Source organism: Cyprinodon tularosa, unplaced genomic scaffold (genome assembly GCF_016077235.1).
Source record: "Cyprinodon tularosa strain WSP-4 unplaced genomic scaffold, ASM1607723v1 ctg489, whole genome shotgun sequence".
Lineage (NCBI taxonomy): Eukaryota > Metazoa > Chordata > Actinopteri > Cyprinodontiformes > Cyprinodontidae > Cyprinodon > Cyprinodon tularosa.
The window spans coordinates 20,008-540,986 of record NW_024039217.1 but is presented as its reverse complement, the minus strand read 5'-3'; the positions used below and the strand labels follow the sequence as shown (position 1 = coordinate 540,986).

At 38.9% G+C, this 520,979-nt stretch overlaps 3 protein-coding genes and 2 long non-coding RNA genes across 6 annotated transcripts; 1 reads left to right on the top strand and 4 right to left on the bottom strand.

Annotated features, from left to right (window-relative positions):
- Positions 1 to 1,598: 1,598 nt before the first annotated feature.
- Positions 1,599 to 5,130, bottom strand: LOC119794703. Its single transcript, XR_005282254.1, has 3 exons — positions 4,992 to 5,130; positions 4,686 to 4,897; positions 1,599 to 2,195 (listed from the first exon to the last, which is right to left on the bottom strand). It is a non-coding gene; the product is annotated as an uncharacterized LOC119794703 (long non-coding RNA).
- A 34,116-nt stretch (positions 5,131 to 39,246) lies between these two features.
- Positions 39,247 to 137,336, bottom strand: kcnk9 (potassium channel, subfamily K, member 9). The gene is made up of 2 exons (XM_038302352.1): positions 135,807 to 137,336; positions 39,247 to 41,959 (listed from the first exon to the last, which is right to left on the bottom strand). Exons 1-2 carry the CDS (start codon positions 136,378 to 136,380, stop codon positions 41,076 to 41,078), a joined length of 1,458 nt encoding a protein of 485 aa, XP_038158280.1. The 5' UTR covers positions 136,381 to 137,336; the 3' UTR covers positions 39,247 to 41,075.
- On the top strand, positions 125,297 to 126,689 carry LOC119794700. The gene is made up of 3 exons (XR_005282253.1): positions 125,297 to 125,452; positions 126,394 to 126,480; positions 126,572 to 126,689. It is a non-coding gene; the product is annotated as an uncharacterized LOC119794700 (long non-coding RNA).
- A 12,751-nt stretch (positions 137,337 to 150,087) lies between the features above and the next one.
- trappc9 (trafficking protein particle complex 9) lies at positions 150,088 to 506,473 on the bottom strand. 2 transcript variants are annotated; one of them, XM_038302353.1, is made up of 23 exons: positions 506,390 to 506,473; positions 501,877 to 502,472; positions 497,208 to 497,353; positions 496,852 to 496,977; positions 492,492 to 492,518; positions 491,006 to 491,127; positions 485,491 to 485,616; positions 481,674 to 481,890; positions 475,005 to 475,148; positions 458,819 to 458,945; positions 451,692 to 451,837; positions 435,088 to 435,173; positions 421,158 to 421,284; positions 420,922 to 421,054; positions 414,364 to 414,527; positions 399,677 to 399,829; positions 375,278 to 375,396; positions 336,103 to 336,245; positions 318,791 to 318,901; positions 265,098 to 265,251; positions 252,115 to 252,205; positions 152,801 to 153,024; positions 150,088 to 150,868 (listed from the first exon to the last, which is right to left on the bottom strand). In XM_038302353.1, exons 2-23 carry the CDS (start codon positions 502,464 to 502,466, stop codon positions 150,689 to 150,691), a joined length of 3,456 nt encoding a protein of 1,151 aa, XP_038158281.1. In that variant the 5' UTR covers positions 502,467 to 502,472; positions 506,390 to 506,473; the 3' UTR covers positions 150,088 to 150,688. The 2 variants fall into 2 exon arrangements, with proteins under 2 accessions (XP_038158281.1, XP_038158282.1); XM_038302354.1 differs by lacking the exon at positions 492,492 to 492,518.
- A 4,732-nt stretch (positions 506,474 to 511,205) lies between these two features.
- On the bottom strand, positions 511,206 to 516,698 carry sh3bgrl3 (SH3 domain binding glutamate-rich protein like 3). Its single transcript, XM_038302351.1, has 3 exons — positions 516,546 to 516,698; positions 514,083 to 514,250; positions 511,206 to 511,727 (listed from the first exon to the last, which is right to left on the bottom strand). The coding sequence occupies exons 1-3, from the start codon at positions 516,588 to 516,590 to the stop codon at positions 511,662 to 511,664; spliced, it is 279 nt and encodes a 92-aa protein (XP_038158279.1). The 5' UTR covers positions 516,591 to 516,698; the 3' UTR covers positions 511,206 to 511,661.
- Positions 516,699 to 520,979: the final 4,281 nt, after the last annotated feature.

Genomic DNA, 520,979 nt, shown 5'->3' with positions numbered 1-520,979 from the left:
ATGCAGGTTAGTTTTTTTTTTTATAAATTCAGCTCCTTAAGTGGTATTAGCTCTCTTTCTATAAGCTTCTCTCTCTGTCCTTCCTCTGCTTCTCATGGTTAGTCTTGCACATAGGTTTGTAAATTTTCAATCCTCAAATGATGACACTGTTTTCTTTATGCTGATCAACATTTTTTGATATCATGTATGGTTTGACTGTGCAGCTTTTAAGATGAGTTTGTTTCTGCCATTTTACTGCCAGATGTTTCTACCCTATAAAATCTTCAGATGATTCAATTGTTTTCTGCAGTTTGAAGTTTCTAATGACTTCCTATCACATTTTTATATGTTCTGCAGTTAATTTCAGCTTTTTTCATTCAGCAAAAGCATTCCCACTTTGATGTTTCTCCGAAACAGCTTTTTCTAGTTTATATTGTGTTTTGTAGATCACACTCACACTATACTGGTTTTTACATCAAATTGGCCAGTTGAATGTTGCTGCTACTGTAGCCTTCATGCAGATCAATAGAAACTGTGATCTGTAAAATGCAATTAAAAGTCATTTGTAAAAGCTCTGAAAAATTGTTGGATTTTTGGATTCCTGTCTCTGAGAACTCCTTAAATTTTTGAAGAACACACCTCTGCCTCCTCGCCGCTGCATTTGGGTCCTCAAAACCAGAACCAAAACCTGACACATACAGGACTTCTGGAAGAGGAAGTCACTTTTAAACGGTTCATTCAAACAGAATGTAGAGAAGCTCAAAGAAACCAATCCTTGCTTCATAAAGTGTTTTTATTTTAAAGGATAATGGAATACACATCTAGTTATATTTGTTTTTTCCAGTTACTCTAAAATGTATAAGTTATGCATTTATTCAGGAACATAACTTAGTCAACATCGTTACTGCTTATTCAGATCACATCCCACAGCGTCTTCTTTCCTCTGCTGTGTCATTCTCTTGGATCGCTGCTTTATCATGCCCCATGTGACGTTTCAAAAGTCTTGCTCTGTGCCAGAGCTGCCTAAGCTAATTAAGTCAGTCTCTGGAGGCTTTGGATGCAGGACCAGGCATATATGATTATCACTACCCACGTCTTTTCATGATCATGTTGGTTATAAAACTGTAACCTGCTACTAATGCATCGCCACACTGATGAAATGTTTGGATCTTCCAAACTGAACAACTCTGACATTTACAGGGCTTCCAGTGCGCCGTTATGCGTCATGGTCAGGGGCGATTTTCCTCTTCACATTCCAGCTGCAAGGAATAGTTTCTTTGTTTCCGTTGTCGTCCCACTTTCTGTTTAGTGTGTGTCTCATAGATTGCTTCCTGCTTTCATCGCGGTGACTCTTCCTGGCACTTCTCTGCTCACAGGAGGCTGCAGGAGTGCAGGGATCTTTGATGTTCTTTCCAGCATGTGGTGGGCCTTGACAAGCTGACTCTGCCCGCTGCCCTTTGCCTCCGAGTCCTCGGGTAAGCTTGTCTCCATCTGTGTATAATCCTCCAGCTGACGTGTTGGATTGGCACTGATCCTCTTGGAGGTGTTGTTCTCTCCTCAGCCGCCTTCTCTCTACCTCAGGCTGGAGCGCAGTCAGGTTGTTGTGTGATGGCGCTACGTCAGCTTTGATTCTGGCCGAATGTAAAGGAGGGACAGCAGCCTGAATCCCTCGACCCATGACGTCTTGCAGCTGCTTGTCTAAATTCTTCTTTATAGGGTTACGGTGTTTCAGATGAGGTCTCGGCATCGTTGAAACCGAAGGACACTCAGCTAAATCCACAACCTTCTGCCTGACAATCGGGATTGGCTTACATGCGACATTTTTCTTCACTATCATGTCTGGCTTAGAGCCAGCAGGTTTCACGTCTAGATGGATCAAGTGCAGTTTTTTCCTCTGAGCCTCTCTCACCTCCTCTGGCAGCTCCAGTGGGGTGAGCTTGAGGGGCCGTCTCAGTGGCTGGTCCTCAGCCAGCCTCTCTAAGTCATGCCTGGGGGGGGTTAAGCAGCAGAGAGCCCAGCTGCGTCATGGCCTCCTGGGTCGGTAAGGACGGTGTAAGCTGACCCAATGACTCCCGTCCATGTGTGCCTGACATATGGAGGCCAGGTGTATTCGAGTCGTGGCTGTTTTTGTTATCTTCTTTGATGTTCTCACCCGTCGGATACAGCATGGCATTTTTATCATTGGTGGTAAACATTTTATCTTGTTACACACGATCCTAAATAAAGGAGACATTGGGGAATCATTAGAAATTAAAACTGTAGAAATTTATCAGATAAAAGACATTTGAAAGGAGCTTAAACGTAAAGAAATTTGAAATTCATTCCTTTCAAATACACAGTTACTCCCGCAAGTCAAACGGCATATTTAAAAGAAGCTACTGTATCAGGCTGCACAATTTCAACCTAAAAAGATGAGAGGATTCCGCAAATGTTAATAAAACTGTACCCATGTTTAGATTATAAAGGTTTTATGGAGTGAATTTTGTTCCAATATTATTGAAGGGGACAACACTGGAACCATATAGTGAAATAAAAATAAAAAAATTGAAATTATTCAATTTTCAATTCAGTTTATTTATATAGCGCCAAATTCACAACACATGTCATCTCAAGGCACTTTACAGTTCAACCAGATCATACAGTCAAATTGATACAAAGTTTTCTATCTAAGGAAAACCAGTTGATTGCATTGACTCATTGACTCAAATACAATCCCCCACACTAAGCATGCTTGTAGCGACAGTGGAGAGGAAAAACTCCCTTTTAACAGGAAGAAACCTCCAGCAGAACCAGGCTCAGTGTGAGCGGCCATCTGCCGAGGCCGACTGGGGTTCAAGGAGACAGAAGCAGAGATACAAAAAGCAGCTGTAAAAGTAAAATTATATTTCGAAGAACTTCTTAATCTAAAATATTTTTTGACATGACCTTTCTCAGATATTTTTTTCAATTATTTTTATTTATTTCTCTTGTTTAAATATTTTTATAACCATTTCATCAACTTTTTTTTTCTTTATAGATTTAATATTTAGTATTTCTATTTTTCAGATTGAGTTTTAAAGATCACACTCTTGATTTGTACAATACATTGACCAATATAATGTTGCTGCTAACATTCATGCAAATAAATAGAACATTTGACCTGTAAAATGCAATTTAAAGAGAAAATAATTTGTAAAAATTCTGTCTGAAATATAGAATTTTGCAACAAAAGAAAAACTGAAATCTGAAAAATCAGCAAAGTTACTCTCAACACCTTTTTTGATTAAGAAATCTTTAAAAGTGTTATTTCTGATTTGAATATTGCTTCTTTTTTTTCATTTCCATAAAAAAAAGAAAAAAAGAACACTTTCAAACCAGAAATGCTGATTTTAAATTTGGAACAACATGGACATTTCACTCCTTTCAGTTCTGAGGCTCACCTAATGTCAGAGATGGGAAGTAACGAAGTACAAATACTTTGTTACTGTACTCAAGTAGATTTTTCGGATATTTTTACTTTACTTTACTACTTATTTTTATGGCGACTCTTCTACTCCTTACATTTTTATACAAATATCTGTACTTTCTACTCCTTACATTTAAAAAAATTGGCTCGTTACTTTAGTTTTGAATCATTTCAATGGAGTTACCGTTATTATTTTTCACATCAATTCAATCTAATTGGATGGGAATCTACGTTGCATTTGACGCACCACTACAAGACGAATCGACAGATTCGGCGGTATTCATTCGCGGCAAATCATTGCAGCTTGGTGGCGGTGGCGTTAGCATAGTAGCATGGACGACGAGATGATTGAAAATGAACACAACGGAGATCTAGTCCTATTGGCAGACATCCATTTAAAATGTAGGAAACGGCATGAAAAAAGTGGTTTCTACTTTTACTTTTATACTTTAAGTAAATTTACAAGCCTGTACTTTGTTACTTTTACTTGAGTAAAGAAGTTTAATCAGTGCTTCCACTTTTACCAGAGTACTTTTTAACACAAGTATCTGTACTTTTACTCAAGTACGGAAAGTGAGTACTTTTGCCATCTCTGGTTAATGTATCCAATGATAAACTTACTGCCCTGTTTTTTGGGTTTTTTTTTCTGTGCTTCTTTGAAAGAAAGAAAAAGACAGGGGCCCCACCCTGGCCCCATGATGAATTTGATATAGAAGTGCAAGCGGAAGCTGTGTTTACATCAATAAATCTGCATTCAGTCTGTGCTGGCTTCCATATAAGACAGACTTAGACTTAGACAGATTTTATTTTGTCACATGGTACACACAAGTGTGTACAAAAAATATTTCGTGAAGTACAGCTCACTAGACTTTTTCATTCTTTAAAGTGCAGCCTTGATTAACGTAAGCAGCAGTGATAAAAACACTAGTGAATAAAAGTGTATAGTTACAGTTCCAACATTCAGGGCTTTTTTTTTTTTTATAACCCATTTTTTTAAACATTTATCAGTCAAATATGACCATCATCCATTGTTTACATCAATGCATTCTGATTAACCTCCAAGATTTACAGTCCCGGTTATTGAAAGTGTTACTTTCATAAAAGCAAAGAAAACATCTTCGGTGGTAACTCTGCCATGCTATCCATCTTCTCACCCAGAACAATAAACTCCACTGTTACGAAGCGAGTAGTCAAACTGAGGTCTTATGATGATCTTTCATTTTCTACCCACACATATGACAGTCCTGTATTGCATACTCACCGGTTTGCTGAATACCTCCTGCTTGGCGTGTTGCTGAATCATATTTTTTTGCCTGGAAGAAGAATGTTGCTGCTCTCTCTCTGTTTTGTTTGGACTGGGCAGCATGCAGTGGGATTTAGTGGGATCCTTAATGGTATTATGCAGATTAGGGTCACACTGCAGCTCTGTGATCTCCAGCTTGGCACCAGGCGGTTTGCCGACTCACCTTAGGCCTTGTTGAGATAATGTTTTCATTACCCGCAGTGGGACTGTAGACCAATATGAAATGGATGGCAACCAGCTGTTTCAATGACAAAGTTTGCATACCTATTTTGCGTATTTTTGGTCACTAGATGGCGCCAAAAGCCTCTTGTGTCTGCTGCTTTTCCACAGTGGTGGGGTGGTGTTGCCTCATCATCTCTTCATATGTAACCCAGCCAGCAGTTAGCAAGCTGGAGGAGAGCTGCACAGCAATGCCCTGATGTGTGAATTTTATTTTTAGATATTTAAATATCTTAGGACACAGTTTTGGCCCAAAGCTAGAATGGTTTGAAAAACTTACTTCGAATCCCCAATGCTGATTGCAGCGGTGTTTGATTAAAAAAAAAGAGATGCTTTTTATGTTATCTTCTGATCATCCAAGCAGAACTGTCCCAGGGAGGCAGCCGATTGTTAAAAATTCCCTCTGCAGCTAGGCAACCAGCTTGAAATTCGCTGGAAGTCACTCTCTCCAGCGCTACAAGACAAGAGACAGTCCAGCAGCAGATGGTCTGACCCCCACAGAGCCCTGATCTAAACATCAAGCAGTCCGTCTGGGATTACATAAAGAAGGAGTTACACAGGGAGCCTCCATCCCCAGAGCTGTGATCAGCTCTCCGCAAACATTCAACCAAGCTACAGGATGTGCCTCAGATCTCTAAAAAATGGGAGCTTTTCTAACACTTGCTGCTGTTTTCAAGTTAACACATACAAGACAAGTTAATTAAGTAACTTCTATGTTATTAGGAGGCAACACAAGTTAATGTCTAGAGCACATTTTGATGTTTAGATAATTCAATTGAGTAGATTTCTTCTATGTCTGAGCTGGAAAGGGTTAATGGTCACTTGGTGGTATCATCTGCATATTTTTTTATGATTCAAACAAACATATAGGGGCTTGCTGAGATATTCACCCCAATGTGTTGTTTGTTTTTACTTTAAAGCCATAAAGTGTAGTCCTGTTTCTCTGACTGTGACTGAGTGGATGTGCTCTCTTCATCCTCTGACATGGGAGCTGACTCAGAGTTCGTCTGCCTGGCTGTGTTTCCTGGACGGGGCCGCCTTTTACAGCTGCTTTTTGTATCTCTGCTTCCGTCTCCTTGAACCCCAGTCGGCCTCCGCAGATGGCCGCTCACACTGAGCCTGGTTCTGCTGGAGGTTTCTTCCTGTTAAAAGGGAGTTTTTCCTCTCCACTGTCGCTACAAACATGCTTAGTGTGAGGGATTGCATTCGAGTCGATGCGATCAACTGGTTTATCCTTAGATAGAAAACTTTGAATCAATTTGACTGGATGATCTGGTGAACTGTAAAGTGCCTTGAGATGACATGTGTTGTGAATTGGTGCTATAGAAATAAACTGAATTTAATTAATTTAATATCACTGTTGGTAATTTGCACAATAAACCAAGACATACTCATACATGCGATGTATGACCATCATGTTTGTATGTAACCTGGAACAAATGCCCAGAAGCACGGAAACCTTCAGCTGTTCTAAATCCAGATTTAAGCCGTTTTTGTTGAAAGTAGCTGTTCACTGTCTAATCTAAACACTACTAGTTAAGTTTCCTGTTTAACTTTCATTCCCTTTTGCTTAATCATTGTGCACTGAAAAAAATAATGTAACCACTTTTGAAATTTACTTAATCATATGTAGTTTTTTGACACATTTATTTTGCTAAAGCAACTACAAAAGCCAAAAATGGTTGCATTATTTTTTCAGTGTATCTTTTTAATCAATCATTTTATCTATTTTCCTATTTTAGTATCACTCTAATTCTCTTTAATCATTGTATTGCTTCTATAACACTGGAGTGTATATTTTCTTTTACTGTTTTTCTCATTTTTTTAATCACTGAAATGTGCTTTATAAATAAACATATCTTGTATGTACCTGAGTGGACAGGTAACAGGTATCCTGTTGTGCATCTTGCAAACTCCTCAGTAACTTGTTGGTTACCTTAAAAGATGCAAGATGAAGTCATCGTCTAATTTACATACTAATTTACATTCTGAGCTCCTTCAATAGTTTTTTTTTTCTTTTATTATTACAATTTGCTGTCTCACACAGCAGGGCAGAGAGATAGAGTCGCTCGAAGTAAGAAATGTGGGGATTTTAAGAGTTTTTTTTAGACTTTTACAGAAAGAAGAATAAAAAAAAATCATATAATTCATTCATTTAGTTTCAGCTCCAATTGGTGGCATAAATCCACCATTTCTTTTTTGTCATCCAGCAAAAAGAAAAAAAAACTGAAGAATAAGAAAGCAGCAGTGCAAAGACACATGGAGACTGGGAGGGGAGAAAATAGGCTGCAGACTGAAAAAGCAGTCATTTTATGTGATAAAACTGTGTCATTTAAAAAATATTTTCATTTTTTAATTTTGCAACCTAGGCTGGGGCTAGCAGCACAGCTTTGCACATTTCATTTGCAATCTGGAGTGTAAAGATTTACTCTCTGCTGTAGCGCAGGTAGCCTGCTCTGCATGGTGACAACAGACAGAAAGAGAGGGAGGCTTAAGATCGGCTCACTCGGGAGGAGAGAGTTTGGTGCTTTTATGTCCCAGAGTCTCCACTAACAAAAAAACAAAGCCGCTAGATTTGACGCTAGGAGCTTTTTTGAAAAGAGGCACAAGAGGCGATTGAAAAGATGCTAAATTTAGCGACAAAAGTGCTAAGATTGCAACAGTTTTCCTTTGCAATATTGCTTTTTCCATTTACAAAAACTCGTTCTTTATTTAAAGCAATAATGGAATCAAATTAACTCCATAGCTCTGACAGGTTCTTTTGGTGGATGTTTAAAAAGGTAGAAAATCAGCCCTCTAAAGGTATTTTACTATTTATGATCCATCTAATAAACCTTTACTATATCTAAAGATACAAAGAGGCATCAAAGAAGGACTTCTAACATTGCTTCGAGTTAAACTAAAGATTAATCCACCGCATATGCATATAAAAAGAATGGCCTTAATACCGCCTGCAATCACTGCTGTTTAACTTTGATCAAATTCTGTTCCAGGCACACGTTTGTCAGACTAAATATCTTGTGATGGGAGTGATAAGGCGTTGATGTGATGTGTGCTGGCTGCAGGAATATCTACAGATCTTTATCACTCGCAGGCATTTCCATCAGTTTTTTCATCCGCCCATGTTCTTATAAAGAAATGGAAAGTGGTGCAGAGTGTCCATGCAATGAGTGAGACTGGTATTGGTTTGCAGTTTTTCCTGCTTTTCTAAAAAGGTTTTCCAATAATCAAAAAGATTTGGTCAGTTTAAAAAACATCAGCTTGTCCCATAGCAAACAGCAGCCAACACCTGCTTATTGTTGAGCTTCATCATATCTCTGCTTCAGCGGAGACAGTCCTCTGCACAGCAGCTTGGCTCTTCTTACATGATCATTTAAGATGCAAAATTACAGGCAAAGTGAAGGCCCTCAACGCCCCTCTGCCATGGCTCTTATTGTGTTGCCGTCTGAGTTGCCTGATGATCATGGCTGACAGCATAATTACTGCCGTGTGGGAAGGGATAAAAAGGGATGCTGCTTGCTCATTCTCCCACCTAAACATCCAGCTGCACCGCTCGGACCACTGAAAGAAGGGGGGGGGGGGGGGGGGGGGGGCAGGCTCACAGATGAAATGACAACTTAGTCCTCACTTAATGTTTTTGGTAAAGGTAAAATTTACTTATTTATTTATTTTTTTTTTGTTTTTTCCTAGGAAATAGAAAGCTGAAAGTAAATGCAATTCATATATATATATATATATTTTTTTTTTTTATTCTAAAGCAAAATAAAAGTTTTTTGTCAACATTTATTTTCTCATCTATTCATATCTTTTATATTCATTTTTATTATTTCTCTTTTTCTGTGTGATTTTAAGGATTTACATTCTTTTTAAATTGTTATTTACAGACGATGTTCTTCTCACCTCTCGGAACGCTCCTTCCTCTGGTCTGCATAGACGTTGAATCTGGATTGCTGGAATACAAAGTTGTGTAACAGTGTCCCCTGGCTGTTACACAATAGGTAAAAATTCACAAAAGCAGCAACACTTACCCACTGGCTGCAGTGGGGTTTGTTTTGGTGCAAAAGAGATGGAAATGTTGATACCAGGGTGGGCTGATGTTAGCAACCTAACAAGCCATTTCAGGAATGACGTAAATGCAGGGGGAGGATAAAAAAAAGAAAACTGTTTTGGGCTTTTCTGGTTTGAACAAAGAGTCAAAAAAGCAAAATTAAAAATCTGCACTCAGGTTGTTTAGTAAATTATGATAAATTTTATTAGTATACTGTATAAAATTTCAATTTCTCTAAGAGAGACTGGAGAAATTATGCTTAAATTTTCAATACCAATGGCTTTACAAACTACAACACACATTTAAATCACAAGCAAAAGTTTAATTCAGTTTATTTATATAGCGCCAATTCACGACACATGTCATCTCAAGGCACTTTACAATTCAACCAGATAATACAGTCAAAGTGATTCTTTTTTTCTATCTAAAGAAAACCAGTTGATTGCATCGACTCAATGACTCAAATGCAATCCCTCACACTAAGCATGCTTGTAGCGACAGTGGAGAGGAAAAACTCCCTTTTAACAGGAAGAAACCTCCAGCAGAACCAGGCTCAGTGTGAGCGGCCATCTGCTGAGGCCGACTGGGGTTCAAGGAGACAGAAGCAGAGATAGAAAAAGCAACTGTAAAAGGCGGCCCCGTCCAGGAAACACACAGCCAGGCAGACGAGCTCCGAGGCAGCTCCCATGTCAGAGGATGAAGAGAGCACATCCAGTTAGTCACAGTCAGAGAAACAGGACTACACTGGAAAACAGGCCAATCTCCAGCATCTATAAACAAAGGTGTTGATGGCAGCAGCACAGCTGATATTTCTCTCCAGGATGGAGTTACAGCCAAACAGGAACAGACGAGGCAAAGCTACTATGAGAAAAAGAATAAGGGGATCACGTTAGAGATTCAACTAACAGATTCTGCAGAGTAGGAGAATAGAGATAGAATGAAGCAGAATGATGAAATAGGGGTCCCTGTGTCCTCCAGAAGTCTAAGCCTATAGCAGCATAACTTTAGAGATAGCTCAGGAAGTGCATATACACTTCATATACACTTCGTCGTGCATATACACACACGTGGATGTGGCCATGTCTTTAATACCTGGTGGGGACAATTTTCTAGGAATATGCTACATTTTGGGGACTCATAGGTACTTGTGGGGACCAACAACTGGTCCCCATAAGGAAAGTTTCTCTTCTTGGGGTGGGGGTTAGGTTTAGGACTAAGGTGTGAAATGAGTTCAGGTTAGGTTTAGGGATAGGTATGTGTCGGTAATGGTTAGGGTTAGGGCAAGGGTCATGGTTAGGCCATATAAATTAGTGGGAAATTAATCGAAGTCAATGGAAGGTCCCCACAAGGATATTGTGACACAACATGTGTGTGTGTGTGTGTGTGTGTGTGTGTTTGTATTGGGAATATTTCATATTAAAAGCAAATGTCATACACCTGTGCTCCAAATCACATGTGAAAACAAGTTTCTTGTGACTGCCATGTTTTTCACATGTACCTGAATTATGAACTGCATATGTGCATATGCTTTCATGTGCAAGATGGGAATCATATATCAGCACGTGTGAAATTAATAGAATTTGTTAAGGATGTGAAATATGTAGCTATTCAACACACAAAAACTGTCCTTCACACATTAATAATATCTCTATGACATTCTTCTACATAGAAACTGTGTAATTAAATATTAGCCTAGGAGTTTTGCATAGAAATATAACATTCAAGTCATATATATTAAATCCTGCTGGCAGATTAATATCTTTAAAAATCGTTAATTAGCCCCCTCGTATACCTGCTGATCAGCTGTTTGCATGTTTTCGCTGGTATTTCGATAAATCCTCTTTAGTAATACAGTCTGAGTCTTCAGGTTGGAAAGCATTCCTTCCTTCACTCCAATCCTTTGCTCCCTCCTTCATGACAGAACTCTGACTGGGCCACTCTAAAAGGTTTGTATGACTTAAAATCAGAGGAAACATTAAAAAAACATTACAAGATTATTATGCTTTGTTACAAACATTAGCCCTGCAAAATGTGCCAAGACTTTGTTTCTGGAATGTAAAGTATGTTTCTTACAGATAGAATTAATATTGTTTGTTTTACTTCTATTTTTATGTCTTTGCCCAGAAGCATCTTTCACTATGTTGAGTCAGGCAATCTACATCCAGCTGTCAACTTATATGTGGTAATTCTAATTAACTGACAAAAAAGCTCAGATCAAAATGTAAGCATAGAGTAACATACTGCTGGGAATGTTAACTTTTACATGTGGTGTGATGCACTTATGGCTGCATATAGCTACATGTTCTTCTCTAACCCACACATCTCAACTTGCAGTGTGAAATGACAGCCTGAAAGCAACTTTAGCATTAGTAAGAGGATAAAAAGCTGTGCAGTGGATCTGTTAGGTCCAAACTCTTTTGGTGTGGTGAACTGGTCTCCATTTTCTGGGACCAATAAGCATCCTAATTTCCTGTGAATGGGTGAGTCACTTAAAAAGAATTTGAATGTCAGTTCTTTTTGTGTGGCTTAATAAACCTGCTAAAGCAAAGAATCAGACACGTTTGCAGATGAGGAGACATCCATGGGTCCAGCCTTATCAAAACATTACACTCTGTTCTTAGCTGAAGGACGCCGCTCTCATTCCATTTCCAAATCTTTGCCACGTACAGAATGAAGATTATAACTGTATAAAGCCGGACCGAGGAACGGCCTAATTAGATAAACTATTGTGGAAAACATTATTTGGTGTAATAAACTCACACTTCATCAATGATAACTATCCAAAGGATTCCCTCTGAAAAGGTTATGTTTTTAAAGTCATCTTTAAACAAACAAATCGTCTGTCCACAAATCCATTAATGTCTGTTTTTTGACCAGGATATTAAAATCATGTCATGATCTGGCCTGTTTGCTCTCCCTTAATTAGTCATTCCTTTCACCTGTCGTTTTCCCTCCCTGCCTCAATTATAATTTATTCCTCTCACCTGTTTCCTCTTGGTTATATTCAGTTCAGCCTGAGCATTCAGGGCCAGATCATTACTTGTCTTTACGTCAGTCTGTCTGTTCAGTTTTAGTTCATGGTTGATGTCCTGGATGCTAGCAGTGGAAAGAGGGTTTTTGTGTTTGTCTCGTCTCCTGATCGTCCACTGTTCCTCCCCCACGGAGTCCTCTGGGTTTTTGGCTCAATATATAGGGAGGTTCAGTTTTTATCCAGTAAGCCTGGCTCCAGGGAGGAGACCAGTTTAAAGTCCTGCTTCAAGTTCCGGTTCCATGTCCTGTCTCGGCTACCCTGTTTCACTGAGCCTGCCTGTCTGCACCTGATCCTGTCTGCTCCTGTGCGTGACCACCTGGTCATGCTTCTGGTCCCAGTCAGACTCTGCTCCCTCCTGGGAGCCTGTGGATGCCTGGAAGTCTGGATCCTGCCCCCTGTTCCTGTTCCTGCCTGATCTGGATCCTGCCTGTTCCTGTCTGTTTCTGTCTGTTCTGGATCCCTGACCAGGACCGGCTTCCATTATGTCCTCCGGGACTGCAACACTTGGGGACATTCTAGGACTGGACTATTAAACCAGGTAAGTGACCAACTCAGATAATCTTCTGTCAGATGATCGTGGTCACTTACCTGTGTTTCTCCCACTACAGAGTGTCTGAGATTGGGCGGTGCCCCGCCCCCCCGCCTGCAGTGTCCACGAGCCACAGCTTCGCTTTTGTTTTGTTTTATTTAATAAACGTTTTGAACTTTCCTACTGACTGTCTCTCCGTGAATACTGGGTCTCTCTGTCCGCGGTTCATGACAATAGCGCCAATTCACAACACATTTCATCTCAAGGAACTTTACAGTTCAACCAGATCATACAGTCAGATTGATTCAAAGTTTTCTATCTAAGGAAAACCTTCGATCATTGACTCAAACGCAGTCCTTCACACTAAGCATGCTTGTAGTGACAGTGGAGAGGAAAAACTCCCATGATCTTTCATCATAGAATCTAGTAATAAACAGTCAACAGTCCCCCTGATAATGTAGCATTAATCAGAAATCAAAAGTAATCACAATCAAAACTTCACAGATCAAATGTTGTCAATCAGGACCACAGATTCAGCATTTCTTTTTTTTTTTTTTTTTTTGGTATAACCCTATTATGCTCCTGCAATTTGTGGCACCCTTTGTCCTGCATCACTCTTGCAGGACAAAGCCTAGGGTCTTTCTGCATGAAGTTTGCATGTTTTCCCTGTGCATGTGTTGGTTCTCTCTGGATAATCCGGCTTCCTACTGCAGTCTAAAAACATGACTGTTTGGTTTAATTGGTGTCACTAAATCTTTTTAAGTTTGAGTATGCATGGTTGTGTTGCCTTGTTACTAGGGTTGCAAACTGTCCCTTGAAAAACAGAATCGTTCCGTATTTAGCCATAGAAGTACCTGTCCCGTATTAAGTGGAAAAGAAATGCACTTTGTCCCGTATAAGTGTTGCTCACAGAGAAGATAGCGGGAGATAACAAGGCAGTACAGTCATTGCATTTAAGGCACAAATATGTTTACAAGTTTGCACAAGTTTGATGTTGCACCAAAAATGTGCACTATTTATTTATTGTTTATATTAATTTTTACAGTTTGAAGTTACTGTAAGCAGGACGGGCTTATGCTTAAAATACAGCAAAGTTTGTTATTTTGTATTAAAGTTAATTGCTGGATAATAATCTGTTTTCCATGTGTTCATGTCACTCACATATATGCATCTAATTCAATGCAGATTTTAGTCAAATAGTTAAAAAAATCATTTCACAAACAAAGGGGGGCTAAAAACAAAAAACTCACCACGCCAGGAGGGGTAAAGGCAATCGGGTCAGCTAACACGCACAGGAGGTGTCCCTTTTTTTTTCAAGGGGTTGGCAACCCTACTTTTTACAGACAGGCAACCAACCCACGGTGTAACCTTCCTTTTAGACTGGTGGAGCACCGGAAAAACGATCTAGAAATAAGTAAAGATTTCTTAAATTAAGTGTATTTACCCTTTTTATTTATTGAGATAGTTTGCCAATGGGATTAGTATTTTTACTCTTAAAATAAGATAATTAGTTAATATGCACTTGAAATAAGACAATGCAAAAAGTGCAATCGTGTTTTCTTATTTTAAGTGTAAATTGTCTTGTTCCATTGGCAAGATGTCTATTTTACCTCCTCAATCCAAGAACAAATACACTTATTTTAAGAAAAAAATTAGTTAGTTAGGTTTCGAATTTTTTCCAGTGAGATAGTCACCTCTATGACACTAATGATAAAAAAAAGTCCATAGAAACAGCTGCTAAACAAAAAAATAAGTGAATAACCCGCTTCTACTTATAGTCTAGACTTAGTATCTGTTTTCGCTCAAATTCAATTTCAATTCATTTCAGTTTATTTATTTGGTGCCAATTCGCAACACATATATTCACAAGGCACTTTACAGTTCACCAGATTCACCATGCTCATAGCATCTTATAATAGGATTTATATCTTTCATTTACTTAAACTCTGCCAAAGTCCTTTAATTCCTGCGGCGGATCCACATTTAAACAATATAAGAATCCCATGAAAATAGATGCAGATTTTAACTAGTGTTGCACCGATGCCCTGATACCTGGCTGTGCAGTATCGGCCGATACCGATACCACACCGATACGACCTGATTGAAATTGATGTGTGTGTGTATATGAAGAAATGCATACTACTTGGATGTAAAATAATTGCCATCATGGCTATGTCAAGCTGATGCCTACCTTCGCGAAGCAGGAAAAAGACTAATACAAAGTTAATCCAACTTTTTATTGCCTACCTGGAATGGGTGACAATAATTGAATAAACTTTTGGCACTCAAAATGGTATCTGTGCTCCATTTATTGGTACTCCCCAATACCAATGCCATTTTAATGCTGGATCGGGGCCCTGCCCGATACTGGTATCGGTATATGTGCAAAACTAATTTTAGCACTTTTATTCAACAAGTTATCTGTTAGCTTGAGCATCTCTTGGGTGTTGTAGGGTTAAAACTATGTGGACTCGCTTCCTGTTAGTGCATCTTTAGTGAATTGATAAAACAAAAACAATGCATTTACCATAAGGTGTCTTATCTTTTATTAACTCCCACTGTTTCGCCCGCGATATATATTTCGACCTAACAACTCAACCTATGTTAGACATTGTCAGAAAGCTTAGATCCTCCACAATTCAACCACCCAGTTCAATCGCTGCAGCTGTGTGCACTGATTGAAAAAATCACACAGTGTACGAACTTATTGTTGATGTCCACTGCTGTGCTGTGAACTTATTTTCTCTCTTAATTTACATAATGTCTGCTACGCTGAAGGCCATTAAAGTCATTTCATCCCCGCGCTGTTGTCCCAAGCCCATAACATCATCAATGACCCCTCACACCTCCACTATGGACTGTTCTCCCTCCTGCCCTGTGGGAAAGGGCTTCGAAGCATCAGATGCAGGTCCAGCAGATTCCATAACAGTTTCTTCCCCACTGTCATTAGACTGCTGAATGTTGTGTAAATTGGGTTATTTTATTAATCAAAAAAAAAAAATTGTCATTGTCAGAATCCAGTTTTTGTGGTCTGTTTTTGTGTTTCCTTTCCTCCTTCACCAGGTGGTGCCCCATCCTCATTGGGTCTCCCTGCACACCTGCAGCTCATTGCCTCATTACCTGTGGAGTGTTCTTAAGCTGCTGACTGCCAGAGGCCAGAGTGTTTACCAACACAGGGTACCGTATTTTCACGACTATAAGGCGCACTTAAACGTCTTTTTCTTCCCTCAAAATGTGCGGTGCGCCCTATGGTGCGGTGCGCCTTATGTGTGTTGTAACTGCGACTTTTGAGACCACCTCATTGAGGAGATGATGAAAGAGTGGCTGAATGTAAGGAGACCAGGTGTTTTTTTTCCACTCATCACCATCGCTGTTAATATGTAACTCCATGGGTGCCCATCTCACAGCTGATGTGAAAAACATGGGGAAACAAATTAACCCTGTGCTCGCTGTTCAACCGCTCGACATCGGTGTGAACCGGACCCAGCAGGTGCAGCAGAAGCAGCGAGTTTACATGCAAAGTCAATGGTTGACGCGCGTATAGGCGCAGCAAAAGGTCCCGCAGCGCGTTTGATGGAAAAATTGAAGTTTTGCTGCTGGACGCGCCGCATCAACCAATCAGAGAAGCTGATCTGGGAGCTGACAGCGAGACAGACACAGCGCTCTGATGACATATTATATTAACGCAAATGAAAAGGGCTGGATGGATGAGGAGATGATGAAAGCGTGGCTGAGGGAGGTGTATGTGAGGAGAACAGGTGTTTTTTTCCACGCATCACCATCGCTGTTAATCTGTGACTCCATGCATGCCCGTCTCACAGCTGATGAGAAAAACATGGTGAAAAAAAATAAACGCTGTGCTCGCCGTTATCCCGGGGGTCTGACAAACGAACTTCAACCGCTCGACATCGGTGTGAAGCGGCCATTCAAAGTAAGGCTGCGAGCGGCGTGGGAGCGATGGATGACAGACGGAAACCACAGTTTCACGATAAGTGGAAGGCAGCGCCGGGCAAGTTACACCACCATTTGCGGATGGATTGTAGATGCTTGGACTAACGTGTCTGCTGGCTCTGTTGTTCAAGCTTTCGCAAAAGCAGGCATTATTTCTGAGGAGCCGCGCTGCACGGAAAGTGACTCTGACAGCGCAGAAGGGGAAACTGGCATGTCTGATTTAGTGCAGCTGTTTAATTCAGAAACAGAGGATGATGACTCTGATGGGTTTGATTAATACTTTGTAATAAATACATTAATAAAGATCAATCATACTCAGTTCCCGCTCTATTTTTCTACCTGAAAACTTAATTCAACAGCAGCCTCTGGGCCGGGTCTCCTCCTCTTCACCGCGGTGGCTGGCAGGTGTTTTTTCATCTAAAAAATCTAAATCTTGCAGCTATATTTGCTGTGATCAGTGGGAATAAAGTAGTTTTAATATGTTTTTAAGTGAGAAAGTCCACCTAAAAACTTCATAATTGCAGTCAGTTCATCCAGATTATCTATTTCTGTCGGAGGCGCTCAGACCCCCACATACCAGCGGTGCACCGACAGCAGAAATCCCTTCAACAGCAGCCTCTAAGCAGGGTAGCCTCCAGGTTCACCGCGGCTGCTGGTAGGTGTTTTTCATCTAAATAATTTAAACTGCAGGCACCAGGATACCGGTAATAAAAGCGAACAAATTCCGTCGGCAGGTTTCAGGATTTTAAGTTAATTTAGGAGTGACCACAGCGCTGTCATCTGCAATGTGTCTGTCTCACGGCCAGCACCCAGGTTTGATTAATACTTTGTAATAAATACATGAATAAAGCACAGTCATACTCAGTTTTGCCCCCGCTGTATTTTTAAATACGCAGTAGAGGTATTTAAAGGTAGTAGAGGACATGTACCTGTATATAAAAAATGCACCCTATAGTCCGGTGTGCCTTATGTGTGTGTTAAATACAGAAATGGGACACATAACTGAGACTGCGCCTTTTAGTACGGTGCGCCTTATGGTCGTGAAAATACGGTACTCTAGCCATGCTTAGTTTAGCTGAGTCTAACATAAGTCTTTGTTTTGCCAATACTGGTTACTCTAGCCATGCTTAGTTAAGGAGAGTCTAACCTGAGTTTTTGTTTGCCAGTTTTGGATTCTCTAGCCAAGCTGAGTTTTTCTGAGTCAAACAGAGTTTTTGTCAACCTGAGTCTTAACTTTGTTTCTGTCTTTGCCTGTCGGCAGGAAGTCATCCTGCAAAGTGGATTTGTTCGGTCCTTCTCTCTCAGGAAGGTTCAACTGAGCTACTAACTGAGCTGGGGTTCCAAACAAAAAGTTTGGACCCACTTTCCTCAAGAGGTCGTTTGAGCTTCACACCAAGCAAGGGTTTCATCTGCACCACAGCCCGTTCAGAAACCGCAGGAAATCAGAGTGGCAGTCAGCTTCTCCGTTCACTCCAAACAGGAGGTTTGGATCAACTTTCCCCAAGAGGTCGTTTGAGCTTCACACCAAGCAAAGGTTTTTTCTGCACTACAGCCTGTTCAAGTACTGCAGGAAATCTGAGTGGCAGAAAGCTTCTCCATTCACCAAGGATCAACCGCAGTCTGAGTAACCCAGTCCACCCATCAACAAGCAAGACAATCTCTGGTACAATCCTCTCAGTCTGGATTCCATAAAGGACATCTTTCCCTGTAGAAGTGAGTCTGCAACCTTTTCCTCCAATTCTAAACCTAAGATTCAAATTTCCCACTGAGCCTGAACTAACCGCAGTGTCTTCCCCTCACCTTTCAGTCCCTATTGAGCAGTGCTCAGAGCAGCACTGGATTCATCACTTTATTCCTAAAATAAACCTGTTTAAACTTTTCCCTGGTCTCTCTGTTTGGTCTTCTGCATCTTGGGGTCAGACCTTTAAGTAAAATCATGACAGTCATATGTTTATATTACTATTTTTTTATGTATTTATTACTGTTTTCAAGGCTGCACTTTAAAAAATAAAATTGTCTAGAGCTGTTTTAAACTAAATGTCTTTTTGCATACACTGGTGTATACAAAATAAGAAAATAAATCTGTCTACGTCTCCAAGGAGCATGTGAATATGGGATTGCTTTACTTTAAAAACTGAAAAGTATAATCAAACTTAGATGTCCAGAACTGTAACATAATTTCTCCCATCTGATGTATTGCTAAATATGATTAAATTATATTTTTGGCCAATTAGCAGGACAGGCATAGTGCCAAACTGAAAGAGTAGGTTGGAATGAGAACAATGAAATCAAGACACAGTCATGTGAAATAAATAGTAAAGCATCTTTTTGTTCTCTGATATCAAATATCGGTACGTTATATATATATTAAAAAAAAAACATTAATACTCAACATGTATGATTCAAATTCTGCTCTGCAAGGTTTTTTATGATAGCAGGAGTTACGACAGATTTCTTGTATAGAGAATACAGTTGATTTATTGCTTCCCATTAATATGGGAAAGATTTCACAGATATTTCCAAAATATTTCAAGGCAAACTTCCATTTATTCACCACGAGGTGAGCTCTTATCATTTTAAGAGAAACTACTCAAACTCAAGAGATTAAAAAAAGGGTTTTTTTGTTTAGAACATTTGAGCCCTGAGAACAGGGCTGCCAGCTTGATGAGTTTGTCACTACAGTATATTCAAGGAACTGTCAGAAGCAAAGAAAAACAAATCCACTTGTTCTAGTTTTAATAGGGACCTTTGGAGACTCCTACATAAAAGCATTTATTGTTCTTAATCTTCTTAATGAGCATCCATTACATATGCTGCAGAGGCCCCCCTCTTTGGTCCCGATACACACAAAGGCCGCCCAGTCTTTGTTCTTCAAAGACTAACTCAGAGCAGGAGATGCTGACTTTAATGAATCACATATACATAAGAACTCAAGCTAATGGTTAGAAACTTATCTTCTACTGGGAATCCAGCTTCTCTCACGCTTATCCCAGGTGAGGTGGTGCTGGTGCCTAACTCCAGTTGTCTATGGGCGAGAGGCGGGGTCCACCCCGCCAGTCCATTGCAGGGCAACACATAGAAACACAACCATTCACGCACACACTCACACCTAAGGACAATTTAGAGAAACCAATTAACCTAACAGTCATGTTTTTGGACTCTAGGAGGAAGCCAGAGTACCCGGAGAGAACCCATGCATGCTAAGGGAACAGGATTAAAGGAAGCTTAACAAAAGAAGAAAATACATATAGCAAAAATTATATGCAAAAATAATTAATTACCTCAGGTATGGCGAATCTTAAGTCTAACTTTTGCATTGGCCAGTTGGTTTTGTCCTCCACCTGAATCACAGCTAACTGGTCTTGATATTTAGAGGTTTAAATGAACTTCAAAGAACACAACATGTCGTAAAGGAAGGGTTGATCACTTAATTTCTCTAAATTTGAAGGACCAGTTAAGGAGACATGGAGCTTACTTATTTACCTGGTGACCAGTCAGAGTGTATAGCCACTGCACAGGGTTAACTTGGTTTATAGAGTATAAGTGCTACTATGTTTGACATTAGATATACTTTGCTTTATACCTGTTTATTTTTTTTTTTTGTGTGTGTGTTTTTTCAGGTTTGGTGTGACCACCAAACCAGGCATCTTTAAAATCTTTATTAGAGCTCCTAGAGGCACTTTACAGACACAATTCAACCAGATCATCCAGTCAGATTGGTTCTAAGTCTTCAATCTAGGGAAAAGAAGCTGATTGCATTGACTCATTTACTCTAATCCCTCACACCAAGTATGCATGTAGTGACAGTAGAAAGGAAAACTTCCTTTTAACAGGAAGAAACCTCCTTGATTCCACTTTATGTATATCTCATATTTATTTTATAATAGATGGATAACTACTTAATGTTCCTAACAGAGCACTTCGCTCTCAATCTGCAGGTTTACTAGCGGTTCCTAGAATTTCTAAAAGTAGAATGGGAGGCAGATCTTTTAGTTATCAGGCTCCTCTCCTGTGGAACCAACTACCAGTTTTAGTCCGTGAGGCAGACACCCTGTCTACTTTTAAGGCTAGGCTTAAAACTTTCCTTTTTGATAAAGCTTATAGTTAAAATGGCTCAGGTTATCCTGAGCTATCTCTATAGTTATGCCGCTATAGGCTTAGACTGCTGGAGGACATAGTGATCAATTTTTCATTATTCTGTTTCATTAAATCTCTATTCTCCCACTCTGCAGAATCTGTTAGTTCAATCTCTGAAGGTCTGCTCTCTCTGCTTTTTCTCACAGTAGCTTCATCTGGTCTGTTCCTGTTTGGCTGTGACTCCATCCTGGAGCGAAATATCAGATGTGCTGCTGCCATCCACACCTTTGTTTATAGATGATGGAGACTGGCCTGTTTTCCAGTGTAGTCCTGTTTCTCTGACTGTGACTGGCTGGATGTGCTCTCTTCATCCTCTGGCATGGGAGCTGGCTCGAAGCTCGGTTGCCTGGCTGTATTTTTCCTGGACGGGGCCGCCTTTTACAGTTGCTTTTTGTACCTCTGCTTCTTTTTCTATGTCTTTCTTTTTCTTCTGTCTCCTTGAACCCCAGTCGGCCTCAGCAGATGGCCGCTCACACTGAGCCTGGTTCAGCTGGAGGTTTCTTCCTGTTAAAAGGGAGTTTTTTTCTCCACTGTCGCTACAAGCATGCTTAGTGTGAGGGATTGCATTCGAGTCGATGCGATCAACTGGTTTATCCTTAGATAGAAAACTTTGAATCAATTCGACAGGATGATCTGGTTGAATTTTAAAGTGCCTCAAGATGACATGTGTTGTGAATTGGCGCTATAGAAATAAACTAAATTGTACTGAATCAATATGGATCAAACCTAATGGCAAACAATATTTATTTAAAAAGTTTTTTTGTTACTTAAAACAATATGTTGAAAAAAAAATGTCTTAACCAATTTATAGCTTGTGTTAAATATTGTCAACAATGTCCTATAATAATAACCTGTAATTTTGAAAGTAATGAAAAGTAATTATATTAGCAGAAAAAGAAAGGATGCTTACATGTACTTTAAGTAGGTACTTATATCCTCTAATGAAATATTGTGATAGTTGTCTAAAAATCACAATATTTGACAGCACAGATTTCTTTACACCCCTTGTGCCAAACTGCATTCAATGAGTTCTAGAAAATTGTAGCACAACAAAAATTGCTAGAAAAAGTGTCTTTTGTCTAAAAAAAATAAGTAGTGAGGTAATTAAAAAGCAACATTGCATTTCAATTGACTATAAGACTTGTACAAGCAGACGTTTGACCATGACCATGATGATCTGCACATAGTAGGACTCATGACACTAGTAAGGCTCAGTTGTGTAGAGGTGATGATGTCAAATTCCTTAAGTTAACCAAAAATTGGTTTTAAGGAAATAAATGCTCCCAAATCTAATTGAAAATTACAGCTAGTTGTGATGAACAATCTTACAGTTTTCCCACTATATGATCAATCAAACAAGTACCAAATTCAAGTTTGATTTCCTATAATAAACAATCCTGTTTCCTGCTTTTGTACATTGACTTTAAAATGCTTTCGGAACCTTTCAAAGATTTTCTACAACCTTGTATTTGAAAGAGGGAGCACTTTCTTTCCACTGCTAGTCAATGTTAATCATTTAAAAGAACTGAGGGTTTCAGAAGGAGGCTCGTTATTTTATTCAAGTGTGTTATTGCATCACCTGGGTCGGTCAACCCAGTGAGTCATCCACACCAAATCATGCTCGCACACACGTGAAAGAGAGGAAAAGAAGAGCAAACAGAGAAAAAGAAGAAACATACAAATCCAAAATGTTTTTGTAAAAGGTTCATTTCACTTTGAATAAATGTCTACAATCTCTTTGTAGAATGTGAAGAAGAGAGGCAACCCATATTGGAGTACTGTACAGACATCATTGTAAAACATGGATGGTGAAGGAATGGCATCCTAAGTGGAATACCGTCCATAGATTTGTTTGTTCCTCATTTAAACAAGAAGAACCTATTGCAAAACAGGAGATTTCAGAAGAAAAAAAAAACAATCCATGAAACACATCCTTTCTGTTGTATTGTTTTGTACAAGTATTAGTGCAATTTGTGTCCCTGTCTTTGGAGAACATGGCACTGCTGACAGAGAGATGACCTGCACACATTTCCAGAAATGGCACCTGGAAGTCAGGCATGGCAACAGAAAACAAAAAGAAAATAAAATAAAAGCAGAACTTACAAAAGCAACGATAGCAGCAATCGATTAATCTTCCATGCTGTTTAATGCAACATTGCAAAGGACACAAGGCAGCACTGTTTATTGGGAGTGATGGCGCATGTAGGTGTTTCTGTTTTCCCATTTGTGTTGGAGAGTACCATTCAGCCGAGGACCGTCGGTTTGACATGTGGCATGATGGCTGACAGGACTGAGTAATATGTACCCATGTGGGAGGGAAGTGAAAAACAATCTGACTTTGAAATCAAAGAGGCTCAATTGGTGTCTTTTTGTTAAAAATGGTTTATTATGGCTAATATATTCCCCTAGAACTTCACTTTAAATAACAAAACTAAATTAAAACGCTAATGACGACTATTGCTCAAATAAATGCCCATCGGTTTCCTGCATGGTTTATGATTTTAGATAGCACAAGTGCACTGACGCTGTCGGTATAATGGAAGTGGTCATGCAACAAAAGTATATAAGAGTTAAAAATTTATAAATGATCATTTCAAACCATAAAAAATACGAAGGAACATAATAATAAAAAAGATGTTTTGATGGGCCCCTCTCACATGCACATTATCAAAAGGAACATTCAAATAAATTTCATCTATCCATCCATCCATCCATGGATTAATCCCGTTTAATCCCAGTTTGGGTCGCGAGGAGTGCTGGTGCCTATCTCCAGCCATCTACGGAGGCGGGGTCCACCCTGGACAGGTCGCCAGACCATCGCAGGGTAACACAGAGACAAACAACCATTCACGCACACACTCACACCTAAGGAGAATTTAAAGAAGCCGATTAACCTAACATTCATGTTTTTGGGCTGTGTGAGGAAGCCGGAGTACCCGGAGAGAACCAATGCATGCTCAGGGAGAACATGCAAACTCCATGCAGACAGACTTCGGGAATCAAACCCCGAACCTTCCTGCCGTCAGGCAGCAGCGCTGCAGGTAAATTTACAGTTAAACTTCATTTAGTTCAATTAAAATGTATTCATTCCAAAGGGAAATTAAACATTTAGAAACTCGGAGGGGTTTTCTTTTTTTTCTTTTTTTCAGTCACAGGCAACTGTGTTGAAATTACAAACTGGAATCAGTAGCTTTCATGAAGTATAAAGTAAAAATAGAAGATGCTTTATTGATATACTTTTTTTATGTTTTGCACCAGAGAATATTTATCTTGTTTGTCTATGTTATGAAAGATTTGGTTGCATTTAAGTGTTGCTGGTTAAGGTTTCAAAATACGTATTTTAAAAAAAAACTTTAATGTCTTGATTTTGTGCAAAAATCAAAACAGTGTAAGATACAAAACAAAAACATTTTTCAGGATAGGACAAAAATGATTATTTTATTATAATATAATTTACAATGTATATTTCTGTTTGTAGGAACCTTTTTTCCCGTTTCTTTTGGAATGAGAGTGAAATGGTGATGATATTTTACCAGGTTTGTGTTTCTGCCTGGGATCGGCTTGGTTTTACTAGGTTCTGGACAAAGACATTTTACTCCAGGTCCTATTTTTTTGGCATACTTCCATAACACCTGATTTTGCTAAAACTGAATCTGTCCAAACTAAAGCAAACATTTTTTTTTCCCCAACTAAATTTGTTGAATTTTTGCTAACAACTTAATATACATAATAATTTTCCATGCCAAAACAATATATTCTTTAAGATTGATTTTTCCAATTCCAATTCTGAACAACTGATGGAAAGAAGAGGAAACCTTGAGCTCAACACCGCCGCAAGTGATCCTTAGGATCTTTGGATTGTTAGTTTTACTGGCCCAGCAGAAAAAAATATATACTTTATGGTTTTGTAGGAGAATTTTAGAGTGCATCTGTTTAAATGTATTTTTACTGTTTGAAAATAAAAGTAGTATATTTGATATTTGAAAAATACTATTCAAAAGGTACATATTCTGAAAGAATAGATTCAACCATCTAGTCGAGGTGTGAAGAACAACAACAAAAAAGCCAAGACATCCTAAGAAACACAGGTGAAGAGCTGTCATCAGGTTCCAGATGAGAATCAGACAAGGTTTCTGCTCTTCTTCTACATGAACTGTGCCTTTTCTACCTTTCTGACCAATTACAAACTAGTATTTGAAAAAAGAAAAGTTCCTTTCCCATTAAAACCTGATTCTGATTATGATCATTACTAAATTAAGGCTTTGAAAAAATAAATGGGACAACTTTTTACTCTCATGCCTTTGGAGATGCTTGGATGTCATCAGGAGAACCTCTGATATATGGGATGCTGCATTGCTCAAAGGTTCCAACATGTTCTGACTGTATCCTAAGATTTATCCAACGAGTGCACTGCAAAAACGATTTAGAAATAAGTAAAAATGTTTTAAATTAAGTGTATTTAACCTTAATTTGAGTAGGTAAATGAGATAGTTTGTCAATGGAATGAGGATCTCTACTCTTAAAATAAGGTAATTAGATAATATACACTTGAAATAAGACAATTAAATAGTCTTTTTCTTATTTTAAGTGTAAATTGTCTTGTCACATTGGCAAAGTGTTTCCCTTAGTTCCTCAATTTAAGAAAAATTTTTACTTATTTTAAGAAAAAATGACTTATTTAGAATTTGATATTTTCCAGTGTGATAATGGCCTATGAGGTAACAGTCCCCATGTCCACGGGCAAAACATTTTACCTGCCTGTGGTCAGAGGGCCTGGGTGAGCCAATTGTATTGCAGCCCTGTTTTTTTCAGTCAGCACCGCGGCAGCTGAGGCTAAAATGTAGACTACTACCATTTATGAATTACAGTGAAAGTGTTCGGAGTCCTTAGACTTCATAAAAGCACCATAGAAACTATTCACCATTTTACTCTGCTGGGCTTTTCAAGGTGAGGTTTGTTTACTGCATACAGTATCTTTTCCTTCGCTCTCTGGATAGATATATGTCAAGAGAATGTTAAAAAAGGCATCAAGTGCTTTATAAAGCATAGTACTCCCATGGATAATGGATGAAGTAGGTTGATGATTTGAAAATCAAATCACTCATTTTTTCATTATACAGAGGAGACCTTTATACTCACTTGAACAGCTTTCTCACTGTCGAATAAAATTATCACCAGAATTTTTTTTTTTTAATAAAACCCTTCATATAAAGTTCTTAAACTGAAAATATATTCTAAACTGATACAAATATTCTTATTTCCATCTCCTGCGTGAAGTGAAATGATCTGAATCACAACTTTTTGCAAAGCAATTGCATGTTAAAATAATTTTCATCTCTTGTTGTTTTAGATCTGAAGATGAAAGCCAACCCAGATACAATAGTTTAGTCTTTGTTCATCAAAGTGTGCCATAGATTAGATTAGATTAGATTATCTGCAGGCTTAAAAGTGGTTCCAATAATTTCTAAAAGTAGAATGGGAGGCAGATCTTCTAGTTACCAGACTCCTCTCCTGTAGAATCAACTACCAGTTTAGTCAGTGAGACTTTAAAAGTTTTTTTTTTTTTTTTTTTTTTATCAAGTTCATTCTTAAGTAGAGCTTAAGTTATCCTGAGCTATTTCTATGGTTTTGCTCCTATGGGCTTAGACTGCTGGAGGACATAGGGACCACTTTTCATCATTCTGCTTCAATCTAACCCTATTTTACCATTCTCCAGTATATTCTAGTTTAACCCCTAACTGTATACTCTCTCTGTTTTCTTCTCATTATAGTAGCCTCATCTGGTCTGGTCCTGTCTGTCTCTCTCTCTGTGACAGCATCATGAAGAGAAATATCATCTGGGTTGCTACCATCAACGTCTCAGGTGATAAATGATAAAGTTTAGCCTGTTTTTCAGTGCTTAGTCCAGTTTCTTTCCTAGACATATCTATGTACAGCTTTTATTGTGACTTACTGTATGTGCTCTTTTATCCTTTTTGACATGAAAACTGTTTCAAAACCAGTGATGGGACTAACGGCGTTGAAACTAACGGCGTTACTAACGCCGTTACCTTGTTTTAGTAACGAGTAATCTAACTAATTACTTTGACTGTAACTATAACGCAGTTACCATTGCAGACACCCCGTTACTGCGCGTTACTCAGGTCGCACAATGAACCTTTTTTCATGATAGGACTCGTGCGCAGCTGCGTAACTCTGCAAATAGACTGAATGGTTAGTGCAACGTTAGTGCAGATTTGTGCAGAAAAAAATATTGTTTGTGCTACTTTTGTTTAAGAGATATTAAAGATTATTTTTTAGGTCATCAAGAGGTGCGCGCCTTGTCATGAGAGAGGGGAGGATGAGATTCCGTCTGTCAGTTGAATAGGTGGGTGTTTCTGCTGGTGGGTGTTAACGTACAGCACACAGAGAGATGGAGAGTGAGGAGGAATCCAGCAGCAAAACAGCGTTTTCCACATGGAAATACCGGTGTTGCGTTGAGCTGCATTTCCCCATCACATACGGTTTCCTCTGCATCTCCGCACAGCGCAGGCGGCAAGAGTCACCGCGCAAGCGACAGGAAACGCGCATGCTCGCTAAAGGCGCGCAACAGTCGCCCTGTGCTCGCGCCACAGGAGAACTATGGAGAGCGTGAACGATCAAATGAACCTGACAACAGCCAGAAATGATAGCCTGTATGGAGAAAGGGAGAAATCTGGATGGATGGATGGATGGATGGATGGATGGATGGATGGATGGATGGATGGATGGATGGATGGATGGATGGATGGATGGATACTCTGCCTTTTCAACCTACTGTATTTTTTATTTTAAACATTATTTGATGGCCTTTGTGGCAGGGATGGAGATCCATATTTTATGTCACACACAGAGTATACATCTAGATAGATAGATAGATAGATAGATAGATAGATAGATAGATAGATAGATAGATAGATAGATAGATAGATAGATAGATAGATAGATAGATAGATAGATAGATAGATAGATAGATAGATAGATAGATAGATAGATAGATGTTGCAGTATCTATAACAACCCAAACACACAGGATTTCAGAATTAGACATCCCCAGTTATTAATTTCATATACTCACCGGATCTGAATGTCCTGTTATAAAACTTCACATCGCGTTCCCCCCTGATGTCATTTACGTTGAGTTGCAATAAATGCTAAACTCTCTGTAGATTCTTGTCTTTGTCTACCTCTCTATTCAGCTGGCTTTGGAAACACACGGCGAGAAGGTGGAGGCTGGGTGGTGAGGGTTACGGGGGCGAGAAACGCAAAAGTAACTCAATAGTTACTTTTACTTGTAATTAGTTACTTTTATTGTGGAGTAACTCAGTTAGTAACTCAGTTACTTTTTTGGAGAAGTAACTAGTAACTATAACTAATTACTTTTTCAAAGTAATGTGCCCAACACTGTTCAAAACTAATCTGTTAAACTTTTTCTGTCCCACAAAGAATCACCTTGGGATCTAGTTTACCATTAGCAATATTTATAGATCAGTGCTTCTATTCTCCTTTTCTATGCCTGCTTCTGTCTCCTTGAACCCCAGTTGGTCGCTCAAACTGAGACTTGTTCTGTTGGAGGATCCTTCCTGTTAGAAGTAATTTTTATGCTCTCAATTTTTGGTGCTTGCATGCTCAGTGTGAGGGATTGCTGTAGAATAAAAGCAACAATGTAAATGCTCTCTCTGCTTTTTCTCATAGTAGCGTCGCCTCGTCTGTTCCTGTTTGGCTGTAACCCCACCCTTGTGAGAAATATCAGCTGTGCTGCTTCCATGAACACCTTTGTTTATAGATGTTGGAAATCGGCCTGTTTTTCAGTGTAGTCCTGTTTCTCTGACCGTGACTGAGTGGATGTGCTCTCTCCGTCCTCTGGCATGAGAGCTGGCTCGGAGCTCGTCTGCCTGGCTGTGTGTTTCCTGGACGGGGCCGCCTTTTTGTGTGTCTGCTTGTGTCTCCTTGAACCCCAGTCGGCCTCAGCAGATGGCCGCTCACACTGAACCTGGTTCTGCTGGAGGTTTCTTCCTGTTAAAAGGGAGTTTTTCCTCTCCACTGTCGCTACAAGCATGCTTAGTGTAAGGGATTGCCTTTGAGTCAATGCAATCAACTGGTTTTCCTTAGATAGAAAACTTTGAATCAATTTCACTGTATGTTCTGGTGAACTGTAAAGTGCCTTGAGATGACATTTTGTAAATTGGTGCTATATATATAAACTGAATTGAATTGAAAATATCTAACATCTCAACATGCCGATTCCGGAAGGAACAAATCTTTCAAAGTAAATGACTTGATGCAATAAGTTGGCTTTCCTTAATAACAATTTTTTCACCAATCTGACATAATGATCTAATTGAATTGTAAAGTGCCTTGAGATGATGTGTGTTGTGAATTCTCACTTGAATGAATTGGATTGAACTTGAAACACTGGGCTGTTGTTTATTTAAGGCATGTATGCTTGTATGAAAAATACAGATGTATGTTTCCCTCTTTAAACCAAAGTGATATTCTTCATGATCAGGATATTTAAGATAAAGTTGCAGTGATGAAAACAATGGCTGCAGAGCTTATCCCAGCCTGCACCCTTGGCTACATCTGTCACAGCTGAGTGGAATTCATGCCATTTGACCATTTGTCCAAACAGAGCTCCATTCAACTTGTATGGAATGTTTAGTGAACAAAATTAATCAAGGGCCTCTTAAATACTGGGATGCAAAAAAGCACTCCAGCCCAACAGTCAAAAGGATTTAAAAAGTGATCCTCGGAAGTGATTCCAGACTTATTTTAAAAGAGATGTGTTGCAGAAATAAGATGAACGCAGTGCTCCCAAAATCATTCACACCTCATTAAACTATTTTTTTTTTCATCTTGATAGACTTTACAACAATCATCAGCGTAGTTTACAGGCAGAATCAGGCATTTGTGGACCAGATGTATCAGGGAGCCAGTGTTTTCTACGGTGGCTGAGAAGTGCGAAACACATTTACAATTCAAAAACACATTAACAAATAAAAAACAAAATAACATTTGAAGAAACAAAATTATATTTTATGAAACAAATGTATTTTTGAAAAAAAAGTTCAAATTTTTAAAAACCAATTTACATTTTAGCAAACAAATTTACATTTTAGGAAACAAATTCACATTTTAAATAAGTTAGATTTTAGGTGAGAGAAAGTTTCATTTTAGAGAAAAAAAATACATTATAGGGTAACAAATTTACATCTAAAAAAAAATGACCGTTCGGAAACACTTGTACAAGTACAAAGACAAAACTGCAAGCGGCAAAACATAGTTACATATCCAAAAACAAATTAACAAAAGACGGCTACACGGAAAGGGAATGTCCCAGTGGCCGGATGTGACGTCACGATTACCCTGACTTGTAGTACAAACACCTCAATCTGTAGTCCTTGCTTCACGTGAAAAGTCAGCGGCGATTTTAGATGGAAAGAATTGCACTGAAGCTGTTTTTCTTAAGTTTACGCTAACCGAACAATGTTTTGCCCTTATTGTGGTCTCTGGAACTTCTACGGGACACGGACCAGGTGGCAGGACCAAGCAGCAGGGCCGAGCTCAATTCGTGGCAGTGGCTGCGTTGCAGCATTTCCGGTGGTCCTGCCACCTGGTCCGTGACCCGTAAAAGTTCCAGAGACCGTCCGCACGAAGAACAAAATGGTGTAAATTGGCTGAAATTTGCTCCACAATAATAAAATCGCCGCTGTCTTTTCACGTGAAGCAGGAGGACTACAGATTGAGCTCTTTGTACTACAAGTCAGGGTAATCGTGACGTCACATTCGGCCACTGGGACATTCCCTTTCCGTGTAGCCGTCTTTTGTTAATTTGTTTTTGGCTATGTAATTGTGTTTTGCCACTTGCAGTTTTGTCTTTGCACTTGTACAAGTGTTTCCGAACGGTCAATTTTTTTTAGATGTAAATATGTTTCCCTATAATGTATTTTTTTTCTCTAAAATGAAACTTTCTCTCACCTAAAATCTAACTTATTTAAAATGTGAATTTGTTTCCTAAAATGTAAATTTGTTTCCTAAAATGTAAATTTGTTTCCTAAAATGTAAAATTTTATTTCAAAAATAAATTTGTTTCATAAAATATAATTTTGTTTCTTCAAATGTTATTTTGTTTTTTATTTGTTAATGTGTTTTTGAATTGTAAATGTGTTTTGCACTTCTCAGCCACCGTAGTTTTCTCATGGGAGCACCAGACAATAGAATGAAACAAAAAAATGCATTGTTTGAAATATTAAGTGAAACAAAGGGCCATTTTTAGTTCTAGAAACCTCAGATCTAGCAAAGAGTGAAATTACAATGCGACTGAAGCTAAAAATGTATTAACTTGATTTTTAAATAATTGATTAATTAAATGTACAAAATAAACGGTGAAAGCAACCTATTAGTTGTGATTTCTGTTCCAATTAGTTTCGTGACTTATTTATCATACATTTATTTGTGTTTTTTGTTCTGGTAGGGGTCATAACAGGGGCCAGGACCAATTTTATGGGGCATCTCCTCCTGTAGAACCACCTATGAGTAAAACACACCTGTCAATTGAAAGGAACCTGAAACACTGTTTTGGCTTTATAGCTTTAAAAGCTTTTTATTGCAATCGCAGAAGCTCGCAAGACACTTTGCAAGACTGGCCACAGAATTATAATTTGACCTGTTGTAGGTTTGACCTTTGATAAAGGCGTTTACCATTCCATTGTATCTCTGTTGGTTATTATAATTTTCCTGCCAAACAGAAGAATATCCCATATTTACTTCAATCCGTTTTTAAATCAACTCTGAAGAGCTTCCCTGATGTCTCTCAAGAGGGACATCCTCACTACATGTCCTTTTGTCTTACTGTATCTTACGTACCAGAACATCTTCTACATGTTTCTACTGTCCTCTCAATGGTTGTGACCGAAAAACTTTTAAAAATATCATTATCACTCAGTATAAAGGTTCACATGGCGTACACAATTATGGAGGAAATGTCTGCAGATTTCAATTAGAAGTAACACATCAAAGTGTACATCTGCCTGCAATACTATTTAGCTTTCTTTTATTTAATTTTTTTTTACAATGCCATATATCATTGTCATCCCTTTAATAAATAGGCCCTACTTTGATTTGGTTTAGCATTTGACATTCCAATAAATTCCTCTAGAGCTTGTGGTTGTAATTTCCATACAACTAAATTTTGGACTTAAACAAAATTTTTTAGAGTGAAGAAGAAACATTTATACTGAAAAATAACGTTGAAGGCGGGAAAAAAATTGAAACAAAAAAAAATCTTAAATTGAAAGAAAATTGCGAAAACTGATTAAAAAAATATGTTGAAACAGTGAAAAAACTACTGGAAAAATATGAATAATGTTAAACAAAAGATGTGAAAACTGAAAAAAAAAAACTCATGAAAAGTTTTTCAAAGTAAAAATGTTGATAATGGTGTCGAAATTTTAAGTAAATAAATATATTTGGGGGGGGGGAGAAAAAAACTTTGAACCTTAATAAATAAATAGTTAAAATGATAATGAACCAAAAGATGGAAAAATACAAAAGTGATTTTTAACCTGAAAAATATGGGAAATATACCCAAATGTTGCATTTAGGAACAATGGGTTATAGAAAGGTCTAAAACTTTATTGATCTTATTAGTTCATTTAACATTTTGCAAAAGAATAAATATATATATATATATATATATATATGAATACCTTAAAGTCGTAGGGAAGTCATATTTAAATTTTAAATCATTCTGAGTTAAACATGTATATAAATGTACTCTTTATTAGACCATATCGTCCCAAAAGTATTTTTTTTTTAATAAAATCTTAGTTTTTTTTCTTTATCTCATGCAAGCTAGTTACGTCAGCCTGAACACCTAAATTCGGCCAATCATATATCAAGGATCATTTGTCAATCAAATTTTTCGATCATAGCATCTTTATTCATATGTCGCAGTTAAATTACGCAACGGTTGAAATAAATAAGAATAATTTCCTTTCGAATTGAGTTGCGTCCCAGTGTTCACGGGGATGGACGTCTGTGTCTTCGGCAGGCGTAACAGAACTGGCAGCTTTGCAAGGCAAGGGCTCAAACATGTACGGCTGGAAGCCTTCTACACCAAATCAAGCTTCTGCCACCCTGGCGTCCTCTTCCACAACATCTTAGTTCCCGCTTTCCTCCTTTAAATAAAAAATGAATTACGGTGGAGACTCATCCACGACCTCCGACACTAAACTCTCTTCTTCTTCCATGTCACCAATTTAGTGCTACTTGGTCCCAATGTCATTTCCCATTGGGAACCTACTAGCACTAAGTTGCTAACTGGTTAGCAAGATGCTTCTGACAAATCGGCCACAATCAAACTTGCTTGCAAACCCTCCGCCACAACAATCCCGCCCCATTTATAAGAGACCAATCAAATTCACTGTATTAACTCGTGTAAAGTCATGCACCACTCGGGAGAATTTGGAACTGCAACCGTCGGAACGGCCGCTTCCCTACGACTTTAAGCTGTTTTATCAGAATTGTGATATTGACACATTTGCGCTGCATTTACTTTCTGTGTTTGATCTTTCTCATGCTTTCAACGTAAAGTGGAAGAACCAACAGACTGACTGTAGCAGCAAAGGGTTCTAACAGAATCATAAGCTTAGATCATTAATGTGTGTTTGTCTGTAAAACCAATCATATAGAATATTGATGATTTAGTAAAGACATTTAATTATGTGCCACTATTTTCCACGGTTCCACAGTCAGTCACCTATGCTATCTCCCCTACACCAAGCGGGCCGCAGTTTGAAAGTTAAAAAGAAAAAAAACCTGATGTGAAAATTAGGTTTAAACCTTTTTAAAAATACTTTTTGACTTTTAATACTTTTTTTTATTTTCAAAATGAGTTTTCATTAAAAAACAAAAAATTAAACAAAATTTATGTCCCCAGTTTAGCTCCATAATAATCTTAAAATGCGGCGTTGGTATCTTATAGTATGAAACCGGAGGAGAAAGGAAAATAAAACATCTCCTACTTAATTTGCTCTTGAATTTACATTTATGGATGAAATTCAAACAAACCCCAAGTGAACATCTCTGCATCTGCTGCAGAGGCCTGATGAAATAAAGAAAAATTCCCTGTTGGCAAATGTGGGTCTCATACTGTATATTGTGTAGTTTGGTTAGGCTGATGTGCTTTGAACTTATAGGATGGTGTTTGTGAAAGTGGCAAACCAAGAACAAAGGTGATTTATTCAGACCTGAGAACAATGCTGTATTGTAAGTCTGAGTGGAACATAAAAAAGCAGGAATATATCCTAAGGACTTTGGTAAAAGAAACAGCTGATATTGCAAACCATTTGTCTGTTAGACTCCAAATAAAAAGGGACTTATTCTACTATTCCACATCTCAAGTTCATGCACTTTCAATTCTTTTAAACCTAAAACAACCATGTTTCCTATTCATTTTCCCATATTTTGCACACACATTTAAAGGATCATCCTGCTGATATAAAGTATTCCATATCATGAAACTTCAGGCGTCCCTTTATATCAACTGACTCCCACCTCTACGTGTGTTAGTGCTGATGTTTTTACTTCATCCCTCCAAAGTGCATTCAGACCTAAGGAGTTGTCAGTTTGGATCTGCACACTTCCCCATCACCATCAACAGCCCAGCTTTCTGTGCTTTTAGATCCGAGGAGCTGAAAGCGGTTTAGCTCTTCAGGAGTCATTTTACTTAATGTGGAGAACTTTGATAATAATTTTTATGATTTAAGCATACTGCTGGACTAATTTAATTGCCCTTTGGGAGAGAAAACAAAAATCCAGTGTTTATTCTTGCCTTTTTACCTCATTGAAAAGTGGTGTCTTCTTAAATTTAGTTTAAAATCAATTAAGGGGGGGATCAACTGACTAAAATAGGCCAATTTGACAAATATTAAATTCCACTCATTAAATAAATAAAAATGGTTATAAATAAGCCTAATTTATTGCCCAGGTCTGTACATTATTAAGAAACAAAGAGTATTTAGGGCATCATTTGTGTTTCCATTGATTCACTTTATTTGGCTTTTATGGATCAGAATCCTGGCTGTTGATGTTCTGCATTTTTGAGATTTTAACAGTTGTTCCATCCTTTAGTGAAAAAAGAAACAGGAAATATTTACTGAATATGTCCAGGTAACAGCTTGAAAATGGACTGAAAGATTTATAAAGTTAAAATATAAAAAATATTGAATTTTGAAATGAAGAAAATGTTAATGAAGCTACAAGGTTTTCGCCGAAGGTTTGAAAAATTATTTCATCAGCGCTATAAATTTCCATTGTAAACAACATGTAGCCCAAAGGTTCTTCCTCTTATGCATTAAGATTCACTTTAGTTTATTTTTCCCATTTGATTACAGATACTATTCAATTGGTTAAAAGTTTTCTACTTTATGAAACCCAGCTGATTGCATCCTGCCATTTACTTTGCAGGTCAAGCATTTAACAACAGGAGACATTCCATTGCATTGTGTTGATGACTCTACAACAATTCCTTATACCAGGCATGCATTTAACAACAGTGGAGAGGAACAACTCTCTTTTAACGGGAAGAAAACTCCAGTAGAACTGTGGAAGCTCATTGGTAGAATTCTCTTATGACAGAAAGAAGGCTGACGATTGACATCATTCTGTCACCCGGAGGGGGGGACATTTATTTACAAAACCGAATTCATACAGCTGTCTTAAAACTTCATACATTCCGCAATGCATCGTCTCGTCTCAGTTAATTCCCCCACCTTTAATCCATTCTGGGCGGCCTTTTATGGTTTCGACATCGCATTACGTAACTGCACATGCACAGGAATATTGTGTCGACATCTTACTGGAATTCACGTGTGCTGATTTGCGTCAAAGTCACTGCGACCCTCAAGAGGTGTTTACACAGACGTTTTCTGTTTTTGCCAAACCCCCTCATGCAGCCTTGGAGACCATGGTGTTACTAAGACTCAAAACTGACCTTTAAATTTGGTTGCTAAGTAAGTGTAGGGCCATGTTGTAGGATATATTCTGATTTCTGATTCTAATATAAGACAATAAAACTGCTTCTACAGAACCAGGCTCAATGTGAGTGGCCTTCTGCCAAGTTTAACTTACAGTATAAACTAAATCGAATCTATTACTGTTTTGTCTAAACAACAATAAGCAATAATTTACCTTTGCTTCTCTCAGAGGGGACTGATCATAACACATAAAACGGTGCAGAAGTTTTCACATATTTTGCAATTTATTCAATTTCCAAAGGCTCAAAAATATCAATTCAGGCTCAAAGGTGTAAACAAACTGACAACACATTTTGAATAGATACCCCTCAACAAGCTGTACTTCGGATGCACATTTATTGTGGTTATCAGCAAAGTTTAAGAAGAGTCCTGACTACAATTATAGCCGCTATTCTAATCTGAATAGGTATATATTTACCTTAAGTCGATCAGCATTTTGAACTTGGTCCATGTTCTTAAGCAAATTCAGTAAGTTATCAGACCTTCTGGATAATCGTGCGAAGATATTTTAGATTCTAAAAGCTCATGTTTCTTACTGTTAAAAGGTAGTTTTCATCTCCACATTCGCTGCATGCATGCTGGGTTTAAGGAATTGTTGTAGAGTCGATTGCAATGACACCAGCTAATTGAATATCGACTGTTTCTACATGTTCATCCAGGAGGAGGGAAACCTTCAAAACCAATGACTGGATCAAAACAGCCGGTTTTCCTTGGATAGAAACTTGGAACCAATCTGAGTGGATAATCTGTTTGAATTGTCGTTGCAAAGGACCTTGAGATGACAAGAAAAACGAAAACTAAAATAAACCTTTATCCCTACTTGATGATAAAACCTCTGAAGAGGTTTAAGCCTCTGAAATGGCATTTCCGAACCCAACTGTTAAGAAATCGACTGAATATGCTTCCAGTTCGGATGTGTTGGAGAAAACAAGTTCACTTAAAACAACCCTGGGATTTTATTACAACCTGGCAGTAGGTATTTAAGCAAAGAAAAGTGAAGGCTTCTTTGTTGATTTATGATTTATAAAAAAAACTGCAACAAAATAAAATGTCCTCAACCCGGTTTTGCTCTTCTTTTAAAAAAATAAAGCCCCAAACTAGTAAAAAACAATTAGTCTGAAAGTAAAGCACTACGCTGATGATAATTTAACAAATTCCTGTTTCTGTCTGGAATAAGGTGGGCTCTCTCTATACTGTAAACAATACATTTTAGGCCTTAATATTGGCTTATTTTCATAATGCCTATGTTTTCCAACACGGAATATTTCTACCCTTACACAAACATGCTATGGTGACCAGCATTCTAAAAAAATATGGCTCAAATGAATCCTTAAAAGGGATTTCTTCCTCTTCACTATTGCTGCATAAATGCTATGTGTGAGAGATTACTGTATTCTAAAATGAATGATTGTAAACCATTCAAAGTGAGAGGTTTGAATTTAGTAAATCTTAAATTTCCCTATACTTCACTTCTATCTGCAGTCCTTCATAAACATAGGAAAAGTGTGATTCAGAAATGTAAAACACCACTGGCTCCTCAGTTCTAAAAAATGACATTCTGCTAAGTGGCTCTCTCTCTTCCTTGTGACTGCTCTTCCTTTTTTATCCTATATGAAGTTAATCAACATTAAAGGATAGTGAAAGCTTTTGAGATTTGCTTTACAATTGAATGGGAACACAGAAAATGAATGTACTTTGAAAGGTAAAATTGGATTGCAAAACTTTGTGAGTTTAGTAGATTTGACAGGCTGACTCAGACGAGACAAAAGGTCCAAGTCTATCAGACATGTAAACATTCCCAATACATCTAGTCAGTCTTCATTCCCATTTAATTTAACTTAGACAAATAAATTAACTTCCGTTTTTTTTTATTTCACTTAAATGAAGAATTAATGCTGCTGATTAGCAAACAATTTTGAATTTCACTTAATGTTTGTTTTGAAGCGGAGCAATTCACCATAGGCACTTTAAACATAAGAAGAAGAAAAGAAGAAAATAACCAGCCTATTTGACTTATTGGAATAAGAAAGATAAGATGGTCCTTTATAAGATTTCAGCTGGTGTTTTGGTTTTGACACTCAAAAAGACATTTTTCAATCCACATTATCAAGTGTTTAAAAGGTTAGCTGTATTAATACTTTTGATTTTCAAAATTTTCTTTATAAACTGATAAGGCTTTATAACTTTACTCCTAATCATTTAGCAACTTTAGCCAGTTTATACCTTGAGTTTTACATATATGACTTGTTTGGCCTTAACTGGCTAGCTAAAATAGGTAGCGCTATTTTAGCTAGCGTTAGCAAGGTTCTGAATTCACATATTGACCAAAGAATTCATAATAAGCCAGTTTAGAAAGGCATTTTTCCATAAAGACAAACATATTCAGGAGGAACTTCATACAAATAAATTAACTGATTATCTTTTTTCAACTCCAGAATAGTTTGTGTTTAATATTCTTTAGTTATGCTTCTGTGGTTATGGGTCAGTTTATCTTCTGGTTATTTGATTTTCTTTCAACAAAACAGAAAGTACCAATGACAAGTGGTCATGTTAATTTTTTTTTGTTTTAAAATATAAAACCTAAAATGAAAATACTTCTTTGTAAAAGAGGGATGACAAAAAAACAAAACGTTTTTGTTTTCTGATTATTTAACAAAATTTGAAATTACTTCAAAAACAGAACCGAATAAAGATCAGTTTGTTGTTTTTCTGGATCGGATGTTGTCAGTTTATAAGAGCCCCACATTTACCAGGGCCCATTGTTGCTTTAGATTTATCAACAGAAAATTAGTGCTGATGTTAAAAGTTACGCCAATGGTGGTGAGATACATTGTAGCCACAGCTGCACTGGGGCGCACTGAGAGAAAGCAGGCTGCTACCCGTCCCAATCAAAAGTAGGCAAGGCAGGGACATGTCTTGCCCAAAAACACCACATACGACAGATTTAGGGCAAGGAGTTTGACCCAGTAATCCACAGAGCACTTTTTTCTGGTGTTCATGCAAAAATCCTCTTCTTCCTGGACTTACTTGTGATATTTGTAGTGCTCTTGTGAAATAAGAGACCCCATCCGATCTTAGAAAATAAAAAAGATTTTTTTTCCTGTTTAAAAATTTTTTTTTTTGTTAATCAAATTAGAAAACGAAACTTAAATAGTTTCCAAAAAATTAGCTCATCCTTTTTTGAAGCAAAGAAAAGAGAAACACTGTATTTCAACTCTAATTGTTGTACATTGAAAATAAAATCCACACGTTTTGTTGTTTTCAAATATAAAAACCAAGCAACTAAAAGATACACTGACCATTTTGTTAGATTAATGCTTCTCCAGTCAGGATAAAAGCAGCAATATGGATCTAATTTTGGATTTTTGTTTTCCATGTTCCTGAATAGTTGTCTGCAAAATCCATCCAACCCAAAAGGAACACAAGTACACAAGAAGGTGAAAACATTAGTAATGCTAGGTGCAGCGATTGGAAATGGTGGAGGAAAGAAAAAGATGGTAACACACTGATACAATATAAATGTAGGAATTGATGAAAGAACAAAATCACTTTGAGTGAATTGTGGCTTTTAATTGGTGTCTGAAAATGTAGCCAGTTTGCTTGATTAAACCCATAATCCAACTTTATGGTGAGAAACTCACTAAGGTTCCTCATTCAATCCAAGGGGGAAAATAGCAGTCTTGGCAGTGAGCGCAGTGTGTCGCAGTGAGCTTGTCACAGATATTTTTGATTTATGCCCAATATTGAAGCGTGGTCTGGCCTATTTTATTACATGCCACAACCCAAGAGGGTCAATCACGAACTAGCTGTGGGTCTAGATAATGCCAAGGCGGTGAGGAAGTGGGGGCAAGTTTTTGCGACAAATGGATGGCGAAAAAGAGCGGGGATCCAGGTGGGAAAAAGGTACCAGTGTTCTCGCGCGCTCTTCTAGCTGGTCCTACTTCATGAGTCTTTTTCCGCAATGACGGTCATACAGACAAAACAAGCCGGTAAGGTACCAAACAGGAAATACGCATAGTGTAGAGCGGACGTTGATTAGACCAATAAGAGGCCCACTGTCTGCGGTCACCTACGATTTTGGAGAGGTGATGCAGAGTGTTTACAGAAGTGGCAGGGACACATTTGCATTCACTGCGACACACATGCAGACGACCTGGAGTATAAATCAGCCTTAAAGGTATACTGCCATCTGGGAGCAAGTCCATCAGCTGTATGTCACATGACCACCACTCACAATTAACAGCTATTCACACCTAAGGGCAGATTAACGATGCAAACTCAACTGACATGCACCTTTCTGGACTGTGGCAGGAAAGAAGTGTGCATCATGCCGACTTATGCATGCATGGTGAGGAACTCCTGATTAAAAGGCACGTGCCACGATCTGAACCAAGGAGTTCAATGGTGCTGAATACTGTAGCGTGCAACCAAGGTCCTATTTAGTTTTTTCCAAATTTACAAAACAAAAATGCCCAATAAATGTTGTACCATATCCTAACTGCATTTCCGTATTGTTCATATGATAATAAATATTCATCAACACATTCTGAACATAATGTTACAAAATCAATTGCTTGGATGGGAAGACCCTAGAGCTAGAAACTGGCATAGTGCTGTGGTTGACTTTCCTTTTAGGTCACTGTTGAGTTGAAAAGGCTGCAAGTGAATTTAAAGCTATCCAAACCCAATCCGATGCTTTTTAGATCAGCAGGAAGTATCAATAACAGCAGTATGATCCTTTGATTTATACACAAAAGACACTTTACCAACCATAAAAAACAAAAATCAACAAAAAAAAAAAGAAAAACATGGCCTACAAGTAAATGACATCTAAGTCACATGCTAATATTGGCAACAATATTTTGGCTTAATATGAGTTGAAACCATTAAAGTAAATGATTGCTTATTGAAAATAATACCTGATGCTTTAGAACATTTTTGAAATCTCTGTCTGCAGCGAGGCAATGGGATAATACGTCATGACAAATATCTCTTCAAGTTAGAGTGAAACAAGCAAACTCCCTTTGAAAAATAGCATTTCCCCAGTGTGCATCGTTTTATACGTAACCAAAGTTCATGTATTCATTTTATAATGTAAATCTGTAATAAGTCAAGTTTTATTGTTCACGTAGAGTCTCTTTAAATCAATTCTTGAAAAAATAGACATCCATGCTTCATGCTTTGCATCCTCTTGGGTCCAACTCTTCCTGTTCAGCCCAATCGTCTTTATCTGTTCCCAGCAAAACGTTTATTTCATATTACCAAACCAGGAAGGGAAAAAAGTGCTAAAATGAAAATCTGGTGAAGAGCAGCATTGAAAATGTTTGACCTAGTGTGTATAAAACATAAAAACTCACTGGTCCTGTGAGTGCGGAGCTTTAGATAGATTTCCTTCTCCTCATGAGCTGGTGATTGTCTGTGAGGCTGTGAAGGCCAGGAGAAACTGAACTGATGGGCGAAGGGAGGAGGCTGTTCTTCAACGTGCTGGGCGAGATCTCCTCAATCCTGTAGGAAACCGAGTGAAAGTACTGATTGCGGTTTAGCTGCGAGCTGAACGAGTTCTGATGGGAAAAGGCACAGCCCAGGCCTCCGATCCCGCCGCCGGAGCTGCCGTAGTCGTGCGAGCGGTAGTGCATGCACGGGCACACCGACTGCAGGTCGGTCACCTCCGTCCTGTATGGCTCTCGTCGTCGCCGGCTCCGCTGCAGCGATTCGTCCTGGATGTGAATAATCATGCTGTTGCGATTCCCTGCGAGGGACGCACGTTCCTCTGCATCCCGCCGCTCGTCCTCGCTGTTCATAGTCAGAAAACGGAGCACGACCAGGTTCAGGAAGGCTCCGATGACTGTCAGGCCCACAAGGATATACATGAAACTAAAGGCCACGTACAGGGGCTTCTTCTGTAGGGCCCGGTTCTTTTGAAGGGCCACAAAGTCCCCAAAGCCTATTGTTGTTAATGTAATGAAGCAGTAATAGTAGGACTGAAAGAAGCTCCAGTCCTCATAATGAGAGAAAGCAGCGGCTCCAATGCAGAGCGTGCCGATGCAGGAGAAAAATCCTACGGTCACCATGTTCTCCATGGACACGTCTGTGATGCGCATCCCACAGCATTTCTTGATGCGTTTGAGGAGGTACTTGACGAATGTGTTCATCCTCTCGCCAAGGCTCTGGAACATGACGAGAGTCAAAGGGATTCCAAGGACAGCGTAAAACATGCAGAAGGCCTTTCCCGCGTCAGTCCCAGGAGCTGCATGCCCGTAGCCTGAGATGAAACAAGAAAGACAAGAAAAAAATGAGCAAGGCAGACAAATTTTGATTTAATTAGTTTAAAACCTGGAAAAAGTAATAAAAATTTAACATTATTGATCTCACATTGGAGAAATTCTACCTCTGCATTTAACCCATCCGCTTGGGGAGCAGTGGGCTGCCATTGTGCGGCTCCCCGGGAGCAGTGTGGGGTTAAGGGTCATGCTCAGAGAGCCACAGTTGCAGTCTGTGGGAGTGGGGCTCGAATTCAAAACCTCGGGATTCCAAGCTCTATGCCCCAACCACTAGTCCACCACTCCCCAGGTATTGATACAGCTGGAGACCTTTCTACGTTTTTGTCACAAAGCAACTGGACTTTAACTGGACCGTTCTGGCCCATTAACTCTGTTTGATCTAAACCTTTTTATTGAAACTCTGGACTTAAGTTTTCCTCTTTTAACCTGCTCATTTATCCTCCTTTTAGCTACAGTACCAGTTAATCTTAAATAAAAAAGAACCCATCTAAGCAGCAATCCAACCTGGAGAGACTCGCAAGGAGATAAGACTTAGAGACTTAGACTTAGACTTGACTTTATTAATCCCTTGGGATTACTCCCTTCGGGAAATTGTATTTCCAGTAGCAGGAAACAAAATTGCACATACAAGAAAATAGAGGATGTTTAGGCACAGTATATACAATAGAAAAATAAAATCAATTAAATAAGATGTAGGAAGATATATTGGGGGATGAGGATAGACAAATAAATACAGAGGGCTATAGCAAAGCAATGACTTAAATTAACAGTTATGTAGTGTATTGCACTTGGATGGTTGAGGAAAGAGAGTGTCCAACAACTCCTTCACTTCTGTTCTCTTAACTCTATTTCCTGCTCCCCCCCAGAGAGGAGTTATAGAGCCTGATGGCATGAGGGACAAAGGAGTTCCTGAGTCTGTTGGTCCTACATTTGGGAAGGAGCAGCCTTCAACTGAACAGGCTCCTCTGGTTGCTGATGACGGTGTGCAGGGGATGACTGACATTGTCAATAATGTCCAGCAATTTGTCCAGTGTCCTACTCTCTGCCACCGTCACCAGTGAGTCCAGTCTCATGCCGACCAAAGAAAGCAGTTAAAGAGTATGTGGAAATGAATGAATATAAATATTTGGTGCTCAAACCCCCACCAGGCACAAGAGGTAAAACCGCGCTGATGATGATGATCTCATGTGGATGATGATGATGATGATGATGATGATGATGATGATGATGTTGATGATGATAAGAAGGCCTGGTGGTGGAATGGAAGAAGGAGAAGGAAGGGAGCTAGATTGAGTGAAAGGAGGTGGAAGTGGTGGAGCTGGAATGAAGTTTCGTTGGAAGGCAGGTGTGACCATGTATGAGACAGATTCAAATGAAGAGTAATAAAAGCCCTGTTGTGTGGTATTTTGGGCTACCATCATAAGTGTGCAGTGGGACCAGTGCACAATGTTCAATCTTATATCCGCTCACTCAGAATGTGTCTTTAATAAACTCTGCTACACCAGTTGTGCATTCATTAAATTCATTTTTTGCCCTCAATCCACTAAGTTTCTGCACTCCCTCGGCTTCAATGACTTGTTTAACTATATGTTATTGGTCCACACCTGCCGGCCAGTCAAAGACAGGTCTTTTTCATCTAATGAAAACACAGGTGGGAGTTGTGGAATCCTCCCTGCACTAGGTGTGTCTAATCTGCACGGTGAATTAGATTGTGCAAAATGGACTAAGATTGGACTAAACAGAGGTAAATTCTTTTTTTCTGGTTTAATTTCTTTAAAATTCAATTTAAACTTTTTTTTATTTTATTTTTTATAATTTCCATCCATAAAACATGTTTTTTGCTTGCAAAAAGAATGGAACAAAGTTTACTCTTTTTGCAACTCTGTAAAAGCCTGAAAATGTCTGGGAAATGTGCAGTAGAAGCCATTCCATCTTTAAACTTGGAAACAAAGTCCAGTGCATTGTTTTTAATTTTCTTTTTTTGGAATAACTATGACCTGGATGACTGAGAATCCTCCCCAGCGTACAGCAGCAGCCATTCAAAATGGACCTTCCAAGTTAAACGACAGCTGAATAGCAGCCCACTTCCCTCCATCTTCTGGTGAAAACTTCCAGCCACTGGAGTTACCCCCTATTGCATACTTTTTTACTCTGACTCCACCCTTTCACTGAATTACAGGATCTGACCAGGAGATGACACTTTCTTTAGATCTTAATGTCGACAAATCATGACAGTAAGAATATTTTAGTACAAATATTGATGTTTAAAAAGGAATTGAAGGGGACCAGCCAAGGACCCATTAAAGAAAATGGGGAAGTTTTAAGAGGCTAGTACTGTATGACTCCAATATATTGCACAATCTGCCATAGTTATCCAATGCACAGATATTTTTTTCATCTACGCTGAGGAATTTTGCATTATTCAGATTTCTGGGATTGATGATTAAACAGTATATCAAAACATGTTTTAACACCGGGGTTTTTTACAACCTAACTTTGCTTTTCCAATACCCAAAAACAAAAATACACAGGTTTCAGGTCAAATAGCAAACAGGCAAACCTCAGAAAACATGTGGCTTTGCAGTCCAGTTAGTTGCACCTGAATTTTAAATAAAGGAGGATGTTGGGATCTGGAGGCTTGTCAACCTTTCTCCACCAGAGGGAGCCTGAGATCTTCCTCCTGAGGGTGTGAGCTGACTTCTGCACACCTGTTTCCCATCTGCTCATCTGGAGGCTTTTTAAGGAGGAGGAGGCTGACACTTCTCTGCCAGAGTGTTTGCCAGTAATGGTACCAGCAAACCTTGAGCCAGTTAATCTGATCTGTTTTCCTGGTTTTTTGAGAACCTTCTTCTGCCTCTCAGATCTGGACATATCTGGTGATCAGTCAACTCCTGGAGAAAACTCTCACTGCCTGGAACCTGCCTGTCTGCCCTCAGCCTCCGTCTCCGCCTCTGCCCTCAGCCCTCTGCCTGCCGATCAGCCTCTGGACCCTCAAGGTTCCCCCCCTAACGGTCAGAATACCCCCTGAGCAGGTATTAACCCAGACCGCCGTTAAACAGCAAGTTTCCTGGATCCACTCTAACCGATCTGTCCTCCTCTAGTTGCTTCCCTCCGGTGACCAGCCTGACGAACCAAGACGCCGTTCACATTTCTCTGAAAACTTTGTCAATAAACCTTTTAACTATTTTTCCTGTCTCTTGAGTGTTTCTGCATGTGGGTTAGAAGATTAGACCCCAACATGACAGAGGATAAAACATATTTGTCTTAAGCTTTTAGTTATGTATTGGTGAATCACGTCAAATTCAATTAAAACATAACAAGACTGTGTTTATACTGTGAGATTATGCAGACATTAAAGTGATGAGAATTTTGTTTTGCTAAGCACTGTACTGTATGTGCTTTTAAAGCTGCAGCCAGCAATACTTTACTTCAACCCCAACATCTAAAAAAGCCCAGAATCAGCTTTTGTTTACAAACAGGAGCTCACAAGAAATCTCACTAAGAGTCTGCGAGCTCTGCCAGAAGAGGTAGTGAATAGGTGGCAGCCACAAAAAATGTGTCTGCTCATTAATCTTATTTGGGCTCCAGCATTTAAGTGAAGTTGCGTCCCATTAGTCAGAAGTTTCCGGTGAGGTAGAGGAGTTTGGGGCAGGGATTGGGAAAGAATCATAGAGGGAAGCCAGTAAAGCTTTTAGCTTAATTAGACTTTATATTTAGACCAAAAGCTGCTGACTCAGACACATACTTTGGAAAATCCAACCTGGCGGGGGTAACAATGGAATTTATTCCCTATGTTTGATCTAATTTTCAAATTTAAGTGATTTTATGTGCATCTCATCTAATTTGCAAAGTCACTTCAGAGATTACAGTATAAATAAGAGCTAAATTTCTTAGTGTCATATTGATCATCTCTCTTAACAGAATCCATTGCTGCCAATATGAAAATTTAAGTCCAAGCCAAGAAACACCAACTATCATTTGGCAGATCATCACTGGATGAAACAGAATTCACATTTCTGTGGTGGAGTAAAGCAATATTTAAAAACATATCTATTTAAATGCCCAGAAAAAGCGCCTCTGTTTGTATTCTCAAATATTGATTTAGTCTTTTCCCATTTGACCTTCTGCCCACTTATGTATCTGTTACACATGCCCTTAAGGAAAAGAGTCCTGGACTAGGCAATCTGGTTGCAGTGAGGAACAGCATCAGTTATCTCATGCGATTGAACTGCAAATTACTGTCTCTACAGCTCAACTGGGGAATTTCAAAAGAAAAACAGGGTATCAGCAAGAGAAGGAAGGCAACTGGAAGATGTTTTTGAAGTATTGCTTTAACCAACAACATGCTGAATATTTAGTGATAACGAATTTTGACACCTTACTGCCCTCAAAATGTGAACATTATATGTTTTTTCAAGACCAGTAAATTATATTTTAAAAACAACTTTTAAAAATAGTTTTTTATAAGATTACAATGAGTATTTAATGTGTGCACGTACGTCTTGTGCATTTAAAAATAAACAGCAGGTAGAGTATGCAATGTGTAAACTGTGAGAATTTAAAGAATATTAGGCCCCGTCCACATGAAGTCAAAACGAACACGAAACGCTAATATTTTCCAGAACGTTTGTCGTAAAGACGGAGACGTAAAATAAATGTGATCGTCCACACGAATGCATGAAAGCGCTGCAAAATGTATGCCAGGCCTGTAAGTGGCGCTGTGGTGCGACGAAATGTTGGGCATGCGCACTAATATTTATACTTGGTTGCCCTGCGGGTCCATTTTCGTGGTTCAGTCAAATTCAGGTGCTGAACTATGTCGTCGATATTGCTCTGTTCTTCCTGGAATATTCCAGAAGAAGAAGATTCTGTTGTAAGCCCGACAGCAGGGTGAGTAGCATGAGCAGCAACCATTCAACACAGTACGGCGCCATTGTTGTTGTGATACTGTGTCGCGCATGCGTGTTTAGAGGCGACGCTATGACGCATGCGTGTAAAAAAAAAAAATGCGGTTAGAGCTTAAAGATGGAAACGCGAAAACGGCGTTTCAAAATCTTCCCACTCTGAAGGCTGAATAAAAAAAAGATTGTTTACAGACCCCCAAAACGGCGGCTTCGTATGGATGAGAGGCTGGTTTGGTGAAAAATGTGTGCGTTTAGGCCAGGGTTTGACTTCGTGTGGACGGGGCCTTAAAAGCCACAAAAAATGGGCATAAAACAGGAGTTTCAAGTTTCCAATAAATGAACCTCATGTTATCTGAAATAAACGAATAAATAGTCAGTGTATGGCACTGATGAGGGTTTTAATGGAAGCCCAGGTTGCCTTGATAATGTCCATCAGTTCATCTGCACTGTTGGGTTGTGTGTCTCTCATAATCCTCTTGAAAACAATGTGATATAGTTTCTTTAAGGGCTTCAGGTCAGACCCATTTGCTGATAACACCATGATCATTAAACCAGCTTCTGATACCATGTGCAAAAATTCAATCAAGATCTTAATAAAGCTTGTCAACAGAGGAAAAAATTGTGTTATCTGAAACTTTCCTGTGGAACCAATAACCAGTTATAGTCTGTGAGGCAGACACCCTGTCTAGTTTTAAGGGTAGGCTTAAAACTTACCTTTTTGATTCAACTTAAAGTTGAATCAAAAAGTCCCCCCACAAAGTCATCTTTGTGGGGGGCTCGTTTGTGGTCATATTTGTGAAGAACAAGAGGATTTTGTGCAAAATGTAACATATTTTCTATAGCATTAAACTTAAGACTTTGCCCCTGAAGGTTAAGATGAAAATAAAGCAGCAGGTATATTTTTTTATATGAAGCAAATGGGGATAGAATCTGTGAAGAATATTAAGAGCTGGAAAAATGCAGTTTTTGGTTAATAAAGTGATGCAAAGCATATACTGTATTTACTGCAAAGTTTAAGAAATAAATCATTATGTTTCTTTGAAGTTCTACAATGTAATAGTTGGGACATTTTTCTGATGCACTGCCTCTTTTGTCAGATGCTTTGTTAAATTGCTTAGTTTACATTAGCAGTTCATTAATTCCTGTTGGCTTGAAGCAGGGATAAGGCTTGCTGATATAATCACAGCAAAGGAAACCAACAAGAGGATACGTTTTTGCCGGAAAGGGACAATTACCCTCTCTGATCATATCTCGGACCAAACTTTAGAGCTGAAGAAGCTGCCTAATTCACTTCACTATCGGCTGCAAAGATCTGGTACTGGTTTACCACTCAGAGAACAAATGAAAATGGGAAAGCCTTATCTGCATGACCAAATAAGTCAATATGAAGCCCACAGTAATCATGCTTCTGCTGTTTGCACCGAACTTGATTAAAAGAACAATGCACAGGGCTTTCCATTCTTTTCCCCAGAAATCGAATAATTTTGTTTCATAATGGAACTATAGGTTTTATTGCTGCGTTGATCAAAGCTAGACAAATAAAACAGAATGACTGCAGCAGCTCTCACAAGCATGCAGACAATATACAGCAATGCTCTCTGTTCTGTTTTAGCATTAAAGCTTTTCCATAGACACATCACTTGAAGGAGGTGTTACTACAGGCTTGAGTTTGCAAGAATTTGGTGATACAATATATCAAAATGCTTGGGTCATGATAAAATGTATTCTCATGAGGATAAGATGATGCATTGGGTCTTTTAAAATAATACAGCTATGGAAGAGCTTACAAGATCTTGTTGTTCTCTGCATTGGCTGGTATAGCAGCTGAATAATATCCCTAGTTTGGCAAGTTAAAGATAACCAGCCTTTTACTCCTTGTCATGCATTAGAACCCTGACATGGACGAATGTCTATAAATATTTTTTTACATTTAAAATTGATTGGTCATATTTTTAATCAATACCAATATCATCTAATGAATTAGATGAAAAAACAGGTGTGTGACCGTCCGATGTGTAGTCACCTCTGCGCGGGGGATGTGGACAGATTTGACGGTTGTAGAGGCTATGCATCAGAAGCATAAATTGGCCTGTACACTTTCTGATTGTTTGAATTAACCTATGAAATAATATTTTACCTAAAACTTATCTCATGTCTTCCTTATGAAATTTCCACCCCTAGTCAAGCACACATACTTCCCATAATCAGGACTAAGGTAGTGTTATAACAAAGACAAAAACGGTAGCTGCATTTCACCTCAAAATGCAGAAAAAAACGTGACGATACCCCTGGACCCCCTATGCCTTGCAAAGCCTATAAATGTGATACACCAAGGTGTACACCCAATGATGTATTCCTACTTAAAAGCCTGTGAAGAACTGTCCAAAAATATCAGCAACACATACCACGGTTTGGTTAAACTATAGAAACATATAAACTGTTCATTTGGGTCTCTGCTATTTTTTCCAAATCATTTACACATTCTTTTGAGTCAGAAAGTGCCACAGTTAAATCATTATTCATAATGATACAAATGGTGGCATGCTGCACAGGGAATGCCTCAATTGTGTTGTACTCCCATGCTGCCGATAAGCTACTGAAAATCACCATGTTACCATTTTAGGAGAGCCTGTTGTGAGAAAACATCATGCAGATATTAAATCCAAGGTTGTGGCATTTTGACAGGATTTCCTAAAACACAGGGAGGAGGGAGACACTCACGTTACCATCACTGAAAGGACAGAACAGATTTATGTTTGCCTTCGTTTTTAGAGACAGATTTTTTATGAATAGTAGATCTTTTTTGAAATGAATTCAGATATCCTATGAACTTTCACTTTTTAATTCTATTTAAATTCAATTCAATTCAATTCAGTTTATTTATATAGCGCCAAATTCACAACACATGTCATCTCAAGGCACTTTACAGTTCAACCAGATCATACAGTCAAATTGATACAAAGTTTTCTATCTAAGGAAAACCAGTTGATTGCATTGACTCGTTGACTCAAATACAATCCCCCACACTAAGCATGCTTGTAGCGACAGTGGAGAGGAAAAACTCCCTTTTAACAGGAAGAAACCTCCAGCAGAACCAGGCTCAGTGTGAGCGGCCATCTGCCGAGGCCGACTGGGGTTCAAGGAGACAGAAGCAGAGATACAAAAAGCAGCTGTAAAAGGCGGCCCCGTCCAGGAAACACACAGCCAGGCAGACGAGCTCCAAGGCAGCTCCCATGCCAGAGGACGAAGAGAGCACATCCACTCAGTCACGGTCAGAGAAACAGGACCACACTGGAAAACAGGCCGATCTCCAACATCTATTAACAAGGGTGTTGATAGAAGCAGCACAGCTGATGTTTTTTCCAGGATGACGTCACAGCCAAACAGGAACAGACGAGGCAAAGCTACTCTGAGGAAAAGCAGAGAGAGCAGAAGGTTAGAGATTGAACTAACAGATTCTGCAGAATAGGAGAACAGAGAGAGAATGAAGCAGAATGATGAAATGGGGGTCCCTATGTCCTCCAAAAGTCTAAGCCTATAGCAGCATAACTATAGAGATAGCTCAGGATAACCTGAGCCACCCTAACTATAAGCTTTATCAAAAATGAAAGTTTTAAGCCTAGCCTTAAAAGTAGACAGGGTGTCTGCCTCACGGACTAAAACTGGTGGTTGGTTCCACAGGAGAGGAGCCTGATAACTAAAAGATCTGCCTCCCATTCTACTTTTAGAAATTCTAGGAACCACTAGTAAACCTGCAGATTGAGAGCGAAGTGCTCTGTTAGGAACATAAGGAACAATCAGATCTCTGATATAAGATGGAGCTTGGCCATTTAAGGCTTTATATGTGAGAAGGAGGATTTTAAATTCTATTCTTGATTTAACAGGAAGCCAATGAAGAGAAGCCAGGATAGGAGAGATATGATCTCTCTTTTTCATTTTCATTAGAACTCTGGCTGCAGCATTTTGGATCAGCTGAAGGCTTTTAACTACAGTTTGTGGACTTCCTGACAGTAAAGAATTACAATAGTCCAGCCTTGAAGTAACAAATGCATGGACTAGTTTCTCAGCATCACCCCTGGACAGGATATTTCTAATTTTTGCAATGTTCCTCAGATGAAAGAAGGAAATTCTAGAAACCTCTTTGATATGGGATTTAAATGACAGGTCCTGATCAAAAATAACACCAAGATTTTTTACTTTATTATCTGAAATCAGTTTAATCCCATCCAAATGAAGTGACTGGCTAATCAGTTTCTTTTTCAGAGACTCTGGTCCAAAGACTATAACTTCTGTTTTGTCTGCATTCAGAAGCAGAAAGTTAAGAGTCATCCAGGTTTTTATGTCTTCAAGACATGCCTGTAATCTATGTAATGGGTTAGCTTCGTCTGGATTTATAGACAGATATAGCTGGGTATCATCAGCATAACAGTGGAAATTAATCCCATGCTGTCTAATAATTCTACCAATTGGGAGCATGTATAAAGTAAAGAGAATTGGTCCTAGCACTGATCCCTGTGGTACTCCACAGGTAACCTTTGAGCGTGTTGAAGATCTATCATTAACATGAACAAACTGAATTCGATCAGATAGATAAGATTTAAACCAGTCTAGTGCTGTTCCTTTAATTCCAACAAAATATTCAAGTCTTTCTAAAAGAATATTATGGTCAACTGTATCAAATGCAGCACTAAGATCCAACAGGACGAGCACAGATACAAGTCCATTATCTGAGGCCATGAGAATATCATTAGTGACTTTCACCAGAGCTGTTTCAGTGCTATGATGAGCTCTAAAGCCAGACTGAAACTCTTCAAAAAGTTCATTATGGTGGAAGTGATCGCAGACTTGTTTGGCAACTACTTTCTCAAGAATTTTGGATAAGAAAGGAAGATTGGATATAGGTCTATAATTGACCAAGTCATCTGGGTCAAGAGACGGTTTCTTAAGCAGAGGTTTAATTACAGCAATCTTAAAAGCTTTAGGTACATATCCCTGTAACAGAGATAGATTAATCACATCTAAAATGGAGGAGGAGATCAAAGGGAATACCTCCTTAAATAACCTGGTTGGAACTGGATCTAACATACAAGTTGAAGGCTTAGATGAAGACAATAATTTTGCTAATTCAGAGAGTTCAACTGGATCAAAGCAGTCTAAACCCGGTTCAGATTCCATGACTACCTCAGGTACAATCGCGGATAGAGGAGTGCTTATGATCTTATTTTTAATAAGATCAATCTTATTTATAAAGAATCCCATAAAATCATTGCTGCTAAGAGCAGGTGGAATGGACGGTTCAACAGAGCTATGGCTCTGGGTGAGTTTGGCAACTGTATTAAAAAGAAATCTAGGATTATTCTTATTCTCCTCTATTAATGAGGAGAAGTATGCTGCTCTTGCTTTACAAAGGGTCCTCTTATACAGCAGTAAACCATTTTTCCAGACTAGGAAGGACTCTCGCAGGCCTGTGGAGCGATATTTTCTCTCCAGTTTCCTAGCATTTTGCTTCAAAGTACGCAGCTCTGCATTAAACCAAGGAGCAAGCTTTCTATTTTTAACGGTTTTCATTTTCAAAGGAGAAATCCGGACATCTATTGTGTGAATAACTGAGCGCTAGCAGGTCACTGAAACCATTAGGGTGGATGGTGCAAGTGAGCAAAGAAGACTCAATAATTACTGCTTTCTGTTTGTGTGGGGGATTTGGAATCCACTTAGATGAAGCATACTGTATAGCTGTAAGAAGCTGTTTATGCAACTGCATGTAACTCTATATATGGAGGACATGCAGGCTGCGACATGGCAAGACGGAGGAAGACTTTTAGCCAATGCAAACAACAAAGTTGCCCAAAGTTAATCGGCATTTGGAGAAAGTTAGCTTCAAAGTCTTTCAGCTAATTTTAGGTGACCCCCCCCCCCCCCCCTTCTTTTAACTATTTATTTTAACATATGACAAAATTCAACATTGTCATGAAAATATATGTTTTAATTATTATTATTATTAGTATTCAGTTCACTTTTTTCATGCCTCTTGCAATTGCAACAAGTCCCATCCAGGGGGTGCACTCCCCACTTTGGGGACTATTGTCTAGATCTATGGAGATTTTCTCTCCAAAAATCAAATTTTAATTTAAGGACAGGATTTCAGTCTGCTTGCACTCAAAACATCAGCTTTCTCTTGAATACATACTCTTGTCCAGCAAATCTTTGCTTTCACTCACTCCTCTTGAACATCCAGGGGCAAGACATGGAAACTGTGGGGAGTTTCAAATACCGGGGTGTTCATGCCAATAATAAACTAGACTGGACTGGAATAACACCAATGCCCTGTATAAGAAGGACCAGAGCCGCCTCCACCTCCTAAGGAGGCTGAGGTGCTTTGGAGTGAGCAGGCCCCTGCTTCAAACCTTCTATGACTGTGATGGCATTAGCCCTCCTCTACTCTGTTGTCTGTTGGGTCCCTGGCAATGCAGAGCGGGACAGAAAGAGACTGAACAAACTGGTGAGAAAGGCCACTTCTGTCCTAGGCTGCAGCCTGGACTCTGTAGATGCTATGGTTGAGAGGAGGGTGCTGTCCAAGCTTACATTCATCATTGACAACACCTTAGACCTTCTGCATCAGGCGTAGATGTAGAGGAGCTGAGCAGCTCCTTTAGTGAAAGACTTTTACACCCTGTTTGTAAAAAGGAGCGTTATCATATGTCGAACATCACTGCTGCCATTAGACTTACTATAACTGCATTAACATGTGCAATAACTAATGCACAATTCCTGTTTAATACCCTGTGCAATAATCTACTTATGTTTAATACCCTGAGCAATAACTATTTATATAAATACCTATTTAATACCCTGTGCAATAACCTGTGCAATAATCCCGATAAATAAGTGACTTCAGCTGTTATATACTGTATATAAATATATGTGGACGCACCATATATACTGTATATATCCAATGCACCTTTTCCTCCTTTTGGCACCTTTTCACTATTGAGCCGATGTGACAAGTGAATATTTTCACAGTGAGATCAATAAAGTCTATCTTATCTCATCTTATCTTAAATGTTCTCTCGTTTGTCTTTTCTTCGCATGAAAACCCCTTTGTTCTGTTCAGACATGCACTTGCAAACCTGTTGTCCCTGCGATTGTTTTTTTTTTTTGCTTTCTCAGATTGGAGTCTGAGCATAGCCTAGCAACCGTTTCATTCAATTGAATGATGGTATGGTATCCTCGAAAAGGATAACAAAGGATACCACCACTCAAGAAAAAATTATTGAGTGTCTTGAGGTCAATGCATCTTCAGGCATGAGGTAAAGAAAACTTCTGCTACAGGTTATGCTACTAAGAGCAGGTGCTAATTCTGCTTCAGGTAGGAAATTGTGCTGCATTTCATTGGTGATTAAAGAAACACCCATGTTACTTTTATGTTTTTTATTGTTAGAAAACTTACAGAACAATTATGTCAATTTCAAATAGTTTATATAATTATTTTTAAAATATTTTGTTATCATTTATATTTAATGGTCATTTAAAGGTGCATGGACATCTTATATGCATATACCAAAAAGACCAAAATCCAGTTGATCATAATAAAATCCGGCGAAATATTCCAACTTTTTCCATGGTGTTAGATGGCACTCATTGATGTAGCTACTAAATAAGTTCAGACTGCGTCCACTTGAGATAGACCAATTTTTTTGCACGATACTAGCATAGTTTTTTTTTTGTCTTGTATCGGTGCTGGACGATACATGCAAATACATGCTTGTGAAGTTGTCAGGGTGAGTTGACACTAACAATTTTTTTTTTTATGAAGGATAAATGATTATCTCTACAGCAGGAGTTGGGCAACTCGAGTCCTTGAGGTCCTGTATCCTGGAACTTTAAGATATGACCTTGACTTAACACACCTGAATCACGTAAATGTGTGTTTGTGTAATATTACCTTCAAAGGTGTTCAATGTTACATGCTGATTCATGAATGCTTTCAGCAACCATACCTTGAGATCACTTAAACTGCACGTATCGCCGATCCTACATTTGCTATCCTTTGTTAAGGTTTTTTTTTTTTTTTTGGTTTTATTGTTAAATGTTTCTATCTTTATAAATTAATGCGGGTAAATATTTTCATAATTGCATAATTTTTTTTATGTAAATGGAGGAATAGAAAGCGGTATCGCCTCCAAGAATGGGCCCTATAAAAATTGGAGGTTCATATCAAGGTCGGTAAGACTGATGTGAAGATAATCAGAATCTGCATTTATTTTAAAAGCCCTTACTGTTCCATCTGCGTTTTTGACCGTGCTGTAATCACTTATGGAAAACTGACAGTCTGGAGGTCAGGGCTTTAAAGCATTGCTAACACCAGTAGGACTATCATCAAAGAGATGCACTCCCATGTCTATCAACTTCACAGCAACATCAGAATGCTTCCTGAGCTTTAGCTCCAGCTTCAATCAGACTGTTTTCCAAGCACAACTCAAGTTTTGTCCCTCTTAGAGTCAATCATCGTTTGTGTCTTTTCACACATAATCCTGGACTCCTTTTTTTCACGACCACTCTGTGAGTTTCACACTCGCTAATCTCCAATTGCAACGGCTTGTTAATCAATTGTTAGCATGCGCTGTGATGTAATCCAGATCATTTGATGTTTTTATTTTAATTATACACAAAAAATCTATATATACGAATAAATTGAGTTAAAACAAAGCTCAAAAGAAAATAAACAGGACGCTCTAATTTATCATAAAAACGTTTTTGTGCAACCAGAGGGAGTTACTTGTGTATAAGTTTAAAACATTATAGATTACATGACTTTGTATTTTTAAAGTCGTAGGGAAGCGGCTGTTCCAACCGTTGCATTTTCTAATTCTCCCGAGTGGTGCACGACTTTACACAAGTGAATAAAGTGAATGTGATTGGTCGTAATCAAAGGGGGCGGGATTTATGTTAGCGTCTTGCTAACCAGTTAACAACTTAGGGCTAGCAGGTTCCCAATGGGGACCAAGTAGCACTAAATTGGTGACTTAGAAACGGCTTACAGCAGCGGTCCCCAACCTTTTTTGCACCACGGACCGCTATATGTCAGACAATATTTTCGCGGACCGGGGGGGCGATCATCGATAAATTATTCTGTGCGGCCCGGTACCAAATGAACGATGGTTGGGGACCGCTGGCTTACAGACGTACATGTTTGAGCCCTTGCCTCACAACGCTGCCAGTTCTGTTAGCTCTACGCCTGCCGAAGACACAGACGTCCATCCCCGTGAACACTGGGACGGAACACAATGGGAAAGGAAAGGATTCTGATTTCAACCGTTGTGTATATTAGCTGTGACATATGAATCAAGATGCTATGGCCCAAAAAAATTTGATTGACAGATGACAGTTGATATATGATTGGCCGAATTTAGGTGTTCAAGCTGATGTATGACTGACTGGTCTGCATAAAATAACAAAAAAAAAACACAGATTTTAAGACAGGATTTCTTTTTTAAATAGGCATTTAAATATAGATATCGTTTGATAAAAAGTGTACATTTATATCCATCTTTAAGCCAGAATGATTAGACGTTTAAATATAACTTCCCTACGACTTTAAGGAAGCATCTAAGGCTGTAATTCGATTAGCTGGAACGGTTGCTTGGCAATAATCCCATTCCAATGTGAAAAAGCTAAGAAAAAAAATCCAGAAATAGGGAAAAACGGACTGCGGACACATTTCTGACTCCAGGAGAAGCAGGCCAGCGAGAGGAGAAAGTATCTGAAAGATGCATTAAATCTGACAGCAGAAAAAAAAATTGATAGTGATAAGAGTATTTAAGATAAAGTAGAAGTTTTGAGTGCAAACAGAGAAAGTCTTGAGTTTTGGCAGGAAAAACCTACCCTTAACATAAATTAGTGACCTGTCTGTTAAATATAATTAAAAGATCAGTGGGACTACCTGTGTATCAGAGGCTAGGATCAAACCACAGGAAAAGGTTTGGTGCATTTTCTAAAACTAAAGACTGTTCGGCTGGATTTTAGCGCTGGTCCCCAGTTGCGTTGGTCTACAGTAGCTGTAATTAGTCCGAAGGGCGAGCTGATATGACAATCTGCTAGCCAAGAGAATTAAATGATTCTGAATCCTTCTTCTGATTCCTCCTAGATATTTTTTTCTGATTAAAGCCTTAGATGAAGCATCTACAGAAACACACCAATTTATAAATGGTAACAAAACAGCTATAACATAGAATAAATTAGATTATACATACATGTAAGCTCACATCAAAGCCCATCAAAAAGTGCTTATTAATTGATTGCTTAATTTTGTTCTTTGCAATGATTAAAAAAGTAATGATAAAAAGATAAACAAAATGAGAGCTTTTCTTCTATTTGTGACACTGCTCTGTGCAGACAGAGTGCCAAAAGTCTAATCAGCAGATTATCCTTTAGTATTGCGTTTCCCATTTTAGTGCATTATACCAACTGATTTTGGTCATTTAAGCTCTCTATGAGCAGGCCTTTGCTGCTGCAATCACATCAGAGCCTATTGGGTAATTATTCTGCAGTGGCTATGAGAGTTTCCTTTAGACTGTGTTCTAAAAAAGGCAATTCTGTCTGGGTTTTTTATTTTTTTGGCTTGTTTTTTCTTGATTGTCGCAGCCGCATTTTAAAGTTTGAAGTTGTTACCTCTGCCTGATGGGACCTGGACAGGAAGTCATAAAGGGCAACATTATGAGTGGAAAAAAGTCCCCAGTTGGTGAGTTCCTTACATTTCCAAGACAATAAACAGAAAATCATTACCTGAGAGGTCCAGGGGCACACACACATGACCTGCAGATTACCTTCTGAAAGTCACTCCCCGTTACATTTATGGTTTCAAACATCGTCCACTTGGGTGCTATCTATCTGGGATCTAATTCACCGAGAGAAAAGGTTCATAAAAAGCTTTTCAGTAGTTATCGTCTAACAAGCCGGTAGGTTGTGGCACATTATACACCTCTGGTCACTGGAGAAGTAGATTATAGGAAAATACACGTCTTAAAGTGGTGTAAACTGTACCTTTTATTTTTCCTCTTTAAGTGTTCTTTTGATGTCCTTGACGGGATGTGTTGTTTCTGCCTCAGCACTGAACTGTGTAATCTGTTTGCCCTGTTATAATGCCTCTATTATCTTCTGTTGTCTTGGGAACAGACATATTTGCTCCTCCATGCGAAGCCCTGCCATGCACAGGTGCTTCTGCTCTCATGTGTGCACAGGTGGAAGCTAGTGTTTGAGCAGTGCAGGTTAGACAGAATATTACTCTGTGATAAATGATAAAAGCACAAGATGAAGCCTCTCACTCAAGATGTATCTTTAAAAAAACTGTCCAAATCAGAGAGATACAAAGAAAATATGTGACGCTTTTTTTCAATTTAAAGCTTTTAACAAGCTGCAGGGAGGAAGAGGAACTTTTCTGCTAAAAAATCTTATCAGCTAGAGCAAAAAAGTGCCTCTACAATGAAAGAAAAGCTTTAAAATTCGCTAATTATCTAAAATTGAGTTGAGTTCTATTGCATCTATGTTTAAGAAAAAGAAACACGGACAAGGATTGATAAGATACAAATATTTTATAAGCACAGTAAGGAGAATTTCTAGTTGGTGTGGGTTTGACATTTATAAAACTTCATCTTTATTTAAAACCATTCATTTTTCGCAAGTTGGATCAATGTATAATTAGGTAAGTATAAAAAGAGCAGTGTAAATCTATACTACCTTGAAATGATCGTGATTAGAATTGCAAGTTAGAGATTAATGAATTCATTTAAATTTAATTGATCCTATTGGTTGATGAGAAAATGGGTTTTCTCTTGTGTCTAAAGAATCTTTCTAAACCCAAACAGGAACATATTGATCATGCTTTCCAGTGTACAGAGATGTGAAGCTATCATTAACAGACAGGGTATGTCGCTTTGACATACTGTCAGCTTATTGGCTACTTTCTTTCAATGATGCTACTGTGATATAGCCGTCTTTTTTTAGAGTAATCTAGCATTCAGTGCTGGGAGCCATCTTGTGCTGTTAGCAGAGCAGGTTGCTCTGGTTTCTCTCAGAGGAATGTTAAAATTAGGCTCTATGAAGTGTATCAAATTAAAAGAGCCTTTCCCATCTACATTTTCTTTTTGCATGATGCCATTTTTTTATTATTTGATTTTTTTTTTTACATCTCTAGATGGGATCATAATGTATTTATTTGTATTCATCAAAGCACAGTTTATAATTTTAGAATCCTTTAAAATTGAATTTCAGAAAACAAGAGGAACAAAAATCTTTTAAAATCGTGATATTGTATATTGCTGCTCTCCCTGTTAGTGTAATGAATATAAATATAAAATTATTTAAGCAAAGAGCTGCTCAGTGGGGCAGTGGGTAGCACTGCAAGAAGGTTCCAGGTTTAATTCCCGGCCTGGAAATTAAAGTTTGCATGTTCTCCCTGAGCAGGGGTGCAAAGTAAAGAATTACATTTACTTGAGTTACTGTAATTGAGTACTTTTTATGAGTAATTTGTAATTTTCTGAGTAGTTTTTGAAATATGTAATCTTTACTTTTACTCGAGTAAATTTTAAAGCTACAGTGTGTAACTTTTAGCGACATCTAGCGGTCAGACTGCAGACTGCAGCAACATGAACATCTCCCCCACACCGCTTCTCCCCCCCAACAGTACGGCGAGCGTTACGGGACAAAATGTCTTCCACGACGTCCGCATCACCTACCTTCTCAAGTGATGAGGTTTGTTTACATAGATCATTTTACAGCTAGTATTTCATTAGTCTGTGTGTTCAGTACCGTCTCAGTTCATCTCTCTCAACTTGCCGTAGTTACTTTCAAGCGTAATGGGCGATCTCGCAATCGCTAGTTTGTTGGCTCTGCGCTACCGTAGCGCAATGATGTCTGCCTCCATGGCTGCGAGAACCGCTCCTATGTAATTATAAATAAAGAATTCTAAGGCAACGCAAATATTAAGGTTAAGAGGCTGAGCTCGTAGATGATGATAAATAACATAGTTATGTATAATTTATTACATTTCTGACTGTATATCCCTGTAATTATTACACACTGTAGCTTTAACCTAAGTAGTTTTACTTTGCTACATTTAAAACCCCCTCACGTTACTGAGTAAAAAAAAAAGAAAAAAATACTGATATTGAAAAAATTAAATGTGGCCCTGCCTTGCAGTTACCCTTTGTATCGTCTCATAGTCCAGTGCTGCGCTTCGGAAGATGGCAGCTGCTAATCACACTTTAGGGAGTATGGATGAGGAAAGGCCTGAAGAGGAAACATATTCTGGAGACGAAAGCCAGAAAAACCCCTTGGCCATATTTGGAAGGATTATTTGTTTTCAAATGCACAAAAGGGAACAATGTGATAATGCAGTGCAACATGTGCCTGCCCAGCAAAACGGAGCTTTCGGCTTTTAAAACATCAACATCCAATTTACGAAAAAATGTGGCGGTAAGTTAGTTATTATGGTGTTGTCTGTTGGACAGTAGGATTAAAAATTGTTTGCACTTTATGGTTCAGGTTGTGACTGTCCTTTTGCTGTGAGGAAGTAGGTTCATTAGCCCAGCTGATCTTTTGCAAGTGTGGATGTCCACTGAAATACGCCTTAAAATCGATTAAAACACCTTGTGCTCAATTCCATTCATGACTCATCCTTTTTTTTGCATTAAATAACTCAAAGAAACTAAGTAACTTTTACTCAAATTACATTTTAAATGAAGTAATTTTGTACTTTTACTTGAGTAAATTTTGAGATGGGTAATTTTACTTTTACTCTGAGTAGAATTTAGGCAAAGTAAAGATACTTTTACTCAATTACAATTCTTTAGTACTCTTTCCACCTCTGTCCCTGAGCATGTGTGGGTTCTCTCTGGGTACACTGGTTTCTTCCCACAGTCCAAAAACATGAGTGGTAGGTAAACTGGCTTCTCTAAATTCTCCTTAGGTGTGAGTGTGTGTGTGAATTATTTTTTGTCCTGTTGCCCTGTAATGGACTGGCGACCTGTTCAGAGTGTACCCCTCCTCTCACCTGTAGACAGCTGGAGATAGGCACCAGTACCCCTCGTGATCCCGCTTGGGATAAGCGTGACGGAAAATGTATGGTTGCATTAACTAAAGAAAGTTTGGATGGATTTTTCAAGGACACAAGAAACCATAGAATATTCCAGAACAATCACAGCTTCAATGGATTTACAGGGCTTAGCTGCCCCTCCTCCACTTGTTGCCCTCCATAGACAGCTAGTTGAAGAAAATCAATTCTATCAATCTATTGAAATTAACTTTTCAGCTGATGCTGAGGTAATAACCTTTCCAGTCCAAAATGTTCCTTCCATGATATTCTGGATCTGTCCCTGTGTCTCAACTGATTGGTATGTACCCAGTGTTTGAGGAAAACATGACCCAGGACGCTTCACTGGAAGGAAGATCTTTGGAGGCTGCCTGCTCAAATGCCTGAATCCAGAGGTGGATAATCAAGGTCCGGAAATTAAAATCCCATATAAGGATCCGTTCCAACTATTTGCGTTCCACAATACAGCCTGAGGGGCGAATAACCTAGTTAGGTGAACAGGATGAAGGAAAACAGTGCAGGGAGTTCACTTTCTGGACCTGGATTATCCACCGTTGAATAAACCTCATCAGCAAACTCAACAAACTCCTTGCGATACAACTTAGAATTAGCTCTACTTCCAGGTCCAAGTGGATGATTTAGTTAAACACAAAGTCCATTACACAGGAAAAACCGTGGGGCTGTAACCAAGCAGCCAGAGTGTTTACACTAGAAAAACCATCTAGATACAAGTAAAACTTTCTTAAATCAACTGTATTTACCCTTAATTAGAGAAGGTAAATGAGATGACTTGCCATTCTAATTTGTATTTTTACTATTAAAATAATTATATAAAATGCACTTGAAATAAGACAATGTAATTGTGTTTTCTTATTTTAAATGTAAATTGTCTTGTTCCATTGGCAAAATGTGTCTTTTACCTTCTCAATTCAAGGACAAATCAACTTATTTTAAGAAAAAATTAGTAAGTCTAGATTTCGATTTTTTCCAGTGTAAATGATCATAGCCAGTAACTTAGATCACACACAGCTGCAAACCCCCTTAACTTTGATTATCGCCTGTTATTCTACCCAGAAACCTCTCATCTCTCAGCCATTACCCACCACCTCTGCTTCAGAGGACGCCATCCAGCAGCCCACTCCCAACACCATCTACCTATATCCCTACCTGAAGTGTGTCTCTCAACCCTCAGATAGGGAACAAATACAATATATGGTTCAAAAGTATGCATACTCCAGATGGCATCAGGGCCAGGCCCCTGAGGTACTCCACTAACAAGCTCTCTGGCATCATTACGTGGGGAAACACAATCAACATGAGCCTGAAGTGGTAGAAATGACCACAGCAATGGAATCAAAAACGATAAAATTCAGACACCGATTCAAAATGCACATATAAAACACAGACACAAGTCACATTTGTAGATTTGCATTCTCAAAAGCAGAACATATTTACAAAGAATTTGGCTTGTTGTATTTACATAAAGTGCAGCTGGTTCTGAATGAGTGTATGAGATGGACTGGAGATTTCTTTTCTGCCCTACAAGTGGATGTTTACCTTCACAGCTATATGAAATTAAATGGTCCTACGTCTATATGTTTCCGATAATATTCCTGAATTGTTTACCTAATGGAAAAGAAATCTGTAGCAACATTTCTGGCACATGCAAAGCACAAACATAATATTCCTGATCCATAAACAACATCCCACAATTCTCTGTCCTGTTCTCCCTACCTAAGTCCCTCTCCTGTGCTCTGCAGCTTCCATAACGCTGTCATGTTGAACACAGAATGCGTTCAGCTATACTTGTATAAAAGTTTGTGAGCAGCTAATTAATAATAATTTCCTGATTACTTATAACATTAGATTTATTTTACCAGCCCTGCCTACTGTGCTCTAAGCCATGAAATATAAACCCAATGAAAGCAATACAATAGGTATGGTGAATTCTCTGCATAATCTAACATGATGTTAAAATTCATTCATACATCCAGCTGATCTAACCAGCACACTGCCTATAATAAACATATATACAAGACAAAGAGAGATCTTACAGTAGATCTTTGTCAGAAAACACAACAATGACTAAGGAATCTTCTCAATTTTAGTTCTCCTTGGTTAAAGGAATAGTACACCCAAAACATGATTAGCCTTCATTTTCTACTCACCCCCATGCTGAACAACACTCTGGAGTACTTTTTTGATATCTCAAATGCATCTGGAGATCTGGGAGGCTTCTTGCTGTCTGCTGACATTCAAATAATGGAGGTCTATGGTGCCCGAGACAGAAAGGTCCATAAAAGTCCACAAAAAACGTGTCAATATTCCTCCATACTGCTCGTCCAATGTATTCCAAGTGTCCTGAGTGGGTAGCATCCAGAATTTACTCGAAACAAAGTCATTTAGAATGTTTTTAGAGCATAAACAGCAGTGTATAAGATTTCCTGAAAGCGCGCACACGCGCGTTCACGACCAAACCAGATGAAAGTGCGCATTCAGCGTCTGCTCTGCCGATAATGCAAGCGTAGAAGAAGAAATGTGCTGTTTACCTGTGCAAAGAAAGAAACAACGAAAGAAAAATGTCTGAGGAAGTGTTGAGGAAGAGCATGAGTCCTTTGCCGAGCTCAATGCGCACTTTCATCTCGTTTGGTCTGCCGCGGTTTCCGTAGCGACGTGAACTCGCAGGTGCGCGCTTTCAGGAAATCCTATACACTACTGTTTATGCTCTAAAAACATTCTAAATGACTTCGTTTCGAGTAAATTCTGGATGCTACCCACTCAGGACACTTGGAATACATTGGACGAGCAGTATGGAGGAATATTGACACGTTTTTTGTGGACTTTATGGACCTTTCTGCCTCGGGCACCATAGACCTCCATTATTTGAATGTCAGCAGACAGCAAGAAGCCTCCCAGATCTCCAGATGCATTTGAGATATCAAAAAAGTACTCCCGAGTGTTGTTCAGCATGGGGGTGAGTAGAAAATGAAGGCTAATCATGTTTTGGGTGTACTATTCCTTTCAACAGAACAAAATACCATAAACAAGCCTGCAAGTGATATCGACCATACCTAAAACAGATTGAGAAGTCCAACTTAATCAGAAAAGAAACAGAACTAAGGATAATCCCTTAAAGTGACAGAAGTTGATATAAACCTACAGAAACAGGTTGATCCTCGATTAGGCGAGAATCTACATAAAAAGCAAGAGATCACAGAGAAGGAAAAAGGACTCCTGGTTGTGATTTATTGAGGCCCTCCACGCATTATATGTTCAAAATACACGTGGAGAGTAATTAACATACACATGAAATATTATGTAAGTAAAATTTAGATTTTGTAGAACTTCTACAAAATTCATAATGGTTTAGCTATCACTCTCGACTCCTGTAGAACCACTTCTGAGTTTGATTAAACTAAGTAATTAAACTAAGTGCATGTTTAAAAATGTTTTTGATAAAGCATGTTTTTAGTGTGGTTCTATGTTTGGGAATTTTTCTGTAGCTATGCTGCAGCTTTAACGATTAAAACACTCTCCTCATGCACTATCAACATATATTGCTGGTAGTTATGCATAACTTGATCTTTTCCCTCATTTGTTTTTCCTTACAGAAGCAACATCTAATAGAGCTTCTCTTTTTACCTGTAACACCTCAATTCTGGGGAGAAGAAGAGTGAAAGTCCCCTTTCTATACATTGTTACACTTAACCCTGTCTCTCATTGTTTAGCCCTGTCTCTCTTATGCTACGTTCACACCGGACGCAGCAAGAGCAGCAAAATCGCGTCTGCTGCTTCATTTTTGCTGCTTGTACCAGTTTATTTCTGACGCGCGGCTGAAGCAGCTTTGCTGCTCTGGCTGCGTGGTGCAAAAGTGGGTCAGACACGCGTTGGGCGGAGCTTCACTATCCTTTTTTTGCCTTGCAGCTATAGTTGCTGTGATCAGTGGGAATAAAGTAGTTTTAATATGTTTTTAAGTGAGAAAGCCCACCTGAAAACTTAATCATTGCAGTCAGTTCATCCAGATTACAATCCTGCCTTCCAATATTATTTCTGTCGGAGCCGCTCAGACCCCCACATACTGGTGGTGCGCTGACAGTAGGAATCCCATTCAACAGCAGCCTCTGGCTGGGTCGCCTCCTCGCGGTTCGGCATGGCGGCTGGTAGGTGTTTTTCATCTAAATAATCTAAACTGCAGGCACCAGGATAATAAAAGCAAACATATTCTGCCGGCAGATTTCTGCATTTTAAGTTAATTTATGCATCCATAAACTGTTTCAGAGGAGTGATCATAGCGCTCTGATCATCAGCGATGTGTCTGTCTTGCTGCCAGCTCCCAGATCAGCTTCTCTGATTGATTGATGCGGCGCGTCAAGCAGCAAAAGTTCAAATTTTCCATCTCGTGCAGTAGCGCGTTTGCGGCGCGTCACGCGCGTCAGATGCTTAAACTCTCCTGGCGCGCTGCTGGACCTTTCGCTGCGCCTTGACGCGCATCAACCATTGACTTTGCATGTAAACTCGCTGCTTCTGTCGCGCCTGCTGCATCCGGTGTGAACGTAGCATTAAAGATAAAGCAACTGAAGCAGCTAGTCCTGCCATCAACTAAAGGTTAACCGCAGAGTTTCCTACTAGCTTAAAGCTTAGCTGTTTAGTAGTGTTTCTCTTTGAGATAAAAACACTATAGAGGAACTACTTTTGCATTAACTCTATAATGTTTTCTTATAAAACAGAAATTACTCCTTTTGTTGTGCTGTCTTCCCAAATACCCAGTTGTAGCAGATGACTTATCGCACCAGCCCAGGTTATGCTTGAGGTTTCTTCCTTCACATTATGGAAGGAGTCGTCTCCACTGATTCTATAAGCATCGTCAGTATGAGGGATACAGTATCTGTAATGTTAGTGACTCTTAATGAGCCTGAATTAACCTTAACTCTGTTCACACCATTGGGCTTTCACTATAAACATTGGATCTCTCCATCTTGTAAAATGCCTTGAGAGGCATTAACTGGGAAATAGCTCTATATAAATGAACTGAGCGGAGTTGAATAGTTTAATATGTTTTATTTTGCTGTTGTGAATCTTTTTAAATGTCAGAACAAACCCAAGTGGGAAGTGTGATGGTGCATTTGCACAGCAGCAGCCCCTAAAAATAGTGCTGCTTTTATTTGAAGTAGGAGGAGATAGAATCTGCTGCTGAAGAAATGTTCAATGTTACAATCATTTTACATTTAATAAATGGGTGTTTTACTACATGAAATATACATATACATATATATACACACAAGTATTCTATAGATTTATCAACGGACATAATTAAGTTAATCTAATGGCCTTTTCTTACATTCTACACTACCAAATAAATAATAAATGTATGATTCGTGCTAATAAATATCATACCGTGTAATTGTCAGTATTGGGCAATACTCACAGCTGGAATATGGGTATTGTATCAAAAACAAAATACATATATCAAGACATCTGAAATAATTTTTGTTCTACTCTCTGCGGTCACATTTTCCTACTGCTCCTGGCATCTCTCTGATCTGCCCTTCCTTTGTTGTCTTTTCCTTTCTGAGCCCTCTCTCTATATCACCCAAATCAAACAACGGATCCCGTCAGCTGGTCTCCCAATGAAACTGATCAAATTTTCTCAACTGGAAGACAGAGTAAAGAGGACCCGTCCTGTCCAGAGGGACATACTTCATTGAATACACCCTGGAGTCCTAGAAGGCTCGGAGAATGCTGTGTTTTAAGATGCTGTCAGTCGAGAACGTGGAAGACCTATATATGTTTGGATTTATGATACTCGGATTTCCTCATTTTAGATTTGGAGGATTCTGATGTATCTACAATTACAGAGGATGTTAGCAGCAAATTGGGCAAAGGCAAAAGCAAAGGCATCCTCTGACATAGGAGTTGGCTCTGAGCTCGTCTGCCTGGCTGTGTTTTTCCTGCATGGGGCCGCCTTTTACAGCTGCTTTTTCTATCTCTGCTTCTGTCTCCTTGAACCCCAGTCGGCCTCGGCAGATGGCCGCTCACACTGAGTCTGGTTCTGCTGGAGGTTTCTTGCTGTTAAAAGGGAGTTTTTCCTCTCCACTGTCGCTACAAGCATGCTTAGTGTGAGGGATTGCATTCGAGTCAATGAGTCGATGCAATCAACTGGTTTTCCTTAGACAGGAAACTTTTAATCAATTTGACTGTATGATCTGGTGAACTGTAAAGTGCCTTGAGATGACATGTGTTGTGAATTGGCGCTATTGAATTGAAATTGAATTGAAATAGAACAAGCAGGGCCTGTGAGTTGAGCCGTATGCTGAGTGTGATGGAACACAAGCTGGCTGCGGTGCTTGAACTCAAAGTTGAGCTTGGATAATACCTCGGATGTGCACGCTCTCTCCAACGTGGAAAAGCCCAATTAATTTGGAATACTGGATTCGCCATTTGAAGCGTTCTCTCAAAACAAAAGTTTATTTCAGATTTCGGCTCCCCCCAATCTAAACTCCCCTGAACGTAATGTAGGAAGTAGAGACTGACACGGGAGTGGATTTTTTTTTTTTGTCCCGTCCCACTCCTGGTGAAATTACTCCCATTCAGAATGACTCCCGCTCCTGCACCACTCCCATTCTTGTTGTGTTCAATAAGATTTCTGCCAATACATTGAATCTGAATTTCTATGAAGGGTCAGTTAAGTTCCTGTTTCTAACTGTAGTAAATGTCAGTTAAAGTAAAAGGAATAATAATTATAAATATATAATAATATAAATAATTATAAAAATGTCAGCTCCGTGAGTTTTACAGATACGTCCTTACTTCTCAGCTTGCGTTGCAAATCAAACTTTTCAAAGTCGAGTTCGCCACTAACTGTTGGTTCCTCCATTGCTGTTTTTGAGCTCGGGTCAAAACCTCCGAGCGGAAGCACTGTTGGTTTTTGGGTCGTGTAGTTTTTTTGACTCGCATTATAGTGTAGGCTTCAAGGAAAAAAACTACAAAATGGCAGCACCAGTACTGGATTTTTTTTCTTTCTATTTTATTTTATTTTTTGGCATCGATCCTAGTTTTTTTAGTTACTATTGGTTTGCTCCTGCTCCCGTCTGCTCCCGTTAATGTTTAATCCTGTACCGTCCCAATCACGTGATCGTTACTAATACTGACTCCCATCCCACGGGAATCCCACGGGAATCCCGTGACCCGTGGGATTCCCGAAAAAATGTCAGTCTCTATTAGGAAGCTCCACGACTGCAGACTCCCCCCTCCCCTACCCGCAGACACCTGTGGATGCATTCAGAACTATAACGGCAGTTGATAAACTTCTGTCTTTTCAAGAACAATAGCCTCTGGACAGTGTTCATGGGCAAATTGAATGCACTCACTCACTCACTCACACACACACACAACTGATGCTCAAATACCCGATAGACTATGTGACCCTCAGCCTCCAAAGTTTACCCTCTGCTGAAATGTTTGTCTCGTGTTATATGTGCTTTTCTTGTGCTGAGGTGTTTTTTGATATCTCAAACTATACCCCGTCAAGGACAAAGTATAAAACATGTTGTTTTTTTCCCCCTCTCCCTCCACAATGTGGCTCCTATCTTTCCACGGAGATAAAAGGCAGCGCCCTAAGGGAACCGCCCCATGGCGGGGCCCCTGGCAGCGTTCTCTGGCACGCATGGCTTCAGTCAGTCATTCTCCTGTCCCAGTGATTCTGTTGATAAAGAGGAGATCTATCACAACACAAAAGGGTGCCTAATAAAGTGGGTAGATTATATCCAGTTCAAACTGTCAGGCTTTTGAGGAATTACAAAGCCTTAGCTTCTCAGGATCCTTTAATGTTTAAAGATTTGTAATTTTCAAGCTTCTCTCATCATAATCTGCATGACTCAGCCTTTGTTTGGCTTTACTCTACTTTACTATAACTTATTTTGAATGGCTGCCCACATCCGCAAGGTGAGCTCCATAGGTCTGTATAAGAATGAGTCATTGTTGCTCCAATTTAAACCTAAGACGGCCAGAAGCTTAAATCCAACAATTTAATCCTATTAAAGTTACATCATCAATATTACATATTTTCTCTGCAACAAAAAATGGTGCCAACTAACACTCGACCTCAGGTCTCATTCAAAAAATGTATTATTGTTGGTGTTATAAAGAGGTATATTATACAGTCTGATCATTTTTTTTATAACTATTAAAACATTACAACCCCCCTCACAAGCATGTTTATTTTTAAATATATTTAGACTTATGGATATTTGTTATCAGCTGTAATTGTTAGGAATCCAGTTTTTGTGGGTTGTTTCTGTGTTTCCTTTTCTCCTCCACCAGGTGGTTCCCCCGTCCTCATTGGGCCTCCCCGCACACCTGCAGCTTGTTGCCTCATTACCTGAGGACTCTTAAGCTGCTGACTGCCACTACTTCAATGCCAGAGTGTTTGCCAGTTTTGGGTACTCTAGCCAAGCTGAGTTTTGCTGAGTCAAACTGAGTTATTGTCAACCTGAGTCTTAACATAGTTTTTTTTTTGTCTTTGCCTCTCGGCAGGATGTCATCGTGCTAACTGGATTTTTCGGACCTTCTCTCCCTGGAAGGATCAACTGAGCTTCAAACTGAGCTGAGAAAACAAACCGGAGGTTTGGATCCACTTTTCCCAGAGGAAATGTTTGAGCTTCACGCTGAGCAAGGGATTCATGTGCACAACAGTCCGTTCAAGTACCGCAGGAAATCTGAGTGGCAGTCAGTCTTTCTCCGTTCATCTACCAACAACCGCATTCTGGGTAACCCTGTCCGCCCTACACCGTATGAGACAAACACCGGGACACATTCCTCACCTGCTGGAGACTAAGAGTCAACCTAATCTCTGGAAACGTGAGTCTGCCAACCTTTTCTCCTCTTCAAGTTCGAGAATCAATTCTCCCACTGAACCTGCACTAACCGCAGTGTCTTCCCCTCCCCTTTCAGTTCCGGTTGAGCAGTGTTCAGAGCTACAGTTGAATCTCATCCAAACTTCTCAATAAACCTGTTAAACTTTTCCCTTGTCTCTCTGGACTGGTTTATCTGCATGTGGGTCCGAGCTCTTGATAAAATCATGACAGTAATAATGAGAGAAACTTTAACTAATAGAATGATGTCACAGCTATTTTCGTTTTAATAACCACTTAAAACTCCTAAAATCATCCATACTCATATAATCTGCTACAGATAAATAAAAGCACATTTACTCAGGATTATGTGAAGGCGTTTATCCCAGTTAAACCTCGGTTGTTTAGTTCGGTGCGCTGCAAAGAATGTGAACATATTTTCACACTAAACATGTCTGAGGAGTCAGAGTACATTCAGGCAATATGAAAACACTATTATGATTTAATTTTTCTTTTATTTAATATGTAAAATCAGATGTTTCCTGTTTTCTCCCTTTTTATTTTTACAAAATGAAAATGAAAAGAAAAAATTATGTCTTTTTTCATGAGACAATTGGCCTGACCCTCAAAAATATGTATGTGGATAGATATGTTGTAAAACAGACCTTGTCAGAGGGTTATAATCAGATATATACAGCAATGGACCATGTTTTTCAAACCGCTTCAGGTCGTATGATGAGGGCAGCAACAGATGCCATGCTTAGATGCTTTAAACAGCTTATTTCCTGTTATAGTAAACTGTCAGTATCATAAGGTACCTCTTGTCAAAAAGGCCATATATAATAATGGAAAGTGAGTATTTTCTGCTTTTATCCCTTTTATTTTGTGGAAAATGTTGTGATTTCCGTCTTTGGTTCAGCTCTGGTAATACTGGTGTGTTTTTGTTTTTTGTCAGTTTTAGTTTTTAAATATAGTTTTTCTGTTTCACTTTAATGCATGTTGTTCTTGCACTGAGGAACTGCACAGGGAGAGTACAGTATGGCTCTGTTCGAAATCCTGGGCTGCATCCTCCATGGACGCGATCTACCTAGACTGGATCCTTCGAAGTCCTTGAAAATAAGAAGACCGGAAGACTTTTGGCTGTGAATTCGAACAGGTCTACCCTTCAGCGGGTTTTACCGCCGTATGCTCTGTTGCTTAGCAACCTTGATAGTTGACGCACAAAGCAGGAAAAGAATGAAAACCGAAGTTTTAAAAACTGTTTGTTTATTTATTTATTTTTTATTGAGTGGAATAAAGGTGCCAACCACCGGGAGCAGGAACAAATAAAATCAAATGTAATGATAGAAACCTTAGTCAGTTAAATAACATGCTGCTGTCATTTTGCACATCTCTGATGTTGCTGCTATTTTCAAATATCCATTACTGTAAAAATGTCCATAGCTGCATATTGGTTATTTATTCTCCAGTTTTAGATTGTTAAAGCACTTTATAGAATTGTATTTTTTATATTTTAACTTCCCTATTATGTTATTCTATCCTATCAGATTTATATCCCCACACTGCAAATATAGTAGAATCTGTCTTTAAATTACAGCCAAACCCATTTACACAGTAACAGATGAAAACCTTTAGATAAATCAAACATTACTGCCACATATCTGACTCAATAACCATTAAAACAACTATTTTCATTCATCTCAGACGGAACTGTTCACATACTTGTATCATATTAAACTGCACTGTTCGGCGCTAAGTAACATTTCCTCTGATCACGGAGCAAATCACAGCTTGCTTGGTCTCGCAATGAATCCTGGGTAAACCAAGGATACCGAGGATACATCGGATCCGTCCTTCAAATCGGGCAAAAAGAAGGACGCATTTTGAGGTCGCATAACGAGGACTCTTGAATCCGACCAGACCTCAGCGTCGTGCTATGACGCAATCGTCCTTCGAATCTGGCCTTCTAAGGACGCGTCCCAGGATTTCGAACAGAGCCTATATATGTGAGACAGAACTAATGAGCTGATTGGGAGCAGGTGTGAACAGAGGCTTCTAGAAGGAAGCTAGGGAAAAGGAGACCAACACAAGAGGGCAGCAGAGGGCAAACAAGAACTCAAATATATCCAGAAAACACCACAAAATAGGAATTAAACCAATAAAATAGAAAGAAAAAGAAAATCATGGATCAAAGGGAAACTGAAAAACTCAAAAGAAAACTTAAACAGAACCAAGACCATGACAATACTATTCTAACTTTTGTTATTTTTGTTGTTTTTTTTTACACGAGCAAGCTCAGAGAAAGTAAAATATTATTTTTCGATTTGTATGACATACTTCATAATCTTTACAAACCACTATACAGTGCACACCATAACTACAGACAATTAACAAAGACCTATTATCCTAAAAATTGTGTTTTTGCACTGTGGGTGGAAGATGGAGGAAACCAGGCATGCTTATGGAGGACATTCAAAGTCTTTGCACAAAAAGCACAGGCCAGAATTCAACTGCAACACCTGTAGTTATTAAAAAAAAAAAAAAGACACACACATAGTGGCTGTGAGTAGTTTTTTAACATTCATTTCCTAAAAGGAAGTTTTAAGTATTTGTTATCACTACCTCCCTTCTGTAAACTTTGACTAAGATTCGACTAAATACCTGTTCAACCAGTCGCCTTCAAGAGTTATCCAGTGTGTAAAAGAGTCAGTTATGTGTGATTGAATCATAGCATATGACTTCAACTGCTGTTTAAAGACCTCAGAGAATCATGGAGAACATTAGGGGAAAACAACATCATCCAGACCAAATGACGTAACAGATGACATATATAAAGAAGTTATAAAGAAGTTTCAATTATGGTTGGGTTTTAAAACAAGACGCTGTTGAGTCTATCATCTGAATATTGATACAATTTGGTAAAAACTGCAAACTTAAAAACTCATGGCTGTCCACTTACAAAAATGTGCTACTTGTTTTATTTTAAAGACTGAATTCAGTGTTTGTAATGTAACTAAATTTGTAAAATCTTGAGGGTTATTTATTTCGGTTTAATTTTTCTATGTAGCACCAATTCAGAAAGTGTTATTCAAAAAAGCTTTACAAAACTAGGTCCAATTAAAATCCAATTGCTAAGATAAACAATACAAAATTTTAACCATTACAAATCAGCTGTAGGGTGAAAATACCTTAGTATTAATGTTTATCTTTATTGTTTAATTGTCAAGACAACCTGTGTCCATAAAAGAAGATAAATTACATCTTTTTTCTCATACATAGCCCTCTATAAATATCCTCAACAATTCCTGATTTTTGTAATTAAGCCCTCAAACAGAAGATCCAACCTATAGCTTTTCGCCTGTGTAAATTCTCAGTGATCTGCTCATGGCAACCACAAAACAGACTTAAATAAGAGACAACTGGACTTTCACTTTTTTTATGAAGACATTTGGACGCCTATACAGGCGTCTTTGTCAGTTCTGTCGTCTTACATTTGAGCTATCTGTTGTTGGAGGGTAGATTTATTTAGGCAGCATGGAGGTCCGTCCTGATAAATCAGATGCAAATCTAGGACCCAACCCCAGCCTCCTTGGTTGATTAAGTCTTTTTCTGTATATGGGTTTTTTCTTTGGCCAATTGAGTCATGATAAATGTGCTTGTAGGTCATTTGGAATGAGTTCCAGGTTCAAGATGCTTGAAAGCTGCAACCACAATCCCTCCCCTCTGTTCATTGGGGGCTTTTGCCTTTTAACAAACATTGCTTCTCTCACCCCTCTTTCGAACCATATTTCCTTTCTGTCTAAATTCTGATCATTTTGCTCATCAAAGGTGTGTAAATTGATTGTATATTAATGTGTAATGGAAAATGCATCTACATATTCAATTTCAATTCAAATTCAATTCAGTTTATTTCTATAGTATTATTTTCCAGACCACTTTGCTCTTTAACAGAGCACTTCGCTCTCAATCTGCAGGTTTACTAGTGGTTCCTTGAATTTCTAGAAATAGATTGGAAGGCAGATCTTTTAGTTATCAGGCTCCTCTCTTGTGGAACCAACTACCAGTTTTAGTCCGTGAGGCAGACACCCTGTCTACTTTTAAGGCTAGGCTTAAAACTTTCCTTTTTGATAAAGCTTATAGTTAGAGTGGCTCAGGTTATCCTGAGCTATCTCTATAGTTATGCTGCTATAGGCTTAGACTTCTGGAGGACAAAGGGACCCCATTTCATCATTCTGCTTCATTCTATCTCTATCCTCCAACGCTGAAGGTTTCTAGGCAATGAAGGTTTCTAGAGCTGCTTGTTTTAAGAAAAAAAACTTATTCTGTTGTCATATATGTATGAGATATTATTGTTCCCTATGTTCCTTAATGGGAGGCAGATCTTTTAGTTATCAGGCTCCTCTCCTGTGGAACCAACTACCAGTTTTAGTCAGTGAGGCAGACACCCTGTCTACTTCTAAGGCTAGGCTTAAAACTTTTCTTTTTGATAGGCTTAGACTGCTGGAGGACAAAGAGACCCCTTTTTCATCATTCTGCTTAATTCTATCTCTATTTTCTCACGCTGCTGAATCTGGTAGTTCAATCTCTAACGTTCTGCTCTCTCTGCTTTTTCTCATAGTAGCTTTACCTCGTCTGTTCCTGTTTGGCTGTGACACCATCCTGGAGAGAAATATCAGCTGTGCTGCTGCCATCAACACCTTTGTTTATAGATGTTGGAGATCGGCCTGTTTTTCAGTGTAGTCCTGTTTCTCTGATTGTGACTGGCTGGATGTGCTCTCTTTATACTCTGACATGGAAGCTGACTAGGAGCTCATCTGCCTGGCTGTGTGTTTCCTGGATGGGGCCGCATTTTACAGCTGCTTTTTGTATCTCTGCTTCTGTCTCCAAGAACCCCAGTCGGCCTAAGCAGATGAGCCTGGTTCTGCTTGAGGTTTCTTCCTGTTAAAAGGGAGTTTTTCCACTCCACTCATGCTTAGTGTGAGGGATTGCATTTGAGTCAATGACTCGATGCAATCAACTGGTTTTCCATAGATATAAAACTCTGAATCAATCTGACTATGATCTGGTGAACTGTAAAGTGTCTTGAGATGATATGTGTTGTGGATTGGCGCTATAGAAATAAACTGAATTTAATTTAATTTAATATAGTGCCAATTCACAACGCATGTCATCTCAAGACACTTTACAGATACAATTCAACCAGATTCAGAGCATAATATTATGTACAATTATACAGTACATAGTAGTATTAAACTCAATTATTCATACACTAAGGGGGTGATATTTTATGTATGATTCTTATTTGTCTTTTTATGATGTCTTCTTTTGTGGCTGTATGTGTTTTTATATATATTGTGTAATTTTCCTTATGATATTTATGTCAAGTGCTTTGGTCACATTAGTTGGTTGTTGCACTCTATAAACCAATAAATAAACATATGAATTTTCATACGTGTAGAAGTAGAGCCAAAGACAATAGTGTCGAGAACAGAAATGATGCTTGTGAGAGCTGGGATGTAATAATTATGGAGCGAGAAGGTTTGAAGAAATACTTAAAGGAAAACCCAGCTCGTATCCTTTGATCCTCTAAACACTCCACTTAACAAACATACCATTATCAAGGATTGACTCAGTCGAGTAAATTAACTCTACCTGCAGGCTTCATTTATTTTCTGGTTGTACAAACATGCATCATCCATAATTCATTGCACCATCAAGGTAGTCCCTCATTTAGAGCCGTGCACAGACTGAGAAGTTTCTCTGGTGTTAAGCAGCCTCCTAAACCAATGCCTTTGGCTTGTTTGATCCACAGGTTAATCTGCATCAAATTACGCCAGTGGCCCCTGGCGGCATTAATTGCTACAGGTCTAGGCATTTTAATGAAGGTCCTGAAGGAAGGAGAGCACAGAAGTGTTTTGTTTTACCTTCTCCCTAAATGTCTACAAGTATCACCAAGATCTTAACATGGCGAAATGCTGGAAAACTAATGGTTCATCTTAGCAGTGAGAGAACCTTTTATTATCTATGCATCCCTGTTATTCTGTCTAACAATATAGTACAATAATGGTTATGGTGTTCCAACTGCAACTCATTTTAACTCTTTTGTAATAGAAAAATGCCAAAAGCAAGACGCAATACCAACAATAAGGCATTTCCAACAATATAAAACATTCCTGCCAGCAGTTTAAAAAGATCACATTTACATTTTAAGTGGATTGTCCGTTGCTATTATTCTGAGACTTGAAGTCAGTGAATAGCACAACAGAATGTCATAGAGGAAGATAAAACCTGTGAAAAAACCTTTAAACCCTATCCTTCAATATATGAATGGATCATGAATAAGTGTTTAGAAGAGTAGATTACATTTCAATTTTACAATAATGACTGAAGCTGTTTACTGTGGGGGAGATTGCTATTCTGATGCCACTGAATTAAATCATAGGGAGAAGATATGTGATTATCTCTAGTAAAGTTAGTCTATGTTAAGGTAAATACCAAAGCTGTTGTATTTTGAAATTGAAGCAAAAGTAGTTCTTGAGTTTTAATGATGTATCGAAAGTATGGATAAAAGTTATTGATTAATGAATTAATATAAAGTTGAAAGATTTTATCGATCGAAATCATTAATTTAAAAGTGGTACCCGAAATTTCTCTTGTAACAAAAGGAATCTTTCCATAACATGAAGAGCTAAATATTCTATTAAAAATATGGCACATCCAACAAATCCTTATGTTTTTAACAAATATTTTTTCACAATATAAAGAAAAATAGTATAGAAAAATACAATATAACAAAGCAGCAATGTTATTATTAAGACTATCTGATTAAGAAACTTTCAGTTTCTCAGTTGTTTTATTATCGCCATGTTCTTTGCTTAATGGAACAAAATTCTCTCAATTAAAGACTCAACTTGCAAGAAGTGAAAGTCGTCTCCTTGCTTTTTATCCTCTCACAGCTCATTTTGCTCACAACAGAACTATTGGCCTTTCTCAATCAGTGACCCCTCCCTACCCCTACCCACTACTCTCTCCATATTAAGTCCCATCTGAAACCAATCACCTATCAGTGCAAAGTGGCCTATAGGGCCCTCCAAGGCGAGTGATATAAATGTATATCTTGCATATGCATTGCAAAGAAACCATTCTGGTAGTTTGAGAAAGCAGAGGATGTATTTTCCCCTCTAGTGCCATCAAGGTTCAGATGCAGGGGTGTTCCACAGCCAGTGTAGTGAGATGGGGAGGAATTAGCCACTGATTGGGAGGGACCCTTTGTTTTGACTGACAGGATGATGGCCTGGCAGCCAATCCCATGTGCAGATATCGGATCCTCACATGTGGAGTTGGCTGCATTGCCTCCATTGTGTGGCGTCCGGGGAGCAGTGAGGGGTTAAGGAACCCAGAGTGCAGGCTGATGGGATCGAATCAGAGTGCAAGCGCACTGCTCTAACCACTAGGAACACTAACGTGCAGTCTACTTTGGTTTCTGTTATGGTTCTAAATGATGGATTTATTTGCAGTGTTTGTTCATTTGGTCATACGTTAAATAAAAGTTAAAAATTGTTTTTTTGTAATTACAAAATTGTAGAATATATTTTTGTAACAGAAAAAATACACTCAGCTAATATAAGGCTAATAAAAGAATGATCATAACATCTGTAAATGCAAAAGGATTTATTGGTATACAAAACATTTGTACTTGCTAATTTAAGGTAAAATATGAGCCGTTTGGAAGGTGAAAAGAGAGCTTTTCTTAGGGTGCCGAGCCTCTGAAAAGAGCCAAACTTCTCATGATTGGAATGCATTTGACCTCTAGCTCAAAAATGTTAGTATTTGGATCGACCAAACCTGGGCTGTATGATGCTAAGACATATTCTAGTTGTGAAATGACAGAAACTTTGTTTCATTCAAAAACACAGAGTGTTTAATAGCTTTTTATTTTAAAGTTGGAGCCATTTCATAAATTTAACAAACATGGGATTTGACAAACCGTATCTGGGCTGAAATGTTCTGAACCAATGACACATTTATGACGCACAAATGCACCTACATAACAACACAAAGGGGAACTTTTTGCCGTCTTTCATCAGTCAATTATATCGACATTTTGGGGGCCAAATAAATAAAGGAGAAGAATTGCTGACAAGCAGGTAGACGCTGAGCTGGAGGCAACAGGCTGTGCACTTCTGACTTCTCGTCAAAGTAACAACCTCCTCTCAATGTTCCAGGTTGTTGTCAGTCTCATGCTGTGTGCTGCATAAAATCAATGTGGCTTGCAGAATGATGCAAAAAGGCCAATTATTCCCCAACTCCTCTGGTCTAGTGACAATCATTTGTTATGCTGCTAGAGAACAGCCCCACATTTATTTCAAAACCCGGTTTTACCACCAGTAATGTCAGTATTTATCTAAAATACATGGATGAAAACTAGGGTTTTATATGAACACAAATATAATTAAAAATAAATAGCAATGCAGTATGAGACCAAACAGAAATTTGTTATTTAAAGTTGGCATAACCTAAAGCAGCAATTGCTTTTCTATGTACTTTGTTTTAAGGAAGCATTTCCTCATCTGTAAATTGCTTCCGATAGAAATGTCTGCCAAATGCATACATTAAGAAGAGGCTTTCAAAGTGGTATGTAGTATGAAAGTAACAAACAGTATGAAAATTAAGGAAACGGGACTGTAACAGTAATTACACATGAATACAAAATAATCTGCATGAGTAGAAGTGTTTAAGCTATGTCTGGTAAGGAGAGAATGGGAAAAAAAACAAGTTACCAGGCCCCTTTCCTATGGAACCAGCTACCCGTTTTAGACAACCTGTCTAATTTTAAGACGAGACTTAAAGCATCCCTATAGTTATGCTGCTGTAGGCTTAGACTGCTGGAGGACAAAACAACCTGGAGAGAAATATCAGCTGTGCTGCTACCACAAGCACCTTTGATCATAAAGGATAGAGTTGTGCCTTTTTTTAAGTACTTAGTCCTGTTTCTCTCCAGACATAGCTATGGGCTCAGCTTTTACTGCAGCTAACTGTATGTGCTCAATTTTCTCCTTTTTGGCATGAAAATCTGAGCTCAGAGCTCATCCGCTTAACTGTTTCTCTTTTTCTTTCCTAAACATAGCCACCTCTGAAGCTAGTTTATAGTTACCCTTTCTTACATTGCCAGCATTTATGAATCAATGCTCCTTTTGTATCTCTGCTTCTGTCTTTTTGAACCCCCACACGGCCTTAGCAGAATGCTGATCACAGTTTTTCCTCTCCACTGTTCCTGCATGCATCCTCGGCCTGAGGGAAGAATATTTACTGTTGCCTCATGTTCATCCAGGAGGAGAAAATCTTGCAAAGTCAATGGCTGGAAGCAATCATGTGATGTTCCTTAGAGAAAAAAAACTTTGAACGAATCTGACTTTATGATCTGACTGAATTCTCTGTAAATTTCCTTGAGATTACGTGTTATAAATTGGTGCTATATGAATAAACTGAACTGAATTGAAGACACCTATATTGCATAAAAAACACAAAAAACACATCTTTGCTAAATCAGCTATCAGTAAGAATTAGTCAGCCTCCAATTTGTTGTTGCTAAACTCTGACTCTTTCGTGCAGACAAACAACCAGGGATATACTGTATGTAAGAAGCTAGTCAACCTGAATAAGAAAAACTGGATTTCAAAGTGTTTTGAAAGAGCTAATAACTACCAGAGATCCCAGGTACTGCTGTAGGTATTCCATATTTTCTTCATTCAGACTCCATGGTTTATCAACAACTTTGAGTGTTTACTTCTTTATTCAATGATTCGGTGCTCTCACCAGTTTCTTACAAGCCATTTCAGGCATTTTAAATAGATATTCTGGTAAAAAAATATAGAGATATTTAATTGTTAATGTGCAAAAGAACCGGGCTCTTAGGCAAGGTCTAATTGGGTATACAAACAAGACAAAAAGATATTGCCATCTTAAAAAAAAATTATAACAAAACAGTAGTTTATGTAAACACTACTTTATGAACCTTTCAACCTTTTGTCAATATTGTTAGTTTTTTAAAGTTAGACAAATGATTTATTCAGAGTTATGAGAGGAAAAGCACCCCCAGTGATCTATAAGTCCTGCTCCTTTGAATTTGTGGATTTAATAGTGGTATAACAGTTTATATAAGAGAGTTTTTCCTCTCCACTGTCGCTACATGCATGCTTAGTGTGAGGGATTGCATTCGAGTCAATGAGTCGATGCAATCAGCTGGTTTTCCTTAGATAGAAAACTTTGAATCAATTTGACTGTATGATCTGGTTGAACTGTAAAGTGCCTTGAGATGACTTGTGTTGTGAATTTGGCGCTATAGAAATAAACTGAATTGAATTGAATTCAATTCATATGAGGATACGGTACCTATTGTTAATGTTTTATTTATAAATTAATTTATTTTTTTTAACATTTATCATTGTGTCTTTTTGTCACAATGTAAAAGCAGGAAGTGAATCATCCCAAAAAAAACATTTGTACATCTGTAGAAAAACAAAATGACATATTCTGTTTTGAAATATATTTCACCACTTTATCAAAACTCTGGAGTTGAATTGATAATTATAATTGTCTTTTAATGCCATTGGAATGAAACAAAACCACAACAGTGTGATCGAAGTTCTTATTCTGATTTAAAGGAGAAGTCCAGTCAGTAGGGAATAACCAACGGGTCATTATTCATACCTAAAACTAATAGGTCTGCGGTGATTTAATAAATTTAGCGTTAATAAAAAAAATAACAATAATAATTTTCGTAGCGATCAGTCGATGAGTCTGGGAGCGGCCATTTTTACCCAAATATAGTAACACCTCACTCCTGACATGACCGGCGGTGACGTCACGGTGCGGTTAGCCTAGCACCATTCTCACAGCTTTACAAGCAGAATCAATGGGAACTACAAGACGCATCTGCAACCAACAACAATTATAGAAGATTTCCAGAGGACTTCACCATTGAAATTCACCAGAGCTATAGTGAAACTGACAATGCCCACACGTCAATAATCCGTTACTCTCTGCTTCGCATAGTTCACTGGTTGTCACCATCATGGATAACAGTGCATTGTGACAAACACCAGATACAGCACTGGGACTTGATCAACAGCCGATACCGCACCGTGACGTCACAAACCGGTAGTTGGCAGTAGTCTTCTTTGACGAACATGGATGCCTCCAATAAAGCAAATTCAAATGAAAATTACTGTTAATTAAAAACACTTATCATTTATTGAACAGTTTGTAATAATTTCATTTGAATGTGACCAACCTTGTCCTTTGATACAGAAAACAATGATAGTAGGTTCAATTCAAATAGATATTTTATTTTCCATATCTATCTATCAATATCTATGCTACTGATGACATTTTCCAAAGAGTTCACAATGACATTAACTGACTATAATATCTAAGTCACCAGGTCAGCAGGGACCTGTTCAGATGGCACCATCATGGCATTATATCGTTATGTCAGCAGTGATAGTGCTCTGAAATGCTGCTGCTGCTGTTCAGCAACGGCCCAGAACAGAAAGTCATCACACGCAATTATACTCAGAATGTCAGTTATGTTTTCCATCTCAAAGCTCAGCCTGAATTATTTAGTTTCCATTAGTTTCTGTGTTTTCTTGTTTTCTTTGTCAGGTGGTTGAAGCTTCGCTGCTGCAGACACAGCCAGGGGAGTAATAAAGCACATTTTAAACACCTTTAGTGAAATACTGTTGTGATTAGAGTCAGAGTACACTTTGACTGAAATGTCCATTTCTGGGTTTATCTTCCTACTTAGCTCTTTTTATAATATGCATTTAGTCAGACACACCAGTTTTTCACAGACTGGACCCATGGGGCCAAACTATTCTCTGAAAAAAACTACTAATCAACCCAACAGCTTATCAGATACTCTTTGTTAGTCTGCTGTTCAGTTCTTTTTTTTTTTCTTTATCTCTGGGCTGAAGCCCACCGCTGCCTGGGATTAATTTTATCGATAAAATACCCCTGGATAGAAAGGTATTAACCAAGATGACTCATGTTACTACAACATTAAAGACTAATCACAAATCTGTTTTTTATTTGAAAGAATATTTCCCTAGTTTTCCATGTATTAAAGTCGTAGTGAAGCGGCTGTTCCAACTGTTGCATTTCCAACTTCTCCAGAGTGGTGCCCGACTTTACCCAAGTGAATAAAGTGAATGTAATTGGTCGATTATCAAGAAGGCGGGATTGTTATGGCAGAAGGTTCACAAGTTATTTTGGTTGTGGCCGGTGTCTCTGTAGCATCTTGCTAACCAGTTAGCAACTTAGTGCTAGTAGGTTCTCAATGGGAAATTCCATTGGGACCAAGTAGCGCTAAATTGGTGACTTAGAAACGACACTGTCAAGGAACGCTATGGACAGAGGAAACATGCAAGAGGAGGAGAGTTTAGTGTTAGAGGTTGTGGATGAGTCTCCTCTGTCATACATTTATTATTTAGAAGAGGAAAGCAGGGACCAAGATGTTGTGGAAGAGGACGCCAGGGCGGCAGAATCTTGGTTTGGTGTAGAAGGCTTACAGCCGTACATGTTTGAGCTCTTGCCTCGCAACGCTGCCAGTTCTGTTAGCTCTACGCCTGCCTGTCTATGCCTGTCTACACAGACGTCCATCCCTGTGAACACTGGGATGGAACTCAATGGGAAAGGAAATGATTCGTATTTCTCGTTTCAACCATTGCGTATATTAGCTGCGACATATTAATCAAGATGCTATGACCTAAAACATTTGATTGACAGATGACCGCTGATATAATTGAACTAATTTAGGTGTTCAGGCTGACATATACCTAACTGGCCTGCATAAGATAACGGAAAAAAAACACACGACCACACAGATTTTATCTGTTAAAAAAAGAGATGTTCTAACTTTTGGGACAATATCATCTGATAAAGAGTACATTTACTGTATATACATGTTTAAGCCAAATGATTTGACATTTAAATATGACTTCCCTACGACTTAAAATGCAAAGTATCTTTGTAGCCTCCACATCGAAAGAGAGGCTGCCCACTTAAGCAATCTAAATCTGAAAACTACAGTGTTCAAAGAGATGAGCCAATACAGATTGCTTTAAAGCTACAGCGTGTAACTTTTAGCGACATCTAGCGGTCAGACTGCAGCAACATGAACATCTCCCCCCCACCGCTTCTCCCCCCCAACAGTACGGCGAGCTTTACGGGACAAAATGTCTTCCACGACGTCCGCATCACCTACCTTCTCAAGTGATGAGGTTTGTTTACATAGATAATTTTACAGATAGTATTTCATTAGTCTGTGTAGGGTATAGATTTCATGTAGACTTAAGATAACAAATATACCCGTTATTTTTTCTACATCGTTGTGACATTTTGGCGATCTCGCAATCACTAGTTTGTTGGCTCTGTGCTGCCGTAGAGCAAAGATGTCTGCCTCCATGGCTGCGAGACCCGCTCCTATGTAATTATAAATAACGAATTCTAAGGCAACGCAAATATTAAGGTTAAGAGGCTGAGCTCGTAGATGATGATAAATAACATAGTTATGTATAATATATTACATTTCTGACTGTATATCCCTGTAATTATTACACACTGTAGCTTTAAAATCTGAACATACTCCCAATAAAGAACTCTCAAAACCACGTTGGACTCCGCAGTAAGATGGCGCTACTCGGACTCATCTATCTGAAGCCAAACCAGTAGAAGATGAATATGAAGCGCACTAGAGTGAAACGAGCTGTCTTAGCAATTTGTGCAATTTTGTGTTGAAAGCGCTGAATAGAAAAGGCAATGACGTATTTGGAAAAAGACATGGCTGAGCAAACGTGGCTACTACGTTCTGTCAATTTAACAGAAAGAATTCCTTTTCACTAGCACCCCCGCCATGCTTCTGTTTTTTCATCTGAGAGGAAGAAGACGAAGAAGACTCTTTGTTTGTTACATGTGGCAGCAAAGAGCTGCTAAGGAAAACACACATGCTTTGCTGACTATAATCGCCTCCCCAGAAAAACTGACACCACTTGGCCTGCTGTGTCCCCTCTACCTCTCTGCCCACAGACTTAGAAGAATATGTTATGTTACAGTCAGAAGGTCACAGCACCCTGATTTCTTCTCTTTCTTTTTGAAAGATGGAGACCCCAGCTCTGTTTCCCAACTCCTATGTGACTCTGTTCACCCACAGAAACAATCCAGCCTTTACTAAGGACAGGATGATAGCCTCCAGGCCGAACATTACAGCATGTTACTGCCTCCTTTCCTGTATGCATTCATGCTTCATAAAGCCTTTTTCTTCTAGATTATATTATTTTACCAGATAGATCAACCCTGCAGCAGATTTAAATATGAGGATAGATATAAAATATGAGATGAGTAAGAAAAAAACTCCTGCTTTCAAATCATACATTTTCTTATTAATTAAACAGAAGGTTTTAGGTTTCTGTCAATAAAGCAGTTCAAATCTTCCAAATATTCCTTGAACATAAATGGACCCATGAGCCCTAGTTTGTAAAACTTTTGTGATCCCTGTTACGTTTCTATGCACAGAATTTTAACCCATCTGCTGTGTGTCATGATGTGATTTACAAGCCAAACAGTACTATTGTCATAGTGATGCAAACACGTCCTCCAACTGGAGTTTTGCATGTAGGCCAAAGTTATCCTGGCATCAGAGTCATGCTGCATTTTTTTCTGCTTCAAACACAGGAGCCACGTGATCGGCTTTAGATTCTGGTTCTGATTAACAGAGGGCTTTTTTGTTTTTCTTTAAAATGTTGATAATTTTTCACTTGATTGGAGAAAGCATCTGCTTCATTTAAAAGAGTATCTGACACACACACACACACACATCCTCTCATCCATATTTTTTAATCAATCTGGATTGATTTATTGCAATAGACTCTTTCCATAATAAACAATGCAGCTTGGTTTATGTCATTGTACAGATCCATGTTTTAAATGTGTTAAATCCAGAATATAATTTAACATCCTACTTCTCACACATAAAGACTTAAATGGCCAAGCTCCATCTGATATCAGAGATCTGATTGTTCCTTATGTTCCTAAAAGAGCACTTCGCTCTCAATCTGCAGGTTTACTAGTGGTTCCTAGAATTTCTAAAAGTAGAATGGGAGGCAGATCTTCTAGTTATCAGGCTCCTCTCCTGTGGAACCAACTACCAGTTTTAGTCCGTGAGGCACTAAAACACTTTTAAGGCTAGGCTTAAAACTTTCCTTTATGATAAAGCTTATAGTTAGAGTGGCTCAGGTTATCCTGAACTATCTCTATAGTTATGCTGCTATAGGCTTAGACTTATGGAGGACATAGGGACCCCCATTTCATCATTCTGCTTCATTCTACTTCTATTCTCCCACTCTGCAGAATCTGTTAGTTCAATCTCTAACGTTCTGCGCTCTCTGCTTTTTCTCATAGTAGCTTTGCCTCGTCTGTTCCTGCTTGGCTGTGACTCCATCCTGGAGAGAAATATCAGCTGTGCTGCTTCCATCAACACCTTTGTTTATAGATGCTGGAGATTGGCCTGTTTTTCACTGTAGTCCTGTTTCTCTGACTGTGACTAACTGGATGTGCTCTCTTCATCCTCTGACATAGGAGCTGGCTCGGAGCTCGTCTGCCTGGCTGTGTGTTTCCTAGATGGGGCCGCCTTTAACAGTTTCCTTTGGTATCTCTGCTTTTTTTCTATCTCTGCTTCTGTCTCCTTGAACCTCAGTCGGCCTCAGCAGATGGCCGCTCACACTGAGCCTGGTTCTGCTGGAGGTTTCATCCTCTTAAAAGGGAGTTTTTCCTCTCCACTGTCGCTACGAGCATGCTTAGTGTGAGGGATTGCGTTCGAGTCAATGAGTCGATGCAATCAACTGGTTTTCCTTAGATACAAAACTTTGAATCAATTTGACTGTATGATCTTGTGAATTGTAAAGTGTCTTAAGATGACATGTGTTGTGAATTGGTGCTATAGAAATAAACAGAATTTAATTTAATTTAATCCACACCAAATTTTCAGCCAGGTTAAGATCGTGGTCAGGGGTTGGGGCTATAGAGGGGCATGGGGAGCGCATTAAATAATTTGAAATTATTAATCCATGATTTCCACTATAGACCTGAAATTATATGTGGATTTACAAAAAAAAATATATAATGCATATTCTTAGAATATATACTGTATAATTAATATATGATATGAAATAATAAACTTGCTGCCACCATAAAAACATTTTCATAAAGAACTGCTTGTGTGACTTGTGTGAAAGAAAAATTCTTGGTTTTCTTATTGCGATAGGTTGCTTTAATACGAGGGCTAATTTCTCCATATCCAAATGCTTGCACTTTGTAGACAACAATGAAAAGGAGGGGAAGATATCTCTTGTTTCTTTAGCAAAAGCAACAGGGATAAAAGTAAGAAAAGACTGTGATATTTATTAGACATTAGATATTAGACAGACCGGGAGGGTCTTAAAAAACATGTCATGAATTTTACATGTGATTCTCATCCATAGAGCTTGGAATACTCAGGTATGTGAGTTTGAGCCCCACTCCCACAGACTGCCACTCTGGGTCTCTGAGCAAGACCTCTAACCCCATCAAGAAAGCTCTATTATTTACTATTATTTTTATGTGGAGACATGTCCCAAAAGATATATATAAAATTAATAATATGCCAGCGGAACTTTCAAGTGAGTTTTGTTCCATAATTGTTGCATTTAAAGACATTGTAAATAAAAAAATGACAAAAACCAAAATCCAGAACTTAATAATCCGTGTATCATTCGTTCTTTCTATTTTCAATTGTCAATCAAAAAACAAAAAATCAAAAATTGACTGGTTATTTTGTTTTTTATCGTTAAACCAAAAACGAAAAAAGGATTGGTTTTTCATATTTCAATTCTAAGCTCAGATCAAGAATACGAAATGGAAAAACGGACAGCAACGCAGAATTTGATTTTAATATTTAATCGGTACAGTTTACATGACCCGGAAGTTTGGTGGAGCGTTAGCTAAAAAAACAATTGGCTTACTCCCACCACGTTCGATCAAACTGCACCAGATAAGGCAGTCGGACCTATCAGCCATGGACAGTTACGTTTTATTTCGAGGATCCAAGCGTGTGACTCTTGAGGAGGACATGACAACGGAGAAAATTTGCAGGATTTTCCAGGTATAACTTTTTTCTTGAAACTTTTCTGTGCACTGTACTTTTAACTAGCAACAACAAACAGCTTCTCGATCAACATAGTGTGTGGTTCTAGCGTCGCCATGGTAGCCACTTCATTACCCCAACTGCTGCGCAAAGAGCTATTTCCGGGTCACGTAAACTGTACCGATTAAATATTAAAAACAAATTCTGCGTTGCTGTCCGTTTTTCCATTTCGTATTCTTGATCTGAGCTTAGAATTGATATATGAAAAACAAATCCTTTTTTCGTTTTTGGTTTAACCATAAAAAACAAATAACAAAATAACCAGTCAATTTTTTATTTTTTGTTTTTTGATTGGCAATTGAAAATAGAAAGAACGAATGATACACGGATTCTTAATCTTTAAAAAACTTCCTTTACTGTTTCCTCTGATTTTTTTGTATCCATTCACTTTCTGCCAAGCTTATGCCAAGGTCGCACGAGGGGTGCTGCTGTCAATCACCAGCTGTCTACAGGAGAAAGGCGGGTACACCCTGGACAGGTCGCCAGTCCATTGCAGGGCAGATATTTCTTTTTATACGGTATTTATTTTTTTCCATTTTTTTTTTTAAATGTTAGTTTTTAAAATTTTTCTAAAAATGATTGCTATTTAGATGGCATTCTCTTCACTTCAAGCCAAATAAAAAAAAATCAAGGCTTGAAACTGTTGTTACTAACCTCCATGCAGACCAATAGAAATGCCTCAAATCTCAGTCAGTGGAAAGACCGCCCCCAGAAATAAAAAGAATATGAGCTGTAAAACGCAAACTGAAAAAAATGCAATTATTAAAACTCCATCCTAAAAAAGAGAAATTAAAAAAATACAATTGAAAAAGAAATATATAAAAAATTGTTTTATCGAAAAAACATAAAAACAAAAAATTCAATAATTCAAGAAATTTAAGTCTGTTTATTTTTTTGCCTACAAAGATAAAGGAAGAAAATACTCAACATACAGGACCGTAGTATTATCATAGTACAACAACAGTGAGTCACTGGAGTGTTAATCTAAAAACTGTCAAATAATGTCATAATTTACTTTTAAAAGAAGGTTTTTTTATATAAGAAAACTGGTTTCTGAGACAAAGATGCAGTCAGGTTATAGATTTGTTTTTTTTAGATGCAGGTGAGGCTCAGTTTTTCTACATGTAAAACTGACCCGAAGCCATATGCTTCAGTTTTGCATCAAGGTGCATTTCAGATTTAATTTAAAATGTGAGCATGAGCTCATTATCATAGCAACCAAAGACAGTGCATATACCAGGGAACACACTGAGGCCTGTAGTCCACATCCCACTATGTTTTTTTCCTGTCTTTACTATGTTATTCTGCTGTCACTGAGCAATCGCCCCTGCATTTGTTTTTTTCCACTCTCGAGGCGTACCACATTTAGTATCAGAGACTGCTGGTGTATCAGAGACACTAGCGACCACACGCTGAGCACAAGCCGCCGACGCTGATTTCATGCTGCTGTTCAGTGGCATAACTCATACAGGAGGACCACACACTCCCACTCCTTCTGCAGATGGAATAAAGTGGAACAGATAAGAACATGTGGGAGTGTATTACAGAGAGAGCATTACAGCCAGAGCTGAATTAACAGCAGGTGGTAGGGACGGAGCGCCACCGGTCATCATTACTCCCATTATACGTGTGATCATGAATTACAGGATTTACTCGGCAGTGTTACACATAGGTTCTTTAAGTGATCAACAAATCCTCTGTGTAAGTTCAGGTTCACTGTAAGAGTTTCAAATAGGATGAAATATAAATCTGTTTGGGACTTCAGCTGAGGGAGAGAGCAGCCGGCATTTTGGCATCTGACTTCTGTGTCATGCTGACTCACAGGAATCGCTCACAGAGAACTAAAATACAACCCAAATCCAAAAGATGAGCTAAGGTAAATGTCACCCGCTGTGGAATGAAGCAGAGTTCTGTAAAATATCCCTTTTTAGACAGAAGAGGTTTTCTCGTTATCTCCCTTTTATCTCCTCTTTCTTTCATCTTTTCTCCTTTTTCCTGTTTTTCCTTTCCTGTTCTGCCTTCTTTGCAGTGTCCATATAATCTGTAATACTCCCTGCATGAATTATAATAAAGCTAATTACATGCATACTTTTATTTATTTATTTTTTTTAATTTTATTTATTTGAATAGGGACAATGCTACGGAGCCCCTCTGATGACATGGTCAAAAAAAATGTTTAATTGTGGCCACGATGGAGTATGATGGCCACGAAATACTACTTCGTGGCCACGCAATAAGTTTAACGTGCGCACGAAATACTTATTAATAATATCAATATCATTCCTGGACAACTGGGTAAGCAAATCGAGCGCGCCTTCTCTAAGGTCTAAGGCGCGTTCGATTTGCTTACCCAGTCGTTCTCTGCCAGTCACGTGACATTTGTTGCTAAGACGCCATTTTAGGTGGAAAAGGCGTAGTGTAAATAACCGCAGCATAGCTAAACGAAGTACTAAAGGCCCGTTTAAAAAAAGCCTGTCCAAGATAAGTCATTACAGTTAACATAAGCCTGAAAACAGGGGCGGATTTATTGATATTATTAATAAGTATTTCGTGCGCACGTTAAACTTATTGCGTTGTCGCGAAATACTACTTCATGCGCTCGAAATACTACTTCGTGGCCACAATTAAAAATTTTTTTTGACCATGTCATCAGAGGGGCTCCGTATAATGCACATTAATGAACATCAGTATAAAAACAAATTAAATATGCGAGATTGTAGCTACAAAGCTAGTTTTCATCCGTAGTCCCTAGGCAGGCAAATACATAAGAAAGAACATATAACATACAACACAAGCATCACAAGGAAATGTTAAGAGTTCAGTGGTTACATGACTGGTTTGTTTTCATCTGTAGTTTGAGTTGAGCTCTAAAACTGATCAGTGTAGGGCTCTCCCGTATGTGCAGAGGAAGACTGTTCCAGATGTTAGTGGCTCTCACAGAGAGAGTGTTCTGACCAAAAGTTGTTCTTCTGTGAGGAACCTCAAAGTCTCCTCTGGAGGAGGCCCTGGTTCTCAGGCCACTTGAAGTCTTGGGTTTGAACAGAGTAGACACAGGAGGTGGGGCTAGTCCATGTAGCGCTTTATAAATGAAGCATACATATTTAAAATTTATAAAATTTTCAAAATTTAAAAGATTGTACTCGTTTAAAATATTACATACAGGGAAAGAATTAGGTTTTTGGTCAAACACTTTTAGAGATTTTTTGTACAGTGATTCAATTCATTTTAAATTGGTAACTGTGGTGAGAGACCAACTTGCGATGCAGTATTCAATGTGAGATAAAATCATTGAGTGGAGAACAATTCTAGCAGCACCAAGTGTTAAAAAAGACCTGATTTGTTTAAATTTGACAGTATCAGCAAGTTTTTTTTATAAGATTTTTAAAGGACAAAAAGGGAATCAAGTATCACGCCAAGGTACTTGAATTCTGTGACAAGTTGCAATTCTCCTCTCAAGAATACTCCAGAGCTTTTTATTTCTTTTGATAAGCGGAACATTATGGAGATAGCCGCACTGCTCCACTTGTGAAAGTAAAATCTGCTGGGCTCTTTTTGGCATCAAGGCAATAATTCTTATTGCCACATTGCCAGACAGGACACTGGGGGGAAAAAAAGAAAAAAAATCCCTTTATTTAGCCTTTGGATGCATATATTTGTTTTTTTATTTAATTATTTCTTTACCCTTTTGAAAATAAATGCCTCGTAAAGGATCACTTCCCTTCATTGGTCACAAAATTTGTAAAAAACCTTCGATATGAGGGTAAAATTATCTCGTTATAAAATCAGTTTATCTGTGAAGATCTGCAGTTTTTGGCGATGATTATTAGTGAAGAAACATTATTCAAGGAACACAGCAAATAGGTGAGGGAGAAATATAATGAAATAGGTGAGGAATTCTGGAGCGAAGAAGAGCATTAATTAGCTCTATGCTAACTCTGGAGGAGCATTTAGTAGTGCACAGCAAAATATCTGACCTTTATAAGAAAGTTCTGTTAAAAGTCTCGTCAGCGACACAGCAAATATGAAAGTTTGATGTCTGGTAAGCAAAACCAAGATGGACATTTCTGGCCAACATGAAAAAAGTTTTTTTGTTTTTTGTCCACATTTCTGCTAAAACTGATCTCATCAAATGGAAAAGAGGGAGGAATCTATAGACAGATGTAAGCATTGTAGGTCACAGATGACCTGCATCCAGTCTGACTGATTCTATTTTACAAAGAAAGATGGACAAAGCTTTTGCCTATGGAGTGAATTTTGTTCATCATTGTTGCAGTGAACATGTTTGTAAATGAAAATTTAAAAAAATGTAAACTCTAATTGTTATTAACGGAATTCACTGAGTACCTTCTTTGAAAAGTTTTATTTGTCCCCAAACATGGATTGCTCGAATAATGGCTTTCTTCTTTTCTCTCAACCAAAAGCAGCCTATGTGTAGAGCACAATCAATAATTGTGCAGTGAACATATTCTTCCACCTGAGACGTGGACATATGCAGCTCCCTCAGGGTAACCCCAGACCTCTTTGATTAACATGGCTTTCTCAGCCTGCTAGTATATTTACCATCTACAGAGATAAAGTAGATGACCATATCTCTGTAGAGTTATTTTCTTTCCATTTTAGATGATGCATTAAGCTATAGTGTATGTGACCTTAAAAGCTTGGAGGCTTGCTTTAAAACAGTTACTTACAATTTCTGTCTGAACTTCCCTTTTCCTTCTTTTTGTTTAATAAGGGTAAATAATCCTACAATTATTTTGAGTTTTGAGACATGTAAAACTCAGATTTCATGAAGTGGCAACTATTAGCAATTAATTATTAACAATCAAATTCTTTTTAATAAAAAAAAAATTGAATTGAATATTAAAGAAGCTTGAATTTCAGTTGTTATCTAATTATTTATGTCTATTATGTTTAAAGTGTTTATATAAAATACCGTGCAATGGTAATTATATATAAAAAAAACAATTTATCCTGTTTAAATAAGTTTATATACATCAAGCATCCCTCCGAAAAGGGTTCATAAGCCTAAATAGAATTCAAGCAGCGGAGCAGACATCGACAGACGTAGCTCCATCTGCTGGCATTACAACATAACTATCAGAAAACCAGATGGCAACCTCTAAATAGAACCCAGCCGTCCTGCAATGCCTCCCTGTAAAGCTAAAGCTCAGCATGATTGTAGACCAATGTTTGGATAAGCCTCTTATCCAAACATTTCATATTTCTTTTTCCTGACGAATACAAACAAGGACACACATCAAAGTAAGAACCAAGTATTCAATCAAACACCTAATCTATTAAAGGAAAAGTCCAGTCATATTCAGAATTCAAACTTCTAAAAGTAATTTAAATATGAAGTTATTTCATACTGTTCTTTTAATGATAGGCGTTTTTAATTAAGAGTAATTTTTTTATTTGAATGTGCTTTACTGGAGGCATCCATGTTTATCAAATAACACTACTGCCACCTACCGATTTGTGACATCACTGTGCGGAACGGGCTGTTGATCAAGTCCCAGTGCTGTATCTGGTGTTTGTCAAAACTCGCACTATCCAAGTCATCTTGAAAACATTCGTCTGCAAAATGTTGGCTACATATGCATGTTTTTTCTCTGGTCAGAAATTAAATGGCAATCCGTCCGTAGGGGATCATGAATCGAAAAGGGAAATAACAGCTATTTTTCACTTTTACCCGATGTATTCCAACATCCAGCTGTCATGTGCGTGGGCATTGTCAGTTTCACTATAGCTCTGGTGAATTTCAATGGTGAAGTCCTCTGGAAATCTTCAATAATTGTTGTTGATTGCAGATGTGTCTAGTAGTTCCCATTGATTCTGCTTGTAAAGCGGGGAGAATGGCGCTGGGCTTATTGCACCGTGACATCACTGCCGGAAGATGTCAGGAGTGAGGTGTTACTATATTTGGGCAAAGATGGCCGCTCCCAGACTCAGTGATCATTAAATGACTGCGAACGTATTACTTCTAGGTATAGATAATGATCAATTGATCATTTCTTGCTGACTGGACTTTTCTTTTATCAATTTTGTTTGTTATTAGACTGCAGAGAATAGCATTGCTATCACTAGTATTATTAAGGATGCTTACTCAAAGCATCCATCACTTAGCAGCTAAATTTGATCTCCACAACAGCTTCAGCTTCCTCTTCAATGAACACCAACCTTCATGCTCTATTCCCAGAGCTCTTTGAAGGGGGGTTTTCACATCAGAATTTGAACTTTTCTTTAGCATATCCACACTTCCCTGAGAGGTACTATCTAACTTAACTGCAGTAGGCTACTTCCTGTTGACCTGCTGCAGACATGCACACTATGATCCCTCCTTTGTTATTGGAAATATACACAAAGGGTTTATTTACTTACAAACAAAAGGAGAGTATAAAACATAAAATAACAAACAAAACTCTAGCAGGCCGTGATAATTTATCATAACATCTTTGTCTGCAATGTGAGTTACTGGTTAATAAACTTAGAAAATGTAAAATAACTATCACTATGCACCTTTAGTAAACATCAAAGTCTGCCTAAGTGAGCACCTCTATCACCTCACTGCTGACTCTGTCATAAGATTGATTTTGTTAATTTGGGATGGCGATTATTCCAGTGCAGCAGTAACTGTAGAGTAACATGCTTGTAGTTTAATTAAACTGCTTTTTTCTCCATCTGATAATCCCATACTTAGGAAACTGAAAGTCCAAGTGAGCCTATAGATGGAGCTGTCTGTGCTTGCACCCTTTAACCATATGAGGTGTAATACATATTCATTCATGGTGAAAGTGAATAAACCCAGAAATCATTTGATTATCTTCCATGAGGGAAACCAAAATTACGAAAAGAAGAGACTTGGTAAATATGGCATGTACACATAAAATATATATAAATATATTTGCCCGTAATGTTTAACGAAAAATAGAACCTTGATGATGAAGGCTTTGCAGTATGTATCTTCTCTGTCAGCTGCTAGAGAATATCAGAATATCCCTGCCAGTTAAAGGTGCCTGTGACTACTGGTGTGCTAATGGTTTTCTAGGTGCACGGTTGGGTATTCCAGTGTACGCTTTCCCATTGGTGACTTTTGGACCCTACCTGAGCCTTCTGGCCCTGTGGGGTCCCCACTGGGGGATGGTGTATCCCCGGGCCTCGGACCCCTGGGCTCTCATCCGTGTCCACCTTGGCCGTAACCTGCTGTCCTGCCGCAGCAGTGTGTCTGAGGGAACTTGTTGCAGATATTTTTGATGTATGCCAAATATTGAAGTGTGGTCTGCGCTATGCTATTCCACGCCACAACCAAAGAGGGACAATCAGGAAATAGCTGTGGGTCTAGATACGGCAGAGGCAGTGGGGACAAGTTTGTACAACAACAGAAGGACATAAGGGATAAAAAAAGTGCGGATCCAGGTGGAAAAGGGTTCCAGCTTTCTTCTAGCTCAGAGGTCATGGATTAGCGGACCACAGTCCGCATCCGGACTCACCTGCTGCCTAATTACCGCATGTTGTGCGACGACAGTGTCTAGTTTTACTTGCGCCGCTTCTCCTGTTTGTATGATAAAGCCCTCTGGAGTGTCCAGCACCCGGGCAATGGGAAAGAAGGAGAAGATGATGAGAAAAAGTGAAAGAAAGTGTGTGGATTGCAGGAGGTACTGCGGTGAACTGGTGAAAGAAAAGTGAAATGGTGTTCTCAAAGGTGACCCTCCACATTTAGAGGATGTTTGGCTCAACCTGCTGCTGTGAAGCAGGATTCTCCACCATGAACAGAATCAAAAATAAAGGCTCAAAATGAGCACCTTGATATGTGCTTGAGAATGGTTTTGTCAACATTCAAGCCCAAGGTTAAAGCCTTGCAGGGCAGCATAAAGCCCATTGCTTTCATTTAGCCATAAAAAAGAAAAAAAATAATAACAACCGGTCAGTTCAGGAGGTTTATAAAATATTTGAATCAGGAAATTGTCTATATACAATTTTGTTCTCTAATTCAAAAAACATATTAGATTTTAATATGGAAAAAACTATGTTCTTTTTTTTTTTATGCAATGTATACCATGGATGCATACACTCCTCATTTTATTCCAGTGTTAAATTCAGTTTGAACTAACAGATTATAATTAAAAATGTCAGACCTTTACTGGTTCTTGATTTTCTGTATTTGGACCCTGCTGATTTTTAATTGGTTACCCCTGTTCTAGCTGCTCCATTTTCACGAGTCGTTTACCGCAATGGCGGTCATACAAACAAAAAAAAACTGGTAAGTTACCAAACAGGAAATACACATGGTGTAGAGCGGATGTAGATTTGACCAATCAGAGGCCTCCTGTCTGCAGCACTGTCTGCGATCACCTACAATTTTGGAGAGATCCAGCAGAGTGTCTGCGGCAGGGGGCGGGGACACATTTGCATTCACTGCGACACAAGCAGACTATGAAGGACCAACTCTGCCATATTTAAAAATAAATACAGAAATAAATAAATGCTCAATAAATGTATAAGCATACAATTAATTGCCAACAAAAAAGTGAGACATAAATGTATATAACTCTTAATTAGCTACTTTATTTTTTAATTACTTATATTTTTAAGTATTTATTTATGTGCATGTTATAATATTTTTGTCTGTTTTATTCTTCCTCTGTATTTTTTTAACTTAGTTATTTCTTCGCCCCTGTTTATTTCTCTCTGCCATTTTTACATTTCTCTATGCATTTCTGTCTCATTATGCAAATGAGGAGGGGGTGTGTCCTAGAGAGTCAACTTCTGCTCATTGGTTGGCTTGGCGGTCCATCTTCTTAACTCACAGAGCTCTGAGTACTAAGTTAAATGTTCTCTTTTCTGTTGCTGTTGTTCAATAAAAGTAAGTTTTAAGATCATTTGAGGCGAGAACCTTATACTTTTAAGCATCACCATATGGCCCATTCCCAGATTTAATGCGTAATTTAAAAGAAAATGTGACGAACTTGAGAGGACCGTGGCAACCAGCAAAGCTCCGAAGCTGACGGCAGCCAGGTCTAACCACAGCCCATCTGCAGCGGCCCTCTGTCGGCATAGCCGTGTGTGAAGCGTGTTGGTTAGCATTTTACTACATCGGTCGAATCTACAGGAGGAGAGTCTGATCTCGAGTCTGAAGTCATTAGAACTTGAGTAGGGACTTTGCCAAACTTTGCCAAATACAACAAAAAATCGCCATTATAGCCTGGCTATAGACCTGGCTGCCGTCAGCTTCGGAGCTCCGCTGGTTGCCGCAGTCCTCTCAAGTTCGTCACATTTTCTTTTAAATTACACATTAAATCTGGGAATGGGCCATATGGTGATGCTTAAAAGTATAAGGTTCTCGCCTCAAATGATCTTAAAACATACTTTAATTGAACAACAGCAACAGAAAAGAGAACATTTAACTTAGTACTCTGAGCTCTGTGAGTCAAGAAGATGGACCGCCAAGCCAACCAATGAGCAGAAGTTGACTCTCTAGGACACACCCCCTCCTCATTTGCATAATGAGGCATAAATGCATAGAGAAATGTAAAAAGGGCATAGAGAAATAAACAACGGCGAAGAAATAACTAAGGTAAAAAAATACAAAGGAAGAATAAAACACAAAAATATTATAACATGCACATAAATAAATACTTAAAAATATAAGTAATTAAAAAATAAAGTTGAAGATTATAAAGGACAGAAAAATAAATAAGGTAAATATTACAAAGGCAATAAAGAATAAAGAAGCTAATTAAGAGTTATATACATTTATGTCTCACTTTTTTGTTGGCAATTAATTGTATGCTTATACATTTATTGAGCATTTATTTATTTCTGTATTTATTTTTAAATATGGCAGAGTTGGTCCTTCATAGCAGACGACCTGATTTCTGAGTATAATTCAGCCTTCAGTGGCACTATGGGCTCCAGGGTCGGGCCCCTCTTGGACTGGCGGACGGCGTTTCCCCCCTCAGGGGTCAGGCTCCGAGGGGTCTTGTCTTCCTTGTCTGGTGGGTGCAGCCATCTCTATGTCTGCCCTTCTTGTGTCCAAAAACGTTGGGTTCCTCTGGATAGCTGGGGTTCATGTCGGCTCTTATCAGTCCAGGGCCCCGTAAGACGAGTCTGGGGCCGCCCAAAACTGCTATTAAGCATATTTTCTTACTGAGGAAGCTTTGTAAAACCTTTATACATGAGCATGCCTATGCATACATACCATGGTTTGGTTCCAGGTTTTCACGGATAAACACTAATACTAAATATTGAGCAGCTACAGACACATACCATCCTGAATAATATTATTTATTCACCATAGGTTCTGCCTTCGACACACGTGGATATCTAAGGGATGCTGCTCTAGATGCTTTACTTTGGTTGTCTGTTGTCTTCTTTTTGCTGTTATATTCTCTGTTTTGTGTTCCTCTCATCTCATACAGGTATAGAAGCAGCCTCCTACAAGTTACTGTTTATCTTCTGTGTTGTCTATTTTTGCTGTTTCCTTTTATTTTCTCTCCTTTCATGCACTCTTTCTGTTCCTCTCTCTCTCCCCTTAGTTCTCACCCCCTCTTTCTTTGTCACCTCCCTTTCCATGTCCTTGATATATACAATTTTTCTCCCTAAATAATTTTCCAATTAAGTTTAATATGCAAAAATTATATACTGGTCTGCTTTTTAGGCTGTTGGGCTATCAGTTAGCTCTGAGACATCTATTCCTGAAGATATATTTACAAAACAAGACACAAAAAGAAAAAAAATGGTAGCAAATTACTTATTACTTAAAGTTTGATAAATAATAATGAATAACAATATTTTATCAGTCAATAAAACCCTCAAAAACCTCCTATACTTATATGAGAAAATAGTCCTTCAGTTTAGTCAAATATACATGTGCTGTGGGTGCATCAGTTTAATGAATGGAAAACACCTGAAGAATATTGGATTCAAGGATAAGTTGGCCTCAGTTTGTTGTATATAAAAGCGGATACATATACTGGAATGAAAAAAATCTAATCAGAGTCTGTTTCTGTAGGTCATCCTTTTATTAAAAGATAAAGATGTAGCTACCAATATATTATTCAATTTGAAGGGTGCTGGTGTTGTCACAGGTTTTAATCTGTGTTTGTCCTTGAAGCAACTGTTTCTTTCTATGAACCAGGAAGTCTGAAATGAAGCTCATTCAAAGCTTTAAGAGCTTAAAACAACAGCGAAAAATCCTCAACTTATTAAAAGGATCATTTAAACAAATCTGATTGTGCAGTTTTAATCTTATTTTTAAGCCATAAAAAACAATCAAACAAGCCTCTTAAAAATGCTGCTTTATTCCATTATTTTCGTATAGTTTTTATGTGCAGCCGTTTGCTTTTATTGCATATTTACACTACTGCTGAAACAGCTGAATTTATTCACTACGGGACAATAAAGGGTATTTCTATTCTATTTTACTCTATATTTAAATGTTCCAGTTTCCTTTTTATTTTAAAACCTAAGTGATTCTAGGAGAGAGTGCAACATGATAGAGATGGTGAAACTAAGAAAGGAATAGAAACTGAAATATTTTTTTCAAACTGAAAAAAAGAATGGAAACTATAAAAGAATTTGAAAACTGAAAAATGAAAATTATTTTAAAACTGACAATAACAGATTTCAATTAGAAAAATAATACTGAAACAGGAAAAGAATATTGGATAAAGAAATTAATAGATATTTACTTGATACATCTACATGATGCATTTTTAACAAACAAAACTGAAAAATAATCAAATAAAAACTTAATGATTAAACAACAAAAAAGAACCAAAGGGAGTGCAACAGAATTGCTTGCTCATAATGCGCACATTGGTCAGAAGGCATAAGAATGTGATCTGAAAAATTATTAAAGAATGCAATTAATAAAACTCGATCTGAAAATAATAACTAAACTAAATTCGATGATACTATATATATATATATATATATATATATATATATATATATATATATATATATATATATAAAACTTGACTTTTAAAAGCAATGTTTATAAATCAGAGAAAACAGCAACGTTTCTCACAAAACCTTATTTGGATCAAGACGTTTTTCATAGTTTCACATTTTTTCATGATCTTGGTAGTTACGACTGGCTTAATTACTGATTCCATTCACCTGTCTAACTCTGCTCAGTTGCTCATTACCTCTTATCTGATCCACCTGCTCCTGTCTCTATTTAGGTCCCTGTCTCTAAAATCAAGTCATCCAGGCCATTTTTTTCTTGTTTTCTCTAGCCAGTAGTGAGAGAGTTTTCAGAGTTCCTTGGTGTTTCTGATTTCCTGATCCTGACCTGTTCTGCCTCTCAACCATTGAGCCTGCCTGTTTCCATCTGAACGGTTTGCCTGAACTCTCTTTGGACTCCTGGACCTTAGAGCCTGCCTGTTCTTCTTCTCATTTGTTTGCCTGGCCTTAGTTTGGACTCCTACATGTTCTCTGGGCCTGCAGCATCTAGGACACTCTGGGCGGCGCCCGTATCTTGTTGGCCCAGAGAACGAGGATCCTGGCATGGACTGAACTTGGAAACCAGGTTAGTGACTTACATGGATAATCATCCTACGTCAGATTATCATAGTCACTAACTGTTCTTCTGTCCTGCAGAGTTTCAAGCCTCAGATCCTGTAGCTGCTACTTAGATCAGTTTTTTAAATAAATGCTTTTTAAGTTATCCCACTGTCCTTCTGGTGTTGAATACTTTATCCCTCTGGTCTGAGTTGTGAAATGTTGATTGAGTTTTTTTCTTGTTTTTTGTTTTGTTTTGTTTTATGTGGTTTTTTTTAGACAAATGGGCTTGTTTGCAACAATAATAGAACAAAATTCACTCCATATACTCCACCCAAATGGCCAAAACAATAATGATGTAGAAAATCTACAAAGAAACGCGAAAAAATTTTTTTTCTTTTCACATAAATAACACCCAGATCAGGCTTCTCTGTTCCAATTATGTATTTCTAAGAGAAGAATATATACAGTAGCAGGCAGACTGAAACAAGCAGAGTTACGGCACTTCAAGAAAGGACAAGACATCCAGAACATTAGAACACATCAAACAAGTGCTGAGTTATAGAAGTCTTTCAGCTGAAATTTGTCTGCTTCAAATTGTGAAAGGAACATAGTTTCAAACACTGACTGGGTTATTTTTTGAGACTTTGAAAAACCTCTTTTCAAAGTTACATTTTTTAAATTATCAAAAGGCTTTACGACGAAGAATTTAACTCAATGTAAAATAGGAAAAGTGCCCTTTAAGATGAATATAGTCAGTTAAAACCAATGCACTTTATATAACTGTCTTTTTGGCTAATATGATTCTATGTCTTTTTTTCTTTTCTGGGTAAAGCCACAGGGCCAAGCTGTGCTGCACACTGGGACCTTGTGAGCACAGTTTACCCTCTGAGCAGTGATAACAGACCAGCCGGCTCCAGAGCCAACGACTACCACAAAGAGCCTCAGCACCACAGGAAGACACTGCCATCGATCTGTGTAGAGACCTTCATCAAGCTCCCCATAGGACCCTCCAGCAAAGTGAAAATAATCTGTTTGCTACAAAGTGCAGCTGAGGTGAAAGCCTCCGATCATTTTTCAAAAGGCATCAGACAGAACATTAAATCTTCCTCCCTTTCAGAGGAAACACAAACACAAATTTAGACTTGGAAAATTATAGCCTAAAGGTAACCAAAGCAGAAAAATGTTCATTTACATAACAGATTTGATCCCAAAAGCAGAATCTGAAAAAAATAAAAGGGAGGTTAGCCATTAATCATTCACTGAACTGAACAAATGCATCTAGGTAATATAACGCTAGAACTGAGGCTAAGTCAACAGAGGAATCTTCATTTAGTGTGGTACGCAAATTGGTTTTGCACCATACTTTCAAAACCTTAGCTATAATAGTTTTTTTTAAACACACAAAAAAAAAAACATTGTAGGATTACAAAAAAGTTTAGTTTTTCCCTCTTACAAAAAGATTATATAAGATTATGATTCTGGATCTAAAAACGCCTCGAAAGATTTATAAATGAGCATTTTCCATTAAAAATGAATGTCAAACATCCTGAGGTCATCAATGAAGTTTACCCTGAACGCAGACAGCAAAATGTTGAATTGGTCTACAAAAAACCTGAAATCAATTGTCATAATATCATATCTACCCATCATCCTATATATATTTCATATAAAAGAAAAATCTTATTAGGCAACATGTAATGCACATACATTAGAAACACTTAAAAAAACATGGCAAATAAAAGTACATGCAACAAAAGAAGCTTCAAATACAGCGTTAAAAATGATAACTATTTAGAAGGATTAAATATTAATCACCTTTAAAAAATATTAAAGTGCTTTCAAAGTATAAAGCACTGTGAGATGGAAAGGGTGTTAAAGAGATGTACCATGTATTAACATAAAGCACAGCTAGTACCATTCCACTCTGTGAAACGGGTCATTAAGCCTCTATTAGTATCTTTTTACTTTGTTTGTTTGTTTTGGAGCTCTTTATGAATCAATGCTGATCGTGATCAAACTAGGATAGATGAAAACAAACAAACATTAATGAATTTCTGATAATAAATGAGTAAAATAAGGTTTAATTTAAGTCAGATGACATATGCAGTTGTTTTTCTAATATCAATAATGCCTCCTTTTAAACTGAAAGAAAAAATGAAAAACTGCTTTTAGAATCCCCACTAAATCCTTAAATACACGGAGATGAGATTATCAAGCTCTCCGCAACATTTGAATGGCTTTTTTTCTTATTTTGATCTAAAGCTTCTGCAGACTAGAAACTGCAGACCAAGACATATGTTTTTAGTTAAGCTTTTCTTCTACTTTAAAACACATCCAGCTAATGATGCTGATGCTCTGAAGCACAGCTGAAAAACTTTAAATCTTTGCTTTAAAATAGCACAGCTATTTAACCCATTGCAAACTAACATGATCTAAAAGCAATAATCAGCTCAAAACTTAATATGATTCTATGCCTTTCAATATGAATTATATAATTCTAGTGAATCCACGCTAAAGCACAGGGACACTGCATAAACCAAAGAGGAAGAAATAAATGAGAATAAAAACAGATAAAAGCTTTTAGGTTAATAAAAAAAAACAGGTTATTGAGGATAAAACAATCCTCATTTTAAACCTTCCCTGTAGACTATGAAGTTACGTGGTTTAGTTTCAGAACAAGATGTAATCAAATTATATCCTAATTTAGATTTTTAAAAAAGCTGTGAAATAGTCTTTTACTTTTGCTCCAACTGTATGTCTCAACCTCAACTTAAATATAGTTAACTGTCAGGTTTCCAAATCCTCCATTTTCACCTCTACCTTACTGCTAAAATTAGAAATGAAGCTTAAAAGTATAGAGAACTATCTTTTATTTCCGGATGGATCATCTAAATAAGTGGTCCTCCTAATTGTCAATCATTCTGGTGATATGTTTACGTAAGGCTGTCCTATGGGTTTGTCCCGTTAGCTATCTGTTTCTGTGCATGCGCACTTTCAGGCGTATATCTGCTGTGAGCTATGGTTTCAGACAGTCAGTGAAGCTCACCTTTCTCACCGCGGTTCCTTGAAAATGGATGAGGGTCATAAGAGAAAAAGTGTCTACGAAGGGTATAAGAAGAAAAGAAAGGCCCCAGTAAATGTTGCAGTGTTAAAGTAACACTGTGAGTGTTGAAGTAACACTTTGAGAGTATATCTGGTCCCACACTAATTCAGAGTGGGACCAAATGTACTCTTGAGTTTTACTTTAACACTGCAACATTTACTGTCCAGAAATATCCCAGAATGCATTGCGCAGAAAGCTCTCTTTGCAAAGCATTAAGGGATTTGCTGTCACAGCGGCCCGCTGTCACCATAGACTATCGCCACTAGTCAACGGTGACCAGAGATGGCAAAAGTACTCACTTTCCGTACTTGAGTAAAAGTACAGATACTTGTGTTAAAAAATACTCTGGTAAAAGTGGAAGTACTGATTAAACTTATTTACTCAAGTAAAAGTAACAAAGTACAGGCTTGTAAATTTACTTAAAGTATAAAAGTAAAAGTAGAAACCACTTTTTTCATGCCGTTGCCTACATTTTAAATGGATCTACTTGAGTACAGTAACGAAGTATTTGTACTTCGTTACTTCCCATCTCTGACGGTGACTCATAAAGATGGCGCAGGCATCGCACAGTGGGGGAGGAGTGATGTGACCAGCGATCATCTGTCCAAACGGCCAGTTAATTGAGTTTTCTATAAAGTCCACTATATAGACCCGCTGTATGTGGACTCAGTAAGCCTGTATGAGCTATGAGATTTTAAACAGGGCGTGCACGAGGACAAATGGGCTGGTGCATGCTCTTGCACAAGCATTTTTTTTTTAAGTGGAGAGGGCAGGTCTTTTAAAAAATCCTCCACAATACCTTTAAAAGAAAAGTCCGGTTATATTCATAATTGAAACTTCTGAAAGTACTTTAAATATGAAATTATTACATACTGTTCATTAAATAATTTGTGATTTTAATTAAGAGCAATTTTCATGTGAATGTGCTTTACTGGAGGCATCCATGTTTGTCAAAGGACACTACTGCCACCTACTGGTTAGTGACGTCACGGTGCGGTATCGGCTGTTGATCAAGTCCCAGTGCTGTATCTGGTGTTTGTCACAACGCGCTATTATCCAAGTCATCTTCAAAATATTTTACTTCCAAATCTTGGCTACATATTACATGTTTTTTCCTCTGGCCAGACGTTCGATGGCAAATCCTCCCTCTTCAAGTTGGAAATCCAACGACCAACCTGTCCGTGAAGGATCAGGAATCGGAACTGTAAAATGACAATTTTTTTTTTTTTTTCATTTTAACCTGATTTATGACAACATCCAGCTGCCATGCATGTGGGCATTGTCCGTTTCACTATAGCTCTGGTGAATTTCAATGTTGAAGTTCTCTGGAAATCTTCAATAATTGTCGTTGATTGCAGATGTGTCTAGTAGTTCCCATTGATTTTGCTTGTAAAGCGGGGAGAATGGCGCTAGGCTTACCGCACCGTGACGTCACTGCCGGAAGATGTTGAAGATTTCCAGAGGAATTCACCATTGAAATTCAACATTTGGAAGTAGAAGGTTTTGAAGATGACTTGGATAATAGCGCTTGAGACAAACACCAGATACAGCACTGGGACTTGATCAACAGCCGATACCGCACCGTGACGTCACAAACCAGTAGGTGGCAGTAGTGTTCTTTGATAAACATGGATGCCTCCAATAAAGCACGTTCAATTGAAAATTACTCAGTAATACAGTACTCTCAAGTGGAATATTCAAAACAATTACATATTTCATATATTAACATTTACTTGACAACAGAAACGCTGTGGTTAATTATGCACATCAATATCATGATATTAAAGATGATAAGTACAGAATTCATGCTTTTTCAGAACTACATTTTGCGTTATATGGGGTAAAGAGGAAATGATTTCTCTCCTAGTCATATAGGAGCATTTAGTGAAATCATAGATAACTATATTATTAAAAAGGTATTAAATAATCAATTTATGTAGATATTAGTACTTGTAAATAAATTTTTTTGGCAGAATGAATATTGATAAAAGTAACTAATGACAATGGAAAAGATGTTTGCCCCAGAACTCAAACCTGAAAGAATTGTGTCCACTATACATGTTATCTATGATGATGTTTAAATATATGCGCCTATTTCTTTTAGCAAAGGCTGTAGGAAAGAATATTTTGTCTTTATTTAGAAAATATGGACGTTGTGCTCATTCATTTTCCTGTTGGAAAGTGTAGATTGACCCAGAGGTTCTGGTGCCTATCTGCTTTCGGCCACCTCTCAGGGTACATTGGTTATTGCCTGGCCACCCTTATAAAAATTTTCTGGCTACGCCCCTGCTAGTGGTTCCTAGAATTTCTAAAAGTAGAATTGGAGGCAGATCTTTTAGTTATAAGGCTCCTCTCCTGTGTAACAATCTACCAGTTTTAGTCTGAGAGGCAGACACCCTGTCTACTTTTAAGGGTAGACTTAAAACTCCTTTTTGATGAAGCTTATAGTTAGGGGAACTCGGGTTGTTCAGAGCTATCTTTATAGTTATGCTGCTATAGGCTTAGACTGCTGGAGGACATAGGGAGGCCCATTTCATCATTCTGCTTCATTCTATCACTGTTCTCACACTCTGCAGAATCTGGTAGTTCAATCTCTAACGTTCTGCTCTCTCGGCTTTTTCTCATAGTAGCTTTGCCTCGTCTGTTCCTGTTTGGCTGTGACTCCATCCTGGAGAGAAATATCAGTTGTGCTGCTGCCATCAACACCTTTGTTTATAGATGTTGGAAATCTGCCCCTTTTTCCAGTATAGTCCTGTTTCTCTGTTTGTGACTGCCTGTAAGTGCTTTCTTCCTCTGACATGGGAGCTGGTTCGGAGATCTTCTTCCTGGCTGTGTGTTTCCTGGACCGGGCCACCTTTTACAGTTGCCTTTTGGTATCTCTGCTTCTGTCTCTTTGAAACAAAGATGGCCGCTCACACTGAGCCTGGTTCTGCTTGAGGTTTCTTCTTGTAAAAAGGGAGTTTTTCGTCTCCACTATCGCTACAAGCATGCTTAGTGTTAGGGATAGCATTCGAGTCAATGAGTCGATGCAATCGACTGGTTTTCCTTAGATAGAAAACTTTGAATCAATTTGACTGGATGATCTGGTGAACTGTAAAGTGCCTTGAGATGACTTGTGCTGTGAATGGCGCTATATAATAAACTGAACTGAATTGAAAAAAAAACATTAAAGTACATCCAAAACGCTTTTTTTATTTTATAGGATATCAGTAGAAATTCAAAAGGAAGCTGAATTGATTCTAAATGTAAAAATATTTATGTACATATATACATATACATACATATATATATATATATATATATATATATATATATATATACATATAGACATATATATATATACATATATATACATATATACCTATATATATATACATATATATACATATATACATATATATACATATATACATATACATATATACATATATATATATACATATACATATATACATATACATATATACATATACATATATATATATATATACATATACATATATATACAGGTGCTGGTCATGAAATTAGAATACCATGAAAAAGTAGATTGATTTCAGTAATTCCATTTAAAAAGTGAAACTTGTATATTATATTCATACATTACATACAAACTCATATATTTCAGATGTTTATTTTGTTTAATTTTGATGATTACAAATGACAACAAATGAAAATCTCAAATTCATCATATCAGAAAATTAGAATATTACTGAAGACCAATAAAAACAAAGGATTTATAGAAATGTTGGCCAACTGAAAAGTATGAACATGAAAAGTATGAGCATGTACAGCACTCAGTATTTAGTTGGGCCTCCTTTGGCCTGTATTACTGCAGCAATGCGGCGTGGCATGGAGTCGATCAGTCTGTGGCACTGCTCAGGTGTTATGATAGCCCAGGTTGCTCTAATAGTGGCTTTTAGCTCTTCTGAATTGTTGGGTCTGGTGTATTGCATCTTCTTCACAATACCCCATAGATTTCCTATTGGGTTAAGGTCAGGAGAGTTTGCTGGCCAATTAAGAACAGGGATACCATGGTCCTTCAACCAGGTACTGGTAGCTTTGGCACTGTGTGCAGGTGCCAAGTCCTGTTGGAAAATGAAATCTGCATCTCCAAAAAGTTGGTCAGCTGCAGGAAGCATGAAGTGCTCTAAAACTTCCTGGTATGTGGCTGCGTTGACCCTGGACCTCAGAAAACACAATGGACCAACACCAGCAGATGACATGGCACCCCAAACCATCACTGACTGTGGAAACTTTACACTGGACTTCAAGCAACGTGGATGAAGTGCCTCTCTTCTTTTCCTCCAGACTCTGGGACCTTGATTTCCAAAGGAAATGCAAAATTTACTTTCATCAGAGAACATGACTTTGGACCACTCACCAGCAGTCCAGTCCTGTTTCTCTTTAGCCCAGGCAAGACGCTTCTGACGCTGTCTGTGGTTCAAGAGTGGCTTGACACAAGGAATGCGACAGCAGAAACCCATGTCTTTCATACGTCTGTGTGTGGTGGTTCTTGAAGCACTCACTCCAGCTGCAGTCCACTCTTTGTGAATCTCCCCCACATTTTTGAATGGGTTTTGTTTCACAATCCTCTCCAGGGTGCGGTTATCTCTCTTGCTTGTACACTTTTTTTCGACCACATCTTTTCCTTCCCTTCGCCTCTCTATTAATGTGCTTGGACACTGAGCTCTGTGAACAGCCAGCCTCTTTAGCGATGACCTTTTGTGTCTTGCCCTCCTTGTGCAAGGTGTCGATGGTCGTCTTTTGGACAACTGTCAAGTCAGCAGTCTTCCCCATGATTGTGTAGCCTATAGAACTAGACTGAAAGACCATTTAAAGGCTTTTGCAGGTGGTTTGAGTTAATTAGCTGATTAGAGTGTGGCACCAGGGGCCATCAATTTTGAACCTTTTCACAATATTCTAATTTTCTGATATGATGAATTTGAGATTTTCATTTGTTGTCATTTGTAATCATCAAAATTAAACAAAATAAACATCTGAAATATATGAGTTTGTATGTAATGTATGAATATAATATACAAGTTTCACTTTTTAAATGGAATTACTGAAATCAATCTACTTTTTCATGATATTCTAATTTTATGACCAGCACCTGTATATATATATACATATACATATATATACATATATATATATATATACATATATATATATATATATATATATATACATATACATATACATATATATATATACATATACATATATATATATATATATACATATACATATACATATATATATATACATATACATATATATATATATACATATACATATACATATATATATATACATATACATATATATATATATATACATATACATATATATATATATATACATATACATATATATATATATATACATATATATATACATATACATATATATATATATATACATATATATATACATATACATATACATATATATATATATATACATATATATATACATATACATATACATATACATATATATATACATATACATATACATATACATATACATATACATATATATATATATATATATATATATATATATATATATATATATATATATATATATTTAAATATAGTATAAAAATTGCAATATGTGTTTTTTATTAATGTATTAAGATACCACGATAAATTGTTTTATAACACATGTATCGTAGTGCACATTGTATCGCCAAAATGTTGGAAATTCAAACCACTAAAATCTAAAATCTAAGAGAATGAAAGAAAGAACAAGGCAACAGTTCATCATTTGAAATATTTAGTTAACCAAAAATTCATTTTCAGCTCTGGAAGATTCAGATCTAGCAGATTAAAACTGATCATTTCACAATATGTCTGAAGCTAAATGTACAACTTAATTCCTAAATCATAGATAAAATAACATTGTAGTGAAAAAAAAAATCATATTGGTCCAATCGAACCATCATTTTGGGGCTTATTTTCAATATATTTAGAATTAACTCACTTCATATCATGGCTTTTGTCCAGGGACCATAAAAGGGGGCCATGACCTTTTCTACAGGTCCCCTATTGGCGTCTGTTTAGAACTGTCCATGTTTCTATTTGTCAATTTTTATTCTTCCAACATGATCCAAAAATCACAGCTTACAAAACTGAAATGCACGTAAAGGTCCTGGAGGGGACGAGAATGGAACCAAACAGAAATCTTTGAGGAAACAGAAACTATGTATTGCAAATCCTCCCTCTTCAATTTGGCAATCCAACGACGAACCCGTCCATGGAGGATCATGAATTCGGAAAGGAGAAATAACTCTTTTTTTTTTTTTTCACTTTTACCCGATGTACTATTGCAACATCCAGCTGCCATGCACGTGGGCATTGTCAGTTTCACAATATAGCGCTGGTGAATTTCAATGGTGAAGTCCTCTGGAAATCTTCAATAATTGTCGTTGATAGCAGATGTGTCTAGTAGTTCCCATTGATTTCGCTTGTAAAGCGGGGAGAATGGCGCTAGGCTTACCACACCGTGACGTCACTGCTGGAAGATGGCAGGAGTGAGGGGTTACTATATTTGGGCAAAAATGGTTGTTCCCGGACTCGGTTATCGCTAAAAAATATATGTATATTTTTTCTGATACTTATTAATTCTAAATTCCCTAAATCACCATGAACATATTAGTTTTAGGTATAAATAATGACCCATTGGTTTTTCTTTGCTGACCGGGGAAGAACTCTATTCAAGAGATGTGGAGTTTGGTTTCATAAATTTTCCACTTTTACAGGTATTTTAAAAAGAAATGTGTGTATTGATAACAATGTTGAATGTTATTACAAAGGAAAATAAACAGCTACATATGATATAATCTTACATTAAAAGTAAGAGGGTTTTTTTATTTAAAGGGATTGCTGTTTATTTTCTAACAATATATGATTTTTCAGTTAACAATTTTGAGTCGTAGGAGCGACAATTTTCCTGTGAACCAAAGAGGTGCTCAGTAACAGAGGGTTGGTAATCACTAGTTCAGTGTTTGAGCCACAGGGCCAAGGAACCATTTTCGTCTTTAGAGCTCAACATCGCAGAAACCTGCACCAACAGAGGTTCATCTCTCAAAGTGCCACAAAAATACAAGTTTTCATGATGGACAAACCCATCATGTTTTTTATTGCCAGCGCATATTGCCATAAGAAATTAATTTAGTATCATGTCTTCACTACAGGAGCCATATTAGGGATTAGGACAAATTCTACAGGGGCCCTGGTCTCTATAATTGTATACAGAGCTTTGTGTACCAAATGTCCTGTTTCCTTTTATCAAAACGTACTCCTTTTAATAAATTGCTATTGTATTATTTAATTATTATACATATAATAATAATGTATAATAAAGTACACATGGTCTCTCATAGTTAAAGTGTACCTATAGCACTGCTGCCTTAGCCATTTCCAACAAAACATTGTTCCTTTGTCACACGTGATGTTTATTCTGAAAGACAATAAAGTAAGTAAATATTCCATTTTGTCTGCTCTTTGAAGTATAGCGTATGTGTAAAAAGAAATAATGAATAGCTCTCTCTGTGTGAGTGGACCACTCTTCCTACCTCATAAACTAGATTCAGACTGGGAATCCACACCTACAGAAGGAGCTGCACAGGAAGTGATAGTTGCTCTGCAGTGTTATGGAAACTGGTGCTGGCACAAAAGCTGCAACAAAGACTCAACAGCTGACTCATCCTCACAAAACGCTTTTTGTAGAAAGGACAGGTGATGAATTCGGCTCCAAAAGAGCATCACTCACTACTAGTGCAATGAATAATTAAAGCAATTAGCAATGCTCATAAAAATAATCATGTTCTGCTTGCAAGCTAGTGGATAATGTTAAGGCTAAGCTTTGGGACTCCAGACCCAGGATCCACAGGCCCATTTTGGCCGTCACAGATTTGAATAATGTCTCCATGTCCTCCACTCTTCCCATCTTCTTACCTCCTGCACCAGACTCAACAAAACTGCAGACCAGTATTTGAATTGAGGGGGGATGGCATCCCCCTTCTTAAAGCTTACAAAGTAGCCTGAGCAAAATAAATAAAATCTAAGAAGTGGCCTACCATGACTATGAAGCTGATCCCAGTGGGAAATTTGTCCTCTGCATTTGTCCCTAGCTATGTAAGGGCAGTGATAGCCATGCCAGTCCAGGGACTGACTGCAGTTTTACTGTAAGTTTATATAGTCTATTAATAGTCACCGGCGTACCTGACATGAAACAACCATAACATCCATTTTACTTTAGGTTAATGTCAGAAAACAGGACAGATAGACCCAACATTCAAGGTGATACAGCCAGTAGGACAGTTCAAAACATTTATTAAAACAAAACAGAACAGAACAGAAACGGGCTGCTGTGGACCTGCAGCGACTGTGGGGAAAGGGGGGCGGGGCATTGCCTAATGATTGACACTGATATAACAGTTTAGTCCATCCTCTAAATTATAGGCAGGATCAGCCGATACACTGTCGACCAGATGCATCCCTGAGCCGCCCAGAGTGCAACCGATGCTGCAGTCCCTGAGAACTTGCAGGAAGCCGATCCAGGTCAGGGGAAGTCAGAGCAGACAGAACAGAGATTCAGGCTTCCAGGAATCCTCAGACAGAAACACACAGAAAGGCAGAATCCAGTAGGAGTCCAAAAGGATGGGTCAGGCGATCAGATCAGACGGGCACAGACAGGGCCAGCAGGTGTGAGTGAATGGAATCAGGAAATCAGAACCACTAGGAAACACTGAAACGCTGTCACCACTGGTTAGATAATAAACTCACCTGAGGACACTAGCTTGAGAATAATCTCCTCACTGGAACAGGAACCTCAACCTTGGACTAATGAAAAATAATGAAAACGTGAAAACAGAATCCAAACGGGGAACTAACAGAAAGCAAACAAACAATGATCTGGCCCTGGTAGCTGGAACTGAGCCCAATATAAAGGAACAGAATGCAGGTGGATGAGATCAGTGACAATTAGAAAACCAGGCAGAGTTAGGTAGGTGAGTGAAATGAACAATTAAAGTGAGCCATCAGGGCATATCATGACAGTTAATAGACTATATAATTATTAAGCTATGTATGCTCCCAAAAAAAAAAAAAAACATTCCACCATCCCCCTTCTTTTTTTTTTTAACAAATAGACTACTGCTGTAGACCTATTGTTTACCAACACCGAGAAGGCATACAGCTCATCAACTCTCACTCCCTTGTGGGAGTCATGTCATGATCTAGTTTATCTCCTTCCTGGGTTTGAACCCCCTTGTACACAGTGACACACACTCAGTGCAGAAAGCTCTGAGGCACTGTATGCTTCACCGTATGGGAAGAGGTCTGTGCTGTACATAAAGAGGAAATCCCAAAGTACAATTACTTATATATGGACGACAGTGTGCCTTTTTTAAAGATACAATAGCCCCATTTACACTACCCTCTGAAAACTGATCTGTGCCGAGCTTGGATCAGTTAACAGTGCCGAGCTCAGTTCCTTACGGCCATTAACTGACCACGCTAGCGCGAATCCTCGCCTCCTAGTGACGATCTATGGTACTACAGCTCCCTAAAGGAAAACAAGCAAATCAACATTTGGAAAGTGTGCAGAGAGTCAGGCAAAGAAGGCAGCCTGTTGTGAATTTACTTGACATAGTCGGCTTTTGGGAAGTGGATACAACAAACAATAGTCTAATCAGGGCTTACAGACGCAGTAAACAATTACAGGAGTTGAGATTCATCACACTACTAAGGAGAATCATCATGGGAAATCATGTGGCACAGTAGGGAAGCTATTGTTTGTTCATGCGCTCTTTATTATCTAAGAATCCGGTTTAGTTTTGCCTACCGTTTAAACTCAACAGTTATATCGGTTCCCGTGCTCGGACCGATCTCGGCACGGTTTAAAAAGGGTAGTTTATAGTTATGTCTCTGTGAAAACAAGCCCTGGATCGACCGTGAAGGTTTTCTTCCCCTTAAAGGAAAAAGAGGAAAACATTCAGATCCAGAAATAAGGAGCAGCGAAGAAGAAAATTTGAGGATTGAAAAAACACCTGCAGCAATAAAATTGCAACTTTTCTGAGAAAGTTGTAAGTACACGGTTTGATCCGCACAGCCTGCACTCTGGGTCTCTGAGCAATACCCTTAACCCCACACTGGTCCCCAAGTGGCAGCCCACTGCTACCAAAGGTGATGGGTTAAATGCAGAGGGTTAATTTCTCCATTTGTAAGATCAATATAGTTCAATTTCAAAATTTCTAATAATCGGATCAAATCCTCACCCCTCCTGCAGCTGAGCTTCTACTGTTGCAATGGGCTTTGATGAAGTCTTGTTGTTTTCCAAGAGCTTCTACCTCCCACACAAAGCTCAGACCCAGCTAGTGAAGCCAAGAAGCTGTGTGTGGATTGATTCTATTGCTGTCAGGGGGTGGCCACTAGAGTGACAGCACTGATGCTCATCACAGAAAGGGTCAGAGAAAGTACTTACTAGGGAGACTCAGATGATTTGAGTATGGGGGTTGCTCCTTAAGGCTTTTTTTGCCTCAGTGGTTGCATTAGTCATCTTCTATGCAATAGTTTTTTGGAGCAGCACACTAGAAGAAAACTTAGATAATATCATCCGGAAAAAAAGGGTTTGACCTAGAATGAACTCTAGACACAGTGCAGGTGGTGGCTGCAATGCATGAAGCTGTTTTAAAGCTACGGAGCTTCTCAGGAAAAGACTGCTGCATCCTATTTGCTCGAAGGAAGGTTATCTCACCAAACAAATTTATGCAACTTCTCACTGCTCAGTTCTATATTTCATATAATGCGAGTATTCCATTTTTAATAATTATACCATTTTTTTGTTCTTTTTTTGTTGTAAACTTGCATACAGATGTGCTTGAAAGTTTACATACCCTTCCATTAAAAACAGAAAAAAATCAGATGTGAATAAAGAAATTGAAATATACAAAAAATAATAAATAAAATATTAACAAATGGAAATCATGACATTGATTTTGAATATATATATATATATATATATATATATATATATATATATATATATATATATATATATATATATATATATATATATATATATATATATATAGTTCAACTGAATAAACTGATTACTTACCCTCACCCACCTCCGACAGCAGCTAATCAGCTTTTAATCACACCTCCATAAAAGCCCAATCAGCATCCAGAGTTCAGAGTCTAGAGAGATCTTAAAAGGTCTCCAGTCCACAACTTCGTCTGCTACCCAAGTGCAGGTAATGGTTTCACTATGTCCAACTTCAGTTCAGATTACCTCATTTCAACCAACCTCCAGCCCCTCCTCCACCATCGTAGCTAAAGCTTCATCAGAGTTTCATTACTCCCCGACTCTTACTGCGTTCCCCGTGTCATCTCAATCGGTCCTGCAGAAGACCACCATGTTGAGCTTGGTTCTGCCAGAGGTTTCTTTCCAATGGGGAGTTTTTTCCTCTCCACTGTTGCTACATACTTGCTCATCGTGGACAGGTTCTCGGAACCTGTGTTATCCAAAGCGGACTTCCATCTTACAGGTTCCCTACTGAAGCACTAGTATAAGCTCACGCAGTCCACTGGATCTCTCCTTACTGCTCAAGCATACCACCTCACTAACCAGCAGTCTACAGACTGACCAACTTCATCTATCTCCACTCCAGCACCAGTTTCAGGCCTGGGGGAAAACAGCCCTGTTCTTCACTCAATTCAATTGTATTCAGTTTATATATATAGCACCAATTCACAACATACACTATATTGCCAAAAGTATTTGCTCACCCATCCAAATTATTGGAATCAGGTGTTCCAATCACTTCCATGGCCACAGGTGTATAAATTCAAGCACCTAGGCATGCAGACTGTTTTTACAAACATTTGTGAAAGAATGGGTCGCTCTCAGGAGCTCAGTGAATTCCAGCGTGGAACTGTGATAGGATGCCACCTGTGCAACAAATCCAGTCGTGAAATTTCCTCGCTCCTAAATATTCCACAGTCAACTGTCAGCTGTATTATAAGAAAATGGAAGTGTTTGGGAACGACAGCAACTCAGCCACGAAGTGGTAGGCCACGTAAACTGACGGAGCGGGGTCAGCGGATGCTGACGCGCATAGTGCGAAGAGGTCGCCAACTTTCTGCAGAGTCAATCACTACAGACCTCCAAACTTCATGTGGCCTTCAGATTAGCTCAAGAACAGTGCGTAGAGAGCTTCATGGAATGGGTTTCCATGGTCGAGCAGCTGCATCCAAGCCACACATCACCAAGTGCAATGCAAAGCGTCGGATGCGGTGGTGTAAAGCACGCCGCCACTGGACTCTAGAGCAGTGGAGACGCGTTCTCTGGAGTGACGAATCGCGCTTCTCCATCTGGCAATCTGATGGACGGGTCTGGGTTTGGCGGTTGCCAGGAGAACGGTACTTGTCTGACTGCATTGTGCCAAGTGTAAAGTTTGGTGGAGGGGGGATTATGGTGTGGGGTTGTTTTTCAGGAGCTGGGCTTGGCCCCTTAGTTCCAGTGAAAGGAACTCTGAATGCTTCAGCATACCAAGACATTTTGGACAATTCCATGCTCCCAACTTTGTGGGAACAGTTTGGAGCTGGCCCCTTCCTCTTCCAACATGACTGTGCACCAGTGCACAAAGCAAGGTCCATAAAGACATGGATGACAGAGTCTGGTGTGGATGAACTTGACTGGCCTGCACAGAGTCCTGACCTCAACCCGATAGAACACCTTTGGGATGAATTAGAGCGGAGACTGAGAGCCAGGCCTTCTCGTCCAACATCAGTGTGCGACCTCACAAATGCGCTTCTGGAAGAATGGTCAAAAATTCCCATAAACACACTCCTAAACCTTGTGGACAGCCTTCCCAGAAGAGTTGAAGCTGTTCTAGCTGCAAAGGGTGGACCGACGTCATATTGAACCCTATGGATTAGGAACGGGATGTCACTTAAAGGAATAGTACACCCAAAACATGATTAGCCTTCATTTTCTACTCACCTCCATGCTGAACAACACTCTGGAGTACTTTTTTGATATCTCAAATGCATCTGGAGATCTGGGAGGCTTCTTGCTGTCTGCTGACATTCAAATAATGGAGGTCCATGGCGCCCGAGACAGAAAGGTCCATAAAAGTCCACAAAAACGTGTCAATATTCCTCCATACTGCTCGTCCAATGTAATCCAAGTGTCCTGAGTGGGTAGCATCCAGAATTTACTCGAAACGAAGTCATTTAGAATGTTTTTAGAGCATAAACAGTAGTGTATAGGATTTCCTAATAGCGCCCCCATGCGCGCTCACGATTCTACGGAAGCCGGCAGACCAAACCAGCGCATTCAGCTCGGCAAAGAACTCATGCTCTTCCTCAACACTGAAGTCCTCAGACATTTTTCTTTCGTTGTTTCTTTCTTTGCACAGGTAAACAGCACATTTCTTCTTCTACGCTTGCATTATCGGCAGACCAGACGCTGAATGCGCACTTTCTTCCGGTTTGGTCTGCCAGCTTCCGTAGAATCGTGAGCGCGCATGGGGGCGCTATTAGGAAATCCTATACACTACTGTTTATGCTCTAAAAACATTCTAAATGACTTCGTTTCGAGTAAATTCTGGATGCTACCCACTCAGGACACTTGGATTACATTGGACGAGCAGTATGGAGGAATATTGACACGTTTTTGTGGACTTTTATGGACCTTTCTGTCTCGGGCGCCATGGACCTCCATTATTTGAATGTCAGCAGACAGCAAGAAGCCTCCCAGATCTCCAGATGCATTTGAGATATCAAAAAAGTACTCCAGAGTGTTGTTCAGCATGGAGGTGAGTAGAAAATGAAGGCTAATCATGTTTTGGGTGTACTATTCCTTTAAGCTCATATGTGAGTCAAGGCAGGTGAGCAAATACTTTTGGCAATATAGTGTATGTCATCTCAAGGCACTTTACAGTTCATCAGATCATCCAGTCAAAATGATCAAAGTTTTATATCTAAGGAAAACCGGTTGATTGCAACGACTAATTGACTCAAATGCAATCCCTCACACTAAGCATGCTTGTAGCGACAGTGGAGAGGAAAAACTCCCTTTTAACAGGAAGAAACCTCCAGCGGAACCAGGCTCAGTGTGAGCGGCCATCTGCTGAGGCCGACTGGGGTTCAAGGAGACAGAAGCAGAGACACAAAAAGCAGCTGCAAAAGGGGGCCCCGTCCAGGAAACACACAGCCAGGAAGACGAACTCCAAGCCAGCTCCCATGTCAGAGGATGAAGAGAGCACATCCAGCCAGTCACGGTCAGAGAAACAGGACTACACTGAAAAAAAAGGCCGATCTCGAAGATCTATAAACAAAGGTGTTGATGGCAGCAGCACAGCGGATGTTTCCCTCCTGTTCATGCATATCAAACAACATTCAGTGCTATGTTACCTGCTGAGGTCTGTGCGCCAAAGGCTGAAGTAATTGTATCAATACAATTCTTCTAATTGTTTTTTCTTTCCATGTTAGTTTTTCAGATTGAATTGAAAGAAGTTAACAAGCCTGATGGAGCTCCTGATCTGATTTTGTTAAGCAACACTTTGGCTACGTTCACACTGCAGGCCTTGATGCTCAATTCCAATTTTTTTGTGAAATTTGATTCTTTTGCTTTGACTTCATATTTCAAGATATATGCATCTTGTATGTGATCTCCTGTGTGAACTGCATTCATACAACGCAAGTGTCCCGCATGTGCAGTAGAGGACGTAATGATGTCACTAGCCAGTGTGCTCTGTGTTTACAGAAGTAAACATGGATGGTAGCGCTGGAGCGCATCTAGTGATCTTTCCCAACCTGAAAAAACTCAATCTTTTTAAGATGGTAAAGATAAATAATGCTTTCCGCATCATCGTCCATCATGGTTGTTGTGTTTCGTGCCACCTTTGTGTAGCAAGAGGCAGAATACTGACCTTTGTCGGCTATTATGCAATGGCGTTCAGGTCAGATGACCTGGCTGTTCAGACACAGGTCGCATTTGAAAAGATCAGGTTTGTATCAGACTCCAGACCACAGAGCCAAGTGGCCTGGATAGGATTGGAAAAATTGGATCTGTGTTGTTCAGACTGTCATGAAAAGATCAGATCCAGGTCGCATATGGGCAAAAAAATCGGATTTTGGGTCATTTCAGGCTGCAGTGTGAATGTAGCCTTTGAGGCAAATACAACTGAAAATATTTATGTCCTTCAATGTTCAGGAAATGTCAAACTTCTGCACCTGTTGACAGGTATGTTGGTTCACTTTTCATGAGAAAGGTTCTTTAATTTGTCTGGGATTTTTTGTTTTTACAAATACATTTATTTAAACAAAAACTCAAAATCAATATGTTGTTTGACTAAATTATCATTTAGTACATTTCTATTTTTTTCAGTTAGTATTTCTTATTTGAATTACTAGTTTGAATATATCATTGTCGTTTAATGGGAGGGTATGTAATCCTTCAACCATGTATACTGTATATGCTATATTATATTCCCCTATTCTTTTAAGGTTTGTAAAATATGTTATTGCTGACTTTGTAAAACAATAAAGCAACACCACCGCATCATGCAGAGGTTGGTAGAGTACAAAGAGTTGTACTCAAGAGTAGCACTACTTAAATACTTTTTTTACTCTAGTAAAAGAAAAAAAGTATTAATCTAAGAAATTACTCAACAGTAAAAAGTGTTTTGTAAAAAGGCTTGTAAAGTACTGAGTACTTGTTTGATCATCTTTATGGACTCTTTTAACGTTGCTGAACATGTGCTGCTCTGACTGACGCTGCAGGCTGAACCTTGGACCCGGCCTTCACTCATGGGGATTCTCTTGATCATTTGCACATCCACTGTCTCAGCGATCATAAGTCAGTCTCTTTGAGAGTTTCTTGTCAATCATTCTCCTTCTAATGTTAATATGAGGCAAAGGTTTTAATAATTGTTTTATTTTTAAGTTTCCAAATGGACTTAACTTTATATTTTTGCTGATAATTTTAAGCTCCATTGTTAATTCTTTCATTTAAAAAAAGCCATGCCCGTGGGTAACGTTACTCCTTGGGAAACTAGTCGTGGCTGTGTTATTTCTTGCTCACACTTGTTAAACAATCAGACCACAGGCTTTCTAAGGCCCCGTCCACACGAAGTCAAACCCTGGCCTAAACGCACAGAATTTTCACCAAACCAGCCTCTCATCCAAGCCGGTGTTTCGGGGGTCTGTAAACAATCTTTTTTTTATTCAGCCTTCAGAGTGGGAACATTTTGAAACGCTGTTTTCGCGTTTCCATCTTTAAGCTCTAACCGCATTTTTTTTTTTACACGCATGCGTCATAGCGTCGCCTCTAAACACGCATGCGCAACACAGTATCACAACAACAATGGCGCCGTACTGTGTTGAATGGTTGCTGCTCATGCTACTCACCCTGCTGTCGGGCTTACAACAGAATCTTCTTCTTCTGGAATATTCCAGGAAGAACAGAGCAATATCGACGACATAGTTCAGCACCTGAATTTGACTGAACCATGAAAATGGACCCGCAGGGCAACCATGTATAAATATTAGTGCGCATGCCCAACATTTCGTCGCCTATTTTTGCTTTGGCACCACAGCGCCTCTTACAGGCCTGGCATACATTTTGCAGCGTTTTCATGCATTCGTGTGGACGATCACATTTATTTTACGTCTCCGTCTTTACGACAAACGTTCTGGAAAATATTAGCGTTTCAAGTTTGTTTTGACTTCGTGTGGACGGGGCCTAAAGCAGTAAAACAGTGGGGGTCCAGGGGTTTGGTTGTCCATTGCAAGTACTTCCAGGAGCATCTTTTCTTTGATATTAAAGGCTGATTTATACCCAGAAATCAGGTTGTCTGCGTGTGTGTCGCAGTTAACGCAGATATGACCCCGCCCCTTCAGCAGACACTGTGCTGCACCTCTCCAAAATTGTAGTTGACCGCAGACAGTGCCGCAGACAGGAGGCCTCTGATTCTACATCCTCACTACGCTATGCATATTTCCTGTTTGGTACCTTCCGGCTTGTTTTCTTTGTATGACCACCATTGTGGAAAACGACTCATGAAGATAGACCGGCTAGAAGAGCGAGGTGTGTGAGAACCCTCATGTCCCTACGTTGTCGCAAAAACTCGCCCTTTGTTTTTTCCACTTCCTCATCGCCCCTCGGCTGTATCTAGACCCACAGCTAGTTCATGATTGGAATAACATAGCACAGACCACGCTTCAATATTTGGCATAAATCACAATATCTGCGACACACTGCTGCAGGAGGCGGTTAGATCCTTTAAATGCATACCTCATGGTAGGTAAACTCCTAACACCTATGATGCTAGCATAGTATTGCCCCTCCTCCACCTCATTATAATGGGCTACTCTCTGATGAGCCCAGCTCTCAATATTTACCTAACAGTCCTCAGAAATTTCCCAGATTTTCTATCATGTTGATGGTACCCAGCGCGTGTCGTCCTTTACTTCTTTTTAAACAATTACAATTTATGACTATGCAACATTTATTGGCAAAATGAAACTCCTATCATGTACCCTAAAGATATCCCTCCTCCCCATACAGTCCGAGAATCTCAGCATTGTTTATTGATGTTGTTAGTCATTAATACGTCACCAATGCAACATTTTATCCTGTTTTTATCGTACTGAGGGGAGTCTACTCTTAAAGAACTCCAAGCTTGATGACAGCTTTAATGGCAATTGTTTAATTTTCTTAGTAAATTATTAGTAAAAGTTGTAAAACAGCTAAAATATCTTTTACAGATATTTGAGTCGAACTTTCAAAAACTGCTCTACTGAATTCTTTCTATTTTTATGGCGTAAATTGTTTGGGAATCGGTGCAGTAAGTTATTTAATGATGACTCACATAAGTTTTTTTAAGGGATGCTAAAGGTGCTTTGCTAATGTTACAAGCAGCAATGGAAAACAAAAACAGTGTTTTAGGAGTGTACTTTCTTAAATTGGTTTCACCGTTTCTCATCACTTTTACAGTATGCTGATGATGTTCTCCTCTATATGCCTTTTAGGCTCATCGGCTGAATGGACTGTCCCACCCTATTTTATTACATGTCGCAGATTAGATTATTAGCTTTCCAAAACCCCTTTTTTATCAACAAAACAAAAACCAAAAATTCTATTCGAAATCTATCCAAAAATCTCCTTATTGAACTCCTGGTAAGACATTAGTTTTTCAACTGATATATATTTTTCTTCCCTGATGATAAAGAGGAAAGGGAAAATGGGACCTGTACAATCATCTATTAGATAAGAATTATATCTGCTCTATTAATTTGAAATAATATTGAATATATAGGTATTATTTGAAGTAAGTAGAATTTTTTGTTATTCATCATTTCAATGCCTCCCTGAACCTTAGTAAATTTGGCTTAGGTATACTTAATAATGCTTTGCTTTTCACAAAGAAAGAAAATAACTTTAGTTTTGGATCATCCCATTAAAAAAAGCCCTCTAAGACTAATTCATTTTTTTCACAATATAACCCGTTGTGGTTTTAAGTAAGTCATATTGTCCATACATATCTATGGAATATCCACATGTTGATATTTCCAGACATTTAGCAAGGATGACTTTCACCTTTTAAGCTGTCTTTAGTCTCCCGGCAACACAGCTCAGTGGGATGAGAGATACTGAGGTATATATAAACACCACAGCACACCAGGGTTGCTTTTCTCCCTCCGTGTGCCGCTTCAGCAAGAACACCTTGCGCTTCACTACATGCTTTCATCACTAAGTGTCACATTTGGTGCAGTTAATCACGAGGAATAAACAGTGTCAACTCGCAGGTCAGCGCGGATAAGGAGGACCTGGATGAGGTGCTAACAGCTGGATCACTGCGGTTTCTGAAAACAGCTGCTCTGACATGTGCTAACACTATCACCACTGAGCCTCTGTTGTCAAAGCGTTTGCTCATTGTTTTGTACCCATGCAGTTTCGATGACAGCGGGGTGAACCACTGAGGAATGATTTTCGGCCAGTCATCAAGTCCATCATCTAAAGATCGCAGATCTTTTAATCCTCCTTAGCATCTGTAGGTGAAATAGAAGGCCTTTTGGAAATCACCATAATTACCATAACAACTTCTTCAAATTCTGTTATTACTGCTGTGAAATCAATGTAGATCTCTATTAACTTTTCAGAGACCTTTTGAAGCTGCTCTTACAAGACTGACTATATCTGTCAAAACTTGAACTATCGATTTTAAGCTAAACCACATGCCCAAACCGATGCTTCTTCTCCCACTCTGCAGAATCTGTTAGTTCAATCTCTAACGTTCTGCTCTCTCTGCTTTTTCTCATAGTAGCTTCATCTGGTCTGTTGCTGTTTGGCTGTGACTCCATCCTGGAGAGAAATATCCGCTGTGCTGCTGCCATCAACACCTTTGTTTATAGATGGAGATTGGCCTGTTTTCCAGTGTAGTCCTATTTCTCTGACTGTGACTGGCTGGATGTTCTCTTTATCCTCTGACATGGCAGTTGGCTTGGAGTTTCTTCCTGTTTAAAGGGTGTTTTTTCTCTCCACTGTCGCAACAAGCATGCTAAGTGTGAGCGATTGCCTTTGTGTCAAAGAGTTGATGCAATCAACTGTTTTTTCTTAGAAAACTTTTAATCAGTGGTATTGTATGATCTGGTCAACTGTAAAGTGCCTTGAGATAACTTGTGTTGTGAATTGGCGCTATAGAAATAAACTGAATTGAAATTTATTGATGTATTCAAAGATTTTACAACAACAACATTTAGTGTATTTCTTTCAGATATTAATAGAGGCCGAGGAAAAGTAAAAAAAAACCAACACCGTGGGTCTTAAACTTTAGCATAACCCAAGAAGTATTACAGTACATGTCAGCCTTCTGTTTAAGTGCTGCTGGAAGACAGTGTTGCCTACATATACACATTTAATACAGTATTATATCATACTCCTATGATATTGCCACAAAAGCTCTCATATAATTTTTTGCAATTTGATTGCAGACCGGTTTGGACCAGGAGACAGGGGAATTTGTGGAGCGATATATATATATATATATATATATATATATATATATATATATATATATATATATATATATATATATATATATATATATATATATATATATATATATATATATATATAAGGAGCTCTTATATTGGCTAACATCAACTTTTAGCTTCGTTAAATCTCGTGTTTAAGGGGATCTCAGACAACCTTACAGTCGCACTCTGCATCAAAATACCCATTCAGCATCAGATTCCATCTTTTTAAGTTATATTTTGAGAAAGACAGCCCCCCCTGAAAAATCGTTCAAAGGTTATATATTGTTGCTTTAAATAGTCTTGAATAAGATGAACATTTGCAGAGCTGTAGTTTAAATTATATCTTAAGAAAATGAATAAAAATCTGCTTTTAGACGTCTTCTCTAGCTCAATCTGTAATTCTTATGGATTATTTCTGCAGGAACTTAGACCCTCAGTTTCAGGCAACTGGTTATATTTTTAGCCGGGGTACAGTCACCATATACATATGAGGGAAGAGTTTTATTGATGATGACGTTATTCTCAAGTTTGAATTCAGTTTATTGAGATAGCGCCAATTCACAACATATGTAATCTCAAGGCACTTCACAGTTCACCAGATCATCCAGTCAAACTGATTCAAAGTGTTCTAAGGAAAACCAGTTGATTGCATCGACTCATTGACTCCAAGGCAATCCCTCACACTTAGCATGCTTGCAGCGACAGTGGAGAGAAAAAACTCCCTCTCTTAACAGGAAAAAACCCAGCAGAACCAGGCTCATTGTGAGCGGCCATCTGCCAAGGCTGACTGGGGTTCAAGGAGACAAAAGTATACATACATAGACAAAGTACATTTTTTTTTAAAACGACGGCCTTGACAGACCATCCATATGCACCTTAAAAAATTGTTTAATTTATTTAAAAAAATAGCTTTTGTTTTGTTTTTTCAAAATCCCAACATGAATATCAGACATGTTTCACAACAACCTTCAAAGAATTTATCTTTATCACATTATTTATATTTTCACAGGTATCCAACTAAAAAGTCCTTCTAGGTGTATCTTTGTTACTGTGGCATAGTATAGTTTACCTATTTGCCCATTATAGTTTGAAAAGTTGTCAGATTTTCAAATTACAGCTTGTCACATATCCTTTTCTGAACTAACATCTAAACCAGTGGTAACAGAATAAAAATCAGCGGGGTCCGAATAAACAAAATTATCAACCAGTAAAGGTCTGGAAACTAAAAAATTATAATCTGTGACCTCTGATCTAGACCTTAACCTGTCAGATTTAATACAAAACTTACTGGTATCCCTGGTTTAATATAAGAAAACCAACAATGGTCACAGAAATAACTTGAATCAGAAAAAAGTACAAATAGATAAAATTGTATGAAAATGAACAATTAATAGTCAAACTTTGCTTTTCAACCATGCTTCAAAAGGATGACTTTTAAGAAATCAATTCAATTCAGTTTATTTATATAGCGCCAAATTTACAACACATGTCATCTCAAGGCACTTTACAGTTCAACCAGATCATACAGTCAGATTGATACAAAGTTTTCTATCTAAGGAAAACCAGTTGATTGCATTGACTCATTGACTCAAATACAATCCCTCACACTCAGCGTGCTTGTAGCGACAGTGGAGAGGAAAAACTCCCTTTGAACAGGAAGAAACCTCCAGCGGAACCAGGCTCAGTGTGAGCGGCCATCTGCCGAGGCCGACTGGGGTTCAATTCATGAAACAGGCCTGATCAAAACTGATGCAACCCCATTAAAGACCTAAAATAATGTGACCAAAGGGAAATGTTTTATCCAGATGTGTCCTCTAGCATCACAGGTGTCTATAATTTAGTAAGTAAGTCAGCCTATAGGGCTATAGGTAGTCACTGTGATGTTTGGTGGCATGGTGTGTTCCACACACAACATGGACTAGAGGAAGTAAGGGAAAGAGGACCGTAGCCAGCTTTCCTGGACGTGGCTTTAGGAGTAGAATTGATGACATCATTAATTCAGTTTATTTACTACATATGGCACCAATTCACAACACATAACTTTACAGAGACTATTTATTGAGATCATACCCTCAGATTAAGATTTCTATCAAAGGAAAACCTGATAATAATGACTCACATCAAGCATGCACGTAGCAACAGTGGAGAGGAAAACTCAATTTTAAACGAAGGAAACCTCCAGCAGAACCAGGCTCAGTGTGAGCTACTATCTGGCGAGGTCGACCGGGATTCAATGAGAGAGAAGAAGACATACAAAATAAATATAACCCAGGTAACTGTTAACTAACTCCACATTGTGGTCACCTCCAGGAAATATAGCACAGAATACGAGAATGGAGACAGAATGAAGCAGAATGATGAAATGGGGTCCCTATGTCCAGGGGCGGATCTATAGGGGTGGCTACGGGAGCAATTGACTCCCCCGAAATCTGATTGGCTACCCCAACTGCCACCCCAGCTGATTGACGGCACCGCTAAAACAGTTGCACGTCTGAAGTCTTTGACTGCGATGTTCTTCCTGTACAGTAGATGGCGCAATGCAGCATGCGCTATGCAGCCCCTTTCCAGTCGTGAATCTAGGGTGAAAGAAGAAGAACTAAAGCGGCTGTGGAGCCACCGAGTGCAACAAGCATAACATTAGTTAACAAACAACATTCTTTGGGAAAAGGCTGTGCGCTCTCGAGATGGATTTTATTCTCGTTTGGACCGACTGACTTATATCGGTGAGTAGGTTGCACAACCACAGATTATATTCATAAAAGAAGCTCAATAACTAAGAGTTTGATAAGTTCAGTCAATGAGGATCATCCTCTGTTCAATTGATGTCCGTTTCATAAATCAGAATGTTAAGGACAAGCCCTTGCTTTTCACGAAGGGCCGCTAGAAGCTAGTCTGGCTGTAAACAGACAGGTGCAGGTGGGTGATATTGATGGGTTTCAGTGTCAATTTCTGTGATTTCATGCCCACATCTGCTAAAAATACTGCTGACGAGAACAGAAACTATTTCATTTTTTTTAATGTCCGTGTCTAGAACCTTCTGAATTATGAAACCAGCAATATCTTTGATCAGAACCATTTGCCCATGTCATGAAGGGCATTACTAGTCGTAGATAATTCACGACCGATGTAGTTAGCCAGTAAAGTTATGGCAGGCTGAAACCTTAATTGAATGGATAGATTGCAGTCACTAGACATGTATTATTGTTGTGTTCTGATATTTCTAGGCTGTAAAAATGTAGTCTATATTCATTAATTTCCTTGTGCATCATTTTGGACACGAAATGTTGCATTTTGCTTTGATAAGTAACAAAACGTTTTTTTCCCGGTTGACAATGAAAAGACAGGGAGGCACGATTTATAACTACTTTAAGAGAAACAGATCAGGCTTAGAGCAGATCAGCAGCCCCGGCAGCCCTCATCCTGGGACTAGTCAGGAAAGTCCGGCAGAATCCAGCCTGTCATCATCGCCAGGTTTGAACATACAGAAGCAGTCACATGTTCAGTTATTTTAAATTATATTTAACATTATTTCAGATGTTCAGTTCAGTCATTTTAAGTTATGTTAAACATTATTATGAATGTTGGTTATTGTTGTATGTTCAGTTTTAGACAATGGTTGTTGATTTTGATCATACTATTAAATAAATATTTTTCTACTATGTAGGTGTGAGAGTGGACCGAGACGATGACAGGTCCCAACCTGGAACCATTACCGAGGAGTGTCAGGCACAACACAGCCCACCATCATCAGGTCAGAGCAAGTCAGAAATGCCAAGTTCAGTCAGTACATTAACATTATTTATTTATATTATTTTCATTGTTATTATTGTTTCACAATATAGTTCCTTCTGAGGAAGGCTCTGAGGCTTCTGAGCAGGACGACGACCCAGACCCAGAGCAACCAGAGCCTGAAGATGTGCTTCCCTGATTGTAGTAGGGAAAACAATTTGTATGCTGGGTGAGTGGGATCTTTGATCTGTGTTTCTGTTATCAGAGAGTTGAAGAATGTACCATATTCATTTTGTGCATAAATAAACTACAAATTGTACTCAAAATTGCAACTTTTGTCTGCTTAGTATGTGGCTACTTAAATATGATTGCAAATTACTGCTTACAAGGTTTATATAAGAAAGGTCAATAAGCCTTAATTAACTTGTAAATTATGCACCAAAGATAACCACAGACTAGTTGGCTTTCATCTGTAGCCCCTGGAAGTTTGATGTTGAAAGAAGTGTGTGTGTGGGTGTGTGTGTGTGTGTGTGTGTGTGTGTGTGTGTACATATAGAGTATAACACAAGAATGATAAGTCATTACTCATGACATGTCAAAGAAGAACATAAGACAGGACCAACATCTGTAAGTCCATGTAGAAATAAATGATAGTGAATAATAATTTAAACGTGACATGAACAGGTATACAGCACTCGATTGCTTACAGACGGTTGGTGTTTTCTGCTGCGACATTAACGCTAGTGCATAAACTTTGCTATTTTTAAGTATAAACCATTGCCCCCCTAAAATACACTCGGCCACCCCCTTGCTACCCCAAGGATAAAAGTCTAGATCCGCCACTGCCTATGTCCTCCAGCAGTCTAAGCCTATAGCAGCATTACTATAGAGATAGCTCAGGATAACCTTAGCCACTCTAACTATAAGCTTTATCAAAAAGGAAAGTTTTAAGCCTAGCCTTAAAAGTAGACAGGGTGTCTGCCTCACGGACTAAAACTGGTAGTTGGTTCCACAGGAGAGGAGCCTGATGTTTGAAAAAATCTACCTTCCATTCTACTTTTAGAAATTCTAGTAACTACTAAAAAACCTGCAGACTGAGAATGAATTTCAAGTAACATCTGTTTTAGATCGCATCATCTGTATTGGTTGAGACAAAGTAAACTTAATGGCTGACAACCAAAGAGGACACCATTGAGAAAAAATTTATCATATAAAAGCCAGACTTAAATTTGCCGAACTATAGGCTGACAAGTCGCAAAGCTTCTCGGAGAAAGTCCTATGGGACAGATAACACAAAACTAGAACTTACTGAAAAGCCAATGACTGGATGCAATTAGCTGGTTTTCCTTAGATAAAAAAACTTTTAACCAGTCTGCCTGGATGAGCCCATTGGATTGTCTGTTAAGTGCCATGAGATGACAGGCATTGTAAAAATAAATAAACCATCCACATAAGATAAACTGAATCGAAATTAATGCGCATAACAAGCAGCTTAGACACATCAGAATATGATAGAGATGGCGGGACATAATACCAATTAACCAAACAGTCATGTTTTCAGACTGTGGGAGGCCAATTAAGAAGCCAATTAACTTTTAGATTAATTGGATTCTCTTAGGTGTGAGTGTGAATGGTTGTTTGTCTCTGGGTTCCCCTAGGATGGACTGCCGCCTTTTGTCAGTAGACAGGTGGAGATTAGCACCAGCACCCCTCGTCACCACACTTGGGATAAAGCGTGTCAGAAAATGGACAGATGGATGTATTTGACAAAATACAACTGTAAGCCAGAGTTATAAAAAAGAAAATATTTGCTTTCTCATTCACAACTGTGTGCTGCTTGCAGTAGACCTATGACACAAAATTCTAATTAATCCAATGTAACAAATTTAAGAGGTACAAATATTTTTGCACACCACTACAAATGTGAATAAGGACGACATGTAAATGGACTGAACTTAAAGCACCAAAGCCAAATTATAAAAACACACACATTCATAAATCTATAGGCAACCTTGGAATGGGTCCCCTCCCTAAGGGGGAAATGAAATGTGATATGGTAGCAGAAAGCTAAGAGTTGAACCTGTAATGACTGCTGTGCCCATTGAGGCCTATCCACCCATGTCCAGTTATACAGGGATGATTTATTTAAGTTTAACCAAATTATTTGCATCTTTAATCATCCTCTAGTTAAAAACCCATTTAATCCATCTTTCAAAATATTTATCCATGTATTAATAAATCATCTGCATTTTTAAAAGATTTCAAAATTAAATTCCAATCCAACTCTGTCCTCACGGTCTAGTAGTGACCTTAAGGGGTTTTTAAAAAGCTCCAACTTCACCAAAAAGATTAGATCTGCTGGTCTTGATAGGCGAACACAGCGATCTAAGTTGCTTTGTGAATAAAAGAAAAGCTAAAACACTGGACTGAATACGGAAACTTTGCGAAGTTGTCTAAAAGAGCTCAGAGCAAAACAAGATGATTGGTGATGGAGTCTGACTTTCCGTATGAACTACTGAGCTCTTCTTTAAGCACATTTGTTGAAGGATTCAGGGAAATTCTTGCTAAATCTGTACATTCAGTAACAAAACATCCCATCACCATTTCAGTCATGCCTTTAGTGCTTTGAAGCTGCTCCTGCAGTCACTGACTCAGGGATCTATATGCTGGTTAGTGGATGTTTTAAAAGCAAAAGACACCTGCAGTCACAATATTTTTTTTTATTTTATTCGTTTATTTGATAGGGACAAGTATGTTTCATGAATCATGTCACACACTAGTTAGCTAAGGCTAATTCTCAATGCCTTTCCCCAGTTAGGCTTTTACACAAAACACAGTGACTGTACACAAGAAACAGAACAAAGTACACACTAAAACATCACAGAATCAAGATCAGGTCAGTTAGATTATTAATGTTCACATGTCTGACCTCTCAATAAAAAGTCTTTAAGTTTATGTTTAAAAAGGACCCAGTTTGACTCTCCCTTCAGTTCTGCAGGTAATGTATTCCATGTTTTGGTGCCTTGTACAGTGAAAGCTGATATAGTTCCTTCAATTGTAATTATTCTACCTCTGCAACAACTAATTATGATCATTTATAAGGAATTAAACTGTTTTGAATTTCAGATCCAAAATAAACAGGAGCTTTTTCAACACTTAACATCAGAGCATCTAAGGCGTCTAAAAACGGGGGTCCTACAATAGGGATCGGGAACCATGGGGGGTCGCAAGATGCTTTTCTCTCACAATGATTCAGATGTGATTCCTAATGCAAATGGATAGACAAACTACAATTACTTATTTATCTATTAATTTATGTATTTATTTATGTTTAGGTTGACCGGACCCAAATGCAGAAACTGAAGCTGAGGTGGTTTCTTGCAAGATTCAATTAAATATTAAAAACCAGGAATACTCACAAGGGGGCAAAGAAATGACGACAAACCAGCAAAGAGTGACTGAACAGAACGAGATTATATGGCAGAGATAAGACCAGGCTAATTAGCAGATTGGGAGCAGGTGTGAACAGAGGAGGCAAGAAGGGAGCCGGGGAAAATGAGACTGACACAAGAGGGCAAACAATCAATATCTAAGAACTCAAATATAATCAAAAATAACTAGAGCACAAAAATGGAAATAAGACCAATGAAAAATCAGAGATAAAACTTGAACCGAACTAAAACCATGACAATTTATGGCATACATGATTCAGATATTAAAATCAATTTAAATTGTAAAATGTACGGTTAAATAATCTAATGTCTCATTAAATAATAAAATAAACACTATATGATGTATTGAATAATTATATGCCAATTTAAAAAAAACTATTCTCATTCAAATACATTTAAGATCTTCTCTATATATGTATAAATAAACAAAATATGAAGAAAAAATTGGGATTTTTAAGGGAGGGTCAGCCGTCTGTTGCATTGTTGTCCTTGGGATTACAGATCTGTGTTTGGCATTTAATATATCAATGATTCCAGGAAATCATCTAACAATGTTTTTAGCTACAGCAATTCCTGCTTATCATGTCTGTACTGGTTAAACAATTTTCTAACCACCATGTTTATCTAAGAATATCTGGAGACTTATGGACCTTATTGGCTCTGAAATTTGTAGGATAAATTATGCAAAAGTAAAAAAAAAAATCCAACAGGATGTACTGCACTTGTTTTTATTTAGGTTTGAGGAAAACTTTCTCTAAGTTTCTCTAAATAATCTCTACATCAATATTCTCCCAATCAGTCATATTTATTAACCTATTGAACTGTTAATTTGTCCCCCAATAGTATGTTATGTAACTGTACTCTGGGATCAGGCAAAAGACAACGATGGAAAATAGTAAACAGGGAATTAATGAAAAGAGCTCTTGAGGTTTTTATAGCAAACTCATGACAGGAGAGCTCAAGCTGTTTCTGGATGCGGTATGAAAATGACACACCGAGCAGCGCAAGTGCCAGCATATCTGAGCAAAAACCATATTCTTATTTATTTATTTGTTTGTTTTTTTTAAACATTCTGCTTTGATTTTAATGAGTCCCCACAGCCAGCTCACTCTTGACATCACTAAGATTGGTTCTTTATCTCTGCCTTATTTCACACTGTCACAAAATAATGACTGGGAAATCTACTGATCGAAAATAGGTGGGAAAATTGGCTTTCCTTCTTTTTCCACTGAATTCCCAGAGCAGAGTATAGGAAGTACTGTAAGGTAACATAGCTCACAAACTGGAAAAAAGATCTACGTAAACATTTCTTAAAATAAATGTATTTAATAGGTAAATGAGATAGTTTGCCAATGGAATGAGTATTTTTACTCTTAAAATAAGATAATTTGATAATATGCACTTTAAATAAGACAATGCAGTTAGGTTTTTCTTATTTTAAATTTAAATTGTCTTGTTCTATTGGCAAAAGGTCTCTTTTATCTCCTCAATTCAAGAGCAAATGCAATTATTTTAAGAAACAGGGACTTATTCAGATTTATATTTTTTCCAGCGAATTCTGTAAACACTGGAAAAACGATCAAGAAATAAGTAAAAATGTCTTAAATTAAATGTATTTACCCTTAATTTGAGTAGGTAAATGATTTGCCAATGCTATTGTGTTTTCTTATTTTAAATCTAATTTGTCTTGTTCCATTGGCAAAATGTCTCTTTTACCCTCTCAATTCATGAACAAATGCACTTATTATAAGAAAAAATTACTTATCTAGATTTCGATTTTTCTTCCAGTGTAGATGTTGTGTATTAGACAGGCTTTCTAGTCATCGAGATAAAAAAATAAAACTATTGCGTATAGAAAGTCTTTGTTTTGGACCGTTTCTGTATCATAAATTTAAGGTCTGACCTCTCTGACCTACTCTCCTCTTGTTCTCAAGTTTTTCTGGGGTTTTTTTGTGTTTTTTTTCACAAGAGCTTTTTCCTACACATGATTCCTGGAAAGGTCTTGAACGTCCCCCCAGCTGTTGCATACAGAGTGTGATCAGACACAGAATAGCCGGCTGCTGTGGTGAATGCAGACACTTCACAGGATATGAATATTACAATGAGTTTTACTGCTGTAACCTGGAAACAAAAGGGGGATCCACCTTCGATGTACTGAGCAGTCGTTCCTGTCAAGTGTTGCCTGGCAAACTGGAAGGACAGGTCGCTGTAAAACCGCCTGTTTCCCTCTGGAAGGCTGAGACTTCTTCCATCCAGTAAAAATATATACAGCTGGATTATCTGTGCTCTTCATCAGCTCAGATAGTCAACATTGAACCACTGATCACAACACGGTGTCTTGTGAAAAAGAAACAGCTCGCCTTGAAATTACCTTTTATCTATCAAAGCAAAAACAATGATGTCACGGGGCGCTTCAGAAGAGTCATTAAACTGATTTTTTTTTTTTTGTAATAGATGGAAGGTGATCAATGCAGTGATCTCAGTGCAGCAGCTTTTATTTGCAACCAGCTCACAACGCCGCAGCCTTTTGTTTGTGGCTGTGAACAACGAAGCGTGAATAGGTTGGGAAAAAGTGTTCGGATCAGGTTTCCGATGCTGAGCTCTACTCAGCCTCCCTGTTTTCAGGGGGACCTCCAGATAAAAAAATAAATAAATAACTGCTTTTATTTAGCTTTGAGCGTTACTGAACCTGAACAATTTTCAAAAACTTCAAATTAAGCTGTGATTAAGTTTTAAAAATGGTGAGGAAGAGTGAGTGATGGAGCATAAAATAATGCACTCTGACCAGACATGATCACTGACGTGAAGAAAATAACGCTGGCTATCAGTTTATCATGGCACCTGTTAGTGTGGAGGATGCATTTTAGCAGCGAGTGAACAATTTGTCCTTACAGTTGATGTGTTAGGGATGCTGTAACGACTAGAAAGAGGCTAGCAAAGGTCAAAATGGGACGATAAAATGGAGTCAGAGCATCTTCAGTTTGTAGAATCTGTGAGATTTTCAGGTCCCATGTCCCAACCTCAGGGCTTTAAAGACTAAAAGGATCTTGTGTCAACATGTTGGTGTCAGACACCTTCAAAGATCAACCCGATTCACAGCGACCAATGCACTACCCAGTATTGTTGAAAGTAAGGAGCACGTTCTGTATTTTGGAATTTGAAAAAAAAAAAAAAGAATAAAATAAAATGCAATCCAGGAAGGAAAGTTTGACAAATTACATAATAAAAAAGGTTTTGAGACGAAATTTGATGTTTTCTAAGACTTAATTCTTTTTTTAATTATTACATTTTTCACTTGTTTCAAATTTATTTTCAAAATGTCCCTGTTTGATATTGAGTTTTATGGATTGCAATTTTTTCAAATTGGGTTTAACAGATCACATTATTTTCTCTCCTTGTGGGCGGGCTTTCTTGTGGGCAGGCGAGAAGTAAAGATGCACTTCTATTGGTTTGTTGGACATTTGTTTGGACCTTCAAATAAAGTGATCTGGAATCTCAAATTGAAAAAAATGCGTGTTCCCTGAAACTCAAAATCAGAAAAAAAAAAATTTTCTCTCTCTCTCTCTCTCTCTCTCTCTCTCTCTCTCTCTCTCTCTCTCTCTCTCTCTCTCTCTCTCTCTCTCTCTCTCTCTCTATCTCTATATTATATATATATATATATATATATATATACATATATATATATATATATAGATTTTTTTAAATACAAAATTTTCAAAGATTCATTTTTGGACTGCATGTATTTTTTATTTCTATTTACAAAACATGTATCTTTCTTATAACAATAATGGAACAAAATTCACTCCATAATGTAACTATCAAGCATGTGGAAGGGATGTTTGCCAGTAATTTTATCCCAGTTTGAAGCTTCTAACAGCTAAAATGAACAGTATCACATCAGACACATTTTCCTGTGAAAACAGTTTCAAAACGTCTATTCAACATTTAAAAGAACTGTGGATGATTTAATGTTCTGCAGAAGGAATATAGATAAACAGGAACGTCAAAAATAAGTTAATAGAAATGGTTATTTTCCTCACATGTCTCAGACTCAGACTGTCCACTTCCTTTCTATTCAACAACGTGTTCAAATGATCTATTCCCTCTATAAAGCTCATTGTGTTGCATTCGGAAGCCATTTTTCTCCAAATTTTATTCTGAGTTTATCAACAACTGATATGAAGAAAAATGTCCTAAAGCAGCATTTAAATGTTTTGGTGTCAGGTTTAATCACTAAATTTTCCTGTCTGTGCTATAGGTTATGTAGCTTCTTTTTTATATTATAATAAAAAGAGAAAAGAATGTCAATTACAACGATGGGCGTGAGAACTGACCAAAAGTTATTTTATTTTGAAAAGCTGGGTGTCTATTTGAAATATGTATCGCTTGATATCTCTGTCACCTTTTATGAGGACCCCAGCTATCAACTCAACTGCACAATTGTCCATATCAGAGATGCAAAATATTTGAAATTTGGTCGATAGTTAACAACTCAAACTCTCCAATAACTGTTTATTTATTTTTCTTTAAACCTACTTACAGACACTGTATAGTGCTTTCCCTCCTGCCCTGTGCCATCATGGCAAATAGCAGTTAGGCTGTCTGACTATGAAACTTTTAATAACATCCACCAACATTTTTATACTTCAGCATCTCTCCTCTGGCAGAATCGAGCATCTGTTTGTTGCATGTCACCTGCTGCTCCTGCAGGAATAATCCTCACCTGTTCTTCACATTGGTGAATTATATTGGTGAAAGGGATGAATAGAAGTGTCAGCAATGCTGATATAATCATACATCTCTAATGCATATATCTGTCAGAGATCCACTTACTGTAAATGCTGCTTGTTGGGAGCATTACAGAAGAATCCAGAAGCTGCTGCCCGCTTACAAACATTTATTAGACTCAAGTCCCAGATCTCAATGTCCAAGTCAACTCAGTGGTGCTTACAGCTTGAATCTCAGCAATCATCCACTTCTACTCAGGTTTTATTCTGATAAAACAGTTTCTGAAGAAAAAAAATGTACAACTCTTTTGTTGGAAACCATCTAAATGAAATATAAACAGCTTTGCAAAGGCCCAGCCTTTCACTCTGTGTAAAAGCATCATAGATGCGATGTTTTTGGCTTCCATACTAGTCCCATGTTTTTCTGGCTCTGTGTTATGTGCAAATAGGGAAAATAGGGAAAAGCGTAAAAGTATATATATATTTTTTTGTTTTTTAGTATTTTCCTATGACAGCTTGGTAACCCAGCACAGACTATGGATCTGAATCTAAATGTAGCTTATATTGTCAAATATCATCAAGTGCTTTTGATTGGAACCTTGCAGAAAATGTGACAGAAGACTGGAGGAAATTAAGTATTCTGGAATATTGCTCACTTCAGTTCAGACAGGTTCAGTTCAACAATAGGATCAGTTAATAATAATACAATTCATATGGATGGATGGATGGATGGATGGATGGATGGATGGATGGATGGATGGATGGATGGATGGATGGATGGATGGATGGATGGATGGATGGATGGATGGATGGGGGGTTGATTAATTTGGGTGCCCCCTACCCCCATCCCCCTTGGTGACGCCCCTGCCCAAAGGCTGAAGCTCTAAGGAGCTGTCCCTTCAGCACCAGCAGAGCCAGGTGCTCCTCTCTACGCCTGAACAAAACTTGTTTTCATCGCCACAGTGAAGGGATTTAAACTCTCAGCTCTGAAACATCGCTGCTGCTTTCTGATGCCTCCAAACTTAGCGCCCAGGTTCAGAGGGCTGCAACATGTTGCTCACAAACTTGATGCAAATGTTTGCTGCTGATAGGTGCATATGCAATCGCATGTGCACAGCTTCTTTTGAAGTACAAAGCATCTGTAATATCACACACACTCATAGGCTTACCTATAGTGGTTATGACCGTGATGGCAAAGTAAAAGGAGCCTGCGAATTTCCACTGCACCCCGGCTCTGTGGGGCTCAGCCTCCATGATGATGCTCTCCAGTTTACGGTAATCATCCTCGCTGATGTTATATTTCCCCTGCAGCCGCTTCTCCTCGGCCTCCAGCTGTTCCTTCTCGCGCATCTCAAACTCGGACTCCAGGGCGTCAAACACGGCGGCCCCCACCAGCAGGTACGTGAACGTGCAGATGATGAGCGACAGGGTCCGCACGTTTTGCCGCTTCATGGCCAACAGGAATCGGCGACCGAGGGTCTCATGTCCCCTCGGGTGACCCGGTAAGGCGCAGCAAGCGTGAGGAAAGCCGCCTGGGCAGCGCCCGGAGGCTGGGGTGCTGTGGGGACTGTGGGCACCGAAGTCCCCCGCTTTGTAGTGATCCCGGTGGCAGACCCCCAGATCCTGCTCCTGGTTCGCGGAGAGACACAGCAGACTGCTGGATCGTCTGGACCAAGAGCCCTGCAGACGAGAGACCCTGCGCAAGACCTGCCCGAACCAAGTCCTCCCTGTGCGCAGTGCCATCAACAAGCTGCTTCTAGGATCGCCTGTTGGTCTCTCTGTCCTCCCCAACAAACTGTGCAGATCTTACAAAACAAAACAAAATACTAACTGATTAAAGATCTATTTCCCTCGTATTTATTATTTTCCACCGTGGTACTTTATCCGAGATCTGAATTAAAACTTGGCATTTTTCCGCCTGGGTTTAAGTTGTTTTTTTTTTTAGCCTGAAATAAACCTGTTCACTCTCATCATCATCAGTCTGTTTTTAGGAGCCATTCTTCCAGAGCGGGGGGAGAGAAATAAATCAGTTTACTTTGCATGGAATCCGGGAATCTTCCCGCTAACAGTGAGCATCCTCATCCAAAATGTGCTGACTCGTCCAAATGATTGAAGTCAGCCTTAGAGTGAAGAAAAGGAGCAAAAAGTAGGAGAGTGTTGCTCACACAATTTAAAACCCAGGTTATCATGAAAAAAAAAAACGAGCGCACAGCTAAGTTTATTACAAATTTAAACCAAATAGTAGTTGGAGGGGAAGCAAACAGATGGTCGCTGCCAACAGGTTCCGCGCTCACTAGTTTCCTCGGATTTAGAAATGTTTCGTTTCAGGATGTAAGGAGGCTGAGATGAAAGACAAAAACACTCTTCAGATCCGACAGAGAAGGATGGATGAGTGCGCGTTTGTTGCCCGCAGTGCCACTCATCCTCTGCTGCGCACATCAGCGGACATCCACAGCTCCCTGCTCGGACTTTGTGACCAGCACCCTGGGGTTGTGCTCTAGGCGGGGAAAGAAAACAAAAAAAGGTTTTTGTTATCCCTGCGCGTCACGAGCTGCTCACATCTTGAGAGCTCTACACTTTAAATCTCCATCCGAGCACTGATCGGTGGGCGTTGCTCCTCCCGTTTGTTTCTGTTTCCCAGTGTCACGATTCACTTCAGCTCTGGTCTGAGTTTCTTTCGGCTTTGTTTTTCTTCTTTCCCTTTGGACAAGTGGCTGCAGCTCTCTGCGCCCTCCCTCAGCCGCACGCGTGACCCCTCCCACTATGGCCACTAGTACCTGTGGTGTGGAGGAAGAGTGTCCACTCGGGGTTAATTGGCCACCGTGGTGCGCTTTAAATGTTGCAGGGGAGAAGCGCGCAGCAGAGGCGCTGTCCGTGGTGCTGAACTATGATTCGTTTGGTTTTTTCCACAGATATCCACAGACATTTGGATATAACAGGAATTTGGATAGCTTAGATTTTACGCAATTAGTTAAACCTGACATTTTTTAACTTAACCTGAAGGATCTTCTGGAGTTTAGTTTGTTTCTTGGAACTTTTTTAGTAATTAAGGTATGCTGTAAAACTTGATAAATTAGATTAGATTAGATTAGATGAACTTTATTGATCTCACAGCGGAGAAATTCACTGGTCACAAATTGGCATAGAAGTCAAAGAAGGTGCAAACAAGGAGGAAAAAGGTGCATTAGGAATTACCAATAAACAATATATATACAGTATATCAAGATAAATAAGGATTAAGGTGCAAGTGTACATGTATCGCACACAATGGAAAGCAAAATAAAAATAAGAAATAAAGAAATAAGAAATAAAAAATAAAAACATGTACAATCCAGATGGCTTATATACAGGTGGATCTACTTTTACGTTAAAGTGTAGTAGGTAAGGAGCAACGGTGAGGTAGAGGTATGACTAAGTTAAGTTAAAATTAAATGATCTGAGGAAACCGCCTAACCACCTAAAATCAATTCAATTCAGTTCAGCTTATTTATATAGTACCAATTCATAAAACATCATCAAAGGGCCCTTTGCAGAGCCAGTTTTGTTAGAACCATCAAACCATTTAAATTTATTAGCTCAAACTGTTGAATAGTAAAATCCAGTAAAGGACAATGAATTGAAATATTTTGTTATGGTAACAGGGGTATCACCATTTTAATGTAGTTTATTCTGTAAATCAAACTTAAAATCTGTAAGTTTTGAACATTCACAATAGGTTTTCTATATTAATTGTGCATTAATTCAACTTATTTGTATTAATCATCATTAGTAATGTGGGAGGAAGCCGGAGTAACCAGCGAGAACCCACGCATGCTCAGGGATAATATGCAAACCTCCGGCAGAAAGAGTCAGGCCAGGAATAGAACCCAGATCTTCTTGTTGCAAGAAAAAAAACATGCGTGAAAATAGTGAGTTTTGACAATTACTAACCCATCTAACAGTAACGACAGCCATTTTACTGTGAGTCACAACTAGTTAGCCGATGAGATCTTTTTGGCAATAGCTGCAAAAGCGATTCCTGATTAAAGTTAAATTTATATTCATTTAGCTAGTTTAAGCTATGCTTAATTATTGCACAAATAATTCACATTAATCCATATAAATTTGTTAAATGTATCTAGAAAAACAAGAGTATGTTACACTAACTTAACATACTCTCTCTGTAAGTTAACATACAGGTTGCTATTATGACCATCACACTGTTTTTCTTGATCTTAAAACTTTTTCATTTCCAACAATGGCTCTAAACATAAAATTAACCTTCTAAAAATGTAGAAGCTTGCCTAAATGGACTTTAAAGATACTTTTCATGACCTTACATATTTCTATTTCTTTCCCTGAGCTTTATTAGATTTCGCATCAAATATTTAAGTTTCCTTCAACTTTTTGTGTTAAGTGATACATTTTTTAAAACCTACAAATTGATTCCTGAGAACCTATCTGATATTTTCCTATAATTTTTGTAAAATATCAAAATGATTTTCCTATTAATTTTGCCAGTTTTTTCACAATAGTTTTTTTCTTATAATTTCAATGTTTTTGTTGTTTTTTTTCTAAAACTGCTTTTCAATTATTTTCTTAAAACTTACAAAGGTTTTTGTAGAACTTTTCAGAACCTTACTTAGTTTTGACAAATCTACAGATAGCTTTTACAGCTGAGAAAATTTGGAGAGTTTTAATGTTTTTAATTTGTTTTTATCTATTATAACTTGTATGCTGCTGCCATCTTGGCTAGGTCCCTTAATAATCAGAATGATTTGCAGCTGATCGAAGACAAATATTATTACATTCTCTAAGTACATGAAACCATAATGTTGAATTTAAAAATATGCTTTGCAGATAAAACTGATGCAGGTTCATCAATTACTATATCATAATATTATTAATATTATTACGTTTTCTTCAAGACATGAAACAACAGGGTTCAAGTGTCTGTCTGTCTGTCTGTCTGTCTGTCTGTCTGTCTGTCTGTCTGTCTGTCTGTCTGTCTGTCTGTCTGTCTGTCTGTCTGGATTGTATTCTAATTTTGATCCAACTGGGATGAATGCTGTTGAATCTGAATCTGTACACCTGAACAGAATTGGATAAACATTGTCTGCAAATGTACGGTTCCTTTTTTTGTGATCATAAACACATTGTCTGTAGGAAGAACTTAACATTAGACTAAAAAAACTTTATTGTCATTTTATTTACTGTATTAACAGCACATGAACATTTTTGCTCAGTTATATGCTCATAGTTTTTTATTTGATCTTAGGACCTTCATCAGTGGCACTAAATGCTGTCATGTCTTCTCTTTCTGGAACTTTATAAGCTGCAAAACAAATGACTTTTTCTTCTCATCATTAATTATATACTGTTTAGTTTGCTGTTTTATAAAGTAATGCAAAGTTACCATCATATCCCAATGCCCCCTAAAACTAAAAGACCTGTAAGTTAAATAGTTAATGGCAAATTTATATTTAGGTCCAACTTCTCATCTGTAAAAAGTCGCACAGCCACATCTAGGGCTCTAAATTTAGTCCTGGTGATGTTTCAATAGAAAAGTTCAATAATAAAAACTGTTCAGGTTGTCTCCATGGTAATGGCACCCAACGTGAGGTATGATATATCTGCTCATGGCATGGGTCTGTGAAGTGGTGAGGACAAACGCCAGGTAATGACAGACATCTGATCAGACAACAGAGAAACCATCCATGGACCATCAGCAATGATTTCATGGATCCTGCCGACGCCTTTAAAGGCACACTATGCAACATTTTTCAGTTAATTAATGTGTTCCATAACATTTTGGATGATTAAATGAGTCATTTCAGGTTGAACAAAGGTATTCTCGGCCGCCCTGGTGGTCTGTGGGGGAAATACTGCACTTGCAATTGCAGGAGCCCTCGGCCCGCACCCACAGGCTCAGAAGTCTCGCGTGAGTCGGTCTTCCTTTACGGCGAGAACTGCTACACGCCCCCAGTTAAAAGCATGCTCGTTGCTAGCACAGTGGCAATCTTTGTGCAGTTATCATATCGGAACCAGAGTGAAAACAGCGAAAGCCCATGTTGGAGCAGGCAAGAAAGAGGAAAAGGGCTCCGGACAGAGAGAGGAGTCGTACACGGGTGAACATCGGGTTTATCCGAATGGCGAGAGCTAAAATAAAAAGAAGGCTGCAAGGCTGATGCGGACTTCACGTTTCTGCTGATGTGATTGTAAGTAACATTGGAATGGTTTCTCTCTCTCTGTGTGCATGTTCATACTTTCACTGTGTTAGTCATTCGTTGCGTTCGCCTGTCTGCTAAGCTCAAAACAACTGCGCCTGGCTTGACGGAGAAACCAGGAGAACAGCTGAGCATATTTACGACAGTGCACTTTTACTTTCGCCCTCTGGGGGGAGCCTCGCTGGAAAATCAACACATAGTATACCTTTAAATCTGTACCCGATTTCAGATTAAATGATCACAATAGCAACGGGAAAGGATTTAGATTTGACAGCAGTGTGACTATATAAGGCTCCTTCTTTTAATCCATTTATCTGGTTTTATTTTATTTCTGTGACTTTTTAATTTTTTTCTGTGACTGGCTGGATGTGCTCTCTTCATCCTCTGACATGGGAGTTTGCTCGGAGCTCATTTGGATGGCTGTGTGTTTCCGGGACAGTGGACTTTTGTATCTCTGCTTCTGTCTCCTTGAACCCCAGTCAGCCTCAGCAGATGGCCGCTCACACTAAGCCTGGTTCTGCTGGAGGTTTCTTCCTGTTAAAAGGGAGTTTTTCCTCTCCACTGTCGCTATGAGCATGCTTAGTGTGAGGGATTGCATTTGAGTCAATGAGTCGATGCAATCAGCTGACGGTATGATCTGGTGAACTGTAAAGTGCCCTTAAGATGACATGTGTTGTGAATTGGCGCTATAGAAATAAACTGAATTTAATTGAACAGTTTTTTTTCCAATTATCATATTTTTGTTGTAACTAAGAGCAAAAAGCAAAATATGAATTTGATGTTGCCTGTTATTTTACCAATTTCTGCCAATTTGCTAGTGTAGAAACTAAAGCTCTGTGGAGATATTAAATTGGTTCCTTATTTTAGCTCTATCGAAATCTTTCAGATTTGAAGGCTAATGCACAGACACAGCATAAAAGTTTATTGCATCATGCATGCACAATTTGCAAATAGAAAAACACCACAGCATTAACAGACGAGCTTGTAATTCAGTCTTTATGTAAAATTCTAAAATTATATGTAAGATGTACATTGACAATGTATAAAATACATGTATATTACATGTACATCATCAATTTAGCACTTTCTGTATTATAATGCTCCATTAATACATTCATTTAGTTGTGATGGATTTGTATAATATGTTACATTACATGATTTATAGTATCCATTGACTTCAATGGGTATGCAATGTGATGTGCCTATTTTTTTAATCATAAGTTAAAGTAATCTACTTATGCTATGAATCGCCAAGTGATGAATTTATCTTTATATTAAAAGCCTTATGTCCCCCTGAAAATAAGAACATTATTGTTGTTCGTTGCTGTAGCGCACGTATTGTTTACATTGCGATCGGTCTAACTAGGGAGTACAACTATGGCGGCTGGTGGCTTCACTTCAACCCCATACTACCAACGGGCAATCACCAATCAGCAGTGAATAAATGGAGATCAGTGGGTGTGATACGTTATATATTGACGCATCTTGGTATTCTGTGCTTGTGTTTGAAATAAACAGCTCAGTATTACAAACAGCAATGTCTGTGATACCTGAGTGCACTTTTGGCAGAATTCTGACTTCATACTGTTTGACATTAATGAATGAATTAAATAACAGATTAAAATGACAACACATCTAAAAAAACATTGCAATTCTAAGCTGCACCATGTCTGTGTGTGTGATTGAACAAGTGGGCTGCAAATAATGATGTAAACGGTTTTGTCTTTGTTCATAATTAAAAAATAACACAGCAAATTACACAAACACACCCCTACCCGTTCTACTATATGTAGTGAGGACTGTGTGTTGACTCTCATTGACTTCCATTGATTTTCAGTCATTTTCAACCCTTTCTATGCCCTTACCCTAAAAGTAACCCTAAACCTAACCATTAGCAAAATATGCTGATTAACATTCTCAGTCATCCGGGTCATAGTCGTTCCGTAAAAGTCCACTGGACTTGGTTTCCAATTCCTATTCAAATGTCATGTCAATGGAGGCAGTGGCGGCTGCTGAAAAATATTTTTGGTGGGGCTGATATAGCCTAGTGTATGTCTCCAACTAATCCGGAATAAGAATTCAAATAAACAATTGGAAATGAAATACAATTTAACAGTAATGATTTAATTTACTGTATAATAACAGTAACAGTGATGATTTGGGTCACTGTGACGGGGTTCTTTGGCCTCCAAGAATCCAGGCTCAGTCGGGTTACCGGTGTTGGTGATTTATTGTGCTCAAAAACTCAAAACAGGGTGCAAAAGAAACTAAACATGTGCAAGATACTCTGGGCCTCAGCCTCCCTCCAGTTACCAGCAATGTAACAAAGAAACAGAAAACAAAAATGGCCGCTTTTCTTCCCACAGCCCTCATTAAATAGTTTAAGCTCCTCACCTCAGGCTCTCTTATTTCTGATTTTTTCTCATTAATCAGTTTTGTCCATATATTACCTCCACAAACAATTGATGTACAAAAACAAATAATTTTTACAACTTAATTCCTTTACACAGATTCATTGACTTATTCAATTACACCAAACTGGGTTTGAACCCAGCAAAGACGCAGCCAGACTGAAGATGACAAGTCCCCATAGCATAAACACGTACACACCCACACACACCCACACACACACGGCTAACCCCACTGAAATATTAAGTGTGCACCCTCAATACGCCAGCAGGTAACCAGGAACAGCTTGTGTGTTTTAAGTTCATGGAGCTACTGGTCTCAGCGCGAGTGTATTGGTCCTCACAAGCACTGTATAACAGGAATGTGTGTGTGGCGCGCAAAGTTAGAGGTTATTTTAAGTGAGGAGGTGGATTCGTCACAGTCACAATAACCATGACAGGAAATTTTCATATCCTACAACAGGGATGTTCTTCTGGCAAACGGGTAGATAAATAAGGATCTCACCGAATTTGGTGGAAGCTGCATCTCGCTCGTTACATTCGCAACGTCCCTCTAATTGTCTGCACCTGCGCTTGGGTGCAGAAGCCTGTTAAAGGGCAGTATTTTCAGAGCCCCAAGACCATAAAGTTCTGAGACGCTGATTGGCCATTAAATTATTAAATTGACCTAGCAATAGTACATGATTGGCAGATTCTCTGTAAATGTGGTGCAGTCTAATCACAGCCCCAAGACAGAGACGGTAGGAGTCTGTCTGTGGAAATCCACAAACGAATGACAGTAGGTAGGGAAATGTAGTTTATATAATTTGTTTTGCTTATAGGTACACACTCTAAAGAGTAAAACTGACATTTATGAGTTAATTTCTAAAAATATATTTTACGTTTCTCTCTTCTTATCAAGGAGGGCGGTGCCCCAGCGCCCCCTATGGGCCGGCCGCCACTGAATGGAGGGGAAGCGAAACGTCTTCAAACCTTGGAAACCAAGTCCAGTGGATTGTTTTTTTAAAACTTTTACAGAACATAGCAAAATAGCATGTGAGGACCGTCAAAAAGTCCTCAATTTGCAAGAACTGGTCCTCAATTTGATGGTGAAATCAGAAAAGTTGTCCTCACTCTGAGGGCTAGACAGGTATACACACACATATAGATCCCTCTATCCACCACATCACCCTGGTTCTCCGACAGCTCCACTGGCTCCCTGTGCAGCACCGGATTCAGGCCTCCTAGATCTCCTCCAGTGCTCTCAGATCCTCATCGGCTTCTGCCTGTCTGTCTGTCCCTTCTGCCCGTCTCACCATCACGGGGGAGCAGAGCATTCAGTGCCCTTATTTAGAAACACGGACTGACTTCTCCATTTTAGATAGAAGCTCATCTGTTTAAAATTGCCTTTTGTCTTAAATTCCCTGTCCCAGCCTTTGCATTTTTTGTATTTTTTAAAAGGCTTTATTCTGTGCTTTGACTTTGTTTCTCCCATTGTGTTTTTATCTGTACAGTGACCTTGAGTGTTCAAAAACTCGCCTTTGAAATAAAATAAAAAATGTATTATTACATTATATTTGCTTTGCTTAATGCAGTTGTAACGAGCCGCTTTACATCTCAGGTGATTTGTCTGCATTAGAAATATGTGAAAAGTAATAACAATCTTTTTTTAATGAAAAACTAGTTAATTTGTAATGACGTTACCCTCAATATGTAGCAATGAAAAGCTAACACTGATAATCGCTATAGTATAAAATGCATCAGGTTCCCTGATTTAAATCTTTGTGTAAAAAAAAAAAAAAAGGATCTGGGTTGTAGATTTAGCTGCAATAAAAAAAAAAAAAAACAATCATCTGGAGCTAATGCTAACTGCTAAAACATCACATGTGTGTCTTTGAAATGAATGAATAAATGTATGAATGCACTCATGCACCTTGGTAGATTGTTACATAACATGAAGAACATTTTGGGAGGTTTTCATTTTGCAGCACAAAATGAAAAAAAAAATAATAATAAATGAAAAAAAATATCTGAAATATATGAGTTTCAGAAAATAACAAATTTCTAATTTCATTGTATTGGAACTTTAACTGGGAGACAGTTTTTCTTGAGCCATTATTCCCATCCCCACATGAGAGTTACTGTTTGGTTCTCTTCCTTTTTTCTTTTCTGCTGCAGCAGAAATTCACTCTGAGTTGGCATGTATGCCGATCGGTGGGGGGTGTTACTATGCTGGAGAGCTGCTCTTTCTTCATCACACACATCCATCTGCTTCTATCCTCACTTCATTTACATATCAAGGTTACAGGTACGAACGAATGGACGTAACTTACAGCAAAGGGTTTGATTTCACTTTGCATTCATGGAAGTTCATTTGCATTATATTCTGCTGTTTGATGGACTCTGCAGTCTTCTTCTTCTTGGCTCCAAGGGATTTTTGAATGAGAGACTTAACTGCTCTCTGCCCTTTGATTTTTTTCGCCGTGGTAACAGGTTAAATTTCTCACAGTGAGAATGTCTATCACCACACTGATGGATGTTTGATTATGATCAATATAACTGCTCTGCTGCAAGGTAATGAAACTTGGTGGCTAATAATGCAGCAATGATTTCTGATAAGAAAATCTCATTTGAAGTTAAAGGAGAGATGTCTGAGAGCTCATCAGTGTCCTCTGATTAGAAAGGGTCAGTTTATGGAGGGATGCTGGTGAAACAGATACAAATGGCTTTAAAGGAATTGGTTGAAGCGGTTCTCAGAATATTTGCCATTACTTATTTGGTCCTGATTAAACAAAATCTTTAAGCAAAATCTATGATAAGAAGGAGCAGGAAGTGGAGGCGTCTAGCTGCGCTTCTTTGGCCTCTGAAGTTGGCATCTTGGAGCCATGAAAGACATCCAACCCTGTGAATCTGTCCCCTGTGATGTGTTCAGTGATCAGGTTAACAGCTACAGCCATTCAAAATGGCCCTTCCCAGTCAAACGCCAGCCAACTTCCAGCCACTGATGTGACCCCCTCCTTCTCATGGGTGTGCATATTTTTTTACGCTGACTCCCCCCTTTCACTGAATTACAGGGTCTGACCAAGAGAGGGTACTTCTCTTTAGATCGTAATGTTCACAAATCATAACGGAAATAATATTTTAGTACAAAGATTGATGTTTAAAAAAGGAATAGGAATATTAGGGGACCAGCCAAGGACCCATCAAGGAAAGTGGGGAAATTTTGAATGGCTACTACTGTACTAGCAATACAAGCCGATCATCCAGCTGCTGCTGCCTCACTGCCAAAGGGAATATGACATGTTAAAGGAATAGTACACCCAAAACATGATTAGCCTTCATTTTCTACTCACCCCCATGCTGAACAACACCCTGGAGTACTTTTTTGATATCTCAAATGCATCTGGAGATCTGGGAGGCTTCTTGCTGTCTGCTGACATTCAAATAATGGAGGTCTATGGTGTCCGAGGCAGAAAGGTCCATAAAAGTCCACAAAAAACGGGTCAATATTCCTCATACTGCTCGTCCAATGTATTCCAAGTGTCCTGAGTGGGTAGCATCCAGAATTTACTCGAAACGAAGTCATTTAGAATGTTTTTAGAGCATAAACAGTAGTGTATAGGATTTCCTGAAAGCGCGTTCACGACGCTACGGAAGCCGGCAGACCAAACCAGATGAAAGTGCGCATTCAGCGTCTGCTCTGCCAATAATGCAAGCGTAGAAGAAGAAATGTGCCGTTTACCTGTGCAAAGAAAGAAACAACGAAAGAAAAATGTCTGAGGACTTCAGTGTTGAGGAAGAGCACGAGTTCTTTGCCGAGCTGAATGCGCTGGTTTGGTGTGCCGGCTTCCGTAGCGTCGTGAACGCGCATGTGCGCGCTTTCAGGAAATCCTATACACTATGTTTATGCTCTAAAAACATTCTAAATGACTTCATTTCGAGTAAATTCTGGATGCTACCCACTCAGGACACTTGGAATACATTGGACGAGCAGTATGGAGGAATATTGACACGTTTTTTGTGGACTTTTATGGACCTTTCTGCCTCGGGCGCCATAGACCTCCATTATTTGAATGTCAGCAGACAGCAAGAAGCCTCCCAGATCTCCAGATGCATTTGAGATATCAAAAAAGTACTCCAGGGTGTTTTTCAGCATGGGGGTGAGTAGAAAATGAAGGCTAATCATGTTTTGGGTGTACTATTCCTTTAAAGGCTGGACAAGAGTGTGTTAAAGCTTATAGTTAGAGTGGCTCAGGTTATCCTGAGCTATCTCTATAGTTATGCTGCTATAGGCTTAGACTACTGGAGGACATAGGGACCCCCATTTCATCATTCTGCTTCATTCTCTCTCTATTCTCCCACTCTGCAGAATCTGTTAGTTCAATCTCTAACGTTCTGCTCTCTCTGCTTTTTCTCATAGTAGCTTCATCTGGTCTGTTCCTGTTTGGCTGTGACTCCATCCTGGAGAGAAATATCAGCTGTGCTGCTGCCATCAACACCTTTGTTTATAGATGTTAGAGATTGGCCTGTTTTCCAGTGTAGTCCTGTTTCTCTAACTGTAACTGGCTGGATGTGCTCTCTTCATCCTCTGACATGGGAGCTGGCTAGGAGCTCGTCTGCCTGGCTGTGTGTTTCCTGGACGGGGCCGCCTTTTACAGCTGCTTTTTGTGTCTCTGCTTCTGTCTCCTTGAACCCCAGTCGGCCTCAGCAGATGGCCGCTCACACTGAGCCTGGTTCTGCTGGAGGTTTCTTCCTGTTAAAAGGGAGTTTTTTCTCTCCACTGTCGCTACAAGCATGCTTAGTGTGAGGGATTGCATTTTAAGTCAGTGACTCAATGCAATCAACAGTTTTTTTCCCTTAGATAGAAAACTTTGAATCAATTTGACTGGATGATCTGGTGAACTGTAAAGTACCTTGAGATGACATGTGTTGTGAATTGGAGTTATAGAAATAAACTTAATTTAATTGAACATTTATTGAGAAATATTTGATTCAACATAGTTTGTTCCCCAATTCCACTTTAGAAGGGACAGTGTGACACATTTGGCTTTTATTAGAAAAAAAACAAAAACAAATATTCCTCCAATAAAATCTATTAAGATACAATCAAAAATGAAAATGTTATAATAGCTTAGAATTAGTAGTTCATATATACATAGGAGGCGGAGCACCCACTAGGAGACGCCATGCTGTGTAACCTATGTCTCAAAACGTGTTGTCAGTGGCAAAAAAAACTAAACAGGTAAGACCTCCCACTCTGTGTTGCAATGAACCACCATCCATAGTCTGTCCAGTGAGATAAAAAAAAGGAAAAACAAGTTGAAAATGAGAGTCTATGTCAGCAGCTTATACCAGGATGAGAGAATTTATGAGGGGGCGGGGCTTCAACACGGATGCTGAGGTTTCAGGTTTTCTGCTGGAGAGGAAACATAATCCATACTGTGATGGACTGGTGACCTGTCCAGGATGCACCCCGCGTCACCCGTAGACACCTGAAGACAGGCACCAGCACCCCTAGCATGTCAGAGGATGGATGGATGGATGGATGGAGTTTAGTTTGGCTTTGGGTGAGAAACCAGCCAGTGTAGTTCAGGAATTAGTCAGTCCCCACTGCATAAATGGCTAGCTTGTTATCCTACACCGAATGAGCTCAAATGAAACAGTTATCAGCTGCTGTTATTCCAGCTGATTGCATCCAGGCATTGACTTTGCAGCAAGCAGGAAGAAACCTCAGATAGAACTAGACTCAGTGTGAGCGACAATCTGACAAAATGAACACAGAAGCCCTGATCTATAAATATTTTCTATGTTGGAAATGCTAACAGTAAACTAGCTCCATAGATGGTTCTGCCTGGGAAATAAATAGTTAAGCAGATGAGCTCTCAGCCAGTTTTCAAGTCAATTTAATAAAAAAAGAGCATGAAGAGTTAATGCTGGTTTATGCCCAGAAACCAGGTTGTCAGCTTGTGTGTCGCCGTGAATGCAAATGTAGCCCCACCCCTTCTGCAGAGACTCTGCTGCACCTCTCCAAAATTGTAGCTGACCGCAGACAGGAGGCCTCTGATTGGTCAATTCTACATCCGCTCTACACTATACATATCTCCTGTTAGGTACCTTACCACCTTGTTTTATTTGTATGACCACCATTGTGGAAAACGACTCATGAAGATGGACCAGCTAGAAGAGCGAGGTGTGCAAGAACGCTGGGACCCTTTTTCCACCTGGATCCCCGCTTGTTTTCGCCCTCATGTCCCACCGTTGCTGCACAAACCATAACCAGAACTGAAGTCACAGCAAAAGCTGAGCCCATAACTAGGAAAGAAACAGGACTAAGCACTGTAAAACAAGGCCAGCTCAATCATCTGTACAAGGTGTTTATAGCAGCCCAACTGATATGTTACAGCCAAACAAATACAACAAATTATGTTATAACTTTTCAGTTTGAACCTGAACACCTTGATATTGATGAGAAATGCTAACCCAGATGGATAGCTACGCTACAAAGAGCTCCACTAAAGCCGTATGTGGTGCCTCCAAACAGGTCGCCTCATACTGACACAATAAGGCTACTCTCTGCATTTAACACAATTTATATGGCAAGCTTGATCCTCCCACAGGTTAAAGAAGAGCAGCTGATTGGATGTTTGCTTCTCCGGGTGGCCTTGGTTTTGATGTGTCCAGTTGACAGGTTGAAAAATCAATAAATAACTTCAGTATCTTTCAAAACTAATTGCTTAAATTCCCTTGGAAATGTTTTTTCCCCACTAATCACAGTTCCCAGAATGTCTGATGTTAAATGCGATCACTGTACAGAGTCTGGGTGCATGATGGATGAAATGACAACAAACTGACCAACATTCAGCTTTTTTTAGCCTTTATTTACAGCATTTTATCATAATCAATGTAATCAAATGGATTTATATTTCAGGGTTTCTGGCATAGAGGTGAGGGACAAAGTCAGCACAATAAGCCCAGTTAGTCAATATGTTTCTGCTGAAGTGCTCTGCAGCATTAAAGAAAAATATAATAACACAGCAAGAAAACAACAGAAACAGAATAAAGTTAGTGAACATAGAGCCGTGTCACAGAGGGATCTAACAATGTATACTATCTATCCATGCTATTCTATACTGCAGGTTCCTCAGGAGAAAATGGACTCTCAGACCTTAAAAAACATGCAAATCAAAGCTTAAAGTTAAGCTAGCTTTTCTTGTAACCAATAGACAAAGTTAGTTTTATTTAATATTAATGTTTTTACGTCAAGTTTTAACCTTTAAAAAAGTTTTCTGCCTTCAGAGATCAGTTTGTGTTGATCTGGTTCAACATTCTGAGCTTAAGCTTAAACCAACCAGAAAAGTCCCTTTTCCATGTAGCTCTGACATTTGGTAATACGTTTATCTTTATCTTTCTGCTGCATGACGCTGAAGACACAGAGGCCCCCAGAAGCCCCCAAAGGCCCTAGGCCCCCGCCTGCAGTGGAGTGTCCTGGGCCCTGATGTGAACTCCCGGCAGAGTGAACCAGGCCAGGGGAAGCTCTCTTCGGGCGCTGTCATCCTGGACCTTCATGTTAAGGTAGAAATCTCCGGTGTAAAGAAGCAGCATGGCACCCTCACACACAGAACTCTCTTTGGGTTTGACCTGCAGCAGACATAAGAGGCAACAGGTTAGCGACAAAACCCCCCAAAATAAATTCATCCTGTATACACACACACACATATATATATTAAATTCCACTTTTTGTTTTGTGCTGACAGCCTTGTTTTGGTTGCCTACTCTAAGAGAAGAGCTTTCTTCTGGAGATCTGTAGCTTTTCATCGCTGAAAAATGTCTGTTCTGCTCTTTCAAACAAACAACTTTGCCTTTATTCTCTCAAACTGATGGGTCCCCTGAATAAAAACACATTCTCTGTTTAACAGTTATTAAAATATTAGCAGTGTGAGTGGTGTTGGGATATTTAAATATATCTGTCATGTCCAGGATTAATGGCAAACCAGCTGTCTAACCAGACTATCTGCAACTGGTTTGAGGGAATCTAGGCTAGTTGATCAGAGGTGTGTCTGTATTATCAGCACATGGTCTCCATAACCAGTTTGTAAACATAATATGAAAAATATATATGTGCTAAACCCAACACCTATTAGAGGTGATGAGGGTGTAATTCTCAGCCATTCTGGACCATATTGTGCAAATTGAAACAGAACACCTAATTTCTTGAGCAGTAAAAAACAACATATTTGTTGCAGCTGCAGGCATGTCCATGTCAGTCCTCAAAGGTCACTTTCCTGTTCAGTAGGTTTAATAGGTTTCCCTGCTTTTAAACAAACCTGATTCTGATTATTGCCATTCAGCACAAGCTGTTAATCAGTTATCAATGAAAATCAGCGGTGCTGAAGCAGAGAAACCTCTAAAGCCTGCAGGACAGCAGACTTTGGGTATGTCTGTGATGTTAATAGATCATAGAGTATAAACAATGGATAAGATGTGCACACCAGTTCGGGAAAAACTTTTTCCCAAAACGTTTTTGGATTAAGAGGTTTTCCAAAGTTTCATTTCTAGACTACAGGTTTGGTCAAATTTCTGTTAACAAAACATCTTTGGTGCTGCAACAATATTGGAATGAAATTCACTCCATAGTGGAGTGATTTTCATTCCATCTTTGGAAAGATGTAACAAAATGCAGACTGAGTGAAATCCATCCATCGATCTCTGTTTATTTATCTGAAGTGAATGGTTGAATATTTTTTTCCCATGACAGCTGTGATGCCCATGCCTACTACGCTCACTACAGGAAACGAGCTATATAAGAACAGACCATTTACTCTTTACCTCAAACTTTGTTTAATTCACAAACTTCCAAGCATTTCAAGGACCAGTGGGAACCCTGATTAAACCTGGAAAAGCTGCCCTTGTCTTGTTAGATAAATAATTCAGAGAGTGTTAAGGATACCATTTGCATCTTCCTCCCTTAAATTTGCATGTTTAGATCATCAGCACATGATATTCAAGAATGCAAACCTGCTAAAACTTTTCAGACAGGAACTTCAAACGCCACCTGGTGAGTAGATCTGTTCTTTTGGGCCCATTGTGAGCATTGCTTGACTTTTTATACGCGGTTTTTAGGGATAAACCTATGTAATGACTGTATTTCCTTTTACCATACTTTTTATTTTTGGATTAAATTGTTTGTTTTTTCGTTTTGTTTAAAAAAAAAAATCAGGATCAACATTTTGGTCACGTTTGTGCGCCCAAACCAGCAATTTTACTTATAAACTTTAGGGGAAATAAAATAACATGCTGATTGTCATACTCCTTTAGTAAACTTTTATTTTATTAGATATTGACTACCCTCTTTCTAATTTTTACAAAAACCTCAAACACAGCTGAATGAGGAAGCCCAGCGGTGAAGCCAGACAAAGATAAAAGATATTAAGATTTAAAATGTCAGGAACTAAATATAATAAGACATTGTGCTGTATGTTAATGTGCTTATCTAAAAAACATGGAAACCTTTCTGGTACTGTGGTATAACAATTTGCCTCCGTCTCGCTAACATCAACAGAAGATTCTGACCGTGTCAATGAAGAAGGTGTTGGAGCCGATGAAGGTGACGGCTTCATCCAGGTCATAATTCTGGACCCCGTTCTGGTAGTCCTGATACGGCATCACGCTCAGAGACAGCGGGCCCACCGGGCTCTTGCTCAGGTTGGTCAGTTTCACCTCCAGCGTCACGGCGTCGCCCACCTTACAGTCTACTACCACGTCGCAGTCACATGGCTTCCCGTTCACCAACACATCTGAAAAACAGGAGAGGAAACGTTCAGAACTGACCATGCCAGAGTAAAGGTCTCACAGTGAGGGATTTATTCATCTGAACAGGATGAGCCAATCATGCAGCTCCTCAGAGACGGATCAGTTTTACTTCAGTCACAGCAGAGAGAGAGAAAAAGCTTATCTCTGAATATTGAAATGATTTCCCGTCTTTTAATCTCATCCATGAATAATTTCTGTCTTGAAAAGATAAACCAGATCGTTGGAGAAATGGTGTCAAACACAAAAAAAACCACATTTGACTTTTATCAAGTAGATCCACCCTCCATGCTCTAACAGCCAATCACACTGGAAATAATCAAAATCTAGATAAGTCATTTTTTCTTAAAATAAGTGCGTCTGTTCTTGGATTGAGGAGATAAAAGAGACATTTTGCCAATGAAACAAGATAATTGACACTTAAAATAAGAAAAGCACTGTCTTATTTTAGGTGCATATTATCTAATTATCTTATTCTATGAGTAAAATTACTCATTCCATTGGCAATATCTCCTTTACCTACTTAAATTTAGGGTAAATACACCTAATTTAGGAAATTTTTATATATATTTATTTTATATACATATTTCCAGTGCAGGAAGGATTGAGGGACATCTGCTTTAATTTCACTCATTTGTCCCGGCGACTCGTGACGCGGCGCCGTTTGGAGACCCGATCTGACAAACCCAGTGCAGTAAGCGAAGCGTGTCCCCAGCAGGTTCACAATAAACCCAAACATACGGCCACAGCGGCCCTGATCACCCGACAAAACGGCTCGTTTTACTTTCTCAGTGGCACCAATGCTCGTCCACAGATGCACAGACCCGGCTGGTGTATGCTTTCTAATGTCACGCCTGCGGCTGTGATAAACACTGTGAGTCAGAGCCGCTGTGACAGCCTGATGAAAGAGTGGAGCTGAGTTTGGTGCTGCTGGTGAGCCGATTTGTTGCATGCAGCGGTGGGGTTGGGGAGGGGGCCTGGGGGGGCATGAGGAAGGACAGAGAGGGTTGTTATGGGCAGTGACTGAGAGGCTCCCTGAGGAGGCTGGAGCCGCAGCGTGACGACGTTCAGCACCCTTTACTTCTCAGTCAACCAGAGGAAACACCCAGAAAATCTTTTTAGTTCACATAAGTAAAACAAGCTTTTAATCCAAAACACTGTTATCTGGAAACTTGAACGGAGTTCCCTAGGACTGTAGGAGACAGACCAACACCAAGCAGCTGGGATTTATTAAGGGGAAAAAAGACACATTTTTACAAATAATTAAGTGTAAAATGATGCCTGCAGATCCCATTAGTCTATACTTTAGACCCATTATGCTGCAGTTAAAGCTTTAATTCTTCTAGGGCAGTGGTTTGAAGCTGTGCATGAAGCTGCTGCAGAACTGGAAAGCTCCTTTACTGACAGACTGCTGCACTGTAAATGCACCAGGATACATTATCACAGATCCTTCCTTCCAGCAGCTGAAATGCTCTATAACTCTCAATGTTCCCAATCACACAGGTGTAACGTTCTGAAGGACTGGTGTGGACCAGAACATGTGTGCTAAGAGGAAGAAATATGGTGGAGCTCGGAGTGATTTTCAATTCAAAGGCCGGAGTGGGGATTTCGCTCAGATGCGCTCACAACATCAACTAAAAATGTTGGATTATAAAATTTGTAAAATAACATTTATTTCATTTAAGTGTGATTTTTTCCAACATGTTTGACCACATGATCGCAGGTGCTAGCAGCACTGAATGCGACGGAGCAGGATATGCCTGCGCTGTCGCAGATGGAAGTGGATGGAGTTACAGCCAAAGCAGAAAACATGATGAACCCCAGTCAGCCTCAGCAGATGGCCGCTCACACTGAGCCTGGTTCTGCTGGAGGTTTCTTCCTGTTAAAAGGAAGTTTTTCCTCTCCACTGTCGCTACAAGCATGCTTAGTGTGAGGGATTGCTGAAGAGTCAATGAGTCGATGCAATCGACTGGTTTTCCTTAGATAGAAAACTTTGAATCAGTTTGACTGTATGATCTGGTGAACTGTAAAGTGCCTTGAGATGACATGTGATGTAAACTGGCGCTATAGAAAACATGACAGTTAATATTCATGTCTTAAAAAACATATAATAATCTTTTCCAGGACCTTGTTTAGCAAGAAGGCTTGGCTAGCAGCATGTAGCTTTATTCTGCTTCCTGCCTCCTTTTTCAAACGTCAGGATCTGAGCCAGCATGAATAAAGACAGGTAGGACTGATTTAAAGCACTTTTTAGAAAAGGGAAAGAAGAATGAACAATCTCGGATTCACTTGGGAAATAATAGAATATAGTGTATATTTTCTACATGTTTGTTAATCTGCATAGTTGCTCTTAAAGCTACAGTGTGTAATTTTCAGCGACATCTAGCGGTCAGACTGCAGACCGCAGCAACATGAACATCCCCCCCCCACCGCTTCTCCCCCCCAACAGTACGGCGAGCGTTACGGGACAAAATGTCTTCCACGACGTCCGCATCACCTACCTTCTCAAGTGATAAGGTTTGTTTACATAGATAATTTTTTCATGCAGTCATGGTGAAAACAGGCAAAGCTTGTGTCAGTTCCACAGTTTTAAAATGACCTGAACTAAAAGATAGAAACGATCAAAATCTAACGTTAAACCTACAAAAAACTGCTCAACAGATTCCAGCGAGTCAGTATTTAACTAATAGTGCAGCAAAGATGTGAAAGCTGTGTATAAAAACCTTGTGAGGAGAAGCAGCAACCAGGTGCCCATTCTATCAGCTGATCAACGTCATCATCATCACATGTCAATGTTTTAATTGAAATTTTATTGTAAGTGCATATTTCGCTTTTATGTGTGTGTCTTTGTACGTATGTAATGATGTGATGTAATTTTGATGCCTATCTTGGCCAGGTCTCCCTTGCAAAAGAGATTTTTAATATCAATGGGTATTACCTGGTTAAATAAAGGATAAATAAAAAAAAAAAATCATAGTGAGAGCATCAAAAATAAAGCAGAAGCAGCTGCTGGTGTCTGCAGGTGGACGTCCCTGCAAGTTCATGGCAGGGTCAGAGAACATGCAGAGAATCTGCAGAAAACACAGTAGCTGTTTCCCTGAAGCAAGAGGACTCAGTTAGATGTTAAAAGCTTTTGACAATAAAAAAAACGAAAAACTAGGAAACGCGACTTGTTTAGAAGAGTCTCCACTTCAGAGTATGAATGATAAAAGGACGTTTGCAAGGCTACATCTGAATAAACCAGGAGATTTTTAAAACATTGTTTTTTGAGCCACTGAGATCTGAAAGATGCAGGAAAAGGAAAGGAAAAGGTCTTTCTGAGACGTTTGCATCAAACACAGAAGCATGGAGCTCTGACACAACATGGACAACAAAAACATATCTGTGAAATAATGCTTTAAAATGTAAAATATGTTGAAAATAAATTGAAAAAAATATATAAACTCTGCATAGTTACAATTTAAAATATAACCATAAAATTAACATTTTATAATATAAAATACCTAAAAATAAAAAAGTAAAAAAATCCATAAAGTTCAACATTTTTTTTATTTTAATATATAAATAAATACAACAATAAAAACTAAATGTAAAAATATGAAATCTGTAAAACAAAAATGCAAAAAAGTAAAGTTTGAAAAATAGAGTTCCTAGTAGAAAATCTGAAAGTTTAAAAAATGGTTTAAAAAAAATCAAAATATAAAATATTTAAAATAGAAATATAAAAAATAGAGCTTCAAAAACTAAAATCTGAAAATATAAAATCTGTAAAACTAATCTGAAACATAATTAAATTGAAAAAAAATTCTTATTGCTCGATTCACCAATTTTCTTTCCAACAATAATGGAAGAAAATTGACTCCATATTATTCTGCAAACAAATGTATGTTATCTATCTGACTAAATGTAAACATACTGCTGGTCTCTAAACAGGACAACGATCTCCTGCACTATAGATATTAAACAGATTAACTGAATTAAAAAAAGAAGCAGTCAGCTTTCATGGTGTTAAAATCAACTTGAGTTTTCTGAAAACAACAAATACCTGCAGACCAAGTGTAGTAAAAGTTTTGCAAAACATTCAATGAAAAACAATCTGATAAGATGATAAAGAAATTCTTCAGATTTCTGCTGCTAAATTTAAAAGTTTTTCAAATCTTACTCCTATAACTCGACCTTTCTTCCAGAAATTCTCTCGAGTTGAAGAGATTTGTTCATTTTTTCTAAGCATGTGTCCAAGATGGAAATAACATGTTAACACTTGATAGGGATCCAACCACGCTGCATGCCAGCCCTGTTTTAGACTTGCTCTGGCTGCTGATGCGGATATATTTTGATCTCAAAGCTGACAGCCATTTTTCACACCTGTTATCGTCTTTTGGATGCAAGGTGTAAAAAATGTTCTGTTAATTAATTCTCCTGCAGCACAGTCCTTAAATGACCTGCGGCTTTCATACGCCTCTAAAAATCCACCATTTTTTATTTTAACATCATGCTGTAGAAATAAACATAAACACTGGAACCGGTTGGTGAAATAAAACATTACATCTGTGGACCTCTGCTGATGGCGAAGGGAGATATCTGCGATGTGCAGATCGTGTGCAGAACAAACATTTCATAGCTGGCATTCGCTGAGCCTTTAGTGACACCTTTCCAACTAGATATATTTAGTTTGTTCAAAGTCTTGTTGCTAGGAGATGTGCAAATTATAGTTAGCCTACATTGGTTCTAAATGTGGGAATACATTCTTCCACATTAAAAGTGAACAAAAGATGATGGTTAGTCTGCTGATGAACTCCCACACACATTCAGCTCAGTCACACACACCCACAACCTGAAACGCTCGCTCTGCTATCCCACAGTGTAGGTACTGCGCTGCAGAGGCGATCAGCTGATAAGGACGACCAGGCTGTGGCTTACTCCCACAGTCAAAGGGGCAGAAATGTTCCAAATATATTCGGTTAAAACAAAAGTGGAGATTAAAACAAATAAAGCAGACCTAATTTGGTTATAAAGTCATAATAAATGAGGTGAGCTGAATCAAGTGGATCAAGGCTTCTGAGTTTGGCTCAGCGTCTCAGCCAACATGTGTTGAAGTACCCCGGGAGGACGGGAAAGATGACGGCTGATTCAGAAACATCTGCTGTGTGTTCCTCGTCGTGCTGAGCCAAGTGTCAGGAAGTCTCTGTGTAATCTCCGCACATCCTCTGAGTCCAAATAGGGAGCAACAGCTTTCCATCCCTCCGGGTTAAAATGGAATACAGTCACCACATCCATTCCTTCATTATAGTAGCAGCCATTCAAAATGGCCCCTCCCAGTCAAACGCCCACTTCCCTCCAACTCCCACCGAAATCCCCTCCACCTTCCAGCCACTGTAGTGATTCCCCTATTGCATATTTTTATACTCTTTTACTTATTTACAGGCTCTGGCCAGGAGATGACGCTTCTCTTTAGATCTTAATGTCCACAAATCATGACAGAAAGAATATTTTAGTAAAAAGCTTGATGCTTAAAAAGGAATTGTAGGGAACCAGCGAAGAGCCCATCAAGGAAAGTGGGGAAATTTTGAATGGTTACTACAGTCATGTCGAGTAGTAGCCTACTACTCTACATGACTGTAGAAAACAGCTTTTACTGATGTATCCAAATGGGATAAGGATGACATACATTTGTCCTCCTGTCTGTTTGACTTTTTAAAAAAGGGTCACCATAAAAAACTTCTGCCTTAATCCATGTTATGACCAAAGTTCACTGTGCTATATTGAAATGTTATGTGAAAAAGCAAAACAAGGCAGTGCAGATATGTCAACACTTGGCATTAGGCTCCAGTTGGAGGATGAACATTTTCACCTGCTTCGCTTAGTAAAATAATTCAAACAAATTCAGATTATAATGTGTGTTAGTTAGCCTGTCCATGGCAACCTGCCATCCATCTCCATGTAGATGGTTTGTTGCGAGAGAGGTGCTGTCTTAGTTCTCCTCCTGGCCCGTCAGTTAACTGTGGTCTCAGCTTCATCATGTTTGCCCCACATGGGGACAGAGCGGCAAACTGTAAACAGGATTTCTTGCGGCATTCATCTTGTTTTTCCTTCTGTTGGATGAGGAACGAATGACCCATTCTTACTTTTTTTTTATTTTTATTTTTTTGCAGAATGGAATCAATTTTCACCTTAAAGTCCGACTGAATTAAATCCATCCTCCCACAACCTTCACTGTTTAATCTGTTAAACATTTCCATTATTTTATATCTACTTTCTAGTCATTTACTAGTGATGAGAACGGCAGTTCTTTTTCATTTTAGTGAACTGAATCACTAGAATCAGTATATTAAATCATTCATATTGATTGACTTTATTGATCTCACAGTGAGGAGAAATTAGTCGTTATATCAGCTCAAATAGTCAAAGAAGAAGAATGTGCCAAAGGAAGAAAAAGGTGCATAGGATATATACAGTATATACAGTGCCTTTTTTTAGTAGGAGCATTATACAGTGTTCACATGGTTATTTAATTCAAAAGATTTGTTCACCAAATCACTTAGTTCACGCAACTTTAGTTTTATTATGAAAGTGAGCTGCTTCATTCACATAGTTTGCTATTTACACAACTTCAACTGCTCCTTTACCTTTATAATAAGCAATAAACATGATTGTAGTTAAATTTAGTGTTCTAATCATAGACCTTTAATGAACCTTAATGTTCCCTAAAAGCTAAAACAGGTCATAAAAAGACTAAAAAAAATAAAACTATTGCTGCTTCCACCTTACAGCCTGTTTTGTATGAGTGAGTGAACTAACCCATGCTATCATTGATTCATGTAGCACCAAAAAGATTTTACAATTTTCAGTGAGTTCTACTTAGCATATCACTTTGCAATAGTTGCCTGTGGTTAGTAGCTTAGATTGGCAAAGCTAACTTGAGCTGTGAGCTTTACCCCAGGGTCCCAGTGAATGCACAGATTCTGCCAAGCCCCCGTTCCACTGGGAGCGTCCCAGATCTGAGCGCCTCTGAGCGGTTGGACTCAGATCATGCAGGGATTCCATCATTGTGTTGTTAGTAGTATACATGTAGGCTTTAGATAGAACATTAAAGAGGTTATTTGGCCAGTACAACCAGTGTCTCGCATGCCTGGTCTTTATCAGGTCACCTTACCTTTCAGCCCATACCTTTTCATTTTCCTTTCTGGTTTTATCTTTATGAAACAGATGAGTTGTGCCCTGTTTGTTTTTTTTAAACTCCAAAGTAAACATTTTGTGGTCCATGGTGTCCTATGACATGAGATTCTACGGTGGCTCTGTACAAAAGCCACAGATGTTGTTTTGATGTTCAGAGTAAAAGGAAATCCACAGTCTGCGCATGTAGTGTTTAACTTTGAAACTCCACCAGATGCACTCTGCTTTTTGGTAAGGTGACCAGAGTTCAGAAATTAAATCTGAGGATATTTCTGGCATAAAGATAAAAAGAAATAAATTTTGTAAGATTATATTTAGGAAGCTTGGACAGTAATGGTTTCACTTACACATTTGTTAATAATTAAAGCTACAGTGTGTAATAATTACAGGCATATAAAGTCAGAAATTTAATATATTATACATAACTATGTTATTTATCATCATCTACGAGCTCAGCCTCTTAACCTTAATATTTGCGTTGCCTTAGAATTCGTTATTTATAATTACATAGGAGCGGGTCTCGCAGCCATGGAGGCAGACATCTTTGCGCTACGGCAGCGCAGAGGCAACAAACTAGCGATTGCGAGATCTCCCATTACGCTCGAAAATAACTACGGCAAGTTGAGAGAGATTAACTGAGACGGTACTGAACAGTAGATGGCAGTATTATGCCTGAGAAGCGTTTAGTCTGCCTGAAACCAAAGAAGAAGAAGAAGCAGGTATACTGCGCCTCAGTAACAAGAAAGGTGAACAAGGCGGCAGGCGTGAGTGACTTTGCAAACTGTTTGGCACTGTGGCCAAACATCAGACGAATGGAGGATCATGCCTACTCTGTATCACAACGAAAAGCGGCGGACACCGAACCCCCGTCATCTAAGAAGCGGAAACACGACGAGAATAAACGCAAGCGTGACAAGAAACGACAAAAAACACGAATCAACATTGGCACGGCATTTACACGATGGAGTCACTGATGGAGGAAAAAGGTTTTCAAAGTGACGCTCAAGTTGCCAGTTTTCTCTTGGACAGGTAATTAATCCTACACACACAATTGTCTAATATCACTGCAGTTTTTGGAGTACAGGATGCTCAGACCTGTCTAAAACAATAACATGCTGCGTGATGATGCTGTTACTCTCCAGTATACTTATTCAGCAACGTCCCTGGCGTTTCACAGGTAATGATTCAGTAATTTTCTGTAAAATAATTTTCTGGATATATACCTCGGTTACTTCTCTCCGGCTCCTTTGGAGATCTTCAAGCCTTTCCTCCTCTGCTCTCACCCCGCTGGCACCCCTCCCTCGCCTGGCCCTAGCTGCACGCCCACCACGGCCTCCCTGCCCTCGCCCTCTTCCTCTTCCTCGCCTTGTAACCCCCATGCCACAAACATGACTTGGACTCTGTAAACGGGGAATATATATTCTTCCAGCGAACACAATCTCGCTGTTAAAATAATGACTACAATTACTTTGTCTGTTTATATCACCATGCAAAGCAGCTCACCAAAACGTCACAACGATGTTGAAAAAATAACGGGTATATTTATTATCTTAAGTCTACATGAAATCTATACCCTACACAGACTAATGAAATACTATCTGTAAAATTATCCGATTCCGACGTCGTGGAAGACATTTTGTCCCGTAACGCTCGCCGTACTGTTGGGGGGGAGAAGCGGTGGGGGGGAGACGTTCATGTTGCTGCAGTCTGCAGTCTGACCACTAGATGTCGCTGAAAATTACACACTGTAGCTTTAAACTAAAAATCATGTGTAGAAGCCAGGACTGTGCATTTCCACTGTTAGTACTACCTAAGATTAATCAAATAAATAAATCGATAGTGTTATGAATAGAAAACTAGAACTGTGTCTCTGGGTTTGGGCTTGGTTTATCAGTTTTTTTCATCAAAGTTTCTGATGTTTTTTTGGTGTTGAATGCTGTGAAACAGGAAGGATTTTTACTGATATTTTTTGCTTTTTCAATACTTATTATTATGCATAACCACAGCAACCATAGCAAGTTGATCCTTACTAACGGGAGGAGCTGCTTAACATCTTTAAAATTAAAATAATACCACAAGTACCAGGTGAGTTAAAAAAGGAGGTGCCAGGGATGCAGAGCCGCAGCAAAGAAACGAGTCAGGAACAAAACATTTAAGCCATGTCCTCCATCAATCATCATCTGCATTTTGAGATCTTTAGGAAACAAGTTAGAAGAACTCGAAGCCCTAGTAAGAACCCAGTCAGAATATAAACAATGCAGGATTATGTGTTTTACTGAAACATGGCTGCAGCATCATTTCTCAGACTCCAGCTTCTCTCTGCCAGACTATATGAATACGAGCAGACAGAGATTTAAAGAGGACTGGAAAATTCAAAGGAGGTGGGTTGGCAGTGTTTGCGAACAACAGATGGTATCATCCAGAACTTGTTGCTTCGAAGATTAATCACTGCAGCCAAGATAATGAACTCTTCACAGTTGGTTTTGTGTGATGAAATATTTGAGTGTGTCTTTTCTCAGCCTAATAGGAGTTATAATACAGAAATATTTTTCCAGTCTCTATGCTGGAATGTCATGCAGGGAGTTAAAGTGGGGGTGACAGAGAACAGTTGCCTCCTCACTCTAGACAAGGGTGAAATATAGATACATGCCCTTTAAGTTGCTTTAGACTCCCTCATGCCGTGAATGGAAGACAGATTTTGTGAAAAGTTCATCTGGCTAGTGAAAAAGTTATGTCCTTGATGTACTGAGGTTGCTTTTCTTCAAACGTTCGTGTGTAAGAAAGTTCTTTATATGTGTGTGCTGAGCTTGCCCCAGTCAGAGCTCAGCTCACTCACAGGAGAGCTTTTTCTCTCCGTCTACAGCCGTAAAAATAAATTTGAGCCTTCCTTGCAAGAATTGCCTGAAGTCTCAGTTTGTCCACAACCTCACAGTTTCCAGCAATATTATCTGTCCAGAGAGTTCAGCAGTGTTCCTTTCATAAAAGACACCTACTGCTGTTGCCGACACTGCATGTGAGGTAATCAGTGCTTTTGTTGCTAAACTACAGACAGCTAAATGCATTTGTGGCAATAACTGGGGATTTTAATCATGTTTCACTTTTTGCTACGCAGCCAATGTTCCAACAATTCGGCAGCTGTCGCATCGGAGAAAAACAAAACTTTGAACTTCTTTTATGTAAAAGTCAAGGACTCATCTCTGAAGTAAGACCCCCTCTTGGGAAATCAGATCACCATCATTAACACGTTAACAGGTATGTGCAGCCATTTCATGTTATGTAACATGAGCATCTCTGACCAATACTTGCAGAGGGAAAGAGCTGCAGAGGGTGTCGCCACAGCAACCAGAGGGGGGACAGAAAGCAAGCAATGGCCCCACCCCATTGTAAAACTATTAAAGCTTGAACTGGAACTACAGCTAAGGGATTAAACTGTATTATAACAACTGAATATATATGTGAATGTAATGTGACAGTCATGGTTGTGGATTATGCAGCACATCTCCAATTGGCTAAACTGGGAGAATGTATATGAATGGGTTGATTTAGCTACACATCAGAGTTGGTATCTGACCATTCCAGAGACCTAATAGCCTGTGGTCTGTTGTCTGAACAACTTTCTGCCATTTCACTCTCAATATTTCTTTGGATATGAAGAATTCTTCCTCCATTGTTAGTTCACTTCGTAGATAACCAGAACCACTGGTGCTAAAACAACCCCAGAACATGAAGTTGGTAAAACAAAACTTGACTTTAAGTCCCTGATCTGCAAAAATTCAGAATAGGGGACACCAAATAACATGTCTATATATGTTTTCAATATTTAATAATTGGGCAGATTGCAGGGGATCTAAAACGCTGATGCACAAATGAAAGGACCTGCCACTGGTTTGGTTCTACCCTAATAAAATGAGCAGACTGCCCGTTCTACTGTCAGCTGAGCGTGGTCATAAGAGAAAGATGAGGTTCTAAGCCATGATCATAAACGGTCAAAATTATTTTAAAAATAATAATTATAATACTAAATAAGTAAGTAAATAAGTTCACTATTGTCACATCCGATAGCCTCTCCATGAAGCCTCCAAGTATGTTTCCTAATATTTTGGCTTAGCTCCTCTTTTTGGTCATAAGCATTTAAAAGATAAAAGTACATGTACTGTTTGCTTAATTTTAAACGTGTTGATTGCAAAAAAACAAAGAAACATTTGTTGCATGTAAATGTATTTGAGTTTTTTTTTTGCTTACAATCCCAGCTTCAGAATTGCGTAAAAATTTTTCTTTGAGCTTCGAAGAAGAGAAAAAAAAAAGGCTTAAATTTCAAGCCGGGATGAGAAGAAGAACCCGAACCATACTAACAACCAGTCCAGGGATAAATGCTGACAAAAAAGTAGTGACCAGGTCATTGAGGTCTAACAGCTCCTCTCAGCCTGTGGCTGCTAGCAGTGCGGGGTCACTGATGAATGCTCTGATGGAGGCAGAGGAGGTGCTTTAAAAGGTTGAGGTGTGCAGCACTAAGTCTAAAAATAACCCTCCGGCCACTAATATTCCCCCAAAGCCATCTGCCCCCTTTTAGATTGATCCCCATAACAACCGCTCACATGATATGCGTTGTCTTCTCTATGAGCAAATGGTTCCAGATTCCATCTGCTCTGGTGACAACAAGCCAGCAACATGCCTGGGATGTTGTTCTGCTCATTTAAAGTGGGCAAGAAACATTTATGCATGAGCAGTTTGGACCAGAAGAGACTCTCATCAAGTTTTTCCTTATTTCAGAAGATCTTCACTCCTTGCAGGGTTTTGAAATTTTGTTATAGTTTACAAATGATGGAGAAGTTTACAAATTTTCAAAGAAAACTTGAGTAAATGCACTTCTGTTTTAAAGCCTTTGGGACACGTAGAGCTTAGGAGGGAGGGCGGGCAGGGGGGATAATATCCACCTTTGGCTGCAAGCAAACACTTCACTGTTAGCTCTGGCATACGGAGCAAGAGTCCGCCTAAACAAGCAGGCTCGACCGTGTGCTGTTATCTGAGTCAGCAGCAGCAGCAGCAGCCTGTGGCAGGTTGTGTTGAAGCAACAGTTCTCCAGATTGGTGCAACAATCCCAGCTCATCTGCACACAGGACACCTCTCCGAACAGAGATGCTCCCGGCTCGTATTACTCATCCAGAGCATCCATCATCACTTTCATTCCCTCCTGCTCGCTATCTGACTTCTGTTTACTCAAATAATAGTCCTCTCTCCTTCCCTCAGTCTTTGTTCCCTCTTTGTTTTCCTATTTATAAGCAGTTGAGCAAGCAGTTCGCTCGGGGTCTGCGTGTCAAGCTTTTGTACAGCCTGTTGTCACTGAATTGCTCTCAAAACCAGCCAGGAGTCCCGGATAAGATGCTTACATGCTCCTACTGAGACATTTAACAATGCTACTTAGTGCTATGGCTCTGACTGAGAGTGGAAGGAAGAGTGCACTTCATAGATGGATCCCAATAGAGGTGAAGAGGCTCTGGATGATGGGATGGACGGATATATAAACACAAAGAGCGGATTTGCGGTCATGATTCAAATTGGAACTACAGTGCCTTGGAAACACCATTCACAGACCTTACACCTTTTTTTTTCTTTACGAACACAAAACTGGGTTTGACTGTATGTGACAGACTAACACAGAGAAAAACCCATGAAAATGTGCAAAAATAAAAATAAAAAACTGGGTCTGATGCCAGTGGCAGGTTTTCCTGGTTAGTTTTCTACCGGCGATGGACATCTAGAGATTGAGAGGATTGACTCTTTAAAAAATTGATGTTCATACACATCTACTTTCACCAGATTCTAAAATATGTTTGGGATTTGATCTTATAATAATGAAACTTGTGCACCAGAAAAAAAAAAAAACCTGACTACATCTCCATTCATGTCATTTGAATTTAAATACATCAGTTTGAAAATAAATTTCCCAACGTTTAACCTAAATTTAATGGTTTGAAAACTGGATTCATTTTCTTCAAATATTAAACATTATTATTTGTCTTTTTTTTCTATTTAGGCATATAATTTAAATTCAGCTCAAAGTTCAGTCTTCTTTTGTCAGACAACTGAGTGTTTAAGCCGCAGATTAATCAAACCCAGATTCATGGATTTACATCACATCAGGTTAAAGTTGTTTTTACCACATTTATAAGTGATGCACTGGAGCATACCTGAACTTCACCAACAGCAAACTATGCTAATTTTCTGTTTTTACCTAACAGCAACTGGTAGCTGATATAGTTAGCCCAAGATTTATTTGTTTTTCCTGCAAGATACTTCTTTTACAAGATCATTTGATGTAATTACTGTAATTACGTTTCCCAACCTCATACTGCCCTTAAAATCCCATAAACTAAATTTGATTCTACATGAAATCTCTATCAGAGAATCCATGGCTTAATGACCCAGCTGTCCCACATGAAGAAAGTTATTTTTTCAACTGAAATTAAATTATAGAGCTGGAGGTTAAGAAACAGACAAATGTACGATGTGCAATTTAGGACATTATCAGGTCTCAGGAAATTCATTATCAGGTTTTAGAAAAAAGTTTTCATAAAAAAAAAGGTTTTTAGACCTTGGGATGAAGAATCAGGTCTCAAAAAACAGAAACTCAGTTCTCAGGTCTTGAGAATAATCCTATTGGTTCCAAAAAGATAAGAATAAAACGAAGGTTTTTTTTCCTGAGACCCGACAATGTCTATTTTCTATTTTGTGAAACTGAGACCTGGTAGCTTTTTTCCCGAGCCCAAACGATGTCCTAAAATGCACAGAATAAAAGCGAATTTTAATACAACCAAATATACATAAATAAAGTAATGAATTCAGTTTTAAACTATTAAATTAGGAGAATGCATTTTCAAAATACTGCATTTTATTGCAAATGCAATAAAGATGTATTCAGTCAGTCAAGTTTCTGGTAAAACAAGGTTCTGTCCATGGCTTTAGTTTGATGATTAAGGTCATTTTCTGCTGATAGAAGCTAAAACTCTGCTCCAGTCCAACGATTCAGTGGGCTTTGATCTAATCTGAACATTTTCATCTACTTGTTTTTGCATGTCCTCTACGTAAAATTAGTTTAGGACCTTTAAGGCCCTTTAAGGGCATTTTTAAAAGGAACATAAACAAATTGGTCCAGATGACTAATTCTCTCTACTAATTGTTGGATTTTACAGGGTCCCTGATTTACCACAAGGTAACGTTCTCTTTAGCTTTTCTGTCTTATCAGGTAACAGACCATGATCCATTTATGTGGCTGATGATTAAACGGTGCTCTGTAAAATATTTAAAGCTTGGCAAATTGTTTCATCCGTGCCTGATTCAGTTTTCATTCTTGTCGCCGTGCAAAGATTGTGTGGTGTGAAAATGGATTCTCCTGTTGCCTTTTCAGCTAACATGTGGAGCCCAAATTTCTCTGACTGAGAAGACTTTGAGCGCAATGCTACATCCTTTCAAAAAAATGGAACAGCATGAAAATGGAACATGAAACAGAGCAAAGCAGAAAAAATGGACTCCTGAAATAAATAAAAAACACCTGAAATAAGGCCTGTTCTTTGTCCTATTCGGACCATTTATCCCTCACAGACAATAGCAACCTTAAATCCCTGGTGTTCCTTTAGGAAATGAAAACTAGGGCTCTGACTGGAACACTTTGGTTTGACTTAGCCCAGAAAATAAGAGTTGGAAAGCAAATAAAATTGGTTTTAGATCAGTGGAGATTGCAAACTGTCTGATCAAATTTTTACCTTTCTGATTCTACTCAGCCACAAATGTTGTGAACCTAAAGGAAGCAATGGCTTTAAGACGCTGGGTAATAAACCACTCATGCAACTTTTCACGTCTAATTAAGAAAAACAAAAACTGCAGAAAATGTCTATTAAATGAAACAACCTGAATTTTACTAGTAGTTTGTTTTAGTTTTTTTTATTTAATCAATCAAGATAGAGGAAAGCATGAAACAACACTTAGTATACCGTACAGCCCTTAAAATTGCACAATCAATATGCACAACACAAAAAGAACATGGCTGACTGCCTCTGCACTCTTAGAGTCCCAACTGAGGAACCAGCCTTGAATTTCTGTTAAACTCTAATATGAAAATACAGTAACCCCCCGAATTACTCTCCAGTGGGTTGCTATGGCATGTTTAGCCCCCACACAAAGCACTGGGATATCAAACTGGTCCTATAGTGAGTCTATTACAGATGGAGTAATGTAACGAAACTAACTTGCCCTGGGATTATTAAAGTATTTCTGATTCTGATTCCTGGTTGACGGGACAGGTGTTGTGAATGAAACGGTGCCCAGCTTGAAAGAGCTCCTGTGTGTCTCTGAATGTGAGCATTGATGACTGAAAGACATCTTCTACCTCCATTTATCTGTTTACTTCAGTGTGTTGAATTCATGCTAAAGTGTTTTTAAAGACATTCCAATTAGTGGAAAAATTGCAGGGGGGATTATAAAAAAAAAAGTGTCATCAACCAAAACTTTTGCGATCATGCAGTACCTCCATGGACCCCCTAGGGGTCACAGACCCCTGTTGAAGACCTCCACACTAGGAAATAATCTACAGCTAACACTAACTGATCAACTCCAACTACTTCCATATTAAGCCTTTCATCTGTTCTTCACATAGAAACTTATGATCTCTTGTTTGATCAGTTAACAAAAACTAATAACCAACACAGTGGCAGCCATTCAAAAATGGCAGCCGAATGGCAGCCCACTTCCCTGCAACTCCCAGAAAAATACCCTCCAACTTCCAGCCACTGGAGTGACCCTCTCCTTCTCCTGAGCGTGCTTTTTTTTTTACTCTGACTTCACTGAATCAGAGAGTCTAACCAGGAGATGACGCTTCTCTTTAGATGAATGGCTACTGCTGTAGTTTCCTCAGACCAGTTTAGTATGGACCAAAAGTTCAGGAGGTTACAGAGATTGTTTGCTTTGTGTGAAATCTTTGAAGGGAGGATGACCACCATGATCCACCTTCTCAAAAAGCTAACAGAGTAAAGTTTGGGAGAAAGATTAAAGGCTGTGAAATCCCTGTTTGTTTGTTTTTTAGGTTTTCTTCTACTGAAGGGTGGACTCCTTGAATCTACACCTGTTATTCTTCTACATGGCAATTTAAACTCCTTACCATTAATACACAAGGGAGTATTTTCTTCTTATTACATTGTGGTGTCTTCAGGACAGAAGCTTAAAAATGTTTTCTGTTGTAGATGGACTTAATGTTTCCAGTGTTAAAGTAAATTTTTTATGTAGTTTACTTGTTCTTAAGCATTTATAGAAATAGTGTTGCACTGATACCAGCATCGACGGGGCCCCGATCCAGCACTAAAATGGTGGTATCGGTATCTACAGGTACCAACAAATAGGGAACCGATACCATTTTCAGAGCCAAATCTCGGTTCTTCATATATACACACATTAATTTTAAACAGATGGTATCGGTATCGGCCAATACCGCACAGTATCGGCGCAACACTAACAAATAAATACACTTATGACACAATATAAATATCATTTCAGGGTTAAATATAATCTTTTTATAGCTGCATTTTGGGTTATTATTTTGTCAAATTTATGAGCATTTGATTGACTTAAAAGTAAGGAAAGCATTCTTTAAAAAAAACATGTCACCAACAAAAACCCATCTTTGAGGACAAAAATATCTAGACTTTCAGACGGCGGTTTTGAATATTTCATTACTTAATCTGGGTTTTCTTAATCAATGTTTTAAATATTAATGACACTGATTCATATTGGTTAGGCTAATATTTACTTCTTGCATCTTGCATTAAATTTTATGGAAATGATCATGTAATGAAAATGTAGGAAGGTTGTTCTATTATTAGGGTCACTGGTTGCTCCTCTGATTCTAGCAGCTCTAAGTCTGAATGACTGGAGAACCAGTGTGTGAAACGGAGCACTAATCACCGCAAAGTGATGAACTCAAATTCCACAGTAAAACCTGGGCTGCAAAAACCATTTAATCCAGTTTTAAAATGCTTCTAATACAGATCAGGTTATAATTTTATGAATAATTGCGTTTAAAAATTCATAATTCACCTTCAACCTGCTCCACACATTTCAGGCTCTACTGCTGGGAGACTTTAATCTGATAGAAGAACATAAAGTCCAGAACTGATGTCATAACACTGTGTGAATATTTTTCCATTATTGCTGCCAGTAAATAACACATTTGGTCAATGGAAATAATAATAAACAAAAAATAAAAATAAAATGCAATTCAGAAATGAACCTTTGAAAGATTTTATAATCAATAGAAATGCTTTGAAAATAACTTTGCTGTTTTCTTAGATTTCACTCCTAAAAAATTGCTCTTCATATTCTATTTTTACCAATTTTACTTTTTTGAGTTACGTAAGCAATATAATTCTCAATATTTGGATTATTTGACAATGAGGCCATTTATTTTATGAGGTGAGCTTCAGCCATCCCTAAAAACGAACGTATTGTTATGACTGACATCTGTTAATTTTAGTGATTGAGGCAGCCATCGCCATGACAATTAAAGTCTGCAGGACATGTCTATGCTAGTTATCCGATTTACCCCGGACCCAGGCTTGGACGGACCTGTCCTAATTTCAGCGTGTGAGGGCCGGCCCTCCTTTAATCATACCGGCTCTAACAATTACTCACCGGCCAAAGCGCCTACCTGTGACAGTAAATAACTCAAGGAGCTCAAGAAGTAATACAATATTACCTACCTAAATGATGCATGCAGTATATATAGCCCTTCCTTGTCATGCATTTCTTCAAACTGTAAAATCCTTGCAACAAACTAAATTATAATAAAACTAAAATGCTTTCTTTAAACCAAACTACGATGTTCCTCTTATTTTTGGTGAATTTATGGTCGAATATTTTGCAAAAATATGTAGCGGTACATGCTGGGGTTTTGCATCTAAAGACGGGAAACGTCTTACGTGTATTGCTGCCAGGTTGGGATGTTTCCCAATCTGGCAGTTTAGGATGGCCGTCTAGGGGTAAAAAATGTTTCTTTAGATTTATGGCCTAAGACATCAATAGACTTTGGTTCAAATTGGGCGAGATTTCATATATCTAGGCGGTTTAAGTAATTATTTCAAGTATGTCTGATTCTGATTCAGATTTTTTAGGCTGCAAAATGTGAGTCAGTGACAACCCTACTGATGTGGTGAGCGTGGATGTTACGCAGCAGTACAACTCGCATCCGTGTTAATAACCAAAGCCGGTAAAACCGCATTAAAGAAGTGTTGGTGATGGTTGTTGTGTGATGCTTGAAGATTGATCGGTTAATCCAAAATGTGTATTGGAATCGTGTTTCACATTTAAGACGCACGTGTTTGACTTTGTTTCCATAATTGGGCCGGTGTAGAAGGAAAAATGCCAGGGCCGGAAATCGTTCCCAGTCCGAGCCTGCCCGGACATGTGGATGTGGTTTGATATAAAAGATTGATTATTTCAATAAAGGAAATCAATGCATTCATTGAAGCAAGTATCCAACAACTGTAAAGAAAAAAAAAACTCTCTGTACCAAAAAGTCAATATCAGTAAGCCTTTGGAAGCATCATTAATTCCATTTCCATTCCTTCTTGTCAACCATAAAATGTCCTGTCTAAATTTTGAGATAATTAAGTCAGCGGCTGCTTTTAGTCCTCTCTTTATCAAAGTGGCTGTCCAATAGACGGACATTGCCTTCATTATGGCTGGTCTGCTTTCAAGGCCAAAAACAACAAGACAAACTCCAGCACTTCATGCCCTCTCTCTCTTTGTACATAAGAAAACTAAACTCCTCGTCTCTTAAATACACCAGAAAAGAACTGAATACACCTTTTAAGCAAAACAAGGATTCTATATTCTTATTGCTTCAGTGTTTTGAAATGTAATTAGTCTTTTTGCAAGATTTCCTAGTGTCACCATAAAGCAGATGAATTGTGCTGTGAGATTTGGTCTCTTTTTTTTTTATTTGCTTTAATTTCCAAACCCTCACCTGTAAACAAGTAACAATTTACCCATCAGGATCTAATTTTTTAATTTTCCCAATGGCCTCAATCAGGCAAAAAAAAAAAAGTCCCGTCTAATTGCAGACTGCAGTTTGGGACTAAACGCTTAGAATAATTAAAGCCAATCAGACACTCTGCTTGAGATGCAACAATTACATGGAAGAAACAAGACATACATGGCAGCCCCTTGTTTTCACACAAATAATGAAACTTTAGCCGCTAACCTATGGAGGGAATTTTGCTGCATTATTGCAAAGAGAAACAAAAAAAAAGAGAAAAATCCAGAAATCAAAGTTTGAAAAACATTTTAATAATAAAAAAAGGCTCATAAAATTACTGATGTTTTCTTATAACTCATTTTTTTTCATTGTTTATTATTGATTTTTTTAAATTATATTATCTTGTTTCTTTTTCAATCAGATTGAGTTCTAAAAGTGTTTGTTTTAATTGCCACATTTCCTGGATGTCATGAATTGAAGAGCAAAGATGCATTTATATTGCTCTGCATCAAGGCTAGCAGGAACACAGTATTGGTCAATATGCAAGTCAAGAGCGAGTGTTTTTATTAGGTTTGTAGTAAAGACTATGTAATCTGTATAATGCATGGGAAATATGAAATAATGCACAAATATGAAAAAAGTAATACAAAAAAAAATTGTTCCAGTGATAAAATTTGAAAAAAATACATTTAAAATTATAAAATCTTTGTAGGAAAAAAATAGGGGAAAAAAATTATAATTTGAAACCCTTTTTTTTTTGTTTGATTACATTTATTTTCTGAGTTGCTTTTTAAAAATAAAGTCCCATTTACCTATGTTCTTTGCCTGCAGCAATAACAGAGCAATATTTTCTCCTAACTAACATCTTTTGATGTTTCCACTGCCACATTTAAGCCATTCTAGAAAAATAAACGCTCTAAGCCCACATTCACACTCTGGTAAAGGTTGGAGAGCAGCCAATCATCATCTGACGGGTCCATGTGTGAACAGCTTAACCAGGAGATGAGTGTTCAGCAGGACTTTGAAAAAGCTAAAAAAACAATCCACTGGACTTTGTATCCAAGTTTGAAAGGCATTTTGCCTTCACGTTCAATTCAAATGTCAGAAGTAGCGTTGAGTTGCTTTATACAGCAGCCCAACAAAGCGTTGTTTTTGCTTAGGAAACATGCAAATTGTAACAGAGAAACGGGTGCACTCCTTTGGAATGGGGGACGTTTGGGTTCTTCTGTTAGCCTGCAATACCCCATACCTGCCTATGTCTCTGAAAGGGGGGTCGTGAAAGGGAATTTTTGGCCTGCCTGACCCCGCCTATTCAGCCAGGCCAACAATTCCCTCTCAGAGACATAAGCCCCATTTACACTACCCTTGAAAAACCGATCCATGCCGAGACCAGGCCGAGCTCGGTTCTGACGACCGTTTACACATCACAGTATTTTGGTTCCTCGATTCCTCGCCTCCTAGTGGCGATCTGCGGTATTACTGCCAGTATTGAAGGGGGAAATCAAGCAGTTGGTGGGGGTAATGCACAAAAGGTTGTTTGTCAACCGCCATAAAACACAAGAAGAAGTAGGCGAAGAAGGAGGGAATCAAGCAAATCAAAATGGCGGCGCCCGTTAGAAAGTTATGCTTGATTATTATTGCTGTACTTCGGTGTTGTAATTTAAAATGCCTTTATTAAAAATGTTGCGTGGAGAAGATTTCGATTGTTGTTTATAGTTGAAGAAGAAGCTGTTCTTCTTCTTCTGTTTCTGGAGGGGCATTACTGCCAACTACTTGAATGGAGTGTGAATCAGGATGTGCAGCCGCTTACATAAAAAAAAAAATTCAGTGAAGAAGAACAGTTGCAAACAAGTCAGTGTCTAATATTCACTGTTACATTGTGAGGACCTTTTTACTGAGCAGTTTTTCTTTAGAAAAATGAACATGTCTGCTTTCTCAGGAGACAAACAAGCCGGTTGAATGGGATCCCTACTGACAGCGCATCGCTGGTATGTGGGGGTCTGAGCAGCTCTGACAGAAATAATATTGGAAGGCAGGATGGTAATCTGGATGAACTGACTGTACTGATTAAGTTTTCGGGTGGATTTTCCCACTTAAAAACATAACTAAACTACTTTATTCCCACTGATCACAGCAAATATAGCTGCAAGGCAGAGAAAGGATAGAGTAGCTCCGCCCAACGCGCGTCAGAGAGCCAGAGCAGCAAAGCTGCTTCAGCCGCGCGTCAAAAGCTGGTACAAGCAGCAAAAAGGAAGCAGCAGACGTGATTTTGCTGCTCCTGCTGCGTCCGGTGTTAAAGCAGCATGATTCCCTCCGCTCTGGCTTTGCACTGCCCACGGGCTGCTGAGAGGAGGATGTTTGCGCCGGCTGCGGTCCGCTCTTCTTGCAGTCAAACACCGAGTAACTTCCTGCTCTTAAATTGTTTCCGTGCACGATGTATTGCATTGCGCACTATTGGCATCAGTCTTAATAAAGTGAAGCCGCACTTTTGACCTGGGGGGCATTTTAAAGGGGTTCCACGACGCTCGCAACCAGTTCACAACAGATACACATGAACCCTGGCTGTAGGCGGGACCACCTGTGTATTTTTCCTGGATGACGCAATCACGTTAAGTGTTACAGCCAATCACCGAAACTTGGTACCGAAAGACGAGGCATGTTTGGATACTCTGTAGAACCGAAGCATTTCGGTCGGTACCATAAAGGAACCGATGTTCGCCACCCAGCCCTAATAAAGTGTGATTGCTCAATTATCAAGGGGGCGGGGTTTTTGTGGCGGAAGATTAACAGGCAAGTTTGATTGTGACCATTGCTTTGGAAGCATCTTGCTAACAAGTTAGCAACTTAGTGCTAGTACGTTCAATAAGCATCTCCCTGAAATTAGTTTTTGGAACTTGGGATGTCTACGCTACGGACAGCGTTTTCATTTTTTATTTAGAGGTGGAAAGTTGAGTCGAAGATATTGTGAAAGAGGACGCCAGGGCGGCAGAAGCTTGGTTTGGTGTAGAAGGCCCACAGCCGTACATGTTTGAGCCCTTTCCTTGTAAAGCTGGCAGTTCTGTTAGCTCTACGCCTTCCGAAGACACAGACATCCATCCCGGTGAACACTGGGACATAACTCAGTGGTAAAGGAAATTATTCTTATTTCAACCGTTGCTTCTATAACCTGCGACATATGAATCAAGATGCTATGACAGAAAAAATTGGTTTAAAAGATAACCGTTGATATATGATTGGCCGAATTTAGGTGTTCACGCTGACGTATAACTAACTGGCCTGCATTTGATAACGAAAAAAAAAACAAAACTCCACAGATTATAAGACAGGATTTCTTTTAAAAACAGAGATTTTTGTACATTTGGGGACGATATGATAAGGAGTACATTTATATACATGTTTTAGCGAGAATGATTTCACATTTAAATATGATTTCCCTACGACTTTGAAAAAATAAAGCCTAAACTATCTTCAAAGAATTAATAAAAATGAAAACGACAGGTGGAAAATCTACAATATGGAGATGTGTGGAAACAATAAGAAGAAGAGAAACAAACAGAAAAGCTGCTCATTTCTAAATTGTTTTACCAAAGGAGGGTTTGAATGGAAGACAAAGCCTGTCCTAATCAAATATTTACCCACTGGAATGGTACGGCAATTGAAAGTGCAGGACAGGCGCGCGTCTCTAAAGTGCCCACCTTCGCCTGCAGCGCCACAATCTCCAGGAATGGAAAACCAAACAAGGCCATTGTACAAGAGGCTGCAGTGTCAACTCACCAATCAGCACAACACTGACAACAACAGGCAGGGGACAGTTTTGTTGGAGGAGGACAGGGTGAAAGCTGAACTGTGGAACGGAGCAGTTAGGTCAAATGTTTTGATTAATTTTTAGCAAAACATCTAAGTCATTACATTTGTCTCCTGGGAGTCTGACTGTAGTCAGGTTTAACGAAGGCTGGTGTCATTTCCCTTCCTCGTTACTCAGCTGCATGTCCTTTCCTATTAAACTTCAACCAAAAATCCACTTTACTCTTAATATCCCCACTTTAATATGTGGAGAGCGCTTTGGACATGTTGATAGAGCTTTTAGTTTGGTTGCAGCTCACAACTCTGGTCAAAATCATTCTTTTCCTGACTTTAGCAACTAAATTATTTTACTTAATGTCTATGAATCATTAAATGTAACAAATATTCAATCTCATAGCAAATGGAAGTTCAAAGTAATCATCTTTTTTTATTTTTACTGTAATTCTATAATTTTACTCAAAGAGCATTTGCAGTCACAGCAACTCAGTTAAGTTCAGTTTATTTCTATACAGTAGTACCAATTCACAACACATCATCTCAAGGCACTGTACAGTTGTTGTTCCATATGCCATGATGATGGTTTTTGGACATTGGGAAACAGTGTCCATGTTTCATCTTGACATGATGACCAGAGAAGAGAACGCAAGTTTGGTGAATAACCAGCTATAAGATCTCCCCAACCCCCCATTTTCAGCTAATTCCTCCACAGGACCTCCCACAGAGGTGTGACTTGCCAGCCCCCTCTCTGTGAGGACAAGAAAACCACAGAGCACACAAAGGACATTCTGTTTGCCTTCTCTCTTTTCCCATGGTGCTGGCTGGGGTGCAGGTCCACTGGTTTTCCAACAAAGATGGAGATCCGGGCCCAAAGACCCAGATCTCGAGAATCATCAAGAATAAGTCATTATAGTGACCTTTCAGAACCAGACTGCTACAAAACAGACCTTTTGCAACACATTTCTCTTGAGTTTCAGAACTTATAGAGCCAGACTGGACGAGAAGCCAGAAGCCTGCCTTGGTGTGAGCCACTGAGACAAACAGGACCCCTGGTTGTTGTTGGCCTGACTACTCAGTTGTTGCTGAATGAAACATAAGCCTTCCAAATGGACATGGATTAAAAGGTTTGCAGGTCTGCCATAATTAGGGACAGAAGAATCAATATGTATTTTGATGATGTTGATCATTTTATGTGTTTACTGATGGGTAAAGACAAAGCTAACAGAATGGACTGCATTCTCCGCTATGCTATACAGAAACGTGTTGAGCTGTTGTTGAAGCTTGGACAAGTTTTATTTCACTAAAGGTTTAAACACTGATATAATATTAGGTTTCACGTGTTCCTCATATGCTTATTGCATTTCCATTACCAAGTCTGACCAAGAGTCATTTCATGGAATCCTGATGTCTATTCGCTGCTAGCTATTTCAAAGAGGGTAAAGAATCATTTGACTAAAGGTTATTGGTTCTTGATTAAGCAAATCATTTAATAAAACATTATTTGGCCAAATGATGTTTTATTCACCTCATGGATTTGCATTGTGAATTGGTATGAAAACATTTCAATATCTCTAAATTAGTGAAAAGCCTATTTGATCATATCCCAAATTTTTCCAGATAAACTTTTGTTTTCAAACTCAAAATCTATCTTAAACTTTAATATGGTTTTCAACCACGTTTCCCCTTCCCTTTACTGGTCTTAGTTGAGAGTGTTAAACTGAATTACGTTTGAGTTGAAGCTGATTTTTGTTAATAAACTCTTACATTTTGAACAGAAGTTTTGGTGAATTTATGTAGAATTTACAGTTAATTCTGCACATCCGTGTATGCGCAGAAAAAAACTGTTTGACCATGATTAGTGCTCGAATCACTCTTTCATCTATTGTTCTAACACACAGCTAGTTGGGCATCTGTTCATAAACAATATATAACAGCCAAATAATATCTGATTAAATAAGATATTTACCACCCCTACTGGGGAGGACAATAAACATCTTAAAGTATCCGAAATATTAATTCCCAGCTGAATAGAATATAAATCTACAAAATACATGTGGCATACAACCTGGATGAGCATTGAACATACAATCACAACACAGTTCACCAGATCATCCAGTCGGACCAATCCAAAGTCCTCCATCCAAGGAAAACCAGCTGACTGCATCAACCCACCGACTCCCCAGCAACCCCCCACACCTAGCACGCCCGCAGCGACAGAGGAGAGGAAAAACTCCCCCTCAAAAGGAAGAAACCTCCAGCAGAAATAGGCCCAGCGTGACGGGCCACCCGCCAAGGCCGACCGGGGCCCAAGGAGACAGAAGCAGACACAGAAAGAGAAGCAAAGAAGAAAAAGAGTTCAGGAGTGAAACTCTTTCCCTCAGAACATCAGAGAACGTACCACATTCACTCTTTTCAAAAAGTATCTAAAAAACTAGCTCATAGCACATCAGTCATGTCAGCATTAGTTGAATGTCTTCCATTAAGAAACCACGCTGCCAATTGTGAGTGTGTGTGTTTAAGTATATATATATATATATATATATATATATACTCCACACAGCCACATTTCCAAAGTGCATGTGAGACCGAAGAATATAGAGAATTCTCCAGAGCAGCTACCAACTTAAAACAATTTCTCTTTTTTCATAATTTCTTCAGTCATCTCCCTCTCAGTTCATGGTTGGTCAGTGATCCATATTCTTATGGATGAGATCAACAAGGCTGAACTTTGGTTTATGAAAGCTTTAATCGGATGTATCACACCTCAGTGAACTAATCCATTAAGCACTGTGATTCCTTTGAAATTAATATGATGTGATCCAAAAATATTGTAGCTATAAATGCAGAACTGACCTTGCCAGCTTTATTTCTGTAAAGATCAAACTAACCCCTTTGCTTCATACCCTCAGAATCAAACCTGTGGGACTGGTGACTAGTTAAATGCAGATAAAGAAAAACCTTTAAGGAGAACAACACAGCAGACATTACACATGAAGAGCCTGAATTATCAGTGTGAAGCAGGGACAGCAATGAGCTGTCTATACTGCAAAAATTATGACATAAGGTCATTATTTCTTGAACGAATGAGGCGACCTGTCCATGGTGTACCCCGCCTCACGCCTGTAGACACCTGGAGATAGGCACCAGCACCCCTCGCGACCCCCGCTTGGGATAAACATGATGGAAAATGGATGGAATGGGTGAATGAGGAGCAACCAGTGTCTTAGAAAAGTTATTTCAGTCACCAGTAGAAAAAGGAGAAGATTCAGCTGGGATTGATTCGGTAAAAGCAGGCTTTTCATGCTTCTCACACCCTAAAGAGATATTTCTACAAACAATGCAATTGTTGGGTGAAGAATTATGCAGAAAAGCTCCTGTATGTAACATTTACTCCCATCTAGTGGCAGGCTCCGATGTCTCGCTGTAAACATCCCTGAAAAACTACTACAGCAGTGGTAGAGTGTCGTAAATCTGAAAATGTGAAACATCTTGCACAAGTTCAGATTGCTGAGCCACAGAGTGATGCATAATTCATTTTGTTTTTTTATTGATGTCACTAATTGAATTAACCCACCTGTTCAGCAGAATGCCTAAAACTTCCTGCCCTCTGTGGACTTTTGGTTCTGTTTTCAGTTACACTTTGATTTAAGTCGCAGTGTTTTCTTGGTCATTTGTTTCTTTTCCATTCCATGTCATTCTAGTTGCTTTCTATTTATATTTAAGCAGTGTAGTATTTTTTGAGTTACTCTCTGTTGCCCCCTTGTGCCAGTCTCTTTCCCCTCGGCTCCCTTCTAGATGCTTCTATCCACACCTGCTCCCTATCAGCTCATTAGCCCATTCTTTGTTCTGTCTCTTATATATAAACCTCCTGTGGAGTTCACTCCTCATGTACCGTAAATCCTCTAATATTGGCCTGTATTTCATTAGCAGCCGGGTCTCTAATAATGGCCTGTGTCTCTGTCAGCGGAGGTAAATAATGTCCGGATTCTTACACAGGCCGGGGCTATAATTAGAACTAACAATGTTTCTGGGCATTCCTCAACAACTTGTGATCGTAACATACAAGAACCACAGCGGGACAATTTTTGCTAACGAAGCCATTAGCATGGGAAGTCCCATCCTTAGTGGAGACATTGCCGTAGACAGGAGACCGGCTTGTTTTGTTTTTATGACCGAAATTGTGGAAAACAACTTATGAAGTTTGACCAGCTAGAAGAGCGAGGTGCGCGAGAACGCTGGGACCCTTTTCCCACCTGGATCTCCGCTCTTTTTCACCGTCATGTACCTCCGTTGTCGGACTACTCGCCCCCACTTCCTTACCACTCGGCCATATCTAGACCCACAGCGTATAGCACAGACCGTGCTTCAATACTAAGCATAAATCAAAAATGTCTAAATTTGTGTCCTCAACTAACTTCCCCTAAACCTGACACTTTCATTTGAACAGAAAATAAGAAGTTGAATGATCTCCATTCATCTTTGCCTTGTCCTCCACCAACAAATGGGGTTAAGAGTTAGACCAATGCACAGGGTTATCGATATGTTTGGCTAATAATATTGCTGTCTTTTATCTTATTTGTGTGTATGTGTTGGTGGATTCATTATTGCAGTGCTTTTCACATTGGGGTGGGATGCCCCTAGAGGTGGCGCAGGGTAACTGTGTTATCAAAATGAATTGAATAAACAACCCGTTTTGAGAGCTTTTTATTTATTGCCTGGTCCTTATTCTGAATTAGCTTCAACAATTTGAAGAATTTTATTTAGTTTTTTGTTGAAATATTTAATTGACCACTGGTTGGAGGTTGAGGGAGCAAAGCCATTTTCTTGTAAACAAAAGCACTGCATGAGTGCCTTGAGACCATGAAGCACATTCATTTCTTAATTTTCTATCTACTGGAAATGTTAAGTTAGTCTTCTTAATAAAGATTTTGTTGTTTTTTTTACTAAGACTTGTCAAACATTTGGTATCGTTGTGTCAATGTTATCGTGTAAAAGTGGAAGAAAAAGCTGTATTGACTAAGAATCAGCAAAAAAATATTGTCAGCAGATATCAACAACCATTTATAATAATGATATCTGCATTTAGTGATAGAATTCGAGTTGATGTAGAGGTAAAATGTGTGAGGTTAATCTGTTTGTCTACTCTGAGCTACTGTGATCAAAGATGGCGTCTTCCATTGGATGCACCACCACCTACGTATTAATGAAGAACACATTCCAAGCTATGGGAACGCTTTTATCTTGAATGCGAATAATGCGAAAAGTCTGTGGCCACAGGCTGATACTGTTGGATAAAGAGATCCTATTGACCCTTTAATAATAGGATCTCTGAAAAATATTGTTTTAACGAAAGAAAAGCAACATGAGCATAAGTATAAAAAAAGCCTTTTCTAGCAGAAACATTTTGGTCCAAGTTAATCAGATTTACCATCACAGATGGCAAAACAAATGTGAACCTTAAGAAAACTGAGCTGAAACTTTATTAAAACGTGAATTTAAGGTTGTATACGCAACGTTTATGCAAATTTTTAGAAAAGTAAATAGGCAGAACATATGTCACATTATACATGAAAACCATTTAAAGTGTCGTTATTCTACATCTGAATAACAGATACTTAGTTGGGGTTCTAAGGGTCCTGTCACAACCCGATCTATCCCTGAAGCCCGATCCGTCCTGCACATGCGTGAGCAGATATACATCCAGGCCTCCATAAATAATGTGATAATGGTACTAAATTTACCTATTTCGATCCTTAACTCAATAAAGAATGCTAATACACATCTTTAAAAAAATGTTTTATGACTTTTGTGAGACAATTTATGCTTTTTGCATTTTCTTTGTTAAACTTCTTCTCTGACATCATCAACATGATTAAACTATGTTTATCTGGATTTTAGTTGTTTCTTTCTTTGGATTATGCACTAGATAACATAATGTTAACATGAAAGTCAAAAAGACAACATTTATGTTTAAATGTAAAGCCGAAAAAGTTAGCTACCATAAGTAGCGTAGAATCCCATTTCCGGTGCAGATCAGGCAGTGACGAGTGATAAAACAGAAAAGATTTTAAGGCATTTATTTTCTCAGGAAATACATTATTAACCTTTAAAAAATAGGCTTTCTTTATTTTGAGGAGGGTAAAATGTCATTTAGGTCTTTTTTGACAAAATAAGATCGAGGGCGCCCCGGATGTATATCTGGATGCGCATGTTCAAATAAGCTGATGGCGCATGCGCAGGACGGATGGTGCTTCCGGGACGGATCAGCTAGTGACAGGTCCACTGCAAATCTGGATTTAATGGAGGATAAAGCCAATGAAGCGTCTTATCTAAAGGTTTTGGGAGCTTTTCTCAATTTGATGGTGGAGTTGGGATCATTACCACAGTTGTCTTTATCACCCATTTTGCAAAGCAGTGAGAAAAAAAAAAAAAAAACTTTCTTGGACATGATTAGCAGCAAAATGAGGCAAACTCCCTTTACAAGTCGGAAAAAAGATCAGACAGATTTACTGTATGCTAAACGATCCAAGTTCCTAGCTTCTAAATTAAATCAGCATGAATGGCATTAGGTCTGCATCGCGCTCTCCATCAATCAGCCTCCTGAAGCAGGTACCCTAACTCGCTCCCTCCATCATTCAGGGCTGCAGACGGCGTTCTTCCCTCAGATCACTCAGGAAGCATGTGAGGCTCTTCTCATTCTTCATACCTGCACAAAGACTGCACTCTATCTCAATTTCTCACTCTGTCACTTCTCAGCTCTATCATTCCTGCTCATTAAGCGATGCGGGACCTGCTTGTTGTGATCTATCTTCATAAGTCAAATCTGATTACATCTTTCAGTTCTCTATTTTTCTCACAAAACCTGCAATCCTCTTTTGTATTTAGCACTTTATTCCCTACAGCAATCCTTTTTTTATTATTTCCAAGTAGCCATATATATATATATATATATATATATATATATATATATATATATATATATATATATATATATATATATATATATATATATATATATATATATATATAATACTAAGAAACTGTGGTCGCAGTGTCTGACAGAGCAGGGGATTCATTTTCTAACCTGAGGGTCTTTCATTAGAAAGATGATGAATTTGGAGAAAAAAAGAGAACAGCCACTTGACTGAACAATTATGATTTGATTTGTAGCGAGACAAAAGCTGCGGAATCTAGTTTCGCTTCGACAGCTCTGGTGCCCGGCTCTCGATGCGGTGGTATGTTTGCTCTGCACTTCCATAAACCACCCGCTGTGGCTGCTGAAAAATGAAAACGCATTACCTTCCTGACACCTTACTTCAACACAGCTTAGAAAAACTGAAATGAGGCTGAGACACTAGGTTTTATTTCCACTTGTGAAGGAACAGAATCAAATAGCAATTACATGACAGATTCGAAGAGGACATTTAAATTACCTTGTGGAAGTAGATTGAGAGCTTAAACCAAATTGAATATATATATATAAAAAAAAAAAGAAGATTACCATTTGAGGCGGTCAATTATTTTTATAATGGACAAATTAAGTGGAGTAGATCTACAGGTCATGGAGGTCTTGAAGACGCAGCTAGCAATGAATTAAACATCCAGTATGGAGCTGCATGCTTTCAGATATTTGGAGTTGGGTTCTATGATACCTATATACTATCTAAAACAGCTAACTGAACTGCTGCAGCTAAGTTTTAATGCATATCATCAGAAAAAACTACAAGATATAATCACAATTACAAAAAGAATGTGAATTTTACCATAAAATGCTAATAAATGGTAAATGGCCTGTACTTATATAGCGCTTTTTCAAGTCAGGAGACTTGACCACACTGATGGTGGCAAGCTACATTGTAGCCACAGCTGCCGTACACTGGCCCCACCGGTTCATCTGACCACCATTAGTAGACAATGCAGTGTCTTGCCCAAGGACACAACGACACTAAAAGTCGGAGCCAGGGCTTGAACCGTCAATCCTTCGATTTCAGGGCAAACTCCTACATCCAACGCCACTGTCGCCCCATGTTTTATTTTTCAGTAGCAGAGATGAAGCATTTACACCGGAGAAGTCCTTTAGTCTGGAGCAAAAGCGAAACTGATCTTTTTGTTTTGCACTGCTTGTACGTTGGACAATCATTTCTGAAAATGCTACAGCAGGACAAATTTCCCGCTAAATAATAGAAATGCGCAATCACTGTCCAATTTTTAAAACTCGCATAAAACATAATTTAATCTGTTGGCTATTAACGTGTTGAGATTTATACTTATTCATTTTAATGATTTTTTTCTCTTTTTTTCTCTCAAATCGTATTTTTTTATTATTGTTTGTACAGAAATTTGTTGCAGCCGCTGCTGTTTTTGACGTGTTTTATAAATACAGTAGTAATGGTGGTAGACATGGAACAGACAATGGAGGACAACTAATCTCTTTTGAATTTTATGCTATTATCACAACAGTCAGAGCAGCTTATTTAATGCAGATTTGGAGACTTTGTATTTCTAATTTTGTGACAGAGAATAAGTCTTCAAGCTGAGGAAGATCGGCTGCTAGATATTTCTGCACCCATCTTTATTTCCAGGCCTATTGAAACAGAAACAAAGTCAAGACCAACAAACTATTTTTAAATAATGGTTTAGTCCATACATCAAAGTTCGAATCACCACATTGATGGCATTTAGAATGGAAGTAGTTATTGTAGTCCACCTGCAGTCTTCGCCTGCTGGCTTTATTATATTTTGACCAGAGGTGAGCCGTATACAGGCAGGTACCATACGCCTTTAAGATTTTTACATTTATCTTTAAGATTTTTACATTATCTGCACAACTGTGACCCAACTGTGACTCCTCAGACTATTAAAAACTTTAATATGTTTTTAAGTGAGAAAGTCGACCTGAAAACTTCATTTGTGCAGTCAGTTTATCAAGGTAACGATCCTGCCTTCCAATATTATTTAGCTGTCTGATCCACTCAAACCCCCATACACCAGCGGAGCTCTGTCACTGCAAATCCCCCTCAACGGCAGCCTCTGGCCCGGTTGCCTCTTTGCGGTTTTCTGCTACTGTTCGCAGTGGCTGGAAGTCATTTTTCACATACATAATCCAAACTACAGGCATCAGAATAATATAATCGAACATATTTTGCCTGCAGGTTTGGACATTTTAAGTTAATTTTGGCGTTAATGAACTGTTTCAGTGGAGTGATCACAGCAATCTGCAGCAGCAGTGCTGTGTCTGTCTCCCTGCCAGCTCCCAGATCAGCTTCTCTGATTGGCTGATGTGGCGCGTCGAGCAGCAAGAGTTAAATTTTTCCAACTCCAGCAGCTGCTGCTTGAGCAGCCCGTCGAGTGCCTCAGATGCTGAGAAGCTCATGAGGTGCTACTTCAGCACTATTGGCATTATAGGGTTAATTTCACAGCAACTGTTTCCAGGTCTGTTTTCAGCTCAGTGTATAATAGTTCTTGAGTTCTAGAGCTGGAGATAGTCAATGATATGAAGGATGAATACAAATCAGATACACTCAATAGCAGCTTCTCCTCCTCTTTGACTTCTGGTTACACCACTGATGAAAAAGTTTCTATTAACTGCAGGTCTGCGTGTCACGGTCAAAGTTTAGAGTAGTTTAACATTGACAGCGGTGTGCATGGGGGCATGAAAGAATGTGTTTCAGGGGAAAGCAGTTTGCACGCCACTTTTTTTTTTCTCCTTTGGAATGGGGGGTCTTTTTGCTTCTTTGTTACCCTGCAATGCCCCATACCTGTCTATCACTCTGGAAGAAGGGTCTTTTAAGTCTTGTTTGGAAGGCCCATAAGTCCGAAGAGACGTTAGCTGCATTAGAGTTGGCTTGAGGTCTTTTTGTACTCATATCTGAAGCAAGCAAAACCAGTCTGTTAGGAAGCACACTTAAAAGGGACAAGTCAAGGTTGTGTGAAATATATTAGCTGTATATACTGTATTTATTCTTTTTAATAGATAGATAGAGACAGTAATTTTCACAAAAGATTAAGTGGAAATGTTCTTGAGAGGTTTGTGGGTGACTTTTAGCCTTAGAAGGGCTGTTTTGTGGTCCTAACTCCAGCATAAGGAATAATCCGCCACAGGCCCTCTCTTCTGCTTTTCTGTCTGACAGGCTTCTCCGATCTACCGTGTTTCTACTCCACTCTCCTCCAGAAAACCGTTGCCTCTGGTTTGTGCTCATCTTGAAATTTGTCTGACCAGCAAAAGGAATTTGCATGGCCAGGGTATAGGATCCACTACGGACAACAGAGGGAAGGTGAGACGCATTCTCTTAATTCCTGCTCTTCCTGTCTGAGCTCCTGGACGCCGTCTCGCCTTCCCCTTGTTGTTCAAAGTGGATCCTTCAACCGGCCTTCAATAGGTTGTTTAATTTATTTCTGTTCGCAGGAACTATCTTTCTCACCTACATGGTGGAATGATAGCTGCTAAAATGATCAATTAGTAATTGATACTTAGGTGAACCCCTTGCTCTGGGTCAGTCTAACTAAACACAGGCATGGTTTTTGTAGCTAAACAACTTTTTTCAGTTCCTTACTGGATGCTTCTCATAGCAGCGGTGATTGTAAGGCCACTGTTACATCTCAGCTACATTTGGTAACCATTTCACACATTTTCATGTCCAAAAACTTGAATTATCCCCTTAAATACACATACATACTCATGTTTACACCACAGGCATCAGGTTCCAGGTTTTCACGCATAAAGTTATGCTTAATAGTAAACAACAGATTTTGTTATATATAGCTCTCAATAACACTGAGTAATCTTCAGGTTTTGCTTTTGATGTTTGTATACATGATGTTTGTATGCCCACTATACTCCGTCTTTTGGCGTGTTGTGCTTTTTTTATTTCCTTCCCTCTCATATTTTTAGGTGTGGAAGCAGACTTCTAGGAGTTATGCTGTATTTTCAGTTTTCTTTTCTTTTATTCTCTCTTTTAATGCTACTATGTCTTTCTTACTTCCCTTCCTGTCTTCATATCCACTTCATGTTTGCGGAAGTGGAACCTTATGGGAACAGCCATGATGTTAAAACAAATCTGCTGGGATATCAATTGTCAGTGCAGGCTAACTAAACATGTTAAAAAAATATATAAAAATAAAGGAAGCGGACTGAGACAACTTCAAAAAGTGAGTCTCAGTCCAGATTAACATTTGGCATCACCAGAACGCATTTGATCCTCAATCCTAGTTGGTTGGTTGAATAAATAAGTGATAAGAGAAGAATTTAGGGTGAAATCCAACCTCCACTGATGCAAGAGATTACAAACTCAGTCCCAACTTGTTATTTACGGAATCACAATCAGCCCTCAGGTTGCTGATGGTTACATTTAAACTGAAAGGGTTTAGAAGATCACAGTTTTCAGTCACAAGAAAACAACTTTCCCCCAGTCGGCACTGTCTCTGAACCATGAGCTGAATAAATGTTCACTTCTCAAGGCACAAGTCAACGTCTGCTGACTTCTTTAGCAGCATGCTTGAGCTGAAAAGCTGTCGGGACAAACCAGGGCAATTCAAGGCAATCTAATGAAAAGTGGTTGTGATAAATTTGCCATTTGGAAAGCTTGCATTCGATTTAGCTTTAAAGGAGAAACGGACTTTGAAGTTTCAGTTTGTAGTAATAAAGTTTGATAGAAATTATCAGGTTTTTGTGATTGAAGATAAAAACACAGAATATCTGCTCATTATCAGCAGTTAGAGTGCCCAAAAGTTTTCACCTCTCAAAGGAATGGTGATTTTATTACATACTAATCTCATGTTTGAGATCAACAAACTAAATTTATGATCAGGGAAACAAAATCAGGGTACAAATATATAAAAAGAACTAATGAAGATGTAACATTTTTTATAGCCAGAAAGAAAACAGAACACTCGAATCCATCAGAGCCCCATGTGAAAAATAAATGCATTTTTCATAATTCCTGATCAAATTGAGATTGACCTGATTTTCAGGTTCCGTTTGAACTCAGGCTTAATTATCTACTGACCAGAACATTTCTGGAACAGAACATGTCTGACAACATGAATTTGTCAAAACTATTTCTAATGACAGGCACTAATTACAGAAACAGGGGAGAAAAAAGTTCTTCCTGAAACTGGACAATATATTCTTCACTAAAACCTAACAGCTTCTAGGAGGTCCTCATTTTTCAGAGTCTTCAAATGAAATATGTCAAGATATGTCAAGAGCAAGATGCAAAAACTCCTAATCCATGGCTACAAGCACTTAATGATGTCATTTTGTGCCTTCCTCCATTGGAATAAGAGATTATTCTGTTCTTGGTACGCTAAGTACAGAGCATGAGGGTTTGGGACTGCGAAAACCTACACAGGTCATTGATCTAAGAATGCTACTCCAGGAGAGCAACAAAACCTGATTCAAGAGGACATATAAGACAACACAGCAGCATCTAAACACGTCTTACTTACCTCAGTTAACGTTGGGGTCCAGGATTTAATAATAAGAAAGAGACGAGGAAAACTAGCATAAACAGAAGGATTTCATTAGCAAAATCTATGCTGAAGAAAGCAAACATAGAGGCCTGTTTAAAAATCCAGCAAAGTAGGGGTGTGGCTTGCTTCATCTGGAGTTAAACCAACACAGCATTTCAGAAAAGCAGCAATGAAAAATTATGATGAAAGAGTGATTGTCTGAGTCTGTTTTGCTTCTTCGGGACCTGGAAGATTTGCTGTAATTGATAGAAATATGAATTCTGGTCTCGAACAGAAAACATTCAAGAAAAAAAATGTTTGGCCATCAGTTTGCAATCTCTATTTAAAAAGGCGTGACTTCCTGAAAAGTAACCAATCACAGCTAGTTTACTTTTTCAGGTTGGTTCCTTCCTTAAAGTCACAAAAGTTAGCATGAGCACACAAAGAGGGGAAGATTCTAGAGGCAAGAGAGTGCAAAGAAGGAGCATAAACACATGGGTGAGATATATTGGGGGTGCTGATGGTATCGAATCAGAGCCATATAGGTAAGAGAGTTCTGACAACTCTATTGAGCACAATGGACTACATTTCAAAGAGCAATAGCAACAGAGAGATTCAAGATAGCATGGCCATAGACAGAAGTAAACATACTTGTGGCATTTCATGGGCATTACGCTGCCGTGCGTTATGCATAAGTTAGGCTGTCGTTGTACATAAGTTCTGGATTCCTTATGGATACTTTATGCATACGCTCAAAATTGAAAAAAAATACATAGAAAATTCAGAGTATGCCAGGATTTTAGGAGATTCTTGGACGTCAGGCAAATCGTCAAGGTGTGACAGGGGCTTAAGATTACTCCCACCTATGCCTAATTCAATTCAGCACCAATTCACAACACGTCATCTTAAGGCACTTTACAGACAATTCAACCGGTCATATTGATTCAAAGTTTTCCATATATGGCAAAGCAGCTGATTGCATCGACTCATTGACTCGAAGGCAATCCCTCACACTAAGCAGCCATTATGTCAAAAGGATATTATATTTATGTTGTTCTACTCATCTTTGATTATCTGTAAACGTTACGCATCTGAATATGATTGAAACAGGCTGTGCAACTCTGCAAGGAGTCTGCACACTTAGAAAGCTCAAAAGGGTTCCTATGAAACTTGGTTTCTTATGTTGAAGATCCATTGGTTGAAAGCAGAGTGAGATCATTGAAGACCCTTTAATGGAAACAAGCTTTACTGATGGGTGTGTCTGATTTAAATAGATGACAACCATGAGAGAAAAAGATTTGAGGATGTTGAAGAAAATACAAATTTTCTGTTTGTTGTACTGGAGAAAGCAAAAATAATGTACAAAAAAATAATAACCATGTCTTTTGAATAAAACAAACAGAACAATTAGCACCCAAGCTTCATTTCTGAGCCCATATTAGAGAAACTCAATGTATCAAGATAATTTCCTCTTGTTCACCATATGCGATCAAGAAAATGTCCAAACCAACCCTCTCCGCAGTACCACAAGTGATGCAGTGGAAACTATAGAGAAGTTTTATCAGACAACTCCATGGAAACAGCGAACGCAGAAGGTTAATGGGTCCTACAATTCCTACAGCATGGTACCAGAGGCTACTTGAATCTGAGCAGATCTAACAGTCTAAAGTGGTTTGCTGTCGCTGACCTCTGATCAGAGTGTTACCATCATTTAGCAGGAAACTAAATCTTGTTAAGGAGTCAATATCAGACAGAGTCATACACAGTGGATGAGGAAGCTCTCTGTGCTTCTTAGGCAAGGCCTAATTACCCACAGCCGCTTGGCTTGTGTTGGATATAATTAAGAGGTAGAGGAGTGTCTCTATCGCTGATGAGGACCAAGATCAACCAAGAGCGGCAGGTACAACCTCTTGATGAGAATGGTAATCAAAAGCACTTCGGTATATTATTTCATTAATTTGATACAGATAATAATTGTAGTAAAATTGAGAGGATATGCTCTTTAATCAGTGTGACTAAACCTAAGTGCTTTCTCTCTTTAATACAACACCTACAAAGACTGAGAGCAGACTGGATCACATAGGTATTATTCAATAATCAAATCAGGAAATCATTGAAGTAACATTATATTAGTGATTAGGTTGAATAAAAGGAAAATCTAATAAAGAATTCTGTGTTTATTTTTCATTCAATGGTGTTTTCCTTTTCTTTTTTCCAGCTTTTATTGTCATTACACTGTCACAGGTACAGCACAACGAAATTGACTCTCTGCATTTACCCCATCCTCTTGGGGAGCAGTGGGCTGCCATTTATGGCGCCCGGGAGCAGAGTAGGGTTAAGGGTATTTTGCTCAGGGAACCAGAGTGGCAGTCTGTGGCAGTGGGTATCAAACTCACAACCATAGGATTCCAAGCCTTAAGCCCTAACCACCAGGCCACCACTCCACCAAGTTTTCACATGTTTGCTATTTCCATAAACGGCTTATCATGAACAGCAATTTCTTTTGTTTGTCCAGCATGGGCCATCTTCTTGCGTAAAAGAAATAAAATAAAACTGTGATGTGGACAAATTCCCCCAAAGATCCTCCCACTTGAGGTGTGGATCTTTGCAACTCCTCCAGTGCTACCCGAGTTTTATAGGTTGTTCTCTGATTATATCTGGAGGGTTGCAGTATATAACCCTATTATTAAGAAGCAAAATGTAACATCTGGTTGGGTTATGTTCACTTGTTCTTTTGGTTGGAGTGTTTTTATATAAAGCACTGAAGTCTCTCTTCTTTAGCAGCTTTTGAATGAAAAAGCTCTTGGGCTGTCAGTCAGTACAGCACTTTGATAAAAGAGAAAATATCTTTGAGAGAAAGACAGAAATAAAAATAAACTATAGTCTAAAAAACTGAAACATGCTAGCTTCCACCTAAGACTTCTAATGAAGACCACTTTCATATATCATTCTTTTGAGGTTGAAGCTGTGTTATGATGCTTTTCTTTCATCAAATAATCCCTAAAACTCGAATTTCACTTTATTCATGCAAATATTACTAATCCTTATGAACTCTACTCTCTGAGCAGCCCTCTCTGTCCTGAAAAACCAGTGGACATCAATGTTTTACGCAGCAGTAGTTATCCGCCCTTCCAGGAAGCACCCACAACGTATCCACTTTCTCTGATCAGTGAGGGGGATTTGAGGCCAAGCACAATCAGTTCTACTCAAAGTTAAAACAAAGCAGCTCCTTGAGAAGCTAATCTGCACAGTGACAGCAACTGCTCTGTGTTTTACTAGTGTTGCGCTGATGCCATTTTTTGACCCCGATACCTGGCTGTGCAGTATCGGCCGATACCAATACCCTCTGTTTGAAATTGATGTGTGTGTGTATATGAAGAACTACATACTACTTGGATGTAAAAATATTGCCACCATGGCTTTGTCAAGCTGCTGCCTACCTTTGTGAAGCAGGAAAAAGACTAATACAAAGTGAATCCAGTAGAACTTTTTATTCCCTACCTGGAATGGGTGACATTAGTTGAATAAACCTTTGGCTCTCAAAATGGTATCGGTGCCCTATTTGTTGGTACTCGCTCATACCACCATTCCATGATACCAATACCACCTGATACTGATATCACTATCAGTGCAACACTGCTTTTTATCAAATGTGAAAAGTCTAGAAAAATAGTTTTTCAGCTGTGAAAGGTTTTAGACTTTGCTCAGCTTTCCCAGAGAGGAGCCTAATCGCCTCACGCGGTGTGATGCCATGCTGAAGCAGCTCCGGGGTGATGTCATGAAATGGGACAAAAACACTGAAGTACAGGCAAGTGTCTGGGTTAGCACTAGAAAGCAATTAATATTTCATAATAAATGAATACTCCATAGAGCCAAAACAACATTTCATTGTATATATGCCTATAGTTGACTTTACAAGGCTTAAAAAACAAAATATAGAACTTTTAATTTTAAAGGGATCCAGAACTTGTTTAAAGTAGCAGTGAAGCATCTTTCAGTCACAGTAGCACATCGTTCTAATTTATCAGAGGAAATGTTTTGATCACGAATCTTTGTAGCATAGCTCTCAATCTGGGTTAGCATCTCCTAGCAGCAACAAACACAAGCTTCTTCCACCAACTCTCCCCTTTTTCCTTCTTCTCTTAGTTACCATTTGTGATTTCTATATTCTCATCAATTTCATTGCGCTGCTTTTCAAACTAAAAAAGGTTTAATATTACTCACCTCTGTTTTGGCTGGACAGAGCTAGGACTACAGCACCTAACATACTGTAATTTAAAAATTTTTTTTTTATCTAAAAAAAAAAAAAGAAAAAAAAAAAAACTACTGATTTTTACATTCAAAATAAATATTTCTCTTTAAAGTTCATTGTTACAGCTGATACTTAACGTCGTTGTTTCCTCCTGGTATGTCAGCTGGATAAACTTGATATGAAAAGATAAGATAACCAATTGATCTTCAGTTCACCTTATTGATTAATTTTAAGTTTTAAAGTCTGCTTAAATAAGCCTGACTTCAAACATTTTCCACTGTGCATATGTTACACTTTGCCCGGATAAGACTGCAGGGCTGTCAGCCGATCCCAAGAAGGGCCTAATGCTTCTGACAGCATGTCTGTCAGGTCGGCCGTCAGTAAAGCAGAGATCCCTTTTGCCAGAACCAGCTTCAGGATTCCTTCAGAAGTTCTGACTCTCTTTGTGTATTTCAGCATGGCATGTTCCCTGGAAGTCAGAATGGAGCTGAAGTAGAGGTGATGATAGACTGAGACAACTGCACCCTTTTAGGTCTCTTAACAGCAGGTCCCACTAATTTGCCACCTCTGATATTTCTTCTGGGTTTTTTTTACATTTTCTTTCATTTAACTTTTAGACAAAGGGAATCTGAGTGATTAAAAACATCTTGCTTTCTAAGGATCATTCACTTTATAATTATTAAACACCATCCTATCCAAACGCAGAAAGTTTCCACGTGTATCTTATAATTAGTTGTGTTACTCTATATGGCAACAATTCCCAACACAGAATGCTTTAAGATCAGCCATGCTGTTTGCAGCCATGACACAGCATTTAAACCAGAATCAGGCCGGGGTTCTGTCAGATGAGCATACCCCATCAGACCAGCATACTGCATGCTGCAAGACGTCAGATTTGTGTTTTATCTCTCTTTGGTTTTGTATGAAAAATAGACTTTAAACTACTTTAACAGGTGTGTATCCCTTTAGTCATTACAAATAAACAATTTTAGGTGAAATCGCCATATGATTAAAAAAACACAACAAAGTAAGTAATTAAATTGTTTTTTTTTACTTGACTAAAGGGATACACGCCTGTTGAGGTAGTGTAAAGTTTATTTTTCATACAAAACTAAAGGGATAAATTAAAGGGAAAAAAGGGTATTGACTGGTATGCTGGTTTAACTGGGTATACTCATCTGACAAAACACCGGTCTTTGACTAGGCCAATTTGAAATGCTTATTTTGCTTATTTGTAGACATAACTGATGGACCCCCAGGTGTGATTTCAGTTGATGTTTTCCTGCATAATTTAAATGCCCTTGAGCTGAAGGTCAACCTGATGGAGGGACATTCTCCAGTTAAAGCCAGGTGTGTCGGTCCCACAGGAGGAAAGCAGCTTCAAACCAACATGCTATATCCACCATGTTTTAATTAGGGGGGCCACATGCCGAAGGCATGGCCCACCTATTACTATTGCACATATTTATTCCGCGTATTATTATTATAGCTTATAGTTCTCCTCGTCCCCTAAAAACTTCGGCGTGTAACTAGTCACGCACCATTCGTCGGATCGGGCCCAAAGTTGGCACACGCGTAGGGACCAATGGTGCGATGCGTGCTTGTATAAAACTTTCTCATTAGTCCGAAGGTTTGCGAATTATTAGCGAAAACGTCGCAAAAAAAATCCCATAGGAAATGAATGGGGAGAGGGAAAAAAAGCATAAAAAACAGCACCTCACTGTGTCGGCATACATTCATGTAGAAAAACAGTTTAAAGCTCAGTTTGTATATAAATCCTTCGTCTATTTAAAACTGAAGACGGTATGTTGATAACTGCTACGGTTTTTGTATAATCAGACCTCAAGCGCCACAAAGTTTTAGCAAAATCCACCCTTCTAGAGTGGAGAGACTGAAAAGCTAGAGTGTGAGGCAGCCGTTTTTTTAAGACCAAAAAACATTTTAAAATCGCCCTCACGGCCACATATTTATAGCTAGAGTCACCATTTTTGGTCAGTTTGTAGGCTGAAACCTCTGGACTCACACAATGTCTTCAGAATTACGGTAGGATTAATACTTTTCCTTAAAAACGCTCCAGACCGACCTAAAGTCGATTAAAATCAGAGCCGTTTTTCATTGGTTTTGGAGCAGCAGTGGGGAGAAAAACGAATGACATTATATGTTTTCAACTCGTCATAAATATTTTTCTGAAAGACACACATACACCAAAGTTGGCATAGTTGGAGTCGAAGGATGGCTGACGCTCACGGTGAAAGAATTTTTTGAATAACTCATACGGTTTTTGCTCAGCAGTCGTTTGTTCGGAGGACATTTTAAGCACCAGAAAGCTGGGTGAGAGGGACCTGCTGCAGCTAGCTCAATTAAAAGATCAGGTGTGAGAAAACGTTTTTTCTTTTTCTTTCTCTTCCCATTCAGGTTGTAGATGACCTACAGCCATGAAAGTTACTCCAATTGAAGACAAGATATAGCTGTCGCTTAGATAAAAATTATTTTTCAGATATCATTTATGGTTTTTACTCAGCAGTCGTTTGTTCGGAGGGGTGCTTTAGCAGCTTAAAGGTGAGTGAGAGTGAGGTCCTGCAGTTAAAACAAAGGGAGGAGCAGGTGGGATCAGCCATTTTGTTTGTGCTTCGTTTTGGGTTGTGAAAGACCTACAGACATGAAAGTTACCCCAGTCTGAGACAAAGGATAGATGTTGCTTTCACTGAAAGAATTTTTCAGATACCTTTTATGGTTTTTGCTCAGCAGTCGTTTGTTTGGAGGGTAAGCACCTGGAAGCTAGCTGACAGTTAGCTTCTCCAGCAGCCTGCTACAGAGCAGCTGCTGAACTCTTAGTGTGAGGCAGCCATTTTTTTTAAGATAAAACATTTTGTTCTTGCCTCACGGCCACATATTTGGAGCTACAGTCACCATTTTTGGTCAGTTTGTAGGCTGAAACCTCTGGACTCACACAATGTCTTCGGAATTACGGTAGGATTAATACTTTTCCTTAAAAACCCTCCAGACCGACCTAAAGTCGATCAAAATCAGAGCCGTTTTTCATTGGTTTTGGAGCAGCAGTGGGGAGAAAAACGAATGACATTATGTGTTTTCAACTCGTCATAAATATTTTTCTGAATGACACACATACACCAAAGTTGGCATAGTTGGAGTCGAAGGATTGCTGATGCTCACGGTGAAGAAATCTTTTGAATAACTCATACGGTTTTTGCTCAGCAGTCGTTTGTTCGGAGCTGTTCCTCCCATTCAAAAAAGCCTGAGAGCTAAGGAACGATAGTGCTGCGCTTTTCTCTCTGTCACTGACAGGCTCATTAAGCGTTGTCAAGGTAACCGTGCTTCAAACAGATTTTACCTCTGCTGTTTTAAACAGCACATATTAATCTAATGGAGGGTGAAAGCACTGATTTAACATTGGGAAATGGATACTATATGACTGCTGTCCATGACACTTCCCTTGCCACTCAACACTGATAGACTTTCAAAATAAGACTCCAGGGACCCTACAAAATAAAAGCCTCTATATTTTTTACATATATTTATTGCCCTATATGGCTCAACATTATGACCCAAACTCAACCCCATTTTAGAGAATAGACTCTAGGAGACTGTTTAAAACACACCCTATGGCAAATTTCAAAATAAAAGCCTCCCATTTCCGCTTCATCTACTGCCCTAATAACATGGAAAAAGAGTGATTTAACGATTGGAAAGTCATCAACTATCATTGCTGGGTCTGAACATTTTCTCTAAACACAACTCTGTTGGACTTTCAAAATAAGACTCCAGGGACCCTACAAAATAAAAGCCTCTAGATTATACTAATGCAATAATTGATGCAAATGGCTCAACATTATGACCCAAACTCTTTCAGGTTGTTTTTATTAGACTCTAGTGACCTTTTCAAAAACACACCCCAGAGCAAATTTCACAATAAAAGTCTCCCATTTACTCTGTAATACAGCAGCTATTCACCTAATAACATGGAAAACCAGTGATTTAACATTTGGAAATGGATTCTATATCACTGCTGGGCATGACCCATCTTTTGATGCACATCCATGATAGACTTTCAAAATAAGACTACAGGGACTCTACAGAATAAAAGCCTCTTCCTTATACACACTCATACATTCTGGCATATTGCTCATAGCCATTTTTAATTTCATCACTGCAATGGCTCTGAGCATGCGGGCGGAGCCCGCCATTGGTGATTTCATCACTGCAATGGCTATTAGAAGGCAGGCGAAGCCCGCCAATGGTGATTTCATCACTGCAATGGCTCTTAGCAGGCGGGCGGAGCCCGCCATTGGTGATTTTTTTCATCGCTGCAAGGGCACCTAGCATGCGGGCAGCGCCCGCCAACTGCACTTTACCCACTGCGGTTCAATATGGACAACCCATATTACCCTTGTGCATCATATGCTGTGCACGTCTATTTCCCAGATTTCAGCACAAGTGGCACACAGCTCTCTTTGCCCATGAACTAGCCCTCTTTCCTTCCCTCAGCAGCCCTCAAAGGCGTAAGCAGTTGGTCGGGGGAGCCCCGACGTCACTTGCCAGGGCCGTATTGGCCCGTTTCCCCAGACGGGCAGTAGGTGGCCCCCCTCAAAATTTCTTTAGAAATTTTCTAGTTGTCAATTTAATATTTCCTGATATCCTGTTAGCTTTATGTCAAATGTAACTGCAGACACACCAGGTCTACTTTAAACAGCAGCCCACACAATATTTACCCAAAAGTCCTCAGGATGCTTTTGTCTGACTTTGTTGTTGTCAGTCAAAACAGGGGTGAACGGGGTATTGCTTTCCGGGATCTCTTAGCCTACTTCATGCTGTCAGACGGGTTGTATTTTTATTATGATTTTAATCATGTTTGAAAGTTGTTAGTGAAACTAAACTTTACATTTGATATAAGGGGAGTGTATTTGGGGCATTTTAGACTTTGTTTTATTTTATACATTTTTTTCTCTTATTTTTATTGTGTGCTTTAAAAATGACTCTTGTATTACTTTTTAAGATGTTTACTGTTTGAAGTTTCTCTAAAAGTTTTGAGTTTTACTTTAAGATTGAATTGGTTTTGGCTTAAGCCGGTTATAGTTTTGCTATTTAGTGCTTGCCATATTAGTTTCTCTTTTCTTGCTGCCATTAGTAAGGTATTTTTGTTCTTTAGTGTATTGCTATTGTTTATTGTCAATCATATCTGATTTATCTTAGTTTAATTTCTTTAAAGTCTGGTTTTATTTATTCATTTCCAGTGGGATTAACTGCTGGCTGCTTCCCCAGGCGGCTTGCATAAGGATACTATGTGAATCCACGCCGCAGACAGCGCACTCTCTGAGGGGTTCAGTTTCTTTGCAATCAGTCCAACATCATTCAGCTGCTGCTTTTCTTGTTTGTGTTCAGCCTTTGTTTAACCATGTCCCACCGTTTAAATAATTTTCAGGGTTCTTTCAACCTTCATGGTTGAAAAGGGAAATAGAATGAGTATTTTTACTCTTAAAATAAGAAAATTAGATAATATGCACTTGAAATAAGACAATGCAATTGTGTTTTCTTATTTTAAGTGTAAAATTGTCTTGTTCCATTAGCAAGATGTCTCTTTTACCTCCTCAATCCAAGAAAAAATGCTCTTATTTTAAGAAAAAATTAACTATCTAAATTTCGGTTTCCAGTGTATGCATCTGTTCCACTCAAGCCAAGTCAGCCTGCCAGTTTTAAGACTGACTTATTTAAGTTTTCTTTTACTTTAATAAATCTTTCAGCTCACTTTTCTCCTTTCCTCTATCTGTCCGCATATCGGCCCAACAAAGGTCAGCACCTCCTTACATTTGGGAAAAGATCTTTTACTCTTAGTTCATGAAATCCTCATTTAAAAACACTTTTTTTTTTTTTTTTTTACTTTGGCAGCTTTTTTTTTCAGGAAATCAAACATTCAAATCTGTCAAAAACAATAAAACAAAACAACAGAAAGAAATTATTTAGGGAACATTATTTCCAATCAAAAACATGCAGGTAAGAGCTTTTAAAATCTATTAATGTGAGCTAAAAAGACATTTTTAGAAAAAGCAATAAATTTAACAGAATATGCATTTAAAATATTTTTACACCCCTGACGCCTCTGTGTAAAATATGTAGTTACTACAAATTCTAAATTACTGCAATCTGATACCGGGAAATGAAACTCTTGCTATTAAAAATGTAGTTTACAAGCACGTCCTGTCCAAGACAGACGGCTGGTGAATTAGAGCCAATTAGCAATGCAACACACACAAGCAACAGCCGAGTCACATAACTATTCAGTGCAGGCTTTGGCACACTGAGAAAAAGGGGAAGCAATAATCCCAGAATGTATTTATTGGATATAACTCTGTAAATACGAAGGAAAAACACCAAAAATAGCATTGAAGATATGACTATGGCTTTGGTTTAGAATACAGAAATGCAATATACAGTCATGAGTCACTCTATCAGTTTGTAATTAACCTCGAGTCTCTTGGGAAGGAATGTATGAAGGTATTTAAGGACTGAATAAAAATAGCAGAACCGTTTTCCGAGCTATTGTGAGAAAGTGTCCTCCGGAAAAGCTGAAGGGGGCTCTGCACACAACGACTCAATCATCCACTCAGTCGCTAAGATTAATCGACTGATTAAAGAAATATAAACTTTTACATCTCTACCGTAGTCTTAAATAATCCGACAGCATAGCTGCAACCATTTGAGTTATATATGTCTCCAATTCATCCAATTAAACAAAATTAAATCAACAACAAAGGAATTACAGTTATACCATTCTTATAAGAGTTCAAAGTTCAGAAATAAGTCTAAACCTAACAGCTTGAGGAAAATATTCAATGAAATATTCCCTGCTCTTGAATCAAAGCACCTAAACAGGCCGATCTAATAGAGTTTCACTAATTCAGGCTTTATTGTGAGAGTATGAGCGAGACCAGTTCTCACTTTTGGTGTATGAGCCACTCGTTTCCGTATTGCTGACAAGTGATATGTGGGACTCCCGCTCAGCTGCAGAGCGAAAGAGAAAATGAAGACGGTAACACAGCCGGCATGATGAATGAGCGAGACATGAGTGAGATTAGAAGCAGTCCTCTGAATAAATGAAGAGGTTAATGAAGTGAGGAGAAAAAAAAGAGAAGAAGAAGCACAACGCTGCCAACAATGACACATTCCTCTCCTTCTAAATAAGAAGGAGCTGCTTCTAAGAATAGCTCCACTTGCCTCTGGTCATGGGCTGCGATCACAATCATCATTAGCACCTTGCAGTATGATTCTGAACATAGCGAAAGATGCAGAGTGTCACAGGGTGAGATGAAGTCATGCGACTAAATTTGTGCTGCTTTCTACACCAAATCCCTGCTCTGTTATTCAGTGCATCAATGTGCTCTGCACTCATCAACTCAGCGTGGCCCTACTTGTACCTGGCATTTAAATAATGCACGGGTTATAGGGGGGATGTCACTAAGGTCAGTATTACATTAAAAACCATCAGAATTGAGACATTTAGAATTGTCGTACCACTAAAATACCCTTGAAGCAACAATTCATGGCTGTCAGTAAAATTACTTCAAAAACAAACACGGGGAAACCCTGACCTGAGATCAGAAAATAGACATTCAGTTACATTTAACATACTGGTAATCTCAGTGGCTCTGATGGAAGATCATTTTATTTCAAATCATGTCTAGACACATGGATATCTGATAAAACACTTAAAGTCATAGGGAAGTCGTATTTAAATGTCAAATCATTCTGGCTTAAACAGGTCTATAAATGTAATCTTTTTTAGACGTTATTGTCCCAAAAGTTTGAAAATTTCTATTTAAAAGAAAATCCTGTCTTATAAAATGTTTTTTTCCCCTATTATTTTATCCAGGCCAGTTAGTTATACGTCAGCTTGTAAACCTAAATTCGGCCAGTCATATATCAATGGTCATCCTTCAATCACATTTTTTCGGTCATAGGATCTTGATTCATATGTCGCAGCTAATATACGCAACAGTTGAAATAAGAAATAAGAATAATTTCCTTTCCCATTGAGTTCTATCCCAGTGTTCACGGGGATGGACGTCTGTGTCTTCAGCAGGCGTAGAGCTAACAGAACTGCCAGCGTTGCAAGGCAAGGGCTCAAACATGTACGACTGGAAGCCTTCTACACCAAACCAAGCTTCTGCCGCCCTGGCATCCTCTTCCACAACATCTTCGTCACCGCTTTCCTCCTTTAAATAAAAAATGGATGATGGAGGAGACTCATCCACGACCTCCGACACAAAACTCTCCTCTTCTTGCATGTTTCCTCTGTCCATAGCGTTCCTTGACAGTGTCATTTCTAAGTCACAACTTTAGTGTTACTTGGTCCCAATGGAATTTCCCATTGGGAACCTACTAGCACCAAGATGCTAACAGGTTAGCAAGATGCCTCCAAGACATCAACCACAACCAAACTTGCTTGCGAACCTTCTGCCACAACAATCCCTCCCTCTTGATAAACGATCACATTCACTTTATTTACTTGTGTAAAGTAAATAAATTCGGAAATGCACCGGTTTGAACAGCCGCTTCCCTACGACTTTAATCAATGAAGGATCAGGAGTGAGACCAAAATGAGCAGTAATACATATCGGATTGATACTTCTAAGCCGCAAAATGGGTCGGATGTATGTCAGATAATTTGAAATTAAAATAATATCTCCTTCGGAAAAAAAAAATTTAAAAACATGAAATAGAGCAGAGAAAAAAAGAGTAACGATGAAGATATCTGTGTTTCAAACTCTAATGTAGAGTGGAAGCTTATTGGAGGTTCATGGTCCATTTATCATATAGTACAATTACTATCAATTACTTTTTTCTGTCTCTATTGAATATTTCATCATGAATTAAATCAACTGAAGAAATTAGTTTAAAGAAGAATTGATTAGTCTTTTTACAGATTAAATAGAGGCTTTAATTCAAACAAATCAAAGCTTTTTCTTCATCAGCAGCCAAGGAAGGTTTTGATGATTCTCCTCCTACATCATAAACAGATCAGATGATGGTGCTGCAGTGACTCATCTGCTCTCAGGCCACAGTTTACTGTAGCACATTGTCATCGCTCATAACGGCGCTACTGAGGCAATATGACCATTTGGGAATTGTACGTCAGATTTTATGGAATAAAGAAAAAAAATATATAATCCATGGTTTCTTTTCTGTCTTCTGACACTAAGAACCTTTTGAAGATTGCAAAAACAAGCAAAGGAAATTGATATCGTTTTTGAGTAATAATCTGCCATCTCTGAGCCTCCTAAATGTCATAAACTTCATCATTGCATGGGCTGGCGTCGCAACAGAAGCTACTTTAGGTTGTCCTACAAGACTAATATGTTTACGGCTCTGCTAGGTCCCTGGAGGCAAAGCTGCTTATGTCTGAATGTCACTTTATTGGAGTGGCACAACCCGTGCTATTTAACATTTTCACTACTTGTTTTAAAAATAGGACATTACTGAGGCTGATCAATGCCCCATAGCCTTCTGCACAATCTGCTTTGCAAAGTCAGGGTAAGACTCAACTTTCATGGTGAATTTTAAGGCTCCTTTTCCATGAATCCTGGGACAGAGTTGGGTGTCAAGTTAAAGGAAAAATCCTATTTATTAATATGAAGAAAATAGCATCATTAAAGGGAATTTTCAGGATTGGACAGATGGGGTTTGCAGGTGTGCTTTAACAGGCCATGACATCCACTAACATACAGATGGGTCCTTACGTTAGCATTAGCATTGCCAGAAAAACACAACTTTAAACACCCCGCTGTTTTGTAAATGTCAAAATACAATAGAAGAAATTAAATATTGAGAGAAAGTTTTGCTTTGTTACTCATTACAGCAAGTAAATTCAAATATTATAAAGATTTCATATAAAAAGTTGAATATTTTAAGAAAATCTTGTAATTTAATGATTGTGGCTTAGTGATAATTAAAATGCAGGATTCTGGGTCATAGACGAATAATTCAATTTAGCTTATTTCTTTAGCTCCAATTCACAACAAATGTAATCTCGAGGCACTTTACAGTTCACCAGATCATACAGTCAGATTGATTCAATGTAAGGAAAATCAGCTGATTGCATCGACTCCTTGACTCAAAGGCAATCCCTCACACGAAGCATGCTTGTAGCGACAGGGGAGAGGAAAAACTTCCTTTGAACAGGAAGAAACCTCAAGCAGAACCAGGCTAGGTGTTTGCGGCCAATACTATATAAGATCAAATATATACATATATATAAGATAAATTTAAATAAAATTAATAATTTGAAAGGTCCGATTAGTATCTTAATTTCCATACTCTTAATACTTAGTGGGGGCCAGTGATGGGCAGTAGCGCCGCTACATGTAGCGAAGCTATTAGTTCAACTACATTTTCCAGTAGCTTGACCGTAGCGTCGCTGCTTTATTTATCAAGTAACTTTCCTGTAGCGACGTTATTGTTTTGATCAAGTAGCGATGTAGCGTCCACAAACGCTACAAAATCCAGGGCATAACTAAGAAATGAAACCAGGTTTTCTATTTCTAAACAACAATCAGCCACAAAACTACTGTAAATAGCAGTTTCAGCTGATGCTCTTATAAGTGGCGTAGTAGCACAGGCACACTCCGTAGGGTTAAACAAGCGCACCCTTTCCGAGGCTGTCGTTCTATTGGCTGGAAAGGTTGCTAGGCAACGATCCAACTGCAGTCTGAGAGAGAGCAAAACAAATCCGCAAGCAGAGCCTACGGGTTTGCGAGCGTATCTGAGACCCGAGCAGAGCGCGGTTTGTGCGCGAAGAGAAGGAAGCAAACAAGAGGAGAAAATATCTGTGCAAGAAGCATTAAATCTGAGAGAAGAAACAAAGATTTGAGAGAGAAGAGAAAATATTTGAGAGAGAGCGCTTTTTTTGAGTGTGAGCATTATAAGTTTTGAGAGCAAGAAGATGAAATTCTTTTCTCTAATTGAAATTATGTGCTCTTGCATTATGGCAGGATAATTCTCCCATATGTGCCACTAAGATACTCTAATTAGAGAGCAGTAGTGAAACTTCTATATTGTATTTTCATGGCCTAGTTTACCTGACAGGATGTTTACATAAATCTGTTTTTAGGCTGTGCACAGATAAGATTTTTTATGGAGGAACAGCTCTACCGTATATAAAATAAATACATAAATAAATAAATGCTCAATAAATAAAAAAATAAGCATTCAATTAATTGCCTCCAAAAATACAATGAATAAATATGTAGGTAGAAATTAAATTATATGGTGAGACATATATATATATGTATCTCTTAATTAGCTTCTTTATTTTTTCACCTTCTTTTGTAAACAGTTTTGTTTGTTACTTGAATCAACTGTTAATTGAGGTCTTTTGTAGGGTTTTGAATCCGTGTATCATTCGTTCTTTCTATTTTCAATTGTCAGTCAAAAAACAAAAAATAAAAAATTGACTGGTTATTTTGTTTTTTGTTTTTTATGGTTAAACCAAAAACGAAAAAAGGATTTATTTTTCATATATCAATTCTAAGCTCAGATCAAGAATACGAAATGGAAAAACGGACAGCAACGCAGAATTTGATTTTAATATTTAATCGGTACAGTTTACGTGACCCGGAAGTTTGGTGGAGCTTTAGCTAAAAAAAACAATTGGCTTACCCCCACCACGTTCGATCAAGCTGCACCAGATAAGGCAGTCGGACCTATCAGCCATGGACAGTTACGCTCGAGGATCCAAGCGTGTGACTCTTAAGGAGGAGGACATGACAACGGAGAAAATCAGCAGGATTTTCCAGGTATAACTTTTTTCTTGAAACTTTTCTGTGCACTGTACTTTTAACTAGCAACAACAAACAGCGTTCTAGCGTCGCCATGGTAGCCAATTCATCACCCCACTGCCGCGCAAAGAGCTATTTCCGGGTCACGTAAACTGTACCGATTAAATATTAAAATCAAATTCTGCGTTGCTGTCCGTTTTTCCATTTCGTATTCTTGATCTGAGCTTAGAATTGATATATGAAAAACAAACCATTTTTTCGTTTTTGGTTTAACCATAAAAAACAAAAAAACAAAAAACCAGTCAATTTTTTATTTTTTGTTTTTTGATTGACAATTGAAAATAGAAAGAACGAATGATAAACGGATTGTTTTGTTTTCCCTAGAGATGTCCATTGAATGCAAACTCATAGCCATGTCTCGGTGTGTAGAACACTACACAGTACCTTTCATTTGGTTCTAATAACAGCAGATTGTTTACTAGTTTGTCTACTAGTAATTACTTTAGTTTTTATTTTAATATGCTGATCATAAAGCAATGTTTACACTGTGTTATGTCATTGGATGATCTTTAATAAATATTTTAACCAGTGCATCAGACTCATTTTGAATTGATATTAGGTTGGTACAACGTTAAGTAGCTTCTGATGTAGTTAAGCTACTGTTAACACATTAGTGTAACTTAGCTTGCTATAATTCTTTAGGTGGTAGCTTTTGTGTAGTGAAGCTTAATTCATTGTTGAGTAACTGATAGCTTAGCTCACTACACTGGACAAGTAGCTTGCCCAACACTGGTATGGGCTTAATCTTTATGAAAATCATCTCCAGAACAGAGACGGCCTTCCTTATTAGCTTGTTGAGCTTTTTTAAGTCCTTTGCTCTGATGCAAATTTCCGCACTTTCCTTGATTGGCCCTTGGCTGGTCCCGTACAATTCCTTTTTAAACATTAATATTTGTACAATATATTCTTTCTGTCATGATTTCTGGACATTAAGATGTAAAGAGAAGTATCATATCCTGTAATTCAGTGAAAGGGTGGAGTCGGAGTAAAAAAATATGCAAGAGGGGGTCACTACAGTGGACTGGAAGTTGGAGAGATTTTTTATAGAAAAGGTGAAAAGTCAATTGGATATATACCCCTGTGTTGGTGCAGTGTTCCTTGACCTTAAAAAGGCTTTCGACACTGTCAACCATGAAATTCTTCTAACAAAATTGTCAGACTTCAATTTCTCGCCAGAGGCAATTCAGTGGCTTAAATCATACCTATCCTCAAGAAAACAATGTATAAAAATTGACAGTATAAAATCATCGGTCTTGGATGTCTCTGTCGGTGTGCCGCAAGGATCAATACTTGGTCCCCTGTTATTCTCCCTGTACATAAATGATCTTCCCAAAACAAGTAATAGTGTGAATTTTCAAATGTATGCTGATGACGCTGTAATTTATACTCATGCAAGAAGTGTTAGAGAGGCAGCTTCTATTCTGACCTCAGCCATGGAGCAAGTAAATGACTCGCTTTTTAAATAATGTTTGCTTCACAATTTCAAAAAAACGGTCTGTTTGATGTTCTCAAAGCAATCAAAAGAAATAAAAAGCTCTGGAGTATTCTTGAGAGGAGAAGAATTACAACTTGTCACAGAATTCAAGTACCTTGGCGTGATACTTGATTCCACTTTGTCCTATAAAAATCATATAAAAAAACTTGCCAATACTGTCAAATTTAACCTTAAAAATTTTAAACAAATCAGGTCTTTTTTAACACTTGGTGCTACTAGAATTGTTCTCCACTCAATGATTCTATCTCACATTGAATACTGCATCACTCACCACAGTTACCAATTTAAAATTAATTGAATCACTGTACAAAAAATCTCTAAAAGTGTTTGACCAAAAACCTAATTCTTTCCATGTATGTAATATTTTAAACAAGTACAATCTTTTAAATTTTGAAAATTTTATAAATTTTAAGTATGTATGCTTCATTTATAAAGCGCTACATGGACTAGCCCAGTGGTTCCCAAAGTGTGGGGCGCGCCCCCTAGGGGGGGCGCAATGCCATTACAGGGGGGGCGCGGGAAGCGGTATGGATGAATGAAGAAAAAAAAAAAAAAAAAACAGTGCTTGCTTGACTGAGCATAATGGACAGTTGTGACACTGCAACCCAGATTTGAGAAGATCTGCAGCAAAAAGCAGGCTCACTACAGCCACTGAAAAGATGGGAGGATTAAAGTACAAAGAAAAAAACTCTCAGGGAGCTGTTCAATGTTTTCACTCCATTTTGCACAGAGGCTTTTTTAATGTATTGATGATAGCAAAGTTAAATATTGTTACAAATAAAAAAAAAGAAATATGTTTAAAATAACACAGACAACAAAGAATCCTCTTCTAATCTACATTATAGAACTATGAAAAAAATACTGTTACACAAAAGTGTTCCACTGTAAAGGTGTAGTTTGTTTTGTTGCAACCTTAAGTGTGAAATAAAGGTCAGTGGAGTTTGAAAACAAAATATGTGTATAGATTTATTATATCTGGTTAAACAAATTTTCTTATTTTTTTTGGGGGGGGGGGGGGGGGGGGCGTGGAAGTTTTATTGTAATCCAAAGGGGGGCCCAAAAGAAAATCTTTGGGAACCACTGGACTAGCCCCACCTCCTGTGTCTACTCTGTTTAAACCCCAGACTTCAAGTGGCCTGAGAACCACGGCCTCCTCCAGAGGAGACTGTGAGGTTCCTCACAGAAGAACAACTTTTGGTCAGAACACTCTCTCTGTGAGAGCCACTAACATCTGGAACAGTCTTCCTCTGCAAATACGGGAGAGCCCTACACTGATCAGCTTCAGAGCCCAACTCAAACTACAGATGAAAACAAACCAGTCTTGTAACCACTAAATTCTTAACATTTCCTTGTGATGCTTGTATTGTATGTTATGTTCTTTCTTATGTATTTGCCTACTAGCTTTGTAGCTATAATCCGGCATATTTACATTTGTTTTTATACTGATGTTCATTAATGTGCATTGTCCCTATTCAAATAAATAAAATAAAATAAATTTCCCTGGGAGTTGGAGGGAAGTGGGCTGCCATTCGGCCGGTGTTTGACTGGGGAGGGCCCTTTTGAATGGCTACTACTGTAAGCTTCCTTAGGAAGTACAGTCGGTTCTGTCCCTTATTGTAGAAAGCTTTACAGTTGTGCCTCCAGTCTAATTAAACACCAAGGTACTGTATTGAAACTCTTCAACCACCTCCACTTCTTCTCCCATGATGATAGCAGGACTAAACTTGTTGCTGTTTCTTCTGAAATCTAAAATCATCTCCCTTGTTTTGTTTAAATTCAGGATCAGATGATTGTTTCCAAACTATGCCACAAAGCTTTTCACCAGCTCTCTGTACTCAGCTTTTTAATGATTGAAAATAAGTGAAACCAAATTCCTCCACAAAAATGCGAGAGACTAATTAAGTCATAAAATACAAAGGAGGTTTAAAAGCCATTTGATTAAATCACAGCTTTAGAGTGAACATTGTCTCCTTTTTGTTCAGAATAACATTTTAAAACTTTTTGTTTTGACTACTTGGTCTGGCATCTTTCAGCGTATGTTTCCTCAGGTTTTCAGAGGTTAGCACATCAGTCACTGTTGGTGGTCCTAAAGCCAAAGGGGAAGTTTAGAGGTGATGGAGCATTTTCAGTCATTACCTAAACTGTGGAATGATCTACCTTTGGAGAACAGACAGACTGACTCACCCCATGTCTTTAAATCATCTCTTAAATTCTGCTTTTCTCAGCTTGAGATGTTGGCTTTTATTGTTGTAAATATGTTTTTTTTTATTTGCCTGTTATTTACTTTTATTTTCTTAGAAGTTTGAGTTATTTTAGGTGTGCAACTGTTTTTTCAAGGTTGTTTTTTTTTCCCAAAAATTTTATTATCAAGTAAAGCGTTTCCTGATTGTTTTTCCATTGCATTACTGAAGGTTATTCGCTGCCAAGGACATGATTTACAAACAAAAATATGGATATTAACAGAGACAGGGCTATCTAAATTAACATTTAGGTTGTAATCCGTGTCAGTAAAGCTGCTTATTACAAAAACAGGTCATGTTGTCTTTCAGTTTGATGACCTTAGCCAGATTTACATATAAACTACATTTGGATTTCCTCTAAAATTATACAGAAATTCAAACCAAAATTATCCTTCATGATGAACACAAGTCACTGCTTCAGTTGCCTTTCTGCCACAGATAATCCCATTATGAGGCAACAAACCATACATCTAAAATTGTAGTATTTTAAACTGTTACTGTCAAAGGCCAAACAAATTTCAGAACACTTTATATTTAATAAGGTCCAACATAACAGTCAGTAAACGGAAGCTCCCTTGAGGCTGAGAAATAACCTTAAAACTAATTTAACAGTCAGTGTGAGAAATTAAAGTGAGCTCATCAAGTGGAAATGTGTTGAGCATGCTTCTTGTGCAAAGCCCTTCAGTCAATGTCATTGTACAGTTTATTACTGTTACCTTGTAAGCTACTCTCTTAGCCTGCAGGCATAATACATGATGAACAAAATGAATAAAGGTTTCACAGCTTTACAGTTATCCATAAAATAGTTGATGTCTCCTATATTTACTTTTCAAAAAAGGAATTTTAAACTCAGATTGGCTTGTTTTTAATTTGACCAATCTAGAAAAGTAATTCCTTAACAAGATCTAAGATCCAATGGAAGTGGGTTAACAAGTTATCCCTTTATTAGAAATGTAAGTGCAACACAAGCAGAGGTTGCTAAATGCTGAAACGTGAATTGCACATTTGCTAGCCCTTGTGGTCCCCGAGATGCGTTGATTGAATGAATTTTGTCTGTTTAACTGTTTTGTTTTTGGACTGACGAGCTGTTTACTTCTCTCTCCTCTACTCTGCTAATTAAAGTAATCAGATACACCTGCTAGTCTCTGAATCACCCTTATTCCTACCAGCTATTATTTGGCATATCTCTGCTGCCTCTCTCAGTTATTCCCTGCCAGAATGTCTCGTCTTTGCCTGTGCGAGAATTACCCTGGTGTCAGTGTTCGCCGCCTGCTTTTCTGTGGTCGGCCTGCCCTGACTGGATTGCCATCTGCTTCTGCTCACGTCTGTTTGCTTCCCATTCAGCCATTCATTCTACCTGCCTCCATTCTGTTTGCAGCCTGATTACAGCCAGTCAGCCATCATCCATTCTACCTCCACTCTGTGCTGTTATTATCTGCCTTCTCAGGTCTGCAGTCAGCAAATTCAGCCTGCCACCAGCAGGTTCTACCTTCATCTGCCTCCTCAAGCCTGCTAACTGTCTGCGTAACCTGTCACCTACTGGTTCAATCATGACTTGCCTGCTCAACCTTGCTACCAATCTAGATGTTTGCATTCAAGGACATTCAAATGTTTCAATAAATCTTTTAAATGCACACTGTGTCAAGTGGAATTTTGAGTTCTCAGAGGTCTTTTCAGTACAAGTACAAGCAAGTTCAAGTTAAAATATAATTTTTATGCATATGCAACATCTAAGGTGAACTAGCATACAAACATATTTTCACAAACTAAGCAGAGAATTAGCTGTAAATGTAATAAAGGTTTCTTTTAACTCTAAAACAGAATATAAGTAAATAGTTTCTACACATTACCCTTTAACTGCCTGGTCAAATGCCAACCTGCCTCTTCCTGAGCAAAAGGCAGTTACAAGGTTAAGCATGTAGCATATAGCTAAATCTAAACTAAGACAAATAGCTAGTTCTCCTTAGTTTTGCTCACCTGACTGACACCTTCACTGATTCTCCTCTAAGCCAAGATGACTCGATGTGCTAAAATCACCCAAAAATTCCCCAACCCCCACCAAAAAAATCTCATTATGGTCCAGCACAGCAACTGAGTGCTGTTGCATTATTCATGTGTTTCCCTGAACACTCTCACAAAACGGGTAAAATATTCCATCAGATGTTTAAAATGCACAGCGAGAAGTAAACGAGGCTGCTTCTGAGAATAGTTTGTAATATCAATAAAGTTGCTGGTCTGCTGAAGATTGAGCTGAAGTAATTGGTCAATGTGTATCTCATAAGGTACCCAACCATTTAAACCCATTCCTTCAAAACTGCCCATTCAGTTTCTTGATATCTATTACGCATATAACATTTTTTTTAGTAATTAACAAGAACATTAATATGCATGCATGGTTTATATTTTATTTTGATATTGTTTGATTATGTATGCAAAGGCCTTATGCCGTACCAGGTGAAGTTAAAACACTGTAGAAATGTCTCAGCTAGCATGTCCATGCTGAGATGTGGAGAACTCATGTGTGCTTCTATATCTGAGCTCTGCTGCTGTGTGATTTTATCACTCTGCTGACTGGCAAATATTTCCTGCACAAAAATTGGTCTTTGAGGCAGTACTCCAATCCTGACTGGTTATTTTAGAAGGTGTAGTGTTTCCTTTAGCAACAAACACCATCCTTTTTAAATTGTCTTTATATTCATGTTTAAACATTAGATCTCACTTGAACCCTTTTTCATATCCCTTTTCTTTCTCATGAGGGTACAAACAGGAATTTGACTTGTGTGTATGGGTTTTTATATGGATGTAGTGTTAGTACAGTAGCATTAACAGATCACTGTGTCTTGGTTACCACCGTTTTGCGGGTCTCTCACACAAAAGTTAAAAATTTGCCCAAGCAGTAACACTTACAGACTCCTTGCAGGTGGGTCCATGATTGTTGAAATCGAACTGTTTAGAGTAATGAAGGAACCCACTGGTTAGAAAGTCATGTTAGCAAATCAGGCTAATGTTAGCACCCTTTTAGGATATAAAGAGTACAGGAAGATCATAAGAGCAAGTTCCTTTTATTCAAGAAGGGGTTTGCGGTGTTACTAAATATGAACAATTTAAAGGAAAATAAATACTAAAAATAAATATTAAAGGAAAAGTCCGGTCATATTCAGAATTCAAACTTCTGAAAGTACTTTAAATATAAAACTATTACATACTGTTCAATAAATAATTAAGAGTAATTTTATTTTGAATGTGCTTTACTGGAGGCATCCATGTTTGTCAAAGAACACTACTGCCACCTACTGGTTTGTGATGTCACGGTGCGGTATCGGCTGTTGATCAAGTCCCAGTGCTGTATCTGGTGTTTGTCACAACGTGCTATTGTCCAAGTCATCTTGAAAACATTCTTCTTCCAAATGTTGGTTACATATCCGTGGAGAATCATGAATCATAAAGGTGAGATAACAGATTTTTTTTTCACTTTTACCCGATATATTCCAACATCCAGCTGCCATGCATGTGAGCATTGTCAGTTTAACTATAGCGCTAGGGAAGTTCAATGGTGAAGTCCTCTAGAAATCTTCAGTAATTGTTGTTGATTGCAGATGTCTCTAGTAGTTTCCATTGGTTTTTCTTGTAAAGCAGGGAGAATGGCTCTAGGCTTACCGCACCGTGACGTCACTGCCGGAAGATGTCAGGAGTTAGGTGTTACTATGTTTGAGCCGCTCGCAGACTCTGATCGCTAAGTTAATTAAATCACTGCAAACGTATTAGTTTTAGGTATAAATAATGATCCATTGATTATTCCTAGCTGACCGGACTTTTCCTTTAAGTCAAGTAAAAAAAAAAAAAAAAAGTAAAATCTACCTTTCCTCTGCGGTTTTGCCTCATTGTTCAGGTAATCTTTATATCCTCCAACAGCAAACCAGGCAAACATCCCTCAGTGAACGGACAGGATCTTCTCAATTCAATTTTCAATTCAATTCAATTCAATTGAGTTTATTTCTATAGCACTAATTCACAACACATGTCATCTCAAGGCACAGATCATCCAGTCAAACTGATTCAAAGTTTTTGATCTAAGGAAAACCAGTTGATTGCATCGACTCAAGTGCAATCCCTCAAACTAAGCATGCTTGTAGTGACAGTGGAGAGGAAAAACTCCCTTTTAACAGGAAGAAACCTCCAGCAGAACCAGGCTCAGCGGCCATCTGCAGAAGCAGAGATACAAAAAGCAGCTGTAAAAGGTGGCCCTGTCCAGGAAACACACAGCCAGGCAGACCAGCTACGAGCCAGCTCCCATGTCAGAGGATGAAGAGAGCACATTTTTATATAATAAACAGGGACAACATTCACTCTAAATGACCTCATCATGAAATAACTGCAACAGAATGGAAACATAGTGAGGAAGCCAAAAGAAAAAAAAAAGCCTGGAAAAAGACACTCATGAGTGTGAAGAGATTAAAAAAAAAAAAATCTGCATAATTTCTAAGTAAATTCCTATTTAACCTCATGTTTCTTCACATTACATTCAAGCGGTCTTCTTGCTTTTAAATCAATAACTGAACTCCTGCTACTAGCTGACTGTCTTTCTTATATCAGAGTATTTGATTCCAGCCTAAAGATGGGAGATCCCACACACGTCTCTCTTCTGCAAACCACTGAAATATGCTTGCGACTAAAAATAACCCATCATTAAAATCTTAGTGTAGCATTAAGTCAGGGTGCAGAGTATTAATGACCCAAACTGAGTCCTATCCCACAGCATTATATCACCCTGTCCTCTCTGACCACTTTCTAATAACCTTCAGGATTACTTTAACAGAGTTCTCCTCCCCCAAAAGAAGGTTCAATTTTAGTAGATCTTTATCAGATAGTGCAGTTATAAATTTTAAAGAATCTGCTTCACTTTCTCTCTCCTCTGTGTCACTGAGCAGTGCTGCAGAGTGCAAAAGCATAGCTTATTCCCCTTCACAGGTTGATGATTTTGTTGATGGGGTTGCTAGTTCTCTGCGTACTGCCTTAGACAACGCAGCTCCATTGAAAATGAAAACCGTTAAAAATAGAAAGCTTGCTCCTTGGTTTAATGCAGAGCTGCGTACTTTGAAGCAAAATGCTAGGAAACTGGAGAGAAAATATCGCTCCACAGGCCTGCGAGAGTCCTTCCAAGTCTGGAAAAAATTTTTACCTGAGGTAGTCATGGAATCTGAACCGGGTTTAGACTGCTTTGATCCAGTTGAACTTTCTGAATTAGCAAAATTATTGTCCTCATCTAAGCCTTCAACTTGTATGTTAGATCCAGTTCCAACCAGGTTATTTAAGGAGGTATTCCCTTTGATCTCCTCCTCCATTTTAGATGTGATTAATCTATCTCTGTTACAGGGATATGTACCTAAAGCTTTTAAGGATGCTGTAATTAAACCTCTGCTTAAGAAACCATCTCTTGACCCAGATGACTTGGTTAATTATAGACCTATATCCAATCTTCCTTTCTTATCCAAAATTCTTGAGAAAAGTAGTTGCCAAACAAGTTTGCGATCACTTACACCATAATGAACTTTTTGAAGAGTTTCAGTCTGGCTTTAGAGCTCATCATAGCACTGAAACAGCTCTGGTGAAAGTCACTAATGATATTCTCATGGCCTCAGATAATGGACTTGTATCTGTGCTCGTCCTGTTAGATCTTAGTGCTGCATTTGATACAGTTGACCATAATATTCTTTTAGAAAGACTTGAATATTTTGTTGGAATTAAAGGAACAGCACTAGACTGGTTTAAATCTTATCTATCTGATCGAATTCAGTTTGTTGGTGTTAATGATAGATCTTCAACACGCTCACAGGTTACCTGTGGAGTACCACAGGGATCAGTGCTAGGACCAATTCTCTTTACTTTATACATGCTCCCAATTGGTAGAGTTATTAGACAGCATGGGATTAATTTCCACTGTTATGCTGATGATACCCAGCTATATCTGTCTATAAATCCAGATGAAGCTAACCCATTACATAGATTACAGGCATGTCTTGAAGACATAAAAACCTGGATGACTCTTAACTTTCTGCTTCTGAATGCAGACAAAACAGAAGTTATAGTCTTTGGACCAGAGTCTCTGAAAAAGAAACTGATTAGCCAGTCACTTCATTTGGATGGGATTAAACTGATTTCAGATAATAAAGTAAAAAATCTTGGTGTTATTTTTGATCAGGACCTGTCATTTAAATCCCATATCAAAGAGGTTTCTAGAATATCCTTCTTTCATCTGAGGAACATTGCAACAATTAGAAATATCCTGTCCAGGGGTGATGCTGAGAAACTAGTCCATGCATTTGTTACTTCAAGGCTGGACTATTGTAATTCTTTACTATCAGAAAGTCCACAAACTGTAGTTAAAAGCCTTCAGCTGATCCAAAATGCTGCAGCCAGAGTTCTAATGAAAATTAAAAAGAGAGATCATATCTCGCCTATCCTGGCTTCTCTTCATTGGCTTCCTGTTAAATCAAGAATAGAATTTAAAATCCTACTTCTCACATATAAAGCCTTAAATGGCCAAGCTCCATCTTATATCAGAGATCTGATTGTTCCTTATGTTCCTAACAGAGCACTTCGCTCTCAATCTGCAGGTTTACTAGTGGTTCCTAGAATTTCTAAAAGTAGAATGGGAGGCAGATCTTTTAGTTATTAGGCTCCTCTCCTGTGGAACCAACTACCTGTTTTAGTCCGTGAGGCAGACACCCTGTCTGCTTTTAAGGCTAGGCTTAAAACTTTCCTTTTTAATAAAGCTTATAGTTAGAGTGGCTCAGGTTATCCTGAGCTATCTCTATAGTTATGCTGCTATAGGCGTAGACTTTTGGAGGACATAGGGACCCCCATTTCATCATTCTGCTTCATTCTCTCTCTGTTCTCCTATTCTGCAGAATCTGTTAGTTCAATCTCTAACCTTCTGCTCTCTCTGCTTTTCCTCAGAGTAGCTTTGCCTCGTCTGTTCCTGTTTGGCTGTGACGTCATCCTGGAAAGAAACATCAGCTGTGCTGCTTCCATCGACACCCTTGTTTATAGATGTTGGAGATCGGCCTGTTTTCCAGTGTAGTCCTGTTTCTCTGACCGTGACTGAGTGGATGTGCTCTCTTCGTCCTCTGGAATGGGAGCTGGCTCGGAGCTCGTCTGCCTGGCTGTGTGTTTCCTGGACGGGGCCGCCTTTTACAGCTGCTTTTTGTGTCTCTGCTTCTGTCTCCTTGAACCCCAGTCGGCCTCGGCAGATGGCCGCTCACACTGAGCCTGGTTCTGCTGGAGGTTTCTTCCTGTTAAAAGGGAGTTTTTCCTCTCCACTGTCGCTACAAGCATGCTTAGTGTGAGGGATTGTATTTGAGTCAATGAGTCAATGCAATCAACTGGTTTTCCTTAGACAGAAAACTTTGTATCAATTTGACTGTATGATCTGGTTGAACTGTAAAGTGCCTTGAGATGGCATGTGTTGTGAATTTGGCGCTATATAAATAAACTGAATTGAATTGAAATTGAATCACCAACCTGTAGGCCTGACAGCCAGGATATAGGGATAAAAACACCAATCTGGAACTTAACGTGGGCTGTGAGGATATGTCTGCTCAAATTTGTATATGTAACACCTAGAAAGGCTAAAATGTGACTTTAACATTCTAATTATGAGGCGTTATAAATTAATGTTTGTATAAAATTTGCTTTTAAATTTTGCGGTCTGCATGGAGATGCATGCATCATGGATAAGCATGTGTCCTGCGCTCCATAAGGAGGTAAAACCTCTCCTCTCCATGTGCTGTGAGAATTAACTCAGACTGGCAGATGGGCAGAGGGCATCCAGTAAACAGCCACACAGGTCAAAATGACATTCATGTCTTCCGCTGGCCGGCTCACTACACATCGACCATGCTGATGCATGCACAGACATCAGGCGCTAATTTATCAACAGATTTCATTTGATTGGAGAAATCTGTCGCTCAAAAACTAATTAAATAGACAAAAACAATTAGCATTTGATCATCTTGAAATGTCATTGAAACTTTCTACATTAGAAAAAAGGGTTATCCTGTGGTAACCCTTCGCTTTAAGGGCTGTGTATCCTCCCGCAGCAGTGTGTCGCAGTGAGCTTGTCGCAGGTATGACGCAGCATTTGTTATTGATGCCCAATTTTGAAGCGTGGCCCACACTGTGTTATTCCATACCACAACACAAGAGGGATCATCATGAACTAGCTAGGACTGTGGGGGTCCATGTGTCGGTTTGAGGAGCTTGTTCATTGTCTACAACCCCTCATCCATCGCCGGACGACACACAGTTCACCCGTGAGTGTCCCCAAAGACTTGCCATGGCGCTGTGTGTTTTGGCTTCTGGTGAAAACCAACAGACTGTCGCACAGAGCTACCAAAATAACGTCCTGTACGGTGTCTGGGATGGTGTCCTAGGTGTGCCAGGCGTTGTGGACGGTACTACAGTCAGAGTTTCTGCCATTATGTACCAAATAGGAAATATGCATAGTGTAGAGCGGATGTAGAATTGACCAATCAGAGGCCTCCTGTCTCTATTCCCTGCGACGCAATCTGTGGCACTGTCTGCGGTCAGCTGTAATTTTGGGGAGGTGCACCACAGTATCTGCGGAAGGAGGCGGGGCATATCTGCGCTAACTGCGACACACGCAGACGACCTGGTTTCTGATTTAGAGGATTTAGAAAGACCAGTCTGCAGCATCCATGATACATCCTGGGGCCTAAGCTCTTTTAAGGGGCCCAGGGATGCAAGTTTCCAAACCACAAGGCCCCTGCCAGGTTAACATATCTAGTCTGAGTTTGGCAGCTTGTTCTTTGCATTACGACCACAGCTCAGACTCTGAACCTGAAAACAGCTTCTTCCTATAGCAATAACTGCATGCTGCTCCTGATCACAGAGCAGCTTTATTAGCAATGGAGGGGTTTACCAAGTAAAAAAGCCATCCAACTAACTGGTAGTCTTCAAAATAAAAGCCTCAAGAATTCATAGTTATGTTAGAGGAGCTTCTGCTTTAGTGACATAAATCAGGTAGAGATGAATAAACTTCCTAAAAGGTTATAAATGCTCTAATTCCATCATGTTGCCTTGTGTGTTTTTTTGTGTTTGTCTTGATTTTTTGTGTAGTGTTAAATTGCATCTGGTTTTGGTTTGGATGTGTGACATTGGCTGTTATGCAGTGCAGGTGCTCATTCTACTCTGAAACTGATATAATTTGCTCAACTGAAACAATTCAGGCACAGCTGTGACACTAAGTTACTGACAATAATAGCAACAGCAAAGAGATTTAAATATTTTTATCTCAGTTCTCTAATAATGGCCTATTTACTAAAATAATTTATATGTTAGGCCTATAACAGTAGGGCATTTTCCAAATGCTATGTTTAATCTGTTGATTAATAGTTTAGTTTTTGAAACAAACCAGTTAAGTCTCTAGTCTGCTTTGCCCTTGTTTACTGCAAGCCAAAGTTAAAAATATGTTTTTACATATTTTTTGTGTTAATTATAACTAGAACTGAAAATCTGCCGATCAAAACCCAAATCAATTTAATCAAAGTATTTTATTTATATAATCATTATATATTTTCTATCAACAGTTAACAGTTGCTTTCAATGTGTAGTTGACTTTGCAGCAATCCCTCATACTGAGCATTCAAACTGAACTGATTTGTTCCTACAACTAATCTTTTTTTAAACATTACATATTTTGATTTGTTTCCTTTTTCAAATCTCCCAAACAAAGAATAAATGCTTTTGTTCTTAATACATTGAGGGGCTCCGTTTCTGGAAAATAGAATAGAATAGAAGATCACTTTATTGTCCAACAATCGGGAAATTCTGGTGTTTACAGCAGAAAAAGATTATAGAAAAAATGATCACACAAATGTGGACCTTAGAAAAATGTATAAAAATAAGATAATAGTGAAGAGTTAAAAGATACACAATAAAATACTTGTGTTTTATCAATATAAAACTGTGCACCTGGAGAATAAATAACCATTATACAGCTATGGACATTTTTACAGTAATGGATATTTGAAAATAGCAGCAACATGTGCAAAATGACAGCAGCATGTTATTCAACTGGTTAAGATAGAAATTTTGTAAAATCAGCATGAATGTAAAAACGTATTGAGGTTGCTGGGAACAGTGGTGGATATAGAGTTTTAAAGCTGCTGGGAGGAAGGATCTGTGATAACGCTCCCTGCTGTATTTAGGGTCCAACAGTTTGTCAATGAAGGAGCTCTCCAGCTCTGCAACAGCTTCATGCATGGGATGAGCACGTTGTGCAAAAAAAAAAAAAAAACAGCTTCATATGTGGCTTGACACTTGGACACCATGAGTGGAACTGCTGTTTAGGGAAGTTGTTTAGGCTAGGTTTAGGGCCCCGCCAAGAGAGTGAGATAAGTTTGTGTGTGTGCTGGATTAGAGAAGCAGATCTAGACTGTGAAAAACTGCAATAGCACCAAGCCTTAAACAGTTCTGCATGTTAACGGGAAAGCTTTGGTTGCAAAGTGACCAAAAACTTGTTAAGATAACTGTATTGCTCTTTAAACCGCTCCATCTGTACATAACAGACTAAAGCAATCTTTCATCTGTGGTCATTCAGAAATACTTCAGTGCCTCAAAATACCATTAGACTTTATATAGAAGTGAACTTCTATATAAAAAAATATAATAATTTGAAAATAAGTCAATTAATAATACATCTGGTGCTTGTTCATGCATTTTGACAGGATTTTCTCACATTGAAGATGAACTACATCAACCGAGGAAGAGGTTTAATCAGAAGTTAACATATGGGTAATTATTACTGGAGTGCTGAGGCTTATAGGGGCCATATCAAACTGGAACTAACTGGACAGGAGCCATGAACTCGTATATACTAGAATCCGTGGGCGTCACAGATGGAGAATTTATACATTATTTTTTGAGGGCGTCGTTTGTCGGGGTTTTAACCTGTAATGTGTCCGTGTCCTCCTAACGCCAGACGGTCTGAATCATGCTAGGGTAAGGCGCTCACAACAAAGGCCCTTCTGCTTTCATTTATCTTTGAGAGGAGAGCCAGATAGTATTTTCTTCTTCTGCAGAATTACAATTTCATATCGCTCCTCAGAGCGGAATTGCTTTTTAGGAGGGTGGAACCACACATGTACTCAAGGTTTCAGGTGTTCTTTTGTAAAATGGTCTTTAGGGAATATCATGTTAGAGAAATTATTAGAAAAAGAAAGAAGATAGAGCATGAAAGGTGCAAGGAATATTTGAACAAAAATGCTTCTGATGGTTGGTGAGCATTCAGTAAGAAAGAAAAATCTCTTCTCTTTAGCTGCACCTTGTCTTCTTTCCTCTCCATGCTTAATAAAAACATCTGGTAACAGTTAACTAATGTGTTTGAAACCAAAATTTTGATTAACAGGGCTAAGTAGGTTAAGCTTTTTATATATATATATATATATATATATATATATATATATACATATAAGAATTACCTTAAAGGAAAAGTCTGGTCATATTCTGAATTCAAACTTCTGAGAGTACTTTAAATATAAAATTATTTTATACTGTTTAATAAATGAACAGGGGAGTAGGGATAAATATTCACTTTTTTTATTTTTCTGGTAATGTCTCACTTTAGACCAAACAACAAATATGCTCTAATACGTTGTCATAAATAACATTAAAAAACAACAACAAACAGCGGTCAATTGTAGTGCTGCAGTCTAGTTTGGACGTACTGTAAACACAGCCACATTAAAGCGTTATGTTTCTAGGGATAATCTTTAAAAGACAACAGCTTTTTAATTGGCAGACAAACCAAAATCAATACGATTGTTATTTTCCTTATGGTCACTTTAGCCTGAAAACGGCTCATGCTCATTAAAACGCACAAGAATAACACACTGATTGCCTCATTTGCAATCATTTCTCCGAGTGATTGTGCATAATGCTAGCTTTTAAATTCTTTATCAAAAGCCGATTAGCTAATATGTATTCATAACATCTTTGAAATGAGCATTTGCTTTACCTGATATGATTATGAAAACCACTGAGAATGGTGCAATATGGATGAATGCCATTATTTCGTTTCCTTATGGAAACTAACATTCCTTTTGTCCTCATCAAAAGAAGAAAGACGGCACAATTTAGGTAATTAGGAATGAAAACCAATCTGTTAACATCAACAAAACAAAACAAAACACCATCCTCTCCTTCAGTTGCAACCAGCACCCCACAGCTGTTTGATGTAGCGCCACATGAGACATCATTTGACTTCTGAGGGAAAACCAAAAGGCTTTGAGGTATTTGGCAATGATGAGGTGTCTCTGGATGACTTTGCTTATGCAGCAAAATAGTTAAGTTGATCCTTTGAGATTCAGAGAAAAAACAAAGAAGCTTTTCCTTCCCTCTGAAGTCCTCTCAGCATAAAAAAAGGTGTTTCAAACATTACAGATTCCTCTTGTCACGATGGCAGTTGAGAATCCTTTGATACAGCTTTATGAAAACTAATGATAAATTACTAGCTTTACAACAAACACAAGGTGGAGAACGATGTCATGTTGGAGTTCTTCCATGTTAAGAAATGAGTATTGTTCCTCTCCACTGTCACTACAAGCATGCTTAGTGTGAGGAATGCCTTCGAGTCAATACAATCAACCGGTTTTCCTTAGACAAAAAACGTTGAATCAACTTGAGTCTGATCTGGTTAATTGTCTCTGAAAAGTGTCTTGAGATGACAAGTGTTGTGAATTGACGCTATATAAATGAACTGAATTGATTGAATGATTTTTTCAGGTGAGTAAGGGATGAGGCGGCTTCTATGGTCTAAACATATGAAGCCAGAGTTCTGAATTGATTGATCTCACATTGGAGAAATTCACCTCTGCATTTAACCCATCCCCTGGGGAGCAGTGGACGGCCACTGTGTGGCGCCCGGTGAGCAGTGTGGAGTTAAGGGTCTTTTGCTCAGGGACCCAGAGTGGGAGTCTATGGGAGTGGGGCTTGAACTCAGAACCTCTAGATTCCAAGCTCTATGCCCTAACCAACAGGCCGCCATCCTCTTACATGCACATATGTCATAAATGCTCACAAAAGCATTTTAATTTACTGACATCATGAACAGAATTTAGATGAGCTTATTCATCATTTCAGAGAAACAGTGTAGTCTTGTTTCTCTGACTGTGACTGGCTGGATGTGCTCTCTTCATCCTCTGACATGGGAGCTGGCTTGGAGCAGTCTTCCTAAGCAGATGGCCGCTTACATTGAGCCTGACTACATCGTGGAGAGAAATATCAGCTGTGCTGCTGCCATCAACACCTTTCTTTATAGATGTTGGAGATCTGCCTGTTTTCCCAATGTAGTCTTGTTTCTCTGACTGTGACTGGCTGGATGTGCTCTCTTCTGCCTGGCTGTGTGTTTCCTGGATGGAGTGCCTTTTACAGTTGGTTTTTCTATCTCTGCTTCTGTCTCTTTGAACCCCAGTCGGTCTCTGCAGATGGCCGCTCACACTGAGCCTGGTTCTGCTGGAGGTTTCTTCCTGTTAAAAGGGAGTTTTTCCTCTCCACTGTCGCTAAAAGCATGCTTAGTGTGAGGGATTGCATTTGAGTCAATGAATCGATGCAATCAACTGGTTTTCCTTAGACAGAAAACTGTGAATCAATCTGACCGGATGATCTGGTTGAACTGTAAAGTGCCTTGAAATGGCATGTGTTGTGAATTCGCGCTATAGAAATTAACTGAATTGAATGTAGAAAATATGAGAGATCATCAGCCACTGACAACAACCAAGAATTTCCCAAGATGATGATGAATAGCTCTCAGTATGAGACTTTGAGGATTAGTTTTTCCTTCTCAATAAATAGAAGCAGTGCAAAGAGAACTCGTGACAAGAAAGCACAAGCATAAAGTAAAGTCTCTCTCATGAAGCGCTATCTAGCAGTTGTCAGCATGTGACTATGTCAACTCCAGGTCAATTTGCCCCTTCCTCTGTCCGTCCCTTCATTTGGTATTTACACGTTGCCATGGTGTCCCTTCCTTCTTCCATTACTCACAGCCCACTACTTTCACCGAGCCATTGTGTCCATATCAGATAGTGGATGGGTTGGCTTTTCCTCCAGCTTAATGCAGAAAAAACACAACTGCAAGAAAAGGTATATTAGACTCAAAGAGCTGGAGACCAAAGGACATCCAAGAACCCTTCGTGATGTTTTGGTCAAAGACCAACATTTAGAGAGAGACAAAGTTGTATGGGAAATAAACTTACTGTCCCCTTTAAAAACGTCCCTAAATCAAAAGGATTCAATGTAAAACAGGACATGGGAAAACTGGAAAAATAACAAAATAGTAATCAGGCAGATAATCCAGAATAGTGCTGCTGCTAATGCCTTGACCAAATGGACCATGGTGCTTTGGGTCTGCTTGTAAAAAGAACGGACCATAACATTTTTAAGGCACTTAAAGGTGTGGTGCCAATGAAACTGTAAATACAAACTAGGTAGGAAGACAAAAGCATCCAAATATTCAGATGTGCTATGGAGCATTTCGTTTTTTAAACTTAGCAATTCGGAAACAATCCCCCTAAAAACCAAAGATGCACAGAAAATACTGTAGTTCTTTTAGAACAGGGTTGAAGAGATTGATTAAAGCTTTGGTTAAAGAGTCTCACTAATGGAAAATAATGATTTTAGATGATATATTTCAATATGTAATGGTTTTCAAGGGTTTTATGATATTTAATTGTGTAGGAGACTATTTATAGATTTCTGATGAATGGTTCTGTTGAAATAAATTTCCTTTTGCCTCATAAAAAACATGTACACCAGTTGAACCTGTCTCATTGTTACTAAGTAAAGTAAGTTTTGTTTATGTAATTTAAATGCTGTATTTATATGTTGATTCAAGTTGCTTTGAGTACGGACCGAAATCGGATCGACTCTTCAGAGACACGACTCCCGATTAACCCAAAAACTTCCGGAAAAGATCCTTCACAATAACTATTTATAACCACATATACAGTAGTAGCCATTCAAAAGGTCCCAATTTTCCTTGATGGACCCTTGGCTGGTCCCCTACAATTCATTTTTAAACAACTAAAATGTTTTTTCTGTCATGATTTGTTAGAGGAAAAAAAAATATTCACACCCAGGAGAAGGCCAGTGGCTGGATATTGCTGCGATTCGGCTGGCTTTTGACTGGGAAGGGCCATTTTTAATGGCTGCTAATGTATGCCTTCAACTGTTTGACAATTATTTGCAAATGTTCCCATCCTTTCAGAGCTTATTGTTGACAAAAATCCTAACTTGATAAAAATCCTGACATCTATGCATTGTCGCCTTGACCTTGGATATGTCACATGTTGTTTGACACATAAGACAACAAAATACACACTAACAAGCATACACGGGAAGCACATCCAAACTCTGGGAAAAAGGGACTTTCTCAGTGCTATCGAGCCCAAAAATGACAGCAACTAGTTTATCGTCCAACCATCTGAACTGGGTTTATCATTTAATCTTTAGTATATAAAAATAGGTAAAGTCAAATAAAGTAAATTATTAAAAGTAAATAAATAATAAGTTATTAAATAAAAAGAAATTGTGGAATGAAAGGTTTGTTCATTCAATATGCAAGCAATAAAACTTCTTAAGTTCTGTGTGTAGAATGTTTTCTTAAATGAAAAAAAGGTGATAGAGACAGGAAAGTCTATTCCTTTTTAAAACAAATTATGTTTTATCTACATTTACCTCCAGCAAACTCTGACTGATGATATTAAAAAGAAAAGAGTTATTAGTTTTAAATATTCAGGAGTCTCCAGTCTGGGAGTGAAGTCCGGGTCAAGCATACACTGGAAAAATTATCTACAAATAAGTACAAATTTCTTAAATTAAGTGCATTTACCTTTAAATTGAGTAGGTAAATGAGATAGTTTGCCAATGGAATTAGTATTTTTACTCTTAAAATAAGATATTTAAATAAAATGCACTAGAAATAAGACAATGCAATTGTGTTTTCCTATTTTAAATGTAAATTGTCTTGTTCAATTTGCAAAATTAGTTTTTTACCTCTTCAATCCAAGAACAAATACACTTATTTTAAGATAAAATTACTTATCTAGATTTCGATTTTTCCCAGTGTAGAGTTTTTCCTGCAGCAAAAGTCACGCCTAAAAACTCTAAAGAGTGTAATAAACACATGTGGGGAGTGGCGGCCTAGTGGTTAGGCCATAAAGCTTAGAATCCTGAGGTTGTGAGTTCCAAACCCATTCCCACAGACTGTCACTCGGGCTCTCTGAGCAAGACTATTAACCTCCGATTGCTCCCCGGACGCCTCACCTTGGCAGCCCACTGCTCCCCAAAGGAGATGGGTTAAACGCAGAGGTAAATTTCTGCAATGTCAGATCAATAAAGTTAAAAAAATAAAAATAAATGTATAAATCTAATAAATGTAAAATCTCACTAACTGCATTGATGGGGATAACAAATTCAGTTGCTCTATTGTCTGTCCTCATTCATTTATAAATCTAACAAATACTTTAACTTTTTTTCAGGATGAATCTATGGAAGCCCATTATTAACAATTGAGAGTAAAAATAAATGGCACATTGTATGAAAATATGAGATTTAAAGTCAGTTATTTTATACTTTATGTGTGATAGTTATGATTTGGAAGGTCAAAATTAAGACTTTAAAGCTTAATTATGACCTAGTGCTGTTATACTTTCAGATAGCAGAAATGGCTTTCCATAGGAGCCGTTTTTGGCTTCTCTATATTTTGCGGAGTAAATATTACATGATGCAATTTGAATAATAATAGTGTTATTTAAGACTTTAGGATTATAGATTTTTTTCCCTGTTAGGCTGAGAATTATAGTTATCATTTACTGGGGTAGAGGTGGCTCGTGATAGGAGTAACACCAGGTTTTAAGTAAATGGAGCAATCTAATTACTTTTCTCTATTACATATCATAAAATACTACGATGTACTACCATTCAATTAGTTAACCTCATACTGTAAGAAGATACCCTGCTGCTGGAGAGAAATATTTTTTTGTTTATACTGTAAAAGCGGGAGCGCTGAGACAGAGACCTGTGAAGGGTGTAAATAAGTGGCAACAAGGTGGCAACAGAGACCCCCGGAAAGTCAATAACAGCGCTCCTTAAATAGAAGCATCGGGCCTCATTCAACAATATTTATGTTTTCTTGTTGTAAATGTCTCTTATTTTTCCCCTAGCCTTGGCTTTTATGAACGTGACAAATCAGATTCAACTAAGTTCTTAAAGGGGTCATAGAATAAAAACTGATTTTACGTTGTCATAGATGAATATCGATAGTTCGGTGGCTGAAATGGACGTACAGAGAAGTTCTAACCCCATCTAACCGACACCTTTCTCTTCAAATCTCACAATTCTAAACTTCCACCATAAAATAGGCAAATTCAAACGAAGCCCCAAGTTGACGTCAATTCAGGGATGTTGCCTGATTTGGTTCTGGCCTGTACTTTTGTCACACCCCAAAATTTACATACAGACCAGCCCACTGGTTCACGACCCAAGAACATAAATAGAGGTAGATGTAAGACACCAGTTTAGCTGTTTAGCCTACAGTTGGGTTTACTTCTACAAGATGGGGCGGTCTGCTGTAAGGCTGCTGACTTTATTTTTTACTTCTTATGCAAAATGGAATATGGAATATAGTGGAATATGATGGAATGTAATTGTTTATTTTATTTGACACATCACTGGATTTTAATTTTCAGACACACTGAGCCCATTTATGCCAGGATAGAATGTATTTTGGAACGCCAGAAGATGAAAACAAGGCAAGAAGAGTTGACGGTAGTTTTCTTTAGGATTGTCTGATTTGAAAGAGGTACAACATGTTGGGTTTTGTATGGAATAAGCTTACTGTTAGAAGCAGAACAGGGCAGTGGGCGGTGGGTGCTAAGGTGTTAGAGTGGCCTTTGGCTGTGCCATCTAAACCCTAAAAATTATATTCCAGTCTAACTTTCAATTTTGTATTATTCTTTTCATCTTTTTATCTTATAATCTTCTTTGAATTATTCACTTTCACTGTCTTTAATCATTTATATTTTCTCTTTGCCATTGCAATGCACTTTTTTTTCTCATGTGGAGGACTTTGAATTGTCTTGCCACTTAATTGTGCTACATAAATAAACTTGCCTTTCCTTAAGAACTGAAGTACAAAGCAAACATTGACATAAAAATCTGGATATTGTGCCTCATTAAATGCCTCAATGAGGTCAGTTTAAATGAAACAAAGTAACTTATGTTGCTGTTTGCCTCATTAGCTACATTCTACTGGGATATTTAATGTTAATTTTCTGGTGCAAATCTCATGATGTACCCCAGCTGACAGCTTTGAAAGCTGCTAATGAGTGACAACAAGGCAGCTAGTTGATGATAGCGCTCAGTGTTTTAGAGACAGGGAACATCCAGGACTATCACTGGGAATTATCCACCCTGCCTATCAGCATTGTTTCCTTTTGTGTTTAAAATGATAGCTTATGCTAGGAAGCTTTCATCTTAAAACAATGGGAGTCTTAGTAAGCATTTCTGCTGACCTCTGTCATTATTAGAAGCACCAGGAGACTCAGCAAGGAAGATTTTAATCTATGTTCAGATAAACGACAAAGAACTAAAAAGCAAGATTGTTGTTGATTATTTCCAGAAATACACCTTCTTTGCTTCCCAGGCACAAAAAATGCTTTCATAATGCTTTTTAAGCCTCAAAACAACCAAATGATTCACTTTTACCCAACCACATATTAGTCTTTTGTGGAGGTAAAGGACGGGGCAACATTGTGTGTTCAGGGGTTCCTGTTTCGCCAATGCACTGGTCACTAGGCAAGGCAAGGCAAGGCAAATTTATTTGTATAGCACAATTCAGTACAAAGACAATGCAAAGTGATTTACATGATTAAAATACAGGAAGATAAAACAGAATCAAAGCAAGTAGGAAAAAAAATGAATAAAATAAAAGATTCAGAAACAAAAAAGAATATTAAAAACAGTTGGAATAAAGAAAATATGTTTTAGTTGAACTGTTTAACTAGAACAGTTGAAGGCAATCCTAAACTAATGTGTTTTTAGTCTTGACTTAAAGGAACTCAGGCTTTCCGCACTATTACAGTTTTCTGGAAGTTTGTTCCAGATCAGTGGAGCATAGGAACTAAATGCTGCTTCTCCATGTTTAGTTCTGGTTCTAGGTATGCAGAGCAGGCTGGAGCCAGAAGACCTGAGTGGTCTGGAGGGTTGATACACTGATAGCAAGTCTGTGATGTATTTAGGTGCTAAGCCATTCAGAGATTTATAGACTAACAGAAGTATTTTAAAGTCTATTCTCTGAGAAACAGGGAGCCAGTGTAAGGACTTTAGAACTGGGGTGATGTGCTCTACTTTCCTGGTCTTAGTGAGGACACGGGCAGCAGCGTTCTGGATCAGCTGCAGCTGTCTGATGCACTTTTTAGGCAGACCTGTGAAAACCCTGTTGCAGTAATCAATTCGACTATAAATAAACACATGGATTAGTTTTTCCAGATCATGCTGAGACATTAGTCATTTAATCCTGGAAATGTTCTTCAGGTGATAGAAAGCCGACCTTGTAATTGTCTTTAAATGCTTTTGGAGGTCTGAATCCAGCACTACACCGCCACTATGTGTGAGTTTAGGAAAACCTGTCACAAGTGGGAAAAGACCACTGAATGCTGAGTGTCAGTTACCCACCAAAGTAGACTGCAACCTGCCGGAAGCTTACAATCCAGTGAATCTGGCAGCAGGGTTACGACTAATAGACCAACGCCAGAGGTGATGGATCACCTGAAGCTCAGCATCCACACAGGAAAAGAAATCCATCACCAGTCAGAGAGAAGACAACTTCACAAGCTCTCAGCAAATCTATATAATGCCTTTTTTTTAGTGTGTTTAAATCAGATAAAACGGACAAGACATCTCTGATAAAAGCTTAATTTGTTTTAGTCATATAAATTATAAGTGCATTTTTTCTGTGCAAATGTTGCACGACAAACTTTATCTAGAATTTAAAATCTGAAGTTTTTGTGTTGTTTACATTTCAGAAATCAATTAAAAACAAATGGTTCTTATCAGCTTCTGAAAGTGTGTAAATCATACCTGAAGTGTAGAAAAGGTATAACAGATTATTTTCATCATTTATCAAACACAAATGAAACCAAATCAGGAAAGCTACAGTAAAATCTAGATATGCTTTGCTCTTTTTTGGTTGATTTCAAAATAAAACCAGATGAAAATTAAAACAAAAACAGTATTTTATTTTGTTATAGAATTAAATTAGAAAAAGTAAAACACCCCAAAAAACAAACAAAAAGCTTATTTTGCATAAAAAAGTTAGATTTCCCAGTAATGACTCCTTAACAAAGGCAAACAGAGTCTGAAATTCCTTTTACATCTGTTTTAGCCTTGGACAGTGATGGTCAACATATTGGGCTGTTTTCCGTTCATAACAACAATCTTTCTTACCATCAACAACACATCATATTAACAGATGGCAACATCTGCCTCTAAAAGCTAATTGCAGACATGTTTTCACTTCCTAATCCTACTTAAATTAATTCCTTGAAAAACAATGTCCCTAGTGCAAGTTTTGAAGTAAGTTAAAAATAAATAATGACTGCCTGGAACTTTTTTGTGTTTATATATCATTGAGATTAGTTATACATAATTTTAGAACCGGGTGAACACTAGACCAGGGGTAACCAATTAAAAATCAGCAGGGTTTTAGGAACACAGAAAAAAAAGACAACAATCTTTTCATCTGCACACCTTAAGCAATATAATCCTCTCTCTCGCAAGACACTCAATATACATTTGCAGGAACTATAAACTTTTTGAAAATAAGTCACCGGACTGCTGGAAACTGTTTATAGGACTTTTTGAAAATCACAGGAAAACACTCATAAGCAGCGACAAACAACTGTCTCAGGACATTTTCGGACTGCTCAGTAAATGCAAATATTTTCAAGACTGGACAATTTGATTAATTTTTGTGCATTACTTTTTTTATTGTAAATAATTAAGAGGGAAAGTATTTTTGTGGATATGGGTTTGTAATGAGTTTCTCTTTGTGGTTTTACTTTGGTTTTTCTGTAAACGAATGACAATGTTTGATTATCCTTTTTGTTCACTGTATATAGTTGCACCTATTCTTTTAAATTGAAATTTTCTAATAAAAAAAAGATAATTTAAAAAAATCAGTGGGGTCCAAATAAAGAAAATCATCAACCAGTAAAGGTCAGGAGACATTTTTAATTATAATCCGTTACTTTAAACAGAATTTAATATTGAAAAAAATGCAGGTGATTATGCATCCATGTTATACATACATTGAATAAAAAAATAAAAAATAATAATAAATTTCCTGATTCATATATTTTGTAAAACACCTGAACTGACCATTTGGGTTTATTTTTTATTTTTTTTCCTTTGTTCTGTCTTAATGTTCGCAGTGGGCTTTATGCTGCCCTGCAAGGCTTTAAACCTGGGTTTGAATGGAGACTAAGCCATTCTCAATCACATATCAAGGTGCTCATTTTGAGCCTGGATCCAGATTTATTGTTGATTCTGTTCATGGTGGAGAATCCTGCTTCACAGCAGCAGGTTGAACCAAACATCCTCTAAATGAGTAGGGTCATCTTTGAGCACCATTTCACTTTTCTTTCACCAGTTCACCTCAGTTCTTCCAGCAGTCCACACTTTCTCTGCTCTCTTTTTCTCATCTTCTTCTCCTTCTTTCCCATCGCCCGGCTTGCCACAGGTTTGTCTGCTGTGTCTAAAAGTAGCAGCAGCAGCAACCCAGACTGACAGCAGATCATTGGCTAATTTGTATCACGGGCAGCCTGGTGCCGGATGCTTTGGAGGGCTTTACCGTATTAACAGTAGAAGAGGTGCAATAGAAATTAGACACTGCCGTCGGACATAAATGTATTAAATCAGGTTGGGTACGGATTAGCCAGCAGGTGGGTCCGGATCCAGACCGTGGTCCACTAATCTGTGACCTCAGGTCTAAGTGATTTCCATTATGTTCTAATATAATTACAAAAGAAACTAAACGCAGATGAGATGGAAGAAAAGACAGAATCCTCACATCAGCCAGCATTCATTGCCAGAGAAGGACTAAGTGAGTTACATTAGCCTGCTAATAAAGAAATGCTCAGCCTAAAGTTGGGCAGCAAGAAAGTGAGAAAAGGATTAAAGAGACATAACATCAAATTGCTCGCTTTATATGCCAATAAGAACTGGAAATCAGTAATGGCCGAAGCAAACATAAACCTTTGAGATGCCTCTCCTCGAGTTTGCTGTTGAAGGGATAAATATATGTCATGTCATCTGTTAACTGAAAGGAGCGTATAAAAGCTGCTCCAATCATGTGGGAAAAGATCTGATTATGTAGCGTGAGGATCGCTAACGGCGATCAATGGTGACAGACGACTCAGAGGAGCGACCTGTGCCTCAGTGGATCTGTCATGTCTCAGCAATGTCCAAAAGAACCACAAGCTCTACCGGTGTCTAAGAATTATGTCTCCAACTTGGACTAAATAAAAACCTGTTATGATACAACTGTCACTTCAGGACAACAGGCACGTCATGCTGAAGTACCTGCATATCCTGCAGCTCATTAAGTATTGGTTGCTTCCGGTTTCTTCTAATGTTACAAACAGTTTCACGAATAATCAGTGAAATCATCTAGAAGCAACTATTATGAAACACTAAGGCTTGGTTTACAGGTTCTAAACATAAATATGTCCATAAAAAAAGCTGACAGATATATAGACACCTCTTTATAGACAAAACATACAAAATCACACTTTGTGGGATCATAAACTTTAATTTAGGGTTTCCAGTATTTATTAAAATTCATTAAATGAAACAGAATCATTATCAATAATCCCAATATTGATCAGTTTGAGCTTTGATCATTTGCAGATTTGACACCACACCATATCCACTGAGAAAGAGATTGTTTTTCATTTCCCTTTAATACATCTTGGCAACAACATGTGTTCATTTACAATCACTGAACACACAGCACCAGTGGAAACGTAAAAGACCAGTGATTGCTCTGCACAGGATTTATACAGGAATGAGTAACTCTAATTTAATGCTTTTTGATACTCTTTTAATGCTTTTAGAAATAATTTTAATGCCACCGTGGACAGGCTGCAGACATTCCTCGTTTTCCAGCCACTTTAGTTGAAATTAGCATTTTCCCATTCTCTAGCTTTTTCTCCGCCTCGAGCTTCCTTTCCTTTCTGGCTTTACGATCAACCGGAAGTAGTTCCACGCAGTGTTGTATAAAGTACTGAAATCTCGGAGTCAAGTAAAAGTATAAGTACCTTCTCCAAAATATGACTTTGGCAAAAGTCCAAGTCACTGACTGAAATGTTACTTGAGTAAAAGTCTTAAAGTGTCTGAAATGTCTTGTACTTAAGTATAAGAATTACTGTAAAATTAGATGTAATCAAGTAATGTAGTGAAAAGTATAAGTAAAAAAGTAAGTGCAGTTTGAATGACATTATTTTCTTTTATTTTGGTAAACTTTGAAGGTTAAGTTCACTTAAAATAATATAAACAACCAAATGTAGGATAAATTTAGACTGGCTTTGCAAAACAGGCGTATCCTATTGGTGTTGATGCACAAGACCAGACTTTGTAGTCAGTAGGGGGGGTTGAAACACTGGCGTTTCTCTCGCTCTCTTGCTCGTTTTTTTTTTTTCTACTTAGTAACTAAACCAAACATTGAAAATGTATCTGAGTAAAAGCATGCAATTAAGTTCATAAATGTAGTGAAGTAAAAATGTATACTTTTGGAAAGTATAAAGTACTCCAAAATATACTTAAGTACAGTAGTGAAGTATTTTTACTTCGTTACTATACAACACTCGTTCCACGCAAACACGCGCAACCAGTTATATCTGATATGATATATCTGATGAAATTTTTTGTATAAACGTTTTTTTATTTTTTTAAATAAAGCATATTAAATGCCACGATAATCACATGTAATGAATAAAGAGCTACTCAGGCCGTACTCCCATGACTAAGGCCCCGTCTACACGAAGCCGAACCCTAGCCTAAACGCACAAATTTTTCACCAAACCAGCCTCTCATCCAAGCCGGCGTTTCGGGGGTCTGTAAACGATCTTTTTTTTATTCAGCCTTCAGAGTGGGAAGATTTTGAAACGCCCTTTTCGCGTTTCCATCTTTAAGCTCTAACCGCATTTTTTTTTTACACGCATGCGTCATAGCGTCGCCTCTAAACATGCATGCGCGACACAGTATCACAACAACAATGGCGCCGTACTGTGTTGAATGGTTGCTGCTAATGCTACTCACCCTGCTGTCGGGCTTACAACAGAATCTTCTTCTTCTGGAATATCTCCAGGAAGAACAGAGCAATATCGACGACATAGTTCAGCACCTCAATTTGACTGAACCACGAAAATGGACCCGCAGGGCAACCATGTATAAATATTAGTGTGCATGCCCAACATTTCATTGCCTGTTTTCGCCTATTTTTGCTTTGGCACCACAGCGCCACTTACATGCCTGGCATACATTTTGCAGCGTTTTCATGCATTCGTGTGGACGCTCACATTTATTTTACGTCTCCGTCTTTACGACAAACGTTCTGGAAAATATTAGCGTTTCGTGTTCGTTTTGACTTCGTGTGGATGGGGCCTAAGGCTCTTTTTTTTTTTTTTTTTTTTAACACCCGAGATGTTTTTTTTTAATATAGCAATTGATTCAAGTCCCCTTGTCCCCTTACATCCTGCACCGCAGTTCTTGTTAGAAGTCAGTTTGTCATTGATGACGCTCCCAACACACATTTAACAGCTTGATCCTTAATGAATGTGGGATCACGGTTCTAAAATCAATAATCCTGTTCTTGGATTAGGTTGGGTCCAAGGAAAGAAAGATCGCACAAAAGCTGGATTCATTTTTGTGTGACAAACTTAAAAAGAAACTATCATCTGCATATCTTTACATGTGCCTGTTTTCATTGACGCTCTTGTAGATGTCCGTGTAAATTATCAAATTATTTGTTTTTTATTTGCTTAAAAATGAAGTACCTCCTTTTTTTAGTCAAAAGAATCCTTCTTTGAGTGCAGGAAGGAAGATGTTTGTTGGGTGTTTCTATAGACAACTGTTCAGTTAGTAAACATTGTGATGTATTTCTGTGGGCGGAGCTTAGCTGGAGGCAGGAAGATTAATTTTCTGCCAAGCACTTTTAAGTTTCAAAATCTGATTTTATCTCAATATGTAAGGTTATTTAATTTCTGGGACCAGAATATTTATTTAAAGAAGTTAACTTTAATAGGACAGACACAGATCAGTCAACCTGCACACACTGATTTAATAGATGGACAGTCTGACGGGATTATCTCCGGCTGAGCGCAGTGACATCTACACCTAGCTAACTGAAGAACAGAGAGCGATCCAAAGTTTTAGCTGCTCAAAGGCCGGATAACATCCATGTACTGTAGCTGGCATTGTAAACAGAGAAACATCTTTATATGGACGGCAAACTGAGTGAGTAAAGTTGCTTAAGCAATTAAGCAAAGCATAATCTGTACCAATAGACAACATTCACAACAACATTTTCCTGGGAAGAAATGTGAGCTGCAAACCATATGATTGTTTGATGATCATATCTGTCCACTTCCCTCATTATATTGCTATTATTCACTGCTATTGTAGTTTGGTGTCCAACTGGTGCAGCAGGTGTTAGACAAACCTTCAAATTGTCTGAACTCTGTCAATTCTGACCACCACCTACAAAACAATCTGCTAAATTAAGCTTCTTGTTTAGCCCAGCCAGTGCTGGTTTTGTATTGGTTTGTTTTGTCTCCAGCTAACGCTCTACCGTAACTGTGACGTCGTCAGAAAAAGGATCTTTTAATTGTTTCAGATTTGTTTTTTTGTTTTTTTAAACCAAAGGGGGTTACCTAAATTTCTTGCATTCTAGGAAACAAATTGAGCCAAACAAGAGCCACAGAGAGCAAATTTAGGCCACCTACAATAGTAGGCATTCAAAATGTCTCCACTTTCCTTAATGGGTCCTAGGCTGGTCCTTGACTAGACCCCTACAATTATTTTTAAACATCTAAAATATTCTGTCTTTTAGGATCTTTGGACATTAAGATCTAAAGAGAAGCATCATCTCCTGGTCACACCCTGTAATTGAGTGAAAGGGTGGAATCAGAGTAAAGAAATATGCACGGCCATGAGAAGGCCAGTGCCTGGAAGTTGCACTGGAAAAAAATAAAATCTACATAAGTCATTTTTTCTTAAAATAAGTGCATTTGTTCTTGAATTCAGAAGGTAAAAGAGACATTTTGCCAATGGAAAAAGGCAATTTCCATTTAGAATAGGAAAACACAATTGCATTTTCTTATTTCAAGTATTTTTAAAAGAAAAAATACTAATTTCATTGGCAAACGATCTCCTTTACCTACTCAAATTAAGGGTAAATACACTTATTTTACGACATTTTTACTCATTTCTAGATCGTTTTTCCAGTATGGAGGGGGTTCACTGCAAAAACGATCTAGAAATAAGTAAAATTTTCTTAAATTAAGTGCATTCACTCTGAATTTGAGTAGGTAAATGAGATAATTAAATAATATGCAATTGAAATAAGACAATGCAATTGTGTTTTCTTATTTTAAGTGTAAATTGTCTTGTTCCATTGGCAAAATGTCTTTTTTACCTCCTCAATTCAAGAACAAATGCACTTATTTTAAGAAAAAAATTACTTATCTAGATTTAGATTTTTTGCAATGTTTTGCTGCCATTCGGCTGGCTTTTGACTGGGAAGGGCCATTTTGAATGGCTGCCACTGTATCTGACCAAGAAAGTTGTTGCATAAACCCAACTAAACGTTGTGTGAACCTATCTGTACCTCATATTTGATCTAATGTTAAAACATCCTGCAAAATACATGTGCACACATGCCCCACATCATGTTAATGCAGTTATCTCTATAAGAAAAATCTACAACCTTCCCACTTTTTATACATTCTCAAACTAAATGATGGACTCTTAAACAATGATGCATATTGTAATAAAGACCTCCCTGCACTTTAAACATGAACCAGACAGCAGTGTCTGCAAAGAGGGCCTTTTTTCTCCCGCTAATCTACTTTGGATAACTTCTACTTCTTTTTCTACTTCTGCTTCCCATCTCTCAGGTTTAAATGAATGGGTGCAGATGTAGTGTTGCTATCTGTGGCAGGCTGGGGGAGTTCTGATTTATTTCCACAGCACGCCCAAACTGACACACTGACAGTCCAGATTGTTCTGTGGCCATGATAAATGCCCCATAAACAGACACTCCAAGCCTGTTAAATGTGCTAACTCTACCCTTACACAAGACCAGAGAGAGAATAAAACTGGCTAGAAAGGCAATCAGAGTGGGTTGCTCTACCCTTTGGTCTCATTTCCACATTAAAGCTAGCAGGGTGACAGGATGAGGCGGGTGATTTCAGCCAAAGTGGGACAAATGACCCGTTTATACTTGCTTCCACTAATGTGGCATAAATATATTCATAGGGCTTTGTTAAACAGTTGTGTGTTATGCTAATAATTTACGGAAAACTATAGAAATCATAAATTGGCTGCAAAATGGCTTAATTGACTGGTTAAAAACCACACTGAACACCTGGTGGATAATCTGTAAAACTACTTTTAGAAAGACGTATTTCCAGGCTCTGTGCCACACTGCCTAATGACCGGGCACATGCTGCCACACGCCGCCTGAGCCAATCTGAGTCAAACCAAAACCAAAGGATGCAGAGATGGAGAGAGCCTTCAGAAAAGGCGAGAGTCCGCCTCTTATCTCACTCTGGTTTCACCAGGAGACCTTTCAGACGGGCTGACTGACCGAGCTTTGAGACAGTGGTGAAAAACAAGCTGATAAATCAGCCTCTGCCTCCCTGCTGCACCTCACAGCATCCATCAGTCAGGTAAACAGGCCACGCAGTGGTTGCAAATTTTAAACTATTGGCAGTAAGAGGGGAAGCAAGGAGATGGAGGGTTTATTTGTGTTGGGTTATGTCATATTGGAAAAGAAAACATGCAAACTTTAAGGAAGAACAGGTAATAACCGGTCAGATGCAATTAGATGTTTAAATTTGTAATTACTAGAGAAACACATTATGTTTCAAAAAAGAATGCAGAAAAAACAAATAATAGCTGCCATTTATCATTAATATCCACTGCTGTACTTTCTGCATATAATTTCAAATAGTAGAAACTGACTTTATGTGTTAAATTTGGTGGTCAATCTGCTCAGGTAACCTGGATCAGTCACATATACTTATAATAAAGATTTTTTCAAAAAACAAACAACAAATTAATTTTGACTTTAAGAAATAAGGAAGTAAAGTCGCCCACTCTGAGCAAGGGAAGGAGCGCAGCATTGTTCTTTGCAAATTAAGCCGCAAAAAAACACAGTTCTTGTTAGAGACCCTGAAAGGGAATTTAAAGGTCAAAAAAGACATTTTGAAGCAAACATGATTTAAAAAGAAGTGATTTATTCTGGTAAAACTGAGCTAAATAACAAAACCTTTGTGTATAAACTGGCTCTGGCATGTTATGGGAAGGGAGGGGCTAAACCCTGAGTGGCTCGTAGAGACTAGAGAAGGTGGTGTGTGATGTCACATTATATTTCATCTAATAAGATACCATTAGTTCAATAATGAATAATTGCTTCTTTGAGTTTTAGGTCATAAAAATGAGCCCCATTATGTATTTCACTAAATGATTCTCCTGCAATATCAAGATTAAAAAAAAATAAAAAATTTACCTTTAATAATAAATTATAATGGTGTCAAAGGAAGAGGCCAGAGATTTAGGTTTCATTCATCTTCTCTTTTTCAAGAGATTTATTTAAACTCTGAGCTCATATAGACTTTGTTTCACCAAAGAGAAAATAAAAAGAATTTGTCGTTAGTTTTGTGGTTTGTTTTATTGTTTTTACATGGTTTTATTTGTTTTAATTAATTTATTTTTTTTGTCTTATATTTAGATGTCTATGTTGCCTTTAAACAATTTTAACTTCACCTGAAATGTGCAGCACTTTGTGGCAGCTGTGGTTGTTTTAAAGAGCTTTATAAATAAAGTTGAGTTGAATTATGGCTGAATGGTGGCACAACCAGCTTTCTGCTTTAGGGGCCTTTTCATGTTCCCTTAAAAAAAGAAAAAAAAACTAAAACAAATAATTGCTTCCAACCCGACAGGCTGCCTCAACAACAGTTTTTGCTTATATTTGCAGAATAAGGGTAAAGAATTTCTTTCAAAAAAGGGAACTTTGTAGTTTCCCATTTATTATTTACAATTAAAATCTATCAGAAATGTGCAGCACTTTTCCTGAATTATCATTTTCCTGGGGTGTACGTAGCACCAATTAGATGATTTATCTTTAAGCTTTTCTTTGATGAATTTACTAAAGCAGCAGAACCGAAACAAGCAACCAAGATATTTGTTCATGCTTCTTAAATCCTTAGACTGAGCATACATGAAAGTTCTGCTGATGTAGTAATTACCAAAAAAGTCCAACATGTACGCCATTACTACACTTATCTGGACAGGAGGGATTTACCATTAGGTAATACAAGGAAGTTGCCTTGTAGTACCATAAAACTCTGTTTATTATGTATGGTTAATACAACTATTCCTTATTTGTGCATATAAATTATATTTTTAATCAAAATCATTTCACTAAAATGCCATCAGAATGCTTAGAATATTAAGCGTGGCTCAACCCCCACTCAGTGTCCACCCCATTGGATCAGTCCATTTGCTGCTCACGTTCAGAAAGGTTCAAACAGACAGCAGCAAACCATTTGAAAACAAACGGTGCGAAGAGCAGTGTTGCCAATTTAGCGCTTCTGTCGCTATATTTAGCGACTTTTCAGTCCCCTCTAGCACTTTTATTTCAAAAAAGTGCCTAGCGCCAAATCTAGCAAAGTTTTTCTGCTACTGGAGAGTTTGGCGACAACATATAAAAACAGCAAACTGCTCTCCAGAGCAAGTAGATTGGTATTTTCTACAGCGAAAAGAAGTACTGGGTTAAAGGCCGTCGGCTTTTTTGAAACACAGGAAGGAGCAATCAGCTAAATGAGCTCAGTGCTTGGAAAAAATCTTTCATTCCTTTAGAGACAGCATGAAAAGTCAGTACAAAACATAGAGAGGAAAATAACAAGAAAAGGGACAAAACATAGAACAAATAATGAATGTCTATTCTATTAACATTTCTCTATCTGTATAATGAGTCTGTTTTATGTGCTGTCTTCTTAATTCAGAGGGCCCCCTGCCTGTCTTTTCCTAGGGCCCCAGATTACCTAAATCCGCCCCTGTGTCTGGAATATATCACATCTCAATTGTTTGTTTCTCCTTCAGCGGATCTATAACAAATAATGGAGCTGTTTCCCTGCTGATGGACGCCTTCCCTTCCCAGCAGCCTGACGGTAGAACCGGGCCGGTCTGTGGTGAGATGAGCCTTATAAAGGCTTTCTATCATCTCCCACAGGTGCTATCACTGCAGTGCAGATAACAGCAGGAGCTGCTAGTGATGTGCACACAGATGTGACATATCACCAGCTACAGGTGCAGTCAAAACACTCCTCCGTCATCTCAGCCATGCATGCATGCATTCATTCCCATCCTCTCTCTCTCAGGTCAGCGCTCCTCATCATCATCACGGTAACAGGACTGCACCGTCAGGCGGGCCGGGGCTGTTCTGCCTGCATCGTTTGTCAAACCTGCTGTACTCGTGGCAGCTGAGCACCTGACAAAAGCTTAAAGACAGATTATTCCACGATGTGTGGGCTGAGAAAACCACCGCCTCCAAATGACCATCTGTGTGTGTGGGGCGGTGTGGGTGCTGTAGAAGGAGGAGACAATGTGTGAGTTGCTTCAGAAGTGCTGTCTTATTAAATTATCTCTCCACTTTTTACAGCGAGAGCCCCCCACCCCACCCCTCGTCTTTCCATCGCTCTCTCAGGCTAACATTTGTCTTTCCATTCATGGCTGAATTTCGATTCCATTGAAACGTGTTCCTGGGTAAGTGAGTGGGAGCAAAGTCCACATCTGAGGCGACTGTTTTCAGCCTCATCGCTTAGGGATGGCAACAACATGGCAGCCGACACCGCAGATCACAACCATGTGCAACAACCAACAACAAAGCCCCGTCTCACTCCTGTTTACTTAGAAAACATTCCATTTAATCTCAGATAGAAATAAGCTGCTGTTGCATTGATTAAAATCTGATCTTATTTGATAAAGCAAAGAAAACACCTGGTAAATTAAAAGACTGAGATTAAAGAAAAATGCACCTGCTTAGTATTTGAACATTCTTAACAGAAGCCTTCTGTTCTTAACAGAACCTGACTGACAGCGAAGGATCTGTCTACAACATGATTAAAACTTTATTAGTTCAAAAATTATTCAAAACATTTAAAAAAAGCAAAAACAAAAAAGCTAAATCCTCCAAACGAGTAAAAAAAAAAAAAACTTACACTGCAAAAATTATCTCAAAATGAGTAAAAATGTCTTAAATTAAGGGTATTTACCCTTAATTTTTATTACTATATTACTGTCAGAACATAATATCATTATTTACTATAAAGCCATTGTTATTTTTTTTTTTGTAATTTAAGGGCTAAAGTGTGAAAAATGTTAATTCTTTCACTCAAAGAGTTACATTTTTGCATTGTAACAAGAAGTCATTTTACTGGATTCTCTATTTAATCATATTCTGAGAGAAGAGCCCTCCTTATGCAGGCAGTCCCTCATGTCCTGCTTCAGCACGCTGCTAAAACTGACCCTGGTCAGAGTCACACCTACAGAGAACTACTCGTCGATTGGTCAGGTTACTGTTTATATAACCACACTCCATTAAGCTGACATAGTGACTCCTATCACGAGGTGCCTCAGTTCTCCTTTAATCAAGCTGTCAGCTGAGGAGCTGCAATCAATGGGTTTTTACACAATGACGGGGAGGAAAACAAGGCCACCGATACCACCTGTTCTAAATTCTTTATAAGTAGAGAATGAGAGAGAGCAAGATATTTACCTAATGTAGGTTAGGATTAAGACAATAATACAGTAAGGGTTCCAGCATATTTAGATATGTGTGCTCTTCTCCACTTTGGTCCCTTTAATTTGGCAAAAAGGAATCTTCTATATTGAAGAACAAATACTTGAACAGAAACTCTATAGAGAAAATTTCTTACATACAGAAAATACAAATGCAGGGTTCCTACAGCATAAGGCAAGTTAAATTCAAGACTTTTTAATACTGTTTAATGCCACTTGAAATAACAATTTAAGACCAAATTCACAAGAAACACAAGAAAAACGCGCTTGCAACAACTTAACCCAAAGGTTTGTTTTAACATAAACCACTGCACTAATGTTTCAAATTTTGAAAAGCTTGCCATACAGGAAGAAAGCTAAAAACACACAAATGACAGATATATTTTAACAATTATTTAACTGAATTCACAAACTTTTTATTTGCAGAGACAAGGGTGGAACAAAACCCAGAACCCAGTGTTTTGTGCATCGCATGTGACTCCACTGCCTTAATTCCCATCATTCCGAGCTTGAATGACTTCTTGCACTAAATCCACTGAGCCTCATGTATGTTCCCTGGTTTTAGCCATGGAGAAAACTCTTGGCTGGAATCAATTGTCTTTACATTAACACTTGCTCATATTTTCCAGACAAAAAGTTAATGGCGCATCTCTCAAATGTCCCGGCCGCAACGCTTTTATTGGTTCCGCTATCGAGAAGGAACCAATAATGGCGAGCTGTTATTTTTTTTTATGAAAAAAAAAAGTCAATTTTAACGTTTTATTTAGATTACGAAAATAAATCTTAATAGAAATAACCCTATATAGGATGTTTTACAAATAAGACCTACGAAAGACTGATTTAAGACATTTTAATACCAATTAAGGCCTTAGTTTTATTTTGAAGAATTAAATGCCTTTTAAAACTTTTTAAGGACCCGCGGGAACCCTGAAATGGATTAGATTGAAATGAACCAATTTCCAGTAAAAAAAACAACAACAAAAACAAGCTTTTTCAAGTGTCTGACAAGTGGCTATGCTCTGACAGATATTCCACAAAAAGAAAGGTAAAAACAATCCACTGGACTTTTTTTCCCCCCCAAGTTTGAAGATGTTTTGCTTCCCATCCAGAAAGCTTTTTCAATTCAAAATGTTGGCAACAGCGTTGAGTTCAAGGTTTTATACAGTAGTTCGACAAAGCCTGGTTTTTGGTTTTTGTTTTGAAAATATGCAAATTTAAACGGACTAATGGATTGTTCTCTTTGGAAAGGGTCTCGTTTGGCTTCTTTTGTTAGAACACAATGCCCAACACCCGACTAACACTCTGAAAGGGGGGTCGTTAAAGGGATCAACTCAATTCCAAAAACCTACAATGCAGCACTTGAGTTAATCCCTCCCTTACTGGAGAGCAGAAGACCTCGCCTATTCAGCCAGGCCAACGATTCCCTTTAACGACTTAGACATTGAAGGGAATTATTTCAGACACTTAAGGGCAGCTTAGACTTCTGCACCCGCACACATCAAATGTCGCTTGGGTCTGGTCGTGAACCAGTTTTGCTGGTATGCTTCTGCATAATTAGTCTGGAATTTCTAGGGATGCACAGCAGTTTCCCACCAAAGTGCAAGGGGAGACCTATTACAGAACTGGCAAGAACTTTGGCCGATGGTAACGAGAACTTTGTTTTGGCAGAGACCTTGGCATCTTTATATAATTTGTCAGAGGCATTGTACAATTCCGAACCTCCTCAATTAACCTTTCGTCGTAGTTGTCCATTGTAGCTGTTCCTCTGTTTTTAAAATGGCGCGCTCCGGTACCGGATCGAGAAGGATGACCACACAGATAGGCGGAAAGGCATACCAAGGACCAATCACTGCTGCTTTTTGTCTGCGCACTTCCGCTTGAGGTCTGCGCGAGTTTGCGACCATAGCATGCGTAGTCAGGATACTTTTGAGGTGTGCAACGATGGTTGCAGAACCTTTGCTTGGGGGGCATTGTCGCGGGCATAGACAGATTTGATGGTTGCAGAGGCTATGCGTCTGAAGCATAAATTGGCCTTTAGACGGGTATGGGGTATTGCAGGTTAACGAAAGAAGCCATCGACTGCCAATCCAAAGGGTTGGACTCTTCGTCTGTTTCAAACCGCATGTTTTCCCAAAAAAAAAACAGGCTTTGTTGAGCTGCAGTATAAGAACCTTGAACTAAATGCTATTCCTGACATCTTGAATTGAAAAAACTTCCCGGACAGGAAGCGAAATGTCTTCAAACTTTCTTTTTTGGTATGACTACTTTTATACTACTTTTCATTTACCACAGAGCTATTGATGGAGTATAGACTGTACTGTAGTTTTACCCTTGCATGCAAACTGAATTCTCCCGTTTTTTTAATTACCAAACACTTTGGAATATGTCTTGTCCCACTGCTGTCTAAAACGTTTGAGAAGAGGTGGACCAATCTGGCTGCAGTATTATGGATTAAGGCAGCAGATAGAAGGCAGAGGTGCCAAACACCCAGCTGAGGTAAAATAAACATGGCAGCGTAGAAGAACACACGCTTAACTGCTGCTGTCACATCTGGTTTGTTAGAAACCAAGATTTCATCTTCTAAAGACCAGCAACAAGTGTTTTTTTTTGCATTTTTTAATGACAAAGATGTGTCTTGCATTCCAATTGGCTAAAAAGAACCTTGGTAGGCGGGAAGTAAGTTCTGTTAAATGTCTCCACCCGCTGCCTCAGGAAAGCCTGCAGAAACATCAGCATCATCATCAGGGACTCCTAACATCCCTGTCACCATCTTTTCCACTCTGTGTTTACAAAATAACAAATAAAGTCTGTCTAAGTCTAAGTTAGGCCATAGAGCTTGGAAAACTGAGGATCTGGGTCAGAGCCTCACTCCCACAGACTGCCACTCTGGGTTCCTGAGCAAGACCCTTAACTTCTGATTGCTCCCTGGGGGGCCCACGATGGCAGGCCACTGCTCCCCAAGGGGATGGGTTAAATATAGAGTTAAATTTCACCAATGTGAGATCAATAAAGTTTAATCTATCAATCAATCTATCTAAAAGGAAAATAAGCAATTTTAAGGATCCAAAGCTTTTTGCAATCTGAATAGCACTCTGAGGTGTTCTCAGTGTGCCAGGTTTCGGTGAAACAGAGGATGGTAGCTCAATGGAAACCAGAGTCTTTAGAGTTGAAAAGCAGCAGTCCTTTCATTTTCTAAAACAACAAGATGACATTGGCCAAGTGCATTAATTGTTGTGTTAAGTCTCTGTTTTCTCCAGCTTTCTCAAGCGCCCCACCTCTTCCGTTTCTCTGGTAAATCCCACGGAGAGCAGCTGCACCACCAATTCAGATCTGAGTGAAGTTGAGGTGAATGAAAAATGTAGATAAAAGGCCTTTAGAGGATTTTCTGATTTATGTTATTTTTTCTCAAGTCAGACAGAGTAAACACAGACACACAAAGAGGGCGAAGGTAGGAATTTGCCATTGGCGCCATCGCCTTTGTGAAACCCAAGACACTGACCCACTAGTAGGGTGACTATCAAAAAAGTAATTGCTTTTATTATTTTATTTTTCAGCTCTGAGCAGAATTTCATCATACATTATCCCCTTTTATTGCAGCCTCACTGACGTAAACAGTTTGTTGATAAATAAAGGTATCCGTCTTTTATCAAAAGTCTCTTGCTTTTTTCATATCTTCTAAAATTTAAGAACTTGTAAACAAATCACATTCATTAAATAGGCTGTAGCCCTTTTCCATGCTCCCAAAAACTAGAAGCAAAGGGATTAAATATTCATATGGGTTTCTACAGAGACAAATCACAAGGCATCAAGTTTCTCTGGCTGTATAATTGGCTGATCCCAGACAGAGATGTCAGAGCATCTTTCTTTTAAATCCACCCCAAGGCTTACATGTCTGAAATAAAAAGTAGTTACACTTTTTACACATCAAATACTTTGCTTAAAAAAAAAGAGTTTATTGTAGTTATATATTTTGTTTGACCATAATTTCTCATGGTCTCAGATTTTCCGCAGTAATGTCTCCTCTACATTGAGAGACCATACTTTTTTTTTAAAATGTTATTATAATAGGAAAAGTTTTATACATATAATTGTTCTATCATAGGCGTTCCAGAGTCTATATGCATGTGTGCCTGAGTTACCACACCACATGTAAAAAGTAGAGATGTAAAAATGTACTGAACTCACATTTAATCGTCAATTAAAGGGTAATTAGATAAAATTTATTCGATCCAATCAACTTAAAATTAGTGTTGCACCGATACCATTTTTGGCCCCGATGCACTGGCTGTGCAGTATTGGCCAATACCATACCGATACCTTTTGTTTTAAATTGATGTGTGTGTATATATGAAGAACTGCATACTACTTGGATGTATAATAATTGCCATCATTGCTTTGTCAAGCTGTTGCCTACCTTTGTGAAGCAGGAAAAAGACTAATACAAAGTGAATCAAGTAGAACTTTTTTTGCCTACCTGGAATAAACTTTTGGCTCTCAAATGGTATCAGTGCCTTATTTGTTGGTACTCGCCAATACCGATATTACCATTTTAGTGTTGGGGGCCGCGCCTCGATACTGGTATCGGTGCAACACTACTTAAAATGCCTGCTTTGAAGGAATTTCTTTCAGTGTTGTACGTTGCCACAGTTTAATAGAGGACACTGCTGTTTGTTGTTAACCAGAGTATAGCTGATATTTGCAAGAGAAGCAGTGCCGGTGCATGGGCATGCTCGAATAAAAACAGGACTAACTCCAGAGTCCAGTTCAGGATTTTTTCCACTGTTTAATGGTGACAATGATACAGATTACACTTTATGTGATTCTGTTTGTAAATATAAATACTGGATAAGTTATCATCTACATAGAGCACCTCTGGCTGTGCTGCATGGAGGAGCAGCGTCAAGTTCTCTTCTGTGCATAGAAGGCAAGGATGTGATGATGGAAAACTGAAAAAGTTTTATGCAAAACATTGGTGACATGACAGAAAGAAATGTTATTAATAAGCCAAGTTTATACATTCCTCTAAAGGAAACCAGAACCACATGTTTAAAAATCAGCTGTGGGAAAGACTTTATGCTGTTAGCACCACAGCTGATTGATTCCCATTTTATAATGCATAAATATGTCTTAGTTTAATTATGTATTAGAAAACTTTTTTTTTTTTGCTTATTCAACCAGCATTTCACAATAAGTAGTTATAATACAACAATGTACTATTTTCTTTAACTCAGCATCTTGTTAAGGATTATTTAGCCCTTCGTGTTATATCAAAAACCTCTTGATACAAGAGAAAACTCAGGTTTTTAAGGAAAGGACCACTTAATTAAAATTAACGCTTAACAACTTTAGACTGATCCATTATAACATAACCTGCACCCAAAGTAACATGCTGCTTAAGTTCTCTTTCTTTAGTTTGTTAAAAAACAGAAAAAACAAGACATTTTTTCCTGTTCTTGAGGTTTAAAGATCCGTCTTCCCTTCATACTTTACACTTTTACTATACATGTATATTGATATTTATATTCACAAATTGTCATTTGCATTTTATAGAATTGCAGTTTACTTTTACAGTGTATTCAATGATTTATAGTATATGCAATGAAAAAAAATAAGTATTTTCCTTCATTATTTCTTATAACGGAGGTGAAAATAGAATTTACTCTTTAATAGTCTTTACTGTCATAATGTGATTATAATAACATTAACCATTACAACATCAGACACTAGTTTAAAATGCACCTCATACAAAGACATACATCAACACAGAGAAAAACGAAGAATGAAAATGCTGAGAAAAGACTTATACAGTGAGGAAAATAATTATTTGAGCACCTGTCTATAAGCTAGAATTATGACCCTCAAAGGGGCCATATGTTGAGAGATTTTGGGGAACAACCTCCTTCCCTCAGAGTATTGAAAATGTTTCGAGGCTGGGTCTACAAACATGACAATAACCTGAAGCACACAGGTAGGATAACCAAGGAGTGACTCTGGAAGAAGAATGTTTCTCAGCGAAAACCCAGAAACAGCGTGGGCCAGAGGAGTGGGCCAAAATCACTCCTGCAGTGTGCGCACTGGTGAAAAACTATAGCAAATGTTTCACCTCTGTAATTGCAAACAAAGGCTACTGTACCAAATATTAACATAGATTTTCTCAGGTGTTAAAATACTTATTTGCAGCTGTATCATAGAAATAAATAGTTTAAAATCATACATTGTGATTTCTGGATTTTTTTTCTACATTATTTATCTCACAGTGGACATGCACCTATGATGGCAATTTCAGACCCCTCCATGATTTCTAAGTGGGAGAACTTGTAAAATAACTATGTGTTAAAATAAATATTTTCTTCACGGTATATCAAAGAACAAGGGACAAATGAACATTGAAGGTGGAATGTAGTATTTACATCGAGTGCAGCCTGTGCTGAAACAGTGTATGCGATGCGATGGGCCGGGAGGGTTTAGTGTCTGCCTGCAGGGGGGTAATTAGCTTCACAGCCTTGAGAAAGAAGCTGTTTGGAAGTCTATTTGTTTTTCATGTAATGCTCCTGATGAAAGTGGGACAAGCTGTAAACAGAACGAAAAACAGCTACAGAACACCCTGAACACACCGCTGCCACAGTAAAACAAGGTGAAGGCGGCGTCATTCTGTTGGAATGCTGAAACCTGACAGTTCATGACCCCTAGTTAAACTACAAGCAACCTTTTCTAGTAGATAAAATCTATTAAAAGCCACTTTTCACCTTAGTAGACTGAGTTCATTATAAAACTGATTTGCACACATTTGATTGTCAACGAAGGTAAAAAAAAAAAAATAAATAAAAACTTTGCAAGCCATTCATTAACTTGTGTTCAGTATATAATAAAGTTTAAATTATAGATTAATTTTGTACCAATAGTAGCTTCAGCTTTGAAACATTTAAAACTGTAAAAAGGTGAAATGGTAAAGAACCTAAATGAGCAAAAACTAAGTGGAAGCTAAACTCCTAAACCATCTATAGAAACTCTCTCTAAAGTGATGCAGAAAGGATGCTGTTGTCAGACGCCATCGTTCCAACAGGAAATGTTCCTGTGTTAATATGGAGACATTTAAAGAGTAGAACTGTAACATATCCATCTATGGCAAGAAAGAAATACTCAGAAAAAGGGTAATAAACATCATATAAGCTATAGCATGACAACTAAAATCTGTATTTCCTGAAGGATAAATGATATGGCTCTACAGGAACTCTGTCAGGGTAGCTCACAAAGCAACAGCAGCGTTAAAAGCATCCAATTGCACTAACGATTTCCCACATGGGGGAAATGATTGAACGGCACCAATAATGGTGCTTATGATGGTCTTGGCATCATTGATAAAGGCATCCTAATGCGCTGCGTCAAACTAATGGGCTTGCAATCAACCATTTCCCACGACTCAAAGCTCAGTGCTGTTTACAGACCAAAAAATAAAGACTTCAGGACACAGAGGCTGCTGCAAATCTCAGCTGGTACAGATCAGTCCCTGTGTTTTATTCAGCCTCTGGGTGTCACACACCGTACAAAGGTAATCTAAGGACTTAAAACAAACATTAGTATTCTTCAGTAGTAAACAAGGAGACCTTTGTGTGGTCGTGTTATGCCCTCTGCTCTAGCTTTATGCAATACTTTAAAAAGTATATTAATATTATAAATGCTAGAGACTGCTTAATATTTGTACTTTTTAATCCTTTTTTCCCATTTTAAAGCATGAGTAAAACCTTTGATTCAGATTAAGCTTCCTCACATACAAAGAGTGCCACTTCTTCTGCAGATAAAACAAAAACTAAAATAAAATAAAAATCAAAGCAACACTCTTTAATCAGAGTATAATAACAACTCACTTAAGCATCTGGAATATCGATCTGGTTAGTTAAGCAGAAGTGGTTGCCTGTTTTGATGTCAGCAAAATTGTTATTAAAAGAAAAGTGAACCAAACAGGCAAAAATAAGGCAACCGCCATGAACATGACTGGTTTCACTGTTGGAGCTCATATACATGTTTTCTGTCCCAATTTTTAAACAGTTTTTTGTAGTTTTGCATTGACCAGGCTGAGCGTCAATCCCAGTACCCGACAGATCCGTTACAGGCTGTCCATCCCCACTAGGGCTGCATGCTAATATGGGCCACTTCCAGAAGGTTTGCTGTTCCTCCATCACAAATTCATGATTATGGAGGAGATTCAGGAGACAGGAGGTTACTTGTGTGTTACTTTCATAGTCAGATCAGCTCGGGGTCATACCCCTTTTAATGACGTCAACATATGGCAACCCCACTCAGACAAACTGTATTGCACCCATTTTTTAAGGATCAAATCTCTATTGGAGTCTCAAAATATTATTACCTGCTATATTTGTTGTTATTTTACATTTCATTGGCGATCTAAAGTAGCCGAAAATAGAAAACAATCATTGTCAGGCTTGAAGAAAAGCACTGCCTGCTAAGATAGAATGAGCTCTGCCATTTATCAAGGTGACAAAAAAGTCTCAGCTTATTTTTATTCTATTTATTAGGATCTGAGGGTCTTAAAAAATGACTTTAGTAAAAATTTTAGACAAATAAAACAGTTATTCTACTTGTGAACGGTTGTTTTTGACACAAATTGTGTAGCTTAATGTGGCTAACTGATCAAGCTAAAAGAGGCTAACCTGTTAGCTAATGAGCAAAGCTAGCCACAGTGCTACCCAGCTCTCCCCCTTTAAATCATGATCTAAAAGTTGCTTTATTCACCATAAACAGATTTTTTTTCAGTTTTGTTCTCAATCAGGTAAAACTTCATCGATCATTAGACACGCTAACACTACAGATGCTCCCGACTAGGCACACAGACACTGCGCAATGTTATTATCGTTGTCTGGGCAACCACAATGTTTTACATCATGTGGCAACGTTCAGCCAATAATGTAGCGTAACGTCAGTGGCATGAAGCAGGACACGAGCAGATATGGTACCTACAGCGGCCTAGTGGTTAAGGCATTGCGCTTGGAATCCAGAGGTTCTGAGTACAAGCCCCACTCCCACTGACTGCCACTCTGGGTCCATGAGCAAGACCCTTAACCCCACACTGCTTCCTGGGCAATGGTAGCCCATGGCTCACCAAGGGGATTGGTTAAACGCAGAGAGTTAGTTTCCTTGCTTTGTACTTGTGACAGTGTAATAACAATAAAGTTGAATTCTATCTACTATTCTATTACTTAAACAGAGCTGGATGGGGTGGTTGGAGGTCTTTGACCCACCAACAGGTTCTGAAATGGTTCCTTTGTGCAAGGAGGAGCAGGATGGGAGCAGCCAGAGAGCTAGGAAATGACTCCCAGTGACCCACTGGGAAGAGCTAAAATCCTTAGATGATCTCTACAGAGGTTCTGGTTTCTCCAGGTGAATTATAAGGCCTGGCCTCATGTAGTAGGTGTATGTAGACAGTTTCGTGAGGATTGGAAAGATGCCCTAACATTTCCAGTCAAGTGGGAACAAACCTGCAGCATCTGTTTCTCAGTTTTACTTTCACAGTGGGGTTGATCCCTCTCTGGGTTTATTCTTTTCATTTTTGATGAGATTTGATGTGTTTTTAATGTTTCTATATTTCAGTAGTTCATAAAACATCCATCCATCCATCCATCCATCCATCCATCCATCCATCCATCCATCCAACTTCTCCCACTTAATCCTATCAGGGTTGTGGTCAGTGCCTTTCTCCGGCAGTCTATGGGCGAGAGGTGGGGTCCACCCTGGACATGTTGCCAGTCCATTGCAGGGCAACACAGAGACACAAAAAGACAAACAACCATGCATACACACTCACACTTAAGGAGATTTTAGAGATTTATACCCAACAGTCATGTTTTTGGACTGTGGGAGGAAGCCGGAGTACCCGAAGAGAACCCACCCATGCTCAGGGAGAACATGCAAACTCCATACAGAACGACCCCGGGCCGGGAATCGAACCCAGAGTAGTCTTGCACCAAAAAAATAGTGTTACCCACTGCACCACCATGTAGCCTAAAACAAACAGTGTTGTGCCTGAACGAGTTCATTGAACTTTCGTTCAATGAACTCGTTCATATTTTGGGCGAACGTGAACTGAACGTACTGTATTACTGCCTGATGAACGTTATTGTGAACTCGTTCATTCTGGTGTCTGTGAACGGCACGCTCTCTCAGTTCAACTTCGTTCAATAGGTTGCCAGATTTCTATAGAGCCCTCTAGGCGAAACCCCGGCTAAATCACACCGTAAACAAGCCTTAATATGTAGCGGGAAAAACACCCAATCTGGCAACACCAGCTACCAGTGTCGTAGCCTACAGCCGCGTGCGTCATCAAAACAAAATGCAGCGTGGAAGCCACAGCAGCATGGAGGCGACCGTGGAGGCGACAAAGCAGCAGTAAGTTGAGAATATACTGTAGGGGTGAAAGCTGCAGCTGCTACTAGTGTGAAGTGAATGGACAGCAACAAAGCGTTAAAGCAACAATGGGGAAATGCTGTCCCCTCAATGCTAATGTAAACCCTGGTTGGATAAGGATTCAAAACTGGATATGAAGATGAAATCTGACGCACAGTTTCAGTGTTACAACTGATAAAATAATTGCTCTGTGGTTCTACAGTGGGCTATGGTGTAATTGAGCAATATATGAAAAAAAAAAGAACTATGAACTAGTTCATTTTTTGGAACTGTGAACTTAGTTCAAAATTTTGAATTATGAACTATTTCACGTAGAAAGAGAACTTTCCCAACACTGAAAACAAACATATTTTTCTTAAAATGATATCCTATTATTACCATTCTAATTCAGAAGGGATCCCCTGGGGGGTCGAGAGACATGAAGTAGGAGGTAGAAAATTATTTTTTACAATTATTACTGATGCATATAAGACGGACAATTTTAAAAGGCACCTTTAAACAATTAAATGTCTCTTTGCATAATTAAAAATACATTTAAAACAGGGAATTAAATAATCAAATGTCCTTTAATAAAAATAAATGCATTTAAAACATTTATTACTTTACTTTATATTTATATATAACAAGTAAATGTTTGTGTTTTTATGGGGTCGTCAGAGTGCTGGTTTGTTATTTTTTTGGGGTCAGACATTAAACTTAACAAAATGCTTCAGCCTTCTGAAACCAGAGGTGTGAAAATCAGCGATAAAATTCTGATTGGTACGTTGATGTTTTTGCAACAATCCATCCCTGTTTCTGCCTTTGTTTTTCATCAAGGCAGGGCGGCCCCCAGCTGATGAATCTGAATGCTGGCAGGTACCAGAGAGAGGACAGCGATTAAAAAAAATAAATAAATAACTCCCTCAATAAATCAAAGAGATATCAGACGACGATCACAGATGGTGCGACCAAAGAAGGCTCCTACAAATTCTGTGAGTCCTCAGTGATTCACACATTCCCCAAGCTGCTGTCTACACTTCTCCAAAATAGCCTGGAGCCAATTATAAATGCAGATAAAAACATGGCTGGAGACGATGGTGGCTCGGCTGCTAATTGACGGGTGAATAAACGAACACACAACGTTTGCTCTTATGTCGCTTGACACCACCAAGATTGCAGACTTGGTGGCTAATTACTCCTGATAACATCACAGACTCATTTCAGAGAAACTTACCCCACTGCAACGGAGCGAGCTGCATGTGCTCCAGGACCAGCTGGTTCAGGGCTCCCTCCACGCTGGCCTCTCCGCGTCGCTGTAGAGATGGGTGGCGACCGTTAAGGGCAACAGCACCAAAAGCTTGTGGTCGTTAGTAATTACTAGATATAGAAGTCAATACATTCAGTTATTATATTTTTCTCTTTAATACAGTGAAGTGTTAGAAAGAACTATATAAATAACAGGGTAAAAGTGGTTCAGTGGTAGAGTTCTTGTTTGCCATTTAACCAGTAAAATGTATGTATGTATTATAAATTCCCAGCTAACATTCTGTGAGGGCCTAAAAGGTTCATTTGGGGACCTCACAAAAAAAGAACAAAGTCCAAGAAGAGGGCAGGCATGTCAGGGATACGTATGCAAAGTTTAAAGGCAGCGTTATTATATAAAATAAAATGAAATAAAAATCTCAAGCTGAGTTAAAGTTAGAGCTTTGAAATAGGAACATTTATGAAAGGAAAAGCTGTAACCTCTCCAATGTGAGGTATGGTGGTGACCGTATGATGCTCTGGGGAAATCTGATTTGAATAAAAGGAAGTTGAATAGAGCTTAAGGTGCCACATCCTTAATAAATAAATAAAAAATAAATAAATGTATATATATATATATATTTATTTATTACAGGTTAACAATTAAGTTGGAGCTTCCTAATCATGAATAGAAAGCCAGAAGCACAATGGTTGTTTTAGACAAACAGGCCCCAAGAGTGAAAATGGCCCGGTGAATCCAAAAAAACTTTTTTGTTAAGGCTTGAAAAATCCCCACCTACTACAGTACCCTGTAACTTCCAGGTTTAGCTCCCCTTAAGGACACTTTCAACACTGCACTGTGATAAACATTCTCCCTTCGCACGGACGGAATGTTGGGAGGGTGGAGAGGGATCGGGGGGGGGGGGGGGTCACACACCGTACAAAAGAAATCTAAGGACTTAAAACAAACATTAGTATTCTTCAGTAGTAAACAAGGAGACCTTTGTGTGGTCGTGTTATGCCCTCTGCTCTAGCTTTATGCAATACTTTAAAAAGACACATCCATTATTGTCCCATGCATGTTTTCCTGTCCAAAAACAACGTTACTCTACAGTACACAGACAATCGTTGAGCACTAGGACCAAGAGGAAAACTGCAGCTCAAGCTGAAGCCCACTTCCCTGAGTTTAGATCGCCCACAAGCTACTGATTGGCTCTCCATCTTTTCTTGTGTCATTTCATCTGTCACTTCTGAGAAGTTCACTTTAAAAACATCTGATGCGCCACTGAATCGGGTCTGTTAAGTGGTCAAAATTTCGTTAATGTCCCTTCGTGTTTTAGAGTCAGACTACTTTGGACCTGCAGATTAAGGAGTCATGGAGTTTTTAAGGTCACATACATCCTTATGATCGGGTTCGTTTTGTTGGCTAACAACAACTATTAGCTTAGGACTTATGTTTAAGAAAATCTCAGAATGCTGTTCAGCAGGGGTGCTCTAGTCCTCCAGAGCCACCATCCTGGGACTTTTAGATGCATCTCTTCTCTAACATCTAAAGGCTCATTCCCCTCATTTAGCTCAGCAGTGGCATGTTTACGAGGCCCTCACTTGATTCAGGGGTGTTAAAAATGGGGTGCATCAAGAAAGTTGCAGGATGGTAGCTCTTGAGGACCTGACTCGAGCGCCGCTGCTGTACAGCATTGCTCTGGGTCACATGACTCATTAACGAATCCTCAATCATCAGAATTAACGTTCGACTCACTAAAACAAAGTAGCAGAAATTCTGATGGAGTGATAGATCCCACTTTGATGATAGTTTTACATCTCTGCACGTTAAATCTTAAGTGTTTCACACATTTGATCTTCTTTCATTTAGTAACTTAGATTAATGTTTTGTTCTATATCTGTCTAGCTTAATTATATGTAATAAAACATTCAGTCAGTATTTAATGTTGGGGCAGTAAATACCACTTCTACTACCAGAGTATTTGTCTGTTTGTTTCTTTAGGTTGATGGAAAAATCCTGTTGAAAACATGCTTTAAAAAAATTTCGACTTACATTTAGACAATAGATAAGATCAATTAGCTTTAGATTGATTCAATACTCAATAACCTGCATCCCTAAACCATTTATAACTTTCCATTAATATAGATATATGCTATTTAGAGCTGGTCTTTCACCAAAACTCTCTGCTAATCTCATTTGAAGCTGTTGGGATGTGTTGGATGCAAATAAGGGAATGAAAACGCAGCAACATTGCTTCTGAAGCTCTATTCTAAACTATTAAAATGCACAAACTGTTAGAGCTTCGCCTGTTTTTGGCCTTCGTTTCCTGATCCTTTGTGTTTATCTCAGCTTTTACTTTGTCTTTTTCTCCATCACCTTACCAGCCATCAATACATGAGTAACGCTGCTGTGAGAGAAACACAAGAATGTAAGAAAAGCAAAGATGATCACCCCAGGAATAATTCTCATCTTCAAATTGTAGTTTGAATCTTAAAAGACCTTTAAGTTTCTGAAATACTGACTTAATCAATTAGGTTATAAAACAAAACCATCCCTGAAGCGTATTAAGCACCAAATGTCAAGCTTTTTAAAATAATCAATACCCCCCCCATGCCTTGCACTTCACCATGGATGCATGCAAACTGTTCACTCTTACATTTACATCAAAATATTTCAATAAATCTTGCATAAATAACACTGAAATACTATAAATGTTGAAATAATGATTTGCCGAGCATTCATGTAGAAGTCAGCATCGCAGAAGGAGCGTGTTGCAATAAACACACGCTTAAACTGATGGCGGGGAAGGCTATCGGCGCATGAATACTGCATCAAAACAAATACGCCTGTCAGGGAGCAATTACCCAGATAATGTGTGATGATAAGGAAAAGCGCTGATCATTTACACAGCTGACATTTGGAATAATAGGTTAGGCATGAAGGACCCGCAGCTCCAAACCCGTGTCTATTAACCTTTGAGGGGAGAGCACAATGTGCAGAGTGAGGAACAGACAGAGGAGATGTTAACAGACAGACGGGGACGCGCTGGAAGGTTCTCCTGCTTCTGGATCGCTTCCAAAATATGGAGCGCGTTAAAATTTGCACCTGCATCGGAGCTCGGTGAGCAGTGGGATTTTTTGATATAATGAGCCCTTAATGCTTCTGATGCAAATTACAGAGAGCGTTAGACGGCATCAGCAGCAGAGATAAAAGCTCATTTCAGTTGGGCAATCTGAAGATCTGCTGCAGCTTTGGCGTCTGATTTACACCGAGTTTAAGATTGATGTTCTGTTCTGATTTATTTTCTTCAATTATTAACAGCAACAATACTCTATAATCAGCCCATGTTTAACTACCTTAAGCCCCTGTCACACCTTGACGATTTAGCGAGCTCAATCCTGACGTCCCAGAATCTTCTATAATGCTGAACTTTCTATATATTTTTAAATATTCATAACGACTCTAGAACTTATGTTCAACGACAGCCTAACTTATGCATAATGCACGGCAGCGTAATGCCCATGAATGTCAAATGTTTGTGCTACGTTTGTGCAGCGACAATTTTCACTTGTGCCGCTATCATTTATAAAGAAATGTTTCTAGAGGTCATCAAAGGTCAATCAGCCCCCCACCTTCTCCAAATGGGTGTCAATCAACTCGACTCTGTGCAGCATAAATTGTTGTTTGTGCTGCTTTGGCTTTGAAGATATTAATGAAAGGTAAAGGTCAAAAGGTCAACCAGCCCCCCCAACTTTTATGAAATCAGACAAAATTAGTGTCAAACGTTTATGCAGCTAAAATTTTTCGTCTTTGCCGTTATAATTTTAAAGATATAAAAAAAATGTTCCTAGAGGTCATCAAAGGTCAATCAGCCCCCCCACCTTCTTCTAACCAGACGAAATGGGTGTCAATTAACTCGACTCTGTTTGTGCACCTAAAATTGTCGTTTTTGTTGCTTTTGCCTTGAAGATATTAATGAAAGGTTAAAGGTCAATCCCCCCCCAGACCCCTTTTATGAAATCAGACAAATTGGGTGTCAATCACCTCAGTTGTGTTTCTATTCATTATATTCATTTGCGCTCCTATCATTCTAAAGATTTAAAAAAAAAATGTTCTCCAGGGGTCATCAGAGGTGCTGCAAAAACGTTTAAAACTAATTTTGTCTGATTTCAAGAAGGTGGGGGGGCCAACTTCACTCAGGTCCGCATAGGGAGGAGGCCCAGGGGGAGATGCAGGACATGCTGGAGGGAGTATGTTTCTCGGCTGTCCTGGGAGCTGGGATGGATGGATGGATGGATGGATGGATGGATGGATGGATGGATGGATGGATGGATGGATGGATGGATGGATGGATGGATGGATGGATGGAATGGATGGATGGATGGATGGATGGATGGATGGATGGATGGATGGATGGATGGATGGATGGATGGATGGATGGATGGATGGATGGATGGATGGATGGATGGATGGATGGATGGATGGATGGATGGATGGATGGATGGATGGATGGATGGATGGATGGAATGGATGGATGGATGGATGGATGGATGGATGGAAAAAAGAAAAGGAAAGAAAGAGGGTGACGATCAGTGACGTCTGCTAGGAAGTTTCTTGGTCGAGGGCATAAATTCAGGAATAAGATATGCATAAGTTACTCATAGGTTTTGGATAAGCTAGACACCACGACTTATGAGTTACTAACACTTAACGTATGTCAATGATCAGATAACTTATCTGTAACTTATGGCCCATGTATGAGCATACGCTGGCATACTTGCCGTATGTCGACGAGTGTCAACGTGTTTCAGCGTGCTCATAACTTATCCAATGTATGCCAGCATATTTTCCAGATTTTTCGTACATCAGGCAAACGCTGGCTAGATTGTCAAGGTGTGACAGGAGGTGTTGGAAAGCAGAAAAGTTTTACATCTGATTTTTTTTTTTGTATAATTTGCCTACTATTGTTTGCCACAGCAAACCTAAGCCTTCAAGTCATCAGTCGTGGTACAATCAATAGTTTTGACTTGTACAAACACTGAGAGCAGCAGAAGAGCCGACAGAGGGAAAGATCTTGACATCTATGTTTAGAACTGAAACAAATAGATCCAGCCGAAGGAGTGCAGCTGAGCACGCTGCCTGGAAGCAGATCTGCAGACTCTGAAACACGTCCAAACACTCCAGCGGTGCTCGCTGAGGTCGAGCTCACACGCTGCTCCTTCCAGCTGGCTGCAGTATTTCAGACAAACTGAAAGCATTACTCTGGCAGTGACAGTTTTACACTGAGGCTCTATGACGGCCGACTGTGAAGAAGATCTTTAGCACCAGCTTAGGTCAGCCGTAGAGACAGAAATGAAGATCCACGCTGTTATTTCACACTGTGACCTCCACCAGGAGAACATACACTCACATAAAATTACCATATCGGTCGTCTCACTTGTATATTTCTCAGTGCTAGTAGAGAACTGCATATTGCTGAGAAAATAATCCCCATAACAGGAGTAATATTGTGGCGGAGAGCTCCTAAATTACACATTTAAGTAGATTTTTTTCATTTTGCTCGAAGTGTGATATGCAGTGTAATCAAATGTCTCGTCTTGTTTTTCATGTAGTGAAGTAAAACCCAGCCTGAAGCAGATTCACGCTGTTTCAATGATTCTGGGAGGCGAGCTGCTTTTCCAAATAGATAATTGTGTGCATGTGCAGGACTGTAGCTGATGGTAATCCAAGGTTAGTGGCACTGGGCCACTGAGACTGGATTAAACTGGTTGTTTCTATCTGGAGAATTTGGGGATTTTAATTCAAAGAAGAGACAAACCTTTAGGAATCCCATGGAGGTTTAAGACGTATGGAGTGAATTTTGTTCCATTATTGTTGCCAATAACATGTTGATAAATGGCAATAAAAAAAACTATAAATGCAACCCCTAAATGACACTTAAAAAATAAAACTCTCATCATTAAAGGGTTTTTTGACTAATTGCTTTTTTTCAGATATATATTTTTTTTGAGTAAGTATTTTCTCAGATATATTTTTTTCAGTATTTGTTTCTAAATTTTTATTTGTAATCTTTTTCCCTTTCCTTCCTTTTTTTATTTTTCCAATTTTTTTACAGATTTAAAATTTAGATTTTTTTTCCCTGTAGTTTTCAGATTGAGTTGTAAAGTCTGACAAACTTTAACAAAATTTAAATTTTAAACAAGATGATATTTTGAAAAATAATAATAATAATAATAATAATAATAATAATAATAATAATAATAATAATAATAACAGCCCTAACAGCTAAATTATTCTCAAAACCTTTTTTTGATTTAAACCTTTTTCAAAGTTCCAATTTTGGATTTTTTTTTTTTTTCTTTCAAATTTCAATTTACACAATTTTTTCATTGCTTGCAACAATTACGATACAAAATTCACACCATAGAGGGACTCAAAAGTGTTTTTAGACATCTTCTAACAGTGTGAATGAGGCAACATCAGGTGAACCTATGAGAATGAGAAGATGTTCTTACAGAGGAACAAATAAGGGTTGGTCTCCAAAGTAACAAACAGTCGATTGACCAAATTAAGGGGGGAGTTCAGGATATGTAACATTTTAGATCAGAGATGTCAGAATCTAGTCCTTCACCTTTTAGATGCGTCTCTACTTAAAAACACCTGAATCAAATAATTAATTCAATTCAGTTTATTTATATAGCGCCAATTCCCAACACATTTCATCTCAAGGTACTTTACAGTTCACCAGATCATACAGTCAAATTGATTCAAAGTTCAATTTGGATCAATTTGATTGCATTGACTCAAATACAATCCCTCACACTAAGCATGCTTGTAGCAACAGTGGAGAGGAAAAACTCCCTTTTAACAGGAAGAAACCTCCAGCAGAACCAGGCTCAGTGTGAGCGGCCATCTGCTGAGGCCGACTGTTTTTAGGTTCTTTTGCATGACTGGTGAACTTAACATCAACTGAGGATGTAATAAAGCCATTTGATTCAGGTGTGTTGGCTCAGGTATTAGGGCTGTTGATTAAGTGTAGGAAAAGATTTTTTTTATTACATAAAAGTCTAGAAAATCTGATCCATCCATTACTTCGTAACTCGACCGGATCCACTTTGCTTTTCATCAGCTGACTTCCTGCCTGAACGATCCATTCTTCTCCAGATTGGAGCAAGCAGGAAAAACAGAACAGCCACGTGTTTAAGCGAGGCGGAACGCACCGGCACATCTGGGATGTTTTAGAAACGCACAGCGGCGCAGTGGTGGGAACAGCTGTGAGCGACTAGAGGGTGCAGTCCAGGTGCCTCCACATTCAGTGGAACACAGGTCGCTTATGGATGTGGCAGATGGGGGTATTTAGAATAATGGGAGTGATTATAAAGATGATAAAATATGGAAGAAAATTAGGAAGGTGGTGGATAAATAAGGTATAAGCACATTAATAGTTGAACTTTATAGATCTCACACTGAAGAAAATTACCTCTGCATTTAACCCATCCCCTTGGGGAGCAGTGGGCTGCCATTGTGCCGCGCCCGGGGAGAAGAGTAGGGTTAAGGGTCTTGCTCAGGGACCCTGAGTGCACTCTGCTCTAACCTCTAGGCCAGTGTTTTTCCATCCTGGTCCTCAAGGCACCCTGCTCTGCATGTTTTGGATGTTTCTGAGCTTCAGCACACCTGATTCAGATGATTGCAGTTCAGCAAATCCTGACAATCTGCTATCAATTGATAACAGGTGTGTGAAAGCTGGGAAACATCTAAAACATGGATCGCCGTCCTTTTTAAGGCTGAGGGCTACTTCATGGCTCATAGGAAGGGCTACCAATACTGACCTATGAACTGGAGGGATCAGTGTTCACCTACAGTAAATCTCATCCATAAAAACTCATTTTATTCTTATTTTATTCTTTTATTCATTTCTAATTTTCTTTTTAATATTGTCATTTTGAAACCACTGAAATATGATGAAATAGTTAACATGATGAAATAATACATAAATGATTAAAAAGAAGAGCAACAGAATAAAAAAAAAATTAAACTTAACCCACTGAGTGAGTTCTTCTGTTTTCAGAAGACGAAGAGGGCACCCCATGTGGTCCTTGAGGGCCCCTTGGTGCCTGCGGGCACCGCATTGGTGACCCCTGATCTAAAACATGCAGGGCAGGGTGCCTTGAGGAGCAGGATTGAAAAACACTGCACTAGGCCAGCACTCCCCAATAATCTCATGTAGTGCTTCCATCGTGATCAAATCTGAGGAGGGCAACATGGACGGGTGCAATGGAAGACGTATGTTTGGGTTTTCTTTTGATTTTGGTATTTCTACTCCACAACAAACCAACGCAGAGCTGCATTTCTGCAGAAGCGGCCTCCATCTGCCCATCCACCTCCTGCTTCATACCACCATTACTCATGCACAGGATACTTGGAGGATTTCTCTGCAGGGAGCAATTCAACATTTCTTTCTGGCAGAGAAGCACAGGCTCACTGCAGCGGCTTAGAAAGCAGCCAAGATGAGGCTGACTGTTGCATGTATAACACTCCTAGACCCGTCACCACAGCAGCTGCAGCAGAGCACAGCCTGGCATGCTTACAGTGCCAGAATATGTGCATTTTATTCTGATCTCCGTCAAAAACACCAAACTGCAAAGTTTTTGCCATTTTTCAAATCAAGCAAAAACTCCCCCGAGATTCAATGTCTTGACTTCAGGAATCGTTTATCAGGTTGGGAACGATATATTTTATCAGAAGACGGGGGGTTGGGGGGTTGCTGGCAGTACAGGATGAGGATGGCGCCAGAGCGTGGTTGGCAGGGTGCTGGGGAGGTAACTGAAACATATGGACTAAATGAAGATTTATGGATGTGAAAAACTATTTATGAAGCAGATGGTTTATTATGTTTCTACCAAAATGTCATTTTGTGAAAAATAAGAATGTTTGACTTTACATTTTTAAAACATAAAGAAATAATAGTTTTCCTTACCGCCATTTATTAGACGCTTAACTTATCTCCCTAAATCAAAGAAAAGCCCAATTTAGAGCAAATTTATTTTCCAACCAGACCAGAAATACCAGGCAGGCTTTGGAATCAGTTCAAAACTGAGGACTGTGAACCATTATTCATTTGAACAGAGCCTGATCATTTCTGCTTAAACTTGAGACAAAGTGGTTGTTTTAGCAGTGTGAAGTAGTGTGAATTGCCGCCTTTTACAGCCTTGCCACTCACACTGAGTCTGGTTCTGCTGGTTCTGTTTCTTCCAGTTAAAAGGGAGTTTTTCCTCTCCACTGTCGCTACAAGCATGCTTAGCGTGAGGGATTGCCTTCCAGTCAATGAGTCGGAGCAATCAACTGGTTTTCCTTGGATATAAAATTTTGAATTAATTTGTCTGTATGATCTGGTGAAAGTGTCTTAGGATGATGTGACATTACATTAAAATGTAATATTTTATATAACTATAATATAATATAAAATTTAATTATATATATATATATATATATACACTATATTGCCAAAAGTATTTGCTCACCCATCCAAATTATTGGAATCAGGTGTTCCAATCACTTCCATGGCCACAGGTGTATAAATTCAAGCACCTAGGCATGCAGACTGTTTTTACAAACATTTGTGAAAGAATGGGTCGCTCTCAGGAGCTCAGTGAATTCCAGCGTGGAACTGTGATAGGATGCCACCTGTGCAACAAATCCAGTCGTGAAATTTCCTCGCTCCTAAATATTCCACAGTCAACTGTCAGCTGTATTATAAGAAAATGGAAGTGTTTGGGAACGACAGCAACTCAGCCACGAAGTGGTAGGCCACGTAAACTGACGGAGCGGGGTCAGCGGATGCTGACGCGCATAGTGCGAAGAGGTCGCCAACTTTCTGCAGAGTCAATCACTACAGACCTCCAAACTTCATGTGGCCTTCAGATTAGCTCAAGAACAGTGCGCAGAGAGCTTCATGGAATGGGTTTCCATGGTCGAGCAGCTGCATCCAAGCCATACATCACCAAGTGCAATGCAAAGCGTCGGATGCGGTGGTGTAAAGCACGCCGCCACTGGACTCTAGAGCAGTGGAGACGCGTTCTCTGGAGTGACGAATCGCGCTTCTCCATCTGGCAATCTGATGGACGGGTCTGGGTTTGGCGGTTGCCAGGAGAACGGTACTTGTCTGACTGCATTGTGCCAAGTGTAAAGTTTGGTGGAGGGGGGATTATGGTGTGGGGTTGTTTTTCAGGAGCTGGGCTTGGCCCCTTAGTTCCAGTGAAAGGAACTCTGAATGCTTCAGCATACCAAGACATTTTGGACAATTCCATGCTCCCAACTTTGTGGGAACAGTTTGGAGCTGGCCCCTTCCTCTTCCAACATGACTGTGCACCAGTGCACAAAGCAAGGTCCATAAAGACATGGATGACAGAGTCTGGTGTGGATGAACTTGACTGGCCTGCACAGAGTCCTGACCTCAACCCGATAGAACACCTTTGGGATGAATTAGAGCGGAGACTGAGAGCCAGGCCTTCTCGTCCAACATCAGTGTGCGACCTCACAAATGCGCTTCTGGAAGAATGGTCAAAAATTCCCATAAACACACTCCTAAACCTTGTGGACAGCCTTCCCAGAAGAGTTGAAGCTGTTCTAGCTGCAAAGGGTGGACCGACGTCATATTGAACCCTATGGATTAGGAACGGGATGTCACTTAAGCTCATATGTGAGTCAAGGCAGGTGAGCAAATACTTTTGGCAATATAGTGTATATATATATATACACCGTAAATCCTCTAATATTGGTCTGTATACCATTAGCAGCCAGGTCTCTAATTTTGGCCTGTCTAGCTGTCGGCAGAGGTAAATAATGGCCGGGCTGTTATACAGGCCGGCGCTATAATTAGTACCAACAATGTTTCTGGGCGGTCCTCAACAACTTGTGATAGTAACATACAAGTACCACAGGGGGGCAATTTTTGCTAACGAATCCAAGCCATTAGCATGGGAAGTCTCATCCTTACCCCAAACAGGAGGCCGGCTTTTTTTGTTTTTAATGCCCGAAATTGTGGAAAACAACTCGTGAAGTTTGACCAGCTAGAAGATCGAGGAGCGCGAGAACGCTGGGACCCTTTTTCCACCTGGATCTCCGCTCTTTTTCGCCGTTATGTCCCTTCGTTGTCGGGCAAACTCGCCCCCACTTCCTCATCGCCTAGGCCGTATCTAGACCCACAGCATATAGCACAGACCACGCTTCTATTCTGAGCATAAATCAAAAATGTCTGCATCAAGCTCACTTGATTACCGGTAGGTCTGGTTGTAACCAGGCAGCGTTGCAATGACAGAAATTCGTTGGCTTTCGTTGTTCTGAATTTCCCTTGAAATATATGATACTGATAGCCTACTTCCACTTAGCCTGCCTCAAATAAAATTGATATATGATCTGGTGAACTGTAAAGTGACTTGAGTTGACATGTGTTGAGAACTGGCACTATATAAATAAACTGAATTAAATTGAATTAAGTACTAATCTGATCTAACTGCGTTCCTTTACTGATTGGCTAATGGGGTGTTCACAATTAATACAGTCTCAGCATCAGGATGTGTGCTTTATATGCAAAGTTTATGGAAAACAGCCCACAGCATAAAGGGGTCCAGCACCATGATTTAAGAACCAGGGATGGTGAGTCATGAGCATTTATGTAGAGCAGTGGATGCAGGAGTTGGGATATCTGAACTCTGAGCATCAACCAATCAGACAGGCTGATCCAGGAGCACAACATGCAAGCTGTGATCTCTGCTGCACTGTCATCCATGCTGGAGGATCTGCTGAGCCGAACAACAACAGAAGCATAACAATCATGATTATCTGCCTGCTCAGACGACGTTTTGATATTTTCTGACTTTAAAAGGTCTTTAAAAGTTATAAAGTATCAACCACTCTCTCGATTACAAGGAAAAGACCAGAGCAGCTTAACACCTGAAAAGTTTAGCATCAAGAACCTCTGATTCAAAATGCAAAAACGTCCAGGTTGAAGGTTTGGACGCTTTTTCGACTTTGGAAGGCTTTAAAAAGCACATTAGGGAGTCTATCATTTAACAGATAAAATATGACGGTTCAACTCTCTTCACTGGAAAAACTGTCTAGAAATAAGATAACAATAAGATAACAAATTTCTTAAATTAAGTGTTTTTAGATTTTAAGTACTGTATTTGAGTACATAAATGAGAGTTTGCTAATAGAATTAGTATTTTTACTCTTAAAATAGCAAAATTAGATAAAATGCACTTGAAATAAGACAATGCAATTGTTTTCTTATTTTAAATGGAAATGTCTTGTCTTGTTCCATTTGCAAAATGTCTCTTTTACCTCCTCAATCCAAAGACAAATTGACTTATTCTAAGAAAAAAATGTTTATCTAGATTTCAATTTTTTCCAGTTTTTGGAAAGAATTAGCGAAGAAAAATCGTATGTTTTCCAACTATTGTCTTAAATAAATTAGATTTCTACCTGGAGTTATTATTTGACGTTTTGTTCCACTAAAATCATCTGAATACCTTTAGAGAGGAGAGCAGCTTCCCCGGTAAGGAGCGCCCATAAAGGCTGAAACATTTGCTTTCAGTGTGATTAGATCTGATCTTTGGCAGATATATAAAACCATTCTTAAATCTTCTTTATCCATCTGATTTCATTCCAAACTGATTTCAATTTGCATCCATTACCCAGAATCAAAGCTAAATTTGTTTTTCCGGCTTAGAAGCAGAAAACCTTTAGACATTTGGCTTTCCATCTGTCAGTTCAGGCAGACAGGTTCTCTGCCGACCTAAACACAGATGTGCAACCGCACTGCCGACAACAACGGCAACAAAATCAGCAACATAACGTACCACTGACAATAGGTCTAGATGGAGCATTGAAGGTACTGAGGATTATAACCTGGCCCTGCCTTTAGGCGTCTGCTGTCATTTTACTGCCTCTCTACTCCTCTGTAAGGATATTATGCTCCAGCAGATGTCCAGCTTGCTGTTGATCTGGCAGCCTTGGGCCTGCTGTCGCTCCTCCTCCAGCTGTTTGGGGCTACTGAGGCGAGTCGTCTCCTGGTCCAGCTGGGGCAAACTCTCAAAGTCAAACTTCTCCACCTGGATGGCCATCCTGTAACAGGAGATCAGAGGAAAATTCACTCATAGAAGTCTTAACTTATCAACCTTTTTCCAATTTATAGAGTTAAATATCTAAGGTTATGTTGATTCATTATTTTCAGTCTTGTAAAGCTCAGTCACTGCCTCCATTAAAGGAAGCATCACTTGTTTCATCTGAAGCACAAGACTAAAATGTTATAAAAACACATAATTATTTTCAATGTCGTTATTTTAAAATGTTGTTCAATAAAAAAATAAAAAATAAAATTCTTTCTGAATAAAAATGAAGAGCAAAAAGCAATAAAAATGTTAAAATCCGTAGCTCAAAGTCATAAGAAATAAAAGCTAAGCTGCTGCTGGACTGTTTTCCACAAAAGCTGACGCATCCTATGTACATTGAGTTTATACAGGTTAAAAGTCGTAAGGAAGCGGCCGTTCCAACCGTTGCATTTCCAAATTCTCCCGAGTGGTGCACGACTTTACATGAGTAAATAAAGTGAATGTGATTGGTCAATTATCAAGGGGGCGGGATTGTTGTGGCAGAAGGTACGCAAGCAAGTTTAATTGTGGCCGCTTTGTCGGAAGCATCTTGCTAACCAGTTAGCAACTTAGTGCTAGTAGGTTCCCAATGGGAAATTACATTGGGACCATGTAGCAATTAGCAACGACACTGTCAAGAAACGCCATGGACAGCAGAAACATGCAAGAGGAGGAGAGTTTTGTGTCAGAGGTCGTGGATGAGTCTCCTTCATCATACATTTTTTTATTTAGAGAAGGAAAGTCGGGATGAAAATGTTGTGGAAGAGGACGCCAAGGTGGCAGAAGTTTGGTTTGGTGTAGAAGGCTTACAGACGAACATGTTTGAGCCCTTGCCTCGCAACGCTGCCAGTTCTGTTAGCTCTACGCCTGCTGAAGACACAGACGTCCATCCCCGTGAACACTGGGACGGAACTCAATGGGAAAGGAAATGATTCTTATATCTTATTTCAACTGTTGCGTATATTAGCTGCAACAAGATGCAATGACCGAAAAAAATGTGATTGACAGATGACCGTTGATATATGATTGGACAAATTTAGGTGTTCTGGCTGAAGTATAACTAACTGGCCTGCATAAAATAAGGTAAAAAAAAAAAAAGATTCTAAGACAGGGTTTTTCTTAAATAGAAATGTTCTAAATTTTGGAACAATATCGTCAGATAAAGAGTACATTTATAAAGATGTTAAAGCCAGAATGATTTGACATTCAAATATAACTACCCTACGACTTTTTTTTCTTTTTCTTCTTTTTTGTTTTGTCTTGTTTTGTTATGACTTTATTAATTTACTTATATTTGCTTTTTATTAAGTGTTCGAAATAAAGGATCAATAAACAATAAACATAAAATTTAAATTGTCAATAAATTAAGCGCACATTAGTTCCTGTCATGTATGTTGAGTCTCCTCACTGCTTATGACGTGTTTTTTTTTAGAGCATGTGAGTTGGGAAGAAGGGTGTAAATATGTGTTTCTACTATGGGAAAAGAGTAAATTACTGTTTGATTGCTTATGATTCACACATTTTATTAATACACTTATGGTACCCTGACCATCTTATGGCCCTTTTAGGTCGGCCACGGCTCACGCTAGGTTTGGTGTTCTGGGTCGCGTTGGCTAGGATGGCCAAGCTAGTTAGTAGAAAAACAGCAATAGGGGATAAAAAGGAGGTAGTGAGTTCACCAAAAGCTTTAGGTCCAGGGAGCAGATGGACTCCCAGCTCCGTTTGCAAAGCAGCCACAGACGCAAACTTGAATCATAAGGTTTGGTGAGTTCAGACACACACATATGTCCTTCATTTTGCTTTGAGGACTTTCTAGCTATTGGTTTGGCATCTATTGTATTTGTCACTGTGAAAGCTCAATAAGCGCTACGCTTTGCAAGACAAAGTGATAAAGCCCCCTGACACCAAGACAGCTATTAAAAATAAGAGAACAGCTGAGCGTCCTTTCTGAAAAGGCAGTAAGTCTAATAATTATTGTTGGATAAACAGAAAATGAGTATGGAAAGCAGTTACATTGAAATTTAGGCAAATAAAGACAGGCTGTTTAAAAACTATTATTAAATATTAGTGCTGTCAATCGATTAAATTTTTTAATCGCGATTAATCGCATCAATGCCTGAGTTAACTCGCGATTAATCGCATTTTAATCGCACATTTTTTTTCCTGATTGAAAATCATTTAAATACTCTCGATGACATACAAAAAAATACATACAGGCTAGTTTTGTGCCGATGTTCTTTTTTTAAAATGAAAACAGGTCACAGATACTGATTTATGCCATAGAAACATATGGCAAGAAGATGGGGAGGCATGTAGTAAAAAATAACAAATATGTAGCCAAAAAAAAGGCCCTGAAAACAGGCTGATGTAAAAGACAGTCTTTACAGTTAATACAGTCTTTTGAACAAAGACAAGCATTTTACCCTACTGCTATAAAATTTAGTAGAGTTAACATTAGATGTTAATTAACCAAGATAATAATGAACAATTTTCAATCAATACATCAAAATCAATAGACCGACATCACTAGATGAAGGTAGTCTATGCTCTCTAGAAAGTTACTTTTCAGCCTCTTAACAAAAATGAGAACACACACACACCCACTCACCCACACACAGACACACCCACCCACACACACACACACACGATACCGACAAGAGTGCCGTAGCAGATTCCATTTCACCTCAGTAATCTGTTTTCTCAGCGTATTTCAGGTTGCTACTAGTTACCAGACACTCAACTTGTTTGTTGGTGGTGGGGCTTAAAGAAAAGGCACTAGCGTCACCCAGTGTATCAGCGTCTTTTTCCCTTGAGGAGGTCCGCTCTCGAAGCCTATGGAAAATGCATAGACTGGGGGAAAATAGCCCCGCCTTCCCGCAGGCTGCAGCGGGATGTACTTGGAAAATTGTACCATAAAACCACATAGCGTTAATCTCACGTTAAAAAAATTATCGCAGTTAAAATGGCCTCGCGTTAACGCGTTAATAACGCGATAATTTTGACAGCACTATTAAATATATAATGATAAATAAAATGTAACATAGAAAAAAGCTTTTTTTTTAGCTTATTTTGTAATTTCTTTATTTAAAAATATATTTATTTATTTTTAGACATGACTTTTTTTATTGATGTATTTTGTATCAAAACATATTTACATATTTAAAGGTATTGTGAAGGATTTTTCGTGATTGTTTTAAAAGACCTGCCCCTTTCACTTTAAAACAAATGCACATGCACAACCCTGTACCCGCTCTCCAGAGGGAACGCCTATTAAATGCTTAGGAGAACGTGCATGACTCCATTTCTCCTCGTGCACGCTCTATTTAAGAGTTACTGTCCTCATAGCTCATACAAGCTGACTGTGTTCAAACATCCTCCCTAACCCCTAAATCCCTCAATCACTATATAGAGAGGGGATATAGTGGACTTTATAGCAAACTCAGTTAACTTAATGTTCGGAGAGATGATCACTGCTTTTTGCTCCGTTGGTCACGTAACTCCTCCTCCAATGCACGGTCCCCTGCGCCATCTTTGTTATGAGTCGCCGCTGTCGGGTAGCGGGCCACTGTGACAGCAAATCCCATAATGCTTTGCAAGTAGAGCTCTCCGCGCAAACCATTCTGGGATATATCTGCCTCTTTTTCCTCTTTTCATCTCATACACTTCGTAGACACTTTTTCCTCATGACCCTCGGCCATTTTTCAAAGGACCAAGGGGAGAAAGGTGAGCTTCAATGACTGAAACCGTAGCTCACCATAGATATAATCCTGTGCATGCACAGAAAAAGATAGCTAGCCTTACGTAAACATATCACCGGAACTTATTTAGATGATCCACCCAGAAATAAAAGATCATTCTCTATACCTTTAATTAGATAGTTATCTGCACATTTATTTTTCATAATAGTTTTTTTCATTTTTTTTTACACTTATTTTGAAATGCTATAAAAAAAAGAAGAGGAAAAGAAGTTTAAATATATACTTTGGCTTTTTATGAGAACATTTATTTTTGGGGAATATTTATCTAGAATTGATGTATAACAATAATTTTGATTCATCTAATTTGAAATGAAGCAGCTCTCCATTAAATGATTAGATACTAATTAGATAAACTAGTGGGGAAAGCATCAGTTTTGACACACAACAGGCAGCTAATATCAAGGTATAATAAACTCAGGCATCATCAGTGATAATTATCCTAACACTATCACCCAAAGGATTGTTTTATAATAGGAGAATGATCAAAATTGGGGGGAAAAACTCAGAATGAGGAATAGCTAAATGATTATGGAGGATTCAATAAGGTTTATTGGCACAGAGGTTACCTGCATGGCCCTTCAGTGATGTGAAGACAAAATGTTAACAGGAGAGGAGAAAAACAAAACCCACTAATTCCTGAACATTTCCTTTTTAGAACATGAAACTGAATTGGATTGAACAGCAATCTAATGTTATGTTATGAGATTTACTTAATAAACTCAGACTCCAACACAGATAAACTGTTTGCCATTTAAGTTGATTTATATATCAATAAATCACACACTCATAACACCATCTAACTTTAATTAGTTAACATACTCCTGCAGTGTTCAGATGTAAAAACGGTTATTCAGTTCTACCTCTAACTCCAGTTGGCCCATTCACTGAGCGCATTCTGAAAACATGAACCTGGAACTTCAATACTTTCTGTTTAGAGATCCAACTTTGAAGGAAACCACCTTTTAAACCAGAAAAAAGTGTTTACTGTAACTTAGACTGCACAGACTATCCATTAATATGCTGACATAATAAATACCAAAACACCATCAACAGCTGTAACGTTCAATACTTCCTTATTGGATGACAACCACTTCCTGCCGGTTTGTGTGCCGAGACGAGTCATGAATTATTCATCCTATTCTGAACAAGCAGATCTAGTTTTCAGTCTCTGCTTTTAAACTGCTGGTGTTGCTAAGCTCAAATTTAACAAAAGCTAGACTGTTCTTTGCCTGAGGTTACATCCACTTTCAATATACTCTCACCTGAGGATGCTCATTAAAATGACCCGTAGGACCACATCCCATTACCCCAAAGCGTGTGGGTTCGCCATTCAAGGACGCCATTATTAATTGGATCCACTTTTTCACTGATAAAGATGGATGGATGGATGGATGGATGGATGGATGGATGGATGGATGGATGGATGGATGGATGGATGGATGGATGGATGGATGGATGGATGGACAATGTATGTATGGATGGATGGGCAATGGATCGACAGATGACAGATGGACGGATGGACGATGGATGGACAGTTGTTGGATAGATGGATAGATAGATGGATGGACAGATGATTGAATGGATGGATGACGGATGGAAGATTGATGAATGACTGATGTACATATGGATGATGGATGGATGGACACAGAGTAATGGATGGATGCATGAATGGATGGATAGACGGACAATGTATGTATGGACGGATGGATGGATGGACAATGGATGGATAGATGGATGGATAGATGGACGGATGAATGAATGGATGGATGACGGATGGAAGATTGATGATTGACTGATGTATATATGGAGGATGGATGGACGGACATACAGAGTAATGGATGGATGGATGATGGATGGATAGACGGATAATGTATGTATGTATGAATGTATGGATGGATGGATGGGCAATGGATCGATAGATGACAGATGGACGGATGGATGATGGATGGATGGACAGTTGTTGGATAGATGGATGATAGATGGATGGATGAATGGATGGATGGATGACGGATGGATGATTGATGAATGACTGATGTACATATGGATGATGGATGGACGGACACACAGAGTAACGGATGGATGGACTGGTTAACTGACTAATACTTCTCTTCTTGTTGTACGGAAGTTAGTTTTTCACCCTGAAACTTGCCACTCGCCTTAATCCCCAATGGTGCCAACTTAAAACCTCAGAGGGGCAGAGTGTGAAATGCTCTGTGTTTTTCCTCTGGCCTCCAAACTCCCCTGATATCCAACTAGTGGGAACTGAATGAAAGCAAACCCATTCTACAGGGAGTTTGAAAGAGCCTGGCCTTTTTTAAACCTCAAAGATTAAGTTTGGTGAGCTGCTGACTGTTCAGGTGGATTCAACCCTGTGGTAGGACGGAGCGGGCTGCTCCAGGCTGTCAGAAAGGAAACTGTAGCAGTATATGAGTCTCCTAAGGGGTTTAAAGACTCTGATGAAATTTGAAATGAGACATCCCGCTCTCTCACAAATTCAGACTGTCCAAGCAAGTTCAGCCAGAAAGCAGAACACAGGATGTTAAAAGCTAAATGTAATCATGGCACCCACAGCAGGCTCCTCCTATCCAATGTTTTTTTTTTTTTGTCATTACACTCTCAAAAGAACAGAGCAATGAAATTCACTCTCTGCATTTTAACCCATCCCCTTAGGAGCAGTGGGCTGCCATTGTGCGGCGGGGAGCAGTGTGGGTTAAAGATCTTTGCTCAGGGACCCACAGTGGCAGTCTGTGTGTGGGGCTCGAACTCAGAACCTCTGGATTACAAACACAATGCCCCAGACTCTAGACCGCCACTCCCCCCTCTATGTATGAAAGAAAAGCCCTCAACAATCAGAGATTGTAAAATTTTATTGGTATGGGATGTTGGCAGACAGGTTTAACACAAACAACTAACTTGGAAAGACTATTCATAAAAAAAAAATGAACTAAAGCCAGGCATACACTACGATATTTACAATCGTTGCATGCAGCTATAGCACACACTGTACGAAGAAACCCTGCGGTTTCGTGGTACAGTGTGAGTTCACAGCTCAGGATTCTTACACTGTGCACCCAACGCTCTGATGCGATCTACCTGCTCACACTGTACGTCTAAAACCATGTTGGACTCAGCTCTACAGTGACATGGCGCTAAGCGGACTCGTCTATCCGGAAGCCAAACGAGTAGAAGAGAAATATGAAGCTCACTAGAGTGAAACGCGGTGCCTTGGCAATTTGTGCAATTTTGTTCTGAAAGCCCTAAAAAGGAAAGGCGATGATGTATTTGAACAAAGACATGGTTGAGCAAAGGTGGCTACCACGGTCTGTCGATTTAACAGAGGGCTCCATTTCACTCACACCCCAACTATGGTTTTGTATTTTTGTCTGAGAGGAAGAAGAAGAAGAATCCTTGTTTGCGCACTGAGCTAGTTGGCCACGACGTCTGACAGAATTTCAAACATTTTTCATTTTCTCACGATTCCTGATTGGGAGGTGGTCGTGAGAGACGCACGATCAGGCTGAAAGTCGGCCCGACCGAAAAATTCTGGTACAACTGGAAAAACAACCTGAAAAGGGCAAAAAAATCGTACAGTGTGTGCCCGGCTTTAGGCAGAAAAACAGATCATAAGCTTAAACATACCAAAAAAACCAAAAATAACTTGACGTAAATTAAGTGAAAAAAACCTTTGGTAGAGTAATAGCCCAGGTCCGTTTCTCTAAGATAATGAGGGATGATTTTATATATGCTTTACATGAAATAAACCCAGGAGTGGGGCTTACTTTAGATTTATGTCAGAAACACATCCTAGACCACTGGAGGCATCTAACTGAAGCTCTGAAAGCCAAAATGAGCTTATGATGCTTAACATTACCCCCAACCAAAACATGATTTTCTGTTGACTTTCTGTTATTTGGTAAGTGAGGTATTGATTAAACAATAACTTTTTATTTAATGGGGTACCCTAATTCTTTCATTGAGTGTAGCTATTTAAAAGCAAAGAGCTTTCAGTCAGTGAATTAAGGCTCAATGTTTTTTATATCTAAGCTTTAACCTTTTAAACTCCCAATTGACCAAAGATAGACTGAACCACATAGACGTTCTAACGAGACAACCGGGAGTTCAGGACATTCCTTACCAGTGATGACTTATGGGCTGTGGTTCATCCACTTAACCACTGAAACTCTATCATTTTTACTTTAAATGAGAAGAAAGGAAGAGTATAGCTTTTTCTTTTTTATCACTCTTGACACAACGACACAATGTGACACTGCCGCAAGCAGCGAACTGTAAATGACCTGGCCATCCATCTCCACAGAAGCACAACTTGCTGAAAAGGTTTCCCAAAAATTCAACATTTTTCTTAGCCATCAATTTATAACCATGCTGACAAATTATTGCAGTTACCCCGTTTTTTAAATATAAGGCCCCATTTGACCATTTCCACTGTGAATCTATGAATGGGAATACAGGATCTTTATAGTGTAGTCTAATTATGTATATTTATAAATGAATTATCAATATGTCTGATTTTGACAAGACCACCTTTATCATTAAACCCCTTTTGCGAAGGTACAAGCAGTAAGATCTGAGCCTTAACCTGCTGTATTTACAGTTCTGCAAATCTTAAATAAATTTACACGAGAGAGAAAAAAAAAATTCCCTGGATGAATCCAGACATGCCAACATCAAAGTGGCCAGAAGGAGGAAAGGCAATGCAATTAGCATTTCACAGCCTTTACAACAAAGCCACAGCACAAATTAAATAACAATTAAGACTTCAAAACATGCAGAAAGCAAAAAAGGAAAGCTCCTGCTTCTTGCTTTTCCCCAATTAATACATCCCCCTTTGAAGATTAGTGGCACTAGGCTTATGTCACCGACTGAAGTCCCATCATCAAATGGGTGCTGTGTTTCATTCAGTCGTCTTCAAAAGCACAAGTTACACCTAAAGCCTAAAAATACCATGTTTGCAACAATGCAAACAGCCTATGGATGCAGTCTGGTAAGAAATAAAGCTGCTTGCCTTCAGAGAAGGAAGAACTAAAAGGCAGACAGTCAGATTTATATAGAATCTACTAGGGATGGAACAGTTTTTGAAAACTGTCCGAACCGTTCGGTTCGACTGTCTCGGTTCGGTTCGCGTGTGTTTTGTTCGGTTCATGCGCTGCTCCATTTTCTCATAGGCGAAGTGTTTACACTCCAGAGCAGAAGGTGGCGGTACTGCGACCAAAGACAACCACCAGTAGTAAGCAAGAAGAAGAAGAAGTGAAGCCGCGTAGCCGGGTGTAGCAGAAAAAATCAGTTGTTGTGGAGAAATGTGTGGGTATGGCAAGTGGGAAAGAACAGGAGTTGGAAGACGCGCCAGCAGCACTTTATAGGTCTGCTGTATGGGACCACTTTGCATTTAGAGTGACCTACCATGACGGCGGAAAGAAAGTTGTGGATAAATGTGCAACAGTGTGCAAGCATTGTGCAACACGTTTTGTTTATGCTAACAGCAACATGACCAACATGTCATGCTAACCCCGAAATGCCACATACTTCATCAGCGCTCCGCTATGCCCCGCAGACCGCCTGCACAAAGCAAAGCCTACAGCCTCCACTGTGGCTCCCGTCCGCTCCGCTCTGAGTTCCTTGGAGATCGTAGAGGGCATGCGCGAGATGATTAAATTCAAAGCAGCAAAACATACGGAAATGATCCATGGTTTCCGCGGATCATTAAAAATAATTACAATTCATTATTTTTATTATTTTTTTCATTCATTTAATAAATTTTCATTTTTTCTTTAATTCATTTTTATAATTTTTTTTTATTTTTCGGTGTAACAATATACATATATAGAACCGAACGGAAAACCGTGACCACGAAACCGTGAACCGAACCGAACCGTGGATTTTGTGAACTGTCCAACCCTAGAATCTACACTTTACAAGGAAGTAAATGAGAGGCCTTTACTGACAATGCCACTTCCTTTGTGTTGATTTACATTTTCGTCTCATTACGTGCTTTGCTAGGTTTTTATTGTTTCTACATGAACTTCAATGTCTCCAAATAATTTCCCATGTTTATATTCCAGGGTTTTAATATTTTTACATTAATTGGTGAAATAAGAGTCTGACAAAAGACACCTAAAGAAAATTAAGCCGGGCATACAATGTACGATTTTTCCCCCTTTTCAGGCCGATTCTCCAGTTGTGTGAGAATTTTTCGATTGGTCCGAGCTTGAGCTTCATCATGCATTGTTCTTTGTGTAGTATACAGGGGGTAACGAGGGGAAGATTAGCCTTTCACGATCACCTCCCAATCAAGAACCGTAAGCTCAGGAGAAATTCAAACATGTTTGAAATCCAGTTGGCCGCCGTAAGATCGCATCAGGGCGTCGGGCTGCACAGTGTGAGATCGTGCATTGTGAGCTGTGAACTTTTAAACCCTGTGGTTTGGTTGTACAGTTTGAGCTGTAGCTGCGTGCAACGATTGAAAATATTGTACAGTGTGTGCCCACCTTCACTAGTAAAATTTGTTTTTTTCAGTAGGACATTAAACAAGACCAGATGACCAGAGGTAAACAAAGGAAGTAATTTCCCCCAAAAAATGTGTTCCAAGAAACAGAAAAAAGTCCACTCTACTCAAAAAATATGAGATGCCAAGAAGAATTAGACACAAGTGGTTCTTGGAATACGAAATGAAAATTGGTTTTCATTGAAGCAGGAGCAAAAGTTGCCTTGGGTTCACCACTCTGCAAAAAACTGAAATCCAAGTAAGTAAATTTTTCTTGAAGAGCATTTTTTTCTTGAATTAAGCAGGTAGGTGTAAATAAGGCAATTTACATTTAAAATAAGAAAAAAACAACTGCAGTCTCTTATTTCAAGAGTATAATATCCAACTGTCTGATTTTACACTTATTTTAAGAGTACAAAATTCTCATTCCATTGGTAGATTGTCTTATCTAATTGCTCAAATTAAGACGAAATACACTTAATTTAAGAAATTTTTACTCATTATTAGATCATGTGTGCAGTGCAGTAACAGTGCGACATATTGTAACATCTCTTCTTTGCTTTCATCCATCCATTGTTCCAGATGTGCCCATCGTGCAGATGAAATATTTCAAACCCAACTCATGTTGACATGTTTTTATTTGGATAAAACAGGCTTCTTGTTGAGAACTCTTCCAAAAACTCAAACGTTTTTAGTCTTGTTTCACGTCATAAGCTTCAACAATTTAACACTAAAAATTTAGATTATAAGACGTTGCTCAGGACGTTGCAGAGGATGACCTTAGGGTGAACTGGGGGGACGAGGACTCCTTAAAAGATTGGCAGCTGTCTTAAACGTTTTCCTCCAGGTTATAATATTTCTTGCTGTCGAATGATGGACTTTAAATTATTTGCGAATCACCTCATAACCCCTCCCAGATTGATGGACGGCTACAGCTTCTTCTCTCAGGTCAATACTCATGTCGTCCCCTCTAGCCATTGTGTTGCACATTCTTCAGACCAGTAACAGCCAGAAACAACAGCGGTTATAGAGGTGGTCACATCTGCTGATGATCCATTTATAAAGTTCATTTGATCAGCCGCACCCATCTGCTACTTTTCATCTTAAACTCTGTGGAAAAAACAATGTTGGACTGTATTTCTTAATAGAGAACCGTTTTATTTTAGCTTAGTGTCCCATTAATCTTCAACACTGTAATATTTGTTGCTTGTTTTTATTTCTGGGAAAGATTCCCCATTTTTTTTTAGTTCATAAAAAAAAAAAAACATACTGGAGTGTTAACCGTCTTGATACAACGAAACAAACGGCCGTTTCACAGATATAGGATCTAACACAAAATATATGCATTCTGAATCCCACAAAGCACCCTGAAATCATTACCACAAAACCATGAAGGTGAGATGACTGTGGAGATAAAGATAGATGAATATATTAATATTTTCACGGCTGGCAGAGCCAATGTAGGTTAAATAATGCCACTACCAATAGTCCTAAAGTTTTATGAACTCCTTTAACAAGGGTCTTCTGTTATATCAGAATAATAACCAAACAAAATTGGCAGAATATTAAAGACATGAATAATCTTGCTTTACAAACTATAAATCCAAGGCATTCAATGATCAACCTGTAAGGATTTGAAGTGCAAACAATGAATGGTTTTACTTAATATATCTTATAAATGTAAGCACTGACTATGAGTGTGCAAGGACAGAATTACCAGAAATGCTATTTAGTAATATGACCAAGCTCCCTGTCTGTGTAATACACAGCGGTAGGCAGTCAGGGCCTTCAAAGCCTTCACTGCTGGCCTAAAATCAATCAGAAACACTACAGTCGTAACTTATTAATTTTCCTCCATCCAACTCTATTCATTTATTCAAAACAATCCGTTCTCTTTATTTTGTGGCATTTCCATTGGCTGCGCTGCTTCCATTACATTTATCTGGTTGCTATATTTTCTTGTCCAATCATATTTCAGCCTTAGTGCATTGCTATGTCAATGAAATCTGCTCAGGGCCGTTAGAGTCAGCAGTGCTGGCTGATGTTACCTTAATGTTGTAGGGAAAGGAGCTGTTCCAACTATTGCAGTTCTGAATTCTCCCAAGTGGTGCCCGACTTTACACGAGTGAATATAAAGTGAATGTGATCGGTCGTTTATCAAGAGGGCGGGATTGTTGTGGCAGAAGGTTCGTAAGCAAGTTTGGTTGTGGCCGGTTTGTCTGAAGCATCTTGCTAACCAGTTAGCAACTTAGTGCTAGTAGGTTCCCAATGGGAAATTACATTGGGACCAAGTAGCAATTAGCAACGACACTGTCAAGGAACACTAAGGACAGTGGAAACATGCAGGAGGAGGAGAGTTTAGTGTCGGAGGTCGTGGATGAGTCTCCTCCGTCATACATTTTTTATTTAGAGGAGGAAAGCAAGGACGAAGATGTTGTGGAAGAGGACACCAGGGCGGCAGAAGCTTGGTTTGGTGTAGAAGGCTTGCAGCCGTACATGTTTGAGCCCTTGCCTCGCAACGCTGCCAGTTCTGTTAGCTCTACGCCTGCTGAAGACACAGACGTCCATCACCGTGAACACTGGGATGGAACTCAATGGGAAAGGAAAGGATTCTTATTTCTAATTTCAACCGTTGCGTATATTAGCTGCGACATATGAATCAAGATGCTATGACTGGAAAAATTTGATTGACAGATGATTGTTGATATACGATTGGCTGAATTTAGGTGTTCAAGCTGATGTATAACTAACTGGTCTGCATAAGATAAAGAAGAAAAAAAGCTGATTTTAAGACTGGATTTTATTTTTAATAGAATTTTTTTCAAAATTTTGGGCAATATCATCTGATAAAGAGTACATTTATATACGTGTTTAAGCCAGAATGATTTGACATTTAAATAAGAATTCCCTACGACTTTGTTTGTTAGTGACAAATGTAGTTTTGCTGATGAGATATAAAACCGTAGTGAAAAGGCATAGGGTGAGGCAAGGCAGTACTCTGCCACACTGAAGGGGGGCGTACTTGAGAGAAATCAGAGGTTGATTGGTGGATTGATTCTCTTAACCACAGAGATGAGTAAGAGTCAACTGCACAGAACCATTAATTTTTTGTGTTTTACTAAGTCCAAAATGTAAGACAATTATATAACTAAGTTAAAAGAAATATGATAAAATAAATAAATAAAGCTAAGACCACAAACATCATTTTAATCTTATGAAAAATTTGATTAGACTAAGAAAAGTACAATAGAATATTTATCAATTTGGACCTTAAATAAAATATCCTTTGTCTTTCTTTTCATGCTCTTTGTTTAGCAATCATTATTTAATTGCTTTTAGTATCAGAATTAATAGCTTTTAAAAATAACTGAATATTTCACTAAAGGTCAAAATTTAAATCTCTCTTTTTGTACAAAGATACACTCTATACTCTCATTTGTGTTGTATGAATTGTATAACTGTGACGGGCAACACACCGAGGGTGCTCGGTGTTGTAATTGTAACTTTTTTTCTTATCTATACGTACCTTTAAAAGGTAGACTGTGTGTGAAGAACGCTGATGAGATACAAAATAACCAGTAGCCAATTGAATAGGCTACCTTTTAAGTTTATATAATTGTAAATCTGACTCTAAAGGAGTCAATGCCTCACCAACTATGAACCTCACCACACATCACTGGATACAGCAGTGGTCTACAGCAAAACTGGGTAGCCTGTAGTTGTAGGACAAAACAGAGCCGTCCGCCCTCATTTCCTGAATATGGTGAATATCTGGGTGGAAAACTTAACTCATTCTGCCCAGTCAAAACTGTTATCTAATGTAAATTTGCTATCAAAGATGTTAACTAATTATCAATTTATAGTAAATTGATGATTAATAGTAATGCTACACCCATCTTCTATAGGATACTCTGTAATATTAAGCAGATTCTTACTCTAATTTGCAAGAGAAGCAATGGCCGTGTGAAGGCATGCTAGCAACAGCAATATGAATGGTCAGATTCTGAATGGTCAGATAATTTAAACTTTAAATTAGTGTTGCGCCGATGCCAATTTTTTTGCCCTGATACCGATACCCGATACCTGGCTGTGCAGTATCGGACGATAATGATGCCATAATAATGTAAACTAATTGCCATCATGGCTTTGTCAAGCTGCTGCCTACCTTTGTGAAGCAGGAAAAAATCTAATACAAAGTGAATCCGGTAGAACTTTTTATTGCCTACCAGGAGTGGGTGATAGTTGAATAAACTTTTGGCTCTCAAAATGGTATTGGTGCCCTATTTGTTGGTACTCACCGATACCACCATTTTAGGGCAGTATCGGGGCCCCGTCTGACACTGGTATCGGTATCGGTGCAACACTACTAGGGCTGCAACTAACGATTATTTTAAAAATCGATGAATCGGCCGATTATTTTTTCGATTAATCGATGAATCGGACTAAAAATATTTTTTATATTAACCTCTTTATTCCAAAATAAACATTTTAGACAGAACAAACAAGCACACAAGTACAGGTTGCTCATTAACTGTACTGGTGCAATATGAAAAATAAATGTGTTAAAACTACGCAAACTTACATGAGAAATGTAGCTGTACATCCACAAAATATAGGCTACTTTGTTTCATAAAGTGCAAAAAGAGACAGGCATTTTTGTTTTTAAAAGCCCCTAAGGGGTTCAAACAATAGGCCCCCCCATTTCAACAAATGAGTTTTTTTAGACTAGAAGAGTTCTGCCTTTTAAGACAGGAAAGTATAGCAGTTAAAGTTGCTACTTGAGAAAATACTGAACCATAGAGATAAAAATAGCCCTGTGATTCAAATTATAAATTTTATTTGGAATAAAAATGAGAGAACTAGGGGTGCTAAAAAACACATCCTCCAAAGACAGATATTTACATGGGAATGTGGCAGATAATTAATTGACATATTACTGATCTTGCTGGATTATATTCTGCTTTACTTCCATAAATTGCAGGATCTTTTTTACTTTATCTTTGCCAGAAGATTTAAACTTTAAAAGCCTTGCCCTCATAATTTGCAAGTTAATTTATTTATAAAGTAAATGTAAACGCTGCTTAAGCTAATTCAAATGAAATTAAAAGTAAAATAAGTAGACAACATTATCACTGTCTATAACCTACTAACACGGTAAGGAAAGCATCAGATGAGCTACCTGAGAATCTAACGTAACGTTTCCCCACTTTAAAACCAAACAAACATGGTGGTTCCGTGCCATGTTCATTTCTTTTGAAAAAAGTTGCATGTTATCACTTTTTTCGCTTTACAAAGCGCAAGCTATTTTAATTATTGTGATCAATTTACGCCGTCAATCCCGGTGCATGCGCGCTTCATTTGCAGTCTGGACGCTGAAGGTCTGACTGCAGCGCTGAGAGGGACTCTTGTGGGAAAACGCGGTTGGGGTGGGGGAGGCGCCCCACGGCAGAGTAGGAACGATACATGCTTTCACGTAAGAGTCTCCAAAAGCCGCCAGTGACACCGAAAAAAGTCGCCAGATTTGTCGCTAGTCGCTTTTTTGAAAAATAGTCGCTGGAGGGGTCTGAAAAGTCGCTGAGTTGGCAACACTGCACCTGCGGCGCCATATTTTTTTTTCTTCCTCTTTCAGTCAAGAGGCAGTGATGACGGCGCGGCGGATGACGCAATAATCGCGCGACACAACTAATCGATGATGAAATTCGTTGCCAACGCTTTTAAAAGTCGATTTTTATCGATTTTATTGATTCGTTGTTGCAGCCCTAAACACTACTTTAAATTTTACTCAACTATCTGACCCATAGAATATTAAATCAGAGGCAACCAGACTTTCGCTCAATTTTTCTGACACCTATGCAGGATTCTCTGTCAGTTCCTGCGTCTCGCACGGAAGAACATTAAAAGCCAGATGGAAATCAAAAACCCATCCGTCACTCTCCAGGGTCGTTGAATTTGTTTGTTGTGTTTGGGATTTTTATTTTTGTGTTTCAATCATAATAAGTGTGTTTTGGTGTTCTGGGAAGCTGAAACCACAACCCCTTCTGTTCAGTGCTGGTTTTTCCCTGTTAACAAAGAGGAGTTTCTTCCCCCCTCTTTCAAACCATCGATCCAATCTGTCCCAAATCTGAACATTTTGCTCGTCAAAGGCATGCGCTTTGTTCTTGTAAAGCTGAATGTCACCGCAGGCTGCTGCCTCTCACATGCTGCACCATGGGTTTGTGTAGTTGTCTGGTTTCTCAACATACGAGTTCAAACAATCTAAGCTGGATAAAAAATGCCACTCAGCTTTGGTTTGAGTGTGAGGGCTCCAACTACAGATAGCTTCAGTGCGATCTGAGAGATATGACAGACTCCTGGGTACGTGTTGAAAAGTCTTTCAAAAAAAGTGCACATTAAGCCCATTGCCTCCAACTTAAAGGAATAGTACACCCAAAACATGATTAGCCTTCATTTTCTACTCACCCCCATGCTGAACAACACTCTGGAGTACTTTTTTGATATCTCAAATGCATCTGGAGATCTGGGAGGCTAATGGAGGTCCACAGCACCCGAGGCAGAAAGGTCCATAACAGTCCACAAAAAACGTGCCTGTCTCGGGCACCATAGACCTCCGTTATTTGAATGTCAGCAGACAGCAAGAAGCATCCCAGATCTCCAGATGCATTTGAGATATCAAAAAAGTACTCCAGAGTGTTGTTCAGCATGGGGGTGAGTAGAAAATGAAGGCTAATCATGTTTTGGGTGTACTATTCCTTTAAGCATGTTTTGTGGTTACCATGGCCTGGAAGACTGAGACTAACAAAGAAAAGTTTTAATTCACATGACTCGTTTTGATATAAACACAAACTACTGTGAAAGAAAAACATTAGAATGAAAATAAATCTGATGCAACCTTAGAATCGATCAATCAATTACCTCATAGAAACCAATCAATTGATACAGAAAAACTATCTTTTGTAACGATACATTACTCCAATGAGTCAATGTGTGGCATAAGCTCCATCTGCATTGTCCTCTGAAAACTGATCCGTGCCGAGCTATGATCCTTAGACCGTTTACACACCACGCCAGCATGGTTCCTCGCCTCCTAGTGACGATGTATGGTACTGCTGCTCTCTAGAGGTAAACAAGCCAACCAATATGGTGGCGCCCGTAACATTCAAGAAGTTGGGGAGAGTCCGGCAAAGAAGGCAGCCTTTGGTGAATTTACTTGACAGAGTTGGCTTTTGGGAAGTGGATACAACAAACAATAGTCTAATCAGGGCTTACAGACACAGGAAACAACGACAGACGTTGAGGTTCATCTCACTGTAGAATCATCACTGGAAATTGTGAAGCACAGTAGGGAAGCTAGTGTTTTTATGAATGGCTGAAATTTCATGATTACGGAAGCTGACTGTAAGGAGATGACGAGGTCTCTCTTTGTTATCTAAGAACCGAGCCAGGTTCGGTTTCAAAAGGGTAGTGTAAATGGGGCAATTATATCTTCATAGGTGATAAAATCTGATTACTCTTTAGAAAGATAAAAACTGAACGACTTTCATTGGTTTCTCTGGATGGATTAGTGATGATTAATACTAGTTTTGCACCGATACCAATACCAGTATCGAACTGGGCTCTGATCCAGCACTAAAATGGTGGTATCGGTATTGGCCGAACACTAAATAATACCATTAACAGAAATACAATATTTAATAAGATTAGGGTTGACTTGTACTTTTTTTGGTTTATTTTAAATTATGGTAGAAGATCAGTAACCTGACTCCGCCAGATGGATTTGCTCCGCATATCTATCTATAAACCTTCCGTTGAAGTAATTTTGGGAAGGGGCGAAAATACTGGTTAGCTGATTGGCCTATGTTGGTGATAGACGGGCCAAATAAACCAATCAGATCAACGAAGCATATGAAGTACTTACAGAGCGACGACGAAAACACAACCGCAAGCCAGGCTACTCTTGCCGAAACCAGTCGGGAGAAGAGCAAAAACATCTTTTCCTCTGAGAAAAGCCTCCAGAGCAGTGTTTTGCTCTTCTTTCAGTGAAGAAATACTCTGTAATTCTGATAAAACTTGCTCGATCGCCACGCTAAGCTAGTTTCATCGGCTGAAGCCGCCATGTTCTTTAGACTGAACTGTCGCGCTTCTCGTTGCGTCACACCTCAACCCGCCTCAAAGCCAACGCTGATTGGACGTTCGTTTGGTGAACGGCTCCAGACTGATCTGCGAGTGAAACCTTGAAAGCTTGCGAGATCAGGATGGTCTCACGTGGCTAGAAGGTCAGTATATGGAGAATAATCCAACTCCCATAAATCCTAACCATTGTGCATTTTCCTCTCATATGTTGAAGCTCATCCTTTTAGCCAAATTCCCAGAAACAAAAAGAAAGGTCATATTTTGTTCGGGGAATGTTTACACTATCCAAATGTTTGTTTGTTTTTTCTCGAGTAACGTTTTTTTTTTTTATCTGGTTTATTTTTTCTCGCCTGCCTCAGCACTTTGATGACTCACAATGAATCGGCTTCTCAGTGCAAAAAGAGGCCAAGCAGAGGTGTATTGCTGCTGAGAGCAGCCAGATAGCACACAGTAATGGGTTCATCCATGTTCTGTGATGTTATGCTGGCTTTGTCAAGCAATGCGTGTCAGAACAGGACATTTCAAAAGGTTTTTTTTTTTTTTTTTTTTATACAGTTGGACTGAATAAAAGTAGGAGAAAAAGGCAACATAACACTGCCTTTTGACTGCCTGTCAGAGAACAACCCATACTCTCTCTACAAAGAGCAGAACAGCAGGAATGATGTTCTACTCGATACGTGTTGTTTAAAAACTTCTTTTGAGCTCAGAGACAGTTTCTGTATTTTTGAATTGGGGTCCATATTTATCACCAGCAAACACATGTCATGAATTATAACCATATTATCAGTAAATGCAAGGTTTTGATTAGATGTACAGTACATAAGAAGTGTCCAGAAAAACACTGCAGGTCACTGACTGTTTATTAAATGCATTAGGAAATATTTAAATCCGTTATTCAGTTAAGATGCAAACATAATTTCTCATCGTTAAAGGAATGATTTAGACATTTGATTAAAAGGGGTTTAATTTTTGGGAAACAAAATGTAACCATAGAGCAAATTAACAGGCAAGCAGGAAGCTGTAAACCAAGGAGGAAGTGATGTCATAGTCTTGAATGTTAGTGTACAAAATTAACACATTAGCACACACCATGTTTGTTATCAAATCCTTGAGAAACTAAAGCGGAAATGTTCCAGAAAGCTCTCATAGTGCACAGCAAACTAATAAAATAAAGGAAATGAAAATAAAAGTGCATTTATATTAAGAGTGGAGTTTAAAGGAAATTTTGTTTTTTACAGCTCTTAAGACATGTCAAGACAAGTCGTGGGGAAGTCATATTTAAATGTTAAATCATTCTGGCTTAAACATGTATATAAATGTACTCTTTATCAGACCATATTGTCCCAGAACTTAGAAAATATCTTATCTTATGCAGGCACCTACACTTAAATTCGGCCAATCATATATCAACGGTCATCTGTTAATCACATTTTTTCTGTCATAGCATCTTAGTCATATGTTGCAGCTAATATACGCAACGGTTGAAACAAGAAATAAGAATAATTTCCTTTCCCATTGAGTTCCGTCCCAGTGTTCACGGGGATGGACGTCTGTGTCTTCAGCAGGCGTAGAGCTAACAGAACTGGCAGCGTTGCGAGGCAAGGGCTCAAACATGTACGGCTGGAAGCCTTCTACACCAAACCAAGCTTCTGCCGCCCTGGCGTCCTCTTCCACAACATCCTCGTCCCGCTTTCCTCCTCTAAATAAAAAATGGATGACGGAGGAGACTCATCCACGACCTCCGACACTAAACTCTCCTCCTCTTGCATTTTTCCGCTGTCCACAGCGTTCATTGACAGTGTCGTTTCTAAGTCACCAATTTAGTGCTACTTTGTCCCAATGGAATTTCCCATTGGGAACCTACTAGCACAAAGTTGCTAACTGGTTAGCAAGATGCTTCCAACAAACCGGCCACAACCAAATTGCTTGCGAACCTTCCTCCACAACAACCCCGCCCCCTTGATAAATGACCAATCACATTCACTTTATTCACTCATGTAAAGTCATGCACCACTTGGGAGAATTCGGAAATGCAACAGTTGGAAAGGCCGTTTCCCTACGACTTTAATCAAACAGAAACCATAACAGTAGAGCCTGCAAACAAATAGCACTCTTGTTGAAACATAATTGTAGGTATACTTGGATTTAGTAGCTTTCAAACACAGTTGCATCTGCATTGCTGAGGTTTTTTAGACATACAGCTGCTAACGCTACTGCAATGCATGTCTAAAGGAATGACCTGCTATGCTTTAGTGTTCATTTAAGTGAAATACTCTCATTTTACTGGTAGATGCCTACAATTCATGTTTAAAGGGAATAACCCTTTAAACATTTTCTGTGCAAAGACCTTATTTGACTAGGAGAGGATTTCGTCAAAGGTCTGTTAATTTTAATATTTGGCTGATGGTAAACTTTCCTGTAAGGACCAGAAGGGCAAAAGCATATTTATAAAATGAGTGTTAATCGAAAATTTACAACAATTTCTATCAAACTTGATCTCATTTTTACTGCATTCAAAACAAAATTGTTCGCATTCATAGAGCCACAAGTTAGGACATTTTGGTTTGAAGGACTTAAAAAACTAGTCAGAACTGATCAAAGGACAGTTGAAACTGGCCCATTTCATTTGCAGATTGGTGAAATCAGCAGCATGAAACATCACTGATATGTATGATATAATCAGAAAACAGAGCTGCTAGTTTTCGTTCTTTGCACATACGGAAGTTAAGTATATGAGGTCCTCCATCTAACTGATTAAAACTACAACGCCTTTTTGCAAAGTGACTCATCGAAACCATTTCAAGCAAACATTCACAGTTTACACAGCAAACTTTTCCATCTGTGAGGCAGCGGCGAGGAAAAAAACTGAGAAACACATTAACCGTCTGTTAGGAAGTAAAAAAAATAAATAAAATAAGGAAACTTTTGTACCGAAGCTGCCATGAAATTGACTTGACCTATGCAGTAGATTTAGAGACCATCCAAATCTAAGTGCAATCGCAAAGTCATTTCATAAGTGGAAAATACTTCTTCAGAAGACAGAACAGCTTCAAAGGATGGGCCGGAAATTCTCAAGCAGATTGAGGTTAATAAAATTGTGTGAGAGACTTTCTGTTTATCTTTCTTATCCAAACACATCTAAAAGCAACGCAATACTGTATCGCCAAATGTCATCCCGTCCGCAAGATGTGACATCTGACACCATCCTGCTAATTATCACCATTCTGCAATAAGCTGCAGCCGTAAAGCCACTTTTAATGGCAGCAATAACAGCAGCTTAGGATGAGCCAGTCGCAGCAAAATGACCCCTTCCTAATTAAATGCTGTGTTGCCTCAGACCGAAAGTACATGATAATCACATTAAAGCATATGGGGCCGCTTTCATCGGATCACCGCAGAGCCATGAGTCATCATAACAGCCAGGTCCGCAAAACTCATCTGGCCCGTCTGCGCTTCAAACACCTCAGAGGTGCAGACACAAGAAAATTTGATCACACAGACACCAGCGTCACAAAGAGGAATGGAAAAAAAAAAAAGCAATGATAATTTTTCTTTGCAGCAGTCGCTTCCTGTAAGCGGCTGCAGTGCTACAGGTGTGCAGAGGCAAGTCTGGTTCGTTTTGCATCATTAGAAACATTCTTTATTTGAAGATTTCTAATGTGCACAGAAGTGCATATTGCAAAACATATCTTAGGTTCGCTGTTCTCCATCCCTTAACTACTTGTTGTATCAGCGGGAAGATGTCCAGAGCAGGGAGGGTAGAAGAAAAATGTGCAAGCGCGTGTGGTTTGAAGAAGAGGGGTTATTTTTAGCTCACGTGCAGGAGCTTAAGGGTGGAGATCCATGCCGCTCTGCACAGTGCAAGGCGAGAGAAGCAATCTATTTTTAGACTGCGGCTGACTTGAAATAAACCCTTTTGTTTGCTGCAGCTGCAGAAGCCAAAAAAACACTCCACTCCTGCTTTGATATGCAGAGCCTCTTTACGAGTGGATTCTTTAGGATGATTATTACCCTCACTCACTGTGCAAAAAGGATCCTTTCATGTACTGGTTGTCATTACAGCTACAGTTCTACTATAAAACTAATGTTGTCATGGTGAGCTATTTTGGTCACATAAGCTTGAATCGAGTATTTTGCCGCCTGCTGTCTATCCCTCTGCAGCGCTCATCCAACAGATGTACTGTATCAATAAGATAACAAATGTGTGCAATGAGTGCCAAAGAGTGAAATCTAGATGAAGCAGCTCTATCTGAGCAGGAGAAAACTGATTTTTTTCAGTTTGAGACCTTAACTAACCCATCCATGGTGTGAAAGCAGGGCTAAGACGCCCCCTAGGGATTGTATGACAACAGATCTACGTATCTGAGCACCCAGCTTCACTTTTAGCTTCATTTTTGTTTGACAGGCTTTGACATGTTTAGTTGGCTAAAATGACGCTGAGAGCATTTGAGATGGGTCCACTTACTGCAGGTACTTTGTGTGCTCTGCCATGCAAAGTATTGGGGGGTGGGGGGTCTCCATGGCAACAAGCTTTGTTTAAAAAGCTCAAGCTTTGAGAAACACGTGTCCTGGTGCTTTACCGATCGGCACGACAAGCAGAGAAAAAGCAGAGAGCGCTGGATAACCGTCGGCCCTTATTTAGAAGGTGGAGGTCAGGGGGGTCATATGTCAGCCGGCCCTGGTTCCCAAACGCATCACGGCTTAAAACACTACATTTCCACAAAAGACCTTCTTAAGTTTAAGAGGAAAACGGTATGGTGGTGAGTCAGAGAACAGCTGGGACTGAAGGTCAAGTAGTAATGATGAACAACCTATAGGGAATATTTAAATCTGGGGGGAAAAAAAGAAAGAAATCGAGAAACACAGAAAAAAAACTAAATAGTTTTTACTAAAACAGAAGTGAAAACTATCCAAAAATCCAAAGTTTCAAAAAATCCCTGCATCAAAATATATTAATATGTATGAATATCAATTCCCATATGCTCCCAATGTTTCAGAATTATTTTATTCTAACAGTTTAGAGAGAATAAAGAAGCAACCGATCTCCTTCATAGGTTAACTAGTAAATAGATCCCACCTGTTTGCAATATAATCTCAGCATAAATCCACAGATTTAAAGAAAAGGCTGAAAGAAGAAGCAAGAAGAGGCTGACTGCATTATAGGCTCAGCAGGGATGAATACCTAAACACAAACTTTTTTTTTTGGTAAAAGAGTTTTACAACTATGTAATATTTTCCCATCACATCCTAATTATGAACTGCTCTTTCACGGGAGGATACAAACTTTTAAACGGATGCAAAAATCTACTTTTTATCACAGATAAATGTATGTAAGGAAGTTAAGATCTAAAAATGATTCTTTATCACAGAAAAACTTCAACCCTTAATCAACAAAAAACAGAAAGAAAAACCAAGCTGCTGCTTCAATCGTATTAGAACAATTTTATCCATTTTTTTTTTATTTGCATATTTCTGTTAATACATTTTTATGTGTACTGTGATGCTTAACAATCCGCATCTTCTGGGATAATAGTTTAATAAATTGCTTGATTAGTAATTTATACGTATCCAAAAAAATGCTTCTATTAAACCCCAAGACTGAGTTAAAAGGATCAGACTTTGATTCTGGCCTTAACTTTCTCAACTTTAAAATATATAATTATCTCTGTAAGTACAAGGTCTTTAAGGTTGAGATGAAAATATAAAACTATTGCACCGACAAAAAGCAAAATTAGATTTTTGTTCCTCAGTTGTAGGACTTCATACAGCTTGAATTTTTGAGGCCCAGTATTTCCCACAAGAGGATTTTCCAGGCAGGTTCAAACATTTTCAGAAGCTTCTGATCCATTTTGCAGGGTCCTTTTCACAAAGCATCAGAACTGTCTTATATCTTTTTCCTTCTTTGTGTTCCTCCTTCTTTCCCCTGTGTGTTCTGGTCTTATGTGTGAACAACAAACCAAGATTGAAGCTGGTCACCACATTAAAGGAATGGGAGGAGGCTATAGACCTGAAAAACACTAAAACCAATGTTTATACTTTTACAGAAACCAGAATGTTAAAATCAGGGAATTAAAATCAGTAGGAAAAACTGAATATTTTGTAATAATTTGTTGAGGTATGGGGTGAATTTTGTTCAATCTAAGACCGAAACAATTTATCGGATTAAATGTGAATAATCAATTATTTGCCTAATTAATAATCAATTAATCATTAACTGGAATATAGAGACTGTAAAAAATTGCCTCTAGCTGTTAGACCAACCCACCTAGAGCAGTAATTATATTAAAGTTCTAAAAACATATTTACTGTAAATATTTGGCATTTCAGATAAAAAAAAAATATATATATTTTTGCTCAATTCAGAATTCCTGAATGTGAAAAATTTTAGTTAAACCCTGTTTAATTCGCTTAAAAAATTGTCTTCAAGGAACCTTTTTCTATCCAATTATTAATCAATTAATCGAAAGAAACATTCGACAGATAATTCAATTAGCAAAACAAGTCGTTGTCGTGTTAACATTAAGGAGTAAAGGGAAAACTGAGTGAATAACTTAAGCTCTTGAAAATATTTGGCTAAATGTTTTGTTTAGTTCGTGAACTATTTTAATTAAACTGAAATCTAAATAGAGAGGTTCAACTTTGTTAAAAAAAAAAGTTTTTTTCTTAAAACTTTAGATTTTAAGTTGATCAATGAAAGAATTATTGTGAAAACTAATTGCCTCAAAATATTTGAGTTCTAGTAACCAATTTGGGTTTACAGTGTAGGAAAAATGGTTGCCTTTCTGTTTCATTGTTGTTGCATTTGAATTAGGGATGTGAAAAAAATAAACTTGGGTTTAATTGTCAAATAATGTTAGATTAAAAATTGTTCCATCCGATTAACTGTTAACGTCCACTTAAGGCTGGTTTATGCTCAGAAATAAGGTCGTCTACGTGTGTTGCAATGAACGCAGACATTCCCCCGCCCCTTCCGCAGACACCTTGGTGCATTCAGTGACGCAGACAGGAGGCCTCTGATTGGTCAAATCTACATCGCTTTACACTACGCGGATTTCCTGTTTGGTACCTTAGTGGCTTTTTTTGTTAGTATGACCGCCATTGTGGAAAACGTCGAGGGAAGATGGCCCAGCTAGAATGCTGGGACGCTTTTTCCACCTGGATCCAAGCTCTTCGTTATTGCACAAACTTGCCCCCACTTTCTCACCGCCTCGGCCGTATCTAGACCCACAGCTTTTCCTGATTGTCCTTCTTGCTTTGTGGCGTGGAATAACACAGCGCAGACTACGCTTCGATATTAGGCATTAATCAAAAATATCTGCGACAAGCTCACTGCGACACAATGCAGTATAACCAGCCCTTAAAGGAATAGTACACCCAAAACATGATTAGCCTTAATTTTCTACTTTCCTACAAGCGCGCGCCTGCGAGTTCATGAGTCTACGGAAACCGCGGCAGACCAAGCTTTTAGGAAATCCTATACACTACTGTTTATGCTCTAAAAACATTCTAAATGACTTCGTTTCGAGTAAATTATGGACACTACCAACTCAGGACACTTGAAATACATAGGACGAGCAGTATGGAGGAATATTGACACGTTTTTTGTGGACTTTTATGGACCTTTCTGCCTCGGGCGCCATAGACCTCCATTATTTGAATGTCAACAGACAGCAAGAAGCCTCCCAGATCTCCAGATGCATTTGAGATATCAAAAAAGTACTCCAGAGTGTTGTTCAGCATGGGGGTGAGTAGAAAATGAAGGCTAATCATGTTTTGGGTGTACTATTCCTTTAAGAAGGAATTTGTTTTAGTGATGTAGCGCAACAGCAGCCCAGCAGGGTGCGCCACTGTTTATCCTAAAGCAGAGCCTCACCGGTATTTGCCAGAGTGGAAGCAGGCTAAAGGCGGGACATGAATGGAGTCCGCTCTGGGATTACTTCCACTGTTTACAGGCAATATGTATGCAGAATTCATTTTATGTATTTCTGTTTCTAAATATAAATACTGGATAAACATGTTAACTTCTCACCTAAATAGCCCTCAATTAGCTGTGCTGCATGGTGGAGCAGTGTAACTTATCTGCCACGCCCATAAGATGAGGATGTGATGATAGGAAAGTTGAGGTCAATACACAACATATTTGAAACATGATAGAAAAGGCGTGCTATCAATTAGCACGATAAATGGAGAAGGCTTTTGCTATATTTTGATAGAGCCAGGTTTAAAAATTCCTCTGAGAGCCAGAATCACCTCTGTAAAAGCTCTGCTAATAGCACAAACTGTCTCCCAGCACTGACTGTTGGATCAGACTGAAAACTGATCACAGTTGGCGTCCACTTTATTGAAACTAAGTGGTAAATAGCCTGACAGTATGTCAGCGTGACATTCTCTTTTATTTATAGATCTACAGCTCTGTACAGTGGAGATCATAAATGTTTCACATACTTTAATTATCTTTCTTTATTCAGTAACCTTAAGGTTCCTTATTTGTTATATTTTTTGTCTTGTTTAATAATGTTTAAGAAAGCATTCTGCTCAGTATTTAATACAGATTGCACAGTAAATTAATGATATACTACTTTTTTATGGGTAAAATATACATTTATATATATACAGTTATGCCTTCATGTTAATGTTAAGATCATTTTGATACCAGAGAAAATGTTTTAAGGAAATGGACACTTCATATGATAGTTAGAGGATGGATGGGATTGATCACCTTTAGGATGGGGGGAGTGGCGGCCTGATGGTCAGGGCTTGAAATCTTGAGGTTCTGAGTTCAAGCCCCCCTCCAACGGACCCCACACTGCTCTCTTAGCACTGCACAATGGCAGCCCACTGCTCCCCAAGGGGATGGGTTCAATTTGTTTTGTTGCTTGTGACAGAGTAATGACAATAAAAGCTGGAAGAAAAAAAAGGGAATTCATTCATTTATTTGATAAGCTGAATCCCGGATCTCAATGATGTTCAATATTTATGATTATTTGCCTGTTTTATAGGCAAAATAAAATACAGTGATTCTGTTTCCACACCAGGGGGGGAGGCACTAAACCTGGACGTAACTGAAGTAAGGAAAACTCTCAGGAGAGTAAATCCAAGGATAAAATACCTGGGCAGGTGTATAAGGAGTGTGCAGATCAGCTGGCTGGTGTCCTCAGAGACATTTTTAACAGCTTGCTGGATCAATCCATAGTGCCAGCATGCTTCAAGTCTGCCTCCATTATTCCAGTCCCAAAGAAGCCTCAGGTCACCTCACTAAATGATCACCGGCCTGTCGCACTGACTCCAATCATGATGAGGTGCTTCGAAAGGCCAAAGAACACATCATCCTCAGTCTGCCTCCTACATTCGACCCTTTCCAGTTCGCCTACCAATGGAACCGCTCCACTGAGGACGCCGTCTCTGCTGCTTTCCACCTGAGCCTGGCACACCTGGAGGAGAAGATCACCCACATGCAGATGCTGTTCCTGGACTTCAGTTCAGCTTTCAACAGTCATCCCACTACATCTATTGGGCAAACTGGAACAGCTGGGCTTCAATACACCCCTCCTCAATTGGCTGCTAGACTTCCTCACCAACAGACCTCAATCAGTCCAGGTTGGACAGAACACCTCTGATGTCATCAGTCTAAGGACAGGCTCCCCTCAGGGCTGCGTCCTGAGCCCCCTGCTGTTCACCCTGATGACATATGACTGTGTCCCGAAGTTCACCACCAATCACATCGTGAAGTTTGCAGACGACACCACGGTGCTGGGCCTCATCAGAGACAAAGACGACCTGGACTACAGAGAGGAGGTGAAGCAGCTGGTGGACTGGTGCAGAAATAACAGCCTGATCCTGAACGTGAAGAAGACCAAGGAGATCATCTTGGACTTCAGGAAGGACCGCCCTAACCACGCTCCACTGCTCATCACCTGCACTTCCTGCGTCGGATGAAGAGAGCATCCCTCCCGCCCCCATCCTTCAGACCTTCTACAGAAGGACCAACGAGAGCCTGCTGACCAGCTACATCTCCATCTGGTCTGGGAGCTGCAGGGCCTCTGACTGGAAGTCTCTACAGAGGGTGGTGAGGACAGGGGAGAAGATCACAGGGCCGCCACTCCCCTGCATCAAGAACATCGCGGACAGGCGCTGCCTATCCCGGGCTCACCAGATCCTCTCCGACCCCACCTACTCCAACCATGGACTGTTTTCCCCCCTGGTGTCTGGCAGAAGGTTCCGGAGCTTCTACTGCAGAACGACCAGACTACTGAACAGTTTCTTCCCCCTAGCCATCAGACTGCTTAATGCCACATAACACTCCTCCCCCCATGGACATGGACAATACACGCACCTTTGTTTAGTTTTGTCTTCAATTTAATGTTTCAATTTTCAATAACTCTTCAGTGCAATATTCATTAATTCAGTGCAATACTTATTCATTGAAGTTACTTCTTCAATAACTCAGTGCAATATATATGTATATATAAACACTCTTACCCTGTATATAACTAGCTCTTACTCATAGAAAACATATTTATTTTGCAGGAATATGGTCTTAGCTCTGCTAAGCTGGTAGCCAAGTAATCGACATTTCGTTGTCAAGATTCACCTTGTGTTTTTTGTGCAATGACAATAAAGGGAGTCTAAGTCTATTAAAAGCTCAGCTGTAGAGGTGGTCAACAGCACCAAAATCCTGGGGGTGAACACCACAGACAACCTCACCTGGAATATAAACACCACCTCACTGATCAAAAGGGCACAGAAGTGCAGGTACTTCTTGCAGAGGATGAGGAGAGCCCACCTGCCCCCACCCATCCTCACTACCTTCTACAGAAGCACCATAGAGAGCGTTCTGACCAGCTGTCTCACTGTGTGGTGTGGAGGCTGCAGCGCCTCAGACTGGAAGAAAGTGAGAAGAGTGGTGAGAACAGCAGAGGAGATTATTGTGGCTCCTCTTCCCTCCATTAAAGACATTTCATCGCAGCGCTGTGTGTCCCGAGCCTGAAACATCATAAATGACCCCTCACCCCCCCACCATGGACTGTTCTCCCTACTTCCCTCTGGGAAGAGACTTGGAAGCATCCGCTGCAGGTCCAGCAGATTCCACAACATCTTCTCTCCCCACTTCCATTAGACTGCTGAATGTTGTATAAAATGGGGTTATGAAAAAAAAACCTGAATGTTGGAACTGTAACAGTCGTATGTTTACATTATCACTACTGCTTACCTTTATCAAGGCTGCACTTTAAAAAATGTTAACGTCTTGAGAGCTGGTCTGAATGAAATTTCTTTTTGTATACACTCTGTGTGTACACAGTGACAAATAAAGTCTGTCTAAAGCCTAAGTTTGAAGCTGCTGTGTGTTTATTTAGGGTTATTAGACCGTGAAAGAGCCTGATGTGAGAAAACTTGTCCATGCCTTCTTTAATTTATAATCTCTTTTCCTTTTTTTATTGGCTTGCTATACTTGTCATTTAGTGAAACTGGCATTCCTAAATCTAAATATTAAAGCTCTTATAACAAGAACTTTCTTTGCAGCAATTTGTTGTAGAAATGAAGACTATTTTCTTCTATTTTATTTGACAAGAGACAAAAAGTAAAACATCCGTATCAAAAACCCTGGTTCCAAAACGATTGCCATGAGTTGCAGACTGCTGCCTTTAAATATTTTATTTGTATTCATTTCTGCTTGGAGTCATGTTAGTCCATTTTACTCCCAGTAATGCTGTGAGGTTTCCATGTGAAACATTAGCACTGGCAGCATAAGACAGGAGGAAGGAGTGTCCGCTGTGGTTTTGGAGTACTTCCTAGTATTATCATGGGGTGTCTTTTTTAATGAGTGTGACGGCCTGTAGAAGAGCAGCTTTCCTGTGTCATGCTGTGCGAGCAAAAAGGGCCAAAAAAATACAACTGGCTGCAGTTGTTTTGCTCACAGTGATGGAAAGGTACTGACTATCAGGACGAACCACCTAATGAGTCCCCTTGAGCATAAAGACAGCCAATGAAAAGTCTGAACTATGGCATTTAGAATAACCATATGGAGAAGAACAGGAGGCTCTTCATTTTATAAAATAATGCTACTGATGATTGCAGCACTATGACAGAACAAATCAAGCAATGGTGATAATACTGCCCTGACACTATTATCATACTATAGTAATGCTGCTATAGGCTTAGATGTCTTGAGGACATAGGGACCCCTTTTTCATCATTCTGCTTCATTCTACCTATATTCTTCCATTCTGCAGAATCTGTTAGTTCAATTTCTAACGTTCTGCGCTCTCTGCTTTATCTCATAGTAGCTTCATCTTAGAAATATCAGCTGAGCTGCTGCCATCAACACCTTTATTTATTGATGTTGGATATCGGCCTGTTTTCCAGTGTAGTCCTGTTTTTCTTACTGTGACCAACTGTATGTGCTCTCTTGATCCTCTGACATGGGAGCTGGCTCGGAGCTCGCCTGCCTGGCTATGTGTCTCCTGGACGGGGCCGCCTGGTCCTGCTTAGTATTGCGCCAATGCCATTTTTTGGCCCCGATACCTGGCTCTGAAGTATCGGCCGATACCATACCGATTCCATCTGTTTGAAACTGATGTGTGTGTGTATATATGAAGAACTGCATACTACTTGGATGTAAAATAATTGCCATCATTGCTTTGTCAAGCTGCTGCCTACCTTTGTTAAGCAGGTAAAATACTAATACAAAGTGAATCCAGTAGAACTTTTTATTTACTACCTGGAATGGGTGACAATAGCTGAATAAATTTTTGGCTCTCAAAATGGTATCAGTGCCCTATTTGTTGGTACTCGGCGATATCGATGACACCATTTTAGTGGTGGAATGGGGCGCCACCCGATACTGGTATCGGTGAAACACTAGTTCTGCTGGAGGTTTCTTCCTGTTAATAGGTAGTTTTTCCTCTCCACTGTCGCTACAAGCATGCTTCGAGTCAATGAGTCGATGCAATAAACTGGTTTTCCTTAGATAGAAAACTTTTGATCCATTTGACTGTATGATCTGGTGAACTGTAAAGTGCCTTGAGATGACTTGTGTTGTGAATTGGAGCTATAGAAATAAACTGAGTTGAATTATTATCAGACCATAAATCCACTCTTTGTACTCGCTTTTCTCTTTATGAACTTGGTGACTTAAGTTGGCTGTTTTTTTAGGCACCTACTTCAATGCAGGCAAAATGTGAGCACATGGCATCCTATGAAATATCAATGTTGGCTACGCTAACGTTAATATTCATTTCAAAAACATACGTTTCAAATGAAGGCAGACTGGGTTAAAAAGTCAAATAAAAGAGTCTCTATGTCTAAAAATAAATGAATTGGTCGACAAACATGAGGAATGAAAGTCATTGAATGTAATATCTGTGTGCAGAGAGAGACAGAGAGGAAAAGGTCCTCTGAGACGGCCATGTTCCTTCCTTTCCCCTTTCAATTAGTCACTCTCATGTCTGGAGAAGCTGTTGGGTTTCCTACTATTACAGTAGTCCTTCTAGTTAATTATTTATCAATTTTGAAATGTATTTCTTACAAACCATAAAGTTACAGACATCTGGTTCATATTTTTCAATGTTCGTATTCTGAACAAAACTGTATTTTATAAGGGCCAGTGTATAAAAGTTATATTAAAACTTTCCCCCGTCTTTGTCTCTCCGGAACATCTGTTCCACATGAGAAACTTACAGAAACTTGATTATTTGCCAAGAAACACAAATGCTGACGTTATCAAGCATTCCCCAATTATATAAACCAAGCTTTTAGGTTACCGGTGAAATAAATAAAAAAATCACATCACTGCTTTTGTATTGCCTTTTAAAGCCACTATGTAATACAAAACATAACAGAACTAAAAAAGAGCCTTTGGGAAAAACCGAGGCACAAACATACACTATATTGCCAAAAGTATTTGCTCACCCATCCAAATTATTGGAATCAGGTGTTTCAATCACTTCCATGGCCACAGGTGTATAAATTCAAGCACCTAGGCATGCAGACTGTTTTTACAAACATTTGTGAAAGAATGGGTCGCTCTCAGGAGCTCAGTGAATTCCAGCGTGGAACTGTGATAGGATGCCACCTGTGCAACAAATCCAGTCGTGAAATTTCCTCGCTCCTAAATATTCCACAGTCAACTGTCAGCTGTATTATAAGAAAATGGAAGTGTTTGGGAACGACAGCAACTCAGCCACGAAGTGGTAGGCCACGTAAACTGACGGAGCAGGGTCAGCGGATGCTGACGCGCATAGTGCGAAGAGGTCGCCAACTTTCTGCAGAGTCAATCACTACAGACCTCCAAACTTCATGTGGCCTTCAGATTAGCTCAAGAACAGTGCGCAGAGAGCTTCATGGAATGGGTTTCCATGGTCGAGCAGCTGCATCCAAGCCATACATCACCAAGTGCAATGCAAAGCGTCGGATGCGGTGGTGTAAAGCACGCCGCCACTGGACTCTAGAGCAGTGGAGACGCGTTCTCTGGAGTGACGAATCGCGCTTCTCCATCTGGCAATCTGATGGACGGGTCTGGGTTTGGCGGTTGCCAGGAGAACGGTACTTGTCTGACTGCATTGTGCCAAGTGTAAAGTTTGGTGGAGGGGGGATTATGGTGTGGGGTTGTTTTTCAGGAGCTGGGCTTGGCCCCTTAGTTCCAGTGAAAGGAACTCTGAATGCTTCAGCATACCAAGACATTTTGGACAATTCCATGCTCCCAACTTTGTGGGAACAGTTTGGAGCTGGCCCCTTCCTCTTCCAACATTACTGTGCACCAGTGCACAAAGCAAGGTCCATAAAGACATGGATGACAGAGTCTGGTGTGGATGAACTTGACTGGCCTGCACAGAGTCCTGACCTCAACCCGATAGAACACCTTTGGGATGAATTAGAGCGGAGACTGAGAGCCAGGCCTTCTCGTCCAACATCAGTGTGCGACCTCACAAATGCGCTTCTGGAAGAATGGTCAAAAATTCCCATAAACACACTCCTAAACCTTGTGGACAGCCTTCCCAGAAGAGTTGAAGCTGTTCTAGCTGCAAAGGGTGGACCGACGTCATATTGAACCCTATGGATTAGGAACGGGATGTCACTTAAGCTCATATGTGAGTCAAGGCAGGTGAGCAAATACTTTTGGCAATATAGTGTATGTAGATGATATTGGAGTATATGTAAAACATACAGGTGCTGGTCATAAAATTAGAATATCATGAAAAAGTAGATTGATTTCAGTAATTCCATTTAAAAAGTGAAACTTGTATATTATATTCATACATTACATACAAACTCATATATTTCAGATGTTTATTTTGTTTAATTTTGATGATTACAAATGACAACAAATGAAAATCTCAAATTCATCATATCAGAAAATTAGAATATTGTGAAAAGGTTCAAAATTGATGGCCCCTGGTGCCACACTCTAATCAGCTAATTAACTCAAACCACCTGCAAAAGCCTTTAAATGGTCTTTCAGTCTAGTTCTATAGGCTACACAATCATGGGGAAGACTGCTGACTTGACAGTTGTCCAAAAGACGACCATCGACACCTTGCACAAGGAGGGCAAGACACAAAAGGTCATCGCTAAAGAGGCTGGCTGTTCACAGAGCTCAGTGTCCAAGCACATTAATAGAGAGGCGAAGGGAAGGAAAAGATGTGGTCGAAAAAAGTGTACAAGCAAGAGAGATAACCGCACCCTGGAGAGGATTGTGAAACAAAACCCATTCAAAAATGTGGGGGAGATTCACAAAGAGTGGACTGCAGCTGGAGTGAGTGCTTCAAGAACCACCACACACAGACGTATGAAAGACATGGGTTTCTGCTGTCGCATTCCTTGTGTCAAGCCACTCTTGAACCACAGACAGCGTCAGAAGCGTCTTGCCTGGGCTAAAGAGAAACAGGACTGGACTGCTGGTGAGTGGTCCAAAGTCATGTTCTCTGATGAAAGTAAATTTTGCATTTCCTTTGGAAATCAAGGTCCCAGAGTCTGGAGGAAAAGAAGAGAGGCACTTCATCCACGTTGCTTGAAGTCCAGTGTAAAGTTTCCACAGTCAGTGATGGTTTGGGGTGCCATGTCATCTGCTGGTGTTGGTCCATTGTGTTTTCTGAGGTAAAGGGTCAACGCAGCCACTTACCAGGAAGTTTTAGAGCACTTCATGCTTCCTGCAGCTGACCAACTTTTTGGAGATGCAGATTTCATTTTCCAACAGGACTTGGCACCTGCACACAGTGCCAAAGCTACCAGTACCTGGTTGAAGGACCATGGTATCCCTGTTCTTAATTGGCCAGCAAACTCTCCTGACCTTAACCCCATAGAAAATCTATGGGGTATTGTGAAGAAGAAGATGCAATACACCAGACCCAACAATTCAGAAGAGCTAAAAGCCACTATTAGAGCAACCTGGGCTATCATAACACCTGAGCAGTGCCACAGACTGATCGACTCCATGCCACGCCGCATTGCTGCAGTAATACAGGCCAAAGGAGGCCCAACTAAATACTGAGTGCTGTACATGCTCATACTTTTCATGTTCATACTTTTCAGTTGGCCAACATTTCTATAAATCCTTTGTTTTTATTGGTCTTCAGTAATATTCTAATTTTCTGATATGATGAATTTGAGATTTTCATTTGTTGTCATTTGTAATCATCAAAATTAAACAAAATAAACATCTGAAATATATGAGTTTGTATGTAATGTATGAATATAATATACAAGTTTCACTTTTTAAATGGAATTACTGAAATCAATCTACTTTTTCATGATATTCTAATTTTATGACCAGCACCTGTATAATACAATTATTTTCATTGTAAATAAGACGTCTAATAGAAATATTCTAAATGAATGTGTATCATCTTAGGGGCAAAAATAGAAAGGAAGGAGTGAATACTGCTGCTTTTCCCTTAAAGGAATAGTACACCCAAAACATGATTAGCCTTCATTTTCTACTCACCCCCATGCTGAACAACACTCTGGAGTACTTTTTTGATATCTCAAATGCATCTGGAGATCTGGGAGGCTTCTTGCTGTCTGCTGACATTCAAATAATGGAGGTGTCCAGCGCCCGAGGCAGAAAGGTCCATAGCTTCCGTAGCGTCGTGAACGCGCAGGTGCGCGCTTTCAGGAAATCCTATACACTACTGTTTATGCTCTAAAAACATTCTAAATGACTTCGTTTCGAGTAAATTCTGGACGCTACCCACTCAGGACACTTGGAATACATTGGACGAGCAGTATGGAGGAATATTGACACGTTTTTTGTGGACTTTTATGGACCTTTCTGTCTGGGGCACCATAGACCTCCATTATTTGAATGTCAGCAGACAGCAAGAAGCCTCCCAGATCTCCAGATGCATTTGAGATATCAAAAAAGTACTCCAGAGTGTTGTTCAGCATGGGGGTGAGTAGAAAATGAAGGCTAATCATGTTTTGGGTGTACTATTCCTTTAATAAGAGAAAACAAGGAGATCATTTCTCATTTGAAATATGTTTCATTAATTTTTGAGGGAAAACAACGACCTAAAACTGGGGGATAGGTCTGTTTACAGCTAATGGTTAATTTTTATTTTGATGTCATTAGCAGCACCTTGTCAGTAGATGGCAACAATTAATGAAATCTATGGCTGAATTTGTTTTCAATAAAGCAAGAACCGCTCCTCTTATATGTTTACCTACAATAAACAGCTGCAGCAACAAGTTTGGATTTACCAACAAAGTTAAAGTCTTCAAGACTTGCATCACATTAGCAAACTATTGCCCTTTATCATGGGTTCTACTTTGCCTCCTGAGACCCAATGATTTGTTATGTCTGCTGTAAAGGACATGATGTTTGGAGCTGTGATGCAAATATGACTGCAAACTTTGGCTGTCCCACTGTCCTGTAAAAAGAACATCTTGGGGTTTCCACTCATGCCACACTTGTGGCGGGGTTGGCCTAACAGAGCACATGCATGTCATTTCTGGCAGTAGTGGAGATAAGTGATAGATTATTTAAAGAAGACACAAATCTGCCACTAATAATCAAATTTCCTGACTGTCAAAATGGAAGTTTTATTTACTGTCCTTTGTAATGGACAGCAGGACTTGCTACTGGCTATTTCTAACAACTGCTCATACAGAGGGCTGGGTGCGGAGTAAAGTCGTTAAGATCGTGCTAATGGAGTCAAACATTGAGAAGAAAGCCCAAATAATAGAGTAGAGAGGAAAAATCTGATGCTTAACAGTTCAACAGCTTTTAAGGAGAAAGCTCCAGGAACAAAGTCAGGAGCATCAGCAAATATAAACGAAAAGCAATTTATAAGCCGTTAGGGGTGGAACGGTTCACAAAATCCACAGTTCGGTTCGATTCACGGTTTCGTGGTCACGGTTTTCGGTTCGGTATATGTTGATCCCATAAAAATTAATGAAAGTAATGAAAAAATAAAATGTAATAATTGTAAATATTTTTAATGATCCGCGGAAACCCTGGATCATTTCTGCATGTTTTGCTGCTTTGAATTTAATCATCTCGCGCATGCTCTCTACAATCTCCAAGGAACTCAGAGCGGAGCGGACGGGAGCCACAGTGGAGGCTGTAGGCTTTGCTTTGAGCAGTCGGTCTGGAGCGCAGCGGGGCGGAGCACTGACGGATGTGGGATTTCGGGGCTAGCCTGACATGTTGGTCATGTTGCTGTTAGCATAAACAAAACGTGTTGCACAATGCTTGCACACTGTTGCACTTTTATCCACAACTTTCTTTCCGCCGTCATCGTAGGTCACTCTAAATGCAAAGTGGTCCCATACAGCAGACCTATAAAGTGCTGCTGGCGCGTCTTCCAGCTCCTGTTCTTTCCCACTCGCCATTCCGACACACTTCTCCACAACAACTGATTTTTTTCTGCTACACCCGGCTACGCTGCTTCGCTTCTTCTTCTTCTTGTTTACTACTGGTGGTTGGCTTTGGTTGCAGTACCGCCACCTTCTGCTCTGGAGTGTAAACGCTTCGCCTATGAGAAAAAGGAGCAGCGCATGAACCGAACGAAACACACGCGAACCGAACCGAGACAGTCGAACCGCACGGTTCGGACGGTTTTCATAAACCGTTCCATCCCTATAAGCCGTGGTCATGCATTTTTTTTTATATCAGTACCTGCTGATGCAAATGCAGATATTTTTGAGAACTCAGTCACGGGGTATATAGATGTATATATATATATATATATATATATATATATATATATATATATATACACACACCCCATTTACACTACGCTTTTGAAACCGTCACTAGTTAAGATTTCACTGTTGAGTTTAAATGGAATACAGAACCGGACCGTGCCAGACACAACTAAACCACGCTAACATGATACTAGTTCATCAGTAGGGCTCATCACGGTTCAGTTCTGGCTCAGTTCTCAGAGAACAAGGAGCTCATGAGGAGACTGCGGCATCCCCTTACAGTCAGCCTCCGTAAGCATGAATTTTCAGCTAATCATAAAAATACTAGCTTCCCTATCGTGCCAAGTGGTGTCAAAAGTACACACATTTGTTACTTAAGTTGAAGTATAGATACTGCAGTTTAAAAACACTCTGGTAAAAGTTGAAGTATCAACTTGACCTCTTTACTCAAGTAAAAGTGAAAAAGTATGTGCTCCAAAAACTACTTAAGGTATAAAAGTATAAAGTAACCTTTAAAAAAAACAGCCAGATGCCACTATATGAATTGAAAGCTCAATTTTTCGACTATTTTGAAAAATTCTTTGAGATAGGGCCAAGGATGAGGGAGGTCTTGTTGGTCCGACCTTTCAGACATTTCAACATCTTTTTCTGAATCCGACATTGTAGCATGGCATAGACAGTTCACGTTTGCAGTTTGATGAACATCTGCTGGCTTCTAAAAATTTCCTGATGATTAACTAATGAGTGTTTGCGTTATACGACTCATCAAATTACACTAGTTTTCACTAGATGTGGATGGAACCAATGATCTGCATATAAACATTAAACCAAAGCCAAGAGTAACGAGTAACATTTGTTCTGAAAATGTAAGGAATAGAAAATACAGATACTTGTGTGAAAATGTAATGAGTAGAAGTCAGAAGTGGAAGGAAAATAAGTAATGGAGTAAAGTACAGATACCTAAAAAATGTACTTAAGTACAGTAACAAAGTATTTGTACTTCGTTACTTGACACCTCTGGTCGTGCCACACGATTTCCAGTGATGATTCTGCTTAGCAGTGTGATGAACCTCAACATCTGTTGTTGTTTCCTGCGTCTGTACGCCCTGATTAGACTATCGTTTGTCCTATCCACTTTACAAAAGCCGACTCTGTCAGGTAAATTCATCCAAGGCTGCTTCTTCGCCTGACTCTCCGCAAAAAAATGAAATTTCACAATTATAAGTTGGCAAAGATTCTCAGTCGGTTTGAAAATGAGTTAAAAATAATCCACTGGACTTTGTTTCCAAGTTTGAAGACGTTTCGCTTCCCATCTAGGAAGCTTTTTCAATTCATAAAGTCAAGAATAGCATTGGGTTCGAGGTTTTATACAGCAGCTAAAGTAGCTTTGAGAGGGGCGTGAAGGAAGCCATCTATGACAGAAAAACCAACCATAATACTAACATCTTTATTATTCTTGGTTTCAGGAGGTAAAACCAGCAGGAAGAGTTTCCATTACTGCTGTTTTCCGACCTGGTTTGCCTTTTTGTATCTTTTAAGGGTGGGGAGCTCAGTAGAACCAAAATGTGAGGAGAGCAGACTGATGGGAACACTGCAAAAAATTGCAGTCTAAATAAGTCATATTTTCTTAAAATAAGTGCATTTGTTCTTGGATTTAGGTGGTAAGTGAGACACTTTACCAATGGAACAAGACAATTTACATTTAAAATAAGAAAAAACAATTACATTGTCTTATTTCAAGTGCATATCATCTAATTATCTTATTTTAAGGGCAAAACTACTCATTCTATTGGCAGATCATCTTATTTATCTGCTCAAATTAAGGGGAAATATACTTCATTCAAGATATTTTTACTTATTTCTAGATAGTTTTTGTAGTGAAGAGAAAAAAAAAAACATAAGTTTTTTTAATTATATGCTGTATCTAATAACCTAAATCAGATCCACAGACTCAGCTGATCCTGCTCTCAATTTACCCAAATCCTGCCTGTTGTTTCCCTGGACAGCTGCTCTCTGCCGTGACCCAGAGATCAGGTCAAAAAAACGTGTCTCATCCGTGTTATCTGCTACAATCATCTGAAATCAGGTTTATATCTCTGGGTCACAAAGCTATTCATTCTTTCTTCAGAGTGTTTGGTTGGGAACTTTTATTCACCTTCAGGGCAGATCAGACATCAGCGTCGCCCTCTCTGCGTCTCCCCCCCAGACAGCAGCGCTGCTTTATTCTATAAGTTCAGGCTCTACTGTTTCTAAAGTGGGATCTAGATGATTATTCCAATGGATCTTATTACACTTAAAAATAAATGATAAAAATACATAAATGTCAGTTGAAAGGGGCTTAACTGCAGACTCACTTCTGAAGTTAATGACAATCGGTGGCCTCAGGTTAACTTCTTGGCAGCTGTATTGCTGTAGTGCACGTAAACCCTCACAAGTAAAACAAGAACTTATTACACCATTAGGAGTTTGCAGGGTGGAGCAGGACCCAAGTGCAGATAGCAAGACTGAGGCACAGCAGTGAGTTGAGAGTTTTAATTCTTAAAAAAGGAAAATGGATTACATCCAGAACACGGATTTATAAAAGAGGCATGGCAGAAAGATAACTCTTGGCATAGCTCCTGTATTTACCCCTGAAGGGTGAAAGCAAACTGATATAAGTGTTGTGGAGAGGAGAAAACAAAGGCTGATTAGCAGGTAAACTGAAATGTATATTAGGTGGGGGAAAAAAAAAATATATATATATATATATTACCTACTTAACCTGATCAAATTACACTGACAAGAAGATAACAAAAAACAGAACTGATCTAGTGTAGAATTACTGGAAAAACAGTCAAATCAGACATGATAGAACTAAACTAGGATGAATGAGAGAAAAAGGACAAAAAAATAGAATAGAAAATATCTTATGGTCCCACAATAGGGAAGTTCTGGTGTTTATAGCTGTAAAAAGATTATAGAAAAAAATGGTCACACACTGGAAAATAATAGAACTCTAGATAAGTCATTTTTTCTTAAAATTAGTGCATTTGTTTTTGGATTGAGGAGGTAAAAGAGCATTTTGCTAATGGAACCAGACAATTTCCACTTAAAATAGGAAAACACAATTGCATTGTCTTATTTAAAGTGCATATTATTTAATTATCTTATTTTAAGAGTAAAATTACTCATTCCATTGGCAAACTATCTCCTCCCATTTACCAACTCAAATTAAGGGTAAAGACACTTAATTTAGGAAATTTTAACGTATTTCTAGATAATTTTTCCAGTGCACAAATATAGATCTTAGAAAAATGTATAAGAATAACATATTTGTGAACAGTTAAAAGATAAACGATATAAAAACTGTGCAACTGGAGAATAAATAACCAATATACAGCGATGGACGTTTTTACAGTAATGGATTATTGAAAATAGCAGCATGTTATTTAACTAAGGTAGAAACTGTGTAAAATCAGCATGAATGTAACAACTTTATTGAGGTTGTTGTGAACAGTGGTGGATATAGAGTCTTACAGCTGCTGGGAGGAAGGATCTGTGATAAGGCTCCCTGGTGCAGATAAACTAGAAAGTATGAAAAATACCTAAAATATGAGCATATATGGCAAAACCACAATAACAAAACTTAAACCAGGCTAAGAAAAGACAGAAACACACGATTCCTGAAGTAATGAAAAAAACTAAAAAGGGAAAGTCCAAACAGAAAGGATAAACTACGTAAACTAAACAGAACAACACACACAGTTCACACACATCCATAAGATAAGAGAAAAAATAGGAAACTGAAATGCAATATAAAACTAAAACCTTAGAGAACTCTCAGGCCTGCAGACATTAAGCTAGACTTTCAGCCTCTTCTAATCATGTCCTGCTTTGCTGACTTGCTTCCTGATGGCCTGATGGAGGGCGTAGACTGCTGGCCCCTCTGCTACGCTAATATGGAGTCAATTTGGTGCCATTAATGTTGAAAGCAAAGAACACATTTTGTAAATTGAAATTAGAATCAAATAAAACAATCCAGAAACTAAACAGTGATATTTTCAAAATAAAAATAAAAAGTTTTTTAAAGAAACTTTGCAAAATTTCCAGAATTTTATTGAATAATTTTTACGCTTTTTATATATATATATATATTTTCTTTTTTTTTTTATTAACCTTTTATGTATATTTTATTGTTCCGTTTTTTTAATTTCCATTTTTTCAGATTGTATTCTAAGAAGCTCATTCTTTGGTGTTTTACAGATAACGTTCTCTGCAATTCAAGCCCGATGTAAATGCTCGCTTACGTTGCGCATATTAGCCGATAAAGAGTTTGTTGCTAACTTCTACGCAGACCAATAGAAACGTATATTTACCCCTCACTCCCGAGTAATGTGGAAAACTAAATTTTCAAATATAAAATCTATAAGAAAAAAAATGTTAAATACAATTAAAAAATAAATCATTATTTTCCATTTACTAAATATAAATAAATATGTTTTCTGTTTGGAAAAATAATGGTTCAAAATTCACTCCATATTCTCAAAACAACTTTTCACTCAACTACCTTAAATGTCTGGGTTTTGTGTAAACATACACATGTAGCACCATGAATATTTGCTTTTTCTTTTTATAACAGATTTTTTTTACATCAGAAAGTTCAAATACATTGGTAAGCTACAAGCCAACAATAACCAGAAATAAAAAGTTATAAAAACAATAATATATGACGTTAACCACTGAATCATAATCATATTTCAGAGAATATTTCCTTTAATCTCATCTTTTTGCAGGATATTGATGAGAGAGAAGATGGGAAACATTATCTTCTCCATTCTACTCTGTTCAAAGGTAAGATGTAAGAAAAAAAAGAGGGTTTGGACTTTGTGGTTGTGTCGCAGCAGTCTTTAGGAACCCTGTTGCTCTCCTGAACATCAAAGTGACCATTTGCGCTGTCAGGTGCCATTAAAGGACATCATGAGGAGGATAAAGACCTTGTAAAAATAGAAGGAGATGAAAGAAGTACTCTGTCACTCACCTGGATGCTGCTTTTACAGCAATGGAACAAAAAAAAACTTGACAAACTAAACTTATTCTGAAAACAACCAATAATTCATTGAAATGCTATAAATATGACCATCAGCTCCCTTTGTTAAGCAGAATAAATATGTAATCCGCTCCACTTATGGAAGCTTTTCATTTTATATATATTTTTTAAAAGAAATGAAAACAGAACTTAGCAAAGACAATTATTCATTTATTGAAGGCGGAATACGCAAATGACTGACGGATTCATTTCTGCGTCTGTCATATGGAAACCTGAGCTTCACAAGTCCTGGATTAAGACACCAAAAAACATCTTGCGCTTGACATCTCATTTATCATGGAGGGAGAAGAAAATAGGAAATGGCAGGGCCGTTTGGTGTGGAGACGTGCACAGTGTTGGAGGCGATGTTTGAGTCTGTGCTCCTGCATGTAAAATCAGAGCGTAGTCTGAATGAGGTGTGTCTGTACTGAACCGTGTCAGAGTTAGAGTCAAACTGGACTGTGGATGCTGAGAAGGCATGATTGAGGAATTAGCATCTTTAATTCCTCTTTCATTTCCACAGCATAACGGAGCAGCTGTGGTAAGATGCTGGTACTTTTATATTCCTTAACTTTACGTTTCAATTATCATCATGAGATACGAGGCTAAACAGGAAAATAACAAATGCTATAACTGCGTCAAAGATCGTCTTTTGGTTTTCTGATGAGTTCTGCGGTGATGTCAGCAGATAGTGCACCTGCGTAAGAGCCCCGTAATTCGGGATCACTGTGGAGCTGGCTTACAGTTGCATTTTGTATCTCTGCTTCTTTTTCTATCTCTGCTTCTGTCTCCTTGAACCCCAGTCAGCCTCAGCAGATGGCCGCTCACACTGAGCCTGGTTCTGCTGGAGGTTTCATCCTGTTAAAAGGGAGTTTTTCCTCTCCACTGTCGCTACAAGCATACTTAGTGTGAGGGATTGTATTCGAGTCAATGAGTCGATGCAATCAACTGGTTTTCCTTAGATAGAAAACTTTAATCAAATTGACTGGATGATCTGGTTGAATTGTAACGTGCCTTGCAATGACATGTGTTGTGAATTGGAGCTATAGAAATAAACTGAATTAAGCTGAGTTAATCTCAAAAAGGACCAAACACTATTAGGATGGACGCTCTCTATATAAGCTTATTCTATTATGATCAAATGGTTTATGGTCTTCTTTTTATACAGTAGCCATATTACAAAACTATGCCTCTTTAAAGTCAAAGAGAAACGGCTGTTCCAACTGTTGCATTACCGAATTCCCACGAGTGGTGCCTGACTTTACGCGAGTGAATAAACTGAATGTGATTGGTCGTTTATCAAGGGGGCGGGATTGTTGTGGTGGAAGGTTCGCAACAAGTTTGATTGTGGCCGCTATCTTGGAAGCATCTTGCTAACCAGTTAGCAACTTAGTGCTAGTAGGTTCCCAATAGGAAATTCCATTGGGACCAAGTAGCACTAAATTGGTGACTTAGAAACGACACTGTCAAGGAACACTATGGACAGCGGAAACATGCAAGAGGAGGAGAGTTTAGTGTCGGAGGTCGTGGATGAGTCTCCTCCGTCATACATTTTTTATTTAGAGGAGGAAAGCGGGGATGAAGATGTTGTGGAAGAGGACGCCAGGGCGGCAGAAGCTTGGTTTGGTGTAGAAGGCTTCCAGCCGTACATGTTTGAGCCCTTGCCTCGCAACGCTGGCAGTTCTGTTAGCTCTACGCCTGCCGAAGACACAGACGTCCATCCCCGTGAACACTGGGACGGAACTCAATGAGAAAGGAAATTATTCTTATTTGTTATTTCAACCGTTACATATTTTAGCTGTGACATATGAATCAAGGTGCTATGCCCGAAAAATTAGATTGACAGATGACCGTTGATATATGGTTGGCTAGATTTAGGTGTTCAGGCTGACGTATAAATAACTGGCCTGCATAAGATAATGAAAAAAACACAGATTTTAAGACAGGATTTTTTTTTTTTAGACATTTTCTAACTTCTGGGACAATGTGGTCTGATAATGAGTACATTTATATACATCTTTAAGCCAGAATGATTTGACATTTAAACATGATTTCCCTACAACTTTAAAAGGAACTCTCTCGGAATTAAATGTATTTTATTAAGGGATAACTGACCAGGAGGCGGAGTGGCGCAATGAAAAAGCTGTGTACATGCTACAGCATAAAGCTTTTTAAATACTGCGTCCAGATCATGGAGATTATTTGAGATCGTGTTATATTTGGATCAACCTCTTCATTCTTTGGTTCTGATGTCATCATGACTGTAGCCACTGAAATGAACCAGACTAAATATAAATCTTTTACTTTCCATTTAAGTGCTCTCAGGTTACTTTGTTGTGCCCTGTTATTAAATAGTTAAAGAAAACATAGTAAAAATGTTCTCTTTAAATTCTGAAATAAATAGTTTGTTCCTGAAAAATAAGAAGAATGAGTAGCTTATTTTCTATAAATGCTATTAGACACACTTTTCCGAAATCCAACAGGACCAGAGCAGCAGTGTAAAGCAAACATGGTGCTCTTATTTACTACAGTTTTTGAGGGTACTTGAGTCAAGTGGGTCGACATGTTTCACAGGGAGAACAGTGGGTGGTAAATGGAAACAGCATGAAACCTTAGAAAAAAAATCTATTGTGAAGCTCTGCTGGAAACTGTGTAAAAAAAAAAAACAAGAAAACGAGATAACAGATGATTTTGTAATAAATACTGAGAGGAAAATCTGGATTTACATACTAAAGAAGATTGACAAAGCAATATAAGGGGAAATAATACTGACACAGTCTAAGATCTAATCAATTAGCAGTGATTCCACAGTGGTGATGAAACCAAAGCCTGTTTCACAGCTTCAATCCAGACTCTGTTTAGGACCACTGAGATATTCTACTGTACCTCTGATGTACCAAGCGGGGAGGGAACCAACTATTTAACATCAGCATCTTTGATAGATGCTGATGCATGACAGCAAGAAGGTTCCAGGTTCGAATCCACAGGGTCTTTTTAGATGGAGTTTGCATGTTCTCCCTGAGCATGCGTGGGTTCTCTCTGGGTACTCAGGCTTCCTCCCACAGTCCAAAACATGACTGTTAGGGTAATTGGCTTCTCTAAATTCTCCTTAGGTGTGAGTGAATGGTTGTTTGTCTCTGTGTTGCCCTGCGATAGTCTGGCGACCTGTCCAGGGTGGACCCCTCCTCTCGCCTGTAGACAGCTAGAGCGACCCAAAGAAGAGATCAAGCATGACAGCAAATGGGTCTATGATTGAGTGAAGCTGAATAACAAACTTTAACAACTGCAGTTAAACCAAATGTAGCAGCTTCATGATTTTTGAAAAACGTGCTTTCTAACAGAAATAGTAAACCAAGTGTTAGACATAGACTCGAGCAGCAGTGAAACCACTAAAATAACGAATTGACTGATGGCTGCGAAGCAAATCTTAAAGGTATAGTGGAAGATTTTACCAACATTTTTGAAAATTATAAAAAAAAATTGAATCGTACTATAATTTTCTTTTTTCTCTTAGAATATATCATAAATATTCCCAAGCCAGAGGCTTTCCAGTCAGATTTACCTGTTTGGACATTTTGCAAGACACAAAAATCGCAGTTATGGAATAGCAAGTCAAGAGTAAGATGGAATTTTTCCTTCCAAACAAAAGCACAAATTTTAAAACCACAGCATGATTCGTATTGCATTTGCTCAAAACGTTGCACCAAACACAGAGTGGTTCTGCTCATCATGAAAAGTATGAATCTGTGCTTGGATTTAATGCATCCAACACCTCCTGAATACCTCTGTGGAGATAAAACCTGAGCTCTAAGGTGTGTTTCTTTCTTTTTGTATCCTCTGCAGTAAACAGTGGCGTAAAATGTTGTCCAAACAAATAGAGATATAACTTTATATGGACTCCTTTTTTTAAAGATGTGCCTTTTACTGTCAAAGAATTCACTCCAGAGGGACAGATGAGGAGAGAAGACATGAGCAGAGGGTTTTGGTCCAGGAAATGCATGGATTCAAAAACACGGCAAACATTTGGGAGCAGAAAGCTGTGCTTAAAGAGGAGCAGAGCAAATCTGTAAAGAACCAAACATTTGAGTGTGAGAACATAAAAACATTAGCATTTAAATCATGCTTTCGCTCCATTTAAAAATATATGCTCTTAGAAATTCAAGAGAAACAAATTCTGACAAAAATTTACCAGCTTATCAGTTTTTTATACTTATCTAATATTGTAAAAGGCAAATCGATCACACTGCCAAAATTGAAATATAAGAAAAATACTTTTAAATTGGAAAAAGTGTAGTTCCCTTTAATTTGTTCAGATAAGTACAACTACTCGTCAATGGAATAAGAGGATTTATGTTTAAAATATGAATACGTAACTAAATTATCTTATTTTGAAGGCAAAAATACTCATTTTATCAATGTGCTTAAAGTGAGGGTAAAGTGAATTTTGAAGTGTACTTGGAAAAAAAAAAAAAAAAAAAGAAAAACAGGCCATCCCAATAAAAATAGCAAGTATTTAAGTTTATTTGCCAAAATCAAAAATAAGCATGTTACAAATGAACAATGTTTATGTTGTTGACGATTTACACTTTTGAAAGCACTTAAAGTGATAATGTTTATGATTCTACTAGAGTTTATCATAGCTGTCTCCTTGGAATATAAGTCAGAACGGTTTTGTGATCAAAACAGTTTTTGGTGAGATTTATATCACATACAATAACTTTAGATGACAATGAATTTACAGGCCAATTATTCCCACAGTTTGGACATCTTTATCGTTTCTGTTGTCACTCCACCGGTTATCATTTCAAACCGTGAAACTTTGGCACATGTAGTTAATGTAAATTAATATGTGCCGACAAGCTTTTTAAGTTACAACTGAATCAGGTATAACTAACAAACGCATAAAACTGCTTCAAATAATTTGTTCAGGAGACTTATTAACTCAAACTGCTTGAAACAATTACTGTAATAAATTGCTGGCAAGCGTTTTGATCAGAACAGACAACATTTTGCAAAGGAAAGGTTATTTTTAAGAGAGCTGAGTGATGATCTGCTTGGCTCTGTTTGAAAAGATGCCTTTCCACCCCCTAATTCCCCTCAAATAAAACCCACCCACCCCAGTGGAGAAATGCCTGTTAGTCACCATGAGTGCACCTCCGCTCGTGGCCAAGAATGCATCGTAGAGGCAGTGCTGACTGGAATCATAATTTGCCATTTCCACTGTAATAAGTGAGTGAAAGGGAGGGGTGGAGGGAAATTCACAGAAACAACAAAAGAGACCATGCATCTGCATATGAGCAGCCATGTCTCCATCGAACTACAGAAAAATATGAAGGATAGATGAATAAAGGTTATTAGCTTATAAAAAACCTACTTTATTTTTTTCCCACAAACAAGGATCAACAATGTTTCCATCCCAGCATGAAGGATAAGTTCAGCATCTCCAATAAAAGTGAAAAACAATCTAATGTAGTTATTTTATAGGCTGACATGAATTGAATATTAAATATTGCATGTTCTCCTGACTTCAGGCTGGCAGTGAAAAGGTTCTGATTGATTATCATGGGTGTTTTCCCACAGTGTTTTCTGTTATGGAGGGAATTGTGTTGCATTATTGATAAAAATCATATTAATAAAATAATAATATTTCAAATAAGAAAAGATTCAGTCCAGAAATGAAACTATAAGAAACTTGTTGGTTAAAAAAAAGTTTTAGGAGTTATTTTGCTGTTTTTTCAGACTGTATTTTTTCAATTCAGTTCAGTTTATTTCTATAGCGCCAATTCACAACATACGTCATCTCAAGGCACTTTACAATCAACCAGATCATCCAGTCAGATTGATTCAAAGTTTTCTATCTAAGGAAAACCAGTTGATTTCATCGACTCATTGACTCGAATGCAATCCCTCACACTAAGCATGCTTGTAGCGACAGTGGAGAGGAAAAACTCCCTTTTAACAGGAAGAAACCTCAAGCAGAACCAGGCAATATTTTCAAATTATGTAACTTGTTACAGCTGTTTTAAGTTTTATTTTTGCATTTATTTTTATCTTTCCTTTTTTCCCCCAAATATCTCCCTTTCTGATTGTGTTTTATAGATAATTTCTCTTCACTTAGGAGCAAGGAAAATTCAAATGTTCTGCATGGACATAAGCAACGTTTTGGAGATCAATGGAGAGTGTTTGCATTGGATTTGGAGTGAAAACAATGTAATCTGAGAAACAATTCATAAAATTAAATATGAAAAAAATATGATTTGAAAAGCGTAAAATATTTCCATTGTCAGTAAACTGAATTAGTTTAACACCCCACATCACAGGGCAGACATTGTTTTTTTTTACCTTTTTCTAAGTTTGTCAAACTAAACATTACTTTTTTTTACAGTTTTTTTCCTATTGCTAATCTTACAATGATTGTAAAAAAGAAAAAGAAAAATAAGAGTCTTCTAGAGCCTAATTAAGCAAAAACAATTTATGTATAAAAGAAACAATTAAAATGAACTTTGCAAATGGATGCAATTCAAAACAGTTATTAAAGGAAGATCAGACTGTAGATAACTTAAAAAACATTCTGGAAATATGCTAGTGAGTTGTGTTTCAGATAAAGCAGAGCCGAGGTCAGACATAGCCTAACTTTTGTTTTAACTGCACAAAGGAATAATAAGGAAGTAAAAAAGAAAAACACTTTAGCTGGAATTGGGTTGTCGGTTACAGACGTGCAAACATGGGGTTCTTCAACTAAAATGAACGCCCATATAGCCATTAAAGCTCCTACCGAGCGCCACTTAAACATTACACTCATGATGTACCAACCAGTACCAAGAGAGGGTAAAAAAGGTTTTAAAGGTAAAGAGAAATGATTTTTTTTTTCATTCATTGCAGAAAATATAAGGGTTGTTTGTAAGTGTTAACCTGAGTGAACTGATTCCAAGGTAATGACAGAAAGCTATCAGACATATTGGAGGAAAAGAAGCAATCATCTACCTGAAAGTCTAATTTGAGGGGGAAAAAATGGTACAGCAGAGAAAATGAAAATAATTTAGGTGTCCATAGTGGAACATCAAGTTTCTTCAGACAGATGATTTGCAGGAGAATCTACAGGACATGGAGGAATATGGGACTTGTATTCTGTAAAAGGTAGACTTAGTGCTTTGATAGCTTTGCTACTTTAAGCTGCCTTATGCAAGAATTGTAGCCAGGTAAAAATATAAGTAAAAATAAAAGTCTAATAACTCAGAAACGTTTTTAATGATTTGGAATGATAAATTTATAAAAGTACAAAAAATATAAACATTATGTTAGGATAATTATCACTGATGATGTGTGAGTTTATTACACATTAATATTAGTTGCCTGTTGCCTGTCAGAACTGATGTTTTTTGTCCGCAGTGGTTTATCGAATTAGGCCAGCCCTTCGATCTGGATATACAGTTATAATCTTAATTCTTCAAATATTTGGGAATGGAATGAGAGCCGCGTCCTTCAGCTAAGAACAAAGTAAAATATTTTGATAAGGCTGGAGTCATGGATGTCTTCTCATCTGCAAACGTATATGATGTAATGATGTGGCAGACTGGAGTTGTATAAGATGCTTCTTTAACTGTTAATTGGGGACACTTCCCGAGAAGTGAGCCTGGCTGGTAAGCAGCTGCCTTCTGTAACCCTAAGCAACTTCTCTGATCTGCGCCTTTGCTCTTGGGATCCCTTTGGACATCTGGGGCTTTGGGTCCCCCAGCGCTTGCCTCCGTGCTCTAGAGGGGCGCATCCTTGGCTCTTCACAACCACTATTGAGCATTTTTCCTTTGGATAAACTTTACATGCACAAGGGCACTCTCACAAACAACTACAGGTGCTTGGTTCCACGTACTTAGAGATTCACTTCCACACAGAAAGCCCATATTCTTATCGCCAGCTACCACAGTATACATGTCAGATTAATTAATTAATTATACTTCAGTGATAGTACCAAGGTGCTACTTTATTGTATCTCTAATACTATATCTGTTGGTTGTGCTGTACTTTTTTTTTACATCTCTCTTGCCGGTGATGAAGCAGACTGAAGACATTTTATCACTGTTTTCCTTTTATCTCCTCTTTCTTTCATCTTTCTCCTTTTTCTGTTTTTCCTTTCCTGTTCTACTTACATTGCAGTGTCCATATAATCGGTAATATTCCCTAAATGAATTATAATAAAGCTATTTATAAGCATAAATCAAGCGGAACACTATGGCGATAGCCGTACTGCTCCACCTATTAGGCTCTTTTTGGCATCATGACAATTATTCTTATTGCCACATTGCCAGACAGGACACTGAAGGAAAAAAAAGTTATCCAGTCTGAGTAAGATTATGATTTCTATAAAAATCTGTTGTCATGTCTCATGGTTATATAATACATATACATTATCAAGTGTTATTTAAAGAATTTGCCCCGAGTGATCTCTTTTCAGGAAAAAGAACTGGAGAGAGAAATCTTCAAGGTGTAGACACAGAACTTTCCTTTAGAATAGAAGTGTTTCACAACGTCATTGGCCACTTTGTTAGGTACGGCAGAGTTGTGGCACGTTTTTACCTTCAGAATATTTAAAGTGGCAGAAATCTCCAAAGGTTCCACAAAGTCTCCAGAGAAACAGTTTATGTTGACATCCTGAAACCAAGCAGCTGCTGCTGGATTGTTATCAGCACAAATGCAAATCTTCACCTTCTGGAGTACACTGGAGACATTGTTAGGCTACTGGTTATGTATTTTTATTTGCCTAACTGACTTCATAAAGGATCCTGACAAGTCACTGCCAAGTCAGCCACTCAGTCTCTACTTGTGTCAACAGTCAGGTTTTAATCTTCATAGGTTTTGCTTCCAATGTTTTTATAACTATATTAATTCTGTCCATGGGATGCTCCCTCTATTGCCTTGGTCAGTCTTCAGACTTCTAGGAGTTATTCTGTAATTTTCCTCCATTATTCTCTCTTTTTTTCTCTTTCTCTACCCTAAATTTGTATGTCCTCACCCCCCTTTCTTTATTTGTGCCCATTGCATTTCATTTTGTTGTTTGTTTTTTTCTTCCAAAAATGTCATTTTTTTAGTTTCAAACATAATTACCAAGTGGGACCTTATGGTAACAGCCATGATGGTCCCTGGTGTGTTAACCAGCAGCAGGATGTCGATTCTCAATGCTATATTGCCAGAAATGCAAAGTTGTACCTAATAAAGTGACCAGTGTGTGTATTGGGATTGCTCCAGTGAGCAATTTCAATTAAAAGGAAAACCCAAATGGCAAATTTTACACTTTTGAATGTCAACATGTTTTTCACCAGATATCCTGATCGAAGTCACTTAGTGTTTGGTATCTGACAAGAAGCCGTTTGATATTTAGAGACTGCTGATAGAATAGATTGAATGTAAGAAGTAGTCACTGGTGACTACAACCAATGCATTTATCAATGGAAAGAGCTGACTGCTTATGAGCCGTTAGATTTTCTACTGACTAACAGATTGGACATAGAACCACTGTATCATAAGATATATAGAACAAAACAAAACATTTCCAATCTAAATTGATCTTGAAAATCAGCCCAGATCCTGAAACTATAACAGATGCATAGGTACATCTCCAACTGAAACAAGCAAATCATTAATAATACATTTTAGAGGTAGATTTTAACACCCACTGCTTCGGGGGTAATAAAAACATGTGAAGATGATCATGTGGGCAAAGCTGATCTGCATTATTACATCTGTGGCATGAGCAAAACAGAACCCGCAGTCTATCGCTGGCCTTTATGTATGTGGAGAACATACCATTATCATCAGAACTTGCAAAATACTGGGAGCACATCTTTAAATACTAACCACTAGCAATACATTTTTTTTTTTTTTACTTTTTTTGAGTTTTAACGGCACTAGTGGTTCGCATTTCTGACAGTAGGCTGACAGGTAAGGGGGTATGAGAGAGGGGGAGAGACATGCAACAAAGGACCACAGGTTGGATTTGAACTCAGGTCAGGCATGTTGAGGACTAAGGCCTCTGTACATGGGTCATGAGCAGTAACCGCTGCGCCACCTGGAACCAGGAATTACGTCACTGCAAATGTGTACAACTGGTCAACAAGCTGAAGCATTGAAGGGAGTGAGTGTGGAACTCTCAGTGTAGTTGTGAAAAAACGTGAAAAGTCCAATACAGAGTTAAGGCAAAAAAAAAAAACCTTTGACCATTGGACAACACTAAAGCTAGAGCTAAGGAAGCATTCTGATGTCGCTGTGAAGTTGATAGACACATGAGTATACGTCCTTGCTAATAGTGCTACTGGTACAAAACAGTACAACAGTACAAAATAGTACAAAACACTATCAGGGTGCTTAAAATAAAGAGCCTTACATCGTCACAATCGACTGGTTTTAGATCTTATTGGTGTAGGTATATCTTGTGACTATGTACCTTTGTGTCATAAAATTTGGGATATCAGATAATATTTTGTTTTGAAAAAATGCCATCTGTGCCCAGTGCCGTTGCAAACTACGGCTGTTTTGGAATGGGGAAAATAAATCTACCCTGCTTTCCCAAAACCCCCATGATGAAAGCATGTAGCACATGCGACATCCTCATTTAAAAGGGCTGTTTGCATCTGTTATCAATTGCACAACCAACCTTAGTAGATCACCAGCAACAAGCCCACTAATTACACATGCAACTTTAGTTTTGCACAACCATTTTAGCGCTCCTTATCTGGGTTCTTAGAAGATCAGGAGTGTTTCTTATGTGTATACAACTTACTCAGTATAATAGTGTCCATTCATAGCAATACAATGTTAATATGGGAAGGAGAGCCTTAATTTGTTTGTTTTCTTCCCCCTATGAGTTTTGAATTATTTGAGGTATTTTCAAATTTTTTTCTGGTGGATATGCAGACTTTAAACTCACCTCTGACACTCGCTGGGATGGAGCACCAGGTCCTTGCTGTTCTTGGCGCTGACAGTGAGCTCATGTTCTGTCGGGTTGAAGATGTCAAGAAGAAGATGGCATTGCCGGGTGCTGTGAACACAGACAGAAACACTCACTGCAGAGCATAAACTGGTGCTTTGCCTCAATTTTGAAAAGGCTTAAATTAGACAAGTAGAACTATTTATCCACAAAAATTAGTGTTCTGCTTACATAAACTATAGCTGGTGTTTATGCATCTGGCTATACTTATTGTCTAAAAATAAACAGCACCATGCACACAGCGAGCCCATGAGATCAAGCAAAGACAGAGTGTAAAGTACTCTCAGTCCTTGTCAGAACATCAAAGGTGGCTGTGCTTTCATTAAATCTGAAGACCTATGTGGAGCAGGTCATCTGCACATCCTCCCAGGCCTGCTTTTCTCATGTAGATCATAAGAGGGCCAATTTGTGATTCAGATCAACGTGTTGGGTTAATTTTAGCCCCAAAGTAGGTGTCTCTGTCCAGCAGTAATGACGGATAAAAGGATGCGTGTTTGAAAACAAAAAACAGGTAACAGAGCATCGATTGCAGCCAGTGCACCTTCCTTTTTTTTTTTTTTTTGTGAGAACCAAGTCGTTTTTTTCATATATTTGTATTTTTCTGTATAATAGCCACACAAATTTAAAAAAGCAAAAACAAAAAAACAAGGACAAATAATCATGAAATTTTACTGCACTTTTTAAAAAGTTATACCATAATCAGTTTCCAATAGTTCTCGGTGTTTTCCTTTATCACAGAAAAAAAAACATGAAAGAATAATTCCTCTTATCAAAGCAATAACATCTTAAGAGAGATCTCCTGAAACACATTTCGTTTAAATAGACTACGAACCATTAAAAAACTAAAAAAATCTGTTACTTTAAACCAAATTTAACACTGAAATGAAATGAGGCATTATGCATCTATGTTATACATTGAATTTTTGAATTAAAAAAAATGTAAAAAATAATAGAAAATGTTTCCATTTTAAAATGTAAAGTGTTTTTTGAAGTAGAGAACAACAATTGTTAAGTTTGGTATATAGAATATTTCCTGAATCACATATTTTATAAAACACCTGAACTGACCGTTTTTTTTTGTTTTTGTTTTTTTTAATGGTTTAATGAGAGCAGTGGGCTTAAGGCTGCCCTGCAAGGCCATTCAAACCCAGGTTTGACCTGGGTTTGAATGGAGACAAAGCCATTCTAAAGCCATTCCAGGCTCATTTGTGACCTTATATATTCCCAAAAACTAAGAGCATTTGTTGTTAAATTATTGGATGCAAACTATTGGTACTTCAACATACCAGGAAGCAGATTTCTCATCTCGATCAAAATATCTATTTTATACTAAGAGGCTTAAAATTTTCATCAAATCCAGTCAAAACACTAAGGAGCGCCTCTCACAACTTCAAAAGACACTTCTCATCTTAGGCATGGATGAAGAGATGCTGAGTTTGGAAGCAGAGAACATAGTTCATACAAACTATGTATGATCCTAGTTATCACTGTAGCAAAAATAAAAAAAAAAAAAAAAATATTTGGGCAGAAACTGATCATATGCGGGCTGGATGATGGTGGGGAATTTTTTAATATATCATATTAAATTCAGCGCTCATTTCCGCATGATTTGTGCCTGCATTTAATAATAATAATATTGCGCATGATCTCCTTGAGCTCCGAGGAAGTCGGAGCGGAACAAGATTGGAGAAACAGCGAAGGCTGTAGGCTTTGCTTTGGGAAGGAGGTCTGGAGTGCAGAGGGGCGGGGCGGGGCGGAGATGGAAGATGTGGGATTTCAGGGTTAGACACTGCCGTCAACATGCGGTAATTTATAAATGTTTTATATCAGGTGGGGTCCAGATTAGCCAGCAGGTGGGATCGGATGCGGACCCCAGTCCACTAATCCATGTCCTCTGTTATAGCTATTTGTTTTGTCTTTATTACCTTCACAGGGACAGTTTCTAGAGATTTAAAGGACGGTTATGACACTATGCATAATAACATAATTGACTAGAATTTCTCATAAAGGTTTAAATGTACAGTAAAAATGTGTTATTTAGCATAACAAAACTTTTTATGGATGAAGCAAAAGTACAGACGTTCTCTACATTTATATAATGTGATGCATACAAAATGTTTGCAATTAATTAAACAATTTTTTTGCATTCACATTTTTAACAAAAGGAGAATTTTAGAAGTAGAAAAAAAGTTTTCATGGTTGCAGTTTAAAGTTCTTTTAGCAGAAAGTGGCTTAAGAAAATATACTTTTTATATAAAGTACTTAATAAAAATGTGGTTGTTAGGAAATTCACACCTCAAGTCCATCTTACCACAAAACCTCGACCTGACTGTTAGATTCCTATATGATTCTACAGATGGCGACAAAGTAAAGATTTTTGGGCTGTTGTTGACTGTATTCACTGACAGGGACGACAGAAGTCCATTAGGTTAAAGAAAACGATTTATCCAGTCATGATGAGAAGAAGAAAATACAGTTGTTCTTAAGAAATTGGTATTGGGGGAAATCCTGTAGCTCCCTCTATTTCAACTATCTAGTTCAAGAAAAACAAGGGCCAACATTTTTATCTATTTCTAAATTCCACCTCATTTGTTTTTGTTTTCTTCTGCTCCTTTTAGTAGAGATTATATAAATCACAATATACCACAATAAAATCTCAAATTTTTTTATTGTCAGTAAACTGTCTAAAGTATAGCGCAAAAAATTCCCTCTGTGCATTAAACCCATCCCCTTGCGGAGCAGTGGGCTGCCATTTGCGGTGTCCAGGGAGCAGTTTGGGGTTAAGGGTCTTTGCTAAGGGACCCAAAGTGGCAGTCTGTGGGAGTGGGTTTCGAACTCACAACCTCAGGATTCCGAGCTCTATGCCCTAACCACTAGGGCACCACTCCCCTGTATCTCTGCATTCAACCCATGCCCTTGCAGAGCAGTGGGCTGCCATTGTGTGGCGCTGGAGGAGCAGTGTTGGGTTAAGGGTCTTGCTCAAGCTGTGGGGAATGAACCGGGTACTTGGAACCTTCTCAGAGCACTGCCTTAACCACTAGGTCAACATTCCCCATAAATTTACCTCAGCATTTAACCTATCCCCATGGGTAGCAGTCGGTTGCCATTGCGGGGCGCCCCAAGAGCCATCGGCAGACCCAGAGTGGCAGTCTGTGGGAGTGGGGCTTGAACTCAGAACCTCAGGATTCTATGCCCTAACCACTAGGTCACCGCTCTCCTTCAAAAAAAGACCCTGTGTCGGGTATCAAACCTGCTACCTTCTTGCTGCCACTGCTACACTGAGCAGCCCCAGGAAGACTGATTGATGTATCAGAGGTATGTTAAGCAAGATCAGTTTACAGTAATTTAAACTAAAGTGGGAAACCTACAGTTCATCAAATTAATAGAATAATGCACCAGGAAATAGTCTGGACCAACTTCAGTACAATAAGAAACAATCTACCACTATGTTTCATCTGTTAGTCCCTTTCTACCACAGGAGGGGTCTTAAACTCAAATCCTTGAACGGCTGGGGTCCTGCAACATCTGTTTTTTTTTTTTTTGTTTTTTTTTTTTTTCACAGTGTCCTGTCTGGCAAGGTGGCAATAAGAATAATTGTCTTGATGCCAAAAGGAGCCCAACAGATTTTACTTTCACAAGTGTAGCGGTATCACAATTGCCATACTGCTCCACTTGTTTCATGTATATAAATTGCTTTATTATAATTATGCAGGGAGTTTTACAGTTCATATGGACACTGCAATGTAAGTAGAGCAGAAAAACAGAAGAAGAAGAAGGAAAAAGAAAAAAGAAAAAAGGACAAAAGATGAAAGAAAGAGGAGATAGGAAGGAGACAATGACAAAACATTTTCAGTCTGCTTCATCACCTGCAATGAGATGAGAAAAAAAAAAAAAAGAACAGCACAACCAAAAGACATGGTACGAAATATACAATAAAGCAAACACCTTGAAACTATCGCTAAAGTAATAATATTAAGTCTGACATGTACTCTGTGTTACCTGAAGATATGAATGTGGGGTTTCTGTTTGGAAGTGAATCTCTAAGTACCTGAAGCCTAGCACCTGTAGTTGTTTGTGAGGGTGAACTTGTGCATGTAAAGTTTTAACCATAGAAAAAATGCTCAATAGTGGTTGTGGAGAGCCGGAGAGGCACACCCCCCAGAGCACCGAGTCCAGCGCCGGGAGACCCAAAGCCCCAGGCGCCCAAAGGGACCCCAGAAGCGAAGGCACCAAGGAGGGGCCAGCCCCGGAAATCAGACCCCCACCAAGGTAGGAGGAGAGACAGCCACAAAGAAGCCCCCCAGCCACCGCCATGCCGGCGCCCCGGGGAGCCGCGGGGACGAGTCCGCGGGCCCCGCCGGCAGCCGGCCACCCCGAAGTAGGGCCGGGCGCCGAACACCAGCCCCCCCACGGCGCCGACCGAAACGCCCCAGCCCCACAGAGCACCGAAACACGCCCCGCCCCCCGGCACCAAGCCCCGGCGACCGGCCGCAACACCCACCGCGACCGCACCACCCAGGAAAAACACTCAGGCGGCCCCGCCCGGGGCCCACGCGCATCCGCCGCGAACCGGCCGCGAGCGCCACGGGACCCCCCCAAAAACGCCCCCCCGGCCAAAAGCGCAGCCCCACCCCACCAAGACCGATGCCAACAGCACGCAACGAAACACACCGCGCACAGAATCAGCCCGAGAGCAGAAAAGGCGCCCGGCGCAATACCGCAAGAAGAGCAGACCGCAGCCGGCGCAACCGTTCCCCCCCCAGCAGCCCGAGGGGCAGCACAAAGCCAGAGCGGAGCGAACCACGCCGCCCCCCCACCGGACGAAGCCAAAGCAGCAAAGCCACGTCCGCCGCCCCCCCCCCCGCCGCCCGCACCAGGCCCTGACACGCGGCCAGAGCAGCTAAATAAATAAATAAATAGGTAAATAAATTAATAATTACAATTAAAATAAATAGGCAAGAGGAGAAGTGCGAGCGGAAAAACCGGAGCCCAAAACAGGACCCAAGACCCGCACCCCATCAAGGCGTGCAGCTGCCCCCCCCGAACCGATACCACAGAACCGGCATAGGAAAGAAATACCGCCCAGGAACCAGCATCGTAGCGAAGGCACCGGCACCGAAAATCCCCGAACAACAGCCAGCCCCACCCCGAAGCGGATCCAGTCCCAGGCCCCAGGGATCCGAGGCCCCAAGGGCACCCGATCCCCAGAAAGGAGCCCCAGCAAAGCCCCGGCCGGCCGGGGCCAGCGGAGAGGCCGCCAGGAATGAGCCAGCAGTCCCCCGGGTATCCACCCCCAGCTCCACCAGTGCACCGGTGAGCCCCGACGCCAGCCAGCGGGGGGAATGGGCCCCGGACTTAGCGGAGACTTGAGATGTATTTGGGAGAGGGTGCGGTTGAGACCCCAACCTGGGAAAAAAAAAAAAAAAGAAAAAAAAAACCCACCATCTCAATCATGCCTCCCCTCCCTAGTGCCCCCACTCGTACCACAGAAAAAAAAAAAAAAAAAATAGAATAAAATAATAATAATAAATAAAGAAAATAACAACGCGGACACACATTCACACATAACACTCACATCCAATAATACCAGGACCAAAAACCCGGTGACACCAGTGGTTGGTCCCGGGACTATCGGATGACCCCATAAGTGAACCTAAAATCCGGACGTGAGGGGAGGGGAGCGGCGACACCGCGACACCAACCCATCTCTTTCCTGCTTCAAGCCCGGCCCCCCACCCCGCACACGATACCGCCCCCCCCCGGAAAAAAAGAAAAAAAAGAAAGAAAAAAAAAAACCTTCAACCAGGCACTTCATGCCCCTCCATCCAACCTTCTTTGGGGAGAGCAGAGGTGACAGCCCCGCAACCGGCAGGCCACCTAGGCCCCGCAGCCAGCCCCAGCCAAAACCACGGACCAGGTGGCCTGCTCTTCCTCCAGGCCCCAAACTCCAGGCGGCAGCCAGAGAACAGGGGTGTGAGAAGACCCCGATCCTCACTGCGCCCGCTCGAATGTGGTGTTGTTGCTTGTTGCTCTCAGATGCAATTAAAACTGGGAGTACCAAGAGGGGGTGTCCGGCACACTCCACCCCCCCTCCAGGAGATAGACGGTGCCAGCACACCCCCCCCTTCGACAACCCTCAACCCTCAATGTCTAGATGCGAGAGGGGATGGAGGAGGCCGACCGTGGTGAGGCCTCCTCCATCCTCCTCCAAAAACATCTGTTTTTTTACTCGAAGAGCATCCAGGGTAGATCATCCACCGCCTGTGATCCTTATTGCTTGACGAACAAAACTTAAACATGAGACAGAGAATCTCCATTAGAGTTGAATGAAGTGGTTTATTCTTTGTCCCCACGTTTATTTTACTGCATAAAGGGACCAACTAAACTCTCTAAGAACCTCACAATCTGATAAACGGTGGAATATGGAGTTGGAATTTATCAAAGACAGTCTAAATATTTGTACAACCTTTTCTTGCCTTTCTTCTCATAATGGTCTGCTTCTTCCACCTTTGCCCATGGCTCAGGCTCAGTTTGAAGTTCAGTAGATTTCTTGCATCTGCTGTTTTCAACAACCTTTTGAAACTTTTTCTCATTAGTCAGACCTCTCTCACCATCGGCTGTTCACAGCAGGAACTTCTAGAGATGTTTGCTCTCATCAGGAAATGGTCCTCAGTGTTTCGCAAAAAGAATAAGCCATGTGCCCCTTTTTTCCTCCCTTTCTAGCTAAAATGATGAACAGATTATGGCTAATATTCAAACTTGAGTTCTAAGAAATAAAAAAAAAGGAAGCAATCTGTAGACAATAAGCCAACAGTATAAAGTTACAAAGCTAAAAACAGGCCCTCCGTTAGATTCATTGACTTTATTGATCTCAGAGTGGAGAAATGTACTTGTTACATCAGCTCAAATAGTCAAAAAGAAGAAGGTACACAAACATATATAAGTATATATATATATATGTTGAAGTTTATTTTAAAGGCAGGGTATTTATATGGGTATTTGGTAGATGGGTATTGCACTGGGTATCAAATATAAAGAACAGGTTATTTCACAGGGTATTAAACATTAATTACATATTATACATTGCTTAAATACATTGATCTTTAAGCCTTTCTGTTGTATTTAGTTATCTTGCAATCTTGTAAAAACTTTTTTTTTTTTTTTCAGATTCCTTGATAGTCTGCAGGAAACCTAGAGTAGACATAATATATTCATGCAATAAAATGAAGCTCTATGAAGCGATAGATCGATACAACAGCCAGTCCATATTTTTGGATGGTTTTAGCATTGTTTCTTTCATTGGCCGATGCGTCCATTCATGGTATCTTAAGCTCTACCTTTGTTTAGTAAGTTTGACGTAAATACACACTAGTAACCATTTAATGAAATAGTGAGGAAGGGAGAACATGGAGCAACTCAATGCACCAACAAAAAAACTCAAGTTGATTTTGCCCTGTTCCTTTATACTATTATAAATGACTTTGGACCATACAGATGTTGCGATGGAGAATGTTTGGAAAAAAACAATTCTGAAATTGTACCTTCACAAACACTAATAATATATTTTGTATCATGTGCTGACCCAAATCTACCAAAACTTATATTAGAGTATCAACATTAAAGTGAAAATCAACAGTAAGGAAATGATCAAATGTCTTCTTCCATTGATCACCTTCCTAACAACCTCTTGAGCTTCTAAATCCCAGAGTCCATGGCGGCTTTAGCTGAGCGTACCCAAGTCTCTAATAAACTGCTACAGCAATTAAAAGAGCATATCCTTAAAGGGCTACCCGCTTTTTCTTAACTGCCTTGGTGTCTTTGTCTGCAGGCCTGATTAACGGACGTCAGCAGGGCGAGCTGCTAATTTATTGGCTAGGATGCTTAGTAGAGGTGATCAATTAAACCACAAAGCATCATTACTCATGCACTAAGTACCCAAGATAAACTAAAGGAGCAGACAGAGAAATTGGACACAGGCTATGTGCAATACACTTTTTGATTAGGGTGTAGAGTGAAAGGACCTTAATGAGGTCAAATTAGGCTGCACAGGAGTGAACTTCAGAGCCGTCACAGGGTCTGCAGCAGAGATGAAAGCTGATGATGCTTTTGAGTCAGCATTAACTCAGTCATTTTGATAAGTATTCTATCTTGCTACAAAGCAAGGCAGAGATCTAAGCTAACTAAATAATTCAAAACCGCCAATAGCGTTTCACACTATTTGTCTCCATTATGGCCTGAACTCTTACATTACTCCCTGATAACAGAGTGAGGCGGAGAAGAAGCCAAATTATCCCCAGAGTCTCTGGCAGAAAACATATTGAACCAGCTTTTATGATAATACAGTACAATAGCAAATCATCCATCAGTGATATATCAGTACCGCATGTCCCTTCAATGAAGCTCTGAAAACGTTACTGCATGTGCCGTTTAGTTATGAACATCTGACAGCTTAAATTTGCACCAAACCAAAATGGATCTTTGTAAGGCAGCTGTTCATAAACATGACCATTCCTGCCGACTAACAGAAGGAGAAAACTTAAATAATCTACCACAATAAACCACCTCTACATGTGTGAAGACCCACATCCTGATTATCTTCTACATCCACCCGTTAAATCAATAGAAATCCATCAGACTGGGCTGTCAAAACTGGGCGGTTATTCGCTATAGGATGCTATTATTAAAGGGCCGTAAAAAGCTGCCACACCTCTTGAGGATCTAAAAATAAAAACATCCATAATCTGGGGCCCACGCCTCAGTCAATGCTGCAAACCTTGATCGATAAGTGCTGATTTTGCAGCCCTGACCACGGCACAAAAACATATTGATGTATTCCCAACACACCAAATGTAAAGGGCTTAATCAGCACCGTAGGATTTAGGGTGCTGTCAATGGTGGGATATTTTTAGCCTCGGAAGCCAATGCTGGTCAGATAACTATGCTTTAGCTCCAACTTTAAAGATGGGGCTGTGAGGCTAAGCAAATGATCAAAATGGATCTAAAAATGCCTTAAGAAACACTGCTGTGTGAATTTGACGTTAGAGGAAATGGAGACTAGCCGAGAAGATATCCTGTGGTCCAAAGCTGCAGAGTACCTGGACATATTCAAACATTTTTAACGCTAACTCCAAACATGTTGGAGTTAGCATTTAGAGGATGTTCCTAGGACTGCGCTATATATATATATATATATATATATATATATATATATATATATATATATATATAAATACATATATATGTGTGTGTGTGTGTGTGTGTGTTTGTGTGTTTATATATACTGTATATATGTCTGAAAAGTCTATATGACTGAATAGTCTAAAAAATTAAACTATATAATAATGCAATATAACGCTGTACACAAAAACCTAAACTTGCTTCTAAATAAGCTGCATGATGTGGCACAGTAATACCTGAAATGTTATTGTTAAATTTGTCAAATGATTAATTACTGTAAGCAAGAATCTACAAAGAAAAAGAGGGTTTAATTGGCTTAGTCACATTTGATAAAAGAACAGAAAACACCAAAGGACTAAATGTTCATGTTAAAATAATGCAAAATATGTCATTGTTAACTTGGTCCTTTTTCAATGAGAAAATCATTTTTGCACCGGGCATGATCAGCGCATTCTACGCTGTTGCCATCTGCTGCCATTATTTACTTAAAGGGGAACACCGTTTTTTTTGTTTGTTTTTTTTTTTTACAGTGGCCCCTTGATTTTACGTTATTACATCATGTTCTACTCACCCATATGAGTTTAGTGTCATTTAAACCTGTTCCGAAGATATTTGGTTTTGTTATATCAAAGTTACGTCTTCCTATGGGCAACGAGTTGAAGGCACAAACTAAACTGTTCATAATGTATTCTTTATGGTACGCCAGCATTCAGCATTCCTTACATAAATTGGCATATTTGAATATTTTGCACTAGATATCAGAGTTGTCAAACATATTGATACTCAAACGCTGTATCTGGACACATTAATAAATAGGCATGGTACTGACACTAAGAAAAAGTGTTTGAATAGCTTGGCTGTTGCTAATTTTAGATATTCAGATTATTTTAACATGATAGAGTTATGCCTTAAACAACTCTAAAACCTCTTCAAATAGTGTTATATCAAGGTTGTTTTGCAATTGTATGAATATTTATTTAACTTAAAGGATCTGTGATTCAGTTGGGAAAGCATATTCCAATTTAAGATTAAAAAAAGTTAGTTTTTTATTTTAATAAATTAAAATATTTGGCATTTTTTAATTCCATAGTATCAAAAACTGTATCAACGATCAAATGTTTCGCTTGGTATCGATATCGAGCATGATGGCAACCCACAAAGGGAACAATGCCAAATGCTGCATGTTTTTAAGTACTAAACCTAATAACATGGGTATGCCACTGCAAATTGTGATACAAAAGGGGTGAATATGAAAAGAACATTAGAAACAGAAAAGAGTGAGGACACCTCACTGCGCTCCGCTTTTAAAGTCGTAGAGAAGCGGCTGTTCCGACCGTTCCATTTCGAAATTCTGCTAAGTGGTGCACTACTTTACATGAGTGAATAAAGTGAATGTGATTTGTCGTTTCTCAAGGGGGCGGGATTGTTGTGATGGAAGGTTCGCAAGCAAGTTTGATTGTGGCCGGTGTCTCAGAAGGATCTTGCTAACCAGTTAGCAACTTAGTGCTAGTAGGTTAACAATGAGAAATTATATTGGGACCAAGTAGCACTAAATTGGTGAATTAGAAACGACACTGTCAAGGAACGCTATGGACAGAGGAAACATGCAAGAGGAGGAGAGTTTAGTGTCGGAGGTTGTGGATAAGTCTCCTCCGTGATACATTTTTTATTTAGAGGAAGAAAGCAGGGACGAAGATGTTGTGGAAGAGGACGCCAGTGCGGCAGAAGCTTGGTTTGGTGTAGAAGGCTTACAGCCGTACATGTTTGAGCCCTTGCCTCGCAACGCTGCCAGTTCTGTTAGCTCTACGCCTGCCGAAGACACAGACGTCCATCCCTGTGAACACTGGGACGGAACTCAATGGGAAAGTAATAAAGACTAAATGATTTTTATTTCAGCTGTTGCGTATATTAGGTGCGACATATGAATCAAGATGCTATGACGGAAAAAAATGTGATTGAAAGATGACATGTTGATATATGATTGGCCAAATTTATAATGAACTGACCTGCATCAGATAACGAAAAAACCCACAGATTTCCAGACAGGATTATTTTGAAAAACAGAAATTTTCTAAATTTTGGGACAATATCGTCTGGTAAAGAGTACATTTATATACATGTTTAATATTTGAAATTTAAATATGATTTCCCTACGACTTTAAAAATGCAAGGCAGACTACTGCTACTGAAATATTTCTTAATATTTCTAAACAGTTCTCAAAAGTTAAGTTAAGTTAATAATTAACTCAAACTAAAAAAACAATAAATCTATCTTCTTATTCATTTCTGGTGTCAAAGGGATCTGCACACTTTAATTAATAAATATTTGTTTCTATGTAATATACATTCAGTAAAAATAAGTTGTTTAGTTTCCATAAACTTAAATAAAATATTGTCACACAGACGTCGCCCTTGTTGTTCACACAGCGATGCATGCTGCAGTATTGCAACAAACTTTCCCCCATATTTAGATGGATGTCTCTGTCTTGCTGAGTTTCCAGTTTATAAATATACTTTCCCTTTTCGGATGATGGATTAAACAGTACCCTGTAGATCAGAGGTCTTCAACAGGGGGTCCGCGACCCCTAGGGGGTCCTCAGAGGTACTGCATGGGGGTCGCAAAAGTTTTGGTTGATTAGACTTTTTTTTTATATTCCCCCCTGGAATTTTTTTTCCCATTAATTGAAATGTCTTTAAATCCACATTAACATGAATTCAACACACTGTAATAAACAGATAAATGGAGGCAGAAGATATCTTTCAGTCATCAATGCACACAGGAGCTCTTTCAAGCTGGGCACCGTTTCATTCACAACACCTGTCCCATCAACAAGGAATCAGAATCAGACTTTAATAATCCCAGGGGGAAATTACTATCGTTACATGACACTATATGAAATAGACTGACTATAGGACCAGTTTGATATTACACAATTTCATGCAATATATATAAATAGGGGGTCCTCGCTCGATCTGGCCATCAGTTTGGGGGTCCTTGGCCTGGAAAATCTTGAAGACCCCTGCTGTACGTAGATGCAGATATAGCTCTGATTCAAACCTCTCCAACACTCCACCTCTCATCTGTCTGCTGCTCCCGAGCTATCTCTATAGTTATGCTGCTATAGGCTTAGACTGCTGGAGGACATAGGGACCCCTTTTTCATCATTTGCCTGTGGAGCTGGTTTACAGTTTACTTTTGTATCTCTGCTTCTTTTTCTATGTCTGCTTCTGTCTCCTTGTACCCAGGTCGGCTTCTGCAAATGGGCGCTCATACTGAGTCTGGTTCTGCTGGAGGTTTCTTCGTGTTAAAAGGGCGTTTTCCTCAGATAGAAAACTTTGAATCAATTTGACTGTTTGATCTGGTTGAATTGTAAAGTGTCTTGAGATGACATGTGTTTTACTACTGTTTGATATTATTCCATCAAAACACATACAAACTGTGTTTATCAGTTCCAATTCGCTGATGTTTTAGGGCACTCTGTTGCAATCAATGCTATTTAAGGTAGTAGGTTTAAAAGCAGGTAAATATGTATTGTATGCTAGTCAAACTTTTCATATCCTTATTTGTACAAAAAAATATTTGAAAAAAACATTTATCCTCATAACAGAAATGTCGAACTTTGGGTTCGTCTATCACATAAAATACTGTATAAGGATTCTGCAGTCAGAAATCCATTTGCTTTTCCTACAGATACTTGGTACTCATTGCTTTCTGCAACTGATTCAGAGATTTAAGTCTGTACCTGAGACAACTGTATTTTTAGAATTTGTCTACAATGAGCGATTTCTGAGAAGTTTGTCCTCAGACAGGTCACTATGGGTCTGTAAAAGCCCACAGAGTCAATATGTGATGCTGAGAAACACAAAGTTTTTGGGGGGAATCAGGATGAGTTTTCAAATCTGCAGGTAGTCTAACCAAACCTCTGAAGCCTTCAGTTTCAACACATCTGAAATGTGTGGAGCCTTGGCTGACTTCCAACAGATACTGTGTGTCAAAGTAGTGAGGCAGAAAATGCCAGAAGAGCAGTGGAGGTGAGGGAGACGGGGGGAATGACAGGGGGGATGGCACAGTCTAACTATTAACACCAAGCCAAAATACATGACTAAAACTTCAGCTAATCACTGCAATCTGTCTCTTTTTCTTCAAGTTTTCATGACAGTTGAGGTTTTAAAAGGTACGGTAAGCTGAGAGAAAGGTGAGTTTTAACAGACAAGATCTCTATAGTTATGTTGTTTAAACTTAGAAAGTTTTAACCTTGAATAACAGGTTGTTTTAGATCTATTTCATAATCATTTTATTTTAGTAAAAGCAAAAGGGATAAAGTGATGTTGAAAAAAACTTTTTAGAAACAGTCAAAATGTCAAACCAGACATTCCTCCATAAGTTAATTTTCAGTGTAGTGTTAAATTATTTTAATCTCTCCACTGCATGGACCTCTTATTTTCTGATCGTATAAAAATACCTTTGTTCATTTTGATATAATTATAATCAACACCTGCTTTTTAAGATTTCTGTGACACAAAATAAACTTTAAATATGTTTTTAGGTGGGTATGTGGCTACATAAAACTAAAATATCCACTCAGTTTAAGAATATATCCCTTAATTACAAAGTTCTAAATCAGATTTATTGCCAAGTAGGTTTGCACTTCCAAGGAATTTGACTTGGTGTTGATGGTGCAGACAAATTCGATAGATATACAGAATACAGAATCTATAGCTATATACAATATAAAACATACAATATACTAAATACAATATCTAGTACACAGCTATAGACTATATACACAGTAGACTGTGTGTTAATGTAACACGAGGTCTGGAGATGCTTTTTGGTGCAGCTTCTAGGTCCTGAATGTGGGAGGGAGAGAGGCCGTGTCTAGTGTCACGGGGGGTCACCTGGGCCTTGTTGATAAGGCTGGGAAGAAACTGTTCTTGAGGTTATGGTCCTGATGGACCGCAGCCTACTACCAGAGGGAAGTGACTGAAATATGCCTTATGCTTTGTTCACACCGAACACAGCAGGAGCAGCAGGAGCAGTGAGTTTACATGCAAAGTCAATGGTTGACGCGAGTCTAGGTTCAGCAAAAGGTCCCACAGCGCGTTTTGAGCAGCAGGCGCAGCTAAAGCAGCTGAAGCAGCCCGTCGAGAGCGTTTAAGCATCTCACGATGGAAAAATTGAACTTTTGCGGCTCAACACGTCGCATCATCCAATCAGAGAAGCTGATCTGGGAACTGGCAGCGAGACAGACACATCGCTGATGTTACAGAGCGCTGTGATCACTCCTCTGAAACAATTTATTAACGCCTAAATTAACTTAAAATGTAGAAACCTGCTGGCAAAGCATGTTTGCTTTTATTATCCTGGTGCCTGTCGCGAGGAGGCGACCGGGCCAGAGGCTGCTGTTGAATGGGATTCCTACTGACAGCACACCGCCGATGTGTGGGGATCTGAGCGGCTCCGACAGCGAAACAATATTTGAAGGCAGGATGGTAAACTGGATGAACTGAATGCACTGATGAAGTTTTAATGGGGACTTTCTCACTTAAAAACATATTAAAACTACTTTATTCCCACTGATCACAGCAAATACTGCTGCCGGGCAAAGAAAAGATAGAGTAGCTCCGCCCAACAGACCCACTTTTCCAACATGCAACTGAAGCAGCTTTGCTGCTCCTGCTGCGCGTCACAACTAAACTTGTACAAGCATCAAAAATGAAGCAGCAGACGCGTTTTTGCTGCTCTTGCTGCGTTTGGTGTGAACGTAGCATTAGAGTGTAAGCGTAGAGTTCCTGGAGAGATGAAAGATGGCAGCCAATCATCTTCTCTGCAGACTGGATGACACCCTGCAGACTGCTTTTGTCCCTGGCGGTGGCACCAGCGTACCAGATGATGACAGAGGAGGTGATGGACTCAATGATGCAGGAGTAGAAGTGCCCTATCATTGTCCTTGGCAGGTTGATTTTTTTCAGCTGCTGCAGGAAGTACATCCTCTCTTAGGCATTCTTGGTGAGGGAGTTGATGCTCAGCTCCCACTTTAGGTGCTGTGAGATGATAGCACCTCTGTGTGGAGTCACAGAGGTTGATGGGGATAGCTGGGGCTGAGTTCTTCCTGAAGTCTACAACCTTCTCCTCTGTTTTTAGAGCGTTGAGCTCCAAGTTGTTCTCCCTGCACGAGGTTCCCAGTTGGTCAACCTCCCACCTATAGGTGGACTCGTCACCATCAGATATGAGTTCAATGAGAGTGGGGTCGTCCATGTACTTCAAAAGCTTTACAGACTGAAGACTGTAATCCACCTGCAGGTGGAGTCAGGCACACTCAACTGGGAGAGCTTCTCCTGAAGCAGAGCTGGGATTATTGTGTCCCAGCTCTGAGATACAATAATCTAGTGAAGGGCCAAATTGGAAGCGTAGTCTTCAGTCTGCAGACCTGTTGGCTCGGTAGGCAAACTGCAGGGTGTCCAGGAGGGGGTCAGTTATCTCCTTTAGTTGTGAAAGCACAAGGCGCTCAAAGGACTTCATAACCATAGAGGTCAGGGCGACGGGTCTGAAGTCATTAAGTCCTCTGGCCCTTGGCTTCTTGGGAACAGGGATAATAGTGGAGGATTTGAGGCAGGTTGGCATGTGACACATCGCCAGTGAGGTGTTAAAAATGTCTGTGAACACTGGGGGTGTGGGGGTTCCGGCTTGTAATTTGTCTGTGCCCTTTCCAGACAGATGCAGAGTCATTTGGCTGAAAAGTGGTTGGAGCTTCTCAGAGAACAGCCTCGCTGAACTAGCATTTTAATCTGCATTTGTCCCCACTCTTGAAGGCCTCTTCCTTATCCAACCTTAACCTTCTGAGTTGGGCTGTGAACCAGGGTTTGTCGTTATTTTAACTCACCCTGGTTTGCGATGGAACACAGTAGTCCTCACAGAAGTTGATGTATAATGTCACAGCCTCTGTGAAATCCCTGGGACTGTTGGTAGCAGCTCTGAATCCATCCTAGTCAGTAGAATCCAGACATTCTTGAAGATCCTCCACAGCCTCACTGGTCAACTTCTTTGATGTCCTCAGTACAGGTTTGAAGAGCTTTAGTTTCTGTTTGTAAATCATGGTTTATGCTCAGAAACCAGGTTGTCTCCATGTGTGTCGCAGTTAACGCAGATATGAACTCACCGTTTTTTTTTTCCTTTCTTTTTTCTGTCTTAATGTTGGCAGTGGGCTTTATGCTGCCCTGCAAGGCTTTAAACCTGGGTTTGAATGGAGACAAAGCCATTCTAAATTTTGAGACTGGATCAATATTTATTTTTGATTCTGTTCATGGTGGAGAATCCTGCTTCACAGCAGCAGGTTGAGCCAAACATCCTCTAAATGTGCAGGGTCATCTTTGAGCACATTTCACTTTTCTGTCACCAGTTCACCGCAGTTCTTCCAGCAGTCCACACTTTCTCTGCCTTCTTTTCTCATCATCTTCTCCTTCTTTCCCATCGCCCGGCTTGCCACAGGTTTGCCTGCTTTGTCTAAAGGTAGCAGCAGCAGCAACCCAGACTGACAGCAGCTCATTGGAAAATTTGGATCACGTGCAGCCTGGTGCCGGACGCTCTGGAGGGCTTTACCGTATTAACAAGAGAAGCGGCCCAAGTTAAGTTAGACACTGCCGTCAGACAACATGCGGTAATTTATAAATGTTTTAAATCAGGTTGGGTCCAGATCAGCCAGCAGGTGGGTCCGCATCCAGACCCTGGTCCACTAATCTGTGACCTCTGGTTGAGACTGATGTCAAAATTATTGGTATTGGTATGAGCCTTAACAGAAAAACCTGTACTGGTCCATCTCTAATTAAAACCTAGAGTTTTTACCAATTAACAAGCACATTTAAAGCAACTTCTCCATAATCATCCCAGTAGATAATAAATAGCTACAAAGACCCTTAATTAAAAATAACAATCTTGATGAATACCAATCAGTGCTGTTTATAATATAGAGTAATAAATGATTCAAACAATACATTTCCTGTCAAACCTACTAAAAGATTCACTTTTTAACACTCAGATCCTGTTAACCTGTAGAGGATAATGTGTTTATTTTTACCTGGTAGCAGGAAGGGCGCTGACTCTGGTAAAAAACACAGAAGGCTCTATGTCTACATGGACGCCCAGTGACAGCTCTCTGTAGTAGCCCTCCATTTTGCCTGCTCCTCCGGAGTACTTGAAGTTCAGCACGGCCTCCAAAGTCTGCAAAAGAGCAGAGGAAGGAAAGGAAGTTACTTCAGGCTGATGTGAAACTGATGAGGAGCTTATTAAAGAAAGAGAAGGCAGTCAGAGTTCATATGCAGCATGTTCCACCTCGCTGTTCAATCAGCACAAACCGCATAGTTTAGGAGTTTGATTCATAAGAAAAAGCATAAAAGCAGAATAATAAATGTGCTGCAAGCTGCTATTGTGCTGTTTAATGAAATGGAAGTATAATAATGGAAAACAGACGATTCAGAATCCACATGTAGCTTCCTAAAAGGGTTTAAAAGGCATAGGGTGGCAGCGGGGTGGGCTAGGTGAGATTGTTCTGGCTGCTTTCCACCGTAATGGGGGGGAAATGGACACAGGGAATCACTCAGCGGTTCTAAGAGGCGTTCTGAGGAGGGGGGAAGGAGTGAGCAGCCAAGTGGGCGAGGTAGGGGGAAATTAAAAGTGGCAGTTCATAGTAGGGAACAGTAGCTGACTCAGGCAATAGGGCTGGAGGAAGTCAAAGAGACCATCCAGGACTCAGTTTTTGGGGTTTTTTCCAGGGTCGTGTATATCATCTCTGCAGATATTGCTGATGGAAGCACTGGCTGTTCCTTTCCAGAACAAATTTCACCTATTTCCTGATTATTTTTGCTCTTTGTACCCTTTTGTGGGCAGTGGGAGGCGAAGCAAACTGACTCCCAGCCTTACTGCAGTGTAATGGCAGGAGAATAGCAGACATAGAACAACGTTCCAGACTTATGATTATTATCATTGTAAACCAAATCCCTTTATTTGAAAAAGTGCAGAGCTGTATTTGACAATCTATGTGTATTTTTATACCGTACAACATCAGCAATAATAAACTTCAGGGTTTCCCCTAGAATTTTATTTTTTTAACCATAGTACTGGGATAAAGGGGGTGTGGGGTATCTGAATCAAAATGAATGAATGAATGAATATTTATTTATTTCAGACAATAATAATAGTAACAAAAAAATAAAATAAATACATCAAATTAACAAATAATATAAATGAATCAAAAGAACAAATAATAATAAATAAAACAATTCCAATTTCAGAAATGATCAAATAATAACAATAATTAAATCAATTTTAGAAATACTAACAAATGTGTATCATATAAAAAGTGAATGGTAAACATTAATTTAAATTTCTTGTTCCGATTTGATTTAAATAATTTGAACATAAATAGAAATGCACTAAACAATGTTTACCATTAACAAGCATTATATTTACCCTTATTTCTTACTGTAAATTGTCTGAAAATGGTAATAATAAATTACGTTACTGTGGTCAAAATGCAACATATACTCAATAAAAAAAAAATGGCCTGAATACACACTGCAGTGTGCAAGGTCAGAGGGTGTCAGAAAAAAGGCGAAGGGGATGTTACTTGATTCAAAAAGTCACCGAATAGGAGCTGAAAATCCGGTCAATCAAATCCATCAGAACAGCAACTCACCCCGATTGACAGAAAAAAACCTTAAATAGAGCGAGGGAACATCATTTTTCTGGAAGAGCAAACATGGGGAAAGTGGGCGTTTTTTTCTGCAAGCGGTGCTACATTCAAGAGCGCTCAAATAACCATACATGCACGTGATCACAGCTATGCCCACTTTTGGTTATTAAAGGCACGGTTGTGATTAATAATTGCACTAGAGTGATTGCTTAAAACACTCTTCTGGTTTTTGGCACGATTTTGACACCGTATGGAAAACATGCAGTGGGACTAGTATACTGCCACTTATACTTATGCATTACCTAAACTGGATGGAACATTAAATAAGGGAAGCACCTCTTATTTAAATGAAATTCAATGTAAGAGTGAAACTACTGGTACTTAGAAACAACTGGGTCTCTCCTGCAGGTTTCTGAACTTGTATAAAAAAGGTTAGGCTTAAGGAAAGCTGGTTAAAATCCCTCCATAAGCCTCTAACAATACAATTCAATTCAATTCAGTTTATCTATATAGCGCCAATTGAAAACACGTCATCTCAAGGCACTTCAAAGTTCACCAGATCATCCAGTCAGATTGATTCAAAGCTTCCTATCTAAGGAAAACCAGTTGATTGCGTCGACTCATTGATTTAATCCAATCCCTCACACTAAGCATGCTTGTAGCGACAGTGGAGAGGAAAAACTCCCTTTTAACAGGAAGAAACCTCCAGCAGATCCAGGCTCAGTGTGAGCGTCCATCTGCCGAGGCCGACTGGGGTTCAAGAAGACAGAAGTAGAGATACAAAAAGCAGCTTTAAAAGGCGGGCCTGTCCAGGAAACACACAGCCAGGCAGACGAGCTCTGAGCCAGCTCCCATGTCAGAGGATGAAGAGAGCACATCCAGCCAGTTACAGTCAGAGAAACAGGACTACATCTATATATCTATAAACATATCTATAAACAAACATCTGTAAACAACAGAGTCCTATAGAAAAAATTGAAAGGTCTCTAAAAGCCAGATGTGTCAGGGAACTAATGCCCAGTTTACACTGCCGCTCTGAAACCGATCCGCGCCGAGTTCGTATCGATTGTGGATCAGATAACAGTTCCAAGCATGGTTCTTACAACCATTTACACATCACGCTAGAACTGTTCCTCACCTCCTATTGGCTCCCAAGGTGGGAATTATGCAAACAAAAGTACAGTTATCTCAGTTATCTCTGTTACCGTGCTCTAACCGTTCTCAGCAGTTTCCAAAGGAAAGTTTAAATGGTGTTATGTTTAGACCAGGCTCACCCTGCTGCGGTGCGGTAACCACAAGTCTCTTTCATTAGAATAAAGGCCCAACAAAAGTTTCCAAAAGAAGAAAATTGTACCAAAAAGGAAAAGTCAGACATTAGACAGAACAAAAGAGTCCTGGAGAATTTCAGAATAAAATCAACCCAATCACATACGCTAACTTGACTAGCGGAAATAGAAGGGCATAATAGAAAGAGGAGAGGAGCTGTTGGAGGATTAAAGGGAAGTTTACTGAGGCAACTCTTGGAAAAAGCATGAGCTTCTTTTCTATAAAGCTTTGTTTCCACAGCCTGGTTCCAGCATTCAGTGGGATTGACTTTTCGCCTCACCATATTAAAGTGTGCAGACAGTGTGTAATGAAAATACTACTTCCTCAGAGACATTTTATCAAACAGTACTAGTGAGGGTTAAAGTATATATGAGGGGGAATGAATGGGTTTGTGTGTGTATATATATATATATATATATATATATATATATATATATAATCTGAGCGGCTTCCTACCTGGACGTCCTCAGCGGTCTCTCCCTCTCCGCCCGAAACACTATCAATATTTTGAAGCATTTATAAAGCCTTTTTCGCTGTTAGATTTCTTCTGAAAGCCATTTTTCTGATTTAGCCAAATAGTTATAGGTAGAATGTTGGTTGCTAGGCAACGGAATGAACTGTCAATCAATGCAGGAAAAATTAACAATGCAATTAATAGAGCCGTGTCGGAGATCAAGGTATTATTTTTAAAAATACGTGAAAATGAATGAAATATTGTAACTGGAATAGTCAGTTAACATGACCAACATATGATTAATGTAAATAAATTTCTTTCCCTTTAAAATCTAAGAATCATCAAAATGACAGCCTTGGGATTTCTAGTGTTAAAGTCGTAGAGAAGTCATATTTAAATGTCAAATCTTTCTGGCTTAAACATGTATATAAATGTATGCTTTATAAATTTCTATTTAAAATAAATCCTGTCTTAAAATCTGTCGGGTTTTTCGTTATCTTATGCAGGCCAGTTAGTTATACGTCAGCATGAACACCTAAATTCGGCCAATAATATATCAACAGTCATCTGTCAATCAAATTTTTTCAGTCATAGCAACTTCATTCATATGTCACAGCAAATATACGCAAAGGTTGAAACAAGAAATAAGAATAATTTCCTTTCCCACTGAGTTCCGCCCCAGTGTTCACGGGGATGGACGTCTGTGTCTTCAGCAGGTGTAGAGCTAACAGAACTGGCAGCGTTGCGAGGCAAGGGCTCAAACATGAACGGCTGTAAGCCTTCTACACCAAACCAAGCTTCTGCCGCCCTGGCGTCCTTTTCCACAACATCTCCATCCCCGCTTTCCTCCTCTAAATAAAAAATGTATAATGGAGGAGACTCATCCACGACCTCCGACACAAAACTCTCCTTCTCTTGCATGTTTCCTCTGTCCATAGCGTTCCTTGACAGTGTCGATACTAATTCACCAATTTAGTGCTACTTGGTCCCAATGGAATTTCCCATTGGGAACCTACTAGCACTAAGTTGCTAACTGGTTAGCAACGATGCTTCCAAGAAACCGGCTACAATCAAACTTGCTTGCGAACCTTCCACCACAACAATCCCACCCCCTTGATAAACAACCAATCACTTTCACTTGTGTAAAGTTGTGCACCACTGGGGAGAATTCGGGACTGTAACCGTTGGAACAGCCGCTTCCCTACGACTTTAAGGCTTTGAGTTCAATGCTGAAAGATGTCATTTTAACTTCATAACACTGCCTGTTGAGTCGCAATGGGTGTGAGTTCACATTTTCTTTATATGACAAAAACAAAAAAAAGTCAAGTTATTGAAATGTTTTAATGCACAGAAATATTCCACTCTGCCCTTATGATGCAACATCTCAGCGGCCCTTTCTAACTTAGCACATGGTGAGAAAACGTTATTACCTACAGATGAAAGAAACACATCAATCCACCTAGTGTCTCTTTTAAGAAATCAGAGCGAATACAGTGGGTCTAATTAAATGAGGTTGAAACCAACATGCTGTTCTTTCATTCTGCTTCCAGCTCAGCATGAATGTCTTTGGAGTGCAGCTGTTGCAGATCGACTCCACTGCTTCCCTTCAGGACCTTCAGCAGCAGTGGCAAATGTTTAGACGGGGAATTATCTTTTTCACATTCAGCCTTTGCATCCAGCAAGTTTGATTTATTGAGGTCTCTCCTGATATTTATAACAACTATTAAAAAAAGCAAACATTTCTAATGATGTTATCATTAGTGTCGTACCAGTAGCTGATGACTCACAGATTTCATACATTACATTTGGTGAATCAGCAATCTACCAGTCCCTTTAATTGAAACATTTTGTTCTCCTAACAGGACAAAATCAGGGTCAGGCCGATAGTTGGTGTTAGATGTGATTTAAGCTGTTGAGCATTTTATGTGCCCGACAGGACGTTGCTTCTGTAAAAACAAGCTCTCCTGCTGATTGTGACGTCCTAAAGTCTGTCAGCTCACAGAAGGGTCCGCTCTCTGGTTCCTCACTGACTTCAGAGAAGTAACGCACATTAAAAAAAGCAGGCATTAAGCGTCATACGTCGATGCACACAGCAGGGCATCTGGTGCTGTAATGGGAATCGCAAAGCTGAGGTAATAAGTTCACTGCTGTTGTTCCTCTTTGTATGGATGTTTCATCTCACTCCAGGCTGATGTGCACACACTAAATTCATCTCCTGCTTTCAGTTACAGAAAATATAAATGATAATAAAAATAAGAGACATTGAATTAGTGAAAAAAAACAACCAATATTTTCCTCTGATGTTTTCATTTTTAGAGGGACACACCAGTAAACATTCAGCTTTAGGTAACTGATGTCACATACGAATGGGTTTCTAGCCAAAGACCTAGTTTGGCTTTTTGATCGAAAGAAAACAAAATTAAGTTATTATTTATGTTGTCCAGATGGCGATTTCCAATCTTCATAGCCTCGTTCTTTTAACAAGTTTTTTATTTCTCACATCAACTTTAGATCTTCTGGTAAAAGGATCCTGCGCTTTGCTCCTTTGACTACAATTATGATTGTCCTGGAGTCCTTTTTTTTTTTTTGAGAACGCTTAATTGAATATTGTTAACACACAAATTTACCGGCATGCCTCCAACGCCTATTTAAAGTTGGAGGGAAGTTGTAGCCTTACATTTATGGCTATTTTTGTTGTCACTTTTTTATTGTAATATGACGACTTTATTGTCGTAATATTATGTTATTCTCCTAATTTTACAACTTCATTCTCATAATTGGACGATTGTCAGCTATTGTCGTTGCGACTTTATTCTCGTCGTGTTACGACCTCATTCTAGCAATGTTACCACTTTATTCTTGTAATGTTACCACTTTATTGTCATGATGTTACGACTTTTTTCTTGTGATGTTACGTCTTTATTCTCCTAATGTTACAACTTCATTCTCGTAATGGTACATCTTTATTCTCGTAATGCTACGACTTTATTCTCAAAATGTTAAAACTTTATTTTTGTAATTTTATTATTTTATTCTCATAATTCTATAACTATTCTCGTTGCGACTTTATTCTTATAACGTTACGACTTTATTCTCGTAATTTTATGACTATTCGCGTTGTGACTTTATTCTCGTGACGTTACGACTTTATTTTTGTAATGTTACAACTTCATTCTCGTAATGGTACAACTTTATTCTTGTAATGCTTCGACTTTATTCTCGTAATGTTATAACTTTATCTTCGTAATTTTATTACTTTATTCTCATAATTTTTATAACTATTCTCGTTGCGACTTTATTCTCATAATGTTACAACTTTATTCTCATAATTTTATGACTTTACTCTCGCAATGTTACGACCTTATTCTCGAAATAGAAAAAAAAATCTCTTGCCTGTCTCTTGCAGTCATAAATGTGAAAAGGTAGTGCGTGGGAAATATTCGGTAGTAATCAATCAATTTCTGTAAATAAAAATTTGATTCCAAACTTTGAACCTGTGTAATAAAACTGTCTTATTTTCCTTATTTATTTTTTTATTCAAATTTAGAACACAAATGATAATAGCATACAATACAGCCTTTGAAAAATATATATTAGACCTATTTTAAGGTTTACATATCCACAATGGCACACTAGAACCATCTCAGTTGATTAGATTAGATTCAACTTTATTGTCATTGCACAGGTACAGGTACAAGGCAAAGAAATGCAGTTTAGGTCTAACCAGAAGTGCAATAGCAGCAAGTGCAGGATAAATAATGGTTCTATAAATACAGGACATGGGTTCTACTGAATAAGTATAGAAAAGAATACCGTTATAAACAGAATCTTACTAATAGATGAATACAATATATAGATAACTAGTGTTATGATGACATCATCACTACTCATGCGTTCCATTGGGAAAAAATGTCACCCGGCAATCTGACGGCCAGTGGGAGTTCTAGTAGTATCAGAGCTCTGGGAGTCCTGGCGTTAAAAACTGATCCTGTTGAGGAACAGAAATCAGCTCAGCATCATCGTCTCTGATGCAGTGTCAAAAGCCAGAACAGCCCCTGTTTTCTTCGCCCCCCCCCCCCCCCCCCCCCCCTTTTTTTTTGGTTTTCTTCAACCCCTCTGGACCCTTTTTCAATCACACAGAGCTAAAAATAGCTCCTCCTGTAATGAGGTGGCACTGCTTGGAGTAAGCTAAAGGCAAACAGCACCTGAACACACCCGCAATAGATGTATGATAAAGACTTTAACCGTCTATTGATGTAGTTCACTGATTTCTATTATCTTTTTAGTTTTTTTAAATATTCATTTTGATAAGCAATTCCTACAAACACCATTTCTTAAAAAAATGTCTCTTTTTGTGTTGGACTCATTTCTAAAGGCTAGAATATATAGCTTTAATTTGACATAGTTTCAACTTTGTTTCCTTCTCAGGAAACATGGTCAATAAAAAATTTACCCAGAGCTGAAGTCCAACAATCTGTTCTATTTCTGCACAGATTAATATTGATGACAGCAGGAAGTCACGTTAATGCTGATTCTAAAAGATGGTGTGGGTAAGTCTCAGGTTTTGAATTTCTCTACCGAAATTAGATGAAACAACAAAAATGACAATGATAACACATATTTCTGTGTCCAAAGAAATTAAGCCTCACCTAGAAATAGAGAAAACCAAATCCATTGGTTGCTGAAGCTGTTTTTATCAACTAACTTATGGTAATAAAGGACAAAAAAGGAAGACAAATCTTATACGTTAGGGTTTCACTTAAACTACATAAAGTCCAATAAGCTTTTGCAGCCCTGACACTAAAAATGAAGCAGCCTTTACCTGAAAGGCCACAGAGCCCTATGTGATTCCTCTATGCCACTTCAAGAATGTCACCAAAGGCTGTCTATCGCATTTACCCACACAAATGTTTGACAATTGGAGAGCCCACTGACAGGCAGGAGTGTCCTCGCTCCGTTGCACGACTTGTGAACAAATGGCACGAAGATAAAGATCCGGACACATCTTGCTGAGGAGATCCTGGCAGAGCCACGGGCCTCTTCACAGGAATCAAAGATAAAACATCAGAGTGACAGCTGGGCGGAGGCTCTAAAAAATGAAACAAACCGCTGAGATTAACTAACTTTTCTGGTGGAAACCAAGGAATATGTCATTTACTGCCCAAAAAAGGATCTAATGAGGTAATCCAACTGTGTCTGGTTTTGCTGTCCTTTTTTATTTTTTTCAAAAAAAAATGTATTGTCCAACATTTTTCAACCATATCTACTGAACACATAATATTTTCAAGCAGGATTATCTTCTGTCAGTATATTGGTATATTCTCCAGTTATTTGCTTCTTTTTAACATAAGGACATAATATTGATTTAACCGTCTCCTTTTCTAAAAAAAAAAAATTGTTTCATCATTAAGTTTCCAACAGCACACCAGAGTATTGCAATCAGGAAGTTTTCCTCCTCCAAACTTGCACAGGTGGTTAAACAGCAACTCTTCAGAGAGAGAGACCGTACTCTGATAAGGAGATGAAATGAAAATCTGTGGGCCTAATCATCCGTAAAATGCAACTTGACCCCTTCCTGGGCTGCATCTGCCTTGTTGCTGAGTAGTGAGCAGCTCGCCAGGAGAGCTATTAAATCCCCTGGTAGCGCTGGCTTCAGAAAGACATTGAGAAAATACAGACAGCAATCGGAGGCTGTATGTTGATCAGGTGCGGGTTTGAGCCGGCTCTCGTAGCAGTCGGTCACTGAGGCAATCAGCCGATAAGCCAAGGGTTTCCAATCAAAAAGAGGGAAAACTTTGTCCTCATGCAGTACAGCTGTTTGGATGAACAGAACGTTGGTCCACATGTTGGCAAGTATAGCCACACACAAAGTCACCTGGAATATTGGAACCTTTCTACATTCTTTTATGTTACAGACCCAAACTTCACTGTGTTTTTAATGGGATTTCATTTGACAGAAAGAAGCAAAGTAGAGCATGATTAAAAAGGAGAACAATAAAACCACCCGGTTGTTTTATAAAGCCCCTTCTGTTAGCATTTCTCTTTAGAAATATTTCTTTCATCAGTCAGAACAGACCAAGCTAAATGTAGTCATGTAGGGGTATCTGTAGGTATTGTTTTTAATCATTTGTCTTGACACAAATTTAACATTGGAGCAATTTTATCAAGGTTGTGAAAAAGGCTAAAAAGACTGAACTCTGAGAATTTGTACTCTGGCAGGAGGGTGCAGTCCATCAAGACCAAAACCTCACGCCACCAGAACAGTTTCTTCCCATCCGCTACCAGCCTCATCAACCAGGCTCAGAGACCCCCATGATACTGACACTGCCTCTCTCCCTCCCCCATTCAGGACCTAGAAGCTACACCAACATAGCATCTCCAGGCCTCCTGCGTTACATTAACACACAGTCTACTGTGTATATAGTCTATAGCTGTGTACTTTATATTGTATTTAGTATATTGTATGTTTTATATTGTATATAGCTATAGATTCTGTATTCTGTATATCTATCGAATTTGCCTGCACCATCAACGACAAGTCAAATTCCTTGTAAGTGCAAACCTACTTGGCAATAAACTGAATTCTGATTCTGAATAGGACTTTAACTTGGTTACAGTGGAGTTGCTGAGTCAGGGAAGATATCTGACCCGGTCTAAAGCCTTTCAAACACCAGGACTCCTAGAACTGTGGAACTATTTGAACTCCAACTTGGAGTCAGTTCCAAAGGTGGATTAACGATTATATATAGACTAAAATAGATTTAGTGTTCTATATTAGCCCTCTATGAATATTAGGCGTGCGGGGGATAATAAATTTGGAGATATTTCTTAATTTCGGCTGCCCAATATAATATCAATATTTAATTTCCTAATAATGATTTTTAAAAACAAAACATTTTTACCTAAAACAATGAAGGAAAATGGGCTACCTCTGCATCACTTATCTGGTAGATAGCGCTGTGTAGCCCATTTCCTGTGGAAGGCGTAGACTGACTCAAAACCCAAACAACATGGATACCAAAATAACTAAATGATCAATATCTTCTAAAGAAACACTAATACAGCACTTGCTTTCTTATCTTGGGAAAAATATTACAATATATAGCAATATTTCAATATCGTTATAATATCATACTGTGTCCCAAATCATCGTGACACGTATCGTATCTAAACACCCATGCCAATACTCACCCCTAATGAATATGCAGACCCAATATAGGGGTCTTAATTATGATTCTATCCAAGTTTGCAACGTATGCCATTGTTATTTATAGAGCATATTAAAAATAAAACAGCAAATTTAAAGAATAAAAATGGCTTGCTACACAAATGATACATTTTATTATATATATATTTAAATTATTAAGATACATTGATTGACTTGAATTAATAAGTTGAATGGTAAAAAAATATATATATATATTTGCAAGATGAGAAAATGGATCAAATTGTTTTTTTAACGTCACAAGCACATCATCTGTACAGTTCCTACACATGCTGGTGAAGATTCTTAGTCATCCAGGTCATAGCCATTCAAAAAAAGTAAAAAATAAACCATTAGACTTTGTTTCCAAGTTTGAAGACGTTTTCAAGCTTTATAGAGTGGATTGTTTTGGTCCACTCTATAAAGCCTCAAACTCAATGCTATTTCTGAAATTTTGAATAAAAAACCTTCCTGGATGGGAAGCGAAAAGTTTTAAAACTTGGAAACAAATTCTTGTGGATTGTTTTTTTTTTTACTTTTTTGGAATTCCCACACATTACTTTTTACTTTTAGGAAAGACTGTGAGCTGGGCGGACTGACCCTCTGCTGAATCTGGAGGTAATGTATAGATCCAAGTGTGTTAGTTTACTGATCATTGCGCTTTAGCTGATAATGTCACTATTATCCAAAGCTTGAAAAGACATTTCTCTACCGTCTGCAGGGTGACTGACACATCTCCTTCTAGCTGGGGGAGGGTTAACATCTTCAGATCAGTCTGGGCCGCTTCCTATTGACATCTTGTCATCACCTGTTTCTCCCTCTTTTCCAGAATCAGAACCATCAATACTTTGAAGCATTTCAAAGCCTTGTCTGCCGCAGATTTCTTCTTAAAACAATTTTAGCATCAGCATTGTTAAAGACTTTCAGAGTGCTCTCAATAGTGGTAGCTAGGCAACAGCATCATTTCCACAAGCCAAGGGGGAAATAATTACAATACAACTAATGAAGCCATTTAAACTTTGATGTGGGAGACATGTTAAAATTGACAATATTCTTTTCTTTCTTGTTTTGTATATTTTATTGAAATGAAAACATTGAAATAAAGGCCAAACAGAAATAGGAAAACTCAGAAAAATACCAAAATAAGATTAATGTAACTAAAATAAGTTCACTTCAAAATCTGAAAACTGTGAAAATTAATGCTTTTAAAATTTTTTTTCTTACAGCTTCCCAGTGTGTGCTGAACAAAAGCATCCCCACAGCATAACACTGCTACTACTATGTGTCACTGTATACAAAGTTTTGAATCACTCATAATCCACCACAGTCGCTAAAGGCACTTGGACATAAAAACATAGAATGTAGAAAGCATTAAAGGTGCAGTAGGCGATCTTTTCTGATGTATTTTTTATCATGTGGCCTAAAGAAATCCCCACAGCCGCTTAGCAAGCAGTGAAATCGAAGGTCTGGAAGTGAAACTAAAATAAATGGACCCCGCTAAAGTGATAAATCAATGAATATCCCCAACCAATCACAAAAGACGGTCGGTTAAACATGATTGGTTAAATGACAAGTCAATCATGATCATCCGCTTGTCCCCCCTGTGCGCATACCCTGACACATGGACGAATTCATTCTCTAATGCTTGTGCAGGACGCCATGGCTGGAAGCTAGCCAATTTTATGCTACGTTCACACCTAAAGCAGCAAAAACATGCGTGCTGCTTCATTTTTGATGCTTGTAAAAGTTTAGTTCTGATGCACGGCTGAAGCATCTCTGCTGCTCTGGCTGCGAGGTGAAAAAACTGGGTCTTATGAGCGATGGGCGGAGCTACCCTATCCTTTCTTTGCCTGGAACAATGGCAGCTATATTTACTGTGATCAGTGGGTAAAAATTAGTTTGAATCTATTTGAAGTGAGAAAGTCTACCTGAAAACATCATCAGTGCAGTCAGTTCAACCAGATTACCATCCTGCCTTCAATTATTATTTCTGTCTGAGCCGCTCAGAGCCCCATACACCAATGGTACACTGTCACATCCCATTCAACAGCAGCCTCTGGCCCGGTTGCCTCCTCGTGGTTTGCCGCGGCGGCTGGAAGGCGTTTTCCATCCAAACTGCAGGCACCAGGATAATAAAAGCAACCATGCTTTGCCGGCAGATTTTGGCATTTTAGGTTAATTTAGGCGTTAATAAAGTGTTTCAGAGGAGTGATCATAGTGACCTGCATCATCAGTGCTGCCTGTCTCCCTGCCGGCTCCCAGATCAGCAACGCACTGCAGACCGCATGCGCATTCATGTTTTTGAAGGTGTTGTTTCAAGGGGCGGTCTGAAGGGAGAGGCATGGTTGTGTATGTTCAAAAACATAGCTTGCTGGAACTGTTTTTCTAAGATCTCCTACAGCACCACATGCGCGCTCACGACGCTACGGAAGCCGGCAGACCAAACCAGCGCATTCAGCTCGGCAAAGAACTCATGCTCTTCCTCAACACTGAAGTCCTCAGACATTTTTCTTTCGTTGTTTCTTTCTTTGCACAGGTAAACAGCACATTTCTTCTTCTACGCTTGTATTATTGGCAGAGCAGACGCTGAATGCGCACTTTCATCTGGCTTGGTCTGCCGGCTTCCGTAGCGTCGTGAGCGCGCATGTGCGCGCTTTCAGGAAATCCTATACACTACTGTTTATGCTCTAAAAACATTCTAAATGACTTCGTTTCGAGTAAATTCTGGATGCTACCCACTCAGGACACTTGGAATACATTGGACGAGCAGTATGGAGGAATATTGACACGTTTTTTGTGGACTTTTATGGACCTTTCTGTCTCGGTCACCTTAGACCTCCATTATTTGAATGTCAGCAGACAGCAAGAAGCCTCCCAGATCTCCAGATGCATTTGAGATATCAAAAAAGTACTCCAGGGTGTTGTTCAGCATGGGGGTGAGTAGAAAATGAAGGCTAATCATGTTTTGGGTGTACTATTCCTTTAAGATGGTGTGTGTTGAATTGAGGCTATATAAATAAACAACATGGAGTAAACAGAGGTGAATGGAAATGTAAACATAACTTTCTCTGACTTTTTATTTGCAGCATGATTCTTACAACTACAGCATTAAAATTCTACTGCAACACGTTTGTGTTGGTCTATTTTCGAAAATTTCAATCCTTCAATTGTCATCATGGAGGCAAGATGACAAAATATGGAAAAGGTGAAGGAACAATAAAACCACTACTAGACTGTGCATAGTCACTGCAGTTGCTGCAGAGATTGATTCTGTTAATCTGTGTTTTTTTCCTATTTAAACAGCTAAGGAGAGCATCCAAGTGTGGACATCATGGCTCTGTTGTGTTTCTGCTGTGCTATTTTGCAATTAATGATTCATAAAAGAAGATTTCAGGAGGACTAATGAGAGATCTGCAGCAGTGAAATGACTTGATATTATCGGATGCTGAAGAATGGGTACAATATAGAGAAACTGAAGTGACGCTTTAGAGCATCTAAAAATGCTCAGTAACAAGCACAGTCATCAAGACCAGAGAGCAAAACACTGCTGACTACCAAACAGTGCATATCAGCACGGCACAACACCTTCACCTGCAGCAAAGCTTTCTAAAAACCCGAGGAATATTCAGAGCATCCCAGAGCCAGAGCTTTTAATGATGGTTCTGACATTTCTGCCCACACAGTTTATAATGTCACACTCAGCACTGCTGAGATTTGCCTCTGAAGTGGCAATTAGGAAGGAAGATTTCATAGTGTGTGAGCAAACCTTTCCAACCGTGAGAAATGTGTGATGAAAGATGTTCCGGGATGTCAATTTAAATATCCACAAAGGTAAAAGATAGTAGGAAAAGTCAATACATTCCAGTCTAAATTATGTTGAGGAATACCTTTGCAATGCAGATGTTTATTGGGAGCAAATGATCATTGGGCATGATATCCCAATAAAACTCCTCTATAAAGCTTTTAATAATACCAGAAAAAAACAGCATAAACAAGAAAAATACATCAGAATGCTTTATGGATATTTAAAGACACATAAGCTGACTGCAACTATATCCAGAAAAACTACTTAGATCACATATATATGTTTTTAGGTCCCTTCTGTTGTAATAATCTTTTTAATAAAGCCTTATGTGATTTTTTTTGTGGCTTAGAATTTTCATTTAACTTTACTTGATGGTCTGAATACAGCTTTCATGATATACATATACACATATGTATATATATATATATATATATATATATATATATATATATATATATATATATATATATATATATATACTAGGGCTGGGCGATAATTCAATAACGATATATATCGATCGATAGACGTGTGGCGCAATAGAAAAAAACAGTGTCGATAAAAGTTCGATAAAGAAAAGCAGTTTTCCTTCCTTCTCATTGTAGCCTAGCATGTAGGTTTATGCTAGTCACTGCTTCCTCCCAACCAATCACAATCGCGGACCCAGGCACGCCGTCACCAAGCACCACCCTCTCAAACCACAACACAGAGCACATGAAGATGCAGCAAGGAGAGGCGGAGGAAATTGTTCCAAAGAAGGGTTTTTGTAGTTCGCCAGTATTTCGGTCATGGCAAGTCGGACCAAAAACAAACCACAGTCATCTGTAAAATGTGTCGGGAACCAGTGAAAACCAAGTCTGATAACACAACCAACTTTTTTTTTTTTTTAAATCATCTCAGCCGCTCACACCCGCAGGAGTACGAGCTGTGTAGGCCCCGGCACGGCTCTGCATCGCCTCCGAGGAATCTTCGGGAATTTCGGGAAAAAAAAAAAAATATATATATATATATATATATATATATTCAGTTCTGGGCAGTTTCCCACGTAGTTCTAACAATTGAGAGAAAAATGCTGAGGGGCCAGAAACTTCAAAGTAATAACTCAGGTTAAAGCAGGAAGCGGGGGCGGCGGCGGTGGGGGGGCATTTATTTATTTGTTATATTTATTTTGGTCACTTTTCTGGTCACTTTAGTTAATTTTTTGTCAGTATTTAAAGGAATAGTACACCCAAAACATGATTAGCCTTCATTTTCTACTCACCCCCATGCTGAACAACACTCTGGAGTACTTTTTTGATATCTCAAATGCATCTGGAGATCTGGGAGGCTTCTTGCTGTCTGCTGACATTCAAATAATGGAGGTCTATGGTGCCCGAGGCAGAAAGGTCCATAAAAGTCCTCAAAAATGTGTCAATATTCCTCCATACTGCTCGTCCAATGTATTCCAAGTGTCCTGAGTGGGTAGCATCCAGAATTTACTCGCAACGAAGTCATTTAGAATGTTTTTAGAGCATAAACAGTAAACAGTAGTAGCTGCTACGGCTTAGCTTCTTCTTCTTGCTTACTACTTGTGGTTGGCTTTGGTCGCAGTACCGCCACCTTCTGCTCTGGAGTGTAAACGCTTCCCCTATGAGAAAAAGGAGCAGCGCATGAACCGAACGCAACACACGCGAATCAAACCGAGACAGTCAAACCGAACGGTTCGGACGGTTTTCATAAACCGTTCCATCCCTAATATATATATATATATATACACATACATACATATATATGCATACGCATATATACACATACAGATATATATACATACATATACATACATGTATATACGTGTGTGTGTGTGTATATATATGTATATAAAAATATATATACATATATATGTATATATGTATATATTAGTGCTGTCAAAATTATCGCGTTATTATCATTTTAACGGCGATAATTTTTTTTACGTGAGATTAACGCTATGTGGTTTTATGGTACAATTTTCCAAGTACATCCCGCTGCAGCCTGCGGGAAGGCGGGGCTATTTTCCCCCAGTCTATGCATTTTCCATAGGCTTCGAGAGCGGAGCTCCTCAAGGGAAAAAGACGCTCATACACTGGGTGACGCTAGTGCCTTTTCTTTAAGCCCCACCACCAACAAACAAGTTGAGTGTCTGGTAACTAGTAGCAACCTGAAATACGCTGAGAAAACAGATTACTGAGGTGAAAGGGAATCTGCTACGGCACTCTTGCTGTCTGTGTACGCCACAGGTCGGTATCGTGTGTGTGTGTGTGGGTGGGTGGGTGTGTGTGTGTTCTCATTTTTATTAAGAGGCTGAAAAGTAACTTTCTAGAGCATAGACTACCTCCATCTAGTGATGTCGGTCTATTGATTTTGATGTATTGATTGAAAATTGTTCATTATTATCTTGGTTAATTAACATCTAATGTTAACTGTACTACATTTTATAGCAGTAGGGTAAAATGCTTGTCTTTGTTCAAAAGACTGTATTAACTGTAAAGACTGTCTTTTACATCAGCCTGTTTTCAGGGCCTTTTTTTTGGCTACATATTTGTTATATTTTGCTACATGCCATCTTCTTGCTATATGTTTCTATGGCATAAATCAGTGTTTGTGACCTGTTTTCATTTTTAAAAAAGAACATTGGCACAAACCTAGCCTGTATGTATTTTTTGTATGTCATCGAGAGTATTTAAATGATTTTCAATCATAAAAAAAATTTGCGATTAAAATGCGATTAATCGCGAGTTAACTCAGGCATTGATGCGATTAATCGCGATTAAAAAAATTTAATGGATTGACAGCACTAGTATATATATATATGGAGCTAGAAGGGTCACAATATTAAGAAGATCCACATATCCACACATGCACAGGATGGACATTACAAAAAAAGAACAATCACTGATTGTTCATTGGCTGAGTTTACGCTGATGGTTGGAGATTCGACCAATCGCACAACCTTACAGTAAAGGTTACCCCTTCATTTGCATATGTCATTAATTTAAATAATGAACATTTGAAATTATTTTAACTGCATATTTGTCCTGACAAGACGAGGTAATGGTTTTATGACTTCCCACTGACCCTGTATTCATTTCAAAATGCCTTTTGTGGTGCGTATGTGTACATTTATACACAGCATAATCTCATGTTAAAAATCTGTAGTAACAAAGTCATTACAATTCATTGATTGGTAACAGCAGGGCCATGATGATCTGATAATACAGCATAGCACCTACTGTATGACCTAATTCTGAAAAATGCATAGATAGTTGTTTATTTCTTAAAAGCAAACATGACATTAACGTTGATGTGATAAGTGTCTTTTAATCAAACAAAAAGGGTCATATAATATTTCTCGTTATTAACCTATTGCAACCAATTAGATGTGATTAACTCAAATTAATGAGACAAACTTTTTTTAGCCAAACCATTACGGTTTTTTACCAAATGCTGGTATTTACACAAGTTTAAAGTCTATTTAATCCATGTAAACCAATATTAGATAAATTGTGGCTTTCAAAAGAAACTCCTGTTAAACCCACATTTTTGTGATGTAAGAAAAAAAAAACAACCATGAAAAAATGCTTCCTGCACTTTATTTCAATCCATTATGTCATATTTACCTTTTATATTTCAACTGAAAAACAGACATGTTACAAAAAAGGTGTATAAATATTTAGTAATTTTAATTTTTTAGTTAAACCCATTGTTTGCAAAGGTTATAGAAGATTGAAATGAATTCATTACTCAAATGAATCAGAGAGCAGCTCCTTACATCTGTTAATGTTTTTTTAGGAAAATAAAAAAATTAACAGAAATAAACACAGTTCAGATAATTAATTTCCCTTTGAGTTCAGTAAAATATTCTTGAATAGAACCGAAGTAGTTTATGAACTTGTTCCATCTTGAGGATCAGTGCTGTCACCCCAAAGCCAGTCAAGCACAGAGAGCTGAAACATCCTGAACTGACAGAACAATCAAAAGGTAAAAGCCACACAATCTAAGCTGTGAAAAGCTGTAAATTACATTGTAAATGCATGAGCAAGCAGGCAAATTATCATTCTTACACTATAAAACACACTGACACACCTAACTCAAACAATGCCTTACTGAAGGTCTGCTGCATTTTACAGCATGCTAACTGTGGAGCAGCTAAAGGGTGACACACACCAGCCCAGTCTGCAGCAGCATACTGTGCCGTGCTCCCACCACTTTTCTGGATTTCACACATGGATTACAATCCTGTATGCATGAAGAAATACTTAATTTTCTGCTCGTTTCAACAACCACAAATTTCTGCAACCTGAGCTTCCAAAAATCCAGCATTTTACCACAACTTTTGATCAACCGTTACTCTAAATCTCTATAGAAGAGTACAAATTTGCATGTTAAAAGAAATAAGCTGTACATTTAGTAGGTGGACAGTTGGACACTTTAAAAAAGCAGGTTTATATGATTTATATAAAACCTTTACTGTGAAATTAGTCTTGGGATCTTAGTAAAATCAGCCTTCTGCAGCAGATGGATATAAGAAGAGGGAGAGCTGTATCAGGGTTTTATTTAATACAACAAGCAGCCAGAGGAATTTTGCACTCCAGTACCGAAAGAAGATTAGGGCCACTGAAGAAATGAAAAAAGTTAACTGATTTTTAAATATTATTTCAGTGGGAAAAAAGAGAGAATTCTGACTTTAATTTCAATTAAATTTAAATTTTTTTTGGATCTTAATGTAGATGGGCACTACGAAGGAAGAGCTGTGGGAGCGCTTAGCTTCACTGGCAAAGATGTGAGTTGTTTGGGAGGGCCAGTAACACATTAGTGGAAAATGACGAAATGAAGGGTCCCCGTTGATGCTATTTCTTTAATGGAAGACCAGAAGGTCATTAAAAGAAAAGAGCTCGTTTAGTCCGTAGACATGGCTACGGCTTGATGCTAACATGTTTGTTAGCTGTAAGAATTAATTTAAAATTCTGACACTGAAGTCAGAATTCTGAGAAAAAAGTAAGAATTGGGAGAAAAAAGTCAGAATTCTGTGATTTAAGTCAGAATTCTGAGAATAAAAGTAAAAACTTCTGAGATTAAAGTTAGAATTCTGACTTTTTTCCCATATTATACTGAAATAAAATTTAAAAATCAGTTCACTTTTTTTTCTTTTTTCGTTGGCCTTAATCCTCTGAAGTCCTTTGGAAATCTTCAATAATTGTTGTAAATAATGTATTTCTTTGTAAAGCGGGGAGAATGGCTCTAGGCTTACCGCACTGTGACGTCACTGCTGGAAGATGTCAGGAGTGAGGTGTTACTATATCTGGGCAAAAATGGCCGCTCCTGGACTCGGTGATCGCGACAAAAATGATTGTTTTTAGTTTTTGACTGATTAACACTAAATTCCTTGAAATACTGCGAACGTATTAGTTTTAGGTATAGATAACGATCCATTGATTCCTTGTTGACTGTACTTTTCCTTTATAACTGATGGAGAGCAGGTGGCGTCTCAGAGGCTCGGGAAACTTTATCTCTGTATCTTTGAGGCACAGAGTCCTCAGACTCGTTCCGGAAAAAAACTACCATTTCTGCGTTGCTCTTGAGAAGCACTTTATGTAAAACATTTTACTGTATTTACAGTAGCTTGTTTTTTTACTTCTTTTTGCTTTCATACTCATTCACACAGTATGTATTTGCATAAATTTAGCTTCAACTGTAGTAAAACTCAGTGTTTTACTGAAAAGTCACAGGATTTTATGTTTTCTTGAATCCTATGGAGCAGCTAAGTGCACCAACTGTTGTTTTTGCCGATTGCTGCATCAGAGTTGCACATTTTCACCTAAATGGTAATTAGGAGAACTTAGTACATTTAGGATGCCTCTAGGGATTTGCTTATGGACCCGCTCATTTGGCCAACAGTTGGAGGAAAGAGCCTGTTGTGCTGCGGCAGTATGACAATGCTTTGACATGTCACATGTCCTTTTGGTGCATTATAAGATGCAGGCTGTTGTTGCAGCAGTGAACTGCCTCCTGTTGGTATTGTTGTCCAAAAAAACTTGTCAATAATCTGCACTCTGACTCACTGCCAGAACTCTAAGAGGCAGCCAGGCAGGCCTCCAGGTCTGCAAACCAAGCAGAAGCTTTCAAAACTTTTCTCAGGTACGGCAAAAATGAGCTTCATAGAGATCAATGAGCAAACCCCCCCACTAAAAAAAAGGTAAACAACTTAAATATAAGCATGTATCCGATAGGGTTAAGTGTACATGGAAACTAGACAATATCATATTTATAAGAAAACAAATCCTCTTTAAAAGGAAGGATCGGAGCACACTCTATCTGCTAAGGGGACTGAGCTCTTCCTGAACGATTGAGGCACGCCTGGCGACCTCCTTTGACTCTGCAGTGGCTTCAGCCATCTTTTCTGGTTTAAAACACACACAAATAAGAAACAATTACATCACTGTTGTATCGTTTCTCTCTCCCCATAGATGGAGCTACTACAAAGCTCATTTGAGACTGCAGCACCTTAGGTGCACAAAGAAGCGCTATCGCAGATCTTTCCTCAAGGGAGCTGTTAGACTTTGCTCCTCCAATAGGCCCATTAAGTGCATAAAGCCATGCTATTAGCTTGGCTGGACTTGTTTGACACCCTATAAACAACATTTTAATACCAATTCATCCTGAACTTTGTCTCATTTTTTTGCTGGTGCAATGCTTCTCTACAGGCATGTGTTATTTGCACAGATTTTCTATTTTTCTGTCTCTCTCAGTTGCTTTTTTTCCTGTGTTTAACTTTATTAAACAGGATATTGTTCTGAATTTATCAAACTAAGCCATTTCTTCTTATAATAGTACTGTTTTTATTTTTTCTGAGTTGTATTTCTCTCTTTTAAAGATCAATTTAACTTTATTTCCCAGCATGCTTTCTGACTCACATGAATTTCCCAACTGTGGGACATAAAGGGGTGATGTATTTTCAAGCATAAATTAACTAAATTAAACTCTTGCCCAAAGTATTAGAATTATAGATTTCAACACGGCAGAAATGAATAGATTTCAACCTGATATTTGAACAAATTCTCATTTATCTTATAAGAACCGGTGCTAGAAATGGATCGATTCAGTTAATCTGCACATCCCTATAGCATACTGCTAAATAGAAATAAACAAAGTAGACAATTAGATCAATGATATGTTGAGCTTCTTAAACAGATTAAACATCCGTTAGGATTGAAGGCTTTTTATACCAGAACAGGAAGATCCTTTTCTCCATTGTGCTCAGTAAGATCCTTGTATCGTCAAGAACCGAGGCATAAGTGATTGATTTCATATTACCTTAGCAATGAAAAAGAAGCACCTGTTTCCTGAATATCTGGCTGTGGTTTGAAGCTGCCGACTTTACAAAACAAAATGCCAAATGAAGAGGCTGCAGCGAAAATGTTTCAGTGTACATTACAATAATGGTGTTGCATTTTGATTCCTTTTAATTATCTCACATTCAACCCTCTCTCTCTCTTTTGCACTCCTCAGCCAAGTCCGGACAAAGACACTCGGTCATGATGCCAAAAATCTAATAACAAACTGAGTCCGACAGATAGCTGCATGCTACACAACTCAGACAGGATGGATGGGACATTCAGTCCATTTATTGTCCCAACCGTTGCTTCGGTGCAGACACTTAAGTTAAATAAGGCCACATCTTTCACCGAGGCAGCCATGTGTCCATCTCGCCCCCTTTAAAAAAAGGTTGCTAAACAGCACAGCAGAGAAGTGCACAGAGGTGACCTTGGCAACACAAACTGTCTTCTTACTGTTTCAAAAAGGTCTTGATCAATGTCTTGCAGGTCCTGAAAAGTCATAATACACTTTCAGATACCTCAGGATGGGTCACAAAGGATAACGATCACAGAGCTTCAACCTTCTTGGGAAATTTAGCAAAGACTTTTCTGCCTTTTGTGTATTAAAAGTTTAGTTCAGCCTCCTGAGGCTGAAGCCATCCATCAAGATATACCAGTCAAAGGCACTAAGGCTGAGCATAAAACAAGCATAATCATAGGTGAACTGAATCATCACTTTGATCCACACCCGTCTCTGTCTGTGCATCTCACTCCGAAGATGGAGGAGAATAAAGCACAACTTAAACGGAGCTGTCTTCCTCTTCTTCATGACCAAAGTGAGCTTCGGCACCAACAGACGACCTTTGGTTGCACACAGCAGAGTCATTCTGTACTCAATTTCCACTTGATTTACAAAATAAATGTTAAAACTAAATACTGGGGATCCACAGCACAAAATGACATATTTACATTCATTACTTTATTAGGTATTAATGTGGAACTACTCACTAACGCATCATACATCAAAAGATACATTCAGGGGTTTAGATGTGTTTAAGATAACTTACTTAAAACTCAGACAAGCATCAGAATCGGGAAGACGGGGATATAAGGGACTATAAATTATAAGTGGGCGATATATCAAATATACTCAATGTATCTCCAGTTTTCCCATGCACAATAGTTAAAATGGCTTTATTGCGGCCATCGAGTATAAATTCGCATTCAGTGAAATATTTTGAAAATCTAAATTTTAAGCCAATAGTGTTATTGGAATCCAGGACAAGACCTTATTACCTTTGTTACATTAAAAAAAAAAGGATATTTTGACAGCAAAAATGAATGTCAATGTAATAACAAGAAACGTTAAGAGTAGTTAAGAAAAATAACAAAAGTGCTTCTATGAGAAATTCATGAAAAACACTCATAGAAGCATTAATGCTGATACTGGCACTTACATTGTTTTAGTTCATAAACCTAAATATAATCGTTAATGAGGCTTATTAGCTTTTGAACTTTACTTTTGAACTTTTCAATTAGCTTTTTACCTTTTTTTCCTGACTTATTCTTTCAACTTAATTTCCAGTAGGTAATATATCCTTCAAGGGTATGGAGAGCCATTTCAGCCAAAATTAAATAAATAAATAAATAAATGGGTGAAATAAATAAAAAATGAGTAAAATAAATCAAAAAATGAAGAAAATGAGTGAAATAAATAAAAAATTTGTTAAATAAATAATTTAGCTTTTTCATTAAACCAATTTTTAATTTATTTATTTTTCATATTATCAATTTCCCAATTTCTCTTTTTCATTTTTCTATTTGTCATTTATCCCTTTATCCATTTACCCATTTTTCATTAATCTAATTTTCATTTAACCACTTTTCAACTTCCCTTTTTCATTAAGCCAATTTTTTTATTTTTTTATTTTTCAGATTATCTATTTCTCAATTTCTGTTTTATCTATTTTTCATTTATCTATTTTTCATTTGTCCATTTTTCATTTATTCCTTTATTTATTTACCCATTTTTCATTAATCTATTTTTTAATTTAACCATTTTTCAATTTCCTTTTTCCATTAACCCGATTTCCTATTTCCCGGTTTCATTAATCAATTTCTCATATTTCCCTTTTTTATTTCCCAATTTTTCTTTTATCTATTTTTCATTTACCATTTGTTTGAAAAAAAATTTATTTTCCCATTTTCCAATTTCCCTTATTCTTTAAGTATTTCCTTATTTTTTAATTTATCACATTCTATTTTCCCCTCTTCGCTTCTGCTTTAATATGATAATGAGGGGCGGTGTCTTCAGGCTACAATGGCAGCCTATTGGTTGGTTAGATGCAACTGCAGCGCTCAGTTCCTGTTCAGTAGCAGTCGAAGTTGAAGCTGTTTTTTCAAAAGTAAAAGTTAAACAAAACTCAAAGGACCATAAAACACGTCGGATATTAAACTTACAGCGTTCTAGTTCATCTATTCGATCGGCAGCTTCCCTAAGAAGAACCGATACTGTGGACTTTCCCTCCGAAAAGCAGTCTAGAAATGGCGAACACAGAGGGTGCAGCACGTTCTGTATCGGTATATACCTAAAGGTCTAAAGGATGATTGTTTATTTCAGGGTGGATCATCTAAATAATTGTCCTCCTAATTGTCAATCATTCTGGTGATATGTTTACGTAAGGCCGTCCTACGTGTTCGGTCAGTTAGCTATCTTTTTTTGCGCATACACACTTTCAGGCATATATCTGTGGTGAGCTACAGTTTCAGACAGTCATTGACGCTCATCTTTCTCACTGAGGGTCTTTGAAAATTGGCGAGGGTTGAAAGAGAAAAAGTGGCTGCGTTCGAAATTTATGAGCGCCGTCCTCTGAAGGCCAGATCCGAAGGCCGATTATGTCACAGCGCTGCGTTGAGGTCTGATCGGACTCCAACACTCTTTGTTATGCAGCCTAAAAATGCGTCCTTCTTTTTGCCCGATTTGAAGGATGGGTTCTGTGTATCCTCTCTATCCTTGTTTATCCCACGATTCATTGCGAGACCAAGCAAACTGGCTGCTCCTTGTTAAGAGGAAAAAGGACCATTGGGACCAAGTAGCACTAAATTGGTGACTTAGAAATGACACTGTCAAGGAACGCTATGGACAGAGGAAACATGCAAGAGGAGGAGAGTTTAGTGTCGGAGGTCGTGGATGAGTCTCCTCCGTCATATATTTTTTTATTTAGAGGAGGAAAGCGGGGACGAAGATGTTGTAGAAGAGGAGGCCAGGGCGGCAACCCTGACGCTGACGACACAGACCTCCATCCCTGTGAACACTGAGAAAGAATTCAATTGTAAAAGAAATTATTCCTATTTCGTATTTCAACCGTTGCGTATATTAGCTACGACACATGAATCAAGATGCTCTTACCAAAAAAAATGTATTGAAAGATGACCATTGATATATGATTGGCCGAATTTAGGAGTACAAGCTGACGTATAACTTACTGGCCTGCATAAGAAAACAAAAAAACCCCCACAGATTTTAAGACAGGATTTTTTTTTATAGAAATGATCTAACTTTTGGGACAATATGGTCTGATAAAATTTAAATTTGAGTCCAGCAACACATATATATCTGGATTTGATTCACTTAAAATCTGATGAAAAATCTGTTGATTTATTCATTTCTACTGTTTCCATACATTAACCAAAAACTTGCCAAGAACCTCAATTAGGTGATAAACAAGCATCTAAATGAAAACAACTTTAACACATTGTCAGTCTACTGAACATTTCCTGGCTGCTTGTTGTCGGCTGATAGGAGACAGACACGCTGCCGTAGCTGGCAGGAAAAGTCAAAAACAAAAGTGCTTTTTTTTTTTTTTTTTTTACTTCAAAGTTGTCCTTGTTCTCGAGGCACAACATCAGCAGCTGAATCATTAAAGAACATCCTTTATGGATCAATACTTAAAGTGGAATGTACAGTTAGAGGTGAACAAGACAAAGCAGAGAGAAAAAGAATAAATAGTTCCACCCGGAGCCAAGAATAAGAAAATCATTTGGCTGTTTGGCTGGAGTTTCACACTCTCTGCCGACAGCTGTGGCAGTTATAAATATCTGCACCACGAGTCTGGTTGTGCATGTGTGAAGAGAGCTGAAGTGCCACCGGCAGGGCTGAGGCTAAAAATAGCAGAGAGGAAGGCAGCCGACTCTGCCTCTGTCTCCACTGGATTTGATTAGGCCTGAAGAAACTCTGCCCTCCCTCCCATAACAAGCCCCTCCAACTTTATCACTCTGCATGGACGCGCTCCATGTGTGGGGCACTTTCTCTTTAGGTAACACACAATCCACTCTGCCTGCACGCAGTGAGGGGATTAATCCCTCTAAAAATATTTAACATGGATTTTCTTATGTTAAAATAGAATTTTTTTCAGTCATGTTTGAAATAAAGTCACACAATGGAATATATTTTAAAAGAAAAGTCTTTGTAAAAAAGCTGCCAACATATTAATGTCTAATGTATTTCATTACCTTTAGACAAGGACGTGTTAGGATTACAAGTAAACAAAGTCTGATTAAAACTGTGTGAGCGCCTCGTCCTGATAGGACCCCAAACCAACAAAGTTGAATACAGTAATAACCAGCTTCGCCTTGATTTGGTCTTAACGTACTTCTTAGCAGTACTGAAATGCATGACTACTGATACCTGATAATATGAACAAATATATATAAACATTTAAAAAAGGTAATTTAAGGTCTATAGAAAAAATGCACAGCTCAGAAATGTTAACAATTATATGTATATAAATATATATATATATATAAATATATATATATATATATTCTGACCCCTTTAAATTTTTCACTCTTTGTTTCAATGCAGCCATTTACTAAATTAATAAAGTTAATTTTATCTCTTAAGAATGTACACTCAGCACCCCATCTTGACAGATCGAAACAGAAATTTTGAACTCTTAGAAAATATATTAAAAGAGAAAACTGAAATATCACATATATATATATATATATATACGCATTATAATATATTTTAATCCTATATCGTTACAGTAACTCAAAATGTTCACAGGGATCTACAAGGGTAGACCTGACCATCCTGATCTCACGAGCTCTCAAGATTTCACTCGCTAATCAGTCTGGAGACTCTCCGTTGAAGAAAATTTGGAGCCGTTCACCAAACGAACGTCCAATCAGCGTTGGCTTTGAGGCGGGTTGAATAACGAGAAGCGCAACAGTTCAGACTAAAGAACATGCCGGCTTCAGCCGATGAAACTAGCGTTAGCGTGGCTATCGGGCAAGTTTTATCAGAATTACAGAGTATTTCTTCAATGAAAGAAGAGCAAAACACTGCTCTGGAGGCTTTTCTCAGAGGAAAAGATGTTTTTGCTCTTCTCCCGACTGGTTTCGGCAAGAGTTTGAACTTGTGGTTGTGTTTTCGTCGTCGCTCTGTTAGTACGTCATATGCTTCGTTGATCTGATTGGTTTATTTGGCCCGTCTATCACCAACATAGGCCAATCAGCTTACCAGTATTTTCGCCCCTTCCCAAAATTACTTCTACGGAAGGTTTCCAGATGGATATGCGGAGCAAATCCATCTGGCGGAGTCAGGTTACTACCAGGGTACATAAAAGGATAAAACAAAACAAGTTTTTTAATCATATTGTCTTGCAATTAGAATAAATCTCACATGTCAAGACAATGCATTCCTTTTAAAAGGCTTCATAGATCTCTAGACCTCCTTTAAACAATTTACTAGATAAGGGAGATAATTCAGTTCTTACTTTAGTAACACCATCCATTTTCAGACTTTACAGCATCTAAATCAGAGAACAATTGGGATTTTTTTTTCTTTCATTACCAACCCACTGCTCACCAGCAAGGGTTAATTAAAGGTATAGTAGAGGATTTTTTTTTTTACAGGTGGATCATGAAAATGAGTTGTCCTAATTGTCAACCATTCTGGTGATATGTTTACATAAAGCTGTCCTACGTGCTCGTCCCCATTTTCACTTGGTGAGCCTGACATAGTGGAAAAATTGCAAATCTCCTTTTGGAAAGTAATCTTGTTGAGCGATGTAAACATCAACAGAGTGTGCACGAGGAGAAATGGGCTTCTGCATGCTCTCGCACACGTTTAATAGGCGTTCCCTCTGGGGAGCGCTTACAGGGATGTGCATGTGCATTTTCTTTTAAAAAAGGCCCGGTGCAAAGTCGCATGCAAAAATGTCTGCAGTTATTGCGATGAGAAAGGGCCAGATAAAACAATGGGGGATGGAGAGTCTTCTGTGCACATGTCAACATATTTGGCCAGCTAGAAATAACAACATTAGAGACAAAGGATTTCTCCAGGAAGCAGGAGCAGGAGGAATAATTCAGAGTGATTTTCTTTTTAATAAAGAAGCAATTTGGCCCTTATTGTTTGGGATCTGAGTAGATCAGGGGCCTCTATACCAGGGGTAACCAATTGAACATCAGCAGAGTCCGAATAAAGAAAATCAACAAACAGTAAAGGTCCGGAGACATTTTTATTAAATTATAATCTGTTTTATTTTTATGCATCCATGTTATACATTGACTTTTTAAATAAAATAAAAAAATAAATAAAAATTGACATTTTTTCCATTTAAAATAAACTAAACTAAAATATTTTTTGAATTAGAGAACAACTATTGTTCAGTTTGGTGTATAGAAAATTTCCCGATTCCCATATTTTATAAAACACCTGAACTCACCGTTTGTTTTTTCTTTCTTTTTTATGGCTTAATGAGAGAAATGGGCTTAATGCTGCTCTGCAAGGCTTTAAACCTGGGTTTGAATGGAGACAAAGCCATTCTAAAGCACATATCAAGGAGCTCATTTTGAGCCTGGATCCATATTTATTTCTGATTCTGTTCATGGTGGAGAATCCTGCTTCACAGCAGCAGGTTGACCCCAACATACTCAAAATTTGCAGGGTCATCTTTGAGCACGCCATTTCACTTTCATTGCGGTTCTTCCAGCAGTCTACACTTTCTTTCACGTTTTCTCACCATCGTTACCCATCGCCCGGCTTGCTGTGTCTAAAAGTAGCTAGCGACAACAGCCCTGATTGAAGTATCTCATTGGCTTATATGCATCACCTGTATGCTGGTGCCGGAGGGCTATACAGTGCAAGTGAAATTAGACACTGTCGTCGGACAACATGAGGTAATTTATAAATGTTTTAAATCAGGTTGGGTCCGGATTAGCCAGCAGATGGGTTTGGATCCGAACCGCGTTCTACTAATCCGTGACCTCTTCTCTATGTGTTTGTGCCTTGGATTTCAGGGAAGATGTGTTGTATGTTCCTGCACCTGCGTCGCTGATATCTGCAGCAGACAGGTGCTGACGTAGCTTGCTTCAAACCCAGACACTTTGGTGAACTTATTTTCTCCAGAAGATTGGTGTAACCTGGTAGGCCCTAAAGATTCAAACTCTATATGCTTCACACATTGCAGCAGAGATATTTTTGAGAGTGTGAAGCACAGATAAGAGCCCATCCACATCAGACCAGCTGTCCTCAGTCAGTTTAAGGGTCAAGGGTCTGATAGTTCAACCAAATCTCTTACTGGCACAACCTGACATTGGAGTGCATCTTTGTTCAAGTACTTGCTGAAATTCTCATAATCAAAAGTAATGCTTTAGCTTGACCTGAGTGAAGTTGGCCCCCCCACCTTCTTCAAATCAGACAAAATTAGTGTCAAACATTTGTGCTATGTTTGTGCAGCAAAAAATTTCGTTTGTGCCGCTATGGTTTTAAAGATAAAAAGAAATATTTCTAGAGGTCATCAAAGGTCAACCAGCCCCCCCCACCTTCTTCAAATCAGACAAAATGGGTGTCAATTAACTCAGCTCCGTTTGTGCTGGTTTGTGCAGCAAAAATTGTCGTCCATGAACTGTTTGAGAGGAGTGATCATAGAGCTCTGCATCAGCAGTGCTGTGTCTGTCTCCCTGACAGCTCCCACATCAGCTTCTCTGATTGGTTGATGTGGCACGTTGAGCAGCAAAAGTTTAATTTTTCCATCTCCAGCAGCAGCTGCTGCCTCTGAAGATGCTCAGACGCTCCTGAGGCGCTGCTCCTGTGGCTCAAAATGCGCTGCTGGACTTTTTGTTGTGCCTTGATGCGGGTCAACCATTGACTTTGCATGTAAACTAGCTGCCTGCGGAGTGAGCGAAGCATAAGAGTTTCTGCCGGGCGGGGATCACCGTAAAAGCCTCAGCTCTGTTTTTATCTCTCACTTTCAGGTTATTTGCCTCAAAGGAGAATGTTCTCCTACATTCTGACAACAATCTCTGCACTGTGAAACTGAGGGATTATGAAGGGAAAGTAAAAGGAGCTTCAACGTACTCTGGACATTTGCCATTTTAAGATAATCTCTATGTATGTTTTCATAAGCCTGGCTGTTCAGTAGCATAGATTCCTCTGAAACCTGCCTAAACAAAGATGCTGAAGCCCACAGTGGGATAACTGGATGACCAGGACAGACAACTGGGCATCTTTACAGATGGCTGAGGGCAATTGTAATGGTAGGATTATGGTTTCTTCTTTCCCCTCCAACTCTCAGTTACACAAAATCCTAAGAGGATAGATTTAGGGTACTAAGTCCCCATAAAACTCTCTAGCTGCCTCTGCTTCAGCCTTCTGCATAGATATCACAATACGATGGAAAGGATTGTGGATATAAGGAAGGCAGGATTCAAAACCAAACCCAAAGTACCTTCAGGGCCATCTGTTCTCCAACAAAGGAGAAATAGGCTTTGGATGTACCACAGACTCCTAAAGGGTGAGTCATTAAAGTGTTGTAAAGACAGAGCATATGGAAAATATCCACAGCACTCCCTCTATGTTTAGTCATGTTCCAGCTTTATTTCTAATTATATTACATTGATTTTCTTTGCTCTTAATTCTAAGCACAATAATGGAAATGTGAAAATGCTGAGTTTTTTAAACTGTTGGAAGTTTATTACAAATGAAAAAAAAAACAATCAAACCAAATGTAGGTAAATTGGATTCCTGTCTGTATTTGAGATGGGCGACTCCAGGACATTCAGAGTTGCTCTGAAGCCCCTTCTTTGCAATATTTTTGGTGCGCTTTGGGTCATTGCCCCAGTCTGTGGTCAGAGTGCTATGGAGCAGAATTCTCAACCAGAATGTGGATGTACAGTGTGAATATAGTGAAAACATGTAACTTTCACCATTAAAACCATGTTAGTTTCATTTGACTTCTGGACAGTGGGCCATTAGGTGTCATGATCTGGTCTGATAGCTCACCTTAATTATTCATTTCACTCACTCATCTTATCCACCTACGTCTGTTGCTTTATATTCGTCTCAGCCCGAGTGATCGGGGCCAGATCATTTTTCTTTTTTCAGTTTGTGTGTTTGGTAATTTTGGTTTAATCTATGGTTTATGTCCCGACTCCTGAAAGCCAGTGGATTGAGAGGCTTTAAGTTTGTCTTCTGTCTTCTAGTCATGTCCCGGTTCTTCCCTGCTGAGCCCTCAGGGTTTTGGCTAAGCGTGCGGGAGGAGCGCAAGTTCTGGTCCTTCTCCGGTGAGCCCTCAGGACAGTTTTAATTCCTATAAGCCTGGCTCCAAGGAGACCAGTTTAAAGTCCTGCTCATCCTGGTCCAACGTCTTGTCTCTGATTCCTCTCAACCACAGAGTCTGCCCGTCTCCATCTGTGCGTGTTGTTCTGGGCGCGCTTCTGAACTTTGTCGATTTCTGAACTTGCCTGGGTGCTCTGAGGATTCCTGGAAGCCAGGATTCTACTGTTCCTGCCTGATCCGTCTTCCCCTGACTTGGAGCGGCTTCCTGCTAGCTCTCTGGGCTGCAGCATTAGGGACGCTTTATTTGACACACGCTGCGTTGGTTCCTTCAACAAAGCCTTCAACTTGTATGTTAGATCCAGTTCCAACCAGGTTATCCAGTTCCAACCAGGTTATTTAAGGAGGTATTCCCTTTGATCTCCTCCTCCATTTTAGATGTGATTAATCTATCTCTGTTACAGGGATATGTACCTAAAGCTTTTAAGGTTGCTGTAATTAAACCTCTGCTTAAGAAACCGTCTCTTGACCCAGATGACTTGGTCAATTATAGACCTATATCCAATCTTCCTTTCTTATCCAAAATTCTTGAGAAAGTAGTTGCCAAACAAGTTTGCGATCACTTCCACCATAATGAACTTTTTGAAGAGTTTCAGTCTGGCTTTAGAGCTCATCATAGCACTGAAACAGCTCTGGTGAAAGTCACTAATGATATTCTCATGGCCTCAGATAATGGACTTGTATCTGTGCTCGTCCTGTTGGATCTTAGTGCTGCATTTGATACAGTTGACCATAATATTCTTTTAGAAAGACTTGAATATTTTGTTGGAATTAAAGGAACAGCACTAGACTGGTTTAAATCTTATCTATCTGATCGAATTCAGTTTGTTCATGTTAATGATAGATCTTCAACACGCTCAAAGGTTACCTGTGGAGTACCACAGGGATCAGTGCTAGGACCAATTCTCTTTACTTTATACATGCTCCCAATTGGTAGAATTATTAGACAGCATGGGATTAATTTCCACTGTTATGCTGATGATACCCAGCTATATCTGTCTATAAATCCAGATGAAGCTAACCCATTACATAGATTACAGGCATGTCTTGAAGACATAAAAACCTGGATGACTCTTAACTTTCTGCTTCTGAATGCAGACAAAACAGAAGTTATAGTCTTTGGACCAGAGTCTCTGAAAAAGAAACAGATTAGCCAGTCACTTCATTTGGATGGGATTAAACTGATTTCAGATAATAAAGTAAAAAATCTTGGTGTTGTTTTTGATCAGGACCTGTCATTTAGGTCCCATATCAAGGAGGTTTCTAGAATTTCCTTCTTTCATCTGAGGAACATTGCAAAAATTAGAAATATCCTGTCCAGGGGTGATGCTGAGAAACTAGTCCATGCATTTGTTACTTCAAGGCTGGACTATTGTAATTCTTTACTATCAGGAAGTCCACAAACTGTAGTTAAAAGCCTTCAGCTGATCCAAAATGCTGCAGCCAGAGTTCTAATGAAAATTAAAAAGAGAGATCATATCTCGCCTATCCTGGCTTCTCTTCATTGGCTTCCTGTTAAATCAAGAATAGAATTTAAAATCCTCCTTCTCACATATAAAGCCTTAAATGGCCAAGCTCCATCTTATATCAGAGATCTGATTGTTCCTTATGTTCCTAACAGAGCACTTCGCTCTCAATCTGCAGGTTTACTAGTGGTTCCTAGAATTTCTAAAAGTAGAATGGGAGGCAGATCTTTTAGTTATCAGGCTCCTCTCCTGTGGAACCAACTACCAGTTTTAGTCCGTGAGGCAGACACCCTGTCTACTTTTAAGGCTAGGCTTAAAACTTTCCTTTTTGATAAAGCTTATAGTTAGAGTGGCTCAGGTTATCCTGAGCTATCTCTATAGTTATGCTGCTATAGGCTTAGACTTTTGGAGGACATAGGGACCCCCATTTCATCATTCTGCTTCATTCTCTCTCTGTTCTCCTATTCTGCAGAATCTGTTAGTTCAATCTCTAACCTTCTGCTCTCTCTGCTTTTCCTCAGAGTAGCTTTGCCTCGTCTGTTCCTGTTTGGCTGTGACGTCATCCTGGAAAGAAACATCAGCTGTGCTGCTTCTATCAACACCCTTGTTTATAGATGTTGGAGATCGGCCTGTTTTCCAGTGTGGTCCTGTTTCTCTGACCGTGACTGAGTGGATGTGCTTTCTTCGTCCTCTGGCATGGGAGCTACCTTGGAGCTCGTCTGCCTGGCTGTGTGTTTCCTGGACGGGGCCGCCTTTTACAGCTGCTTTTTGTATCTCTGCTTCTGTCTCCTTGAACCCCAGTCGGCCTCGGCAGATGGCCGCTCACACTGAGCCTGGTTCTGCTGGAGGTTTCTTCCTGTTAAAAGGGAGTTTTTCCTCTCCACTGTCGCTACAAGCATGCTTAGTGTGGGGGATTGTATTTGAGTCAATGAGTCAATGCAATCAACTGGTTTTCCTTAGATAGAAAACTTTGTATCAATTTGATCTGGTTGAACTGTAAAGTGCCTTGAGATGACATGTGTTGTGAATTTGGCGCTATATAAATAAACTGAATTGAATTAAATTGAATTGGTTGGAAGCCCATCGGCCCCTCGCACTTGGACTGGTGACGGTGCTGGACTGGACTATCAAACCAGTAAGCGACTCACACAGATAATCATCTCCTGTCAGATGATCATGGTTACCTTACCTGTGTTTCTCCCTCAACCAGAGTGTCTGTGATTGGGCGGTGCCCCGCCCCCTCCGATAGTCGCCATGAGCCACCACCCTACGCTCATGTTCTGTTTCTGTTTATTTTATGTTAATAAACATTTGGAACTTTCCTACTGACTGCCTCACCTTGAATACTGGGTCCATCTGTCCCGTTTCATGACAGAAACTTACAGAAAACCATGATCTACATTCTTTTAAATTCACGTTTGGTGTTTTCCTAATGTCCAATTAAGTGAATTCACAACAGGTCTGCTTATTTAAGCTGTAAAAACATCTGTAGCATGAACAATATAAACAGTTTGCAGAAGCTATGTTTCCCAAATGCTCATAATCGCATATTGTGTGTTTTTTTGTTTTGTTTGTTTTTTTAAGGTTTATATTTAATACAGTTTTGGATAAGGCTATATCCTAAGTAGAGCCATGAATACTTTCAGTATGCACTGTATGTTGGAAAACACAAAAAAATCTCATCCATCCTGTTCCGACATTATCCCAATTTTTTAAGCCCACTGGTACTCCGCGGCTGTGAGAGGACTCTAAAGCAGATGCATGCATTGGGCATTGAAAGGTCAGTGAGATAAACACATTGGTTCCACCTTTACTGATTGCAGATCACTCTTGATTGATTATAAATACTCAGAGTCTAGAAGTTTGCTTTAGCAGGAAAGGCCTGAGAGAAACAACAGATAACGAGGAAAAGTTGGAGGGAAAAACGGTTAATAGGAAGGAAAATTATGATATTTTGGGTGGAACAAAACTGACCCCTGATGCACACATGAAGTGGTGGATTGTAAAGTGCCTTTTTTTTTTTTGCCTTGACATGACGTGTTGTGAATTGGCGCTAAATAAATAAACTGAATTAAAATACAACGATAATATAATTGGTTTGACCAACTGGTTTCTCAAACGGGCAGGAAACGGAAACAAATTTAATATCTTCATTTTTATTCTTTGTTTTTTGCTTGATGCAGGTGTGTGTCAATTTTCTTCCATTTATTTTCCCCAAATCCTCAAAATAAATTTAACACCAAATGTGTTTCTATAATCTCATCAATGCAACAAAACATAATACATTATTATTATAATGGAATTTAAACTTAAAGCACCACATTTCGTAGAGCAGAGTAGTCCCATGATGTGACATTTGGTCCAGGATAAACATTTAATCATGAATGTTTATTATATATATAAGGCCACAAAGTCCTTTTTTATAGTGGGCTAATACACTTAGAGCCTGTGATGCCATACAAGGCTTATTTAAAACTTAGTTAATATTAGTTTTTTTTGGTCCAATATGACCCTTTGAACAGTTTAGGTTGCCGACCGATGCTCTAAAGGATCCATTATCAGCCCATTCACATGCTAAAAAAAATGCTTTTGCACAAAACAACATTATTTAATCAGTAGGTCTATGCTTGCCTAAGGTTCCATAATAAACATACTGTGCAAACTCAGACATGCACAGATTTGTTACAGGTTAATAGTTTACAGCTTGAGGACCAATTAAGCGTTGGTCATTTTGCCTGCTGTGACATTGTCTTCTAAAAAGGAAAAATATAAAAGGTATAAACATTTTAATAACTGTCCTCATCTGAATGAGTCAGAAACTGTTCTATCAAAGCATGGGATAATTATAAAAGAATCATATAATCATCTCAGACACAGAAATTAAAACGCATCTATTGTACTCCCTAAAAAAAAAAAATAGACCTTGACATAATTCACAAAAAATAATCATATTCTGATTGTCTGACTGTCTCCTTGAACCCCAGTCAGCCTCAGCAGATGGCCGCTCACACTGAGCCTGGTTCTGCTGGAGGTTTCTTCCTGTTCAAAGGGAGTTTTTCCTCTCCACTGTCACTACAAGCATGCTTAGTGTGAGGGATTGCTGAAGAGTCAATGAGTCGATGCAATCAACTGGTTTAACTTCAATAGAAAACGTTGAATCAATGTAAAGTGCCTTGAGATGACATGTTGCGACTTGGCGCTATAGAAATAAACTGAATTGAATTGAATATTAAAAGGGTGTATAAAAAAAAAAACATTTTCACTGCAACACCTAAACTTTTTCCGTAAGCAATAAAAACTTCCAAAGTAAAGCAATTATTTTAAAAGGGAAAAACACTGAGGATCCAATAACATTAGGAAAACAGAAGCCTACTTGACTTAGAGGATTACATAAAACAATACAAATATCTTTTGTTCTGTAGACAAAGTGCAAATAGATGAATGTACTGCAGGACATTTCTTCACAGAGCTTTGTAGTTTCATGTCTACTAATCTGTCCGGCTCACTCACGGTGGTTTTAAGTCAAACTGTGGAAAACAAGAAAACCTAAGATGCACCCAGAATACTGATTACAGAAGAACACAACAGGAGAAATCCTTCTAATTTCCACTGCAGAAATTTAAATTAAAGGTGAAGGTGCTTGTATTTTTTTTATATGCAGCCTTCAGGTGGATTTTAAACTCCTTAAGGAATTAGCTTAGTTATATATAGCTTGGCTCCAAAGCTGCACTCTGCTCTGAAAACCACCGCTGCCAGTCCAACTCTGCCCCCAGTAAGCTTAAGAACTCATTAAAATGCCTCGTTCGTCTCTAACAAAGGCTACTTAATTCACAACATAGGTAGTTGATGTCAAATATGTAATACATCCACTGGGAAAGGAAAGTAATGCATTATCAAGCACAGAGGATCTGTAGAAAACCAACAACTCACTCGAGAGAAAACTCAACTCATCAAAAAGAAAAACTAAGGCGTTTTATCACTGTATATCCTGGAGTTTCAGTTTACTTTTACTATGCATGTTTCATACTTTGATATTATTGTGATATTTCTAAAGGTATTTAAGTATACATATTAGTAATAAGTGTAAACTTATAAACATAAGGGCTTTATAATCCAGTCTGTAACTAATGATGATAATCATCAACTTATCTGATTTGCCTTAAGATAAGAAATTCTTTAACGAAACTGAAAAATAAAAGGAAAATTCTTAAAAGATAATTCAGTTTTATTGAGGTTTACTTTAACTTTGCTAAAAGAAATGCATTTTCCCCACTATGAAGAAACAAACAAAAAAAAAAACATTTGATTTATTTGTCTGGCAGGGAGGCAATTTTACACCAAAAAGTTTGCATAAAAAGGAAACATTTGCCAAAAAATAGGCAAAAAACAGGAACTCAGTAGTTTTAAATTGTGTTTTGTAAGAAGGTTGGAGATAGAAAATCATGAAAGTGAGGATCCTAATTAAGTGCTGTGCTTTGGTCTTTTTAAACAAGAAAGAAATAAAAAGTCAGTGTGAATGCAGAAAAAAAGAAAAATGAAAGGTCTTACCAACTAAAATGTGTCTGAGTGATAAAAACTAGATTTCTGTTCCCAACCTGAGAAATCAGACATAGTCTTGTTTTGGTGAAAATGGTGAGAGCTGTGCAGATTGCTGGTTTGCACCTCAGTCGGCTTTTTTCTCATGAAATAAGTTTTATAAACAAACAGTCGAAAAAGAGCACAATTACTTTTCTCTACTTATATCAGTGAAACAGTGAGCTTAAAATTAAATCTGATTGGCTTTCTAAGCTTTAACTAGATCATATTGTGTTGAATGTTATGCTCTCAGTCTCTATGTCTCAGTCAAATCCAAGGAAGCAAAGAAAGTCTTTCAAATGACACTAAAGACCCTCGTCTTCCCTTCAGAAGATACTTTCACCATCAGATAAAAATGCAATTTGCTGATAAACAAGAGAACATCTTCAATCTACATAAATTTAAGTTAATCGACTTCAGGTGGTCCCATTTCTGTAGGAGTTGGTGTGGTTTGCTGTGTGTGTTGTTAGGCTGTGTTAAGTTTTTAAAGTCATGAGCTTAATATTGCTTTAGTGTTTTCATTTGACCATGACTGGCTGTTGTGTGCGAGGCAGAATGATCAGTGCCGTTTCTATACCTTTTGAATGACATGAGGAGATAAAGCTGTGGTCATATATGAACTGGGATATGTTGGTGCAATGGTTTACAGCAATGGGGTAAATATGGGTAAGCAGACAGCAGTTTAACTTTCCCCTTAGAGCAACCTGCTTTAAAGTTACACTAAAAGAGTTCCATCACAGTTAGCATCGACTCCATTAAATGAAAGTAACAAATAGTCTGACACTGTATTTTAGTCTTTTAATGGTAGTTTTCATCTTTGTTTGTTGGGAATTATAAGTACTTTGCTTTTTTTTTATTCATTCAGGGACCAAATCAGTTCCAGTTTTGTTTTAAGTTTAATAAACTGTCAAAATATAATTGGAACATTTAATAAATTGTTCAAATATAATGAAAAAGTTTTTGTTAACTCAGCATATTGCAAAAAAATAGTTTAACTCTTTAGGTTATAGAAAAATCCTCTTAGCAAAGGACAAAACTCTGCTTTGTAAAAAAAAAAAAAAAAGCTTCATTAATTAATTTATTGATAACAAGCATATATGAGGCCAAGTTCCAAAATATATTTCTTTAATATTTATTTCCTATCTAAAATGAGCTGAAAACATGAGAAATTTTCAAAGTTATACGTCTGCTGCTTGTTGAAATCTAAGTTTTTTATTTGACCCTGAAAAATTAACGTTCTACAGTCATTTTTTCATCCGTTCGTCATCATCCTGTCAAAGTGTCCAGAAGAGTGAGAAAGAAAAGGCTGTGACAGCCCACCTTAACGGTAAACATTACTGTTTTCTCTCATGATGATTCACACACTAAATAAAAGCCTCCCTCCGGCTTTGAGAGGTAACAATGCAGGCTTCATCACTTCAGCTAGTTTGGTGTTTTGTGATGCAGCAACTTTCTGGCCATCAGACATCGTTACGTAAGTCTTTCCCCTGCAGATCTGCTCCAGGTGGTGCATCCTCCTCCTATCTTTCCTCTATGCCTTCACTGAGCTCTGAGGACTGATTGAACGAACAGAGGCCTTCTTAAACCACTGTGAGATACCATCACAATAAGCACAGTGCCATTTCTAGAGGGAGATACCAAAAGGTCTCTGCAGAATCCTTAACTGAGATACCAATCATTTGCCGAAATAAAGGTGGGTGAGAATGAACCTGTATTCTCCAAACACTGCCACTTGCCAGTGTGTGGGTGTATCTCCTGTTTGCTGAGAAGTGTTTGCCTACCTTAACATGGCTGTACTCGGCCTTCCCAGACTCGCTGCTCACCGCTTTAGTCTCGGCCCTGGGTTTGAGGACTTGCCTGAGCGGACTAGAGATTGGTAAACCTGTCACACTGATCCCATCTGGACAGAGGAGGAGAAAAGGAGAAGAATTGTTATTGAACACCCTCTGGCAGGCAGGTCTGCCAGCTGATTAAAATGCTTTACAGGAGCTTTTCTGTGATGAACTACTTCCTGTATTTGTTCAATGTAGTTATGAGTCATTGTTGTTGATGGACCTACAATCCCTAAGATTTTTTTGGTTCAACAGGAGCTTGGAGTCGATCTCCAACTGGCTGTTTGATTCCAACAGGGGATTGCAGATTTCTCCTCAAATGAACTCGAATAGATGGTCAGAAATCTCTAAAATAACTTTAACATGGATGTAAACATAAAGATATGATATATTCTATATCCATCTATTTTCTCCCACTTCTCTTTCCTGTCCTTGTCAGGGTCGCGGTGACCCTGTTGACTAAGTTAGCCATCGACGTGGTGTCTAACGTTAGAAAATAGAAAGTACAGTAAATAGAAAGTATATAACTGTGAAATGTCCATGTAGTAATTCTTTATTAAGTGGATAATGCCGTAACCGAAAAAGTTATGTGCTGAAATATATTACATGTTATTTTGAGGGGGAAAAAACATTTGACCCATGTATTTATATATATATATATATATATATATATATATATATATATATATATATATATATATATATATATATATTAGGGATGGGACAATTTATGAAAACCGTCAGAACCGTTCAGTTTGACTGTCTCGGTTCGGTTCGCGTGTGTTTCGTTCGGTTCATGTGCTGCTCCTTTTTCTCATAGGCGAAGCGTTTACACTCCAGAGCAGAAGGTGGCAGTACTGCGACCAAAGCCAACCACCAGTAGTAAACAAGAAGAAGAAGAAGCGAAGCAGCTTAGCCGGGTGTAGCAGGGAAAAAAATCAGTTGTTATGGAGAATTGTGTGGGTATGGCGAGTGGGAAAGAACAGGAGTTGGAAGACGCGCCAGCAGCACTTTATAGGTCTGCTGTATGGGAGCGCTTTGCATTTAGAGGGGACCTACGATGACGGCGGAAAGAAAGTTGTGGATAAAAGTGCAACAGTATGCAAGCATTGTGCAACACGTTTTGTTTATGCTAACAGCAACAAGTCATGCTAACCCCGAAATCCCTCATACTCCGTCAGCAACCCCCGCTGCGCTCCAGACCGGCTGCTCAAAGCAAAGTCTACAGCCTCCACTGTGGCTCCCGTCCGCTCTGCTCTGAGTTCCTTGGAGATGGTAGAGAGCATACGACGGGATGATTAAATTCAAAGCAGCAAAACATACGGAAATGATCCAGGGTTTCCGCGGATCTTTTGAAATAATTACAATCCATAATTTTTTGGGGGATTTTTTCATTAATTCCATAAATTTTTATGGGATTTCGGTCTAACAATCAACATGTATCGAACCGAACCGAAAACCGTGAATTTTATGAACCGTTCCACCCCTAATATATATATATATATATATATATATATATAAAAAAATGTATATATATATATATATATATATATATATATATATATATATATATACATACATACATATTAATAAAGTTATTCAATTACTGGATAGTGTATGCATGTGTTTGTGTGTGCATGCATACTTGTATGTATAGTTTTTTTTTTTCAAATTATCAAATGTAATTCCCATAACACTGTCATTAATGCATGTCTATTACATGTCCATCATTTACATGTACATACATGTACATCAATTTAGCACTTCTGGCACATCTGTATTATTATGCTCCACTAACACATGAATTTTCTTGTGATATGTTTGTATAATATGTTATATTACATGATTTAGAGACTTTCCCGACTTCATAATGACTATGTAATGTGAGGTGCCTATTTTTTTATACAAGTAAAAGTAAACTTCTTATGCTATGAAACAGCCAGTGTTTGTCAAAGTGATGAACTTATCTTTATTTCAAAAGTCTTAAATCCCCGTGAAAATGAGAACATCATCGTTCAATGTTGTAGCGCACGTATTGTTTACATTGAGACCGGTCTAATTAGGGAGTACCAACATGGCGGCCGGTGGCTTCACTTCAACCCCGTACTACCAACGGGCAATCCGCAATCCATTGAATAAATAGAGATCAGTGGCTCACACACACTCACACCTAAGGAAAATTTAGAGAAGCCAACTAACTACAGGTGCTGGTCATAAAATTAGAATATCATGAAAAAGTAGATTGATTTCAGTAATTCCATTTAAAAAGTGAAACTTGTATATTATATTCATACATTACATACAAACTCATATATTTCAGATGTTTATTTTGTTTAATTTTGATGATTACAAATGACAACAAATGAAAATCTCAAATTCATTATATCAGAAAATTAGAATATTGTGAAAAGGTTCAAAATTGATGGCCCCTGGTGCCACACTGTAATCAGCTAATTAACTCAAACCACCTGCAAAAGCCTTTAAATGGTCTTTCAGTCTAGTTCTATAGGCTACACAATCATGGGGAAGACTGCTGACTTGACAGTTGTCCAAAAGACGACCATCGACACCTTGCACAAGGAGGGCAAGACACAAAAGGTCATCGCTAAAGAGGCTGGCTGTTCACAGAGCTCAGTGTCCAAGCACATTAATAGAGAGGCGAAGGGAAGGAAAAGATGTGGTCGAAAAAAGTGTACAAGCAAGAGAGATAACCGCACCCTGGAGAGGATTCTGAAACAAAACCCATTCAAAAATGTGGGGGAGATTCACAAAGAGTGGACTGAAGCTGGAGTGAGTGCTTCAAGAACCACCACACACAGACGTATGAAAGACATGGGTTTCTGCTGTCGCATTCCTTGTGTCAAGCCACTCTTGAACCACAGACAGCGTCAGAAGCGTCTTGCCTGGGCTAAAGAGAAACAGGACTGGACTGCTGGTGAGTGGTCCAAAGTCATGTTCTCTGATGAAAGTAAATTTTGCATTTCCTTTGGAAATCAAGGTCCCAGAGTCTGGAGGAAAAGAAGAGAGGCACTTCATCCACGTTGCTTGAAGTCCAGTGTAAAGTTTCCACAGTCAGTGATGGTTTGGGGTGCCATGTCATCTGCTGGTGTTGGTCCATTGTGTTTTCTGAGGTCCAGGGTCAACGCAGCCACATACCAGGAAGTTTTAGAGCACTTCATGCTTCCTGCAGCTGACCAACTTTTTGGAGATGCAGATTTCATTTTCCAACAGGACTTGGCACCTGCACACAGTGCCAAAGCTACCAGTACCTGGTTGAAGGACCGTGGTATCCCTGTTCTTAATTGGCCAGCAAACTCTCCTGACCTTAACCCCATAGAAAATCTATGGGGTATTGTGAAGAAGAAGATGCAATACACCAGACCCAACAATTCAGAAGAGCTAAAAGCCACTATTAGAGCAACCTGGGCTATCATAACACCTGAGCAGTGCCACAGACTGATCGACTCCATGCCACGCCGCATTGTTGCAGTAATACAGGCCAAAGGAGGCCCAACTAAATACTGAGTGCTGTACATGCTCATACTTTTCATGTTCATACTTTTCAGTTGGCCAACATTTCTATAAATCCTTTGTTTTTATTGGTCTTCAGTAATATTCTAATTTTCTGATATGATGAATTTGAGATTTTCATTTGTTGTCATTTGTAATCATCAAAATTAAACAAAATAAACATCTGAAATATATGAGTTTGTATGTAATGTATGAATATAATATACAAGTTTCACTTTTTAAATGGAATTACTGAAATCAATCTACTTTTTCATGATATTCTAATTTTATGACCAGCACCTGTAACAGTGTTTTTGGACTGTGGGAGGAAGCTGGAGTACCCAGAGAGAAGCCACGCATGCTCAGGGAGAACGACCCCAGGGCGGGAATAGAACCCAGAACCTTCTTGCTGCAAGGCAACAGCTCTACCCACTATGGCACCGTCCAGCCCTGAGATATTTTATATAAAATGTTATGTTATGTTAAAAGTTTACATGTTGAACAGGTAGTCAAAGCATTACTTTTGTTAGTCAGAATATGTGGTGTATACGATGAAAGGCAAGAGTAGCGAGATAAGAGACATGTTCATCAGCAAGCCTTAAAGAAATATTATTGGTCTTATCATAAGACTACTAACATTTTGATTGATTAATTGATTGACTTTATTGATCTCACAGTGGAGAAATGTACCCGTTACATCAGCTAAAATAGTCAAAGGAGAAGAAGAAGTTATTACCATATTCTAATGTTTTTAATAAATGGCCTTAAAAGCAATTCTCATTGTAAAACCTGGATTCAGTAATAAAATGAATACAATAGAAACTCTAAGATCACACGAATTATAAACGGTTAAATGCACATAAAAAGTACAAAATGCATGGTTAAGTTTTGATTCATGACCTTGAGTGAAGTGGTGCAGACTCAGGAGCAGCTGCACGACCAGCAGCTGCATGCGGCACAACCGTGGGGGCTGCAGATTTCAACCTACTCAAACAATGGCAGAACGTGATGCCCACAGCTTAAGCTCTGACGTCAAAGGAATCATATCAGCCTCTGACGTCAGTCCGCTTTCCCTCCCGCTGGACAGCAGACATCACCGGGCTTTGCAGCAGCTCACGTAACTAAAGTTGAGGGTAGGCGGACTAATTCAAAGACACCAAACTCTAAACCAGCCGTCTGAAAACTTGTGGAACTGATTGGAGTTAGAAGAGTGTCTGATAGAAAGATAACAGAGCTTTACATCAAAATGAGCTCAGTTTTGCCTTCTTTGCTTTTTTCTTAATAAATGCATTTCCAAAGAGAGAAAACTAGAAAAATCAACATTCGTGCATCTTATGTTAGATGTCATTTAACATTACACGCTCTATTAATTATGTTTTTCTTTAAAAATAAATATTAACACATTTGCACTGTATATCAAAATTTATACAAATGCATATTCTAGCTTTAATTAGTCTTATCACTTTGAAAATAATTAATTCAGATATTTGTTTCCAAGACTCAATCTGTCTAAAAAAAATAAATACTTCAGAAGCACATTTATTTTTTCCTGCTCTCTCTGTCTGGCCTTCACAATTACAACTTTCTTTAGGTAAGTTTGACACAGAAAATACAAATGCACTGGAAGGTTCAGTTATAACTTAACAAAACATGAAAAAAGTGACTCATTCAGAGTCTTGTTGGTCTTTTTTCCCCCCAGTAAAAAGACTTATCTCCCTTTGAGATGCTTTGGAAGCCTCATCAACTTGCTAAGACTGCTGTTTGAGAACAAAAGCCTGTGAGCAGTGTCACCTTTATGCCCTGAAACACAGCAGGAGGTAATCCTTGGCTAAGAATGCCAACAGAATAACTAGTATTCACCCTTTCGGGATTTTACCTCTCTGAAAGATTCAGAGATGTGCTGCGGCACTTTACCTACTTATTTCTACACCAACAAACTCTTTTCTATCTTTTAGAACCCTATAAAAGAAAGTGTGATCTGGCATTGCGTGGAACAAACAGAAACTAAAACTAAAAAGCTTTGTAAAGTTGTCAACCCTGCAAACAATGATTAAAAGTAGATATATGTATATAAATATATATAAGCTCATTTGGTATGTTTTTTAGTTTTGATGTTGTATATAAAGGCAAATAAAGAAACTATCAAATGGCAAAAATAAGCAGAGAAAAGAAAATAGGTCAATTTTTACAGTGAAGCACTCAACACATATATTCTTCCAAATTAACTTGAGCTGTGTTTGAATGTTGTTGTTTTCTCTTTAAAAAAGCAGCTTTTTGGGGGGAAAAATATGCAGTTTTAGTTTATGATTTTGGGAGACCATTAAAACTAAAGGTTTCAGAGAACGTTGGTATGTTTCTTATATGAACTATATCAACACTGATGGATACACAATGTGGTTGTGAATACCTTATCTCCAGTTGGTACATTGAATCTTTGGATAAACTGTCTTATCTGTCTTGAATGGAGCTTTAGTTTTGCTGGTTTGTTTTATGCAAGTGAAAATCATGGATTTTAGAGTGCAGCGGTGTGTGCACTGCGTCCTGCCTGAAAGGCCCTTAAGAGTTTAGTTTAAAACAGCAAAGCTTCTATCACTGTGCAACTTAGCTGCTAAAAGAGCCATTTCTTCTTAACTTTGAAGGGAAATATTCCAGCTTTATCTCTAATCGCTGCTCATTGATTGTCAAAAGTGGGTGTGTTTTTTTTTTGGGCAGGCATGGCATGGTCAGCAGCCCCATTTCCACTACCCATTGGAGACCGTGCTGAGATCGGCCCTAGCACAGTAACCGAGATAACCGTTGAGTGTAAGTGGTACGCAGAACTGAACCGGATCATGCCAGACACAACCTAACCGTGCTAACATGGTACTAGTTCACCAGTAGGGCTCGGTGGGGTTCAGTTCTGGTGCAGATCTCTGATAACAATGAATACATGAGCAGTTTGCATCATCTCTTTACAGTCAGCCCCTGTAATCCTGAAATTTTACACATTCATAAAAATACTAACTTCCCTACAGTCACACAGGATTTCCAGTGATGATTCTGCTTAGCAGTGTGATGATACTGAACGTTGGTCGTTGTTTCCTGCGTCTGTAAGCCCGCATTAGACCATCGTTTGCCGTATCCACTTCCTAAAAACCGACTCTGTCAAGTAAATTTACCAAAGGCTGCTTTCTTCGCCTGACTCACCGCAAACTTACTGAATATTACGGGTACCGCCATATTGAGTTGTTTACCTTGCAGAAGTAATTATATTGGAGTCTTATTTTGTGGCTCAGTAAAAACACCATATACATACTTAGCAAAACACAGCGGACAGGGTGTTTGAACCCTAGCACACAGAAACAATACATGCTGGAGGTCACGTACGAATCTTTTGAAAAACAAGATTCTCAACTGGTGACCTGCAGGTAGGATAATTTGTGAGCAAAGAGATCTTGGCAAAGACATCTTATTACTCTTTAAGTATCAGAGCCCTCTTTGGCCATGTGAACAACATCACACACACACCAGCTAGATTTTGAAATAGCACTTGGTGCTATGGTATAATACAGCCTCATATGAGTTCGCCATTTCAGGGGAAAAAGCAGAGATTGTCTGTGATGATGTAGCGCTGGACTTGAAGTTTTTAGACAGCTGTTGGAATTTGACTTGTCAATAAATGTTTTCCTAACCTGGCTCCGCCAGATGGATTTGCTCTGCATATCCATCTGGAAACCTTCCGTAGAAGTAACTTTGGGAAGGGGCGAAAATACTGGTAAGCTGATTGGCCTATGTTGGTGATAGACGGGCTAAATAAACCAATCAGATCAACGAAGCATATGACGTACTAACAGAGCGACGACGAAGTGGAGCCAATTGATAGATCAATCTCTTGCCGAAACCAGTCGGGAGAAGAGCAAAAACATCTTTTCCTCTGAGAAAAGCCTCCAGGGCAGTGTTTTGCTCTTCTTTCAGTGAGGAAATACTCTGTAATTGTTGGGAGCTGGAGAAAATACCATTTTTCTCCAGCAGAGTCCGCCGTGGATCCTCTGAGGGAGCCTCCTGCACAGGTGCAGCTCATCAAGACCATCAGAGGATCCACTACTTAAGCTGCCTTCAGACCTTACCTCAACGCCGCAGTGTTGTTCCAGTTGGTCAGCGCTAAAGCCTTGATCTCAGTGATTTTCCCATGTCCTTAATCCCGAGTCAGATTCTAACGTTTGTCTCTGTGCCTCTAGGTGACTCGTGCTTCCTCCGTGAAAGCTCTGGAAGAGCTAACCTGCCGAGCCGACCCTCCGAGCCAAACCCTGAAGATTCTCAGTCAACCTCTAAGCAGCTCTGGGTAAGAGCTAGGAAACCCAAGCCAAGGTCTGTTCTAATAAGACGTGAGACGCTGAAGCAGCTAACGGACTCTGCTAACACATCCTTCTCCAGAACAAACAGTGACTCTCCCAAGGAGAACCTCAAGAACCCTCAAGGTACTACCAGAGCACCATTGGAAACCAAAACCCCGTCAACAGTCCATAACTGTGTTGTCTCTCACGCAGACTCCGGTGAAACCAGATTCCAGGCCCAAACCAGTCATCTGCATATTATGTGCTTGTGCAAATAAACTTGTTAAACTTTTCATCCTGTGTCCGTCAGTGGTGTTCTGCATCTTTGGGTCTCCATTAGAGAACCGATCATGACAGTAATTCCGATAAAACTTGCTCGATAGCCACGCTAACGCTAGCTTCATTGGCTGAAGCAGCCATGTTCTTTAGACTGAACTGTCGCGCTTCTCGTTGCGTCACACCTCAACCCGCCTCAAAGCAAACGCTGATTCGACGTTTGTTTGGTGAACAGCTCCAAATTTTCTTCAACGGAGAGTCTCCAGACTGATTAGCGAGTGAAATCTTGAAAGCTCGTGAGATCAGGATGGTCTCACGAGGCTAATGTTTCCCCCCCTCCCTAGGACAAAATTGAAGGAATCGTTTTTGAATGTTGTTTCTGTCATAAGAGAATTCTACCATTTTGAGCCTACCACAACCTCTAGAGAGCAGCAGTACCGTAGATAGTCACTAGGAGGAGAGGAACCATGCTAGCATGGTGTGTTAATGGTCTTATGCTGCGTTCACACCGGGGGCAGCTGGCGCGACAGAAGCAGCGAGTTTACATGCAAAGTCAATGGTTGACGCGCGTCAAGGCGCAGCAAAAAGTCCCGCGGCGCGTTTCGAGCAGCAAGCGCAGCGCGTCTGAGCAGCTGAAGCAGCGCGTCGGGCGCGTTTTGGCATCTGACGCGCGTGACGCGCCGCAAACGCGTTGCTGCTCGAGATGGAAAAATTTAATTTTTGCTGCTCGACGCACCGCGTCAACCAATCAGAGAAGCTGATCTGGGAGCTGGCTGGGAGAGAGACACAGCGCTGATGACACAGACCGCTCTGATTACTCCTCTTAAACAGTTTATTAACGCATAATTAACTTAAAATATATACATCTGCCGGCAGAATATGTTCGCTTTTATTATTCTGGTGCCTGCAGATCGGATTATTTAGATGAAAAACACCTACCAGCCACCGCGGTAAACCGCGAGGAGGCGACCCAGCCAGAGGCTGCTGATGAATGGATTCCTTCTGTCGGCGCACCGCCGGTATGTGGGGGTCTGAGCGGCTCCGACAGAAATAACATTGGGAGGCAGGATTGTAATCTGGATGAACTGACTGCACTGATGAAGTTTTCAGGTGTATTTTCTCACTTAAAAACATATTAAAACTACTTTATTCCCACTGATCACAGCAAATATAGCTGCAAGGCAGAGAAAGGATAGTGAAGCTCCGCCCAACGCGCGTCAGACACACTTTTGGACCGCGCAGCGAGAGCAGCAAAGCTGCTTCAGACGCGCGTCAGAATTCACTGGTACAAGCAGCAAAAATTAAGCAGCAGATGCGATTTTGCTGCTTTTGCTGCCCCCGGTGTGAACGCAGCATTAAGGAACCGAGTTTGGCACTGTTAACTGATCCAAGCTCGGCATGGATCAGTTTTCAGAGGGTAGTGTAAATACAGTTAATGTAGGTGTTTCATGCAGTTAAACTTATCTACGTAGGACAGGTATACTCAAATATGGATGAATAAAGTTATAACTACATCATAACTAAGTTCTAACTTTTTTCTTATATGACCTAGGCTCTTTGAGAGCAGCAGGAACATTCCAGGTTTGGAGGATAAAAAAATCACAAACAGACGGATCTAAGTATTTTAGAACAGTAATAGGGACATAGTAATATCTGATACAAATATCTAAGGATATTTTTAAGAGCATTGAAAGTTGCACAAATGAATTCAAAATAACCTTTTAATGGTCATTTTAAGGATTGGTTGTTGCCTTTTTGTTTAAGCGATTAAACGGAGAAGACTGTACGATTAAAAAGATGCATGTTATGATGTGAATTCTACACTTTGAGTTGTGGTCTGTTTTTGGAAGGTACACATGAGTCTATATGTCCTGTGGCACAGGGACTGTGTGAGTAATGGGAGCAGTGATTAACTATGGCACTGCCTTGCAATCACCCCCCTTTACACCCACCTCCCAATCAGTATCTGTCTCGTTCGCCGTCTGATGGCCTAAGGCGGATTTGGGTGAACTCAGCATTTCTATCACAGGCCGCCTTGCTGGCAGCACTTTAACAAAACAGCAAAGACCCGGAGTTCCTCATTAGAAATAATGGTGAGGGTTTTAATACATCTGGGAATCACAATGAGTTACTGAAAATATGTGTTCATTTTTTTCCTCACATATGTAAAGAACTGATCTGCTGCTGTGTTTCAAACGCATCTCTGGTTACATTTTGCCTGCAATTAGCTGCACATTAAAGCCAATTTCCAAATATATCTGCATATACACAGAATTTTATTAGGGTAAAACAAAATTAGGGTCATTTTTTCAATTGGTTGGAGGCTTATCATTAGGGAGGCGGGATTATAAACTTTCTCTGTGTCAGTAAAATACCAATGTCTAATTCCACATTTAATTCTGTGAGCATAAAAGTAATTCATTAATTTGGAAATTAATTCTGGAACAAACCACAATTTTCCTCATATAAATGTTTCCAAATGGATATAAAGGAAACACCACACAAAGAGAAATAGGATTATCACTTCAGTTTTTAACAACTCACATTACTATGTGGAAGGTGTGATTTTACTCAAGACAAACATGTGACTTTGAGCTTTTCAATTTGTTAAGAATGTGGTATTAACAATAAAAGCATATCAGTACATGAGTACAACTGGGACGATTTAAAGTTGTATGTAATTGCAGATTTTGTTTTAGAATGAAGAGGTGATGGGATCAGTGTTATTTGTTCGGTAATGTGACAGTGATTATAAAGCAGGTTAGGATGGTGGCTAGTGGAATAAAGCAGAGAAGCAGCACCGTGGTAAGGTAATATATGTTAAAGGAAAAGTCTGGTCATATTCCGAATTCAAACTTCTAAAAGTACTTTAAATATGAATTTATTACATAATGTTTAATAAATAAGTGTTTTAATTAAGAGTAATTTTCCTTTGAATGTGCTTTACTGGAGGCATCCATGTTTGTCAAAGAACACTACTGCCACCTACTGGTTTGTGACGTCACGGTGCGGTATCGGCTGTTGATCAAGTCCCAGTGCTGTATCTGGTGTTTATCACTATGCACTATTATCCAAGTCATCTTGAAAACATTCTTCTTCCAAATGTTGGCTACATATTACGTGTTTTTTCTCTGGAAAGAAGTTCGATGGCAAATCCTCCCTCTTCAAGTTGGCAATCCAACGACGAACCCGTCCGTGGAGGATCAGGAATCGGAAAGCTGAAATAACTCTTTTTTTTTTTCACTTTTCCCCAATGTATTCTAACATCCAACTGCCATGCATGTGCGCATTGTCAGTTTCACTATAGCTCTGGTGAATTTCAATGGTGAAGTCCTCTGGAAATCTTCAATAATTGTTGTTGATTGCAGATGTGTCTGGTAGTTCCCATTGATTTAGCTTGTAAAGCGGAGAGAATGGCGCTAGGATTACCGCACCGTGACGTCACTGCTGGAAGATCGCAGGAGTGAGGTGTTACTATATTTGGGCAAAAATTGCCATTCCCGTATTCGTTGATCGCAACAAAAATTCTTTTTATTTTTTTTGTGATTAACGCTAAATTCATTAAATCACAGCAAAAGTATTACTTTTAGGTATAAATAGTTATCCATTGATTATTCCTTGCTTACCAGATTTTTCCTTTAAAGGTTAAAGGATATTGATAAGTTATCAGTCATAACAGCGATCTTAATAATATCAATATACGTACTTACAGCTGAGAATTTCATACTGAAGCATACCCCTACAATTCGCCATAACAAACTGTTTTTGAATGATTGCAGCGGTAGAGATCACCAACATCATAAGAAAACTAAATATTCAAATTAGAATACTTATGTGCAGAAATATTTTCAGGTTACATTTAGGGATGCACGATATTGGGATTTTGGCCGATATCCGATATGCCGATATTTTAAAACTCATGTAGCTGATAACTGATATCGATACCGATGTTTAAGCTGGACAAAAATAAGTAGTCATTGAAATTAGCAGTTTTGTTATCCATTTCTGACACTTTGAAAAATAATATACTCAAATATATTTTCATATGCTGATATCAAATTGATGTTTAAAAATGCGCATCGATCTATTTTACTTTCAAAATCTCGTGAAATTTCATTGTTCTGTTACAAACTCTTGTGATATTTTGCTAATTCTTGTGAGATTTTGTTAGTAAAATAGATCGATACCGCGTCAATATATCAACATATAAAATATGGCAACATTTCTTGAATTTTCGGGGGATTTCGTAGCATAACAATGACATATAGCAATATTTCACTAGTAAAAGAGATTGATATGGTGTTTTTAAATGGCAATATATCAGCATATGAAGATAGAAGTTTTTAAGTCTGTAAAAAAGAAGTTTTTGAGGAAGAAGAAGAAGTAGTATTTTATTATTTTTTTTAGACTTTAGAAACTCAGAAGCTGATCAAATATCGGGTTAAATATCGGTGGGGTGGCCGATGTCCGATACTCAGTTTTAAGGCCGATACAGGCCGATACCGATAGGGAGCCGATTATATCGTGCATCCCTAGTTACATTGATAAAAAAAAAACAATGCAGGAATTTGACCCATATATATATATATATATATATATATATATATATATATATATATATATATATATATATATATATATATATATATATATATATATATATGGGTAAACATTTTTTGAGCTATTTCCCCCCCCTCCAAAATAACGTAATTTATTTCAATATTTAAGAAAATTATTGGATAAGAATGGCAGGTCCCCTATGTTAAAATGTGAGCAGAGAAGTAAAGACTTTGGAAATAGTGCAATAGTGGAAGTTGAAAATAGAGACACTTTGTCAGCAAAAAAACCTGAAGGTAAAATTATGAATAATGTAATTAAGTGATTTTATTCAGTACCACTACTATTACATTAAAGGAATAGTACACCCAAAACATGATTAGCCTTCATTTTCTACTCACCCCCATGCTGAACAACACTCTGGAGTACTTTTTTGATATCTCAAATGCATCTGGAGATCTGGGAGGCTTCTTGCTGTCTGCTGACATTCAAATAATGGAGGTCTATGGTGACCGAGACAGAAAGGTCCATAAAAGTCCACAAAAAACGTGTCAATATTCCTCCATACTGCTCGTCCAATGTATTCCAAGTGTCCTGAGTGGGTAGCATCCAGAATTTACTCGAAACAAAGTGATTTAGAACGTTTTAGAGCCTAAACAGTAGTGTATAGGATTTCCTAATAGCGCCCCCATGCGCGCTCACGATTCTACGGAAGCCGGCAGACCAAACCAGCGCATTCAGCTCGGCAAAGAACTCATGCTCTTCCTCAACACTGAAGTCCTCAGACATTTTTCTTTCGTTGTTTCTTTCTTTGCACAGGTAAACAGCACATTTCTTCTTCTACGCTTGCATTATTGGCAGAGTAGACGCTGAATGCGCACTTTCTTCCGGTTTGGTCTGCCGGCTTCCGTAGAATCTTGAGCGCGCATGGGGGCGCTATTAGGAAATCCTATACACTACTGTTTATGCTCTAAAAACATTCTAAATGACTTCGTTTCGAGTAAATTCTGGATACTACCCACTCAGGACACTTGGATTACATTGGACGAGCAGTATGGAGGAATATTGACACGTTTTTGTTGGACTTTTATGGACCTTTCTGTCTCGGGCGCCATAGACCTCCATTATTTGAATGTCAGCAGACAGCAAGAAGCCTCCCAGATCTCCAGATGCATTTGAGATATCAAAAAAGTACTCCAGAGTTTTGTTCAGCATGGGGGTGAGTAGAAAATGAAGGCTAATCATGTTTTGGGCATACTATTCCTTTAAAGAGCAAATCAAGGAAACTAAAAGAGCATTTTCTGTACCACCATCACCAACATGACGCTTGTTTAATCCAATTGGGAGTTTTTACTGGATCTGAGTAGCCTTGAAACCTTATGTCCAGCATGTACGATGGAAGAGCTATGGCTGTTTCTCAATTCACAAGATCGCGAGTACGGACTTACTGGTCCTCGCCAGGTACGTTCTTGAGAAGAACAAAGGAAAGTCTGGACTTGGGGAGATCGGGAGCACGCAGCAAAAATATGGAACAGAAGCGTATTTGTGACGTCACCACATGCTCAGCTCCACCTCCTGTTATTAATAGTCTCTAGATCATAATAAATTCGTACTTTTTTCATTTATTGAGGGAATAATAATGAACACAGTCAGATAAACAAAAATCAAATGAACATTTTGCCAATAAAAAAAAAACTCGCCATCAGAGCCAACGCTACTTCACACTCGGCTATGAAGAGAGAGGGCTGCTGCAGACGTGCTGGGTTTAGCCCTGGCTGCCGTTAGCCTCGGAGGTCCGCTGGTTGCTGAGAAACCTCTCAACTTCCTCAACGACCATCATAGTGACGCTTAAAAGTTTACTGTTCTTGCCTCAAATTATCTTAAAGTTTACTTTTATAGAACAACCAACAGAAAAGAGAACTCTTAACTTAATACTCCGAGCTCTGTGAGCGCTCCACTGGAAGCTGCTGTAGCCGCAGTGCATGCTGGGACAGCTGTCAAACTCAAGAACAGACAAGTCTGCTCTGATGCATGTTGGGTAAAGAGGGAGGGGCAAGAACAACATCCGGGGACTTTGTCCGTCCTCGGTCTTCTTGTTCTTGTGAATTAGAACATACTAGGGCTGAGGCTGATGACGTTTCACTAGTACATGAGCGCATGAAAACGCACACGTACACATATTGAGAAACGGCCTATGATTCTGTGGGTCCCTGCAAGGATGTTAGACATCATCCTTGGTGTTTCTAGATACATGAACTAAACTAGACACACACTAGAAACAGAATCTTCTCTCTTTCACCAACTTTGACCATGTTATTCCCAAGATCTAAACCCTGTAGAAAACCTTCAGGACAATACAAAGAGAAGAGTATAGTAGAGGAACCAGGATCCTAGATGATTTGGAGAGATATTGCAAAGAGAAATAATCAAAGGACCCTCTCTCTTTGTTCCCCTCTCTTTATTCCCCCCCTTTGTCAAAAAGATATAGCTGTACAGAATTTTAACAGACATGCAATTGTGGCACAGTAGAGAAGAAGGAATATTACTGCCATCAATAAGGCTGGATTTGTCTATATTATGCTACTACAGCATGATATACAATTATCTGGAATCTTTTTATATTTTTAAAATTGTAAATCCAATAAACGTAGCCAACACCATGCATGCTTGTCTTTAGACAGTGAACTTCCTGCTCCCAAAGGTCTGAAGGTGTTATCCACATACTAAACCTGAAATCCTTCCTTGACATGTTATTTTTTACACATAAGAATGCCTGAAAAATACAGTTCTCATTTTCAGGTGTAAGGATATAAAAAATGCTGCAGGATACTAGCTAAAGTAATACCCCTGGGGTCTTTTTTCCCCACAGCCATGACGTTTCCATGACCCTTCAGGCTGTATGATTTGACAATCCCCTGTAAATGAAACAGTAGATATTTTCTCTCTTGAAAAGCTGCACTAGCTGGCAGTCCCACAAGGTGGTTGCCGGTTTTTCCCCCCCTCCATTTCAAACATGTGTGCATTTCCCCCGTACAGTTTGCCACTGAAGGTGTGCTCATACACACAGCTCCAGCTCGGAGCAGGTATAACCGCGCATGTATTCACTACGATCAACTTTGTTTGGTTCATTTCTTCCTTTTCGAGTCAAAAACTTCCATGACGACCGGTTGGTGTTGAGCAGAAACAGAGTTTCTGTAATTCACTCTTACACATTATGAATCCCGCTCCTAATTATTTTGCATAACCGTTCGTGTGGTTTTAACGTTTGCCTTTTACCGTTTTGGCTGCAAATCGAGGCTGCAGTGCACTGCACCGTCTTCACCCCTGCTGTCATTAGCTCCGACACTCACACCATTTAACACAATAAAGCACGCTGGAAGTCAAGGCCCATTAGTCCTGAGTGATGATATCAGCCCCATCAGAACGTGAGTTATGGTGTGGTGGTCTCAAGCTGGACGAGAAATGAGAGATAAACTGTGTCTGAGGGATAAATCGGGAAGGCTCAGCCTCCTTTCAGTCTTGTCTGTCCCTTCCACGCCTGCTGAAACCCAGAGAACATTCTGTACCAGCCAGGCATTATCAGCTGAAAACAAATGCACATAAGCATGGACGCTTTCCAATATAGAATGTATATACACAACATTAACAAACGATTCCTGCCATTTTCTACCATTAAAGTAAGGTGGATTTACAGAGTGGCTTTGTTTGTTTTAAATGAATAGTCCGGTCAGCAAGGAATGATCATTAGATCATTATCTATACCTAAAAGTAAAATATTTGGGTGATTTAATAAATTTAGCTTTAATCAGTAAAAAACTAAAAATAATATTTTTTGTCACGATCACTGAGTGAGCGGCCATTTTTACCCAAATATAGTAACACCTCCCTCCTGCCATCTTCCAGCAGTGACGTCACGGTGCGGTAAGCCTAGCGCCATTCTCCCCGCTTTACAAGCAGAATCAATGGGAACTACTAGACATATCTGCAATCAACAATAATTATTGAAGATTTCCAGAGAATGTCACCATTGAAATTCACCAGAGCTATAGTGAAACTGACAATGCCCACGTACATGGCAGTTGGATGATGTACTGTAATACATCGGGTAAAAGTGAGAAAACAAATTAGTTTTCTCACTGTATGCTGGGCATACAGGTACTTCTCAAAATATTAGCATATTGTGATAAAGTTCATTATTTTCCATTATCCAATGATAAAACTTGAACATTCATATATTTTAGATTCATTGCACAGCAACTGAAATATTTTAGGTCTTTTATTGTCATAATACGGATGATTTTGGCATACAGCTGATGAAAACCCAAAATTTCTTTATCACAAAATTTGCATATCATGAAAAAGCTCTCTAAAGGAGCTCAACAAATTAACTCTAAACGCCTGCAAAAGATTCCTGAGGCCTTTAAAATTCCCAGCCTGATTCATCACTCAGAGCCTCAATCATGGGTAAGACTGCCGACCTGACTGCTGTCCAGAAGGCCACAATTGACACCCTCAAGTAAGAAGGTATAACACAGAAAGATATTTCTGAACGAATAGGCTGTTCCCAGAATGCTGTATCAAGGCATCTCAGTGGGAAGTCTGTGGGAAGAAAAAAATTGTGGCAGAAAACGCTGCACGAGAAGAGGTGACCTGAGGAAGATCGTGGAGAAGGGCGGATTCCAGACCTTGGGGGAACCTGCAGAAGCAGTGGAGTTTGGAGTAGAAACATCCAGAGATACCCTGCACAGGAGTGTGCAGGAAATGGGCAACAGGTGCCGCATTCCCACAGGTCAAGCCACTTTTGAACCAGAAACAGCAGCAGAGGCGCCTGACCTGAGCTACAGAGAAGCAGCACTGGACTTTTGCTCAGTTCTGCATGTCATTTGGAAATCAAGGTGCCAGAGTCTGGAGGGAGACTGGGGAGAAGGAGTGTCAAGCACCCACAGTCAGTGATGGTCTGGGGTGCCATGTCAGCTGCTGGTGTTGGTCCACTGTGTTTTATCAAGGGCAGGGTCAATGCAGCTATCAGGAGATTTTGGAGCACCTTATGCTTCCATCTGCTGGAAAGCTTTATGGAGATGAAGATTTCATTTTTCAGCACGACCTGGCACCTGCTCACAGTACCAAAACCACTGGTTAATGGTTTACTGACCATGGTATCACTGTGCTCAATTGGCCTGCCAACTCTCCTGACCTGAAACCCATAGAGAATCTGAGGGATATTGTGAAGAGAAAGCTGAGAGACGCAAGACCCAACACTGTGGATGAGCTAAGGGCCGCTATCAAAGCCTCCTGGGCCTCCGTAACACCTCATCAGTGCCACAGGCGGATTGCCTCCATGCCACGCTGCACTGAAGCAGTCATTGCTGCTAAAGGATTCCCGACCAAGTACTGAGTGCATAACTGTACATAATTAATTGAAGGTTGACTTTTTTTGTATTAAGAACACTTTTCTTTTATTGGACGAATGAAATATGTCAATTTTTTTAGATCGGAATTTTGGGTATTCATGATCTCTATGCCAAAATCATCCGTATTAAGACAATAAAAGACATGAAATATTTAATTTAGTGTGCAATGAATCTAAAATATATAAATTTTCAAGTTTTATCATTACATTATGGAAAATAATTAACTTTATCAGAATACGCTAATATTTTGAAAAGGACCTGTACACTGTATTATTTTTTTGCCCTTTTCGGGCCGATTCCTTTTCTGTTTATTAATGTTGTCAGTTTGCATCTCCATAATGAAGATACATGGATTATTTATTACATTTCTGCAAAGATTCCTTGTCTTCAGATGATTTTTCTTTAATATTATCTAACACACTTCTGCCTTCCCAAATAAACTCTATTTTTTTTTTGTTTTATTTGGATTAAATTACACAGGTCACATTCAACATTTAGTTCTTGGAATTTGTTTAGATATTAGGAAATGAAACCGATGGCAATACTTGGAAAAAAAGAAAAGGGTTATTTTTCATTCTTTCACAAGAAGCTTCTACTCTGCAGGTTATAAATAAAATACATTGAAGTGTGCAGTTATAAAGTTGTAAAATGTTTAAAGGTTGAAAGTCTTCATGGAAGGCATTGTATTTCAGAGGAACATGAGAAAATAAAAACACAACAACCTCCAAGGCAGCACACAGTAAGATCCGAACCCTGGTGAAAGCACCATCAAGATATCAGAGCTCACAGTTATTTTAAATATAGAGCTGGGCTGCTGTGAACAGACCGCAGCAGCAGCATGAGGCCCAGAGAGGCTCCAGGATTGTGAACTCTGGTTTCCCCTCAGGCTGCTCAGATACAGTACGGGAAAGCTGAAGAAGACCTTTCCACCTGAACTCAGCGGAATTCATTCATATGCATCATCTTCCGTATTCATCTACAGGTTCTCAGCAATCTGCAGATGTTGTTATTGCGGCTATTCTCTGTTAATTTTTTTTTATTCATGACATTGGCCCATTGTTGATTTCTCTGCATGGTAAATATTTAGAATATTACAAAATTAATTGCACATGGTCCTCTGAAGCCGCCCCTTTAAAAAATACATGAAATAAAAAAAATGTAGCTGCCAACAAAGGCTGCAGAACTTTGACATCAGTTTAAGTGGGATTTTTTTTTTATGTTTTAGCAAAAGTATTCCTATTGACTAAAAGCTGAAGCTTCGGAAGCAAATAACTCGAATTCCTTTGTGGAAAAAGCGAATAAGCTGTAGAAAACAACCCCTTAGTTCAAATATCATCGCCTGGTTGCTGTACTAAAAATATCCCTGCAGTTCAGTTAATGCATAAAAACTTTGTCTTTCCAGTAATAATAATAATGAGCAATGCCCTGATGTGTTGAGTGCTACCATAATAATGTTTTGCAATCAATGTTTTCAGTCAATATCCTCGTTTTATGGATGCAAGTTGATCTTTTGTTTTTGTTGAAAACAAAAGTTTTTTTGTTTAAGAAAAAGTTTGAAAGATATGTTCTTCTACAAATCGGTGTCTCTTCCTTGCAGCCTGCAGCAGTAAATATGTCTGAGGTGTTATTTCTAAACAACATGGGGTCTAAAACATCTGCTTACGCCAGATAAGCTAGTTTAGAAAAGTTTTTAACCGCTAAAAATCGGGTTGATTTTTTACATATCATAGTTGGAAGGGGATCAGTTTTAATCTGCGGGATTTCTATGCTTTAGTAATAAACATCTGCAACCGTTACAGAGATTAAACCATCGCAGTTGAAAGATGTTTTAAGATGTGGGGGTGCTTCTGTAGCCTCGTGAGACTATCCTGATCTCGCAAGCTTTCAAGATTTCACTCGCTAAACAGTCTGGAGACTCTCCGTTGAAGAAAATTTGGAGCCAGTCACCAAACCAACGTCCAATCAGCGTTGGCTTTGACAATTTAGTGTGGATATATTATAGGGTTTCATGCAAAACCTTATTTGGTCAAGAAGAGCTGTTCAATTCACACCATATCTGCACTTAACGACTTAGTGAGAAGTTTAAACGTTGCACATTTGTCTGAGGTTCAGATTGCTAGCTGTGTGCTAAGTTTGGTAGCAAAAAATATCAAGCAGCAGGTCCTCCTAGACCTCCGCACTGCCTCTAAATCTTTACTGGTGTGCAGCACTGGCTGACTTTCACCCCTGCTAAATGGCTAAAACCAGCATTATTCAGTAGGAAATTGTCAGAAAAATGAATTCTATCCATTTGAAAAACAGATTCATGCACAAAAAATGCATGTGTTAGCTTGACCTAAACAAAGTCCACATCTGAAGCCTATCCTGGACCTGTTTATAAACCTTGAAAATTGATGCTCACAGATTTTCTGGAACCAATCAGGATGAGCTAAAGTTACTTTACTGATAAGGATGAGCAAAAATCTACCATGAAACAAATTCAGCTTTAAAGTCGTAGGGAAGTCATATTTAAACATATTTAAACATGTACATAAATGTACTCTTTATCAGACTATATTGTCCCAAAAGTTAGAAATTTTATTTTAAAAAAATAAAATAAAATCCTGTCTTAAAATCTGTGTTATTTTCATTATCTTATGCAGACCTGTTAGTTCTACGTCAGCCTGAACACCTTAATTCGGCCAATCATATATCAACGGTCATCTGTCAATCAAATCTTTCCAGTCATAGCATCTTGATTCATGTGTTGCAGCTAATATACGCAACGGTTGAAATAATAATAATTTTCTTTCCCATTGAGTTCCGTCCCAGTGTTCACGGGGATGGACGTCTGTGTCTTCAGCAGGCGTAGAGCTAACAGAACTGGCAGCGTTGCGAGACGAGGGCTCAAACATGTACGGCTGTAAGCCTTCTACACCAAACCAAGCTTCTGCTGCCCTGGCGTCCTCTTCCACAACATCTTCATCCCCGCTTTCCTCCTCTAAATAAAAAATGTATGACAGTGGAGACTCATCCACGACCTCCGACACAAAACTCCATAGCGTTCCTTGACAGTGTCGTTGCTAAGTGCTACTTGGTCCAAATGTAATTTCCCGTCTGGAACCTGCTAGCTTTAAGTTGCTAACTGGTTAGCAAGATGCTTCCGACAAACCGGCCACAACCAAACTGGCTTGCGAACCAACAATCCCGCCCCCTTGATAATCGACCAATCACATTCACTTTATTCACTTGTGTAAAGTCGTGCACCACTCAGGAGAATTCAGAAATGCAACGGTTGGAACGATTTGAACCGACTGCAGACAAAGACTTTTCTACAAAGATAAACTAATTTTATTTCCACTGCATCACTTTGTCTTTGTGTCGGTAAAAAGAAACTTGACTAAACAGAAAAAGCTTTAATCTGTAGTTTTGTAAGGAAACATATCAGCAACAGTCTGTGATTTTAACCTTTTCAATTATTCTGTGTTTAGATATAAACAAAAACCAATAACGTGGTGAAGACCTTCCTTCAATTAGCAAATACAACAAACTTTGTAATCTTGCTGTTTAGAAGCACACAGACAGAAAACAGCATTAAAACAACTTTATGCAAATTGGTTAATCAGTTCAGCAAGCCAACATAATTAACATGACTACACTATGTATTGTTTGCTAGATAGCATCAAATGTCGTGGGATAAAACTGCAAATCCATAAAGTCACCAGAATAGCTGCATTCAGAGCTGCTGTTTTGGAGGAAACACATCTTATCTCATTAATTCAGGGCCTCAATAATTACTGGGCTAATTAAAACGCTGAAACTGTATCGTTCAAATGACTTCATGTCTAGGGTGGCACTGCAGCATCGCCTGTGTTTGCCTTCCCAGGCATCCGGATCCACATGCAAATGCCCTCTAAAGTAAATTCAGCAATGCAGGAGCAGGTTCATACCCATCGCACATTAATATTCATCAGCCCATAGAGTCTGTAATAAAGACGCTCAGCAATGTGAAGAGGGAGGACTAGACAGTTGCAAAGGGACAGGAAGGCCAGGGAATCAAATCTGGCCGGGGTGGTGGGAAAATACACATTGAATGAGACCTGGGGAAGGAGAAAAGGTCTGCTTACTTTTTTAAAAATTGGAATTGATAAAAATCGAGCTATAAAGTGAGGAAGCTACTGTAAAGAAGAGGGAGGAAAGTCAGACAGAGAGACCTTCACCTTTCTCAAATCACTGCTGAATCCAAAGTAGGCAGAATTATTTTAACAAGCTGTTCTGTGTGTAACAGCACATTAAATAATAGCAGCACATGTAGTCCTACAGAAGAGGAATAGTAACAATAATCCAGACCTGCAGAGGAAATGTTTCTAATTGCTGTATATATGATTATGGGAAGTTTATTACAGCTAATGTAGATCAACATTAGATGAAAATGTGTCAAAAAGATCAACTGAAAGCAAGAAAATATTTATTAATGAGCTTCTTTCTGTTCAACTCAAAGAGTTTTACTGAAGTAGTTGGCTTCATTATATTAATTCACATTTTGCACTTTTTTTCAGCTTTTATTGTCATTACACTGTCACAAGTACACAGCAACGATATTCCCTCTCTGCATTTAACCCATCCCCTTGGGAATGAGGCAGTGGGCTGCCATTGTGCGGCGCCCAGAGTGGGCTTAAGGGTCTTGCTCAGGGACCCAGAGTATTAGTCTGTGGGAGTGGGGTTTTAACTCTGAACCTTTGGATTCCAAGCTCAATGCTCTAACCTCTCGGCCCCCACTCCCCATGTTGCAACTGTAAAGTTTAGACAAACTTAAAATCAGGGTTTTCCTGATGGAGGTTCTTTCCAGGATTCTTTACAAGAAACTTGGAAGCTCAAATTTACTGGAAAGTTTTGTTTCCTTTGGTGATTATTTAGCCTTAAGCAGGCTCAAATCCAGTAACCTTGAGGTGGGGTTCAGTATCTGTAAACCAGGGTGGTTTAGTTGACACAATGAGACCGCACGACCAGAGAATCGGCCCGCAAAGGGCAAATAATCATACAGTGTATGCCCAACTTAAACAGGAATGCCGTTTTTTTTTTAATTAGGCCCTTGATTTTACATTCTTACATCATGTCCTACTCACCCATATAAGTTTTGTGTCAGTTGGAGTTGTTCTAAAGATATTCCGTTTTGTATTATCCAAGTAACGTCTTCCTATGGGCACAAACTAAACTGTTCATAATTTATTCTTTATGGTACGCCAGCATTTATAACGTAAGCGAATCACTGTCCCCCAGACATCCGCAGTTATATTATTTATATTTATATGTTTTAAAAACAAAGCGGTGCGTGTGTGATGTCATTTGCGCATGCGCACTGGAGTCGTGACAGGAAGTCCACGCTACAGGCGGCTACGCTCTATTCCTTCTATTCATTCAGTAGCTAATCTGAATCGTTCAATTCCATTTCGAGAGCGAGATCATCTGTGGTAGCAGCACTAGACATCTTCCAAGTATGTCAGTAAAACTAGCAGCAGTTCAGCGGACAGGATGAAAAAATGGTAGCCGGCGTGCGAGGATGACGTCATACACGCGCCGCTTCATTTTTAAAAGATAAAAATCTAAAAAATATAACCGCGGATGTCTGTGGAACAGTGATTTGCCTACATGTTATGAATGCTGGGGTACCATAAAGAATGAATTATGAACAGTTCAGTTTGTGCCTTCAAGTCGTTGCCCATAGGAAGACGTTACTTGGATATAACAAAAGGAATATCTTCAGAACGGCTCCAACTGACACAAAACTCATATGGGTGAGTAGAACATGATGTAATAACGCAAAATCAAGGGCCAAATGTAGAAAAACCGGCATTCCCCTTTAAATGATAACAATGGACCAATAGGAGCCGAGTACAGGTACAGGCCACACATTTCAGATTTCCTTCTTTGTGCAGGATTGTGTGTGCTTCTGCTTTTACTGACCAGGTGGATCTTTTTATCTATCTTATATATAAAATAATAAAATACATTCATCTTTGTTGATGCAATGGTAAACAAATGCTGAAACCCTACAGCAGGCATTCTCAAAGTCGGTCCTTGGGAGCGGCTGTCATGCAGGTTTAAAAGGTTTTCCTGCTCTAGCACAGCTGATTATGATGATTGCAGTTGGGCAAAAGCATGTTAATTAGTTTTCAATTAAAACCAGCTGTGCTTGAGGAAGGAAACATCTAAAACCTGAAGGACAGCGCCCCCCAAGGACCGACTTTGGGGATGCCTGCCCTACAGGGTTAAATAGAGACAGGATAAAAGTGTTGACTCACCGTCATTGAGGTCCTGCAGCAGGTTCTCCTGACCAGAAAAGTCCAGCTTGACTTTGATGCTGATGGTCAGAGTCACAGTCTGGCCAGGCTTCAGTGGAAGGTGACGTAATGCTTCCTCTAGGTCCCAGCTGAGAAATTTCCCAAACACTTTTTCTGCAACAACAAAGAAAGAAACACATGTATATGAGTGGGAAGAGGGGGTTTGATTGCACGTGCTGCTGGTTGAACAACACAAAGCGTGCCTGTGTCACCATGACGCTTTTCTGTACCCCTCACCAACCTTCAAACTTTAATTTATGCCTCCAAGCCTTTCTAGCAGAGACGAATGACTCAGCTGCATCCACTTCAGGCAGGAGCAGTGAATGAATGAAACATCACCTGAATAAAGCATGTGCAGGTGAGCCGCTCCTGACGGAGGAGATGCTGCAGGAACGGCGAGCGTTCCACGCACGAGCACAGCCAAACACGAGAGCGCAAACACAACAGTTTCACAACACGTCCATTCAGCACAGAAGCCCCTAAAATCCTCTAAAGGATGTGAATGTCTGCAGCATTAAATAAACATTCAGTGAATAACACTGTCTTAATTATTCATAAAGTCTAAGCTCTTGGGTTGAATTAAAAGTGAGAAACCCGAAAGACAGAGGGGGATGATTTAAAATATATTTCGGTGAAAGAAAAGGCCATTTTCTCAGATGTGCAGCATCAGGCTTAGAAAGTTAACAAGCAGAAAGCTTGGGTAGCGGATGACATTATTGTTACTGCATCAATGAATCACGGACTCCATGTTGAAGCAACCAAAATGACCGAGGAGAGAAATTCTTTATCTATTATCAGAAACCCAGAGAGATCATAAATAATTTCTGACCAGCTAAACTTCAGAGCTAAAACTAAAAATAAAACATACCAAATTTACCAATAAATAAAATATATGTGAAAACAAGTGGAGTGGATGGGGTGAATCATAGACAAAAATCACATATGACGTTATGGCAACAAACCAAATGAACCATTTTATTCAAAGCAAACATTAATTTATTGCAGCATTAATTACCTGCCTGGATGAAAAAGCTCTTTTTGTAGCTTTGGGAGGCAATTTATCTAACTCAGCTGAGAGTATATATATACTAATCAGACATAAGATGACCAATACTGCCTGAAGAAGAAGAAACACTGATTAACTCTCCAAAATGAAGCCTCCAGTTTGATATGTTGTGCAACTGTTTTATTTTTCTTCTTATTGAAGTTATGGAGCAGACAGTGCAAAGATTGGTGTGAGGACAACAAGGGAACATTTTGATAAAAGGGTCAGATCACCCTTTAAAATGTGCGTCTGCAGAGATTAGGATTAATTAAAGCTTTTTCTGAAGATAGAACATCAGGTCATGGCCAGCCTAGGTTAACATGTTTGGATTAGGGATGTGTTAAAGGAAGCTCCGTGTTTACACCTTGAAGTTTTCTCTCTACTATTTTTTTTTCCTGAAAAGAGATCACTCAGGAAACACTCTTTAAATAACACTTCATAATGTATATGTTTTAAATAACCAGGAGACATGGCTACAGATTTTGATAGAAATTGTAATCTTAGTCAGATCAGAGAAGTTGCTTAGAGTTACAGAAGACAGCTGTTTAACAACAGGGCTCACCTATTGTGAATTGGCCCTGATAAACAGATAGAGAAGCATTTTATACTCCAGTCTGCCACATCATCACATCCTTACATTATACACCAAGGTTTATACAGGAATGAGTAACTCTAATTTAATACTTTTTAATGCCATCAACAAGTACCAATGATTCTCATATATATATATATATATATATATATATATATATATATATATATATATATATATATATATATATATATATATATATATATATATATATATATATATATATATATATATATATATGTGTGTGTGTTCTTATAACTTTTTTTTAAAATAAAGCATTCTAAATGCCATGATAATCACATTTAAAGAATGTTAATGCCATTGAAGGCCTTAAGTTAAAAAAATAATAATTTAATGACTTTTAATGATATGCAGAAACCCTGTACACGTCAGCAGATGAGAGGACATCCATGGCTCCAGCCTTATCAAAATATTACACTTTATTCTTAGCTGAAGGACACCACTCTCGTTGCATTCCCAAATATTTGCCACGTACAGAATAAAGATTATAACTGTATAAAGCTAATTAGATAAACTACAGAGGAAAACATCAGTTCTGACACGCAACAGGCAGCTAATTTTAAGGTTGAATAAACATTTTATCAGTGATAACTATCCTAACAAAGGGAAAGAAATATACATCTTATGATTAACTGTTTATTAATAGTTGGTTAGGTTAAACTTTTGTTTCATTTGATTAATGAATAAAATCTGCTTAAAGAATTTGCTTTATTGTTGCAATGTTATAACTATCCACCAGGGGTTCAGTAGATGAGCCTCATTAGTGTTTGCAAGAGAAGTAATGCAGGATCAAAGGCATGAAAGAGTAGACCATGAATGGATGAACACTGTTTAACGTGACAATGATGCAGAATTATCTTTTTCTTTCTATTTGTAAATATAAAAAATGGATAACCTGCTAAACCTAATTAGTGCCCATTTGGCCATGCCGCACGGCGGCTCAGAATGTAAAAAAGGAGGTTGAAATATTTGTCACATGATGGAAAAATACAAAAATGCTAGCAAATTAGCAAGATATTTGAAGAAGACTTTTGATTTAATGCACTTCATGGAGCAAGGTTTAACATTGCTGTTAAACACTAAGTCTCTCCCAGGAGTGATGGTATGATTACACTAAAAACAAAGAGCTATATCACAGTTAGCGTCCGCTTCTTTGAAACTAAGTGGCAGCTAGTCTGACAGCGTGTTGGAGTGACATACCCTGATAATGATAGATTTAGGTCTCTGTACATTGGAAATTTTACGTCTTTCCCCTTTATTATTCCTTTTTTATTTTCAGTAACCTAATAGGTTCCTGTTTTGTTCTACCTAATAATAAAAAACATCTCCAAATAAATAATACAAGAAAACAGTCAGTTTTTAATGCATACGGCACTATGAAAAGTTCATATATACTGATGTACAATTATATTACATCTCAGCATTTTGTACAAAATGTTTAACCATTCATGCTATAAAAATATCCTGTCAATACCAATCTGACTATGATGTGGTTGAATTGTCTATATAAAGTACCTTGACATTAAGTGTTTTGAATTTGTCCTTTATAAATAAACTGAATTGAATTACATTTCTGCAGACTTTGGTTTTATTGGTTACTGGTGCCACAGCAGAGGTCCTAAACGTTTATTAGTCCATAAATCTAACACATTTCTAACCCAGGTTGGCCCTCAACCCCTCTTTTATCTTACCTTACTCATTGTTTGTACATTATTGTACAGTAAATCCATCTGAGATATTATATGTTGTATAATGACAATGTTGAGATTCTTAAAATGTTTTCATTGATATTCAAAACTCTCAGCCAAACCGACTATTCGTTGTAACCTACATTCATTGACAACTTAATCATAGATCCTGTTCTCTTTTTCCCCCTTAGCGGTAGTGTCTTCCTGTCAGTGTACCTACCTACCTATACATCCATAGTTTTTATTACACTTGAGCATATGAACAGTGCCCAATAAAAAAACTGAATGGATGATGGACGGTTGGACCGTTTATCATCTGTTCAATTTATCAGTTTGATTTTTCTGAGATATGCATACTTTGAGGTATTACACTAAATCCTGTTGTTAGATGGATTATATTTAAAAGACTCAGTTTAGACCAGTCTGGGAATAATCCCACCTCGGTGTGTTTGGTCAAACTGAATTTGGATTCCCACAGCTGCCTTTTATTCTTTGTCTTTAAATAAATACTGAATGTATACAAACACACACTTAAATACTGGTCCTGTATACTTCAGCTTCTCTTTTATTTTGTTTTGTGTTCTCGACATATTTTGCTTATCTCTATTTGATGCAGCTGATGGAAACCGGTGTCCAATTCCTTGCTTAATGTACCAACCCTCAAGTTATCTTGATTCTATTCAACAAAAACTTTACATTAAAGTGTTTGTTTGCAGAAAACATGGTTGCAAAGTCAATGTATTTACAGTTCAATGAAAACTATTGTAACACCTATTACATGTCACAAAACTGATTACTATATTATAAGAATGCTTTTATTATCCACCTAGTGTTTGGAAATGGGGAGCCGTCATATGTTAAAGGATGGCTGTGTCTGCACGCTGGCAGAAAGAGTAATGTTTTGTTTGTTTCACAACAGATGTCATCCCGTTAAGACTCTTCTCATCTTTTATTCATTCAGTTCCCAAAGAGGATTCAGCAGCACAGAAAGACGCTGAACTGCTTTCTGTACAAAGCCTACGATGCAAGGAGAATCACTAGGGGTTAGGAGGTCCAGGGGAAGGTAGATGAAAGGTAGTTCCAAAACAAAGACTACAATATCGAGTACCGCATCTATCAGATGTATACAGTATGTGGAAGGTAAGAACAAGAAGCTTCGCTGGTAGAAATAAATCTGTTTTTGACCGCATGAGAGAGAAAAGAAAACCATCTTACTTTATGTAAGTTTTATAATTAGCAATGAGAGACTCAGAAGAAACAAAAAGGTCAGAAAAAGGAACTTTAACACAGCAAATACTGTAAAAATGCTAGCTCCCAGCTTAAAAATCCTTGGCTGGGATTCAAACCTTAGACCCTCTAGCTGCATGGCAACAGTGTTGCGCGATGTACCACTGGGAATCCCATCAAACTGTCTTATACTACTAGAAGCATTTCATTTCATTACATCTTGCTAAAGGACATCAGCTGCTAAGCAGGTTAATAGATATACAAACAAGCTTTTCTAAGCTTAAAATGGAAGTTTCCTCATTTAATAATCATTTCAATCTGACAAAGAAGACTTGGTAACAAATAACAGAAGACAACAATGAGTGGAAGTAAACGTCTGATGAAAACTGCCCATGAGACATGATTCAACTTGCAGGGAAACATGTTTAAACAATTGCTTTTAGTGGCAGTGGGAGCAGCTCACTGACATACCTACACGGGTCCAACGACTCGGCAAGCGACCCGCGTTAAATCGCCTCGTCTCTGATCGGCATCCTGTGGGAACACCGGACCTGAGTTGACCCGCTAAATTACGTGATAGCATTGAGAGCACATACGGACGTCAACACACCGCGCCAATGGCTTATGATCTAACAAGCGTAAAACAACTATGTTTACATTCGATAAACACGGAGCAGCACTGGTGAGAGAGATTTGGACAGACAAAGGTGCGAAACAATAAAGCACACTGACTATGCCCTAGCCTCCTTACATGTTTCTCTTCATTGTTTACTTTCCTGATTTCTGTCGCACTGGTGACATCATCAATGCTATGTCACCATGATGGTGTCACCAGGCGGGGAGATGGAGCCCACGCAGCTGCCAGAGAGGGGTTAGACCCAGCTTTTTTTGCCATCGCAAATGGTGATAGCTAGCGGGTCGATCCATGTTTGAAATACACGGAATGATGTGCAATTTTTTATTGGGAAAGAGGGTTTAGTAATAAGGCTGATTATAACCAGACGGTCACTTAGGGGCTTGGTGTTTTTGGGCGAGGCCTTTTTGATGATTTAAAAAAAGAGAAAGACAAGCGGGGAGTAAAGTAAATGTTGAATCATCCATGCTATGGATTTCATGTTTAAACAACTAGTTTTGAAACAGATGGCAAAACAAGAAAATCCCTATCCCTCATGTTTCTCCTTTTCCAGAGCTATAAATCGTAGGATCCTCTGTGGGTTCTGTTTTAAATAGCTGTGTTTATAAAAACTGAAAACCATCATAATGTTTCTCAATAACGTGTCAAATCAATAATATATGTAGCCGTTTACAGCTGCTTCCTGTGGGACTTTTGCATAAAGTAAATTAATGCCTTATCTTTTCACTGACAGATGCTGAGCAGAGAATACTAATTGTATGCAAAGTTTCAAATCTATTAAGATGAATTAAAAGCATGAATATTGATCTGATCACCAGTAATGGTTGAAGCTGGTAAATAACAATTTTAAATGGAATGAAGAGAAGTTGATCCGGGCTGGACAGCGCTTGGAAAGGACAGACCCAGAAATGGATTCAGGAGGCAGTGACCCCAAACAGGACAATCAATTCACTTTTAAACTTGTAAGCAGCCCAATGGCTGCCAACCAGCAACATTAGATAAAACTGGCACCAAAACGTCTCTCCGTGAGTCAGCTTTAAATAAACAATAAACTAAAGGGTTGGCTGCTATTGTCTTTAGCTTTCCACTGAACACCAGTTTCAGTTGTGTGTGCCTTACTGACTGAGTTAGTTATGTATTTAGACTTGTGAATTCTGGTTAATCACTTGTTTCCAATGCTTTTTATTTTTTCAAATGCACATCCCTGAACCAAGTAGCGCAGCACAGAACCCTGACGACTTTGCAAAAAGGTCAAAAGTCTCATAAAGTTTCAAGAACTAAAGTTTAGCTAGAAAATAAAGACCTTAACAACCTTCTATTTAATAAAACGTGTGTACAACTTTCTCAAGGATGCAACACTGGTGTAATAAATAAAGAAAATGACTAACTTATTAATTGCTTTGCAATGGAATTTGTATGTTTGATTATTTCAAAAAAACAACCAAGCTGTTCTTCCTTTGAGGAAGCATTTGTTTTTTTGGCTGAACCATTACTCGCGTCACTAAAAAGCACTGAAAAAAGATGTCAGTAAAAGCAAAACATTGAAAGATTTTTTTTATGTTCATCATGAAGGGGGAAATAAGTGAACTTTTCCCTCAGATTGAGGAATAATCTAAAAGCCACCCAGAAACTACCTTTCCTGATGGATGCATTAACAAGAAGAAGATGATTCTTCCCATTTTATACAGAAATGTAAATCTGTATTGGCCACCCTGTTTTTCGCGGCCTTCCAGAGAACACGGCATGTAAGAGAAAGTTCCTATTCCCAGCTTATTTCTTACTAAGTTGTGGAGGAAAATGATGCAATACTTGTGCTGTTTTTATTTCCACCAAATTGCTAAGCAGCTGAAATTAATAGGAAGTAATTTTTACATGAATACTTAAGTTGTTCAGATAAATATGCTGACCATTTGGTCCCAGCTCTGCCAGCAGATGCTGTTTACACATAGGCTCAACACAGCATGGGATTTTTTCTTAAATTAGAGCCATGCAACCACAGGTGGAAGAGGTTTTAATTGTAACATCTGGTAACAGCAGCCATAATAAGTGGCAACTTTTATTCTTTATTCATAAGTGCTACCAATGATCTGCAGACTGACTTAGCCCATAACATCTGGACCAAAAAATTGAAACCCTTTGAACCATTCTCGTCTTTTTACACATATAATGAGTACTAAAAAAAAAAAATATATGGTTTTCTTAACCCTTTAAAGCCCGATAATTTATTACTATGCGATAAGTCAATATTATTTTTTGTGTAGTCTTCTGCCCTCTGTTATCAGGTATATCTGATTGTGTACAATAGGATTTTGAGCAAAGTTTTAACCATTAAATTAGGCAAAAGGTGTCAGACGCAAAACACTTTAGAAACCGTATTTATCAAATATGATACATTTGGCATTACAGGGTTAAAACAAAAGACGAACTTAAAAATTAAATGTACTAGATCTGCCAAAGAGTTCCGATTCAAGGATGTGTTCTTGTTCTTTCTGGTTATTACTTTGACACACTCTTTGGTGTGAAAGTTGTAACTGACAGGACAAGAAACATTTGCTTTAAGTATCAGTGAGGTGTTTAACATCAAAATCATAAAAAGGTACAGAAGCAGCAAATAAAATCTCAGACGTACAAAAGTGAGAGCAAGAGTTTAAACAAATAACAGGAAGGCTGAATAAAAAAAAATCATAAGCTGATCCATCCACTGGTTGAGTTATATGGCCTTAAAGGAAATGTGAAAGGTTAAGACAAAACCATGCCGAACACTGCAAAAACGATCTTACAATCAGTGAAAAGTTCTGGAAATAAGTGTATTTACCCTTCATTAGAGTGGGTAAATAAGATCATATGCCAATGGAATGAGTATGTTTAGGCTATGTTTTGCAGTGAATATGAACTGTGGTTGTTTTACAGAATGTAGTTTTAGCTTTCCAATGATGTCAAAGTGGTAAAAAAAAAAAAAAACAACAACTATAAGAAGATATAGCCATTTTAGAGTTCACCTGCTCCACAGAATTTAAAAACTGCTGGGCTGTAATAAATAAGCTATTAATTTTATGAACTTTGTATAGCTTGCTGCAACATCTTCCCCAAACAATGACTGTGCTGCTTATGTATTTTTTATGGTAAAGACAATTTACAGCACTGCATCGCAATATTTGTATGTATTTTAAAAGGCAAACATCTTTAGACTTTATTGATATTGCTGCTCTTTGTTTTTCAGTGGTACTTGTCAAATTAAGTGTTTTATGAGTCATTTGAAAACACAAAGACAGCAGTCTGGGTACTGATGGTCGATGTATCCGTCTGATCAGAAAGCAGGTATAAATGGACCAATCATTTACACCATTGGAACATGTGTTTTATTTAACTTGATGACAATTGCCTAGCTCTGTCAAAAATAATCGAGTTTAAGAATTGTATTTGGATGAAATATATTTAATGGCACATCAATAACCTTTTAATAAAAAGTGCTGTAAAGAATTCTCCTTAAGTCACCACATAACATGGTCAGAGAATGTGTTTCAACCATGGACAGCTTAGATATATGTATAAAAGAGGCCAACTTTATATACAAAGATTGCAGACTCCCCATCTTCCCATCTACTTCATAACCACATCTAATCCCCTACTGGCTGACGTGACACGAACTGACATAAAGTTAAGATTCATTAACTCGTGCAAAATTCTCTTTGCTCTCAGCCCTACCTGGCAGTTTGCAAAGATAAAAATGCATCCTCTGCTTGGTTTGCATTGCTCACTCCTGAGCTCCATTCAAGTTTTTGGTGTGAATCGACCATTAGACAAAAACATTATTAATTTTTGTATTTTCAGTTGAAAAATGGTCTCATTACACAACAACAGGTTGACTTAAATCGAACTGATCCTCTCCAGAGAACCCCCAAGTGAACGAATTAACAAAGTCCTTTCCTCACCACGTTAATGGTTTTTCTTCTTCACTGTGGGTCAGTCCAGGCTTTTTCTGTCTTCACACCATTTTTAAGAGCAAAGCTTTCATTTGAAGTGTGAGTAAATATACAAGTGACCCATGAAAGACTAACAAAAAGCCACCCGATAAAACCAGGCAGACGGCTTTTAACTTCTGGAGTCACTTCAAGTCATTCTAATCATCTCATATCAGTTCAATAGATACTGGTTTCTACATAGTTTGCTTATAATGCAATGTGATCAAGCAGCTGCTTGATAAAAAGAGAAAATAAGTCCATCCATCCATTTTCCGTCACGCTTATCCAGCTGTCTACGGGCGAGAGGCGGGGTACAACCCGGACAGGTCGTCAGTCCATTGCAGGAAAAAATAAATCTTTATTTTTAATTTACTGCATACAAAAAGTTCTCTTAAAGGAAAAGTCTGGTCACCTTAAGAATACAAAGTTCTGAGAGTACTTTAAATATGGAATTATTACGTACTGTGTTTTTAATTAAGAGTAATTTTCATGTGAATGGGCTTTCCTGGAGGCATCCAAGTTTGTCAAAGAACACTACTGCCACCTACTGGTTTGTGACGTCACGGTGCGGTATCGGCTGTTGATCAAGTCCCAGTGCTGTATCTGGTGTTTGTCACAACGCGCTATTATCCAGGATGGCGACGACCAGTGCGCTATGCGAAGTAGAGAGTAAGAGATTAATGATGTGTTTTTTCTCTGGCCAGAAGTTCGATGTCAAATCCTCCCTCTTCAAGTTGGCAATCCAACGACAAACCCATCCGTGGAGGATCAGGAATCGGAAAGGTGAAATAACTCTTTTTTTTTCCACTTTTACCCGGTGTGTTGCAACATCCAAGTGCCATGCATGTGGGCATTGTCAGTTTAACTATAGCTCTGGTGAATTTCAATGGTGAAGTCCTCTGGAAATCTTCAATAATTGTTGTTGATTGCAGATGTGTCTAGTAGCTCCCATTGATGTTGCTTGTAAAGCGGGGAGAATGGCGCTAGGCTTACCACACCGTGACGTCACTGCTGGAAGATGTCAGGACTGAGGTGTTACTATATTTGGGCAAAAAAGGCCATTCCCTGACTCAGTGATCGTGGCGAAAATTATTATTTTCCTTTTTTTACTGATTAACGCTAAATTCATTAAATCACCGTGAACTAGGGCTGGGCGATAATTCAATAACGATATATATCGATCGATAGACGTGTGGCGCAATAGAAAAAAACAGTGTCGATAAAAGTTCGATAAAGAAACGCAGTTTTCCTTCCTTCTCATTGTAGCCTATCATGTAGGTTTATGCTAGTCACTGCTTCCTCCCAACCAATCACAATCGCGGACCCAGGCATGCCGTCACCAAGCACCACCCTCTCAAACCACAACACAGAGCACATGAAGCTGTGCAGCAAGGAGAGGCAGAGGACATTGTTTTTGTAGTTCGCCAGTTTGGCAGTATTTCGGTCATGGCAAGTCGGACAAAAAACAAACCACGGTCATCTGTAAAATGTGTAGGGAACCAGTGAAAACCAAGTCTGATAACACAACCAACTTTTTTTTATCATCTCAGCCGCTCACACCCGCAGGAGTATGAGCTGTGCAGGCCCCGGCGCGGCTCTGCATCGCCTCCGAGGAATTTTCGGGAATTTCAGGAAAATATATATATAAAGTTCTGGGCAGTTTCCCACGTAGTTCTAACAATTGAGAGAAAAATGCTGAGGGGCCAGCAACTTCAAAGTAATAACTAAGGTTCAAGCAGGAAACTAAGCTGAACCAGGTTCAGCTTAGAAGAATGGGGGCGGGGGGGTCCATTTATTTGTTAGATTTATTTTGGTCACTTTTCTGATCACTGTAGTTATTCTTTGTCAGTATTTAATAACATAACTCAGGTCTCCTAAGTTATTTTTCTTTAAAACAATTCTGTTATGGTTAAAAAAAGTTGGTTAAATAAAGATTTAATTGGAAGTCTGTGTTTGTGTTCTTTATTAAAATTAAATCATTTAGCAATATTATAAAAAGTCCAGGCAGAGCTGCACATAAAATATGGTTTCAAATCTTTTCAATAATTATCGATATCGATCAATATGCATTTTTTTTAATCGATAAGCTTTTTTTCTATATCGCCCAGCCCTACCGTGAACGTCTTAGTTTTAGGTGTTGATAACGATCCATTGATTATTCCTTGCTGACCGGACTTTTCCTTTAAGGTTTAAACCTGAAGCAAATATTAGAAAAAAATATATACCGAAATATGAGCAGGAGACCAGAATCTCCACCCTGTCAGCTCCATTGCCTGAACAGTGAATCAGAAATCAACATGGGTGCTACAAGGTCACACAATCCTCCTTACTGTAGGATTTGTTACAGTGATAACATTGGTATTTCCACTGTAGATGTGTTTTCAGGTGTGGATCATCATCCCTTATAAACAAACTGCAGTCCGTTAGGCGTATATTTTGGTGAATTATTGTAATTCAGTCACCTATTCAAGCATTAATACTCCTGCTGAAAAAAACAACCATGCTGATTAGCTAAACAGATTTTTTCACAGATTTTGTTGTTATTCTAAAATACATGACATAAAAAGGTTCAAAAAGACTTTCATTTTTAATTGCATATTCTAGCACTGAGAATCAATTCATTAAAACGATAACCATAAACAATATTTTGCTTCAGCAGGTTTTATTCATAAGCTAGAAAAGTTTAAATCAAGAACAAAAGAAAAGGAAAAGCATTTATGCAAAGGACATTTGGTCACCTGATGATAATCTTTCAGCAGCTACATTTTCCACTGATTACACCTTAAAGTCTGATGTTATAGTAAACAAAACTATAAGAATTTGACAAAAAATCAATTTTACAGTGAAATTTCAGGGAAACTGCTAATAAAAGACTTGGAATAAAAAACAGGGAGTGTGAAATATGTGCAAAGAAAAATAGGTTAAAGATTTAAACATTATGTATAATTTAAGGCAATATGATAGTGGAGCGCCTATATGTAGAGAAAAAGTGTTCCAGAGCAGAGGAGCAGCTCAGGAAAAGGCCCGGACTCTAACAGAACCAGAGCGAGTCTTGGGAATATATAGACATTGTGTGTTCAAAGAGAAGAGAGTACGAGAGGGAGAGCGCAAAGTGAAGGAGTAGTTTTGCTAAGATGGTCCATACTGTGCTGACTTTGGAAAGGGAGATATAGGTTATCAGGAAAGAGACATGAAGCTGGTGAACAGGAGTGATATGTTCAGAAGAGCTGTTCTGAAGGCACGGACAAGCTTTTCCACTTCAGCAACTTTGAGGTCAATGTTTAATCTTCCTCTGTGTTTTGTCTTTGACCGAATCAGAGTGAAGAAACCGCTCTCACAGAGATACTTAGGAATTTGAGTGGTAAAGGAGGAACACTCATCATAGTACAGCACTGCGTCTCACAGATGCTCATCTCTGGGAATTTAAGTGTGGTATATGAGAGACCATAACAACTAAAGGCCTGAACACACCTGTTGCCTACGACAAGATCTGATGGCTCCTTATGTTCCTAACAGAGCACTTTGCTCTAAATCAGCAGATTTACTAGCGGTTCCTAGTATTTCTAAAAGTAGTATGGGAGGAAGATATTTTAGTTATCAGGCTCCTCTCCTGTGGAACCAACTACCAGTTTTAGTCCATGAGGCAGACACCCTGTCTACTTTAAAGGCTAGGCTTAAAACTTTCCTTTTTGATAAAGCTTATAGTTAGAGTGGCTCAGGTTATCCTGAGCTATCTCTATAATTATGCTGCTATAGGCTTAGACTTGTGGAGGACATAGGAACCCCCATTTCATGATTCTGCCTCTATTTACCTAGCCTGGGTGCCATTCCGAACTTAGTCCCGCCCACAAGGTTTGAGGTCGGGAAGTTCGGTCTGGCATTGCTCCATAGTAGCGCGAGTATGATCGCCCACCCTCTGGCGATCCAATCAAATTGTCAGGGCGGGCTTTATACAATGATGGACAGATGATCAAAAGTAACGTAATCAACCACGTGACCAAAGCGCGCTTGGGTGACAACAACAATGGCTGCCGCCGGAGAGTTGAGGTGAGTAGATTCTGCTATTAGGTCTGTTCTAGAAGATATCGACAGAAAATTAATTTTAAAAGAGGAACAGAGAAATGCGATCAAGGCTCATCTTCTTATTCTAGGCGTGCAACTGCACGCTTTGATTTTTGTTGACAACAACTATGCCTCGCTTAACATACGTCACGCACTCCGTTGCTCTTATTGGTTGTAGGTCTATCCAATTGAGTGCAGAGGCATTTTTTTTCCTGGTTCGTTCAAAACACGCCCCATAATCACAGCTCTATGGAGCAGTATCAGACTCATATTCTGACTAGAATTGAGTAGGACTACGTCAGGCTACTATTTACCTATTCTAGAGTATTTGTTAGTTTAATCTCTAACGTTATATTCTCTCTGCTTTTTCTCATAGTAGCTTCGCCCAGTCTGTTCCTGTTTGGCTGTAACTACATCCTGGAGAGAAATATCAGCTGTGCTGCTACCTTCAACACCTTTGTTTATAGATGTTGGAGCTTGGCCTGTTTTTTAGTGTAGTCCGGTTTCTCTTACTGTGACTAACTGTATGTGCTCTCTGCATCTGCATGGCTGTGTGTTTCCTGGACAGGGCCGCCTGTGGAGCTGGTTGACAGTTACCTTCTGTATCTCTGATTCTTTTTCTGTCTGCTTCTGTCTCCTTGAACCCAAGTCGGCCTCAGCAGATGGTCGCTCACACTGAGCCTGGTTCTGCTGGAGGTTTCTTCCTGTTAAAAGGGAGTTTTTCCTCTCCACTGTCGCTACAAGCATGCTTGGTGTGAGAAATTGCCTCAGAGTCAATAAGTTGATGCAATCAACTGGCTTTCCTTAGATAGAAAACTTTGAATCAATTTGACTGGATGATCTGGTTGAACTATAAAGTGCCTTGAGATGACATGTTTTGTGAATTGGCGCTATAGAAATAAATTGAATTGAATCAACAAGAATCAAATCAGAACTACATGTCTGAGGTGTCAGATAAAAGTAATATCTAACCTCTGATTAACTTCTCCAAACCTGTCATAAATAAACTAGAAGTTCATGGTGAAAGTTTCAAAAGAAAAGCTTCTGCCACAGACAGTAGGATGAAGAGGGAACAGGGACACATTAGCAGTCGCAGCAAGCAGTACTGCAGAGATGGAGGTGTGAGCAGGTGCTGAACAAAGAGATGAAAGATAAACTAAAAGCCACAGGGGCATGACGGATCCAGAAGCAAAGAAAATAGGGTGGTGACCCCGAGCAACACCGCAGCCACAGAGACAGGTGATTCTGTGTGAAACAGAACTTCAAAGGCTGTCCTGACAAAACACGACAGAGCAAACCTGCTTTTTGCTTCAATCCTGTGCTTGTTTATCCCTTCATGAGTCCTGTGTTTTTTCTCTTTAACGTAAAGACACACCGGTTGAAGTTGAAAGAAATCAGCAGGGCTTAAAGTTCTCACCTTTGGTGTTGACGGTCTTAGAGGTCAGCTCCAGACTCTCAATGTCTTCGGTCCCGATGTTTTCCAAGGTGATGGTCACTTGCTGCTTTTCTCCGTTAAACAGCTGGATGGACACAGAGCTGGAGAGCTGTTCTTTGGACATGGGCTGATTTGTGTGAGCTGATCTGTATGTTGGAAACGACAAACAGATATATTTCAGTAACAGAGATCCAGAACCGTATTGGGAAGAAAAAAATATTTTTTACGTTTCTCAATCATGTGCAGTAAACTGTAATAACCCTTGTGTTTGACCATCACTTAAGTCATAGGTACAGACTCAAACACAAAGTAAAACATAAACTCTACGCAAAAGCAACAAGATACATTGGATCTCTTGTTTACAAATCAGCGGTAATCAGCGGTACTGGACAGAGAAGACCAGTATGGGCAAAGAGGACCAGTATCAGGCAGAGAGGACCAGTATTAGGAGTATCAGGGAGAAAGGACCAGTATCTGGCAGAGAGGACCAGTATCTGGCAGAGAGGACCAGTATCGGGCAGAGAGGACCAGTATCGGGCTGAGAGGACCAGTATCGGGCTGAGAGGACCAGTATCAGGCAGAGAGGACCAGTATGAGGCAGAGAGGACCAGTATGAGGCAGAGAGGACCAGTATGAGGCAGAGAGGACCAGTATGAGGCAGAGAGGACCAGTATCGGACAGAGAGGACCAGTATCTGGCAGAGAGGACCAGTATCTGGCAGAGAGGACCAGTATCTGGCAGAGAGGACCAGTATCGGGCAGAGAGGATCAGTATCGGGCTGAGAGGACCAGTATCTGGCAGAGAGGACCAGTATCGGGCTGAGAGGACCAGTATCGGGCTGAGAGGACCAGTATCAGGCAGAGAGGACCAGTATCGGGCAGAGAGGACCATTATCAGGCAGAGAGGACCAGTATCGGGCAGAGAGGACCAGTATCGGGCTGAGAGGACCAGTATCGGGCTGAGAGGACCAGTATCGGGCTGAGAGGACCAGTATCGGACAGAGAGGACCAGTATCAGATAGAGAGGACCAGTATCAGGCAGAGAGGACCAGTATCAGGCAGAGAGGACCAGTATTAGGAGTATCAGGGAGAAAGGACCAGTATCTGGCAGAGAGGACCAGTATCTGGCAGAGAGGACCAGTATCTGGCAGAGAGGACCAGTATCTGGCAGAGAGGACCAGTATCTGGCAGAGAGGACCAGTATCGGGCTGAGAGGACCAGTATCGGGCAGAGAGGACCAGTATCGGGCTGAGAGGAGCAGTATCGGGCAGAGAGGACCAGCATCGGGCAGAGAGGACCAGCATCGGGCAGAGAGGACCAGTATTGGGCTGAGAGGACCAGTATTAGGAGTATCAGGGAGAAAGGACCAGTATCTGGCAGAGAGGACCAGTATCTGGCAGAGAGGACCAGTATCAGGCAGAGAGGACCAGTATCGGGCTGAGAGGACCAGTATCTGGCAGAGAGGACCAGTATCGGGCTGAGAGGACCAGTATCGGGCAGAGAGGACCAGTATCGGGCTGAGAGGAGCAGTATCGGGCAGAGAGGACCAGCATCGGGCAGAGAGGACCAGCATCGGGCAGAGAGGACCAGTATTGGGCTGAGAGGACCAGTATTAGGAGTATCAGGGAGAAAGGACCAGTATCTGGCAGAGAGGACCAGTATCTGGCAGAGAGGACCAGTATCTGGCAGAGAGGATCAGTATCGGGCTGAGAGGACCAGTATCGGGCTGAGAGGACCAGTATCGGGCTGAGAGGAGCAGTATCGGGCAGAGAGGACCAGCATCAGGCAGAGAGGACCAGCATCGGGCAGAGAGGACCAGTATTGGGCTGAGAGGACCAGTATCAGGCAGAGAGGACCAGTATGAGGCAGAGAGGACCAGTATGAGGCAGAGAGGACCAGTATCGGGCAGAGAGGACCAGTATCAGGTAGAGAGGACCAGTATCAGGCAGAGAGGACCAGTATCGGGCTGAGAGGACCAGTATCTGGCAGAGAGGACCAGTATCGGGCTGAGAGGACCAGTATCGGGCAGAGAGGACCAGTATCGGGCTGAGAGGACCAGTATCGGGCTGAGAGGACCAGTATCAGGATGAGAGGACCAGTATGAGGCAGAGAGGACCAGTATCGGGCAGAGAGGACCAGTATCAGGTAGAGAGGACCAGTATCGGGCAGAGAGGACCAGTATCGGGTAGAGAGGACCAGTATCTGGCAGAGAGGACCAGTATCGGGCAGAGAGGACCAGTATGAGGCAGAGAGGACCAGTATCGGGCAGAGAGGACCAGTATCGGGCAGAGAGGACCAGTATCGGGCAGAGAGGACCAGTATGGAAACAGAGGACCAGTATCTGGCTTTTAGTAAATACATTTAAAAAAAACTCTGAAATCAGTCAGAGTTCTGAAACCAAACCTGCTGAGAAAGCCTGACTCAGCATACTGGGATGTTTGTAACGTTATGTGCTGTAGCTGTGCTTGTATGCTGCTTGTAGAGCCTCTGAAAGCTTTGAATTCAAAACAGAAAGCCTCCCTGTAGACACTGTGAACCCCCAACCCCTCAGAGACCATGTGTAACATTTTGTTTTCTTTTTAGTTGCTCTGTCTGCAGCAGTTCTCCCCTTTGGTCCTATGAACAAACTAACACTCAGATCAAAAGCTGCACTTGCAGGTAAACCTAAAACTGTGGGTTTTTGCTGAAGCAGCTGGTCTGCATGTTTCTGGCTTTAAACGACCTCACCTGTGCTCAGTTAGACCTCCATTTAACAAGGATTAGAACAAGATACGACATTATTTCCTGTTGCGAATAACAGAACATTTACAACAGATATATTAAGTAATGTTTTAAGATTGTTTTTTTGGAATAAAATAGAAAAGAAAATCCCTTTATTTTTCCACAATGGGGAAATTCTGGTGATTACAGCAGCAAAAAGATTATAGAAAAATTGGCACACAAATATGGACCTTAGAAAAATGTATAAGAATAACATAATGGGGAAGAATAAAAAAACTAAAAAATAAAATCATGTACTGTGAAGTGTTTTAACAGTATACTGAGTTACAATTTATTGAGGTTGTTGGAAACAGTGGTGGTTCTAGAGTCTTCCAGCTGCTGGGAGGAAGGATCTGTGATAACGCTCCCTGGTGCATTTTGGGTGCAGCAGATTTCATTGTCTTTGTCTTCATTTCCCTTTTTTTTCCCTTTATGTCCAGATGTCACATTTATGTCTCAAAAAGTTGAAAGACCACTGGTACTTGGTCATTTAATTTATAATTGTTTATGTACCAGAAATACTTTGCTGAATCTTGTTCTGTGCATGTGTGGATGTTGTGTGCTTGCGTCAATCGTTCTGTGCGTCTGTGACAAGGGACAAGATTGTGTTTTTTTGTGCTAGTGGGAATCGTGCTTTGCATGTGTGAATCTTGTCCTGTGCATGTATTAATCACATATGTGTATTTGTGAACATTAAGACCGATCTAGCTCCATAGATATGTATCAGATTTAGAACCACATAGCCAAATGGCCTGTGCCGCATTGGAAAAAAATGTATCTCTGTTGTTGACAATGCCATGAAAAGATCAGATACAGGTCGCATAGGGGCAAAAAAATCAGATTTGAGTCACTTCATGCTGCTGTGTGAATGTAGCCTTAGAGAGGAATAAAGGAGTAGATGCTCCATATATTTTACCTAAGGTCATATGCAAACCGCTGATAACTTAGGGGCTCTGTTTTAGTCATGAAGAGACACTGAAAAATGCTTTTACTTTCTTCTTCTCTCTAAGAAGACTCATGTGCTTGAAGATGAACTATTGGTATAATGATCTGACCCAAGGGGAAATGATCACCCATCATTCACAACAAAAAGACAGAAATAGATGGGTATACATACCTCCTGGACAGAGCCATGGGGGGGCTAAGGTGTTTCATGTTTAGAAATAAGATGCTGCAGTTTATGGAGAGGGAAATTACTTCTGGCAAAATCTGTTGTAGCAGCATCAGAGCCAGCAACTTCAAACAGATTATAGAAAAGGCTGTTTGTTCTGGGGACTGCTGTTGAGATGACTGTGCAAACAAAGATGCTTCATAAAATAAGGACATAATGGGCAACCCTGAGCACTCTCAATATACTTTAGTAATCACTTAATTGTAAATTGTAGCATAGAGACTGTAAAACATTGCTCTAGCTGACAGGGAGACTAAATTAGAGCATTGATTCCTGTCAAAATTGTAAAAATATATATAAACAGGGCTCGATGTTAACCATTGCCCGATCGCCCGGGGCAAGTAGTTTTAATTGTTGGGAGAGTACAAATTTCATTGCATTTGCCCGCCGGACAAGTGCAATGATCACAAAAAATGTTATTTATCACTCAAAATTACTTTAAAATCACAGACATTCGCTGAAAACGACCCACAAGCGTTGCCGGCGCCATTTTTGTTGTTTTGAACACATTCTTGCGTGATTTGAAAAAGCCGGGTGATTTTCGTCCACCTAGCGGTAGTTTTGATGTAGTTACCAAAACGACAAACAAGCTAGAAAGCGCTATCATATGACAGTCTTCTGTACAGTGATGCAGGTCATGCATTAAAAAATTTTCATACATTTTTTTTCTCTCAGACATTGGAGAGGTGCATTTAAATGTTATAGAGCTAAACATGTTAAATTGGTGACCTGTTATGTTATTATTATTGTCTTGTTTCTGCATTTATTTTGTCAGGTAAAACTAATCCTGAGTCAGTTAAAAGTCAGGGAATTCTGAAATTATGTTAGACTGTGGAAACCCTGTATAAAATAACTATGTATAATGATTCTCTAGAAAAGTCACATTATATTAATAGTATTATCTTGTATAAACATAACGTGACTCTAAAATAAAAGTTATTCATTTGTGACATTGACTTCTGTCTTGTGATTTATCTTAAGTTTTTAACCTGTCAAATTTTTTTTAGATTTTTAACATTACAATTTATATTTTTCCAAGCACACAACAGTTTAAAGCAAAGTTTAGTTTGAAAAGAATGTGCAGGAAGGATTGAAAAGCATGTTAACACGGTAATGTAGGCTTGAGTTCATTACGGTATCTGACGCATGCATATACACAACAGGAACCTGGAAACTAAAAAAATACTGAATTACAAAAAACATTTAAAAACAAACATGTTTCATTGATATATATATATACAAAAATGAATATTAGGAACTATATTTATCAAACAGTATACTGGGCCAGTAAAAATTGTTTCTGGGCAAATGAAATGTGAAAATCACTTGCCCTATTTTCACTGAGAAAAATCCTTAACGTCAACCCCTGATAAACATTTTGCATTTAAAATGAAAAAAAAAAAAAAATGTTTGGTCTGTCAATATGCTCTATCCAGAACTCCTGGTTTAATTTAATAAAAAATCCTCTTTAAGTAACCTTTGGCTTATTAATCAACAAAGCGGAAAAATTGTGGTCAGATTAATCGATTTGCAAAATAATCATTAGTTACACCCTTAAATATGTTTAACAAATTACAGCTCTTATTTTCAGTCAAGATATTTGACAAACTAACAGAAACAACAGACATCTATAAGACTTTGTGGTGTGTCTAAAGAAGATCTGCTCATTACTTCATCAGTCGATGTTAATCAGGCAGCAGTTCTGACCCGACGTTTACATGTGACCTTATAGTCGTAGGGAAGCGGCTGTTCCAACTGTTGCATTTCCAAATTCTCCCGAGTGGTGCATGAATTTACAAAAGTGTATAAAGTGGATGTGATTGGTCGATTATCAAGAGGGCTGGATTGTTGTGGTGGAATGTTCGCAAGCAAGTTTGGTTGTAGCCGGTTTGTCGGAAGCATCTTGCTAACCAGTTAGCAACTTAGTGCCAGTAGGTTCCCAATGGGAAATTACATTGGGACCAAGTAGCACTAAATGGACAGCGGAAACAGAGTTTTTTGTCGGAGGTTCGGGGATGAGTCTCCTCAGTCATACATTTTTTTATTTAGAGGAGGAAAGTGGGGATGAAGATGTTGTGGAAGAGGACGCCAGGGCGGCAGAAGCTTGGTTTGGTGTAGAAGGCTTACAGTCGTACATGTTTGAGCCCTTGCCTCGCAACGCTGCCAGTTCTGTTAGCTCTATGCCTGCTGAAGACACAGACGTCCATCCCCGTGAACACTGGAATGGAACTCAATGGGAAAGGAAATGATTCTTATTTCTTGTTTCAACCATTCCGTATTTTAGCTGTGACATATGAATCAAGATGCTATGACCGAAAAATTTGATTGACAGATGACTGGCCGAATTTAGGTGTACAAGCTGATGTATAACTAACTGGCCTGCATAAGAAAACAAAAAAAATCCCCACAGATTTTAAGACAGAATTTTTTTTTTTATAGAAATTTTCTAACTTTCGGGACAATATGGTCTGATAAAGAGTACATTAATAAACATGTTTAAGCAAGAATGATTTAAATATGACTTCCCTACAACTTTAGAGTAGCTGTAAGCACTGATGACACAGACGGATCAAAGGTGACCAATGCTGCAAGGCAACACGTGTTTCTAACCGTGGAAGTGATGTGCTGAGCTGAAGACGAGGAAGAGAGGGAATGACTTCCACCAAGCAGCCACTCGTCTTAACACTAGGCAGACCCTCCAGCAGGCAATCGCTGCTCACACCGAACACAGACGTGTGGTAACCTGCAACCAGAGAGAGAGAGAGAGAGAGAGAGCAGCTGGTGAGGATTCAGCAGGCACAAAACGACGTGTAAAGTCTGAGCAACGTAAAGCATGTGGGACTAACCGTTGACCGTGATGTTGCCAGCTGTGCGTGGGACTCCAACTAGAGTAACGGGGTAGAGACCAGACTCAGCAGGCAGGGATAGAGCAGCTGGCAGAGATTCAAACTCCACTCCAGAAGTCAGCAGACCCTGAAAGCAACACAGAACCAATAATCATCAGCAGATGCTGCGGATGTAAAACAGAGTAACTTTCATCGAAAACTTAAAAGACAAAACCCCCTGTGGAGAAAGCAATCATCCCTGAGAGCAGGAACTCCAACTAAGCTAATCAGATTTGTCTTATTTGGACACGACTTTCTCTTTCCCTCTGCGATGATTCTCAGTTCACAGGCAGGTTTCTTTCACTGGGCTCCATCTTCTGAACATCTGCCTGCTTTTCTGGAGATAAAAAATCTTGTGGGCAATTCCAACAGCACAAAATCATTGCATGCCTGAGAGGCGACTGAAAATGAGCCTCACAGATCAGAACCCAGGAGGAAAGAAGGTGGTTTTGTAAAAATTTGCGGTCCAATTTCCAGCTGGGTTTTACAGTCAGTTTGTTTTTTTTTATGCATCACAGAGTTTAAACTGGCCGCCAAAAAGGTAATTTTGAAACAGAAATATTAGAGTATCTGAAGAGAATTTAAATCGGCTCAAACTAAACCTGGAAAGACAGAAATACAGTAAAATGTCTATTGATAGACTTTCAACTTTTTCTGTTTTTTACCATTTACAAGCCCGTGGATTTTATTTTTGAACAATTCTGATTATAAGCCGGGGAGTGGCGGCCTAGTGGTTAGGGCATAGGGCTTTGTATCCTGAGATTGCGAGTTCAATCCCCCACTGCCACTCTGGGTCCCCAGAGTCCCCCACACTGCTCCCCGGGCGCTGCACAATAGCAGCCCACTGCTCCCCAAGGGGATGGGTCAAATGCAGAGAATTCATTTCGTTGCTCTGTACTTGTGACAGTGTATTGACAATAAAATTGAATTATTATTATAAGAATGTTAAAAAAATGCTTTTAATCTTTTTTTAAACAAAAAGAATGTGGATTTTCTGTGCTGCCATTATCTCTAAAATCAATCAATACTGCAATAAATCCCCATCAGAATTCCTCCTGAATAGTGTTTACATTCATCTCAATATGCATCAAAAGAAACTGTGCTGTACTTTCTGTAAAATGGTAATGAAAAATTCTTATTTCTTTTTTTTTGTTTAAATTTATTGCAACTTAAGAGTCAAATTACTGGTGGTCATTTTGTGCAACTTTAAGATGGTGGCCTTGTGTTTAGAAACACACAAACTGTTGGTTTCCATGAAACATAAAGGGCTGGGGTAAAATGCAGAGACAAAAAAACAGGGGGAAAAAAAGTATGGGCCTTGCTCAGGAACCCAGAGTGGAGGCTGTAGGGATCAAACAGGTGTTTGCAAACCTTCTCAGAGCAAAAGTGCACTGCTCTAACAACTAGGCCTACATTCCCCCTAAATATGACCATAACTTAAATCACAATATATTAAAAAAAAAAATTTGTTGAAACATTATAAATTTGTTGAACTATCATAAATTATTCCTATAAACAAAATAAAAGCCTCAAAAAGTCACACTTCCTGCCTAACATAACATTTTAATTAATTTTACTTTCAAAACAAAACAAAAAATTACATTAGAATGGAAACCTCATAAATGCTGTAATCATAGACTGTAAAGATACCGAAATATTGGAAATATATCAAATTTATTGAATAAGATTAAATGGCCATATTGACATTGAATTATTACCCACTCCTTAGAGAAAAATGAACAGAACAGGCAAATTCCATATCCAAATGAAACTGAGGATTGAAAGGAGATGTTAGAAATGCATTGTGTGCTGTAGGATCACATCTCTAATAAATCTGAAATGACAGCGTCTCTGAATAACGGCAGTATTTACATTCCACCAGCACCCAACTGTGTGCAACAAGGCAGACTGGGGTGATGTAATGATTGCATCAATCCCTGACTACAGACACTACCTCACTAGAGAGCAAGCTGTGGAAAGGCTGAGCCTCTAAGGTGCCCTCGGTGTGATTTAAGCACTCCTTTCTTTCACGTAAGGACATTGTGTGACTTTCCCGAACAGCTCAAATCTCAGCATTAACCTATTGGAAACGTTGCATTTGGACTTGGAAAGGTTAATTGGCTTCTTTTAATAATGATAGTGACTAAAGCATGTGCAAAGAAAATTGTTTTGTTAGGTTCTAGTAACAGAACAGCGTTAACCTTTTGTTTTCCTTTAATGATGTTCTGATAAAGATTTAATTACTATTTTGAATGATTTATTCTTTGAAGCCTGTTATAGTTCACCAGGTCAAAGAAAACAAACGAAACAACTTCGCAAGATGAAGACTACTCTGATGTTCAAAGTTAAGGATAAATTTGCTCTTGTCCAAATCAGCCGACACGTTAACCTTTAACTTTTTTCCAGGTGGTTCAGTTTATTTTTACCTGAAAAAGCTCAAAGGAAAACTAAACCTTGTCATTGCAAACCACATGACAACAGTCTTTGTTTTATTGGTTAGTTGTTACTCAGGCAGGAAAAGCAAATGTAAATACAGGGAGCAGATGCAGATCACTACTACTTTTTCACTACTGTTGAAAAAAAACGGTTTTAGACAGTTGGCAGACAGGAGAGGGGGTATGAGAGAGGGGGAGAGACATCCGGCAAAGGACCACAGGTCGGATTCGAACCCGGGTCGGCTATGTCGAGGAAAAAGGCCTCCGTATATGGGTCGTGCATGCCAAACGCTTTGCTATCTGCACGCCCAGATAGATATACTTTGATCAGATGTTGAGCAAATGTGAACAATAGTCTCCACCAGGGGTATCCAATTAAAAATCTGTGGGGTTGGAATTAAGAAAGTTAACAACCAGTAAAGGTCCGGAGACATTTTTAATTATAATCTGTTACTTTAAACAGCATTTAACACTGAAATAAAATGCAGGTGTTTATTCATCCATGTTATACATGGAATTTTTAAAGAAAAAAATAGAACTTTTTTCCATTTTAAAATCTAAATTGTTATTTTAGTCTTTCTTTTCTTTTTTTCAACTCAAGCGGAGGATGTGTTCCAACTACAGAGGAATCACACTCTTAATCCTCCCTGGTAAGGTCTATTCCGGGGTTCTGGGAAGGAGGGTCCGTCGGATAGTCGAATCTCAGATTGAGGTCCATAGTTTTGGTCCTGGGTGTGGAACACTGGATCAGCTCTATACCCTCAGCAGGATTCTGGAGGGTGCATGGGAGTTTGCTCAACCAGTCTACATGTGTTTTGTGGATCTGGAGATTCGACCGTGTCCCTCGGGGGGGTCCTGTGGGGGTACTCAGGGAGTACCGGACCCTTTAATAGGGGCTGTTAGGTCTCTGTATGACCGGTCTCAGAGCCTGGTCCACATTGCCGGCAGTAAGTCGGACTCGTTTCCGGTGAGGGCTGGACTCTGCCAAGGTTGCCCTTTATCACAGATTCTGTTCATAACTTTTATGGACAAAATTTCTAGGCGCAGCCAAGGTGTTGAGGAGATTTGTTTTGGTGTCCTTAGGATTGTATCTCTGTTATTTGCAGATGATGTGGTTCTATTGGCTTCATCAGGGCGAGATCTACAGCTCTCACTCGAGCGGTGTGAAGCCAGTGTGAAGTGGCTGGGTTGAGGATCAGTGCCTCCAAATCCGAGACTAAGGTCTTGAGTCAGAAAAGGTTGGAGTGCCTTCCCCGGGTTGGGGAGGATGTACTGCTCCTAGTGAAGGAGCTTAAGTATCTTGGGGTCTTGTTCACAAATGAGGGGAAGATGGAGCGGGAGATCGATAGGCAGATTGATGCGCCGTCTGCTGTGAAGCATTTACTGTACCAGTCTGTTGTGGTGAGAGAGCTGAGCCAAAAAGCAAAGCTCTCGATTTACCGGTCCATCTACACTCTTACTCTAATCTATGGTCATGAGCTTTGGGTCACGACCTAAAGAACGACATCCCGGATACAAGCGACTGAAATTGTTTTCTCCGTAGTGTGTCTGGACTCTCCCTTAGAGAAAGGGTGAGGAGCTCAGTCATCCGACTCAGAGTAGTGCAGCTGCTTCTCCACTTCGAGAGGAGCCAGTTGAGGTGACTCGGGAATCCGACCCCAGATAAGCGGAAGAAGATGGATGGATGGATAGATGGTTTTTGAAGTAGAGAACAGCAATCTTTCAGTTAGGTATATAGACAATTTCCTGATTAACTTCTTTTGTAAAACACCTGAACTGACCATATTTGTTTTCTTTTTATGGTTTATTGAGAGAAGTGGGCTTTAGGCTGCTCTGCAAGGCTTTAAACCTGGGTTTGAATGGTGACAAAGTCATTATGAAGCACAAATCAAGGTGCTCAGTTTGAGCGTGGATCGATATTTATTTTTGATTGAAAGAGGATTGGGAAGGTATTTATATGTGTCTATCAGTGGCAAAATGTGTTATTTTATTATATCATAGGACAAATAGCTGCTGTAATTCCCTATACTGTTAAGGACTATAGGCCGTCCCATTTTATTCTCTGCTCTGGCTTTCTGTAAGAAAAAACTAGGTTCAATGTCACTCCACAGTAATCAGAAATATAAAGATGTTTCTCAAAGTTTTCTTTCTGGCTCTCTGTGACTCGTTACTACAGGAAGTGATGAATGAAGATTCTTTAAAACTTTCCCTCTAGAGGGTCGCAGTTCAACAAATTCACTAGCCCTTTAAACACCATCTAAACAGCACCATAAATAAACAGACTTTAGGTAGCCCAGGAGGAGAAAAAAGCATTTTCTCTTCTGTCAGAAAACATGCAACAAGCGCAATAAAGATCAAATTTGGACTGCAAATGTTTGTTTAGATTTCTTTAGATACACCATCATTAATCCCCAACCTAATTATGAACCTTAGAATGCAACAGTGTCGAATGGTTTTCTGACATGTCAGAAACCTTGAGCACAAGAACCTTAGAAATAATTCTGATGAGGCAGAACCCAAACCATTTGGTCTGCATTTAAACCAAAAAAGTAAGAACCAAAGTATTTAGCATTTTCTTTATTTGAGTGGGGAATGCACAATTCGCTTTTCAAAAGTACCTTTTCTGTAAACATCCTGGCAAAACTAAGCTGTGGGCACAGGAGAGGGAAAAACGTATGAATTATCTGCCATTTTGAAAAATGCCCATAGTGATGGGTTTGCCTCTGAAGGGTTAAAGCCTCTTATATCGGTCCCAGAAATGAAAGTTAAAAGGTTGGACTGTAGTAAAAAAGAACCACTTAAACAAAAATCTATAAAGCTGAGCTAGGTTTTAGAGGTGAAATCGTGTAGAGACTGAAAATTGGGGTCTGTATTGTCAAAATATGCGGTCACCTTGCTGAGAGATGATGGAAAGGAATACTGTGTGTGTGTGTGTGTGTGTGTGTGTGTGTAACCTTGTGTTTAGCTGGATAGGCTGACGTAATCTTCCACCAGTTGCACCCCTTTGTCTGGGGTGCTAATTAGTTCTAGCTCGTTCACATAACCCTATCCGTCCCTGCATGCATGACTCTACAAGACCACCTGAGGATCCCAGCTGCCATGGAAATGTAAAGGGCCTCAGCCTCCATCTGGCAATGGGGGGGGGGTCATTACTGTCATCATTACAGTCTTACCTTTTCCACCAGGTGGGTTCCCCTCACAGGAGAGAGTAAATATAAAGTTGCCTGCCTTACATTCATGCAGTGTGTGGATGTGTATACAGTCAGTTTAAAGAGCTCTTTTAGCAACATTCACGTTGGTGTAATTAAGTGTAAACTGTCCAAACATTTTGTAAAATTGTGCAGCAATTACGTGTAAAGAAGTAAGGAATGGGTCAACCCTAAAACTGGACTCTGCACTTTGAAATGACACAATTATTCCTTACAAGTCTTTGAAAACCTATGAAATGTTCAGATTGTTGTAGTTGGACATGACCAAACATCCACAACTTTTGCAATGTTTGAATCTACATATTTATTCAGAATAAAGCCACTTTGGCACTAAAATTAGTGGATTAACCCGTTTTTTTTTTTTTTTTAAAGAGTCGACCGGTTACAATCTGCATTTGGCTCTCTTTTCCCTGGCAAAAAAAAGCTGCGTCTGATGACAGAATCTTGCTGGGTTAGCACTGGTGATGTCACCAGAAATCAGGAAAGTGAACAATGGAGAGCAACATGTAAAGAAACCAGGGCGTAGTCCGTGTCCATTACTGTTTAGCTCTATATTTTTTCAAAATATCTCTGACTAGAGCTGCTCCATGTTTATCAAATGTAGACAGAGTTGTTTCTGCTCGTTAGTACAGACGCAACTGGCGCCAGTTCCGGACTGCTACTTGGTCCCAATGTAATTTCTCATTGGAAACCTACTAGCACTAACTTGCTAACTGCTTAGTAATATGCTTCTGACAAACCGGCCACAATCAAACTTGCTTGCGATCCTTCCACCACAACAGCCTCCAGCTTTACACTTAAAGAAATGTCAGGAAAAAGTTTCATGAAGACCATAGAACACAGCAGACAGGAAAGAGTTTGTAAAACAACTTGCAAATTATATCATCTCCTAAATTAGTGCAATCCAAATTCTAGTGATGGAAAGAGTTTGACACGTGGCATGCTACGCTTTCAGTTTTTGCTTTGTAAATTAGTTTTATTTTTTATTTTTTTCCACTTCATTCTTCACTACTTTGTGTTGGTCTTTCATTAAAAAAAAAGTTATATTATGAGGCTTTGTGAACCGAAGTTTGGTTCACAAAGAAGGAATTTACAGTACCCACTGTTTTCTAAAACGTTCATATTTTTATTCTTAATATATTTAACGCCTTTATGAGGTAGGCTTAACCATGAAAACAAATCACTCGATGTTTGGTAGAATACATCCACATAAGTTGATGTTGAAACAAAGTCGTCTCACATAGAAGTTAAAACAATACTGAGCCCAGCCCAGATGAAAGTGCGCATTCAGCGTCTGCTCTTCCAATAATGCAAGCGTAGAAGAAGAAATGTGCTGTTTACCTGTGCAAAGAAAGAAACAACGAAAGAAAAATGTCTGAGGACTTCAGTGTTGAGGAAGAGCATGAGTTCTTTGCCGAGCTGAATGCGCTGGTTTGGTCTGCCGGCTTCCGTAGCGTCGTGATCGCGCATGTGCGCGCTTTCAGGAAATCCTATACACTACTGTTTATGCTCTAAAAACATTCTAAATGACTTTGTTTCGAGTAAATTCTGGATGCTACCCACTCAGGAAACTTGGAATACATTGGACGAGCAGTATGGAGGAATATTGAAACGTTTTTTGTGGACTTTTATGGACCTTTCTGCCTCGGGCGCTGGGCACCTCCATTATTTGAATGTCAGCAGACAGCAAGAAGCCTCCCAGATCTCCAGATGCCTTTGAGATATCAAAAAAGTACTCCAGAGTGTTGTTCAGCATGGGGGTGAGTAGAAAATGAAGGCTAATCATGTTTTGGGTGTACTATTCCTTTAAACATCTGTGCTCGAATTCACTGTTTCACGTGTTCTCCAAAAGCATGACAACAGATGTTTGCTACAAATAAAAAGTAACATAAATGCATTTAAGTTCACAACATTACAACTGTCAATAAGACTTGGCTGTGAAGGACTTTCATCCCTCTCTTCTTTGCAGAATTGTTGAAATTCAGCCACATTTTGAGCCTTGGAACAAAAAGGTCTGTCTACCTGTTTCCAGACATGTTCTATAAGAGTAGTTTTTCTCCATCTACAGGAGTCAGCATTATACAATGATGAGCTCTGGGTGAAGGCAGTGAAGCTGAACTAAGATTTCCAAGATGTGGTTATTCCCATTGCATTCATTATTTAAAAATATGGGGTCATTACCTTTGCACATGACGCCAGCTTACTTTGGAGAACTCTATGTCTATAATAAATGAAAACACCAGGTTTTCTTTGTCCGAAATGAAATACTGCTTAAGAATCAGAACCTTTTAAGTGCAACAAAAAATACAACCAAAGAGAAATCTTGAGTTGTACAGAGGGAGAGTGTGAAAGCAGTATACGGCTCCAACTCTCCATGTTCCTGTCTGTTCATTTATGCCACAGCATCTGTAATATGCAAGGGGGAGATACTGCTTTAAGCCCGGCGTACACTGTGCGATTTTCGGGGCGATTTTCCAGTCATGCGCAAATTTTTCGATCGGGCCAACTTTCAGCCTGATTGTGCGTCATGAGTCATGTAGTGTACAGGGGGTTACGAGCGGCGAACACCTCCCGATCAAGAATCGTGAGGTCAGGGGAATATCAAATATGTTTGATTTTCTTCCGACCGTCGTGGGCAAATCGCTCAGGGCGCAAAGAAGGATTTTTCTTTTTATTCCTCCTCTCAGATGTAAACACAGCAGCATGGCGGGGGTGCAATGAGTGAAATGCAGCTCCGTCTGCAAAATTGATGGACCTCAGCAGCCATGTCTGCTCCTTTTTCCAAATACGTTGTCGCCCTTTCTTTCTAGGACCCTCAGCACAAAATTGCACAAATTGCCAAGGCAGTGCGGTTCACTATAGTGAGGTTAATATCCCCCTTCTATTTGTTTGGCTTCAGGGTAGAGAGCTACAGAGCAGCGCCATCTCACTGCGGAGCTGAGTCCGACGTGGTTTTTAGTCGTACTGTGTGAGCAGGTAGATCGCATCAGAGTGTCGGGCCGAACATAAATCGTGAGCTGCTGCTCACACTGTACAACTAAACGCTGCGATTAGTCATACAGTGTGAGCAGCAGATACGTGCAACGATTGAAAAAAATCGCACAGTGTATGCCGGGCTTTAACAGCACTGCTCTGTATTTCCTTCAATAAATGATGTTAATAATAACACCTATGTGATTCTTAAAATCTTCTGGAAGTTGATCAGCAGGATTTCACTCTTTGTGTTAATGACTGGACGTTTATCTAAGAGAAGATTTGAACGAACAGATGAGACCAAGTTTGTTTGCCATCAACTCAGACAGCTGCTGAAATTAAAAGCCCACTTTCTGTGTTTACTCAACTTCTTTTAGTTGCTTGTTTTCTACTTTCTCAATGATTAAAGAACCGTCACTTTGGGCAGGTATTACTTTGTGGACCTTTCTGTGTGACTGATATCCAACAGCTATCGCTGGTCTGGCTGTCTAACATCACTGCATTTGTGAAGAAGAAAAAAAAAAGACACAGCAGTAAAGAGAAGAAACTCTAATCCAATCTTGTGCAAAATAAAAAAAATAAAATAAAACAACCAAACAGTGGCCCTGCTCTTGTGCATGTCTATTTTCCCCAAGTAGTGGTAAGGGAGTAGCAGAGTGTGTTAATGAAAAATAGATGTCACTGAGGTGTTGGTCTGTGCTCCAGCTGGAGGTCCTTTAATAAAAAAAAATGTTCAGAGCTTAAACAGCTGCTGTCAACAAACAGCTTTCAGAGCTGATTAAACTGGACTCCCTGATGTCCCATGGCTCTTTTAAACCTCAATTTTCCACTGAAATTGACTGATCTCACCTCTCAGACAGCATCAAATCTTTCTGTTCAAACTGGGAAAATGCGTGAAATAATAAATATGTTATTGAAGAGTCTGCTCCATTTGCATCAGATGTTTGTTTTGTTTTTTTTCTGTCATTTTAAAACTTAAAGGTTCTATATCAAGCTTTTTTTAAGCCTTCCAATATAAACTAAAGGATTTTCAAGTGACAAAACAAAGCATTTATCTCTACAGAGGATCCATTTGTTATGAAATAGAAGTTTGTTTTTTTTTTGTCCCGGATTAAAAAACACTTTCCTTCAAACTGTAGCCGCCTCTCATTTCATAATGCTGCCGTATCAAAACTGAACAAAGTCAAGTCGCTGCGTAAAACCACATTCTCACGACTTAGCTTTAAAAAAGACTGCTTGCCATATCTATGCATGTTAGCTGCTAAAATATGCACTCTGTCTCAATTTTGAGCCAAGCTTGAAAAAGTTTAGTCTTGGCAACTGCACGTGAAGTTTTCTAGAAGATGTTTTGCCTTTCAATCAAGAGGCTTCATTAGCAGTGTTCCCAGATTGGACGGTTTTCATTTTAATTTTGAGGGTAAAAATTGCTTTGGGCGGGTGGAGATAATTTGGGCTGGTTCAGAATCAGATTGGCGGTGTTAAAGTTAACCTATTAAAACACATATCCACCAATCATTCATCAAAACTGGTTCACTTCCCTGACCTTCCTCCATCACTGACTGGCTAATGTCATCTGCCATGGTGTTTACAACAGAGAACTAGTTTAGTGGCGCCACAGATTATGCTAGTTTTAGCAGCAGGTGGATCTGGTGTGATGAATCTAGCGCTGACATTTGATGTGTTCTGATTGGATGAGGAATCTTTTAAAGATGCTGGAGGAAAGTCTGCCCGGCTGTGTGTTTCCTGGACAGGGACGCCTTTTATAGCTGCTTTGTGTGTCTCGGCTTTTCTGCCTGAGTCTGGTTCTGCTGGAGGTTTCTTCCTGTTAAAAGGGAGTTTTTCCTCTCCACTGTCGCTACAAGCATGCTTAATGGGAGGGATTGCCTTCGAGTGAAAGAGTCGATGCAATCAACTGGTTTTCCTTAGATAGAAAACTTTGAATCAATCTGACTGTATGATCTGGTTGATTGTAAAGTGCCTTGAGATGACATGTGTTGTGAATTGGCGCTATAGAAATAAACTGAATTGACTTGAATTGAAACCGCTGCTGTCAGGATTTAGCGGTTGGTGCAATTAACTCCTCAACCTGCCTATATCAAATGCACCAGTTGAAAGAGCTTTTTCAGAAGTTGCTCTGCTTAAAGACGAGTCCAGAAATCGCATTAGAACTCCCGATCCTGTCAAGTTTGATGGATGTGCGAACCTGACTAACAGGGAATGGATGGACATCAGCAGCATTCTCTCCTCCCCAACAGTGATCACCAATCGCTATGAATTGTATTATAGTTCATCGAAGTAAAAGTTCAGTGTTTAGATGGTCAATGTTCCAACCAATAATTTAATAAGCATTAAAGGAAAGAATTCAAAATCTACCTATATGAATTAAATATTTTAGTTATGCAAAAATAAGCTTAGCTTATTTGTGTGTGCGCACTGATCGTAGTTTGTCTTCTAAATGTAAAAAGAGGAGTAGTCTACGTGGTTATGAATCCATCTGCAAACATGTTAGAACCGGTATGTCATGTGTCACATGACACTCACTGGATCTGACATTGCTGTGGTAGCTGGGTCAAATTTTATGGAGAAACACACTGAATTAAGTTGTACTGAAGTTTGTCCATTTTCACACAGTAAATATAGCAATAAATTAACTGGGCAGGTTGTTGTGTGATGTGGCGTTTTTTTTTAAACAGGTTTGGGCTGGAAAACCTCTACTCTATCTGGCAACACTGTTCATCGGTTCTATCTAGTGGTGGGGAGCACTGAGATTGATATACCTTAGGTGGAGCAAAGAATTAAGGGGAACAAAAGTTGGCTTTTTTTCTTCCCGCTGGACTGACCAGGCAGGTCATGTGGGGGGTGTTAGAGGTCATTAGGGGGTTCTGATGGGTCCTTAACTCCCTTGTCAGAGTGGTTTCGGTCAAATCCCTTATTGAAGTGGGAGTCAGGTGAGAGGTGAATCTTCTGGGATAATGTTCCTAAAAGTGTTTTATACGTGAGTGAAACCTCATCTGTTTAGAGATCGTTATTATTCCAGGTTAACAAGGATGGCTTCCTTAACCCCTCTTTAAAAGCATCTGTCTTCCTTGGCCAGAATACAGATGTTGTTGTCCTCAAACGAGTGTCCTTTAGCCTTCAGGTGTAGGTGAACAGCTGAGTCCTGTCCAGAAGAGTCGGTCCTCCTCTGTTCAGCCATGCGTTTGTTTAGCGGTTGCTTTTTCTCTCCAATGTAAAGGTCTGAGCACTCTTCGCTACACTGAACAGCGTAAAGTACGTTGCTGCTCTTGTTTCTAGTTGTCTTGTCTTTGGGCTGAACAAGTTTTGTCTGAGGGTGTTGCCAGGTTTGAAGTGCACAGGGATCCAGTGCCCACCTCCCATCCGACCTCACTTGACCCACACTTCGGCCTTATGTAAACATCACTCCTTTTTCAGAGGACAGAAAGGGGCTGCAGAGCAGAATTCATGGAGATGGCTCAGACATGCATGATTCGATCAAAAGTATCACTTTTTGCATGACTTTGATGAAGAACTAGCATTATAAAGTAGTTAAATGTTCAAAAATTTTGATTTTGCATAATATAGGCACTTTCAATGTAAGCTTTCAGGGACTAGTTAAGAAACTCAGAATTATTAAGTTAATTCTCATCAACATTTATGTTCCTTAAGAGTGGAATTAACTGAATGATGTTTTAAAGATCAGATTTTTTTTTTAAACAACAATATACACTATATTGCCAAAAGTATTTGCTCACCCATCCAAATTATTGGAATCAGGTGTTCCAATCACTTCCATGGCCACAGGTGTATAAATTCAAGCACCTAGGCATGCAGACTGTTTTTACAAACATTTGTGAAAGAATGGGTCGCTCTCAGGAGCTCAGTGAATTCCAGCGTGGAACTGTGATAGGATGCCACCTGTGCAACAAATCCAGTCGTGAAATTTCCTCGCTCCTAAATATTCCACAGTCAACTGTCAGCTGTATTATAAGAAAATGGAAGTGTTTGGGAACGACAGCAACTCAGCCACGAAGAGGTAGGCCACGTAAACTGACGGAGCGGGGTCAGCGGATGCTGACGCGCATAGTGCGAAGAGGTCGCCAACTTTCTGCAGTCAATCACTACAGACCTCCAAACTTCATGTGGCCTTCAGATTAGCTCAAGAACAGTGCGCAGAGAGCTTCATGGAATGCGTTTCCATGGTCGAGCAGCTGCATCCAAGCCATACATCACCAAGTGCAATGCAAAGCGTCGGATGCGGTGGTGTAAAGCACGCCGCCACTGGACTCTAGAGCAGTGGAGACGCGTTCTCTGGAGTGACGAATCGCGCTTCTCCATCTGGCAATCTGATGGACGGGTCTGGGTTTGGCGGTTGCCAGGAGAACGGTACTTGTCTGACTGCATTGTGCCAAGTGTAAAGTTTGGTGGAGGGGGGATTATGGTGTGGGGTTGTTTTTCAGGAGCTGGGCTTGGCCCCTTAGTTCCAGTGAAAGGAACTCTGAATGCTTCAGCATACCAAGACATTTTGGACAATTCCATGCTCCCAACTTTGTGGGAACAGTTTGGAGCTGGCCCCTTCCTCTTCCAACATGACTGTGCACCAGTGCACAAAGCAAGGTCCATAAAGACATGGATGACAGAGTCTGGTGTGGATGAACTTGACTGGCCTGCACAGAGTCCTGACCTCAACCCGATAGAACACCTTTGGGATGAATTAGAGCGGAGACTGAGAGCCAGGCCTTCTCGTCCAACATCAGTGTGCGACCTCACAAATGCGCTTCTGGAAGAATGGTCAAAAATTCCCATAAACACACTCCTAAACCTTGTGGACAGCCTTCCCAGAAGAGTTGAAGCTGTTCTAGCTGCAAAGGGTGGACCGACGTCATATTGAACCCTATGGATTAGGAACGGGATGTCACTTAAGCTCATATGTGAGTCAAGGCAGGTGAGCAAATACTTTTGGCAATATAGTGTATATATTTCTGCACCAGTTGTCCAGAACAGCTTTCAGTAGATCTATTTCTATCAAGTTTTTTTATGCATATTTTGAAGTATCGTATTAGCAGAGCTCGATGTAAACAGCAAAATTAGAATACATTTCACACAGAAAATGTTCCAGCTAGCTTAAGGTGGTTCTGGCTTGCTGACAACCATAAAAACATATTTCTATTGATTGAGGCTGGAGAAACAAATTGCCCAAGTGTGACTTTAAAACCCCAAAACAAGCCAAGCTGTGCTTTTTGTCCAAATGATTGTTTGTTTTCTGCTTTAACCTACCATGTTCTCCACACGAAGCTCGAAGGGCATCGGGTTGTAGACCATCAGCTGCACTTCACAAACGTCTCCTTGAACCCACTGGAAGTCTACAAGATGTTGAGATAAACAGTTAGGTTCCACCTTAAAAACAAACCAGGAATTAAGAATGTAACATAAGGGACTGAAATACTCAATTAATTGCAATTAATCAACATTTAAATACTTGTAAACTAATTTATTAACTAAATAATCTTTAACTGGAGTATCAGAGCTCTAACATATTATATGTGCTGAAAGGCCGACCAATCAGAGTCATTTTCCCGAGTCATTTAAATCATCTAATTACTTGATTCAGGTGGGTTGGACCAAGGAAACATTTAAAAGCTGCAGGATACCGGCCACCAGGAACTGGAATTACTCCCTCCAGCTCTGATAGGAGTAATTTTGAGAGGCAGCTTTTAACGTTTGAGTAAAAGAATATTGAATTATTCCAATTTGATGTTCTCAGTTCCAGTCTGCATTTCTAAAATGATTATTATGTGCAGAACGATACGACCCAGGTGGTACCCTCCTTCCTCCAGCAGCTATAAATCGCTGCAGGTCTTAATGCTGAGTGCATTAACTTTCAACTAGAAGAATGCATCCTTCAGAATGGTTCATTCATCCATCATCTATACCTGCTTAACCATGGAGGGTTGCAGGAGGGCTTCAGCGTCTATCTGTAGCGGTTATTGGGCAAGACGGGCTCATCCTGCACATATTGGTAGTCCATCACAGGCCAGAGCAGGCTGCTTTGCATTCAGACCTCAGACCTTTTTGCCGCAAGGCAACAATGGTAAGCACTGCACGGCAACCGCAGAGCAGTGATTACGTGCTACCAGCTTTTAACACATTTCTTGGATCAAGTGTTTTAATTTCAAGCAGCATATTTTTGTCAGAGAAGCCAAAATAATAACCTGAGGCTGTTTGCCTGAAGCGATTTAACCATGTCTGATTGATCAGTGGCTTCACTTCAGATAAACTAAGGCCAGACTTCCTGTATTTCCTCACAAAAGGAGCCTGGGGTGTTCCCTAAACTTAAATAGCTTGTATTCTAGAATCCTGTGTGCTGGAGAAACAAAACATCTTGGTGCTACTGAAGGTGGAAATTGCGTTCGGGCTATTTGCTTTCATCTGTCCATGGGATCATTTGACATTTTAACACTTTATTAGTTACTTTTTTTATATATACTTTTCTCAATCATCTGTATCATTATTTCACCGAAGTTATAGTTATAGTTGTTTAAAAACCAAAATTTGGAAGAAGGAATTCAAGTATTTGTTTTTTGTTGTTTTTTTTGAATGTTTTTGCCTTTACTGGGTTTATACAGGAATGATCAACTGTAATTTAATGCTTTTTAACGCTCTTTTATTGCTATTAGAAATAATTTTAATGCCATCAACAAATACCCATGACTCTCATATATATAACAGAGCAAAATCCTTCATCATCTTTACAGTCGACAGGCTGCAGCCATGTCCCAATATTCCTGTTTTTTTTCGGGGCACTTTGATTGAAATTATAATTTTCCCGTTCTCTAGATTTATCTTCGCCCCAAGCTTCTTTTCCGAACATACGGCTTTACGATCAACTGGAAGCAGTTACACGCAAATGTATCATGATATATCGGACGAAATTGCTTTTATAAACATTTTTTTTTTTGAATAAAGTATTTTAAATGCCATGATAATCAAATTTAATGAATTTCAATGCCAATTAAGGCCTTAATTTAAAAAAAAACAATAATAATTTTATGACTTAATGATTTTTAATGGAAAACCCTTCTTTATATGTATAATATACTCTTTGTAACGGAGAGACCATATATAACTAACTTAAAATGTGACATTTTGCGTCAGTTTGACATATTTTAACAGAACAGTGAAGCTCTTAACATCTAGGATGAATAATGAATACATAAATTGCTCCAATTAATGGATTTCTATGTATCCCTAATCAGGATTGTTTTGGTTGTTTTCGTTTGTTTCCACCTAAAGCTGTAAAGCTGTGGATGTGCTCCTCACAGAAGCGTTTCAGGAAGCAAAAAGTCACAAAGGAAACAATAGAAGAAGCAGGATTTTATTCCTTCCAACATCACAATTTAGGCCGACCTTCAGCCAACCAGGGATGTAGCTTATGGACCCCACAGGAGGAACAAACAAGGATCCAAACTGAACAACAATGCTGTCAGTGTTATTGGGCCCTTAGCTCCTAATACTAGCAGTACTTTGTCCTGTTTTCTGAAACACATAGACCAGCTGCTGATGTTGAACTTTTAGCTTAGTCAGCTTACGTAGAGATCAGCTGGTTAGAACATTTTAAAATCTGATTCTTTTTTTTCCCCTATCAATGAAAGCAGCAACATCAATGAGGATGGACCTGTTTCTCCATGAGGAAGACCGCGATGAGTTGAGGCATATCACATTTTAGCTGTGAAAAGATTAGAGAAAGTAACACCTTTCAAGCAGATAAAAGGAAGGCTGAACAAAAGTACAGCAAAGGATCAGCTTTAGAATCCTTACGAGCTTTTTACTCTCTCTCTCTTATGAGATATACCTCAATTCAGAAATGTTTTAAACTTTCTTGAAAATCTTAGAGCCAAAGTAAGCATTAACAATCCCACAGAAGAGATTTTAAAAAATCAGGAGTTTCCAAAACCCCCTTTTAATTCCTAAAGAAAAAAAGATGAGGAAAAATTTTCATTGCATGTAAATGCAATGCAAAAGCTAGAGGCTAGAAATTGCCCTTTGAATTTATGATAAGTGCATCTCTATGGTAAATGGCATGTACTTATATAGCGCCTTTATTCAAGTTAGGAGACTTGACCAAGGCGCTTTACACTACATTCATTCACCCATTCACACACACACTGATGGTGGCAAGCTACATTGTAGCCACAGCTGCCCTGGGGCTCACTGACAGAAGCGGGGCTGCCGTACACTGGCGCCACCGGGCCCTCTGACCACCATCAGTAGACAATGCAGGTGAAGTGTCTTGCCCAAGGACACAACGACACTGAAAGTCGGAGTCGGGGCTTGAACCGTCAACCCTTCGATTTCAGGGCAAACTCCCACATCCAACGCCACTGTCGCCCCGGCCCTCTAATAAAACAGGCAAAGTTTTTACCTAATGGGAGCTTTTCTGCAAGCAAAGAGAACAGATCGATTTCAGCTTACATTTGATTCTTACAGGAAACCTGAACAAGACTTTACGTATTATTATATCAAGACAAGGAAAGGGTCAAATGTGCACTGGAAAAAAAATCAAAATCTAGAGAAGTCATTTTTTTCTTAAAATAAGTCGTTTGTTCGTGGATTGATGAGGTAAAAGACATTTTGCCAATGGAACAAGACAATTTACAATTAAAATAAGAAAAGATATTTTTATTGACTTATTTCAAGTGAATATTATCTAATTATCTTATTTTAAGAGTAAATATAATCATTCCATTGGCATTCTCTCATTTACCTATGCAAATTAAAGATACATACACTTAATTTAAGAATTTTTTACATATTTCTAGATTGTTTTTCCAAGTGTGCTTAGATATAAAAAGGGCAAAAGGAGGTTTTGTACTCGACTGCTTCTGTTAAGATAAGAAAAAGGTAAAATTATCCTGAGAAAAGTAATCTCGTTTAGATGGAAAAGAGATCAAAGTAAATACTGCTTGACAGATTCACAAAGGTAATCTGAAAAGTTTTGTAATGCTGAGGTTTAAAGTGCCACTGCAGGATTCTCCATTTCTAAATGCTCAAAAATCCCCTACATTTGGACGGTTCATTCGTAGTAATCAGACTTGCAAAAAGAGCCTAAGAAAATACACCTCCAACCCTGGTAGGAAAAGAGATTTATGGAGGGCAGGCTTCAGCCGTGGCCACTGGGAAATTAAGCCAGTTCAAAGAAAGATATCTATAATATGACTGTCCGAAAAGCTCCATATTACCTGGGGTCTAGCTTCCAGGCATGCTCGAACAGCCAGCCAATTAAGTGTGAAATGCACCTCACAAAACATAAAGTGGGGGAAAAAAAGGAAGGAATGTTTTTTGCCATCTCATCGGTGCATCCTCGCTTTTTTTAATTCCTCACGTCAGAACTAATATTCAGCAGTTATCTCCAAAAGGCTTCAGCTCGTCCAAACTTCATCACAGAGCGTTAATGACTGCGATCCGTCAGGGCGGGTTGTTTGGGATTCCTTAAAGAAAAATCATTTTGTCAGACGCTCTCAAATATGATGTGAAAACCAGATTTATGGTGCGAGGCAGAAGTGGTTGTGTTAACGGGAGTTACTGGACCCTGCAGAGAATCGCTCTGTAAAACTATCAACACTATTAATGTTTCCTAGTGAATAATTTATGCTCAGCAGGCGCAGGCACTGACGTCAGATTCATGCATGGAGAATGAAGCAAGTCCACAGCACGACAAATATCTGATAAACAAACCAAAAGCTGAGTTCCTGGGCTTAGTTGACCCTCAGGTCATAAAAAACCTAAGCTGGAAATATTTGTGAGAAAAACTGTTTATATGGTAAACAGCAAAAATTATAGCCGTGCCTTGAATAAATATTCATGTTCCCTTTATAGTCAGCAGTTTTTTTATAGGGATTCTATTATTTACTAAACTATGTCGTGTTTTTTATTATCCTTTTCCTGTTTTAAAAGAACACCCAATCCATCCCTCAACAACAGAAAGGGTTGCAAACTTCAAACTAACAACGTTAGATCTGTTGACCATCAAAACTACAGAATACAGCATTAAACAGCTCGTAAGTCTGGAGAGGCTACAGAGATACGGAGCTGAGGTGGGAAAATTCACTGATAACGTTTGTTCCTTCTCAAACTAAACGGTTTATATATATATATATATATATATATATATATATATATATATATATATATATATATATTTATTAGGGCTGTCAAAATTAACACGTTAACGCAAGATGATTAATTCCTGGAATTAACGCAATATTTTTTTTAACGCATTAACGCAGTCCCGCCCTGTTTTACCCACAATTCAATTGTACGACATGAGCGAGATGGAGGAATAAGAAGAACCCGTTGGCCCGCTGGATGGACACTTCGTGAATAAAAAAAACTAAGACGGGACAATAAATAAACATGTTGTGGTTTGCTCACACTGCAAGAAGGAATTTTCGTTTCACAGAAGCACCTTGAGCCTTAAATATCTTAATGCCAAGCATTCATTTGTTGGGGCTTCAACTTCAGGTGTTACGACACGCATGCCTCAGACCACCCTCACCGAACGCTTTACATTCAGAAAATGTAAACTAGTTAGTTTTCCTTAACAACTGGCTAAAAGATGAATAAATAATAGGTAAAATGACCTCATGTAATTGTTTAAAAGTCAAGCTGTTTGTTTTAAATGAAAAACGTTCCATTCACCCATCCTGTATTTGTTAAAAAAAAAAAGTTGCCAAAATTGTTGAGAATTAAATTCTTTTTTTGGATTTGGCATTAATAAAAACTAAATGTAGTACCCATCTTGTTTATCTTTCTGTTTTGAAAACAGTACACAGAAAATTTGTTTTTTCAATAATATTTAGGCTGGTGATTAATCGAAATTAATTCAAGAAACCTTGGGATTAATTAGATTAAACATTTTAATTGTTTGACAGCCCTAATGTGTATATATATATATATATATATATATATATATATATATATATATATATATACACTATATTGCCAAAAGTATTTGCTCACCTGCCTTGACTCACATATGAGCTTAAGTGACATCCCGTTCCTAATCCATAGGGTTCAATATGACGTCGGTCCACCCTTTGCAGCTAGAACAGCTTCAACTCTTCTGGGAAGGCTGTCCACAAGGTTTAGGAGTGTGTTTATGGGAATTTTTGACCATTCTTCCAGAAGCGCATTTGTGAGGTCGCACACTGATGTTGGACGAGAAGGCCTGGCTCTCAGTCTCCGCTCTAATTCATCCCAAAGGTGTTCTATCGGGTTGAGGTCAGGACTCTGTGCAGGCCAGTCAAGTTCATCCACACCAGACTCTGTCATCCATGTCTTTATGGACCTTGCTTTGTGCACTGGTGCACAGTCATGTTGGAAGAGGAAGGGGCCAGCTCCAAACTGTTCCCACAAAGTTGGGAGCATGGAATTGTCCAAAATGTCTTGGTATGCTGAAGCATTCAGAGTTCCTTTCACTGGAACTAAGGGGCCAAGCCCAGCTCCTGAAAAACAACCTCACACCATAATCCCCCCTCCACCAAACTTTACACTTGGCACAATGCAGTCAGACAAGTACCGTTCTCCTGGCAACCGCCAAACCCAGACCCGTCCATCAGATTGCCAGATGGAGAAGCGCGATTCGTCACTCCAGAGAACGCGTCTCCACTGCTCTAGAGTCCAGTGGCGGCGTGCTTTACACCACCGCATCCGACGCTTTGCATTGCACTTGGTGATGTATGGCTTGGATGCAGCTGCTCGACCATGGAAACCCATTCCATGAAGCTCTCTGCGCACTGTTCTTGAGCTAATCTGAAGGCCACATGAAGTTTGGAGGTCTGTAGTGATTGACTCTGCAGAAAGTTGGCGACCTCTTCGCACTATGCGCGTCAGCATCCGCTGACCCCGCTCCGTCAGTTTACGTGGCCTACCACTTCGTGGCTGAGTTGCTGTCGTTCCCAAACACTTCCATTTTCTTATAATACAGCTGACAGTTGACTGTGGAATATTTAGGAGCGAGGAAATTTCACGACTGGATTTGTTGCACAGGTGGCATCCTATCACAGTTCCACGCTGGAATTCACTGAGCTCCTGAGAGCGACCCATTCTTTCACAAATGTTTGTAAAAACAGTCTGCATGCCTAGGTGCTTGAATTTATACACCTGTGGCCATGGAAGTGATTGGAACACCTGATTCCAATAATTTGGATGGGTGAGCAAATACTTTTGGCAATATAGTGTATATATATATATATATATATATATATATATATATATATATATATATATATATATATATATATATACAATCAATTCACATGCTGTTGTACAAATGCAATAGGCAGCAGGTGGAAATTATTGCCAATTAGAAAGACAATCTCAATAAAGGAATGGTTCTGCAGTTGGGGACCACAGAGCACTTCTTTTAGTCACTTTTGAATGCTGGTGATGCTTTCCGTGTTGGCATGAGACATACTCTACAACCAACACAAGTGGCTCAGGTAGTGCAACTCATTCAGGACGACACATCAATGCTAGCTGCGCAAGAAGGTTTGCTGTGTCTTTCGGTGTCCAGAGAGTGGAGGTGCTACCAGTAAACAGGCCAGTACACCAGGAGACGCGAAGGAGGCTGTAGGAGGGCGATCCCAGCACCAAGACTGCTAACTCCGCCTTTCTGCAAGGAGGAACAGGAGCAGCACTGCCAGAACTCTGCAAAATGAACTCCAGCAGACCACAAACGTGCATGTGTCTGCACAAACTGTTAGAAAGATTTCTTGTTTAAGTGTTCCCATAATTTTTTTTAAGCAGTCTATATATATATTTCTCTGTATAGAAATAAATGAATAAATAAAAGGGGTATAAAACAGTTTTCATTTGAATACTTTGAACGCTGTGTTTTAAGGAATCTTTGTTCGTTATTTGTTGAGTTTTAATTTTGACTTCATTATAATGGTTAGAAATGCTGGGTTAGAGAGTAATACAAGCTTTCTAATCTTTTGATTAGCTACTAACTTTTTTCAGACAGGATAAAGACTGTTAACCTAAAAGCTAATTAACATTGTTTACACTGAAGGTATCAAGGCTGTCGGACTTCAAATCCATTCGTCTAAAAGAAACAGAGCAAAGGATTTTGTGTTATGAACCACTGAGGCGCTAAATGTCAACCATTAGATCTTGACAGAATGAAAAACAAGTGCTTTAAACCTCAGGGCAAAGTGACTGATAAGTTTAAGCCTTCCAATAGTTATAGAAAGTCTGAAGAGGCTGAGGAATAAAATAGAAAACTAGAAGTTTTCTCATTAGTTTCCAAGTTGCAAAGACTTTGGAAGGGAAAACTTGCAGTGGATTATTATGAAAATTTGAAAGCTGTGATGCAGGCAACACCTGATCAGACAGATGGATTTTAAGGCCACCATGATGACTATGGCTTAATGCTCATCCAATAAGAGTTTTATGCATCATAACAGGTTTTCCATTCATACTGTGGTCAGGTTGGATGCTGCTTTTTCTATTTTAAGCTCTTATAGGTGGGCTAAGGCTCCCCACTCACACATACTTGGGTATCCATCAAACTTATTTGGTGGATTTGAGGTCCAATCCATACAAAGTAGTGATTTCGACAATACTTGAAAAATGTATTCTGAGAAAGAAAATTACGATGACGGCGGAAAGAAAGTTGTGGATTAAAGTGCAACAGTGTGCAAGCATTGTGCAATACATTTTGTTTATGCTAACAGCAACATGACCAACATGCCATGCTAACCCCAAAATCCATCATACTCAGTCAGCACTCCGCTGCGCTCCAGACCGCCGTCATCGTAGGTCACTCTTAATGCAAAGTGGTCCCATACAGCAGACCTATAAAGTGCTGCTGGCGCGTCTTCCAACTCCTGCTCTTTCCCACTCGCCATACCCACACAATTCTCCACAACAACTGATTTTTTTCTGCTACACCCGGCTACGCTGCTTCGCTTCTTCTTCTTGTTTACTACTGGTGGTTGGCTTTGGTCGCAGTACCGCCACCTGCTGCTCTGAAGTGTACACACGTTGCCTATGAGGAAAAAGGAGCAGCGCATGAACCGAACGCAACACACGCGAATCGAACCGAGACAATTGAACCGAACGGTTCGGACAGTTTCTATAAACCGTTCCATCCCTAGTCGGTACATATCCGCCTTGCTGCAGCTGCAGGTAAATCAAAGCAAGATCTCTGGATCAATCTGATCATTTGCATATTTCAAAAGATCGAAAGGAAACTGAGTGGGCTTTATCAGCAAAATGGCCGAAAGAAATGTGAGAACAATTTCTAAAACTATGATAAAGGAAAAAAAGAGATAAACTAAAAAAAAAATGTAAAAAAAGAGAGAGAGAGAACTACCTAATACATTTGGTGTTTGAAATGCTTAAACCTCCCAGTCTGCAGATGTAGCCTTCTCAACATGTTTTATTAACAACCTCCAGACATCATAACTTGCTTTCACCATCAGTCAGAATTTGGGTCAGAAAGTTGTTATTAAAAATGGAGAAAGTTTGAAAGCAGCGATAACATTTCTGATACTGACTTCTCTTAGAATCAGTAACCTAATAAGACCTTGAGAAACACATAAAAAAACAGGATTTATACTATCTAATTTTACCTTGACTATCCTTAGTCAGGGTAAAGGTGATTGGCTGGTTGGAATTTAAGAAAAATGTTATTTATTCTCTTTGCGTAAAACAAACCATACTAAGCAAACAAATGTGTAAATTTTTGATAAAAGAAAACAATCAGACAAAAAATACAGGAAAAAAACACAAAGAAATGAAATGGGGCAATATTGCAATAGAGTGAGATGTTTCAGAGTATGTGAGGCATCCTTGATGCTTCTCTGTTTCATTTCCATAATCTATATTAATTCTTTTGACATGTTACACTTTGTTTACTGTTTTATTTATTCATTTTGTCACAGGGGCAACAACTTACTGAACGAACATCCAGGATTTTAGAATATATCTTCATAAATTGCTTTTGTTTATGTCTACATATTGCAATATTGTCTGCTGTATGAAGGGGTTTAACCATTGAGATGATGTGCTCTTTTTCACAGTTTTCCAGTTAAGTAGTATTCTTTTTTAGCTATTGTCAAGGCAATGAGTAACCCACTTTAAAGTCGTAGGGAAGCGGCTGTTCCTACCGTTGCATTTCCTTATTCTCCCGAGTGGTGCAGGACTTTACACGAGTGAATAAAGTGAATGTGATTGGTCGCAGAAGGTTTCTCGGAAGCATCTTGCTAACCAGTTAGCAACTTAGTGCTAGTAGGTTCCCAATGGGAAATTCCATTGGGACCAAGTAGCACTAAATTGGTGACTTAGAAACGACACTGTTAAGGAATGCTATGGACAGCGGAAACATGCAAGAGGAGAGTTTAGTGTCGGAGGTCATGGATGAGTCTCCTCCGTCATCCATTTTTTAATTAGAGGAGGAAAGCGGGGACGAAGATGTTGTGAAAGAGGACACCAGGGCGGCAGAAGCTTGGTTTGGTGTAGAAGGCTTACAGCCGTAAATGTTTGAGCCCTTGCCTCGCAGCGCTGCCAGTTCTGTTAGCTCTACGCCTGCTGAAGACACAGACGTCCATCCCCGTGAACACTGGGACGGAACTCAATGGGAAAGGAAATGATTCTTATTTCAACCATTGCATATATTAGCTGCGACATATGACAGATGCTATGACTGAAAAATATGATTGACAGATGACCGTTGATATATGATTGGCCGAATTTAGGTGTTCAGGCTGACGTAGAACTAACTGGCCTGCATAAGATAACGAAAAATAAAAAAGATTTTAAGACAGGGGTTTTTTTATGGAAATATTCTACATTTTGGGAGAATATACTCTGATAAAAAGTACATTTATATACATGCTTAAACCACAATGATTTGACATTTAAATATGACTCCCTATGACTTTAAAGTTATTTTTCTGGAACACACGTTATATATTATAATGGATATTTTGACAAGCATAGATTAAGCTCCTGACAGATCGGCGTAACATGAACAAAGAGAAAGGTTTGTTTCTGACTACTATATGTAGGATGATCGCTGAGCTTCATGCTTCTGAAATCAAGGGACATTCCAAAGTCATTACAGATGTAAAGGCACTTATTGCCCGTAAAAGTAAAAGTCAACATTTTGGTTTAATAGTTATTATTGCCTTTCAGATCCAATAAAGCAGAGCACATATACATCATACATCACGGTTGGAACACTCACAGGGCAGATAAAGTAAAAAGTCACTCCCCTGAATGCCCATTCGGCTTTGTAACAGATAGCCGTTCATCCAGTGCAGAGCAAACGGATTGCTGTAGACGGTTCTTAAAAACAGTCTCAGAGCAATTATGGAGAAAAACAAATCTCTTTTATGGCTGCGCATTAATCTGAATCATTCTGAGTGACTTAAAGAAGCAAAGCATAACAGATCATTCCTGTAGTCACAAACCAAAGTTTCATGATTGAATTCTATATAATTGAATTGATGCAAGAGAAAAAGCTATCAAGCTTTACTGCTGGTGAAATAATCTAGAAACCAACAGTTTAAGGACGGACCCTCTACCTGGGAAGGAGGGAGGGAAAAAATTATCATTTATGAGCTTCCAGGTATCTAACCTGATCTTTGGATCGCCATAGTTACAAAAAAAAAAGAAAAAGCACTTCTTGTCAGGGTCAAATTAATGAGCAGCCCCAGAGGCTATTAAACATCAGGTTGTGTTTTTGAAATTATAAGCAGTTAATCAAGTTGGCTGTAGAAACACTGTCCAGGAAGATTGGTTCCCGAGTGGTTTATGTGAACGTGTGAAAGCATATAGTCCCACAGTGGGTGTAATCACATTTCTGGATGTATTTTACACTAAATGAGTTTACGCTTGTTGTTGTTTCTGCTGCAGCAGGTAAAGATTTGTCTCTTGGTTTGAAGGGCTTTAATAAAATCGCTGCAGGTTCCAATCTAGCTGACAAAATGACTTCTATTTTCTCATGCAAATTACAATACAAAGATATATGTGGGCACTAATGAGAGCAGGATAGAACGGTAGTAAGAAAACATGAGCGTTTACACGTAGAGAGAAAAACATGTTTCTTCCACCTGACTTGGGAGTGTTTGGGGGATAGGTTCTAAAAGTTCAAGCTAATGCCAGTTTAAGAGAGAAAAGAAGTTGTCTAATACATTAAATTTGGTTTTATTTGCTTGGTTCTGAATACTGAGTGAATGAAGAGTCCGTGCAGAAATGATTTTATGATCCCACCACTTGAAGGTTGTCCAAGAATGATTGGAGCAAAAGATGGATAGAGGTGCTAAGTGGGCTGCAAAAATCTGTTTATATTCATTCAAAAGACAATTACAGGGTTCCTACAGCATAAGGCAAGTTAAATTCAAGACTTTTTAAGACTTTTTAATGCCACTTGAAATAAAAATTTAAGACCAAATTCACAAGAAACACAAGAAAATCCGCTTGCCACAACTTAACCCAAAGGTTTATTTTAACATAAACCACTGCACTAATGTTTCAAATTTTGAAAAGCTTCCCATACAGGAAGAAAGCTAAAAACACACAAATGACAGATATATTTTAACAATTATTTAACTGAATTCACAAACTTTGTTTTAGCAGGGAACAAAACAAATCAGTTTTAAAGCCACAGCATAACCAGTGCTAAGTCTTTTTTGCAGTTATTTTTCTTTGTATCGTTTTCTTAGTATGTTTGATTTGGTGATAAGTGGAGGCGTTGCAGAGACAAGGGTGGAACAAAACTGAGAAATACCGGCTGTTTCTCTGTAACTCCCATTTTGACGTTTTGTGTTTCGTGCCTCGCATGTGACTCCACTGCCTTAATTCCCATCGTTCTGAGCTTGAATCGCTTCTTGCACTAAATCCACTGAGCCTCATGTATGTTCCCTGGTTTTAGCCATGGAGAAAACTCTTGGCTGGAGCAAATTTTCATTACATTTACACTTGCTCATATTTTCCAGATAAAAAGTAAATGGCGCATCTCCCAAATCCCAAATGACGGAACCAATAATGGCGAGCCGTTATTTTTTTAAAATAAAAAAAAGGTCAATTTTAATGTTTTATTAAGATTAAAAAAATAAATCATAATAAAAATAATCCTATTTAAGATGTTTTAAAATTTAAGACCTACGAAAGACTGATTTAAGACATTTTAATACCAATTAAGGCCTTAAATTTATTTTGAAGAATTCAATGCCTTTTAAGACTTTTTAAGGACCTGCGGGAACCCTGAAGTAGCAATGTTATGCACCAACAGGTGGATGTTGCATATGGGTGATATGACTCTTAGGGCAGGTGTAACCAATTAAAACTCAGCGGGGTCCGAATTAAGATAATCATCAACCAGCCAAGGTCCAGAGACATTTTTAATTTTAATAATTTCCTTTAGAATTACAGAATTTAACACTGAAATAAAATGATCATTTTATTTCATTTTTCCATTTTAAAATCTAAAGTGTGTTTTTAAGTAGAGAACAATTGTTTTGAATTAAAAAATCTTCCTCGATGGAAAGCGAAACGGTGGATTGTTTTTTTTTCCACTTTTTTTGGAAATACAGGAAGAAATTAAGTAGATAAGTTTGAAATGATGCCATAGATTCTCTAAAAACTATTTGGGGATTTTTGTAACCTGTTTTTTTCTTTACAAAAAAAACTCAGTAAAGGTTCTGTGTTCAGTAATCTTCTGGAACTTAGGAACACAGATTGAAAAAAGCAAAAAAAACCTGCAATGTAAACCAATCCTACAACATTAAAAAGGCACAATTGTTTTTGGGAGGACAAAGAAGAGGTTAAACACAGACTGGGATGCTTTTCAGGGAGCATAGAGTCATAAATACCCGGAGATGTAGAGAAAATAAAAAGTCTGGTGGCCTCTGCTAGAAAAAGAAATTGGGACGTAAACGATTCACCAGACACAAATAAAGATTCCTTCATGGCCGTCAGAGAAGCCAGACCTGAGGGGTCTTCTGCAGAATGAATACAGATGACTGTAGACTCCCAGCATGTTAGATGTTATAGGAGAAACCAAACTGCTGTTCTATTCACAGAATGGGCCTGGACAAAGGGTTCACAGCAGAATAGGCAATAAGTGTGGGACCAGTGATTTGGTTTAAACAACTGTTTCTTATTCGCTCGTTATGTAGATGTGCTGAAGGTTAATGTTGGATTTTATTTCCCAAAATAATGGTATGATACAAGATTAAAAAGATGTATTTATTAAGGCCTTTGTATGTGTGTTTACCCAGGAATGTCAGCAATTGCTAGGTGTGTTGCATAATATAGATATTAGACTAGACTATTAGCTGAACAGCTTTACTGAATCTGGTTTTATTTCATATTTATCAGACACACTGATCCTTTCTTAGAGAGCTTAACCGGCAGCATGAACTGATCCTTCATGTTTCCTCTGATTGGTTGATTAGAGCTGCTTTATAGAATGGATATAGGAGTAAAAACAGGAAATGGAACAACATTTATAAACTCGCATAAAAAAAATGAGTTTTAAATTCCACTCTAACATCTATTAACTAAGCTGCACTCAAAAATATTTTCCCAAAATGTTAAAATTTATGTAAATTAAATACAATAAAAAAATCCAATTTACTTTTTTGGATCATTTAGACACAAAAAAAACATTTAAACAAACCTTACATTATACATATTCATTAGAATAATAAATCTTATTTTTTTTTCAAACACATAATCTTAAGGTTTCTATATCTAATATAAACACAGTATTTATTTCCAATACAAAAAATGTATTGTTTGATATGAATCAATGTAACGTGTTTATTCTGCAAAGCAAACAAATAAACTTCATTCAGTTGAAATAAAAACCCTAATTAGTATCAATTTTAATCAATTATAAATAATAAACCTCAGCGTTAGCTAATTTAAATAATTAAGATGTATCAAACTAATTACTATGCTTCATGTGAGGTTTATATCATACTGTAGGATTGAGTTGGAGCAGATATTCACTTACAGCCAAGGCCAACTATTCATACTTTCCTTAAAGTCGTAGGGAAATCATATTTAAATGCCAAATCATTCTGGCTTAAACATGTATATAAATGAATTCTTTATCAGACGATATTGTCCCCAAAGTTAGAAAATTTCAATAAAAAAAAAAATCTTGTCTGAAAATCTGTGTTTGGATTTTTTTTCGTCATCTTATGCGGGTCATTAGGTTATACGTCAGCCTGAACACCTAAATTTGGCCAATCTTATATCAACGATTATCTGTCAATCAAATATTACGATCATAGCATCTTTATTCATATGTCGTAGCTAGTATACACAACGGTTGAAACCAGAATAATTTCCTTTCCCATTGAGTTCCGTCCCAGTGTTCACGGGGATGGACGTCTGTGTCTTCAGCAGGCGTAGAGCTAACAGAACTGGCAGCGTTGCGAGGCAAGGGCTCAAACATGTACGGCTGGAAGCGTTCTACACCAAACCAAGCTTCTGCCGCCCTGCCGTCCTCTTCCACAACATCTTCATCCCCGCTTTCCTCCTCTAAATAAAAAATGTATGAGAAGAAGACTCATCCACGACCTCCGACACTAAACTCTCCTCCTCTTGCATGTTTCCTCTGTCCATAGCGTTCCTTGACAGTGTCGTTTCTAAGTCACCAATTTAGTGCTACTTGGTCCCAATGTAATTTCCCATTGGGAACCTACTAGCACTAAGTTGCTAACTGGTTAGCAAGATGCTTCAGAGAAACCGGTCACAACCAAACTTGCTTGCCAACACTCACCGCAACAATCCCGCCCCCTTGATAATCGACCAATTACATTCACTTTATTCACTCGTGTAAATTCGGGCACCACTCGGAAGAATTCGAAAATGCAACAGTTGAAACAGTCGTTTCCCTACGGCTTGAAAATTAGATTTAAGGTAACCTTGAAAACTAACAACAAAAAGGCCACAACTTTAATTAGATACAGAATATGGGAAGAAAGGTAAACATTAGGGTGATGGCAGGGAGGCCTTCCAACCTCAAAGAGTGGAGCTGTTCTCCAATGATAGGCAGTGAAAATACCCACAGACGCACACTAAAAACTGCTTTTTCCTGTATATCTATTCACTTTATTTTATAGTAAAAAATATTAATAATTATTTTCTTAAATAATAAGAAAATGTGGTTTTCCAAATTTCTGCTCCTTTTGCATCGTGTAATTATTTCTTCAGAGCTTCAGAGCTTGGGACCTGCTGAAAATTTCTCACAACACAAACAAACAGACTGGATCAGCTTGCTTCATATTCATAGCCTGAAAAGAAGATTGTGATTAATTAGTATCTTAACATCTCATTATTTTCTCTTTTATACCGACACCATTCAAAGTTTTAAAGTAAAATATAATTTGTCTCAAATTCTTTTAGACTTTGCTGTGTCCTTTGAGCTGCTCAGGCTCCTTAGGCTAGAGCCTTCACACTAAAGCCTTCCTCAATGTAAGATTGTGTCTACTTTGTAAGTAGCTTTGGATAAAAGCATCTGATAAATGGAAAAATTTAGACAATTAAACAACTGCATAACAATGTAAGAAGCAAATTAAAGCATGACCAAGTTCTTTTAAATGTGTTTGTATCTATTATTTCTTATCGGTATACATTGTACAAACTGGTTTTGTTCGACAGATTTATTTGCAACAAAAGGTCACATTCACTCCTGCCAACTTTAGTTAAAGCTTTTGTCACATCCAGACCTGTTAAATTAATGGTTAGATGACTTTTACTGCTATTTAAAGACATTTAAACGTGGATGTTAACAATAAATACAACATAAATAAGATAGAAATATAAAGAGTATTAATATAACTAATGTTTGGACTCACCTATCTTTTTGCAGCGCTCCTCTCCTCTGTTGTGCATTATTATTGGGGAGTAGATGAAGGGACTGGCGGTGGACACGTTCTGACCCGGCAGACCTTTAACTTTGTGGGGCCGCAGACTGGCTGGCAGGTTGAGCAGCTTAACGGATCTGGGTTGAATAAGAGGAATAAAGTGTTAGTTTTGCTTTGAAGTAGATATGCATACATAAATAAATGTATATGTATTGCTCAACAAATAGATCTCCAAATGTGTCACTATTTAAATCAACCCACTTCCTGTGGGTTGATTTCTCGTGCTGCTGTGCAAAAGAAACATAAAGCAGGTGTAAACAAGATGCAGTTTGCTAACCGGTTCAGTTGTAACTACTTCAACAGCAGGATAAGCTCACCATCACCTCACAAGGGTGACTGAATTTTTTGGTTTTCCTTCAACCTTATGATTTCCAATGGGGAGTTGATGATGAGAGGCTAATTTCCCCTAGTTATCTCTTCTGACACAATCTACTGTAGGACCCACAATGAAACTGAAACATGTTCCGATCCAAAAACTTCTCTAAGGGTGCCCGCCCTTAGGGTTAGGTGATGGATCTGTTGGGAAGGCATTTCTTTGGAAGCACCACTGTGAGACCATTTGTGGTGGCTCCTAGAATTTCTAAAAGTAGAATGGGAGGCACATCTTTTAGATATCAGGCTCTCTCCTGTGGAACGAACTACCATTTGTACCCTGTCTACTCTTAAGGGTAGGTTTAAAACATTTATTTTTGATTAAGCTTATAGTTAGAGTGGCTCAGGTTATCCTGAGCTATCTCTATAGTTATGCTGCTATAGGCTTAGACTACTGGAGGACATAGGGACCACTTTTGCATCATTCTGCCTCTCTTCTCCCACTCTGTAGAATAACTTTCTACTCTCTCTGCTTTTTTTCATAGTAACTTCATCGTGTCTGTTCCTGTTTGGCTGTGACTCCATCCTGGAGAGAAATTTTCGCTGTGCTGCTGCCATCAACACCTTTGTTTATAGATGTTGGAGATCGGCCTGTTTCTTCAATGCAGTCCTGCTTCTCTGACTGTGACTGGCTGGATGTGCTCTCTTCATCCTCTGACATAGGAGCTGGCTCTGAGCTCATCTGCGTGTTTCCTAGATGGGGCTGCCTTTTACAGTTGCTTTTTGTAACTCTGCTTCTTTTTCTATCTCTACTTCTGTCTCCTTGAACCCCAGTCGGCCTCGGCAGATGGCCGCTCATACTGAGCCTGGTTCTGCTTTAGGTTTTTTCCTGTTAAAGGGGAGTTTTTCCTCTCCACTGTCGCTACAAACATGCTTTGTGTGAGGGATTGCCTTCGAGTCAATGAGTCATTGCAATCCACTGGTTTTCCTTAGATAGAAAACTTTGAATCAATTTGACTGGATGATCTGGAGAACTGTAAAGTGCCTTGAGATGACTTGTGTTGTGAATTTACGCTATAGAAATAAACTGAATTGAATCTGCTGGTGTAGTGGGCCCCAGGTTCCTTCTAAGGCAGGACAACACAGTTCATGACCTGAATCCAACTGAGTACATCTAGGCCATTATCTCTGAGTCGACCCAACACCAACCATTCAGGAGCTAAGTGCCATTCTAGTCCAGGTCTGGGGGAGATCCCTCAGCAGAATATTCACTGTCTCATCAGGAGCACTCCCAGGTGTTGTTTGGAGGTTTATATAGACCTTATGTAGACTATGAATCAGCCTGTCATGTTATTTTCCACTTTCAAATCAAGTATGAATCCTAATCTGGATATCTGCAGGGGAATCATTTTGATTTACATTGCTAATTTGATGGTATTTCCTTCTCAATCAGTTCTACTGCGTTATTAATAAAGTTTTTCAATGAGAATATCTAATTACATGAGATCTAGCGTGTTACTTTAGTGTTGCCTTTAGTTTTATGAGCAGTCTACAGGTGCTGGTCATAAAATTAGAATATCATGAAAAAGTAGATTGATTTCAGTAATTCCATTTAAAAAGTGAAACTTGTATATTATATTCATACATTACATACAAACTCATATATTTCAGATGTTTATTTTGTTTAATTTTGATGATTACAAATGACAACAAATGAAAATCTCAAATTCATCATATCAGAAAATTAGAATATTGTGAAAAGGTTCAAAATTGATGGCCCCTGGTGCCACACTCTAATCAGCTAATTAACTCAAACCACCTGCAAAAGCCTTTAAATGGTCTTTCAGTCTAGTTCTATAGGCTACACAATCATGGGGAAGACTGCTGACTTGACAGTTGTCCAAAAGACGACCATCGACACCTTGCACAAGGAGGGCAAGACACAAAAGGTCATCGCTAAAGAGGCTGGCTGTTCACAGAGCTCAGTGTCCAAGCACATTAATAGAGAGGCGAAGGGAAGGAAAAGATGTGGTCGAAAAAAGTGTACAAGCAAGAGAGATAACCGCACCCTAGAGAGGATTGTGAAACAAAACCCATTCAAAAATGTGGGGGAGATTCACAAAGAGTGGACTGCAGCTGGAGTGAGTGCTTCAAGAACCACCACACACAGACGTATGAAAGACATGGGTTTCTGCTGTCGCATTCCTTGTGTCAAGCCACTCTTGAACCACAGACAGCGTCAGAAGCGTCTTGCCTGGGCTAAAGAGAAACAGGACTGGACTGCTGGTGAGTGGTCCAAAGTCATGTTCTCTGATGAAAGTAAATTTTGCATTTCCTTTGGAAATCAAGGTCCCAGAGTCTGGAGGAAAAGAAGAGAGGCACTTCATCCACGTTGCTTGAAGTCCAGCGTAAAGTTTCCACAGTCAGTGATGGTTTGGGGTGCCATGTCATCTGCTGGTGTTGGTCCATTGTGTTTTCTGAGGTCCAGGGTCAACGCAGCCACATACCAGGAAGTCTTAGAGCACTTCATGCTTCCTGCAGCTGACCAACTTTTTGGAGATGCAGATTTCATTTTCCAACAGGACTTGGCACCTGCACACAGTGCCAAAGCTACCAGTACCTGGTTGAAGGACCATGGTATCCCTGTTCTTAATTGGCCAGCAAACTCTCCTGACCTTAACCCCATAGAAAATCTATGGGGTATTGTGAAGAAGAAGATGCAATACACCAGACCCAACAATTCAGAAGAGCTAAAAGCCACTATTAGAGCAACCTGGGCTATCATAACACCTGAGCAGTGCCACAGACTGATCGACTCCATGCCACGCCGCATTGCTGCAGTAATACAGGCCAAAGGAGGCCCAACTAAATACTGAGTGCTGTACATGCTCATACTTTTCATGTTCATACTTTTCAGTTGGCCAACATTTCTATAAATCCTTTGTTTTTATTGGTCTTCAGTAATATTCTAATTTTCTGATATGATGAATTTGAGATTTTCATTTGTTGTCATTTGTAATCATCAAAATTAAACAAAATAAACATCTGAAATATATGAGTTTGTATGTAATGTATGAATATAATATACAAGTTTCACTTTTTAAATGGAATTACTGAAATCAATCTACTTTTTCATGGTATTCTAATTTTATGACCAGCACCTGTATATATAATCTCAGCTAAACTTTGTTTTATTACAGTATTTACAGGAAGGTAACTAAATTTGCTTGCATTGTATAAAACCCAAGTCATACTTCTGAATATTTATAGTTACTATAAAACAAAGACAGAGATTTATGGCCGGGCTTTCTGGGAAATGTTACTAACTCTGCAAACAGAAAAACACACAGACACGGGCAGATTTAAGCAAAGTGTTTTCCCCTTAGAAACAATGGACTTAAAAAACAAACATACTTCAATATATCAATCATATCAGCCTTTAAAAATCTGTTTGCTTCTGCTTAACTTGGAAGATCGAGATGGAAACTTCAGATTGCTTCAAATATAGTAAAAAAGTTGAGATATGCTGCAGCTTTTTCTGTCCGATGGACAGCAAACATAACGCTGATACTCATCCAGCTCCAGTCAGACTTTAGGTCAGTTTTCTGTTTCTTTATATTATGAATCTAGTTAGTTTGCTTCATCCTGCTTTGAACAGCCTGGCTTCTAGCAGCCAATAGTATAACTAGCACTGGAAAAGACTGATGAGAATGGCAAACAGCCCGTGTTATTAGAGCTACTTCAGATGCGTAGATCTGGGAACACCTTTTGGTAATAAAAGTGTCAAGCTACAACAAAGCACATCAAATTACTATCCTCTCTTATGTGAAATGATCAAGGGATGCTGATCTGCATGGCAGCCAAAAAGAAGAAATATTACTGCAGTATGAGATCAAAGTTTTAAAGAAAAATTAAATAACTTTAAAACATTTTGGACTAAACGGAACTGAAAGAAGAGAACTTTAATAAACTAGTCAACATTTCGGATTTTAAATACAACCACATAAGAAAAAAACAAAAATTAACTGAACATCTATTCTCTGTGAATTTGTTAATATAATGTTTCTACGGGGTTGGAGCACCAATCTCCCTGATCTCTGAGTGATTTCAGGTCTATGAACTGAAATAGCCTAGAAAATATTTTAATATTGTCTCAGAAACTGTTTTTTGTGTTGATCTGGTCATATCCTTTAGAATATTATGCTGAAAGACCCGACACCCAAAAACTGAAAGACCCCCTCTGAGCTTCCCTTCCCGTTCCTGTCCCTGGGAGCAAACTACTTGGTTTAACCACTTTTAACTTAAGATTTGGTAAATCTATAAACAGGACTGAAAACAAGAGTAAAAAGTTTAACAGAATTTATTCCAGATCAGTTTTGTTCAGGAAAGAGAAATTGCAGCGAGGCGGCAAAGCTGTGGGTCAAGTCGTCCGCAGGCGATGGCATCCAAATATTTAGCCCAGAACAAGGTCATCTCCAGTCTGTGTGTTGCAGCAGGTAGATGCTTCCTGACAAACCTCTGACCTCCTTCCCTGCTGAATCTATGCCTCAGGATTACAGACATGCTCTTCTTTATCACTATGGCCCTGGGAATGTAAAGGTAAGCCAACGCTACCTACTTCTAAAGCCCCTGTCACACCTTGCCGATTTAGGCCAGCGTATGGTTGGTGATCCATGGACAGAGGCCTTAGTCCTCGACGTGGGTGACCTGGGTTCGAATCCAACCTGTGGTCCTTTGCCGCATGACTCTCCCCCTCCCTCACACCCCCTTTCCTGTCAGCCTACTGACAGGAAAATAAGCCATTGTGCCAGCGCATGCTCATACATGGGGCATAAGTTACAGGTACGTTCTCTGATTGTTGACATATGTTAAGTGTAAGTTGTGGCCTCTAGCTTTCCCAAAACCTACAAGTAACGTCTGAATAACTTATCAAGAACTTCTCTCCAACGCATCTCAACATATCTGACGTGTTCCAGACGACCGTTGAACGTGTTTCTAACTTTCGGCTACTGTATAATGGCGTATTGGCAGCATTTTGGTGTAAAGGGGGTTCACAGGATGAAACCGCCAGTTCTCCTTCAGACTTCATCACTCCATCATAGGGTGATGGTCAAGGTGAATGTGTTGGATCCTCCCTGCCTTCACGCCTTTGACCAACAAACTTCCTAGCAGACATGACGCTGAACCGGCTGTGACTGATCTTTCTTTCTTTTTCTTTTTATTTATTCTTTATTTTTGCGGGCGTTAAACAGCAGCTAGGTTAATACCATGATCAAAGACATCTTTTTATGCAGACCGGGCGCCTCCGGGCACATTGCTGCTCCTGAGGGGAGCAGCTTTAACTGATCGTAATGCCCATGATATGATGCTTGTATACCACTTAATGGGCATTATGCTGCCGTGCGTTATGCAGTCATTTGCTATAAATTATGGACTCATTATGAATACGCTATGTGTACGCCATAAATTGAAAAAATACAGAGAAATTTCAGCGTATGCATAAGCGTTTTAGGATCCTGAGGAGGCTGAGGGCCTTTGGAGTCAGCAGGCCCCTCCTTAAAACCTATGACTCTGGTGAGGAAGGCCACTTCTGTCCTGGGCTGCCCTCTGGATCCAGTGGAGGAAGTGGCTGAGAGCAGGATGCTGTCCAAACTCAAATCCATCATGGACAACACCTCTCACCCCCTGCACCAGACTGTAGAGGAGCTGAGCAGCTCCTTTAGTCAGAGACTTAGACACCCTGTCCGTAAGAGGGAGCGCTACCGCAGGTCATTCATTCCTGCTGCCACCAGACTCTATAATAATGCACTATAACCACAATAACTCCTGTAAAACCACTGTGCAGCTATATTATAGTTTTTTATTTATTGACTATGAACAATATCCTGTGCAATATGCTGAATGTGCAATATATGTGAATATAATAGTCATACCACTTCCTCACCGTTGTTCCTCACCTACTACACTTTAATGTAAAAGTCAATCCACCTGTATATAAGCCATCCGGATTGTCCATGTCACCTCAAACCTCTGTGCTACTACCTTGTATTTTTTATTTCTTATTTGTATTTTGTTTTTCATTGTGTGCGATACATGTACACTTGCACCTTAATCCTTATTTATCTTGATATACTGTATATACCTGGATATACTGTATATATATATATTGTTTATTCTTCTTAATGCACCTTTTTCCTCCTTGTTTGCACCTTCTTTTATTACTACGCCAATATGTGACAAGTGAATTTCTCCGCTGTGAGATCAATAAAGCTCATCTAATCTAAACTAATCTAATCTAATATTCTGGGACATCGGGTATACTCAGGCTAAATCGGCGAGGTATGACAGGGCCCTAACACTACAGTACCAGCTGCATGCTTAAAATGGTGCTTATACACAGAATAATGCCAGTGTAACATTATTTAATGGTGTAGATATACATTTTAAAGATTAGCCGTGAAAAGTGGCTCCGCCTGCTAACCAATCAGTGATCGACAGTCCTCTGATGTTGCGTTTGCGGTGCGAGTTTGAACCGTTTGAACGTCAGAGTGTTATGTTTCAGACGTTTGTGTATTTCATTTCCTTTTTGGTGGAATCGGTGCAAGAGGATTGTTTTAATATGTTTTTATTAACTTTATTTAATTGAAAACTGACATTAATACATTTTTAATCTGCTTTAATTAAAAGTTTGCGCCTAATCTTCACCCTTGTTGCCAATAAAGGAGAGTCTGTCTGGAGAGTCTTACCTGACGATGGGTAGCTTGGTGAAGGGAACCGGAGGGAGCTTCAGTCCATCAGAAAGCGTGATGACCTCCATCCCACCTGGGCACTTAGAGGTGTAGTTCTCCAGACTCTGGGTCACTTCTTTCTTTTCTGTAAATGTCAAACACCAACAACAAGAAAATCAATGACCCATCGGGCTTGATGAAACACCACCACAATTACAACAGAAACATTTTTAAAAGTGACTGAGGAAACCTGGACGGGTTGGGCTTCCTTAGGGGTTTAAATGAATGGCAGCTTGATGATGGGGGAGGGGCTCCGCTCTTTAGCAAAGGGAGCTCTAGCCTTGAAGGGAAAATCCAACTTTTATTGTATCATCAATACCTTTTGAGAGAACATTACTGCTCAACCAGCCATATAATTTGCTTTGGCTCTGCAGGGTTCAACTGTGTCTATCCACGAAAAGGTCATTGACTGAAAAATAAAAAAAGAAACAACTATACAGTCCTACAATCCTTTATAAGAGCACATTTGGAAAATTGCTGCTTTATCATATAAAAAAGAAATCCCCCTCTGCATTATGTATGAGTTGTTTTCTGTACATGGGTTGACCTGAAAGGATAAAGCAAAGTAATTTCATATCTCTCACCAACAGGAACAACGGTTCAAGCAAACCAATACAAGTGTGGCCCCTATAGCAACGGCTCCAATATGAATCTGGAGGCCGGGAAGGCTCGACTGCAGGTCAGAGGGAAGATAATAAACGATGGGCTGAATGAAGGAAAGAACAAAGTAAGAAGTGAAGAGAAAGAGACCAGAGCTGTAAATCCTGCCTCAAAGCTGTTATGATTGATGGTATTGTTTGTTTTTCTACATTAAAACTTGCTGCACAGCAGTAGCGTAGTGTGACCCACTGCAGCAGACAAGATTTGGGCGGTGAAGAAGATAACGAGCAGCCATCAATCAGCTGGTTACCATAGCGACCAGTTAGGACGCTCCGGATGGGAACAGCATGTCTGACAAACTTAGCTATTTTCAGTGGAAATCTAAAGTTTCATAATTAATTTATATCAAAGATTCTGATCAATTATATAAAAAACCTTTGGGATGGAAAAGCCTTAATTCTAGGATCAAAGGTCTTAGAGAAAAAAAAAATATAGATTTCCAGCCAGGAAATCTTCCTACAAAGATTTATACTCTCTTTTGGTTTTCATATTTTCTCCTGAATCACTAAGCCGTTGTGATCAAACATACCTATAAATTAGGGGTGGAACGGTTCGCAAAATCCACAGTTCGGTTCGGTTCACGCTTTTGTGGTCACGGTTTTCGGTTTGGTTCAGTATATGTTGATTGTTAGCATGACATGTTGGTCGTGTTGCTGTTAGCATAAACAAAACGTGTTGCACAATGCTTGCACACCGTTTTTATCCACAACTTTCTTTCCGCCGTCATCGTAGTTCACTCTAAATGCAAAGTGGTCCCATACAGCAGACCTATAAACTCCTGTTCTTTCCCACTCGCCATACCCACACAATTCTCCACAACAACTGATTTTTTTCTGCTACACCCGGCTACGCTGCTTCGCTTCTTCTTCTTGCTTACTACTAGAGGTGAGTATTGGCATGACTGTTGCGATTCGATACATGTCGCCATACTTGGGTCACGATACGATATTATCACGATATTGCAGTATCACTATATATTGCCATATTTTCCCCAGCTATCAAAATCAAATGATGAGATAAAATAGCAAGTGCTGTATATTTTCATCAGAAAATATTAATTAGGTATTATTATCCATGCTGTTTGGGGTTTTCTTCCACTGTGACTGCCTCAAATACAGATTTGGTGCTGCACGCACAGTTAAAGGGCTCCACAGCACTTTCTGCCAGAGTGGTGGTGCAGAGGTAGCCCATTTTCCCATCAATGTTTTATGTAACCATTTTTTTTTTTTTTTTTTGAAAATCGATACTAAGAAGTGAAAGATCGATATTATACTGGGCAGCCGAATATCACGATATATTGCCAAAACAATTATTTCCCACACCCCTACTTACTACTGGTGGTTGGCTTTAGTCGCAGTACCGCCACCTTCTGCTTTGGAGTGTACATGCTTTGCCTATGAGAAAAAGGAGCTGCGCATGAACCGAACGCAACACACGCGAACCGAACCAAACGGTTCGGACGGTTTTCAGAAACCATTCCTTCCCTACTATAAATATAAACATATATGTCATAAGCTTGTTTTTGAGCTTTTAAGGATGAATGAAAGTGGCAGGTTGGCCCAGAAACACCATCTTTGTTACGATTAATAAAAAAACATTTTGAAAAAAATGTTTTCTAGCTCAATTTAAGACCTTGAAATTATCCAGTACCGTTCTGAGCCGATTTTAAATATCTATATGTCCAAAGATGACAGGAATCATACTCACTGTATCATAGATATAATGGCTCTTATTTTAGAAAGTAAATATAGATCCGGGTTAGGGGACCATTCCAGCCCATCAAAAGGTTAAACTCTACCAAATCTGAGGCATTTGTTCAGTTTTTCGTTATCATCTTGCAGCTGCAGGATCAGTTAAGTTGCTCCACAGCATTCAAATGTATCCAGGACACCAAAATGGGGTATTTTTGTTCAAAAAGCGTTTTTCTCACTCACCTCCTGTCCACATGAACCCAGCACAGCTCGTTACGAGGCTGACAGTTAGAAAATGCGGCCCAGAAAAACGCAAAGAGACAACTTCACAGCTAGGTTAGAAACACGGAGCAGCTAGTAACACTTCACATCTTTCTCCCAGTGAAAGGCTCTCATCTCCAAGTGTCATCGGTCGGGAGGAATAGGAACACTTAAAGGCAGAGGAAAAGGTGGAACTGAATCATTTTCCTCACAAAACTGTACTTTTATCTGTCATGTAAAGAAAAAATGGGGTAGAATGAAACGACTGACATTTCCACACATTAAATGTGGGGATTTAGCATTAAAATAAACAAGTTTTCCATTTTTGAGGTCAGGATATTTTTGGTTCAGTGGGTTTTCTGTGGGAGGTGTGAAGTTAAAGCTTCAGTCGCTACATAGATATTTTTACCCAACAATGATGAGTCAAGCAGAAGGATCAGAATATGACGGTGGTTGGGGATGTGCATTATTACTCAGGTCAAGTAAATGATTGTTCCACTAACAGAATATCTGCTGAAAAAGACACCCCATAATGCAGGACATGCTGCAGACGGAGCACATGACCTGACATCCAGCGATGAGAGCCGGATCCTGTGCGTCACTGGGAGGGAATCAAGTTCAAAACAGACGTTTTGTTTTGTGTTTTGGTGATGACAAAATGTATGAATACTAAAACCAAAAAAATCAACCAAAAAAACAGGAACTCAACTTCATTTCTTATGTATTAAATAATATTTACCTTACGATGCAAAAAGTAATCTTATGCTTAGAAATATGCACAATGCAACCAATTAGTGATTATAAAGACAGATTTTACCTTTGGTTTTATATATCTGTATGGTAAGAAATTTTATGCAGCCATTTTTTATTTGAAACCAATGAAATAAAACCCTGTCTGATTACTGCATCCATAAGTAACACAAGACTTTGCCATCAGAAAATCATTTAACAGCAGCCCTACCTCCATACAAGCAGAACCAGTCATTTCTATTCAGTTGTTTACCTACTAATAATAATAATAATAATTATAATGCAACTTTATTGACCTCACAATGGGGAAATTTACTCTCTGCATTTAACCCATTCCCTTAGGGGTTGCCTGGGGATCAATCAGGGGATAAGGGTATTGCTCAGGGACCCAGAGTGCAGGATCGAACCGGGTACTTGAAACCTTCTCAGAGCACAAGCACACTGCTCTAACCCACTAGGTCAACACCCCTGTAATAGCAGCACGTGGTGACCGGGTGTGACACCCCAAATGAATGAGGTGTTGTCGGAAAATTTAGATTTCTCTCCTATTATGTATTAATTTATCCTATTTACTCACTATAAAAGTTTTCACTCAGTCTGTTTCACCTTGAAGGCCACGCCATCCAGATCAGAACAGGGCAGAATGTTGTGCCATAAGGTCTATATGATGAACTGTTGTCCCTTTGAAAAGATATGAATAAATGTGCCGACTGAGTGAAATCCATCGATCCCCGTTTATTTAACTAGGGTGAATAGTTGAATACTTTTTTTCGCACAACAATTTGGCGTTGTCAAGGCAGGATTCTCCTTGACTGATTTTTTCTGATGACAGTGATTGTCAGAAGTGTCAGGTACCACCTGACACTTATTTTTTTCCCACGACAGACGTCACGCAATGCTATCTATATACTGCCCTATAGAGATGATGCAAATTAAAAACAATGAATGCAGATCATGTAGCAGGTTCTCAGTAAAGCTGAATACAGATATTTTCCATTGTTTAATTTTTGTGTTAGACTGTGGAACAGCCCATTAAACTGGCCCCAGATAGGACAGAAAATAATGGCATAGGCATAGGCTGTTCTTCTATTCTTCTACAGCAGAAAGAGTCGCTCAGATTTTTCATTAAGGCCAGTCTAATGCTGTTTCTCAATATGTGTACTTCTGAGTTCTCATGTGCTCATGAAACGTAACAAGCCTCAGCCCTGGTACTGCTCCAATTCACAAGCACAGCAGATAGAGAACGGACAAAGTCCCCGGATGTAGTTCTCGCCCCTTCCTCTTTACGCAGCATGCATTAGAGCAGACTTGTCCATTCTTGAGATTGACAGCTGTCCCAGCATGCACTGCAGCAGCAGCAGCTTCCAGTGTGGTGCTCACAGAGCTCAGAGTATTATGTTAAAAGTTCTCTTTTCTGTAGCCGTTGTTCTATAAAAGTATGTTTTAAAATCATTTGAGGTAAGAACATTGTACCTTTAAGCGTATATGGCCTATTTACCTATTAATTGCATAATTTTTTTTTAAAGTTTTGATTTTCAGAGGACCGCGACAACAAACGGAGCTCCAAGGCTAACCGCAGCTAGAGCTTATTTTAGCTCGTCTGCAGCAGCCCTCTCTCAGCATAGCCGTGTGTGAAGAGCCGCTGACTCTGAAGGCCGGTTTTTTGTTTTATTTGGGAAAATGTTAATTTTATTTGTGTTTATCTGACTGTGTTCATTATTATTCCCCCACTAAATGAAGAAAGTTAGAATTTGTTATCATCTAGAAACTATAAATAACAGGAGGTGAAATGCAGCTCCAAATGACCCGACTGTGTGGTGATGTCACAAGTGCGAATCCATTCCAATTGGCCCGTATTTATGCTGCGTGCTCCCGTTCTCCCAGAGTCCGCACTTTCCTGTGTTCTTCTCAAAAATACACGAGTATGGACTTGTGTCCATACTCGTGAATTGAGGAACGGCTTCAGTTTCTTGAGGTCGAGAGGTGCAAATGTAGCTAAACATAGCAAGTGACTGAACATAAGAGCAGCTAGATATCTGTTGACCTTGGGACCGAAATATGATTCAGTTGTTGTCGTCAGATCTGATGTTTGACTCCCAAGGTAAATAAAACCACATGATCATTTAGCATTTGGTCATTAATTGGGTTTTTTAATGATCCATAATCCATCATTTTATCCTTTTCTTCATATTAAAAAGATCTGCCCCATCTCTGAGCACTTCACCCTCACTTTTCATTCCCCCCTGACTTTAAACCCTCACCTTTAGCTGATGAACTTTATTCAAACACAATTTGTGCTGAGGTCTTCAGTGTTGTCAATTTAAGATATTAGCTCCATTTAAGACATTAGTCCATTTAGCATTAAAGAATTAAACACTGCTGTGGATGGGAGTAGTTAAAAATACATATTTTTCTGTAGAGACGCTTCAAGGTTTAAGCCTAAATGTGCTCCATCTAACTCACCCTCTAGTTACTAACAGAAGTAAAAGGCCAGTCAGGTCAATCTTTCCTTTAAGGTCGCACCCACTCGGAGTTTGTAATGGAAAATGGGACCAACAGGTGGCCTGACCCCATGACCTCTACCACACAGCTACAAACTGAAACACAAGAGTAAGTCAAGAGATATCTGGTGGAAAATAAGAATTTATAATCACACAAAGGCAAGACGGAATCAATCTTTTTGCAGCATTGATTCATAGTTATGTAAATATAAGTTTAAAAAGCTATTTATCATTTTGCATATATGTGACGTCTCCATTGGCAGTAGAGGTAATTTTAAAGTTTCAATCGGTTCCAGGACTGGGTAAAAATATCTATTAATTAGTTAATTGCAATTAAATACAATTAAAAGACTCCAAAAAACTTTTAGCTTCATGAATCACCAGTTTTATGTGATTTGCTTCATACTGAAGAAGGCGAACTTTGTGAATATAAAGTAATTTACTTTCTGCTGTATTGGTGCAGTGGCAAACCTTAGAGGTGTTTTGCATCAAAATGGACCAAAACATTATTATTTTTTTGTTTTCCACCCCACCAGTCAGGCTGATCTGCACCACACAGCTACTGAGTTGTTGATCATTCTTTTATGGACCATTTGTAATTTAAAAAATCATCACATTTACCACCGTGTCTATGTCTGTATATATTATAAATGCATACTTATACTTTTATACTACATTTTTGTTGAAAATCTCATCCCAGCTGTTGACAGCGAGTAAACATTCACCATTAGTATTGTTGCGCTATGGCTTTATTTTCAGTTTTTTTAATAAAAAAATGTGAATCATCCCAGTTTTTTATGCTGCGTTCACACCTCAAGGCGCAGCAAAGGGTCACGCAGCGCGTCTGAGCAGCTAAAGCAGCGCGTCGAGTGCGTGTAAGCATCTGACGCGCGTTTTGAGCACCGCAAATGCGTTGCTGCTCGACGCGCTGCGTCAACCAATCAGAGAAGCTGATCTAGGAGCTGGCAGAGAGACAGACACATCGCTGATGAAAGAGAGCGCTATGATCACTTCTCTGAAACAGTTTATTGACGCATAAATTAACTTAAAATGCAGAAAACTGCTGGCAGAATATGTTTGCTTTTATTATCCTGCTGCCTGCAGTTTGGATTATTTAGATGAAAAACACCTACCAGCTGCCGCGGTGAACCGCGAGGAGGCGACCCGCCCAGAGGCTGCTGCTGAATGGGATCCTACTGACAGCGCACCGCTGGTATGTGGGGCTCTGAGCGGCTCCGATGAGATTGTAATCTGGATGAACTGACTGCACTGATTAAGTTTTCAGGTGGATTTTCTTACTTAAAAACATATTAAAACTACTTTATTCCCACTGATCACAGCAAATATAGCTGCAAGGCAGAGAAAGGATAGGATAGCCCCGTCCAACGCGCGTCAGACACACTTTTGCACCGCGCAGCCAGAGCAGCAAAGCTGCTTCAGCCGCGCGTCAGAACTAAATGGTACAAGCAGCAAAAATGAAGCAGCAGATGTGATTTTGCTGCTCCTGCTGCGTCCGGTGTGAACGTAGCATAAAGGAAAAGTAACAAGCAGCTACTTCAATGTTAACTTAGTACTTTAATGTTTTTACTTTTGTTCTCCATAGCAACTCGCTGTTTATGGAAAATAATCATTAAAATTAATCAATATATGTTCTGAGTAATTATACAAAATCAGCATTGAAAAATTTAAATCAATATTGATTTCAGTTAATATTGAAATTAATGTTGGCTGAAGGAATTCATGTTGGGAGCTTTCTAACAGTAATGCCCAGCCCCAGCAGGTGTGATGTGTGGTCATCAAAAAAAATTAGTAGCTACGTTTAATTTGGTTTTAAACCAGAATTCAAAACATGACTATAGTTGCACTATCATTACCAAAAGTGCATTTAATGATTCCTCCAAGTGACACAACTGTAAAGAACTCAAGGAAGAAGACAGCTCTTCCTATAGCAGATAACAAGCTCACTGTTTTGGGAAGGTATAGTTGTGTCTACCACTTTTACACCTCCTCACAGTGGGAAGACCAAAAGCCTGCATCCAGCTGTATGGCTGTCATCCTACTGTACTAAGTCACGAAGCAATCAGTCTGGATAATCTAATTCTCCCCGGTTCGTTAAACCAATCAAGATTTGAAAGGGAACAAGAATTAATGCTCATCTGCAACAACATTAGTGAATTCTTGATCAGCTTTAAGGAAATCAGCAGCTAAACTAAAGGTATGACGGATGCAACTACTCCAGCAGGGGAAAGGGTGAAGATACTGCAGAGGAACGTACAGCACGGATTTCAGTGAAACAACACTGCGGTGAAATTAGAAGGATGCTGCAAGCAAAGCTTAAATAAACATATTAATCCACAAAAACAGACTTGGATGATAAAAAAATTGAAAAAAACAAATCCACAAATCACAACCAAAGTCTGGGAGAGATTTTCCAAACAAACAGTCAGTCAGTCTCTCTCTCTGCAGTGATGGACTCTGCTGTTAGAAAGAGGAAGTAATCAACTTCATATTCCTTCCCACTGTGATGGACTGGAAACAAGACCTGCTTTAATGCTAAAACTTTTTCTCACAATACATTTTCTTTTTGCTGTTTCATCTTCTTTCACCTATCTATCTATCTATCTATCTATCTATCTATCTATCTAGATCAGATAGGCATTTAGTCGAGCTGCGTTTGTTTGTAGAATCTGTGATTGACCCAATTGCCTATTCCAAAAAAGTAAATAAAAAAAAAACCCTCCACTGGACTTTATTTCTAAAGTTTGAAGACGTTTTGCTTCCAACCAGGAAGCTTTTTCCATTCAAAATCACATCTGGTTAGACTGATGTGAAAATAATTTATCAGCATCATCCTTCAAAAGCCTTTATCGGTTGAACAAATATTTATTAAAGAAGAAACAAAGCAATCAGTCAAACTACTGGAACAAAGGTTTTGCAGACTATCTTGGGTGGAAATGGGTATGATATATTTACTAATAAACATTTAAATTTCCATAAAAATATGCAATTGTGATTTTAATAAATAGTTCAATATTTATTATGTCAATTGGGGCAACAGCATCTGATTGGGAAAGTCATGAAATTCAATATTTTCCCTGAATCTTTTTTAAACTTACGCAGAAGCTGTTCTGGTCTGTGGCAATAAAGAGAGAGCTGAGCTAAAAAGTGACATTTTAAATTCACCAATAAGTCCATTATCCATCCCTCATGCATGTTTCATGAGCTGTTGGAAAGAGCAAAAAGAAGAAGATGGTACAAAAATAATAGAAGTAAAATTCCTCTGCTGGTTTGCTGACCCAGTCAGCAGGGATAAGATCAGATGATCAGGAAGAACCAGGACCTACATATGGAGTGAACTTTGTTCCATTATTGTTGCATGCAAAAAACATTTTCTCTAAATGTTGATTTGTAAAAAACATAAAAATCAAAAATTCAATCCGGAAACAAAATTTAAAAAAAAAAGGTTCTAGCTTTTTTTCACTGACTTTATATTTGAGTTTTCTTTTTTTCATGTATTTCATATTTTATTTTTCACAAATTGTATATTGTTAATTTTCTCTTTCTTTAGAGTGAATTTTGCAAATTGGTTTATTTTCAAATTGTTTTTTACTGATCACATTCTCTTCACTTCAATCCAAATAAAATGTCCATGCAGAAAACAGAAATTAGTCTTTACTCCTCACAGATTATATTTTTTTTATAAGTATGTGATTTGCAAAACTTAGTCTGGAAAAGGGATATTTGAAAAATTGAGTGTTCAAAAATAAAAAAAAATAAAATAACAACAAATACTAGATTAAATTTGAAAAAAGTTAATATTTTAAAAATAACATTGAGAAAACAACAAATGTTTTTTTTTTTTTTTTCGATTTATGATGCGTGTTCTTTGGTTGCACAATATTGGAACAAAATTCCCTCCATATTTGCAGTAGAATCTTTCCCTTGATGGAAGGAATACATTCAGGTGGTTTGTGAAACTAGGAATTCTGCTCTATAGGTTGGAATTGTGGAGAACCTGGGAAATCAGGCTACAGGGAAAAATCAGGGACCAATTGGCGAGTTTATATCTCCAGACTTGTGTGGACATTAATACGATTGATACTAAGGTAAAAGAAACATTTGATATATATGAGAAAACAGCAACCTACAGATGAAGGGGAATAATCGGCCATTTTTAGCTCATAGAAAACCAAAAGAAAAGGCTGAGAAATGGAGTCATAACCAGAAAAAGAAGTGATGAAAGCAGGTCCTGTTTAAATGGGTTTATTCATTTTAACCCTGTGCTGAGATCTTAAACTACTGACAGTGGAGAAAATAAAAGGGTTTTATAAAAGCAAGCATATCATCACAACAAACACACAACAAAACAGATATTTCACCAACGTTATTAATTATTAAGACTTTTTCTGAATAGTACTGGAGGAAAAACACCAGCAGGATAAAACATGAGCTATTCATCTAAAAAATCTAAACAATACACCCAGAGTGGAAAAGGGAGTGACATTAATCTCCCCCCATAGAAAATTCACAACAAGTAAAAGTCCCTCTTAGTCTCTTCAAAATGAATAAAATAGAAAAAAAGGAGAAAGTGCACCGGTTTACAGGGTTCTTCCTGGAAGAGAGACACCTATTGTCTGTTTAATGGGTAGAAAGGCTGAGAACATATGGTGGAAAGTTTGCTTTACTACATCAGAGCATTAATACATGATGAATGCTACTACTACAGTGCAAAGCAGGTTCCGATTCCAAATTTCAGCAAAATGGGCGTGAAGCTGCAGGTATACGCAGCAATAAGCTTTCTCATTTAGAAAGAAAAAGAAAGTTACTGTCCCTGAAGTCACGAAACGCCTGTAAGAATCCTGGAAACTTAAAGCCTCTGATGCCAGTCAAGTTCCATTTAATGATATGAGTGGCAGGAGAGAATAGGAGATGAGCTTCATGACAGCACGCCAGTTTTCTTCTGAAGCAATGATGTTTCAAAGAATACTCTGGCTTGAAATGAGCCTCTCCCATTATCATTACGGCGGCATACAAAGCTATGATTCAGCAGCGGGGGGATTTGCTGTAAATTGCATCGAGGCTACGATTCAGAGGGGAAAATTACACAATAATCCGCACCTCTTTAAAGACAATGCTTCAAAAGCAGGATGCCTCAGACAGAAATATGGTCTTTTATTTTTAGCTATCTACTTTAAGGCATGGAGGGAGACAATAAAGTCTGCAGCAGTTTGCTTCTGTTTATAGCACAGCTTCAAAAGGGAAAAAAACAGAGACACATCTATATTGTGGAGAGGATGTCTGATATTTGGAATTTATCCAAATTTTATTCAAAAATGTAATAAAGTTTTTAAACGTGGCTGAACAGTGAAACAGCAGCACTGGGTTATGGCTTTGAATCTCTGCATGTGGCCTTTTCTCTGGGTGCTCAGGCTTCCTCACTCAAAATCCAAAAACATGACTAAGGTTGACACACGGGTAGGGCTGGGTGGCGAACATCGGTTCTTTTATGGTACCGACCGAAATGCTTCGGTTCTACAGAGTATCCAAACATGCCTCGTCTTTCGGTACCAAGTTTCGGTGATTGGCTGTAACGCTTAACGTGATTGCGTCATCCAGGAAAAATACACAAGTGGTCACGCCTACAGCCAGGGTTCTTGTGTATCTGTTGTGAACTGGTTGCGAGCGTCGTGGAACCCCTTTAAAATGCCCCCCAGGTCAAAAGTGTGGCTTCACTTTATTAAGACTGACGCCAATAGTGCGCAATGCAATACATCGCGCACGGAAACAATTTAAGAGCAGAAAGTTGCTCGGTGTTTGACTGCAAGAAGAGCGGACCGCAGCCGGCGCGACCATCCCCCTCTCAGCAGCAAGAGCAGCAAAATCGCGTCTGCTGCTTCCTTTTTGCTGCTCTCTGACGCACGTTGGGCGGAGCTACTCTATCCTTTCTCTGCCTTGCAGCTATATTTGCTGTGATCAGTGGGAATAAAGTAGTTTAGTTATGTTTTTAAGTGGGAGAATCCACCTGAAAACTTAATCAGTGCAGTCATTTCATCCAGATTACCATCCTGCCTTCCAATATTGTTTCTGTCAGAGCTGCTCAGAGCCCCACATACCAGCGGTGCGCTGTCAGTAGGAATCCCATTCAACGAGCTTGTTTGTCTCCTGAGAAAGCAGACGTTAATTTTTCTAAAGAAAAACTGCTAAGTAAAAAGGTCCTTACAATGTAACAGTGAATATTAGACACTGACTTGTTTGCAACTGTTCTTCTTCACTGAAAAAAATATTTTTATGTAAGAGGAAAAATGTAAATGGAAAAATCAGAGCTTAAAATAAAACTCAAGATTTGTACTTTTTTTATGTTGAGTAATTTTCTTTTTCTTCTAATTGATATTATAAAACTGGTATCGAAAAAAGCATCATTCAGGAACCGGTATCGAAGTGAAGGTATCGGTATTGGTACCGGCACCGAACATTTTTGAACAATACCCAGCCCTCACACACGGGGGACTAAATTCCCCCGTGTGTGAGGGTGTGAATGAATTGGAGACAAAAATGATAGATTCATTTATCTGAAGTTAATTCATCTAATGTTTTCTATATACAGATTTTTTTCACAGTTTATTGTGCAGGCTATTAAATACTGGTAGAAGCAACTATACCTGTTAAACTATATTTTTGGTTAAACTGACTCATAAGATCAAACAAAACAGATTACTTAATAGAAAAGGATAAATAAAACTTTTAAAGCACTAATATTTGAGTCAGTAACGGACAGGATATGTCACTGCAATAGTTGTCAGGCTATCTGTTACTTATTTTAAATATATTTGAGGTTAACTGTGATACAGCTCTCAGTTTTTAGTATAATGAACTATCAGTGCAGGGAGACACTTTGTGCTGCTCAAGGTACTTATAAACAGGCGGTTCTGGTTCTGGATGCTCTGGGAGAAATGTTGAAACGGTAAGAATAATCCGGACTGGACTTTGGACCAATTAATGTGTCTGTCCATTCTGGATTGACTTTTCTTGCAAACAACAACAAGGCTTTTCTTAGTTCTGCCTTAGTGGTGGATGTTGGTAACACTACAACACTGAAAGATAGAGCCTATCCTTGTAGGATGACAAATCATAAACACATCCCTTATGTTGGGTGTTTTCCACTGGGCTTTAAAACAATAATTATCAAAACATTTTTGAAAAAGAGAAACCTGGACAAATTAGTCCTGCAGAACTACAGACCACTCTCAAATCGCCCCTTTATCACTGAATTTTTTGAAAAAATGTTTCAACAGTTAAATGTCTTCTTCACAATGACCAGCTGCTTTGATGTCTTCCAGTCAGGTTTCCATGCCAACCACAATACTTAGACTGCCCAGTTTAAGGTGTTTGATGGTATTAGTATAATTTCAGACTCTGGAAGAACCGCAGGGCTGATATTATTGCACCTCAGTGCAGCATTTGATACTGTTGGTCACTTGATCTTATTAAGAGCGTCTGGAAAACTGGGTCTGCCTTTCTGAAACATCGCTGGGCTGGTTTAAATCGCACTTAAAGATTAGAGAATTTTATGTGTCTTTAGGAAACTTTAAATCAGAGACCAGAAAAAACACATGCAGGGTTCCTCACAGCTCCTTTCTGCTTCCCCTTCTATTCAATATCTACATGCTCCCTCTAGCTCAGATTATAGTAAACACCTACATCAGTTACCATACACAGCTTTACATCACAATGTCACCATGTGACTATGAACCATTGAGAGCGTTGCTACATGCTTAGAACAGATCAATATGTGGATGCAGCATAATTTTCTTCAAATGGAAATAACAAAAATGATCCAAATTTAGCTCACAGCTTCAGTTACTTCAGCTAGAAACCAGTAATTATGGCTGAAATTTTGGTGTCATGATGGAAAAGGCTCTCTGGATCCCTTCGTCTAGAAAAATGTTAAATCCACAAAACAGCAACAGCCATTATTTACTGCTCTATGGACCAAAGCATGACTTTCTTTGACTTATATCATTCTTCTAATGGGAAATGTATGAAATGTTACCACCTCCTTATATAACATCAAAAGAGAAGTAAATCTAAAATACCTTTAACTTAACCAGTGGCTGAACTCCACGATGTAGTAGATTTAATACTACTACATAGGGCTGGGTTAAAAAAATCGATTTAATCGATTTGAATCAATTTCCCTTTCAATAGCCCGATATCGATTCATAAAAACCATAAATCGATCCATTATAATACGTCTTTCCATACATTCATGACTTCTCGCGTCCCGCGAGATCTCGTCACTGCGCGAGAGGAGCGCACAAAAACAATATGGCGGAAGCTCTGAAATCAACGCCAAGAAGTTTGAAGGCAGATGTCTGGAAATATTTTGGATTTAAAAAACAAAATGACAGCAGTGAACTGGATAAGAGCAAAACGGTTTGCAAGATTTGCTACGCAGAAGTGAGGTAATGTGGAAACACAACTAATCTTCGAAACCATTTAACGAGAAACCACTCAGCACAAACACAATCTGATTCAGCCCCGAGGCAAATGCAGCTCGAGAAGGTATTTGATATCAAATAACCAGCAAACTCCCCGCGTGCCCAGAAAAAAACTAAGGCTATCGTTATATACATCTGCAAAGACTTACAACCATACTGCGCGGTTGAAAATGAAGGGTTCCGTGGCCTTATGAAGACACTGGAGCCACGCTACGTTATACCCTCACGCAAACAGTTTAGTGAGGTAATAATCTGAAACATGTACGCACTATTCATTGCGTTTGTTGCCACTTTATTTACACAGCCTGCTGTGTGGTTTGAGTTGATTTGGTCAGGTCATGTTAAATAAAACATACATGATTAATGTAACTGCGTTGGGTTTAACTCCTAATGTAAATATGTAAATTTTTTAGTAATGCTCCAAGTCTGAGCTAGAAGTTTCTACTATTTGCAGCATTGGTTCTTCTGAGAATGTCTTCCATATCAAGGAAACGAAAAAATAATTGTGAATCGAATCGAATCAATTTGGAAAATCTGAATCGATACCCAGCCCTACTACTACAAACATACAGGTTTACTTTACTTACACCAGTTTTTTCTTTATAGAACATTTATTCAAGGACCTGATTAGAAACTCAGTCTAACCTAAAGAATCTGTTGGAAAGAGCTGAATACTTTATCATCATCATCATCAAAGCAGCCTTTCTTTCATCTTCAGACATAATCGCTTTGCCATGTTGCTTTCTAAAGGTGTTTTTGATACAATAAAAGAAATATTATGTCAAGAAAGCTCAGCGTAGTTATTACACTTCTTTCAACTGTGAAGGTCAACCTGAAAAAACCTGCAGTGACTCTGGATGTGACTCAAACACATTTATGTTCAGGAAAGTTTGCTTTTAATCTGTAATTTAGACCCAAAGGTGACCCAGCTCCTCAGAGCGAGCAATCACACAGCAGATAACAGCACTGAGGGTTCTAATGATTTATAATCTAGATTAATAATCTTATTCTGCTGAGTAAACAGTTCATTCTCAGCTTCAATGAAGACAGCAAATACATGCATCTCCTACTTCTAACATCTCTAGAAAATAAAACTAAATTATTGAAAAAAAATAATAAATCAAACGACTCAGGCCTAAATAATTAAGAAAAACATTTTCAACTCGTTTACAGAGAAAAACCTTTGATCAAAATCTGTGCAAGCTTAACTCAGAGGCTGACATACACCTGAACCATCTCCCAGCCATATAAAGGGGAATTATTCGAACTTCAACCTTTTCTAACATGACACTACGGCTTGCTGAACATGAGGAATGGCAGACAGTTGTACTCTGAGCCTAAAAACTTCGACATGAAATGAAGCTCATTCGTTTAGTGAGCTTGTTTGGAAGCTAAAGGATGTTTCTGTGTCTTAAAGGACAAAAATCCTCCATTATTTACAGAAATATGTGTCTTAACAGCTAGAACAGCCTCAATGTTTACAAGGTCAGTTTGTTTTCCACAATAATGTCTCCCTAGCTTAAAACTCACGCTAGGATGTCAAACAAGATTAAACTTCCCTCCATGGTGTTGCTGGTGGATCTTAGTTCTTTTTTTTAACTAAACAAAAACATAACTGGCTGCAAACTGCACTGCAAGTGCAGCAAACACCAGCTCTGGCTATCATTTCATGGCATTAAACAAAGGTAGCATACACCAATCTCCAGAAACAGGTGGGGTTGGTTCCTTTGAAGCCTGGGCTTAAAGCTGGAAGGAGCTCAGAGGGCTGGAACCGTTTACTGACCTTGATCAGACAGGAAATCCAGCATGGTCTGCAGCAGGAAGGACAGGTGGCGCACAGACAGGCCCGGGTTGCCCATGCGGCGGGAGGCGTACACCAGCTCGTGCAGCAGGCGCATCTGTACAGCAGCCCAGCCTCTGTGGGTGCCTGAGAGAGGGATGACAGAGAGAGGGACACAGTCAGACTCAATGCTGACATCTTTCATGTAACATCACTGAAAAATCCCATCATAATGTTCATGATGGCGCAGAGCTACACACGGAACAACAGCCTTCCACTTTCATCAATCATCTAAAAAGAAAAAACTGTCAGTTTTTGTTAGATTTACCAAAAATCAGAAAATAGAAAGAACAAATTTCTACATTTAAACCTTTGCTGATTAATGTTTTTTTTTTTTCAGTGGGCTCTATATTATCACCATTCAGATGATCTAATGGTACATTACATTTAAATAAAGGAAAGGTTTTGATCTTTCTTTGGAAAGTAGCCAAAGCCACAGAATATGAAGCTACTAAACAGATCTTTAGTTTAATGTGACCTTTGATTTTAATTGGGTCAAACCCATTAACAAGCTTAGAACTTGACTGTTTTTTGTGACTCTGACCGTCCCTCTGCTGGAAGGTGACCTTTGGCCTCAGTCTTAAGCCTCATTTACACTACCCTCTGAAAACTGATCTCTGCCGAGCTTGGATCAGTTAACAGTGCCACGCTTGGTTCCTGAAGACCGTTTACACACCACGGTTCATCGCCTCCTAGTGACGATCTACAGTTCTACTCTCTAGAAGTAAACAAGCAAACCAACATGGTGACGGCCGTAACATTCAGGCAGTTTGCGGAGAGTCAGGCGAAGAAGGCAGCCTGTGGCTAATTTACTTGATATAGTCGGCATTTGGAAAGTGGATAAGACAAACGATAGTCTAATCAGGGCTTACAGACGCAGGAAACAAAGACAGACATTGAGGTTCATCTCACTGCTAAGCAGAATCATCACTGGAAATCGTGTGGCACGGCAGGGAAGTTAGTATTTTTATGAATGTCTGACTGTAAGGAGATGACGCGGACTGATCATGCAGTCTTTGTTATCTGAGAACCGAGCCAGAACTGAACCACGCCGAGCCCTACTGATGAACTAGTACCATGTTAGCGCGGTTCGGTTGTGTCTGGCATGGTTGGGTTCAGTTTTGCGTTCCATTTAAACTCAACAGTTATCTTGGGCTACGTTCACACTGCAGGCCTTGATGCTCAATTCCGATTTTTTTTGTGAAATACGATTTTTTTGCGTTCCCGTTCGTATTTCCAGATATATGCAACTTGTATGTGATGTCCAGTGTGAACTGCAGTCATACAACGCAAGTTTCCCGCATGCGCAGTAGAGGACGTAATGACGTCACAGGCCAGCGAGCTCTATGTTTACGGAAACATGGATGGTAGCGCTGGAGAACATCTAGCAGTCTTTTCCAACCATAAAAACTCAATCTTTTCAATATGGTTAAACATAAATACTGCTCTCCACATCATCATCTGCCAGGGTTGTTGTTTTTCTTGCCGCTTCTGCGTAGCAAGATTCAGAATAGTGACCTTTGTTGGGTATTAATGACATTCAGGTCGGATGAATCCGACCTGCCTTTTGTGTCTCTGCTTCTGTCTCCTTGAAACCCAGTCAGCCTCAGCAGATGGCCGCTCACACTGAGCCTGGTTCTGCTGGAGGTTTCTTCCTGTTTAAAGGGAGTTTTTCCTCTTCACTGTCGCTACAAGCATGCCCTAGTGTTAGGGATTGCTGAAGAGTCAATGAGTCGATGCAATCAACTGGTTTTCTTTGGATAGAAAACTTTGAATCAATTTGACTGGATGATCTGGTTGAACTGTAAAGTGCCTTGAGATGACATGTGTTGTTAATTGCTGCTATAGAAATAAACTGAATTGAATTAATTTTAACTAATAAATTAGCTGACCATGTAGCTGCAAACATTTGGTTTGTTAGATTTTCATTTTTTTGTTTGGTCAACAAGCATTTTCTCTGCTTTACTGTCATTACCCTTTGAATTAAGGTCAAACCAAAGGGGAAGATTGAATAAAAGCTAGTTTTAGAAAGTAATGCATTTCATTTGTCAATCTTATAATGAAACTTATCTGTTGATCTATACCCATTAAACATTATGTGTACAGTGTATAGAGAACTTAATTAGAACAGCTTCATTCTAAAAGCACTTATAGGATGAGTCCTACTTCTGTTTGACATTCTATTTGGTTGCTTTTTACACATTGTACTTTACTTTCCTCACTTTAATCTATCTTTAAATCTACTGGCTGTTAATTTTCCTACACAACAATTTAAACATGGTTTTCTTTTAATAAGGTATATGCATCACTGTTGGTGCAAAATGTGTTGAATGTTTTTTCCTCATGATTTCTCATTGTATTATTTGTTGCTGTTTGAAAGCATTAATGTTGAGAAGTTATTTTGATTATTATAACCATGAAGGGCTGCTTGTTTCATTTCAAGGACAGGACTTTTGTGATCAACTGAACTCTTACTTTGAAGAAAATGAAAAAAAAAAACAAAGATAGCGCATAGTGGGAATTATTGGACTTTTCTACAATTAATGGCATAAAATTAACCACCCGGCTGCAGTATTTATACTTTGTGCAGCTTTACACAGCCGTTTACAATGTTTTTAATGATTCTTTGCGCTGTCTGAGTGTGACGGTCATTTGTTTGTAAAAAAAAATTCACAATCTGTTTATAGTAGTGATATTTATGAGCTCAATCAAATGAGTTCAATAGATGTTTACGTTTGCAAACACTTCAACATTCTTTTATCGTTAAGGGTTTCAATGGTGAGCCACAGAGAGGAGAACCTCAATCAAAGATGCAGCGGAGCTCTGAATAATTTCCTGATGAGAGGTGCTTCTAAAAACTTGGGGGTCGCTGTAGGTAACAGATCTGCAGGTGGTCAGATCTGCTAGCGGCCCTGCCCTTTCCTATGATGTCATCATATGGCAACGCCACTTGTACAAACTGTATTTTACCCATTTCTTAAGAATCAGATCTCTTCTGGGATCTCAACATATTATTACCTATATTTGATATTATTTTACATTTAATTGGCGATCTAAATTAGCCGAAAGTAGAAAACAATCATTCTCAGTCTTGAAGTCAAGCACTGCATTATAAGACAGTTCTGCCATTTAACAAGCTGACACAAAAAGTCTCATGTTAGGTTCAGACTGCACACGCTAGAGGCAGCAGAAGCAGCTAGTTTACATGCAAGGTCATTGGCTGATGCACATCAAGGTACATCAAAAGGACCTGCAGCACGTTTTGAGCACCAGAAGAAGCGCCTCATGAGCTTCTGAGCATCTGACTCGCATGACGCGCTGCAAAAGCAGCAGCTGCTCCAGCTGAGTTGGAAAAATGTAGCTTTTGCTGCTGCAAAGAGAAGCTAATCTGGGAGCTGGCTGCCACTGAACGGCTCGCAGAACCATTTATATCTAATTTATCTAATATATCATTTTAAATGCCACGATAATCACATTTAATTAATTTCAATGCCAATTAAGGCCTTAATTTAAACAATAATAACTTAATGACAATGATTTTTAATGACCCTGCTAGAACTGCTTTTGTGACAAAGTATTTGCTATACTTCATCACTCTCCCTCTGAACAGATTAGATGTCTGTGTTGTAAACTCAGCTAACGTGGCGTCTTCCTACCCTGACATCCACAAGACCCTTGGCCTCCTGAAGAAAACCGGAGAAAATATTTACTGGGGAGGCCAGAGGGCACAGAGGGACGAGGGAGGACATCTGATTAAGCCATAAATGTTCCTTTAGCTTAAACACAGTTTCTGAAATACTCCAACACTTTTGCAGCTTTCGCTTTATCAGCACTTTTATTCCATGCTAGTTATTCTTTCTGACTCCTTTGGCTTTCTGAACAAACTGCACATGCAGTTCCTCCATAAGCATTTTTATTTTTTGTCTGTAGGGAGAAACTGCACCACCTCGCTAGGCTAAAAATAGCCGACTTCTACCCGTCTGCCAGAACCAGTGTATCTGTAGAAGACAGAAACCCAAAGCTTTCTGGGTTTTTGAAGGCTGTAGCTCTCATTCCAATACAAAAATAAACTGTTTTAATTTCTCTACTCTCAGCCCTGGAAAAGAGGATTCTTGCCATCCAATCAACACGATGCCAAAATAATGAGTGTGCTGCCAGGTCCTGGTCGCTAACCTAAAGACACCAAATCAACTAGATGCCTCTGACCTGCTGCACAGGGAGATGAAACCCATCATATTAAACCCCAAAGCAAAGACAAAACTTCTATAACTCTGTTTAAGAAATGTTTATATGTTCTGATAGGAGAATATCTATTATTAACCATGTACACCTCCATCTTCAGGAATCTTTTTTCCTAACTTGAACTTCTTTCTGAAATACCAATAAAATACACTAAAATGTAACTTAGTCCATGTGACAAAATAGCCCCCGGTCTTAGAAAATATCAGAAAAATGCCACCAAGACGGTCGTTGCCAAGAACTCCAGAGGCTGCACTAAGTATGCGGGTGGACTGGCAGCCAATAGGGAGGTTCATACAGCCGGATCAGGAAATGTGGAACTACTCGTACAGCTATGTGCTGAAAAACATGGCTGAAGAGGAATAGTCCCTACTGGAAAAGGTTTGAATATACTATCATATAAAGACATGTTAAAGGTATAGAGCACGATGTTTTATTTCCGGGTGGATCGTCTAAATAAGTGGTCCTCCTAATTGTCAATCATTCAGGTGATATTTTTATGTCGAAAATGGTCGAGGGTGTCAAGAGAAAAAGTATCTACGAAGTGCAAGAGAAGAAAAGAAAAGCCTCAGAAGAGGCAGATATATCCCAGAATGCTTTGCGTGGAGAGCTCCCCTCTCCCAACAAGAAGAGAAAGAAAATGTTGACAACACCTCTAATTTTTTTAAATGTTTGCTGAGTTCGATTTCAAAGGCTGTGTCCTCCAAAGGCCCGATTCGTCGGCCGTTTATGTCATACTGTGGCGCCTGACTCCTCATTATTTGGCCGATAAATGCAGCCTAATTTTTTTCCATTTTGAAGGACTGGTCCAGTTTATCCTACGTAGCTTTGGATATCCCATGATTCATTGCGAGTCAAAGCAAGCTGGCTGCTCCGTGCTTAGAGGAAAAGAGGAAATGGCGCCAAACAGTGGTGAATATTGTAAATGCTGTTTAATATAATACAAGTATGTCAATAGTTCCTTCTGAAATTAATGAAAATGATTTTTTTTAATGGTTATTGATTCATGTATGTGGGGGTAATGTTTGATTTATTGAAAAATTTAGTTTGTCCCTGTGTAAATGGGTTTGGCTAACATTTATGCACAGATTTTGTTATCTCTGCAGGGTCAGGACTATAAATCTGATATTCACAACGACTTTACTGCCGAAGCTTCTTGTAAATGTAATTGGCATATAGAACGATAGTAAAAAGTTTGGTATCCATTCTTTGCCTGCTTTGTGTGTTAACTGCACGGTTGCTAGGCAACAGAGCAAACTGGTGATGAAAGGCAGGGAAGGCTGGACCTGTTTGAATCCATAGCCAAACTCTTCCAGCCTCCTTATTTTCACAGCCGCTGAAATCGAAGTGACCCGTAGTGCGGCGCTGTACGCTGGCAGTCTGTGTCCTACACTGCCCCCTAGTGTTCGACCAGAACAGAGCAGGAAAAGGCCGCACAGTGGAATAAAATGCTGGTAAGGTTAGCTTAGCCTAGCCAAGCCTAGTTTAGCCTTATTAAAGCATGGACAGCAAGCAGATACAGCATATTGATAGACAACATTTTTGTTTCTTTTTTATCTTAAAGGAAAAATGTTTTCATATTCATTTTTTTTTTACAATTTTGACATAATTACTGCTCTAAGTGGGTCGCTCTAACAGCTAAATGTTTTACAGTCTCTATACTCCGTTAACGATTAATCGACTATTAAAATAGTTGATTATTTCAATAATCGATTAATCATGATTCATCGTTTCAGCCCTAATTATAACATGACTATGGGAAAAAGTTCCCATGTACAAATATGCTTTAACACTATTAATATGTGGAATACTTTTTTTTTCATTATTATTAATGTTGATTTCTAAGGACAGTACTGAAGAATACAGTAATTAACATGAGCAGAAGACCACAAGGAAATAAACCACAGGCGTGTTATGAAAGCCATACATCATATCTCCTTTCATCCTTCAGTATAAATTCCACTCATGTTTCCTCAGATTTCATCCCCTGTTTATAAAGGAAACAAGGCCAAAGATTAAAAGCGTATCACAGGGCGAAATCTTCTCACAGAGTCGCTCAAATAGCTCTCCCCTGATAAAATACAAATGTTGCCTCTACTCAATGAGAGCTCCGTCTTTTATTGAAAATGCTTTCAGTGGTTTGACAGCAATGAGCAGGGGTCAAGAGTCTGCAGAGCCCTGAGACTCATCACAAAGGCCTCAACGCAGAGCCTCTCAAAGCTCATGTTGGGTCTCATCCGTGCTTTTTTTCCTGAGTTAAGTGGTGGCCAAAGCACACTGCACAGAGCTACGACAAAATCTCCTGCTGCACAAAACAAACCTTAACAGTCATCGTTTGTGACTTCTCTCCTCTGCTAATGGAACGACTCCTACCTATGCTGAAGTCCTTGGGGTCGAGGGACAGGCTGTATCCGGGTAAAGTCTCCAGCAGCAGCTTGTAGCAGGCCCTCCAGCCCGGCTCAGGGATGGTGGGGGCCACACACTGCATGGCCGCCACGCGTTTGAAAAAAGCTGACTTGCGGTGGAAGCCGATGAGTTCATAGAGCTCGGACAGGATGCTGTAGCGCTGGATCTTCTCCTCCTCTGATAGCTGCAGTTAGAAAGAGACAATCAGCATTTAGCAGCACCTATTGCATTTGTGCGTTAATCTGCACCAGAAAAGAGATTAAACAGTCCTAAAGAATGATGTGAGGTAAAGACATAAACATCAGTTGCATCCAATATATATAGATCCTTGGACCTTTTTGGTGTCTTTCACTCATTTTGAGAGTTTCAGCCCCAAATCTAGATAAGTAATTTTTTCTTAAAATAAGTGCATTTTTTTTTGGATTGAGGAGGTAAAGGAGACATTTTGCCAATGGAGCAAGACAATTTACACTTAAAATTAGAAAACACAATTGTATTGTCTTATATAAAGTTCATGTTATCGAAATATCTTATTTTAAGAGTAAAATTGCTCATTCCATTGGCGAACTATCTCATTTACCTACTCAAATTAAGGGTAAATACACTTAATTTAAGAAATTTTTTACTAATTTTTAGACCGTTTTTGCATTGTTTCTACACTGTAAAAACAAAAAAGTTAGTTCAAACTCAAAATTTCAAGGCAACCGGCTGCACAGAATTTTTGAGTTGAAGGCATCAACTTAATTTTTTAAGTTTTGTAGAACTACACTTATTAAGTTGTGTCAGCTAAGTTTTTCAAGTTCTGCCAACTAAGTTTTTTTTAATTCAAGGTACTGGAACTTTCAAGTCTGTAAAAACGTATCAGAATACCATCCCCTGTAATAACTTACATTTTTTAGTTTAAAGTTTTTTTTACTTTTACTTTAACTCCTGTTAAAACCTTACAAATAATGCAATATTGCCAGAGATGACAGGAAACCAGTGCCTTAGTCTTCTCTTGGACGAGTCCTCAGGGAAAGTTACCACCAGCAGAGTGACCAGATGGCTGAACCAAACTTTAGAAGGGAGCTCCTGGGAAAATCCATGGAAACCCTGTAGCAGCCGGTTGCCATGACAAATTTGAAATGAGCATGCGCAGATAAGTTGACCTCGCTCGGACTGGGTGTCAACTACAACTTCTAAGTAAACTCAACTTAATTTATAGAATAAGATGAACTTTTCATCAGAAACTTATGAAAGGGAGTTCAACTGGCTCACAAAAGACAGTTCAAGTTCCAACTGCCAATTTTATTGTCAGTGAATGCAAAAATCTTAGTAAGGTGAACAATTTTGAGTTGTCGTTTTTACAGTGTAGAATGTCCACCTTATAGCTCTGCTTTCTGACACTGCTGCAGCTGGACGTGAACCGCTAAGTGGAGCTGTCACTTTGGGAGCGGGCGAACGTCTCTCAGACAGAGCTGACGCACAGAAAAGAAGCTAACCTGGAGCTTCCAAATCTGGACTCTGTCTATTTTTCTGATGCTGACTGAGTTCTGCCTGAAACGCACTGAAGAAAATCAATCATTCAAGCCTTTGTTTGGCTTGAAAGACAAAAAGTGAGAACTAATGAAACCATTAGAAAGCCATTAAACCAAAGTAAAAATAGAAACTCTGTTGCTAATATTAAAGGGCAACTCACCCCTGTTCCAGAGCCTTACCTCAGCCCATATCTAATATCTTAAACATTTGCCTTATAAAGGCCATGCTCTGGTGAGGTGAAAAAAAAGCTAAATAAATGCTAAAGGGTGAAATCTACTCTCTCCTGGGGTTGTTGCGCTGGTCTGTGCACGAATCCATTAAAGCGCTATACCCTTTTTTAGTCGACACAGATGTAGGTGCAGTACTCGCAAAAACAACAGAGGGGCAGAGCTCAACATAGCAAGCAGAAATGCAGTAAAAAAAGGAAGAGCAATTGGCGTCCCACTTTCAAAATAGTCGAGCACAGTATTGTTTTTTTAAGAATTTATGTTTTTTGAAGAATTATATTTTTTTAAATAACATATATAGGAAACATTTGCCGTTTCTCAATATTTGTACTTGCTCGTGCACACCTAAAACGTGATCAGCCTTAGCCCTAGTACTGTTCCAATTCACAAGAACAGCAGACCGAGAACGGACACAGTCCCCGGATGTTGTTCTCGCCCCTCCCTCTTTACCCAGCATGCATCAGAGCAGACTTGTCCATTCATGAGATTGACAGCCTTCCCAGCAAGCACTGCGGCAGCAACTTTCAACAGAGCGCTTCATTGAAAGTTAAAAGTTCTGTTTTCTGTCGCTGTTGTTTAATAAAAGTACGTTTTAAGATCATTTAAGGCGAAAGCATTATACTTTAAGCGTCGATATATGGTCCATTTATACCGATTTAATGCGTAATAAAAAAAAAAAAAAACAAAGTTGAGAAGACCTTGGCAACCAGCAGAGCTCCGAGGGTAACGGCAGCCAAGGCCAACCGCAGCCCATCTGCAGCATCAGTCTCTCAGCATAGCAGTGTGCCAAGGACCGCTGGCTCTGATGGCCATTTTTTTGTTTTATTTGGCAAAATTTTATTTGTGTTTATCTGACTGTGTTATTCATTATTCCCCCACTAAATGAAAAAAGGAATAATTTATTACTATCTAGACTAATAATAACAGGAGGTGAAATGCAGCTATAGACGAGCCAGGCATGTGGTGATGTCATCAATATGCATCTGTTCCAATTGACCCATATTTATGCTGCATGCTCCCGTTCTCCCAGAGTCCAGACTTTCCTGTGTTCTTCTCTAGAACAGGAAGATGTTTTAGAGAGTTTGGACATGAGCCCATATTCGTGTTCTAGTGCTTTGCAGACTATGGGTAGTTTTTTCAGACCTCATTTATATGGTATGTGATGAAAAAAGAAACTATTCATTCATTTTTTTAAAAGACGTATTCGCCGTTTTACCGACACGCTGTTTGTTTACACTCCCCCACCAGCTTTCTGTCGCGCTTACTACGTCAGAGTCAGTTGCGCTCATTGGTCAGAGGGTTGGCCAATAGGCACAGACATGGTTTGAAAAACTACGGTTGTTCTTATCAACAATCTTCCAATGTCTCATTCGTCTGGGCCAGACTAAAGTACACATTTAATCTCACTTTTAGTCTGGATTATCTTTCTAGGGCGCCGCCATATTGGCTTGCTTATTTCCCTCTAGGAAGCAGTAATATTTTAGATCGCCACAAGGAGGCGAGGAACCATGCTAGTGTGGTGTGTAAATTGGTCACAAAGAACCGAGGTCGGCACGGTTAACTGATCCAAGCTCGGCACGGATCAGTTTTCAGAGGGTAGTGTAAATGGGGCTATAGACGTCCATGTGCAAAGTTTATTGGAGGGGAAAGATAACTTTTTTGGGGTGGGGTCGCTTGCCTGATGCCTGACTGATAAACTGGGTTTGTGTTACAGCATCTTCTCACATTAATAAAGTAAACTATTTTATGATACTTAGCTTCTATATTTGTAAAGGTAAAAGATAATAAAGCAAGCTCTGCTTGTTGTAGCATTAGAACTAGAAAGCCCTATTCATAGATGTTCAAACTTAGAAAATAAATCTTCCATAGTTTTCTCAATGACGCAGAAATGAAGCTATTTGTCCATCTAGATAATTAGTGGATCGACATCTTTAACTCTTCATGTTTTATCACACAGCAGCTGAGCTGAGCTCATCCAGGAAGCTGCTAAAGGAGGGGATGCTGTGAATGACTCGCCGTTTCCCAGTCACTGATCCTACCTGCCCCAGGTTGATGTAAACAGCGTTCTGCAGGAACTCTGAAGCCTCCCTGGCTCTCTTCTGGATGGCCAGCACCCTGACGGCTTTGACGCAGGCCTCCAGCTCGATCACACCTGCGTTCTTGTACTGTGACAGATTTAAGGAGGAAACGCTCATCAGAACCAAACAGCCTCTTAGCACACAAGAGGATCTAAAAATAAAAACCCTTTTAAAATAGCAGAATACATGAAGCGAAGCAAAGAGACTGTGATGAATCATTTAAAGAGACTAAAATAATCTGCCTGCAGATCGTTATGCGGGCTCTTTAATTAAACACCAATCAGAGGTGGGAAGTAATTATCTACCTAACTTTAGGAATATTTGAACTTTATGGTTATTGCTCCTCTGACCAGTTGGAGATCAGCTCAGTAAAGTGGAGATGTTTTCATCATGTTTATTAATGTTTTTATTTTTAATTTCAACTGATTGCATCATTTTAAACATACATCAGATGTGCTGATCAAACAGTGACTCCATTTTGCTCTTATTTTAATAATTTCTTAGAGAAATATATTATTGAGTAAAAAGTTGTTTCAGTCGTGCTGTTGTTGGGGTGCACTGGTGGCACCAGGGGGTTCAGATATTTGCTTTCACCCCAAATTCCCACAGCTGCTCTGTCCTAATCTGCTGTGTTCAGAATAAATCTGATTACTTTCACAGCAGAAGGAGAACATGAAGAAATCCCTGCAGCTCCATCAACAATCATCCTCCATGACCGCACTGCAAGCAATTTAAATATATACAAGGAAAGTTTTCTTAAAATAGGTGCATTTTTTTCCTGAATTGAGGAGGTAAGGGAGACACTTTGCCAGTGGAACAAGAAAATGCACATTTCAAATAAGAAAAGACAATTGCATTGTCTTATTTTGAGTGTATATTATCTAATTATCTTAAGAGGAAATATTTTCATTCCATTTGCAAATCTTACTTTCCTATTCAAATTAAGGGTAAATGCACTTAATTTAAAAATAGATCATTTTTGCAGTGCCGTTTCCAACCTTTTCTTTTCATCTGTTTAAAAATAATGCAGTTTTTGAAAAAAGCAAATGTTTTATAAACTCTTGACTTCCATATTCTTATTGGTATGTTTTAGTTAGTGACCTTACTTAAAGCTGCAGTCTGTAACATTGAGAAGAGAGCAGACTTCGACTGAAAATTTTAAGAAAAACAGGTTTCACGCCACTCCCCCACCCTCTCTGCTTCACTCATGCCCCACCTCCAAGCTCCACCCCTCTCACAGCACCTGCGCGGCTACCGCATGCGACCACAAGCATCCAAGCAGCGTATGCGGCATGGAGTGTGAACCGGTAAGAGCGATAACACTCACCTCCAAGCAGCTAGATATAAGATGCTGGTTATACCGAAGTTTGCAATGTAAGCAGTTGTCGGCAGGGGCAGTAAGGGCAGTTTCTCTTTCTCTGGTGGCTGTTGCTCCGCCATGACTTCCACGCGCGTCCTCCTGACTGCAGCAGCCGGGGGGCAGCGGCAGGTTAAGCGGTGAGGGGGGGGGGGCTGTGATTGACACTCCATCAGACGCTCCTCTGGCTGTGATTGGTTGTTTTGACTCGTCCCGAATTATTCTTTCCAGATTGAAATACAGGCAGTATGCGGGACCAATTGAAGCAGTTTTTTTCACAGGTTACATATCACATGTACTGCTGTCTGGGCATAGGGACAGTTTTAGCCAATATGACAAAAAAGTGATTTTTAAAAACTTACAGACTTCAGCTTTAATTACAAAAAAGTAAAAAATAAAAACAATCCCCTAGACTTTGTTTCCAAGTTTGAAGACGTTTTGCTTCCCATCCAGGAAGCTTTTTCAATTCAAATGTCAGAAATCCCTCCCCGCCATCATCGCAACCCTAACCCCTATACAGGGGAACAGAAGACCTCGCCTATTCAGCCAGGCCAACAATTCCCTTTAATGACCCCACTTTCAGAGACACAGACAGGTATGGGGCATTGCAGGCTAACAAAAGAAGCCAAACAACCCCCATTCCAAAGGGGCCCGTTCATCCGTTTTAATTTGCATGTTTTCTAAGCAAAAACAAGGTTTGTTGGGCTACTGTATAAAACCTCGAACTCAGCGCTATTTCTGACATTTTGAACTGAAAAAGCTTCCTGGATGGGAAGCAAAACGTCTTCAAACTTGGTAAAAAAGTCCAGTGGATTGTTGTTGTTTTTTTTTACTTTTTTGGAATTAAAGGAATAGTACACCCAAAACATGATTAGCCTTCATTTCCTACTCACCCCCATGCTGAACAACACTCTGGAGTACTTTTTTGATATCTCAAATGCATCTGGAGATCTGGGAGGCTTCTTGCTGTCTGCTGACATTCAAATAATGGAGGTCTATGGTGACCGAGACAGAAAGGTCCATAAAACTCCACAAAAAACGTGTCAATATTCCTCCATACTGCTCGTCCAATTTATTCCAAGTGTCCTGAGTGGGTAGCATCCAGAATTTACTCGAAACGAAGTGATTTAGAATGTTTTTAGAGCATAAACAGTAGTGTATAGGATTTCCTGAAAGCGCGCACACGCGCGCTCACGACGCTACGGAAGCCGGCAGATCAAACCAGATGAAAGTGCACATTCAGCGTCTGCTCTTCCAATAATGCAAGCGTAGAAGAAGAAATGTGCTGTTTACCTGTGCAAAGAAAGAAACAACGAAAGAAAAATATCTGAGGACTTCAGTGTTGAGGAAGAGCATGAGTCCTTTGCCGAGCTGAATACGCTGGTTTGGTCTGCCGGCTTCCGTAGCGCCGTGAGCGCGCGTGTGCGCGCTTTCAGGAAATCCTATACACTACTGTTTATGCTCTAAAAACATTCTAAATGACTTCGTTTCGAGTAAATTCTGGACGCTACCCACTCAGGACACTTGGAATACATTGGACGAGCAGTATGGAGGAATATTGACACGTTTTTTGTGGACTTTTATGGACCTTTCTGTCTCGGGCACCATAGACCTCCATTATTTGAATGTCAGCAGACAGCAAGAAGCCTCCCAGATCTCCAGATGCATTTGAGATATCAAAAAAGTACTCCAGAGTGTTGTTCAGCATGGGGGTGAGTAGAAAATGAAGGCTAATCATGTTTTGGGTGTACTATTCCTTTAAGTAAGGTCACTAACTAAACCATACCCATAAGAATATGGAAGTCATGGAAGTCAAGAGTTTATAAAACTTTTTTTTTTTTTTTTCAAAAACTGCTTTTTTTAAACAGATGAAAAGAAAAGGTTGGAAACGGCACTGCAAAATGATCTATTCTTAAATTAAATGTATTTACCCTTAATTTGAATAGGAAAGTAAGATTTGCCAATGGAATGAAAATATTTCCTCTTAAGATAATTAGATAATATACATTCAAAATAAGACAATGCAATAGTCTTTTCTTATTTAAAATGTACATTTTCTTGTTCCACTGGCAAAGTGTCTCCCTTACCTCCTCAATTCAGGAAAAAATGCACCTATTTTAAGAAAACTTGACGTGTATATATTTAAATTGTTTGCAGTATGACAATGACGTGGATGACTGAGAATCTACACCAGCTTACAGACCTTACATTTCTGTGTGCAGGAGTGGGATTCTTTCAGGACCCTACTAACTTTATCATTTTGCGTTCGAAATATACGGTGTCAGGTTTATGGCCCTGGTTCTAATTGGAGAAATCTCCTCAAAGTTGCTTTGTTTTACCCTCCCAGCATCTGTTTCTCATCAATTTTCTGCTTTGTGCTGCCAGGCTATAAAGGATGGGAGAAGTTTCTGCTCAGGGGCAACATTCACAGACTCTATGGAGGAGTGAGCCTTGAATAAATCTCCCGTTATTTCATAGAAACACTGTCTTACTCCCTGATAATTAACATTTCCACAACACAGAGATGAGACCAAAGGCAAACAGGAACATGTTGATTCAACCCATTTATTTCCTCACATTCAGATTGGATCCTAATTAGAAAACACTGCAGGTGAGTTCTGCCTATTAGATCAGTGAATAAAACGGCTTCTATGCAGGAAAACCAGGAAAACTGCATGAAGTTTGCACAACATGTATCAACTGTAGTGAGTGGACCGTTAACAGACTTTATACATAAAATAAAAGGTAGGAACGTCCAGCAGGACGCGCCTCAGGGTGTCAAAGAGCTCAGAACAGACAGTAAGGAGAAAGCAAAGAGGTTAAGACCAATAAACTCTACTTGATCTGCAGCAGGGGTTCCCAAGGTACACTTAATCCTCACAGCAGCTGGAAAAACAATCTAGAAATAATTAGAAATTTCTTAAATTAAGGGTATTTTCCCTTAATTTGAGCTGGTAAATGAGATGATTGCCATTGGAATTACTATTTTTACTCTTGAAATAAGATATTGAGATAAAATGCACTTGAAATATGACAATGCAATTGCGTTTTCTTATTTCAAACGTACTTTGTCTTGTTCCCTTGCACTTATTTTAAGAAAAAATGACGTATCTAGATTTTGATTTTATCCAGTGCACCATCCTTTTCATTCTTTCTATTAACTACTGTTTTGACTGAGTAATGCAAACCGACCAGAACAGCTGGACTTCATTTCATGTTAATCAGATCCCCATCAACTGACGGCAGGTTTGAACTAAAAGCTGAATTTAAAGGTGCTTCAGCAGTCTTATGCAACCAGGACACTGCAGCATTTTATTTGCAACATTCTTCCTTCCCTCCAGGTTTGTTTGGCGGATTAGAAAAGATATATGTCACCTTCAAGGGAGAGGAATCTATGAATGTATTTGTCATGGTCTTATTTTCCATGTTCCTAAAACCTGCCGTTAAAAGGGAAATCCGCCGCATGATCAAACTCATCCCTCTGGGCCGACACGGCAGAGCCAACACATATGAGTGGGATCACTGACTTGAGCTTCACTGGCAAGAACACAAAAAAAAAAACACTTTAAAGAGTCCATTTTTTATCCCATTCCTTTGGCTTTCCTCCACTTACAGCCTCGCTGTCTCTCCTATTAAAATTCAATTAATATCAAAAGACGACAAGTTGAAGTGTAATTTAATCCTGGAAGAATGAGACTCAGGTAGAAGGGCTGATGGTAGAGGAGGTCAACGCAAAAGGGAAATGATAAAACAGTGGATAAACGTAAGGAAACCTGTAGAATCTGTTCCCGCACTAAATTAGAAAATTACTTTGAGCAGATATTTAGTAACGATAAATAAGCGTGTTCAAGAGTTATCTTTGAGAAAGAAAGAAAACCTTCTTTAATGGTCTGCAGAAAATCTTTATCTATTCAGGTTTATCATGTCAGGTTTAGGCTGGGCTGGTTTAATTCTGATCCCATACTGCCCCCTTCTGGGCGGGATAAACACAGCCATGCAGACAGGAAATCAGACCTGCTTTTCAAGGCTCGTCCTGTTAATGATTGAGTCAAGATTTCAGTTTAAAAAAAACAACATCTTCCATCTTGAATATCTTGGTTTGGTTCAGTAGATCAGTACCTTTCCATAGTAGGAGATGGCCTCCTTGTATTTCTCAATAATATCCTCTGGACTCAGGCAGTTCTTGGCTCGTCCGATCTCTGTGCTGGTGTCTGCACTGATGCCGCCGGCTGTCAGGGCGCCTTCGGCCCAAAACAAGAGGGAAAAACATTATTCTAAGGAAACTAAAAGTCAGCATCTTAGTGACGCTTTTCTCCTTAAAACACCAAGGAAAAAAAATACAAAAAACACAGAAACACAGAAAGATTCAAGAGGAGAACTCAGACTTTACCTTAGCTGCTAGAATCCACACATCAGAAACTGTCCAAGGTTCGGACCGAGCAGTTCATTAAGCCAGTAAAACATTAAAACCTCTTTATATAAATGCTAGAAACCATTTATTATGCAACAATCAACCGTTTAAAAGAGTTTATCACTAAATCTGAACCATTTAAGAACAGGTCATTTAAGAAGGGAGCTGCTTTTAGAACAGGGGTTCTCAAAATAGGGGTCGTGAAGCCCGGGGGGGTCGCAAGGAAGCCAATAAGGGGTCACAAGATTATTTTGAGACTGCATATGGAGAGAAAAAATAATAATTAAAAGTACAAAATAAGTTAAATAAGTGTTTATTCATTTTTAATACATGGTTTACATTTTTATTTCATTGCAAAAAAAAGAATAATTTTTCCGATCAAATCATTGAAGATTAATTTGATGAAATTAATAAAGAATAATTTATAAATTTTTTTAATTACTTCATTTTATATGAATAAGAGAGCATAGAAAGTAATAATATGTGTTTAAAGGACGTCAGAAGTCTGTTGCTTTGTTATTTTGTGGGTCGCAGGGATATAGGGGGAACCAGATTTTTAAAAATTCAAAAAGAAACTTTCATTTAAAATTTTTTTAAAGCTAAATCAAAGCAAATAAAGTAAAATAAGATTAAAATAAAATACTCATGTGGTCTCATATAGAAGGAACATGTGTTTGAACACAGCGACAGAGGGATGTTTCTGTGGGAAGCATTTTATGTTGCGCGACTTCCTTTCTGGGCTAAATAGAAGCTACATAACAAAGAGCCTTTTTTTAGTAAAATCAGTGCAACTGGTACAAAAATATTTTTATTTTTAAACCAGATGTTTTTTTTTATATAAAAAGAAACATAAAAGTTTGAACATTGGGTTTTAAAACAGTTATGTGACCCGTTTATCTGAGAGGGAAAGATTTTTGAAGCAACTTAAAAAAAAAAGGAATTTAGTTGTCTATAAGTTGAAGAAGGAAGTAAAATGAAAGAATAATCAAGAGAATATCTGATCATAAATGTGGCTGTGATAAGTTGATAAACCATAAAAAAGATCAATAATTAGAAATCAACCACAGGTAAAAAGACAAAAAAAAAAAAAAAACAAGTGAAAGTGCTGCCACTGAAAACCAAAGCAGGTGAGCGCATGCAAACTGAAAGACTGGTGTCTAGAGGAGCTACGGTGGTTAAACAGTCAGTCCGTACCTGGATCAATGAGAACCTCCTGAGCCCCTACAGACAGAGAGAGAGAATGCAGGTTCACTCCATGACACAAGGCGCAGGGTTAGCAGAGTTAGCCTTCTGCTCAATGGCTGCTGCTGCATGCTGCAGGGTATTCATGGTGGTTAATAACAGACTTCAGCCTCTGCTGCACATAAGTCTCCATCAATCAGAGCTACATACAATGCATTCAATCTTTTAGTGAATCGTGATTTTTTTTTCTTTATCCAACGTTTCTATAGATAAATGGGATGAACCGCAACCGCGCAGCTTCTGAAGTTCAGTCGGTTCACTGTTATGCAAAAAAATAACCTGAACTTCAGTAAAGTTTAGAAGCTAAAAGACCATGAAATCACATCAGTTTATGTATACAGGACTGACAGGTTGGACGTTTTAGGATTTAGGAAAGATATGAGAAGCTTTTAGAGGAGGGGTAACTAATTAAAAATTAGCTGCGTCCAAAAAAAAAAAAAAGTCAACAACCAACAAAGGTCTGGAGACCTTTTTAATTATAAGCTGTTACTTAACCCTGATATAAAATGAGGTGTTTATGTATCCATTGAATTTTTAAATATAAAAATTAAAAATATATATATTTACCATTTTAAAAGTGTTTTTTGAAGTAGATAACAACAATCGCTTAGTTTGGTATATAGACAATTTCCTGATTTACATATTTTATAAAACATCTGAACTGACCGTATTTTTTTCCTTTTTCTGTCTTAATGTTGGCAGTGGGCTTTATGCTGCCCTGCAAGGCTTTAAACCTGGGTTTGAATGGAGACGAAGCCATTCTCAAGCACATATCAAGGTGCTCCTTTTGAGCCTGGATCCAGATTTATTTCTGATTCTGTTCATGGTGGAGAATCCTGCTTCACAGCAGCAGGTTGAGCCAAACATCCTCTAAATGAGTAGGGTCATCTTTGAGCACCATTTCACTATTCTTTCATCAGTTCACCACAGTTCTTCCAGCAGTCCACACTTTCTCTCTTTTTCTCATCTTCTTCTCCTTCTTTCCCATCGCCCGGCTTGCCACAGGTTTGCCTGCTGAGTCTAAAAGTAGCAGCAGCAGCAACCCAGACTGACAGCAGCTCATGTGGATCACGTGCAGCCTGGTGCCAGATGCCCCAGATGGCTTTACCATATTAACAGGAGAAGCGGCGCAAGTGAAGATAGACACTGTCGTCAGACAACATGCAGTAATTTATAAATGTTTTAAATCAGGTAGGGTCCGGATTAGCCAGTAGGTGGGTCTGGATCCTGGACCGCTAACCTGTGACCTCTGTATTTGGACAGTCCAGGGTCACGGACAAAATGAGGCCTGAAACTCGCTAATCTGACTTCCCACACAAAGGCAATCTATCAACACACCTGGGACAAATCACGAGTTTTCAATGATCAACAACACGATTCAGACTGTTATATATTTCAATGTAGGCAATTATTGTTAGAAAAAATGTAAATGTCATAATTTTATTTGAACTAAGTCACAGGCATTTGGCCTGTTAGGAATGTTGGGTTGTTTTAACTTCAGACGGGGAGAGCAAATGTTTGTTCCAGGAAGGGTCTGGTCTTATCCAGTGATTAATATCCACCGCCAATAAACCTGCACCCCCCTGTTTGTATGTGTAAACTTCTGACCCCTCCTGTTACTCCTTTAATAAAGGCAGGGGACAGAGAGGTCCCAGCAGAGTTGAACACAGATTTTTCAGGGAGTGAAAATTCTCCGCCTGTCTTCTCTCCTCTTCTGCAGAAAAGTAACTTGTCTGTTTATCTTGGTTATTTCTAGAAAATAAATATCAGAAAATATCGGCCTGCCTCAGAAATCTATAGTATTAGAAAGTTCGTAGAAACTCTTTGCTTCAATCGGCTTCTGTTTAAAGCTTAACAGATGAGGGCTTACAATTTCTCTCTTTAAAACTTTCTTATTATCATAATGTTTTCACTGTGATTTCAAAGTCTTTTAGTCATTTTCCCATAATTCATAGAGCAACCTAATTATTCTGTGTTTTTGAGAGGCTCCCTACTGCAGGGCCGGAGCACCGCCATGTTTTACAAAACATACCGAAAATCCACAATTCAGACAAATTATTAAACGATTATTGTTAATTTTTTTACTTTAAAACTTTAGGAAATCAAAGGTTTTATAGAACTATTTATAGCTGTATTACATCTGGCTGCTGTTTATAGAGATATTTAAACAAAGTTCTTTGTTTACTTGAAAGGTAATAAAATTCAGAGAAAAAAAAAATGTTCACACGAGATAATAAACCTAAAGTCATTAGACTAAAAAACTAAAAGTGCTTCAATACCTTTGGTTTGTTCCTAATCCTAATCTTAATCCTTACATCGGTGGCTAAGAAGGTAAGTGGATTTACGACTTCTTTAAATTCCTGTGTTGATTTAGAGACTGACTTGGTGAGAGTCGTTGATCATAAAAATGGCGACGCCCTGCACCTGCAGGCTGGAACTCGTCAGGTTTGCGCGGATGGTTGTTTTTTTTGTTTTTGTTTTTTTTACATCCTTTACTTTCTTTAATTAAAGAATTTTTAATTTTTAAACTGAGATGAAACTAAAGCCCCATTTACAGTACCCTCTGAAACCGATCAGTGCCGAGCTTGGATCAGTTAACCGTGCCGAGCTCTGTTCCTTAAAGGTGAACACCTTTTTTTTTTACATTAGCCCCTTGATTTTACATTATTACATCATGTTCTACTCACCCATATGAGTTTTGTGTCAGTTGGAGCTGTTCTGAAGATATTCGGTTTTGTAATCCAAGTAACGTCTTCCTATGGGCAACGACTTGAAGGCACAAACTAAACTGTTCATAATTGATCATTTATGGTACGCAAGCATTCATAACATGTAGGCGAATCACTGTCCCCTAGATAACTGCTGCTAGTTTTACTCACATGCCTGGAAGATGTCTAGTGCTGCTACCACAGATGATCTCGCTCTCCAAACGGAATTGAATGATTCAGATTAGCTAGCCGAATGAATAGAAGAGGTAGAGCGTAGCTACCTGTGACCCAGGCTGCCTGTCGCAAATCCAGTCCGGCGCGCGGATGACGTCATACACACTCCGCTTTGTTTTTAAAAAATATTTCAAAAAATTAAATTCCATTTGGAGAGTGAGATTATCTGTGGTAGTAGCACTAGACATCTTCCAGGCATGTGAGTAAAACTAGCAGCAGTTAACCGTGGATGTCTCAGGGACAGTGATTCGCCTACATGTTATGAATGCAGGCGTACCATAAAGAATAAATTATCAACAGCTCACCTGCTAGTGGCGATCTACGGTACTACCGCTCACTAGGAGTGTCTTTAATGACCTCCCTTTCAGAGACATAGGCAGGTATGGAGCATTGCATTCTAACAAAAGAAGCCAAACAACCCCCATTCCAAAGGGATGGACCCATTCGTCTGTTTCAATGTGCATGTTTCGTTGAGCTACTGTATAAAGCCTTGAACTCAACGCTATTACTGACATTTTGAATTGAAAAAGCTTCCTGGATGCAAAACGTCTTCAAACAAAGTGCAGTGGATTGTTTTTTTTTTACTTTTTTGGAATGACCTGGATGACTGAGAATCTTCACCAGCATGTTTGGTCATAATTGTGGTATTTCGTGGTCAGGCATCAGAGTCAGCTTTGGGAAGTAGATATGACAAACGATAGTCTAATCAGGGCTTACAGACGCAGGAAACAACGACAGACGTTGAGTTTCATCACACTGCTAAGCAGAATCATCACTGGAAATCGTGTGGCACGGTAGGGAAGCTAGGATTTTTATGAATGTTTGAAATTTCATGATTACGGAGGCTGACTGTAATGAGATGATGCGGTCTGATCATGTGCTCTGTTATCTGAGAACTGAGCCAGAACTGAACCGTGCCGGTCCCTACTGCTTAGTGCGGTTCAGTTCTGTCTGGCTCGGTCCGGTTAAGTTTTGGGTTCCATTTACACTCAGTTTTCTCAGTTACCGTTCCCAGCCCTATCTCTGCACGGTTTCTAAAGGGTAGTGGAAAAGGGGTTTTAAATGTTGAAAGATTATCGACAAGCTGATAGACCAAGATCTCACGTTCCCACGCATCATTGACGCTTCCACCTCTGTTAAACACATAAACTCTGTCAGCATTAAAGTTAAACATTGTTAATAGCATGTTAATAAAAGTGAGGATGGTTAACTTGGAGTTTATATAAGTAATCAGAGGGACAACCGGCACATTTTAGCATTTAGGAAGCTAAAAGTGAAACAAAGCTGAGCAAAGCTGAGCAGAGTGGAAGCTAGCAGCCGGCAGAAACCGTCTCATCATTGGACGCTTCGCTTCCTAGTCGTCTTCTTACCCGGTCGGTGGCGTTTCCCTGCGTCGGCCGGCTGGGAGATGCTGGGTTTGCGTGCGGTCGTCTTCCCCGCTGTGCCCCCGGGGTAGTGGAAGATCACAGAGGCCGAACATAACCCTTCCAACGCAGCTGCAAACAAAAGCAGAAACATCCTCTGGTTTTCATGGCCTCTGATGTCAAAGAATCCGAGTTTGTGATGTAAAGAGACAAACGATGGGAAATCATTTGAGGGGAACGAATACTTTGGCTATAAAAGCTTTTTCTTTGCTAATATAAATATAAATTGTTCCATTTAAAAACCTACAAACTTTCCCTCTAAAATATATAAAAGAACTGTTAACTCTGAAGTCAGTGCTTACCACCGAGCCAGAGGAAATCATTGACCCCCCTGAGCAGCTCCACGGCCATGTGGTAGTGGACCAGCGCGTCCTGCAGCATGCCCGCCTGCAGGCACAGGTCCCCGACATGCTTCCTCAGCCGACCCTGGCAGCGCTTCTTGTAATGCCTGGTTAGAAGGCAGCAGGGAGCAGAGAAACAAACATTTTAGGTCGAAGCTGTTCTAGTGCAGATCTGCTTGACAGCTGGTTTCAGACGGTCAGCTAAAGGTGGAATAAACTCATCCGCTGAAGAGGAACAAGAGCAAACAGGGAGACTATGAAGCATCCTGGGACTCATGTTTTCACTGAAGGAAAAAAAAAACAGAGCAGCTTCACCACTACTGTCATCAAGGATTTAGGAAACTATGCAGGAAATTTCACATCCTTAGAAACACTAGGAAGGTCAGGGGGGGAAATAAAGTGGCTCAGCAGGAGGAAACCCAAACAGAAGCAGGGGTTTTAAGAAAGACAAAGATCCGAGTCTGGAATGAGCCCAGAAATCTGGATAGAGCTGAAATATAAGCAGATAGGAGATGGGGAAACAAACAGCAGCGTCCTGATCAACGATTGGAACAATCAGTATCAGTCTCTACTTCAGCGTCTGATCATCAAACGCTTTACTTTACGCGCTGATACCAAACAGACTCTTTTTAATCCAGTCGATAAACAGTTTCTAATTCAGCCACTAGATGTCAGCAGCTGCTCCACTCTGACCTCCCGTTCACTGGAACCAGAAATATGATGTTGATGAAGGTTCATTAAACCTCTGGCTGCTAACATTTAGTTTGTTAGATTTTTTAGTATTTGTTGTGAATCAGGGTTATTTTACAAGCAGGTTTCCCAGCTTTAACTTTATAATTCTTTAAATTAATTTAAATCCAGACAGGAAAATTTAAATGAAATCCAGTTTTTGACAGAAATTTATGTCATTTGTGATAATTTTTTTCTAATTAATTTAATAGAAAAAATAAAGATTTAACTTTTTTTTTAATACATATTACGCAGCCCTAATCTGTGCTTTTAAAACCTTTAAAATGACAACTTTATCTTCATTTTGTGAAGTGTTTAATCTCATTTGTAAGGACGGCAGAAAATCTGCAGCTCATATTAAAAATTATAACCTTCGAACAAACAGGACTGCAGCCTGGAGCTCTTTCTATGAGCTAAATCTGCACAAATAAGCAGGAATTGAAATAATGCAGAGTTAGAAGTCTGCCATAATAAAGCGATGATTACGACGATGATCTGCAGATATGTTCCGATCATCGACTGGAACCCAGTCTCTTTATTTAGCTTCATGTTAGGGTTAAAAACAAGAACATCAACTATTCAGCTCATCAGTTTACCTGATAACTCATTTAATATGAATGCTGTTGTATATTTTAACGTGTGGAACCGCAAAGTCTCCTGACTTGCAGCCGTTGGACAAATCTACGGCATGACATCTAACATGTGAAACGCTGCATGATGTGGGTGGAGAAGCGAACTTAAAGGAACGTTTGTTTTCATTTTTCAGCAGACCTGAACTACAGGAAATATAAATCTGTCATTTTTTCTTTTAATAAGCGCCTTTTTTCTTGAATTGAGGAGGAAAGGGAGAAACTTTGCCAATGGAATAAGACAATTTATATTTAAAATAAGAAAAAACAATTGCATTGGCTCCTTTCAAGTGCATATTATCTAGTTATTTTGATTTAACAGTAAAAATACTCATTCCATTGGCAGATCATCTTATTTACCTGCACAAATAAGGGTAAAAACACTTAATTTAAGACATTTGTTCTCATTTCTAGGTAATTTTTGCAGCGTATATTACCGTTAATAGTTAGAGGAACAAAAAGCAGTGATCAGGAGCTTCTCTGCATATAACGTTGTAGATCTGATCGTATGATCTGGTTGAATTGTAAAGTGCCTTCAGATGACATGTGTTAGAATTGGCGCTATATGAATAAACAATTGAAAATTCAAATAAAAGTAGATTACTGCTTTCAAAGAGCTTGAACAGTTGACTTTATGGTAAAGATCGATCATCAACAAAGGTTAGGAAGGGAACAAAGGCTAAAACAACACTTACAGTCGGGATTGGTAAACAAAATGGTCTCATATCCAAGGAAAGTGGTGCTAAGAGTTGAGCAACTAAAGGAGAAGTTCAGGGTTAGAGGTTCAGTTCCCCTGAGGAGAGCAGCAGCACAGCCTGCAGCTACATCAACAACAGGGACCGTCTCCTCCTGAGCAGCGAATCAACGACCAGTTCTGAATTTAAGAAAGTTAAATTCTGCTACATATGGAGGGAATTTTCATCCATTATTGTTTCAAGCAAAAACAAAAAATTATGACTAAAAAATTTAAATAAAAAAAGTAATTCAGAGGAAAAACTTTGTGAATTTTTTTTTTTTAATCAAAGAAAGTTTTGGTTAACTATATTTTATATATATTTTTTTGTTGTTTGTTTTTTTCATTTTGATTTCTCAGATTGAGTTTTATGAATTTAATTTTTTTTCTAATTAGGTTTTCCTGATCACATTCTCTCCACTCCTGGTGGCGGGATTTCCTCTGGAGCGAGGAGCAAAGATACATTTCTATTGGTCTGCGTTTTTTTGGTCAATGCCAAACATCAGGAGCCAGGGTTTGCTTGAAGTACGGGAATCGGATCTGCAACCATGATTTATTTTGGCACGCAGGTGGCACAGTGGTTAGCGCGCACAACACAGGTACGGAGGCCTTAAGGCTGATTTATACTTCGAAACTAGGTCGCCTGCGTAGGTGTCGCAGTGAACAAAAAGACGTCCCCGCCCCCTCCGCTGCACCGCTCCCAAATTGTAGCTGACCGCAGACAGGAGGCCGACTTGTTTTGTTTTTATGACCGAAATTCCAGAAATCAAGTCGTGAAGTTGGACCATTTAGAGGAGCGAGGTGTGCGAGAATGCTGGGACCCTTTTTCCACCTGGATCTCCGCTCTTTTTCGCCGTCATGTCCCTCCGTTGTCGGACAAACTTGTCCCCACTTCCTCACCGCCTCCGCCGTATCTAGAACCACAGCGCATAGAGCAGACCACGCTCAAAATTGAACATAAATCAAAAATGTTTGCGTCGAGCTCACTGCGACACACTGCTGGAGGAGTATAACAAGCCCTTTAGTCCTCGATAAAAACCCAACAAAAAACACTAAAAATTCATAAAACTCATTCTGAAAAATAGAAATTTGGAAAAAAAAACATATTTGAAAATATAAAATCTGATAAAAATTTTGAAAACATAAGATTTGAAAATAAATATTTTCAAATGGATGGATGGATAATCTGTAAAAAAAAAATAATAATAATAAAATAAAAAACTGATCATTGTTTTTGAAAAAAAATTAATAAAATATAAAAACATAAGATGTGGGGGGGAAAGTTCATCTCAAAGCCATTTTTTAAATAAAAAAATGGAATAATTAAAACTTTCATTTCTAGTTTGCATTTATTTAAAATAAAAAAAAATTTCTGTACAACAATAATGGATCAAAATTCATTCCATAGTTAATCAGATCCTGAACCCTGATCAGTCATGCAGCCGCATCACAGAGGGAAAGGATGAGCCTCGTTCAAGCGACTGTAATCAAGTCAGATCTTATTTCCTTTAGATGACCGGAGGAACAGATGTGGACGGGAGAGAATGCAGAGTTTCTAAACAGCTTTCTGCACCAACAGCAAACCTGCAGCGGAGCAGAAGGTTTGTTCAGGGAGAAGCAGGGAGGAGAACAGCCAGGCATGGACCGGGTTCTAAGGAACATTTGGAGGGATCATCATGTATGGATAATGCTGAGGCTGAAACAATTAATTGAATTAATCGGGATTAATCGATTATTGCAATAATTATCAACTAATTTAGTAATGGAATAATCATGAGTATAAAGACTGTAAAATATGCTTTTAAGGTGACAGATCAACCCACTTAGAGCAGTAAATTTAACAAAATCGTAAAAAAAATACATAAATATTTAGCATTTAACATAAAAAAAATTTACATTGAAACATTTTAGCTTCACCTGGTTTAACTACATAAATCGTCTTTAAAGAATCTTTGGCTATCCGATTAATAATCGAAAAAAATAATCGAAAGATTAATCGATTTGCAAAATAATCATTAGTAGCAGCCCTAGATCATACCTGAACATAATACTGCCCCCCCTCCCCCACCTGTTGCTGCACTGCTTCAGTCAGCCGTCTTAAACTAAAGCTACTGCTCTGTAAACAGCAGAGCTTCCATAGAAAGAAACACTGAAAATCGCTTCTAAATAAAGACAATTTTGTTCGATTTAGTTGCATTAAGGTGTTTAGATTTGACTATTCAAAGTGTGATTATCGATTCCAAGTGATGCAGCTGAGCAGGATAGCCTGAGAAGCTCCTAGCGGGTCATATCTGGGCAGAGCTGATGCTGCTGGGATCAGTGAAGGGAAACCAAACTGGTCTAAGTTCTCACCTTTTCACACCCAACAATAGACTCACAGGACAGTATGGAAGAAAAAAAGGAAGACATAAAGCAAGATAAATCAAACAAAGGCAGAAAAAAAACAGAAACAAGATTTCTAAGAGGATTTGAAAACAGATGAGGCAGAACAAGAAGCAGGACTCCCGGCAGGAAGGTGGATGTTAGAGGGAACGCTCACCTGCTGTCTGTGTCCAAACCCACAAAGTCCTTCTTCTCAAATGGCACACAGAGGAGCTGGATCTTGTCTCCAGACTTATCCGTGGCCCGGTCCAGACGCTTGGACTCTAAAACGATGAAGATGGACTCCACAAAGTCCTCGATCCTCCTCTCTACGTCGGAGCAATCCTGGAAGCTGGGGTAGAAGGCCACGTCGGTGCGCTGCTGCTCGGCGATCTCCCCCTGCAGCCCGAACACCAGCAGGCGCGAGTCGTACAGGGTGGAGCTGTACACCTCCTTCTGGCCGTGGAAACGCTCGGCGGTCTGCGGCCAGTCCTTGACCGAGTCGCACGCCGTGATGCAGACCAGCCCCACCACTTTGCGGTGCGTCTGGAAGTCGCCCCACTCGTTGTTCTCGGGCAGGTAGTGGTGGCGGTAGCGGATGTAGAGGAGACGCTGAGAGTCCCTGATGTTCACCTGGTTTACGCTGGCGATGCGCTTGTAGATCTTGAAGAACTGGTCCTCGGGAACGATGCCCACCGGTTGGACCACCACCAGGACCGTCTGGTGGTCCTCGGCGCACTGCATGTAGTCTGGGACGCTCATCGTCATATGCAGCTGTACGGAGACAGATCTGTTCAAAAACAATCAGAGCATCACAGTGTTCGTGAAAAAATAATCCTCATTAAACACATTGAAGTTTTTGGAAAACAACCAGAAAGAATGTGTTTGATGATCAGAAAGTGAAAATGTGGATCTAGAAAAATTCTATTTATTAGAGATGATTAAATTTAAGTAGCAAACTATAGCAGAGCAGCTCTGATTTGCTAAAATATTTGCTTTCAATACAAAACATCACTAAAAATCAACCCTGTTTCAAAGAATTTCTCTTCATTTTAGTAGATCAGTTTTTGGTCTTTCGGCTTTAGCATCGATGCACCAAACACACGGCTAATCTTGACTTAATTAGCTTCTATTTATGTTTGGGAGGTCAAATATAAAACAAATATGTTTGTATTGTTCACCATTTTTCACTATCTTAATATTTTTGTTTAATTTAGTCTTTATTTATACATGCAGTCTGATTAATTCAGGATCTCATAAAAAAAAAAGACCTGATTAAAGGTACACTATGCAACCGGTGTTGATTTTCCAGCGAGACTCCCCCCAGAGGGCGAAAGTAAAAGTGCACTGTCGTAAATATGCACAGCTGTTCTCCTGGTTTCTCCGTCAAGCCAGGCGCGGTTGTTTTGAGCTTAGCAGACAGGCGAACGCAACGAATGACTAATGCTGCGTTCACACCGCAGCTGGCGCGACAGAAGCAGCGAGTTTACATGCAAAGTCAATGGTTGACGCGCGTCAAGGCGCAGCAAAGGAGCAGCAGGCCCAGCGCGTCTGAGCAGCTGAAGCAGGGAGAGAGACACAGCGCTGATGATCAGAGGCTATGATCTCTCCTCTTAAACAGTTTATTGACGCCTAAATTAACTTAAAATGCAGAAATCTGCCGGCAGAATATGCAGTTTGGATTATTTAGATGAAAAACACCTACCAGCTGCCGCGGTGAACCGCGAGGACGTGACCTGGCCAGAGGCTGCTGATGAAGGGGTTCCTTCTGTCGGCGCACCGCTGGTATGTGGGGGTCTGAGCGGCTCCGACAGAAAAAATATTGAAGGCAGGATAATAATCTGAATGAACTGACGGCACTGATTACGTTTTCAGGTGTATTTTCTCATTTAAACACATATTAAAACTACTTTATTCCAAATGATCACAGCAAATATAGCTGCAAGGCAGAGAAAGGATAGTGAAGCTCCGCCCAACGCGCGTCAGACACACTTTTGCACCGCACAGCCAGAGCGTCAGAACTAACTGTTTCAAGCAGCAAAAATTAAGCAGCAGACACGATTTTGCTGCTTTTGCTGCGTGAACGTAGCATAACTGCACAAGGATCGCCACTGTGCTAGCAACGAGAATGCTTTTAACTGGGGGGTGTAGCAGTTCTCGGCCGTAAAGCAAGACTGACTCTCACGAGACTTCTGAGCCTGTGGGTGCGGGTCGGTGCTCCTGCAATTGCAAGTGCAGTATTTCCCCCACAGACCACCAGGGCGGCCGAGAATACCTTTGTTCAAGTCTGAAATGAATCATTTAATCATCCAAAACGTTATGGAACACATTAATTAACTGAAAAATGTTGCATAGTGTGCCTTTAAAGGAAAGAATTTTCAGTATTTGAATATATAAACAGGCGCTTTGCTGATCTTTTCTTTCTTTGTTTATAGAACCAAAATCTAGTAGGTGGCGTGATTTGTTCAGAATCAAACTACCTTTAGTTAAAAACACCAACATGTGTGTTAATCCAAAGATTATAAAAAAGGGAAACTTTCCTAACTGCAGATCAGACTTAAACTGAAATCCTAAAAGCTTAATGTGTTCATCTATGGTTTAAAACATTAATAATAACACATCCTGTAATAAATAAAGATTTTAATTCAAAAAATTGTTCCTTTCTTCTCAGGTTTATAGAAAACAAAGAATCTGGATAATAAGTAGTCTACAAGAAGAGTGTAAACTCTCCTATCCTGGCTTCTCTTCATTGGCTTCCTGTTAAATCAAGAATAGAATTTAAAATCCTCCTTCTCACATATAAAGCCTTAAATGGCCAAGCTCCATCTTATATCAGAGATCTGATTGTTCCTTATGTTCCTAACAGAACACTTCCCTCTCAATCTGCAGGTTTACCAGTGGTTCCTAGAATTTCTAAAAGTAGAATGGGAGGCAGATCTTTTAGTTATCAGGCTCCTCTCCTGTGGAACCAACTACCAGTTTTAGTCCGTGAGGCAGACACCCTGTCTGCTTTTAAGGCTAGGCTTAAAACTTTCCTTTTTGATAAAGCTTATAGTTAGAGTGGCTCAGATTATCCTGAGCTATCTCTATAGTTATGCTGCTATAGGCTTAGACTGCTGGAGGACATAGAGATTTATTTTGTCATGTTGTATACATGAGTGTATACAAAAGGAAATTTAATTTAAAACAACTCTAGACAATTTCATTTTTAAAGTATAGCCTTGAAAACAGTAATAAATACATAAAAAATAGTAATATAAACATATGACTAGGGACCCCCATTTCATCATTCTGCTTCATTCTACTTCTATTCTCCTATTCTGCAGAATCTGTTAGTTCCATCTCTAACTTTATGCTCTCTCTGCTTTTTCTCATAGTAGCTTTACCTCGTCTGTTCCTGTTTGGCTGTGACTCCATCCTGGAGAGAAATATCAGCTGTGCTGTTGTCATTATTTGTTATAGATGTTGGAAATCGGCCTGTTTTCCAGTGTAGTCCTGTTTCTCTGACTGTGCCTGGCTGGATGTACTCTCTTCATACTGGCTCAGTTCTCGTCTGCCTGGCTGTGTGTTTCCTGGACCGGGCCGCCTTTTACAGCTGCTTTTTGTATCTCTGCTTCTGTCTCCTTGAACCCCAGTCGGCCTCAGCAGATGGCCGCTCACACTGAGTCTGGTTCTGCTGGAGGTTTCTTCCTGTTAAAAGGGAGTTTTTCCTCTCCACTGTCGCTACAAGCATGCTTAGTGTGAGGGACTGTATTTGAGTCAATGAGTCGATGCAATCAACAGGTTTTCCTTAGATAGAAAACTTTAAATCAAACTTAAACTTAAATCAATTTGACTGGATGATCTGGTGAACTGCAAAATGCCTTGAGATGACATGTGCTGTGAATTGGTGCTATATAAATAAACTGAATTAAAATTAATAAAAAATAACAGAGAAACTACCCAATATTGTACTCAATGGTGGCTCATAGATAAACTCTTGAGGTCTTTTGTTGACTAAACCTCCTAAAACTTTTTTACCCTGTGAAACATTTAAAGCTGCATTAAACAGACAATATATATCATGTTTGGTTTGGCTTCTTAGTATAAGTAATTCAGCATAGTTGATCTAATAAAGGATCAAAATCTTCTTCCCATTATTAATATTTAGCTCATTTTGTGGTTTCACAAATTCCAACTGTTTCAATTTACATTTTTATCATTCTAGTTAAGGTTTGACTAAATAGCCTAACTCATCTGACCCAGTGTCTATAAAACTAATAAAGCAGTGCTTTATTTGGGAGCTGAAATAGAGGATTTGCTCACAGTAAGGAAAACAAATTAAAATCAATCCTCTGTTGAATTAAACTGATGCTGCACCTGCTGCTGTCTTTGTAAACAATGTAAACAATGCAGCTTTGATCAGTCCGCAGTGAACTATCAGGGAATAAAACAATGGAAAATAATTTACCAGATATGTTATTTTATAAGCCATTTAATTATTTCCCCATACAGCTTTTCATTCAGTGCTATTCTGCTATAAATTACTACAAGTGTTAGCTAGCTTAGCTTAGCTGCATGATAAACAGACGCTGCTAACAGCTATCAAACAGCAGCGACACAGAGTTTAAAGCCAAAGACAGGTTAGCGAAGATTATCTTAGACACATTTAAGGTTTTAAATGAGTAACATTCATTTATAAGCATCGTTACCTCAGCTGTTGTCTGTCAAATCTTACAGCTTCCTTCTTCTAGAGCCACTTTACCAACATCCGGTCAGCCAGCAACTCAACTTCCGGACATATTTTCAAATTAAAAGCTCCAATCATGTTCGGGTTGTGTTAGAATTAGAAATGCCGCTTTAAATGATTAGTTTTTTATTTACCCTTTATGTCCAAGGGTGACTTCCATTCTTCAAAAAATTAAGTTTTAATTAGTGATGGGTCCAGCCACACCGAAGTGTCGGTGTCGAGCCCATAGTTCATCAGTTTCAGTTTAGTCTGTCCAATAGACTGCCTGTAGTGTCTTTAAAGATCCAGCAGGTGGCAGTATTCTGTGAAACAGTATCAAGTCAGCATCAATACAGTTTGGCTTCAAGATGCCTCATTAACCATCACTAGTTGTAACCATTAAAAACCTACTGAAACCTGCATTTGTTGTTTTAAAACTATTAGTTGAGTCTTTATCATTTTTGTCCAATAGTCATTTTGGAAGATACAGAGTCCAACATACAAATCTGGACCCTCAGGTTGCAAACACCTGAGATGAACTGGTCTTAAGCATATTAAGCTTCTTAACGATGTCACAGTCAATGTTTTGGAGCGACCATTGCTTAGCCCTGATTGAAAAGATGCTACCAATCAAAGCTGCCAATAAACCTGAGAAAGATGCATCAATTTTCAAGTAAGGAGACCGAGGACATTTGCTTTAAATAATTTTCCTCTAACCACAAACACACTACAGAAGGGGCCTTCAACGTTTTCCAGGCCAAGGATCCCCAAACTGATGGTGAAGCGGAGCGTGATCCCTTAATATATATTGTATGAAATAGTGTTATATCAAACTGGTCTTACAGTCACTCTATTGCAGATGGAGTAATGTAACGAAAGTAATTTCTCCCTGGGATTATTAAAGTATTTCTGATTCTGATTCCTGGTTGATAGGACAGGTGTTGTGAATGAAACGGTGCCCAGCTTGAAAGAGCTCCTGTGTGTCGCTGAATGTGAGCATTGATGACTGAAAGACATCTTCTGCCTCCATCTATCTGTTTACTACAGTGTGTTGAATTCATGTTAATCTGGATTTAAAGACTTTTCAATTAGTGGGGGAAAAAGCAGGGGGGAATATGAAAAAAAAAGTCTAACCAACCAAAACTTTTGCAGCCCCCATGCAGCACTGCCATGGACCCCCTGTTGAAGACCTCTGCATTACACTGATGGCGACTGATTGTGCACAGCCTCACACCCTAGGACAGAAGATCCTTTCAAAATCATCCATATTTATCTTCTCATGTGGCGTTTCTGTCATGCGGTCCAGACAGTTTGTATGATTCTATTACAGCTAAATTAGATTGAATCATTTAGTTTACTTCAAAGTCACATGGTCAGCATGACTTGAAAGCAAGGGCATAGCTTTGATATCATCTTTGGTAGGGACACTATTGGTCTTCAGTTTCCTTGGTCTGATGTTATTGGTCCTTTGCAAAAATATGCAAGATATTTTTTTTATGCTTGACATGAGCATCATGGCACATTTCATTTAAAGAGAAAAGCAGCATTTCTTGCTACATTTATACAAAATGTATAAGAACTATACACACTAGATGCTGTTTAACAATGTTTGAAGCATCACTGGCTCTTATGCATGTGAGGGGTTTCAGTTCAACTCAACAGTGACTAAGACAGTAGGTCAATATGTGTTTATTTAACCAAACATAGCCTAAATATGTCTGTTATATGTGGATTTATCCTGCGTTTCCTTTTGAAGATATAGAATTGTGCAGAAGTAAACAGAGGTAAACCCCACTGTTATTTTTTTTATCTAATATGCTCTCTATATAATGCAAAATAATACATTCAAGGGATGGCGAATAAATGTATTGTATTTACATTTGCACTGAAACTATAAGAGGAACTGACACTGAGCATTTAAAATATTAACTTCACTATACAATTTGTACATCTGGGCTGTTGTAACTCTGTGTCGCCCATTTCATGTATTTTATCTACGGCTGAAAACATCTATCGGATTAATTGATTATTTATATAATCATCAACTAATTTAGTAATTGATTAATCGTTAACTGGAGTATAGAGACTCTAAAACATGACTTTAGCTGACAGAACGACCCACTTAGAGCAGGTATATTATATTATATATCATTGTGATTATAAAATATATAAACATTTTGCATTTAAGATAAAAAAAAAATGTTTTTCTCTGTCATAAAAGATCTTCTTTAGGGAACCTTTGGCTATCCGATTATTAATTTAAAAAAAGTAATTGACAGATTAATCAATTTGCAAAATAATCGTTAGTTGCAGCCCTAATTTTATGGAAACATTCCAAACAAATTTCTTACATAATACATCTGAAGTGGAGATAACAGCAAAACAAACAAACATGTTAATCAGGCAAACTATAGTAAAATTAATGCGGCATCATTTGTGAGCCCCAGCAGAGATCACAGGATCAATGATTTAACTAAATGAAACTCTCACCTGAAGCCACTTCTCTGTCTACCTGTGCTGCAACATAATCACTCATTGTTCGAGTTCCCTAAATTCAGCCATATCAAATACAAAATGATATTTATATTGTATATAAATAATCTGTGATTAAAATCGTTTAGACATCACCTGAACCAAATCAAAATACTCTCTCTTGCTTCTTTACAGAAGGACAATCAGCAACGTATAGACGATATTTAGTTTTTCAATTGGGACTAGTTTCGTACCCTAATATTAATTGTAGTAACAGTGGTATTCTAGCGTCAATTTTCTTTTTATTATGCGCCCCCAAGCGCGAATAACACATGGACAAGAAAACAAACAATCAGAAAGAGAGAAGGCGGAAATTAAGGGAGTAAAATCAGAGTGGAGTTAAATAGCATTTAAGTGTGCTGCGCTGGGGTGGGGGGGGGTTCTATTCAACAGACCCAAAATGATGGCCGCTCACACTGAGCCTGGTTCTGCTGGAGGTTTTTTCCTGTTAAAAGGGAGTTATTCCTCTCTACTGTCGCTACAAGCATGCTTAGTGTGAGGGATTGCCTTCAAGTCAATGAGTCGATGCAATCAACTGGTTTTCGTTAGATAGAAAACTTTAATCTGACTGTATGATCTGGTGAACTGTAAAGTGCCTTGAAATGATATGTGTTGTGAATTGGCGCTATAGAAATAAACTGAATTTAATATTTAACAAAATATATTCATGTCACGTTTTTGTTTTCATAAACTACCTATAAAAAGCACCTCTGAATTAGATCTTTGTCCCAGATGTTTCGAATAAACAGCTTTAAATAAATACAAGATCAGGTATAAAATTTATCCTACCGGCATTCAGAAATGTTTCATTATATTGCAATATAAATCATCTTAATACGACAAAGACTCGTCTCTTTTTATAAAAAGAAGAGTGTGAAGGAGATGGTTGTTGTCTGCCAAAATGGCAGACGACAAGGTGTTGTAACCGTCCCCAGTCCTTTAGCGACAGAAATTAACTTTTCCATAATTTTGAGTCTGGACTGGAAAAAAAACCTGCCAGCTTTAGTTCATGTCAGAAGAAAAGGCAACTTTATAGAGTTGACAAGAAGTCTCACCTTCAGAATTTGCTCACTGAAACTAAATTTATGATGTTCTAATTTAATCAACGGTCCAAACAAACCCAAACAATTAAAAGAACCAACGCTCTGTGGAGCCAAATAAATGACCCAAAAAGTTTTTTTTAACTTCTTTATTTTCAACCCATAAATCATTTCTCACAATCTTCTCGGAAGACAACCACTTTTTAGTCCCTATTTTCAACAGTTTTCTTTTGTTTTTGGCCAAGGGGAATTGGTCCAAAAGTAACACAGAGTGGAATGTCTAAGGAATGATTCATGGTGAACGTACATCAACGGCAGGCATACATCCACAAACAATGCACAGAAATCACAGGAGACATGTTTGCAGAAGGAATGGAGGGGGGGGGGGGGGGGGTGCAAACAGGCGGAGGAACCGCTAAACATGGAAATGGTTAGTTATACTTCAACCGAGGTCGATTTGTGGAATGTGCTGAGAAAGTTGGTGAAAGTTTCCCAAAGTTTAAGACTGAGTTGTGTCAAACACTCCGTCATTGTTCACCATTTTAAGTAGCAGCTATGAGGTTAAAGGAGCGGGTAGGAAACACGCTAACACTGCAGACTTTAGAGAGCTGATCTATTGGCACTACGGCTCTGAGATGGAGGCAAATTTTAAGCAGCCTTCTTTCCAGGTGTTGGCTTTTAAAGGACCAAAACAAACCTTTGGAACCAGTTAGGATCCCGTGTTCCGTCAGACCAGCATAACCACAGCCAGTACGCATGAGCCAAACGTCAGATTTCAGTTTATCCCTTTAGTTTTGTATAAAAAATAGACTTTAAACTACCTCGACAGGTGTGTCAAGTACAAAAACAACAATTTAAACTCAGATCGCCTTACGCTTCAAAAAACACCAAAAACTACGTAATTTAATTGTTTTTTTGTCCATGACTAGGGAATACACACCCCTTGAGGTAGTTTAAAGTGTATTTTTCATATAAACCTAAAGGAATAACTCAAATCTGACGTCTTGCGCATGCGTATTGACTATAGGTATGCTGCTATGACAGAACGCAGGCATTTTACTTTAATGGAAAACTAAACAGAATCCGTTTTGAATAGAAATCAGAAGATGCTGATTCGTTTGACCGTTTCTTTGGTTGGTTGTGTAAGTTGAAGCAGATTGGTCCAAACAAATGCTACATTATTGTAATGTAAAAAGAAAAACCGACATGTACATGTGACTCATTTTGGATCAGTAACAGACTTTATCAAACTTTAAGAGTTTAAACTTTGAGGGCTTGTGTTCCTTCAGTGGATCATGGTGTAGAAATGATGAAATACTGATTAAGGCGGTTAACTCATAATGATGATGATGATGGTTAGAAACAGAAAGCTTCCGAGTTGATTCTTATCATCCAGTGGATTAGTTTAATCTCCAGCCATCCAGCAGCCATGGCTAAGATTAGTTTAACCTCATTGATTCCTGCTGGATTTGGAGCTGCTTCATAACTTTTAGTCTAACAGGTGTAAGGATCTAAAAAAAAATAGATTAAGACTTATTTTCAGTAAAGAGGGGAATGTTTTTCTTTAGATTGATTCAAGATATTTGGCATTCTTCTTGATGGCGTAGAGAGGGTGCAGACGCTGTCAGTGACGGGGCTCCGGGTGGAGGGAGGAGGGGGTCGGCTTTAGAAGGAGCGCCGTCCTCATGCCAGTTTCAGGAACTGTTCCACTGTATCTGCTTCCACTGCCTCTGAAAACATCTCATAGTTCTGTGGAGAAAGAAGAAATCGTCTCAAAAAGGTGAATCAGAAACTTGAAACGCCTGAAGAGTCGACTCTGAATTAGTTTTCCAATGATTGATAAACAACAGATCTGGTAACAGGTGAAAAGACTTTCTTTAAAGTGTTGATGACACAACATTGACATTTTCTAGTATTTTTTTTAGACTAAAACATTAACAATGATTAATTGCCGAGATCAAATCCAGCGGCTGCGTCCTCTGAAGACCAGATCTGTCGGTCGATTATGATGTAGCACGGCGCCGAGGCCTGTTTGGATTGGAAGTCTGCTTGTGATGCGACCGATAAATGCGGCCTGGTTTTTGTCTGTTTTGAAGGACGGCTCGGGTGTATCCTACGTAGCCTTGGGTATCCCATGATTCATTGCGAGTCCAAGCAAACCAGCTGCTCTGTGCTCAGAGGAAAAAGGTCAATGGCGCCGAACAGTGGTGAATATTGGAAGTGCAGTTTACTATAGTAAAGTGTGTGAATAATTCCATCGGAAATCAATGAAAATAGTTGTTGTAAAAGGTTATCGACTCAGATATGTGGCTGCAATGTTTGGTTTATTGAAAGGTTTTATCTGTGTAAATGGGTTTGCCTAACATTTAAGCTCAGATTCTCTGGAGTGTGGCGACTATAAATCTGATATCTGAGACGACGGTACTGCTGATAAAACTCCTTGAAAATGTTATTAGCACTCAGAACAGTAATGAGAAGAACAGCCTGCATTCTGTGTCAATTTTCCTGGACTCAGTACAGGTAGACCGGGTCATCGGAGGATGGAGCCGCTGAAATCTGCTTCTGTCTCCTTGAACCCCAGTGGGCCTCAGCAAATGGCCGCTCACACTGAGCCTGGTTCTGCTGGAGGTTTCTTCCTGTTAAAAGGGAATTTTTCCTCTCCACTGTCGCTACAAGCATGCTTAGTGTGAGGGATTGTATTTGAGTCAATGAGTCGATGCAATCAACTGGTTTTCCTTAGATAGAAAACTTTTTATCAATTTGACTGGATCATCTGGTTGAACTGTAAAGTGCCTTGAGATGACATGTGAATTTGGCGCTATATAAATAAACTGAATTGAATTGTTTAGAATAATTTCAAGGGCGCCTGCATTAAATAGTTTTAATCAAAACACCTCAACCATTCAGAGGACTCTAGCGCCGCTCAGTGACTGGGTGATGTATACGGTGGAAGGACTGAGCTGAAACAATGGTTTTGTTACAGACAGCTGCTGTTTTCATGGTTTTTAGCTTCTGTCATACTGAATTCAGAGGCTAACTTCATGATAATAGCATGGCTCTGTTCTTGTTCATTTAAAGTATAATATACACATTTATTCTTTATAAACTAATTACTGGTTATGCGATCTGTACCACATGCATAGTAAACCTTGTTTCACAGTTTTGTGTTTTTTACCGGGGCTGCTAATGTCAAATTAACGTCATCCTCTGGCTCAGAGTCTGACTCTGTACGCTAGAGGTAAGGTGTGGGCCTCCATGTTTCACAGCATCACTACCCTCTACTGATGGATCAGCCATGCAAACCAATCCCAGAGATTCTAGAAAAATCTGTTTTCCATCCATCTCCATTATAGAATGTTGAGCTAGCTCCAAAAGATCCCCACGCAGAGATGGTTTGTATTAGCTATAAATTGAAATGCTGCTGTGGCGCTGCCAAATGTTGGATATTTGTATTAAAATTAAGCTTGATTTGTCCTGCTGCATGATTTTAATGCAAAATGACATTAAATAAATATTGCGTCAACAACGCAAACTTATGCAATCGGGTTATTGCAGAAATGATATTTTTTCCTTTTGCTTTTATGGTCAAAAGAATTTTATAATAAATCAGAAATTTAATAAGGTTTATGGTTATGATGAAATGGTTATTCGATTAAAGCTGTTATGTTTTGACTTTTTAAATAAAAAAAATTATTTTTATCCATTTTAAAATCTAAAGTGTTTTTTGAAGCAGAGAACAACAATCTTTAAGTTTGGTATATAAATACCTGAACTGACCTATTTTCTTCTTCTTTCTTTTTCTATGACTTAATGAGAGCAGTGGGCTTTAGGCTGACCTGCAAGGCTTTAATTCAGCATATTCTAAAAAATGTCTTCATTCCTTTGTGTTATAGAAAGATTCTGTTGATTGAGGAGTAAACTCTGGTTTTAAGAAAATTGTCCTTAATTGATTAATCAGTCGATCAAAAAGAACAATCAACTTTAGATTAGTTTATTATTTGATAACTAGTCTAATTTACAAAACAGTTTTGTTATAAACAGTCTGAGGATTTAATTAGAACAGACTGAAAACAGAAAGTGTTTCTTTTATATTTGTTTCCTCACCCCACAATACTGGTCCTCATTGAAAAACTGAGGCGGGGCTGCGGTGGAGTCGCCCGCTTTGCTTCTCATTTCCTCCCGTAGCTCACCGCCCACAGAGATGTCGATCAGCTCGTACTTAATGCTTTTGCTGTCCAGAATCCGGAGGACCTCGGCTTGTTGAGACTTCACCTGAAAAACACAAGGTCTCAGTCAGACACAGCGTCTGGTTCCCATCGGCTATCAGCAGTCGTCCTGCTTTAAAAATACCTCAAATATCATCAAAGGTTTCTATCATTCCCCCCTACGAAGGTTAAAAATCACATCAGCATTGCTTTAAGTTTACCTACTAAACCTGCAGGCTGTGAAAAGTCAGCAAATTGTGAGTTTTTACAGCTTTATTGTCAAAAAAGTCACAGAAACCAACAATGCAGTTAATTTAAAGTCAATTCTAAAAGAAATATTTAAACTATAAAATGAACTAAAACGTTTCATCTAAATGAAAACAAGCCAATTTGAAAGTACGGTAAAATGATCCAAATGTAGCTGATTTGCTCCCATTAATGATCTGCTGTCAATCTGTGGGGACAAAGGAAGTCGACTTTTCAAACAATGTGACCACACCTCAAAAAAAAAAAGGAAAAACAACTGAACCATAAAACAGATTCTTTCAGGCCAGAGTTACTTCCTGAAACAGGACAGAAAAAAGCGGAACCGTCTGTCACTTGTTCCAGGAAGTCCCCAAATCGACTCTGATAATGAACAATCCTCTAGTTTCTAGATGAGGAACAACACAGGGTTTGGTTTTTTTTTAAGTTCTGCTACTAAAGTAAGTAGACCCAGAAAAGCAGCAACTTCTAGAAACAACAGGAAGCTCGAACACTAGAGGGTTAAAAAGTAATGAGCTCCTAATAGATACCAGATGGAGGAGAGTCTAAAAGCTGCGAGTCCTTTTATGAAGCTGCTGCACAAGAAGAGACTCACTTCATACCAGTGATGTTCACTAATGACCAAATAATCCAAAACACCTGACAAAAGAAACACCTGACAAGACGTCAGAGAAAACATCCAGAATTAAAGACATTTTTTACATGAAACATAACAGATTAGTTATTTATTATTAGCAGTAGCTTAAAACCCCATAATAACTTTCTATTTTCATCTCTTAATGTCAATTTGATGCGTTTCTACACAAGAAAAGAGAGAAATTAATGTGAAGTAATTACAGTTGGGTGTGAATCGTGCTCACGACAGGAAGTGGGTATGAAGTAAAGGTTCCCCGCAGTGTTTACCCCCGTTTTTTTGCAAATAAAAGCAGGTTTTTGTAATTAAACCCTTTTAAATGCTTAAGATCAGGAAAAAATTATCAAATCCTCTCATTAGTTTATATTGATGCATTCAATATCCAGAGACCAACATTGTCTCAAATCGTGCTGCTTAAGGTGGTTGCATGTTGGAGTAGCTTTATATCCAAACTGCAACAATATTTAAGTTCCCTTTTGATTAATAAAGTATTACTTCATGGTGATTTAATTCAATATCAATATATTGATATCAATATCATTAATTCAGTATCAAAGGCAGCAATATTTCATTTCCTTCAGCAAAGAGAAAATCCAAATTTAAACTGGAATCCTGCTAAAAATGCTTGACCTTCCCAAAAATGATGACGCCCTGGGTGGAAAGCCATGTAACATTTATTGTTAGTATTATAAGTGAGTGTACAGAAAATAAAACATTTTTTCAATATTTTATTCCAGGGTTTTTCTTTGAAAGCAATATCTTGGCATGTTGAGCCCTTTTTTTGACCCGTTCACATCTAGTGTGAGCATCCCTTGCAGATTCCCATTGCCCAAATTAAAAAATTTAATTTTATGCAACTTAACTGCTAAAACATAAAACCCAAGAATAAAATACTCCAACTTTTTGTTACAAAGCAAACCACGGCTTAATTCGGCTATCATCTATAAATCATAACTGATTGTATCAGCAGCTAAACATCCTTTTTAGTGTCGTCCAGTTTAGCTAGAAAGAGGGCTTAAAGTGACTGTTTTATGCATGAGGTTTGGCGGGAGGTCCCAGCCTGCAGAAAACAAGTCGATTAATGTGTCGAGTTTGGCTAAACTGGAAGATTATTTGGATTTAGGATTATTTGGAAGAGAATGGATGAAATAAAGCTAGTTTATTTGTCCAGTGGAGAAACAAACGGAGCTCCAGCAGTTCAGGTAAAAAGAGAGACACCTGCCTCAGGTCGCCATTACCTTCACACTTATGTTTTAGGATGATTTTAAGAGCAGAGAAAGTTTCACAAAGCTAGAATATTTAAATAAATGATAGCAGCAACGTTGATCCCGCAGAGGCCCGCTCCAGTTAGTCAGGAGGAAGCAGATAAGGTGCTGGGTGTGTCTGTTCATTATTAGCAGATCCATCGGAGCTTAAAGTCCGCTTTTAGCGGGAGGCCAGGACGCCTCGGCCCGCTTGACTTACCGTCCGTGAAGCGGTGACCGTGGTGTAGTAAACTTTGACCCCCATCTCTGCAGGTTCAGGCTCTCTTTGTAAATCCGCCGCTGGAAAGTAGCTCCACTCGAGAGCGTCAAGTTCAACAGCTGGAGATTCAACCGGAAAACAAAGGTTTCTTTCAAAATAAAAGTTCAGTTGGGGTTTTAAAAAAAAACCAGACAGCATCCTGTATGGAAATCCAAACATGCCACAAGCAAAATAATAGAATTCTTAATAGAATAGTTATAATACATTAAAACTAAGTTACTAATTCACAATTAAGGGATTGTACAATGGAATCCGCTTATACTGGTCATGGATATAATCATCAAACGCTTATATAGATCAAAAGACTTGGGACAGAATAATTTTTATACAAAAGCTGTTTAAAAAATGTATTTATAATAATCAAGAAATGCACTTATAGTGTTCATTTTTGGCCATTTTATGAATGTAAACAAGTGCAAAGGTAATTTTAAAATTATGTGTAGCCTAGTAATTTAATTTTTTTTACTCCAATGATTCCTCTGAGGTACAAGAGGGATTTGCTGCGGGTACCAGTGCTGCGCACAGCGAGGAGGAGGAGGAGGATGGAGAAGAAGAGACTGCTGTCCCTTCCAGAGCTGACATGAGGAATGCAGTTTGCATTTTAAAGACTGGTCTCCTACATGTTGGTTTAAAAAACTTTTACCTTTTAAGTTGTTTTGAAAAAGAAATGAACTTGGTGTTGGACAACCCTCTGATTTGTTAATGCGACGCAGCAGAACACAAAACAGACGTAGGCTAGCTTTAATTTTCTGTAGCCTATGCAGTTATCTTCTGTGTTGCTGTTCTATGAAACCGTTTGTTTGTTTCAAACTTTATTTTCAGACATGTAAAAAAAAAATACACTGGTTGCACAGCAGATGGACGCACAGTATAAGTTACACAGACCTACTGTAGGCTATCATAGTTATGTTTCCACACTGCACAGTACTGTGCTGTGATTATGCTTTTATTTCAAACTTTATTTTTAGACTTGTTAAAAAAATGCACTGGCGGCACAGCAGAGCCGACGCACAGCACATAATAAGTTACATGGACAACAAGAGTTATGTCTGTGCACAGCACTGTAATTAAACTTGCATGGTACTGTAATAAAATTCATAAAATGCAGAAGCTATCCGTTTCATTTCATTTTTCTCATTGAAAAACCATACAATTGGCATTTAGATGATGTTCTGCATAAAAAGTAAGTGAAATAACGGTAAATTCGGTTTTACTAATATAGTGTTCAAATTGGCTCTGCACCAACATGACCTCTATAAGCGGATTCCACTATACATTCAAACTGGGATTTGAAGTCATTGAATATTTATCAGTTGAAACTAAATATTTTTTTCTATTAATAACTGCAGAGTATTTTTATTTTTTTTCTTTCTGAGATGTTTCTTTTTCCTAGTGGTTCAAAACGCGTCATGAAGCCTTTTGAAAAATTGGCAAACTATTGTTTCCATACTGTGTCACTGAATACTGACACCTGCTGGACATTTAAAGACACTACAGGCAGCCTCTGATGGACTAAACTGACCCTGATTTGATGGCCTATATTAAAATCATATTTAAAACCATTGTTTGCTTTGATGTGTTATTTTATATTTTCATTTAAATTGGAAAATATGTTTCAAATTTTGAGATAGATTTTTAGACAAGCCTTACATTTGAACCAATAAAAGGAATATTTAAATGAGTGTGTGGGACTAAGATTTATTTATTTAACAGCAAACCAAGGGACACAGCAAGAACATTAAATCAAATATGAGATGAGAATGATCCTGCTCAGTTAGAACCTTTCTTTTCCCTTGAGGATGATCCTTTTTTCTTGATTAATTGATGATCAGATGATTTTTTTTTTTTTGGCAGATTTGTTGTGTTGACAGAAGCGCTTATAAAGACAGTTTAGTGTCAGATCGAAACAGCTCCTGTATCGGCCACGTGACTTTCTTGAAACAATTTTATGCCTCAAATTTTTCCTCTTCTTTACAGCTTAACTTCTTTCATATTATTTAGTCTTGAATTCACCTGTGGAATTTCCTTTATCTGCTATGTTTTTCTGCTGTAAAACCAACATTATGGAGGAGCAGGAGTCACTAAAAAAGGAAAACAGAAATTTCTAATTTAACATTTAAACAAGATCATTAAAAATGTAACATTATAAATGTAATTATTAAATTGTATTATTAATCCATTATTAAATACAGCAATATCAAAATGTGTTTCCATATCCCATTTCTAAATAGAGATTTATTTCCAAAAGTCAATGCAAAATCTCAGCACACCTAAAGGCACAGGTGCATAGGAAGAGGGCGTGGCCTAAGACTTGTCCACAGTTTAAAAAAAAACTTCCAGCACACTGTATCTCTCTACAAGGATTTATTAATATAACCTATATGAGTCGTAGATGTCTTTAAGGTTCTCTAAAAATGATCATATCTTCATCTCACCATCTTTCTCTGTCAAATTAAACCTTCTGGATCATTTCTCATATCTAGGAAATTTCTCTGGTGTTTTTCTCTTTTAATTTGGTGATTCTGATCTTCATCCCATCCTTTCTCTAATATTCCAACCATCTCTCATCTCAAATAGTCTCAGATAGCACTCTCTAAAATTAAATCCTAATCCACTGTTTTCACCACTAGGAATAATATTCACAAGCATTAGTTGTTTATATATAATTTATTATGTTAATATGGTCCTAGTTATGAATGTCACTAGTTATTTTCCACCCCTGCTGCTATTTTACTAAAAGAATTTCAATTAATCAACCCAAGTAGATTAATAACTTTACAGAGTATATCAGTTAATAAGAGGAGTATCATATAAAAACAAAATGAGGACAGAATAGTAGGAAAGGTGAGATGAGGGAATAAAAAAAGACGCTTTATTTGATCAAAATGACGGAAATCGTTGCAATTTTTGCAATTGTGCAGGCCCTGCCATAGCAAACAGTAAAGGTGTGTTTGCAGCTGTTATACAACAAGCTGGTTTATCAGGTTTGAGTAACATCTAAGAACAAATAGTGACGGGCTGATATTTACTCTAAACTACGGAAGCCCAAAGAGAGCATTAGGGATAAAGCACAGATTGTTGAAAAACTATTTATAGAAGGAAAACTGGAGTTAGTTGTTAAAATCAGGTTATTTCCCAAGTCTAAATCATGCCGACCTTTAGAATCTGGTTAAGCTGCAAAGCAGCTCCACTTCAGAGCGGTCATAAAGACATTTGCACTGTTTGGTTTTTCCTCTGGCTCCTTATGCTGCAGACCCTCATGACAAAGAATTCATGATGTCTTATAACCATCAAATAATTCACAGTTAAATTCAAGTATTTCTTTCACTATAAATTAAATTTATCAAACATCTAACAGTTTATCTAATATGTTTTTATTTGAAATAATGAATTGCAAATATTTGCTTAAACATTTAGTGTTGGACAGCTTGACAGTTTCTTTCCTATTTAAATTGTTAAGGCACAACTCTCTCACACGGTGGGAAAGTTCGTGGCGCTGCAGCAGATTTTTAAAGAGGTTAGAGATTCATAGACATCATAGTAATATCTTTGTTGTGTTATTTAATAAATCTAGCTTCAGTGTAAAAGAATAGAGCTAAGAATTAAATAAAGTTTCTAGGATTTTCAAAGCATTCAAATGTCCTTATTCATAAAAAAAAAAGAAACTAACTAAACTTGAATTTGGAGCCCAATATACTGCCAGGGTTCTGCCCTTTGTTAGGTTTCTTTTTAAGTTCTTAGTTTCACTGTAATTTTGTGTAATTGTAGTTGTTTTCCGGCAGTGTTTTGTTTTTTGTGTTGCTCTGTGTTGTCCCGTTGTTCCCGTCTCCTTTCCCCTAGCTTCTAGTTGCTTCCACCAACACCTGCTCCTTGTCAGCTTATTAGCACACTCTTTGTTCCGTCTACCATTTATATGCATATAACCCCAATTCACAACACATCGCCTAAAGACTCTTTAAAGAGACAATTCAACCAGATCATCCAGTCAAATTGGTTCAAAGTTCTCAATAAGGAAAACCAGTGGATTGCATCGACTCATTGACTCGAAGGCAATGCCTCACACTAAGCATGCTTGTAGCGACAGTGGAGAGGAAAAACTCCCTTTTAACAGGAAGAAACCTCCAGCAGAACCAGGCTCAGTGTGAGCGGCCATCTGCTGAGGCTGGTTTCAAGGAGATAGAAGCAGAGATACAAAAGGAACTTGTCAACCAGCTCCACAGGCGGCTCCGTTATACCCCTCTTTCTCAGTGTTGTTTCCTCACCGTTAATTTGCTCCTCATGTGTTTTTCCTGAAGTCTCCTGTTTTTTTCTATATTTTCTTTTTGGATTTTGCTTCTGTTGACATTGGACCTTCATGAAATCATCAAAAATGCA

Excerpts from the sequence above, each read along its gene's own strand:
- kcnk9 (XM_038302352.1), bottom strand. The coding sequence starts at position 136,380 with ATGGCACTGCGCACAGGGAGGACTTGGTTCGGGCAGGTCTTGCGCAGG. Across the intron at positions 41,960-135,806 it reads CACGGTCATAACCACTATAG|GCTACGGGCATGCAGCTCCT; the intron begins GTAAGCCTATGA and ends GTTTCATCTCAG.
- trappc9 (XM_038302353.1), bottom strand. The coding sequence starts at position 502,466 with ATGACGATGAGCGTCCCAGACTACATGCAGTGCGCCGAGGACCACCAG. Across the intron at positions 435,174-451,691 it reads GGAGCGCTGCAAAAAGATAG|ACTTCCAGTGGGTTCAAGGA; the intron begins GTGAGTCCAAAC and ends AACATCTTGTAG. Across the intron at positions 421,285-435,087 it reads AGCTTCGTGTGGAGAACATG|GGTCTGCTGACTTCTGGAGT; the intron begins GTAGGTTAAAGC and ends TGTTGCTTTCAG.
- sh3bgrl3 (XM_038302351.1), bottom strand. The coding sequence starts at position 516,590 with ATGGGGGTCAAAGTTTACTACACCACGGTCACCGCTTCACGGACG. Across the intron at positions 514,251-516,545 it reads CGGTCACCGCTTCACGGACG|GTGAAGTCTCAACAAGCCGA; the intron begins GTAAGTCAAGCG and ends TGTGTTTTTCAG. Across the intron at positions 511,728-514,082 it reads ATGAGGACCAGTATTGTGGG|AACTATGAGATGTTTTCAGA; the intron begins GTGAGGAAACAA and ends CTTTCTCCACAG.